At 33.3% G+C, this 486336-nt stretch overlaps 3 protein-coding genes across 9 annotated transcripts; 1 reads left to right on the forward strand and 2 right to left on the reverse strand.

Annotated features, from left to right (window-relative positions):
* Positions 1-8967: 8967 nt before the first annotated feature.
* LOC118192455 (uncharacterized) lies at positions 8968-187928 on the forward strand. 3 transcript variants are annotated; one of them, XM_035363429.2, is made up of 10 exons: positions 8970-9329; positions 82670-82752; positions 145696-149038; positions 160393-160602; positions 161871-161991; positions 170691-170851; positions 173152-173223; positions 175724-176068; positions 184251-184418; positions 186458-187928. In XM_035363429.2, exons 3-10 carry the CDS (start codon positions 145742-145744, stop codon positions 187280-187282), a joined length of 5199 nt encoding a protein of 1732 aa, XP_035219320.1. In that variant the 5' UTR covers positions 8970-9329; positions 82670-82752; positions 145696-145741; the 3' UTR covers positions 187283-187928. The 3 variants fall into 3 exon arrangements, with proteins under 3 accessions (XP_035219321.1, XP_035219320.1, XP_085682136.1); XM_035363430.2 differs by lacking the exon at positions 173152-173223 and having other exon boundaries at positions 8968-9329; XM_085826010.1 differs by lacking the exons at positions 8970-9329; positions 82670-82752 and adding an exon at positions 92007-92074.
* Positions 187929-187965: 37 nt separating this feature from the next.
* Positions 187966-277144, reverse strand: LOC118192456 (putative acyl-CoA dehydrogenase 6). Of its 2 annotated transcripts, XM_035363431.2 has the most exons (8): positions 276664-277139; positions 276432-276552; positions 254325-254454; positions 223813-223919; positions 211936-212103; positions 208717-208887; positions 200470-200631; positions 187966-188548 (listed from the first exon to the last, which is right to left on the reverse strand). In XM_035363431.2, the coding sequence occupies exons 1-8, from the start codon at positions 276805-276807 to the stop codon at positions 188304-188306; spliced, it is 1248 nt and encodes a 415-aa protein (XP_035219322.1). In that variant the 5' UTR covers positions 276808-277139; the 3' UTR covers positions 187966-188303. The 2 variants fall into 2 exon arrangements, with proteins under 2 accessions (XP_035219322.1, XP_035219323.1); XM_035363432.2 differs by lacking the exon at positions 208717-208887 and having other exon boundaries at positions 276664-277144.
* A 50977-nt stretch (positions 277145-328121) lies between these two features.
* Positions 328122-378746, reverse strand: LOC118180422 (uncharacterized). 4 transcript variants are annotated; one of them, XM_085826028.1, is made up of 6 exons: positions 378440-378741; positions 366090-366140; positions 365298-365357; positions 350933-350977; positions 334700-334756; positions 328122-328721 (listed from the first exon to the last, which is right to left on the reverse strand). In XM_085826028.1, exons 1-6 carry the CDS (start codon positions 378473-378475, stop codon positions 328413-328415), a joined length of 558 nt encoding a protein of 185 aa, XP_085682154.1. In that variant the 5' UTR covers positions 378476-378741; the 3' UTR covers positions 328122-328412. The 4 variants fall into 4 exon arrangements, with proteins under 4 accessions (XP_085682154.1, XP_085682161.1, XP_085682167.1 ...); XM_085826035.1 differs by having other exon boundaries at positions 378579-378736; XM_085826041.1 differs by lacking the exon at positions 350933-350977 and having other exon boundaries at positions 378440-378746.
* Positions 378747-486336: the final 107590 nt, after the last annotated feature.

Consider the following 486336-nt stretch of genomic DNA (forward strand, 5'->3'; position numbering starts at 1 on the left):
ATATATGAATTTAATCTTGTCTGTACGACTGCCAGCATCGTTTGCAATAATGAGTTGGTAGTTTTCAACAAAGAAGGTGAGTGTATTTTTCAACAATGTTTTTAAACAAGATGAAAATTCTTTTAAACTAAAACCTACATACCTAAAAGTAAACTGTGATATTTTAAAAAAATTGAAAGAAATTATTCCTGATGTATCTAATACTTTATATAAAAGTATTTTTGAAATTATTTTACCGTTGCAAATCAAATGTAAAAACAATTGTTCGGATATGGTAAGTGATGATGATGAACTTTTTAAAGAACTCATAAACTCTATCAAAACTGAATTAAATTCAGTGATTAAAAAACTATTTAAATGCGAAGGTTGTATTGTAAATCATCCTTCACAAACAAGACATGATTGCATTATAATAAGTGTTGAGGATAGAATTAAATATATTGGGGAAGATATATTTTTATGTATTAATTTTAAAAATATAAGAGATTCTTTAAGGCAGAAAAAAATGTTTCATTTATTTTGTAATAGGTTTTTTGAATCGAAATGTTATGAAGATTATAAAAATGCACTAATATAAGTACAGCTATTCTATTTAAATTTCTGTCTTTGGTTGATGTTATGAGTATTTTTTTTTCCTTATGTTTTTTTTTAATAGAAATATATTGAAATTTTAGTTTTAATTTTAAATCAAACATGTATATCAAATATCAGTAAATGGATATTGTTGTTAATTTGATATTAACTAATGAAAGAAAATTCTAAGTATATTTTATGTATAATACAGAAACTTGTTCTTTGGAAATAAATAAATGTATTTAAATAGAAAAGCTTCTTGGTGAAATGAATGTATTTTTATTTTTTATAACAATTTTTTTAAGTATTGTATGTTTACAGTGCAGTATATGCTTCAAGTGATTCACTCGTGTTGAAAATTTAAGAGTTTATGAAGCGATTATTCGCTGAACTTATGTGATATATTTGTAAGGTTTCTTGAATACGAGTAATCTGAAGAGATATTTGAAATCTCATGAAAGAAACATCAGATGTAGTGTATGTCCTAAGAAATTTAAGTTTGTAGTTTGAAAAGTCGCGAAGCTTCTCGTCTTAGAATTTTGTAGTGAATAATCACAAGTTCTTTTCATGTAAAAAGGATATGAAAACTTATAAAGTTACTTTTAAGAGTAAATCGTGATAAAAAATATTTAGTGAGCATAAGAATTTAAAACAATATGAATCTTTACATCGTATTGAATGTTCGGACATTTTTTCAAGTAAAACAGAATTTGAAGAAAAATCTCACGAATCTTTTTTTTTTTTTTTTTTTTTAAATTTTGCCGGTGTCAAAAGAAACAGAAATATGCTGATGATGATGTTTTGAAACAGCATGATACTTCTCTTCTTATAAATTGCATCCATTGTTTACAAGTGTTTAAAAGAAAAAGTGATCTCTTACACCACATTCGAATGCGACATGATTTGATGTGAATCTTATAAAAACGAAGAAACGTTGACATCGTTAATTACATGCAAGTCTTCTAAAATCGCAAGTCTTAATAGTATGTTCGCAATTGAATCGATTTGCTAGAACATAGAAAATGATCATGTCTTAGATGTACTTCTTGAATATATAAAATTGTAGTTAGTAGGGAAAAAATGAGTTATGATGTAGTTACACTGAGTTAACACTGAGTTATGATATCGGTGTTTGAAATGGTAATCAATAGTTACATTTAAAATGTGTCGTGAGTGTGAAAATGCAGAAATAAAAGAGCTTTGGCGAATTTAATAAACTTGGTTCAATGTGGTTGATGGGAAAAATTTGTTCCATGTGAATTAAATAGTGTAAGATATGAACCTCTTTCTCTCAATAGTTAATTATTCAATTGTAAGACAATTAAACTTTAAATATATATGCATATAATACATGTAATGATTAATATTACATTGATTAATGTAAATAACTGATGATATGTGTATTAACATAGTGAATGTTCGCTTTTATGAAGTTCTAAGCATTACTTTAAATACCATTCATAAAACTTTTATCTCATATATACAAACATGACAATATCTATTGAGTTTTCGTTTATTCTTTGGAATGTATGAAAGTTTAAATATTTTTTTTTTTAATTTAATGTAGATTGGAGTAAAATATCTGTATCTTTCTTCATTTCAATCGGTAATATCTGTATGCTGGTAAAGGTACATATGTTCGTAAGAATTATACTGTGTCACATTTTTGACAATCTTCTTTCATTCATATTAGCTAATAAGAGAATTATTGAAGTTAGTAAAGTAATGAAAATCAACGTTATTGAAAGAAAACTCTAAAAGCATTTACCTTTCCAGAAATATATCAAAGTTCCTTTTCTTAAAAACAGCAGGTGTATCGTAGTTTTTATTTCTATTTCATTAAAAGCTGAACTTGTAAAATGAAAATTTTCTATTAGTGTAAGGTAAACAAAAAGAAAATCAAGAGACAATCCGTATCATGAATGAAATTCAAGTCTTACATCGGATTAAAAAGAAATATTATGAATCTAAATGTTTATGCCTATTTAGCACAAAATGCGTTTATTTGTGTTATAAATTTAACTAAAACCATTCTTATAACAGTATGTTGCCTTTAAACTGGGTAAAAGTGTTAAGTATATTTTCTGATGGTATTGATATACTTGTCAAAGAAGTTCTAGAAACCTCAAATGTCGAAAGAGCATATGATAAGAATCTCCTTTCCTATCGCTACGTCAGTTACAGGTTAAGGGGTGGCTTGAATGGATAAAGGTAATGTTTGTGCAAAAATATAGTAGTTCTATTTTGAAATGAGAAATAATTCGCTTTTTGTCAATTAAGGAAACATGTGGTATTATTAAACAGAATGTCAGTGAAAGACATTGCGTTTGCATAGTGAATTATGAAGGTACTGAAAGGTAGTAAAGAAGGTGAATGAAAGAATTAATTTGAACAAATAAGGTAAGGCTATCATTAAAAGAAAAAACTGTTTAAAAGATGTATGTTAGAATTAAAAGTAAGATGTTAAAATTTAAAAAGATGTAACAGAGTAAAACCAAAGAATACTGGTAATTCCCATCTGGAAAACAGTAATTTGAGTACGATATTGAAAAAGTTGGTTTTAAGAATTTCTTTATGCATGTGATGCAAAACAGTTGCTAGTTTATCATGAGTGCTGACATAGATGCAATTAGTGCATGAAAAATAGTAAAATTAGTATAATTAGTCTCTCTAAAACATGAAAAAATAATAGTGTGAGCAGTGTAAATTCATTTGAAGTACTGAAATATGACATAGACTAAATATCAGAAAATGTAAGAAATATTTTGGTATGTGTGGATGAAACACTGAATGTGGTTGTAAAATTAGAAATGCAAATTATCAACACACTTAAAGGTAATCGGGATTTAAAACTAAACATGATGTTAGAAACTTTGAAGACCATAAAACTATATGAGAAAGAAATGCATTTAGATATAAATGGTATTAAACTGTAAAGTTGTGAATGGAAATTTCTGAGTAAAAACTGTAGATGATCTATTATGATCGAGGAATAAAACAAGTATTATAAAAATTGTAAGGAAATATTTGAATATGGAGTAAATGAAAACAATTTATATCGTCAAAATGAATAAAAAGGGATAAAATGTTGGAATTACGAGTGATGAGACGGAAATAAAAACATTATAATAAATAAGTTAAACTAGAATTAAGAAATATAAGCACAGAAGGGAAATCGTGAACGTAAAAAAAGCAATTAAGAGTTATAGACTTACGTTTTTAAAAAAATATTCGGTAATATAAGGAAAATATTGTTGAACATGTGAAAGAAATTAGAAATTCTGTAGGAAATTTAGCAAAAGAACTAAGATCACGAAAAATAAACGTTTCTTTTTAAATAGAATTTCAAACCACTAAGTTAAAGTGTGTATAGAATACTAGAGTGGTTTAAAAAAAGTAAATGAAGTTAAAATTCAGAATATATTGAACATTATAACGTTAAAAAAAGTGTTAAATTGCATCTAAAATTAAGTAATGTAACAAATAAACAGCATGTGCTGGAACGTTTGTGAAATATAACATATAAGTTAAAAATCAGGGTATGCTGAAATTTATGAAAGGTATGAAAAAAAATAGTATGTGGAAATTAAATAAATATTACAAATTAGAAACGTGTTAAGTATTAAAAAAATATGACAGTAAATGAATATGTTATTATGAACAGAAAACCTAAGAAATAAGTTAAAGTTTCATTTAAAACTACAAAGGATAAAAGTATCAGAATAAAACTGAGTAATAAAAACAAATTATCTTGTAATTTCATTTTCATGACATGATGAACTATCATTAAAGGAAAGTCTTTTTTATATTTGTTTCTTTTACATTGTTTTCAGAGTCGCGCATTGAATAATTTTAACACCAGACTTAAAAAATATATTTCTAAAACATATAATTCACTTTTTAGTCAAGAGAGGGCAGCATCGCTATATCATCAAAATTAAGATGCAGAAAATATTTCCCGTTGCCAATATAAAAAAACTAACTTTAAATGAAAAGCAGGAGGTCTACAACTCAACCAGCAGTCTACCAACACCTCAATTCAACTCGAGACCACGCCCCTTTGGTGTGATGACGTTGCCTTTGGCCCCGCCTTCTGTGTGACGTCATTGACCACGCCCTCAGCTCCTCCTGCCGCAGAACGCCCATTTTCATGCTACTCTCGTCCTCTTCGGTTGCAAAAAAAATATAGGAGTCTTCTAAGACCTTCTAAGTGAATTATTACTATATCTTGTAAAGATCACAGAGATTGAAAAGGGTGTATAGGACATTTTTATTTGATTTAAATAAAATTTAACAAAAGGCTCCCCTCGTGCTTACAGAATACACGTGATTAGTTGATCAGAACCATTTAGAGTGCAGTCTTCTGTTTAGTGTAAGTATAGAGTATTTTATGTGGACACCTCATGACTTCCTTGTAAGGCCTCTTAAATTATGCATTTATGGCTTATATCAAAAGTATTGAATTTGTTTTAATTAAGTTAATGTAAGTTAGCCCACCTTACACAGATAGAGAAACGTGCAACCTGACTGCGTTTCTGACCTGAAGTCGACGTGAAGCCTGATGGCGAGAATAATGCAACGCCGCAGAATACAGCTCTGAAGAGAATAAAATTAGCAACGTGTCCTTCAGCAGGCAGAACACACTCTTCTATCCTCTAAAACCTTCCTTTAAATACTATCTTCTTTCTACCACATTTGAATGCACGAGAGTGGGAAATTTACATTCTGGCAGGAAAATTGGAAACGAGAAGGACAAAAATGCCCATCAAACATAAAATAATTGCTTAATAAACATAAACGAAACTATAGAGTGTAATCTAGCAACACAAAGGGTATTCCATCCAGCAACATTATAGGTCCTGAGTCTTTTAACTACATAACGATGACATTTCATTATAGGCGCCAGAGTACATATACAATTCGAAACCGGATGATTCGATATTTCGTTTCCTTTGAATTGAAAATTCTAAAAATTTGTTTAAAAACAAAGAATTTCTAGAATGCTTTCGCTAATTCGAAAAATTTCGCTAGTCCCTATACCAGTCTGAAGCAGAGTCTGTATGAGTACGTAGAGGGCCAGTACTAAATGCTACATTGGGAGAAAAGTTATTTTTTTATTCGGCACTGCAATCAAACAATCATATTTCTTTCCAAAGAAGCATCTAGCACCTGTTGCTAAAAATAGCATATTTTGTGTGTTTTAGTTAGACCTACCTTACACTTAAACTAATAAATTCCTGTAAGTAAATAAGAATGTAGAATTTTGAAAATATAGCGTACTGAATTTTCAACGCAACGGATTAAACTGAGCACGTAAATTCCAAGCTATTTTAAAGGATTTCCTGTAAAACCCATATTAAGTTAAGGGATTCAGTTAAGGGATCAAAGCCGCGAAAGCCGATAGTTTACACTAATATCTGTTCTTGAGGCAGATATGGCTCGTTCCCCCGAGTCATCCCTGGTATCAAGCTGATTGTCTTGGAAGATCCCTTGCTATGGATTGCGAAAGATTTGTTCAGACAACCCTTTCCCGATTCTTCAGTGGGCACTTGAGGGGACTTACCTTTGAGAGTGGTGTCAAGATGCACCCAATTTGTTCTAAGTGTCACAATGCACCCGCATCACCAGCACATATCCTTGAGTGCCTGGAGTTGTCTCTTGTGGACCTTTGCGGGTCTCTTAAGCTTGTTTTCGATTTTCTAAAGGTGCATGGACTCGTGGAACTCATCTAGTGTATTCCTAGGCATGGAGAGTAGTAACAACAACAACAACAACAATCTGTTCTTGACAGTTGAAGAACCTGGCTGCGAGAGGCGTTCCTATTGTGTAACAATTCAGATTAATTTTCCTCAGAAACACCAGCCCTTTATGAAGGCATCGCTTCCCATCATGTGCTTTGCCATAATCAAAATCGTCCAATAATAGCCAAGCGGTAAAGTAGAACCCCGGTAGGCTGATCTCGGCAAGCGAACTGGCTGCACGGGCGTTTCTGTAGTTTTCCCCAAGTAACATCGAGCCAGTTTCCCTTAGAAAATGCTCCACGAAGACGTCCCTCAGGCAAATAGCCTTCGTGTGTTTTGTCATAATCAAATAAACCAAACCATAACTAAATCTAATCTATCTAAAATTATTGTTTAAAGATTAATTTAAATATTTATTTTATTAGATATACTACCTAATTTCATATTTTGTTTTTCTTTGATTAATTTATGATGCATAAGGAGTGCCAATTATTTAAATTTTAGTGAGCGAATAATACTTCTTCCAAACTGATCTTTTCAATCTTAAAAATTACATTGAATATATAAAAGATTGTAAATAATGTTAATTGAATATGACATAATAATATTCTTTTTATTGTCTCATGTAACACTCTTGCATTTTAAAGGATGTATGAGATAAATTCATGCAAACAGCAAACATATCGGTAAACATTCGCCAACATTGCGAAATAAGAAACTGAAAGTCTCAATTATTTCAAAGAATTTGTTTATAAAAGAACTTAGCAAACTTTAAATGCGATTTAGAATTTCATTCTTAATTTCGATATTCAGAAATACTGAAATCAGTATTTTCAAAATTACGTACGCCAACTCACCGACAAATTTCGCACGAAACAATAGCGAGGCCTTTTGTCGCAAGCAATAACAATGCTTAGTGATGGCTTTTGACCGTTCTTCTGTAATCATTTGATTAATTGATTACAACTGTAGTTGATATAAAAAGTTGCTTTTAAAAGTTTCCGGTCTTACTTATAATTATAAAATAAAAAGCGAACATTTAAAAAGAAGGTATTTGGAAAGATATTACTAATGATGCTTTTAAATACATATTACTTTTAATTAAAAACTGCATGCTTACAGTTTATATTTCATTGCATTCTGCTTTCCTATGTGCGGTTGTTATTAAATCAAGTGCTTTATATCATTAAAAATATTTTTTTTTTCCTACATTCATAAGATTTCTCTATAACCATTGCTAAGGACAACCGTTTTTCTGTTTTCCATCTCGAAATGTTCAGGTTAAAAAATAAATAAATAAATAAATAAATTTTTAAATCTAAAAGAGTTCAGATTAAATTTGATTTTAAAGGTCTCCCAAAGGATTTGTTATGCTCTTGTTGAGCACGCAGTCTACCAGTCTGCTCTTGCACTTCCTCCTGCTAATCCATATATTTTTTTAACTTTATTAAGCATCGTTTTCTTTACGCTTACGCCACATACAATTAAAAAAAAAATCAAAACTTTTTTAAAGCTGCATAGCAGCATATGTTTAAAATTCCCGATGCATTGTCAAGTGTCGGCATACATTTTTTTATTTTTTTTTTCAAACTTTTATCAGTTCATCATATCAATACTTAGTTTTCTTAATAAGATGGCTACCAGAAAAAAATTTTGTCTTTTTATAAAGACAGTAAGTTACCACCTAAGAACTTACACCTAAGACACCTAAAAAGTTAAAAATTAACTTTTTATTAAATATCACGTTCTTCGCCACAGTACGCCACATTTAATTCAATTCAGTAAAATTACAAAATATTTAAAAACAGAATATCTTTAGAATTTCCAATAGACAATCTAATGTGCTAGGGATAAAAGTGCTTGATTCCGCACAGTGTTGCCACCGTTCGCTTTCAGATCGTTGAATTCGTTAATCAAAAATTAAAAACAGAATATCTTTAGAATTTCCAATAGACAATCTGATGCGCTAGAGATAAAAGTGTTTTATTCCGCACAGTGTTGCCATTGCTCGCTTTAAATCGTTGAATTCGTTAATCAAAAATTAATGAAAGTTTTATAAAATATGAAATATGAAATTAAAAATTCGGGCTTCCAGTTTGACGGCTCTATCTACCATCGTTTTCTAACAGTACAAGGTATATACATACATATATACAGATTCTTCATTCTTTAATTTCTTTAAAAATAATACAGGGCGATGATATTTGGTGGCAACAACTTGGAAAGAGATTCGCCGTTTATAGTGAACCAACGCAGAATCTCATTTCGAAACTAAGCTTTTTTTGGGCTGAAAATGATTATCACAAAGTTGGAAATTTTTTTCATAGTTTCTAAACTGATTACTAAATTGAAGATGATTGCCACAAGCAGAGAAAGTGGAAAGAAATAACAAAATCTAGTACAAAAATTGACGAATTGTGATGAAATATATGACGATAATTGACGGTCATATATTAAATGAAAGAAGTATGACTCAGTTATCTGCAGCAATAAAACCACAATTTTCAGGCGAGATACTGAATGCTATCAGAAAAATGCGAATAAAAATTTAGTCCTATCAGACAAGTTAAACAACCTACCCATCCTTTTCCGGTTTTGTAAAAAAGCAGCACCATTTGTCCAACCGGACTCAATTCTCGAAACCGCTAACAAAATTCAGTCATCGCCGGTCACTAGAGCTCTCCGTGACGTCACGACTACAAAAATTGAAAAACCTGGCAAAATACTCGTGAGGAACTTGACCGTCGCGGACGCCACCTGGATTGTGGTGACGTCACACGCGGGAGCTTCAGTTCTGGTTGCATTTCTAAACCAGTGGCAAAAAGTATCCAACAAAGCAGTTCGCGCAGAATCGTTCTGTGCAAGCGGTGTGTTATTACTAGAAACACTTGCTCCGTTATTGTTGCACTGCTTATACTTGTTTTGTCAAAACGGGCTGTTTTTTTTGTGTTTTCAGTTTCGCGGAATTACACGAATTGATTCAGGAGATTTTTTCCTTGTGCGACCCTAATTTAAGTAAGTCTAATTTGTATTACTAAAATGTTTTACAATGTTATTTATATTAAAAAATGTTTTTTCTGACATTTCTGCTTAACTTCTCTTGTGACTTTTTAATTTGCTTACACTGTTCTGTGTTATTTACATCAATTAAAATCGGAACGATACTCTAAATATTCGTGCAATTTAACAATTTGTATTCTGCTGATGATTTTTCATCATATTTCATCGCTTATGTTTGTCTGAAATGAGGTTATCTACTTCTGGAAGCATTCACCGATTTAATTATGGAACTGTATTTCACGCAGACTAGTTTTAGTATTAAAAATTTGTAAATGTTTTTTGAAAATTATATATATATTTCACGTCCCATAAAAGATCTGAACCGTTACAAAAGCGTTTCTTGTACTACTGAAAATTTTTTATTATTATATAGTTTTTATTAGGTATAAGTGAATATTTTAGCAAGAATTTGTTTATAAACGTCCATCAGAAATTCTCGTCATTATGCATTTTTTCTCTCTTGCAAGATTTTAACAAAAATTAAGGAAACTAAGATCTAGTATAATAGTACGATTGATGTGTTTTTTTAATAAGCATATTTCAAAACAAATATTTTACTGTATTGTAATATAGCACGACAAAAAATGTGTAGAAATGCTGATTAATTTAGTTTACTGTGAAATCAAGGAATTGAACTCTTATGACGCCTCGGACAGTGTCACCTTATGGTACTGATCTCAGGATCACATGTCAACAAATGTTTTATTTATTTATTTTTTCTGGGAAACATCGTGCATATCTTGGCAACTTCCCCATTTTAGTGAAAATAATGAGCTTATTTATCTTAAAACGGAAAATGATAGTCATAGCTGTGAATAAGGATAATATATTTGAACAATAATCGCAAAACCATTCTAAGATTCGTAGGACTAAACTAATTAAGCAATAATATTTATCGCATTTCCAGGGAAATTATTTCTGTATTTTTTATAACTTTTTATTTAATTAAGGTATAAGAAAAGTAAATTGAATAACAATAGATTATATTGTTATAATTAAATTGAATAACATATAGATTTTCATAATATTTTGGTGGCTATAATTGTAGTAATAGCAAATAACTGATTAATAGTTATTGTAGAAAATGGAACTATTTAGCTTCCATTCCCCTTAAAACTTTTTTTTATTAGCTCATGAAATAATACGATTTTTGAAGATAAAATCAATACTGTTTTTGTAAATCTTTAAATCAATGTTTTTGTTTACACTAAGTAATTAAAAAAAAAAAATAAATAAAAATAAATCACCCGCTCCGGTGCAATACGGTATTCCGCCATTTCCCCGCTTCATCTTATAAAATAACCATAACATGGGCGTGGATATATATAGATTTTCATAATATTTTGGTGGCTATAAAAGTTATTTTACACAGGAAATTAATCTAAAATTTATTTTGGAAATCCATTGATCATTCATTAAATTCAGTATTGTCTCATTTCTTATCTCATGAAAATAAATTATTAAAAAGATTTTAAATTTCAGAAGTGTTAATTACATTGAAACAACTGATTTTACAAGTATTTATAAATGAAATTCGAGTTATCAAATTAATAAAAAGTTATTAAGTTTATTTTGATTACGTTACAAGAAACTAGAAAATTTCTTTGTAAACAATTTAAATGGAAAAATTGAAATGTTAGTAATATATATATATATATAATTTATTATCAGAAAATTGTTTCATATCATCTCCAACGAGCATAAATTTAATTAATGCAATGAATTATTTGAATAAATGAGTCAGTAACTTAAGTATAAGTAATTTAGATTACTAGTGTAGTAAAAATATTTTTAGCGCATGTATTCGGCTTTTTAAATTACTCATAATTACTGATATATATATATATATATATATATGTGCGTGTGTATAGCGTCTATGCTTATTGCTGCTATGGCGTGACCTTTTAATAGATAAGCGTATATGTGCGTGTGTATAGCGTCTGCATGTTTATTGCTCTGGTGGCGTGACCTTTTAATATGTAAAAACATGTGTATATTACTTTTATTTCATTTGGATTTTGATTTTTATTTCAATTTCATTTATATATTGTTCGTTTCTTCTCATTTTTAGTTTAAGTATTGTTCTGTATGAATACTATCTTTATTTCTTTAATTAATTGTCTATCAGCGAGTGAAGGAATTATTTCACATTTCTGAGATTTAAATTCGGATTTTATAAAATTGAATAGAAATTTACAATTAGAATAGGGATTTTGTTCAGATATGTGAAATGACGAAACGCTGTTCTCATGAATTTGGTTTTATTGAGATTATGGCAAAGCACATTTGAGCTATCTGCCTAAAAGAAGGGATGCCTCCGTGGAAGACTTTATAAGAAAAACTGGCTCGCATACACATTACACATGGGGAAAACCACGAAGACGCCCATGCAACCAGCTCGTTCGCGGGATTCGAACCTCGGACCGAACTACCAGTGCTCGGCGACTTTACCGCTCGGCCGCGAGTGGGCCTAGATGGCTCCTATTCCCCCTGACAAGTCGGGAACTTTTCAATGGAATCAGCAATAATTCTCTTGTTTTTAGACATATTTTAGTCCTTATTTTTGTATTGTTATTAGTTTTTATTTTTTCATTTTATTAACGATTCCAATTTACTGAGGAAACCAAACTACACATTAGGTTCACTTCATATTTCATATGAGATTATTTTTCATTTACTTATTTTCTCCCTTCCTCTTCTATATATGTAAAACTCTCTTTGTCGTATAATGAACAAATTAAAGAAAATCTGAAATCTTTCAGATTTTATATTAAGTCCCAAGCGGCATTTTTTTCATTTACATACACACGTACACGTTTCAAGAGCATTGTGGCTAACATCCCTTTGGGTTAAAAACATTTAAAAACCTCATATCTTTAGAATTTCATATGAAGAATGTCTTAAGATAGACAGACACCTGCGCTGGAGATAAAAATGTTTATTTCGTACAATGTTGCCACTGTTCGCTTTGAAATCGTTGGGTTTTTTTTAATCAAAAGTTTTACAAAATATGAAATGGATAATAAAACAAATTTGAAATTCAAATTTCTGGCTTCCAGGTGCTCATCTTCGGGTGGAAGCCTACATTATTCAGAATTTAATGGCTCTAGATACCATTGTTTACTCATAAGCGAGAAACATTCATGCAGATTCTTCAGTGTCTAATTTATTTAAATATAATATTTGTTGGTGACAATTTGAAAAGTGATTCGACGTAAAATGCCGTTTCGAGACTTCCAGCCTTTCTGGGCTAAAAATAATTTAAATGTATATTTAATACATTCATAAAGTCTACCAGTGCACTGTGCTTTGACAACGTAAGAAACAAGTCACGTAAAATATTACGAATTCTAAATCGAGCAGGTGTTGCATTTGGTTAATACGTAATGCGCTTCGTCATAATTTTCAAGGCCTATTCAGCAAATCGATTTTCCCAAGGTAAATGAAGATCTACACTTGGCTGTTCTTGCGGTATTAGAACTACATTCTGTTCTGGCTGCTTTAATTCCCATTTTTACTCTAATCGCCTAAAACTTATTAATCTGCCTACGAAGATTTTGCCAATCCCAGATCTGTTTTATCTGGTTTGCAATTATTCGAACGAAATACCTTTTTTACCTAAAGTTTTTTTGTTTGGTTGTAAACTCGGCAGTGCAATCGCTGAATGTATAATCGTGCTTTTGAATAAATCAAGTAATCGGAGTTTCACAGCGAGTGTACGCGCTTTTCTGGAGTTAATGCCAAATAATCAGTTAATGTTATATCACACGCAATTATTTTTCTGAAAATAAAGCTTAAACCATCATTATTTCAATATAAAAATAGATTGTTTACCCTTTATTACTACCATATATTTCATAACAACAGGAATGAAAATGACTGTTGATCCTATAAGCTGAAAATAACTGTTTTTATTGTTTGTCTCCTTATTTGTAACTATAACGCTTATAAACACATTAAACGTAGGTTAACATTTCATGTTTGAACGTAATGTGCAAATCTAAGGATTTTAAAATGTAAACAGCCCTATGAAAACAAACAAGCAATTTAATTTTACTCATTTTCTGGTTGTGATATTTGGTACTTCATTTTTTATAGTGACCCTGGACCTTACGCAGCTATGATTTTTTTCAAATTCGTGAAGCGCGAATGTAAAAATAAAAAGACGCTAGATATATATATAAAAGAAAATCTGAAAGGTTTCGGATTTTAATTTGCGTCCAAAGGGGGCGTTTTTTTAACATTTTGTGCGTTATTTTTATTTATTAAATATCATGTTCTTTGAACTTAAATGATAAAATTCAGTTCAACAGCAATATTACAAAATAATTTAAAATTGAGCATATCTTTAAAATTTCCGATACACTGTCTCACGCGTTGGAGATAAAAGTGTTTTTTCTATACAACGTTGCCATTGCTCGCATTGAAATCCTTGAGTTTGTTAATCAAAAATTCGTTAAAGTTTTACAAAATACAAAATCGCTAATACAACAAATTCCAAATTTCAAATTTGGGCTTCCAGATGCCCATATTCGCAGTAGGATTACGTCATTCAAAATAGGATGGCTTTAGGTACCGTTGTTTTATCAGATTGCGAGGAACATATATACATTTATGCAGATTCTTCATTATTGAATTTCTTCAAATAAAATACAGGGCGATAATATTGGGTGGCAACAGTTTGAAAAGTGAAACGGACATTCAGAGTGATTCGACGCAAAATCGCAAAACGAAAACAATAGTTCCTCAGGGACAAAAGCCCCTTTGAACTAATAATAGCAATAATATTCAGATATTGTTTGCTAAGAATATTTTTAATAATCACTAAAGTGACTGTAACCAACTTCTCCGAATTGCTCACTTTTGTATCCTTTCCTTGGTTTTCCCCATGTGTAACGTGTATACGAGCCAGTTTCCCTTAGAAAGTCCTCCACGAAGGCATCCCTCCTCTTAGGCAGATAGCCCTCGAGGCTTTGCCATAATTACACACATACACATTTGTATCCTTTCCAGCAATCTGGTTTCGTTTGGTTTATTTAATATGGCAAATCACTCAAGGGCTATCTGCCTAAGCGGATGGATGCCTTCGTGGAGAACTTTCTATGAGAAATTGGTTCATATACTCGTTACAGATGGGGAAAACCGCGATAACGCCCATGCAGCCAGCTCATTTGGTGGGATTCGAACCCTGGACCGAACTACCAGATTGTTGATCCCTCTTCCACATGTTGAATAATGTTGCGCAGTAATATACTATCATCTGTATTCTGGATTTGAATAACAAAGCGCTCCCATTTTCTCGGCGTACTCCACAGCTGTGGGAGCATCAGCGACAGAGTGGAGTACGCCACAGCCCCCGGCGTCGTTGGCGTTGATGTTCTTGCGTCGGATGAAAAAACTATTATCGATTTCAAAATTTTATTGGAGCTGCGTATTTTGCTCTCCAATAAAATCATCATCTTTGCATCAGATGTAGGGTTCATTTTCCAGGTGTAATTGTTCCGAGCAGCTGCAGAATTTTCACACGCATTAAGCTGTTCGTAACCCGAGGACTTTATAAGAGAGTGGGTTTCTTATAAGGTCCATGTTTATAACACCATTTGATGGACGTCAGCTACTTTGCCCAAGAATGCTATAAATCTAATAGCAATGACCAACGATGTTCTGGAACCACTAACCCAATTTCCAACACCGAGGCCCCCCTTTATATATATATATATATATATGGTTTTTAACATTGGACCTCCAAATAGTTTCGTCATTAACATATATTTTCCTGTTGTGGCTATTTTCGCATAATCGTTGAGATAAAAGACGTCTTTATTGGAAAAGTTATATGGCATCCACCTCTTCATTTGGCAAATTGAAAGACTGTTAACTGCATATTCACAAGAAAGCAAAGAATAATTTATAAAATACAATGTTAATTCGCAAAAATAAAACATAAGTCGGTCTCGGGGGCCGCTGTGATAAAGAAGTACCTAATAATTTTACTATAATCCACTTTTCCTTGAAATACAGTTAAGTAACTTAAAATCGTATGATGAAGGCAAAAAATTAACAGAAACGAGTAATTCCTGACAAATGAATGAAAAAAAACAAAAAGTAAAAAGAGGATGAAATCGGATGTCGTTATTTCAGTTCACGGTGAAGACTTCTTATTTTTAAGATTTCTTCATTTCCTGAAATTCACTTTTTTACATGAAATATTTACTGTTACCGTAATAGGTAGTATCAACATTCTTTAAAATAAGATTTATATTTGTAAAACAACCTCCTGCGTTGTATTTTGTGTTTGTATATCTGACAATGCGGAAATATCGTTGTAAAATAGCTTTAAAACCATTACTTTGGTATGACAAATTGTGTGTGTGTGGGGGGGGGTGATTATCCAATTCTTTTGTTTATTACTGTAACTTCCTGTGAGAAATGCAGCATATTTGATGCATCTTCTCAGAGTCCATTGCTTAAAATACATGCATTAACCGCTTACGATTTCGTTATGTGTTGTATGAAGCATAGTGCGCCTACATAGGTAACAAAAAGTTTAGTGTAGTTTACCATAATTTAAATAATTCTAAAAATGATTCCCTTATAGTTTTTTTTACGAAGGTAAAACCATTCAGTATTCTAAAAATGATTCACTTATAGTTTTTTATGGGGTAATTTGTAAGCTATTTATTATTATTAGCACAGAAAAGCGTTAGCCGGAATGGACTGTTAGTATCCAAACGGGATTTCCCGTCATCCACTATAAACAACGAATCAATTTTCAAACTGTTGCCACCTGATATTATCCTCCTCTATTGTCTGAAATTAAATAATGAACAATTTGTATGTATGTATGTAAAACCCAACGGTACTTGGAGCCATTAAATTTTGAATAGCATTGTCCCCCACCCGAACATATGCACCTGGATACCTGAATTTCGAATTTTATAAAACTTTAAACGAACATTTTTATAAACTCAACGATTTCAAAGAGAACAATGGCAACACTGCACGGAATAAAATATTTTAATCTCCAGCGCGCGAGGCTGTCCGTCGGAAATTCTAAAGATATGCTGCTTTTAAATATTTTGTGTTCATGCAACGTAAGTGCGAAGAAAGTGATATCTAATAAATAAAGTTAACACACAAAATGTTAATAATAAAAAGATACAAAAAAAAGGCATGTGCTGCTTTTAAAATTTTGCTGTTGAATGGTATATGGCGTTGTGTGAAGGAAATGTAGCTTAATAATAAAGCTAGCAGGAGTAAGTGCAACAGCAGAATGGTAGACTGGGAACTCAGTGAGAGCATTCAAAAAAAACCTTAATAAATCCTTTTGGGCGGTTTTTAAAATCTGAACTGAGATTTTTATTATTATTATTTCGTCCTTTTGCTACGAAAATAACCGATTTTGCTTATAAATTTTGATATCAAACGTACTAGATTATTTTTTCTCAATTAAAATTCTTTTCGGGATAGAGCAAGCAACATGGGCAATTAACCTAGTTCAGAATTTTTTAAATAAGCTTTCCCGGAGAGCCTAGAATTCAGCAAATAGATCGTGATCTATCTTTAAGCAAGTTTCGCCTGTCATATTGGAAAGCTAACGCTTTTGTTTAAGCCATTGCATTTTTGAATTTTGCATTACAAAAATTAATGATAAAGTATTTTAAGACATCGATCTGACAAATTTTGTGGTAAAAAAGGAATACATTAAGCTGGGCAAAATTCGTGTATAAAGGTTATCTGTGATGATTCTATTAGAAATGCTCAGTGCATACCACTGGATATTTAGTTATAAGACCTAATATGTGCGATAGTGGCAATATCTGCTGTGGACAATTTTCTACCCCTCCGGTAGGGAATAGGTAGGGGCCGCGAGACCGCAAAAATTGCTTTATCTATACCCGCAATAATTATTTCAAGAATGTGTTAGGAGGAGGAGGGTGGGGAGAAATAACCTATCCTTGAACAAGTGATAAATAATAAACTGAAGCTTAAAAGATCAATTAAAAGAAACTTTAAGAATATTTCTGCGCCTGTCCTGCTGAAAATTGCTGTCTAGCGGGACATTAGTCTGGCATCATCTGAAAATGAATCATCTGAATCCTTGCCATGGTAGATTATGTTAATTTAATCAATAGCGGCAAACATGGGGAGGGCTATCATTACAGTATGAAGTTTTGTATCAACTTTTAATTTATCATTCCAATGTTTAGCTTATACTAGGTGTCTGATAACTGTATACCAATAAAAACTAATTATTTTAGAATAGTGCATTGGTCAGAACAGGAAAAATACTAAGCATATTGTTTTTAAAGAACTGTAGTACTCTTGAATTTCCACGGCTAAATTTAAAATAAAGTATAAGTATTTATACTCGAAAAAATATTTGATACTGTCATAGTGCTCAAGCGATCCAGTGCAATAAATGCGTAGATATTTCTTGAATAACTAAGTCTTTTCCTTATTAAAAACGCCCCACCAGTGGCCGTAAAGTTAAAACTGCTGAATACTGCTACTTCAACCTGAGTTCAAGCTCAGGCGAATGGGCTGGCTGCGTAATTGCTTTTTGTGGTTTTTCTAACATATAGTGTGAATACGAGCATGTGTCACATAAAAAGTCCTGTACGAAGGCATCGCTTCTTAGGAAGATAAACCTAGTATGCTTTACCTTGCATGCTTTGCCGTGATCAAAATAACCTATCATAAATACTTGGTCTAAAACTCTTTTAGATGTTAAATTGAAATCTGCATGTCAAGATCAGATTGTAATTTCTTAATGTATAATGTTCGTATTTTTTTTTTTTTTTTAACTTTATGAAACTTTAATGGAAAACTTCTTGGAGTGTTAGACTTCAATGAATTTCTCCTTATATATAAATCTAAAAAAAAAAAAAAAAGTCTGAAAATAATTTTCTTAAGTGAAATTTTTCATCTTCTAGAGACAGCTGAGAAAATTAAATAAATGCAGCGAAAGAATGGATGGCTCATATTTCAGCATCGTGCCAACGAACAATATTATTTTCAAACAGTAAATCAAAAATGCCACAAATGATACCTAAATCCATCAACCCACGTTTCATTTCTTTTTGTTATGTTACGCACGATTAGGTATGTTCGTCACCATTTCTGTAGAATGAGGATGAGTTTCCTTTCCTTCTCGTGTTAACCTGATTTGTGTCCTCAGAAACGTGCTGTCCGAATCCTATTGTCCGACAGATCTGCCCCACCCGAGCTCATTACGTTTGAATTACAGTTGCCAAACATATTTAATCCTCGATAGTGTAGTTGTTACTTTCGGTCAATGATCCGTATTCCCGTAAATCTCGTATGGGATATCGATAATGTTCGTAATGGTGGTTGCTTAGAAACGAGAGCCAAGTTCTACTAACATTTATTAAGGTATAGGTAAAGTTAAAACACCTAAGTGCAGAATGGATTGGTTAGACTTCGCAAAAGGTAATATATAATTTCAATGGATAGTCAATTAATATACATAATCAATATTTGTCACTTAAATTCTGTATTTCCAGTGTTACATTTTTTTAAAGCAAAAATACGAAAAAACTGTGGACAAAAAAGAAAAATCGAAAGAAAAACAATTTACTGTCAAATTCAAATAAACAATTACTCGCTTTAATTATACCTTTGATTAAAATATTCGGTCCACCAGTGGAAGAGTGGGCAAAACCGTTGAGTACTATAAGTTCGATTCAAATTCCAGCGAAGATGCTTGTTGAATCGGCGTTTTCATGGCTTGGAGAGTTAGTTCCAGCACGGCTGGTTTGGTTTTGGTTTATTTAATTATGGCAAAGCTATCTGAGTTAGGAAGAAATATGCCTTCGTGGAGGACTTTCTAAGGGAAACTGGTTCATATACACTGTACACATTAGAAAAACTATCGAAATCCCTATTCAGCCAGCCCGTCCACTGAGATTCGAGCCCCTGATCAAACTACCAGTGTTCAGCGACTTCACCGTTCGGTCACTTGCTGGACTTAATTCAGGATAAACGACTGTTGCAACGCGGGCATTTGGCTGCAAGAGTTGAAGATTAGCGATAAACGTACCGTGAGATTTTGTAGCTGCATTATGTTTTGAAACCTTATACAGTAAATTAGTTAAACTTTTAAATCCTTAATGTTGCAGATTCTTAAGATTTTATATCTGCAGAACCTTAGGTGTTGTTTATAAACATAAACACGTTTATTTGCATCCGAAGTCTCAATCGAGGAATTTTTTTCAAGCATGCTGCCTTTCTGTGTTTAAAAATTTTTTATTATATCGTGGTAATTCTCCAGTTTTGAATGCTGATACTTTACAGTAGCATTTGTTGAGCTATTTTTAATTTTCCTTACTAAGCAGATACTTTAACATACATTAATAATTCCACTTACGCTATTCTGCTTTTCATTAATTTTTTTCTTTAGCTCGTTGTAAAGATTTCGATATCTGGGTGCATCCGCGCTCTGCTTGTCTACCGGAACCGAATTTTATCCCCTCCAAAAATAGCAAATAGGCTGACCAGCGGCTGAGCGGTAAAATCGCTGAACACTGGTAGTTCCAATCTAGGTTCGAATCAAGGCGAAAGGGCTGTTTGCGTGGGCGTTTAGAACCACGTGTAAAGTGTATATGGGCAAGTTTTCCTTAGAAAGGCAGATAATTATCGAGTGCTTTGCCTTAATCAAATAAACCAAGCCAAAGGCAAATAGCTTTCAAAGAAACTGGCCGCATAATTTTTTTCCGCGTAATGTGAATAGCAGAAAGTTTCCCTTAAAGCGTCTGCCACGAACAGATTACACTCTTTAGGCACATTATCTTAACTATTTACGCTCCTACTCGCTCACTAAATATTGATCTAAATATTTTTAAGTAAAATAAAATAAGTGGTTGAGCATCATTTAGAGTTATATAATTTTAATTGTGATAATTAAATATTCGCCTAAGTATTTTTAAGCGAAATAAAAGAAACTGACAAGTAGTATCTAGAAGTGGATTAATTTAGCTATGGATCTGCCGTGGTTGAAAAAATCCACTCCTAAATAATACTTTACATTTCCTTTATGCCATTTGGACTTGCAGTATGATTTAACATGTGATTAGCCAACAAATTACGATGCGCAATCACTGATCGTAATCAGTTTGTTTGCTTTCTTTTTACTTCTTTGTACGAAGGAAAGGAAGTATTGAATTTGCGAAAAATTTTAGGTATCGTATTTCAAAGAAAATATTCATTTTGACTGCTCTCGAATTCAATTGAAAGATTTTTTGGGGTGACATCTGTAGGTACGGACAGAATAAAGGCCTCTCTTCCAAAACTGATTGTAAAATGGATTCGGAAGCGATTTTTTCGTGACATCTCTACGTACGTACGTAGGCAGGTATCTTACATAACTCAAAAAGGGAGAAGCCTCAGAACGTTGAAATTGGGTGTATATGATTGCTATAACATCTAGTTATGCACCTCCGTTTTTCGTTGCAATCGGCCGCCACACCAAACATATTCCCACCCTGTTTCCTAGCTCGGTGAGCTCAGTTTGTCTATTCTTATATGTAGGTAAATTGTGCATTTTTTGCTTTAAAATAATTGATTCATGTTGTTCTTCTGTTCCGGTGAAGGATTTTTTAATTAACCTGCATGCAGTAGATTTGTATAGTCAGTTGAGTCCGTTGGTTCACTAACCTTCAGTGTCATTTTTCACAGTGGATCCAGTAGTTAATTTACATGTTTATGCTCAGAAAATGTCTTCCTGCGCGTTGGTCGAAATGCATGTTTGTGCGTACCTTTTTTTTAACTGTAATTGATGTTTTAGGTTTTTCTGTATTTTACAATTTTTAATGAAGGTGTTTTGAGTTTCGTGAATATTTGCTGTGTCGCGAAATGAGAATTGAGTTCATTGAATGAGAAATATATCTATAATGAAATTCGATGAAATAATTTTTAAATGAAGGACAGTTTAAATGAAGTTAATGACAGTTTAAAGGACAGTTTTAAATGAAGTGCAGGAAAAAATGTGGGTAATTTAATACGTCGTACAAGGAAATCGTACGGTGTCCACATCACACATTTCCATCGGTAAATGCATCGGACAGGACTCGCTGAATAAAATTTAATATAGGGCATTTCGGTGTTTCTTGCATTGCTCCTGACTAGTGAGTATGCCAAAAAAAATTTTTGTGTAGAGATCGTATTACTAAATTAAATCTACTACAGGCATTAAAAATTAAATAAAGCAGCATATTGTCATTGGTGTTAAAGGCTATTAAAACACGATTATTTCAGAATGCATAACAAAATACAGGGTGACCTAAAAGTCCGTTACCATTCGAAAATTCAGTAATTCACTGAATAATGTAAACTGACACACATGTATGAAATGTCACTGGATTTTACTAAAAGTAAAACGGCCAACACATGGCGCATCATATGATAATAAAAACAGCAATTAGCATAACAGTTGATTTTTAGCAAAGACTATGTTCTTTATAACAAATGTTCAACATGTCGGCCCTCATTCATCAACAATACCCGTATTTGAGGGACAATTTTGTGAACAGCACTGCATATCTATAGTTGTGGTGAGAAACTGTTGTTGGATGTCGTCTTTTAGCATCCCTAATGAGGTCGGGCGATGGCGGTAGACTTGCGATTTCAGGAGACCCCACAACTAATAATCACACGATTGAGATCTGGGAACCTGAGAGGCCATACATGACAGAGGTGGTGGCTCAGCACGCGATTTTTACCAAACGATGTGTGCAAGAGATCTATCACACGTGTAGCAATATGGGATGGAGCGCCATCCTGCATAAAATTCATACCTGCAGTTCATACCTGTTATATAGGTATTAATCAACGACACTTGGTCTGATGCGATTCTGTAACATATAAGGGCACCTCGCAACCGTCACACGAACAGTTTGAATAGCAGACAAAAAATTAATCTTAATTTTTCTATAAAAGCCGTTGGAACTTGGAATACAGCAAAAAGAATGCATATGGAAATGCCGACGTTGAAAACTGAAAAACTGTCATGCGCGTGGTTGTGTGAATAATTTTTGTGCACTTGGTTACCTGAGTTTGGTGTATTCTGAAGCGATTCCTACTAAGGTGGTTGCTATAACACCTAAGTATCAGGAAACATACGGCTGTCCCCTTTATGATATTTATTACAAAACATAAAATTATGATGAATAACAAATGCTACAGAGCGTTATGCCACAAATTTTATTTTTCTACATAAAATATCGCGAAACAGTACATTTGGAAGTAAAGCATGTACAGGCAATGCATTTTGGAAAACCTGAGCATTGAGGCAAAGAACTAGAAGCTTCCTATTATTTGGGGTATCTTCCATCTTCTCCACCACTGAGTGAATTCTGGTCACTGTTCTTGAACGCATTCATACCTGTTATATAGGTATTAATCAACGACACTTGGTCTGATGCGATTCTGTAACATATAAGGGCACCTCGCAATCGTCACACGAACAGTTTGAAAGTTCAGACAAAAAATTAATCTTAATTTTTCTATAAAAGCCGTTGGAACTTGGAATACAGCAAAAAGAATGCATATGGAAATGCCGACGTTGAAAACTGAAAAACTGTCATGCGCGTGGTTGTGTGAATAATTTTTGTGCACTTGGTTACCTGAGTTTGGTGTATTCTGAAGCGATTCCTACTAAGGTGGTTGCTATAACTGTGGACTGTAGTGTGACTGTAGGAGGTCTTCTAACCTGATACAGCTTGACAGTTGTACATCAGTCTTCCTTTCAATTTACCTGTTCCTACCTTTTTACTTAAGTAGCGTGATAAACATCGGTGAAAAACTGTCTGTCATGAGAATTACTCCTCTCATACTGTTTAACTACAGACGTTGTTAGAGTATACCTTATACTTTTCAAATACGGGTGCGTCAGGCAAACTTTTATTGCGATATTGTCCTTGGACGAATGTTAGCCACAGGAAAGACGAGACAACACATATTATAGCCAGTATTTTACTTAAAGCAAAAATAACAAGTGCATGTCTCCAGTTCATCATTAAGTACGCCAAGACTGCAAATTTAACTGCATTCCTTCTAGATAATTTATAGAAAAGTGGATTAGGATTCTGTTTGACAGCAACGGAGACCTCTTTTGCATACATCTCTCAAAACATTCTTTTCCACTTTTTTTTTAATTTTTTCATTTACATCTTCTAGCCTCTAAATCTATTTAGACTCATTCATTATTCCCAGTTGCTTAAGTCTGATAAATTTCCAGTTCCCTCAAACCCTTTTTCATATTTATAAATCAGTTTTAAAGTAAAATGTATGTATGGTTTTGGTCTGTTTTATTTAATTATGGCAAAGCATTCAAGGTGTATGTGCCTAAGGAGACGGATGCCTTCGTGGAGAGAGAAGAGAGAGAAACTGGCTCGTATGTATGTTACACGTGAGTAAAACCACGAAAACATCCATGCAGCCAGCCCTTTCGCCGGGATTCGAACTCTGGACCGAACTATCAGTGTTCAGCGATTTTACTGGTGGGCCGTGAAATTTGTGTAATTTTACTTTACACAAAATTTACTCGGCACCAGCAGTCGAGCGGGTAAGATCGCTGAACATAACAGCGGATAAGATCACTGGTAGTTCGACCCAGGTTTAAATTCCGGCCAACGGGTTGACTGAAGAGAGGTTTCGTGATTTTCCGGTATATAACATGGATGCCAGCCTATTTCTCTTGAAAATTTCTTTACGGAGGCATATCTTTAGGCAGGTAGTCGTTATGTGCTTTCCCATAATTAATTAAACTAGCAAAACTTAATTTACTTCAATGTCTTAATTAAGAAAGATTTTACTGCAGTACTCCATAATATTCCTATTTGGGAATGCTTGTATCAAATTCGTATTCACTTGCACTGTGCTTAAGTAACAAGTGATTATTTTAAGAGTTTGGTGTAATTATTTTACTTTCTTTTTCATTTAAAGCGATTTAGAGGATATCCAAAGTGCTGCGAAACGATTATTTCTAATTTGCAATTATTTTAGAAGTAATTTAGTAAATGTAAAATATAAGCAATCTAGCGAAATAAAATTTTTATCACGGAAAACGCAGTTACGAAAAGCACTGAATCCTCACATTTAGCCCCTTACACATTGCACAAACTTTGCATTTTCCAGACTAAATATTAATTTCACAGACTCCACGATAAATTCAGAGGAAGAGACCAGGAAATATTTTTCAAATAATAAAGAAAAGAGAGGGGAAACAGATGAAAGCTAGGCCATTGTTTGAAAAGCGAATCAAACATGGATTTGCACTCTCAAAGAGTACCATAAAAAAAGAAATATTATTTTTCCGAATGTGACGGTAGCTAGCATTTTAGGGAATTCTCTTTTTCTTTACAACGCGGAACTGATTTTCTCAATCGCGTGCTGCGGTGGCATCAAATTAGATCCGTGGTTTTGACCCCGGGAAAGTGGAGTTTGTTGAGTGACAAAACTGTCGGTTACACTTCGACTGTTCTGAGGCATAGAACATAATAATAGAATAGGGTACATAATAATAGAACATAGAATAGGGCAAGGAATAAATTGAATGGAATTCAGAATTTCTAATACCTTTTAGTACCTAAATGGAATGCGGATAAAAGGCGTTCAAATGGGAAGTTTGAGTTACAAGTAAATGTTGGAGTGCTTTGTATCACAGAAAAACATGAATTTAAAAAAATCTTAATTTTATTGTTAAATTATCATTAAAAAGCGTATAACATTAATTATTAGTTATATAGAAACATTTTTAAATCTAAGAATCGTACGATTGTAAGCTTATAATAGATAAATAGCGATGTAATTGTAATAATTTGGTAAATAGCAATTGCAAGCAGTGTAGTTGTTTTATTTTTTTAATTTCATTATTAGCCCAAAGGGGCGTTAACTCAGAAGGACTAGTAGCTTTGAAAGGGCATTTTTTCGTTGAATCACTTAAATGCGACTATTCACGTTTCAAATTGTTGCCACCAAATATTATAGCTCTGTATTATATTTAAAGAAACTAAATAATGAAGAATCTGCATGAACGTATTCGCGTTTCCCGCACTGTGAAAAAAACAACGATAACCATCCAGTTTTGAATAACGTAGTCCTGCACCCAAATATGGGCCCCCAAGAAGCCCGAATTGGGAATTTGTTTTATTGTCTATTTCATATTTTTAAAACGGCCCACCAACGGCCGAGCGGTAAAATCGCTGAACACTAGTAGTTTGGTCCGAGGTTCAAATCCCGCGAACGGGCTGGCTGCATGGGCGTTTTTTAATACCTAAAAAAAGAAGGAAATGCACCAGCGGAGAATAAGCTGGCGAAGCTAACAAGAATGCGATGCGTCTGAGATGAAAAACCTGGTTCATAATAAATCGGTTTTGGTTCAGCTTCATTTTGATTGGTTCCTGACTGATGGTCCGTGATGTAGTTGTAGAGTTTTGCAGGGCTGACCTCACAATATGTTTGTCCTTTCGGGCGTTAAGATCCTGCATGCCGTTCAGTATGACCCTCAACAAACCTTTGATTCCATATTCGCGTGACTGTAGTTGGGTGTAGACTTGTGCGACGGGCGATATCAGAGAACGCTAATCCACACTCTCGATGGGCAACGATACTGCCTCTATCGAATTCCAACGCTTACTGGTAAACATTTCTTCTTATTATTCGAGGCATAATACAGTATGAGCAAACTCTGACCTTACGAAGTGCTTTCCGAATGAGAAATCCACTACGCAACTTTCCATTTATGCAATGCTTCTCCCTCCCGCTGAAATACTAATTATTCGCATATCCCAATCTCGTCTTCCTTTCTTGTGATTTTGGCGTTCGTCAGATCATTCCTTCCTGGTATTGCAATTTTAATGTCCAGCAGCATATAAAGGATGTAAAAGAATTAATGATCACAGCTTCAAGGGATGCGAGAATATGGGAAGAGTAATAGCTTTCGTAAACTGTGAATGCAGAAACATAGTAAGTACAAAAACTTTGGGAACGAAAAGTCGCTTTATTGACCAATATTTAAAAAAAGGGAGTTTAATGTTTAGAAGAATAGTTCAAATGGAGACCAGCCACTGAAACATATAAATCACACCGATTGCATATTAGCCGGGGCCCCCCAGCGGCCGAGCGGTGAAGTCGCTGAACACTGGTAGTTCGGCCGAGGTTCGAATCCCGCGAACGGGCTGGCTGCATGGGCGTTTTCGTGGTTTTCCCCATGTGTAACATGCATACGAGCTAGTTTTCCTTAGAAAGTCCTCCACGAAGGTATCCCCCTCAGGAGGGCTTTGCCGCAATCTCAATAAACCAAACCTACATATTAGTCATCAGCGGCCGAGCGATAGGTTCACTGAACATTGGTAGGTCGACCATGGCTCAAATTCCGGCGAGCGGATTGATTTCATGGGAATTTTCTCGGATTTCCCATGTGTAACTTGAATACGACTATCTGCCCTTAGAATGTCCTTCACAAAGGCATTCTTTCTCTTAAGATCAGGGCCCACCAGCGGCCGAGCGGTAAAGTCGCTGAACAGTGGTAGTTTGGCCCGAGGTTCGAATCCCGCGAACGGGTGGCTGCATGGGCGTTTTCGTGGTTTTCCCCATGTGCAACGTGTATACGAGCCAGTTTCCCTTAGAAAGTCCTCCACGAAGGCATCCCTCCCCTTAGGCAGATAGCCCTCGAGGCTTTGCCATAATCTCACACACACACACACACACACACATAAATCTCTTAAGATCATCCTATGCTTTACCTTTAATCGGTTAATCTAATTTAATCGGCATATATTCACCGCCGAATGGTTGAAACACCTGAATAATGAATGTAATTTTTGTTCGATCCCAGGCAAAAGAACTGGCTTCATGGTTGGTTTCCGTTGTTTTCATTACGTGTAATATGAATGCAAGTAAGTTTCCTTTAAAAAAAACCTTCATAAAGACTTACCTTTCCTCAAGCATATATAACCCTCGTATGCTTTGCCATATTCAGATAACTTTAAACTTTGGTAAGCATATTTCTAATGCCACGCTGGGGATTGTCTGAGAAGTTTACTTTGAGTATAGACTATTCAAAAACCGTTCGTTCAAGCTTGTGAGCTGTACCAATATGGCCGAGTGGTTAAGACTGCTGAATATTGACAGTTAGTATTGGGTTCGATCCTCGGCCAATGGGCTGGCTACATGGTTGTTTTTGTGGTTCTTCCCCCCCCCTGCGTTACATAAGTAGTAGCCAGTTTTTCTTGAAATATCTTCTATGAAGGCCATTTTGGCTAGGTAAGTAAGCCTTGCGTACTTTGATATGCCCGAATAATCTATTACTTGAAGTTAAGTGAATAAAAGTTTCAACTTAGATGCATTGTTTGCAGTTAGTGCAGCAATATCTATTAACCCTTTGCACTCGAGAGGGGTCTCTCGGTCACCAGTTCATTTGATGTGGTAACTCGAGAGGTGACTCTCGATCACCATTCGCTTTGACGGTATCATTCGAGCAGTAACGTTTATGCTTGGTTTCGGAAATATCGCTCATGAGTGTATTCAACTATACATGCGTATAAAACAACTGCCAACCTATAATTTTAAATACGTTTTATTCTTATATATGCGTCTTATAATATTTTAGTTCGAAATCAAAAGTCGTGGGAACAGGAATATTATTTTCAAAGTTACGGAGCCCATTAAGCATCGGATACGATAAAGGAATCAGTTCAAGTTATGATGAATTTCATTTTTCGTTGAAGAACAAAATTTTGTCTATGCATAGTCTATTTGATGAAAGAAAGCAGCGATGAAGTAAAGAGATGTAAGAAGCCGAAACATCAGGGTAATGGACAGCGAATGTCAAAGCGACATTGGATTCCGCAGAAAAGATAGAAAATTCAGAATGGATAACGTGCAACAGAATCCGAAGAAGTACCGTTTGTATCCGGCGAAAGAGCCACAGGATCGCAAGTATTTTCAGAGATAAAAGAACCATTAGATTTCTGTGTAATCATTTTAAGTTAGATGCAAGAAATTCACCAGATATGTGGAAAATTGTCTCGCGTTGCTGGTTTGCCTGAGCAAAGAAGGCCTCCAGTGCAAAGGGTTAAAGGTATGGTCGAAAGAGTCTTTCATTTATTTAGGTAATAAGAAAAAATCATTCCTTTCGACAAAAACATTTTTCTTCTGTTTCTGTATTGGATATAAAATGCGACAAGAACAAAGTTACTAGTCAATTAAATTCAATAACTCCAATCTTCTAATGTTCTTCATTTATTTATTTATTTATTGTCGAAAAGTAAGCTAATGACAGCAGATTTTTTGGTCCTGATGCCTTTTTTCCCAAAAGAAAGTAGTTTTCAAGTGCAAAGCATTCTGAACACATCATTCAAAAGGGTTAATTCCACTGTTGCCGTTCCGTGGGAACAGTGATGCTGAGGCGGATTTCGACCGATCTGAATTCATAAATGTTTCGCAGGAAATGGACTTTTCTCCACATGCGAATGGAAACCAACGGAGCGTTTAGACGAGATAAACCAAACTGCTAAGGCGGGGAATCTCATCAAGAAGCCACCGACCGATAATGCTACACGTTTTCGCTTTTTATTTTTGTTAGTCATTCAATATGAAAACACCGGTGAACAATGCAATAGTTTTAGGTGCCATATACTACATGGGATAACCTTTCAGAATTTTAATTTAAACACCGTGAGGGAGGCAGATAATTTTAACCAATTTTCATAACAGAGAGCAGCAAACTTTTTTAAATGTATTTTTGAAAATTTAGATTAGAATTTCTATAGTCAGTAAGTAGTAATTCATGTCAGTAAGCTAATTTGACAGCACAGTTTTCGATAAATATGTACACGATGGTCATAAAAAAGAACTTTTTCGTTATATGAATCCCTAGCGGCCTATCCACTCAAGCAATCGAAATGAAATTTCAGATATTTTTATTTAAAGATTTGTGCTCGAGATTGTGATGATTTAAAATAATAGAGCTCTCACACGGCTACAATTACAATGGAAAACTTTCGAAGTTTTCCAAGGGAAACGCACATCAGCTCATTTAAAAACCATGGCATTGGAGCGATTTACAGGTATGACGAAAATTGCCAAGAAAAGTATTGTAAAGAACCAGTCACAACACGAGAGGAAGGGGGGGACTTTTATTAACCTCTTTAATGTTTCAAGATACTCATCTCCCGTAACTCTGCAGATTCGTATGCCATAAAATGCCGAATTTTTACAGATACCTCTTGCGATTTTACGATCGCCAACTGTTGTCAACAATCGTCTGCGAAGGTGGGCATGTTGTAAATTTTTAATTTCAATTAAAGTTTTTCTTCCTGTCCTGTCTTTTGTTATCACTGATGTTTTTCAATGCTCTCCTTTGCAAATTTTTACGCTGGCAATTTTCATCATACGTGTATTTAACGCCATTTATAATTTCTTAATGCGCTGGTCAGTTTGCGCAGGCAAAAAAAAAAAAAATGTGTGTTTCCTTTGGAATATTTCGAAATGTTTTCACTGTAACCATGACCGTGATACGCTGTATTGTTTTAAATCATCACAATCTCGAGCACGTACCTTCAAATAACAATATCTGAAATTTCATTTCGATTGGTTTGTCGGATAGGCCGCTAAAATTTCCTATATCGTGGAAATGGTTTTATGATCACCCACCACACACACCTTGAGCTGTTAGCTGAGCCGCTGCCTAGCATCGATTTTGCTGTACCAAGGGTGACAGTCACCGACATCCGTTTTCTTTGATGACGCGTAAACGGCCAACAACTTTTCGTCCACTTTGCTTAAATACTTACAACGGGAGATCGTGAACAACCTACCAATCGGGCAGTTTCAGAATTACTCGTTCTCAGTCTTAGGGCCATGACAATGTGCCCTCTATCAAGTTCACTTAGATTAGCAGCCTTTCCATCTCTCACAAAAATAAGTGCAAGAATGATTTCCTTACTTTCTCCAGCAGGAGTTAAGCATAGCAGTACACGTTTAGAATTCCCAATGCAGCGTTAAGTACGCCACATAAAATTCGAAATATTTAAAAAACAGCATATCTTTAGAATTTTCGGTAGACAATCTCGTGCGCTGGAGATAAAAATGCTTTATTCCGCACGGTGTTGCCACTGCTCGCTTTCAAATCGTCGAGTTTATTAATCAAAAATGCCTTAGTTTTACAAAATATGAAGCATAAAATTCGAAATTCAAAATTCGGACTTCCAGGTGCACATGTTCGGGTGGATGACTCGGTTGTTCAAAATTTGATGGCTTTAGGTACCCTCCTTTTTTCCCAGTACGAGAAACATACATTCATGGAAATACTTAATTATTTAATTTCTTTAAATATAATCCAGGGCAATAATATTTGGTGGCACAATTTGAAAGGTAATGCAACGCATTTAAGTCTTTCGAAGCAAAATGCCCTTTCGAGACTAGTATTCCATTCAGCACTAATGTCCCTTTCGGGTTAAGAAGAAAAGAAAAGTATGTGCTCAAATTCATTCGGGGGGGGACACATACAGACAGAAAAATGGTTAACACCAAAAGAAGACCAAACGAAAGTATAAATTCTTTTTTAAGTGGTTTTACAAGGAAGTGAGCCTTAAATAACGCGATTAATTGATTCTGTGTTGTTTAAAGTCGTATTATTCAAAATCAAGAATCGTATAATTTGGGGAAATATTTCTCGTATTACTGAAAGCCATCAACTTTTCGTATGTAAAACCAATCTAATTAAAAATCCTTTTGTTTCCGAGTAGGGTGATTCCTGATTTATTGTGAGAAACACCCATCCTGTGCGGTAGATAACCAAGGCTGGCGCCAGAGCGTGTGCAATCAATCAGTGCTGTCGCATCGGGCGGAAGAAATTAGGGGTGGTAAAATTTTTAGAATTTGGGAAAGAATCGGACAGAAAAATTCTGAAATCGTGGAGTTTGCACCGGGCGGCAAAACTTCTAGCGCCTCCCTTGCGGATGACAGTCACAAAAAGATTATTCCTTGCTGTAAACTCATTATTTAGTACTCTGTTAAGTATAAACATAATTACAATAGAAATAAAATAAGACCGTAATTTCCACTGCATATTAGTAACTGCATCAACATAAATTTAACTGAAAAAAATTAGTCAATTCATATCAGAGTTTTTTTAATTTAAAACAAAGTTATAAACATAGCTTCCCGCTCATCCCTATAATTCAGTTGCTATCATAGCCTTTTTTACTGTGTACAGGAAACGTATCATAGAAACTTCTCAATCGCGTTGCCATGAAATGGTTTTTTGATTTGATTCCTTTTATACCTTAGTGTTTATGTATATTTTACTACGTTAATTAGTTAGATACGGTAAAGCATTTTTTAAAAATATGTCTTCATGGAAGATTTTCGAAGAGAAACGAACTCTCATTAACATTACATACGTAAACGGAAAGACGAAAACTGAATATATCCAACTCGCCCTAAACCAATTCGTATAGAGGTTAGCAATAACGATTGCCATATCGGTGCGCTCGACTTCGAATTTTGAGAAGGCATGGATGCATAATATTTTTGCAGCATGAACGGCACTATCGAGCCGACAGTCCCCTCGAGAGGTTAATGGCAGGCCAGTACGACGAATCCGTCCCTTTGGCAAAGACAGAAAGCAAAACTTCAAGAAGGAAAACTTCGCAGTAGCAGGGAATGGCTCCCTTCGAACGAGAAGGGAAACAGCTGCGCATGCGTGAAATATCTGTCGCCAAAAAGCGCCAAAGCTCGAAGCTGATGTCAAAGTTCTAATAGTTTCGACGGTCACGTTTATCAAGAGTTTAAAGCTGTGTGACTCATTTTTTTCCTGCTCCATATTGACGGATATAAAATCAGACATCAAACCTGCGATATGGATAATGCAAGTTCAACAGCCAGTGAAAGTGAAACTTCACCTAATTTTCTTATTCATCTTAACCCGTGTTCCTCAATTCCTCCCAACAGGTTCCATCGCCAAATCCTTTGGCAAATTTCCCTCTTCTTTCTAGCGGCGTAGAAGACATACTGGCTTACATTGCGTCTATGGAGCCTTTCCTTCTTTACATAGACGTTCTTTGCCCTTGGTTTACTCCGCCAAAACTGAAGCAGGCGAATTTCTACCATTCCAAGGCATTAGCCAATGATAGGCTCCATTCTCTTCCTCTTGGCGTTGACAAATTCATGGTTCAGATCAGGACAATTATTAACAACCATTTAATCACATTTGGAAACAAACTACCAAAATTTCAATGATCTTATCTAATCGGCAGCTGGTGTATTGTATGCATTTTCCAGAAAAAATCATGTTTATCAAATACCACAGTTCAAATACTGTATTATAATGATGATGCTTGTCGGAGGTTTCTCAATCTCTACAGCTGTGTGATCTGTTGCGCCAATAGGTTTTGGAATGCGTTATAGTTCGACCGTCTCAAACGCAACCTTGGCTGGCATTCTGCCAAAACACAGGCTCGTCCAAAAGGGGCGTTTTTACTTGATACGATGTGAAAGGTCACTTGAAAATCTTCTCTTCCTGATACTTTGTTGCTTATTCTGTCATGCAGCGGGAGATGCACTGCTCCTGCTTTCCAGATTCCCGATTGAGTCCCCTTAGGGTTCTGACGTATGTAAAGGTCCAAAAATGAAGCTTCTCTAGTTGAGATAGCCTTGTAAAAGAAAAAGCGAAGTGAAGCTCTGAGCTTCGGTGATCAGCAAGCCATGTCTGGGGCAGCTGCAGAAGGACAGGGAAGTGTGGAAAGCTAGCCGTAACACATGTAGAGGTTTCTAGAATCCAAAACGTGATGAACAAACTACTATACAATACGAAAAACAATATTTGTATGCAGAAACATTAAAGAAAAATTCTATGTACAATATAAAATATCATCTGTTCTGACAAAGCGGCAATTAATTTGAAGTGATTTTTTCTCTTCTCCGGAAAGAGAGAATTTGTATGCTCGAAGGAAAGAAAGTCCCTACTCTTTCAACCTATTTTGAGAATAAATCTGTCCGAATGACGCATGCGTGTTTGCGCTAATGGTCGCAGCTACGGCAGTCGAACTATATATGCAAATATAGAGTTACTTAATGTAATTTCTATTGATTTCTTAGCACTATAATATGTTATTTGATTACAGAGTTAGGTTAAAAAAGTAATGTTATTTCAAAATATACAATATTGGAAGAAAAATAATAAAAATAAAAATTAGAATCTACTTTATTATTCTTTTTAAATGTGCAGTATTTTGATTTTAACTCAAAATCTGAAGTTACTAGATGCAATATATCTTGTTTTCACGATTTTTTGGTGGTTTCAAATTTAATAACTGAGTTTTTTACATTTCATGTCTAACTAGTCCATTTAAGGCACATTTTGAAATCTAGTATTTCTAAAGCTTTTGTAAACTGTATTGTAAATTTTTTACTTTAAACTTTTCTTTTCCACCCACTTGAATTGACTTTTTGTAAGAATGCACTCGACATACTCGCGCTGACGTCCTGCACATTTTGCTGTGAGAGCAAAAATTATTGCTAGACAGTTTTTTTTTTTAACTTAGTTTTTGTTTAATTTGTTAAGTTTATTTCGACCCTGACAAAAGGGATGACGATCTTGACTAAGTATGAAACTTGAAAATTACTGAACCAATGAGACCAACTCGTAAAACCACTTGGACTGGGAGTGCTCGGCATGGAAATTAGTGCATTGCGTCAGTGGAGCTTGAACCTCACGGCAGATAAATTGTCTTCAATTAAAGCATTTCTTGCGTTTATTGGTGAGGATGTTCTAGTAAGGTGAATTGGCTTTAAAAATACACTGGTATAATTTTATTGCTTGAAGCGCACGATATTTATCTAGTTCTTGACGCAATTATTGTTTTATCTTGAATGTTTATTTCTTTTAAAACTCATTTTATCAATGGCAACTTGACTTTTCAAGGAAAGAATTTTTCTTTGGATTTTTCCTTCCTCATATTTTTATATCGGCATTGCTATGTGCGTGTGTAACACTGAATGTGCAGGAAAAAAGACCTTAATATTAACAAAATTCATTAAAATAACTAAAAAATTTAAATTATTATTTGAGAAAAAACAAAGCAAAGGTGAATTCATTAACTAAAATATTGTGCTACGTTAGAAATTGCAATTGTAAAACTATTTTGCGCTATTGCAACCTTACAGTTCTGCACAGTCAGTGACAAAATAAGGCTGAATAAATAAATATCATAAATATAGTACATAGTATATTATATAATTACGTTCTGTATATAGAATCGATGGACTATTTTTATAGAATAAATGGACTAAAGGGAATAGACTAATCCCCTTAACATATTATGTATTGACACTTTCAAGTATATTTTACATAATATTAAAAAGCATTTAAAGGGATATCATTTTACTTCTTTTGAATCTGCGCATTATTTTAAAGAGTATAGTCAGATCTTTGTACAAATGAGAGGAGCTCAAATCGCTTCAATTCTACGCGAGGAAGGACTAACACGCTTTCACATATTCTCTTAACTGATAGAGATACTCTCCTTCTCGAAATTGCTGAATGGCAAATACAGTTACAGTCAGAGCCGGATACAGTTACAGTGACATAAGGATTAAGCCAAAATGTCGCCAAGTTTGATGACTTATTTACTGTTTCTCACCAAGTTTGGCGACACCATTGCCAGCTTGGCACTATCTAGCCATTTATCTCAATGTTAAATAGGGCCTTTCCTCAGGCCTTTCATTTTACTTTGTACAAAACATAATATAATTTGCATAAAATTTCACTAAAATTGTTTAAATGTATACAAAACTCGTAACACTGCATTGAAAGCAGTAATTCCAAGTTTAAACTATGAAGTGGGAAGTACTACGAAAAGCTAGTCCTCACACAAGAGATCATTGCAGAGAGCGTGCAAATAACTTCTGAAGCCGTTTTATGACTACGCGTCCATCACCTGTCCGTATCAATATCCTAATGGCCTCGATCGCTTATCTATCATGTTTTGGGCTCTAATATGTTTTCAAAAGGTGCAAAAGTAATGACAAAAGGTAGATGTGCTATACATGTTCTCAGTTGTACAAGCATGAAACATTATACTTGTCATTCCAAAATGGATTATTATATAATTTTAAATGATTAATGATATGCAAGATAAGATGAAATCTGTTTTGCTGACCTTGTGCTGTGTTGGAGATATAACTTTTTTTAAATTAATAATTTATTTTTATGACATCTATCAAATCAAAAAAGGAGGTAATTTTTGTTATAGCGGTCCCCAACCGTATTTGGCGATTTTAGATTTGCGCCATGGTAGCAGCTACAATTTCACCAAGCTCATGAAGCGCGAATATAAAAGTAAACAACACAATATATTATAATAACAATAATACTCGCATGTCGTTTCGTAAAAATAATTTTAATAATTCCTATCCTTATTATTGTCATTTTATCGCATGGAATTGTTCCAATCATCTGTAGCACTTTTACACATAGAATACGTAAATCTAATAGCATACATAAATATAATAGAAATGTCGAACGATAGTCTGGAACGGCTGAACCAATTTTCAGCACAGAACTGTCAGTTTTTTGCAGCCCTAAGGCTGCAAAAATTATTCACTTATGCTTGTAATAATATTCACTTATGCTTGTAAGAATTGCTGCGTTATATCATAAACGTGAAACATATGCAGGATGTTTCAGCAAATCGGTTACAAACTTCCAGGATATGTAAAGTACATCTAGACGGTGGAAAAACACATAGCATTGCATGGTCAGAAACGCTGTCCTGGCTCGGTAGTGACGACATAACACACAACGGAAGAAAACTAGCAGGGTGAGGAAATATGTTTATTATGCTAAATGCAGCAGAAACCAAGAAAGACGAGCAAAACCGAACAACAATCATCATCGAAGAAAGTGTTTGACAGTATAACCCCTGATCGTGATACAGACCTCACATATCCGGTGCATGGGAGAACTGATGTTCTGGAAACTACTGGGCGTGTCCCGGACGCTTAATGACAAACCGCACATTGAGTTGATCAATGTTAACGAATTTCGCTTACTGCGCTTGCTTAGTGGTGTACCGCTGGCGTGGGAGAAAATACTGGCGACTAAGCATAAGCAACCCTACACAAGCCTGTTCGTCATGTAGGTCTTATCGACTGTTTACAACTGCAACAGCCTATTTCATTTACTTACAATAATTTATTTGACCTTTAATTCAGTAATTTAAATTAGATTTAATCCTTAATTTGTTAAAGTATATATGAATGGAACGTACGGTAAATAATCAATTGTTTTTATTTCTCAGAAGTATAATCAGCTAATATATCTTGTAATGTTTCCTGTTCTGTAATCCTTTTTAAAAGAAAATTTGGGTAGTTTACAATCGACTTTTACACTCCAAGTAATGAAGCAGCTTACAACCTGACACGTTTTAAAACCTCGAACTGTTTACGGCCAAGATAACACAATATCGACCATATACCGTATTTATCTTCTATTGAAATTGCGCCAAAGTCGTAACTGCGCCAAATTCTCTTTTGGGCATGCGCAGTAAGCGAAATTCATTTAACATTGATCAACTCAATGTGCGGTTTGCCATTACGCGTCCCGGACTTCCATGACAGCTGCCACGATGCGTGGAACAAATTCCTCAGCACTGCTAACGGGGGTTTCCTGTACCAGCGTCTTGACGAACCTATAGAAGAAGTAATCAATGCAAGCGAGGTCTGGTGATCTTGCTGGGCAATACACCGCACTTTCCCTGCAGATTTAATGTTGATGATACATTGCATTCAGATGGTGACGCACATCCAAGCTGTAATGTGAAGAGACCCCATCATACTGAAACCATAATAAACCATATTTTCTATTTTCTCAACCTTCCTTTCTTCCGTTTTGTATCGTCACCAACTCTCCACAGGAAAGCACTTCCGACTATGCAATGCTGTTTGATTTTTTAGTACTAGGTGTACTCTATCTCTGCTGAAAGTTTGTAACCGGTTTGCGGAAGCACCATGTAAAAGTACTTGAAATGGTCTGTGTTGCACATAACGTGAGAAAATCCGAACTTTCGGGCAGTCTTCTCACGTATCGCGCATTATTTTTATATTTATTTTTTCGTGGTTTTGCTCATGTATAACGTGAATAAAAGTTAATTACCATAGAATGTCCTCCACGAAGGCATCGTTTCTATTAGCCAGATAGCCCTCGTGTGCTTGGACATATTAAAATAAACTTCTATTTTTCCGTAGAATTACTTTTTATAGTGCCATATTATTTAGTAAAATATTTCAAAAATAGCTTTTTAAAACAGAATTTTATTGCGATTTGTCTGTTTCGCAGAGCAAGATGATCCCCCAAAATTCTTAAGATTCCAGCGGCCCAATTTCGCGTTGTAATGAAAGCGTGGGAAAGTTTCGTATTCCCCTTGCAGAGCAGAGTTTGACACGTGCTGAGACATAGAGTAGTATATTATTATTCGAGACAAGAGGCTTTCGTCGAGGGATTCTAGGTACCCGTACAGTGACTGGCTTTATGATCCAATAATAAACCCATTGTATTCCGGGACACAACTGGTGTGGAGAAATTGCGCCATTAGCTCTTAAAAGCATTGGGCTGGTCCGTCTTTGAAGAAAGAGTCAATAATCGACGTATGGGTCTCGTTACAAATCATCCGTGCACTTTCTTTCATACTTTGAAGAATTTTTATTTGCCTGGAAACAGGTTTAGAGGTTATTTAAAGTTGCCTAACTGAAGATTTTGTTTTATTTCCGGTAAATGCCATCAACGGTATTTGTGTTTCACTTGAGCAATTTCAAAATTTGGACAAAGGTTACTTCACACTTAAGAAAGAGAAAAAAATATTCGTTTTTCATCGTGAAGGAAATTAAATAATTACGAGCACTTCGAGTATATTGAATTTTTTTTCTTCTTCATGGTCTGACTTCGATAGTCTACTTACATTTCTATACTTTAAGTACATTAAGCATGATAATAAATGAAAGTTCTGTGCCGAGATAATACCCATCAGTGCTCTAATAGATGAGATTGCTGAATATTGGTAGTTCAGCCTGGTTTTGAATCACGAGAATACGAGATTTCCTTGGAAAGTCTTCCATGAAGATAACCTTTATCTTACTTGTATAGCTGTAGTGTGCTTTGCCATAATCATATAATCTAATCAAATCTGTGTCGCAGTACATAGCATATATATATATATAATATGTCGCAATGCCTTTTTTATTAATTACATTAATGCTGCATATGTTCATAAAACTGCCAATTAGATATGGGTGAGTTTTAATGCACATCAAATGTATTGTTAAAAAACTTAGATAAAAAAGATTTGAATCTATTAGATGTGTTTTTATTGATTTTAAACAGTAGTTTTTAAACAATGTTTATAATTTACAAATAAGTCTGTGAAATACTGGTAAATACTGTGAAAACTGACTGTTTCCAGCTAAGTGAAAGTTAAATGCAAGATTTTATCTCGTTCCACGACAATGCTTGCTAAGACGCATGGATTATTAAAACGCGTTGCGATGATAAATGATGTAACGTAACGGTTCAAAATACTTGGTTTGGTTTATTTTAATATACGACAAAGCACTCGATATCTGCCTAAGAGAAGGGATGCCTTCGGGGAAAAATTTGTAAAGAAACCTGGCTTGTATACACGTTACACGTGGAGAAATCCACGAAAACGCCCCTGCAGCCAGCCCATTCGCCGGATTTGAACATCAGACCTAACTACCAGTGTTCAGCGACTTTACCGTTCGGCCGCTGGTTAGCTTTCAAAATATATGGAAACATGTTTATAATTTCAAAAATCATATGGATTGTGAAGTCTTTGTTGCAGTTGTGAACATATATTTTTGTTGGCTTTTAAATAGCCAAACATAATATTTTAGTATTAATTAAGAGTAGTCATCATTTGGATTGTGTAGAGAAGGTTAGGTTAAATTTGGTTATTTGGATAAGGCAAAGTGCATGAGGGCTATCTATCTCAGGGGAAGGAACAGGAAAGGAAACTAGCTAGTAATCACGTTACGTATAACGGAAGGCCACGAAAAACGCACGCAGCCAGCCCCTTCGTCTGAGTTTATACCCGAGTTGAATTACCAGTATTCAGCAGTCTTGACTGTCTAATGTTGGAACCTGACTGTGCAGTAAAAATGCCCGTGAGTTAAAGCAAAATTCATAATTTGTGATCATATAAGATTAGTGTATTATTATTTATGAACAAATACTTAAGAGACATATTAATTTCACAATATGCAATGATGAAGACTTTCAGAAATCAAAGTGAATCAAAAATTTGGAATATGCCGACATTGACTATACTTGTGATACTTTCATGGAAGAAAGTATCACAAGGTTTATTAGTTATGGCAAAGTATATGATGACTAATCTCATTTTAAAGGGATGTCCGCTTTGAGGAGGATTTTCTGTGTAAAAGTGTCTCATATTTACTTTACATGAGGAAAATGCTCATCTTGCCAGCGCTTTCGCCAGGATTTAAATCAGGATTCATTCATCTTACTACTCGGTCAGGGTACTTGAAGAAGGAAAGCATAAATAGCACCTCTATATGCTAATTTACTAAACAAATACTCGGTCAGGGTACTTGAAGAAGGAAAGCATAAATAGCACCTCTATATACTAATTTACTAAACAAATACTCGGTCAGGGTACTTGAAGAAGGAAAGCATAAATAGCACCTCTATATACTAATTTACTAAACAAAAATACAGCTGAATCATGTATGGCGTTACATATAACAATGGAATGCGAGATATTTATGATTATAAAATAGTAAAATTAATGAATAATAACATTGAAAATCGAATATATTTTCTTCTAATCAAGCGGAAACACAACTGCCTAGATACACTATATGCTCGCAAGGTATTTGAAATAATACATCCATCCATCATACTAATAACTATATATCAAATATATATAAGAATCTAAACTATATCCACCTAGGATCTGTTATTTGATGAATGCTAAAACAAAGTCATCATAAATTAATGGTGAACTGGGGTAGGTGGGGGGTATTTAATTATGGCAAAGCACACTAGGACTATCTGCCTAAGAGGAGGGATGCCTTTCGTGGAGGACTTTCTAAGGGAAACTGGCTCGTATACACGTTACACATGGGGAAAACCACGAAAACGCCCATGCAGCCAGCCCGTTCGCGGGATTCGAACCTCGGACCGAACTACCAGTGTTCAGCGTCTTTACCGCTCGGCCGCTGGTGGGCCTAATGGTGAACTGAAAGAACTTGCTATGGAGACAATTTACTCCAGGTATCCAAAGAATAATTGGCTTCGCATATACTATACTGTAGGATCGAAAATGCTTGACAAAGTTGGAGCTGGCGTGTATTCAGAGCTTTTTGCATTCTGTGCTTATCTTGGTCCATTTCGGACTAATTTCGATGAAGAACTAGAGTTGCAATTTCAAGAAATTATTATTAAAACAATCCAACTAAAAAATATTGTTATCTTTTCAGACTCCTTTTTAGCCATTCAAGCAATTTCTGCACATAATGTAGCGGAAGGAAAAATTATGGAATCTTGTTGAAGAACTTTTATCTTTTAGCTTGAAAAGGGATAACTGTTGTCTTACAGAAAATCCTGGCTGACGTTGGAATAACTGGTAATGAATGGGCTGATAAACTAGCTAAAAAGGAAACTGAAATTTTGCAATCAAATAATAGTGCGAACGGGCTGGCTGCATGGGCGTTTTCGTGGTTTTCCCCATGTGTAACGTGTATACGAGCCAGTTTCCCTTAGAAAGTCCTCCACGAAGGCATCCCTCCCCTTAGGCAGATAGCCCTAGTGTGCTTTGCCGTATTCTCAATACACCAACAAATAATAGTGCGGTATCATTTACATCTACCATTTACATCAGTGAAAAGAATAGTAAAATATGCTCTGTTAAAAAGTTTTGATAAATAAAAAGTTTTGATGTTAAATTACTTGAAGAAATTAAGAAGTGGAAGGATTCGATTTGTAATATCCCAGACTCTCCCAGATCCATCGCAATTGGGGCGTTCCGTTTGGAGACTGGACATGATTGCACCGCTATAGTATATATGATAATCCCTTGTGCACTTTGTGTAAGCAGAATTCAGAGACGGAAAGAGATCATTTGTTAAAATGTTTCTCGTTGAACGAAGAAAACCCGTACAGCCAATATTCGCTGCCTAGAGTTGATGCAGTTGACATCCACTGACTAAACTTTGTAGTCATATGTTATTCCATTTCCAGTTTCGATGTAGTTTTATCAGTGAAGTTAATTTTTTTTTTTTTTTTTTTTTTTTTTTTTTGTCTTTTATTTTTGCATTTTTTTCATGCTCCAGTCTTGTGCATCTTTGATGGTAGGGGCCAATGCTGTATAATTCTTTGCAATAAAAAAAATAAAAAATATAAAAAAACTAGTTTTAACAAAGTATTTATTTTAAATGCCTGAAGGATAAAGTTTGCCCCAATGTGCATTATCATATTCATTTAAACAAAAAGAAATTAATTACATAACAGTTCAGATGTTCCTAAACAATTTACATTAATATGTTAAACAAATCACGTGATATTAGATGTAACAAATTACATTAGTAAGAAGCATCATTAAAACATAAATAAAGATGAAAGTTATTTTGAAGTACTTAATTGTTCAAAACTAGGATATATTTTTAATCTGAAAATTAAATGATAGAATCTTATACTACACCGAAACGTAAAACTTCTTAAAACTGGCAGTTTGCGAGGGCCTATGGTTAGTAAATGCCTTGAAAACAAAACAGAAAATGGGAGAGTGCCTGTAGACTTCTTTAACCTGAGTAAAAATTTCAATGCAATTCTTGCTCACTTGAATGCAAACGCTGAATTGAATTCAGAAACGCTATATTATCATCATTGATACATATGTTCTAAGTTCACCGTCATTCTCCTAAAGTAGCCGATCAGTAGTCAAATGGATAAAATCTCTAAACATTGATAGCTCTGTTCTATTTCTCAAATTGGTGAAGATTTTCGTGGTTTTTCCTCTGCGGAACGCCCACCAGCGGCTGAGCGATAAAGTCGCTAAACACTGGCAGTTCAGTCCGAAGTTCGAATCTTACAAACGGCCTGACTGCATTGGCGTTTTCGTGGTTTTCTTCATGTATAACGTGTATACAAACTAGCTCTCCTTAAATCCTCCACAAAGCCATCCCTACCCTTAGGCAGATAGCCACTCGAGTGCTTTGCCATACTCAAACCTGACCATCCAAAAGAAGAAATGCCTTATATTCACGTTACACATGAGGAAAGCCAAACATGCAGCTAACCCATTAATCTCTATTGGATTGAACTTAGCATTCAGTCGTCGTAGCCCCTCGACCCGTGGAAGGAGTATTTACTCCAACAAATTCCGAATATATACCGTGTTTACTCCTGTTAACAATCGCACTTTTTTTGGTCAGTTTTTCATTGTGAAATTCTGGGATCGACTGTTATGCGGGGGATATCTACTAAACAATGTTGTACACTTTTGAGGGTTTTTTCTGCTTCAAAACGGGGGTGCGCCTATTACGCGAATACGGTAAACCGGAAAAAATTAAAGTAAGAAATAATACAGATATTTAGCTTCTCTTTTTAAATAAAAATAATAATCACCCTTGCTTGCTAGTAACATTTTCTCATCTAATTGTTCATGTTTTCTGAGTATTAAAACTACGTATATCGGTTTTATATATATATATATATATATATATATCAACAAGTTCTTATTTAGGTGTATGCTTAATAACGTCGGGTTACGTTGTGATAACACTTATGTTCTGCTCAATCAACTTGATTATCAACTGCATTGTGGGCTGGATCGCAAGAGTACGGAACTCGCAAGATACAATAGTTGATCAAGTCTAAATGATAAAGATTCGACAACGGTAATAGCCAATTACAGACAGCATGAAAGATGGAGCCTCTGCCATTTCAATATAAATCATGTCACTTGGAATGGCAACAATTTCTTATTTTGATAGGAAAATAATTCTTCGCATAGAGGAAATGATCATAACTACTTCCTGGTGCATTTTTAAAAATAAAAACCGTGATCATTGATGCTTACTTTGAAGAATATAGACAGAAGTCGTTGCTTGTCGAGATGTTTATATCGCGATTTTTTTAATCTGTACCATAAATCTGCTAAGATGATATTATTATACTCATATTATCAGTTCTCTACTCTTTAACAGCGTAAACATAATTTTTTTGAACTTGAAAAGACATGGAATTGTTTTAAGCTATATCAGAGTTTGGCTTAAGGTTTTATTACTGCATTTCATGAAATCGTGCAATTCGCGTATCGCTTTAAGCTCTTTTTAGGGTGCATTGTTTAGAGCCAAACTGTAGGACGTTTAAAATGCTTGCTTTTCTGAAAAACCTTTACGGAATACTAATAAATAAATTTAGATATTTGCTTGCGTTTTAAAGTTATTTACTGAATATTAGAAGTATTTAGTATCTGCTTAAGCAAGTCTAGATATAGATTAGAAAGTTCTTGTTACTTTCGCTAAATAACAAAGAGAGCATGAAGCTCTTTTTATTTGTTTTTAATAGCTTTAAATTGTTTAATGACTGATGTGCGCTGTTTTCGTCTTGAGGAACACTCCGATAATTTTCGCAATTCAACAAACGCATAGATTTTTTAAAGTGACAAGCTCTTATTTTCAATGCAAATGGGTTTTAAAACATGAAAACTTCTCCAATACTTTTTTTGATGCTGAAATGAAGACAGAAGGATTTAGATGACAAAATTTAGTCTTCCCAAATTGAGAAGATAATTTAAATATAAGCAATAACATCTACAGCTTAAAAAACGCTGAATTCGAAAAACTTTTTTAGTCATTTATTTTAAATTTTTATTTAAATATTGAAATTTTATTAACTATACATTAAATATTATTAAAAATTATAAAATACATGAAAGCATTTGCAGAATGACCTGGCACATTTTGGTCGCAGTTTGCACATTAACCCGCTGACATTTACAAATACTAAAGTTTTAAGAAAAATACTACGAAAAAACTATTGGTAATAAAAGTTATACCTTGTTTTCAAGAAGCGTTATTCATCTTTACGAAGCACTGTTTATCATTCAAGGAATGTACACTAAGATACAAGGAATAATATTCAAAGCATTAGCTACATTTCGTTCGTTTATATCTCAAGAAATCTCAAATTCATTATCCATCGTATGTGTTAAAATGTGAATTTAGAAAAAAAGTTATGAAGATTCGGTTCATATTTCGCCCGTGATGATGTGTGAATAAGAATATGTGTCTCAAAAATTAGTTGTCCAGCAATAAATTATGTCTTACCTACGGCTGCACTTGTCTGCAAGTTTTATCGTTATATATATGCAGTAAACCAGTTCAGTCCACTACAGCTATACTTCTACCTAATATATTAAATACGCCAACCTGCGGTAGAACGCTAAAAGTCGCTGAAAACACAAGTAGTTCAGTCTGGGGCTCGAGTCCCGGACGATAATTAAAATCAGCAAGCAAGTCTGATTTTATGATAAGTTTCAAAAACGGTCTTCATCCTTTAAAAATACAAAGCAACTTTAGAAAAATAACAAAAACGTTTTTAATTAAAAACTTTTTTAAACTAACTTTTTTAACTAAAAGAATATTTTTTAAAAATAGCATACCTAATCTCATTAATTGTTGTATTGGAGTTACTCCTATTATAAGCTTACAAAAGAGTGAGCTATCGAAATAGTTATATATAGGATGTCCTATAAATACAGACGTATGTATTTTCAATGTGATATAAGATCAACAAACTGAAGTACAATGTGCTTTGTACTTAGATTTGCAAGGCAGATGATTTTTTTGTAAGGGGGTAAAAGCAGCAGCTTGGTTAATTCGAAACCAAGCTGCTGTAGAAAATAAGGATAAGAGGTTGAAAAGAAATTGGTGTCGTTTAATTAAGTCGTCTCTTGCCAATTAATGTTGCATTACAGTGAAAAAGAAGAAAGGAAAGGAAAAGAAATTGGTGTCGTTTAATTAAGTCGTCTCTTGCCAATTAATGTTGCATTACAGTGAAAAAGAAGAAAGGAATTTTGCGTACATTATTCAACATTAATAGCCATGCGAACAATAACTCTGTGTTTCAAAAATAGATTATCTCTGTATATTTCTTGAAGAACTTTAGTCGTAAACCCCTGGGTACACTTTAAACTATCTGCTGTGGACCCCACATGACTTCTTTGTGTGGCCTATTAAATTATTCACATTTTTTGCTGCACATGAATTAAACTTATTCCATCGAATTTTATTAGAGATATATTTATAATTCAATCACTTCGCGGCAATGCAAAAATATATAAAAATCAATCTTCATTAACAAATTCATACAGAAAAGCTTAAAACACCAAACACAATTAAAATTAGAGTTTATAAGCAATTGCAAGCAATTCGGTCAACGGACAAGAAGACAAAATTGTCAGTGCATAAAACTGAAAGTTAACTTTTGGTACTACTGGGCAAAAAGGCACTGAAAATGCTGCACCACCTGACTTAATTCAATTACAGTGACTTAAGTAATTCAATTAAGTAAACTTTTTGATTTAGAAGTGATTGAATTATGTTGTTCTTATGTTCCGATTAAGGTTTTTATGCTTTCACTTAATCTGCATGCGATAGTTGTAGAATTATCTACAATTTAAAAGTTTAAGAGGTGCTAGACCTAACGAGGCCACCATCTGTTTACATTTGAAACACAATTCAGTAAAAATGAATTCGGTAAGGTAGACCTTGCAGCTTGTGACAGTTTTGACCATTTGACATCTTTTAGTAAAAATATGTAAAGTTTTATGCATGAATTCGCCTGTTTCATGCAACGAGTATATACAAATTTCATAAAACACGGATTCGCATTACAAAGTAATTTTGGGAAATCGAAAGGCATGTGTTACATTGGTGTTATCGTATACGTAAACTAAGAATTTGCTGAAACTGAGTTCTTTTGCGTGATTGGGGTGAATGTGCTGCAGCAAATTTCATCTCATTATATAGAGATTCGTCACTATGTCAACGCTCTCATAACACTTTCTCACCATTAAAAATTTCTCTTGCCAATTAATGTTGAAGTGCAACAGGAAATGAGGAAACCGATGGTAAAGTTTTCAATTTTTTTTTTTTTTTTTTTTTTTTTTTTTTTTTTTTTTTTGTGGTGAAAAAACGAGTAAGCAGGTAAGAAAAGGGGAGAAAGAATCTTTCGGTGGCATCTGTCAGTGATGAATAATTTCCTGAAACAGTTTACAAACTGCTAAAGCGGCGTGAGAGGGAAATTTTCTCTTTATTATCCCCATCCGCAGGAAATCTTCTTCACGATATACTGCATATGAAGCTCTATTCTTCTCACGTGACCTAAACAAGACCCCGAGGCTTACAAGGAAGTGCATTTAAACCTAAGTTTAGAGTTTTCACGGGCGGGAGGGCTGAACTAAAAAAGAATGAAAAAAAAATATCTGGTTCAGGTCGTATGTTTGTAACCGTCAGAAGGGATATCTGAAAACGTGCTGAAAAACAATGTGATTCCAAATCATGTTTTCACAGCCGGATGAGCATTGTTTTTAATGACAGGCAATATAATTTAGGACGCTCAAATCATAATTAAGAAAAATGTATCTCGAACGTCAAGTAATTAGAAATTGAATTTGCAGCTTTAAGCAATTAAATTTTGTTTAAACTAATCACTTGTGACATGCAATATTAAATGAAAGATGTTTTGAGAATGTTTAACTAATTACATAACTTATTACATAGCTTATTTAAGGAATATTGTGTCTTTTTAAGCGTAAAGTAATATCTTTAATACACCGAATAAAATAGTTTTCGAAATAAAATTAGAGAATTAAAGACGAAAGTGTGTTAGCAGGTTATTCAAAGATCGAATTTCGAAGAGGGATCGAATTTTTGTTCTGTTTTTCTCATGTATACTAAAATCTTTAGTTTTCTTAAGTTTTTTTATACCTGCAGTAAGATGTTTTAAACTGATCTGCTCTCACAATTAATGATCTTAATTATGTAAATGGTACGAGCTATGTGAAAAAAAAAGCATCTCGTTTTAACTTAACTAACTTATAATTAGTTGAATATTTGAATTCTGTACAACAAACAACAATAAAAAAAAAAAAAAAAAAAAAAAAAGAAGAAATTTTGAATTAATTTAGATCTAAATTACGTCCAAAGGAGCGTTTTTTTTAACATTTTGTGTGTTACCTTTATAAATATTATGTTCTTCGCACTTAAACCATAAAGTTCAGTTCAAGAGAAATATCGCAAAATAGTTTTAAATTGAGCATATCTTTAGAATTTCCGATACAGTCTCACGCGCTGGAGATAAAAATGTTTTTTTCTGTTCAACGTTGCCATTGCTCGCTTTTAAACCCTTGAGTTTGTTAATCAAAAATTCGTTAAAGTTTTACAAAATATGAAATCGATAATAAAACAAATTCCAAATTTCAAACTTGGGCTGTCTATATTCGCAGTAAGATTACGTCATTCAAAATTAGATGGTTGTAGGTACCGTTGTTTTATCACAATGAGAGAAACATACATACATTTATGCAGATTCTTTATTATTTAATTTCTTCAAATATAATACAGTTCGATAATATTTGGTGGCAACAGTTTGAAAAGTGAAACTGACATTCAGAGTGATTCGACGCAAAATCGCAAAACGAAAACAACTGTCCTTCAGAGACAAAGCTTCTTTGGGTTAATTAAATATAATAAAATCTGAAAGCTTTGAGATTTTACATTACTCCCAAAGGGGCTTTTTTTCATAACATTTTGTGTGTTACCTTTATTTATTAAATACCATGTTCTTCGCACTTAGAACATAAAATTCAATTCAACAGCAATACGACAAAATATTTAAAAACAGCAAAACAGCGTAGCTTTAAAATTTCCGATACACTGTTTCGCGCGCTGGTGATATTTTTTTTTTTCCCCTTTTCTTTCCCATACAGTGTTGCCATTGAAATCGTTGAGATTGTTAATCAGAAATTCCTTAAAGGTTTACAAAATTTTAAGTAGATTGTAAAACAAATTCGAAATTCAAAATCGGGCTTCCAAGTGCCCATGTTCGTTTGGAGGACTACATTATTCAAAATTTGATGGCTCCAAGTACTTTTTTTTTTTTTTTTTTCCACAATGCGAGAAACTTTCATGCATTCGTGTAGATTCTTCAATATTTGCATATTTAAATATAATGCATGTCAATAGTATTTGGTGGCAAGAGTTTAAAAGTGAATCAATGCAGAACGTGAAACGACGCAAAATGCCGTTTTGAGACTAATAGCCCTTTGGTTCTAACGCCCCTTTGGGCTAAAAAAATCTTAAATTTTATTTTTCATAGAAATCTTTGCTTTCCAAACTTGAAATGCAAATTTATTAAAATTTTCTAACTCTTTACGAATGCAAATTTTAAAAGTTCAGATTAAGTGGATGAAGTATTTTTATCACAGCCACTTTCACCGCGCCTTCTATTTAAATATTTAAATAAGCAATGACGTCGAACTTAATCTGGTGCTGCCCTTGTTTCTAGACATGGCAGGAAAAACTGTATTGATTCTAAAGTCACCGAGATCTGAAACTGGCTTATCAAGAAACAGAATAAAATCCGAAACAATCACTTTTTAGCTACTGAATATGCATGAAAAATTGCTCGTTCGATCGCTTTAACCCATAAATTCTAATCTAGTTTCTTTGCTTATTGGAAAATTCACGTAAGATGAGAGCGGAAAATAAATTTGACTTAAAATAATTGTAGAAAAAGACGTCAATCTGTTAGGAGATTACATTGAATCTACTTACCTTCAATTTCGAAAAAGTTAGAGGCAATGGCCTTATTAACGTTAGCATCCAAGTGAATCAGATTTTTTAGGGATAGAATAGTTAGAATAAAGACTGAAAATATCCGGCTTAATGTAATGTGTCTGAGAACCCCAGGATAAAGAATGAAAAGTAATTACTTTTTATATGAAACAATACAAATGATTTCACAATATATGAAAGTGTGCGCAGATTTTTACATCTGGAGGATGGATGAATTTTTCCGTGTCATTGCTTGATTGAAGATGGATGTCTACAGGATGCCCTACGTATGAAGATAGGTATACATTGCCCTACGTATGAAGATGAGGCAAAAAATAATCCCCCTTTTATTTCGGTGATAAGTTATGTTGCAAGTAATGACTCGTAATATCTCCGTATGTACTGAAAACTTTCGCGTCTTTCTAAGTTTTCTTAAATTTTAAATCTGATTTCTTTTTTAGCTAATAAAGTACTAGTCCATAATTAGAGATAATTATAATCCATTGAACACTGCTTATACACGTTCAGTCTAGTTTCCCTAGAAATGTCTTTGAGAGGCTAATAATCCTTTAGTCGATAATTAAGAAGTAATGATAATTACACGACGAAACCATTGGACTCTGCTAATACATGTGCGATCTAGTTTCCCTAGAAATTTCCCATTGAAAATAGTAATTCTTCGATAATTAGAGGTAACGATAATCACATGGTGAAAACACTGGACACTGCTCATATACGTGCGATCTAGTTTCCCCAGAAATTTCCCTGGGAAGATAGTAATTCTTTTTCAATTAATAAAGTTAAGGTGATAGTCGATAATTGGCGGTTTCCCTAGAAATTTCCCTGCGAAGATAATAACTGTTTTTCAGCTAATAAAGTTAAGGTGCTAATCGATAATTAGAGATAATGACAATCACAGGAGGAAGCCAGTGGGTAGTACTCATACACGAGCGATCTAGTTTTCCTTGAAATTTTCCTCTGAAGATACTAATTCTTTTTCAAGTAATAAAGTTAAGGTGGGTGCCGATCGGTAATGAGAATGATACATGAAACCATTGTACACTGCTCATACGCGTGCGATCTTGTTTCCCTAGAAGTTTCCCTCTGAAGATATATCTTTAAGAATATTAAGGGATATTCATCAACATTAAAAGAAATTTTGAAGAGTAGTTTTGAACTGGCTAAGGACGAACAGATTATTTTCACAATTGAAATATTCTAAAGAGTGGTGGAGAAACCTATTGTCAAATATTTAGGCAAACAGTTCCTCATTCAAAAAGAATACAATAAAATGAGTACCACTTTTGCCGATGTGAATATAATTTAATACAGTTATTAGTACAGGATTAGTGATCAATTGTAATAAGTTGGAAATATATACGAGATGCAGAAAGATACACTCATGTCCATAAATTAAGGATAATTCGGAGTCACGCGTAAATCGAACTCTAACATAAATATATCACCTGTAAAATCACTACACACATCTTCAAGAATCATATGCAAATTTCAGGAAGTAACCAGATGACACCGATGGTACGTCACAATGACGAGAGTGTAAGAGAGTGATATATAAGGAATACAAGCAAAGAAGTAAAATTGTTCGCAGGCGCTTTATAAGCATTTCAGTGCAATAACCGAATAGTTATGACACAAAGGACGCATTTGGATGACTTTTTATGTGGTAGAATTATCGGCCGTCTGGAATGTGGGCGTACCCAAATGGAAGTATCAGACGAATTTGGAATTACCCAGAGTGTCATCTCCAGGCTTTGGCAACGATTCCAAAATGATAGTAATGGGAGTAGACGTTACAGCACAGGTCGCCGCAGAGTTACAACGCCGAATGAGGACCGGTATTTGGCAGTTACTGCCAAAAGAAACAGGCGGAGCACAGCCTCAGACCTGTCTCGTCAGCTCTCTTCAGCCACTGGTACGACAATTTCAAGGCAGACCGTGTACAGAGGCTTAGGGCAGATTGGTCTATATGCTCGTAGACCTATCAGATGCGTTCCTCTTACTGCAACGCACTGTCGCCTGCGGTTAGCCTGGTGTAGAGAGCATGCATTGTGGACACCGTAACAGTGGGCTTGTGTGACGTTTTCCGACGAGTCCAGGTTTAGCTTGCAGTCTGATTCTCGTCGGACTTTCATATGGAGAGCTCCAGGTACCCGTTACCACCAAGAAAACATCATTGAACGACACCGTTAAGGTGGTGCAGGAGTGCTCGTTTGGGGTGGAATTATTCTGGGTTCCAGAACTGACCTGCACGTTCAAATTGGAACCATGACAATCCAAATCTATCGGGACGTCATTCTGAAACAACATGTACGTTTGTTTCGGGACGCCATGGGCACACAATTTGTATTTACGGATGACAACGCCCGTCCTCACCGTGCAAACATCGTAAGCGAATGCCTTCAATCGGAGGATATCACTCGTATGCATTGGCCAGCATTCTCACCGGACTTGAATCCAGTAGAGCACGTGTGGGACATGCTTGGCCGACGAGTTGCAGCCCGTCAACGTCCTCCTACATGTCTTACCGGAACTTCGGAGAGCATTGCTTTTTGATTGGTGTAATATTCCCCAAGATGAGATCGATAATTTGATACTCATCATGCCTAGGCGTTGTACGGACTGTATTGCATCGTCTGGGAGACATACAATGTATTAACAATCATACCAACCATGTAATATTGGTTTTTTGTAAATAGGTGTTTTTTTGTAATTTGCTCCAGGGAGAAAAAATCGCTAATTTTTTTAATAATATCAAACATATAGCATCTTTTTTTGCTCTTTACCTTTTGTTTAATAAATAAGCTTTACAAATTAGTCAAATTTGTTTTGCTTCTAACTCTTCCTTTGCCTGATTTTGCATTATCCTTAATTTATGGACATGAGTGTAGATGAATGTAAAGATAAGATAATCATGAAGTGCCGCTCATGAAGGCATTTCCCAGCAACCTACTCGAAATTGTCGCCTTAATCAGAAACCTAGCGAGGCAGTGGGCACGTGTTAAATGGTGTTTTTGGAGATCACTGAAATTCAAGAATTGTATTTTGGTATTATTTTAATAAAAAGTTAGAGTGTGGTTTTTCTTTGCTGACCTTTTTCTTGTCAATGTTTTATCTAGGCTGAGGTGATTACCTTCAAGAAGGCTCAGTGTCTTCAGAGACAAGGTACCGATGTATGAAATTTCTTTTTTACTTGTGAGTGTTAAATTATTCACCTTATCTGCTGCTGTAAATCCCACTGACTATCTGAGACAAGTGTAATAATACAATGCACTATTAATCCACCGGCAGCAGTTCATGTAACGGCATGAAGACTACAGCTCTTCGTTTTGCCATGATACGGGGAGAACTAAGTGTTATTGCTTTCTTTAAAATGCAATGTTTGTAACTTTTGAGTGTATAAACATCTGCACTACGTTGCTATAATTCTAAACTGAATGACTGTGTAATAACGAACACTAACAATTTTATTAGCAATTAATTAGTACTTTGGTATGTTGCTTAGTCGAATCCACATGGCCAAGGGAGTTATTTTTCTCTGTGTAGTAGGTGGCACTGTATTCTAACTTAACATCGTCAGAAACACTAAAACAATGTTTCATATTAAAAAAAATCAAATCATTTGCAATAAAAGTATACGGGAACAGTGGCTTTTAAATAAGAAGAGATTTTCCTACTTGGTGCAGCTGATCAACTTTTCCTCAGAGGACATGATTTCCGTAGTGGTCTAGTGTACACCAAAAGATATGTCAACACGTGCAATAAAGATCTTGTTCATCTACGAGGAATCTGTTTGGCCAGGCGTATCGCTTCCCAGAAATAATACTCCTTTCTTTATGACTCTCCTTGCCTTGGGGCTATGTTCCGCAGAACGTCACACTCCGAGTCACATACTTGCACATAAACCATAAACGCTTAAGATTATACACGCACGTTCCTCTTTACTCTCAGTCTTAGTGATGCGTGTGGTAGTTAAGGATCATCCCTGCGTGTCGAATGGAATTAGACTCGCCCTCTCATTTCTTTCATAGGTGAAACGGATATGTCTGTTTGTATTAACTGTGGTAAATTTATGTTCTTTTAAGTCTGAAACTATTGCTTAGTTTAATCAAATTTAAATGATGAACAACCTTTTCTCGTAATTTTTTGAGTTCTAGCCGTTCATAGGCGTTGGCGACTACTAATGCCAGAAGCGGTGGTCTCTTTATTATTGAGGCACCTAATAGATAGGCCACTGCTGCCTTTTATGAAGACAATTTATGGCAGTTAACATTCATGCTTTCTCCAGGATTTGGGCTCGGAAACTTTGGAACGGCAATCGGAGTCAGTAACCACTTTCTCGTCTGAGGGGAAGGAAACGGCTGAGCGATGAAATCGCTGAATACTAGTATTTCGGTCTGGGCTTCGAACCTCGGCGAACAGGCTGACTGCATGCTTGTTTCCGTGGTTTTCCCCATGCGTAATGCGTACACGACTTTCTCTTTTAAATTACTCCACGAAGGCATCTCTCCCCTTAGGAAGCTAGCCTTCTAGTGCTTTGCTATAACTAAATAAACCAATCCCGTCTGGCTGGCTGTGTGAATAAATGTTATGGTGGGGAAATCTGTATTCTGCGTTTTCGGACTGAATTATTTAGATTATGACAAAGTGCTCAAGAATGCCTTCACCCACCAGCGGCCGACCGGTAAAGTCGCTGAACACCGTTAGTTCGGTTCCAGGTTTGAATCTCGCGAACGGTCTGGTTGCATGACCGTTCTCGTGGTTATCCCCATGTGCAACATGCATATGAGCCAGTTTTCCTTAGAAAGTCCTTTGCGAAGCCGTTCCTCCCCTTAGGCAGATAGCCGTCAAGGCTTTGCCGTAATCACATAAACCAAACCAAACCAAGAATGCCTTCATAGAAGTCTTTTTAAGGGAAGATTCGTATTATTCATCTTACACATGTTGGGAAATCGCGGAAACTTCCATGCAAAGAAACAGTTTGTCGGGACTTTGAATCCAGGCGAACTACTAGTGTTCAGCCGGTTGTCTTCTCGACTGCTGATGGGCTATACGGTGGTTTTAGTAGCTTAAGAATAGTTTGAGGGAAGTCAGACTGCCTTTTCTCTAAGTGCAGTCTCCGATTCTTCAACTCCGAATGCGAAAGTATAAATTTATACTTAAAAATGATTTAACACCTACGTTTATTGGTAACGTTGCATTCATTTATGCCCAAGTCATACCTACATAGTGCTATTTAAACAATATAGATCTCTTACACTTTTGTTTCCTAAAATTCTTCACTTCATTGATGAAAAACTATGGTCAGCATAATACAAAACAGAATTAGTGTTACATAAAGCAAATAAATAATATATGTATAATATTTTAGGTGCAATTTATGCTTGCAGAATGTATTAATTTAGAACTAGCAAAAACGATTAGGAACATATCTTAATCTGTTTTTAAAAAATGCCTATTTACTGAATCAAATTAGAATGATATCTTTTTGTATCATTTAATGTTGCAGATATTATAGTTTCAAAGATCGAACAGCGAGAAACTATGAAGTTCTCTCTGCGCATTTTAACTATCAGGAAGCAGTTTATAGGAATGATAGGTTACATATGCCCTTTTGGACGATTTTAAGTTAAAACCTTCACTTGCCAGATTCAGCTTCTAAAAATTAATTTCCGTTCTCGTTACGTACACCCTGAAGGTAACCATTTTGGGAAAATTTCAGGTAATATATAAGTGAATAAATACAAAGTAAGAAACAGTTCAAAATGTAATCCAATTGCACGCTTAACAGTAGCAACAAGTTGTCGTGATAAAGCGAAGAAAATAAAATTAATATATATATATATATATAATTCACCCCATATTCAGTTCGAAATAAACCACATGCAAGAACCAAAATTTACAGCTTTCGCTGCATTATCATCAGAGGGTTGGGTGCAAGAAAAGAAGTAAATAATATCTTGTTTCTGAGCCGACAAAGACACAAGCTAAAGTTTAAAATTTGAAATTTAAAAGTCATCTTAGAAAAACAAAGTAATCTGTGTATTTATTATCATTTCAACCCTTTAGATTAAGTAAGCAATGCTAAAAATGCACAGTTATAACTTCAAATACATATACAAATTTTAAAAAAAAAGTTTTGAGTCGATAGAATTCAAAAACACAATTTGCAAAAACATTTTTAATTTTTAACTCCTTGTATGAAGTAAAGAAGGTATTGAAATCGCGAAAAGTTTCGGGTTGGGTGAATTTTTCGCGCGATTGTCTGTACATACAGATATAGTAAAGGACTCTTTGTGTCAAAACGGATGGTAACATAGATTTAAAATTGGTTTAAAAGGGACTTTTGTGACGACTGTACGTACGTATGTATCTTGCACTACTTAAACACGATTAGCTGTAGAACATTGAAATTTTATATATGGGACTGCTGTAACATCTAGTTGTGCATCTCCTCTTTTTTATTGCAATCGGCTGTACCAGAGGCCATCTATATCTATCCATTTATAGATATACAACAACCTCCTTACCTCACCCCTTACCCGACCTTTATTTTCTCAATCGTTGATCGAAGTGTCATACTTCCAATCAAAGAAGTGTTTTAAATAACGAAACTATTCATGTTTTGACAAATTCAAATTTTAAAAAAAAATTAATTTTCTTCAAATAACGGAAACTGAACTTTTAATGCGATCTCCGGGTTTCTGTATTTCTGGGTATGCCGTACGGTTATGTCATTGCACCTTACTTGAGAATCACCACATTTAATAACCAGTAAAAAGTAAAGTAATTACCATAAATTATTTAGATCTCGCTACTAAGTTTCTCTGGTTAAATCAAAAAAGATCAAATTTTGTTATTTTGAAGGTAAGCAATCCAAGTGTTTTAATGATGCACGTCATTTGAGAATAATGCGTCTCTTTAAAATTAAAAATCTGTTTAAAATACATTTAGTTATAAAAGCGAATTTTAATATAAATGGAATAACGACACGAAGCATTAAAATTATCTCGGAATCTTCATTCTTAACACGTATAAAGTGTGTTTTGATACTGTGCGTCCTTTCTTATTGTTTATCTAAATCCATATTAAGCTTTCTGTTATCTACGCCATTCTGTTTCTTTCTAGTGCCAGCTGTCTTTTGATCATTATGCATTCTACATGAATTCCTATGTGAAGCAGTGGACACCTAAAGATTTCCCATTGGCACCTACTAACTGTACTGCATACTGTGCGGGCGTTCATAATGATAAACGCGAGAGATGAGTGAAACTTCGCTTCCTTTTATGGTTATCATCATATGAAAGTCATTGCTGTAAAGCTTTCTTACAATGTTTTTTCCGTATTGCCAAAAATAGGAAGAAAATTTTTGCACAGATGTTAAGTATTTTCAGCTTTTAGAATGCTAATGTTATGTATCATTGTAACAAAAAAATAAATAAATAAAGTAAGTTATTAATAAAAAAATGAGGAAAACTTGTAGAATACCCCTGTGATGAATTTTAATAAAAAAAACTGCAGTAGCTGCTGGATATTTCGTCCTTTTTAGTATTTCGTTTAACATGAATTACGATAATTTATTTACAGTTCACTTCACATTTTTCCTTCCTTTTTTGATTTGCTCGATCTAGATAAAACGCGAAAGACAGCTTTCAAAAAGAACAGAAATATGCTGAAGGTTAATAATAAAAAGGCTTTTATATTTGAAATAATTATTTTTGATTAAACGGTACAGTTCACTAAAATTCATTAAATATTGTTCCGAAATGCACAGCTGCGGTAAAATAGCTTCCCCGCGAAGCGGAATTAGTATTGCCAGATTTGGCGATAAAATTGGCAATATGCTATAGACGAAGCGAACTAGAAAGCATTCGTAGCAAGAATGTCTTAAAAGGTAAAGCTATATATATGTTACGGTGAAACACCGAAATCTGGAGAATGTCGACTTTCACCGGTGAATGTCAACATTCACATAGTCGCTTGGTGTATGTCCGAAATACTTTCCAAATACTCTTATTTCTGACTTACACCGGTCAATGTCGATATTCGCCATGTACTAATGGTGAATGTTAAACATATAACAATATTATATTTTCTCCGTAATTCAGTCGCGAATAAACTCACTTGAAACTTGAAATAAGAACTTAAGAACATAAGAACCTAAAACACACAATACATTCAAAATGAGAAAGGTAAATAATAGAAGTTAAAAACTTACTTAATTATACAGTACGTTCTAAATGAGAAAATAAAATAACAGTAATAGAAAACTTACTAAATTATGTGATTTAAATCTTATTTATTGCAATAACTTAAAACTAGTATGACACTTTATGAACTCTCTTTTCGACCTGCACCAGAGCATATCTGTGATTGTCGACATACACCGGTGAGGGTCCGAATGTACAAGAATGTAATGCAATATTCGATCTTTCACCGACGTATTTGGTGAATGTTGACATTCTCCGGTGAAAGTCGATATTCTCCAATTTCGGTCTTTCACGGTAGCATATACACTGTCTGTACGCGAAGTAGGGGTATCTTGAATAGGGTAGTAGTACCTTGAGTTCAAAGATTACCTCGACAGTGACCGCACTCACTCGGGAGCTGTACTTTAGAGCTTTTCCGTGAAGTTGTCTTCATCGTTATAGATTGAAGGCTGTGTTGCTGATTATTTCAGCGTGTTTGTCGTAGTTATTCGACAATTGTAAAAATGTCTTTGGAAATCTCCTTTGTAAATACTGGCGAATAAATTGTGTTTTAATTACTTATCAAGTGTTATCGTCAATTACTCCAAATCCTCGAACCCGTAGAATGCAACTATATGAACTTGCATCATTTTAAATGTGAATGTAATTAATAACTTTGCTTATCATTCTTTATTGTATAAGAGGAAAATAATTTTTACATTTGGATTTTTAGTGTACCCGAAATAAGGGCACACCACTAGTGAACTGTACCGTTTAATCAAAAATAGTTATTTCAAATATAAACGCTTTTTTAATTGTTAACCTTCAACATGTTTCTGCTCTTTTTGCAAGCTGTCTTTTGTCAGTCCAGAAGTCCTTACGGAGGTTGTTGGAATAAGGCGTAGAAGTTCGAGGCTTCTTAGATTCTCTTTTTTGGAGGAGAAATGTCTTACTGTCATCGTAGATGTTCAAAATACGTGAACAACGGAAGGAGATCTTTGGGGAGAAGGGAACAGAATGAACAAGAGCGTGAAGGCAACATAAAAAAAAATAGCTGGAAGCATACAACTTTACTATATTCCATCATGAAGTGTATTATCTGCATAAGAAAAAGATCAACCACAAAAAATATTCCTTTTCCGTTACTTTGTCGTAGACCTTCTCTTTCTCGTAACGAGTTAATCAATCAAAATTTGATAAAATTATCTGCTCAATAACGAAAATTTATAATGCTACATAAGAAAATGAAATCTATTTTTATTTTTAAAAAACATGAAAATGGGGGAAAAAAAGGAAATTTTATTGCTTGTGTATATAAGTTATCAGTAGGAAATGCGAACATTATAATGTCATCGTTTGATGATTGGTGTGATGTAACGTAACTGGCAGTCAAATTGTCAAGAACCAAGAACAATAGGAAAGAAAATGTTTTACTGTAATTTTTCTCTTATTTTCCTTCTTTTAATCTTTTAAGTAAAATATGCTGCAATTAAAAAAAATATTTTTATGATAATTCTCTCTTTTATATTTTCTTTATTTCCGATTATTCCGCTAATTCTTATCAGATACTTGCAGATACCTTCTCTACCCTGATGTAATGTTTTGAGTCATATAAAAATTGCTGGAGCATACAATGAGATTGTAAAATCAGAAAATATCATAATAATTTAAATAAAATTTTCAAGTACAAATAATATTTAAGTTCTGATTATTAAGCATTGTTTTAATCATCTTACCTAATAATACAGACGGTGTTTTCACATTTTTAGAACTATTTCGATGAAGAATTTTTTTTTAAATAAATGTTTTGGAATAAAAGTTCTGATAACAGCATAATATTTGAAATGAGAAATCGTCTGCTACTTTTAAATTTATTCTTTTTTCAAAATGCCACCTGTAAACAAGCTGTGGATTAAAAGATACGTTTTCGAAGAGAATTGTTCCAATTCCATAATTCAAAAACGTTGTGAAATGCATGGTATTCAAATTTTTAAGTACAAAATAAGGAACATTATTAATCTGAAAGGGAAAACTGTTCGTCATTACTTCTACATGGGAAGAAGACTCCAAATGAGTACTCGAAAATGGTGTACTATTTCTGAATTTAAATCTAGGGTAAAAAGAGAAAATCTGTCGACTCAGAAATCAGTTGCAAAGTCTTTAACTATATCTGTAGCAACAACAAATAAAATAATAAAACCAAGATTTACAACTTAAAAATGCTAAAAAACATGGGGTTCACCAGCTTTGTGGAACCCTGCACGCCTTTGCCTAAATGACTGCAACAAAAAGTCTACTGGTGGATTGCGTATTAGTGAGACATTTTTTCTGGAAATAATCAATAATCAGGGCAATTTTATTTGACAGACGTCCTGAATCAGCTATAGTCCTATATGAAAACATTCTCTCAAAATTATGTATATCGGACCTACTATTAAGGCTAAATGAAATTCAGCGGGAAAAAGTCAACCGGACTGCATTTGAAGGAATTGAGAAACATTGCTTCAATCAGAGTAATAGCTAAGTAATATAACTTGATTTTTTTATAAGAAATTGAACATTTTTATATTTTTTTTCGAGTTAGGGATTATGATGCTTCTGTTTCTTCAATAAATTCGTTTTGTCTGGCTAAATCTTTTGTTTATGGTTCTGAGAAGAAATAGTTTCGAGTGAAGCGAAAACGTAACTATAAACTTTATTTCCTTAAATATTGATTCTAGGCATGTGTTTTCAATTACAGAGTTTCTCAAAATGTTATTAGAACACTTTCAGCACTCGGAATAAGAGGATTTTATTAACACAAAAATTAACTTAGTAGCCCAACACTGGCTGACTTAACAAAGCATGTGAATACTTTTAGTTGGATGTAGGTTTTGAGTTCTTTACTTTTACGTGCAAAATTACATGCAAATTATTATTTGTAATTAATGGTCTTATGGGGAAAAATTCAAATTTATTAGTTATCACTGTTTACGAATCATTACGAAATAAATTGCTTAACGAACAGTATTAAAACTTACTTTGACAAACTTTGCACTTAGAAGTACATATATAAAATCCAATATTCAGAAACTTAATATCCATAGCTTTTTTTTAACTCTGCACATGAAAGTAAACATGTTGTATATACAGAATTACACTTTCAGATATATTTTATTTTTACCACCTACTGTTTCTTTCTTGGTTCCCTGATACTAAATTCCTCTAATTTTAAATTGTAAAATCCTGAGACATTCTGAAGTATTTTATACTTTGTCCCCCAAAACGAATTGCTTTGATAATGTACTGAAGGCTAAATCATACCTTTTTTGTTTGCCTTTCAGATCTTGTTTTCAACGCAACAGCTCAAGTAATAAGCATGATGTATTACGTCCAATCCGGCTTGTGCTAAAATAATTTTCACGTCAATCTTAAGTAGACGTGACTAACATCCATAATATAGGCACTTTTGGGGCTATTTGTGTCGCATTTAGTGTTCTGCACCACGTTGCATTTTTTTCCGAGTATTTCTGGACCACATGACTAAAAACCATACATGTTGTTTACTATATTTGTTAAAGTGATAATATAATAAATAATGTTTCAATTATTAAATTAATCTTCATGCATTTCAGGCTTGTTTTTATTTGGAATCAATTCCCTTGCATAGGCATTACAGGATGTCTTGGCTTTTTTTTCTTTTTTCTAATTTTTCAAAGTGTGGCTGTTTCTAAGCCACATTCAGTACAACTAATGTAAATTCTTCGCAATGCAATTTTTGCCAGTTGCTATAAAATGAATATGGCAGAAAACAGGGCACTTCGATGTAAATCTACAGAGCAAATTCGAAAATAAGTCATATTTAGGGCCGTTTCTGGCGGGTATGCAACGAATGCCCTCGCGCAGGCAGCAAATTTGGTTGATATCCTGTAAAGTGGAGGCTCACCAATGGCCAAGCGGTAAGACCACTAGTAGCCGATCCGTGTTCAAATGCAGGAGTTGTATGGAAATTTTTGCCACAAAGGCAAACGTTCCCTTACACGGATTAGCCCTCGTGAATTTTGCCACAGACAAAGTAAGCTAAACTGTTCATTATTAAAATATGGCTAATCTTATTTTGTTTTAACGTAGAATATTTAATATCGCTCAAAAATATGTCATTGAAAAACAATGAAATAACTAATATCAAAATTTTAAATGGCTGATTGGAATTTTAAATCTTTATTGTTGAAGATAACGTTAATGAGAACAATTCTAAGTTTCGTAACTGGGCACGAAGCAGCATTTCCGAAGTGTGTGTTAAAGTTTCAGTATATTATTATCCGCTTAAAATGTACGTGCATTTATTTTTGTTGTTGTTTTAAATGCATGATTTATTTTTCTTCTGGTCTTAAGTAAAATTTATAAGTTCTTTCTCTTATACAAAAAATTAAGATTGCAGACTTCAACATACAATTGAATTGAGAACAGTCATGCGTTTTCTTAATGTTTTTCGAAATTAGAACACTAGTCGTAAATTTTTGCTTGTCCTCCAGATATCCACCAATTGTTCAAATGATTGAATGGCTATCATTATTGGCTTGAAAGAAATGTCTTCAACCTTCCAGTGATAGACATTTCAAGAACAACTTTGGCCAATAACTGTACATCATTTTTGAGTGATTTGCTATAAAAATGTAACGCAAACTTTTCAACACTTTTCCGGTTACATTCAAACGTTTCTATGCTATGAAGCAACTTAAGATTTATGATTTCTAGCTCTTCCTTATCGTACTATATTGTTTTATTTATTTAATAAAACTGACTTCAGGAGTGTGAAGATGAATGCCACTAACTACATTGAATTTATGTTTTGTTAGTTTTTACATAAACATGGAAGCATTATATAAAAGTATTTTGAAAATTTGAGTACAAAATTAAAGAATCTCATTCCTAATGGAAATGTTTTGTGGTTATTTGTTTCTAGTCTTATTTGTGTGTGCAGTCAAATACCTTAGTCGTAGTAGTGTTTCGTTTTAAATGAAATGTTAAACTTTTAGTGCTAGGCACCCAGATTCATTATTTTAAAGCTTAAAAAGAATTATCTTTATTGCGATACATGGATATTTTATTACCTAATAGGGAAGAATTTTATGTTGCTGTACGTTGCCAAGATTCTCAGCAAACGAACGACAGCAGTCCGTATCAAAGTGGAAATATAATTGCTCTAACACTCCCAATAATGTCCCAGCCTACTATGGTAACTATGTTGGTAATTAATCTAGACTCTTAGTTGTTAGAGAGTATTTGACTTACTTTGTTTCTGCAGAAAACTTTTTAAAATTTGTTTCTACTCTTGCTTAATGCACTTATCCGATTCTCAGTAGTAACATGCTATCGCAGCTTTAAAGCTTTTAAAGTTTTAATTTACCAGAATAAGGCCCAAAAACTTAACATTAATGATACTATATATATTAGAAATATATATTAGTGTTAGTAATGAACTATTAGATCTAGTTAAAGGAAGTTTTTAGTTCTTTATGCTTTGAAGCAGTATTTTATGATATATGAGAATTATATTTTTTCATTTTTACTCGTCTTTTTGGGTTAAGTTAAAATGCAGGAATCGCTTGCTTTTTTGGGTATACAAGAGAGAATTCAATGTGTGAATACCTTTTACATTACTTCATTTTAACAGCACGGTATATAATGTAATGTTGTGTATGTAATGTTTTAAGTTCTGACAATGTCTTATTGTCTGATTTATCAATTAAATGCAGTCGTAATTATATATGTTATATAATATTAATCCTTTTTCCCACTGCGCTCGCTGTTATATTTTGATCCCCGATTAATTAATGTAAACCTTAGGAAGAATAAAAGCCTTCATGATATATAACAGTGCTCCACAACCGATGTGCCGCGGCACACTGGTGTGCCATGAGTAGGATATAGGTGTGCCGCAATCAAATACATGTATTTGACATTTTGCAATTTTTTATCATGTATTTAATACACAATGACATTTTTTTTTTCCTTAATAATGTCTATTTTAAAAGCGGTCATGCTTAAAAGATCTTGACCAAGAACTTCGTGTTGCGTTGTCAGATATTGAGCCGAATATAAAACTTTTGTGTTCATTGAAGCAAGCGCAAGTATCACATTGATAATTATTATGATTACATATAAATAAATATGTTATGGTTTTATAATTGTATATTTTTCAAATTAAAAACAAAAATTTATAGTAAATTTTGTGTATAAATCAATACATATATACATTAGCTTTTGGTGTGCCACGAAATTCCAGAAAGATTTTTTGTGCGTCGCAGGTGAGAAAAGGTTGCGGAGCACTGATATATAATACCATGAGCAAAATGAAAAATTTAGCACTCTTATTTATGGGACCTAAAAACGTCAGTGATAAACAACTAAATGTTAAAAGGAAATTTTACGCGAATACTATAATAATATGCAGAAAAGCGACATTTTGACTTCCGTGTGCGAAGTAAAGCAAATATTATAATCGCGAAAAATTCCAAGTATCATATTCCAACAAAAATATACATTTCCCCCGTTCTCGAATCCATTTAAGCGATTTTTTTTTGGCATGACATCTGTATGTGTGGACAGATTAAGAACACTTTTTTTCCAAAACGGATTGCAAAATGTCCTTAATTATTAATAATGGATTTAAAAGGAGTTTTTTCGTGATGTCTGTACGTGTGAATATATGTGTGTATGTATTTATCTGGCATGTATGTATTTAAGTCAAAAAAGATAGGCCATAGAACGCTGAAATGTTCTATATGAGACAGCTGTAACATCTAGTTGTGCACCTCCCTTTTTTAGTGCAATCGGCCGAAACAAGCATATATATACCCAACCCTTACCAGGTTTAAAAGTTATTATCCGGCCTTTACTTTCCACAATCATTGGTTGTAGTCATATATTTCAAATTAAGAAGTGTTTTAAGTGACAGAAAATTTCGTATTTTGGCAATTTAGGTTTTGCGAAATAACGAAATCTAACTTTTAATACGCTCTCCCGGCTCCTATACTTATATCTGGAAAGTTTTATACTCGTTGTGAAAAAATAAAATTAGAGGAAGTTTGACTCCCGTAAGACAAAAATTGTCCAGGATAATTAATTTCAAAATTTACAATTCTTGATGTCAGTTTCAACTTGCCTTGAGAGATCGGTTAATTAAGGTTAGAATAATTCGGAGGAAATAAGTTCAAATAAAGTGCAAGTTAATAAGCTATCCGAGGAAGTCATGTGGCGTCCACATTAGATTTTTTATACTAAAATACTGTAAGGTTTCAGATTTTAAATTACGTCCAAAGGGGCGTTTCTTTTTTTTAAAACGTTTTGTGTGTTATCTTCATTTATTAAATATCATGTTCTTCGTACTTAAACCATAAATTTCAGTTCAATAGCAATGTCGCAAAATAATTTTAAAATGAGCCTATCTTTAGAATTTCCGATACACAGTTCCGCGCGCTGGAGATAAAAAGCTTTTTTTTTCCCCCGAAGATTGTTGCCATTGCTGGCTTTCAAATCGTTGAGTTTGTTACTCAAAAATTTTTTAAAGTTTTACAAAATATGAAATAGATCATAAAACAAATTTCAAATTTGAGCTTACACATGCCCATATTCGCAGTAGGATTACGTCATTCAAAATTCGATGCCTCTATGTATCGTTGTTTTATTACAATGCGAGGAATAAACATACATTTATGCAGATTTTTCATTATTTAATTTCTTCAAATATAATGCAGGCCTCTAACATTTGGTGGCAACAGTTTGAAAAGTGAAAGGGACATATATAGTTATTCAACGCAAAATCGCAAAACGAAAACAATAGTCCTTCAGGGACAAACCCTTTGGACTAAAAATGGGGGTCGGGTGAATGTGACCGGCAATACTTTTTCACTTTAATTTTACTGTAGCAAGTGTCTTGAAGTAAGCACTGAATAGCAATTTTTTCCCAGACTTTTATCCTAGTATTAGCTTCTACATCTTTCTTGAAGGTATTCTGTTATAAAATAACAATGTAACTAAAAGTGACAACAACCTAAATTTAGCTCCAGTTGCTTTTATTCATTAGTATACAGAATGAAATATTTAAAACTATAAATGTCTTCACAAAGTTAGCGTACCAATGATAAAAAGTATCGCGATAAAGAGGTAATTGACCTTTTCCCTAACACGCGTTTGTAACTTTAATCATTAATTTTGGAATAACAAAATACAACTTATGGAAAAGTATTATTTGGCATATATTTTTATCACCTGAAATGTCTTTTGAAGCTTTTGTTTCTTCTGCATCAAAGGCATATAACAGAAACCGTTAATGATGACTATGTTATAGGAACAGAATCGGTGAAAGTGGGTTAATAGTGTTGCACGTTTCTCGCCTTTTTGTTCATACCATCTGTGTTTCCTCGTGTATGCGAAACGAATGTACTAATAAACTGCTAATTATCAGTAACGGAATGAGCGAGATATTGAAAGAGGTTGAGAATAACGGAACAACGAAGAAGGCTTCTATTCTGATCACAATAGAGTTTGGTATATGGTTTGTTTTTCATCAAGCTTACTTCATGTTTTAGAAGGCAGTTTTATTGATTGAACGATTGGCGGGGCTGTCGATGAACTGAAATACATTTAGAACAAATCGGAACATACCAGAGCTAACTAAATACTATCTTAGCCATTGTTATCTTATAAATTTTTTTTTCATCATAAGAAACTTCTATTTGCTGACACTTTGTATCGCTTTAGATTGCGATTATGACGCACTTTAACTAGATTAAGTAATGTTACCAAAATAAAAATAATTAATATACTGTTAAAATGAAGATAATGTTTAAAGAGTAATGCTGTAAAAGCATTATTAAAAAGTACTAATTTGGTTGCACTAAAACGAGATAATTATTTTAATTAAGGTGTAAGTTAGATTACCCAATATATGAGTTTCAAATCATACAAAATCATTTGATTACGAATATAACCGCAACATTAATTATATTGCACAAAATGACGTTATAATTGTAATTTACGAGCATTCTCATATATATAGTTGTAATTAAGTATGGGAAAAAGACTAGTATTTTTAATTAGAAAATTTCGTTGGTGTTTGTTTGTAATAGAATCTGACTTCACAAATGTTGATTAATCAGTTTAATGTAAAATATGTACAGGGAAAAAAATTAAGATACTTTTCCAAAATAAAATTTGAACTTTTTCCGAAAGGATAGAATATGTGGATAACGTCAAACTGAAATGAATAAACAAAATGGTTGTTTCGGAAAAAATATTTATGAAAGCTTTATATTCGAAGAAAATCGAGTTACTAACTTTTTTAATTATAGCTATTGCATGCGTACGGGTTCGTAATAGATTGAATGCACGCAGAACCGATATGATAAAATTTATTTCACCAAAAGAAACACTTTACAGTTCTGGAAATTTCCATATAAACACTCGTACAGCTCTTCTCAATATCACAGAGTACAATTAGTTGTTACATTTAAAACTACTAACTCCGTTAAACACAGCGTAATGCAAAACGCATTTAAAAAGCGAAGCTGACACGGAGATATCTCAGTACTCCGTACTCAAAGTTGAACTAAACAACTAAGAAACTGATACTCTTCCCAGTCTTATATAGTTTTTCTCCGGCCGCCAAGAAATCCCTAGTACCTTCTACTTCTCGAAATTGCTGGAAGGCATATGAGGTCAGGATACGGATACAGTTACACATAGGATTCAATTATAGTTATTCAATTAAATATCAATTACAGTTATACACGAACCGGACACAAATGTCGCCAGGTTTGGCCACTTTTGACAATTTCTAGCTAAATTTCGCGACAAAAATCAGTCACCAAAACCATTGCTAGCTTGGCGATATCTCGCCAATTTAGCGAGACATTTACCTCAATGTTAAACAGACTTGCCCCTGTATTCTTATTTTTCCGGCAGAACATCTTCTCTTTCAAATATTTCATGGTATGCTATAAAAAAGTACTAAGTACTACAATATTACATGACTTCACAAAAAATTATTTACGTATATACAAAAATTCGTAAGAATATTTTAGCACATTGTGAAATACATTAGAAAATGTGTAGCACATTTATTATTTTTGCATAGTGCATTTTGATTTATGAACACGCTCGCCAGCGGCTGAGCGGTAAAATTGGAGAAATTTCACCAATGTGAATCACGGAGAATGGGTTAGCAATTATCCCTTCCATCGTGATAGCTGGCTACCATCGAAGTATGAAAGCGGGAGATTGCGCCAATCGTTCCTGTGGAATTCTGAAGAAACAGACGTCTCTTTAATTAATAAATAATTAGTATTCGACTCTCTTCATTTTTGCGCTTTTTAAAAAGGATTTCTACTTTTTCGTTATGCTCTCCGATTTCACCGGAAGAATGTTTAGAGTATGATCCCTCAAGGAATTGTTCCAATCTATTACTGTTCTGTCGGCCAGATTTCTGCTGTCCATTAATACACACTTTATTTTGTGGTAGGATTCCAGAACTATCTCAGAAGGCAGGTGACAAGTTTTAAAAATTTCATTCGAAATGAAGGAAAAAAAAATACAGCAATAGCAGTTCATTCGGTATTCTCCTATTATCGGGACCGAATTCAGAAATGTACGTGTGTGTATATGTCATAATAAAAGCACAAGGAAAAAAGACGGAGCAGTGTCGATCTGTGCTTAGATTCATATTGAAGAAGAATTTGATTGCGTAGTATGCTAGTAATCAAACTTGGTAACATCTAAAGAACTTGGCAGTCGAGGCAGTTTTAATTCCATTTTTATTTCCAATTGATATTTGTGGCCACAATCACTTGGCACTCTAGTCGTGCCTTTCCACAGAAGATTTACATTTTTGATATTGTTGAGATAGAAAGCAAGCCAGCGAAATTACATCTTAGCAGAGTAGAGGGCAAAAGCTGAAGTGCGTAGTTATGCAAGATGGAAGCACGCGAAGAGAAAAGTTTCGGTTTGCAATTTGGTGATTGGTCGAGAGGGATCTGCATTATGGGTTAAGCAAGATCGCATGATTAATTTGAATGACGCAGTTTAGACTTAAGCGCTATTTTTAGGACAGATAGAGAAAGTTCTCAAATGAAATAGAAAATAATGGAAGTTATAGTGAATTAAGTTTAGAAGTTTGCTTTCATATTTTTTATCTTACATATTCCCCCCTTCAAAAAGAAAAAGACGTAGCGACAGTGAAGCCTTTTTAAAGAGAAAGAGTTAAAGCTTTTTAACTCTTTTAGCTCTTTTAGCTAACTAGCAAATAAAAAAGAAAAACATAAATCATAAAATTTTGATTCTATAAAAGTATAATTTATAAATATCAATTTTTTTTAAATAAATTTTTAATTTTTAGAGTCCTATTGAATTTTTCAGCATTTCGGTCCAAAAGTCTTTTTGTTTGAGAGTTCACATAATCATAATTCTTCAGGGAAGGTTCTTGTTATTACAGAATATCACAAAATAAACTTTTACACAATCATTGCTTATAAATATTTATGATATTAATTTCTATACTGATAAATTATAATTTAACATCAGATTTTCAGAATTTATGGTTTCACCGTTATCATCTTTCATTTACAATTCCTTTATTTTTCCATACTGGAAGCCTCGCAATACTTCTAAACAAACATATCCATCAATAGGGCTGTCCTCTTGAGCTAACCAGTGTGTTCTCTGCACTAGTGGCCCAGGGTGCCTAGGCAGTTACTTGAAAAGGCCTCCGTTCCTTGCATTAAGGTAACTGGCCTTTGAGAACTGCACTAATACATTCCATAATAAAAAAATATAATAATATAAAAAATTTACATGCATTCATAAAATGAAAGCCTCCAACATTATCTTGCATGAAGAGGGTAAAAGGAACAACTGTACAGAGGTAATTGCAGGCCTCTGTTGAAGGAACCAGTACACCCTCATCATACTATACTTAACACACAATAACCCATACATTTTAACATGCATTTACCATAACTTCATATTACATATCTGTAATAATTTCACTTATTTTTTACACCAACTTCATTTTTAGAATAATTATAAAATTCGTATTGAAAATTCTCAACAAAATTTCAAAAACATAAAAACTTATCTTCATATCCTTACCTATGAATAATTTAAATAGCTTAAAATTAATTACTTAATTTGCTCACACATAACTATGAAAAATTAGAAAAATTAATGAACAAGAATTTCAGATTTTCTCAAAACAAATTGCAGAAATTTTAACCAAAGTTGAAATGAAAACTATAGAATTCGCAGCACATTAAATAATTTAGTTCCTGAGCTAGATTCACACGAATGTAATAATTTTTGAGCTGTTGAAAAAGCGGAAGTGCAAATAATTTTCTGTCGCACATACTTGCAAACACTAACTCAGATCGACCTTGAACCCGCTGTAATGCTTAATTCCTAAACGGTAATTCACTGATAATTTACTTTTCACTAGGCATTCGAACTTCTCATTTTATCGAGAGATTACTTTCAATCTGTAAACACTACGCGTGATTTTTTTTTTTTTTTTTTTTTTCTTGAAACACTTGCAAAACACCATAGCAGAAGAATGATCTGTTATTTTTTAAACACTGAAAAAAACAAATTTGATGATTCACTTCTTTCACATTATCTTGGATTTATCACAAAACGATGATTTGAAGAGCTGAATTAAATTTTCCATTGAGGTTTCAGGCTGCAGGAAACTATCCTTACCGGCTTAATTGTCATAATAAAAGCACAAGGAAAAAAGACGGAGCAGTGTCGATCTGTGCTTAAATTCATATTGAAGAAGAATTTAATTGCGTAGTATGCTAGTAATCAAACTTGGTAACATCTAAAGAACTTGGCAGTCGAGGCAGTTTTAATTCCATTTTTATTTCCAATTGATATTTGTGGCCACAATCACTTGGCACTCTAGTCGTGCCTTTCCACAGAAGATTTACATTTTTGATATTGTTGAGATAGAAAGCAATCCAGCGAAATTAGCAGAGTAGAGGGCAAAAGCTGAAGTGCGTAGTTATGCAAGATGGAAGCACGCGAAGAGAAAAGTTTCGGTTTGCAATTTGGTGATTGGTCGGGAGGGATCTGCATTATGGGTTAAGTAAGATCGCATGATTAATTTGAATGACGCAGTTTAGACTTAAGCGCTATTTTTAGGACAGATAGAGGAAGTTCTCAAATGAAATAGAAAATAATGGAAGTTATAGTGAATTAAGTTTAGAAGTTTGCTTTCCTATTTTTTTATCTTACATATATATACGCTCATACATACGTACATATATACATGCATAGATTTCTGAATACAGTAACAGAAGTGTACCATTTATATGCTTTTTCATAAAAATAAAACGAACGCCAATCGAGAATCAATGCGGGTTGCACCAAACGAAAGCGCAGATGTTCTGTGTGTGTTGTACCCATAATAGTTATCCTTAATCGGGCTACTTGGCGACAATTTCTCGGTTGTCGGTGTAATACATAAGTACCACATATTTCGGAGTGTAACACGCACCTAAAATTTCAAACTACATTTATTTACTTTTAGGTATATTCGCTGTATACCGCACACCCTTTTCTTTACGATGAAACCTGAAAGGTACATGTTCGATGCTTTTATCTTTTGGAGTCATTCGTTCGAAGAGTTTTCCCAGACGTTCCAACAGTGGTATACAGAATTGACAAACGATAAGGGAAACAATACGCTTGTGTGGGGGGGGAGGGGGATGGACAAAAAGGATGTACTCTGTTTAATGCAGATATGCACAAGAATGTTATTCTAGGGTTTCGAGAATATTTGTGCAAAATTTGGGGTAAGAATGCCCTTCCGACCCGAATGAATTATCGGAATTAGTAATCGGATGTTTTCTCTTTCTGTAGTTATTTGAAGCTGAGATTTTGAAGTGAAAGTCGAAGGCATTAATAAATCGCATTTGCTTTAGTTGAAATGCAATTGGTGTAGTGTTCCATTTAGTAGTAAGTATGGCTCCTGCCAAACGAAACAACACGGTGCTGGTTTCAGACACAAAGTCATTCAGTTTAGAAAAGAAAATGGAAATCGAGCTGCAGCAAGTATGTGTGAAGTTGGTGAAAGTTGGAACGGATGATGATCATTTATTTATGAATCAGAATAACAATGATGGTAAAGACGAAGCAGAATTCGATAATGTGCTTGAAGGTACAACGGAAGGCGAACTTTTCATGCAGTCCGATAAAGAAAAATTTTAAGATCATAAAGTACGTCATTTCTTTTAAAATAAATAGCATTTAGGTGCGTGTAAAAATCTAATTTCTGTATGCTGATTTTTTTTTCTTATTTATCATTTTCATATCTGGCGTATAACGCGCACCCGTTAAGTTTCGATTTTATTTTTTTGCATTAAAAGTGCGCATTATACGTTGGAATATACAGTACTTGATATGCTAATAGTTAACCAAGTCTAGAAGAGTTTTTCAAGGGATAAAAATTTCTGTCAACTCTTTCCGGCACGCTATCTTTTTAATTTGGAATTTTGACAAAAAAAAAAAAAAAAAAAAAAAAAAAACGGTAGGCAGTCTAATTAGGCCTAGAGGAGTACACAAGTAAAATTTTGTGAAGATAGCACTTATCGTTTTAATCTGTGGGTGTGCCCAAAGTGGGCACACTGATTGGAATAGAGCTTCGAAAAGAGTGCTGAAACGAGCATTGTTGTCAATGAACTGACCGATGAGATGCGGAGAAAAAACGAATACAGACTCTCAATTGTCCTATATTATCGGTGAGCCCGATCTGGGCACACCTAGGGTTCGCCGTTTGATTTTAGGCAAGATTTCAAGGTAAAAATTTAAAACTAATATAGAATAAGGAGATTAGCATGCACCCAAAAAAAATAACATAGAAATTTCTTTTCAACCAGTTCCTTTTATAACCTAAAAAAAATCTGGAAAATTTCTTTGAAAAATGAGAGTCTTAAAAAACTAAACATGGCTAAAATATATGGACTGGTTTGTGTTGAGCTGCCATCTACTATAAATAAAGAAGGCTCAGAGTACCCTATAAATCCTTTTTCATTCAACTTTTCTGTGCGTACAGAAGGAAATTTTTAGGTGTGTCCAGATCGGACACACTGTGCCGCAAAGGGTTAACTGAAATCGTTCAGTCTCTCTCTATTTAAACTGGAACGCTCATCAGCGGTTGAGTGGTAAAACTGCTGGACTCTGGTAGATAAATTCTATTCAGATCCCGGCAAATGCGCTGATTCTATGGGAGTTCTCGTGGTTTTCCTCATGTGTAATCTGAATACGAGACAGTTTCCCTCGAAAGGTTTTACACAAAAGCAATCCTTCACTTAGGCTGATAGCTCTTGCGTGTTTTTCCATAGTCTAAATGTACTAATAATCTGCCTGATATCAAAATTTTTATTTGAAAGTATTTCACATATGCTGAGCAGTCAGAATCAATATTCCATATGACAGAGTATTTTTAACTGCGCTAATAAAATTTCGTACTTCGCGATTAAACTGGATATTATTTATTTTATGATGTTTCGTTTGAGTTGCCTTGTTAAAGAAAACCGAAAACGACCTTTTCCGTCGAAAGATTTAAAGATTTATTACACTTTCATCTTTCGTCTTTACAGAAAGTGATTTCCTCGAAAGTCAGTTTAACGACTTGCCTGCTCTTGACACGTCTGCGACTGTCATTTTACGGTCTTTATAAAATTTTATAGCTTAAAGGTGTTCTGAAACGCTAGTTTGAGGCCTCTAAAATTTTAGCAATGTTGCGATAATCAAGAAATGCCGTTGTTTAGTTTTTCTTCCCTCTCTGTTTCCTTTGTTTCTATACTTTCATCATTAATGAATATAAATATAGCTGAGTAATCCTAATCTTTTCCTCCTGAAACTTGAATAGCTGTGTATATGTGAATAATTCGTTTCAGGACATAGTACTGCGTGTACGTGAAATCGTGGATAACAGAGGATGCTGTATGAGACAGGATATCTATGTAATATACATAAATTCGATGAAATTTAATTGATAAATCAGACGCAGTGGGACATATCCGTATTCATAAATAATAATGAAATAGCTCAAAACTCTATTTCAGTGGCATCACACTGGTAGCCGGTGGGTCGCATAATTCACAAGAGCACATCAGTATCGCCATTGAGGGAAGCCAGAAATGTGTGTGAAATGTTCAAAAAATAGACTATTGCTCTTGTGACGCTGAATTTCTGGAACTGTGCATATGAGCGCATGTTGTTGACGTTTTATTTTGCATTTGTTTCGCAGTTATAAATGTATAGCATATAAATGCTGCTATCCTTTGAGGAGAAAAATCTCGTAGTACTTTTATTTTATGAGTTTATTTAATTGTCAAAATTTCACTTTCGCGAAACTTATCACGCACTGGATATTCAGATTAATGTTCGTGGCATATCATCGCTCTTTATATGGAGAAAATGATTCAAGCTACAATTGGCCTAGAATGTTATGCATTTACTAATACCTGTACATTAAGAGAATTCAAATGTATAATTCTTTTATTGAGAATAATTGGAAGTGTTACAATGAATACTAGAAGAGAAACAAGCTAATGTGACAATCAAAATCGTAAAAACAACCTTGTATTTAGCGTAAGTATAATGAAACACTCAATCGATTTCGAGGGCAGCTAAAGGTCCCTCCTCATCAGGAGAAAAAAATACCTAGAAAGAAGAAAATAAAGGAGAAGGAGTCTCAGAAACACGTGGTCCTTATCAGCACTGCACGTTTTTATAACTGGACACGACTTAATTATTTGAGAGCAGTTGCCATTGAACGTAGATTTTCTCCCGTGATTATTGTTAAAGCCGTTAGAAAATTTTCAGATTCCCATCAAAGAAGACATTCCGCTGTTAGAAATAATATTAATGACCTTGTCGTGCTTCCATTTTATCCTTCTGTTAGCTATAAAATTGCACGGATTCTCCAGAAATTCAATTTTCAAGTCGGTTTCTCCCCTATTAATAAAATTCACCCTTCGATTCTAAAAGATTGCGTTTCTGTCTTGAATTCTATGGGAATTTATAGTATATCGTGTCAGTGTGGTTTAAGATATCTTGGCCAAACAAAAAGAGCGTTGAAGTTTCGTATCAAGGAACATGAATCTTATGTCAGAAAAGGCGAAATTAACAAGTCTTCAATAGCGTATCATAGTTGGACATTTATCCATAATTTTGACTTTGGGTCTGCAAAAATTATCCAAAAGGCTTCTTCCATAGGTGAATTGGATTTTCTTGAGGCTTTTCACATTCACAAAGATTTAGCAGGTTTAGTTAATGATTTGAAGTCCAATCCAGTCCTTCCTAATGCCTTTAAAATTCTACTGTCTTAATTCAGTTATTTTTGTCGATAAATGGCGTTACCTCCTCGCGTTTGGTACTACCAGAGGGTATAAAAATCCGTTCAGTGGTTGCTTTCCATTATTTGAAGTTCAGATTTTGAGCGTGAAGGTGCATTTGCCCCTCGCTCCCTATTTTAACTTCGCTAATTTTTCTTGTCCTTTATGCTTCATCAGATAGCCTGGCTCAGTAAAAGTAGGCGGCCAGTGCAACTCTGATTAAAAATCCAGTTATAACCACGTGCAGTGCTGATAAGGACCACGTGTTTCTGAGACTCCTCCTCCTTTATTTTCTTCTTTCTAGGTATTTCTTTCTTCTGATGAGGAGGGACCTTTAGCTGCCCTCGAAATCGATTGAGTGATTCATTATACTTACGCTAAATACAAGGTTGTTTTTACGATTTTGATTGTTACAATGAATTTAGTATTTTCTTATCTCGGTACCTGCATTTCTTTGATTTTGAAAGCATAAGATTCAAAATACATATTGTGAGTGATCTAATTATTATACTTATTGTTAACATTAAAAGTTTAAATTATATGATAAAAGAAGAAATTTCAATTTTCATACTATTAAGCTAATTAATTGGAACTCTAATATCTCTAGAAAACATGTTTCATAGCCAAATAATCAGAATAAAAAATATATGTACTGAAATAGAAGATTTAAAGGAAGAAATAATAAAGCTAATTAATGTTCAAGTTGATAACCAAGTACCACCAAAATTTATTAATTTATATATTAAAAAGGCAGGCATTAACTTTACTTTATAATTTTTTAGCTCTTTATGGTATGATAACATTACCTTAAACCTTAGCTGGAGGGTAATGGAGGATAAAGAAGAGTAAAGGAATTATCTTGTAATTTTTTATTTTAAATAAATTTGTAAAAATGTATATTTAATCAATACTGGATTCTTTCCTTTTACTAATAAAGGGCTAACTCTTTTCAAAAGTCTCAATTATAGCCCGAATTGAGTGAAGATTTTAATTTTCTTCTAATTTTCCATACTTCAGTCAGTATTTAGTAAAGTTTTGATATACCAGTTGGAATCAAGTTTATTAAAACTTTCACTATTTTCTTTCTTTAAATTTAGCTTTTAAATATTATTTTTTAAGAAATTTTGGGAAATTTCTAGGAATTTTCTTTAACTTTTTCTTTCCTTAACTTTAATAAATAAAAAAATTTTTTAAGAAATTCATTTCAAAATTTAAATTTTACTTGAAAAATTTGGGAATTTTTAAGACTTTTTTTAAGTTTAAATTTTAAATTTTACTTTAAAACATTTTTAAAATTTTAAAACATTTCAATTTTACTTAATTACTTTTTAATTATTGCTTTTTAATTTGCAATTTTCACAAAAAAAAATTTTAATTCACTTAACGTTATTATTTACACACATTTAACATTACAAACAAGTTTACATTTATTAATTCACAATAACCACTTGATTAAATTCAGCTACTAAACTCCCTACCATAAATAGTTGGTTAGTTAAAATTAAAACTTGAATTACATACTTTTAGGATATTCTTTAATTTTTCTAGATTTATATTATTTAAATATTTTAATATTAAAGATAACAGCTTGGCACTCAACTTTACTTACATTAGCGCCATCTATATAATTTGCAGAACACACTTAGGAATACTTTTGCAGACCCCAACGCTTGTATGGTAGGTAAGTTAGAATTAAAACTTACTATTTGCTTGCTTTTAATTATTTTTTATGTAGTATTTAAGTATTTTCAAATGTGTAATTATATTTTTAGGTATATATTTGTTTTTTATAAATTATGAATTAGTTCTTTTTAGTTTCTTATTGGTTTATATTAATTTTGTCTAGTTCCCTTTTAGTTTCTTTTTGATTAAAGTACATATTCGTGTCGGGGAGGTTCTGCAGACAAGGGTTTCTAAAATGCATTGTTTTCTAAATTAATTTTTCTGAAAAATTTAATTAAAAAAAATTAATACTAAACTTTACACAGCTTATTCCTCAAAATACTTCATTATTGGTATTTTCCTTTTCGAACTTTAATTTTTAATTGCTAATTTCTCAAGGCACCACTTAGTTGGTATTTCTTTTTGGACATTCTTCACTATGTATTTACTTTTGGTTTTGACTTTTACCCTTGCTTGCATGAATGACGAAACACGAATTGAATGATTGAAGAGTTAGGTTTGGAGGCAATTTCCCCTTGATAAGTTTGTCTCCTGCCTGCTCAACAGTCATTCACTTATGCATTTAAAAAAAAAAATTTTTTTTGATTAATTTTAATTTGCTAAATTGAATTTATTTTCATGTTTAGGTTTTGCACTTGATTTACTTATGCTATTTGAATTTAAATGATATTGTAGATTAGTTCGAAAATTAAATCTTTTATATGTTTGCACATTATTTTAACTTAAAATTTGCTTTTTTACGTATATGCATGTTTGTTAAAATTTAAATTTCATTCCTTGCAGCAATGGCGCAAAGAATTAATTAAATTTGTATTTATTCAATGTATTCATATGAATAAATTAAATATATTCGTTGTGATCAAGATGAATTCCTTCTGTTTGAAGAGTATTTCTTATGCAGGCAGTACGTTTAATAGTGAACAGCTATTAATGTGAAAATTTAACACACTAAATATGTAGGAATGCAAATTAAAAAAGCCCACTTTGAATAAAACTGTGCATTATCTATTATTGTAGAACATCGTTTTCATATAGACTGCAATAAAAAGTGCCGAGGCTTCTGCTATTTACGTATATAATTATGCTCATATTTGATCTAACTTCTCACTGAAAATTTTCACAAGAAATCCACGATGCTTTAATTATCTCGTACAGGAAATTGCATGGCAAAACAATTTCAACTATATTGCTTAAAGCGTGGAAAAGGTCTTATGAAATGACAGAAACATTACTGGAAGCCCATTGATCGAATTTAGAAGCTACTCCCTCGGCGGCGATACACATGTGCACTTTGAAATATGCCTGCGGAGCAAACATACGATCCCCGGAGCAAATTTATAGAGGCTGGTGCAAATTTATAGAGGCATTTTAATTATGCAGTTGTCGGAAATATTTTCTTGAATATATTTCATGAAGTCCGAGTTTACATTACTTTCCATTACCATTAATAACAAACTTAAATAATAGACTAGAAAAATCTATAAATGGAACTAATTAATTTACAGTGTGATTCAAATCTTAATTGAAGACTAAAGATTACATATTTTACTATTCGTACTTATCAAAAAATAAAAGCACTCGGTTAGGAATTTTTGCACTACGAGTAATCGTTTGGTTTGGGAATGTATTTATATGTGAACACCATCCCCACCACCGAGTTAATATTAATAATAAAAGAACCCAGTTGACTGATGAGCATCTACAATCCGGAATGAAGATAATTTCCAGTAATTTCTTTCCAGCAAACTTTGTCAGAACCGAAATATCATCGAGTATCAAGCTACAGTAAGAAATAAAGAAGTTTATGATTGAGTTTCTAATTGTTTACATACAAACATACGCAGTACGCATTTTTAGTTACTCGTCAACCCACCCGCGGGCGAGCGGTAATGTCGCTGAACACTGGTAGTTCGATTCCCAGCGAACGGGCTGGATGCATGGGCGTTTTCATGGTTTTTCTCCATGTGTGACATGTATACGAGCCAATTTCCCTTAGAAAGTCCTTCACAAAGCTATCCTTTCCCTTAGATAGCCCTCTAGTGCTTTCGTGGAATTAAATATACCAAACTTTAGTTGTTTGCCGGAAAAAAAATTAATACATAAGATAAAAGTCTATAAATTAAAATTATTTATTGAACAATTAAACATATTATGATTATTTGAAACAAATGCCAGTCTGAAAATTTAATATTTAGTTGTCAATATATTTGAATTAAGAACTGCAACCCCACAAAAATTTCTTGAGGTACCAAACTTTAGATTTCAGATAGAAAATACGACTAAAAATAAGTTTGATTTTTTTTCTCTGCGTTATTATTATTGTTTATGCATGTTTTGATAGGTTCTTAGTAAGCGAAATATACAATTTATTTGAAATATTTTTTATTTAATAAAAGAATTTGATTTAAGAAACTATCTGATCCATCAGCTGTTTACATATCGTGAATTTGGCCGCATGCAGTTTGAAACTGTTATACTATATCACTTCATATACTGTGTAGTTACTATAATAATGCAGAAATTAGTCTGCATTGCTATTTCTCGGATGTATTAAGAAAGGGAGTCAAAAACTTTTAAGATGATCTGTAAAAGACAAATCAGAAATTAAGGCTGAAAGATAAAGATCTTACTTTTTCCGAACGGCAACAGTCTCGCGCGGAGATAAAAATGTTTTATTCCTTAAAGTGTTGCTACTGCTCACTTTCAAGCCATTGAGTTTGATAATCAAAAACTCATTAAAGTTTTACAAAATAGGAAATAAATAACAAAACAATTCCACATTCGGGTTTCCAGGTGCATATGTTCGGATGGAGGACTACATTATTCAAAATTTGATGGTTCTAGGTACCATCGTTTTTCCACAGTGCTAGAAACATACATGCAAGTTCTCCATTATTTAATTTCTTTAAAAATAATACAGGACCATAATATTTGGTAGCAACAATTTGAAAAGTGATTCGCCGTTTATAGTGAACAGACGCAAAATCCCCTTTTGAGCTAATAAAGGCAGTACGACTTGATTGTTCGATTGTCTCCTAATAATTAATGCAGAGCTAGTCTTTGATATGTATTTCTACAAAAATTAAATAAACATTGAACCTTTCTCTATTTTTGAGGATCGACTTTCACTCATTACTTTCCTGGCCTACAAAAAAATATTAATGTGAGAAATGTTATGACCGTTTACATGGATTTCTTCAAGCAAATAATGCAGCTGATTTAAACTAAAGATAATCGCCGTAATTCGTGTCGACTGCCTACACTCATTGTTCAATATTCAGCGTGGAAAGCATCTTATGCGCTAGCTTTTCGCCTTTCTAGTTGGTAACACAATTAAGTAAATTGGCCTGAGGAAACATTCTTTGCATTGCATCACACCTATTGTGAATTTAATAAGCGAATGATAACTCATTTTCAGATGCGTTATTTCGAAGAATTTCTCAAAATAACAGAAGGAAAGTTTTCTTGAGAAAACAATGTCTTCTCCGTTACAGGAAAAACCAACATGTTCTTTGACTAAAAGTACTACTATGCTGCATAAAAAATACATCACATTCGTTCTGTGCTATAAATATGGTGAATTTTTGTTTGTTTGTTGGATCTCTATTCAGACACAGTCATTGTTATTTGAACCACACCCACTGTAAATTTTATTTTATTATATTTATTTTTTTTAAGCTTTTGATACGTCCTTTCAAATAAAGATGTACTGACGAATCCTTTATTGAACAAGTTACTTATTTCGATCTAGCTTGGCGACCCGTAAAGAAATATATAAAACGTAGAGTGATCCAATGGATATCAAGGGTTATACAATCAAATTTTATGATTTTGTATTGTTATTATATTTATTTTCAAACGTATCTATTGAAAAAATACTGATTTTTCTTTATACTGGCTCTGTCCATATTATTTTACTAGTTCAGGGACTGGTTACAAAACGACAGCAATAAGCCAATAATTCTTAAGGCAGTATTACTGTAGGTGAAAAAACTTACAATCCTTCAATGTAATAACCTGCCAAATTTATCGCTTTCGGGCAGATTACTTTAAGGCTTTAGTACGTCATCAGCACATCTATTTCTGTCCATATCTCGCAACGACGGCCCTATAGGATGGCCTCTTCTCTTTTGTAATCGATCTCTGAAAGTAGTGACTTTTCTTTCCGTTTCATTTTGATGAGAGGTAGTCACATGGACACATATCGGGCAATCATGGAAGGAGTTCCAGTTCCCCTTCATTGCCACCGTCGCAAGAGATCCGTGAGAGCGTCTGCATTATGACAGCCTCGGTTCTCATGCAAGATGGGTGATGGAGCTCGTTGCCAAGATGCTCGTGGCAAGATTGAGCTTGGTGCCAGACACATCAGCTTTGTCCTGCGTCCTGGAGAAAGTGATGATACTTATTAGTGACAAAAACCAATCATCCTTCGCGACAATGCGCGATGTCAATAAAGCGAGCGTTTTCACGTACCGCTGCAATGAGAGTAACAGGAGGTACTGGAACACTCACCATACTTGCCCGATATGAGTCCATGTGAGTATCCATCTTCTCCAAAATGAAACAGCCTCTGCGAAAAATCTGTTACAACAGTAAGGAGGTTATCTGCCTTCAGATGCGATCAGCAACAGTAAAGCCTCTCCTCTAAAAAATTTTAAAAAGTACATGTTACAATAATATGCGGATGTGAAGAAATTTTTTTATTTAAAACATTTTGACGTTTGGCACATAAAAGTAGCGAATACTCTATCAAGGGTATCGAAAGATGTATACAATTTTAAAGGTACCGTAAGGTATTTTTCATTTTTTAAGCATAGCATTTTTGCTAAAATCTATATTTTTGTAATTCAGCAGCTTAGAATTTTATAAACAAATTCAGAATCAAAATCGCTGTTGTTAGTTACCGAAAAATAACCAAGATGTGATTTTTGCGTAAATGTCACTAAACTATACAAATTTCTATTATTCATACGAAATGCAAATAACTATACAAATTGCACTATGAATGTTTCTTTCATGCGAAAGTATCCCGTTTTTCGATTTGTATGGAACAGTCGTGTGTCGAAATACTATCAGAGCACTGTCAAGCGAGCTTCTGAATGTAAACAAAGAACACCCCATCTGGTGACCGTAGCTTCAAAGCAGTGCCTCCATGGTGGGCATTTGGCCAAAGCGGTTGTCATTTTATTATGAGAGCATCTAATAGATGGACCACCGTCGCCTCTTACGAGAAGGGCACAGACAATTTACGTCCAAGCCTTCCTTCTCCGGGATTCGAACCCGGGACTTTCACTACGGTAATCAGAATGACTAAACACTTTCCCGTCAGGGTGACATATTTTTCTCAAAATACTATAAGTTAAATATTTACAGGGACATTTAAATTTGAGCTTTTTCAATAATATAAAAACATGTAAAAGTTATTTTTAAATTCGATGAGACCAGTGCGTAATATTTTGATTCAGATTTTCAGCAGCGAATGGGTCCATTTTTAGGGATCCAAATTTAGGAACAAATTTATCCACAAAGTCGAATTATAACGTATTAATAAAAATAGCACTTAACTGGTAGATATTCGCTAAAAGTCAGGAAAACTGATTAAGTATTTTTAATATTTTAATGCCCCTTAACTTGCTATTTTACTTGAAAGTTTCGGAAAATTCTAAAGAGAAATTTAGGCTCTCTGAAAGTATGAAAAACAGAAGAGACACATTTTTAGATTCTTTAAAATTTATGATTTAAGTGTAAATATTTAAAAGTAGTAGGATGAAATACTACTACTGACTACTGGACTGAAAATAGTAGGATTTTGTCCATAATTAAAAAATTCTCAATATTAATTTTTAATTAATATGGAACACTAATAGCTGTTATAATTTCCATTAAATCACCACTTACAATTCTCATAGTTTTTGAATTACAGAAATGGTAATAAAATCTGGTGTTGACATCAGTAAACTAATAAGATTTCAGTTTGTTTCAGAAGTGTATCGATATCCAACTTAAATCTTATTAGCATAAGATCTGTTATTACTGGTTTTAATCTGTCATTATGCATTGCAATTAATTCGCATATTTTTCTTCATGTTTATTTTTATTTTACTATTTGTTTTTCTTACAGGAGGCACATTTTTGATTTTATAATAATTGGAGATTTCATCGTAAACTTTTAGCAAGCCTAATATATAACTGTGGTTCTAACAGGTGAGTGAATATATATTTTCTTTAAAATTAAAGTTTTATTTTAAATAATAAGAATTCCTTGAATGATTTAAAAGCAAATGTAAGATTATTTTTGTTTACATAATATTTTAAGCATTAAATGAATCAAAAAGTTAATAATAATCTAATTTATAAGAGTAGTAATTGTAATGCTAAATGTTTGAGAGAATTTAGAAACTCAAAAAAGAAACTCAATTTCCCATTTTTTACGATTTCCATAATATATTATAAATTCTCTGAAGCATCTCAAAATTAATTGAATCTACGAAATATATATCTAATGGTTGCTTGTTTATTTAGTAATAATTTACTTTCAGATATGCTGACAAAGTAAATTTTGAATTTCTGTTTCTAATACATATATACACGTTGCCAATGCTTTCAGAAAGAGTTCCTTAGGAGAATATACTTCTATTTCAACTGTTTATATTTTGAATTCTCTTAAAATGTTTTCATTAAAATTCTTTCCAATATTGACATTTTATAAGGTGTTTTCTCCCTCATTTCTGCATGCCTTCGTGGTGTTACGGTAGCACACTCGGAACGTATCCGAGAGGTCCAGGTCCGAGTCCCGGTGAGGGCATTGCTCATTTTTCGTGTTTCCCCCTTCAGAAATCCCATTGACTCTACAATATAACTCTATGCATTAGATTAATGAAAGTAAATTAGACAATAATAATAAAAAAATTAGTGTTATAACAGTTTTCTGGGGATATTTCAAACAAGTTTATATTCTACATTTTTAATATTATTCATAAAGATAATATACTATGTTTTAAATATAATGAAAATAATACGTACAAATAATTAAATAAATAGTTAAGATCAGTTAGTTGTGTTTTTTATATTTTAGTAACGAAAGTGGAGATTGTCATAATGTTTATCATCCGCCCTGCAGTCTCCTTTCTTTTCTTTTTGTCTCAAGGTATCAAAAGAATATAAAATTACCGAATGGGTGTTTATAGATAATAATGAAACTTCTACATGGTATCCGCTGTTCGGACGGTGACATTAATAATAATAATAAATTAACAATAATAAATTAGTGTTAATAACATGTTGTGGTGATATATCAAATGGTTATTGAAAATAATTTTAAATTCTACATTTTTAATGTTACTTATAAAGATAATAAATATTTTTAACTGTGTTTTAACTATAATAAAAATTACATTTATAAATAACTAAATTTATAATTAAAATTACTTTATTATATTAACAAAGAAAGCCGAGATTGTTATAATGTTATCATCCAAACTGCAGTCTTTTTTCTTTCATTTTTGTTCCAAAGCATGTGAAAATATAAAATTACCGTATTTATATTTATAGACAATAATAAAACTCTTCTACATTGTAGCTGCTGTTCAAATGGTGAAGTTAATAATCTTAGTGCCTTGATAAATATCATTAAGCATACTAATTCACTTCGATGCCCAGATAAACGATGTACTGATATAGTTTGAATGATATTACCAAATATGCCAATGATTCATCCATTTCCGATGCCACAGTTTTAGTTTTAATTTCAGTTCAATAAAAAAACTATTTTGAATGTTTTGATTTAAAAGTATTATTCATGGAAACTTTTTATTTTCTGACTTTTAAATGTATTTTTTATTGATATTTGTATTGCCTAAGGATAGCTTATTTAATTGAAAACAAGTGTTTTAAATTGACTCGCTGTCTCTTTTTCAAAGTGTTTTCAAATGTAATCCATTTAAAGGCACTGATAGTTTAATTTCGCTTATTTTAGTGCTTAAACGAAGCTACTGAAATAAAAATTGCTTATTGTTTTGACAAAATCGCGTTGGAAATTTTTAACAAATTCATTTCTTTTTGGAAGTTAAAAAGGCTTTGTTTATGGCAAAGCAGAGATTAGTTTTTCTTTCCTGTATGACACAGACAGTGTTAATGACGCTTCTGTCAAAATAAATAAATAAAAATAAAGTAAAACTAAACGGCAAACGACAACATCCCCTCACTTGAATTTTGTTTTCGAAATCGCAGTCGCACTTTCTGTCCCTAAAATGTCATGGAACGGAGCAATTTAAGGAATTTATCCCCTGCTAGTATAATTGATAAGTATCGCACAAGATAAACCGCAATTAACCCTCATTATTAACAATTTCCTCTTTTGGCGGCTAAAATAAACAAATAGGAATGTTGTACCTTAACATTTTCCAGTCATTCCTGCTGTGTCTAAACTCTTTGATGCTCTGCGGAAGAACCAGATGCGATCGAAAACTGCTTGCGCAACGTGGTAATGACCTTTATGTTAGAAATCCTTCTTTGCCCTTGGTTTATGGAATCCATCGGAGGTCAGACAATCTTCTTTAAGGGCCCGGAGCGATCCCCCTTTTTCCTAGGTCACTGAAAGTCGGGGTTAAAAGGATAAAAATCAAAAACTGTTTCTAGCGGATGCCTCCGGGACAGAAAAAACGTGACGGTCAAGTGGTTTATGAAATGAAAACGGAATTTTATGCGCTTTTTTTATCTTAATGGCAATTATAATTGGTTCACTTGAGAGATCTTCGCATTGTAGAGCAATTTGTGCTGAGTTGAATTTGTATTGTGGAACATTTAATAGTGAAAATGAGATATTAAAATATGAAAATGTATTTATTTGAATTTATTTAGAAAGATGTACGCACACACGTATAAATTAAAATTGAAATTAGATGTAGATTTCTTAATTTCTACTTCTCTCATGAAACAAATAAGCCGTGATATTCTTAGTATTTTATCTATGGCAATAATCAACGTTAGTCTGAAACGGATGTGTGGTTTAATTTGTGAGTAATGTGATTTTACCTATCTTATCCTATTTTTTTAATTCTTGATAGCAAAGAAACGTTGCTGAGTTGTGGGTAAATTATCTATATTACATTCATTTCTGTAACTGCTCACAGAACAGAAAACTAATCTTTAGACCGTTATCTATGGGCAAATATGTGCCATAGACCATAGTTCGAATACTTAAAATTATCAAGAGGTAAAGCATTTTATTTATTTATTTAATTAAAGGAGAAGTTGTCTTAAAGTATGTTGATTTATTTTATTTTTCATTCATATTTAATAAATCTATTATTTTCATAATTATTAATGAAGCATGGTTAAGTAACTTATCTTGATCGTAACGTAACAAGTTATGAACGAAAACTGTTTTAACATTTCAATTTAATAGCTAATGTATTTTTCTGCTATCAGTGATAGGTAAGGAAATTATTATTTGTTTTAATTTTCGACTATTTTGATATGATACCAAATACGAGATAATCACGTTATATGTAAAGATATCTTGTCTACCTAGAAAATACCTAGTCTATCTCTTGATATCCATCATTTTTAATGTAAAAAAAAGCATGTATTTTGTCTTCGGAATTAATCTTTTGCATGAATGTGTTTGAAAAAATACTAAAAATGATAAATTTATGAAAAAGTACTGTTAAACTTCATGTTACTGAAACGCATTTTCTGTAGTGAAAATGCGTTTCAGTAACATGAAAAAAAAATTTAATTAAAATATTTGTTCGTTATGCTCATTGATACGAGGATTATTTTACGTATCACAAAGAAAGGAAATTAACCGGAAAAATTCTAATGACCCCACAAGTGGCGCCCGAACTAAAATGGTGGTGGATGATAGATAATCCGTCGTTTGGGTCCCTTAATCTCCAACGGATTTACTTAGCTTCTTGGATTCGAAAAAAATTCTAATGTCTCTACAAGGTAAAAATTTCTATCGAGTAAAATCCAATAGCTGTCACCTGTTCTGAAATGTTCGCTTCTTACTGGGCAACCGTAATTGTGCAAAAGTAACAGCTTATAGAATTCCATGATTTTTATTGTGCTTTAGTCAAGTATTTGTGTTAAATTGTTCTAGTAAGTACTTCAGAGCTTTGAAGCAACAGTAACAAAGCGTTTCGATAGCTTGGATTTTTAACTCTTTTGCGTAATGTAAATTATTATTTTTACTGTATAAGGTATTTCTCCCGCCTTGCTAGCCTTCGTGGTATAGTGGTTCTGCACGCTGAGCCGGTATTTCACAGGTCCGTGGTTCGATTCCCGGCAAAGAGTTGCTTATTTTTCCTCTTGCCTACTTACAAATAAATTCCTAATGTCCTTACAGTGGCGCCCGAACTAAGAGGGTGTTGGATGATGATTCTCCTCACCCAGGATTTGGCAATTGGGCCCCCTAGAAACCCCAGTCGCCCTTTAAAAGGGGGAGTACATAAGGTATTTCTCTCTCCTTCCTGGCGTGCCTTCGTGGTGTGGTGGTTTGCATGCTGGGCCGGTATTCCAGAGGTCCGTGGTTCGATTCCTGGCGAAGGCGTTTGCTATTTTTCATCTTTTCGGAGGGCCCACCAGCGGCCGAGCGGTAAAGTCGCTGAACACTGGTAGTTCGGTCCGAGGTTCGAATCCCGCAAACGGGCTGGCTGCATGGGTGTTTTCGTGGTTTTCCCCATGTGTAACGTGTATACGAGCCAGTTTCCCTTAGAAAGTCCTCCACGAAGGCACCCCTCCCCTTAGGCAGATAGCCCTCGTGTGCTTTGCCGTAATTAAATTCATCACATCACATCACATCTTTTCGGCTTTTCCAATGAACCTAATGTCTTTACAACTGGATGAAGTTTTTGTTTTATAGTAAAGTAGTTAATCGTATTTTACTCAAGTGTAAGACAGCCATGCTTCTAAAATGATACTTATAGATGCCATATTGGAGAAATTTTGGAAAAAGTTTTAAATAGTTCACCTGCCATAACTTGAGACAAAGTGAAGTACAAACGTTTCCTTTCACGCTAAATTTCTATGATAAACAATTAATTAGTATTATATAGTTCAATAAATTTCAAGGTGATCGTATAGGACGTTCATATAGTTGAGTATCATTTGCAAAGGATATGAATGCATATATGATAGTTAAGTACATTGTGAGACATTAACGAATAACTCTGAGGGAAAAAAAATCTTTATCGAATATTTTTATGAATAAATTCAGGTTTTGCGTTGTTCAAATTTTAAAAGCATTTTTTAACGCCATGTTATTCTAGTAAGTGCTTCTGCAGAGTTTTGAAGACTTCTATCTTTTTATATACATATAATAAAAAATATTATACCTGTCCTTTTATATACATATATCCTAAAAATATAAAATTAAAAATAATCAAAGATCTCAAAATAATCATTATATACATATAATGCCTTTGATTATTTTTAATTTTATATTTTAGGATATTTCTAATTATTTTTATTATTTTAAATTTTACTTGATGCAAAGTATTGTCATAGGTTAGCAAGTATGGTTACTAAAACACACAGATTTTAAACACGCATAAAAATGCATAAATTATTTGAAAAAATGAAAAAATATATATAAATGTATTACTCTTCAAAATTTGCGAAAACGTTCTAGAATTTCAAAATGAGAAAATCCCTTTCAATGAATTTCATTGCATAATCTATTTTATTCAAGACCTGATGAGAGGTTTCCAGCATTATGATGCGTTTAACGTTTTTATCAGTAAGAATAAGAATAAAAAGGTAATCCTGTATTATTTATCGGTTTTAACCGTAGATTCTTATCGATAACTGAAATTATCTCATCTTTTCTACTGAATGTAAAAATACGTTTGTTTCAATTTTTATTTTGCTGTCAACTTTAACATTTTAGAAGATTTCTATATTTTTCTAAAGCCTTTGTATAGAACTAATATTCATATTTTTAAATACAATAAAAAATTCTGATATGGGCACCACATGACTTCCTTGTACGGCCTGTTAAATTTTACACATTTTTTGCTGCATTTCATTTAAACTTATTTCCTCGAATATTATTAGAGATATATTTCTCATTCAAGTAATCCGTCCTCATACCGTTCTCACTTCGTAGAAAGGCAAAAATGAATAAAAACTCAAAACATCTTTATTAAAAATTGTAAAATACAGAAAAACATAAAACACGAAATACAGTTGAAAGACAATTTTTACAGTTAAAATCATTACTTCTACGCAAAAACAAGATATTAGGCCAGCGGGCAGGAAGACGTATTTTTTGGTGCGCAAAATTGAAAGTTCACTTTTGATTCCACTCGACAAAAAAACATTGAAGTTGTTGCGCAAACTGGCTGAATTCATTATTCTACTAAGAGTTTCAAACCTAAAAAAATGGCGCGGGAGCGTTAGGCTTAGTACCACTTAAATAACTTTTAAATTGTTGATAATTCTAAAACTATTCCATGTAGATTAACTAAAGGCATAAAAACCTTAACCCAATTGCAACCAAAAAGGGAGGCGCACAGGTACATGTTATAGCAGTCCTATGTACAAAATTTCAACGTTCTTAGGCTACTCGTTTTTGAGTTATGAGAGATGCATATATACATACGTATCTACATACAGATTCCACGAAAAAGTCTCTTTTGAATCCATTTTAAATCAGATTTATAATTCGTTTGGAGTACAAAGAGTCTTTTATTCAATTCACAGTACTTTCTTTAGTTTTTTAGAAGGAAGTAAAAAGAAAAGAATCTGCGCTGAAGCAGATAGATAATAATAAATTAATAAAAGCTAAAGGTCGGAACGTAAATTAAATATAAATTTAGTTCCAAAACTACTACTACTCAGAACTACAGATTATAGGAGTCCTATGTTCAAATTTTCAACGTTTCTGAGGCTATTCATTTCCAAATTATGGGAGGTATATATATATATATATATATATACATACATACGTAGAACGTACACGTCACGAATAAAATCCCTCTTCTGGATCCATTTTCAATGCATTTTACAATCCGTTTCGGAAAAAAGGTCCTTTATTCTGTCCTTACGTACAGATGTCACGCAAAAACATTGTTTAAATGGAATCGAGAGCGATCAAAATGGATATTTTCGTTGAAATATGATACCCGAAATTTTTGCGATTTCAATACTTCCTTTACTTCAAGTAAGGAAGTAAAATTTTAACATCAAAACGATCGTTTTTTTTTTTTAATAATGTGGCGGTTAATAATGTGGCGGTTTTTTTAATAATGTGGCGGATAATAATGTGGCGGTTTTTTTAATAATGTGGCGGTTTTCCAAGATTCATATGCAGTTTTTCGCTCCATGCAAACTTTATTTATGATGTCTTATTGTTTAATGTAAACCTTTCCGATTATCGATCAGCATGGAATCAATACACAGAATACTTGATAAATATGCATTGTATTCATATAATAAAGATAGTGAAAAGTAAATGTTGTTGAAACGTCGTAAGTTCTTAAGTGCTTTTACAGTGCTGCATTGCATTAGATCAGTACCTAAATTCTCCGCCGTCGTTTATAAAATGATTTATTCGTCTTTCAGTATTTTACATCAATATTATCTTCTATGATATGTAAAATACTGTAGATGTTATACAAAATTATACTATGCATATTCTACATACATGATTATTCCTGATGTTTTACATATTACTAACACAAGGCATAAAAAAATTGCTACCAAATAGGAGTATTTTATCATAAAAGATAACGGTAAAGTAGCACTTATTTATATATTTTACTCATTCTTATAAAACATCTTTACTAAATGTGAGAAACACCCATGTGAGAAAGAAATTCGTTTTTCCCATATCATGGATTTCGTATCCTGGCAAAATAGAAAATGTTACCGTCTGAAGATGTTTGTTGCAAACCTTGTACGCAGGTGATCTAGCAAAATAAATACATGACCCTGAATAATAAGTCATAGCTGTGCGTGTTTTAATTAGACTTTTTTTTAAATTAAATAACTGTATATGCCTTCATGTGGCATTAATTTGCTATGAAATAGTACGATAATTTTTTTTTTTACCTCCTATTATTTGAGTCATTTTGTAAATTCAGTTTAAATATAAGATTTTATGTTCTGTTTCTTTAATTTCCACGAGATTAATGCTTCAACTGCTTAACTTAAAACTGTTTCAAGTACTAAACTGAAGCTGTATATTTTGATCAAATTGTAGTTTCTTTCTAAGCTTATAATTTTTAATACTATTAGGAATTATATATGTATGTACGTAAATAATTTTAGCGAAATAATGTGTGAAACTTTAGTATCTTTAGTATTATATAACATAAAATGTTAGAAAAAGGGGAAACTCTGCAGGAAAAATAAGAATACAGGGGTAAATCTATTTAACATCGATGTAAATGACTATCTCGCTAAATTGGCGAGTATCTCCAAGTTGGCGATTGTTTTCACGACTAATTTTGTCACCAAATTTGATGAGAAATCGCCAAAAGTCGCCAAGCAAGTCGACCATATGGCAAATTTTTGGTCCGGTCCTTGTATAACTGCAGTTGATACTGTAATTGATCCTTAGATGTAAGTGCATCGGCCCGTATATGTAACTAACCGTATTTTAATTCCACTAATTTTGAGAAATGGAAAGTACTAGAGATTTCTCAGTCGGCGAACAACTTTATAAGCCTGGAACAGAGCATCAGTTTTTATTATAGAGCTGACTTCGGAGCATTGAAAGATCTCCGTGAAAGCTTCGCCTTTTAGATGAGCTTTGCATTACGTTGTGTTCAACTCTATTAGTAATTGAAAGTGGTTACTGTACAGAAGAACAGTACGAATACTTTGGGGAAAATAAATTCTGTTACGTTATTATCGGTTCTGTGGGCATTCAATCTATTACGAATTCGTACGCACGCAGGAATGCTTTTAAAACTTTAATACACTTCCGATTTTTGGAATTCTGCTATCAGACTGCATTAAGGAAGAAGAAATAAAGTGGGAGGGGGAGGTTTGCTTTAAGAGTATGCGGTTGAAATTATATAAATAAATAAAAGTTTGTAATGCTAATCATTTAAAAATATCCGTTGAAACATGAAACTGCGCAATTTAAGCTCGCGTTGCTTAAGAATAAAATGTAACAAAATTCGGAGGGGGGGAAAACAGGTACTAAAAAAGTGAATAGAGTCGAAAGTAGCAATTAAAATTAAATAAAAAAATACGCATGTCCATCCTCCGATCTAAAAATACCTGGTCCATGCCTCGCTCCAGTTGAGAGGAAAAGCGACACCGACAAAAACAAAACTAATTTCGTCGTTGCCATGGTTACCTGCGTCCGTCTCTTTCTGGCGAGTCGAGTCGCTAAGCAACACCAATGTGCCCTCAGGTGTGAAGATGCGTGACGCGAATTTACTCACTCAAATCCCAGATCCTATACGATTTTTTTTTTTTTTTTTTTTTTTTTTTTTTAGGGTGAACGTGGTGTTGTGGGTGTCGTATTGCTGTTGGATATGACGCCGTAATTGAAAGTGATATTTCGGTACGTGAGTTGTTTTTCTTTTTCTCTTCTATCTCATTTTCATTTTTTAATGTATCATTAATTAGGAGACGATGTACTATTCATGGCAGCCGTTATGGTTAAAGAGTTAATTTAAACAGGACGATAATTAATATTTTATGAAGCTGATTCATTGTTATGTGATCCATGGATCGCGCTGTTTGTTTTTTTTATATTGTTTTGATTTCATTATTATCGAAGAGCATGCGAATAACTTCTCCCTCCTTTTTTTCCCTCTTAGTAAAATTCCGTTCAAATAATTTTTCTGCCAGTCGTTAATAAGAAATTTTTGAAAAACTATTTATTTTATGAAATTTCATTCATTTTGTCATTTTTTACATTAAATGTAATATTCCTGAATGTAAATTTTATTGTAATTCTGTTGCGTGGGTATTCTCTTGCCATTAGTGTCTGCAGCAAATCAAATCACTAATAATCTTGATTTTTTTTCGAAAATTCTGTGTTTAACAATTAGCTTTCAGAAAATTATCGAAAATAAAGCACAGAAACTTGTGAGCTCTATTTTATGAAATTTTTAGTTTATTTTGGACAGCAATAAAACATAGAAGCTGAGAATAAAAGTTATGAAATGTGTCGATTTATTTTTCCTAACTTTTTTAATTAATAAAATTTCAAATTTGTTTTCACTAAAAACTAATTCAGCATTGAATTTTATTTATCCAATGTTGAGTGTTAACCAGTATTTATCCAGTTGTTCGTTTTAAAGTACATCGAATTTATGGTAGTTTATCAAATATTTCAGGTAATCTACGACTTTAAAAGCCTGACTGTAAAACGATACTTTTGAAAGTTTTTTCAAAAATCAAACTCGTTTTAAATGCGCTGCCTACTATTGAACAAAATATTAATGATCATTAATTTAATTTAATTATAAAAGCGAATATATATAATTAGTTTTTTACCATTTATATCATGTAACTGTTGTTTTTCAGAACACCTTTAAATTTTAATTTCATATATGTGTTGTTTGCAATTTTGTACGCCACCAAGAAGCTCTAAATATAATTACTTAACTACTAAGTAAATTGTTTAAAGTAATAAAGCTTATAGCATAATACACAATGAAGTCGTTACGTTATAAGATAATAAGTATTAAGAAATAAACTCTGCTTTTCATTCTCGATGCTATTATAACCAATTTTCTTCTTTTCATTAATCGTAAGCCTTGGACATCTGGTCGATTAATTTGGTGCTTCTCGATTTACACTACAGTTTCCATGATGTTAACGTATACTAAACCTCACCAATAGTCGCGTAGATAAAGACGCCATATATTAGTAGTTCTATATTCACCATATATTAAACTCCGTTTCTGTTCCTGACGAATTGGCTGGCTGTATGAAGGTTTTCTCCATACATAACGCGAATACAAATCAGTTTTCCTTAGAAAGTTCTCCACACTGGCATCTTGCCTAAGGCGCATAACTTTGTTATAATAAACTAATTAACCGAATGCCCCATCGGGAAAAAAAAGTGCTATGTCATAGCTATCAAACTAGCAAAATTTCATTTATTTCTTTGAACGCAGGATTCAATTGCGGTACAATGCAATTTGGTACAGCCTGTTGTCAAATGGAAAATATTGATTTAATTAACAAGTGTATTGGAAATACGTAAACAGGAAATACGTGACAGGTGACGGAGGACGGGGACGCCTGGTGTTTAACAGAGGTAAACAGGCATATGTCCCGCGCCCTCCCCTATCTACCGGGGGTTTATTGAGATCTTAAAAGATTTATTACATTGCCATACAGGGGCAGATGAGAGATACATTGGCTATTTATATTGTATTACAGATTTTAGGTTTGCAAGGTATACGTTACATAACATACTGGTTACTCATTTAAGAAAAAGAAAAAAAAAAGAAAAAGAAAGTTATACAAGGATCAGAAAAACATCGCCAAATGAACAGTATGTATAGCGACTTTTGCCGATTTCTCGCCAAATTTGGCAATAAAAATTAGTCGCCAAAACCATCGTTAGTTGGTGATACCTCGCCAATTTATCGTGATAGCTTTTTAACTCGCTATCAAATAGACTTACCCCTGTAATCTTATTTTTCCGGCAGAGCTTCGTCTCTTTCAAGCATTTTGTGCTACTCCCTTGAAAAGCCTGGTTGAGGGTCCGATTGGGTTAATTTACCATTTTCCGCTTTGTAATTATTGTAACTTTTGTAATTTAGCAATTTATGTTTTTATTATAATTTTTGCACTTTATGTTTTAATTATTTTTTAATTTTATTTTTTATTTTTATTTTGTTTTAACTTGTTCCGTCAATCTATTTTTATATGTATTAACTTTTCACATATCACAACGGTCAGATTAGTTTTTTCGTGCATTCACATGTTTTCCAACATTGATTTTAAACAGTTTTATTTCGCGTGTAAGCAGTTTTTTCTTCTTTTTTCTTCTTTCTTCTTCTTCTTTTTTTTTTTTTTTTTTAATCATTTTTTTAAAAAACTTCTTCTATGTTAATATTTTAGTAATACTGCGTTGAACTAATTCGTGGAGCGACAGCTCCTGGTAACTTTATAGAGGGCTCGCTGCAATATTTCTACCTATTATTTCATATTTTTGCAGCATTTTGCGCAAAAAAAAATTTAAGACCAAATATAGGTCTTACGTTTCATTACTTGTTAGCTTTTCAATTTCTGTTTCGATTACACAAAAAATAGTGCAATTTCAGTAAAATTATTTACATATATACAAAATTCGTAACAATATGAATATGGCCATCCCAGAGGGTATGAGGTTAACGATTTGGTTTATTTGATTATGGCAAAGCATGAAGACGAAGCAAAAACCTATGAAGAAGTAAAACAGGTTCTAAAGTGAGAAAACTCAGCAGGGTAAATAATGTTGCCTAAAAATTATACCCATATTATTATTTTTTCTTTACATTCTTTTCAAATAAACTTTTAATAATGCATTTTACAGCTTGACAGAAACATATAGTCTTTAAATCTATAACATACGCACACATAGGGGATTACCTGAAAAACTTCTTGTACAATTGTAGTAACAAGCAAACAATTGTAGTAAAAAGCAAATCATTCGTAATATAAATAACCACGTATCTATTTCATTTTAAAAAATAGTTTGTTTTCAGATTCTTGTTTATTTCTGTTTTGAAAGTAAGCAAACTCTGCTTACTTTAAAAACAAATCATAAATAGATATCTTATATACAATACAAGATTTATGCTTTTTCTGACTAAAGAATTATTAAAGTAGGATGTAATTGCTTTCAAATAAGTAAGTCAAAATATCATTCAGTTCTGTATCATTCTGTTCCGGGGAGGGCATTCATTTCTATTAAATAACTAGGCAGAGCAGCATACTATTAACATAAAATTTTCTGTTCAAAAGGAGAGCAGCTTATTTTATTTCATTGATTCTGCCAATACATAATAATTTTTCAGTTATGTTTCTACAATCGAAAGAACTAATGACAATGTTGATATCGAAATAAAATAATTACTGATGCTGGATTAACGCAAAGATTAATTAATCTCTGTGATTTAGAAGTTTACTTAAAAAATTGTCTTTAATTTATTTTTCATTTTTGTAAAATAATAAATTTGCAAAATTTCTTTTTTTTTAAGAAATATAACTTACCCTTTTTTAAAAGTAATATGCATTACAGTTTTCTGATTCGTAATGTCACATGCACTCGAGCATTTTTCATAAAAATGTTTCGTCTAAAAAAAAAAAAAAATTGCGTCGGTTTCAGATTTTGCAACTCGTTAGCGCTTGATATACGCATCGAAGGAGAAGCAAGTTTCCAACTCGAACTGGTGTATTTGATTATGGTAAAGCACTTGAGAGCTATCTGCCTAACGGAGGCGATGCCTTCGGGCAGTACTTTCTAAGACGTACTGGCTCGTATACACATTGCACATGGGAAAAACCACGAAAACGTACATGCGAATAGCCCGTTTGTCGGGATTCGAATCGAGGACCGAACTATCAGTGTTCGCCAATTTTACCGCTTGGCGGTTTGTGCGCCGCAGTTATAAAAAATTTAAAAAGATAATTTAAAAATCTTATGTCATATTTAATTACTACACTATGGAAACTACGTTCCATAACGCGTAGAAGATAAATCACAGAATATTATGTTTAATGTAAAGACAACACTTGCCGTGTCAACGTAGTTAATGTACTGTCAAAGCAACGCGATGCGACGTGGCATAACGTCAAATCACGTAATGTAATAGCCAACGTATTTGGAAAAAAATGTCTAAATTCAAAAATATTCATATGTAACTATATTATTATGCTATTGTAAATATCTGTACTTATAACTGGTTAAATTTAGAAAAAAGCTATTCATTATTGCCTTAAAAATATTCAAAATTTTTTCGAATCATTTGCTTGGAAGATTGAGGTATATTCATTCTATTATTTATGTCTCTTTGCTTTGAGTTAGCATTTCATTAAGCATATAGAAAATTAATATCCGTTCCTTGATAAAAAATTTTAACAATACTCTCTGAGAAGTGGTTGTCAGCGGGAAAACAGCAGATAATGAACGTGCAATTTCCAAGAAGCTTTTAGTGTCACAAAAAAGCGTTTAAAAAATGAACGAAAAGATCTTTCTTTTTCAAAGTGGCATTGATTAAAATTTCATAAATTGATAATGTAAAATGTAATCTAATTTGAAAATGAAAACCTTCTTAAAGGCGAAACTGCAAGCCAGTTTCCTCTTTCAAATTTTTAATTACAATTAAAAGCTGGGTTCACTCGCATACAATATTGAAACTAAAGTTTTTGTCATATTCTGCTTTTACAAAATTAAATGTTTTCTGTACTACTTCTTCACTAAAACACCAGTTTCCTCTTCCAAATTTTTAATTACAATTAAAAGCTGGGTTCACTCGCACACAATATTGAAACTAAAGTTTTTGTCATATTCTGCTTTTACAAAATTAACAATTTTTTGTACTACTTCCTCACTAAAACATCTATGGTTTCCATATAAAGTATTTTATAAGAATGAATAGCCTGTTAATTCATGGAACAGTTCGTGGCGTTAAATTTCATCAAGGAGTATAAATGCTGTTACTACCTATAAACACAGTATTCCAGTGTAATTTTTCAGAGAATGTTTATAAACATTTTGATTACAATAAATCATTCCACCAGGAATGGAACTCGACAAGAAATTCTGCATTTATTGTTGTCAACCATTTGTCCGCTCGTTAGTTTACAATGCAAGGTTAAAGTAAGTACTATAAATTTTAAAATATATAACAATATTAATCAATAAAATGTATTTTCTTGTAATAGGGAAATATTTTGCGTTCATACTTAAATTCAGCACAGCTGCGGCCATAACAGTTGAAAGAAACCTTTTCTGTACATGATACTATGGTTTTTCCTTTTATTTTAATTAGTTGTTATTTTTATTTTTACTCCAAAATTTTACCAAAAATTTTAATTCAAAATTTAATCTTTTGCACTCTCGGTCACCACTTGATTTGATGCGGTAACTCGAGAGGTGACTGTCAGTTACCACTTGGTTTGATGCGATAATTCGAACGGTAACAATGTTCATTTTGGTTTGTTTTGGGCAATATCGCATCGTGAGTGCATTCAAAGATGCAAACGTGTAGAACAATTGCCAATCTTTAATCTTAAATATGTTTTTAGATTTATTGTTATATATGCGTTAAAAAACATTTTCAAAGTAACGGAGCCCAGTAAACATCTGGAATATGATGAAGAATTAGTTCAAGATAAGAGGAGTTCAATGTTTCATTAATGAAGAACGAAATTATGTTATGCATAGACCACTTGACGACAAGCAGAGATAAGGAGAGCGATGAAGTAAGAGGTGTGAGAAGACGAAAAATCAGGGTAATGGGTAGTGAATGTGAAAAGTGACGAAAATTTCAGATTGGATAACATGCACAAAATCCGGAGAAGTACCGCAAAGAATACCATTGATCCGTCGTTAGAGCTGCAGTCTTGCAAGTACACTCTTTTGCAAAAACCTCGAAGCACCAAGAAGGAGTTTTGCGATCGTGACAAAATTTGGTATGCAAAAACATTTTGCTCGAACATGAAAATGATCAAGTTTTCAAGGCAAATGAACCGGAATTGCAATCATAGTGCGTATTTCTAATGCGCAATTCGCAAAGTATAAAACCAGTAACAGAGACGGAAAAGTTATCTTTTTTTGTTGCTGCCATTGCAATTCCGTAAAAAAGCAACTAAAGATGCCATTACGACGATATCGAAGACCTTACAGGCAGCTAAACGATTCGAACGTGGTCGCATTGTAGGGTTACGTGACGCTGGGTGGTCATACGAGCAATAGGCCCCCACCTGCAGCGTACAGACACTGCTGTGCAAAGATGTTGGCAGCAATGGTTTCTACAAGGAAACTGCTGACGAAATGAAAGCTCTGGAAGGCCAAGCAGACTAGGATGATTGCGAAGCAAGATAGGATGATTGTTCGCCAGGCCCGAACCACCCCAACAGTACTGTAGACTATTCAACGCACTACAGCCACGTCTGTACCTCCCGTGGTACCGTCCACCATCTCACGGCGCTTGTTCTGAGGGCAGGTTACGCTCACAGAGGCTTTTAAGACGTTTGCCTTTGACCCCACAACATCGTCGGAGTCGTCTGGAGGGGTGTCGCAGTTGTTGATCATGCTGCCATCAGACTGGCATCCTACAGTTCAGGGATGAATCCCGCTTCACTCTTGAAGCAGATGACCACTGTGTTCGTGTCTGGAGAGGACGGAGCTAGCGTTCCCAATCAGCCTTTGTTTTACAAAGGCATACAGCCATAACACCTGGTGTGATGGTGTGGGGCACTACTTCTTATGACAGCAGATCATCTTTAGTCATCTTCCGTATATCTTTAACAGCTCAACGATATGTTGATACCGTCCTGCGGCCGGTTGCATTACCCTTCATGGGACGTCATCCTGGGGCCATTTTCCGAGAAGATTATGCCAGGCCACATACCGCTCGCATATCTCTGGACTTTCTCCGTGGAGTTGATACTCTTCCTTGGTCAGCAATGTCATCAGATCTTTCAGCAATCGAGCATGTCTGGGGCATAGTAGGCGCTCAGATTCGGGCACCACAAAATATCGCAGATCTGGAGCGACAACTGATGAATGCCTGGCAGAATGTGTCGCAGAATGACATTAGGAACTTTTACCACTCCTTACCTCGACGAATTCAAGCATGCATTGCCGCCAGGGTTGGTTCAACTACTAATTTTTTACATTCAATGGTGATTGTAAGCCGTGAACAGATGCTATGACCTTGATTTGTAATCATTTTATTATCAGTGTATGAGCTATACACATATTCAATTTCATCAAAAACAACCACTTCCTTCATAAAGCTTCGATTTTTTTTTTTTTTTTTTTTTTTTTTTTTTTTTTTTTTTTTTTTTTTTTTTTTCCAAAAGAGTGTATATTCAGACGTAAAGGAACCATTAGATATCTTTGAAAACTGTGTGAAATCATTTTAAGTTAGCTGTAATAAATTAATTCGTCAAATATGCGCAAAATCGTCTCGAGCTGCAGGTTCGCCCGAAGGATTAATATTAAAACACACCATAAATAAAGGTACTTATAAAATGAATCCAAACTAAATGTCGTTTTATAAAATTAAGATTGGAAAGGGAAAATATTTTATAAACAGTTCGTTATGTTCTGTATAATCTAATACAGGGGTTCCCAACCGTATGCTTACGGACATCATGGTGCCCGCCGATCGTTTAACGTGTGCCCGCCGCTGTGCGATCTCAATAAAATTGTTTTAGCTTTCAATAAAATTCTATGTGCAAGTTTTCTCATTTTTAATGAAATAGAAATTGCTTTTTTACGGGCATGTATTATTAACTCTATCCAACTATAAATTCGCCTTGAAAAAGTAAATGGTGTCCGCCGTCCAACAGATATTCTAGAATGTGCGCTTAGGAACGAAAAGGTTGAAGATCCCTGATCTAATAAATGATTCTAAGGGCGTTCGAAGGTGCTTGGAATCATAATGGCGTAATGTAATGGGTATTATGAATAAGAATCCAATGCCAATCGTTCATGGCACTCTGCAACTTTACCTTCACTTGTTTCAAAATAAATAAGCCTTACAACTTAAACAACGTTTCTCCATTAGTTTGCGTGATAATTTATCTTACTGTTCAAGTACATACACCATAAACCCAAAGCATTTCCTGAAAAATACTGTACTCAGTCTGATATAGAGAACTGGCCTTGTTTTCAGTTCTGTGAATGAGATTAAAGTATCTTGATAATTCCGTAATCACAAGCCCGAAGATGCTCACAGAATCAGCGTGAAGCTAAGTAAAACATTGAGAAAGTAATGAATGTCTGGCAGTCTCAGCTGTACAGAAGTGATCCATTGGACCTTGGCCGCAACAGCTGAACTCATGTGAAACATTCTAAAAGTGGGACATAACTGAATGATAGAACGACCTCATGCACAGGCAGATCTACGCACTGCAGGAAAAACAATTCTTCCTGTGTCGTGTTTCAAGGCTCTTTTTGATCTGGGGAAAAGGAAGAATACATTAGTTATGGATTATGGGCATTAAGAATAGTTCGGCTGAGAGGGGAATGAAAATTGCAAAAACACCATATGCCAAACAGAAAGAGTGTAAAGTGATGCCATTATCTCTGGAATAAAACAACATGATTATAGGCGAATGCTTCTTAAAGCTACTAATCATTGTTATTACCGTGTAATATATTCATACAGGCGTTAACAACTGACTTAGATTTGAACATGTGAGTATTTGTAAATACTGTATTTTCAACTGTCCAGGATTGACGTTAAAAACACATATGTAAATTATGAGAAAGCATTGACTAAAAGTTTTTTTCCCAAGGATCTAAATAAGTGTCATGTAAGGTCGTGTCCCAGGTTATGGTGCGCAAAAATATAAAATTCAGGAATGTTTGTCTTGAATGTTTTTTTTTTTTTTTTTTTACATTCATATTCATTATACCACAGTTTTGCGCGTCTTGTCCATTTTTACCTCAAAGGGCGGTTGTTCACAAAAATTAATTAATAAATGTGGCGAATAAAACCGCAAACAAGCAATGATATAAGCATGGAAAAAACTTAGCTGTTTTATTATCAGAAGAAAAATTAACGAAAACATAGCTTCTTAAGTTTCTGATAGTTATATTTGCCCATTTAATTTAGAAGAAAAAAAAAAGGAATGAAGTCCGCGAAATGTAAACCTTTCAGTTTCAGTTCAGAAAAAGATAAAGTAGCAATAAAACGTAATTTCCTTAGGACTAATTTTTACTATTTAGAACAGTATTTTTAACTCATTTTTAAACTATATCGTCATGCATAATTTTAGACAATATTGTTTGTTGATAGATTCATTTATTTCCTGAATTCATCAAATTGATAAAGTGCTTTCACATACCAATGGTCTAAAATGAACGAAAAAAAATAAGGAGGAGATATAACTAGCCCTAACTAGTCTTTAATAATAATTAAATTTTAAAAAAATTTTTCAGTTTTGATTATTGAACCTTCACGCTCAACTGCAACAAATACATGCAATGCGCCGACTGCAGAGACTGTAGTATAAAATAATACTATTACAACTTTACCAGCAGTATTTTAACTTTTACTCTACTTAAATCTCTATAACTGTATTTCTCTTTATGCTATAACTCTTTATGCTAATAACTGTATTCCTCTGTATGCTATTATATATCTCTTTATGCTACTTAAATCTTAAAGTAATTCTCTTTTTTTATTTCAGTCTAGTTTCGTTCTCTTTATGCTACTTAAATCTTAAAGTGATTCTGTTTTTTTATTTCAGTCTAGTCTCGTTAATAAAATTAATTTTATGACTTTCTGATTATTTCAATGTATTTCAAACTTAAGATTCAGCCTTCTTGAAAAGAAAATTCTCCGAAATACATACATTAATATCTGTCCTTTTCATCCAGAAGTTTCGAGACACATTTCCAGTTACAAACATTACACGATTCATAGAATTCTCGAGTTCGATAAATAGTACTTATTCTCCCCTCAGAAATCCTCTGATAACGCTTGAAGTATTAAACGCTTAAAAATAAAGGCAGATGAAGCACCGGGAAAATAAATATTTTATAGTCTAAATTCAAAATACCTCCGTATCTATCTATATATGCATCTGTTTTCTCTTTAAGGTTTTCGTTTAATCTGGTTTTATTGCGGCAAAGCACACTAGGGCTATCTGCCTAAGAAGAGGGATGACTTCTTGGAGGATTTTCTAAGGGAAACTGGCTCGTATCCATGCTCTATATCAGTGCTCCGCAACCGGTGTGCCGCGACACACTGGTGTGCCCTGAGTAGGATATAGGTGTGCTGCAATCAAATACATGTATTTGACATTTTGCAATTTTTTATCATGTATTTAATACACAATGACATTTTTTTTTCCTTAATAATGTCTATTTTAAATGTTTTTATATATTTCACTGTTGTGTGGTTGTGCGTGTGATTGTAAGTGTGTGTCAGCATTTGAATTTTTTCGGCACTTCCTTGATAACTCGGAACTCTCTGGTGTGCCACGAAATTCCAGAAAATTTTTTTGTGCGTCGCAGGTGAGAAAAGGTTGCGGAGTTACTGCTCTATATGAGGAAAACAACGAAAACGCCATGCAGCCAACCGATTCGCCTGGAATCGAATACAGGTCGAACTACCAATGTTCAGCGACTTTACCGCTCTGCCCCTGGTAGGCCCCTGTTTTCTTTGGCCTGGAAGCGCAAGCATACTGCAACACATTTTAAACTATTATTTTCATACATATTTAGGTAAAATAGATTTTACAGTTTCCGTGATCAAATACACACACACGCACATATGAAATGCTATTCTTGTACGCCTAAAAGCAGAATAAAAACTGTTGACGAGATTACATAGGTCAGTATTTTGTTCTTAAATTCCTTTTTGAAATTCAACATGGCTATATGACATAAATACGGATATTACACAAACTTATATGGTACATTGCAGAGGCGGGACAAGGGTGAGACAAGTGAGGCACTTGCCTCAAGTGAATCACTAGAAGGAGCGCCAAATTGGCTATACGAATTCGAAAATTACTTTAATTATGTTTTTTAATTTATCATTTATTATTAGGTGAAATAAGCTTCGAGAAAAATTAATAAAACAATAGGAAGAGCTGCAAGAAAACCTGGAAATTAACGCAATGTGCATTTCGATTTCATTTCTTATTTATCAAAAGGAAATTTTTAACGTTTTCATTTGAAAGTTATAAAATAATTGGCTATATTATTTTTCTGAATTTATAAAACTACGATTAAAAAATATTTTAAGAATTATGGTATTTTGATTTAATACATATACTTTTGTTTAATACAAATATAGCTATTTTGATATATAAATATATATAGGGGCGCGCATTTACCTTTTTGTCTCATGTAAAAAAATATCTTGGCACGGCTCTGGTACATTGTGTTCTCTTAATTTGTTTAGCATTCACAGTCAAAAGTCAGTCATTTTAAAAAAGCACTTATTCGTTTGCTAATCATGCGAGCAGAAATGGGGTTAGCACCGGGGGGAGGCTTGGGCTCGAGGTCTAACTTCCATCGAAACTGATTAATTATTACGATATTACTGTATGGTCAGAATAATTGTTGATGATAAAAAGTTACCTGAGAATTAAACAGGACATCTTCGCGCGCATAAAATTTAAAAGGTGTTGATAAGCTGCTACATGATATTACGGCTAAAAGTTAAGTCAAAGCAAATGGGTGTTACACAAGCAAGTAGAACAATTTTAATCTTTGCTTATCGCTATAACGAAAATTCCACAATTATGCTATCAACCAATCTGCTATACTAACCTATTAAATGGAATTCGACTTGTGAACATGTTCTTTTCTCGTCAATCCACGCTCCTTGTTTTGAAAGTAAGTGTAGCAGAGAGCTGATTAACGAGAAAGTCGCATGAGTGGGTCTCACGCATGAGACGACCTTCAGAAAAGCAAAAGGAAGAACAAAGCTTCCATTTTTAGGCATTTGACCTAAAACCATAAGTCATTCATCAGCTCTTAATCGTGAAATAGGAGCTCATACGAACAGAATGTCCGATACCTGGAGGGTAATTGGTTTCTGGAGATAAGGCTTAGCTTCGTTTTATCACGCTTCTCAGTTTCACAGCAGTATTAAATTCTTTTAATCGTGAATTATTCTCGGAAATCGTAACCTTAATACGTTAGAAGCTATTTTAAAATTTTATTCGATGGATCATTATGAAAGTCGAAGAAAAATCTGACCAACTGTAAATTATGGAAATTTCTGTGTTCAGAATAAGAATTTGACCTCGAGTGGAAATCAGAGAATATGCGATTTGTTCTGCAATCATTTTGTTTTTCTGTGCAATGAAACTCTCAAAAAATTGTTTGAATAATCCCCCCCCCCCCCGCAATGGCAAACACTGGCCATTGTAGGCGTTGGCCACTACTAAAGACGGCAGCGGCAGCGGGCGGTGGGCAACTTAGTACGGAGGCATCTAATAGGTGGGCCGAAGGGACAGACAATTTATATCCATGCCCTCAGCGGGTCTCGAACCCGGATCTTCGGTACTGGAGTCACTAACTACTTTCCGATCTGAGCGGTATAATTTAATCTTGTGTGATTAAAAATTAGATTTGCAACCTTTTTATTAACCCCATGCAGTCGAGACGTTTTTCGCTGGGGCGAACCAGCAGCTAGAGACGATTTTCCATACACATAGTGAATTTCTTACAGCTAACTTAAATTGATTTCACACATAATTCAAAGATATTTAATAATTCTTTTATGTCTGAAGATACTTGCGGTACTGCCACTCTTTCATCGGACACAAACGGTGTTCTTTGCGATATTTCTTCGACTTCTGTGCACGTTATCCATTCTGAATTTTCTGTCACTTCTGCGGAATTAGTGTCACTTCTACTATCTATTACCCTGATTCTTCGATTCTGATATCTTCATCGCTGTCTTCATCACTGCTTTCCTCCTGTGTGTCGTAAAGTACTGTATGTATAGACGTAATTTCGTTTTTCATCAACGAAAAATCGAATTCATCTTCACTTTAACTGATTTCTTAATCGTATTCCATACTGGATTACGCAACTCTGAAAATAATATTCCTATCCAGTTCGAACTAACGTCGAAGACGTGTATATATATATATATATAATAAATATAAAAAACGTATTTAAGATTAAAGATTGGCAGTTGTTTTATAAGCATGTATTGTTAAATACACTCATGAAGAGATATTGTCCAAACCTACCTCTACAAATATCGCTTCAAACCGAGTGGTGATTGAGACTCGCCTCTCGAGTGCAAAGACATAACATAATCTTTATACATATACATCTAGTATGAGCTACTGAGAATATCATGATACATCACGAGTTTTTCAAAGATTTGCTAAATAAGACTTGAAACTGGTTTTGTGAACAGATTTCTTAGAGCATAATTTTCACGAAAGTCGCAAAAAAGTCATTTGCTTTAATAGAGTCCACGGAAGTATGTTTTCTCATACACTTGATTGAGGTAATATTTATTCATACAATAATGTTGTTTTAATGTAAATTAGTGTATCTTGTAATAAAAGCAAAACTATTTAAATAATAAGTTAAAACCGAAGTCTTCGATAGTAAGAAAAATAATTCTGTGATAACAGTATGTAGGGATTAAAACAAAATGCAGTTGTCTCATTCAATTATTTGCTACTAATCACAATAAAATAAGGTACTTACGTATTAGCGGAACCACCTTGGCGCACTTTGGCGATTTTTTACAGAACTAAAGGTGATCCGGTGAATTTTCGGTTTGCTACTTAACAGTGGATATGGTTACTTAAAGAGCTGTTTTGCGCATGGTTTCGCAACGCTTAGTCTAAGTTTGGCCATTTAGGAAATTTGGCGATTCCTATTGAAGTGATTGCGATAATACCAAAGTACCTAAAATAACTATATATTGTGCATTTGCATAAACTTATATTGCACAGTCATTTAACAGCAAATTATCGCCCTAACAAAAATGTCATTACTTTTCAAACATTACATTGCACAAAATTATAAGATGAATACATGGAGTTTTCCAAAGGATATTATTTAACTTGCTGATGTGTTTTTTAAATATAATTCTGCATCAAAAATTGTACTTCGTGCAATACTTGTCCCTCTCTTCTTCAATTCACAAAGCGACAGAACGGTAAAGTCGTTAAACACTGGTAGTTTGACCTGGATTCGATTTCAGATAAAAGGGTTGGCTGCATGGGCGTTTTCGTGGTTTTCTTATGTGTAACGTGGATACGAGTCGGTTTCGTTTAGAAAATCTTGTGGGCATTCGGCCCATCAGCGGCCGATCTGTTAAATCACTGAACACTGGTATTTCCGACCTGGGTTCGATTTCAGATGAACTGCTGTATGTGCGTTTTTATGGTTTTCCCATGTGTAACATGCATACAAGCCAGTTTCCCTTGAGTCCTCCAGGAAGGCAACCCTCCCTTAGGATAGCACTTGCGTGCTTTACAATAATCAAATAAACCAAAACTCCCTCCGTCCAGTACTTTATAGCTATAATAGTCATCTTGAAAATAGTAGAACATACTTCCTTAAGTCTGACTGAAATGATTTTAAAGATGTCTATGACGCAATTTCTTAATAAAACTAATCAACTTCAATCCCAGAAAGTACGGCTTGATGAAATACACTGAAGTGCCACTGAATTAGGGATAGACATTGGCTATGCAAATTTTATAGCGCTGCGCGGCATCTGTGCTCTCGTAAGGAAAGTTGTGGTAAATGCACATAAGCTAGTACTATGGTTGTTATTAATCAGTCGTTTCAATCGCCAGTACGGGTAAAGCTTCTGATTTAGACAGCTTCAATCTGGGACAGATAGTAGGCACTCGAAGCATGGGCCATTCAATTTCCAAAATCCTCAGCGGGTTAAGATTTTCAAGGTCGACAATGTCAAAAGTATACCGAGAATCCACGGATGGTGGGAAAAAGAACTAGCCATCGAGCAAATTGCAAAGGGCAATTAACCTAGAACAAGCGTGGTGTAAGACGGCTCAGCCGTATTGTACACAGTCAACGAAGTCAAACATTGGCTCAAATTACCACCCAGCTGAATCAGGGCGACAGTCATATAGTCAGTAAAAGGATCGTGCAACGCTCGCCTCACCATATGGGTTTCGGAAGCCGTAGAAGCACGAGAGTACCTTTGCTGAATGCATGTCATCGAGCTGCACTTCTTGCCTGGGCAAGAGAATGCAGAGAATAGACTCTAGTTCACTTGAAATGAGTAGCAAGGAGTGATGAGTCTCGATTTCGACTAATTAAAACCGATGGGAAGCTGAGAGTATGGCGTCAGACTCATGAAGCCATGAACCCTGTATGGCAGATTGGAACAGTACAAGGCCATGGTGGTTTAATCATGGTCTGGCAGTGTTTGGGATCTTTTGTACTTGTACCAACCTCCCTCAATATGATTCGGTACGTAGAGTTGCTGGGTGATCATCTCCATCCATTTATGTTGTCCTGTCATTTACACGGAAATATAGTATCCCAGAGAGATAACTGCACCTCTCACAGGTCCCGTTTGGCTACTGCCTAGTTGGATAAGCATTCTTCTGACTTCTTTGTCATAAATTGGCTACTTAAAAGCCCTGACTTAAATTCTACTGAGCATCTTTCGGACGCTTTGGAGAAAGGTTTGAAACTCATCACACAACACTAGCGACTCTTCCTAAATTATAGACAGCTCTGTCCGATGTTTGGCAAGCCATTCCCGTATAATGCTTCCAGAAACTTATTGAATCTATGCTTCGTCATTTGGCAGCCATTATAAAGGCCATAGGAGGCTCAACTCGTTATTGACTAGCTATCCCTAATCCAGTGGCTTCAGTGTAGTTGAACATCGATCGCTTGTTATTTCTTGCGATTTTTCAACAATTTATTAACGTCCTAAAATATATCTAAATTTGGAAATTTAGGTCAAAGCATACGTAGTTTCATTTTGTTGAGTCATTAGTATTTTTGAAGTAGGAAACGCGAAAAGTGAACAGTGCCTTCCCCGGGACTCGAACCCTGGACCTCTCGAATACGTGCCAGCTGTGTTAACCGTTACACCACGAAGGCATGCTGGAAGGAGGGAGAAAATACCTTATAGTGTAATAAAAAAGACATATTACTCGTAGAATAAGAATTAAACTAAAGGATTAACTATATGTCAGATAAATTACATATAAATAAATGATGCAGTTAACAAGCTTCATCTGAAGACTATCGGATTTCATAAAAATTTATTCTTCTGTACGTACGTAAAATGGGGAACTGCATATAATTAGCAAATCCCATAATTAATTATCGCAGTGATTACGTTAAGCTGTGTATGAAAAGCGGCTTAATACACGGTTACGTTAAGCTGTCTATGGAAGGCCGTTTAAGCAATTAATCCTGAGCTCTAAATTCATTTTTTTCCCTATTGCGTATTTGAAGCACAGATTCTGATAACTGTCAGTAATCTATTTCATGAAAATATAATATGTAAAGAACAATGCTGGTCTCAAATAAAAGACTAAAAAAAATTGTAGAATTCTAACAAGTACAGTTATTTGGTATTTTCTCTCTCCTTTCCACATGCCTTCGTCGTGTACTGAAAGCATACCGAAAGCGTATTCGACTGATCCGGAGTTCGAATCCCGGCGAGGGCATTGCACATTTTTCACATTCCTGCACCGAAATAACCTAATAAATCTAGAAGTTTGTATTATATTTAAAGAATTTTATTTTATACTTCTGTATATGTAGTATAGTACACGTGTATAGTATTTAACTGTCGCTATTTGTTAACGATGATGAATTTTTTACAATTATTTTAATTTTCCCTTAAAAATTGAAAATTCTAAATTTGTTTTGTGTATGCTTCCATGATCTACTGAAATGTTACTGTTTTTCATAATTAAACACGTAACCATCCTGCCTGGTTTTTAAAGAGTCTAAAGAAGTTGAAACGATTTTGATTTATAATTATCAATCCTTTTGATAACCATACCTTATGCCCTTTAATGGCATTCAAAAAGAGTACTAAAGAACAGAATATTAATATCAGAGCCACCTTAGGGATCAAAATTGCAAAATTCTTCGGTACTTACGAATTAATGCAACCGCTTTAGTAGAAATCGCCAGATTTTCAAAATTTGTCAAATTCTAGTCAAAATTTGTCAAAATTTGTCAACCATGGTCAAACGGCAACCAGTCCTTCAGTCAATTAACGGCGCCGCTTTCGTATGCGTTCTTTTTTCTTTGTATTCTATGTTCCAGCGGTTATTTTATGAATAATTTTTTTCCATAAATTCTAAATTTTTTGCCTTAAAATAAGTTTTAAAATATTTGTGGAATCTGCAGGGCAATGGAAGAAACTGCTATAAAATTTCTGCAAGAATACAGAATTTTACTCAAAAATTTGGAAATGCGCTTTCTAAATAATCGCTGTTACCGAGGGTTGCTCGAACCAAGTAACCGAAATTTTCTGACGATTTTTAAGTGAAAACAGATCGCTGTGTACTTAGGGAGATAAACAGAACAAAAAAAATTACAAAAAGATGTGAGGAAGAATGACATTTTTTTTTTTTTAATTTTATTATTATTTATCACGTAATCCCTATTTAACAATTCAAATTTTAAATTCCTAAAGTCGATAGTTTAGATAGATAGATAAATATCGTTAGTTAGATAGATAAATAGATAGATAAATATAGTTAGATAGATAAATATCGATAGTTTGGAAATCATTTTTTAACAGAAAAAGGCGCGAAATCGATCAGCTTACACCCGATAAATAACTTTTACCTTTTCTGTAAAATTCGCCAAACTGCGCCAATATTTATTACGTTAATAAATACGTACTATTCCTCTTTCTTGAGATACACCAGTTACCTATAATTTATCGCATATTGCAGTTAATTGCACAGCTTTTCAGACTTGCGTATCTGGCCATAATTTCATTTCTCAAGTACTTTTATGTAGCAGCTAAAATTTCTTAATTCAGTTTAATTACCTAATTTCAGTCAACATACGGTTTTAAAAATAGTAATAGTTCCTTTTTAGTAAGTCTGTTAAGTTTCTTGGATTTAAAGTTAATTCAAACTTAATATTTTATAGAAGATCTACAACTGGGTTTATTTTCTTGATGTTGGAAATAGGTTACAAAAATTTATTTTAAAATGACAATTACAGTGTTTAAGGTTAGCTAAACGTAACTGCTATCCAAGGTTTATTTAAATAATATTGTAATAATGATAAATTTGTTTATTCATTCTTTTTGATGTGAAATAATAGATTACTCTATTTACCGATCGCAAGTTAGATCGATTTTAATCATACTAAGAAATACATTACTTTTAATCATCCTAAGACGCTCATTATAATCGTTCAGTTAAATTTATCTAGATGTGAAAAGTGGTGAATAACTTAGCAGAAAATAAGAAGAAAGACATTTAATAATACGCTAGAAGATGGCTTTATCACATTTGAACGCAAATTTAAATTTAATTGAAACGAATCGGTTAGTTCTGTCAGCAGCTTAAGAGCATGTAACCTCCCGGTGGAGCTCTTTTTCATATCCTGAAATCCTCTTTGCTTAGATTACTTTTAGATTCGTAAAGAATATTATGTCTGTCCATTGGTGCCCTTGAACCCAACATTGGGTGTTCATAATCAATCTTTGTTCATTTGACTAACGAATGCAGTGTTTGTTGTTGCTTCGGGTGGTCTGTCGTCACGCATGGTTTGCGTTAACCCTATTCTCGAGGTTACGTTTTCATGGTCCTAACATAGCTTGCGTGATCTCTCCATTCGTCACTCTCATTAAGCTGTGGACAGAAGTTGTCTCGTTTGAGCGAAAGAATACATTGGCACGGTGACACGATTTCCAGTTAAACGCCGGCCGATTGGCAATACATTCAGTGTGGTAGGTCTCAATCAATTTGATTTCTGATAAACTAAATAACTAAGATTTAATCATATAAATCGACAGCATCTGAAAATGCAAAAGTAGTTAAAATATTTATAATTTTAATGTAGTTAGTTATCTTTCTAATTTCCGTATTTCTCGAATTAAATCGGGTTAGTTTATTATAGCAAAGCATTGAAGAGCAACATGTCTGGAGGCATTCCTTCATAAAGAAATCTGGATGGAAAATTGGTTTATACACGCGTTACGCATGAGGAGACCGTAAACCATACCTTATGAACTCAGTCCATTAAGCCTTCAAAACTCTAAACCGAGATAAGTGTTCTGGGCGGTATAGCGGTTAAATGGACAGCACACTGAATGACCCGACTTCGATTTTTTTTTCAAAGGCTTTGTAAAATAGGACGCTTAAAATCAGTCGATCTAAAAGTTCTTTCGAGAGATTGTTGCCAGAAGAGGATGAGGATAGAATGTAAGATCCTTAATAAAAACTGTGATAGATAAACTGAGCCGAACGCCTGTGTGCTTTGCTTTAACTGAGAAATCCAGTCCAGACCAATAGAATCTAAAATGAAATGTGTTCTGCATCTTTAGCCGCACAACTATTGCTGAACTCAGTAAGAGAAATTATTTAGTCATCTAATCGAAGGAATTGTTGACGTGGCTGAAATCTCGTAACACAGCTAGTTTCCTCTCAGATTTGTGTCCAGCCGATAAAATACGGTTACTGCATTTCTATTTTCACGATTTGTAAAATAAGTACGTGTTTTCTACAGCTGCGAACTTTGTTCAGCAGAGTGCCATTTTTGCTAAATAATTAATTTGACAAATTAGCCATCCAGTCCAATATCGAATTAATTGTTATTTTTAGCCTAGAAGGACTATTAGTCTCAAAACAGCATTTTGTGGCATTTCACTATAAACGGCAAATCACTTTTTAATTGTTGCCACCAAATGTTGTCGCCCTGTATTATATTTGAAGGAATTAAACGATGAAGAATATGCATGAATGCATGTGTGTTTCTCGCAGTGTGAAAAAACGACGGTACCTAGAGCCATCCAATTCTGAATAACGTAATCCTCCACCCGAACATGGGCACCTGGAAGCCGGAATTTTGAATTTGTTCTATTATCTATTTTATACTTTGTAAAACTTTAACGAATTTTTGATTAACGAACTCAACGATTTCAAAGCGAGCAATGGCAACACTGTACTGAAAAAAACATTTTTATCTCCAGCGCGCAAGACTGTCTATCGGAAATTTTATAGATAAGCTATTTTTAAATATTTCATGGTATTACTGTTGAATTGAATTTTATGTGGTTTAAGTGCGAAGAACATATTTAATAAATAAAGGTAACACACAAAAGGTTAGAAAAAGTCCCTTTGGGCGTAACATAAAACTTAAAGCTTTCGGATTTTATTTTATTTATTTTTATTTTTTTTTATTTAGCGAAATAACTTAATGACTGATATAAATATGTGAAATGAGAGAAATATTACTGGAAGCCCATTGGTCCATTATAAAAGCCATTTCCTCGGTGGCGATACAGATGTGCACTTACGAAATATGCATTCGGGATTACTGCGGAAAGATAATTTTCGTTCGCGTTTGATTCTTACTTTTTATCCTTCGTTTAAATAAATGTAAAATAAAGTGAAAAATGGCAGGAATTTGTTCGGTAAAAATCCTAGCATTTATCCCATGCTTGTATGCTTTCTAAATTATGTACAAATTAATAAAGAAATGTTTAAATCTTTAATCTTTTTTCTTTAACCTTTGTTGGCAATAAACCGTTCTACCACATGATGACATTATGTAAGGTTACCAAGCAACATAAAATAATTTTAAGCATAATAAGTTATTTTGCCTTGATGATTTTTACGAAAATACACCATTAAGTGCACATTACCATTTGCTGCGATCCATTTACTTTATGAATTTCGGCCGTCCGGGATCATAAATGAATTAAAGTGAATTCCTCGGAGTCTTTTATCATTTAGCAAAGGTTAACTTAATAGCTTTTTATTTAAAGCATATTTTTAAAGATTCGATAACATTGGTTAAAAAAAAGTGATTTGTAACAAACTGAATTTGATTTTAGGAAGCGCAAACTTTTTACTTTTTATACGAAGTAAAAAAAAGCATTGTAATTGAGAAAAATTCAGGTATCGTATTTCAACGAAAATATCCATTTTGATCGTTCTCGATTCTGTTTGAACAATGTTTTTACGTTACAACTATAGGTACGGACAGAATAAAGAACTCTTTTTCTCAAAACGGATTTAAAATGGAATCGGAAGAGATTTTATTCCTTGATGTCTGTGCGTAGGTATGTATCTCGCATAACTCAAAAACGACCAGCCATAGAACATGGAAATTTTGTATATGGGACAGTTATAACATGTATGTGTGCATCTTCCTTTTTAGTCGCAATCAGCAGCACCAAGTATATATATATGCAATGTTTTAATGCGTAGATGAAGAAATCCGGTACTTTTACCAGTTTGCGGCAGTAAACAGAGTTGAGTGGAAAGGTATGAATGACGCATTTAGCACAACTGAGTTTGAAGTATCATAATCTTTATTTTTTATGCATATCACATCATCCTTTTGCAGACAAGATATTTTTTAAATCACATTTGAATAAAATAACTTCTTGTATACACAGGCTAACGGGGGCGACATCATTCTAGACGAACAAACAGGGCAGGGGAGATGTGTTAGCAGTGGCGAAGCTAGGGAAAGGAATGAAGTGACGTAATTGCCCTCGCGAATCAGTATTTATACTAGATAAGTGCACAAAGTATTGCTAAGCTACGATTAGTTAATTTTGGGTTTTAGTTTCATTTTTCAAGCAATGTTATATAACGCAGAAAGAACTCGAATTTGGGAGAACACATAAATTTAGGGAAGAGCAACAAATTTAGAATAGTTAATTTTGAGGTCGCCAATTATTTTTAAAACAGCCATCGTATTTTGTTATATCTTACACACATATATATACATACATACCCACTCTGTTACCCGGCTCGGTGAGCTAAGTTATTTTTTCCTTATATATTGGTAAATTGTACATTTTTTGTTTGAAAGGGATTGAATTATATTGTTCTTATGTTCCGGTTAAGGCTTTTACATCTTTAGTTAATCCGCTTGCAGTAGTTCTAGAATTATTAACAGTTTAAAAGTTGTTTAAGTTCCACTAAGCCTAATGCGGCCGCCATTTGAAACTAAGAAGCATAGTGAATTAAGTCAGTTTCTACACCAACTTCAGTGCTTCTTGCCGAGTGGGGCGAAAAGTTTTGTGCACCGAAAAATCTTTTTTGCTTAATTTTAATTAATTGAAACTCTAATTTCAATTGTAAAAATTGTGTATTTTGAACTGTTTTTAACTCTATTTGGTGTTTTAGGTTGTTCTGTATTCTACAATTTTCAATGAAGATGTTGTGATTTTATGTATTTTTTCTCGTACCGCGGAGTGAGAACTGAGTTTATTGAATGAGAAGAATACCTCTAATGAAATTCGAGGTAATGATTTTAATGAAGAGTAGCAAATGAATGTAGCAAATGAAAATGAAGAGTAGCAAAAATTATGCGTAATTTAATATGCCGTTAAAGTGGAGTAATGTGGTGTCCACATCAGATATCTTAGTCTACATTTAATATAATATTAACTAGATGTTTTCACTATTCAAGTGTTCTTGATTTAAAGCCTTCCGGAAGAGCATTTTTATTCAGTTGTAATACTTTTCTAATGTTCCCCCCCTTGACATTTCTGTTGTAGCATTCATTTATTTTAATGCATTTCCTTCGAACAATTATATCTATTATTCTCCTTCTTACTATGGATAATAATTATTTGCCTATCTGAATTAAATCTTTTTGAAATGGGTCACCCATTTTAGTGTAAAGCATATCTCATTAGTTAAATTATTCCATCTGAAAAAAGTAACAACTGATTACAATTCATAGCTGTTCGTCAGTAGCGATCCTCCATACATTTCACCATTAAAACAAAGGAGCAATTCAAGATCTTTCTCTGGAAATTTAATTTAAAACAGATTTTATTTAAACTTTTTTTTTTAATGACTTAATATGCACATGGAATTTCTTCTTTTTTTTTGTGACGTGTGGCAACGCTGTGGAGTGAAAGATAAGACAACGGGAACTCATTTGACGACATAACTTTCGGAAGATCCACTGCATCAAATGGTGTCAGGACGCAACTCACAATCTCTGTCCTGAATCTGAGATTGAAATTTGACCCTGATGTAATTCGACTCTCCACTGCATGTTTGATTTAATTATTTTATTGCGATGTACAATGATGTTTCCATATCAATTTTCGCACTGATGGTGAATCGTAAAGTACCACTCCTAAATTAATGTAGGTTATGCGTGTTCCAATTTATGCATGAAAACATTATTATGCGCATGCATCATATCTCAAAATTTTAAGATTCTATAACCGCATCAAATATTTCTGTGGCTTAGTAAAAATGAGTAAATAAAACGTAAAGTACAGGGAGAAGTTTTCGATAGAATATTAGGTTATTCGTAATTCCCTGACACATTTTTAAATTTCATAACAAGTAATCTAAACAATTGGTACCAAATTTTATTGCAATGCAATAGAGATAAACTGTATTACAGTATACTCGAGATCTTATAAATATTTTACAACCCCGCGGTTTTGCTGTTACTTCCTTTCCGAAGTCTCTCTCTCTCTCTCTCTCTTTTTTTTTTTTTTTTTTTTTTCCCAGTTTACAAAGTTCTTAGGAATATTTTCGTATAAGATCGAAAATTGAAAAACATTCTTAGCAGTCAATATGTCTGTAGAACGCTTGGTGCGTTCATACAGCTGGCTTGGCTACTTCGCAGAACTCTTCTTTTGAAGTCTTTGGATACGATTTGCCAAACCTTTTCAATGCAGTTTAAATAATGATTTTTGAAATAAGTCTTGTAAGATATTAAGTCTTTTGAGAACAGAAAGCAGTCCATGAGAGCCAAATCTGGAGAATAAAAGAGGTGGTTTAGAATAGAGACACTTTCCTTTGTTTGAAACTGATTGACGAAAATGAAATAGTGTGACTGCGCGTTGCCATTTAGCAGAAACCAATTATTCGATTGAACTTCTTTAGATCTAACATGCTAAATTATCTTCAGAATTCCGTCTATTGCGTGTTTAGAACTGAAGTTTATCTCCAGTCACCGAGGCCCGAATTCGCTGTGAATTATCCCTTTTCAACAAAAAAAAAAAAAAAAAAAAAAAAAAAAGTGTAATCTATATTGCCTTAACTCGAGATTTCTGAAAATGAAATTGCTCTGACCATGCCGAAGCTTCTGGAATCCTAGCAGGTGACTGCCGTTTTGTCTCAGGATCATAAGCAAAGCACCAAGTCTCATTTCCGGTCACAATTAGTTTGAAAAAAAAAAATCAGGTTTTACATCTGTCATTTGGATCCAGTCATGACATGTCGAAATTCGATGTTCTTTGTGTTCTGCAATCAGCACGCCAGACTTTTTCTCCAAGTCTTGCCTAACAGTTGGGTGAGGAGTATCTATACTAAAGTTATCAATTATCATTCGGGGAGAGAAAGATCGCAATTTTTCAGCAATAATCGTCCAACGTTTTCAATGTTCTTATGCTTTCAAGACCGGGAAGGTTTACAACAGTTTGATTCATCATCACCGTTTTTGCGTTTATCAAGAAATCAGCAGTACCAGCGAAAACTTTGAATATTGTTAGTGATTGATTCTCGTAAACTTTGCACAACATTTTAAATGTCTCCGATGTTGTTTTTTCGCTTTACAGCAAAACTTGATATCATTGCTGGGCTTCGAATCCACGATAGCTAATATTCAGTGGATCAAAGCAAACGATTAACTGGATGGAACATTCTGCCCATTAGCTGATATTTTAAGACACGCAAGTTAAAATGCTCTAGTATAAAATCCTGTCAGTTATCGTTTGGCAGGTTTGCTCGAATCGGTTAAATAAAGTTAAGTATAGATTTTGTAGAACTGCATCTATTGTTTAGACTGTTAATTAATGACAGATTGATTAAATATGAAAGGATAATATCTTACTCTTTTCCGAATAGCAAGACTCGAATGAAAAGTGAAACAGCGCATTAAATGGAAACAACGCAAAACCGTATTTCAGGACTAACAGCCCTTTTGGACAAATAAGACTAATAAGTAGGCCGCAATAAATTACAGCAAGCAGAACGAAATCATTTATTATCTTTTGAAATTACAGTCCTAATAAAAAAAATTATCTTTTTGTGTTTGAATGTAGATGTTTAATATGTGAGATCTATTCCATTATTTCACTATTAAACTCTGCTAGTGAAAACTGTTTCCGCGATTTTTTATTATTGTAATCGTGAAATATTTCGGGTACCATATTTCAACCGCTCTCAAAACCATTCGAACGATGTTTTTGCGTTACACCTGTACGTACGGACAAAATAAAGAACTGTTTCTGCCAAAAAGTTCTGTAAATTGGATTTAAAATGGACTCGGAAGAGTCCCCCCCTTGACGTCTGTACGTACGTATGTATGTATCTCGCATAACAATTAGTAGACTCAGAAAGTTGAAATTTTACATATAGGACTGCTATAATATGCAGTTGTGCACTTCTAATTTTCGTTGCAATCGGCTGCACTAATTTTATATATATAATTTATTTACTAATGGATTATTGAGTATACTATCTTCTTTAAGAATATTCCTACTCTGTCACTTGGATCGGTGAGCTTAGTTTTTGTTTTCTTATTATATTGGTAAATTGTGCATTTTTTGATTTAAGAGTGATTGAATTATGTTGTTCTTATTTTCCTGTTAAGGTTTTCTTGCCTTTAGTAAATCTGCATAATAGTAACACAACTAAAAGGGAGGGGCGTTGTAAGCTGTCTTACTAAGAAAACTGTACATTGGTAGGATGAACTGAGAAAAAAACAGAAGAAAACAGGAAATTTATGATAATACTTTACAGGAATTCTAAATGTGTACTGGTATGCTGCTGATAAAATTTTTGTAATTTTGTTGTTGAATTGTATATGGCGTAAATGCGAAGGAAACGATGCTTATAAAAAAAAGATAAAAAGGAAAAAAATAGGTTTAGATACAGTTAGTGCAAGAAAAGATTGGTAGACTGCGAGCTCAGCCAGAGGGGGGAGGAAACTTTAACAAACCCTTTTGGGCGACCATGAAAATCTGAACCCTTTCAGAATTTTCTTTTTTTGTTTTTTGTATTTAATTATTGCAGTGAATAAACATGAACTCCCACGACCTTTCCATAGGAGCATTTAATAACTGTTTGAAAGACTAATGAAAAAAAATTACTAGGTGTGCATAATGAACAGCGACCAATAGGGAACAAAGTCCTTTCTCTATCATATATTTTTCTTTTGATCATTGTTCAATGAAAAAACACTAAACTGTAACAACTCGATTCAAGAATATGTTCCACTTGAAATTTTGTTTTCTATGCCGGAGGCAAATAACTCCTTTTCACCCGACTGCACGGATGACAAACTTTAACCCGACTGCACGGATGACAAAGAGGAGCGTCGTTTGTGGTAATCCCGGCAGTGATTCCTATGAGAGAAACCACGCATCAAAAAATATGCCAGCATTTCATCATAACTAGAAAATCTTCACGCAAATGCGAGCTCCTTCGCATGCTTAATGAAGTACCTAGTTTCTGCAAACAATTCTGTTTATATTATGAATTGGGATTAGAACACTGTCTTCGCCCTGCTTTTATATAGCTTATTGCAGGGAAACAATTGCCTATTAGTTTGCAAGAAGTAGGCTAGTTGGCTATCTAATGAGCAATTTGTACGATATATTCTCGTTTTCATTCAGGAACTTGTAATTTCAAAATTATGTGAGGAGTTTAAGAGTACGTTATTTGATGGCGCTGAATGTTGAAGACATACTTCAGTTTAAAAACTGCTGTTGTCTCGTCTGTTGTTCTAACGTATGGAGCATGTAAGAACTAGACATAGGACTATTGAAATTTTTTCTCGAATTCTGAAAGGCTCCCAAATCTTTAATCCCTTGAATTCTTCATATATAAAAAATAAGAATGTTATTTAATATTAAAAGTTTCTGATTAAAATAACATTTGAAATCTGCGTTTAATGAAAAAAAAAAAAAAACTCAAGAATCCGACACATCTATATTTATTAAAAATTTACAGATAAAATTTAGTGAATAAAAAAAAGATTTATATAGAGAAAATTATTGAATATTATAACCCATTTTAATCCATTTTATCAAGATAATCTGATAAATATTGTTTTACTACAGTTGCTAAAGTGCAAAAGAGAAACGATTATTTCAAGAGACAACATACATAAACTCTAAACATGGATGTCTATTTGCAACTATCCAGTTCTTTTTTTTTAATTGAATGCTTCCACTGGACGTTAGTAAAACTTATCGTTTCAAAGTTTTGAGTTAAAATATAAAAAAAAAAACCTTTTTTTTTTAGGTTAGGAATTAAAAGATTCGAATGAAGCAAAAAAAGCGTTAAGACTTGAGTTTTCGAATCTTTTTGTATATTTTTGGAATACGAGAATTGGAAAATTTGAATGTTCCGTCATTTTTCACATATTTGCCGTAAAAAGAGAGCAGCGCGGCAGCATTTTGTTGGCAAGAGAAGCTGAAAACAAATGCGATGTGTTCTGGACGAAATCTTAATTCAGAATGAATTGATTTCTATTCCATTTTGGTTGGCTAACAAATTACAATCTAAAATTATTATTGACTAAAGTAGTTATATAAGTTATTTTCCTCGGATCGTAATGTAAAAATCATATAATTTGAATTAATTTGGAAATGACACAAGCCAGAGAGACTTATTGTATTCAATCATTATTTTTAAAACTGAAAGGGAAAATACCTTGGATATAGAATTTTGATTTACTCATTTCTCAAAAATGATTAGTTGTAGAATTATATCCAAACTTTTACCCGGCCGGGTGAGCTCTGTTTTTCATTCTTATGTTGGTTAAATTATTCATTTTTTGCTTTAAAAGTGATTGAATACTGTTGTTCTTATATTCTGGTTGAAGGTTTTATGCCTTATGCATGAAATAGTGTGCAGAATTATCAACGATTTAGAAGTCCAAATGACTGCTAAGCCTAACGTGGTAGCTGATTGTTTACATTTGAAACAGTAGTATAGTGAATAAAGTATGATTGTGCATCATCTTCAGCGTCTTTTTGCCCAGTGTTGCTAAAAGTTTTGTGCACCGAAAAATCTATCTTTCTGCATAATTTTAATTAATTTGAACTCCAATTTTAATTGTAAAAAAAAAATTTAACGGTTTTTAACTCTATTTAGAAACAGAAAGATATTTAGGTACAGAAAAACCTAAAACTCATGTATTATAAGATATATTTAATTATGAAAAAATAAAATTGTTTGCCATTATACTTAAAATATATACAAAAAAATTTTATTTCTGAAGTAAACAGAGTGAAATAATTTTACATAAACATATGTAGCATACTGATAAAAGTGAATTTCTTCCTCTCAAGACACATTAATTCAGTCCTGAAAAAGATTCATGCAAATAGTCATGAAACTTTTCCGAGACGCAAGAATTGGTTGCAAGTGTTTTCAAGTATTTTCTTCCGCTTACCTAGAAGGTCAATCGTTTAGTCTCCGTCCTACAAGGAAAACACCTGTTTGAACAGCCCATTGTAGAAGCTTATCTGCAGGAATTCTGAAAACAGGAAGATTCTTATTCAACATTGTAAAGCAATCATATGATACGAAACGTAAAATAAACGAAGTACATGAAATTATGTAAGATTGATAATCAAAGTTCATCACATGCGAAAATAAATTTCTGAAAAGAGGAAGATTCTTATTCAATAGTTAAAGTAAATTATATGATATCAGACATAACATAAGTAAAATACATGAATTATGTAAACATGATAATCAAGGTTCAACACGTATCACAACGAAATACAAAAGTATTAGATCGTAGAATAAAGAAAGTAATAAAAATATCCGTATTATGTTTATCAGAATGTTTCTTTTTTCATTTCGTTCGTAATAAAATGTTAAAATTTTTACTACTCTATTACGTTAACAGCAGAGTTTCGAGATAAATTTTCTTCATGTAAAATTTTCAAATCTTACACGTGTGGATTTATAAAACTGACCTAATTAATGTCTGTAGATATTCCCGTATCTTTTTATATATATACAATTTTGCTCACTTTTGTCTTCCTCTGAATAAGAAAACTGTGATCTTTCGCTAATTCTATCCAAATTTAAGTTCCTGTCATAGGGAGAAGGAGTTCATTGAATAACTCTGACACTCACGTGAGTTCCTAAATGGGTAAACAACTGAATACTGGTAGTTTCATCCTGGATTTAAGATGGAACTATGGATTTAAACAGACAGCACTTGAATAAATCGTAGTATACGCATACATAGATTTTCTCTTTTAAAAGCAATGTTTCTAGTTCTGTAATACGTTTTTAAATTTGCAGAACGAGCGTCCAGTCGCCCTTGTTTGTACTGATTGCAACAGTGCTTCTTTATATTGTTACGAATTTTGTACATATGTAAATAATTTTAATGAAATTATATATGAAATTGTAGGATTTTTTATATAATGTAACATGAAATGCTTGAAAAATACGAAACTATGCTGTAAGGATCTTAAGTTTTACTAACGTTTATTTTATTTTAAATCTTTACTATCACTTCTTATTTTCTACTTCCGGCCAGAATTATAAGCGTGAAGGTATTTATGCAAAAATTGTCTGGCGAACGCCAAGTATTTAAGTTGTGGCCTTTTGCCAAGCGAGAGAGAGGAAGCAGTGAGTCAAAGCAGGCCGCTTACCTTAGAAGTTACGCAGTTGCTGTTTGCCTTCCAGGCCAGAGGTTTTAATCCTCTTGATAAATTTAAAACGTATTGTAGTGTTCACAGTCTCTGTACTACATACGCTTCCTGTTATTATAAGGCCAATCTTCCACGTTTATTATTCTAAAGTTAAATTAGAGTTTAGTTTTATTTTTATACTTTTACGTTAGACCCCAAGTAGCGGGTCAGTGTATTCCGAAGTACGGAAGTTATTGTATATAGAGAAAAATAAAGGGTTTTGTATACCCTTCGTGTGTATCCTGTCTACTTACCACAATTAGTGAACATAGCTTTAGTAAGCTCTCTGTTCCGAGTCAGGTCCTTGTATGTTCCCGAAGAAGGTAAGAAGGAACATTGACCCTGATAATGCTAGAAAAATAAGATTGCAGGGAAAGTGTATTTAACACTGAAGAAACGATTATCTCGGTAATTTAGTGAGATATCGCCAAGCTGACGATGGTTTTGACGAATAATTTTTATCGTCAAATTCAGCGAAAAATCGACAAAAATAGCCAAACTTGGGCGACATTTTAGTTCAATCTCTATATAACTGCAATTGGTATTGTGATTGAATAATTGTAATTGATACTTGTATGTAACTGTAACCATATTCACTCCTCATATGCCTTCCAGCAATTTCGAGAAGTTGAAGGCAGTAGAGATTTCTCCGGGGTTTGGAGAAAACTGTGTAAGACCAGAGAAAACATTACTTTCTCAGTTGTTTAGTTCAGCGTGAGTTCGGAGTATTGAGAGATCTTCGTGTGAGCTTCCTCTTTTTATATGCCCTTTGCATTGCGCTCTGCTTAACGTTCTTAGTAGTTATTGTGCTCTGTGATACTGAAAAAAACTGTACGGGTATTTGTGTGGAAAGTTCCAGAACAGTAAAATTTCCCTTTTAGAAACATAAATTTTATCTAGCTATCATTGGTTCTGTGTGCGTTCAATCTATTACGAACTCGTACTCACGCAACAAAATGAAATTAATTTTTAAACATAAATTATTTGAGTTTGATGAAGTGCACAAGGGCTCTCTGCCGAATGGAAGAAGTTTCTTCTAAGAGAACTTTCTAAGATAACGGGCTCGTATTCTCGTTAAACATAGGAAAAACTACAAAAACCAACCATGCAGCCAACCGTGCGCCTGAACTTTCGGTATTCAGGATCTTACGCCTTAATTTCTCTTGAAAACTAAGAATAATTATTTCTACGAATTCACGGAGACAAATGACAACGCTATAGCAAACAATGTACGATAGTATAATTCAATTAAATGCATACTGTACCATTTATCATATATTCTAAAAAGCAAGGTTTAATAAATTTTTCTCTCTTCGTTTGAAGTAAGATAACATTTTTCTTTTTACTTGACCAAAAGTGTAACTTGAAAGTAACTAGACAAAAGTCAACCTTATGTAAGACAAAAGTCAACCTTAAGTAAGTGCAAAGGAGAAACGATTATTTCAAGAGACAACATACATAAACTCTAAACATGGATGGCTATTTGCAACTATCCGGTTCTTTTTTTTAATTGAATGCTTCCACTGGACGTTAGTAAAACTTATCGTTTCAAAGTTTTGAGTTAAACTATAAAAGAAACCTTTTTATGTTGGCGTTGCTGTTATTAGTAACTATAACCTCTTCGAAATAAGATTTACGGAATTTTTAGTTAAAAACATATTGTGGACAACACATGACTTCCTTGTACGGCCTATTAAATTACAGAAATGTTTTGCTGCACTTCATTTAAACTTATTTCATCGAATTATTCTAATTTAATTAACAGAAGGCAAGTTGAAAATGGCATTAAAAATTGCAAATTTTGAAATTAAATACACCGGTTAATTTTGTCATACGGGGAAAAGATTTATATATATATAAAAATTTCCTCCCTAAAAATCTTGTATTATTAACTAATAACAATTCGCTATTTATTTTATTTTGTACATTTGCCTAGCCAGGCCAGTTTGTATAGTTTTTTCTTACACCAATAATGTGTTTATCATTTACTTTTACAAGCGGACGCTTCGGGAAATGAAGCAGAGAAATTGAGACTAAAGTTTTTATCAGTTAAATATTCAAAAATTTCGTGTACAGTCTCGATTTTCTGTTTTGACGAAACGCGATATGGAATTAGCTGGAATCGAAAACCATTACGTATTTCCCCTGAAGAGTCAGTAAAGAGATTCGAATTGGGCTAGCCCAACGATTTTTATTTACCATTTACCACTTTTTTGCATTTTATGTATTTTTGCTTATGTCTTATATAACAATTGTATTTTTATTCAAATGTTTAAAGCTTGTCTTAACTTTAATCAGCATATTACTTCCAATTTTATTTGAGTTTTAAATACGCTTATTATTTGTAAGTATTCTAGTGATAATTTCGTTTATTTTGTATTTACACTTTTCATTGCACTTTATTTTAACTTATGTTAAGTTCTTCACCGGAACCACAGTATCACAATGACTTTTAAGCAGAAGCATGAAGAATTTTTTTTTTACCTTGTTTTCTAATTTTTGCAGCTCAATGCGCAAAATTCTTGACCACAAATGTCTTTTTTAGTTTGTTCTCCCATCTTAAATTATATATATATATATCCGTAACAAGTATAAAACTTTCCCAAATGTAATTATAGGAACCGGGAAACGGAATTAAGTTAGATTTCGTTATATATCGAAAATTATTACTATTACTTAAATCTGACATTGTCGAAACATGAATATTTTCGTCATTTAAAACACTTATGTAAATGGAAATACATGATTACGACCCAGGTATTAGGAAATAAAGGTTTATTTAATTCTGTTTTTATTATGTTTGTTCGTACACACGTCACGCAAGAAAATGGTCAAAATGGATACGAGAACATCAGATTTCAATGGAAATATCCACTTTGACTGATTATTTCAAGGAACTAGAAAGAATGAAGCACCTTTTAAAAATAAATTATAAACGCGGTATAAAATATAAAATTAAAAAAAAAATAATGCTTGAGACATATTGTAATAAATTAGCGCATGAAGCATGTGATATTTATACTGGCAAAAATACTAGTGTTTAAATTGTTAGTAAAAGCATTCAAAATGTGCTTGCCTAGATTTCTAGTTTCAGCAGCCACATAAATATCTGTATTTTGACATGGTCATTTTTAATATCGTAATATTTAAAGTGAGAATTTTAAGTGCATTAAATTCCTAGAAAGTAAGTTATTTCTTCCTACTTCTGTGACCTTTTTGGAACCGTTGAAATAATTTTTGTTTTTCATTTATTTCTGGTTTTTTAGGATGACAATTTCTTTAATATTATAACTGAAATATAATTATAGTAGTTAGTTTTTAAAAAGAGAAAATCCTTTTGATAGTTAGAATGTAATTAGAAAGAAGTGCTGTTACGTTATAACATTTTTTTTAAATTATTAAATAAAAAATTTCAAACCGTATATTATAAAATGATCGGCATTTTTCTCTCCGCTCATTATTATACAGAGCAAGCATGTTATTAAAATTAAGGTATAAATTTAAAGCTGTAGTATTACCCAACTTAGACAGTTCACAGAAGTCCAGACCAGATGTCGTATAGGTTAAATGAGCCACGCAGCTTAAGGCTTTGCGCTTTAAGGAGGCTCAGCACTTCATTGTGCTCATAAAAATTAATGAAATTGCATAAATCAGCTTTATTTTATATAACTAATGGATAACAGTCCATTTTTATGAGATTACTAGAATTTTTTCTCATTATATACGTTTGGATTTTTTTACGTAACAGCTCACCATTCTTAATGCTGTCCACGTTTGAGTAAAGCAATCAAAATCAAGAGAGTTAGCACATTATGTCTAATTTCTGAAAACCTAATGGACGGATATTAATGAAATTTGATATAAGTATACATTTATAACAGAGAAAAAAATATACCATTCAAAAGTCATTTTATATATACAAGATTATCACTAACGCTCATAGTGTACGGATGTCCAAAATCCACGTTGTGATATCCAACTGAAAATATGATATATGGCATGGTCCCCTCTCACTGCTAGACAGGTCACCCAGGCAGCATACTGGACAAAATGCAGTTAAGGAGGCCCTGCGGCAGTCGATTTCACTCCTGATTTGCAGTTTTTTTTAACTTCGGAATGTTTCACGGAGGGGGATGGCGAGATGAAATTGTTCTCTCAAGAACATCCCAGACATACTATATTGTGCTAAATTCAGAAGATCTAGTTAACCAATCCATTCGACAAATATTCTGACTTTCCAGTTAATCGTCGACCAGCTGAAACTTATGTGGGCGAGTATAGTCGTCCATTAACAGGAGCTCAGGACCATATGCGCCCCTAAAAAGTCGAACATAGGGCTCTAAGGTCTCCTCTCTATACCATTAATGTCCTCTGTATGTGCTGCAGTGTGCAGAACGTAAACAGCGGGTCTTCTGGCATACAGTCCTATATCATGAACCATTCGAGTAGCTGTAGACCGTGTTGCATTGGCAGCATACGGCTGACGTGAAATCTGTGAAACTGTAGCAGTCCTGTGTCGCCGCGTTGAAAGTGTCAAATAACGGCCTGCAGTCGTAGTTGTGGATCTCAGTTGACCCTCTCCATGTCTTCTCGATATGGATCCAGTGTCCTGAAACTGTTTCCACAAATTGCAGACGACACAAGGCGTTACATTGAGCATTGAGCTTTGTAGCCCCCTCCCCCGCTTGTGACTGGCCTGTATTCCAATTTCCCGACAATTCTCCATCTCGTTAGTCATATCCATACGTTCATGGCTACTCATTTTACCTGATACCTTATAAAATTTATCCAACTTTTGCGAGAAACACGGCGAATGTCGTCAAGGAGGAGTACGAGCATACAAGTCGCCGAAAACCCCTCGTTTGCTTGTATCTCCTCCAAAATCACAGCTCCGCAGACACGCACGTGTACGCGTACGTACTGGACTCTGAATATTTGCATAATTATCCGGTGGCATAATTAGTATCTTTGGTTCAATACTGGTTTTTTAAATAATTTAATTATTTTTAATTAATTTCATTATTAAGAGTAGAGTAGACTTTAAGGTACCCTTGTATTATGGCAAAGTTGTTGTTTGATTTATCGCCAAGTTTCTGTTTCATTTGTGGTAGCCTGAGTAGTTGAATGTTATGGAAACCCGATTGTGACGTAATCGGGTGCATGATTCTGGGAAATTTTGAATCATGGGATGTTTTGTAAGCGCTTTTGTGGTGTGTGTTGGTTTGATTCTTTAGACGGTAGAATGGCCGAATGCAGTAAGATTAATTTGAAGTTTATGGTGACTTCCTATATGTTTTTACCACCAATCCTCGAATTCCATATCACAGATTATGTTCTTACTGCATTAATATAAATATTAACAAAACATAGTGCACAATAAAAATTAAGCTTTATTTAGGAACTTTGCGCACTCTGCCCGACAGCCTGCCTGTTTCGCTCTGCTCGCTACTCGTAAGAAACTTCTCCTCTAGGGTTGCCACACTTATCGGAGGGCGCAAGGCGCGCTCCTTATCGCCCTCACCACAGAGTTTCCCCCCAGTTCCTTTAATGGCTATTCAAAGGAACGACATAGGTTATGAAATTATCTCAGAGGATCCGTACTGTCGGGTATTTTTTACATGATTACAAAATTAGAATATAAAATTAGAAAAGATCAAAATGCAATTCAATATATAACAAGGTATTGACACATATAATAAACATGAAATAACAAGAAATATGTTAAGATATGAATTTAAAAATAATGTTTTAAATTGTTATGTAAGAAGCAAGTTTCTTAGGGAAGTGAACATGTCTTCCCGATCTGGTGACAGTTTGTGTCTTAGAGAGTTCGTTTGCAGATTTATTCTGCTGAACTGTCTTTAAGTCTTTATTTGTTTTCAGTTCAGGCAAATTAGAGTCCGAAAGCAAATAGGCTGGTTTCACACGGTCTATAGACACAGTAGATTTCAGACCGTTAATATCAATTGTGAAAGTTTTGTTCGTTCTAGAAAGAACTTTATGCGGACCTGTATATGGTTGGCACAGAGGTGGCTTTACTCGATCGACACGTAAGTATACATGCGTACACGACTTTAAGGTAGCACTTACGTAACACTTTTCTTGGCAATGTGCAGATGTTGCTATTGGATTCAATTGTTGCATGCTATGCCGAAGATTCGTGATAAATTGTGTGTCATACGGAGATATCTTAGATGACGTTATCATATCATTAGGCAGCTTGAGAGTTGTGCCGTACACCAGTTCAGCACATTTTGACTGTAGATCCTCCTTTACGGCTGTACGAATACCAAGCATAACAACTGGTAGTGTTTCAGTCCAGTTATTGGTTTCGTGAGCCTTGAGAGAAGATTTTAAATGTCGATGAAATCGTTCAACAATGCCGTTGGACATTGGATGATAGGCTGTTGTTGTGATTCTGTTCGTACCCAAAATGCGCGTAAATTCTGCAAAAAGTGCGGATCTCATTTGAGAACCTTGGTCTGTTGTTATGATCGATGGGCAGCCAAAACGAGATATCCAACAGTTGAAGATGGCTCTGCAAATGGTTTCCGTTTTCATATCCGGGATGGGAATGGCTTCAGGCCATCTGGAGAATCTATCTATGAGAGTTGAAAGGTACACGTTGCCTTCTGATGGAGGTAACGGTCCGACGATATCCATATGGATTTCTGAAAAACGTGCATCAGGAAGAGAGAATGTGCCCAGTGGTGCTTTAGTATGCCTTGTAATTTTCGATTTTTGGCAAGATTCACAGGATTTCACCCAATTTTTGATATGACGTTTCATATCGGGCCATACATAACGAGAACAAATAAGCTTCGTAGTAGCTGCAATTCCTGGATGTGACAGATTATGCAGATGATTGAAGATGAGTCTGCGAAAGGAATTTGGAACAAATGGACGAGGAATGTCCGTTGATATGTCACAAAGAATATTACCATCAGAATATTGGCACGGTTTAAATTCCAGTTTCAAAGATGATGTGTTGTTTTTGAGAATGTCTTGTACCTCCGAATCATGCTGTTGAGCTTCCGAAAATTTTTTAAAATCCAAAAATGGAGATTTTGTTATGGAATCAATTTCGATTCTTGAAAGAGCGTCAGCAACGACGTTTTTTGAACCTTGCACATGCCTAATATCAGTAGAGTACTGAGAAATAAAATCTAAATGGCGCAATTGTCGAGGTGAACATTTATGAGGGTTCTGTTTAAAAGCGTATATTAACGGTTTTTGATCCGTATAAATTATAAAATTTCTGCCCTCTAACATGTGTCGGAATTTCTTAATTGCAGAATAAATAGAAAATAATTCCCTATCGTACGCGGACCATTTCTGTTGACTTTTATTGAGTTTCATAGAGAAAAATGCTATAGGTTCCCATGTTTGTTGAGACAACTGCATAAGTGTGCCGCCTATTGCGACGTCTGAGGCATCTACCCAGATGCTTAGCTGGGCTCCGGGAATAGGGTGTCTCAAAAGGGTAGCCTGAGCAATAGCATTTTTGGCAGCAATAAAGGCTTGTTCAGCATTCTCGTTCCAATTTAATTGTGGGGATGAATCCTGAACACGAGAACGAGATTTCTTTTTATTAATATAGCCTTCTAACAATATACATGTAAGTATACATGTATTAATTAAAAGGAGAAAGAATAAAGCATTAAAGGAGCATTAAAGGAGAAAGAATATGTGCTGCTTTAGGTATGAAACATCTGTAAAAGTTAAACATGCCTAAAAATCGGCGAAGCTGAGTGAGAGTGGTAGGTTGAGGAAAATCTAAAATACATTTGACTTTGTCAGGAAGGGGTTCAATTCCGTTTTCACTAAGGTGAAAACCTAAGAAATCAATAGACGTTTGACCAAAGGTGCATTTTGAAACATTTATGCAAAGTCCATATTCCTGAAGTTTGGAAAATAAAGCTTTCAAATGCCTGCAATGTTCCTCAGAATCTTTAGAGGCTATGAGCAAGTCATCGAAGAAAGCGTAAACACCTTCTAAATCCCGCGTGACTTCATCTATAAAACGTTGAAAAGTCGCGGATGCATTACATAAGCCGAATTGCATACGGGTACTTTCGAATAAACCGAATGGTGTGCATATGGCGGTTTTGTGGATGTCGGCTAGGTTAATTGGTATTTGATGGTATGCCTTAATCAGGTCGACATGACTAAAAATTTTAGTACCGTGCAATGCAGCAGTAAAATCGGCTAAGCATGGAATAGGGTATTTGTCTTTTATTGTTTGAGCGTTCAATGCTCGATAATCTCCTACAGGTCTCCATTCCAGACTTCCCTTTTTTGGAACTATGTGAAGTGAGGATGCATAATTGCTGCTCGAAGGTCTCAAATGCCCCAATTGCATCATAGTTTGAAATTCTTGTTTTGCTATTTTTAAGCGATCTGGAGCTAACCGACGAGGTTTTGCAACCACAGGTGGACCTTTAGTTATGATATAATGAACGGTGTTGTGTTTAACAGGTTGGTTAGGATCTGGTAATCTAGTAACTGAAGGAAATTCTTTTAAAATTTTGTGATATGGTGTATCACTAAATACAGTTTTTACTGAATAAATGCTTGCATTTTTCACGCAACCGACGGTTTTAAAATGCGTTTTTAAATCTTTGAGACATTTGTTTCTGAGATCAGGCACCAATTCAAAGAAATGGAGAAAATCTGCTCCAAGAATGGGTGTACTAACATTTGCTATAAGAAAAGTCCATGTAAACTGTCGTCTTAATTTGAAATCCAAAGAAAGTGTTTTTTGACCATAAACATGAATAGTAGAAGAATTAGCAGCGAAAAGTGTTTGTTGGGACGAATTCCGTTTTTGAGAATTATTTGCTGGAAGTAAGGACACGTCAGAGCCGGTATCGACCAAGAATGAAAGGTTTGTTCTACGGTCACGAACGAACAGGCGACGTGAAACTTGAGGCAAAGAATAAGTCGCCTCTATTCTTTGCTGGTTTCGTTTCCCTGCCATGAACAAGGTTTTGTACATTTGTCATCTCTATACTTTTTCCCAAAACGTCTATGATACCAGCAAACAGAATAATCTCTCCTTTTGGAATTGCTTCTTTCCTTATTGCGATCTCCGCGATTTGGCGAGCGACCACGAGAAAGAGAAATGCGATCAATACGTTTGTTTAATTTTTCTATTTGTTTAAATAATTTATCTTCAAGAGACTCATCGACTGTGCGAGAAACGGCACAAGTCCCTGGGGTTGGATTTACTTCTAAAATTCTGTCGGCAATTTCTGCAGCTTTATCTACAGTTAAATTGGAAACCGCTGCCAAAATAGACTGAACAGTCGAAGGCAAACGTTGAAGAAATAATTCTAACATTAAGTTATCAGGAACATTTAAAGATTCTGCTCGATGTTTCATATTTCTAAGCAAATCGGAAGGTTTTCGAGAGCCTAATTCCTCTCCAGATAATAATTGGCGAATTTCTTGCTGAGAAGATTCTCCCGAACGATTTATTAACTCAGTTTTAAGCTTTGCATATGGATCAATAGGGTCTGGTTTCATAAGTAAATCCCGTACTAGTGATGCGTTATCTGGAGGAAGATGAGAAACTACATAATTATATTTAGTAATGGATTCTGTGATAGGTTTGGGGGTGGCAAGAGCAAAGGTACTTTCACACATAATAAACCATAAAGATGGGTCTGATCGGTTATAAACCGGAATTTGGACGGCATGAACATCAGACATTGTGCAAGGTTTTTAAGCCAAAATAAAAGCAAAAATTTAACTAAAGAAAATGAAATTAAATGATAAGTAGAAAACAGAATTATAAAATGATCTATAATTACTACTCATCTGTGATCTGGAGGACGAAAACCGATGTAATCTATTACTTCTGGTTTGGAGATCTTGAGTGATGGCTTGTAGTCAAAACCGAAAGTGCTTGAGAACTGTTCATACGATTTAACACAGTCCGGGTTACCATTATGGTGATTTCCTATATGTTTTTACCACCAATCCTCGAATTCCATATCACAGATTATGTTCTTACTGCATTAATATAAATATTAACAAGACATAGTGCACAATAAAAATTAAGCTTTATTTAGGTACTTCGCGCACTCTGCCCGACCGGCCCGACAGCCTGCCTGTTTCGCTCTGCTCGCTACTCGTAAGAAACTTCTCCTCTAGGGTTGCCACACTTATCGGAGGGCGCAAGGCGCGCTCCTTATCGCCATCACCACAAGTTTCTCTACGATTTGGAGCGAAAGGGGAAAAGAGCTTTAATTGACGTGTGCAAATGAAGATTTACTTAGTAGCCATTATAAGTGTCCTGTATGTAGGAAGGATATGCGTCTAGCCGAACGTAAAAACCGTTTAGATGGATTTGAATGGGTTTGTAGGAAGAAATGTTCAGATGGTCACTATGTGAAGCATTCGATCAGAAAGAGTACCTGGTTTGAAAAAAGTCATTGGAGTATGATTGATATTTTGATTTTTACGTGGCTCTGGGTGTACGAAGCGAACTCGAAAATCATGGTAAGTGAATATTTGCTTTTGGTAGTGCTTAAATGTATAACATGTTTTTCCTTTTTTATGTTATTTTATTGTTTGGTTTAAAGTGTATTTTATTGAGATTATGTATTTTTTGTTTGCCTATATTGTAGAATTTGGTGCTCCTTTGACTTTTTAAGTGAAACTATATCGATGTGTACATGGACAAAGTAAAGGGAGGGCGCAATGCAAGTTTGTGCAATTGTGGGATTTTTTTTTTTTTTTTTTTTTTTTTTTTTTTTTTTAAGTAAAAATAGATCGACGTGTACATGGATAAAGTTAAAAGAGTGCGCAATGCCATTTTTGTGCAATTCGGGAATTTTTTTTAAGTGAAAATAGGTCGACGTACATGGATAAAGTCAAAGGAGTGCGGGATGCCATTTTTGTGCAATTCGGGGATTTTTTTAAGTGAAAATAAGTCGATGTGTACGTCAATACCGAGTTTGTGCAGTTGTTTGTCTTGTTATTTTGGCTTTGTGTAGCGGCGATTTTTGGCGCAAAAATCGCCGCTTCGCAAGCCAAAATAACGAGTCAAAGAATTACACAAAATCGGTATTTATGTACCGCCCAAAATCGCCAAGTTTCGCCAAGGGGTACCCTAAACTCTACTTTTACCAATTATTAATTATTTTTATAAGTTTCGTAAAAATAGACATAATTTGCAACAGCTCTTAATTTTGCACGCGAGTGTAGTTTGTCTTTAATGAATGTTAGTAAAGTAAGCTCAGATTAAAAATCCAATGTGTGTTATACTTTCAAACTGGTGCTCTTTCTTTCAGTATGCGTTTTCTTTCATTTTTTTTTTTTTTTTTTCTCCCTGAAACTCACTTTTTAAGTGGCCTTCCCCCCCCCCGTTTTAGAAAGGCATTTTCCATTCATCATTGTTTAACTGTCCTGTTGAAGTTTCCTTTCATCGGGTCACTCTTACATGTGAATAGCCGTAAAATTGAGGAAACAATAACCCTTTCGTGACTTAGGATACGACAGCAATTTCCCATGGAATACTCCCTAGTTTCATGTTCATTTATGGAGCATAGTCGGATTTATGAAATATCAAGAACATGTTACATCTAACAAGAAATCTGCGTTTTTTGTTATGCTCTGAATTTTAAGGGACGTAACCGAAGCCATAAATATTTTGTAAATTCCTTAACAATGAGTTTTAAATAAAGAGAAGTGTCAAGCAGCAAAGAAAATTGTTTGGATCACCATGGACATGATAAAAAGGTATTGTTAAAAAGTAGGAAGTTGTCAGCTTCATTCAGATTCATATGATCCGGAACTTGGCTGTGCCGAGTACGATGGTGTCTACAATTACGAAAAGCAAAGTCGCTATTTAAATCTGTTAAGGTAAAATCGTAGTATACGGCGCGATTTTGAAAATTATCGCCAACACCAAAAATGACCCAAAGAACGTCTGTGTATATACTATACATTATATACTATCACTATATACATAGTATATAATATGTATAACTATATATTCTCTTTGAATGACCCGTTTACTACTCATCGTAAAAGTCGCCAAAAGTAGCCAAATCCCGTGTGCACCGGATACTAGGATTAAACCTCGGTTAACGTTACGAAGGGGCTAAAATCAATTCTTAAAGAGCAGGGATGTTAGAGCATCCTGAAAATTGCTTTTGTTCAGGACAGCAAAAAAGGAAAAAAAAAAAAAAAATCAGTACAGTATCATGTGCAGTGTTTCATTTATGTATAGTATATATTTCAGCCACTTCAGTGCTGTAATAATAATACAAGGATTTTATGAGACTACAGTAATTTTCTTTATTTCCTTTTGGAAAAGTTCGATTGTAATAACGTCCAGTTTGGTGTAGATCCAAAGATCTAGAATGGATTATGGTGTATATCGAAGTTGTATTTGAAATAAACATGTTTATTCTAAAAATGGTAAAACTAAAGGTTCATTTTTGCTGAATTGCAGTTTTATAGTAGCTGTAAATTTTTTAAGTTTACAGCTGTCATCATCAGGTATTTCTTCTTCAGCAAAATATTTCATCCAAAAGCTAAACATTCCACTATTTTTACTTCCGTGTACAAAGTAAAGGAAGTATTCTAATTGCAAATAAGAACAGAGCTTTTACAGCTGAAGAAGGTTCTATATTTAAATCTTCGAAAATAATCCTACATATGAATATTACGCTATTCTTGTTGCTTCTCTAATAATCTTTACTCGGCCCATTAATTTAATTCAAAAGTTTCAAATGTAAATTAAAAAGCTAGTAACACTTCAGAGTTTTTTTTTTTTTTTTTTTTTTTTTGTTGTTGTTGTTGTTGATTTCATTTTGTTTATGGTTACTGACAATACAATTGTATAAATATTTGATGTTAATAAAAACTAATTTTTTTAGCAAGTGTGTAACTTCCCATTTTATTAGAGAACTGGGGTATCGTATTTCACTTTCAAATGAAATAAGTTTAAATGAAGTGCAACAGAATCTGTATATAATTTAATTGACCTACAATGGGTAGTCGTGGTGTTCGCATCAGAATTTTTCCCCCTCACTAGTATTTTTAAGAGATTAATTTAAAAACTGAAGCTAATTTAATGATTGGGCTCTCTCCCCCCCCCCCTTCTTATTTTCCTCTAAGTACAAAACGGCGTTTGAATAAGAACCAAAGACTTTATTCTATATTTATTCATAAACTATTCTTTTTGTGAACCTCATGAATTCTTTAAATTCTAATATAGAACACACGATTATTTTATTAATGAAAATATTTATGTTAGCGCAAAAATATCTCCAAAATAGTAAGGAGCAGCAGTAGTAAAATTCATGTTAATTGTTTACGAAATCGAGGTGGCGCAGGTGTTAAAATCCGCTACAGTCTTAGGGCGTTTGATCACAGACATCTGTAGAAAAATCACTTCATAGATTCAGGATCAAAAATATAGTCATGATTATTCTATCAGAATAATATTTACTTTTATTGTTTTACGCGATTGTATTGCCAGATTTCTTTGACAGTATCCGGACTCAAATTTTCATCGGCGAATATTCCGCTTCCCTTTCTGACCGATAGATGACGCCACGAACACCTTTCCTGTGAAATAAATTTAAAAAAAAAAAAAATAGTTTTTAAACTGATACTGCCGACAATAATTATAATGTCACTTTGCATGGACTTTGGATTATAATGCACTTTGGATGCTGTTCTGCCAGTCAAAAAAGGTTTATAAAATGAAATATAAATATGTTCAGTTTTATGTTCCCACGCATGTTTAAAAATCGCCTTGAAAATGATCGGAAGGATTCTGAACATTTTATGGGATTATTCGCCTTATTACAAACTTTATTACCATTTCTAAGAGGGTTCTTAGAACGCGTATATAGGTATACTTCCGTTTCGATTTCAGCCCAGGGCAATAATACGCAACATACTGGTTTTTTTATCACCTAAAATGAATGTTATTTCTTTTCAATTAATGGATTAATTTCTGTTCAAGAGAAAGAGTAGAACGTGTGAGAAAGCTGTTAGCAACGGATGAGACATAGATCTTAGATTTATTTTTTTGAATTGTTATAAAAAATCGTTTCTCAGAATGCATCAACGGGAAATTAATAACACTTCGCAGTAAATGTTATTTTAAATCAATAATATAATATGATGAACAAAATACTGTGTTGCGTGCAATACAACATGTCGATTGCAAAATTTCCGATTCTTACTTCTTGTAAGAGATTGTGTTGTGTAACTATATCGTCTGCGTCAGAAATTAATGATTATAATGAAATTTTGTGTGAAAAAATAGATTGCAGCCATTTATGTGCATTGCGTTTGCTTTAGTTTTGTTCAAACGGTAATATACTTTTTAATATTTTTAATTTTTTTAACATTTTACGATTACAAAAGAAAAGCAGAAACAAAGACTGAAATTACCAAAATTGAGAATTTTGTACTTTAATTTTACGAGTAAATATTTAATTTTATCAATTGAGGAAACCTTTTCGATGTAAAACCATTTTCTTTTTCTTTTCGAGACAACGGTTTTACCTTTTCTGGGCTTTATCTTGTGCGCTTTTGTACAGTGAGCTTTTATCTGGTCACCGTTTACGACCTAGCTTTGAAATGCATTTGAATGGCATTTGAAATGCTTTTCACTCCAAGTTTAACGGTTTTCGACTTTTTAAAATGAGAGATGTCCGACTCTTCCTGTATTTCATATATATATATATACGCACACACTACTTTACTACTTTCATTGCACCAACCCCCTGATGATGATGCAGCAAAATATGTAAATTTCTTATTTCATTTTGATTTTCGGCATGCTTTGCCCTCTTTTTCTTGCTGTTTGCTATTGTACTTCTGGTTTTTAGTTACTGCATGTGATTTATTCCGAACTGAATATGGGATGAATTTTAAAAGTAATTTTTTTATATGTATATAATCATTCTCAGAATATTGGAAAAGAAATCTTGCTAGAGTTTTTTTTAAGTAATGTCTAAAACGTAGCAAATTAATAGAATAGTAATATTTTAAGGAAAATGGATGAATTCATGACAAGGGCAGTTAAAACAAACTAAATAATATAAGTTTCTTGGATGTTTAAGAGTTGAGCTACACCTGAGAGCCGTTGACTGACTATTATTTAGCCTAGTTTTGATCTAATTATGATGAAAATATATTAAATTTTGTTGAAATCGTGAAACACTGTAATGCAACTGGCAAGTGAGTGTCGATCGACTTATTTAATGTAGGATTGCCACAAACTTTCGATTCCTTAGGTAGCGCAATATCTATGAATTGCAGCAAAGCGAAGAGCACACCAAATGAGATAAAACCACTGAAAACTGGTAGTTTGACCCGGATTCGAACATAAATCCGCTAAATTACAATTAACACAACTTTAAACACAATAATATAATTTATGAAAAAATATTTAAATTCTTTAATTTAACAGTGTTTCGATTAGATAATTTAAGCTTTAGCAAAGTAATCGAAGAAGACGAAGGCCTCCGTGAAGGACTTTTCAAGCGAAATTTCCTCATTCTTGCGCTACATATAAGGAACGAGACAGAAATTCGCATGCAGCGAACCTTTTCTCATGGATCTGAACCTCAGTCGAACAGCCGTTGTTCAGGATTTTTACCGCTCGGATGCTGGTAGGCTGCGATCTGAGTTCAAATACAAATGCATTGGCAACTAGGTTACCACAAACAAGTATTTGTGCATACTTTATTCTATTCAGAGTACCCATGCCTTTGGTTTAAATAAAATAAATTATTCTCGATACATGCGCGTCTTATTCAAGCGAACTATAGTTACATGTTCTTCGACATTGCTCATCAGTCATCGAGTAGGTAAAACCCACATTTGAATCCTTAGAAATGGGTTTGTGGTTTGTTTTATGTCATTACGGCAAAGCACTCGAGGGCTATCTTCCTAAGTGGAGGGACGCTTTCGTGGAAGACTTTCTGGGAGAAACTGGATTATATACACGTTACACACGGGGTAAACCACAAAAACGCCCATGATACTAGCCCTTTAGCGGGATTCGAATAACTAACCAAGTTACCAGTGTTCAGCGACTTTACCACTGAGCCGTTGGTGGGCCCTTGGAAATGGGAGACAGTATGGGTGTTTTCGTGATTATCTCGTTCCGTATTGTAAATGCGAATCGTTTTTCTTTAGAAAGTCTTCCTTTAGGCAGTATCCTTTGCTGTATTCAAACAAACAAAGCACGTAAGCGAATGACATTGAAATAGATTTATTATTTGGGTTATTGCAAAGCACATGAAAGCTATCTATCTAAGGGAAGGGATGCCATCTTGGCAACGCGTATTCATGTTACACACGCGGAAATTTTCGAAAGCTGTCATGCAGCCAGTCTTCTCTTATAGATCTGAAAACCTGAGTCGAACTAATGTTCAGCAATTTCCACTTGGCCGCTGGTGGCGGGCAATGCATTGCCATGCAAGACTTCTCTTTCATATGCACTCAAAATGTCAGAAGCCTTATATAGTCATAGATTCTCAATTTCATTTTTTCTTCATCTAAAATCCAAATGCAATTTTTTAAAGTAAAATCTAAAATATAAAACTAAAGATAACAATTAAAAACCCAGTGTTTTAGAAAAATCTGTTGTTTGCTCCACACCTTTCCCCAGAAAATTAATTTTTTTTTTTAAAGTAACAAACATTAAACTTTTTCCACTTCCCAGAATTTACTGGGAATTACTCCTTTTGTTGCGTCAAGTTCTTGGAAAACTCTCATGCGTGAAAGGTGATATAGATGATCGTCTGCAACAACACATCCCCTTTAATGCTCCAGACAGTTTCAATGCCAAGTTTCTAGTTATAAACTTCCGGTTTCTTTAGGATTTTGTCCAGAATTTTCAAGTGTTCGAAATGACGTAATTTTGCTTTTTAACACAACTTTCTGTTGAAAAAAGCTGGTTTATTCGACAGGTAAATGATTACTTTATACCTAGCTACAATGATCAAGTATTAAATCCCTTGAATTAGATATCTTATAAATTTCACATCTACTAGAGATACAATTAAAAACTGATAAAAATATAAGTAATTACTGCTAAATCTTTTATGGCGAGCACTAGCCACTCAGTAGTGGCGAAAGTGGTGGTCATTTTATTATGGACATAGCTAATAGTCGGGCCACCGTTACCTTCTATTAGGGGACAGAAGATGCTATAAAATTCTGCTGCCCAATCGGTATAGTGGTTAGCGTCGCTGACTGCTGTGCCGAACGGCTCGGCTTCGAATCCCGAAGAAGTATAAATGTTTATAAACGTATAGTGTCCGTGCGGCATGGGATCATTCTCTCAGTATGCGGCGAGACGAATGTCCTCTCGAGAGGTTGGCGGTAGGGTAAGAAAGGTGGGAGACCCTCGGACCCGTCCCTCCGAGTTGCTCTCCAAACTGGGGGCGAAAATGAGCTAAATCGGACTGTCACCTGTATATTGCTCAAAGCTGTTGCCAACGGCAGGCGTAAACTTGCGATCCTTGCTACGTGGAATTTCGTGGGCTCTGGCAGACAAGTGAGCATTAACAACAACAGCAACTGTAAAATTCTAGCATAAAAATGTTGAATATATCTTCAGTAAGAGCTACTAAATTTATCAGTATGGCGTTTCTAACAATTATGTTATGTTATGTATGAATATATACATAACATAATTGTTTTCTAACAATTATGTATATATGTTATGTATAATATAACAATTATGTTATGTTATTATGTTATATTATCTTATGTATGAGACTTCATTTACTACAGTGTTTCAAGGGTTTAGAACAGCATCTATGATGGCAGCCTTCCAAGGCGGATAGACCTTTCTACTTTAGAGTAATCAATCATCTTCTTTCGTAACTAGCTCTTTTCTTTTTTTTTTTTAATTAAAAATTGGCCCTTTTTTTAATGAATTTCCATTCACATTTTAATAATCATGTTAACGCACTATAAATCGCAATTCGAGTAACTGTTTTCTATTAATTTTGAGGCCAAGCTATGGCGCATTGGATAAGATCACCGGGCATTAACAATTTTTTCCAAAACTTATTACTCTTACGCACAGTAAAAAAGCCCACCAGCGGTGGAGCGGTAAAATCGCTGAACACTGGTAGTTGGGTTCGGTTTGGGGCCCGAATCCCCGCGAACGGCTGCCTGCATCGGCATTTCGAGGTTTTTATTTCATGTGTAACGTATATATAAGGAGTTTCTCTTAGAAAGTCCTCCATGAATACATCTCTTCTCTTAGACAGGTAGCCTTCGAGTGCTCTGCTATAATCATTCCTCATGTGCAGCATACTGTCTGACCATAGGTAACGCTACCCCGACAGGTATTCTGTTAAATCCTTCCAGTAAGTAAATCGGCTAAAAACGTGTATTGCTGAACTTGTGATATGGGGATAAACACACTATACCTCCCCCAAAATTACTCCACATGACTTCCTTGTACGGCCTATTAAATTATACACATTTTTTGCTACGCTTCATTTAAACTTATATCCTCAAATTATTATAACTTTATTAAACGATTTCTCCAGACAACTTAAAATTTGATATAAAAAATTGCAAATTTTGAAATCAATCACTGTCATACAGGAGACAAACTTCTTCTAAAGTTATTTTTTCATAACGAATATAAAACGTTCAGAAATATAAATATAGAAACCGGGAGACCACATTAAAAGTGAGATTTCATTATATCACGAAAATAATTTTTTTTTTTTTAATTTTCACATTGCTAAAACATGAATATTTTCGTCATTTAAAACACATCTGTAACTGGAAGTGTATGACTACGACCAAGGATTTCGAAAATAAAGGCCGTGTAAGGACTTATAAGCCAGGTGATATAGTATATATACTATATGTAAGAAAAATAAAATGTGTATAAAAAATTAAATTAAAGCCCCTTGATGCTTAATTTTAATTTGATATATCGCCTTTGTATTCTAAATATAGTAATCTTTTTCCGCACTGCGTCATTTCGAAACTAATCCATGTACTATTGCATAACGCTTATATTACATACTTATGACTATTACATAACGCTGGTGATGCAATTGGAACCAAAACTCAACAGCCATTAATAATGTCACAGCAGTATTACTTATCCATTCAAATGCATTGAGAACTGAAACAAATTCATCCTGAATTAATATTTCATCTGAACACAACTTGTTTCCTACACATCGACCTATCTGGGCTGTTGATTGCTGCTCTTTTCTTATTGCAAAGCTATCAGAAATGTATACATACATACGGACGAACAGACGTCATGAAAAAACTACCTTTTGAATCCATTTTAAATCCATTTTGCAGTTTATTTTTGGGAATAAAAGAGTCCTTTATTTTGTCCGTACGTGGCGACGTCACGCAAAAAAAGTCGTCTTAATGGATTAGGGAACGGTTAAAATGGATATTTCTGTTGAAATATATCCTACTTTTTCCCGCTGGAAAGCCCTCCACGAAGGCCTTCCTCCCCTTAGGCAGATAGCCCTTGCGTGCTTTGCCTTAATCAAATAAAGCAAACCAATCATTAAAAGGAATAAAAAATGCTTTTGTTATTCAAGTTACATATTCACTGCTTGTTCTATAATGGCCGATTTCTTACGGCCATTGCTATTCTTGCATATTTGTCGCGTTTTTCTTGTAATCAGTGCCTTTAACGGAAGTGAAATTTAGTGAACCAATAAATCGCGTACGCTCATCATCGAACTATCCGTGGCCAATCCATAAATATGAACTTGCTGTAAGAAATGCATTACGAAGAAGTGTTACACTTGTCAAGCCTTGCTATTTGTAAATTATCTTATTGTGTGTTTTCCCATATTTATATAGAAACTGATGTGCTATAAATCACAGGTGCTAAAATTTTGTATACCTACGAAAATTAAAATTTTCCCTTTATTAACTAATTTGTATCTTAAATAAATAAAATGTAAAAGTAAGATTCTGTACTTCACTTAAGATTATTTAAAATTTAAATATATAATTCTTTTCTAATGCCTATATACATTATGTTTTAATGTTTTTCTGTTTTATTGAAATCTAATTATTAGTGAAGCTTAATTTGTGTTCATTCAAGCTGTCATTCTTAGCAAATAGTGTCTACTTTATGATTTTCTCCAATTCTTTTTTTTTTTTTTTTAATTGGCTGCAATTGGCAAAGTATAAATTTTCGCTAAAACATAAAAGTAGTTCTTAATCTTTTAAACTTACGGTTCACTTTTGCAACCACCGCTGGCATCACTCCAAACGCAAAAGTGTGTTAAGCGAATGAGTGTAAAGAAGTGTTTTTTGGCCGACCTTTCACATCCACTCAACACCTGCTGCAACTCTGCTTCGCACCCACAACGAGTAAAAATGAAAACAAAAAATAAGAGATTATTCTACACTCGGCTGTATTATAATGTGCCGAGACGTTAGAATAATCCTTTATTAGTTGCAGTAATATCGCAAATACTCGGATATCGTAATCAGGTAATATCGCAAATATTATCAGTTGGATCTATCATTAATTGTATTTATTAAATTTATTATTAAAAATTTAGGTATTCGTTACTAAGAGGTTCATTTCTTGCTTGCAAAATGAGTCACATGTTGAAAGAATATTTACAAGGCCCGTGGGAAATAAAGATCTTATGTCTCGTGCAACAGCAACTTTTGTCAGGTTGCATGGATAAATAGTGGTGGTGTAACACTACACACACATACACACACACACACACACACGAGAAAAAAAAAATTTGGAGGGACTTAACCTTTTCTAAAGTCAAAAACTGACGAATGAAGCACTATATTAAGCACCAAAGGAAATATCCAAAAATAAAACTTTAAAAAGTTTTTAATGCTCTCGGTTGTTGAAATTTTCTCTAAGTGAGAATATATTATCAAGGCTTCATAGTAAATGAACTTGTTCAAATTTTTATTCTAGCTTATTCTATGTTTCACGGTCCATCAGCGGCCGAGCGGTAAAATCGCTGAACACTGCTAGTTCCCGCTTGAGGGGAACGGCTGACTTCATGGTCGTTTTCGTGTATACGAGCCAGTTTTCCTTAAAATGTCCTTCACGAAGCCATCCCTCGCTTAGGCAGATAGCGTTAGCATGTTTTGCCATAATAAACCAAGCCACGTATATTTTGCTTCGTATATTTTGTTACATTTTTCTTCAATATTTCCTGAATAAACCCATTTAAATATGAAACAAAAATGTATTTTAATTAATCAATTAAGCGCAAAAGTTGCCCTAATAATGTCCATAAATAAGAAAAGAATCAATGATCAGCTACTAATCAATCAGGTTTCAAATCTGGAACTCCGAAATCAGATAGGCTGAAAAGTACTGGCTGAATTTCCTCAGTTCTTACTACGTTCTGCTGAGTGGAGGGAAACTGAAGAAAGATGCTAAGTGCAACATCTACTGACATCATCTGTGCGTCTCTCAGAGAAATATAATATTATACTGAAAAGTACCACTGTTGATCCATCCACAAGGAATGTCTTTATAAGCAACGGAATTATTAAGTTACTTAGAACTTAAAATTTGATCTCCTTCCTTATTTGCAGAGCTAAACTCTTCCAAATACTTAACTAAGGTTCCCAGCGACTAATTTTCAGTTTCGGGTGTTGACGATAGTAAGTTTGAGCACTTATCTTGTGAAGTAAAACACTTACCAGTATCTCATCTGAAAAAGCATTTAGCTGTGTTAAAAGGGGAAATAGCTTAGTTTTTAAGTTACATAAATAAGAATTAGGAATACCTTTATTACTTTTAAGTCTGGAAATCCAGATTACCTACAACTGGCTGAGTAGTTAATACTTTTGGATATGGTAGTTTTGTGTGTAGATCAATTGTTTGCGAAATGAGCTGGCTTCATAATGGTTTCAATTTTTTGCATGTTTTGCCGTTATATACTGTGTGCGTACGAGTTTTTCTTTTAGAACATCTTATACGTATGCATTCCTTTGACAGCCCTAGAGTGTTTTTCCGTAATAAGTAATCTGACTTAATCCTTAGAAAATAGCTTCAGAAACTACCCCTTATGTGAGCAGTAAACCGTTTGAGTTTTATCATAAATACGACTGTTGCTTTGTGTTTTGACTTACTTCACTTGTCTGACAGTAACATCAGAACAAGCCCACAAAATTCTTCGTGGCAAGAAGAGCAACACTGCGCCTGTTGTTGGCAAGAGCATTGAGCATCGTACAGGTGACAGTACGACTTCACTCAGTTTTGATGTAGAGCACCTCAGGGAGACTGGTCCTAGGATCTCTCACCCCTCTTTCCTTATCACCAACCACTCGAGAGGACTTTCGGCTCGCCGTATACTTAGAGTGCCACCATGCCGCATGGGCACTATACAAACATCCATGCCTTCTGCGAGATTCAAACCTAGGCCCTTGGGTACTGCAGTAGGCTTCGCTAACCACTATACCGTCTGGGCGGCCCATAAATAGGACTTAAACATAAAAATTTAGTTTTGATGCTGAGTCATTAATGGGCATCCAAGTTAAAGCTTTCTTACTTTTATAATCAACTAATGGTAAACCATTAATCGGTAATAAAGTAAGTGTAATAATCTAAGTAATTGATAAAAGTTTAAGTATTTTTCTTATCTTAAGGCCAGATTCTTAAAGGTAGCCTATTTTTAAATAAATGCGAAAAAGCACTTATAAGGCTATATGGGTTTTTGGTATATGATGCAAAAAATTAAAACATGATAAAATTCGCAGCTGTAACAGAAAACGCCAAGTAGTTTAAATAACGATGAACTATGGGAAAATATGCGAATATACGTTCTCTTTAGTAGCTACAATAAATCCCAGGGTGACACATAAGTCGCTTTACCTATATATTCACAAATAGCTTTTTAACATATGAAGCCACATACATGTAATTAAAAGTAAACATCTCTTTAGTATACTTTACATGAAAGGGACAGTAAATGTTCAATATGTGAGTATTCTTCTATATGCATGAACGTGACGACACTTATTCGCCGTGCAGCATCCATCCTGGAAGGGCAGTAATTTCTAGCCGAATGTTTTCCTGCTGTTTATCAATAGTGTGAGTTATTTGTATGTATGCTGTTGCAAATAATATTATGGAAAAACTCGTATAGTAATATATGTAATATGTATAATTATATTACTCATATAATCAGCAAGAAAATAATAATAGTAATTGTGACATCAAACCTGATAATATTGGCACGTTTTCCTCACGCGAACGTGAATACGAACCAAATTCCTTTAAAAAGTCCTCCCCGAAAGCATTCGCCTTAAACAGATTGCTCTCACGGCATATCTGATCAAATAAATCAACTAATTTTAGAAATCACTCATGCACCCTTAAATACCTGGTTGCATCTTTTTCATAGAAACGAGATCCTGGATTACATTGTTTCCTTGAAAATACCCCTTCTGGGTTTCACTTTTAATTACCAGTTCTTGCTAAGTTTGTTAAAAATTTATTTATAAAGCGACCTGTATATCTTAATTGTCATTTGTGACAGAAATCTTTAAATACCTTATCTTCTGTTTTGAGTCTTATTTTTGCGTATTGCACAAAAAAAAGGTTGTAATTTTGTACTCATCTTATTCGATACTAATATTGACTTTTTTTTCATTGCAGAAAGTGTGAATGATGAAGTCAATTTAAAAGGAATCTAAGCATCAAAATGTCTGTTATTTGTCAGAATTTTGTACAAAATGCTTGGAAGAAAGACCTTTGTTCAAATTGTTTCAAGTCCGTTGGAGACCACGAAAACAGCGACAATGGAACGCATAATGAAAATCTGCAGCAGGATGAAAGCGAGAATCTGAATGAAAGATATGTCTCTCAGTCGGCAAATATATATACATCTCGTAATACTACTACACCACATACCACATGGAAGTCACTAATATCTGAAAGAAACAGTAAAAATTCTCAACCTTTTAAGCTTGAAACTGGTTTTCAAGGGCGTCTTCTGACAATCAACAAAGCTTCGAACGGAACTGAAAAGAAAAATACTCATGAATCGAAAATAAGCAACGGGCATGTGCCTCATTCTGTCGATGACTCTTCCCAAAAGCAAGTAAATGGTCACCTAAAGAAAATATCAGGCTCCCAATCTGAAAGCACATTAAATGTACAAAAAGGCTGCAAATATCAAAATGGAATTCATCTGAGCAATGGTAATGCTGAAAGGAATGACTATAAAGTGAGCAATAAAAATGAAGAAAAAATAGAAATGACAGAAAATAAAAGCAGTAAAGGCCTGGTGAGTCGATATACATCGGAAATTGAAAATGCGAGTAAAGAAAATATTTCAAATCAGAAACAAACTCAGTCTAAATTTACGAAAAGTAAAAGCGAAGATGTACCTCAGGAGTTTAACCACTCTTTGCATAGTATACTGAAAAAAAGTATTTCTTCGCCGGATGATAGCAGTGTCCAAAGCCGTCGCAGCAGCAATGTGGGCTTTAATGAAGAACCACTGGTGATAGGTTATGGAGGTAGAGATTTTAGCCCAGAAGAATTAGAATGGGAAATGGCTTCCTCAGATGGAGAAACCGAAAATGCATTAGATAGTTTGGATGAAACGGAAGATGACCGCGCCTTTTCGAAAATGACCCAAAAAAATACAGAATTCAATTCTGATAACGCCAACCTTCTGCAAAAAGAAAATCCCTGTATTGATAAAAGTAGTAAAGAAGTGAAACGGACTGAAAAAATCTCCAACAAATCAATAACCAAAAAATTAAACTGCAGTAGCAAAATAAGTGATGACTCCACGACTAATAAATCAAATGGTCAAACTACATCTAAATCCTATAAAGAACAGGAATGTAAAACTACGAGTCACGAAATGCCGAGTACTAAAGTCCTCATAAATGAAGAACCATTAAGTTCCTCGTTTAATAAGATTGAAATTTGCCTTAAGAAAAATGAAGAAAACATCGATGAAAACAAAAAGAAAAACTATACCAATGAGGCAGAGAGCTCTGTGGAAAATAACAGTAATCATTTCACGGACGAAACAAACGTAAATGCGGAAGCAAGCAATCGAAACATTGAACATATCTCAATAAAAGACAAAAATGGTTCAATAAAAGTCGCAATAAAGAGCGATAAAACGAACCATGCGGCACGTTCGCAAGAGGTTACAGTCGTTGGAGTTGGAGAGGCTACGATCTCCGAAGATGTCAAAAATAGCACGGAGTTTATAAATGGAGCACTACCACCTTCTCGCGTTGTTAGTACTCCAAACATCGAAGAGCGTGGTGAAACCAAGCAGCCGGACGATCCGGTAATGTTTTCTGATGGCGGGGAAAGTGCCTGGCAGCAAGAAAATAAAAGAAGAAATGCAGAGTGGGAAGGTAATGAATCGGCAATGCAAATATTGCAAGCAATCAATACCTCATTAACAAATCGCCATAAAATGAGAGAAAGTGAATCAGATTCTGAAATTTCAACCTCACTAGACGGGAAAACACAGAATGAATCATCAGAAAATCCTGATACGAATCACGAAGCGCCAGTAAATATCGATGCAGTGAAAAATGTAATCAGTACGACAGAAATCATTTCTGCTGAAACAGATAGTTTAACTGAAGAACCTGAAAGCATTACAGTGAATGTTGAACCTCGAACTTCCTTTCTGCATGGTATTGTTTCAAATGATAATGCTTCCAAACCAAGTGCAATTTATGGACCCGCTTCAGATTTATTTGTGTCTAGAAGTAATTCATCATCTTCATCATCCTCAGACGAGCTGAGTAAAAGCGAATCATCTCGTTCGATAAATACTATTGTAAACAATGATGACAACTCGGAGCAATGCAAACAAAATCAAATTTTGGAAGAAAAGCAGAATGAAAAGCTTGAAACTAAAATTGAAAAAACATCTAAAACGGAAAAAGGTATCAAATCTTTCGTAGTGAATAAAATGAAACCTAAAATACCCGCAAAACCTTCTAAACAACGCCCTTGTTCTCAAACTTATGCTGTGACTAATTCACAAGAAAATATTGCAACACACGACACACAAGCTTTTGTAAAAAGTAGTCCTCAAAGTGTTGAATACTTTTCATCTACGAGTTTTTCTACACTTCCAGATGATTCTTCGAGATCAATAATTTTAGTAGATCACTATGCGGAAAGTAACATATATAATGAAGTGAACAATAAAGAATCAAAAGTTCAAGATGGTGAATACAGTGGAAAGTCTAGCCCTGGGCGAGAATCTAAATTGGCAGCATTGGCTATGGAACTTGAACAGGTTCGGCATACCAACGGTAAAAGACAAGCCCCTGCACCACCTAAAATTCCTGATCCCCCATTAGAAGATCCACCAAGCTGTACAGGAAGAACATCTCCAACTTCCTCGGATATTCCACACAGTTTTTCGACTTTCAGAGGAGAAACTGCTGCATTTTCTTCAGCATCATCTACTACTTCAACATCATCTCAAGATACTGAGACTGGATATGCATCATGGAATTTACATGGTGACAGTGATGGCCAATCTAAATATTCGAAGTCAAAAGGTTCTTTCCTTCTCACACAATATTCGAAATGCAAAATGATCGCTATGGGTTATGCTGAAGATGGTGTCAGAGCAAGAAAAAAATTTTCTCTGAAAAAACTGCTCAAAAAGGGAAAAGATTCTGAATCTAAAGGGACTTTCGATCCTACTGGCAAAGCATGGAAGTACAATGATCATTTCGAAAGACCACGAGCCAAATTGGAGATAATCCATCCGATGGACCTAGAGAATAAATCTGTAACAGTAAATCCAGGATTTGATTCTACGAATACAAGTTCCGTGTCATCTTTTACAGCAAGTGCCGATGACTTGTCTCTAAGAAATAGCGTATCCAGTGATTATGGAAGTTACTATTCTGATACTATGTCCCCAGCACAAGATTTGAAACCGGAGGCCAATTATGAATATATCCAGCCACAGATACAACCAACAGAAGATTCGGAGGTAAGACCAAAATTTCGTATATAATAATTGCTACTTTTCTGTTATCGGAACCAGATTCATAAATGTATGGATGGATGCACGTGTGTATGCGTGTGCGTATGTGTGCATACATATACATATGTACGTACATGTAAAAAATACAAGAGCACATGCATACATGCCCATATGTACATATATTTCTGAGTTCGGTCCCGATAACAGAAGAGTACCAAATAAGGTGAATGATTTTTCTAAATAAAAAGAAAATGTCTGTGATTAATAATATTTGATCCTGGTTAAGAGGATTTTAAATAATTTTATTTTCACCGAGTTTCAAATATTTTATTCTAAATATCCTTATTTTTTCAATAGTAATTATAAAAGAAAAATAATTCATAAATTTAAAACTTTATTTCTTCGTACTTAAGTTTTGATTTTAAGCACTATGAATCTGTAATTTCTCAGAACTTTGTATTAAGAAATGTTTTAAAAAGGATAATTTTTCATTCCCTCTTTTATCATAGAAACAAAATTAGATTTTTTTAAAATACCATAAACTACATATCAGATAATAGTGCTAAAAGTGAATTCCATGTGAAATAACTAAATAATCCAAAATCTTTCGCATCCGATGCATCTTTTGAAAATTGAAGCAAGAGCAACATCTCCCGTTCTACTGCATCTTAAATGCTTCCTTTCAAAAAAAAAAAAAAAAAAAAAAAGTGAATTTTAAATGCAACGCAAAAAAAGAAACTAAAATTTCTTTAAAAATGAAAAGCTATTACAATATCCATTTTTAACTAAAACATCTGAATGTAATATATCAAAAAAATTGCCTGTTGACGGAATGATAAAATATTAGTTACATCTATCATGAAATATTTCCTCATGCTTTATAAATCTGCAAATCACAGCTTGTTGGAAAACACATTTTATTGAACCTGTAAAATTTCTTGCATTTTTCCCTCCCATTTTCCTAATAATTTTAAATATTAGGTAATCCGTAGCTCATTCATAATCTGCTGAAAAATATAGTCGTCATAAATATAACAAATTCAGTACCTTATATAACCTTAAATAAATATAGCAAATTCAGTCACCATAAATATAGCCTTACAGCAATTTCAGTCATTAAAAATATAGCTTTAATGAATGTGGTCAAAATAAATACAGCCTAAGTCATTTACTACTTTTAATATCTATTGCATAATTCTTCGTGTATGCAGAATTTCTCAACATATCAGATGAAGCACTTTGATTCGTATGTATGAATTACCTAAACTAGCTTATAAATTTCCGTAATTTTTTAGCTTAAAATATCTGAATTCTTTTTTTTATATAGGAGTGAAAGCATAGAAATATATTTGTATTTACAAAATTTCTTCACTATTAAATCTTGCATTGTCATCACTGATATTAAATTTTGTAATATCATAGTCGTTACTTTATTTGCCATAGTATTAATCATTATCTCATTAGCTTACTTATCATATCGATTTTTTAAATTATATTTTCTAATTTCATTTAAAATAAGGGAACGTTTATGAATTTGGGTTGAAAAGGAGATAAAAAATTACATTGTCAACAGTACATTTATTTCATTCTTGCCACAAAATAAAATTTGTTGATATTATAACAAAAACCCAACAAACCAACAACATATATTTATAACTAAAATGCTATAAACCCAAGTTTTGTTAGCTTCTTAAATATTTTATTCTTCTTCTTTAAAACTAACATTACACTGAAGGTATGCGTGTTTGTATTATAATAGAAAACTTATTGCTAGAATGAGTTCATGTTTTATTATTCACATTATAAAAAGAAATGATTACCAGTCATGCAAAAGCCTAAAGTAAGAGATAAAACATTCACAAAACTCCTGTCCTCCATCGTTAATACTTACTTTTCACTATCTCTCCTCTTCATCGTCTTTTAAAGCGTTGTTTTTCCTTGTATATTTTGCCAGTGACCGTTTTTCTTAACAGACTTTTTCTTCTTCATTTAATCTTCTTTTTACTGGCGTCATTTACCATTTTCTGGACTGTTTTGCTGTGACCATGCGCTTGAAAGCCGTTGGGTCACACATTTTAATAAAATGTATGCTCTTAATATATACATTCAAGGAAATTTGCTCTTCATGAAAATTGCATCTTTTTAAATTAAGTACGTATTACAAAACGGTTAAAAGAAAATGAAAAAAAAAAAAAAGAGATAAAAGATTCATTCAATAATTTACTCTCAGACTTTTTTTTTTTAAATTTGATGCTTGTTTTTTCTGGAGAAGCAAAAATAAATCCATTTAGAACTAAATATTGAGTGTGCCTTAGATGGCCATACACGTGCTTTTTAATCAAAAGACACAACTATATGAAGCGAAATTTAAACACATTGCAATAACAGAAAAAACATTTCTGTTTTATTTAAATGTAAATGACTCAAGATTTCAATCTAAAGAAATTGAGTTTTAATCAAAAAGGTAAAGTAAATAAATACATCTCCCATCATTAACCTTTTAACTGTCATGCCCGAGATCAGCACTGGTGTTCGAAAATGTCACGCCCGAGTATTACTCGGGGTAATTTTTTTTTTTTTTTTTTTTTTTTTTTTTTTTTTTTTTTGAGTGCATCGTATTGTTATACCCGAATATATATCGGGAGACGTTTATTTCGGCTTCATCTCCTTGTCAAACCCGACTGTATTTCGGGAAAAGTTAATGTGCGCTCATTTCAATAGATGACAGCACTTTACTGAAGATTTCAAAGGTTAGAGGTTATTTGGTTCAAGGTGCATGGGATCTTTTTGTTGTAAAATAGCTTCCAGTTCTTTGAAACGTTATATGATTTAGATTCTTCAACCGAAGATGAAGGATGTGTGTTTGATGAGCAGTATTCATGATACTTCCATGGTCAGCCTCAAAAATAAAAAATGGCGATATACTCAAGCTGAAGATTGTTTCTAATTACGGTCTAACTATGGGTGGTGTAGATAGCTGTGATCAGGAAATATCCTTTCATCCAACAATCCGAAAACGTCAGAAAAAATATTATAAAAAGATATTTTTTACATTTACTAGACAAGGTACTCTGGAACTCATATTTGCTCTATAAAAATGTAGTTGGGAAACGTATTACATTTTTAGAATTTCGAATCCAAGTTGTAGAAGAGCTTTTACATAAATATGATGATGCAGCTTCTGGACAAAAGAATGTTGGCAGACCTACAATAGATAACCCTGCCCGTCTTACTGAACGACATTTTATATCCCATTTTCCTCCTATTCCTGCGAAACGTGAGCCTACAAGACAGTGCAAAGTGTGTTGTTCGAAAAAGGATAAAAATGGGGAAAAGATAAGGAAGGAATCACGATTCTGGTGTAGTGATTGTGGAGTTGGTTTGTGCTTGGAAAAGTGTTTCCAGTTGTACCACACAAGACTGAATTGCTGGACTACTAATAGGTATTCACTTATATTTATTTATGTTTTAGAAAATAGTTAATTTTTTTTCATTTTTAGAAAATAATGCTCCACTAGAAGCGAACTTTGCAACTGCCATGTTGAGTGACAGCCGCCTCAAAGAAAATATGCAGTGGCTACAAAACTTTAAAAATTTTACCCATGTACGTCAAAATATCAATTTTTAACTACTTAAGTATATTTTATTTTGTATTAAACATTTGGTTTTTGCAATAAAAAAATTTGACAATTTGTGTACGCAAATCATCAAAATAACTTGACAGTTAAAGGGTTAATCATGACTACTCACCCGACCGTACTTCCAATTTTTCTTGCCCGGATACTTGCTGAGCGTTTAAAGACTGTTGAATATTATTAGTTCGTTCCGGGTTTGAATCCAGACAAAATAGCTGGTTGCATGTTTGGTGTTCTCCACCTGGAACTTGAAGACAAGGCAGTTTCCTTTAGAAAGCCCTCTACGAAAGCATCCTTCCTCTCAGGCAGATAGCCCTCGTGTACGTTGTCATATTCGAATAACCGTCCAAGGTTTTAGCTCAAAACGGCATTAACCCAAAAGGGATGTTAGTCTCGAAACAGAATTTGACTTGTACATCGTTAGCTATAAACGGCAGTATCACTTTTCAAATTGTTGGGTCACCAAATATTATTGCCATGTATTATTTTTAAAGAATTTAAATAATGAATAATCTGCATGTAATGTAGGCATGCTCCTCGCACTGTGAAAAACGATAGTGCCGAGAGCCATCCAGTTTTGAATAACGTAGTCCTCCACCCGAACGTGTGCACCTGGAAGCCCGAATTTATAATTTTGAATTTTATATTTCATATGTTGTAAAACTTTAATGAATTTGTGATTAGACTCTACGAGTTGAAAGCGAGAGTAGTGGCGACCAGCCCTGAGCACAGTAGTAATACTGGAAATAAGGGCGCCATCTCCCCTAACACTTTGCAGTCTACATCTATGGAAAGAGCTTAGTCATATTACCCTAATTTATAAATTTTTTATTATCCAACTTACAGGTATCAATCTTTTAAAAATATTTTGTTTAAATACTTTATCAATTTTACAGAGGGCCACCATCGGCTGAGCGGTAAAGTCGCTGACCGCCGGTAGCTCAGTCCGAGGTTCGAATCACGCGAACAGGCTGGTTGCATGAACGTTTTTATGGATCTCCCTATGTATAATGTATGCACGAGCTAGTTTCCTTTAGAAAGTCCTCCGCGAAGGCGTCGCTCATCTTAGACAAATAACCCTCGAGCGCTTTGCCCATAATCAAATAAACCCCCAAAAAAATTTTACAGAAATATTTAACATTTTAAAAACTCATTATATTTTTTAATCAAATTTAATAATATTTTTATATCTTAAATTTAAAGTTTTGTTTTGCATTCAGTAAATGTTTCTTATTTCATTAAGAGCAAATACGTAAACCGCCAAAATGCAAATAATAAAACTGTGGTCTTTAGGTCTGAAAGGGATCTTGACGATTTGTAAAGTTACTATTGCATTAATTATTAACTTTTGCATTAACCAGCTATTTATAATTTCAACCTATACTATAATTTCTCTTTTCCATTTCCCCACCAGAAACGTAAATGAGTTAGACAGCATTTAAACTGAGGTTTTTTGATCGTTAGACAGAACGTGTTTCTGCCTCTGGAGGCCACGTTACTTATTTTTGCCAGCTCTGATAAAACTATTTATTCGGCTTTGCATTTTGGTTGCCGTTACTTAAATTGTTACACCGGTGAGAAGTTCTGAGCCAACTTAGATTTAAATTAAATTATATAGTCTTTCACTACTAGGTTAAGATTTAAATTTTTTATTTGACTGTGACTCTGAGTTACATTGCCACAAGTGGTGGCCATTTGGCTGGAAGACACAAGAACTGCATTTGCATTCTAAGTTCTGTTAAATAAAATGATTTGTTTTAAACCTTTTTCAAAGCGTTGTGCATTTCAGACTCAGCGTCTGTTAGAAGTCTGGAACTAGTTTTTGCTCCCAAAGCAGTCTAATGATTTATGATCATAATGAAGTGTTTCATGCATGATCTATTTTTAGCTCCAAAGGGACGTTACTTCCGAATGAGGTATTAGTCTCGAAACGGCATTTTGCGTTGAATAAATATAAACGGAGTATCACTTTTCAAATTGTGGCCAAATATTACGCCCTGTATTATTTTTAGAGAAATTAAATAATGAGGAATCTACATATATGTATGCGTGTTCCTCACATTGTGAAAAAACGGTGGTATCTAGAGCCATCAAATTTTGAAAAACGTAGTCCTCCACACGACCATGTGCAACCTGGAAGATCGAATTTGTTTTATTATTTATTTTGTATTTTGTAAAACTTTGATGAATTTTTCATTAACAAACATAACGGTTTGAAAGCGAGCAGTGGCAACACTACGGAATAAACATCAAACAACAGCGCGGGAGACTGTTGCCATTCAGAAAAATATAAGATATTTATCTTTCGATTTTAATTAACAATCTCGGCTCTGTGAAAGCAATGTTTTGCCGCTGCCGGGAATAACTGCAATTCGGTAAAGCCTAAGATGCTTTCAAATTTGATCTGTAAGTTTATTGAGTAATAAAATAAGCGATTTAATAGCAACAATTACAGTTCGTAAGAATATTTTTTTTTCTATTTTTAATGCGATTGATTTAAATTAGCAAGCGTTAAAATCATGAGATGTCTAATTATAAATATTCATTAATTTTTCTGTAAGAAAAAATTAACTTTAATCCAGCCATATATCTCTTATTCTGCTCGATGCCTTTTTGCCATCTTTCTGGTATCTAGAACTTCTGATCTTGATCAGCAAAAAAGTTCAACCAAGTGCGATTTGAGGTTATCGTCGTTATTAAAATTTTTATCATATAAGAAGTTTTGTAAACTTCCAAGTAAATGATAATCCGGTGCTGCAAGGTCGGAGCTATATGAAGGATGGGACATCACTTCCCAAGCAAGCTCCAATAAATTCGTCCGTGTTGTTAAATATGTGCGAGGCTTTCCATTTTCGTGGTGGAACATGATTCCTTTGCGATTTACCAATTCCGGCCTTTTCTCTTTGATTGCTTCTGTTTCATAAGTTGTTGGGAGTACACATCTGACTTGATCGTTTGGTTGATTGGACCAGACTCAAAATACACACCTTTGTTATCTAACCAAATTGACAGCATGATGTTTTATTGATGTAATTTAGCTTTCGATATGATGTGTGCTCATTCATCATGCTTGGACCAAGATCTTTTTTCGATTGATGTTATTGTACACGATTCACTTTTTATCAACAATGGTAATTTGTTTCAAAAAAGAGTCGACTGCTTTAAGTTTAAAATGCGTATCGCAAATATTGATTCGCTGTGTTAAGGAAATTTCTTTCAATTCTTGAGGAACAAAAATATCGAGCTTCTTAACGAGTCCGAGGAATCTTATGTAATTTTCATTTGTTATGTGTGATATGTTTAACCTTTTTCAAGCTGTCGCACAGTTATATGACGATTCGATTCAGTTATGGCTTTAATTTTGTCATCATCAACTTCAGAAGGTGGACCAGAACGTTGATCATCTTCAAGTAAAGTGTCTCCAGATCGAAATTTTTTAAACCAATTCTGACGCATGCGCTCTGTTAAGCACTGACACATGCGTTCTGTTAAGCAATCTTCACTGTAAACTTCACATATCTCTTTGCAAGCCTCGACCGCTCTCTTGCCTTTATGGAAATAAAAAATACCGAAAATGTTATTTTTGCACTTCCTGTTAAAATTGACCGTAAACTAACAGTTGTGAATAAAAATACACGGAATTTGTTTCTATAGCTACCTAAAAGTGTCAGCTGCCAAATCTCTAAAGAAGAAGAAAAAAAAAAAAAAAAATTATAAGGTTGACAGAAGAATAAGAAAACGAACATAACGCTCTCTATTTGTGCAAACCAAAATTACTTTCTTGCCAAGTCAGTTTTTGTAAATTTTATGTGGGTCTTTTCCACAAGTATATTCTTCAGGAGTAAAGTAATTGCTTTCATACCTATCGCTGCAAATTCTGGGTGTATATTTCTCTCGCAAAAGTGAATATCGGAACTGTTACTCAGCACGCTAACAAGTTCATTCAGAATTCTGCAAGTTGATCATATTCAGAAGAAGTCAAGCTTTTCGATTTCATGGACAATGAAATTAAATCCCTGTTCAAGCTTTTTCTGACTTCAGGGAAGAGAAATTGAGTCTGAAACTTTCAGATTTGTTAGGTGCGTAATAAATAATCAATCATTCAAAGGGATATTTCATCCTCAGATATTGCTAAAAACTGAAATATTGTCCAAAATTATCGAAATTTAGGGATGCGCGTTATAAGCCGGATATAAAACTGATGGATTTAAAAATCAGGAAAAGATGAGCATACAAAAATATATATTTCTACGTGTGCCTAAGTCCTGTTAAAAGAAATGACTTAGCTTTCTTTTAAAAATCTAAAAATTTTCAACAAATAATTGAAACTTAAAAATTTTCGTTATCGGATAAATATGAAAAATTCGTCATATTCGTCTTCCGTAGCTAGATTATTAGATTTTGAATTACGTCAGGTTTAATTTCATCCTATGCTTTTATTACCCACTCATACACGATTCCTAGACTGGTATTCCCCTCCTTTTGTGAATGTTTTTTCACCTTCTAACATCCAGGTATTTCGCTGTGGTTTCAAATTTTCTTGAAATGTTTTATTGTTACATACGTCTAAAGGCTGAACTAATGGCGTTAATTCGCTGGAATAACAGCCATTATCTGTACTACTTATCCACAATTTCTTAAACATTTCTTATCTACAATTTCACACCTTTTTCGTCCATCTATCCTTTCTCGTGAACATGAATCAAAACACCATTTGGGAAATTACATTTTGGCACCGTCTTTCTTTTAAAAATAACATTGGGTTTTAATTTTTGCACCGTCTCGCTAAGCTGGAAAGCACTACGGTGAGACTTTTCGTGCGCTTTTTTTCCTGTGGTTTGTTGTTTTATGTAAACTGTTTTGTGCCTTTCATATCAATCAAACACATATTGTTCATCTTACCCATTGTCAGTTCAGTGTACCATTGCTCGAAAGCTGTGAAAAATCGTCGAATGAATGACCTCAAAAAACAAGAGCATCGCATATGTACCTTCTATGGTTCATCGTAAAGAAAAGGGTGCGCATTATACGGCGAATATACCTAAAAAGTTTTTAAAAAAATGTTGTTTGGAATTATAGATATACATTATACTCCGAAATATACGATTATTTATTAGTGCTTATACTTTCATCATAAATTACAAAATTATGCATCGACGTTCACTGTTAACCTTAAGTTGAACAAATATGCCACCATTAAAACCCAAGTGAAATCACTATTGCTTCATCCGGAAGTTAAAAACTACAATTTCAGTATTCCTTCTGGGAAAGCTACTCAGTTTCTGTATGGGGAGGGGGAGTCTTCGTCGAACCATAATAATCTGAGAATTTAGTTGAATAAGCCTTGATGTAGTTCATTATCGGAACAACCTCTTCCAACATTGTCTTCACATTTTGGGGGCATATAGACATTCTCAGTTAATGCATCAGTGTGTCCAAACGACTTTTCATGCATTAAACTCTTTTATAATAAACTGCGTAAATAGGAAAATAGTGTTATATTAGTTGTTCGAATCGCAAGTCATTTTTAAACCAAAAAATTTTACATACTTTGCCTCGGAATCCATGCCGACCATAAGTTATCTAATTAATGTTGTTGTAGATATATGTACTCTCATATAGACTTAGTGAATATAAAGAAATACTTTTACATGCTCAATTAATTTTTATTCAATACTTTGGTTAGTTAATGAGATAAATTAAAATTCTTTGATCCTTTTCACCTAGCATTTGTTAGCGGCCGAAGCGATAAGTCGCTGAACACTGGTAGTTCAATCTCGGTTTCGAATCCCGGCGAACGAGCTGGCTGCATGGTACCCATGTGTAACGTGTATATGAGCCAGTTTCCCTTAGGAAGCCCCTATGGAGGCAACCCTTCCCTTAGGCAGATAGCCCTCGAGTGCTTTGCCATAATTAAATAAAATGTAACATTTGTAGTAAACTTTACTTTTTCAGCAGGTACATTAAACTTTCTGTTACATGCAAAATTTTGCAGATTTTGTTGCATGCCAGAAAGAGACGCTTCACATGAAACAAAATTCCTTTTTTTGTTATTAGAATCGGATACCATCTCTCTAAATAACATCTAGCCTTTTTAACATTTTGTTATTTTTTCAAAACGTTAAGCTTGTTTGTACCGGTACTCAGTATGCGTAGTTTTTGAAAAGTTTGAGGATTTTTTAACGCTTCTTGACTAACAACACAATCGAGGAGTTCTGTATTACTATTATAGGTATTCGTAAACGATCGCTAATTATTCCATAGAATGTAAGGAATTACTCCATTCCCGGTGTGTGTTGTCTTGGTTGAATCGGTAGCATATTCAGCTAACATTTGCAAGACTCGTGTTTTGAAATCCTGATGAGGGCATAGCAGATATTGTCTCGTTTCTCGCTTCAGAGAAACCTAATAGTCTGTACAAGAATACGCATTTATTATAAAATTCTACTTACGTATTTTTACGCAATGATGTAAACATTTGAATTTGGCATAATCTTAATCCGATTGGTTTCTATTTTTCAATTTTAATGTATTACGCATGACATCTAGTGAGCTGGTCACCAGGTGCCAAGCAGAAAATTGAGACGTTGAGCAGTAACGCGAACAGGCTGTTGAATTAAAATTTTCTTAATATCCGTCATGTGTGTAAAGTGGATACGAGTCAATTCCTTTTATAAAGTCCTCTACGAATGCATTCTTTCCTTAATGCCCCAATGCGTAGGCAGATAGAACCTTTTATGGTTTGCTATAACCCAAGTAATCTAGTCAACCATATTATTTCTTTTTAGGGTTATAAAATTGCTTTGCCGTAGCCCAAGTAATCTAGTCAACCATATTATCGCTTTCTGGGTTATAAAATTGTTTTGCCCAAGTAATCTAATTAACCGTATTATCTCTTTCTGTGGTTATTAAATTTCTTTGCCATAATCCAAGTAATCTAGTCTATATCTCTTTCTGGACTAATAAAACTGCTTTGCCATAACCCAAATAATCTAGACAACTCTATTATATCTTTCTGGGTTATAAAATTATGTTTTGTCGTATTCCAAGTAATCTAGTCAACCATATTATCTCTTTCTGTGGTTATTAAATTGCTTTATTATTTGATTGCTTTATTTATGATGTTTTGCGTATTTTAAGTAATCTAGTCAACTGTTTATCTCTTTCTGTGGTTATTAAATTGCTTTGCCGTAATCCAAGTAATTTAGTCAACCATATTATCCCTTTCTGGGCTAAATTTTAACAAAATAATGTCAGTCAGCAGGTTCATATTGATACCAGTAGTATATTCAAATGATCACTAGGCTATTTGACCTGTTATTTTAACTAGCCAACGTGTGTGTGAACTTTTAACATGAACATTGGCCGGAGAATCAAACATGATGGAAAGGATTTGACTAAATTTGTGAATGAAAGAGAAATTCCAGCAGTTGGATTCTGCTGACAGATTAATAGAGCTTTATAATTTTTTAACTATAAATATATATTTATATATTCCATAAAGCAACAAAATAAAAAAATTAAAATTTTATTTGGAAAAAATTTCGCAGATTTTAGATTAATAACTCTCGGATTCCAAGAGTTTGTGCACCTCAGTCTAAGAACTGCTGCCCTAAATAAAGCTGAACTAAAGATTTTTGATTAAATATAATTCATTTATTAAATTTCACCTAATTTACTGTTACTGAATTTAATGCTTTAGCGTGTATTTCATTATACTTTTAGGGATCAGAAGGTATGAAAGCACCTAGCAGTACAACTTCTCCAACACCTTCTCGCTCTTCACTGGCATCGCAAGCTAGCACTCTTACTTCTGGAAGCTCAAAGAATGGTGCAGTGCCACCTCATAGGCCACCAAAACCTCCACCTCCGCCTAGAGCACATTCCCTTCTGCCCGGCAATAAAACTCTCAGAAATCCTGATGGAACGTTCAAGGTAAATCTCTTATGCAATCCTATGCCAGTTTTGATGCATATATTGGTAACCTATATCATACATCGTAATGCATATGTAGCGATTTTATAAATAATTCACCCTTTTACACTACAGAAAAAGAAATTTGTATTACACCCACAAAGCAATATATAGTTCTGATACATTATATTCATTATCACTCCTTTGCATTTTTTGTCAAACCACAGCAGAAAATGGATTCTAGCCGCAGCTGGATTAACCATTAAGCAAAATAAGGATGTTCTTAGGGCATCAAAAAAAAGGGGGGCAACACCAAAAGGTGCTTAGGAACTCAGGAAAGGGAACACCACAAAAATTTTCTATTGCCGATTTTACTATGAAATATTATGGTGTAGATAAAAAAAGACAAAGAGAAGGAATTGGGGGGAAGAGCCTTAAATTTATATGGGGACATCAAAATCTTTTAAATGCTTAGGGCCCCTAAAAGTGTTAATATGGACCTGACGCTAAAGTAATAAATAACACCGCAATTGCGCTATCAATTAATCAGACTTAGATGTAAGTGATAGATTAAAGCTGTAAAAGTCAAAGTAAGATGATGTTATGATTCAATGATGGACTCCCTTTTGAATCTTAGTTTTACGTTTTTGGTTGTGTAACATTTTACGTTTTGACTTTTCCACTGTGGTTCCGAAATTTGCTCAAAATGTCATATTTTATGGAGTTACGGTTTACTTTTGAGTTTCAAGAATTTTCTTGGGGTTGTTATTTACTGCTTACTTTTATTCTGCATGGAAGTTCTATTATCATTTTATGTAATCATGACGTCTCGTTTTCAGAAATTTATTCCGTCATTGATCAGTAATAGTAATTTAATTTGATGCTTAAAGTTTTAGCTTGATAAGTTTATGGCTTATAGTTTTTAGACTATTAGTTCTAGAGTGATAGGTGCATGTAAATATGTGTGTAATAATTCAGGGAATATTTCATAGGAAATGTTTCATTGCAGAAGTGAAAGCAAAATGATAACGGCCAAATTAGCAACATAATTTCAAAAATAAGTAAATAAATATTTGCTTCATATGGTAATTTCTCCTATTAGATAATCCTTGAAAAGTAGAGTTTGACTATAAAATTACTAATTTACAAATTATCTTTTATCCTATTCGACTAGACACATTAACTAAAATAATAAAATTATTATTATGATTTTATCTTACATATAATACTTTAAATGCTTTTATGAAATTTTTCAATTTTAAATAGTTTGGGATCGTTTTCTCTTCTAGTTCCCAGTCTCAACCGAAGAAAGCATAAATACAGATAACGCTGTTACTTTGCCATCGAAACCACAAGCGCCAAAGAGGCAATGTAAATCTGCACTTCTGAGATCTGATTATGCCAATTATGGTAACTATTTATATAACCTATGGGGGAAAAATTAAATGCTTATAAGCATGTATCTGCAATACATATTAATATTTTTATTTTGTACATATTTGATTCATTCATTTCATTATGGCTTTGTTATTCATCAATATCAGTACCTCAATTCATTACTCATATATATTCTATTATACACTTATGTATATTCTGTTATTCATTTGAATGCTCTTTAATTTATATTGGAGCTATGCCTTGACAAATTTATCACAGGCTGAAAATATCAGTAAATTGAAAATGCATTTAATACTCTTAACCTACTAAATATCATATATGTAAACCTGGCTAAATGTGCCCAAAATTGTTTGGCAAATCATATAACAAGAAAGCCTGTTTTATTAAAAATGCTGACTCTGTCTCATTTAATTTATTGAATATTAAACTATATATACAGTCAAAAGTCGTTAATCCGGACTCGTCGGGACTTCGGCGATTCCGGATTATAGATCATCAGTTTAAATCTGGTAAGATAGCATGCAGAAATTATAAAATTAAAAATATGAAAACGTAATTTATGAAATAAAGAACAATTATGATCTAAAGGGTATCAAAATTTACAAAAAAAAAAAAAAGCTTAATATTTATTTGTTTACTTTACTTTCTTCGCTATCGGAAGCGAATTATAATGACGAGGAATTTGATTTAAATCGTACAAAGACGAAGTACATCGAGATGAAATACTACATTTAGTAAGGAATTATAAGCCAAATAAAATAAAAACATCTGCCCTGAAGATAAGGATAGTGCTGACAGATCAACTTCCAATTCATTGCGCGCCGCGGCGTCCCTTTGCCGCAGAGCAGCGTGAAATTGATAAACAGATTTCGGAATGGTTAGATAAAACAAAGGATATGCCTTTATCCATTTTTTTGCAGCAATTCCTTTTTTTTTTTTTTTTTTGTTTGTTTAATGGACTTCGAAACATACTTTCGCTTTGTAGATCCTTTACATATTAGTAAATATATATATGAAATTCTATTTGACATAATCGAAAGTTCAAGCTTACTTTTATAAAATTGCTCTAACAGTCTGCAAAAAATAATAAGCCGGATCCAATTCGAAGATTAAGGAACAACACAATCTGCAACATTAACTGAATTAGATAATTTTAGCTTAGCTTATACCGTCCGTTATACCTGCGTAAACGTATTTTGGGCATGCACACACACATATTCGCAGCCGTAAAGGTCTTGCGCGATGCATGCGCAGTAAGTTTGTAGATTTGAGGTCCGGATTATGGGGGGTCCAAATTAACGACTTTTAACTGTATATATATATATATATATAATAATAATTTATTTCCTAAATAGTATTGATTAATTGATTATATTATCTCCTAAGTTTAATTAAAGTAGAATTATTTTAAAAGTGTGCATCCATACTGGTAAGTTATATTTTGAAAGATGTTTTGAAGTAATTTGAAAGCAAAATGTTAATAATGTTTTAACGGGGACTGGAGTTAAATCATCACGAAGAATAATATTTCAATTGTAAAAGGAAAAATTAAAACATGTAATCATTGTCATTGATCGGAAATTAGTTGACTTTTCAAGGGGAACAAACCAACTCCCGTTCAATGAACAATAATTGATAAAAATACGTAAATACGAAAGTGTTTCGTCTTTACTCGAGTTATAAGTTAAAGCCAAACCGGCAAATTAGCTTTTTACAATATATACAATTGAGTAATTACACTATATACAAATCTTTCAACTGACAGTCATCCAACTTATACCGCCTTCTCAGGTTTAGGAATAAATTATCATATCCCTATCAGTTAAATTATTTAGAGTGAGTATTTAACGCCTGCTCTTTTAAGGCAATGGTTGATAAATTGAAAGGGAATTAGATTATTTTTGAGAATTTTGATAAGGATCAAAATTTCGCGTTGTAAATCTATTGTATCTGTGCATATAGTTTTAATTCGTTGTATTTGATTAATTATAGTATTGTTAATTACTTTTTTTGGATATGTTGGAGTTCCAATTTATTAATTTGTTAGTATTGAAATTGAAGTTTCTTGTTTTGTCAAAAAATAAAATTTTTTTTGTAGTTAATGATTTGAAGATCTAGAAAGTCTATGCTATTTTGTGAATTATTAGTTTTATTAAGTTTAAGACACTTCGGATAAATGTCGGAGTTTTCAATTTTACCAAAATTATTAATTGTAATAAGGTCATCAATATATCTGTAGGTGTGTTTGTAGTAATTTAACTCTTGTGGTTGTAGATTTTTTTGGAAGTTAAATTCTTTGACAAATAAAAAGATATTACAGATCGAGGTGCTGGAATGTAAGCCCATTGGCAATCCTCTGACTTGTTTAAAAAGTTGATTTTGAAACTTGATGTAGTTATGAAAAAGTGTGCATTTTAGGTAGGTTTTCCATTTGTCAAGAGTCATGATATTGAGTATATTAGGGAAAAGTTTTGGTAGATCAAGTAGACTGGTATAGATTTCTTCTAGAGGAAGTGAGGTATATAAGTTTTCAAAATCATAGCAGTTAATGTTTTGGATGTTAATGGTATGAATGGTATTAATGACAGGAGTGTTATTATGAATGATCCAGCAATAGTTATGATTAGTGTTACAATCATTGAAAATAAATTTACAGATTTTATTAAATTGAATTGAAAATAAGTCTATATTTTTCTTGTAATTATTAGTTCCATTAGCTATAAATCTAAATTTTAATGGTGTTTTATGGAATTTGGGAATCGCATAAAGATTAGTAAATTTGTTGTAGTTTGCATTGAAAGTAATATTGAGTTTCTTATGAAAAGTTTTAATCCTGTTTATTATAGATGTTTCTGTAAGGTTGGCTAATTGATAAGTAGTTGCGTTAAGAAGTTCTTTATGAATAATCTCAGTGTAGAATTGTTTTCATATAATGCTAAAGTTATTAGTTGCTTTATCTATTTTTGTAATAGTAAAAAGCTGTTTTAATTTATTAATATCTGATGTAAGTTGCGACCAATTCAGTGTACTTTTAAATTTGAGGTGACTGATTTCTGTGGATATGCGTTGAAGAATTTTAGCTTTCCATTTTAAGAAGGTATCTATGGGTAAATTCAGTTGATAGCTTGCTTTAACTATAAATTCGTTGATGTTGTTTTCGAAAGTCTTGTAACAGTAATTTGTAATCATGTTTCTGACTGGTCTAAATTTTGTACCATAACTCATTAGTGTTTTTAGTTGATGGTTTTGTATGATATTCAGGTTGCCAGTAATTATGTGCTGGTGATGAGAATCTACGTAATTGCTGTAAATTGGTGTCTTACAATGTCATTCTGCAGTTTCATCTATTTCATGGTGGTTAGTAAGCAAGTTGCTTAAGGTCCTTTGATATTTAAATGCAATCATTGGTATTGTGTCAACTACAGGGAAGTAATCTTTACAATCTCTGATGATTCTTGAGAAATGAATATTGTCAAACTGCGGATGCAGAAAATTGACTTTAAAATAAATTTTGCGTTGAGTGAGACTATTAGAGAGTCTGAAAAGACTAAAATCAAGAATCATGTCTTTAATGATTTGTATGTCGTCGTAGCTTTCTTGAATGAATTTTTTTAGTTTGATAAGGAATTTATTAGTACAGGAGTGTAACCAGTTGAGAAGTTTCTTGGGAAAGCAGTCTGAGTCAAAAAAACATTTCAATTGTTTTTTCAATGCAAGTGTATCCAAAGTGGATAAAAATCTCGCATTATTTTTTATTTTGCTTCCTCTTTTTCCTCTCTGCGTTTTGATGCTGTAGAGTTTAAATTGGCTGAAAATAGACTCTATGACTATGTATATAAGTATTAAGTCCATATGGATAAAGTGAACGTTGTTTTAGTATATAGAGAGATTCCTGAAAAATTCGTGTTTTGTGATTGGGTATTATATCTAGTATCTGAAGTTGAATAGAGTTGAAGTCATGGTGTTTAAAGTGTTCTAATTCTGCTGTATTAAGTTGTGATGGTGTACTTATTTTAATGCTATTTTTTTTTTTTTTTTTTTTTTTTTTTTTTTGTGCGTTGAATTTTTTGATTTGAGCTCTATGGTTATTGATTCGAAAGTTAAGATTATTTTTAGTCTGTCCTATATATTTATTATGTCAAGTACCGCATGTAATCATGTAAATACAGTTAAATGTTTTTCATAGAAATTGTTTTTTGGGTTTACCTGTAGCAGGCATGGCGTTAAATTTTCAAGTTTGTCATCTAGTGGAATGACATTTAGTGATTTCAATATGAGTTAAACTAGCAAGATATAAAAGTAAGGAGGCTGCTTAAATAATATAAAGAATATTATTTAAAGAATATTATGGCTGCCATAATATTCTTAGTAATCTTAAATGTAATGAATCTTCTTCTCATGTTGCAAATTCTTATTTGTTTTAGAGCATTTCTGGGTGAATTCTTATTCAGATAGCATAACATACTCGAACTGTAATGATTATCGGTCCTGTGACACTCTAGATCTGCTTCAGCTGCAATGTAGTTTAAAAATGCTTTTGTATTTAGAGAGACAAATATACAGAGGAGTAAGTGCTTCTACTTCTCACTTGTTAAGCCATACCTGCAAAAGAAAGAATACCTAGATTTCACAAGACACTGATGTTGATAATCATACTTAAGAAACAATGAGAAGTAGCCTAAAGAATTTTCACATTTGGTGATTAAAGCTGATAATTTTCATAGCACTGATAATTTTATGCAAAATCTACAATGTTTGTAACATTTTTTAATTCCATCACGAATTTGCCCACATTCTGGAGTTTTGCCAATAGAATATTGTGAATTATTTTAAGGTATCATCCTAACCAGTAAACAAATTTTACCAATCAGAATTAAAATTCCATGAAATCAACCACTCATAAAAAACCTCCGCAGGGTGTATTTACCTTAGTATTTTACTATGAGAGTAGCACTCTGTGGGGCACAAAAACATGAGCCTGGTGGTTTCAAAACTCCAAAGAAAAATATATACGGTTGGTTCAAGGGAGGTTGGTTGTAAGTCGCCAAACTGGAGGTATCAATAGCAGTGCAGCGGTTGGCAAGAGCGTTCTTGACGACCAATTCAATTGTCAGGCTTAAATAATTGGCTACACCCCTCCATGAGGTCAAGAACTGGGAGTGGTGACTCCGTGGGCCCGATCTGATTGATTGGGTTAAAGTAAATTTTAAAGTCTGTCGCTGGTAAGTGTGGGACAGGCAGTTATGAAGAATACTGACCACTCAGTGATGGCTTCTTTCTGGCCTGTCTCCCGCCTTCCACCTATTAGCAAAGCCAAGAGAAAGTGGATAAGGCTGTCTAATGCAATAATCAATGCGGCAGAACACAGTGCTCTTAATCTAACTTACCCTTATCAATTCAGAAGACAAACACAAAAATCAGTGTTATATTTACAAAATTTTCACAGGACTAGTTTTGATGGTTTTACCGAACCACCATCCTCAGCTGCAAAACCGCAAATAAACAAGATAGGAAAAAATGATTAGATAAGATAAGAAAGCCTGGACAAGAATAAGGAAGTGGCGCCATCTGTTGGTGAAACCAGAACTAAAACATTTCTTTAATGGGCGAAGGCAAATTTGGATTGGAATTAGGATCGTTAATTAGAACAGAAAGATTTTTATGAATGTGAAATGCCTCTAGAAAATCCAGTTCTCCAATGGAAGCTGTTTTTTGAATAATTTTGGCAGCAGAAAAATTGAAAGTGTTATTTTCGGACCAACAATGTTGCGCAACAGAAGACTTCTGTGTTTCCTTTTTGCTAACATATGCCTCACGTTCCTTGACGCGAAATTTTAAGGATCTCTTAGTTTGGCCAATGTAAATTAAACCACACTGGCAAGGAATCCTATAAATACCCCAGGAATTCATATCCGGAACAGGGTCCTTAAGTATGGAACTCGGAATTTTATTGATGGGAGAGTAAACAACCCGAAAGTTAAATTTCTGCAAAATATGTGCAACTTTATAGCTAATTGATGGAAAGAAGGGAACGACAACAGAATTTTTATAATCTCTTAAAACAAGAGTGTGCCTTTTAGTGTGTTGAGATGAGAATTTTTTAACTGCTTTATTAATAATGTGGGGTGAAAAGCCCCTGTCAATAGATATTGCCCCTGTCAATAGATATTGCTTTTAAATAATTTAGTTCTTCATCAAGGGCTAGTTTGGAGGAGCAAACTTGAAGAGCACGGAAAACATAGGAATAAGAGAGACGGAAGAGAAAAATTCTCTTCCGTTTCTCGACATTCTGGTCACACGTAACACATCCAACTTCAGTACTACGGTTTACCGTAAACCTTCATCGGTTTGCCTTCCACCACACTTTAAATCATGTCATCCGACTAAACAAAAGTTAGCTTCATTTTATTCCTATGTTTTCCGTGCTCTTCAAGTTTGCTCCTCCAAACTAGCCCTTGATGAAGAACTAAATTATTTAAAAGCAATAGCTATTGACAGGGGCTTTCCACCCAACATTATTAATCAAGCAGTTAAAAAGTTCTCATCTCAACAAACTAAAAGGCACACTCTTGTTTTAGGAGATTATAAAAATTCTGTTGTCATTCCCTTCTTTCCATCAATTAGCTATAAAGTTGCACATATTTTGCAGAAATTTAACTTTCGGGTTGTTTATTCTCCCATCAATAAAATTCCGAGTTCCATACTCAAGGACCCCATTCCGGGTATGAATTCCTGGGGTATTTATAGGATTCCTTGCCAGTGTGGTTTAATTTACATTGACCAAACTAAGAGAGCCTTAAAATTTCGCGTCAAGGAACATGAGGCATATGTTAGAAAAAAGGAAACACAGAAGTCTTCTGTTGCTCAACATTGTTGGTCCAAAAACCACACTTTCAATTTTTCTGCTGCCAAAATTATTCAAAAAACATCTTCCATTGGAGAACTGGATTTTCTAGAGGCATTTCACATTCATAAAAATCTTTCTGTTCTAGTTAACGATCCTAATTCCAATCCAAATTTGCCTTCGGCCTTTAAAGAAATTATGTTTTAGTTATGGTTTCACGAACAGATGGCGCCACTTGCTTATTCTTGTCGAGGCTTTCTTATCTTATATAATCATTTTTTCCTATCTTGCTTATTTGCGGTTTTGCAGCTGAGGATGGTGGTTCGGTAAAACCATCGAAACTAGTCCTGTGAAAATTTTGTAAATATAACGCTGATTTTTGTTGTTGCCTTCTGAATTAGTATTTATTCGGCGTGTTAGTGTGTCTTAATTACCCTTATCACTTATTAAAAAGAAGGCAGAATTAAATCTGCCTGTTTGTCCTGTCATCACAAAAAGTCAAAATCCAGACAAAGATTGATGTGGTGAGAGCAGAAAATCCTTAGCAAAAGTGCTCACTATTCATAACAAATTTTTCTCTCCTCGTAAAAAGTTCTTAGCTGGACTTAAGGTTAAACCAAAACAGTAGCTGGACTCAACTGCTGTAGGAACATAGTTTGTGAAAACTCAAGCTTGTTAATTTGTTTTGTGAAAACTGAATATTGTAATAATAATAAAATCTCTCATCTCTCTGTTCTCTGAAAACAGGATGTCAGTGATACAATGCTGTAGCTGCCCAGACAGGATGGTGATTAGTAATACTGATTACTGCACCGAAGGGCCCGGTTTAAATCCTGGAGAAAGCATAGATGTTTTTAAATGTGTAATGTCTGTGCAGCATGAGGCAGTGAAAATAAACAGCAAGCCGAAAGTCCTCTCGACTGGTTTGGTGGTATGAGAAGAGGGGGGTCGAAGAGCCTCAGACCCATTCTCCGAGGTGCTGTCCTTCAAAATTGAGGCAAGAATGGACAAAATTGTATTGTTGGTTGGACAAAGTTGTACCTGTATAGTGGTGAAGGCTTGTGTCAAGTGACAAACACAATCTTGCCCACCTTGCCACTATAAAATCGGTGGGCTTGTTCTGATTACGTCAGATAAGTGAAATCAGCTACAACAACATGGTAAAAATGCACTTTTATTATTAGTTTACCCCCTAATTTCAGAATTACAAATATTTAAAAAAAGCTGATAAAATAAATATGTTGGTTGAATATCCATTTTTAAAGTAGCAGTTGTGACTGAAAAATATGAGTTATGGAAATGTGAGTTATAGGGTAATTTTACGCAGATAAAAGCATATTGAACTAGAAGGATGCATGAAGCATTAAATTTAAAATATTTGCTGGGCAGGCATTGTTTAGTAAACAAAATTATTATTCTCATTCTCTGTTGATTGAATCCAAAATAGTTCATAGAAGACTCTAGGGATAAAGGGAACATAATGCTCTTCAGAATGATATTAAGTTTTCATGATACAATTTGCATCTTCACTGGGGTGTGCATTTCTCCATAGCAAGAAGGAGATACCTGCCTGTGACTGCTATGACATCTAAATATCATACCTAGCATGTACTTTAAGACTAAAAAAATTTTCAAAGGTTGAAGCACAGCTTCTACTAATTGCATAGTATTTTTGTACTATTATAAAGCTGAAACAAAGCAAAATGAAACACTTTGAGTTGAGGAATATATTATTTATGTGAATTTCTTTATTAGTATGTATATTTTGTTTATCTTATTGTATGCATCTGAGAAAAGTATGCATTTTCTGCATTCTAAGTATATTTTGCAAATCCTAAAAATTTTAATCCTTCTTTTTTCTCAATAGATGAGGGCAGAAATGTGTCCAGTTTGTCTGATAGCGTCACAAAATCAGAAGATGATGCTTCATCAAAAACAGAAACAAATAACAATGAAGAAGCAAATATGTATGAAGCAATATCTAATAGTCAAGAAACTTACTCAGAAAACCATTATCAAGATATTATAGTACTAGTCTTTTTATTTTAGTTCATTTTCTAATTTTTAAATTGAAGGAATTAATAATTATCCTTAGTATGCAACGTTTATACAAATTTCATTTGGATGTCTCGTATCATTTATGATATAAGCATTATTAAATTAGTAAAATAAAAGCATAAATTATTAAGATATGCATATAGTAAAATTTTGATTGCTCAAACTTCTGTAAGTTTAACTGAACATCAAAATATAGATTCTAAATAAATATTAATTTTTCTTAATAAGTTAAGCTTTAAATTACTTGACATATTTTTATGCACCCTTCAATTTCTATGATGAAAGTTTATATATTGTGATGAACATTAGTTCTAATTTGCTTCATTGAGCAAAATACAAATATAATTTAAATGGCAAATTAGAGATCTTATGCTAGCTCAAATGGCAATACTTTTGGCTCTTTGATTTTCCAGGAAGCATGTAAGACTGTGCTATTTATATCTAAGATCAATTATATGCTTTTATGTTGTTACGAAACACTCTGGAAACTGGCAGTTTGCTGAGCCATGTGAAAGATAAAAATATTATGCCTTATTCAATGATAATAATATTTTGCATGTTGCATGGATGATAAAATGGCTTGTAGCATAAAGTAATCTAATAACAATATGAAGCAAAAGTCAAAAAGTTTAAAAAGACCAAGTTGAAAAGTTTTATATAGTCCGTAGCCACTTTTTTGAATGCATGCTATAATTAAACACAGTGTATTAATAAGTTTTTAAAAAAGTATTTAGCATCTCTGAGACATTAAAATAGTAATCAGTTTAGTAAAAGTTACCACAAATGTAAATAAATGTGTTAAAAGTTGCTGCCAATGTAACATGTATCCAAACAACAAATTAACTAAATATCTTATCAGATTCTGGCCAACATAAAATTTTTTATTGCATACTGAACACAGTATTAACTTGAGTTTATTTTTCAAATACTTCATGTAGCATTTTGTTGTGTTGCAGAATTGTGTATTAAGAACATTCATTTAAATAATATTTTATGTAGTTACATAATTTAAATCTGAAATGTTTTCAGATTCAGAAATAAGCATTTGAGGTAATGCAGAAATTCTCATTAATATTTTACATAATTTACATTCTGTATTGAATCACTGATGCCAGAGCCCACCAGCAGCCGAGCAGTAAAGTCGCTGAACACTGGTAGTTCGGTCCGAGGTTCCAATTCTGCGAACGGGTTGGCTGCATGGGCATTTTCGTGGTTTTCCCCATGTGTAACATGCATAAGAGCATGTAAGACTTAGAAGTTAGTTTCCTTTAAAAAGTCCTCCACAAAGGCATCTTCCCCTTAGGCAGATGGCCTTTGAATGCTTTGCCATAATCGAATAAAGCAAACCAAACCATTGATGTCAAAAGTGTTTTTAGCAAAACCTTTCCAAGTTTTTAAGCTCGACTATCATATCATTCATCATCCATGTATCCTACTTATTTATTACTATTACAGATCTTCTATATGATCTGCCAAATAGCCAGTTTTTAGAGTGTTGTCAATCTACATAACTTAAAATCCTTTTAATTTATATTTCAAATGATAACTAAAAAAATTGAACATAAAAAGTATTGTTCTTAGTAATTTAAATTTTACTTATTTAATAATATATAATTGATATAATTCTGTTTAATCCATTAAACAGAATTTTATACCTATGTATATTCTATACCTGATGTACCTATCAGGTAATTATAAACATTGCAGCATTGATGTAGTTACTAAAAAACATTTCCAACACTACACATGCATCTAAGCATTGAGTTGTTTGGTTTTATATTATATTTCACATTTTATTTCACAACATGCGTAACTGGAGTCAATTCATTTAAGATTTTAATTTAATTAAGAAGTTTATATGCTGTAAAAATCATGCAATATAATCTTATTAAAGATTAGATGAAACTGTATATTCTTATAACACATTTAAAATGCCCTTTTTGATTACATAATTATTAACTTTTAAGGTACGTAAAAAATCTAAATTGCACTTGAAATCAATATAAGTAAAGTTAATTTTCACCTACTTTTATAATTCTTTTTTGATATGTATCACTTGCATGTATTGTATAATCTGAGAAATATTAATAACAAAATGGAATCAATAAAATCAGTACTTTTCAACTCTGTTTTACTGAACAACATTTTGTATATTCAGCATAAATATTTGATCATAATTTAAAAAATTTGTATTATTATGCCGATGATTTAATTTAACATTTAAATTGTATCATTATTTGAATAGTAAAAGGAACTATTTTAAAATGCAGGTCATAACAGAAGTAAATATAAAATCAGCAACTGGAGATGACATTTCAAGTTCTTCTTTACAGATGTCTGTGGTTAGTAAAATATCTTTCTATATGAATGCAAAATATACAAAATAAAGCAAATTATTAACATTTAACTTCTAACACATTACATGTTGGTGATCATAATCTGAATTTATGTTTTCAGCTAATGGCAGTTTCCAACACACTTGCGAAAAGTTGTCTGTTATTGTTCAATATTTTATTCTTATATGAATTTATATATGCATATATCTCACATTACATGTAAAAAAAAGAAAGAGTAGTTTTAAAGAAAAGCATTATAACATTTTTAACGGTTCTGCTAACCTTTTTCAGAATGTCATTGATGTGAAGATTCCTAACTTTTGAAATTTTTCTTGATTTTCTCTCTCTTGATAGGATTTCCAGACTTTTTTAACTCTTTAAATTTGCATTATTTTATTATATTACATGCTGTAACAACCTGCATATCAGAATTAATTACAAATAAAATAGTAATCAAGTGAATCATTTTTTAATACTGTGCAAAACCACCAAAGATTGTGTAGCAGGTGCAAAATCACCAATCTTTTGGTGTAGACATAGGTAAAAGGAAGAGTAGATTATTTTATGTTGAGGTATTATTTTTGATTTGTTTTCCCCCTAATATTTATCTAATGATGGAAGAATAAAAAAGCAGTCTACACAAATGTATCAATTTTTAAATTAAACTTTTTTAATCAAATTAGTAATTAAAAAACAATGAATGAGTCATTCATTGTGAGTATAGAAAGCTAACATTTTTTTTTTTTTTTTTTTTTTTTTTTTTTTTTTTAATGAGCATTAATTTTTGGTAATATAAACTTATGCATTCATTGATGCAACACAAATTCATTATTATTTTTAGTCCACAAACTGTTGAAATTAGAGGCTAGTGCATTATTATAAGACTAATGTGTAAAATATTAATGGGAATTTCTTCATTAACTTAAATGTCCACTGCTGTGCCATTTTTATGTGAATTGAAATTAAAAATCTGATGTGTACACCACATGACTTCCTTGTACGGAATATTAAATTATACGCATTTTTACTTGCATTTCATTTAAACTTATTGGATTGAATTAAATCTATTTTGCTGACAGCGCATAAACCACAATAGAATAAATGCATTCTTTAAAATTCACTCTAGTATTTGTTTACCATAGCAATACTCTGGCGCTAGATTCACTTAACAGTATTATATTTCGTTCATATTATAACTCATAATGCACAAAATTTATATCATTTAAAGAATAGAATTATCTAATCGTTGCCATGTTCTATTCAAATACTATAATAAAGCTAGAATGATGTATAAAAGAAATTAAGCAAAACAAAAAAGAAACAGTTTTTCACAGACAATTGAGCATTTCTCATTCAATTATTTCAATTCTCACTTTGAGAGAAGGCAAAAATACGTAAAAACTCAAAATATCTATATTAAAAATTACGAAGTAAATCTTAAACACTTATTTCCTCGAAAAAATTCCAGAAAGGATTAAGCATGATTTAATTGGCAATAATAAATGAAGCCGTTATCTTTGTTGTTGCGAAGCTAAGTTTATCTAGATTGGCAACAAATCCACTGGTTTGCTGTTTCAAATGTAAACAATGACCGCCATAAAAAAAAAAAGGCTTAGCGACACTTAAACAACTATAAAATTGTTGATAATTCTAAAGATATTGCACACAGATTTACTAAAGGCATAAAAGCCTTAACCGGAAGATAAAAACAACATAATTCAATAATTTTCAGGCCCACCAGCGGCCGAGTGGTAAAGTCGCTGAACACTGGTAGTTCGGTCCGAGGTTCGAATCCCGCGAACGGGCTGGCTACATGGGTGTTTTCGTGGTTTTCCCCACGTGTAACGTGTATACGAGCCAGTTTCCCTTAGAAAGTCCTCCACGAAGGCATCCCTCCTCTTAGGCAGATAGCCCTCGAGGCTTTGCCGTAATTAAATAACCTAACCTAACCAATAATTTTCAAAGCAAAAAATGTACAATTTACAAACATATAAGAGTAAAGAAACTGAGATCACTGAGCCGGGTAACAGAGTGGATATATATATAAATATATTTATACACGTTTGGTGCGGGCGATTGAAACCAAAATATCTACATGTTACCACATCTACATGTTATAGCAGTTCTATATACAAAATTTCAACGTTCTGAGGCTACTCGTTTTTGAGTTATGCGAGATATGTACGTACATACGTTCGTACAGAGGCCACGAAAAATTCTCTTCAGAATTAATTTTAAAGCAGTTTTATAATTTTTTTTTTTTTTTGGAGGAAACAAGTCTTTTATTCTGTCCTTACGTACAGATATCGCGCAAAAACATCGTTAAATTGCATTCGATAGCAGTCAAAATGGATATTTTCGTTGAAATATGCTGCCTGAAACTTTTCGCGATTACAATACTTCCTTTTTACTTCGTACAAGGAATTAAAAAGGATTTGCACTTTTATAAATTAAACTCAGTTCTAAATTTACATAATAGAATATCATTTAACTTTTTTTATGACAGGATAATGCCAGAGTATCAGATTTGTCACTCACTGTTGTGGAAGAAGTCTCTGCTAATCAAAAAGTGGATACACCAAATTTGGAACATGATGGGCAGTTAACAGAGTCACAGACTAAAACCTCTGTTTCAAGTCAAGAAGATGAGTCAGTCAAAGTATCTAAACCCCTGCTTTCTCGAAATAAACACTCCCCACTTACCAAAGCTCCTGCACGACCGCCACCCATTTACACAAAACCTCAATCTTGTGGCATTGCAAGAAACAACACTCCATGGAAAACACTGGAAGATAGTTACTTGGCTGTAACAGCATTCAATCGAGAGCTCATAGTCAAATTAGTGAATCAGGTACGCATTTTTCAGCATTATTTTTTGCTTTAGAAAGCATTATTGAATTTTCCTATAGTTAATTCTAACTACTTATTTTATATACAAATTACATGGATATTTTTTTTAATTTTATTTTATACAGATTGCATTAAACAATGGGCAGATGATACCCAGAATAAAAAAAATCAATTTTTATTAACTTTAGTGCAGAGGACAAGAATTGTGATATGTTCATTATTATGTTTTAAAGATTCTTCAGAGTACATTTAATCAATAATTGATATTACCATAGTGCATGAAAAGTTTTTGTAATTATCAATGTTGTTATAATATTTCTTGTTAATAGCATAAATATCATGTATTTTTATTCTTTCCTGTTTAATATCTAATTTTATAAGAAACAGATGTTGTAACATATCAGAATATTAATTCATGTGTAAGTATTAACCCTTTGGAAGGTGTGAGATAAGTAATTCTTTCTTCTCATAAATATGCACAAAAACCATCTTCCGTCATGAACTTGTAGTGTGAGCTGGTTTATTTACACCCACTGCAATGCATAACTGGAATGCGAGTTGAACACGTTGATGACCATCAGAGGTTTAACTAAAACAACTTGGTGACATTGGGCTTGGAAAGTAACTAATTCCACTTTAATTGGTGTCATTTTAAAATTATTTGTACGAGGGCCATCCAGGAAGTAGATTACGTTTCCGTCTGTGTCCGCTAGGGGCGGGGCTAGTGCGGCCATCTTGGGGTCAGAGCGTTGCGCAGCTCAGTCTGCATCTAGCCGTGCTAGTGAGAGGTTCGTGCTGTGCTCCGTTCAGATACTGTGACGGTTTGAAATGTCTGCGTTAATTGAAAATCCTGCGAGGTGCGCTCAGTAATAAGGTTTCTGACTGCAAAAAACTGTAAACCGATAGAAATCTATCGGCAGCTTCGTGAAGTGTATGGGGACAACATTATCACTGAAGGTGGAGTGCGTCAGTGGGTCATAAGATTTCAAAATGGCCGAACCAATGTTCACGACGAAAATCGAAGTGGGAGACCCAGCATAGTGACCGCCGAACTTCTCGAAAATGTCGATGCTAAAGTCCGTGAAAATCGAAATTTCACAATAACGGAACTTTCTTTGAGTTTTCCACAAATTTCGCGAAGTTTGTTGCACGAAATCATCAGCGAAAAGCTTGGTTACCACAAGTTTTGTGCAAGATGGATTCCAAAAATCTTGACAGAGGACCACAAAAATCAGCGAATGGCTGCAGCGTTGAACTTTTTGGACGCTTACCATAAGGATGGTGACTCTTTACTCGATCGCATCGTTACTGGTGACGAAACATGGGTGAAACATGTGAACTGTGAAACGAAATTGCAATCAATGCAGTGGGGGCACACAAGTTCTCCCCAAAAACCCAAGAAATGCATGCAAACAATGTCGGCAAGGAAGATGATGGCGACTGTTTTTTGGGACAGAAAAGGTGTAATTTTGGTGGACTTCCTGGAAAGAGGCACTACAATAAACTCTCAAAGGTATTGCCAAACTCTCCAAAAACTCAGAAGAGCAATTCAAAACAAGCGCAGAGGAATGTTGAGCTCTAAGATCTTGTTGATTCACGACAACGCCCGGCCCCACACGGCAAATGTCACTCGTAAAGTTCTTGAATCTTTTAAGTGGGAGTTGTTTCCTCATCCGCCGTACAGTCCCGACCTGGCACCGAGCGACTTCCACCTATTCCCAGCAATGAAGAAGTGGCTGGCTATGCAGCGTTTTGATGACGACGCACAGCTGCAAGAAGAGGTAACGAAGTGGTTGAAGGCGCAGGCGGCCGAATTTTTCGACGAAGGAATTTCCAAGCTCGTACATCGCTACGATAAATGCCTTAATTTGTATGGTGACTATGTAGAAAAGTAGTATTTGAGTGTGGCTTTCATCTGTATATAATAAAATTTGTTTCCTATACTTTGTTTATTTTTTTATTCCAAAACGTAATCTACTTTCTGGATAGCCCTCGTAATTCTTTTTTTGTTATTCAGTTTCACTGTTAATGCATTAAAATAATTACATAAAGAAATTTATCAGTAGAGGAAATAAGTTAAAATACCCTTCCCCAGCCATGGTCCATAGAAGCTTTGAGGAAGTACACAAGACAAAAGTTGCATTTTCGGATCCACAATATGAACTAAGGGATAACAAATTAATTTAATAATAATAAACTCGCGTCATAGAAAAGTTCAGAAATTTGCTATTAGAAGATACATACACTTTCTGCAACTTTATCGGGTTAACAGTAAAAAATTTCTGCCTACAAAAAATTCTCGAAGGAAAAAAAAAAAAGAAACATTAAGCTTCAACTAATCTAGGAAAAAATTAAACAGTCAGAAGTACAGATTTCAATCCATAGTGAGTAATCTGTATCGTTATAGCGAAATTTATTGTCTGTTATTGAACGTTATTGTTCTACTATATTCCCCAAGTACTTACAAACAGTGATGGCTGCTGGGGAAGGGGGGAACAACACAGCAGCAGAAAATCCCTCTGAAAAATAAATTAAAAAATATTAATTTGCCATACCCCTTTTTCACTTTTACTTTACAACTTTTTTTTTAATGTTTAACTTTCACAATATCCAGACACATTTATGAAATGTCTGAAGAAATAGAAAATTAACTTACTGGAGGTGTTAACTAAACAAGAATCAGCATAATATTTATTTCTTACTTATAACACCTCCAACAACTGATATCCGGCATGTTATTTTAACTCAGACTTGTTTATCTCCAAACAAGCTTCCTTTCTTTTGCTAATATTACTCTGATTCTTGTTACCTTAACACCTCCAATAATCATTATTCGGTGGGTCTTTTCAATTCAGATCAAGTTATTGCTCAGTTATAACTGAAACAGTTTACAATGCAACTTAAGGAATCGATTTTAATAAGCAATGAAGCACTTTCATTGGTAAGGTATGTGGATAACAATCAACTCGCAGAGGAAATGCTTTTTACAAGAATCCTTAAAATAGATACTAAACATGAACTACTTAATTAAGTCCAGTCTTATTTTAAAGGGAAAAAAATAATTCGGTCAAAAGTCGTTAATTCGGACACCTATAATTCGGAATGATCTATAATCCGGACCTCAAAACTAAAAACTTTCTGCGCATGCGCCGCATTGACACATGCGCATAGGCGTTTGCGCGTGCGCGTAAGACCTTTTACGACTGCGCATATGAGTGTGCGCAAGTGCAGAATACGTTTTCGCGTGCGCATTTTATGTATAACGGACGTATAAGCTAAAATTATCTAATTATATATTTCAGTTAATGTTGATGATTGCGTTGTTCCTTAATTTTAGAATTGGATCCGGCTTATTATTTTTTGCAGACTGTAAGAGCAATTTTATAAAAGTAAGCTTAAACTTTCGAATATATCAAATAGAATTTCCGATATATATTTGTTAATATGTAAAGGATCTAAAGCGAAAGTATGTTTTGAAATCCGAAATCTGTTTTCAATTTCACGCTGCTCAGCGGGGGGATCACCGTGGCGGACGCGTAATGAATTGGAAGTTGATCTGTCAGCACTATCCTTATCTTCAGCGCAGATGTTTTTATTTTATATGGCTTATAATTCCTTACCAAATGTAGTATTTCATCTCGATATGCTCCGTCTTTGATATGATTTAAAACAAGTTCCTCGTCATTATAATTCGCTTTCGATAGCGAAGAAAGTGACAGAGGTTATTGAAAACAAAAAAATTTCGATTGACAAATTAGTCGGTGTTCTCGACACAGCAATTATAGGACTTGAACAGCGGAACTTTGTAACTGAACAAGAAATTATGTCTGTTTAATAGAATTAAAGAGAAAGTATTATCACATGAAACGAAGCAAAACTTAAACAACTTACATTGAAAGAAATGTTTAATAAAGTAAACAAATAAATATTAAGCTTTTTCTTTTTGCAACTTTTGATACCCTTTAGATCATAATTGTTCTTTATTTCATAAATTACGGTTTCATATTTTCAATTTTAGAATTTCTGCATGCCATCCTACGAGATTTAAACTGAATATCTATAATCCGGAAAAATCGATAATCCGGAATCGCCGAAGTCCCGACGAGTCCGGATTAACGACTTTTGACTGTATATTGTTACAGATTTGGTATTTAAATAGCTAATGTTAGTTGAATTGTAAATTAAATGGTTTTATTTCCTGTGCAGTGCAGCGTGTGACAAATATTAAAGGAAAGCTAAGCCGGAAAATTGAAAATAATTTAACATTAAATAAATAAATATCTCTTTTTGATTTCGAGAAAGTTCCAGAAAATTCTCGCACACGATTTAAAAATCTTGTAAAAAGGAGAAAAACCTCTCAATTTAGTCAGTGATTTTAGTTAGTTTGTTGTTGTTTTGAGAGTTTGTTTAGAAAACTGCTCTTGTTGACTGTAGCAAATTCGCGGATTATCTTTCTCTAGCTGTTTTGAATTAAGTTCTCTTGAACGTTTGAGTGGTTAAATGATAACTACTGTGAGATATTGTAATACTGCACGAATATTTGAGGAAATTTAAGCATATTTGTTGTGATAATAATAAATTTTTGTTCATTTTTCATCGGATTTGTGCATTCATTTCGTAATGAACCCGTACACACGCAACAATTTTTGGTGTCAGGAGTGGGGTTTGAATGCCAATAACAAGAGCAATGGAAGAACAATTGACGCAGCTCATCAGTGCTTTTGCTGCGTTCCAAGAAAAGCTGGCCAAGCATCATTTAAAGAAGAAATGAAAGAAAAGATGGATGCTGGACAGGAAAAGATGAAAGATTCTGTTAAAGATGAGATGAAACCTGTTAAAGAGGAGATGAAATCTAGTCAGGGAAAGATGGAAGAATCTGTTAAAAACGAGATGAAAGCTGTTAAGGAAGAGATTACCTGCATAATAGGAAACAAATTTGATTTTATGGAAGGCAGAATAGACACCGTTGAAAATAACGTTGGAGAAATTCAAGAGAGAGTTTCTGCTGTGGAGCAACAAATCGAAGGAAGAGTTTTGCCCATGCAACATTGAATCGAAAAAAAAATTGAAGAAAAAGTATATGTCGTCCAAGAACATGTTGAACAACAAATTGATGACAGGGTTTCTGCTGCCATAGCGAAAGAAGTTGATAGCCTAAAGAAATACATAGCGACAGCAGGAAACAATTCTGAAGGTTTTAAATTTCTATCTATGCCTACTCGTCCCTTCCTGAAGCTATCTACATATGATGGGAAGATCTCCTAGCTATCTACATATGATGGGAAGCAAGTATATAAGGTGCAATTTTCTATACTGGCGGAAGCAAATGGATGGGATTTCCAAGCTAAGGCCTGTCATCTTGCCGCTTCTTTGAGAGCAGACGCACCAACACGCAGTGGATATCCTGCAGACTCTTCCCGAAAACCAGAGATTAGACTTTGAAGCTCTATCCGATGCATTGGAGCTGCGCTTTGGAGAGAAGCGTTTAAAAAAAACCAACCCTAAAGTGCTGGAACTGCGGTGTTGAAGGCCACATACGAAGGAACTCCAGAACACCCCAGAGCACGGAAAATAAGAGAGGCGGGTTAAACAGACAATTAAATGCCAAGTAAAGGATTGACAAGAAACTAAAGTGCTGGAACTGTGGAGCTGAAGGCCATGTACGAAGGAACTGCAAAATGCCCCAGGGTACGAAAATCGAGACCATTTCTCAGCAACGACGCAGGAAACAAATTAATGACCATATCAAGGAACGGAGGTTGCCAGATAATGAAAAACCTTGTTTTAAAGCACTCAAGATTTCTAGAGTGGCAACAGTAACAGACTGTCCATCAATGGGCATATCAATGGAATTCCTTGCAATATGATCATTGACACAGGAGCTAATGTTACCATCATTAGGAAAGATTTAGCTGAACAGTTTAAAGATAAACTTATTTGGACGCCATCCTGTGTTACCCTTCAGACTGCGTCTGGTGACAAAATCGACATAGCTGGGAAGTTAAACGTGAACATCACGTTTGGAAGTGCCGCCTACCATCACACGGCATATGTGGCGGATATTACAGATCCATGCATACTCGGACTGGACTTTTTAAGGAAATACAATTTTTCCTTAGACTTCAAAAACAACAAACTGCTTTCAGCATCTGAAGACATAACTATCCATCCTCAGAAGGGATCCTCACCTGGAAATGCCGACACCTTGTCCGAAAGACCCAGCTCGGGAAGCTGTCGAAATCATACTAGGGTCGAAAAGAAATGCTAGACTACCAGCTATTTCCCATCACAAATGCTCTTCGGTAGTGACCTTCGTCTGCCTTGTGACCGCCTGTTTAATCGCCTTCCAGATGCTCCTTCATCGCCTGAGGAATATATTCAAGATCTCCAGGCCCGGTTTGAAGCGATGCACAACTTTGCACGAGAGCGAGTTAACTTGGCGACGGAGAAGATGAAGACCCGATACGACAAGAGCTACTGAACATCAATTCCACGAAGGAGACAAGGTGTGGTTGTGGAACCCGATTCAACGAAAAGGAGTCAGGCCTAAATTACAGTCACCTTGGGATGGTCCGCACACAGTCCTAAACAGGCTGAATGACGTCGTGGTTTGGATCCGTGAGTCTTCGAACTCTAAACATAAAGTCGTTCATTATGACAGGTTAGCTCATTACTATGGCATAGTAAGTAATGTAAATAATTATTACATTAAAATAATGTAAATGTAATGGCCATAGTAAGTAATGTAAATAATTGTAAATAGTGTAAGACCATGGTCCTTTTTGTTTCTAAATGTATATTTAGTACTTGATTTGTATTTGATAGCATCTGATTTGTTTTATTTATTGCATTTATTGTTCATGTTGTTTATTATTGTAATGTAATGCTTATCATTGCATTTATGCCACAGTTGTAAGTTTGGCTTCCTGTCCAAGGATTGTACTGCCCGGGACGTGCAGTCCTTGGGAAGAGGGCAGTATTACGGATTTGGTATTTAAATAGCTAATGTTAGTTGAATTGTAAATTAAATGGTTTTATTTCCTGGGCAGTGCAACGCGTGACGAATATTAAAGGAAAGCTAAGCCGGAAAATTGAAAATACAAGAGCACGTGCATTTAACATTAAATAAATAAATATCTCTTTTTGATTTCGAGAAAGTTCTTGCGCGTGATTTAAAAATCTTATAAAAAGGAGGAAAACCTCTCAATTTAGTCGGTGATTTTAGTTAGTATGTTGTTGTTTTAAGAGTTTGTTTAGAAAACTGCTCTTGTTGAATTCGCGGATTATCTTTCTCTAGCTGTTTTGAATTAAGTTCTCTTGAGCGTTTGAGTAATTAAAAGATAACTACTGTGAGATATTGTAATACTGCACGAATATTTGAGGAAATTTAAGCATATTTGTTGTGATGATAATAAATTTTTGTTCATTTTTCATCGGACATGTGCATTCATTTCGTAACGAACCCGTACGCACGCAACAATATACATACTCCACATGAAAATTTAATGACTTGATGCTACCAATGGCATTCCTTTTATAGTTGGTAAGAACAAAGTGTTTATCACTAATTTAAAAAATTAAATGCTAAAATCATTGTGTATATGTTGCATGATTCACCTTATTTTCCACTTCATTATTAGCTTTTAGTAGACTACAAATAAATATTCCATTTAGGTATATTACATATGCATATGGGAGATGCCCATACTTAAAATTATGACCCAAGCCATGAAAAAGAAGGTTCAGAACCCTTGAGATTAAAGTTGTTTCAGTGTTATTTTATAGTAATAATTCTTCGTATTCAAGCACCAAAAAATAATCATCAGTCTTGATATGAAGAAACGAAAGGCTGGAAGTTCCATATTCTAAACAGTCTAATTTATTTATCCACTCTTGCTTAATGAAAGCAAACACAGGGATCATCCCTTTACATTCAGTTCCATAAAAGGTAGAAAAAGCGGGTTCGATTTAAAAATTTTCTGCAAAAAGAACTTTAAACTCTGGCTCTTAGTCAACATTCTACTTGATGCTTTAAGTTTAGCTGGTTATTTTGAATCAAAATTTTAATTAATAATAAAAGGAAGGTTGTAATAAATCATTTCACTTTTCCGTTAAATTACTTTTAATTTCATAAATAAAAATTTAAAAAGCTTTTTCCACATGAAAAAATTCTTTTTTGGTAGGCTTTGAAAAGAAGAAAACATATGTCAGCCGAGCTACCAAAGTCGAAATTTCAATGGGCTGATTTTGAAATTGATACAAGTGAGCCATCTTCCATTTTTGCTTTTGGTGAGAAAATTGCATATCATGCAACTATGCCTAAATATCCTGAATGCAGTGTAACATTAGTGGTAAGTTATTTTCTATACTATATTGCAAGTTTTTTAACTAAAATTCTTTGTTGTATATTTTCATAACGTTTATTTTTACTAGGATTTTTGTTTCACTTGAGAACTGGGTTTAAGCAAAAACTGTTCCTTATATGATTATGTTCCATTTAACTGGGGTTAAATATTTTATGGAAATAAAAAAAAAAAAAAAAGTATATAGTTGGAGGAGGAAAAAATAAATTAGTACATCATTTTTAAAGAAAAAAAATATCAAGAAAGAAAAGCTTGAAATATTTCAAATGAGTTTTTGTTTAACAAATTTTAAAATTCTTAAATATTATGAAATCAAAAATTAGCCATCAGATTTAATTTCATATAAAATATTACTTGCATCTACATTAAGAAAACATACCTACTTCAAAAAATATTTCTTTGATTAATAATGGAAAATAAAGTGATTGACCATGTTTTATTTTGGTTGAGAATTTTTTAAATAGCACATGTGATTAGATTTGTTTTTAATGAAAAAACTAATAGTACTTTCTAACTATCTGGATGCCTACCAAAAGTCGGCAACTCATTGCGAAAAACATTATTGTTCTTCTTTACAAATCATGGGTTCTGATCATAAATAACAATAAAAAGCATATAAAAAATATGACAAGATATAGATAGCCAATATTTGAATTTAGATATTTAGCAAAATGACCAATAAATTATAAAGTGTGTAAATCAGTATGCATGTTGTATATGCCTGTGTGGGTTATTTATTGACATGAATATACTAAAAAATAATCCAAAAATAGGCAATTCTACCAAAGGTTGAATCAAGAAAGATAATCAGGAAATAATTTTGTTAATGTTTTGTGGTAGTTAATGTTGCTATACTGAGTGCCCCATAATCTAGTCAGCAGGCTGTAAAAAACATTCTACAGTGCTATTATGAAGTAAGCAAAAAACCGTTTTCTGTGAACATATACCCAGAACAGTTTAAAAGTTAGGATGAAAAGACTAGTGCATGTACAACATGCCAACCTTCAAGAAGGAATGTAGTACAATGAAATAAATAACAGAAAACATGCATGGTAATATTATATAGTAAGTGTTTAAATTTCAAACCATCAACAATGATACAAGCACAGTAGCATTCTATCACAAATTAGCATATAAATGTTCAAAGCTTCCAAAGAATGCCATGAATTTCATCTGATGCAGTGGTGCATGAACATGAGCTTCATTAAGCCTTCATTAGAATGTGGTTTTATTGGCATACCTGTAATTAGGATATGTAATTCTGATACAAAGTGTTGCTTCCTTCAAACAGTCATTTGCTCATTTGCAGATGAAATGTACATTAACTGGCATCAATATTCAAGTATTTTAATAGTAGGGTATGCAGATACCAATTGGTGCCCCTACTATTGCATTCTTTATGTGCTCCTTATGACAGCTAGCCTTAAAGCATGTCTGACAATATAATTTTACACTGATTAGTCTATTACAGGCCTTCTGTTGCATTTTGCATATCAGAATGTCACCTATTATTTCATTGCAATTTAAAGAGCTCAGTACCATCTATTTACAAATCTTTTTTACTCAGCTTGAAAAGCCAATTTCTGCATCTTGTTATTAATCAATATTTAATGTATTTTCATTCATAAACTTAGTATTTCTTGCTAGTCATGTGATATATATTGCTTACCTTAGCCTACAAAATGGGCTTTTAATGTTTGGTGACTCAGTTTTGGAACATTCTGCATACAATTAGCTACTTAAATTATATTAGAATGGTCCTTATTTAAAAAGGGGCAATACACTTGTCATATATTTTCATGTTAGCAAATCTGAAATACTTGGAGAGCTATGTTTTAATGAAAGATACTTCATACCATTTTTTAAATAAGATTATTTTTTAAAAAAAAGATTAACAAGAATTATTAAGTACTTATTTGAAAACATTTGTGCAAATTCTTAATTTTCATTTTATACTACTACAAGCCATTAAATGATTGCTTCACAAAAAAATTATTTTAATTTTTAATTTTGTTTTTTAATTGCAGATTACTGTACAACAGCAACAGAATAGATTAAATGAAATCTATGAATCAAAATATCCAGTGTTCGGTCAATTTACAGATTACATACCTAGTGAATTATTAGATGGCTCTACTGATATTGAATTGGAATCTATGCCTGCCACTGTTTTGGTCTTGGATCGATCAAACATTTCAACAATTGAAAGCTTCACAGAGAGTTTACCCAATCCTCTAACAGAAGAAAATGAAAAGGAGTTATGTTTCATAATATTACAATTGATACAATTCCTAAAATCTTTACAAGCTCAAGGTATTGAATCAATGGATTCTAGTTTTCAAAATCTAATTCTGTCAAAAACCAAACAGGACAAGTTCAATACATTGGTATTCATATCTGATAACTGCTATGATGAAAATGACTATGCATCTGATTCTTGTAAAATATCACTGTGCCAGTATGCTTTAATGTTAATATTTCAGATGCTGTCAATTCAAACAAGTGAAGATTTTGCATCTTCATCAGCAACAAAATTCTCATCAAGCATGGCTAAAAAAGTTTTCGAAACTGCAATTTCACTTTTAGTAGAGGAAAAAGCTGTTTCACTTTCACAAACAAAAACTTTATTTGAATGCTTTTTGTGGGATGCTACAAAAGTTCTTGAAGCATTTTCTAATTCAGATGATACTGATAACATATTACATAGATGGCTGGATATTGAAAGAGCAAATTTCATCAAAAATCTAATTGATGAAAAAGCATGTGATATTAATATACAGAGTGAATACTTCTCCCAGTTTTTAATAAGGACAAGTGTACGAAATATTAAAGATGCAATTTCATATTTATAAGATTTGTCATAATTTTAATGCTTTAAAAAATCGAACATTTTAGCTAAAAATTAACAATTAAAATAATTTTAATACATACAAGATAAGAACATTTTGCATTTGGTGGAAATAAGTTACCTTGTCATTGTCTTTTGTAAATAGTTTACTGTAATTTAAGCAATAACACGAAATTCTGTGTAGAATTAGATAAGAGTTCCTCTTGCCTAGAACTTCAGATTTTAGCAAATTAACCCACAGAACTTTTATTTAAAACTATTTTTATTAACAGATTTACAAATTACTTATGAGTATTTTTTAATTAAAATGCTCTTTCAGATTGCACATAAAAATTACAACTGAGCACAAATTAGTTTTGAAAATCATATGCATAATGTGCACAGAAATATTCCTTCACAACATGAAATATTTTGTATACTTGTTAAATTTAATTGTAAATCTATGTAGATGTATTCTGATTTTTGAAATTAATTTTTTTAATTATGAAATTACCAGAATTTTTCCTTGTGAAAACAGATGTTTTTAGATATGAAAATTCTGTGAATTCATATTTTGTATATAAGAATGGTGTGAGCTTGTATATAAACTGTCTTGAAATGGCAAATTTTTAAAATATTTTTTTAGTTAATAAAATTTTTTGCAATTGTTTTATCTGCTGTTTCAAATTATGTATAAAAATACACAAATTCATATTATAAGTATTTATTCAAATCATACATATACATTAATATTTTATAAAATATTTTTCTATACATTATATATTTTATAAAATGGAATTATACTGTTTACAATATAGTAATAAAAATAATTATAAATGATTAATTATTAAAATCAATCTGTAAAATATTTAAGGCACCGATTAATCATTAACATTTCACCCACTTTAATATACAAAACACTTATGTTTTTGGTATATTGTTTCATTATGAAAAGTTGTTTTCAATAATTTTACCATGAAAAATAAAATAAAAAGCAAGTCTTACATTATGCTATAGAGAAATAATTTAAAGTACACTTAAGCGAATCACTTTGTTTTGGGAAATGTACCCATAAATTTGGAAATAATACTTAACATAATTTCATCACTGCCCCCAGCAATTGATATAAGTCGTGCATCCCTAAATGCACGACTAATGTTAACATCAGAAGTGTAACCCATACCTCCCCAAAATTGAAGACACTTATCTGTAACTTCTCGAGCAAGTCTTCCAGCTTTTAGTTTTGCCATAGATGCTAACAAAGTTACATCTTGGCCATCAATCATCATTGCTAAAACAGAAATAAACTCTTTCAATACATAAAAAAATAACAGCATCAAAGTTATAAACAATGTGCATCATAAAGCATATTAATTGGAACATATTGGATTAGACTACTCAGATTAGCAATTAAGTAAGATGTTTCAGTTGTCTGAAATTTGATGATCTCAATAAGGGAGAAAATACAATGAACCTTCTTCATGGTAATCACATGAAAGCGGCCAGCATTTCTAATATAAAATCTGCACCTCTTAAAATGGCCACTTTCACAAAGGATCAAAATTCAAAGTTGAATGAGTGAAACCCAAACTGATATTTGAACTTATTCCATTATCACTCCACTTATAACATTATTGTGACTAATACTCACACAGCATGATAAACAGTCCCATATAACGTGCAAGCTAAATGAAACATTTTCATATAGTTTCTAATTTTTTGCTTAGAAAAAGAAATGCATACATATTTACCTGTTTACACTATATACATGAACAGTGAAGATCAGTGTAGGATTTACGTATAAGCTACACAAGCTGTAGCTTAGAGCCCCCAAAAGATTAAAATACAGTATAACAGACTTATAAAGAGCCCCATATCTCAAACAGCATAGGAGGCCTTATCAAGTGTAAATCTGGCTCTGATTTAACAGTTTTAAAAAAGTAGTGGTTAATAAAAAAAAAAAAAAATTACAGGAGCTTATTTTACAGAAGTCCATAAAGATATAACTGGGAAATAATTTTAGTACTATTCAACTTCAATAAAAATATCCTGTTCTCTATTTAACATTTATTCACTATTGGAAAGTATTACCAAATAAGTTTCAATGATGCTGCGTTGTTAATACTAATTGTACAGATTCATCACTTGAATAATGCACAATTTCATCATGGTTATCATCATTATTTAAAAAGTTCTTTCTCCAGATCATTTTAAGATTGAAAACGTGGAGATAGATAATCATTTCTTTACTTTTTATTTAAATTATTTTTAATTCTGTAAGCCACTCTATTGACTGATAAATTTTCATAAAATGTGTTTCTTATGTTTTGGCTATTTGTAAACCTTTATTTATATCTTAGAAACTTTAAGGTTGCTCTGGGCACATTAAAAGTCTGTACTGAATTTTCTTCTTCATTGCTAGAATGATAACAATTTGATAATTCTATTAATTAGAATCTGTAATAATGGAATTTGCTGTAATAATGACATCTGGCCATAAATTTTTCCAACAGGTTTTGTCGGTCAAAGATTTGAGTTCTTTAAGAGATATACAATTTGGTATTAAAAAATTCTTTCCAAGTTTGTGGAATTCGAATTGTAATCAATTTTTTTCTAAAATCACTTCAGATGTACAATATGAACAAATTTTAAATGTTTCCATTATCTCTTGGTCAAGTGGTTAAAGAATTGTGTTGGGTGGCAGACAAACCACTTTAACACTAGGATGATTTAAATTGCTAGGATGGGCTGGCGTGCTATCCATGAATAACAAAACTTTAAAAACTAATATTTTTTCATCGTAAATAATCTTCGATCTCCAGACCAAAACAGTTATAAAACCAATTTCAAAATATTCTGCAAGTAATCCATACTTTTTTACTTGCTCGCTAGTGTATAGGAAGTATTTTTCAATAATTAAAACAGGGTTGCCACTCAAACAGGAGAATGAAATTCCCTGACTTTTCCAGGTTTTCCAGGTGTGTTTCGAGTAAATTCGTCTATCCGCGTAATGTACGTTGGCTGTGCTAAGAGGTAAATTAATTATGGTATTACTTGTACTGTGTAGCAAATTCACTTAATTATTCAATAAATCCCAGAGGACATTTATTCTTAATTATTCTTGGTACACTTTGTTTGATAATTTTGTTTACTTTTTCGCTTAAAAAACTTAATAAAATTTAAGATATATACATTGGATAACCAACTGTACATTTTATTTAATTATTACTCATGATCATCCCCAGTTCAACACGAGGCTAATCCGGTTCTTATAAATCACAATGCAATGCTAAAAGTTAGGTTAGATTTTAGGTAAATTTAATTTGTGTGAGGTGTATTCTTAAAAGGCACCTTAACACTTGAAAACACAACTATAATTATAATAGGAGTTGTTTTCTCCACTGAAGATTGAGATTAGAATCTGCCCAATCTGGAATAAAATAAGGCTTTTTTGCAGACATTCTGCAGCTAAACGAAAGAAAGAAATCTATTTAATGATATTTTTTTACTAAGTTGAGGTATTTTATATTTATTTCGCAGCATACATAAGGAAAAAATATGTGCATTAAATTTCGTGATGTCATCATACTGCTAGAATTAATTTCAGGATTATGCCAGAGAAAATTTCCTGAAATTTGGAAATATTATTTACTAATGATAAATAAATTTAGAGGGAAGAAGCAACATTAAATGATATGAATAACATAAAAATAAAGATAATTACTTAAAAATTTAATTAGAATAATCAACGATATTTTAGCGAATATAGTTATATTACATGGTTATCCTAGATGATTGATTACTATTTTTTTATTTTACTGCAAAATGACAAGGTATTTATTAAAAAGAAAAGGAAAAAAAAAGATTTTGCGGTAAAATCCTAGTATACGATACGGCCTTCGCATGATTTTGTAAATTGTCACCAAGAACAAAATGACCCGTTTACTGCTCATCATCATGTCGCCAAATCCCGCTGTACCATACATGGAGATTATTCTGACCAAAGAACGTCTATGTAAAAAGCAGAGGGAAAATTTGCCAAGGGATTTGACGACGGATCGGCCAGAATATCCCTCTCCGCAATGTGTACAGGAAATTGAGAAACACGTGTTAAGAAGAAACGTTCTTTGACAAAAAAGAAAACTATGAAAATCCATTTTTAAATTATTGCGAAAAATCCAAGAAGAAACGTTTTATCAAAGAACGTTTTTTTCTTGGATTTTTCGCAATAATTTTAAAAACGGATTTTCGTAGATTTTTTTTTTTTCCACCCTCAAAATAACTAATCCATGAATTAATTTACTTGCGCCAAAAAATATTTTCTTTTCCTTTAGAGTTTAAAGACATTTTAAACTATATTCATTTTATGAACTCTTGATAACATGACCTTCGAACTTCGACACCGGTTTCGAGCTTTGGCGACAGATATACCGCGCATGCACAGCTGTTTCCCGCTATGATGGAACTGAAATACCCTCATATGCGGTCAGGTCGTAAATTTAGAACCCCTTTTTTCACAGGGGGGGCTGAAAAGTAGGGAATAATCTTGCTCGTGGTCTTGGGGGTCGTTTAAACATCTAACTTCTCTACATTCAGTTTTATACAGAGGAAAATACAAATTGAATTCTTCGAATGAATGCAATTTTGTACAATGAAAATATATTACTTAATGATAAACTGTAAAATAAATAACATCTCTTTTTAAAGCCATAGGTGTAGAAAGACAGATATTTGTTACACGAATGAATTTGTAGTAAATATTGAGTTTTTCATTTCGAATGCTATGTTCCATGTATGCGAAGTAGCTGAGTATGTGAGATAATAGTCATAACCGAATGGCTTTCAACCTTTTCACAGCTAAGGACTGTTTCTCAATTACATTGTGGTCGCTGCTTTTTGGTTAATTTTCTCATGACATATAAACAATAGTTGTTTTTATTTGAGACTTATGAATAAAATAACGCAAACTAGACTGCAGAAAATTCTTAAGAATGAAGTTAAATAATACTGAAAAATACATTATTGATGCACTTTTGTGTTTTATATATAGTAGTATTAACTACTACTATAATCCTTAAATGGAATCCTTAAATTATATACATCTATGTATAGGTATATATAAATGGAACCAAATATAGAACAAGGTATAAAATATCTTTATTATACAATGTTCATTACCATACTCATATTTACGTAATATCAATATAAATAGTTAGGTTTCGTACATATATAATTTATTTTTATATTTTGTATTTTTTGTATTAGATTCAGTATTGTATACGTATCTGAAGTTTAATTTGTTCTCTTTTTGGGTTACGACTTTAAGTGAGAAAGAATTGTTAGGGCCTTCATAGGGATTACATTATATACAATCAGTTAGGATCCGACTTTTCCTTTCTTTTAATCATAATATATATTGAAATACTACTTGATAAGTATATGTAAAATATAGCAGTATTTTAAGCTACTTATTTATATATCTATTGTTTGGTCTGGTTTGTTTGATTATAGCAGAGCATTCGACGGTTATTTGCCTAAGGGTAAGGGTGCCTCGTGGAGAACTTTCTAAGCAAAACTGACTCTTATGCAAGTTACATGTGGGGAAAACCTTGAAAACGCCAATACAGCCATCCCCGTCGATCCGGATCGACCTGCCAGAGTTCAACGATTTTACAGCTCAGCCGCTAGTGAGCCACACACACACACACTCATCCACACATATAGATTAAATAGTATTTACATGTCGTTTATAAAGTATAATTGAGTACAATTTAATCATAAAGAGAAAATATTCTGCAGAATTACTTCACTTCGTAGACTTTTTGCTAAGCTTCACCATATTTCTTAAAGAGAATCACAACGCTGATTCCATTTCCTAGACCTTTATGTATCTTATTTTTTTCTACACTGAATTATATTTAGAAAATTATTTCACTTGGTTATAGCTGAAAATGAATGAAAGAATTTAAGGGTAATAAGAGAATTATGCCCTTTTCTAATTATTCTTGAAGCATTTAATTTTTTAAAAAAAAAAGCGCACATTAATACGGATCACTGAACTAAAGTGCTCGATACAGGACAGATTAACTAGCTACTAAATTTTGATTTTCGTTGAGTAAAAATGAATTCATCTGCATTCTATAAGAAAGTAAATATTCAAGAAATTTTTTTTTTCCGATTCTCGCAGTCATAATATTTTTGTTAAGTATTCAGCTAATTCATATTCAGATATTCCAATCCATTACAATAAGTAATAAATCAATACAGTAAATAAATAATTAAAATCAATTAAAGGGAATTTTAATTGATTTTAATTACGTTATATACGTATGTATTATGCATTGCTCATACTCGTCAATTGCAGCTTTTAATATTTTTTTGAAAAATATCAATATGAGAATCCAGAAAATGATTCTTAGCGACGCTAAAACTATTATTACTAGGCACTCTCATGCCACAGTGTTTAAAAAAAATCCCATTGTTTAAAGGTAGATTCTATGCTCATATTTTAGTCTAAAATTAAAAGCTGCGAGTCAAAATTAAGGGGGTTGCTCTTAGAAAGCCTCAATTAGAAGTAGTTATAGGAAATGTTAATCAATACTTATAATCTTACGGATTAAACACTTATTCCCTATTTGATCACGTGTATGGCAAACAGATATTCGTCATTCATAAAGAAAAGAAAGGTGAATCAAAATGAGTTATATTCTTGTTTTTCCGACTGCAAAAACATCTTAAGATGCTATCGGATTTAATCTTTAAATTATTCCAGTAATAATCAGAACAATGGGGGCCATTATTCTTAACTATAATTTACTAATGCAAATCCTATTTTGGTTTCAAATGGCTTTCATTAATTACGTTAATGATATACTGATATACTGATTCTGAATGAGACCTAAAAACACTTTTTTTTTAAAAATATATCTCCCCTTATGATCCTCGACACAGCCGTTTACTTTCCCCTTCCGTAATTAACGTCAGTCTCCTGCTGTTGACCGCATTTGCCAAGCCACCGATGGAACTGAGCCACGTCTGTTGCAGAGAGGTTTTCCTTCTTTACAATACATATTTTTTTAATTCTAACCTTCATGGTACCGTATACTAGGATTAAACCCATTTTGTTTTATATACGAGAACATGTACTTTCTTTAGTTCATGCACTGCACATGCAATTCTCAAGGTTACTGGAAACCAAAAGTTGCGGGAAACTTGCTTTGCCTTTCTAAAAAGACAATCAAATTGGAGCTGCGAAAATTAGCTCTATGCCAGCTGCCCGAATGACACTCACGTGATACACAATTCGCCAAAAAAGTTATCTCTTCCGACGTCGGCGCAAAACTCGCCTTTTTTGGCAGGATCGTTGTATGAAATTCCCTGACTTTTCCAGATTTTGACTAAAACACTTAAATTCCCTGACTTTTCCCTGAATTTTTTGGTCAATTTCCGAATTCCCTGACTTTTTCCGGTTTTCCAGGTAGCGTGGCAACTTTGTTAAAAATAAAAATCGTGTAAAATTTTAATTAAATTTAAAATATTTTAGCAATATTTTGTTTTCAACTGTTAAAATTCAAAATATATCGCAAAGAGTTAGAAATAGATGATGCATTAGCATTGCTTGAAGAATTACCTTCAGATCCAAAATCAGTGGTCTCTGAGGATGAAAGTGAGAAAGAAATAATCCTTTACCCCCTTCCCTCCTGCTTACAGAAATATAGAAGATAAAAGTGATGATCAGTCAGAAAATGATGATATAAATTTACCAGATCCTTCCAGAATCGCAGATATCAGATATAACATGGAATAAAATAAAGAATGTAGTTAAAATCCATTCCAGAATTTTCTGAGGATTATGGCCCAACTGATGAAATTATCTCTATGGAACATGCAAAACCCGTTGATATATGGCTTTTTTTTATTCCTGAATTTCTTTTTGAATTGCATAAAAATTAGTTTTTGAATTGTATATAAATTAGTTTTTGAAACTAATTTATATGCAATTCAAAAAGGTAAGCCATTTTCACCTGTAACTCTTCAGGATATATTGAAATTTTTAGGGATAAGCATTCTAATGGGAATTAAAAAACTGCCAAGCTATCAAGATTTCTGGTTAACTAATAAAATACTGAATGAATTTTATGTCGTGAAGCAAATGGCAGTAAAAAAATTTTCATGGATTTTAGGCAATTTGCATTTGAATGATAATGATAACCGCCTAATGCCAAAAAGAGAGGACGAAATGTTTGACAAACTTTATAAAGTTCAGCCTCTATTGACTTATTTGTCAGAAAGATTTGATAGTCTCGTTAGATCGGGAAAAAACCAGTCGATTGACAAATCAATAATTCGTTTCAAATGTAGAAGTTCACTAATACAATACTTACATAAAATCCAATAAAACGAGGATATAAAGTGTGGATGCATTTCGATGAAAGCGGCTATGCTTGTAAATTTGAAATTTATACTGGCAAAACCCACGAAGTCAAAAAAAATCTGATTGAAAGAGTGGTAAAAATGCTAAGTGAGCCCTTGTATGGTAAAAATCATAGAATATGCATGGGCAATTATTTTACATCCTATGAACTTTTCAAGTTTTTAGAAACAAAAAAATGTATTTTTTGTGGAACTGTAAATATAAAAAGAAAAAAAAAACCTTTCCAAGACAGTGATGGAAGATAAGAAATTAAAACGAGGTGACTTCAACTGGGCAGTAAGTGATGACAAAATAACTTGTCTAAAATGGAAAGACAAAAAATGTGTTACCATTTTATCTAGCCAAGTTGATCTCGTTATTCCATCTACTGTAGAAGGGGAAAAAAAAACTGGACAGAAAGTTCAGATACAATGTCCAAAGGCAATTACACATTACAATAAAAATATGGGATATGTGGACTATTTTGACCAATTCAAAAGCTTATATGAAATTGATAGAAAAAGTAAAAAATGGTGGCATCGAATCTTCTTTCATTTTATTGATGTCACCATTATAAGTCCCTTCATTATATACCGAATGCTTCCAGAAAGTGACCCCATTTTGAAAATACTCAAGTCTTTCAGAATGAATATAATCAGTAGTATGATAGGAATGGGAAACGAAGGATCCGTATCAAAGCGAAAACTATCAAGCCTGCTTATCAACATAAAAAAAGGTAAATTTCATGTGCCAAATGAAGAACGACTAAAGGACACAGAGCATATGCCAGTAAAATGCAAATCCCCATGGTGTACATTTTGTAGCACAAGGGAGAAACCTCACAGAACAAGATATATGTGCGAAATGTGCCCTTGTATAAAAAGATAAAACATGCTTTGAACAGTTTCATAAAAAAATAACTTAGTTCTTTGACATTTAAAAAAAAAACACCAAGTTTTTTAATACTCTATTGAGATATTTTTATCCCAATTTCCTTATTATGTACATTCTTATATTTTCACTGCTGTAGAAAAATTACATAAATTTTAAATTTTTTCTGATGATTTACTTTGTAAAATAAAGTAAAAAATATACATTTCATGCAATTTTCTTTTTAATTTGCAAATTTCATCATTCATTGGAAATGCGCACAGAAGAAGGTAAGCTGTTTTTTCCTACTAACTCAGTAAGTTTCAAAGTCCTAGAAGTGTGTAGGTTTGACAGAGAGACCACCACCCACAGATCAATGGGCGAGAGTGGATTTTTTTTAAATTCATATATTATTTGTCTCTAGAATCACAATATTCAATTTCTAGAGGTATTTGATTAAAACATTATAAAAATAATATTGTGTGCATCAAAAGGTTAAAGTGTGCAGCATATGTATATATATTTGATCAGACAACAACAGAATTAATATCTGGTTATAACAAAAGATATAAGGCGAAAAACGTTCTTAACTCTCTGAGTGGCCTGGGATTTTGGATCTGTCATGAAGACCTGTATTTAGAGAGCCAAATATGTATATTTACCTAGTTTAGCCTCCATTTTCACAAACATACATTCATCAAGAAGGCATTTATATTATTAATGAAAGTAAGAAGGCAAAATATCTTAAATTATAAGCTAATATATAACAAGTAACAAAACATCTTGTGACTGAATAAAGTCAGTCATGGCGCTCAGAGGGCTTATAAAGTTATAAAATAAAAATGTGGGTAGTAATCACCCAAATCTGTGATTTTCTGCCAACGTTTTGGTAGTTTTCCAAGGCCTTCAGCCCAGAAACTTGGTAGCCATGAGTCCAAAAACAATTCAACCTCATTTCGGATGTCCTGTGCAGAATGGAAGATAGCACCAGCAAGATTAGTTACAGCTGTGAAAAAAAAAGTAGAAGTTCGAAGGAGCAATGTTGGGGCTACATGGTGAGTGTTGTAGCAAAAGATCCCATTCAAATCCATATAGAGTCCGGCCGATGAAGGCAGACACATGCGGTCTTGCATTATCTTGATGGAACATTATTTTTTTATGCTGGAACTCAATTCGACATTTCTTCCTTTGCTGTACACTTTACTGTCAAGGGATACGATACCAGACACCTTTTTCCAGATACTCTTTTGTGGTTAATATCATGACAATGCCACCAGATACAAAGTATGATCTTTTAGTTAGTCAAATTGTGCTTTGCGACGCTGCCGGTGGGCTCACAGTGCGCAGACCAACCCCCCTTTAGGCCCGTGTTGTTGAAGTAAATCCACTTTTCATCACAAGTGATGATCTGGTTCAGAATTTTGTCCATGTGTTGATATTCAAGCAGATTAGTGTAGGCCTGAACATATTTGTCCTTATCTGCTTGAGTCACCTGATGTGGCACCTAGCAATTGAACTTGTACGTCAAGTTTATGAGATGCATAGTGCGGCTAATGGGCATGGCATGAATATCCAACTCCTTAGGAAGCTCTCAAGTGATTACATACTGATCTTCTTCCACAAATTCTCATAGGTGGGCTTCATCAATATCAGTACGCTAGCCAGAGTGCTCCGCCTCTTGAATGTCATAGTCCTCGTTTTTGAATTTTTGGTACCAAACCTTCACAGTGTTATATGAGCAACATTAGTACCTAAAGCTATACGCTTTTGGTGACATTGTATAGCTGACTTTTTGCAACAGAACTAGAAGTAAATGATGGTTCTAATCTGGTATGATAATTCCATTTCAAACACTTTGTGCTTAATGATACTGATATTGTTTTTTATAAAATTCACAATACAGTGTCTTTCATTTGTTTGTCAACAAACAAGTCTCTTTCATTCAAAAGTCAAAAATTGTTTGACAAAATATGATTAAACATGGCAGCATGAACTGTTTCTTCAGACAATATTTGTGGTGGCAGGAAACTTTCGTTAAAACCTGTTATGATTAAACACAGCAACGTGAACTGTTTGCACAGACGATATTTGCATTAAACCCCGATATTTTTTTTATCATTCTTGTTTTAAAAGAGGGCAAAAAGTAATCTGCAAACAATTCAAAACTTCACAGCAGATACATTTTTAAATGCTAAAATTTTAAAGTAACGAACATCAAATATAGCAGATACATTTTTAAATGCTAAAATTTTAAAGTAATAAACATCAAATAGTCATAAAACATTTTGGAAAATTTGTCAAAAAATCAGAAATGAAAGTTCCCCCCCCCTGCTCTATTTAATGGTGCAAGCATTAAAACTCTTGTTTGTGAAATAAAAATGATATGTGCAAAAAATTGCTTCAATATTAAATGTAAAAAAAAAATCATTTGACTACGCTGTTGTCATCCATAAACAATACGAGTACAAAATTTGACCTCAACAGTTTATCTGGAAATAACTGAAAAATTAGTTACAAGCTTAAATCTGAACGTAATAATAAACACCATGTACAGACTAAATGAAAGCTTATAGAAAAACTAAATAAAAGTGAAACCTTCTATCCAAGTGGTATTCAGTCAAAACTTTTAAATAGCTAATAATGCAATGTAACAGTAATATCATCTGTAGAAAATATTAAACCTATTTTAAATTCTAGCCTTTGAAGCTACAACTCTTTTTCTTTCTTTCTTTCTTTCTTTTTTTTTTTAATCAACATCTTGGCATGTTTAAAATTGTTCTGCTATCAGAACTTATAAATAAAGAACTCACTGAAATGTCTCCAAATTACTCTTGGAAAATTCTATATGATTAAAATTTCCTGATTATTGTTTATTTTCTCTATCAAATTATATGAACATGGCAAGTAGTCAAGTCCTGATTATCCATTTTCTTTGATACAGCATGAAATTCATACAACAGAATATTTTTTAGTCAAATTTTTATACAATGCACTTTGTTGTAATACACCTATTTTCCTATGCAATATTTTTTCTGCTGTAAGCAAAATAATCAAATTACATGCTAACTGCAAATCTCTAAATGTTTTACTTGTTTTTTTATTGTCAAAGGCATATAACATTTTATTCCCTTTTTAGCTGCATATTTTAATATTTGATAGCAATAGTTCTACTTTATCTGATATTTCTGATGACCTTCATTTAAAGCCTTTTTTTTTTTTTTTTTTTTTTTTCAGATACTCAGAATTCTGCTTAAAGTGTGTATACATATATTTAATTGCGGAAAACACAAATATTCATTATCTGCAAAATATATATAATATATATTTTCAGTTCTCTCGGATTATTCAGGTTTTAATGTTCTACATTATTATCCTTTGAGAATTTGGTCTAGAGCATGAAAATATGAATAATTTAAAATGTATTTTATAATTTAATATAAGTTCATTTTAAATAAATTCATTTTTCCCAAAATAATATATCTTAACTTCTGCTTTAAGTTTTTAAAGTTTAATAGGTTTATTTTAATACAATTTTAGAATTTCCTAGAATGGATTAAGCTACTTCTACTAAATTGTTAATTTAATTTATGATATATATATACTGAATGATCAAAAAGTCACTTAGTTCAAAAAGTTCTTAGTTTCATACTTCTACTAAATTTATATTAGGAGATAATATAATAAATATTTCTTTAGTAAATATATAATAATTTATAAAAAGTTTTAATTACTTTATTTTGAATTTATATATATATATATACACACACACCATAATGCCTCCATCACTTTTAGTAGAAATAAACTGAGTCTTAATATAACCCATTTTTCCCCTTCAAATACAATAGTTATTACATATCACAAAGTGTATATTCAGGAGCAGTATCAAGGAAAAAAAGAGTTGAATTATATAGCATAAACAGTTTTGTTACCTGCAGCTCGATATATTAAAGACCTCAGTGCTTCAACTTCACTTTGTAATTCAGCAAGAGTATAATGTATGACTTGGTTATTTATAATAGGTTGACCAAATGCTTTTCTTTCTTTGCAATAGTCTACTGTTGCTTGAATGATTTGACTCAATCTAGGTGGAACTAAAAAATAGCAATGGTTTGAATTCATCCATGGTAATTATTTACTAACACAAATTTACACAAAAGTATTTTACAGAATTTCCTGCATCAAAATATAATTTCCTTGAGCATGTCATAAATTTCAAACACAACCCAATTTATAATATAATTTACTATTGTTCTGAACCTGCAAAAATAGAAATAGCACTACTGGATATTTTATCCCCCCCCCCCTTTTTTTTTTTTTTTTTTTTTTTTTTTTTGCTTGCATGTATAAGTTGAAAAGATTTGAAATAATATGTCAAAGCATTACTATAATCTAGAAAATTATATTTGGTAGAAGAAATGTTTAAAGACAAAAGGAACTGCATTTTGATAAATTGTTTGCTTTAAAAATCAATAATTAGCTCTATTAAAATCATAATTTCCACAGCATATCATTAGTTAACTTCAAATTAACAAATTAATTAATTTTTATTGTTCTACAATAAAAATTACAAAACTTATTAATAAGAAATTCTTACAATCTAATAACAAAATTCAGTGCTACCTGCTCAGTGCTCTTGCCAACACAGCCAGGTTCAGATCTTGGAAATAAGCAACTACAATGTCAAAATGAGTAACTTAAAATCTGTAGCACACAACTCCTTCTGAAAGATTGGTTGAAGGGAAGGAAACTTCCCTGGAATGTTTTCAATCAAAGTAGGATGGTGCTAGTAAAAGTCATGCTATCATCATTGGCAATCTGGGTTTATAGTCCAATAACAGGTATAAATGTACTATTCATGTGGCTAAAATGTGACTAATGTAGGGATTTCGACTAAACAAAAAGAACATCTTGAAAATCAGCAACAAGCAAAAGATCTGTCAAAAGCAAACACATCAGACACTTTCCATTCAAAACTTTACCTCAAACAAGAATTTCTGTTACCCCCCCTTTTTTTTTTAATAATTGCATTTCCTAAATTTCTTCAATAAAAAAGCTGGTTACATTTTGACATTTTTATTCAATTCTAATTAAAGTAAGCCCTATTTGCTTTCAGCATAATAGTGCCTTTATTCAGAAAAGCAAAGACTTAAATTAACTGATTTAACCCCTTCATGACGGGTGTATCATATATGCATCAGTACGTAATCCTCTTATGTGATGGCACGCCAATTAGCGTAGCTCACCTTGAAGATAGTGTGTTTTTGCAGTAGTACGATCTCCCAAGATGAGGTATTTTGTGTCTAAGTTTAACTTTTAAAAAAATTCTTTTTTTCATTAAATCTTTTGCTTTTGTCTCTAATGATATCTAATGGTAATACAATTATAAATACAGAATATCCAGAAATTCTTTTAAAAAAATTAATTAAATCTAAATGCAAAATAAAATATTTGATTCATCCTGATGATATGTTGTAAAAAACTTACTTATATCTATATCTAAACATACATAAAAATAATAAAATATATGATTAAATTTTATAGCATAAATGATTCAAAAAGAAGTGTGTTATAATCTAGTCACTATCATTTCATTAGTTATGAAACACATTTTCAAACTTTTTAATTATTTTCAGCAGAATAATTAATCTTAGGAATCCACTCATTTTAGGCACATCTACAGGAGCATGTTGACTTTGGATGAAGCAAACTCAAAGATGAAAAATTCATCTTTTGTTCATAGAAATTATTAGTTTCTTTAACTATTATGTTTAATAGATTATCGAAAAAAAGTGAAAGAGACAGATTTCATTCATAGAACTTCGAATTAAGTTTACTTCTGCAATTCCTGTAAATTCATAAGGCTTCAATCGAGTTCATGATGGAGTAGCCACTGTTCTGCTGGATTGTGAGGTGAAAGCAAAGCAAACTTCCAGTTCAGTCTCTGACAAAATCTGGGTATCAAAATCGCTATTCTTACTTAACTCTAGAGTCTTCGGTGTCAAAATAGTCACTCACGGGCTTCACAATTTGAATGTACTCCTCTTCCATTAAAAATGTCTTTCTCTTAGACATTACACTATTAGTTTAACTCCCTTACTAACCGATGCAAAAAACTTATGTCTGCTATCTAAAGAAGATGCAAACTGAATACAAACCTGAGTTCCTAAAATCACAGCTCTACTCCCAATCTTCTCATTCGGGGGGGAACGGAAAACAAATCTGAAGCATCCAAAATTGTTCAATGTTTATATCACGTGAAGCCTCAACTGCCCCAGCTGGGTTTTGCTTACTTTATATCATCTGCTTGTACATCTAAACGAATGACCAGAATCAGAAAGTACTTCATAAACACAAGATCAGCAATATATATGTTCAAATAAGCTAACTGTAGTGGGTACAGAGTGCCATCTAGTGATTTTAAAAAGTTCTAAAAGAACGTGTATGTTTGAAAGTGCATATATGACACACCCGCCTGGAAGATCAATGCAGGCGGTGATGCACTAGTGCATCATCACCGGCTGCTAGTGACATTTAGGACTGATGCACACATGATACGCCCGTTTCTAGTTCAGCAACATGCTGTTGTGAAGGGGTTAAAAGTATACAAAAGGAAAAGCTACTACTATAGCATTACACACATATTTAATAAATTTGTACTTAATATTTGTCATACTACACAGGAAACAGAAAAAAACTCCTGTGTTCAGACATCGATGGAGAATTTAAACCTACTTAAATAAAAGTTATATGTTTTAAAAATGCATTACACACATATTTAAATTGTAAAAGTTCATACATGATTATTCATATCAAAGGTTTACTTACAGGATTTTCATAATAATTATAAAACTGACATCACAAGTGATGATCCAGTCCAGAATTTCTTCAACGCATTGATATTTGAGTAGATTAGTGCAGGCCCGAACATGTTTGTCCTTATCTGCTTGAGTCAACTCATGCAGCACCCAGCATCACATGAACTTGTACCTCAAGTTTATGTGATGCATAGCATGACTAATGGGCATGGCACTGACATCTAACTCCTGAGCAAGCTCTCAAGGTTGCATATTGATCTTCTTCCACAAGTTCTCACAGGGTGAGGTGGGCCTCATCAACATCAGTACGGGGAACCAGAGTGCTCTGCTCTGCACTAATCTGCTCAAATATCAATGCAATGAAGAAATTCTAGACTGGATCAATCACTTGTGATGTCAGTTTTATAATTATTATGAAATGAATATCAAATATTAGTTACCATCTAGATACTGCTTTAGAAAAGTGCAAAAGATAATAGACCTTGAAAAATCTACAAAATTTCAATAGAAAAAAAAAAGGGGGGGCTTGTTTAGAAGTCAAGTTCTACCAGGTTATGTTAAAAAAAAAGAATGTCTAGATATCCATGCAAAACCAATGGCGAATATGATTTATCAAAAGTTAATCATATACAATAGTATATTAAAGTAAGTTATTGGCCTGTGTAAATGTGATGAAGATGTGCATGGCACTGTATAAAAGTAGCTTAAGTATAAATAATAAAACTAAATCCCTCCTCATATATAACTTTAAAAAAAGAGGGGACTAAATTTCAATATATATTTTTATAGGAAACAAAAGTACAGAAATGTTTCCAAAGTAAATTTATAGAGAAAGGATGAAAAAAAAATCTATTAGCTAAAAAATTTTTACACTGCAAAGCAAAAAATAACAATAGAGATTTTAAGTTATTTTTCAATGCATAAATATAAAACAAATTGAGAATGAACTAATTATAACCACTGCATAACATCACAGGTAAAAACAAAAATAAAACTAAGCCCAAATTGAAACTAGTTACGACTATGTATTTTTTTAAAGTTTAGTTAGAATTTCTTTGAGCCATGACTGTATCCAAAATTTTAAAATTAAAAAACAAAATTAAATACATAAGTAAATAAAGAAATAACTGTGCAGAACTTGAACTAATTTTCAAAGGGTGCTCAAAATGAAATTTAATGATGACATGCATTGTTAAGTATTTCTTCAACATAGATTTCACACATTCAATACATGAAATACTGTAAGACATATGTAGAAGATAACTTGATTTCAATTTCTGTTAGTTACACTGAAAAAAATTTCTTAATACTAATCTTCAAGGGGAAAAAAAAAATTTAAATAAGTTTTTATATGACGTTGCAACGAAAGCTTCCCGCCACCACAAATATGGTCCGTACAAGCAGTGCATGTTGGCTTGTTTAATCACATTTTAGAATACAGTGTTGTAAAAATTATAGAAAAATATCATTAAGTACAAGGTGTCTGAAATGAAACTATTATGCTACCAAATTTGTTGCAAAATGTTAGCTACAGAATTTCACCAAACCATGTGTACGGCTTCATGCACTAATGTTGTATCATATGATACTGTGAAGGTTTGGTACCGAAAGTTCAAAAACAAGGACTATGATGTTCAATAAGCAGAGCACTCTGGTCCACCTACTGATGTTGATGAGGCCCACCTCATCCTGTGAGAACTTGTGGAAGAAGATCAATATGCAACCTTGAGAGCTTGCTAAGGAGTTAGATGTCAGTGCCATGTCCATTAGTCATGCTATGCATCACATAAACTTGAGGTACAAGTTCAAGTGATGCTGGGTGCAGCATGAGTTGACTCAAGCAGATAAGGGCAAACATGTTTGGGCCTGCACTAATCTGCTCAAATATCAATGCAATGAAGAAATTCTGGACTGGATCATCACTTGTGATAAAAAGTAGATTTACTTCAACACAGCCCTAAAAGGAGGTTGGTTTGCGTCCGGTGAGACCTTTGGCAGCATCGCAAAGCACAATTTGACTAACAAAAAGATCATGCTTCTATCTAGTGAAATTGCCGTGGTATTATCCATTAAGGATACACCCTCAACAGTAATGTGTACAGCGAGAAGCTAGTCCATGTTGGCGCTGCTATCAAGGAAAAACTTTTAACTGAGTTCCAAAGTAAAAAAGTAATCTTCCCTCAAGATAATGTAAAACAACATGTGTCTGAATTAACTGGTGTACTCTGTACAGACTTGAATGGGACCTTTTGCCACACCCACCATATAGCCCAGCATCGTTCCTTTGGACTTTTACCCTTTTACAAATTTGCAGCTATAGCTTGCTGGTGCTATCTTCCGTTCTGCACAGAACATCCGAAATGAGGTTGATTTGTTTTCAGACTCATGGCCACCAAGTTTCTGGGCCGAAGGCTTTGAAAAACTACCAAAATATCGTCAGAAAATCATATATTTGGGTGGTGATTACTACTTGAACTAAAGATACTGTTTCCATGTTTGTTTTTCCCTAACTTTATTAAGAACTTTTTTGGTGGAAAACTTTTGTTACAATTAGATATTTATAATTACAATACAGTACAACTCATTTATAATAAGCCCTGATTTAAAGAGAACCTGAATTTAACAAGGAAATCAAAAATACTTGGTTGGTACAAAGAGAAAATTATGGGAGCAAACTCCGGTTATGACAAGTAATTTTATCACAATACAACTTGCTTATAACAAGTCCTGATTTAACAAGAACAACAAGAAAATCGGAAATACTTGGCTGGTACAATGTTAAATCTATAAGAGCATAACTTGCTTTAAACAAGAAATATTTTTGTGATTCATAAAATTCCTATTGAATTCCACCTCTCCAGTTCAGCTAATCTTTTCTTGGAAAAATTCCTTTAACATTCCACAGTCGACTGGAAGTTAGTGATGAGTTATAATCTTGTGAACATGTGATAGCAGCCTTTTTTAGCTTGTGAAGTGCACGTGTGAGGGCATCCCACAAACGAACGTGAGGAGACGGTGGATGTTGCAGATTGGATGGAATTTTACTCTGCATAAAAGAACTTATGGAAGAAGATCAATATGCAACCACTTGAGAGCTTGCTAAGGAGTTAGATGTCAGTGCCATGTCCATTAGTTGTGCTATGCATAAGAGTGGCAAGGTAGAGAATTTGTGTGGAGGTCATTCTTTGATCTGCTTTCATAACTCAAATTTTATCTTGTGATGGCAAAATGTAAAATTTTATCAGTTAACATAAAAGTTAGGATTTTATGAGAATTAGAGAATGGCATAAAAATTCTGAAATCTGCAAAAAAGTAGGATTTATCTTCTGTTGTTTCAAAACTGTTAAAGAAAATGGAAAAATTAATGGCTGCATTCAATCAAAATAAGAATGACTTTAAACATTTGAAGAAATGTGCTAAAGAAGATTTGGATGAAGCTCTTTTAAAGCGGATAGTTTTAAAATGTATCTGTTGATACCAATGTTATCACTTCTGAAATACTACTCCTGAGGATACTGTACCTAAAATTCAAGCAAAATCAGATGAAAAAAAAATAATGAAAGGGATTATGATAACAATGAACATGAAGAATTTCAAGCTGAATAGCCGCTTTAATATACTTAATGGTTTTTGAGTGTACAGAAACATTTCAAACTTTTTTTGAAGCCAAGAGTCCAAATGAAATTCTTCGGGCCATGAGTATTCTCCAAAGAACAATAAGACAGTTCAAAGCAAATTAACCAACTTCTTTTTGTACTGTACAGGAATAAAAATAAATAAAGTAAATATATATAATATAGTAAGTATGTGTGAACTTTTATGATTTTTTTTCACAAAACTGTTTTTTATGAGCACTCTGTATAATGAGCCAATATCATGGTCCCTTCATGCTAGTTACAAACGAGTTCAACTGCATTAACATTTTTGAAATTGCAATTGCTTCCCCAAGGGTGTGTTCTCCCTCAAAATTGAGGCAGAAGCTTAAAAGTTAGCTAGGTTCAGCAATACCTCAATTACCTGTGGAACTACTGAGGTGCTAGCCCAGCTTTTACCTACAGTGGCAACTTGCATAACAAATGCAATATGTTTCAGATTTTGCAGTACACTAATCTTCATTGTGTGAGATGCTGTTTCCCATAGATTACTACGGGAATAGTTTTAATTGACTTCCAGTCTCAGTTTAAAATTGCAAAACATTAAAAAAATTCAAAGTTTATTAGAAATACTGCCGCTGTCGTACATGATAGGAATTTACTACTGTCTTTTTTAAATATATATATTTCTAGACATTTTGTACAGTTTAGTAAAAGTCTTCTTCATCTTCCTCTGGAAGTGATACAGTTGAGCTATCATGTATTTAAGAACATCCGTTTTTTGTTTCTCATGAGGCCCAAGTTTCAAAGAAATTGTCTATATTTCTCCCTCTTCTATAGGATAGTCCTGAAGTAGCACATTATCATTGAATAGGTCTGCCACTCTGTTCAGCTCAAGTTGATTGGTATGACATTGCTTCACAATGCCCTGGATATCTTTAACTTTTCAAAAGTCCCTCAACAATTGCAATAGCCATAGACCTGGGTTATCCTCTTACTCACAATAAGAAATTTCATGCTCAGCTACCTAATATCTCTTTTTAAGGAGGTTTGCAGTTCTTCATTTTAAGGGGAAGACCTAAGAAAAGATGGACGGACTGCCTAGATGAGGATTTTGCCATTTTAAAAATTTAGAACTGGAGATCAAATGCTGGAGGGTGGAATGAGTAAGGTTTCTGAAGAAGGCAAAGGTCCACAAAGGGGCTGTTGTGCCAATGCTGCTGCTGCTGATGCACATTTTTTCAGTGGCAATTAAATAAAGAAATATATTTATTTGCCTTCTCCTCTGCTAAGTGCCCCCCTTTTTTTTGACACACATGCATTTTCTGTATTTATGGTGCCATCTAAACAGAATTTATTACATTTATTATTTGGCATGTTAATAATGTGTAATCATATTTGCAGAGAATTTGCATTGTCAGTCCAAAGTTGCTATGCAGGATGTTCAATGTGCGAGCCATTTGTTACACAAGGCAGTACTGTATTATCATAAAAACACATTTCAACACACTGGCTACCAGCTATGGATCCATATTCCACTAAGAAATCTCTGTATCTTGTCACCGATGAGTTAATTAAACAAAAGTGAATCTCAAAGAAATTTGCTTTAAAATAGCATAACAAAGTCATATAATTTTTAATAAAAATAAATAAGCAGAAATATATTCCAATAAAATAAAGTGTATATATTTATGATAAAAAATTTAAGGAAACATACATTATTTATTTATTTATTGAACTATTTATTAGAAAAAGTAGTTCATTGTACCTCCAATAACAGCAGCAAGTCTTTCATCTTGAAATTGCAACATTTGGTATATAAAACCCATGCCCTCTTCACCAATAATATTTTTTGCTGGTACCTTCACATCTTCAAAAAAAAACTGAGCTGTGTCAGAACTACAAGTTCCCAGTTTATGTATGATGTTAAAAGATATACCTATTCATTAGAAATAAATAAAGTTATGCATCATATACTGAAACTTAAGATGCAAAATATGTCATTTTCACTCTATAACTCAAAATTTAAAATACTGCAAAATTTCTCTTGCACAGCTTGTTAATAAGAATTTTAAAGTGCATTTCTTGCATTTTAACAAAAAAACAAACAAAAAAAAATTCTTTGTTACCAAGAAATTTGAGCAAAGGTACTTTTGAATTAGAAACTGTAAACTGGAAAATTAATTTGAAAATCAATATTTAAATGAAATATTGTACAAATAAATTGAAAAACTAAAACAACTGTAGCAGCATATTAATGTAACTAATCAATATCAAATAAAATCTATTAGATATGAATGATACAAAATCTTAGCTTCTGCAAAGACAACTGCCACCTATATGCAAGGACTTCCAATTTACTTATATAACAAATGCATGCTGTGGTGAAAGAAATCTTAAAGATGAACATCATATATGCATATTTTCATTCAGAACCTTTGTATGTTAATAATAACTGAATATAATGCATTTTTACAACATATGAACTATTTATTTAATTTTATTTACTTTTTTATATTTAGCATCACAGCTGCTATTACTAAAAATCATGCTAAAATTACTAAAATAATTGAAATGCACTTTCTGACCATATCATTTTTATGTCCGAATCACTTTTCAGATTGCTGTCACAAAATGTTATCTTCATGTTATTTAAAAAAAAAAAAAATGAAACAAAGAAGGATTCATATAGTATGTTATATTCCTTGCACTGCGTAAAAATGAAGGCATCTAGAGCCACTGAATTTTTAACGTCGAATTTTATATTTCATATTAGCCCAAATTTTGAATTTGTTTTTGATTTATTTCATATTTTGTACAAATTTATGAATTTTTGTTTAACAAACTCAGAAATTTAAAAGTGGAAAGTTACAACACTTTGAAGTAAAAAGTACTTTGAAGTAAAACATTTTTTCTCCAGTGAACTAAACAGTTGGCATTTGGCAAAATGTAAGACATTTATCTTCCAACTTTAAACCACAAATTTGGCTATTTGAAAGCAATGCCTTGCTACTGCCTCAAACAGAATACTTATTATCTCCCCACACTGCTGCCATTTAGTAAAGCATAAGATATTTCCATATTTAAGCTTTCTGTTACTGAACAGCAAACCAAGTGAATGAAAAGCAATAAATACAGTTCTTAAAAATACTTTTTCAACCTTTTAATCTGACTGATTTAAATAAAAATGCATTTGAATCATGAGATGTCTAATTAGAAATATTAAATAATTTTTATGAAAAATAACACTGGCTGGATTTGTTAAAATCATTATACACATTATTAACCATTTATTTCTTTTAGGCAGCTGGCTGCTTAAGTAGCTGGTTTTCAAAAAGAAATTAGTGAATATAAATAAAGAATCATGGCAATCCTTAACACTGTATAAGAATTCTAGAGATATGCTGTTTTTAAATATTTTGTGATTCTGCTCTCCATTTTATGTGGTGCAAATGCAAAGAAAGTAATGTTTAATAATGAAGCTAAAAAGCTTTTTAAAGCATTTTTAAAAAAATGTGTGTTAGTAAGCCTAAGAGTAAGTCAGTAAGGGTCTAAGGAGTAAGTCAACATTAATACTGCAATCCTTTCAAATTTTCCTTCTTTTAATTTTATCCTTTTTTCTTTTAAATGAGAAGTAAGAGTGCATGCTTCTGAAATATGAACAGATGTTTACCTCTCTCTTCTAAAGGACTTTTGATGCAGACCTCCCATCTACAGCAGGTGTTAACTTTCCCTAGGTTACTTCACTATTTTTCTCCTTCGTTTTATTTTTCAAGAGAATATTTTGTCTTTATAATATATGAGAATAGATACATCAGAATGACAGTAGAGGTTCAAAAATTTAGTTTCTTTTAAGAAGATACTTTATTTACAGTATAATAAGGAAATTTAAATAAATAGTGAAGATTTCAGGATTTTGTCTCTAAAGTAAATGACAAAGATCTTTCACATGTCAAAAAACTCTTGATAAAGATGAGACACATCCTATGAAGCCTGGCTGCCACCTTTAAGAATCTCTTTCAATATTCCTATCTAGGAGTTTCAGAAATAAATTCTGATATTAGGTTTCACATATTAGACAGAAAAAAGTAATAGATTAAATATTTCAGTTCTTAAAAACAGTACACTTTTCTAAAATCTTTAGTAGTGGGAATTTGGTAATACTCATATTTAAATTAATAAATAAAATTAGTTAAGCACTAAAGAAAATAATTATTTAACATTTCCAAACCATGATTTTATATTTTCTGTAAATCAAGCTTAGAAACAGAATTTTGCTTGCTTTAGAGTGAAATCGTTTGTGGCAGTCTCTCTCCCTGTAGTTACATAAGAGACAATCCTTTCAAGTTAGAAAAACTGTTAATTCCATTTTTCCAGAATTTCCAGAGAGACAAATTTTGATTCTCTGTTGTATTAGATAATCTTATTATTTGAAATAAAAACAATTTAAGCACTGTACCAATAAATTTTTAATTCAGAAAGTTTCAGTTAGCAACTATAGCCATTGCTATGTAAAGAGAACAAAATATTTACTTGCAATACAAATTATTTCATTATTCAAAAGTATAATAAATTTCTATTGATATACATCTGGTGTTTACTTTTCAAAAAAATAGTTTTGACATAATTAGTGCTAAAGTAAAAAATTTATTATTCATTATGAAAGCTTCTTCTTCCACGCAGTGAAAAGTTTTATTTTTTATGAATGAAATTATAATTTTGAATTAAAACTCTGAGATTATCTTTAATAGCTTTAGATAATTTTTAGAAGGAAATATTCAATCTAATGCTTAAAAAATGTATTAAAAACAATATGCACTTAAAAATGATAAAAGCTCAACTTGAATGACTAAAAGGCTTAGAAAGAAAAATATCACAGGACTTTCAAAAATTAAACTTTGAGACTTATTTCTAGAAACACTGTGCAATGAAATTAATGTTAGCTTTATTTTAAATGAATTTAATTTGTTTGAATTTGAATGCATACCTGGTAAATTCAGTGGTACACATATGAGAGACTTGTTTTTATGTGGTGGACCATCTCTTGTATTGGCTAACATGCACATCCAGTCTGCTTGAGTTCCATTGGTAATCCACATTTTACCTCCATTAATAATAAGATCATCTCCTTTCCTGACAGCTTTTGTAGAAATACCTATTCAAATATTTAAAACATATATAGAGAGAGACAGAAATATAACTGTCTTAACTGTCAGAAATATAACTGTATGTAGAGGGAAAACAGATACTTATTTACTAGCTGGGTGCAAAATGATTTTTATCAATGCTTATAATCAGGGAGTTATTATAAACTGAAAAACATGACTTTCTTACTAAACTAAGTAACCAGGTGCCACATCTGATCAGCAGCCAGTTTCTAAATCTATACATCTGTTATTTATGACTGATTTTGAAGCTTCTAAACCTGGTTGTTGTTTTTAATTGCACTATGTGAATTTCCAAAAATCTGAATACATTGCAAGAGGCTTCATTTGAATGATTAACTATACTTGAAGAATGCACTCCTTAATCTCTTGGGAGATAGCATCAAATACCTACTACTAATTAGCTTAGTTTTTATGATAAATCTGTCCATTTTAACATCAAAATTTGTTCATTTTTTAATACATCTCAAAGGATACCATTCAAATTTCCTCATAAGCAGACTTAAGGGAATCACAGAAATCACAATCAAAAGAGGCCTCCAAATCACTTATCAGATTTCAAAGAAAAGTCATAAAAAAGTGTGAAAAATAATAAATATATCCTGCATCTTAACACTTTGATGCGTATGATATTATTTTTATAATTTTTTTAACTAAAAACTCTAGAAATTGAATATTATGATCATAGAGACAAATAATATATGAATTTTAAAAAATCTATTCTTGCCTTTTGTTCTGTGGGTGGTGGTAGCACTGTGAAACCACCGTGCGTCTAGGACTTCGAAACTTACCTAGGTAGTATGGGAAAAAACTTACCTTTTTCCGTGCGCGTTTCCAATAAATGACAAAATTTACGAATTTTGAAAAATGTACGTAGGAATTGCATAATATATATTTTTTTTACATTATTTTACAAAGTAAATCGTCAGAAAAAATTTAAATATAAACATTTCTGTAATTTTTCTATAGCATTCAAAATATAAGTACTTACATAATAAGGACGTTTGGCTAAATAGATTAAAAAACTTAGTAAAAAAGAATAAAAAAAAAAAAAAGACTCAAAGTTTTTTTTTTTTTTTTAATTGCAAAGAACAAATATTTTTTGTGACACTGTTCAAAGCATGTTCTGTCTTTTTGCTACATGCATAGACCCACATTGCATGTTTCGCACATGTATCTTCTTCTAAGAGGTCTCTTCCTTGTGCTATAAAATGCACACTGCCTGGATCTAAATTTCACTAGTATATGTCCAGCATTATTTAGTTTCTTTTCATCTGGCACATGACATTTGTGGTTTTTTTTTTATGTTAATGGGGAGGCTTGGTATTTTTTGGCTTTGGTATGGATCATTCGTTTCCCATTCATACTTATTTTATTCGTATTTTGTCCCAAAATATTCGAAAAATATTTTAAATTTAAATAAAACTTTACGTGATTTCTATTTTTAATTATAGCAAATTATATTTACATTAAATTTAAACCACAGGAAATAATTTATAATATCACAATACTAGCTTGGGGAGCAAGTGTGTTAAAGTCAGAGAAAAGTCTCTGGGAAAGAAAGACCCTTTTACTGGGCAGGTGCATATATTGTTTAGTAATAAAATAACTCTGTAGTTTCAAAACCCCTTATCTATATCCGGGTAAAAATAAACATTCCTATTTGAGGAGCAAGCAAATACCATTGTGAAGAGCAGTGGTTTCAAGGTGCGACCACCGAGTCTCTACAGCATTGTGACACAATGCTCTAGTGGTGCAGTGGACACGCCCTGAAACCACAAAGCAAATGCCATACATATAGAGGTTTTTTTATATATGCAGTTTTATTATTGATATTTTTTATTGTTTATGATAGAAATCATGATGCTGGATGAATAACTTTTGAAATTTAAAGTTGTTTATATTAATAAAAGGAAGTTATTTTGTCTCATTAAAAACGAATTTGAAAAGGCATTCAATTTGAAGTACTAAGAGCTAAAACGTGTGATTCTGCAGTCACTTTGTGTTATTTAGACGTAAAATATCAGTAATCAATTGATTTTCACTCAAAAATTTTGGAAGGAAGAGGAGAAAAAAATTCGAAAATTGGTGGTTTCAAGGAGCGACCACCTCGCGTCAAAGGGTTAAGACAAGAAGCCTTAAAAAGTTCAGGAATTTTCACACAGCATAATTTCAATTTTCATGTCAAACATGACATTTTGCACGTCAAACAATTTTTCATATTGTTTATATTTATAATAGCATTACTAAGCTGGCAATGTTTGATTTCTTGCCAATATTGCTGGACATGAGCACATAAATCATTTGCACCCAACTTAAAGCAGCCAGATATATAGTTGCATAGCACATGAATTGGATTATCATGAACTTTTGTTTACTGATGTCTTGCAGCTAATGAATGCGAAGGTAGAGAAGGCAGTAGCACAATTTAAATGTGCAGATGCATAAGTACTTAAGAAAGGATACAGTTACAAACTATCATATTTTGCCTTATTATTTATTCATAGACACATAACAGTCATAAGATAAATGGTTAATTTATTTGAATAACAGCAATCATTAATGTTGCAGGAAGTATAAAATTCTTTAATAATTATCTGAAATAACAGTAAAGTTTCTTCTACAGGGAAAAGAATTTACAGATTTTAAATAACTTAATATATATGCACAAAATATTAAAATGTGTTACAAAAATTCCATTCCAAGTTATATAAAGTTCAGAATGCATTAGATAAATTAATATTCCTTTTTATGCACTTGCTGTTATCAAAGAATATTAGCAAGAACAAAAAATTACAGTCAACATCAAAGTATATCTATATATGTACACAGCCAACTGTTATTTTATGTAAACATTGTATTTTTGCAGTGGCACGGTTAAAGGAATCAGCGTAAATAAATAACATAACATTTATAAGAAAAACAGGGAAAAGCATTTGTTTCATTCAAAAATATAAAACACTTGTTTAATTAAATGACAGTCCATTTTTAAAATTAATATAACTAATAAAAAGAACTTATTTATTAGTTATATTAATTTTAAAAATGGACTGCATTTTAGCAAAGAATAGTTTATATATAGCTATTGAATATGTGGTATTAATAGTAGTACTGGATGTGACTTTACTAAAACAGAAACAGGCAACCTGGCAAGGTCCATTTCTACATTCATCAAGTGAAAAGGATCAGGCTGAGAGGCATTCTGGTGATAAACAGAAAAGATCTGGATCATCTGGGTTATTCAGAAAATACACAGAAAAATAACAAAACCTAAGTGCATTGCTGAAGAAGAAATCAAGAATCCTTGGATGCATATCTCTAGTTCCTTAAATACAAATTAAATAATAAATGGCATATGCTTCATTCAAAATCCTTCTAAGTCATTCTCCCTTCGGCTGCTACCAATTATTTTTCATTCTTTATTTAGATTATTAGCAAGAAAAAGTGCAAGCACAAATGTTATAGTTAAACACAATCAAAGTTTAAATTGGATTTTAGCTCAAGAAATTTTTTGTTGTTGTTTCTTCTCCATTTTTTAAAAATATATTTTTCTTCATTTTGACTAAATTTATAAATTCAAGTACGAATGAATGTCTATGAAGAAATGGGAGCTGAAAATAACTGCTTCTGTAAATAGTATCTTTTTAATGAATAAAAAGTGTTTGCTTAATTTCTTTTAAATATATTAGCATTTACTTCCAAAAGAATACATAAATCTATAAAAATAATGAAGTTATTTAAAACATGTTTTGACATTAACTTAAATGAGTAAAAAGTAGAAAGGCCTAAATTTCAATAATGATAAAAACAGCTTTACAAAAAAATAACATGAAAGCTTAAAAATCAATCTGAAGATTATTTTCTACGCTTGCACAATGTTATTATTCAAACTGTAACTACCACAATGTACACTATAAAAGAATTCTACATTCATTACTTCACAAGTTAATCTTTGTTTTTAACCTACTTTTCTTGATAACAAAATGCACTTTTTAGAAAAGGAAGATACATTAACCCATTAGCCGCTGGTGTTGCGTTGACGCAATGATCAAAATAAATGTGTATATAAATATAACTACCTAAAGATATTTTATACCAGCAGATGATTTTGTGTAGGTAATATTATGAAGATTATTTCTGTAAAGAAATATTTGCCTTCAACAATCATTGTGTTTATAATAATTAATCTCGTACTTTAAGCAAAATTTTTGACCGGGTATTTTTGCTGAAAATATTTAACGAAAGAATCGCGGTCTTTATGAGTGATCTATTTTTAGTCAAGGTCACCATTTATCAGAACATTACATCAGTAAAATGTTTATATTTGTGTTGGGAAGGGAGAGAAAACAGGTGTTGCGTTGACGCAACGTCAGCAGGAAACGAGTAGTCAATCTTCTTTTTCACTCATTCCTTTCGATGTTCTGATTCATGTTCTGGTTGTTTAAAAATGTCTAGAACGAGGTATCTTACATTAGAAGAAGCCCTTCAAAGATTTTTTGATGAAGAAACAAATGATGATAATGTTAACAATGACCAGAATGAAACTGATATTGTTGTTGTTCCCCCAGAAATTGCAGAGGCTAGTGAGGAAGAAGAAACGAATGGCAATGTTTTAAATAATGATAATGATATTTTACCAAATGATACTGCTGGGGAAGTTGAAATTCACATAAGAAGTAAGTTTCAGCCTTCTAAAAGCAGTTATAGTCATACTAAAAGGTTTAAAAAGCAGAGGACTGAAATCTTGAAGTGGATAAAAAAGGAACTGTTAGTTATGTCTCAGGAAGAACATGAAGAAAGAGATAGAAGAGAAATTATAAAAGACAAAACACAGGGTAAAACTAGTGCACAGATTTTCGATTTTCGTTTTGGTTTAGACATTTACTCTCTTCTCGTTGAAGAGACAAATATATACGCTCAACAACAACAACAACAAAAAAAAAAAAAAAAAAAAAAAAGAAAAGAGCCCAGAATTTATTGCAAAGCCTATATAAGAAGATTTATTGGAATATTATTCCTTACAGGATATCATTATTTACCTCAAGAAAAATGTATTTTTTGATAAGGTCATTTCTGTTCCTGTTGTACGAGAACTGATATCACGTTTGCAGTAATGCATTATTCCTTTTGCAAACTCCTATTGAGAATGTAGAATTACCCAGAAATAGATAAGCAACAGAAAGACCTAGTAAATTCAGCATTCAAAAATCATTGCATGGAGATGGTAGACATTTTATCGTACAGTCCGTTGATAACAAAATACTTTGTTGTAAAGAGTACCATAGCCAGACTGTTTATAGATGCAAAGTATGTAATGTAGCTTTACATCATGATTGTAATCAAGCTTTTCATGCTTGAATCTTTCAAATGAAATAATCTGTATTTGTAAAAGACATACAATGTATATTTTAATATTAAATTAATTATAAATAAAGTGATTTGTAGATTTATAAAACGTTATACAGCTAAAAAGTAATCCTGCGCTCCACTCAAAAGAAACATCACACGACTACAATCCTACTCACTAAACATCCGTAGTCTTATTCCGCTGACGTTGCGCGAACGCAACACTCGCTTTTTCCACAGGTAAGAGCATTTTTTTTATTTTCAATGTAAATTTATGTTATAAATGCTTAATTTAATATTTGTTATTATTTTCATGAGAAAAGAAACATTCCTTTTAGTTTTGGCAGTTAATGGGTTAATGAGATAAAGTACTTAGACATTTTTGGATAATGAGGATTAAAATTAAAATAATTGATTAAAACTTACAAATTTTGATTAATATAAATGGATATCTAATTAACCAGTTGCTATTTAATAATAGGAGCAAATTAGTATCATTGCATTATACTATAACACAGTAACTATATTTATTTATTTATTCATAACACAGTTTATACATTTATTTACAACCCAGTAAATAAATTAATGTGTAATTATTACATTATACTAATTAAATTACTAACGCTTACTAATTACAGTAACTAAATTAATATATGCATGTAAAATTTTTTCCCCCAAATGAAGAGGCATTATATTGTTTGTCACTTTAAAATCATTCACCTTTAGTACAGGAATTAATACTAAGTGTATGCTGATTTTAATAAAATTGGAATACATCAATTACAGCTTTTTAAAGAATGTTTGATTCATTCTAACATGATTGGGTAATTTTGCATACTAACCAGACACATTTTTAAATTTTAGCAAAACACACCAAAAAAGGTATTTTGCTAAAGTAAACACAATTCAGAATTATAATTCTAAAAATTAATTTATGCCCAGCAAAATATTGCCATACTATTCTTTTATTTTGAACAGATCTTACTGTAGAAAGAAAACATAAGAAATGCAATTTTTTCCAGAAAGTTCAGTTTCCTTCTTTAATTCAGAAGTCAAACAAAAAAAATCAGCATAATATTTACAAAATTTTCACAGGATTAGTTTCGATGGTTTTACCGAACCACCATCCTCAGCTGCAAAACCACAAATGAACAAGATAGGAAATAATGATTAGATAAGATAAGAAAGCCTGGACAAGAATAAGCAAGTGGCGCCATCTGTTCGTGAAACCAGAACTAAAACATAATTTCTTTAAAGGCCGAAGGCAAATTTGGATTGGAATTAGGATCGTTAACTAGAACAGAAAGATTTTTATGAATGTGAAATGCCTCTAGAAAATCCAGTTCTCCAATGGAAGATGTTTTTTGAATAATTTTGGCGGCAGAAAAATTGAAAGTGTGATTTTCGGACCAACAATGTTGCGCAACAGAAGACTTCTGTGTTTCCTTTTTTCTAACATATGCCTCATGTTCTTTGACGCGAAATTTTAAGGCTCTCTTAGTTTGGCCAATGTAAATTAAACCACACTGGCAAGGAATCCTATAAATACCTCACAAACCTCTAAACCCTCGATTCCAAAGATTTTGGCTCCTATCGAAAAAGCTTTCAAGTTCAGTAAAGTTTCAGATTCACAGAAAGAAATGATTAGGCATCTTATCGCTCATAATGTGAAATTCAATAATAAACCTTTAAAACCAAATCTAACTGCGAGAGAAAGAGCTACAATGCGCGAAATTCATTCTAACCCGGATATTCAAAGGCCGACAAAGGTGGCCAGATAGTCGTCATGGATAGGAACACTTACATCGATGGTGTCACTAAACTCTTAAACGAAGGACCATATAATCCGATCCCTAAAGATCCTTCACCTTCGGACTTGTCAAAAGTAAAAACTGCGATCAAATCTTCGCAAATCATTTTAAGCAACTTAAAACATTCGCTTATCCCACCTGTTGCAAATTGTGCCAGATTATATGCTCTTCCCAAAATTCATAAAAGTAGTATTCCTTTCCGCCCTATTGTATCAAATTTAGGTACTGCCTCGTATCCATTAGCTAAATATTTAGTTTCTAGATTTTCAACTCTATTAGACAATAACATTTACACCATAAAAAATTCAATAGAGTTTGTAAAAAAGGTTAAAAATATTTCTCCTAGTAATTCACTCATGGTTTCTTTTGATGTAAAATCATTATTCACCAACGTCCCAGTGGAGGGTGCATTAAGATGTCTAGAAACCAGACTTCGTGAATTTCATTTCTCTTGCATCGAAATTGATGAGCTAATTTCTCTCACTCAACTCTGTTTGAAACAAACACATTTTGTTTTCCAAAATAAATATTACAAGCAAACTGAGGGATTAGCCATGGGAAGCCCCCTCAGTCCCATTCTGGCTGATATACACATGCATTATTATGAATCAAAATTGTTTGAAACTTTAAACTTCCCGGCATGGTTCCGCTACGTAGACGATACTTTTACCCTGTTTGAAGGTAATAAAGATGATTTAAATAAAGTTCTTTCAACAATGAATTCTATTCATCCTGCTATTCAGTTCACTTTTGAACTTGAGACTTGCAATTCTCTTCCGTTTCTCGACATTCTGGTCACACGTAACACATCCAACTTCAGTACTACAGTTTACCGTAAACCTTCATCGGTTTGCCTTCCACCACACTTTAAATAATGTCATCCGACTAAACAAAAGTTAACTTCATTTTATTCCTATGTTTTCCGTGCTCTTCAAGTTTGCTCCTCCAAACTAGCCCTTGATGAAGAACTAAATTATTTAAAAGAAATAGCTATTGACAGGGGCTTTTCACCCAACATTATTAATCAAGCAGTTAAAAAATTCTCATCTCAACACACTAAAAGGCACACTCTTATTTTAGGAGATTATAAAAATTCTGTTGTCATTCCCTTCTTTCCATCAATTAGCTATAAAGTTGCACATATTTTGCAGAAATTTAACTTTCGGGTTGTTTATTCTCCCATCAATAAAATTCCGAGTTCCATACTTAAGGACCCCATTCCGGATATGAATTCCTGGGGTATTTATAGGATTCCTTGCCAGTGCGGTTTAATTTACATTGGCCAAACTAAGAGAGCCTTAAAATTTCGTGTCAAGGAACATGAGGCATATGTTAGAAAAAAGGAACCACAGAAGTCTTCTGTTGCTCAACATTGTTGGTCTGAAAATCACACTTTTAATTTTTCTGCTGCCAAAATTATTCAAAAAACATCATCCATTGGAGAACTCTATTTTCTAGAGGCATTTCGCATTCATAAAAATCTTTCTGTTCTAGTTAACGATCCTAATTCCAATCCAAATTTGCCTTCGGCCTTTAAAGAAATTATGTTTTAGTTATGGTTTCACCAACAGATGGCGCCACTTGCTTATTCTTGTCCAGGCTTTTTTATCTTATCTAATCATTATTTCCTATCTTATTCATTTGCGGTTTTGCAGCTGAGGATGATGGTTCGGTAAAACCATCGAAACTAGTCCTGTGAAAATTTTGTAAATATAACACTGATTTTTGTTGTTTGACTTTTGAATTAGTATTTATTCGGCGTGTTATTGTGTCTTAATTATTTTCCTTCTCTAATTATTAAAGCAGTATATTGCATATGTAATCCGTTGGGAAATTTGCATTCCCCCTTGCATATGTGCAGTGGTGAAGAAGATACTGTCCCATGGTAGAAACTATAAAATATATGAAAACTATATGTTCTGATTTGTGCATACAGTGTGAGTATATTGTCCTGGTTATTAACATGGCCAACATGGAATCCTGACATGGAATTTATGTGTTGAAGACTAGGACAGGAGTAGAAATCTAACATAGTATCCCAGACAGCATTTCCTACAAAGTCAAGTACCTGCTGATCTAAATTAATTGCCAAGTAGATTCTTCTAACATAACACAGCAGTTTATATAAAGTCACACAAGGAATTGTTGCAATCAAGTTGATCATCTGTTACTCACATTATGTTTTTCCTCATATGTCGTAGGTTAAATTGACCTGTTCATTTATTTCATAAAGCTCAAGGAAAGCACCTAATAAATTTATGTTTTACTTATATCAAGCATGCTCTTTTGGTAGGCAACAATACTTAACACTATGCAAATACTCTCAACATCACCAGAAACCAAACACATTATAACAGATTATGAAGCCCAGTTCCACATGTGCCCAAGAAGTCCACTAGAAGTGTATGTCTAAGAAGTAAGTCAAACATCTGTGTTTTATTTTTTTTTTTTTTTTTTTTTTTTTTTTTTTTTTGTGTGTGTGTGTGTGTGTATGTGTGTAAAACAAGAAAGCAATTTTTTCTTGGCTTTTCTGAAATTATACATATCTGATTAAAATGTGAGCCTGAATGTGAACTGACATATTCGATAGCACTAACTTTGAGATATGTAGTTTCCAAATTAAAATGGTTTTAAGGCAGTTAGAACTTAGGGATGTTGCAAATGGGCAGTTATTCAAACCAGAAATTTGTTAAAGTAACCACAGCAAACATAACAAACGGATCGAAAAAGCTCTAATGATTATTGCCCCAAGCTTGAAATCACTTGAGGTAATGCCCATTAAAAAATATCAAACATCGTATGAAGCATAGATGAAACCGCACAAAATTCTTCAGCTTAAAGGTCCTATTACTAAAGAAAGCCTTATGAAGCAACTTATCTCAAAAAATATGAAAGCAAACATAAAAAAAAAATTAAAAAAAAGGAGGATTACTTAAATTTTTTCTTCAAAATTGTACATAAGCTTGCAAAAATAGGATCTGAAATTCCAGAAGAATTCTTAACTATTTTGCTACTATGCAACTTAACTGAAGAATTCAAAAGTTTCAGAAACATGTGATAAATTGCCTTAAATATGCTAAAAGTTAAGTTACTAAAACAATCTTAAAGTCTCCAATTAAAAGTGCAGGAAAACGGCCAAGTTCAGGATGCGTTAGTTATTAAAAACCACAGCAATGCAAAGTTGCTAAATACAAAAAAGAAGTCTAAGAATGTGAAAGCGTTTAGGTGCTATAACTGCAAGTGAAAAGGACACAAAGTGTTATAATACAAGAAAAGCTAAAAGCAAGAATCCTAATAAAGATTCCACTAAATAAAATTTTCCTTTGAGCTATTGTCAGTATAACACAAGAAACAGAAACACACAACTGGTATTTTGATTCAGAAGCAACCACATACATGTGCAATAACAGAAGTAAATTAATATAAGTAACCGAAATAGAAAATAAAGTTCAGTTACAAAATAATGAATTACTAGAAATAAAAAATTTAAGCAAATGTCAATTCAATTTCACAACACATAATACTTAATGACGTACTATACATTCCCAAATTAAAAATGAACTTAATTTCAGTTAACTTCATGACACAATAAAAATATACTGTTTACTTTAGAAATAACCATGTGTGAGCTATAGATAAAAATAAGCACGTAGTCTTAAAATCAATGAACCAAAATGGCCTATATGTTGTAAATCAAGAGCCTGAGGTTCCAAATGTTGCAAAGAGCAATACATATATGTTAAACAGTAAATTGAAACATTCTAATAAGTTGATGCATGGTCTAAAGAATACAAAATGTAATAACCAAACCTTCTTTTGTGAAAATTGTACAAAATGCAAACAAACAAGGTTAGCATTCCAAAAAGAAACATGCAGTAAACCGTGATATTCTTGAATATGTACAATCCAATATTTGTGGTCCCATGAATGTCTCACCTTTAAGTAGCACAAAATAATTCACAGATAATTGTGGAAATAATCTACAGAAAAAGTTCAGTACAAATTTCAGGTTGAAAAGAAAATAAGAAACAACTGAAAATACTCTGCAGCCATTATGCAAAAGAATTCAAAAGTCATGAATTTGATTAATTCATAATAATTCATTACAATTCACAACAGAAATGCGATTTTTTTTCAGAGAGTTCAGTTTTCTTCTCTAATTGTTAAAACAGCATGCTGCATATGTAATCCTTCGCTATAGTTTTAAATATACATATTATATAATTGCAAAATCTAACACAAATAAAACTATATCTCAATATATAAAGAAATACTAAATAATTTATTTTAAGCATAACACACTTAAAATAAATTATTTAGTTTTTCTTTATATACTTGAAAAACAATTTTTGGTTCTGCTTTCATGTGTTAATTTTTAAATGCTACCAAAGATCAGAATTAATGCTAAAAGAAAAGATTTTTTTTAAAGGTTTTAATTTAATCTACCTTTAAATCTTTTTATTTTAATAACTGCAAGATGAATACCTCTATTTTACAAATCTTGGAATTTATTTGTTAATATTTAGTAGTTGGCAAACATACTAGCAACATCAGATCCACAATGAACTTCACTAACTCCAATACAGGCAACTTTGTCTCCAGCAATTGTGGGAGCTAGAAACTCTTGCTTTAATTCTTCACTTCCAAATCTAGAAAATAATTAAAAATAAATACTTTATAAATCATGAAAAGTTGAATAAAAACCATTTTTTTTTATTCTATGTTCCATGAAAAATTACAAAACTTAAATTATAAAGCATTGAAACATTAGGTACATTGTTTTTTTTTAATATATATATATATGTGTGTGTGTGTGTGTGTGTGTGTATTTGACAACTCTATAAACAAACTCTATAAACAACTCTATAAAGAAATTTAAAGAGAAAACGTAAAACAAAATGGTTTAAATTGTATACATAATAAATTTGTAATACGGCAGGATACTATATGGCTTATGTTGCCAATGAAATACGTTCTCCTTTTAGGTTATTATTTCTATTACCTCCTCATAAGTAAAAAAATGTTTCAGTGTCACTTTAAATGTGTTAATCTTTTTTTTGGGGGGGAGGGGTTACTTTTTGATTTTTTTATCATCTTTTTGAAACTTGTAAGTAAATATAACTTCCACTAATACTAACTAAGTGTAATATTTTTTAAACTGAAAAACTGAAACTACTACATTGTTTTAAAAAATAAATATTGTAGTTTTACAATAAAATGGAGATACAACAGAAAAGATTTTGTAACTTCATGATTACTTTTCTTCTTGTAAAAAAAAAAAAAAAAAAAAAAAAAGCCTTTAAATTTTATGTGTTTACACTTTTTTTTTTTTTTTTTGTAAGGATTTAAAGTAGTTCAACCATTGGCCTCGTTTGTATGCTTCCCAACATCATATGTTAACTTTGCATCAATTATAACTTTATTAAATTATTAATTTTAGATGGGATAAAAAAGTTCTCTATATTTGGGTTCAATGTGTGAGGGCTTTAGTATCATGTCTTGGATTATTATAAAAAATTAAAAGAACTTCAAAGCTCTCATTTTGCTATTCTAAGCAATGTTTGACTTCTTCGGTGTCTGAATTTTGAAATTAGTCATCAAAAAAGGTTTTTGTTACCCAAGCATTTCTATTAAATTTCCACACAACAGGCACTTGCTTCAAAATTTCATCGTCTTTCAAAAAACATCTTTTTTCATCTTAGATGTCACTCTAAATTATTGCCATTAAAAGAACTCCAAATACAGAAGGTTGGTTCTAAGTTAATTATAGCAAAGCAACCTAGGGCTATCTGCCTACAGGGAGGGAGGCTTTCATGGAGGACTTTCTAAGGGAAACTGGCTTGTATACATGTTACACATAGCGAAAACTACGAAAACGCTCATGCAGGCAGTCTTTGCATAGAATTGAACCCAGGTTGGAACTACCAGTGTTCAGTGATTTTACTGCTCAGTGGCTGGTGGGTCCATTAATGCAAGAGAAGAAGAGGATAAACACTGATAAATACATGATTACAGCTTTGCTAACATAAGTGAAATGATTGTAATTTGGCCTGAGCTCTGAGCTACTGGGCATACCAAGCAGTGTTGCCAACTGTGTACGTGGATGGTCTGCTGTAAAGAGTACGTTGCTGTGGCAATGGGACTGACGCTCGGCAGCACACTGAATATAAATGAAAACCTAGTTTTTGGATAAAGTATATGGAAACAATTAAAGTTGTGCACATGTGCAAAATAGCATTCCACAAGAAACTGTATTTTTGCTTTGCTGAACTCTTCTATGATACCTGCTTATTGGATAGAACCACAATATCTTTCACAATTGCAGAAGTATCTGAAGATGTGCAGTCTCCTTTTTCTTTCAAAATTCTTATTTTTAACCCAAAATTCATTCTTTGGGGGTAAAATGGATGCCTTTCCGTAAAAAAAAAGGAAGGTATAGAAAAGTGCAGCTAAAAAATTGGTTATTTTTTATTTAATTTTGTATAAAAATAATTAAATAATGTTGGTTAAAAAAGAGACATGAAAAAAAAATCAGGTAGAAGAGAGCAGTAGCAAAACTATTCGCAGTGTTACATATTTAAATTTTGGTGGCTAATTTACAATAACTGCATATAAGCTTTACTGAATCCCAAAATTAGACAATGATATATATTAATATATACAAATTTGTTGTCAAATATTTGCATTTACTAATATTATTTTTAAACATAAATGTAAGAGTATGTAAAAAAATATATCTATATAAGTACAAGTTGTACGATCTTAAATTCACTTAGTGTGAAATCGAGTTATTCTACTACTTGTGCAATTGCTGCAAAGTAAGTTAATAATAATTTATTTACTAAAGAAATATAGATTATATTATCTCCTAAGATTAATTTTAGTAGAATTATCTAAAAAAAGTGAATCCATAGTTAGTAAGTTTAATTCCTAAAATGTAAACTGTTAAAAATGTTTAACGGGGACTTGAATTAAATCATGAATAACAAAATTTCAATCGTAAAAAGAAATTAAATTAAAAGCAAGTAATCATTGCCATTGATCGGAAATTAGTTGACTTTCCAAGGAGAACAAATCAATTCCCGTTCAATGAACAATAATTAAGAAATAAATACGAAGGTGTTTTGTCCTTTACTCAAGTAATAATGCGATGCCAAACTGGTAATTTAAGTTACACCAAATATTTCCGTGAATTGAAGGGATCAAGAACCAATGCAGAGCACTAAAGAACTCATTCTGATTAAGCATTTTCGCTAATTCAATTTTGAGTGAAAAGCAATTTATGCAGTAAAATTAATAAATTACTCGAGTAATTGTCCCCCGACACCCTCTGTTTATGCTTTTTAATTCAAAACTATTTGTAAAAAATTAAACATTGGAAATAGGCATTAAGAAATACAATTCAAAGTAATTGAAATAAACATTAGGAAATATAAGAAATATAATGCAATCTTTGCAAAAGCAAATCAGAAAATAAAAATTTAAATTTAAAATATATATAATAAGAAAAGTGAATGTACATGAAGATATAAAAGGCCAGAAAAAGCATTAATTAACATACGTTCTTTCTAGTGGGAAGTGGGCAGTGTTTTCTTCACTTACTTAGAAGGGTTGCATTTCCGAAATTCTTTATCAGCAGCGGGGCTTTGAATTATTTCAGTCGGCGAAACTTGTGTGAAGTAATTTATGGGAGAGGGAGTGACTAGGAATGCTTGAGAGACGTATGTGGTGGGGTTCTTATTAGAGTGAAACCGTCTGTTAAAATATTTTGAATATACTAGTGAATGGAAATTAATTAATTTCTGGCTAATTGTTGTGTCGTAACGAGGAAGGAATTAAGAAAAGGAATTTTCACCGTCAAAGAGCTATTTGACAGACTAAAGATTATGAAATAGGCCCATGGTTATCAGTTGAAGGATTTGTACATAGTGTAATTACAAAGCTGTATATAATGTAAAAAGCTAATTGTCTTCAGACTTATGCTGTTACTAAAAAAATGGTTCTATTTCATAATCACTCTTTTTAGATAATTCTACTAAAATTAATCTTAGGACATAATATAATCAATATTTTAGTAAATAAATTATTATTAACTTACTTTGCAGCAATTGCGCAAGTAGTAGAATAACTTGATTTTGCATTAAGTGAATTTAAGATCGTACAACATGTACATATATAGATATTTTTTTTTACATACTCTTACATTTATGTTTAAAAATAATATTAATAAATGCAAATATTTGACAACAAATTTGTATATATTAATATATATCATTGTCTAATTTTGGGATTCAGTAAAACTTATAGTTATTGTAAATTAGCCACCAAAATTTAAATATGTAACACTGCGAATAGTTTTGCTACTGCACTCTTCTTCTACCTGATTTTTTATTTTATTTTTTTTTTTCATGTCTCTTTTTTAACCAACATTATTTAATTATTTTTATATAAAATTAAATAAAAAATAGCCAATTTTTTAGCTGCACTTTTCTATACCTTCCTTTTGAAAGAAAAAGGAGAAAGCACATCTTCAGATACTTCTGCAATTGTGAAAGATATTGTGGTTCTATCCAATAAGCAGGTATTATAGAAGAGTTCAGCAAAGCAAAAATACAGTGGCTTGTGGAATGCTATTTTGCACATGTGCACAACCTTAATTGTTTCCATTTAATTTATCCAAAAATTAGGTTTTCATTCATATTCGGTGTGCTGCCAAACGTCAGTCCCATTGATACAGCAACGTACTCTTTACAGCAGACCATCCACGTACACAGCTGGCAACACTGCTTAGTATGCCCAGTAGCTCAGAGCTCAGGCCAAATTACAATCATTTCACTTATGTTAGCAAAGCTGTAATCATGTATTTATCAGTGATATCCTGTTCTTCTCTTGCATTAATGGACCCACCAGCCACTGAGCAGTAAAATCACTGAACACTGGTAGTTCCAACCTGGGTTCAATTCTATGCAAAGACTGCCTGCATGGGCGTTTTCGTAGTTTTCTCTATGTGTAACATGAATACAAGCCAGCTTCCCTTAGAAAGTCCTCCATGAAAGGCTCCCTCCCCGTAGGCAGATAGCCTTAGGGTGCTTTGCTATAATTAACTTGAAACCAACCTTCTGTATTTGCAGTTCTTTTAATGGCAATAATTTAGAGTGACATCTAAGAGGAAAAAAGATGTTTTTTCGAAAGATGATGAAATTTTGAAGCAAGTGCCTGTTGTGTGGAAATTTAATAGAAACGCTTGGGTAACAAAAGCCTTTTTTGATGACTAATTTCAAAATTCAGACACTGAAGAAGTCAAACATTGCTTAGAATAGCAAAATGAGAGCTTTGAAGTTCTCTTAATTTTTTATAATAATCCAAGACATAATATTGAAGCCCTCACACACTGCACTGAACCCAAATACAGAGAACTTATTTATCCCATCTAAAATTAATAGCGTAATCCATTTGATAAATCAAGGGATCACAAAAACATTGAAAATCTATTATAACACGCATGTTTACTCCTCTGTAAATAAAGTATGAGATGAAGGAAAGCATATGATGCTAACACCATTTTGAAAGCAATTCAACCTATGCCACTGCACAGAAATGATTAAACTCATCAAGATTAAATTCATCAAGGTTAAATGCTTGATGGCATCAGTTCTGATCAAAAGTTATCAAAAATTTTAAAGCGTTTCCATCAACTGAAAATGAAACCAAATAAATCGTAGAAATTGCAAAGGATTTTCAGATGTGGAAGAAGATAAAGTCAAAGATTTAATTGAGAATGATCATCAAAAACTGAAAAATGAAGAAGTAGATGACCTTACAACACTAGCCAGCAATGAAAGCAGTAATAGTGAGGAAGTCATAGTGAATTTAACTTACAAGAAGATAAATAAATTGTCAAAAAAGGCACAGGATCTGCCTAATTTCGCAATGCAGATTGATTGATCCAAATGAAGAAACAAGAGGGGTCTTCATAAAATAAATTATATCAGTCACAGTACCAAGCAAAAATCACCAGTTTTTTTTTTGCATCACGTTCCTACTAAAGCAGCAATAATAATCATTTCAATCAGCATTTGCTTCACTCTACTCTTTAACCTTTTGAGGCCGGGGCTTTGGTAGCAGTAAAAGCTACCAAAAGATGGGAAATCTTGAACCGAATGCTTTCCCCCCTTTAAGAAATCACCTCCTATTTGCAACAAAGATTGTGTAGTTTAATGGATTCTCAGAGGGGTGCATCTATGTCGCAAAAGGGAGATCTTTGAAAGAGATAAGTGGTTGAAAACCCAGGGACATCAAATTTGACATTTCACTCCACTTTTCAGCCTGTAAAATGGGGGAAAAAGACATGGCCATTAAAGTGGACAACCCCGTCCATTCAAACAGGGAATACAACTGCCAATATATTGGCCATCCGTCTACAAAAGGTTAATTACAATACATAGGTTTATTTAAATTATACATACTTTCTTAACACATACCAAGTGGATATTTTCTTGTTAAACTCTCACCATATAGCAAGAGACTTCTTGTAATAAGCATGCAAAATTATTTCTGCTTTGTGATACATGTTAGATTTATATATAGCATTATTTTAACATAGGTATTCTGAAACAAACTTTTCTGAAATGAGATACTGATTTTTTTTTCGTATTTCGATTCTTCGATTCAAATTATGCCAAAGTGCCAAGTTTCATAAAAATTAAACGAGTAGTTTTTTAAAAAATTAGCTCTCAAAGTTTTAGCTCCTTGATGTTAATTGAATTTGGTATATATTCATTACTGTCTTTTTATTATTATTATTATTATTAAACTTACTTGATTCCTTTTTTCAGATTTTGATACTTAGACTCAATCCAAATAAAATTTGCAGCTATGCATTTTTAAAATTCGCATTCTTAAATAATTTTTTTAAATTTTTTGAAAAATATTTTGAATTATAACCTATAAAATTTTTACCATCATCCTAAAGCAGATGTATTTCTAGGCACATATGCAAAAATTAGAGTTCTTTATTCCAAAATTTCCAAAGATATATGTGAATTTATATTGGCATTTTTTGAAATTTCGCATATTTATCGTAAGTGATAATAATGCCAAATGTGCTTTATGCACTTTGTTAAAATCGTTTTAAAAGTATGAACGATGCACCTTCTTTTCCCACTCTTGCACAATGAAAAAGGGAAAGGAAAATATATTGCTATAAATTCAGAATTTTACCAAGTGAATTATTCTTGGTGCAAACTGAAAAAAGGTCTGTCAAGATAAATTTTAAAATTTCTAGGTAAGTTTCTTCCCAAATTTTACAAAATTTAATATTTGGGCATAATTTGTGTCATAGAATTGAAATATGGAAAAAAATCGGCATGCCATTTCAGAAAAAGTCCGATTTTGTGTCAACATTATGACTGGCATGTTAGAACAATATTAGATGTGTGTGACTGGGCATGTTGGTGCAATGCTCTCTCTCTATATACATATATAAATATATATATTTGTAACATACATTTTAAGTTGCACTTTCAAGACATGAAAAACACAAGTTAAATTTCGTAAATTGGCCCAGTAGAGTGGGAAATACAGAACTGTCTTTGCAAAATTTATACATATACCATGTTAGGAGCACAGACAATTATCTTCGTTTTTCTAGTTCCCATGAGATGGGTCCCAATGCATGTTTCCTTATGTCCAAGGAAAGTCTCCCTAGAAAATCATATTTTGTTGCTTTATTTCTAATGCCAGATGTTGATGGTATATAGTGTTGATATTGTATGTGGTCTCAACAGACAATTGTGGGAGACAGGTACATTGCCCTATCAGCAAAAAGGAACTGGTGCATCACAGCTGAACTAATAGTGAATACGATTCTGCTACAAGGCAGTGGATCTGTTAAAAAATTGTAGTCAGATGTTTGGAAGAAGGAGGACTATCATGTTCCATTGTTCAAACAACACCATGCGGTCCATCTGCAACAATGTCATGAACATTGCAATTGAACTGAACAGGACTGCACTTGAATAATATTCTTAGATGAGAATAGCTTCAATCTGTCATCAGCTTGTAGATGCCAACTGATCTGGTGTGACAGTCCTAATGCTTATTGTCCAGAAAATATCAAGGAAAGAAACCTATGTCCGAGATGCAGTATTATGGTATGAGTCAGCATCATGATCAATGACCACATGTCTCTATATATGCTTGCAAAATGGGACTTTGACAGGCCCGCAATACACTGATACAGTTTCACTGCCTCACTTTCACTTTCTCCTTGGTGCTTTCAATGTTAAATTTGATATTTTGAATAGCAAATATACTATATACGCTACACTATCCAGAGCATTTTCTGTTTTTATTCCTGAACAGCCTAAAAAGTTTTCCAGGATTAATAGATTGCCTTCTGATGACCATTTTTCTTCAGAATTAGGATCATCTGAATATGGGCTTGAATCAGAACAACTCGATATTCCTGATCAGAAAAAAGTCCTAGGACATTATATAATTTTGATGTCGCTAGAATCATCAACAATAAGCTCATTCTCACAAGAATAATTTGACACACAACCTGTAGACAGTTTTACATCATCACATTATATTCTATCACAGTCCACTTTCAGGAATTTACTGTAAAACAAAGCCAAGTTATTGTATAACAATAATCCATGGATAAGTCATAGAAAACGAGTTTTGTTGTCTCTCATGCTTTAATAACAACATTCACAAAACGAGTTTAGTTGTTTCCTGCTTAAGATATGTTAATTAGGAATATATGTAATATGTGTTCAATAAAAAATTAACTTTGTGGAATTTATTTTTCCTGCGCACACAATATATTGATGATATAATCCCTGCATTCAGCAAGGGTTTACTGTACGATCAGTTATTTAAATTAGGGCTTTCTCGTTAACTTTAAACTTCAGACTGGTAGAAATGATATGGCAAAGCATATCAGGGCTATTTACCTAAGGGAATGGGTGAATGGAGCACTTTCTATGGGGAATTGGCTCAAATTCATACAGATAGAGAAAAACCATGAAAAATGCTAGCACAGCCAGCACTTTTACCTGGATTTCAGCCCAGGTCAAACCAGCTTTCAGCAGTCTCAACTATGCAACCATTGATGAGAACAATAATCGAAACAGTAACACAAATCATTCTGCTTTTGAAATCATAAAGCGAGGAATGGGAATAAGAGAACTTTCTGATTATCCATAAGCTCATGAAAAACTATCCATAGAACAAAGTAGTATTGTCAGTGGATGACGGTAGAAATACATTGAAAAGCATACTTTCTCTTTTTTCAGAAATAAGAACATAAAAACCATGTCTAAAAACAGCAACTAACATTTATTTCCCCTCTTAAAAACAGTTAAGGTTGCAGCAACAACCCTTTACATAAAAATAAAAGCAAAAACAAAAATGAACGAGTGCAGAATTAACCGACTTCATAGTTTTATATTCTTGACATCATCAGTGAATCAGCTGAAACCATTTTAATGGCCAGTTAGCAACAACCATGACAGTTTATGATACTGTTCTGTTATCAGGACCGGATAGAGAAATATTTGTATGTCTGCATGAATGTATGGATGTATGTGTTCATGTCTGCATGTACATATGTAAGCATGAATGTATGTGTACACATACACATATAAGCACATATACATACACATACATAAATTCATACATTTCTGAATCCGGTACCGGTAACAGAACGGAACCCAGTATACTGCTGATTAGAGCCTCTGAAAAATCTCCATGCAAAAACATGTTTCGTACACATTTATGCACACAGAAATTAAGTACAGTCAAAAGTCGTTACTTCGGACACCCATAATCCGGAATGATCTATAATCCGGACCTCAAAGCTACAAAGCTTTTTTGTGATATCTGTAAGAGTGTATATATACGTGCATATTAAAATATGTCAAAGAAATTGAGGCAATTTTCAAAAGTACATAAATCCAGGTATGTTATTCCAGGAGAATTTTTACATTAACATCAAAAACATTATTTGTTCTCATAGTAGTTTTGGGAAATTTGTGTTTTCTTAGCGAAAACCCTGATCGCTCAGAGGGGTTGGCTCAGTAACTCTATCATATGAGGGAATAGAAATGGGAAATTATAGTAAAGGCTCAAATCATAAATAATTGGGTAATTTATATAATAATAACTGCACATATCTTTGAAGAATAATTTTCTTTGTGTATTTAGTTTCTTTATTCAACACGTTTCCTTTTCATTTTACAATTTTTTTGATTTAATTAAGGATTTCTGTTATTCTAAAAAACACTAAATGCATTTAGAATGTACAGAAAAAGCGACCAATTTTATTTCTTTAATAATAAGAATATTCAGAAGAAATATGAAATATATATGGTAAAGGCCAGTTACGGAGCTGATGTGCCAGAATTTTTAGAATTGAATGACATACCGAACAACAAAATCTATAAATGGCAAAACTTTTAGAATTTAGAGCTGGCATTGGATGCACTTAGAAAGGCACCAGGCAACAGAATTTAGGATCCACACAGATTGCATCAAATGGGAAAATGCCTAGTGCCAGCTATGAGTATGGTGCATTAAGACATATTAGATTAATCTTTTAAATTGTAAGTTTTCAATTTCTTTATTAATAAAAAAATCCCTTTCTATAATGCCTGCCCATGTGATAAGATTACAAGCATTTCTGATATTCTCCATGCTTGTGTCTAGTGAAAAGTAGAGAAAATAAAGGGAAGATAAACATGTTAAGATTCTAGTATCAGAAGTAAAACATTCAAATATTATGTTTTCATTGTTCTTCCCGACGTTCTCCAAAAAGTAAGAAATTCATTGCAAATTTTCTGTAAAGCACATCACTTATGTGTTGATACCATGGAGACATTTTTCATTTTGTCACATATTTCTTGAATCTTCTAGAATCGTGGTTCTATAAATCTTAAATTTTCCAAGCTGCAATGTCTAAAATCCTAAGAAAAATACTAAAAACCTACCAATTTTGTAACAGCAAAAGGCCAGAAATAATTTTGAAAAAAAAAAAGAGAGGGAAAAAGTGTAAAAAAAGAAGACATTTTTAATTAATTACATAGCTAATTTTGCTTTTGCTAACAGCTGTTTCGTAAATTGTGCTTTATAGTATTATACCTTGTTTATTTTTCACATTCAAAATATTGTATAATAAGTTGCCAAAATGAAACTTTATAATTTGACAGCGGAAAAATAAAAATGTTTTTAATGTTATTTTTTAAATATAATTTCAATATATTACCATTATTTTAATGAAATTTCTCACTGTTACGATGTTTTAAAAAAAAATCGTCGAAAAATTCTCAGATCTCGGAATTAAAAATTTTCTATAGAAGCTGATCTTAAAATCGCCAAAATGTTGATAAGTCGCCAAATTTAGAACCGTTTAATAAAAGAATTCACATCCCCAAAAGCGAAAAGTTGTTTAAGGGCTCTTTATTAGGAAAAAAAAAATAATTTTGCTATGCTTATGTTTAACTTCTTGCTTAGAACCTCAAGTATCCCATCACTCTTATATTAGAAACAGAAACAAATTATAACCCATGAACCCATTCAAAAGATACGTCGGTGAATCGCCAAAAATATTCCTCTAAAATGCTAATTCACACTCAAAATGGCAGTCGTAAAAACAGACAGAAATTTCAGATGACTAAAATTAAGGACTGTCTGCTGATTTTGGCCAAAAAATCTAAGGACTTTTAAGGACCCTAAAGGACCGTATGAAGCCTGAAAAAAGATACAGAGCCAACAAGTGTGTCACTAAAATAGTTATGTGGCAATCCACATGTCCCCAAAAAGTATTTATGCAGCAACCCAGGTATATGTAAAACACATGTCTGTTCTATTTAATGCACAAAGCCAATGTTATACAATGTCGAGTTTGTGAAATTCTCTGAGTTTTTGAAGTAAAGATTGAGACTCGGGTACCCCTAATTTTTCTTCGATTTTTCCTTGATGTCAGAAATAGTGCTGAGTAGCCCTGTTTCAAGATGATTGGCACTGAAAACAAGGCCTTTTAATCAAAGTTTGTCAGCCGTTTTGAATCTTCAATAAATACCTGCTAAAATATGAACTGTAAAATAAGATTTGAATTATAAATGATAAATTTGATATATATATGCCAGAATAATAATACATAAATTCAAATTGCATAAGTATTTAGTATAAGTTTTTCAAAACATTTTAACTGTGTCAACTAAAAATACATATATAACATATGAAAAGCTCCAGTTTTGAAATTTGAATTAAAGATTAATTGAAGGCAAAATTTGCCAAGTTATCACATCCAGCGAAGATTCTCTTATATGATCTCTCACAACATTTTAAAAAGAACAAAAAAAAAAAAAAAAAAAAAAAAAAAAAAAAAAAAAAAAGAGGCATTCCACGCCTTTTTTTGACACTACCAAAATACCATTTTTTCATTCACTCTTCTATCCCTATTAAACTTTCTTTTCCTAAATGTACTCTCATCTCTCTTTCCTTCCATACCATAACCATTAATCATTTTACTTTTTTCACCTATATAGCCGTATCTCTACAACAATTTCTCCAATCAGCCACAGTATTATTACAAACATTCATCTCATTCATAATCATATTTGTATCGGCCTCATATGCCCATAAATAAGTAAATATTAAAATACCAATTAAACTCATTACTTTCCTCAAACCAAATACCCTTCCTTACAGACCTCTTCAAATAATGCATTTTCATACCTTTCAAATGACAAACCTAGCTATAACCGTATCACTGAAAACAAGATACTTGAACCATGTTCATCAATGGTATTAAATCAAAATATTAAGAACTGTTAATAGTTCAGACCTTAAATAAAAATTATAAATGAAGAATTAAATAAAATTAAAACTTTGAAGTCTTTACTAAAACACACTAGATTACACTCTACCAGACGCATATCAATTTTGAAAATGGCTAATGCTTTTCACTCAGGACATTCATATTTAGAACTGATTAAACCTTCCTTCATGCACAAATCAATTATTGCTTTCTCTCTAAATCATGAAGAACTGTATATACCTATTTTTCCAGACAGGCTTTTTTGAGAACATTTTTGAGGACAGCTAATGGTGAACAAGCACTAAACACCAACACCAATGGTCAACTAAAATTTATGGCAGTAGCACAAAAAATTCAAAATCCCCCCATGTACTGCCACGTAAAACTGAAACAATTCAATCAAATTAAAAGAAACAAAACATAAGAGGTTGCCATAATATAAGCTAGAAATAACATGAAATAGCTATGTTAGGGTTACCAGGAAACCAGAGTTATGGCCAGAATTTGGCACCAAATCAAGGGGCCTCCAAATCTCAATATGACCTTTTTTTTTTTTTAATGTAAACAAATTGCTGTGTACATTTCTTCTTACGAAACTGACGTCAACAATTTGGTGAATCTTCGGATTATGGTAACTTGGCGAATTTTTGGCGATCAACCCTGCTACAGCAACCTGCTAGTTTTTTTTTTTTTTTACTCAACATTTTTCCAACAATGTGCTAGCCGAATTACGCTTATGCTAGAACTTTTATGGAACAAAAGTGCTCAATCATGACGATCAGGTGCGAAATTGGGAGAAAGTGTAAATCGCCCACTGTTTGCCGCGTTTTTAAGAATTGCATATACACGGTATCCATGTACATGCCGACCTATTTTCACTTAAAAAAAACATCCCAGAATTGCCCAAAAATGGCATTGCGCACACTCTTGACTTTATCCATGTACACATCGACCTATTTTCACTTAAAAAGTAAAAAAAAATGACAAAAATCCAAGTCTTCTTACTCTTGTAAAAAGCGCCAAACAAATAAGTGGGCGATTTTGCTCTTTAGCAGCGAAATTGTTTCTAAGTGGTTATTACTAAAATCCCGATTGGAATTTTCCGGAAAATGTCACATTACATGTCTCGTGATCTCTTATTTCTCTGAGACAAAATAATCTGTGATTCGAACTGTGTATTTCTCAGATTATTGCTAAAGTCCTAGCTAGTAACCTTTATCGCCTTACTAAAATGTTGCCAAACTACCTGTTACCATATTACAAAGATTAGCCAACAATTTTAATTGAGCTTGTTTCCTTTTACAACTGAATTTAAAGCATTTACTACAGTTCCCCGAATGCCTCTTGTAGGTATTACAGGTTTGTGCTGTATGACTTCGCACAGCTTTGATTTTTATGCAAAAGCATTTTCCCTGCTTTGTTTTTCGCAACTTCTAGTACTGTCTCACAGTGCAACTGAATGACTCTGCTTACTGCATAAATTCATTAGACTGTCTGCAACATTCCTTCCATGTGATGGGCATCCATCACGACATAATATTGCCACTATTTTTTATCCTATTCTTTAAGTAATTAAGCATAAGAAAAATATGCAGGCAGGCTATATTCTTCAGAAGGCTTTCTCGAAAAATAGGTTTTATTATTCATGTTCCTACCTTTTTTAGTTTTATTAATTGATTGCTCTTGTACGGAATTCTTAGTGCATTGCAATTTTGAAAATGGTTAATGCTTTTCACTCATTATATTGGCAAAAAACTGCATTCACTTCCAAAAGTTAAGCACGGAGAGGAAAATGCTAATTTCCAGAAGCCAATCAGAATTGAAGAGGATGCAATTCGCTGCAGAGGTAGATGGAAGTATGTTAGGTAACAGCCAATCGTGCTTTCATGTCAAGAAATATGCAAAAAAAGGCAGTCTTATAAAAAAGCCAGCTTTATGAAGGGGTTAACATCTTCGACTGTTATAATGAAACCATGATTCTGTTTACACAACCCCCCATCACGTTATCATGGACTCAGAATTTCAACTTACAGGACTGCTAGACTGTATTATGTGATGAAATTTGGTTTATTCCATATGTTGTTACTCTGATGATTACTAGAAAAATTTCCCTTTTATGTAATTATTTCTGCAAATTTGTACATTTAATGTTTTCTTCAGCATTTCTAACCTGAAATCTCGCAACGTATCAACTTCTTCACACCTCATGTGACAAGGTAGTCACGCCCTCTCAACATCTGCAATCCTGACTTAGGTCTCACTCATGCATTCTCCTATTTTCAGCGCTCTATAGCAACTAACTCAGACAGCCGGAACAAAACTTGCAAATCCTGCAAGTTAATCAGCGGCGCATCCAGCGGAACTTGGAAGGGTTACAGAAGCTGATTATAAGTGCTGATAGAAGGTGTTTAAAATTTTCGTACAATTTTTTTTTTTTCAAGACATACATGTTTCTATAACTTGCAAAAGATGAATGGAAGATTCTGAGCGCTGACGTGCTGTGGGGCACATTGAAGCAGGACAATCGATCACAGATGTTGCTCTTTTCTTCGGCGCTCATAATTCTGTAATTTCACGTTTATGGAAACAATTCCAAACCACACATACAGTTGTCCAAAGACCCGTAGCCGGTCACTTAAGGGTTACAACCACCGAGGAAGATCGATATATTGCTATTGTAGCCAAGCGGAATCGCAGAGTGCTATCCACATGTGCGACATCTATAGTTACAGCGTCCATTGGTAAGGCGATATCTGCACAGCTACTGTACGCCGAAGATTACATATGAGTGGACTGTACGCCAGGGTACCTCGAGTTTGTGTTCCTCTATCCGTCCAATCAAGAGGGGCATGATTACAGTGGTGCCAGGAGCATGTCAATTGGAATGTGTCTGATGGGCAATGTCATGTTTACTGATGAGTCAAGATTTTCTCTGGAGCCAGATGACAAGCGTATAAGGATATGGCGTGAACAACAAACATGCAATCAGTTCCAAAACATCACCGAACATCACGCAATCCGAGGTGGAAGCATTATGGTGTGGGCAGGCATTTCATTAGGATACCACACCGACCTGCACATCTTTAAACGAGGTTCCTTGACGGCTGTCTGGTATCGAGATGAAAGTCCTAGAACCCATTGTGAGATTGTGCGCTGCAGCAGTTGGCCCTACTTTTGTTTTAATGGATGATAACGCACGTCCCCATGAAGCTGACATCATCGATGACTACCTGGAGAATGAAGGTACTACGCGTATAGCATGTCCAGCATATTCGCCCGACCTTAATCCCATTGAAAATCTTTGGGATGCTCTCGGTCGTGCTGTATCTTCACGTTTCCCACCTCCAGCCACTCTTATTGAGCTGGAAACTGTTCTACAAGAAGAATGGCGATTGCTGAATTCTGCTGTGGTTGACCACCTAATTGAAAGCATGGTCACAAGGTGTAAACTTTGTATACAGATGAGGAGGGATCACATACCATATTAATGTCCTTTTTTCTCCTTTTGTGCTGTTTATTTTCACTTTATACACATTTCTGCTTAAGTCTCCAGTATGTCATTATCTGATAACTTACAAAAATTTAATATTGTTTTCATTTCTGTATATAATTATTGATTTTGTTTTATGCATAAATATATATGCTACTTTCCTGCCAAATTTTGTGTCAATCAAAGCAGTATTTGTCCATTTTTTTGCATTTTACATCTTCGTGCTTAACTTTTGGAAGTGAGGGTAGTTCAAAAATGCTGTCCAAAGTCGGCAACAAGTTTATGACTTTTCGGCATGGGTGTGGATAATCAGAAAGAAAATTGCTAGTTAAACAGACCAATTTACAGTATGAAGCACAGCACATGAAGGCTATCTGATTGAGGAAGAAATCGCTTTGTGTAGAACTTTCTAAGGAAAACTGGTTCATATATGCTACATTTAAGGAAGAGAACAAAAATTGCATGCAACAGGCCTCTCTATCATGAGAAGCAGTCTTACCCATTCGTCCATGTGTGGGTACTTTTTCAAAAGTAATTTCATATACTGAAGTTTTAAAGAGACTAAAAATTATATCTCATTTGGACTGAAGTCAGTTGTAACAACAGTTGTGGATAATCACTGAAAACAGGATACTTGAACCATGTCCATCAATGATATTAAATCAAAATATTCAGAACTGTTAATAATTCAGACCTTAAATTAAAAATTATATATGAAGAATAAAATAAAATTAAAACTTTGAAGTCTTCACTAAAAGCATATTTAGGAGACTGATATCAATAGATAGTGATACCATTATTAATTTCGAATAGCTTTAAAGGAAATGAGACCTATCCAAAAGAAATATATACTTCTGAAAAATTTACCCCTGCAGTATCCATACAAAATTGTAAATGCTTATATAATATTGAAACCATATTTAATCTTTCCATTTAACGGAAAGACTATTTTCACATATTGTTACAAGCTTTCGCACCTATTGAAAATAACAAGTTTAATAAAAGGCAGATAATCAGAATTTACTGAAAACTTTAAACAGACATGGAAGTAGTTTGATACACACAAAAATTCCATGAAACACAAATAATTAAAATCTTATATATCAATATAAGGCAAATAATTAGGAAAAGGAAAAAAAAAAAAAAACTGTCTGCTGTTTTAACAACTTGTGGAGAAAATTTGGCAGGTAACAGAAACTAAAATTAACTGCTCCAACATTACTAAATATTTTATATTATAATAAAAGTTAATGCAGTTTAAAATGAAATAAAATAATGTACCCATGCATTTATATTTAATATACACAGTGAAAAGTTGAACCAATCATTGAAATTAAGAACATCCTGTTCAAAGTATGCTAACCTAGGCAAATGCCTTTCAGTTGTTTTGCAATTAAATTTAATTTGAGAAATTAACAAAGAGTTGACAGCTCATATCAGACATGATATCCACAAAGCAAATTTATTACCATTAGTTTAAATTCTTCCATGAAGCTAACATGATTGTGGTACAAATTTCTGCAAATTTTAAGAAATTCTCACTGATTTCATGATACTCAAATGCAATTAGTAATTTATGTCCCCCTTACTATTATCTGATTTATTTTTAAATTATTCCCATGCTTACATAATTTTAATGTTTGCCAACATATCAGATGATTAATTTCTAAACTTAAATCATTTTAGAATTACAGATAACAAATGATTACAATATATGTACCTACATATACAGAGTTCGTACACATTTCTGCACAAGGAAATTAAGTACTTTTATGCACTTTTAAGGACCATTAATGAAAAAAATGAAGGACCTATCAGCAAATGGGACCTGAATAAATTCAATTAAAATTCAATCAATTTATGTCTGAACTCCATTTTTGTAAAAACACTCTAAGAATAAAATAGATCCGTAAGTAGGATTCATTCTTATTAAACATAATTTAATAAACATAACTATAAAACAAATTTGAGACTAAAATCCACTTTATAAAGCTTATCAGGTAGTATTAAGTATTTTACACGTATAATAGTTGGACATAGTTTGAAGATAGTTTGAAATAAGTAATAGTTTGAAAGAAGATTAGGGACATTTTATTTACGTTTTACTAACAATTAGCTTTTTATTGGTTTTTTTTTTTTTTTTTTTTTTTTTCTTTTATGTTTCATTTTGCCACATACTTAGAAGTTTAGTAAATAGAAGGTAAATTTTATGTCAAATGACATAGGTTAAAATGAGATGTAAAATCACATTCAGCATGATTCAAAACAAAAGATTGGCTGTTGTCACAGCTCCTGCTTGCCTACAGAGAGATCTGTCGATCAGAACAAACCTGAAAGGCCTGATATAAGCACAGTTGGAAAGTTTTAAAAGTTAGCTGGGCTCTGTCTGACGAGCTAGTGCCATAGCTTTGTGTAGAGTTCTAGGGCTTGTAACTCAGTTAATATACATTAAGGTTCTAACAATCCACTAAAGAACCAGAGGTGATAAGTTGCTTTGCATTATTTTAAGTCTCACTAGATGCGAAGAATAAGTTTTACATGAATTTTTACATTTTTGTGTTTTATCTTGTGACCACAGTAAGGGTTAAATGAAAGGCAATAACTCGCTTTAACATGCAGAGATAATTTTTAAGAATAAGCAGTTAGTTACAAGTAATTAAATTAGGTATTGAATAACCTTATTCATTATGGATTTACATGGTTGCTATTAAATCTTACTTCTTTTTTAACAATATTTGTTAAAATAGCCCTATTAAAATCACAATCTAATAAATTTTCACAGTTTAAAATACATGTAATTCATGACATTGATTCTTAAACGATATTAGATAATTACACATTAAAAGATACAAACCATTTATGTTTCGTAACAACAACACTCAACAAAATATTTATGCATCTCTTTAACTTAAGGTCTTCCCAGACATTTTGGCTAATTTATATAGACTTTCTTCTCTTCAAGCATTTTTTCTAACAATTAAAAATTTGTCTCAGTATGCAAAACAATGTTCTCACTATTAAAGACTAAATGCATTTAGAATGTAAAGATAAAACTGCTAATTTTATTTCTCCAGAAGTATGAAAATTCAGAAGAAATATGAAATACATATGGTAAGGTCCGGTTACAGAGCTGGTGTGGCAAATCTTTAAAATTTAATGATACACCGAGCAACGAAATCTAGAAATGGCAAAATTTTTAGAATTTAGAGCAGGCATTGGAGCCAGAATTTAGGATCCACAGAGATTGCATCTGGTGGGAAAATGCCTACTGCCACCCTGTGCATGATGCATTAAGACATATTAGATGAATCTTTTAAATTGTCAGTTTTCAATTTCTTTATTAACAAAAAAAATTCTTTTCTATGATGCCTGTCCTTATGATAAGATTAGAAGCATTTTTTATATTTTCCATGCTTGTGTCTAGTGAAAAGTAGAGAAAATAAAGGGAAGATAAAAATGCTAAGAAAAAAATTCTAGTATCAGAACTAAAACATTCAACTATTATGTTTTCATTGTTCTTCCAGACGTTCTCCAAAAAGTAAGAAATTACGTGTTAATATCATGGAGACATTTTCCATTCTGTCACATTTTTCTGGAATCTCGTAGAATCGTGGGTTTATAAATCTTGCCTTCAAATCTTTCTAAACTTTCCAAGCTGCAATGTCTAAAATCCTAAAGAAAAATTAAAAAAGCCAGAAATATTTTGGGGGAAAAAAAATCGGAAGAAAAACTTGTAAAATTAATTTTATAGAGAAAACTGATGCATACTCTGAGACAATTACATGGGAAAACTCTTACCATGAAAAAATTAAAAAGACATTTTTTATTAATTACATAGCTATTTTGCTATTGCTAAGAACTATTTCGTAAATTGCGCTGCTATGGCATTATACCTTGCTTATTTTTCAGATTCAAAATACTGTATAAGTGGCCAAAATGGAATTCATAATATGACAGAGAAAAATAAAAATGCTTTACTTTAATGTGATTTCTTAAATATATATATATACAATACATTACCATTATTTTTATGAAATTTATCAATGTTACAATGTTCTAAAAAAGTCGTCAAAAAATGACCAGATCTTGGAATTAAAATATTTCTATACAAACTGATCTTAAAATCGTCAAAATGTTGATAAGTCGCCAAATTTAGAAACGTTTAATAAAAAAAATAAAAGAATTTACATCCCCAAAAGCGAAAAGTTGTTTAAGAGTTCTTCATTAGAAAAAATGAAATGCTTATGTCTGACTTCTTGCTCAGAAACTCTATTCGACATTTATATTAGAAATAGGAACAAATTATAACCCATTCAAAAGATATTTTCAAAGAACATATTTGTCAGCGAATCGCCAAAAATATTCCTCAAATGCTAATTCACACTCCAAATGACAGTCATAAAAACAAACAGAAATTTCAGATGATTAAAATTAAGGACCTTCTGCCTATTTTGGCCGAAATTAAGGACTTTTAAGGACCAAAAATCAATTAAAAAAAACTTAAGGACTTTTAAGGACTCTTAACGACCGTATGAATCCTGATATAACATATCAGAATACTATCAGCTCTAGATGCCTTTTAATGGCACAGGTAACTAGACTAACAAAAAAAAAAAGCAATATCATGCAGAAAAATTAAATGTTCAGAATAATAAAAAAATATTAAAATTAGCTTTTTAAACTTGATTTTAATTAAAAAAAAGTTTAAAAAATCGAAAACAACGGTCAGCAAAATTTTATCATTGATTATGTAACACATTTTTTTAAAAAAAATTACTTTTAAGATATAGTCATGAAACAGAAAATTTTGCCAGTAGCTCACTGCTTTATTTACTTATTCATTCATTTTTGTAAATATAATTTTATGCTTCTAAATCTGCCCATGTTAAAGGAAATACACAGACTTTTTTCCCAAATCAACCCTTCTCCTTAATTGCTCAATACAGCCTTCTATTTACTGACAAAAAGCCAGAGTTGTAGCTAGGGTTTTCTGCGCCCAGGGTCAACTGAAGATTTCGCGCCTCCTACTGCTTGCCAAGGATGGAAAACATTTAATTCTAAAATGTCGCAATATCAGTTTGGTGCCCCTTGGATTCTGTGCCTGGGGACAGATGCCCCCCTTGCCTCCCTCTAGCTACGCCCCTGCAACAAGCTATACATTTACAAATCTATCTTGCATTCAATATTATGTTATGCATGCCTTGTATAGGCTTACTCATGTCGTACTAATAGAAAGAAACTCCAAACGGCACAGAACGCCACATAGCGGATTCGCCATGATATGCATATAGCACCAAAATTGACCAGGAACTGAAAGTCAAACTACTAACAATTTATTATTACCAACTTGCTAAAAACAGTCATGAAAATCAAAAACTGATAGATAATCCTGTTATCTTCTGCTGTAACGTACAGATGTTGTTCGCACATTTTTTAGACAATTTTGGTAAGCGGTAATAAAAAATCGTTTGCTGCAAAAGAAGTAATTGCAATTGTACTATGTTTTTAACCCATTAATGAGCCCGCCCCTCGGAACGAAATGCTTTGAAAATGGCCGTGTTGTCAGTCAACAAACCCCTCCAAAATAAAATCGCTTTTGTTTTCTGAAATCTCTGAAGATGGCCCAGTCTAGGGCAGTATGTTTGCTTCATCTTAGTGTGATGGAAAAGCCATAAAATTGCCTCCCCGCTACTGAATGGCAAGAAGTACTTGTTGCGTTTAGTTTCGTCTCTCCTCTTTCTTTGTACTTGTAGCTTGTAGACTTGCTTCTTTTAATATGTGATGTCGGAATTTTCTGAAATCATTTTAGAATTTTAGCTTCCAAGCTTGTAAATTTTCAATTATTCAACATGTTTTATTGTGCAGTATTTTAAGAAAGATCGTTATTTATTTTGTTACAAAATTTTTTTACTATTTACTTTTCTGTTTTATTTAGTTTTAGTAGGCCAATTTATTTTGGGAAATTAAATTTTAATCCATTCTTTTACCAACTCTTTTCATCACATTATAAGTCCATATATATTTACAATGAGAGTACAATATTTATGAGGAATTTTTGGAAAATTTGGCATATGTATTTATATTTTAGCACTGAATTTTTTCCACAAGTTCTCCGTTAACAGTCGAGCTCATCCTCGTAAATGCTTAATCTTTTCAACATGGAATTGGCAAGCAATAATCTTCCTAATGTTTTTCGGAATTTTATAGCAATTTCTAGAATTTTGGCGGTTTTCTACAAATATTTTGGTAAGTTTAGCTATTATACAGCTGCTACTAATGTGGAATTTAAAACCAAAAATGTATTCCTTCGTTGATTTGAGAGATAGCATTTCGAATTTAAACGGATTTTTAATTGAATTTGATACAATCTTACCACAGACTAGAAAGAATTATTTCTCCGTGTTGGATGGACTTTCTCACTTTTCCGCATTTTATACATTAAATGCATAAAGCAGACATGCACAAAAATCCCTTTTGATTCTTACGGTTTCAGTTAAATGAATTGTAAAATATATATATTTTTTAACTTTCAAAATGTATTTGCTCGTTTATGCATAAATTTAAAATCGTGGGACTTCCACTTACAAATTACATGACTAAATTGCAGTATTTAAGCTAATAACTGAAATTATAGTACTGAAATGACATAGATTATAAGGATAATTATAGTCAATTTAAATAAATTTCTATTCTATTGTAGTCTATTTAAATAAATTTCTACTTTCATTTAAAATTTGTCATTATTAGCACCTACTGCAGTTTTATGCAATCATAGGATTTTCCGAATTCTATTAGGTCCTGAACATAATTTCAAGGCCTAATAGAAAAGTGATAATATGGAAAGACTATGTCTTAAGTACCAATAGCCAAGTATTTGTAATTAAATAATTAAATAAAAATAAATATTGAATACCAGCCACTTTTTAAATTATTTTTAGTCATATAACAAAAGATAAACAAAAATACTATTACATCTAAGAATTATTTAGTAAATTATTTTGCTAATTTTATATAAATGAGGAAACACGGTAAAAATGTTTTATAAATGAGGAAACACGGTAAAAATGTTTTAATGATTGAATTCACTGTTAAAACTCAAACAAACCCCAAAATTCCTTTTTCCCAAAACTGCGTAAAATGTTTTGATTAAATATGATTTGAATGAGTTTTCCAATTCTGTTTCGAGTGATATAAATTAGGATATAAATATTATTAAATTAGGATATAAATATTAGGATATAAATTATTATTAATAATAAATTTTACATTATAACTTAGCAGAATATCGTTTACCATTAAAAATTATATCTAAAAGAATTAAATTTTGTATAAGAATAAAAAATATAATTAACTGTTCCATTTTGTCCTTTATGCATCTATTTATATAAAAATGGAATCTGGCTAGGGAATTTACGACTTGTATATGAACTAAAAATTGGTATCTTGACAAAACTTGTCAGAGCATAAAAAACGTATATTCTGTGATATTAGTGTATTAATCATACTTCTGTATGCGTAAATGAAGTTTATAATTACCAGCATAAGTATCATAATGGATTTTATTAAAACGACAAAAACTGAATGCATGATCCTAGCATTATCAAACTATGGCTCTTTATCCCATTAAGTATTGCTTGGGTCGTAACCAACACGAGTTTTATTTTTGAAATATAATTCCAAATAAAACAGGAAGTGTTAAACGATATGCATTTTAAACAGTTTTACTTTTTTATATGCATAGAAATGTTAAGTAGCTTCAAATCGTACTTTATTTCTGAAACTTCTGCAGTACTATTTTTAGAACAGAACAAGGACTTTAAAGAACAAGTACATTTTAGTAATATGAAACGTTAATGATATAGTTCAAATGTTATTGAACAGCTGTACGATTTGTAACTGGCACTGGAAGAAGTAAAATTTATCTGATGATCCAATCTTCATTTAATGAATTAATACAGAATGATACAGGGTGAGCTGCTTGTCAGCATGTTACTTACATACGAAAGCTAAACTACTTTCTTTTTTCCCACCGACAGTGAGGCAGCCAATCTACTGGGACAAATAGCATAGGAAACTACTATTTGCTTGTACAAAAACTGTACTTAAAGCTTACAGCTTATTTAAAATAAATTTCGTATACTGAATATGGATTCCACGAAAAGCGCTGTTTTCTATCTTATTTGTTTAAGATTTCAGATTAAAGGAAAATAATCAGTTCTGTTTCTCAGAGACGGGATTCCTGACTGTTCGTTTTTCGTGGTTTTCTACATGTGTAACCCAGTTTCCCACTGAAAGGGCTCCACGAAGGCCCATAGCTCTCGTATGCTTTGTTATATTTAAATAACCCTAACCCTTATACTATGACAACTATCACACTAAATTAGAGTAGAAGATTTCAAAACAAGATTTTAAATAAGACTCCGGATCCCCACTGGCAGAGCATCTAAAATCGCTAAGCACAGCTAGCTCGACACAGGTTCAAATCCTTGCCAACGAGCTGTTTGCATGGAAGTTTTCTTGGCTTTTTTTACAAGTGGAACAAGACTATAAGTCAGATCCTCTTGGGGATCTTAGAAAATTTCCTTCCTCTTGGACAGATAAACAATTGCGTGCTTCGCCGTAATCCAAATGCATTAAACCCGTCTGTATTGATAGCTATCAGTCTATATTTGTAAAGAAATATTAAGATAAAAACATGTAAATAACAAATTTGCTTTAGACTGCAAATATTTTTAAGCAGCAGAGCTTTTTAATGGACTCATGAACAACTGAAAGTTGCAGCCCAGCTGGTATAGTGGTTAGCATCGCTGACTGTCATGTCGAAGGGTCCGGCTCGAATCCCGGAGAAGGATGAATGTTTGTAAATGTATACTGTCCGTGCAGCATCGGAGCACTCTAAATATTCAGCGAGCCGAAAGTCCTCTCGAGAGGTTGATGGTAGGGCAACAACAACTGAAAATTAAGAAAAAAGAACCTAAAATCAGTATGAAACTCTACCAATTACTAAAGCAATCCAGCAAAACCATTCCATCTGGCGATAAATGCTACTCATATAAGAACAGTTGTATTTTTATAGTATTTATCAAGTTAAATTTATGAGAACCTACTCAAAGTTTGGTTTTTCAGAGCCTTCGAGATTCATTAGAATGGTGATAAGATCATTAAGTGTGAGAGAGGCAAAAAAATGTTTCAAATGAAATAACTGCTGCGAAATGCACGAAGTATAAGTAGTTATATACAGTCAAAAGTCGTTAATCCGGACTCATCGGGACTTCAAGGATTCCGGATTATGGATAATCAGTTTAAATCTGGTAAGATGGCATGCAGAAATTATATAATTAAAAATATGAAACGTAATTTATGAAATAAAGAACAATTATGATCTAAAGGGTTTCAAAATTTATGAAAAAGAAAGCTTAATATTTGTTTTTTTACTTTATTAAACATTTCTTTTCCATGAGAGTTGTTTAAGTTGCTTCATTTTATGTGATAATACTTTCTCTTTAATTCTATAAACAGACATAATTTCTTGTTCAGTTACAAAGTTCCGCTGTTCAAGTCCTATAATTGCTGTGTCGAGAATACCGACTAATTTGTGAATTGAAATTTTTTTGTTTTCAATAACCTCTGTGTCACTTTCTTCACTATCAGAAGCGAATTACAATGACGAGTAATTTGATTTAAATCATATCAAAGACGGAGTACATCGAGATGAAATACTACATTTGGTAAGGAATTATAAGCCAAATAAAATAAAAACATCTGCCCTGAAGATAAGGATAGTGCTGACAGATCAACTTCCAATTCAATGCGCGCCCTGGCATCCCCCCCCCCCCCGCAGAGCAGCATGAAATTGATAAACAGATTTCGGAATGGTTAGAGAAATGAAGGATATGCTTTTATCCATTTTTTGCAGCAATTCCACTTTTCATTTAATGGACTTCAAAACATACTTTTGCTTTGTAGATCCTTTACATATTAGTAAATATATATTGGAAATTCTATTTGACATAATCGTAAGTTCAAGCTTACTTTAATAAAATTGCTCTAACAGTCTGCAAAAAATAATAAGCCGGATTCAATTCGAAGATTAAGGAACAACGCAATCTGCAACATTAACTGAATTAGATAACTTTAGCTTAGCTTATACCGTCCGTTATACATTAAACGTGCATGCGTAAACGTATTATGCGCATGCGCACATGCATATTCGCAGCCGTAAAGGTCTTACACGCAAGCATCAATGCGACACATGCGCAGAAAGTTTGTAGCTTTGAGGTCCGGATTATAGATCATTCCAGATTATGGGTGTCTGAATTAACGACTTTTGACTGTATATATATAATAAAATGACAATGAAATATGCCAATCTCTTAAAAACAGTGACATAAGAAATATGATGAAAAATTGTTGCCAAACCCATATTTCTAAAAGAATGAAACTATTCAAAATAAGGCGATTTCATCAAAAATCTATCAACAAGCTTGTAGCTTTGAGGTCCGAATTATAGATCATTCTGGATTACGGGTGTCCGAATTAACGACTTTTGACTGTAAATAATTAAAAATATGCGAAATTTCTTCTGATGACCTCTTTCAAACAACATAATATTTCTGAAAAGAAGTAGTACATATTATGTTCACTCATGGTATTTGGGGCTATGAACAGAAGACTTTTATACTACTTCCTGATAAGCTATCGAGTTCAAATTTTGTAAACATATTGACTGCGGATGATAATAATATATGGTAAAACAAATTTTATAAAATTCCATTAAATTTTTTTAAATTTAATGTTGACATGATTTTTGAACATATTTTCATTTGCAAGACAAACTACAAATGTCAAAACTTTAACCGTTAAAGTTAAACGTTTGCACCGACATAAAATATTCTTTTAATTGAAATTGATATGATATTTTTAACATAACTTCTGATTTCTGAGTGAAAAGTCAGAAAATGTTTTCGATTATTTCAGGCATTTATAGGAAGTAAAAAATTTTTTATTCATTTTTGAAAAATGATTTTTCAATAAGTTATTAAGATTAAAAAGATAAAAATTTAAAAAGATTTATAACATAAGCTTTTATTGAAAACTTATAAAATTCTTAATAAGCCAAAGGCAAAAAATAATTTATGGCATATTTTAATGGGAACAAGAGATTAATTAAACTTCTTTACAATATTCAATTTATATGCAATTTATATCAAAGATTGTAAAAGTGCAGACAAATAACGAAATCAAACAGTTGATTTCCAATGTCAAAAATATATATAGGGCGCAACTTTTTTTTATTATTCATGATATAAATTTGTAAATGAATTTTGTAAAGAATATTATTTAATCTCTTATTAATATTAATCTATATAATAAATTATGGTACTCTTCTGTTATCGGAATCGGATTAAAAAATATATGTATGTATGCATGTATATACATGCATACATGTTCATGTATGCGCCTATATATACATACGAATGTATACATGTAAATACACAGACACATGCACATGACCTGCATACATACATTTCTGAATCCCTTCCGATAGCAGAACAATAGCTAAATTACTTTTCTTTTTTTAATTTATTAATCACTTGATTTATAAATAAAAGCTTATTCTATAAAAATCTCCTTTTTGTATTTTTTTTTTATTTTTTAAACAGCATCTAAAACAGAAATTCTTATTTCCTCTTCCATTAACTTTCTAACTGGTAACAAATTTCTTATTACTTTAGAACCAGTGTAAGCTCGCCGTTATTGTAAAACATCAAGAAGAGTTCTTGATCATAAAACTTCCCGGCGCTATTGAGGGTCATTCATTAACTATTGTCATCAGGGTTGGAGGGACGTTTGTCCCCTTAGGCACTTGGGGGTTAAAGTGAGACAAAAATACGGGCTATCCATTTTTGACGGTTCTTTTAAGTCTAACAAAAAGACAGGTCAATCCATTTTCAAGCAGATATTTAAAATGACAAAATTACGGGAGAAACCATTAAGGAGCTTGCATAAAAGAATGAGAAAATCCGGATCAAACCATTAAAGGGTTTTAAAGTCAAAATTATCGTCTGTGGCTTGAAAGTTTTGCTTTTATTCAAAATGGCGAATTTAACAAAGCAGTGGTTTGAAGGCTACATTTACACTCTTTCCGAAGAGAAATATGCATACTCCGTTATCCAAAAACGATGTGAGAGTCATGGTTTTGTGATATCTAAAGCATTGATAGGTAATAGCATCAACAAGAAAGGAAAAAAACGTCAAATTGAAGCCTCAAGTGGGACAAAAATTCCAAACAAGTATCCAAGGAAAAAATGGACAGCTTCGACTATTGCAAAGGTACGTTGTTTAATGTTAAAAGAAAATCCCCCTAGTCAAAGGACAGTTACAAAATCATTAAAATGCTCGGTGTCCACTGTAAACAAAATGATAAACGTTGATTTAAATCTTAAGAAAGCGAAAAAACGCAATGTGCATCATCTTCCTCCAAAGCATATCGCTCAACACAGGACATGCTGCAGAATTCTATATGAGAAACACTTATCCAAAGAAAAATGGAAAACAATTGTCACAATAGATGAAGCATGGGTGTATGTATTTAAATGACTGTAACAAAAAAAGAGCCATTTATTGTCATAAAAGGGGAGAAAAAATTTAAGTACATGGTTCAAAGAATCGAAAGAAAGTTTTTCTAAGGGATTCATGATTGTTGCTGGTTTTTCTTACAATGGCAAGTTAAAAATAAAGAGAGTGCAAAAAAATGTCAAGATTAACTCCAAATACTATCAGGAACATATTTTATCGCCAATTTTTCTGAATGAAATACCATCGCTTTACCCACAGTGCCATCAATCTGTGAGACTCCATGAGGACAAAGCTAGCAGTCACACATCAAAATCCACTGTAAATTTCCTAAAAGAAATGGAACAAAAAACTGGTATCAAGGCCATACCCTTCACTTGTGCTTTCGGACTTTTAAAAACTGCATTATCTAAACGTTGTCCCAAAACCCAAACACTGGAAAGCTGTTGGGACTCTGGAAAGCTGTTTGGGAGGAATGGGATAGAATACCTCTTCTGCCACTTCAAAAGGCATTATTATCCTGGAAATTGTGGTGTCGAAAGATAGTTCAGAATAAGGGATGTCAAATAGAACACTTAAAACACAAGAATTTTATGTAATTTAGTTTTGTGAATACAATATACATCATCTAAAAAATGTGTGAACAGCCTCTGTATATGCTCATTATTTCACTTAGTTTCTCTGCATATCTACTTTTAACACATATGATTATATATTGCAAGTTCACCCATACATTAATCTATTGTAAGTCTTGTCTTGTACCACCATACTTGAAAGCAGCAACATTTTTGGTGACTAATTCTTGTCACCCAAAAGTTGCCTAACTTGGCGCCATTAAGTCTGCTTCCTGTATCACCATAATAGGTACTGTAATTGAATAAATGTAATTGATTGCTATTGTTATGGACTGCTGACAGAGACGTAGCTAGGGTTTTCAGCACCCGGGGACAACTGAAGATTTCACACACCCTCCTGTTTGCTAAGAATGGAAAACATTTAATTCTAAAATTTTGTAATAGCAATTTGGTGCCTCCTGGATGCTGCACTCGGGGACAAATATCCTCCCTTGGCCCCCTCTAGCTATGCCACTGCCTGCCGAGTGCAACAATAAATATATAGAGATACTTGGCGGGGTTTTTTGCGTATGATGAATTACACATGTGGAGATGGTTGATTTTAAATAACAGAAGCCTTTAATTACAACAATTACTACAGCTATTCATTACATTAACACTGATGATATTTGCATCAGAGGAAAAATCTGACCAAGCGTGGCGGCGATGGAGCGTGAAGTGTTGTAACTGTGTCCAGAAAAATCTCTTTTATGATTAGAGCTAGAGATTTGGGCATATGGTTGGTGAGTAACAAAAAGTTCCTTTAGTATCACTACATTATATTAGCTGTATTTGGCCATCATATGCCTTCCAGTAACTTTGAGAAGCAGAATGTACTAGAAATACATCGATGATGGGGTAAAAACTATGTAAGACTAGAGACAGCATCAGTTCAGGAGTTGTTGTTGTGTGAGTTGCTAGTTCAGAGTTAATTTGGAGTATTGAGATACCCATGAAAGTTTCCTCTTTTAGGTGCCCTTTGCACTGCGTTCGTTTAACGTTCTTAGTAGTTTGAAGTGTAATTACTAATTGTACTCTGTGATAATGTGTCTATACAGGTATTTCTGTGGATAGTTCCAGAACTCTGAAGTGTTTTATTTGATAAAATAAATTTTATCTTTGGACCTGTGTGCATTCAGTCTATTACAAACCGGTTCACACCCAACAATATTACTTAAGTTTGACTTTCATACTGAATTTCCTGCAAGCTGTGAAAATTTTCTGTTAGTGTTATTTTTTCTGTTAGTGCTATACGTTTTGCATAACTGTCAGGCTGACATGTTAATAAAAAGGTTTATTTTAAACCTTCATCTGAGTTTGAGGCTACTGTACTTTGAAGTTACAATGGAATGATAAGTCTATGCTTCCTGGAGTGTAATTCAAACAGTGTGGAATTATACAACTTTTCACTGAATAACTTCAGATGATTTCATTACACCGTTAACAATGGCTAATCCTGGACATGATATGATTAACAATTAAAACATAATAACACAATTACATAAGGCATAATCATGTTTAAAACATGATTAACAATTTACAAACTTACCTTGCTAAAGCTGGAATAGCCATGTCTGTCTGTACAGCTATACTCATAGGAACACCAGAACAATTAATATTACTCAGTTCTTCAAGAAATGCTACAGTGAATGAATAATCCAATCCTAGACCCCCATACTCTGTTAATAAAAAAGACAAAAATCTTATTTAAAATTAAATTCAGTACATACTCTTTCACACAGAAATACTATCAGATACCAAGATTGTAGCCTTCAGAATACCTTCACATGATATAATATACACTTTAAACAATAAAATATGGTGGTTATCTAGAGTGGGCAAAATATGCTTGATATACCTCAGTAGACATTAAAAAATGCAATAACTATTATGTTGGTCAATATTTATATAACAATGGGAATTTTGTGATTATCTGCACCTCGGCTTTTAACATGCAATAGAACTGCTATATTTTGGAGTATTACATATAGCAACTGCCAGCCCATATACATGCATACCTTATATGTATCTGAGTACTTGCAGATATGCATGCTTTAATATTTAACCATCACTTCACTCGACAGTATCCACTGGCAGCAAGAATGTGAATATTATCCTTACAAACTATTGTTTTTCCTCAGAAAATTTCTTCCTTCTGTAAAAAGCACTTTCCTTCATTATTGTTTTATGAACTAAACAGTACCTGTAAGCTTTAAAATTAACTAAATAACCATTTTCCATTAATTCATTCAGTTGCCAATAAGTTAAAAATTTTTCATGGCAGTGCAGATAATCAGGAAGTACCAATTTACAAAACACAGTAGTTTAGGAAATCTAGATGAATTGCAAAATCTGCACTCTCATGAAAATATATTCTTTTTATGCAATTACTGTTGTTAAACACATAATACTCCATAATTATAGAGGTGAAACTACTCTTTAAGAATTATGGAAATGAAGCAACTGATTTTACACTATGCCAAGATAAATCAGCTGCTAGAATCTTTATTCAGAAAATGGTCACAATAAATAGTGATCTATAGCAGTTAGAAAGAAATGGTAATCACCTTAGAAAGTGAACATCATTTCTGTGAATACTAATAACATCAATATTAAGCCTCAGCTCTCCTGTTAGATTTTTCAAATCAAGATAAAGTCAGATATGTCCTTTCTGGGATTCAAACTCTATATAATGCTAATAATGCTGATAGTAAATTCTAATGATGATAGAACATTACAACTTTCCCAGAAGCGTTTTACTTGGGGTGCAGAAAATGTGTCCCCTCGGCAATATTTTCAATGGACTTATTTCTCGGCATATGGACCGGAATGATATGATAATTATATGGTGTCCATACTATCAGACATAATACGACTTAATCAGGGCTTAAATTGAGCCAAAGCCTGGCTCCTGTACTTTTCAGGCTTTGATGAAAATCATAATTCCAGCCAGAACCAAGACAAACTTTATACTTTAATTTATAATTTAACTATGAAAGGAATTTTTGCTTTTGTAGTACAAGTGATAGCTTGTTTTGCTAGTATTAGCAGATGGAGTATGAATCTTAGCAAGGGCATTGCTGATTTTTTCATTCTTCCCACTTACAAAATTCTAAATAGCTCTACAAGTGGTGCCTGATTAAAAATGTGGTGACTAAATCACTACCAGTTGGGGAGAATATAAGGAATTTTCTAATTTCCCACCATGCCTTTGTGGTGTAAGTAGTCATTCCAATCCATATGTTGAGAAATAAATCTATTAAAAATACTGCCGAACGAAGACATTTCTGCAATCCAGACTAAAGGCTTCTCTGGAACCCATAATTTACTATTAGCATTTAAAAAAACCACTTATATAAATTAATTTTGAATACACCTGGCATCAAATTTAAATTTAATAATCCATACAGCCTATTCCTAAAATTAGTGTTGACTGAACCATCTGGCTAAAGCTTAATGATGTAATTTTGTTTATCAATTAAAATGGACTCAAATCCAACATAGTAACATAGCAACCCTATAATAACTTTGTGTTAGAGATGGGCAAAATCATTCTTTTATGGGATTAGATCAAAATCTTTCACTCAATCTTTCAATGAAATGAATCAATTCTTTTCTATGATTAATTCCCCATAACCTTGATGAAAAATGAACAAGGGAATGAGGTGTTAATCAAAAGCAATTAGCCAAGATGGATACCAAGAGAAAAGTAGAAAAAATCAAACAAGTGGTGAGATCAGGACCGATTAGCAAGGTTGAAGCAAAGAGAAAAAAAAAAAAAAAAAAAAATTGAATGAGCTATGGGATCAGAAAAATCAACTCAATCAAATGCTAACTCCCTGAACGGATTTCTTTCAACCGTACATTTATCAACCTATCACTGGAGCTGTGTGATCTCCTAAAATCTCCTTTCTACATAGAACTAACACAGATTTCTGGAATAAAAATTTTACCAGAAGTTGGAAAATGATAATAATTAAACTAATTTTTAATATGGGAGGATAATCATTCTTTTCTCCCCTTAAATCAGAATTAAACTTTCCTTGTCCACTTTCAACAAGTGCTCTGTTTTTTTTTTTTTTTTTTTTTTTTTTTTCTCAAGTTATAACGTGTCAGGAATGTAGATCTCTATTTCTGACATGCTTCCAATCTATAAACTGTAAAAGAGCTATAAATCTTCTTTCTGGAGTTGGAGTAAATTCGCTCAGTAAAGTAAATCTGTTCTTTGAATCAGTTCCAGAACAGATTGTCCAATTCTACTTTGTATTGAATACACAAAGTCCAGGCCTGGCTGTTGAGGTTTATACCAGTGACATGACATTCTAAAGCTGCACTGACTTTTGTTATTGTTGCATATTTATAATTTTTTATTCTTACTCCTGCCTTGTATTAAAATATAAACTAAATCACTTAATAAGAGTTTGTGTTTATCTTTTTTTTTTAACACAAAATTTTACTTTTCTGTAACATCAAATCTTTTAAAGCAGGCACCTGCCTGTTATTTTAAAATTTTAATCTGCAATTAGTCTTTCTTATAAACGCTAAATTTTAACAATGTTGAAAATTTTGCAGGTTTACATACCAGTGTGTTTCATATAACTGACTACTGTTATTTCATTCTATTACAGACTGATGTGTTTGCCATTAGTGACATGCTATAGTTCATTGAAAGGGACTAGGTATGAAAAGAAAAATTATAATCCTCCTTAAGATGATCATATATGGACAGTGGATGTGGCCATCTTCATTCAATGAAATTAAGTATTAGTGCTTGTTTATGTTCTCAAAAATATGTATTTTTTAAGAAGAGGTCACCTTAGGTATGTGGTTAATCACAACAGGATTTATTGTATTGTTATGAAATTTGTACATAGATAAGAGGATTTTAGTGGAATTCTATGTGAAATTGTATTTTTCTGTGTAAAAAAATTTTAGAGAGAAGCTATGCTGGAAAAGTAAGAATACAGGGGCAAGTCAGTTGCTCTCAGTTGCTGTTGTTAGTTACACAAGCTTAGCATGTGTTCCGAGTAATATCTACAGTTTAGCTTCGCTCTATAGCTATGCTTGAAATCAAGAAAAAACATTATGTTGTGTTTACCGTTCATAATAGTTTGAAGTGTAACTACTGATTGTACTCTGTGGTATTGTAGAGAGTTGTAAAATTCTTTTTGTGAAAATTTCTAGATCTCTGAAGTGTTTCTTTTGATAAAATAAATTTCATCAACCTATCACTGGAGTACAAACCCACATGCAAGCAACACTTTATGGTGTCAGAAGTGGGATTGAATGCTGGTGACAACAGCAATGGATGAGCAACTAAGATAGATTGTGACTGCCTTTGCTGCATTCCAAGAAAATACAGAAGCTAGTCAAGAATCCATTAAAGAGGAGAGGAAGGCAGATAAAGAAAAGATGGAAGAGGCAATCAAATCAGCTCGAGAAAAGAATGAGGCAGGTCAAGAGGAAATGAAAAGAGAAATTACTGCCATAATAGAAACTAAATTTGAACATATGGAAGACAGAATAGATACGGTTGAAAACAGAGTTGCAGAAATTGAAGAAAGAGTTTCTAATGTAGCGCGAGACAAATTTTAAGAGAAGGCTATGCTGGAAAAGTAAGAATACAGAGGCAAGTGCATTTAACATTGAGTAAATAGGTATCTCAGTAATTTGGCGAGATATTGCCAAGCTAACAATGGTTTTGGTGACCATTTGGCAACATTTTGATCCAGTTTCTGTAGCACCGTAATTTGTACTGAAATTGAATAAATGCAGTTGACGACTATGTTAGCTGTAACTGAAATTCCACACTCTCATTGCTTTCCAGTAATTTCAAGAAGCAGAAAGCACTAGAAAAATCTTGGCAGCTGGTCAAAAACCATAAAAGGCCTAGAGAGAGAGCAGCTGAGTTTAGTTGCTTAGTTACTGTTGTTTTGAGTTGTAGCTTTGCATTGTGTTATGTTTAACATTCTTACCAGTTTCAAAGTGTAACTACTGATTATACTGTACAGTGGCGTAGCTAGGGTGGGGAAAGACAGGACATCTGTCCCTGGGCACAGCATTCAGGGGGTGCCAAATTGATGTTACGAAATTTTAGAATGAAATGTTTTCCATTCTTGGCACAGAGAAAGGGGTGCAAAATTTTCAGTTGTCCCCGGGTGCTGAAAACCCTAGCTACACCTCTGATACTGTGAACACTTGTGCGAATATTTCTGTGGAAAATGCCAGAGTTCTGAAATATTTCTTTTCATAAAAATAAATTTTATTAACCTATTATCAGACTTGTGCATTCAATCTATTATGAGACTGTATGCATATAAAACATTTTGGTGTCAGGAGTGTGATTGAAGTCAGTGACAAAAACGATGGAGGAGCAATTAAAACAGCAGCCAGCAGCCTTTGCTGCATGCAAAGAACATATGAAAGCAGGTCAAGAATCCATTAAAAAAGAGATGATAGCCGTTCAAGCAAAGATTGGAGCAAGTCAAGAAGAAATAAAAAAAAAATTATGTACATAATAGAAAACAAGTTTGAGGCTATGGAAGGTAGAATAGACACTGTTGAAAATAAACTTGGACACATTGAAGAAAGAGTTTCTTCTGTAAAAGAACAAGGAGAAGAGAGAGTTTCTGCTGTGGAGCAACGAATCAAAGGAAGAGTTTCAGCCATCCAACCAGAAATCCAGCAACAATTTGAAAAAAGAGTTCTGCCATCCAAGGATAAATCTGAACAACAAATTGAACGCAGGGTATCCGATGTCATTGCTAAAAAAGTTGACACATTAAAGAAATGCATACCAACAGCAGGAAACAATTCTGATGATTGTAAATTTTTACCCATGCCTTCTTGCTCCTCTTTGAAGCTATCCACTTACAATGGTAAGACCTCCTGGCAAGTTTATAAGACAAAATTTTCTATAGTGGCAGATGCAAATGGATGGGATTCCCAAGCTAAGGCCTGTCATCTTGCCATCTCTCTGAGAGCAGATACAGCGGATATCCTCCAAACTCTTCCCGAAAACCAGAGGCTAGACTTTAAAGCTCTATTCAGTGTGCTGGGCCTCCACTTTGGTGAGAAGTGTTTGACAGATTATAGCAGGCTTCAATTAAAATCCCATCAACAAATGCCCACCGAAACACTCTAGGAGCTCACCCCAGATGTTGGAAGGCTGTCTCATCTCGCCTTTTCGGAGTGGCTGACAGAAACAAGGAAAATCCTGTCCCTGCAGTACTTCATTGATGACATCCGGGATCCAGAAATACAGAAGGCTCTATGAATGGCAGTTGTCAAGGATTGAAAAAGTGCTGTACTGTACAACATGAAATTCGAGACAGCCCAGTAAACAACTCGTAGAGACCTCAACGCAGTCAGAACTGCTCAAGTCCAAGAGCCAATAGATCAACTGACTGCTCGTCTAGATGATTTAAACGAGCAAATCAATGGCTTGCATACAGAAGTGACCACAAACAAACTCTAAACTGTTGAAACTGTGGTGCCAAAGACCAGATATGATAGAACTACAGAACACCCAGGGCATGGAAAATAAGACAGACAATTTAGCCAGACAAGTCAATGCCTTGAGACGGAAAAGAAGTGACAAGAAACCAAACCTAAAGTGCTGGAACTGTGATGTTGAAGGCGATGTATTGAGAAATTGCAGAACCCCCAGGGGCACGAAAAAAAAGACCACTCCCCAGCAACGACACAGGAAACAAATTAGTGGCCATTTCACAGAGAGAAATTTGAAAGATGATGAGAAGCCTCATTTTAGAGCACTTCAGAACTCTGCAGTGAGTGGCAGCAGTAATGAACTCTTCATCCTGGGTCATATCAATGGAGTTTCTTGTAATATAACCACCGATACAGGAGCCAATGTTACCACCATTTAAAAAGATTTGCCTCAACAACTGGAAGGTAAATTCTTTGGACACCATCCTGTGTTAACCTCCAGACTGTATCTGGTGATAAAATCAAAGCTGATGGGAAGTCAAATGCAAACATCACATTTGGTGCCACCTACCATCACATGGAAGATAGTACACATCCCTGGATACTCGGTTTAGACCTTTTTTCCTTGGACTTTAACACAAACAAATTTTTTCCTTGGACTTTAACTGCATTCAGTCTCTGAGGACATAACTATCCATAATCGGAAGGGATCCTTACCTGAAAATGCTGACGCCTTGTTTGCAAGACTCTGCTCAGAGCTGCCGATATTGTTCCAGGGGCAAAGAGAAACATGAGCTGCTTAGTCTGGCCATACATCAGGTTACAACTTCAACATCGGCTGATAGATACCCATGGAGTGACGAAGAAGTAAGCTGGCGCCATTAAACCCATAATTTACTTAATAGAGTCTTCAACAACCTACCTGGCAGGATATTTCGATCGATAGTCCTATGACAAAACAATACTGGGCTCTCTGGGACTCACTCCATACTCGACGTGGCATTTTATACTGGAAATTCAGATCGGATAATGGAAAGGTTTTATGACGACAGTTAATACTTCCAAGATCCCAGACGTTCTTAAAGAATTACATAGCAGTCTTACAGGTGGCCACTTCTGAATAATAAAGACGTTACATAGAGTTCAAGAGTGCTTCTAATAGAGTAATGCAAGGGATGACATGCAAAAGTGGTGCTAATCTTGTGATGCCTATACTTATTGGAAAGGACTGAAGAAATCCAGCTGAGGGAAGCTGCAACATTACAATACAGGAGTGCCTTTTGAATGCATTGCCTTTGATATCTTGGGACCTCTGTTGCAAACTGCTGATGGCAAAAAATACATCCTCATTGTGTTTCATTACTTCACCGAACAGCCTCAAGCACATCCTATTCCTGATTAAAAGGCTGTCATGGTAGCAGAAGTAATGATACAGCATTGGATTTCCAGATTCCGAGTACCTCTTCAGTTACATTCTGATGAAGGAAGAAATTTTGCACCAGTAATTAAAGAACTCTGTAAGTTACTTGGCATCGACAAAACCCTAACCACACCTTTATATCTGCAGTCAGAAGGCATGTTAGAGAGGGTTAAGGAAACCAACCTTAATAACCTCTTATTAGTGATTAACTTAGTGTCCAAGTTAACCACTAACAAGAGGTTAACTTGGTCTACTCGAAGTTAACTCGTGTCATATCGGTCAACATGAGAGCTACAGGGCATTGATTTAATGAAGGTGACAAGGTATGGTTGTGGAATCGGAATCGATGACTCTCTCCTAAACTACAGTCACATTAGGATGGTCCTTACATAGCCTTTCATTATGACAGGTTAGGCCCTTACTACGGCCATAGTATGTAGTCCCCACAGTGTATAGCCATGGTCTTATTTGTTTCTAAATTGGTAAGTTTATGCTCTTAGTTACTTTAAACTTGGCATTATTGCGTCAGTTTATATTGTTTCAAACTCTTTCATATATCATAAAAATACTTTCAAGACACTGCATGAAATTACAGCAATAATTAAATTTAATCAGCTTAAACGAATCGCAAGAATATTTTAATTTCTTATGACCTATCACAAGTACTTAACAGCATGTCTAAGGCAACTATCAGAACAAGTGAAAAGCAGCTATTCTTTCCTCACATAAAACCTATGAACTAGAGCTCCTCCCATTTGCAAAAAATAATATTATACTTGAACAGTACATGGTTTGACTGCTGGGTAAAAATATACTTGAAAAGATTAGTGCTTAAAATTTAGACAGGTAACCTAGTCTAGTGATGGTCCCTCTAGTCCCGTGTTTCCCAATGTGGGGCCCACGCCCCACAAGGGGGCAATGTGACTGTTAAGGGGGGCAATTTGAAAATGGACTCATCCAGAGTTTAAGGGGACAAAGGATGTTCTAAATATGTTTCATAAAGTCAATTTTTTTTTTAATTTCCTTTTTTATTCCCCAAAATAAAGAAAAATGTAAGTGACGTATATGTAAAAACGTTTTTAAATTGCGGTGCATTTAAAATATTTTATAAAGAATTCTCGCTGTAGGCATGGACATTTAAATGCTTTTAAAGGCATTTGAATAACTGACACATTATGCTTTCCAGACGTTTCTCGAACATTTCAGCCAACGAATTTATTTTATTTTTTACTGTAGGAATGGCAACCGGTATATTAGTCTTTACTTAAATGGAAGCTTTGTTTATATTGATCTTATATTTATTTCTTTCAGCCCTTAGTGAAATGAGGGGTGCAAGCAAAAAAAAAAGTTTGTCAGTATTTGAAGGCATATTTAAAATTTGGTTTCATACCTGGTCCATTAAACGGTCAACTTTTGTCCTTTTATGCCAATAATGCCTGACCAACGAATCAATAAAACTAGGTCGTCTTGAGGCACATTTGAAGGCGAAACATAATGCTGATAATAATTCAGATTTGAATTATTTTCACACTTAAAGGTAAATTTTTGAAAAAAGAGTAATATTAAAGTCTCTATTTACTGCTCATAATGCAACTGTTAATCGTGCTCTTGAGGCTATTTATCAAATTTCATTACTCATCGCTTAACTTGGGAAAAGCCATAATATAGGGGAGAATTGAATCAATATCAGCATTTAAAACTGTTCTAGAAAAAGATGACAAAGACGTTAAAGCTATGATACTAAATAACAATACTGTTTGCAGAAGAAAGATTACATGAGGACATTGAAATACAACTTGTTGAAAAGCTGAAAATAAGAAAATTTTCGGTGCAAATGGATGAACCAACTTTGAGAGACAGTGAGGCCGTACTTGTAACTTATGTAAGATATATTCATAAAGGAGATTTTGCCGAAAAAATTTTCTTCTGTAAATCATTAGAAAGCACCACTCCCTCCAAAGATATTTAAAGTAAGCTAAAAAATTACTTAGATATAAAAAAATATAATACATCTTGTACTGCAGATGGTGCTCCTAATATGATGATTGAAAAATAAAATAAAGCACGGAGTAAGAAAAAGGGTTGCTTAAAATTGATAAGAGATGAGAATCCAGAAATGCTTCTTGTGCATTGTGTTATTCATAGAGAAAAACTGCTAGCTAAAAGCAATTCGCCTGTTCTAAATGAAGTACTAAATTCAGTTATAAAGTGTAGTATGATAAAGTGTATAATAGTGCTATAGTATATTATGAAGTGTATAATAGTGCTATATGTATAACAGTGTAATAGTGCTTAGGTGGGGCAGAGCACAAAAAAGGTTGGGAAACACTGCTCTAGTCTGTCTAGATCAGTGTTTCCCAACCTTTTTTGTGCTATGTCCCACGTAATCCTCTCTAAAAGTTTTAAGCTCCCCCTAGCATATACATAATTTTTAATATTTAAAAATTGAAATTTTCACAAAAGAAACTTGAATGATAGCTTTTAGGAAGAAATGACTATGAAATTTTGTGAGCAAACACAGTAAGTGAACTTTCAAAACATGGAGGACTGAAATTCAAGAAAAAACTCATTTTAGTGAAAGTTTTTTATTTTAAGTATTAGTAATTTTTATTATTTAAATTTAACGAGCTTCTTGCGCTTGATACTTGCTGCAAAGAAATTTTTTGTCAGATTCCAATTTAGATAACTTGAGTCTCAAAGTCTCCCGGTTTCATTATATCCAACCGATTTCTTTCTTTCTTTCTTTTTTTTTTTTAGCAGCAAATAATTTATGGCATTAATCTGCATTCAGCAAAATATGAAGCTGGAAACGGTAACAATAGTTCTCTTTCAAATTTTGTTGCATTTGGATATCTGATTCTGGTTTCCTCACAAAGCTATGTCATCGCTCCTTTTACATTAAATAAAGTTTTAATTAACTCATCATTTTTCATTTCTACGAGTTCTTCTTTTAACTGCATATTTGAAATATCAGCCAAATCCACTAGCATTGGCTGCATCATCCAAGTTGGAAAATCAATTTGTTTTAAGTTACAAAATCTTTTAAATCAGCCGATAAAATTTTCAGATTATCGACAATAACAAGTATAGTGGTATCAATAACAAGTATAGCGGTAGTCACGTCACATTTTTGGAGCCAATGAGACTTTTCAAAATTTTTGTGGTAAATAGTATATGCCTGACATAATTCAATAAAAGATAATGAAACCACATATCTTCCTTTTGCATCATAAGTTTTATTTGCTCCTGGAAGATGTTTATTTAATATATTTAATTTTTCAAAGATATCGGCTAAATAACTCACAATTGCCTTGTTATCATCTGTTAACATATTTTTCATTTCAGGTGTTTGTCGCTTAAAAAATAACTAAGAGTATCAAATAGTTCCATAAATCTTTCCAAGCAGTTCCCTTTCGACAGCCTTCTTACTTCAGTGTGAAGTACAAGTCTCATATAGTCTTTTGTTCTTCATAAAATAACTTGAAAAGACGTTCACATTTGGTCCTAGCTTTAATGGCATTGATACACTTTATAACTGAATTTAGTACTTCATTTAGAACAGGCGAATTGTTTTTAGCTACCAGGTTTTCTCTATGAATAACACAATGCACAAGAAGCATTTCTGGATTCTCATCTTTTATCAATTTTAAATAACCCTTTTTCTTATTCCGTGCTTTATTTTATTTTTCAACCATCATATTAGGAGCACCAGTACAAGTGCAGTACAAGATGTATTATATTTTTATTGGTATATTTTTTATATCTAAGTAATTTTTTAGCTTACTATAAATATGTTTGGAGGTAGTGGTGCTTTCTAATGATTTACAGAACATTTCTTCGGCAAAATCCCCTTTATGAATATATCTTACACAAGTTACAAGTACGGCTTCACTGTCTCTCAAAGTTGGTTCATCCATTTGTGCCGAAAATTTTCTTGTTTTCAGCTTTTCAACAAGTTGTATTTCAATATCCTCATTTAATCTTTCTTCTGCAAATAGTATTGTTATTTAGTGGCATAGCTTTAACGTCTTTGTCATCTTTTTCTAGAACAGTTTTAAATGCTGATATTGATGGTTTGATTCAATTCTCCCCTATATAACGTCTTTTCCCAAGTTAAGCAATGAGTAATGAAATTTGATAAATAGCCTCAAGAGCACGATTAACAGTTGCATTATCAGCAGTAAATAGAGACTTTAATACAGTCAAAAGTCGTTAATCTGGACTCGTCGGGACTTCGGCGATTCCGGATTATCGATTTTTCCGGATTATAGATCATCAGTTTAAATCTGGTAAGATGGCATGCAGAAATTACAAAATTAAAAATATGAAACCGTAATTTATGAAATAAAAAACAATTATGATCTAAAGGGTATCAAAATTTACAAAAAGAAAAAGCTTAATATTTATTTGTTTATTTTATTAAACATTTCCTTCAATGTAAGTTGCTTCGTTTCATGTGATAATACTTTCTCTTTAATTCTATTAAACAGACATAATTTCTTGTTTAGTTACAAAGTTCCGCTGTTCAAGTCCTGTAATTGCTGTGTTGAGAATACCGACTAATTTGTCAATCGAAATGTTTTCGTTTTCAATAACCTCTGGGTCACTTTCTTCACTATCGGAAGCGAATTATAATGACGAGGAACTTGATTTAAATCATATCAAAGACAGAATGAAATACTACACTTAGTATGGAATTATAAACCAAATAAAATAAAAACATCTGCCCTGAAGATAAGGATAGTGCTGACAGATCAACTTCCAATCCGCCGCGTGAAATTGATAAACAGATTTCGGATCTCAAAACATACTTTCGCTTTGTAGATACAAATTACATATTAGTAAATATATATCGGAAATTCTATTTGACATAATCTTTCTAATCTATCATAATCTAATAATTACGTTTCTGCCCCCCCCCCTCTGCCGCAGAGCAGCGTGAAATTGATAAACAGATTTCGGATTTCAAAACACACTTTCGCTTTGTAATAAATATATATCGGAAATTCTATTTGACATAATCGAAAGTTCAAGCTTACTTTTATAAAATTGCTCTAACAGTCTGCAAAAAATAATAAGCCGGATCCAATTCGAAGATTAAGGAACAACGCAATCGGCAACATTAACTGAATTAGATAACTTTAGCTTAGCGTATAACTCCGTTACAATTTAAACGCGCATGCGCACAAACATATTCGCAGCCGTAAGGGTCTTACGCGCTCTCGTAAACGCCTGTGCGCATGCGTGAACGCGACGCATGCGCAGAAAGTTTGTAGCTTTGAGGTCCGGATTATAGATCACTCCGGATTATGGGTGTCCGAATTAACGACTTTTGACTGTATTACTCTTTTTTCAAAAATTTTTCTTAAAGTGTGAAAATAATTCAAATCTGAATTAATATCAGTATTATCTTTCGCCTTCAAATGTGCCTTAAGACAACCTAGTTTCATTGATTTGTTGGTCAGGCATTATTGGCATAAAAAGACAAAAGTTGACTGTTTATGGACCGGGTATGAAACCAAATTTTAAATATGCCTCCGAATACCGACGAACGTTTTTTCTTGCTTTCACCCCTCATTTCACTAAGGGCTGAGAGAAATAAATATAAGATCAATATAAACAAAGCTGAAAGCAGCTACTGTTGCCATTCAAGGAAAGAATAATATACCAGTTTCCATTCCAATAATAAAAAATAAAGTAAATTTGTTGGCTGAAATTTGCGAAAAACGTCTGGAAAGCATAATGTGTCAGTTATTCAAATGCCTTCAAAAGCATTTAAATGTCCATGTCTACAGAGAATTCTTTATGAAATATTTAAAATGCACTGCAATTTAAAAACTTTTTTACGTGTACATCACTCACATTTTTATCTTTATTTTGGGGAATATAAATGAAATTTTGAGAAATTTTGACTTCATGAAGAAACATATTTAGAATGCCCTTTGTCCCCTTAAACTCTGGACGAGTCCATTTTTGAATTGCCCCCTTGTGGGGCCCACGCCCCACAAGGGGGCAATTGAAAAATGGAAGCACAGGTCTAGATTGTCCCTCTTGTCTACTGATGGTATGCCATTATTTGGCACGGATTCTAGACAGAAAGTTAGAATCCACAACGGCAGATTTTATGCCATTTTGGGCAGTTCTTGAATACACTTCTACCATGTTTTACAAATTATTTCTTTAAATAATAATTATGCGGCAAATTTTTTTAATAAATTACAATACTGATTTACATATCTTGAATTTTCAATTATTATCTCTCCCAAGAAGGCATTTTCTATATTTTCAAAGTGAAGATTTTAATTATTTATGCTGGGAGAAAATGATAAATTGCTAGATATGGATATGGTACATGAATTCATCACTACTGATATAAACCAAGAATCATAAAGTTAATAATTCTACAAAACACACAAAAAAATTGGTACTATTCGGTTTCGAGGGCCATAAACAATCGCCAAACTATTGTTGATGCCAATGCTGCCAAAAATAATTGCGGCAAGAAAGGAAGTATAATAGTAAATAACTATTTAAGTTTGATGTTTTAATTTAGATGAAAGGTTAATTTTATATAATACTTTTTTATTATTATAATTTATATGAAAAAGGCTAAACATGACTGAATGGAAGCATAAGAGTAAACAACTATTTCAGATCATTATTATAATTTATATAAAAATTGCTAAACATAACTCAATGGATGTCTGCATCACTATTTCACTACCGATTTATCGGTAAAGCATAATTTCATCTGTTGGTTGTTCAAACATAATTTACTATAATGAATGATGCCTTTTCTTTGAAAATATTCTCGGTAAAGTGCAGAATCGCTCTCTTATTTGTTTGCCGCTTTATACAAGGGTAAAAATAATTGGATTTTTTTCAATTTTCTTTTACTTTTTTAGTGAAAATAGGTCGATGTGTACGTAGATAAAGTCAAGGGTGTGCGCAGTGCCATTTTTGGGCAATTCTGGGATGTTTCTTTAAGTGAAAATAGATCGATATGCACATGGATACCAAGTATGTGCAATTCTTAAAATCGTGTCAAGCAGTTGGTGATTCTGCACTTTACCCAAAATTCTATCGCCGAGTTTTCGTCGTGGGCAATTCCCAAATTGTTAAATCCATAGGATATCAAAAAAGGATTTAAAAATTAAACTAGTATTTCAATGGCATCTTAAAAATATATAGAACTATATAAACTTACGCAATCTGAAATGAGCGCGTACGCTAGATTTGGCACGCTGTTAAATGGGCACATTTGCGCGTACATTTTTGCTGCAATTTTTTTACGGCCCTCGAAACCGAATAGTACGAAAAATTAAATACATTAAATTTATTACAAATTGTAAACTAACAATGTTTTGTATAGAACTTTAGTTAGATTTTCAGACATGAAATTTTGAAACTTACTTTATTTTGCAAAAGCAGCTATATGATTTTAAAAAAATTTTATTTATCAATAAGAAGTGAGGTCACATGTGGTAACTTATCTCATTTTTTACTTCCAAACTCCAGGAAATACTTTTGCATTCTACTAACATATAAATACATTTTTTTTTTAACTTTTACATAATCAGAAGTTTTGAACAGCCAATATTTAATATTTCAAAAATTAAGTACTACTATTTGAAATAATTCAGTCTAATTAAATACATGATAAACTAATTTCTTTTTATACACTCATGTCCATAAATTAAGGATAATGCAAAATCAGGCAAAGGAAGAGTTAGAAGCAAAACAAATCGGACTTATTTGTAAAGCTTATTTATTAAACAAAAGGTAAAGAGCAAAAAAAGATGCTATATGTTTGATATTATTAAAAAAATTAGCGATTTTTTCTCCCTGGAGCAAATTACAAAAAAAAACCTATTTACAAAAAACCAATATTACATGGTTGGTATGATTGTTAATACATTGTATGTCTCCCAGATGATGCAATACAGTCCGTACAACGCCTAGGCATGCTGAGTATCAAATTATCGATCTGATCTTGGGGGATATTACACCACTCAAAAAGCAATGCTCTCCGAAGTTCCGGTAAACATGTAGGAGGAGGTTGACGGGCTGCAACTCATCGGCCAAGCATATCCCACACGTGCTTATCGGTGAGAATGCTTGCCAGTCCATACGGGTTATATCCTCCGATTGAAGGCATTCGCTTACAATGTTTGCACGGTGAGGACGGGCGTAGTCATCTATAAACACAAATTGTGAGCCCATGGCGCCCCGAAACAAACGTACATGTTGTTTCAGAATGACGTCCCGATAGATTTGGCTTGTCATGGTTCCAATTTGAACATGCAGGTCAGTTCTGGAACCCAGAATAATTCCACCCCAAACGAGCACTCCTGCACCACCGTAACGGTGTCATTCAATGATACTTTCTTGGTGGTAACGGGTACCTGGAACTCTCCATATGAAAGTCCAGCAAGAATCAGACTGCAAGCTAAACCTGGACTCGTTGCAAAACATCACACAAGCCCACTTTTGCGGTGTCCACAATGCATGCTCTCTACTCCAGGCTAACCGCAGGCAACAGTGAGTTGCAGTAAGTGGAATGCATCTGACAGGTCTATGAGCATATAGACCAATCTGCCCTAAGCGTCTGTACATGGTCTGCCTTGAAATTGCCGTACCAATGGCTGAAGAGACAGGTCTGAGGCTGTGTCCGCCTGTTTCTTTTGGCAGTAACTGCCAAATACCAGTCTTCATTCGGCGTTGTAACTCTGGGGCGACCTGTGCTGTAAGGTCTACTACATTACCATCATCTTGGAATTGTTGCCAAAGCCTGGAGATGACACTCTGGGCAATTCCAAGTTCGTCTGATACTTCCGGTTGGGTACGCCCACATTCCAGACGGCCGATTATTCCACCATGTAAAAAATGCGTCCTTTGTGTCATAACTATTCAGTTATTGCACTGAAATGCTTATAAAGTGCCTGCGAACAATTTTACTTCTTTGCCTGTATTTCTTATATATCACTCTCTTACACTCTCGTCATTGTGACGTACCATTGGTGTCATCTGGTTACTTCCTGAAATTTGCATACGAGTCTTGAAGATGTGTGTAGTAATTTTACAGGTGATATATTTATTTTAGAGTTCGATTTCCGCGTGACTCCGAATTATCCTTAATTTATGGACATGAGTGTATTTCAACATTACCTCTCTTTGGCAAATGTTTTCAGAATATTTTTCCTATTAGTGGCAGAAACTTTCTTAAATTCCAAGATGACAAAAATCAAGTGGGATCCCTTTAAAGAGGTTATCACATATGGCAACAGTCCCTACTATATGGGACTTTTCTGAGAAACAAGATTCTGGTAGCACTGGTTTAAACGGGAGGATTCCTAGAAAAAACAGCCCCGCTGGAAGTGAAGTCCTGCCTAGCTACGGAAACGATGTTGCGGCTATGTGGGATTTTTTCAAACTTCACCAAAATGTCTCGACTGGAGCTCTGTCCTGGGTGCAGACCAACCAATCAGACAAAAGTTCTGCTTCCGAAGGATCACGTGAACCCAATCTGAGCGATAATGGATTACTGTTTGGCGTTCAAGTCTTTATAGTAAGTGAAAATGGTAACCTAGCTACGTGGGTTTCCTGGAAATGTAAGGGTTCTGAGAATTACCCCTTTCAACATCAAGTCCTGCATAGCCGAAACATAAAGTAACTGGGCCCTAAGGCTTTCATAATACAAGGCTAACTTCTGATCTCTACAAATGAAATAAATCTTCAAATCTTAACAATGTTAACCATTCCAATAGGAATCATTTACTATGGGTGTTACAATAATTCAGTACCTACTAAGCACTGCCCATCAGTTGTGTTGTGCTGGTATCAGAGCTTGCGGCAAGTGGACTTTGAAGTTTGACTCCAGACTTTGAAGAAGTAACGAAGTCTGAAGGTCTCCCACTCCTCTTACTCCCCACCAACCTCTCAAATGAACTTGCCTTCTCCAGTATTTGAGCCCAGGCCCATCGGAGTATGGCAATCTGCATCACTAACCACTATATCACCTGGCAAAAGAGGCACTGAAAGTATAATTTAGGTTTAACAAAATTTTGGGAATGTAAGGCAAAAGTACATAATGTCAGTCATTTATGTACATTGTGCACTGTTTTTTCTTCCCCTCCCATATGACAGACATACGCTAAAATGATAAATTATCAGAAACATCTGTGATTCAAGAAAAAAATTTCTGAGTATTTAATTAAGTTGTCTGCAGATGAATTAGTAACTGTTGCATAAAGAATAGGAGACAGAAATCTTTGCAGTCTGCAAAGCAGTATGACAGAATCATTATATGCAAAGCAGAAACTTGATCTGCAAAGCTGTAGTTCGAAAAGAGAAAATGAAGCTACTGTCTCCACAGATGCATAGATGCACAAACTTTTTAAGCCGGCCAACCAGTATAGTGGTTTGAATCGCTGACTGCTGTGGCGAGGGGCCTGGGTTCGAATCCCAGGGAAGGCATGGATGCTTGTAAATGTATATTGTCCATGAAACATGGGGCATTCTAAATATGTGGCGAGCTAAAAGTCCTCTCAACAGGTTAGTGGTAGGGAAAGAGGGCTGAATTGAGCTAAATTACACTGTCACCTGTAAGGCACTCCTGTTGCCAATGGCAGGCGTAAACTCGCACTCCTTGCCACGAGGAATTTTGTGAGCTTCGGCTGACAAATGAGCATTGGCAACAACAACAAACTTTTTAAGAGAAATAACATTTACTAAGCAACAAAAATTGTTCTTAATGGTTCCAGAGAAATGCACATGCAAGAAAACCTTCCATCTATTACATAAAATACGACCATTAGATAACCTGTTAAGCATAACAAAAGGCACTTAAATGAACAAAAACACATTTTTGTTTATTTGTGTAATTTTAGAACTTTAAGTAATATGAGATTAACTGAATGGTCTAAATACAATAGAGAATTAATTACACTTGATTTTAACAAAAGAATAAAATTCTTGGCTAAAGTGCACAATTGCCCACTTATTTGGCGTTTTTTACAAGAGTAAGAAGAAGGATTTTTGTCTATTTTCTTTGACTTTTTAAGTGAAAATAGGTCGATGTGTACATGGATGAAGTCAAGGTAGTGCACAATACCATTTTTGTGCAATTCTGGGATGTTTTTTTAAGTGAAAATAGGTTGATGTGCACAAGGATACAGAGTGTGTGCAATTCTTAAAAATGCACCAAGCAGTGGGCAATTCTGCACTTTCCCCAAATTCTTTACAGAAAACGCCCAACTTGTAACGTACAAATTTCAGATGTAGCCAAATCATTATGCAGTGGCCTTTTAATATGAAATTTCAAAACTGAAAAATAAGATATTTTACATTTTTGTTCAAATAGAAGACAGAGTTAAATTTAATTTTAGAGCAAGTTTTATTCACTTTTATTTATAGAATATACGGTACTATTCCATTTTGAGTACCGTAAAAAATTTGCAGCAAAAACGTATGCGCAAAAGTGCCAAATCTAGCAAACGTGCCCATTTAACAGCGCGCCAAATCTAACGTACATGCTGATTTCAGATTGCATAAGTTTATATATATAGCTCTATATTTCTTAACACTCTCAGTGTTAAGGCCAGAAAATTCCATACAGAAGGTTGACTTCCACATTCATTATACATGAAAATTTCTGCTAACTTTTAATGTATCTGATTTCAGTTTGGATGTATATTGGAAGAAAAGGAATCAAGGTACAAAATGAAAGAGTCATTTTTTAATTAAAATCAAGAAAATATCATTTATTCATGACATTTTGAGGAACTTTGAAATTTCAAGGCTAAACCTGTAACGTTCAAAGTGTTAAGACGCCATTGAAATACAGTCAAAAATCGTTAAGCCGGACTCGTTGGGACTTCAGTGATTCCGGATTATCGATTTTTCCGGATTATAGATCATCAGTTTAAATCTGGTAAGATGGCATGCAGAAATTATAAAATTAAAAATATGAAACGTAATTTATGAAATAAAGAACAATTATGATCTAAAGGGTATCAAAATTTACAAAAAAGAAAGCTTAATATTTATTTTTTTACTTTATTAAACATTTCTTTCAATGTAAGTTGTTTAAGTTGCATCATTTTATGTGATAATACTTTCTCTTTAATTCTATAAACAGACATAATTTCTTGTTCAGTTACAAAGTTCCGCTGTTCAAGTCCTATAATTGCTGTGTCGAGAATACCGACTAATTTGTGAATTGAAATTTTTTTTGTTTCCAATAACCTCTATGTAACTTTCTTCACTATCGGAAGCGAATTATAATGACGAGGAATTTGATTTAAATCATACCAAAGACGGAGTACATCGAGATGCAATACAACATTTAGTAAGGAATTATAAGCCAAATAAAATAAAAACATCTGCCCTGAAGATAAGGATAGTGCTGACAGATCAACTTCCAATTCATTGCGCCCCCACCGCGGCGTTCCTCCCTGCAGAGCAGCGTGAAATTGATAAACAGATTTTGGAATGGTTAGAGAAACGAAGGATATGCTTTTATCCATTTTTTGCAGCAATTCCACTTTTTGTTTAATGGACTTCGAAACATACTTTCGCTTTGTAGATCCTTTACATATTAGTAAATATATATATGAAATTCTATTTGACATAATCGAAAGTTCAAGCTTACTTTTATAAAATTGCTCTAACAGTCTGCAAAAAATAATAAGTCGGATCCAATTCGAAGATTAAGGAACAACGCAATCTGCAAAATTAACTGAATTAGTTCATTTTAGCTTAGCTTATACCGTCTGTTATACATTAAATGAGCATGCGTAAAGGTATTATGCACATGCGAACACACATATTCACAGCCGTAAAGGTCCATGCGCAGAAAGTTCGTAGCTTTGAAGTCCGGATTATGGGTGTCCGAATTAACGACTTATAGCCTGTACTAGTTTAATTTTTAAATCCTTTTGTGATAACCTTTGGATTTAACAATTTGGGAATTGCCCATGATGAAAAGTCTGCAACAGAATTTTGGGAATGCACCCACTGTGCAGAATCACCCACTGCTTGACGCATTTTTAAAATATCACATACTCGGTATCCAGGTACACATCAACCTACTTTTTTACTTTAAAAAAAATCCCAGAATTGCATAAAAATGGCACTGCGCACACCCTTGACTTTATCTATTTAAACATTAACCTATTTTCACTTAAAAAGTAAAAGAAAATTGACAAAAATCCAATTGTTTTTACGCTTATAAAAAGCAGCAAACAAATAAGTGGGCGATTCTGCACATTACCGAGAATTTTTTCAAAGAAAAGGCATCATTCATTATAGAAAATTATGCTTGAACAACCTATGAGATGAAATTATGCTTTAGCAAACTCGGTAGCAAAATAGCGATTCAGGCATCCATTCAGTTATGTTTAGCAATTTTTATATAAATTATAATAATGATCTGAAATAGTTATTTACTCTTATGCTTCCATTCAGTCATGTTTAGGCTTTTTTATATAAATTATAATAATAAAAAAGTATTATATGAAATTAACTTTTCATCTACATTAAAGTCTTAAGATACTCATTTACTATTATACTTCCTTTCTTGCATTAGGGTAGCCGCAATTATTTTTGGCAGCACTGGCATCAACAATAGTTTGGAAATTTTTTACGGCCCTCAAAACCGAATATACTAATTATCTATTAATCTTCTTAGACATGATTATATGAGCATGAAGTGAATCTTCCTTAAATCAAGTATAAAATCTCTTTAAAGAAACTTCTATTGACACAAAGATAGCATTTCTCAGTACTCATTTAATTTTTGTCTCATGGCACCTAAGTTCCAATTACAAACGAAGCAGAAGCCAGGCTTTTTGCCATCTAGTCCAATTTTACAAGCTCCTAAATTCTACTGCCCTAGGTGGTTTCAATGGCACAGATAGAGCATAAAATTGAGAAAAAACAGTTACTATAGATACAGCTTTCAAAGATATCACTAGGAAATTTTGACACTGACATGCTTTTGTTGCATTCAAAGACATCACCACAAGATTTTAACTTCTTGCTATACCTTTTTTAATCTGACAAAAAAAACTTAATTATGATCAAGGTGATATTAATAAGCCAGAATTCCTTGTTAAGAGAGAAGTGCTTCAGAGTTTTATTTTTGTTATTTTGTTATTTGTTTATTTTGTTTATTTAAACTGGAAGGGGGAGAAGATGGTCTTTTTAAATGTTTTTGCAAATTTATTCTAAAATTGATCTTCAGAACAAAATTCATAGCATTGTAATACATACTATAGCGAACTTTCATTATAATTACTTTAGTGCTACTAGTTGCGAGAAAAGTTTTCTGAATCAAAATAATTTAAGGAGCATTTAAGAATTTTAAATGTTCATTTTGCATTTAAAACATCTTCCAATGCTGTCTACATTACAGCCAATGGAGCATTCAGGCAGACTTCTACGATGTTATCAATGATTCCACGACCAAAAAAAAAATTCAAAATACTATTTAAAATGTTGAAACCAAACTTTTTCTTCAAAAATATACATAGAGTTTAAATTTGTTTCCCTATACATCATTTTGACTTTTTTTTTTTTTTTTTTATTTGTTTCTGAATCAAGAGGAGAGACAATTCAGAGATCGCTCCAGGTAACAAAATTAGGAACTGCACCAGCCAAAGCTCTACCCATGCCACTGGTCTTTTAAAATTCTAAAATTTTTGTTCCCCTAAATTCTGCAATCCAGTGCAGCCACTTCAGCTCTAGCACTGGCCCTGATAACAGGTAACAAAGCTGTTTACTTACGAGTTGGCTTAGTTATTCCAAGAAGTCCTGCATTTCCAAGTTTCTGGAAAACTTGCTTTGCTGGGTATTTATGGGCTTTTTCCCATTCGTCGACGAAAGGATTAATATCTTTTTCGATAATCTAAAAATGAAAATGTAAAGATTAATAAATTTTATGCAGAACTTACTTCCCCCCCCCCAATGAAACAAATTAACATATTGCACTTATTTTTTTCTCTTCCTTCTTTCTTACCTTGTTGACAGTCTTCCTCATTTCATCGTGTTCTCGCGTAAACAAATTTAAAGAAGTCAATGAACGGTATCGAGAAGTCAGATGAAAACATTTTACATCTGAGCTACAAAATAATTTAAAAACGGTACTCGAGATTTTGAACATGATGAACTACATGCAAAATCGTGGTGTTTAATTAAACCTATGTTATATTGTACCGAATGACCAAAATAATGTTTACAAGATCAGGAAAGATAGTACACGCTAAAGCGAAAGATTTCGCAAATCTATGGAGTAAACGATAAGGACATAATGGTTCACTCTTTGCATTCATTTGTGACACAATTCATATGATCGATCTACTTTCAGTAAAACTAACGTGTATCACAACATTTATGATACCCTAAGCTACTCATCCTAATAAAATAATACTGATCACTGTCATTTTCTTTAAAGGGTCATAGAAGTAGAAATAGATCACATTGTTTTCCTTGAACAACTTCCGGTTACAACAGGAAGTTTATAGTATGATTTGTTGAAAATATAAGAACAGAACTAATTTTCTGCTGTTTTGAAATTTCTTATGTATTTTGGGCAAATTCACAGCATTCAAATAACTTGTGTGAAATCAGGCTTTCAGATAAACTTGAATTTTATACATCATTATGCAATATTGATCTCTTCATGAATGGCAATATTCTTTTGTTACGGCAAATCGGGTTGTGTGGGTATTGTAATAATATGGAAATTAACCCAGTTTTAATGAAGAAAGAGAAATTTCGTTTGTATCATCGCATGTTCCAGTTTATTTTTTCATTCCCATAAATACAATGAAATAAAAAAAGTGCTCCCAAGCAACGTCGGAGATAAAAATTCCATGGAAAATTTACACCCCCTTATGAATATCGAAACATCAGACAAACTTCATGTATATAGGATTATGTAACAAACAATTTGTGCTTGGATCAAGTTTCAAGGTTCATCTTATGAGTCATACAGACAAGAAAAGTTATATTTGCGGGGTATGTAATAGGTCATTTGCTGATAATTCTACATTAAGGAAACACATACCAATTCACACGGGAAAGAAACCGTATAAATGTAAAGTATGTTTCAAATCATTTGCCCGAAGTTCTTACTTAAAAAATCATCTGCCTGTTCATACAGATGAGAAACCTTATGTGTGTGAGATATGCGTTAAATCATTTGCAAGGAAGACTTACTTAAAAAGGCATATGCATATCCATTCAAACAAAAAACCTCATGTATGTGTTTTTTGTAATCAGCCATTTATGCAGTTGTCAAGTTTAAAAAGTCATCTTCATATCCATTCAGAAGAAAAATGTCATACTTGTGAGGTATGTCACAAGCACTTTGTAAGCAAACTTGGATTAAAAAGGCACATGATTATCCACACAGGAGAGAAACCATATGAATGTGAAGTGTGTTGTAAGTCATTTGGAAGACTTCCTGATTTAAAGAGTCATTTACAACTCCATACAGGAGTAAATGTCGTGTAATATGCAATAAGTCTTTTATTCGGAATTCTAAATTAAAATATCACATGATTATTCACACTGGGGGAAAAACCTCATGTTTGTGACATTTGTAACAAGTCATTTGCAGAGAAGTACACTTTAAAGAATCACATCCGTATTCACACAGGAGAGAAGCCTTATGCGTGTGAAAAATGTAACAAAACATTTGCTGTCAGGTGTGGTCTAACAGCTCACATGCATGTCCATAGATGAAACAGTTTTTATTGAATGTAAAAAAAAAAAAATTCTAGGTATAATTAATATAATTACAGAGAGGAAAGCGAGAAAAGCTTCACTATGCATGACATGTTTTAAGATATAATGCTAAAGTAGATTTATTCATATTCACTGCCATAGAGAGAATCTGTAAATCCTGGTATTGATTTCAGTGGGGGCCCAAGTGATAATGATAGTGTATTACATTGTTATAAAATAATGTATATTATATTAATTAAGAAAAGATTAATGTACATATAATATTAATATATATATTTGAAAAATCAGTTACAATGATACCTAAAAAATACAGTAAGTAAAAGAATGTTAAATGTAAATAGAGGAACAGCTTGCGTATAAGCCCATTTTTTCGCCAACGGTAAACATCGCCAATCTGTAACTGTGTGGTAACCTGATATAAGCAGCAGAATTGAATTTTCACGCAGTTTGAAACACTCGGATTTTATTATTATTATTATTAGATTTGCTGTGTTATTAAAATGGCAAGAGACAATAAGATTTGATAACTGTAGCATTTTATCAATGTTTAAAATGGGTATTTAGAATTTTTTATGTGTTAAATCAAAAAATTTGTTGAAAATTTAGATATTTCTTAATTTTTTTTTATGAAATGTAATTCTTTTTTTTTTTTTTTTTTTTTTTTTTTTTTTTTTTTTGCCTTTGAAGAGAAAGATGGAATTTTAATCAACTTATTTACATTTTTGGAATTTTTTTTTTTCAATTTGTTGCTCTGCTAGTATGGGAGAAATTATTCAATGACTAACAAATTACAGTCAAAAGTCTTTAATCCGGACTCGTCGGGACTTCGGCGATTCCGGATTATAGATCATCAGTTTAAATCTGGTAAGATGGCATGCAGAAATTATAAAACTAAAAATATGAAACCGTAATTTATAAAATAATGAGCAATTATGATCTAAAGGGTATCCAAATTTACCAAAAAAGAAGCCTAATATTTATTTGTTTACTTTATTAAACATTTCTTTTAACGCGCGGATGAGTAAAGCATACCTTACTCATAGCCGAAATTAGAAAATTGCAACCAGAAAACTATGATTTGTATTCGTGATATTTATAATGACGAGGAATTTGATTTAAATCATATCAAAGACGGAGTACATCGAAATTAAATACTACATTTAGTAAGGAATTATAAGCCGACTAAAATAAAAACATCTGCCCTGAAGATAACGATAGTGTTGACAGATCAACTTCCAGTTCATTGCGCGCCGCGACGTGCCCCCCCCCCCCGCGCAGAGCAGCGTGAAATTGATAAACAGATTTCGGAACGGTTAGATAAACAAAGGATATGCTTTTATTCATTTTTTGTAGCAATTCGTTTTTTGTTTGATGGACATCGAAACATACTTTCGTTTTCTAGATCCTTTGGGAGCTCCAGCATCGGAAATTCTATTTGACATAATCGAAAGTTCAAGCTTACTTTTAGAAAATTGCTCTTACAGTCTGCAAAAAATAATAAGCCGGATCCAATTTGAAGATTAAGGAACAACGCAATTATCAACATTAACTGAAATAGATAATTAGATAATTTTATCTTATACCGTCCGTCATACATTAAACGCGCACGCGAAAACGTATTCTGCACTTGCGCAGATGCATATGCGCAGTCGTAAATGTCTTGCGCACACGAGTAAAACGCCTATGCGCATGCGTCAATGCGGCGCATGCGCAGAAAGATTTTAGCTTTGAGGTCCGGATTACGGGTGTCCGAATTAACGACTTTTGACTGTATTTGATTCAAATCCTTAAAATTATTTAACTTTATGCAATAACCATTCTTGAGAGTGAAATTTCCTTTCAATTTTATTCACTTAAATTTTTATACTCCCTAATTTTATGACAAATCGCCTGATGTGGCAAAATTATTTTTGAAGAACATGGAATAAATTTCAGTATATTTTATCCTTGAGAAAGCACACATATGCACACACAAAAAAAGACCACTTACCTTGATTTCCATCATAAAATTATTTCCTTAATGCAAATTTAGAAAACTTATAATCATATATGTCAAAAATTTATTCACAATACTAATATATACACAAATACTTATTAATGATGCTTTTGAATAACCAAGCAAAAGTCACCATTCAATTTCACAAACAATTTCTAAAAATTTTGGGACTATGTCCAATTCTTTTGCTGCACATTGTTTCGAGAACATGTATTCTGCTAAATACAAAGCAAAGTCTCCATTTCGGTTATATTGGGGTTTGTTTTGATATGCCACCACGTACCTTCAATTGTATTAGTGTGTGATCCTGTAATTTCATCCACAAAAGAAATGCTATGGTTTACAGTTAAGTGGTCAAATCCCAGGGTGTCTAAGCTTCGATAAGCCTTCCAGCAGTCTGATATTATAGTTGTTCCTGGACGAATCCACTCTTGAATAACACTGATAAGTGTTTGTGCTGTATGATCATGCACAGCCACAAAAAAAAAGAGTCTCCACTATCACGTTCAACACCTCCAAACACCCACTGCCCTTCAACACCTCCAAACACCCACTGCCCTTCAACATGATGGCCCCGATGATACTTTCTTTTTCCAAATTTACTTTCATCAATTTCAACTGTCTTACCAGGTCCACCAATCATCTGGCTGTTCATTTCAATGTACTCTAGAATTGTCTCTCTTATGCATTGGCTCCAGAAGGCCATTGTGTTTGATCCAAAACCGTATTCTTTCATTGTCTTTGATGTAGCAATTTTTTCAAGCACATCATATGTCAACACAAAGATTTCAGCTATGGTCAGTTTGCTTTTTGAAAACCATGATGATACTCGAATAGTCTTTGAAGCATAGCAAACACTGCTGTTATTTGTTTTTTCCCCACAGTACCATGTTATGCCATCTGAGAGTTTGCGATCATTTTTAAAACCATCGAACGGTTGCATTTAGGACACATCATACTACTCTGAATTAGCTCAGCCTCCTTTAAAAATTCAAGCAAAATGTCTTGCTTTGTGCACAGAAACACGAAGAATAGCCTAGTGGGGCTACCATTTTCCCCCAAACAATTACCAATGGCTGGCAGCTGACAAGAATTGGCTATAATGCTTTGATATTTTTCTATTATACTCTTTAGTGGTGCCATATTACTATAATATATATTTCTTTAAATAATTTTTTATATAAAATTAATGTTAGAATAATGTATGAAAATACTATTGTATTTTCATGTAAAATCAAAATAAATATGTAATATAATTTTTATAATAGCAAAATATCTGTAAAATGAAATATAATGAATTACAACTAAATAAATAATATATAAATAATACAATAATAAGTTGAATAAGATCAAAATGAATAATAAAAAACTATATTAAATGGTACAATGAAATGGTAAAATAAAATTAAATACAATAAATAATAATACACTGAAATGGTAAATACTCAATATATGATAACTCAATATTTAAGATTAAAGAAAAAAAGCAGAAGTTAAATAAAAAAAACTAATCATAACAAAAAACAAGAAGAGCTCTGGCACATGCACTACATAAAGAAGTAGATTCTCTCGCCTTTCCGGCCTTCTGTAGCGTTTCTGGCACGGCTACCATAGTTGGCGCTTTATCTGCCACTTGGCGAGAAAATGGGTTATATGCAAGTTTTACTATGATGTTATAGCAAAATGAAATATTATGAATTACAATTAAATGAAGAATTATATATAAATAATACAATAATAAGTAAAGTAAAAAATAAACAATACAAAATGTTATAATAAAATGACAAAATATGAGTATGGTGATATATAGTAAAAAACTAAAATGGTAATGAAATATAAGATTAAATGATAAGAAGGCAATAATATATAAGATTAAAGAAAAAATAAAACAATAAATTAAATTAATAATACAAACAAATGCAACATGTAGAGAACATAAGTTTTTGATGTTTAGAAATCCACCATAAATAATGCATTATCTGCCATTTAGCCAGAAAATGGGGTTATGCAAGTTGAGCTATTTTTACAAATAAAAGAAAATAAAGTTGACCGTCAGAATTCTCATAATTGGCTAGATATTGCTATAAAAGCAAATTTTATAGTGCAAAATGTTTTTGCAAAAATTACTTTTTATAATAATTTTGATTTTCCTTTTTTTTTTTTTTTTTAATTATTTTAACTTGTCAAACATTACATTCAAATAAAAAGATCCTATTCAAAGTATTGTCCTATTCAAGCTTCTTGAGAAAAACTGAGCCCTTTCAAAGAACAGACTTCTGGTAATTTGTACTGCCTTTTCTGCCCTCTCTGTGGCACTGCTATTATTAAAAGTATCTTATGAGTAAAATATATAATTAAGGCATTTGTGCAGGAACATAATTTGAATAATTTTTTATCTACATCAACACAGAAAAAAAGCTTTTATATTTAAGGTAAATAGGAAAATCTCCTTTAAAACTCGTATGCAGAAAGTTAGGCATGTTTTAAAATAATTAATTTGATTACTTCATTGTTAAAGCAGCCACTGCATTTAGTTGTCAAAATTGACAACCTTAATGGTCTAGACCAGCGATTCTCAACCAATGGTACGCAAGAAAAAAATAGGTGGTACACAAAGAAACAAAGTATTTTTAACTCTTAAATTCAAAAATCTCGTGAAGAAAAAGAACAATTAATAGAAATTTCCTGTGATCGAACTTGCACTTTCTAACGTTTGGCTGAACACACCTAAAAAAAAAAAAAGCATTTAAAGGCATTTCAAATAAAATTATTAAATTTTTGTTGCCTTTTTGTGCTTTGTTATTTTGCATAACCTATTTTTGTGAACAAAGATTATTTGTATTATATTTGAAAAATAAACACAGAAAAAATTAAAAGTGTTTCCTAATTTATGGTTAAAAACTAAATGAAATGAGACCAGACATAAAGAAACAGGTATGTCTTAAACAGGCCCAAATTTCACACTAAATTTATAATTAAAGTATCATAACTTAAATTTTGATAATTAAAATGGGGTACTCTTCTGTTATTCGGACCGGATTCAGGAATGTAAGTATATATGCACGTGTGCATATATGTGTGTGCATGTATACAGGCACATACATACGTACGTACATATATTATACATGCATACATGAACACATACATCAATACATCTCTGAACCCGGTCCCGATAATAGAAAAGTACCTAAAATGGTAACCAATTTTTAATCTAATATTTTTTATGTGTGCACATTTAGTACAAGTAGTGAACAGGCTGTGCAAATGGTAAAATATATGTTTTTTAATATTTCTATCAAGAAACTAAAAAAAAAAAAAAAAAAAAGATTGTAAAATTGTAAAATGCAGTGGTGGTACAAAGGTTTTTCAGTTTTTGTTTAGATTGTATGCGTTAGTCAAAAGCTTGAGAACCGCTGGTCTAGACTGTGACACACAAATTTCGAATGTCACAAGCACTTTTGTAGTGGCTGCTTTAGTAAAGACATACCATTAATTTTTAGTTTAGACATGTCAAACTTCTGTTGTCAAGTAAAAAACTTGCACTCTTTGCACGTTCTAATTTCTGAAGGCTGTTTACAATGTGTCAAAAGTTTTCATCCTAGATTTACCAAGTCACACACAAAATTTGTGGCTTACTGCTGTTGAACCAAATGTTGCATTTTTGCAACACAGCACATTAAATTAGGTTTATTGGATTCATGATCTGCTCACTTCCGCTACTTGGAGTTAACTCTGAATGGATGCAATGTGTTACTAAGACATCAACTACACTCTCCTTCTGCAAGTCTATGACATACATAGGAGGTATGCCATAAATCATGTATAAATATGGTTGATATAAAAAGTGTAATTTGTATTTAAACAAGGAAAAAACTATGCTTCTTTGTTAAAGCAGCCCCTGAGATTTAATCTCCAAGCAACCAAGATGTATTGCTAAAATTTGGCTGTGTATTCTTATATCTCGCCATTTGGTCATATATTAGCACCGGCTGCATGCTCTTATACCTTGCCATGTAATTTATATTATAATTAATATTTTAAATCATTAATATTAGCACTGTGTTGCATTTTATGCTCTCACCAAATGGTCTTATATTATTCATTTTTGATGAGGTTTTTGAATTCGCATTTGCTTATTTAAAACTATATTCATTGCTTTTTACTTCTTTGTATGAAGTAAAGGAAGTATTGTAATCACAAAAAGTTTTGGGTGTCATATTTCAACGAAAATATCCATTTCGACCGTTCTCGATTCTATTTGAATGACATTTTTTCATTACATCTGTATGTACAAACAGAATAAAGGTCTCTTTTTCGCAAATCGGATTGTGAAATGGATTAAAAATGGATTCAGAAGAGGGAACAGCTTCATTATTAGTCCATTTTGGGAAGAATTTCTTTTTGGCAACTTTTAGGTGCGATTAATGAAAAATTATGAAAACCTGAAACACATGTCGCCATTTCTGTTCACGTGGTTTTATTAACTAACGAATTTGGTAGGTATCAGAGCTTTGTCGGGAGGAATAAATTGCAACTTTTTCTTAAAGTTGCTTTTGTGTTAGGAAAGCACAATATGAAAAACAAAACTTTTAAAATAATTTTTAAAAATCCAAAATTTGATAGTTAAGATAGATGCTTTTAATATTACGTCACATGATTCTGGACATTGTTTTAAATGTCAACTCTGCATATTATAAACTCCGCCTTCTCCCCTAAAGAAACACAGATTTTTAGTTGCATGAGTTAAATTCTTGGTGTTTTCTTTGCTATGTTTTAAATGTCAACTCTGCATATTATAAACTCCGCCCTTCTTCCCTAAAGAAACGCAGACTTTTAGTAGCATGAGTTAAATTCTTCGTGTTTTCTTTGCTAAAGAACCACATGCAAATTTAGACTAAATGAGCCATGATCAAAATTATCATGGTCTAAAAATAATTTTTTGGTTCATTCCTTAAATTCAAACTATAGGGATGTATAATTATGTGAATCATATAGCAAAATCAAGTTTTCATTATTGCTTTTATAACATTTCTATAACTTGTCTGACTATAAAAAATAGAATTTTGCCTAGATTATGAAATATATTGCACATAATTTACAGTTCTCAAACCTTGTAAATCTTACAATCTAATAGCTGTATATGAATAACCTTCATTTAATATTATTACTTTTATTAATAGTATCTTGACATAACTGTCAACTTTTTAATTTAAATTTTATGCAAATTTTCTACATTACATGGACATTTAATCTAACCGAAATCTTAATTTTTTGTAATAAAAACTGCAAGTACTTAAATACCGATTTCGACATCTTTAAATGTAATTACAATCAAAAGTTTTTAATCCGGAATGATCTATAATCCGGACCTCAAAGCTACAAACTTTCTCTTCAACGCATCCATGCGCATATGTGTTTACGCATGTGCGTTAACGAATGCGCATAATACGTTTACGCATACGCGTTTAATGTATAACGGATGATATAAGCTAAGCTAAAATTATCTAATTATCTACTTCAGTTAATGTTGCAGATTGCGTTGTTCCTTAATCTTCTAATTGGATCTGGCTTATTATTTTTTGCAGACAGTTAGAGCAATTTTATAAAAGTAAGCTTGAACTTTCGATTATGTCGAAAGAAATTTCCAATTCTGGAGCTGCCAAAGGATCTACAAAGCAAAAGCATGTTTCGATGTCCATCAAACAAAAAGGGGAATTGCTGCAAAAAATGGATAAAGGCATATCCTTTGTTTCTCTAACCATTTTGAAATCTGTTTATCAATTTCACGCTGCTCTGCTGGGGGGGGGATGTCGCGGCGCGAAATGAACTCGAAGTTGATCTGTCAGCACTATCCTTATCTTCAGGGCAGATGTTTTTATTTTATTCGACTTATAATTCCTTATTAAATGTAGTATTTCATCTCGATGTACTCCATCTTTGATGTGATTTAAATCAAATTCCTCATCATTATAAATATCACGAATACACATCAAATAGTTTTCTGGTTGCAATTTTCTAATTTCGACTATGCGTAATGTATGCTTTATGCATGCGCGTGTTGAAAGAAATGTTTAACAAAGTAAAGTAATAAATATTAAGCTTTTTTTTTTTTTTTTAATTTGGTGCTCTTTATTTCATAAATTACGGTGTCATATTTTTAATTTTATAATTTCTGCATGACATCTTACCAGATTTTAAATTGATGATCTATAATCTGGAAAAACCGATAATCCAGAATCGCTGAAGTCCCGACAAGTCTGGATTAAAGACTTTTGACTATATTATAAATTTTAGATATATTCTCTGCAATCATATAGTGTAACCTAACTTTAAGTAAACATTAAGTGAACTATTGATACTATATCCAAAGTAACAACTAAATCATGAGAGATCCTTTTTTAAAAACTAAATAAGAACAGAACGCACACTTCATGCTCACGACTCAGCAAACCACTTGTGGCAAGCTAACTTATGATAACAATTAAGTTCAAATGCAAAATTTAAATTCAAATAAACTAGTAGCCAAAGGCTACACAAATCAATTTAATGTGAAGTTTGCTCAAAACATAACTGGCATCAAATTCAGCTATCGGAAATTATAATGCAAGACTGAAGAGTGCAAATCTTATCTTATTATTACTAACATGGCTTTGGGAGGCAAAACATGCTTTGTTTTACAAACTATAAACCTCATTTGCATTCTGGTGAGAAAACAGATGGGGGAAGTGACAGTAAAGATCCCAAACATAGAATAACTATTGTTACAAAACAAAGGAACTTTATATTATACTTTGTGTGTGTATATATATATATTAAATAATTAATTTACTAATGGATTATTGAGTATATTATCTCCTTCGAAAAAGTTAGAATTTCAATTGAAGTAACTTTAACACATTTAAAAATGAATCTTTAATTTTTTTTAATGAAACATCAATGACAATAATTATTTGGTTTGTTGATTAGTTTTTCATTTTTTAAAAGTTTCCAATTTCAATTTTTTCATGATTCATATTTAATGTTTAATTTAAAAAAAAAATAAAGATTCATTCTTAAATGCTTATAAGTTATTCAACTACAATTTTTGTACCTTTCTCAAAGGAGATAATATACTCAATAATCCATTAGTAAATAAATTGAGTTTTCTTGCACAAAGGATCCGTTGGAAATTATTATTGTATTACTTTGCAGCATTTATGCAAGTATTGGGCAATTTATTATGATTAATTAATATATTGACTTCAATCTTTGATATATACGTATATATATATATATACAGTGGCTCCCAAAAGTGTTTGTACACTTATAATTTTCATTGAAATAGGGCTCTATCCATTAATTAAAAGTAAACTTTCTGAATGAGATTTTAATAATAAGATCTATAATCTATTCGTAACAAAATTACATGAAATATTTTTTAAACATAGCGAAACTTTATTTTAAAGAAATTAAAAATCAAAAAATGATAAACATTTTATCTCACAAAAGTCTTCATACACTGAAATATTTTTGAATAAAATCAAAATTAGAATTATCATTTGCCGCTTTTTTTAATTTTTGCATTGTGGTGGCATTTAAAAAATTGTTTGCTTTAACTTTTTATTGTTTATTTCATAATATTCTATTTATTATTGAAAAATGGGTCACAGTCGTAAAGAAATTACAAACATCATTCGAAAATTGATAATTTTTCACCATAGTAGTGGTAAATCAATTTGAAATATTGCTAAATTAGTTAATTTATCCCATTCTACCGTGCAGTATGTGATAAAATGCTTTATAGAAGAAAATCGAATTGAAAACAAGGTAAGAAAAGGTCGACCAAGAAAGTTAACTAAACGTGATAAGAGATTTATTATTAGGAAATTTGTGAAAAACCCACGTTTGAGTGCTGTAAAAGCTTCTGCAGAATTTAATGCAAAGTTTTCTATTTCAATTTCATCTTAAACTGTTCGACGAGTTCTCAGAGAAGCTGGATTACATGAGCGTTCTGCCCATAAAAAAAATTTTGTTAGTGAGAAAAACAGAAAGCTTAGGCTTTCATTCACAAAATCAATGATAAATGCACCCAAAGCGTACTGGAATAAGGTCCTATTTGCTGATGAGAGCAAATTTAACATTTTTGGTTCCGATGGTCGAATAACTGTATGAAGAAGAAAAAATGAGGAACTTCATTCTAAACTGAGTTAGAACAGTTAAGCATGGCAGTGGAGGTGTTCTTGTGTGGGGGGGAGGGGGCATGACAGCATCAGGAATAGGTAATTTGGTATTTATTGATGGCATAATGAATCATTCTCTTTATTTAAATATTTTAAAGAGACAATTTAAAATTATCAGCCCAAAATTTGGGTATTGGAAACAACTTTATTTTTAATCATGATAATGATCCTAAGTATACGGCTCTCAACGTTGGCCTGTAGTGTCTCTATAATTGTTCACAGGTTTTGAAAATACCACCTCAGCTGCCAGATTTAAACCCCATAGAACACATTTGGAAAGAGCTGGAGGTTAGAGTATCAAAACCGCCATGATGGAAGAATGGATGAACATTGATACAAAAATTACAAAAAAAAAAACTAGTAAAATCTATTCCCAGACGTTTAAAAGCTGTTGCGGATGCTAAAGGATATCCTACTAATATCAATTTAACAAAAAATGAAAATATTTACTAATATGTCAAGATTTTTTGAAGTGTACGAAGACTTTTGTGAGATAAAACGTTTGTAATTTTTTGATTATTATTTTCTTAAAAATAAAGATTTGCTATATTTTAAAAATATTTCATGTAATTTTGTTATGAATAGATTATAGATCTTATTATTAAAATCTCATTCAGAAAGTTTACTTTTAATTAATGGATAGAGCCCTATTTTAAAATCGTAAACACTTTTGGGAGCCACTGTATATACCCATATGTAGTTAGGTCAGTTGGATGAGCTGGTTTTTTGTTCTTATATGTTGGTAAATTGTACATTTTTTATTTTAAGAGTGATTGAATTATATTGTTTTTATGTTCCGGTTAAGGTTTTTGGAAAAGCTTATCTTTTAGTTAATCTGCATGTAATAATTTTAGAATTATCAACTATTTAAAAGTTGTTTAAGTTCCACTAAGCCTAACAACGCCTCCATTTGTTTGCATTTGAAAAGCCTAGTGGGTCAGCGCTAAATTCCCAAATGCGCAGGGAGGTCACGTGACATCCAAGCTACGTGTAAGATGATGTCCTCCGTCACCTGTCACCTGTAAGATGATGTCACACCAAAGATACGCCCCTCACGCTCAGTAAATTTCTGCGCGTTAATTGAAACATGCTTGTGCAATATGAATTTCAGTAGAGAAATTTTTTCTCAAAATACTACAGATGCTAACTAAATACATACCAAATATTAACATTTTAGCATGTATAGCTTTTGACTATACTCATGTGTTTATTTTAAATCGCTGAGAAATATATGAGATTTCAGTTTTAAATTAATTCTTTTAATATTTGCTATACATTTCATGTAACAATTAGTGTTTTGTGCTTTAATTTCATCATCGTATTAGAAAAAAATTAATATTTGTTTCTCTATATAATATTCAAATGAATAATTAATTTAAAATTTGAACATTTTGTAATAAATGTGACAACTTGTATTATTTTATTTTATGTCTGAAAGGAATCTGGTTTAAATATAAATTATTTACACAATCTTCGGATGGTAAAACTATCATGTAATATATTTAAACAAAAGATCTACTGGAAGATTTTTTTTTTTTTTTTTTTTAGTTTTTGCATGTTCAGAATTTTTAATGTGTATATAAGTTTGTTCTGAATAGTTTTGAAAAATATATTGCACCCACACTAAATTTAAATATCAAGTTTTTATCCTGCAAAATAAACTCAAATTTTAATATGAATGAGCCCTTGTGAAGCTGCCAAGGTATTTTCATAGAAAGCTAATATCAATTTAAGGCTTAAAAATGACTTCAGAGATAGATTCCAGGGTTTCCTCCAGAAACCCTGGAATAACCAGCCAGCAGGGTAACTAGCAAGTTTCCCCCAGAAAGTCCTTCACAAAGACATCCATCTTTTTAGGTTGATAGCCCTTACGTGCTATAATCAAATAAATTAAACCAAGCTTTGGTAAGGATGTGAGTGATATTGTTTCTTCCTTATTATTATGTGTCTTGTTTTTTAAAGGTGTCAAGATTTTTGATAATTCACTAGTGTAAACTATTCTGAAACATCTGGCAGCCCCAACAATGATAATTTATAGTTTGCTTATAATGAGAAGAGCTTCGAGGAGAACATGTGATCATATTTCTTACCATGCAAATGTTAATAATTCATAATCACTCAGAATTCTCTAATCACAAGAAGAGCTCTCAGTATTCTACGTGTTAATGAATTTTATTTATATTTTAATCTTAAAATTCTTAATATACTGAGAAGTAAGGAAGATGCTTGCTATATGTTTCTTTCAAGAAATGCACATATTTTACATCACATTCGAATATGCAAAAATGGACATTAAATAAAATTTCACATCAGTGAAAGCATTTAGAGGTGCAGCTTGAAAATTTGCAAATGAAAGAAAAGTAGTGCAGTCAAAAGTCTTTAATCCAGACTCGTCGGGACTATTGGCGATTGCGGATTATCGGTTTTCCCAGATTATAGATCATCAGTTTAAATCTGGTAAGATGGCATGCAGAATTTATACAATTAAAAATATGAAATAAAGAGCAATTATGATCTAGAGGATATCAAAATTTACAAAAAAAAAAAAAAAAAAAAAGTTTAATATTTATTTGTTTACTTTATTAAACATTTCTTTCAACGTGCACATGCATAAAGCATACATTACACATAGCCGAAATTAGAAAATTGCAACCAGAAAACTATTTGATGTGTATTCGTGATATTTATAATGACGAGGAAATTGATTTAAATCATATCAGAGCTCATCTAGATGAAACACTACATTTAGTAAGGAATTATAAGCCGAATAAAATAAAAACTTCTGTGCTGAAGATAAGGATAGTGCTGACAGATTAACTTCCAATTCAATGCGTGCCCTGGCATCCCCCCCCCCCTGCAGAGCAGCATGAAATTGATAAACAGATTTCGGAATGGTTAGAGAAACAAATCACCTCTCTGTCACTTTCTTCATGCCTTTATCCATTTTTTTGCAGGAATTCCACTTTTTGTTTATTGGACATCGAAACATGCTTTTGCTTTGTAGATCCTTTGGCAGCTCCAGAATCGGAAATTCTATTTGACATAATCGAAAGTTCAAGCTTACTTTTATAAAATTGCTCTAACAGTCTGCAAAAATTAATAAGCCGGATCCAATTCGAAGATTAAGGAACAACGCAATCTGCAACATTAACTGAATTAGTTAATTTTAGCTTAGCTTATACTGTTCGTTATACATTAAACGAGCTTGCGTAAAGGTATTATGCACATGCGCACACGCATATTCGCAGCCGTAAAGGTCCATGCGCAGAAAGTTTGTAGCTTTGAGGTCCGGATTATGGGTGTATGAATTAATGACTTTTGACTAGTTTAATTTGTAAATCCTTTTGTGATAACCTTTGGATTTAACAATTTGGGAATTGCCCATGACGAAAAGTCTGCAACAGAATTTTGGGTAAAGTGCAGAATCACCCACTGCTTGACGCATTTTTAAAATATCACATACTCGGTATCCAGGTACACGTCAACCTATTTTTTTACTTAAAAAAAATCCCAGAATTGCATAAAAATGGCACTGCGTACACTCTTGACTTTATCTATGTACACATCAACCTATTTTCACTTAAAAAGTAAAAGAAAATTGACAAAAATCCAAGTGTTTTTACGCTTATAAAAAGCGGCAAACAAATAAGTGGGCGATTCTGCACATTACCGAGAATTTTTTCAAAGAAAAGGCATCATTCATTATAGAAAATTATGCTTGAACAACCTATGAGATGAAATTATGCTTTAGGAAACTCAGTAGCGAAATAGCGATTCAGGCATCCATTCAGTTATGTTTAGCAATTTTTATATAAATAACAGTCTGCAAAAAATAATAAGCCGGATCCAATTCGAAGATTAAGGAACAACGCAATCTGGAACATTAACTGAAATAGATAATTTTAGCTTAGCTTATACCATCCGTTATACATTAAACGCACATGCATAAACATATTATGTGCATGTGTAAAGGTATTGTGCGCATGCATAGAAAGTTTGTAGCTTTGAGGTCCGGATTATAGATCATTCTGGATTATGGATGTCCGGTTTAAAGACTTTTGACTGTATATGTTTTAACAGCTGGTTTAGTTGTTTCAGAATACTGTTTGTAACAGCATAAAATGAAAGAAACACTATTCACTGAAAAATTGTGACTATTCACTGAAAAATTTTTACGAGAGAGATGTATTCTCTGCATATGATCCGCCAACCAAATATGTGAATAGGTGGCCCTGAAAAAATTTTAAACATAGCGGAAAATCAGTTCATACAGCCAAAAACCAAAACTGGCAGGATTCTTCCACAATGACAGGTTATGTCAACAAACTGAAAAATTCTTCTTGCTCAGTTTCTAAATAGAGAGCCATCCATACTCATGCCAAAACTTGTCTACCGTCTACAAGAGAGAGTGACAATTTATTTAAACTTCTGTGAGAATATTAAAGACAGGAACGGGTAAATACCAGCTTAACAGACATTTTTCTGTGGAAAATAAATTTCATTTTCTTGATCTAACAACAGCTGCTCATATATAAAATATACAAAGACTGTGTAGCTCTGGTAAGTGGTGGAATAAAAATCGAAGAGACACGTTTCACTATCATCATGAATCTTACTTTGCAGAGTTACTATAGCAAAAATCTTTGAGACCTTGGAATGCTTCTTATGCCATATTCAAAGCAATTGAGGAAGCAAGGCAGCAACAATGTCTACATGAGACATGAACTTTGCAATAATTCTGATGCCAGCTTGATGTTCAAAAAAATGGAAGCTGCAATACTAAAGAAGTATAGTAACATTTTTAAAACTAAAGTTCTGTTCTTATTTCAGTTCATTTTGTTGCCATATAAGTATGTTTTCATTTTGATGTCCTCCAATTATGAATGTCTTTTAATTTCTTTTTAAAATATAGGAATGTGTCATTACTCTGTATTATGTATGTTTTAGTTAATGTCATAAAACTCTACATTATGTAGCAAGGACTTGAAAACTTACTGATGTCTCCTCACAAGAAATTTCTAAATCTATAAATATCTGAGCAGAAACAGGCTGTGTTGAAGTAGATGAAGGATTTTTAACTGGTTGGTGAGGGCGTTCTTTTAATAGCCACCGTATTGTCCGTTAAACACATAATTTATCTATTTCTGTATAATATTTGACACTGTTCTTTTATCAGGACCTAATTCAGAAATGTAGATATGTTATGCATGTATATATGGATGTATGTGTTCATATATTTAAGTACGAATGTATGTGTATACACATACACATATATGTGTACATGCATACATTTGTTAATCCGGTCCCGATAATAGAACAGTACCTAATATTTTGCCAGTTGACTTTTTTTTTGTACACCTCCACCGATAAACCATGAGAATAAATTGATGAAGCAATGCACCATGTCACCAAAAAGCATTTATGTGCGAACCCATGAAGTCACCAAAAAATATTTATTGTTCAACCCAGGCATACAGAGGCTGTTCACACGTTTTTTAGACGATGTATATTGTATTCACAAAACTAAATTACATAAAATTCTTGTGTTTTAAATGTTCTATTTGACATCCCTTATTCTGAACTATCTTTCGACACCGCAATTTCCAGGATAATGATGCCTTTTGAAGTGGCAGAAGAGGTATTCTATCCCATTCCTCCCGAACAGCTTTCCTCCTGTTAGGGTTTTGGGACAACGTTTGGATAATGCAGTTTTTAAAAGTCCGAAAGCACAAAAATCCATAGGTGACACATCGGGAGATTTAGTAGGGATATCAGTGAAGGGTATGGCCTTGATACCAGTTTTTTGTTCCATTTCTTTTAGGAAATTTACAGTGGATTTTGATGTCCTCATGGAGTCTCACAGATTGATGACACTGTGGGTAAAGCGATGGTATTTCATTCAAAAAAATTGGCGATAAAATATGTTCCTGATAGTATTTGGAGTTAATCTTAACATTTTGTTGCACTCTCTTTATTTTTAACTTGCCATTATAAGAAAAACTAGCAACAATCATGAATCCCTTAGAAAAGCTTTCTTTCGATTCTTTGAACCATGTACTTAAATTTTTTCTTCCCTTTTATGATAATAAATGGCTCTTTTTTTGTTACAATCATTTAAATACAATACACCCATGCTTCATCTATTGTGACAATTGTTTTCCATTTTTCTTTGGATAAGTGTTTCTCATATAGAATTCTGCAGCGTGTCCTGTGTTGAGTGATATGCTTTGGAAGAAGACGATGCACATTGCGTTTTTTCGCTTTCTTAAGATTTAAATCAACGTTTATCATTTTGTTTACAGTGGACACTGAGCATTTTAATGATTTTGCAACTGTCCTTTGACTGTTGTGTAATTTGAAGAAAGAGGCTAGAGGGCGCTGTTGCTCGCTTAGTTGTGAGAGAATAAAGTTTGTTCATGTTGAAGGCGGCGGCCTAAGAATACGCTCTGTATATAGTAATTAAAATATTTTTAAAAACGTAAAAGTGTTCAAATTAGTAAACCCACTGAACCACCATCATCTGATTTGGAGATGCACAAAATTATTAGATGGTGCATCGGCGTAAGGAATTAAGGCTTTGTGAAGATTTTAGGTGTTCGATCCAAGTGTTTCGATTTCAATGGATATTTCATACTCGAGGCACAATGGAATTCCAAATAAAGGTAGGGAAATCTTAAATTAATTATTTAGTGATTATTTGTAGTACATTAGTAAGTATTTATTATTGCTGTCGTGGGTGTATTTAAATTAAATAAAATGGAAGAGAAGTTAGATAGATTGAAACGTAAACGTTCCACATTGAGATCGTCTGTTACTAGGTTAATTAAAGTGATTGAAGATAAATTAAAAATTGAAGGAGAGGAAAATTCGATTAAAGAATTACGAGAATTCTTTGAATTATTAACCGAAAAGAAAAATAATTTGAGAACGCTTGATGATGAAATACAAGAGTTAATTGATGTTAACTTAATTGAAGAAGATTGTAGTATAAGCGAAGAATACAATGACAAATGTATAATTGCTTGTAGTCAAATTAAGCAGTTTCTAGGTGCGATTACCGCAGTACCGCCAGCGAGGAATTCCCAAAGTTCTGATTTAAACCCGTCTAGTGGTAATGGAATTTTGCATGTAAGTTCCAGTTCTAGTGGGAGTAGTACGCTGAAATTACCAAAATTAATGATTGATAAATTTTGGGGAGACCCCAAACAATGGAATGAATTTTGGAATAGTTTCGAAAATTCGATACATAAAAACGAAACGCTTTCAAAAATTTGTATACTTAAAAACATTCTTAACGGGACAAGCTTCGAATGTTGTGTCAGGCTTTGAGTTAACAGAAAGTAATTATGATAGTTGTGTAGCATTACTAAAGGACAGATATGGTCGAAAAGACCTGATCATTAATTCATTCATGAATAAAATTCTCAATTTAGAAGCCGTTAAAAATTCTGCTAACGTAAAGGCTTTACGTAAATTATATGACGAATTAGAAGTTTCGATTCGTAATTTGGAAACTTTAGAAGTAACTTCTGGCTCATATGGACATTTATTAATTCCAATATTATTAAAATTAATTCCGGACGATTTAGTTTTGGAATTTAATCGGCAAAGAGGATCGAAAGATAAAGTTGAAGTTTCGGAATTAACACAATTTATTAAAACGGAAATAGAATGCAGGGAAGTTTCAAATCTAGTATTAAGCGAAAGGAAAAATCCTGTGCCTCCGCGAGTCGATCAATCAAAATATGAAACTAGAAAATATGTAAAAAATACACCCACGGCTGCATTTCATACTGCAGTTAACCGAAAATGCATCTTTTGTGATAATTTGCACGAGTCATTTAAATGCGAAGTGAATGTTTCTGATAAATTAAAGAAACTAAGATCCGAAAACCGCTGCTTTTTTTGTTTTAAAAAATTCCATACATCAGAAAGGTGCAGAAATAAAACTAAATGTAATAAATGTGGCGGTATGTATCACAATGAATCGATTTGTACTAATAAATCCCTTGTAAACAAGAAGTCGGAACAAGGTTATTCCAAAAATGAAACTGAATCTCTGACTTTGAATTCTGACGAAAGAAATAAAGTTCAAAACTTAAAATTGATTGCTTCTGTTCCTCAAGGTGATAATAATAATGACTGTAATGCCAGGGAAATATTATTACAAACTTGTACAGTTTATGCTTGTTCTAAGTATAAATCAAAATTAACTAGATTAATTCTTGATCAAGGCAGTCACAGATCCTTTATAACGAAAAAATTGGCCGACCATTTAAAACTTACTGCAATCCGTTATGAAAGCCTTTCTGATTATTCATTTGGTGCGACGAAGGCAATGAATCATTCCTATCCGGTCGTTGAAATCGAAATTCAGAATTGGAAACAAAATAATAAAATAAAAATTGAATGTTTGATCTCGGATGTTATTTCCTCGGCGTCCATCAGTGTGCCTAGTAAACAAATTGCAGACTTCATGGAGCATATGGGGTTGCAGATCGCCGATTGCGCAAGAAAAAATAACATAGATGTTGAGATATTAATTGGAGGGGATGAATTCTGGAATGTAGTTTATTCTGAAAGAATAAAATATCTGAAGGGTTGTACGCAGTCAGTTCTGTGTTTGGTTGGGTTGCCACAGGAATCGAGAAAAATAAAACAAACAAAAATTGTTCTGAAAATTTAGCGGTAATGATAAACACTGTTGTGTTGAAAGATTTAAAAGGTTTTTGGGAATTAGAACATATGGGAATTAATGATTCTGATGATTATTCCGATATTGACTGCTAAATAGTAGACCAGTTTCAAAGAAATTTGCAGTTTAAAAACGGAAGATATGAGGCAAATTTAATCTGGAAATACAGTCCGAATAATTTAGGAAATAATTTTGAGGTAGCTAAGAAACGATTCGCAAACCTTCACAATAAACTAAGTAAAACTCCTGAGATTTTTCGGGAATATAAAAATATAATTGAGAACCAGATATTAGAAGGAATTGTGGAGGAATGTCCAAATAATGATACAAATTTGGGATATTTTATGCCGCACCGAGCAGTGATACGACCTAGTGAAACTACTAAGGTAAGAATTGTGTACGATGCTAGCTCAAGGACAGAGGACACGAATTCGTTAAATGACTGCCTTGAATCGGGACCTAATCTAAATCCAAATATACTAGACATTATGTTAAATTTTCGTAAGTTTAAGATAGCGTTTTGTGGAGACGTTGAAAAAGCCTTTTTGATGATAGGAATTGCTGAAGGTGATAGAAAATTTCTAAAATTTCTTTGGTTTAATGAAAATAATGACTCCTTTAAGATTATGCAAATGTGTCGCGTAGCTTTCGGTTTGACTATATCTCCTTTCATTTTGGCCGCCACTATAAAATATCACATTCGAAAATATAAAGATAAAATGCCGGACAGTTTCCAAATGTTAAATTCTTCTGTCTATGTCGACGACCTATATTTTGGAGCAGGAACGGTTGAAGATGCATATCGGTTATCTGTAGATGCGGTTAACATATTTAAGGATGCTGGGATGAATTTCAGAAAATTAAGAACTAATTCTAAAGCATTAAACGATTTATGGGTCTCAGATGGGATTAGGGAATCAGACAACAAATTAACTAGTGAATCGAATTTCTTAGGCATGATTTGGAATTCCATTGAAGACGATATAAAGTTAAATTTAAAAAATTTAATTCACTTTTCTACTGGAAACGATTTTGCTACAAAAAGGAAACTTTTGCAAAGCATCGCCCAAATATACGATCCATTTGGATTTATTGCACCCTTTGTTATTCGGGCAAAAATTATTATGCAAGAAATCTGGTGTTCCGGTTCTGACTGGGATGAGGTCCTTCCTGCAGAGATTAAGGACAAATTCAACATTTGGCGGGAGGAACTTAATGATTTAACTGAAATATCGATACAGAGAAATTTCTTTGATGACGATCCAATGAATATAAGCCTTCACCTATTTTCGGACGCTAGTCCTAAAGCATATGGGGCCATCTCATATTTCAGATATTGTACGAGTGATTCTAAAATTAAAACTTCCTTTATCATGTCGAAATGCAGAGTTGCACCTTTAAGAGCAATCACGCTTCCTCGTTTAGAGTTAATGGGAGCACTCATGGCTGCTCGAATGTATAAATATTTGAAAAAATTGTTTGGTGATTTAATTGAGGATGTTTATTTTTGGAGTGATTCCGAAATCGCCATTACTTGGATTAAAGGTTCGCCAAATAATTGGAAACCATTTATCGCCAATCGTGTTACAGAAATACAGAGTATATGCAACAAAAAATTGTGGAACCACTGCGAAGGAAAACAAAATCCTTCCGATTTACTAACTCGAGGAATTAGTGCTCAGTCACTAGTTAAGAATGATCTGTGGTGGCATGGGCCACACTGGTTACGTTTTCCTATTGAAAACTTTCCAAAACAAAAGAAATTAAAACCAAATTCAGAATCGTTGGAGTTAAGAAAAAGTATTATTTTGACTGCACCTGTAATTAACAATGAATCCCCAATTTTGCATATAGAAAAATTCAGTTCTTTAGGAAAATTACTTCGAATTACTGCCTATGTATTTAGATTTATTGGGAGGCTTCGGAAAAGGTCTACAGAGAATGGACCTTTAAGTGCTTTTGAGATTAAAGCAGCTGAACATTATTGGGTAAAAATTACGCAACGAGAATCGTATCAAACGGAAATAATTAAGTTATCAAATAAAAAATCAATTCTCGATTCTTCCATCTACTCCCTTAATCCAAGGCTTGATGAGGAGGGAATTCTTCGGTTGAAAGGTCGCATTCAATTTGCAGACTGTCACGAGAATTTAAAACATCCTATTGTATTACCCTCAAAATGCAAGTTTACCGAGTTGATCATCATGGACTCGCATGAAAGGGTATTCCATGCTGGAGTTAATTCGACACTAACTCAGATCAGAGACAAATATTGGATCATTAAGGGAAGACAGCGTGTTAAGACTATCATCAGAAAATGTGTGATATGCAAACGATATAGTGCTCGTCCTGGGGTACAGGATATCGCTCCACTTCCTCCAGACAGAATCCAAGAGTCGCCTCCATTTGCTGTGACCGGGTTGGACTTCGCCGGTCCATTTTTTACGAAAGACAGGCAAGGTAAAGTTTACATGCTGTTGTTAACGTGTGCGGTCACTCGTGCCTTACATATAGAGATAGTAACTGATCTCAGCACCGAAAGTTTTTTGCTAGCTTTCCGAAGATTTTTAGCTCGCCGAGGACTGTGTACCACCGTGTATTCCGATAATGCCAAGACTTTTAAAAGAGCTGATAAAGAACTAAAACATATTTTTAAAACTTTGAGTGATTCATCTGTGAAAGAATTATTTTCTGCTAGAGGCATAAATTGGAAATTTATTATTGAGAGGGGTCCATGGTGGGGAGGGTTTTGGGAGCGTATGGTACGAACCATAAAATCCAGCTTGCGAAAAATTATTGGTCGATCATCCCTTACTGTGAAAGAGCTTGAAACAGTGCTCATTGAAATCGAGGCAATGATTAATTGTAGACCAATTACCTACGTGTTTACCGATCCCAATGAACCTTCTCCACCAACACCCTCTCATTTTCTGGTTGGTAGACGATTGCTATCTCTGCCTGCTGATAAAATAACATCAAATAATTTGATTGGGTCAAGAAATTCAATTATTAAACGATATAAATACCATCAAGATATTTTAAATCATTTTTGGAAGCGTTGGAGATCAGAGTATCTTTTTAATCTGAGATCTGCCAATGTTTGTCCTCCACACTCTAACGCATCTCAGTTTTAAAATCAACGATATTGTCTTGATTCATGACGACAAACATCCCAGAAATCTTTGGACAATAGGTAAAATTTTGGAATTAATGCCAGGCAGAGATGGTAAAATAAGATCTTGCATAATTAAAACACCTACTGGTACCTTAAAAAGGCCTATACAATTGTTATATAATATGGAACTTAACTAATGTTTGTATTTTGTATTTTTAAGTTTGATTCTGCTGACCTTGCTGATAGGTATCATTTAATGTTTTGTAAAATTTTATGTGCTTATAATTATGTATGCATGTTTGTTATATTTAACCATTTCTCCAGGATTTATTGTCGAAATATTAATTGAATATTCTAGAATATATTATGGAAAGATGAACTCTCCACCGAGTTCAGGTGGGGAGTGTTGTGTAATTTGAAGAAAAAGGCTAGAGGGCGCTGTTGCTCGCTTAGTTGTGAGAGAATAAAGTTTGTTCATGTTGAAGGCGGCGGCCTAAGAATACGCTCTGTATACAGTAATTAAAATATTGTTAAAAACGTAAAAGTGTTCAAATTAGTAAACCCACTGAACCACCATCATCTGTTTTGGAGATGCACAAAATTATTAGATTGACTAGGGGGATTTTTTTTTTAACATTAAACAACGTACCTTTGCAATAGTCGAAGATATCCGTTTTTCCCTTGGATACTTGTTTGGAATTTTTGTCCCACTTGAGGCTCCAATTTGACGTTTTTTTTTCCTTTCTTGTTGATGATATTTATTACCTATCAACGCTTTAGATATCACAAAACCCTGACTCTCACATCGTTTTTGGATAATGGAGTATGCATATTTCTCTTCGGAAAGAGCGTAAATGTAGCCTTCGAACCACTGCTTTGTTAAATTCGCCATTTTTAATAAAAACAAAACTTTCAAGCCATAGACGATAATTTTGACTTCTAAAAACATAGTACAATTGCAATTACTTCTTTTGCAGCAAACGATTTTTTATTACCACTTACCAAAATCGTCTAAAAAATGTACAAACAGCCTCTGTATGTATAGCATTTTCCCAGATGGTTTTTCAGTAGCATGATTGCAGATTATGATCCCTCCAATGGGAATTTTAATGTTTTAGCCTAGTGGTGGACAGCATAGTGTAGTTTTGATTGCTTTTGGTAAAATCTCATATTTAGCTTTCTGCATGTATAGACTATAATGTGACTTACTTTAAAGATATCATGCACCTCTTTCTTCTTTCTGAGTTTAGAATTTTAATAGCAAGTTTGTAATATTCTCAGATGTTTCCTTACCTGAAAACAGATGTCTGTGTATATGGTGAGAACAAAAGCATAAAAACTTAGACGTATATGTGTGTTATATAGAAAAAGGAGAATATAGAAAAACAAGTGGCAGTGGATGAATCGTTGCAATAGATATAATGTTTCTTTCCAATGAAGCAAATGAGTTATTACGGTTAAAAGCCTAATGACCTTACAGAGTGTGAATGTCTAGAAATGCAAAACGATCACTAACTCATATTACAAATAATGAGTAATTTTCTGTATAGTTCAAGAAATTTTTAAAAAATACCTTAAAATGTGTGATTTACCATAACTGTGAACACTGCATTCAAATTTAAAGTTAGGTTTTTTTTATTATTATTATTTTTTTATTTATTTATTTTTTATATGGCTCAAGTACAAAAGGGCTACATGCCTTAGGACAGGGATACCTTTGTCGAGAATTTCCTAAGGGAAACTAGCTCATGTTCATGTTACACATGGAGAAAAACAACCATGCAGCTAGCTCATTTGAGTGTGTTCAAACCTGGTTTGAATTACCAGTTGTTCAATGGTCATAACTTCCCAACGACTGGTAAGACCCATGTTTAATATGTATTAACAATATTTTCCTGTGACTGAAATGGCTCACAATAGGCAATTGATAAAACTGAGGAGTGTTGTTAGTTCAACCCAGTTTCAAATCTCAGCATCTGTATGAGATTTTTTGCGGTTTTTTTCTATGTATAACATGGAAGTGAGGAACTTTTCTTATAAAAAGTATTCCACAAAGGCATTCTTCCTCTTAGGCAAATAGCCATTCATTCCTTTATTATAATCTAAATAATGCAGTTTTAATTTGTAAGTATAATTGTGATCCAAACAGAATTACATTCAATAATTTAAAAACTTAAAAATTGTAATTTCAGAAAGAATAGCTTGTTTATAGACTGTATACAGAATAATTTCTTTAAAATACGAGGTATCATATTTTCTTTCAGAGTTTATACTCTATAAACACTAATGAATAGTAATCTCTACATATAATAAAAAAAAAGAGTCTGTCTGTGTGTGTCTTTCGTTCGCGCTGAGCGTAAGCTAATAGACCCACGGCTACGAAATTTGGCACATAGGTGCATCTAGACAAGAGCCAGTGCACCTCGAAGAGATTTTTTCGAAATTGGAATTAGAATTTTTAATTTTATGTTTTGTGATGAAATCGCGTAATTTTGAGACATAATGGGCTATAGGAAAGCGAGATTTTACTCTACACACTCCACTTTCACGTCATGAAACGTAGGCAATTAGCTATTTTACGAACTTAAAATAAATTTTGTGTTTCAATAAATCGATTAAATACGAATTTATTTAACAAAGGTAGCTTAGCACCTTTTCAACGGAATTTTTTCTGAAAAAGTTTATTTTTAAAAATGTACAGTTTATTTTTCTTTGATTTTTGGACACGTTAAACTTTTATCCTTGCGACTGCTTTTACAAAAAGAATTTTGGAAAAATGATATTATTTTGTATTTAAAAAAAAAATGTTTCTAATGAAGCTTCCGAGTACACTTCTCAAATCTTTAAAAATGTGATTTTGGCAACAATTTTCCTGTCTTATTGTTGTTGATAGATTTTTGATGAAATCGCATCATTTTGAATAGTTTCATTCTTTTAGTAATATGGGTTTGGCAACAATTTTTCATCATATTTCTTATGTCACTGTTTTTAAGAGATTGGCATATTTCATTGTCATTTTATTATATATATACAGTCAAAAGTCGTTAATTCGGACACCCATAATCTGGAATGATCTATAATCCGGACCTCAAAGCTACAAACTTTCTGCGCATGCGTCGCGTTGAGGCTTGCGCGTAAGACCTTTACAGCTGCGAATATGCGTTTACGCATGCGCGTTTAATGTATAACGGATGGTATAAGCTAAGCTAAAATTATCTAATTCAGTTAACGTTGCAGATTGCGTTGTTCCTTAATCTTCGAATTGGATCCGGCTTATTATTTTTTGCAGACTGTTAGAGCAATTTTATAAAAGTAAGCTTGAACTTTCGATTATGTCAAATAGAATTTCCGATATATATTTACTAATATGTAAATTATCTACAAAGCGAAAGTATGTTTCGAAATCCGAAATCTGTTTATCAATTTCACGCTGCTCTGCAGCGGCAATGGGGGGAATGAATTGGAAGTTGATCTGTCAGCACTATCCTTTAATCTCCAGGGCAGATGTTTTTATTTTATTTGGCTTATAATTCTTTACTAAATGTAGTATTTCATCTCGATGTACTGTGTCTTTGATGTGATTTAAATCAAGTTTCTTGTCATTATAACTAAACAGAAAATTATGTCTGTTTAATAGAATTAAAGAGAAAGTATTATCACATGAAACGAAGCAACTTAAACAACTTACATTGAAAGAAATGTTTAATAAAGTAAACAAATAAATATTAAGCTTTTTCTTTTTGTAAATTTTGATACCCTTTAGATCATAATTGTTTTTTATTTCATAAATTACGGTTTCATATTTTTAATTTTGTAATTTCTGCATGCCATCTTACCAGATTTAAAGTGATGATTTATAATCCGGAATCGCCGAAGTCCCGACGAGTCCGGATTAACGACTTTTGACTGTAATACATTTTGATTTTTTTTTTTTTTTTTTTTTGATAAAGTTGTTCTGCAGAGTAAAATTCTGAGTGGAATGTTATGTTTTTTGAGTTGCTTTCATGTTATTTTTTGCTTATTTCACTGTTTGTGAGATATTGAAATATTTTGCATTTTTTTTCCTTCAACGTAAAGTTGGTTAATTTTTTATTAGGATAATTAATATTTGTATTAAGGGATATAGCTTATTTCATTGTATTTTTTTCTCTTGAAAATATAAGATAAAATATCATTAATTATACTTTGCTTTTCAGAATTTTTTGTTTTTTGTATTTTATGTTATTTATTGTGGCACGGCGCGTAATGAACTGGAAGTTGATCTGTCAGCACTATTCTCATCTTCAGGGCAGATGTTTTTATTTTATTCAGCTTATAATTCTTCACTAAATGTAGTGTTTCAGCTCGATGTACTCTGATATAATTTAAATCAATTTCCTCGTCATTATAAATATCACGAATACACATCACATAGTTTTCTGGTTGCAGTTTTCTAATTTCAATTATGCGTAATGTATGCTTTACGCATGCGCACGTTAAAAGAAATGTTTAATAAAGTAAAGAAATAAATATTAAGCTTTTTTTTTTTTTTTTTTTTTTTGTAAATTTTGATACTCTTTAGATCACAATTGCTCTTTATTTCATAAATTACGATTTCATATTTATTATTGTATAATTTCTGCATGCCATCTTACCAGATTTAAACTGATGATCTATAATCCGGAAAAACCAATAATCTGAAATCGCCGAAGTCCTGGTGAGTCCGGATTAAAGACTTTTGACTGTATATCTTTAGCAATATACCATTGCAAGCATCTTACTTACTAATAATCTTTTTAACTAATGAAGCTAATTGCATGTATGCATACCTGAGAATTAAAATAATAGTTTAATACTAAATCAATTTTAGTGACAGAAATATAGGTTGTAAAGATGAATGCTGAAGACACAGAAAGTAAGTTGAATGGTTGATATATGCAGAAAAAAAAACACATTCCTAGCACTGCTACCTATTATTTCCCAATTTAAGCAGAATCTGCATTTAGTTTGTCTTTTGTAAAGATGCAGCCTATACAATTGATATCCATTTTTTTTTAATATTCAGAAATGAAGTGTTCCATAAAATTATAGCAGAGGCAACACTGCAGAACAAAAGTGTGTTGAGCGCCACATATAAAATCTGATATTTATTAATTTTTTTCAGCTTCACTTGTATTATTAAGATGCATGATAAAAGTACACAAACATTTTTAAAACATACTTATTAGAGAAAAAATGAGCATAAAAATTTTAATAGGAACATTGTGCAGGATTTTTTTAACACACGTGAGCTCCTTGTTTGAAAAATATGATAATGATGGAAATAGTATTACAAGATATGTGACTGAAATTTTGCTCATTTTGTATTTTAATTGCATCATATAAAACTGTTACTCAAATGCACCTAATTTCAGCTTGCAATAAAAAACTGTCATTTTTTCTGTAATTTCTGATTTATGTATTTGTTGGATTTGCGAAGTCAGAGAATAGAAACTGTCTACTTTTTTTTTAACTTTATTGAATTGGCAAGGAAACTATTTAAAATTAGATAAAAAAATAGGAGCCTAGATTTTGGATAAAACCAAATTGATTTTGAAAGCAAGGAAACACAAATCCCAGTTTGCTTGGAGAAAAGAAATTCAGTTTCTAATTGTGTTGTTATCATTATAAACTGTTATATGAGAATCAGATATTTATCCACAAGTATGAATGGTGGCATGACAAATATCTGTTATTATGCAAGCATCATAAATCCAATAAAACACACAGATGTTTTAGTATCAACTATATAAATTTTATTCACAAGTTTGCCCATGATGATGAACAGGGGTGTTTGTGGGACCCCAAAAAATCCCCTGAAACTTTTACGGACTTACTACCGACATTTTGAAGTTTCGAGAAGGGGGGGGGAGAGAAATGAAAAATTACAATTATGAAGTATTGAATGACCTAATTATAAAAGTTCAATGAATTACTTTCTTTTGCAAAATTAATAACCATAAATTTTCAAACATATAAACTACTACATTTTATGTAAATATTTTAAATTACCTGAATTAATTCTTTAAAAAAATTATCTAATTTCTGCTGCTTTTTTTTATTTTCTGATGTTTCTGGGCTTGTCTTTCTTTTGTGGTGAACTTCATAATTGCAGAAAAGGTTGACTTTTATTTTCCTCATTTACAGTTGAAATTTCCTCGAGAACTGCACATGCAGAGGTAGAAGCAGTTTGCTTTTCTGCTAATGTAGAAGGTTTTTCAGAGACTTTTATAGGTGACTCATCTGAAATACAAGTTTTTAAGTCCTCTTGATATGTTTTCCAACTTCTGTTCATAGTCAGTAAGAGATCTTTGTGAATTGGATCAGTCATTGGATTTTTTGAGCCATATTTTTCACATGAGGTTTCTTTAGAAGCCATTAAATCATATTTAATAGTCTGCACTGCATCTAGGGAATCAATCTTAAGAGAGGTTCTATAGTCAGTGACAAGTGTATCCATTAAGTTGAATGCACTTTCCACTAATGGGCCATGGAAGCAGCTAAAGCAGGATTTGACCAATTTAGCCAATGTAGGATACTTAATCATTTGTGAAATCATATTTTAAATTAAAAACTTTAGACCAATATTTATGAATTGTACTCTTGACTTGATTTCCACTTTCATCAGATGTGTAGAGCATTTCTTTGGTGATATCAATATCACTCTGGTATAACCTTATTTCAGCTTCTACTTTTGACTTTTCATTATCACTAAAAATATGGGACATAAAAGATGATAATTTTTTAAAAGCTAATATTGTACTGGTTTTACCTCTTAGCTCTGGATCTAATGCTGTAAAACTAATTAGATATGAATTTTTAAGGGTTATTGGTGATATCAATATCACTCTGGTATAACCTTATTTCAGCTTCTACTTTTGACTTTTCATTATCACTAAAAATATGGGACATAAAAGATGATAATTTTTCAAAAGCTAATATTGTACTGGTTTTACCTCTTAGCTCTGGATCTAATGCTGTAAAACTAATTAGATATGAATTTTTAAGGGGTAATTTCTGTTTCATATGCTGTGCTGTATTAGTATAAGCTTTCATCAGAGAAATTTGGAATTCTTTTGCTATTGGATGATTTTTTGATAATTTCTTCAGGAGAGTGGAAGCTTCTGCACCAGTAAATATTACTTTGCTAGGTAGATGGAATTCTGGATTTGTGACATCAACCTTTAATAAATCATTATAAGATGTTCACTTTATATTTTCTGGCTTCATAAAAAAAGATAAAAATTTTGCCATCAATTTATAAATACTGGAATGTATTAAATGAAGCATTGGTTTTTTTGTTTCAAATAATTTAATATATGTGTTGAACTCTGGTAATACTGCTGAATATAATGCCATATGCAATAAAGTTTTGTTTTGCATAACAAATAACCCATTTAGTATTCTTTTTTTCCGAGCTAAAGCATCCTTTGTGAGTTGTTGGGAATGCAAGCAAGAATACACCCCTTCAACAATTTTTTTCTGAGCTGCAGAAATATTTCTTTTATTGTATACAGTTTCAACATAAGAAAAATAATCCCCTTTATCAGTTTTATCCAAGTAGTGAAAATAAAATGCAATAAGAGCATCCCACAGATCTTTGATTCTTTCTAAAACACATAAAATGTACACCCACCTATGGTCTGGTCTCTTCAAGGGCTTACGTTTTTTAATGGCAAGGGATTCATAGATTTTGAAAAAATTTTCTCTTTTACTGCAGCTTTTCATATCAAAATAGATGTCATCAAACAAATCTTCTAAGTATCTATCAAAACATGAAGCAAATTTTTTTGCACAGTTATTAGCTGTGTGACATGTGTCACCATCAATATCTAATAAGTGGGGTGCTTTGTTTGATCATAGTCTGGTTTCAACACCCTTTTTTTTTTTCCACGCATGGTGTTGCATGAGTCCATTAATACACTAATTAAGTTTGCCCATGGAATATTATTATCTTCAACAGTATTAACAACTGCTTTAAAAACAGCTTCTGAATTGCAAGATTCCATCTTTAGAGATGCAAAATGATGAACTACAACTTCATTTTGATTGTTGTCATAAAACTGCACCAATATTGCCAGTATACTTTCTTGAGCATTGCTAGTAGTTTCATCCAAATTTAGAGAAAATGGAGTCTCCTTTAAAGTTTTAATGATATTTTCCTTAATAGTTTTTGCGAGCCCATATTTCATCTTATAGATACTTAGATTATTAGATACTTAATTTGTTTGATACTGGGCTTCTATTGCACAGGGGCAGTACTTCCCAGTAGCATGAAAGAGATCCCGATGTTCAGCGTCGTAACTCGTGAACTGCTTGTTTGGCGCCAAAATATTACAGTTGATGTTAAAGCAAGGTTTAAAGTTTAAAGAAATTAAACATTTAGCAGTAGTAGCAATAAAAGCTCCCTGAGATATGTTGTGCAGACATTGAAGACAATAAAAGATTTTGAACTTAACCAATTTATTAACAATATAATAAAGAATAAAAAACACAGAAAATAAAATGTCAACAATATCAGAGTCTTAGGAAAAATATAATATAATCATCATTCATCAAACAATATTTTTACCTGGTCTCCAAAACACTGGCATTCTATACAAACAAAAATGCCCTAAACAGTAATTATGCGGCCTAAAAATAAAGCTGGCTACACATTTAATCAGTCCATAATCAATGGTCAAGAAAAACACCTGAAAATTTAAATGAAGTTCTTGTAAGCACTTAAAACAGGCCTAACCCCGTTTGCACAAGGAGTCGCCGCTCACGTATTTTTAATTCCGCCTTCATTGAAGAACATGGATGCCACCCACAGCAGTCACTCACATGGTAGCCTCTGGAACCAAAGAAGTTTAATCTGGAACAATCATCTCGCAAACCGGAATCAAGGCATTTTATTCACCGGACTGTATGCATCCTTTTGAAGGGGCTGGAAACCGCTCGCTCACGTGCCGGGAAAGCAGGAACTAGAAGGGTTGAGCCTCCAACTCCAACTTGCTTTATTTGCCGCGATTAACCTGCGAAATCGCAGGTTGTGTTCCGGCTATCGAATTTTGGTGCTTCTAGGAGCGCTGCAGGTAAGGAAATGCCGAACGTAGTTCTCGTGGAGACAGGATAGCAGATGCAGGGGGTGTAACCAATGTCACGTGATGAGCGATAAGACATCTGGTTGGCGATGAGGTATCCAGGCATCGTAGCGCTGTAAATCTGAAGGTTTACAATAGTTATACATAAAATAGTACTAAATCAGTTCATAAAAGGTGTGTGTTGCAGTCATAAATGCAGAAAATAAAATACGATTCCAAAAAGTAAAATAGTATATACAGGAAAAATATAAGTAATATCTTGTGGGCGTGGCTGTGTGTGTCACATGATCATCCGGCTAAGATTTCTAAACATCATTATTTACAAGTCAAATAAGTTTTTCAGAGTACTACGTACTTAAAAACACAAATTATGTTGGAAAATCCTGGTTTCCACTGAGTAGAAAAGCGGCATATGGACGGAGGTGCCTGTCCTCGTGTAAAATTTCATAGTGAAATAGGTTGAAAATGTCCATATGTTGGCACTCCTTAGCGGCGTCATAAAATGCCGTGTTAGTTCTTAAATATTCCACTATTGTATCCATTTTTAAATCTTCATGGAGACGTTTGTTCTTCACATACGGGTGTGCATTTGTGATAATTCTGAAAAATTGGTTTTGCACAACTTGTAATTTTTGGATTTCACCCTTCGTAGCGGTAGTCCATGCTGGCGAAGCGTACGTCATGATGGGTCAGATTGTGGCTAGATAAATAAGTCGTTTCTTGTCCAACGAAAGTTTTGAATATTTCCCTATCATAGGATATAAACATTTCATGACTTTAATCGCTTTATCCCTGATTTGTTGGATGTGATGCTGCCATGTGAGCTTCTCGTTGATGGTGATGCCCAGATATTTGGCTTGTTTCACGATAGGCACAGCCTGGTTAAAAAGATAAACACTTTGCCTGATCGGAACATTTTTCTTCCTTTTCTTTATGAGTAGGAGCTGCGATTTTTGAGCGTTAATTCGTATCTTCCAATATCCACACCATTGTTCTATGGAGGGAATAGTGTCTTGGAGTTTCCGAATAGCATGATTGATGTTAGCAGACTTCACTGCCAGGGCAGTGTCGTCTGCATAACAGGCTAGCATAGAATTATGATTTAAATGGCAATCTCGGAAAGTCTGAAACGTAGAATAGATAGAGTATAGGGCCAGTCACGGAACCCTGTGGCACACCGCTAGTCATTATTTTAGTGCTGGATAATTCATTTTTTACCGAGACTCTGAATGTCCGATCCCTGATAAAAGAATGGATTAGCAGAATGAGTTCTCTGTCCAGTTGAAGGTCAATTAATTTAGCAATTAAGCCCTCATGCTAGACGCGGTCGAATGCTTTCGCCACGTCTAGCATGAGTATAGCAACTAAGTTTGCAGTGCAGAGCTGCACCAGCGAATTCGGTTATTCGGACAAGTTGCTTCGTTGTTGAGAGGTGAGCACGGAACCCAAATTGTTCCGGCGGAAGATGCTGAAAATATGGTTTCAGTCTATTCAGGATAATTCTCTCAAAAATTTTGCCTAAGCCCGGCAGTAGACTAATAGGACGATATCCGTCTGGTCGGGTGTGATCTTTAGCCGGTTTAGGTAGTAAAATAATTTTAGCAATTTTCCAAGGTGTTGGAAAGTAAGAAAGAGCAAGACAAGCATTAAAAATACTTGTCAGGCTGCAGATGATGTTAGGCGGCACATTTTTAATTGCTGTATTGCTGATTTCATCAATTCCTGGAGATTTCTTTTGTCTCAGGTGTTTGATAATATTAGTCGTTTCAGTAGGAGTAGCATATTTAATCGGAAGTTTGACTGAAGGGGCGTTGAGCCAATCCCTCACTCGTAGGAGGGTCTTTAATTCGAAATCAGAGTCATTTGGCCAATCATTTGGCGAGAACTGTTCTTGGAGGTGTGCTGCGAAGATTTCTGACTTTTCCTGATTGGAGATGGCAATATTACCTCTGTCATAGAGGGGTCGATTACTTGTGAAGGAAGTTTTAAAATTTTTGATTAAAGACCAGAATGTACCTTCTCTAGAATCCAGATTTAACATTTTATCATCCCATAGTTCTTCTTTGAAGGTTTTAATGGCCTTCTGAATTTGCTTATTTTTACGATTTATTTCACGTTTAAGTGCCAGGTCCCACGTTAAATGATAACATTTCCTGAGTCTATTTCGCTCTCTCATAAGCTGTCGTATATTAAGGGGCAGTCTGAAAGCCTTATCACGATTAGTAATTTCAGTACTGGCTTCCTTAATTGCACCTTGAATGCTTTCACTTAAGGCATTAATTACGGTGTTTATGCCTTGTTTGGTATTGAGATTTTGCAGTCGAGGAGGTGAATTTTTCATGATATTGCTGAAGAGATTCCAATTCGTAATTCGCTTAGTAGAGAACCAGAACGACGCGAGATACTTATAGCAGAAGTAGGAATGACGTCATCTCACGGCAACCAATCAGCTATCGGCACGAATCGGCTTTTCAGATGACGTAACATCATGTTTCGTTTTTGCATCTCAATTAGGTTGAAACAGTCCGTTCTCAATGCAAACAGTGGCAGCAAGAAAAAGAAGTAGAAGTAACTACTATATTACATTAAAATAAGGACTAAACTAAATAAACATTTCAAGGAAGAGAGATGATGCAGTAAAAGGTTTAAAAATAAGCTATATTTTCCAACAAATGCCCCCCACATCATCATCTCCGACCTGAAAAAAAAACCGAATGCCAGTATCTTTACAAAATTCAAAACAAGAATAAATAAATATCACAATTTCATTCAGAAATTTTTAAGAAAATTTTTCTTTGGGAAAATCTTATCCCATTATTCAAAAAATTTTACCGTAGCAAGAAAGTCCAACATATTACAGAACAATACAAAGACATATATATGATCACACACTCAATACTTTTACCCAGGGCCCTGGTCACTCATACAACATTCTACACTATACAATTTTACATTTACCTAATATCCATCATATATGACTTATAACATATTTTCAAATTAACAAAACTCTTAATTTAAATACACACAAAAACAAATTTCATAAGAAAATTGTTCCACAAAATCTTATCAGATTATGCTTAGTCAGCGGTTTTGTCATGGGATCAGCCAGATTATCTTTACTTGGGACATATTTTAAATCAAAAATTTCCCTGTTCAATAGATCACGAATGAAAAATAGTTTCACATCTATATGTTTTGTCTTTGAGTTTTCAATGGGTGATTTTGTAAAACATATAGCAGCCATATTATCAGCAAACAATACTGGCCTTGAAACATAGTTACTTGCAATCTTAAACTGAATGCATTCATCCAAAATGTTTTTAAACCAAACTAATTCTTTTGCTGATTCAGTCATGGAGATAAATTCAGCCTCCATAGTAGATAAACTCACTCCCCTTTCTTTAAATGTACGCCAAGATACAGGTGATTCTCCCAACAAAGCTATTTGTCCACCAATAGACACCATATCATCCCTGCTTGAAGCAAAATCCGAATCTGAATATATATTGAGCTTCAGTTCCTTGCATACCAGTTTGAGTTTGTGCTGTCTGGTATTGGAAACGTATCCTAACAGCTTAAGTAATCCTTCCCAGTGAAACTTACCAGGATTGCTTTGGCACTGAGAAAATATATTAACGGCATAAGCTATATCCGGACGAGTACGATTGCAAAGAAACGAGAGACATCCCAAAACATTTCTATAAGGATAATTCATCATTTCAGTCGTTTCTTCTTGTGTACTGGGACTTTGAGACTTTGAATATTTCACGCCTTTAACTATTGGAAGGGAAGTAATTTGTATTTTAAAAGACTTAAATCGATCAACTATGTCTGCTATATATAATTGCTGATGAATTAAAACACTATTTTTCTCATATTCAAACTCCACACCCAGAAGCTTTCTTGTTTTACCTAAAATTTTCAAATCAAAATGTAAACTCAGGACTTTTAATATCCTTTTGGCCTGAACTTCACTTTTCCCAAACACAACTATATCATCAACATAAACCAACAGAATGACAAAGTCTTTAAAACGATAGACACAATTACACCACTCAAACTTGATAAACCCTAGGTTACATAGTGTTCTATCCAACTCGTAGTACCATAATCGCCCACTCTGATGCAAACCATACAAGGCTCTATCTAAGCGACACACAAAAGTTTCTTTATCTTGCTCCACAAAACCCTGAGGTTGGGACATGTAAATTTTCTCTGATAAAGGAGCGTAGAGATAGGCACTTTTCACGTCACATTGTATATTTGCCCATCCAAGGTGTGCAACTAAAAGGGAGAAAAAGAGCCTTATTACTGAAAAGTTGACTACAGGAGAGTAAGTTTCATCATAGGTATCGTATTTAATTTGCCGATAACCCTGAGCCACTAAACGAGCTTTAAAACGAACAATGTTTCCAAATTCGTCACGTTTAATGTTGAAAATCCACCTGCAACCTAGTGGAGTCTTGTATTTAGGAAGTGGAACAAGATGCCATACCTTATGCTTTCACATGTTGGCCATTTCCTCTTCCATTGCCTCTATCCATTTAAGCTTTTCTGCAGATTTCATTGCCTGGTTATAAGTGTTTGGAATTGAAACATCTAGTCAGCTATCTCGGGTATACGACGTTGAAGGAGTACCAGTTGGGTCGATTTCACCACTATAAGTATTGCTTCCCTTGAAATCAAACAAGGTAGGATCATACTGAATATTATGTTCAGTGCAATACCTTTCTAAATCATTTGGTGATCGTAGTCTTTGATTAGGCCCCCTCTCAAAATAATACACATCCGTACGAGTGCCGTCTGGCCTTGGAACAGGTTTACGAAGCCAAGTTACTTGTCTCAATGTAGATTGAGTGTCAGTGCCAATTGTAGAAGAAGGTACATTGGTATCAGTTCTTTCCTCTATTTCAGGAAAATAGCCAACTGGAGTGTCAGTAGATTGGAACTCTACCCTTTCTTCAGATTCCAAATCAGGAAGGGTGCCCAGTGCCGCTCCACTGCCACTTTTCTGCATTCCAATTGACTCTTTAAAAGTAGCATTTAGGGTTTCTACTATCTTTTGCTCATTTTCCAACCAAATCTTGTACCCTTTTGTTCGTACACTGTACCCAATCAATCGGCCCTTTGTTGCCTTTGGATCAAGTTTAGAATTTCTTTTAGCCTTTGGAATTCCCACATAGGCAATCGTTCCAAATGCCTTAAGATGACGTACTGATGGTTTCCGCTTAGTGTATAATTCGAATGGGGTTCTATCTTGGCCCTTATGACAGATTCTATTAAATGAATATGCAAAATACATTACTGCATCTGACCAAAATTCGGAACTCATTCCACTATCGTGTAAGATTGCATGTACATTATTGAGAGCTGTCTGATTAAATCTCTCACAAACTCCATTCTGTTCTGGAGTATAGACATCTGTAAATTCGTGCTTTACACCATTTTTATTACAATATGACCTGAATTGATCATTATCATATTCTCGCCCACTGTCAGTCCTAAAGTATTTCAATCTAAGGTTCAAAGATCTTTCCGCACGTGCTATATGCCTTTCAAATACTTCAAACACCTGACTTTTCTCCACAATGGGGTAAACTACCACGTAACGAGAATATTCGTCAATAAAGGAAACGAAATAACGTTCACCATTCCTACCTGGAATGTTAATAGGTCCCCATACATCAGAGAAAACCCTTTCAAGCGGTCTCTTTACTTGAATACCTTCTAAAGGTCTATAGGAGATTCGTCTTTGCTTATTGATTTGGCAATGTTCACAAAACAAATTAGGTGAGTGCTTTAACACAGGAAGACCTCGAACTGAATGTCTCTTACTAGTCCTGACAATAGTATCATAATTTATATGACCAAACCGACTATGCCATAATTCACTATTATTATGCTGAACTGTGGATGCCTCAAATTTTACAGATTTGCCCCCCTTTTTGATTATTTTCGGGAATACATGATAGTTACTTCCTATCAACTTAGCCTTGTACAAAGTTGAATTCTCATCATCAGTAACTTTAATTTGCCCATTTTTACCATAAAATCTTGCTCCATTGATATCCACCCTAGGTCCAGATATTAAATTTCGTCTCAGTTCCGGTGAATATAACACATCTTTAAGCAAAATAACCGTATCCCCAAGTTTCATTTTAACAGTACCCTTCCCATGAATTGGAAAAGTTACCCCATCAATAGCTACTAGCATATTCTCATTTTTCACAGGAGAAAAAGTATCAAACAATTTACAATTTTTACAAAAATGATGAGATGCAGCCGTATCAAAAATCCAACTATCATCATTTTCTTCCAAATTGTTAACATTGGCTTGAGCTATAAAATGGGACTGTGCATGGGAATTATTTTTACTTTTACTCAACTTGGGTTTATTCTTACACTTAGAAGATGTTTTATTACTACTAGATACAGCTGAGGAAACAGAAGAAGCAGGTGAGGGTGATCTGGAAAAGTTACCTCTCATTCTACAGTATTTTTGAATATGACCTGAACGGGCACATTTATAACACTTGAGCCCTTTAATCTGCTTAAATTTGGGTTCACAGTGAGTACTTTGAACTTCTATAGTCTTATTGGAGTTTTCCCTATCTATCTCTCTTAAATTAAGACGCGTTTCCTCTGCTAGAATTTCAAGTTCAACATTTTTTAAAATGAACTTTTCATCTGGCCACCTCAAAATATTCTGAACTACTTGATCAAATTTATCTGGAAGGAACCTAAGAAACTGGAAACATATATATACGTCTCTTACAGCCTGATTAATATCAGCTAACTGTTCAGTTACGCGTTTTAACCTAGAAGAAAAGAAACTAATACTTTCATTTGGCTTAATTTTACAATTTAAGAACTCTGAAAACAGGGACATATGTCTTGACTGATAATCTGGCTGGAAATATTTGGCAAGCGTATTCCATGCCACTACCGGGTCATCAATTTCACATATCAAATTTCTATATTCAGGGCTTACATTCATATAAATTAACGATAATGCCAATCGACTTCTATTTTGAGAGTCGGCAATAATTTCTTTTGTAATACCCTTAGCATCATCTAAATCAGGACATTTTTCAATACCTTTGACCAAAAGCCATGCATTTTTTTCATTCAAGACAAACTTCATATCTTTGGACCATGTAAAATAATTACATGCATCAAGTTTAGCAATATTATGTATGACACTAACAGTAGCCATATTTGAATTTTACCAAAAACCGCCCCCCAATCTCTTAAGTCCTAAATTAACTTTAAACTTCAAAAGTCTGCACTAAAAATAACTCAGGAGCTGGGCCCATAACCAAAATGATGTTAAAGCAAAGTTTAAAGTTTAAAGAAATTAAACGTTTAGCAGTAGTAGCAATAAAAGCTCCCTGAGATATGTTGTGCAGACATTGAAGACAATAAAAGATTTTGAACTTAACCAATTTATTAACAATATAATAAAGAATAAAAAACACAGAAAATAAAATGTCAACAATATCAGAGTCTTAGGAAAAATATAATATAATCATCATTCATCAAACAATATTTTTACCTGGTCTCCAAAACACTGGCATTCTATACAAACAAAAATGCCCTAAACAGTAATTATGCGGCCTAAAAATAAAGCTGGCTACACATTTAATCAGTCCATAATCAATGGTCAAGAAAAACACCTGAAAATTTAAATGAAGTTCTTGTAAGCACTTAAAACAGGCCTAACCCCGTTTGCACAAGGAGTCGCCGCTCACGTATTTTTAATTCCGCCTTCATTGAAGAACATGGATGCCACCCACAGCAATCACTCACATGGTAGCCTCTGGAACCAAAGAAGTTTAATCTGGAACAATCATCTCGCAAACCGGAATCAAGGCATTTTATTCACCGGACTGCATGCATCCTTTTGAAGGGGCTGGAGACCGCTCACTCACGTGCCGGGAAAGCAGGAACTAGAAGGGTTGAGCCAGAGCGACGCGAGATACTTATAGCAGAAGTAGGAATGACGTCATCTCACGGCAACCAATCAGCTATCGGCACGAATCGGCTTTTCAGATGACGTAACATCATGTTTCGTTCTTGCATCTCAATTAGGTTGAAACAGTCCGTTCTCAATGCAAACAGTGGCAGCAAGAAAAAGAAGTAGAAGTAACTACTACATTACATTAAAATAAGGACTAAACTAAATAAACATTTCAAGGAGGAGAGATGATGCAGTAAAAGGTTTAAAAATAAGCTATATTTTCCAACAACAGTGACACCTAGCGGCGGAAAATGAAAATATTTTATGGATGCGCAGCAGTGGAAACGCTTGTACGGATGCCGTAGGCGTGTCTTCAATTGACGCAACGCGTTCGTACGCAGTAGTGGAAACGACCCTTCAGTCTTTCCATTTGCCTATGATAATTCTTAAAGTTGTAGAACGATTCATTTTTATTTTTCATATAATACACTGTTACTAATCTACTATAGTCATCCACAATAGCAAGGAAATATTTACTCCCACCCTTAGATGGAACTGGTAGTGGGCCACAAACATCTAAATAAACCAACTGCAATGGTTTATCCGATCTCTTCGGAACAGTTTTAAAAGTTATTTTACTAGATTTAGCAATAATACATGGTTCACACCTCTCCATTGGTTTTCCAATTTCTGGTAACCCTTTCACGCTTTGATTCTTACTACTTTTCTTAATATAATCAAAATTTACGTTGCTAAATCTCCGATGCCATAGCATCGCATCGTCTACTTTATTTAACTTTCCAATTTCTGTACCGTAACCATCTTCCCTTTTATTTGTTGCATATCTAAATGGTTTTACGTGATAAAGTCCGTCATATCGTTTAGTGTAGCATAATCTATCCCAATTATTAAAGTATATCCACATCTTCCCTTTTTAAATCGCAAAATGAGCACCTGCCTTTTCTAACCTTGCTCCTCATAGTAAATTTCTTCTTAGATTTGGATTATATAAGACATCTAACTCAATCCAATCTATTCGATTGCCTACTTTTACTGCAAATTTGATGGTACCCTTTCCTAGTACTTTACTTTCACAATTTCCTACAGCTAGACATACGTATATCGTTTATTTCTTCAAAATTTGTCATTAAATTTGTATTACAGAAATGAGTTGTAGCTGCAGTATCTACGGCCTAATTAAATTTATCTGCGTTACTTCCTTTATCTATAGTTGTTACATAATTTTCTACTAACATTAATTCTTTATCTTTAAACAGTCCATTTTTATCGTCTATTTTAAGCTTCTGATTTTTACTTACATTTTCTTTACATTGAGCGATTAAGTGCCCAAATTTATGACATCTGAAACAAGGTCCTATTCTCATATTCTTAGATTTAGTTTTATTTTCAACTTTATCTTTCCCTGCATTTGAACCAATAGTATTAAACATGCTTACCTTGCTGTCTTCTAAATCGGCATTTACCTAGTGAACTCAGCTTTCTCCCCTTACCAGTTCTTCAGCAATTCTTTCCAGCGCAAAATCTTCGTCCTTCCACCTATAGATCAACTGTACAATGCCGGAGTATTCCTGGGGCAATCTCCTTACTGCCTGGAATCCTTTAAAAAGATCTGCCAAGTTGTGACCAGCTTCAGCCAACTTCTTTGCAGTCATTCTTATCCTCGTGATGAATAATCCTATTTCTTCATTTGGCGTATATCTAATACTAAAAAATTCATCCAGTAACTGAATTATCCTTGCTCTTGTTTTGGGTTTGAATTGCTTCTATAGAACTTCCCATGCTTCTTTACCACTTGAACATTCTTGTATCAGCGGCCTGAACTCAGTTTTAATTCCATAATATAATATAGTGAAGGCTCTTTTCTCTCTCAGAGTGAATTCCTGCTTTTCACACCTTGTTGCTTCTTTTATCTAATTCTTCTTCTTTGTCCTCTATGAAGCTCCAACAATTTATGTCCAGTAATAACATTTTCGTGTCGACTATCCATCGATCCCAGTTGTCATGGTTTAACAGATCAAAACCTTCAGGTAGTAACGACATCTTCAATTAAATGTGAGCACAACATCTTGAAAAAACTTCTAAGACAGGTTAGCTTCTTTTCGTGGATAATGGCCCTCTTCACCTACATTCATTCAATGCTGAGTTGAAATGGATGACCGATTAGCTGATGGCGCTGGGCCCATAACCCTGTTGGCAGTGGAGATAAAGGCAAAGCATATTTTGCTTCCCTTCAATAAAGCTAAGACTAATCTAAATAAAATTCCTGCTTTATTCCGTAAATTAAAATAAAATAAGCTAACACTGTAGCCTTTACATTTAAAATCATTTGATTGAAAGCAAACTAGCATTATGCTAACTCATAATAACACAAGAGAACAAGACATTCGCCGATACCGGCGTACATATATATACGAGGGCTATCCAGAAAGTAGATTACGTTTTGGAATAAAAAAATAAACAAAGTATAGGAAACAAATTTTATTATATACAGATGAAAGCCACACTCAAATACTACTTTTCTACATAGTCACCATACAAATTAAGGCATTTATCGTAGCGATGTACGAGCTTGGAAATTCCTTCGTCGAAAATTCGGCCGCCTGCGCCTTCAACCACTTCGTTACCTCTTCTTGCCTTCCATCTTGCACAAAACTTGTGGTAACCAAGCTTTTCGCTGATGATTTCGTGCAACAAACTTCGCGAAATTTGTGGAAAACTCAAAGAAAGTTCCGTTATTGTGAAATTTCGATTTTCACGGACTTTAGCATCGACTTTTTCGAGAAGTTCGGCGGTCACTATGCTGGGTCTCCCACTTCGATCTTCGTCGTGAACATTGGTTCGGCCATTTTGAAATCTTATGACCCACTGACGCACTCCACCTTCAGTGATAATGTTGTCCCCATACACTTCACGAAGCTGCCGATAGATTTCTATCGGTTTACAGTTTTTTGCAGTCAGAAACCTTATTACTGAGCGCACCTCGCAGGATTTTCAATTAACGCAGACATTTCAAACCGTCACAGTATCTGAACGGAGCACAGCACGAACCTCTCACTAGCACGGCTAGATGCAGACTGAGCTGCGCAACGCTCTGACCCCAAGATGGCCGCGCTAGCCCCGCCCCTAGCGGACACAGACGGAAACGTAATCTACTTCCTGGATGGCCCTCGTAATACTCAGCCAACCCGCTGATCTTGACGTCATCGGCCAATCAGCGGCAACCACGTTAGCTTACCGCCGATTGACCTCCGATCAAAATTTGCATGTGGAAAACTAAAGCCAACAACATCGAATATTTGTAACCCATAATTCACTCAGGTTTCGCCACCCGTTAGAGCTATTTGCCTCCGAATGAACAAAACGCACATTCAACCGCGAAAGATAAGAGGAGGAAAAGGCAGTTGGCTGGCAACCTTTGACCCCGAAGTTGCAACACCTTCTTAAACAGAAGCCCAACCACCAGATTGTGATGTCACAAACTGGTGACTGAATATCGCTGTTGGTCATCCACTACCTGCCTAAAGTGGGGCCCACCAGCGGCCGAGCAGTAAAGTCGCTGAACACTGGTAGTTCGGTTCGAAGTTCGAATCCCGCGAACAGGCTGGCTGCATGGGTTTTTTCGTGGTTTTCCCCATGTGTAACGTGTATACGAGCCAGTTTCCCTTAGAAAGTCCTCCACGAAGGCATCCCTCCCCTTAGGCAGATAGCCCTCGAGGCTTTGCCGTAATTAAATAACCTAACATAACCTGCCTAAAGTGTATGTGTTTTTAAAGCTTTAGTAAAAGAATGGTTTCTTCTAATGTAGATACATATTATTTTTTTTCTTTTTACTTTATATATATATATATATATATATATATATATATATATATATATATATAGAGAGAGAGAGAGAGAGAGAGAGAGATGAAGATATATATTTTCAATTCATTTGCGGATATAATATTGGAAACATATTCTTATGCACAAAATACATATATATATATAATTATTTTTTATGCTCTTATATTGTACGTTTACAGTTAAAATAATGCTTTAACCCGCGAGCACACGCACCGATCCGACGAACACGAGAACACGCGCCGGGTATGTCATACCCGAATGAAAAGTTTGTAATTAAAAATTTGCCGAATAAAATTAATCGGTTTTTAAAAGAAATTAAAATGTAAAACCAAGTTAATACTTCATTTTAGACAAAATATGAAAGAATAAGGAGAGGTAAAATTATTTACTTACAATTTTTTTAACATTGTTTGCAAAATGAGGTCATATGTTCCATACGTATACTTTTGCTACAATTTTCACAAATGAATATAGTCTTTCTATCTTTTTTCTTCGGTCACTCTGTACACCTCTTGTAAATAATTTTAGGTTTTTTGGGGGTGGTTCATTGTGTTAACATGTTCATCGGTGGTCAGTGTTTGTCTAGAATCAGGAACTACAGATGTTCGTCGTCGTTCATTTTGAACACTTTCTATTAGCTGCATTCCTAAGGCTTTGAGAAAAGTACGCCTGGTACGGTATTTCGTTGGTGGTTCCTTCTTTGATAGTAGAATTATTCTTGCATTAATGGCAGCCACGTTTAACACTGAAAAGAAAATCACCATAGGCCACCGACGTGCTACTCTTGCTGTAGCCATCTCATCTACAACATCGACTGCTCCTTTTGTCATGTTATAGAATGTAATGATTTCAGGCTTTTCAAATTCCCCAGTAGATTCATCGATTTGATCGTCGGAATGCATTGTGGACAACAGGATCACACTCTTATTTTTTTTCGGCACATAAGATACAAGTGTTGCTTCTTTCTGAAAACCGAAAATTGAAGAATACACTTCTCTTCTCTTTGCCAGAAACTCAGGTGGGATTTCTCTCTTATTTTTACGCATTGTACCTACTATCGTAATTTTCTTCTTTAGGAGATCTTGAGATAATTCATATCCCATATACCAATTATCAACTGTTAAATTTCGACCACAATTGTATAAGGGCCTTATTAAACGTTTGACAACTTAATTACGATAGTAGGTTCAACATTTTCAACTTGAAATGGCCCATCTGGTTGTTTACCAGCATAAATTTCCATACTCCAGGTATAAAATACCCTTGCGTCTACAAGAGCAAATATTTTTATGCCATACTTTGCTGGCTTGTTGGGCATATATTGTTTGAAGGAATAACGACCTCTGTATGATTCCAACTTCTCATCAATGGTCATATACTCTCCTACAGTATAAGCCTTTTGGCAATTTGTGACAAAATTTCCAAAAAATTCTCTGATCGGAGCTAATTTATCAACGTCTCTTCTACTGGGACGATCTCTAATGTCATCAAAACGGAGGCATCGTAAAAGAAAGAGGAATCGGTTCACTGACATTGTTTCCCGAAATATGTCCATTCCCGTTCTGTCTGTTGCCCACAAATCTCTTCGTTCACGTGGGATGATTTATAAACTCCACATAAATACAGCAATCCAACTAAAGCTTTGATTTCCAACTCATTTGTTGCTTTCGCATCCCATTCACGACTGAAATTTCCACGTACTGAATCAATATAAATATTTGTATTGTCGACTACGTTTTAACATATCTTCATCGATAAGCAGTGACCAGGAATGTAAAGGTGTTGAGACGTCTTTAGAATACTTCGTATTTCCAGGGAGTTTAGTTATAATATTTTTGGCGCCAATTCCTGTTTCCGAATTACTACTCTCTATGGATGAATCATGATTATTATTATATTCTTCGTCATCAACATCTTCATCGTCTTCACTAAATGAATCCTCATCAGAAGAAACTGTTTCAAGAAGATTTCTCAATCTTTTCATCTCTTCATCGTAAGGAATATACGGCACTATGCTTACAACTCAAGAAAAACCTATGCTAAAAGCTTGAAAACGAGAAGTGCGAAGTGACTCACTGAGAAACGCGAGTACACGCGCGGGTATGACATGCCCGAAAAATGCTGTTCCTAAAAAACCGTTGCACCTGTCACCTCAGGAATTTCTCCCATTTAAGTGTGTGACCTTGAACTCAGCTACACCAAGTTTCGTCCTTTTATGAAAGAATAGGTGAGAAATATACAAAAAGAAAAATGCACATGGGTATGACATACCCGTTGCGTGTGCTCGCGGGTTAAAGAAATGGTTGACTTTTAATTAAGTAACAATAATGAAAAGTTAGAATATCCCTCCATACTAATAATATTCAAGTCACTTAACCTCATAAAAAGTACACCATGTTTCAAAACGAATATACATATTACATATGTATAAGTGTTATTTTGTCCAAACTATCGATCACTGCTCCTCGGCTCAGCTATTGGCGAAACGAATACATAGTCTAGTTTATATTAACCCTCTAATGCCTACCACAAGAAATTTCCAAACAAAAAATTATTTGTTAGTTAAAAGGGTGTTATTTTAGATTAAATGAAACAAAAAAGGCGAAAAATTGTGAAAAAAAAATGTTTTTTAATGGTAGCAAATATGCTACCATGGGCAGATTAGGGTACAAATCAAGTGATTTTCAAACACATTTTTTTAAAAATTTCTTTTAGTTTATGTACAGTTATTTACAAATGATAAGCTCTAAAACAGTTTCTGGCCTTGTTAAAACAAAGATATTTGTCACATTTAACTATAATTCCTTTACGTAAATACAGTCAAAAGTCTTTAATCCAGACTCGTCGGGACTTCGATTCCGGATTATCGGTTTTTTCGGATTATAGATCATCAGTTTAAATCTGGTAAGATGGCATGCAGAAATTATAAAATTAAAAATATGAAACTGTAATTTATGAAATAAAGAGCAATTATGATCTAAAGGATATAAAATTTCCAAAAAAAAAAAAAAAGCTTAATATTTATTTGTTTACTTTATTAAACATTTCTTTTAACGCGCGCATGCGTAAAGCATACATTACGCATAGTCGAAATTAGAAAATTGCAACCAGAAAACTATTTGATGTGTATTCGTGGTACTTATAATGACGAGGAATTTGATTTAAATCATATCAAAGACGGAGTACATCGAGATGAAATAATACATTTAGTAAGGAATTATAAGCCAAATAAAATAAAAACATCTGCCCTGAAGATAAGGATAGTGCTAACAACTTCCAGTTCATTTCGTGCCGCGACGTCCCCCCCCCCCCCACAGAGCAACGCGAAATTGATAAACAGATTTCGGAATGGTTAGAGAAACAAAGGATATGCCTTTATCCATTTTTTGCAGCAATTCCCCTTTTTGTTTGATGGACATCAAAACATGCTTTCGCTTTGTAGATCTTTTGGCAGCTCCAGAATCGGAAATTCTTTTTGACATATAATCGAAAGTTCAAGCTTACTTTTATAAAATTCCTCTAACAGTCTGCAAAAAATAATAAGCCGGATCCAATTAGAAGGGATCCAATTAGAAGATTAAGGAACAAGGCAATCTGCAACATTAACTGAAACAGATAATTAGATAATTTTAGCTTAGCTTATACCGTCCGTTATACATTAAACGCGCATGCGTAAACATATTATGCGCATGGTAAAGGCATTATGCACATGCGTAAAAACATTATGCATTTACGCATGCGCAGAAAGCTTTGAGAGATTTTGTAGCTTTGAGATCCGGATTGTAGATCATTCCAGATTATGGATGTACGGATTAAAGACTTTTGACTTTATTCCTATTTAAGTGTGGCATCCACTATTCCATATGTGGCATCTTTGCCGTATGGAATTATTACACCGACCAGTGATGTACACCATAAGTTCTTTGATCCTAAAAGTAATAAATAATTGGTAAACAAATATTTAAGGTTACAATATTTATATTTACAACTATGATATCTGCATTCTTTACAGATGCTACAGAATAATCAATGGATGCTCAGCCTTCTTTTTTAAAATCCTTCTCTTTCTTTTATTTACATTTCATTTGCCTGTTTTCTCTAAAAGTCCCTACAAATCCTATATTTTTCTTGGATAATTCACATACGAATGGGATTCCAGAGAAAACATTACCAGCAAAGATAGTAGTTTTTGTTGGGTTATTTAGAGTACTGCATATTTGCATCACAACACCTCCTCCAAGACCTACAGTTTGATCTCAATAATAACCTTCAAACAAAAGTGTAAACATCAAAATCGTAACAAATGCCTGATTGTCCACACAGGGCCCACATTTTTAAACCCCGCTTTGCTATGAGGTTTTTTAGGCTTATATTGTTTGATATGGATTGTCCCACGAAATGGAATCATTGCTTCATCAATAGACTGCTTGGTCTCACCTGGAACGGATAGCATGTGTTCTCTAAGTCTAGACAACCACGGTTGCACTTTCCAGCATTTGTCACTTCTAACATCATCATCAATTTGTGAATTATCCGCAATATGCAAAAGTCTTAAGATTTTTTCAAATCTGTTTCTAGACATTACTTCTGCAATTGGTTCATACTTTATTCCCTCTTCTTAATATCCTCTAATATGAGGTATACGGATTAATCCCATTCTGATAATCATTTTGAAAAAAAAATTATCCACGATTCTGTTTAAATCTACTGCCGTAAATATTTAATACCCCGAATTGCAGTGAACGTGCAAATTATAAAATACACATTCAAGAAAGATTTGGTAGTGATAGGAGGATTGCCTCAACCGAGACTGACTGGAATTGAACGAGGTGCAGCATTTATACACATTTCGCGCAGATGCCCACAAGAATGCGGGGTGTGATGGATATACGATACTGAGCAAGAGAAACTAGACTATTTTTCTAATGACATTTGTACTTTTCAAAATGGATGATTCAGGAAATAAATATTTAATTAAAAATTATTTTGCAATCTGTTCCAATTTAAAAATTAGAAAGGAAAAGTTAAATATTTATCCTATTACTTAAAACTAACTTACTTAAAATAGTATATATAAATTTAATACCTATCTTGATAATTTGTACGTTTTATAATTAAGGTTGTATTGTAGGTTTAGCAACAAAGTACATTATTATTGCATTCAATATTGCTGTATGGGGGGGAGGCACAATGAAAATTATGATTGAAAATTGGGTCGCAAATATTGAAAGTTTTAGAAGCACAACTTTAATGTTTATAATCGGCGCGTGGAAATGAAACTCCATCTCATGACATTAATTGAATTCAGATGGTTTACAGAATTTTGTAGAAGTTGAAATTCTCTCTTGGATGAAGAACATATAGAAAGACATTTGTTGCTGTAGTTCTAGAAAATGTGTCAGTCATGCAAAAAATGTTAATCAATAATTATGATTGACTAACATATTATTATTGATTTATTAGGCTTTTTGAAGATGAGCCTAAATTAATAGTGAAAAGACAACAAGCAATGAAAAAAGTAATGTATGCCATTTTCTCTATTTCTGGAGAAAGCCAAGTTAGGAGGACAGAAGGCAGTTCACACATGCGAATAGCAGTAATTTTCCGATCTCTGATTGGCTCACCTGTGGCTGGAATTGCAGGCACAAAATTTCAAGTTTAAAATCATGTAAAAATAATACAGAATGCAGAAACATTATTATGGTTTTAAAAACATTTTAAACATGCCATGTGGGAAGTTTGATTTTCAGAGCCATCATTTTGTTTTTTTCTTTCTTACAATATATAAACTATATCATGATAACTTATTTATTTTTTAAGTTAATGATATTTTATATTTTGAATAGATATAGGACACTCTACAATTCCTAGTCCTTGGTGTCCACTATCATTAAGTGATTTTGGTAGGAGATTAAATATACTCCAATTTAGCAGATATTTCTTGATAATGGATTTAGTTCTCTGACAATCCACTAATAAGAGGTTCAGCTACATACAAACTATACACAATTTTTAACTGTAATAAATAAATTTTGGTGTACTTTTAAATAACATATTTTGAATTTTACATATTTTTAAGCATTTGAATTGAATAAGGCAATGTACACTAAGGGGTGATATTTTGACATGGTGGAAAAAGGGAAATGAGATAATAAATGAGGTTGTGAACCATTGTGTTATGAAATGAGGATATGAAGTTGTGAAAAATGAAATGAATGAAATTTCAATTTTTTTGATAGCTTATGTTCTTGAGATGGAATAAAAAATTTATTTGATTATTTGATGATTTAATATTACAGATGGAATCAGAATAAATAAAAGACTAAAAAACTGTCTTATATTTACTTTAAAGATAAGGGAGAAAACAAAAATTCATGAAGACATTCCGAAATGTATTTTTCAGCTAACTAACCATCTGCTGCTTGATTTTCTACAGATTTTTTAAAAAATAAACAATATTGTTTCAGTATTTCTAAAAGTTAAACAATCCTTGGCAGCAAGAAAATTATTTGCCCCAATCTTCCTAGAAAATTATTCAGCCTTTTGCAGTATGTATGTGTACTCATTGCTCTAGCTTGAGAAAACCATGGCAAGAGAACATTCTCTATCAACCACTTTAACTTTCTGTTCTTATTTCCACTGCAAATTTTCATTTTCGAAAACAAGCACTGAAATTTCATCATGAGATTCTAAAATCTTACATAGCATTACTACTAAATTACACCCAAATGAGAAACCACTTCTCTATGACCAATAATAATAAAATGAAAACCCCTGTAAATAATTTGTCTTTAATTTAGAATCACATGGTTGGCTGTACAAATCAAGATAACATGTTTGAGTATTTACATATATAACACATATATAAATACACATATACATATATAAATTTGAGAACAACCGGAGGGCAGTTTATCATAAGATATTATTACACAGAAAATTGTTTAAAATAGTTAAGGTTAAAAGTACTTGATTATTAATATCATTTTAGTAAAATAATTTTCAGCTATTTTTAATTGTTAGAGGAAAACCCACTTGATTTGATTCTATCTTTCAATGCATTTCACAGAGTTTCCATGTCTTCACCAGTGTCATTCGCTGTGTCTGATACAGCTTCTAGCTCATCAAATGCATCTGCCGTATCTTCCAAGTCATCATCATTCATTGCATTCTTTTTTTTCAAATGCTTTATCATAAGTTTTAGATCAGAAATAATTCTTTTTTGTTCATGTCTAATTTTCTGCAGAATCTCAATTTTCTTCACATACTCTACACTCTGTTCCTCAGCTTTCTGTAAATTTTTTTGAATACGATACAGTTCAGAAGGAAAATTATCATCAGAGTCATTACTATCTTCTTGTGAAACTGAGTCCTAAAAATAAGACAGTGATTACAAAATATGTACATAAAACTCTCGTATACAAAAATTGCCACTGCTTAAGAATATTTTTAAATTATTGAATTTTGCTGGTTCGATTATATTTTAAATTTTTCCTACATTTTAAGCTCATTACGGTCATTGAGCAATTTCATAACTACTGATTGTGTTCTGTCATATTGAGAAGAACTGTACAAGTAAAGTTCCAGAATTGTAAAGTGTTTCGTTTGGGAAAATAAATTTTATCACACTATCACCAGTTCTGTATGCATACAATCCATTACAAACCCACATAATAATAATAATCACATAATAATGCATTGCTCCATACAGCACTAAAATGTTTATAACTACATGAGAAGCTTTTCTACATACACACTGACTCAACAATCGAAAAATCATGGGTACTCTTGTGTGTACTTCACTGCTGATATAGCATAATGGACATCAGCAGCTCATACTTAAAGCTTCCAATTAATTTTCAAAGATAACTTGACATATCTTTATATTTTTTAGTTAATAAACACTAGTCATGTGAATACTTTATAACTTTCTTGTTGAACTTTCACTTTGATTTTTGGAATCCCTGTGTTTGACTAATGGAACCCACAGTTTGAAGACCATTGATTTAATCCATAAGTTCCCAAAGTGATCTGTATGACCCTCAGGGATCTACTTCGAACTACATGGGATCCATGTCAATAAAAGAAAAAACTGGAGATGCACAAAATGTAAATATCGGTCCACAAGACTGGATCCCATTTAAGATTGTTATCACTAAAATTTAGACATTCTGCGAATGCTATAATGCACATAACACAGATGTTACCTAGGTGCTTACAGAATACTTATATAATAGGCATATAAGTTAACTAATTATATATTAATTAAGTATCTTTTAGAAATTTCTGTGAATAGGTACCTATTCACTTTGTGGTGACAGTACTTACAATTTCTAAAAACTTGCACATTTGATACCAGTAGCAACACTCTGTGATGTTCAGGCGCAGTAATAATGCTCATACAGACATAAACCAGAGCTCTGCAAGGACGGTGTAGACTTGTACAACTTGTGCTTGCACAAATTTGTTTAATTCATCAGTTATAAATGCGAGTATTAGAGACAAACGCTACATTTGTTTTCTAAATTTTGAGGACAAAAAAGATAAGCAAATGTTTTCAAAAATATAAGTAGTAGGTAGGTACATACAAGTTAAAGTGAATCAAAGTCATCTTCTTTGAACTTTGAAAAAAAAAAAAAATATTTTTTTAGAAAATAAAATATACATATATATATTTTTGGAAGTTCATCTGACTACATAGAGATGCCAATCGTGTTTACAATCCTGTAATAAAATATTCTTTTTGTAGTTCCTCTGACTATGTAGAGATGCCAATCGTGTTTACAATGCTGTGTAATTTCCAAAATTTAAAGCCAATGTACCTAGATATAATAACAAAGGTAGTTCTGGTGAAGTGCTTCTGTCACTCCCTCTTTAAAAACCAATATAATATTTTGTATTATAATGAGTATAACCCAATTTTAGATTGAGTAAGTAGTTAGTTTGCTTTTGAAAGTTTACAGACATTTTGTGGTGACTTTTAATTTTTTTCGGGGAAAATTTTGTATACGGTAAATTTTGCAAAGTAACTTGAGTACTTAACACAAGCTTAAATTAAAATCTTACACTTAATTTTTTATTTTTTTTAATTTAACAGCTTAATTTTTTACCACAGCTACTAAACATGGTTGAATCTAAAAAGAAATGTAGACAATATAGCATTAATTGTTGAAGTTTGTCTTCATTCCATTACTGGCAGATAAACACCTGCTCATGCACTTTTTACTTAACAAAGTTTTAATGATTCTATGAAACCATCCAAGCTGAAGGATCACGTGAGAAGGTATCACCCTGATAAAACAGGTAAAGATAAGAAATACTTTCAAACATTGAAAAAAAAAAAAAAAAAAAAACACAGAAGAGATGCACAATGGACAGTGTGTTCACTTCAGTGTCAAAAAGGGAAGATAATGGTTTGCAGGCATCTTACAATAACCTCACTATTTATAGCAAAATCAAAAGAGTCGCATACTGTTAAGAAATGCCCAGCTGCAGTAAGATAGCTTTCCACAAAGCAAATGCCAGAAAATGGCAAGGAAAGGCAAGGTTGCCAGATTTGGTGCCAAATCACACATTTGGTGATATACCATAGACACAGCGAGAATATTCTAGAACGAATTCTTACCAGTTTCCCCCAGAATGTTCTCGAAGGCAGGTCAAAAGCTATATAAACCCTGAGTGTATGTGGAGTAGCAGAGTATTGAGAGTTCATAATGAGAGTATCTAGAGTACATTGAGTTCAACATCAGTGTCTTAAGCTCTGAGGGTGACCGAACTGAGTTGGAAGCTGAAGGCTGTGTTGCTGATTGTTCAACTTGCTTGTTGTAGTTTCTTTTTATGACTGCATACGTGTTTTTAGAGCTGTCCTGAGTAATACAGGCTAATAAATTGTGTTTTCATTCTTCATCAAGTCTTGTCGTCAATCACTTCAAATTCACGAACCTGTAGAATGCAACAATACTACAGCAGAACACCTAATTTTACCAGCCACTGAAGAGGTTTTAAATACAGCTCTACACAGACATGCATATGATATACTCAAAAGAATTCCTTTGAGCAACAATACAATTTAAAGACATAGTGATGAAATAAGTGATGTTGAAAGCTTCTTGTGCAATTATCTGCAAATGGCATATTTCTCCATACAACTGGGTGAGTTGACTTTGCCTGGTAATGAAGCACTATTATTACCATATCATTGTTATGGACCAAAAAAAAAATCCATGAAAAACTATTTCGTGAGAACTTTGACAACAGGCACTAAAGGTGAATCAACATTCAAGGTTTTGATAGGTTATTTTATGGAAAAAGTGATCTTTTTATCCAACAGAATGTCAGCAGCAGCAGGTGGAACACCTGTCATGTTTGGGATCTATTGTGGTTTTATTAAGGCATTTAAAACAAAATATACCCGAGGTGTTTTGCATCATCATCATCAAGAACATTTAGTTGCTTAAAATCTGAGTAGCAGATTGTATCAATCTCTTCATCTTAACCGCAATAAACAAAATTCACAGCAATGTATTGAATTCTACGTTATTTGTATGGTTATGTGAAGAAAACAACATGGGCTTTCATTGATTATTCCTTTACACTGAAGTATACTCACTGTCAAAAGGCTTGTGTTTGATTAAGATTTTTTTTAAGTTTCCGAATTTTTGGTGCTTAAGATGCTATTTTAAAAGAAAATGTAATCAAACAGAAAGTCGTGCACTGCTTATTTAAGACATTTGTTTACTAAATCTAGTGAGGTGAACTAGCAGTTAAAGGTGATAATAAAAAGCAAGTCAATCATTGCAGCATTTCTTTCCAGAATTAACCTAATGAAGCAAAACATTAAATGGCGAGAATTTTCCCAATTTGTCACAGACAAACTGCCAGGATGATGACATTTTGGCCCATGTTCAACATTTAAATGCCCTTCCCACAGACTTTAAAATCTGGTTTGAGGCAGTTTTGATTATAGAAATACTACAATGAATTATCAATCCATATAGTGACATAGAACAATCGAATTTTACAAGAACTGACTGGAATAAGCATTAACGAAGAATTTAAGGTCCAATTTAAAAAAGGATGTCAACAATTCTGGCTTCAGAGAGACATACCTGTTATTTATCCTGCATTATGAATTATCACAAGAAAGATTTTGATAGCTTTTCCATTCTCATATCTCAGAAAGCTGTTTCAATGTGGCAAGGTTAAGCTTGACCAATTTCAAGCCAAATATACAAAATTTGCTATTAAACCACCAGTTCCAATCCTCCCATTAAAAATCACTTTTTTTTTTTTTTTTTGGTGTGTGTGTGTGTGTGTGTGTACTTGTTTTATGTAAGAACATTACAAGATTTGCATTTTATGCCGTTTTGATTAATAAAGGCATACTTGCCAACCTACAACACTAAAAAACCAGTATTTTTCAATGACATGATTTTTTAAATGATAAAATATATTTCTTAATAATGAATTAGCTTTAAACAGTTACTAATTAATATCTGAAAGTTCAGTTACTAATTTTTAAATGCAAACAGTGCAAAAATATTTACATGTAAAAAAAACATTTTTATTATTTGTATCTTTTAATAAAAATATAGTATTTTAATCAGTGTTTATACAAATGATATGAATAGTGACAAAATTTGCTTTTGTTAATAAATAAATTTCATAACTTGGTTCATAGTGATTGCCATTCAGGCCTGTTTTTGCTAATAAAAGTTTTTCTAATGTGTCATTAATAGTATTAGATCTAAATTTAGTAACTGTTTTCACAATACTGAAAATCCTCTCACACTCTGCATTAATTGCTCAGGAGGCCAACATTACACTATAAAAATGCTACCAGTACCTTTCAGTTTTCCAATTAAATTAAACTAGGTGCCAATCCTAGTTGTTTTATAACTTCATCCAAGTTTTTCTAATTGTAAACTGAAAAATTGCGACTGCAATTTATCAGTTGCGACATATTATCACCTTTCATGACTAAATGAAGTAAAACTGGAAATCTGTTAAAAAATAATCTTATATCAGAAAAAGATGCATTAGAACAGAAACATCTGTAACTCTAGCATGTAAAATCACTTCATTGTTGATTGGAAATTTCAAATTTTTCGGCTCAATAAACACTATCAAAGTACATAGCTCTGTGTCAGATGTAAAAAACACATTTGAAGTTGATTTTTTTTTAAATTCAGCATTAGGGTAGCATTCCAAAACCAGCCATCCAGGAAAAAAATTTCACCTGATTCATTCTGTCATGTGACATTTCCATACATTTTGCTTTCATCTGGATGTTTTGAAATGGCTGGGTGTTTGGGTAAAACTTTACCTTTGGTATCATTCCATTTAAGAATGCTTGAGTACAAACATTACACTACATGGCTGGTTTTGGAATGAGCCCTAAGAAGGGGTCTACGAAAACAGAAAAAATTGGGAAGTAGCCTACAGGACAAAAAAAGTTTGTGAACCTCTAATCTATATGATGATATACCCCCATTACAATTCTTCACGATGGCAATTTTTTTTTTTTTTTTTTCTAATTTATGGATGCACTGGGCAGGATAATTTAGGACATGGCGGCGATTGAACGAGGCAGCAAAATGCCTAGTGGTTCTGGCCACATTTAAATCACCAAAATTGTTCACTGATAACTCCAAATACAGCACTATTTCAACATAGCATCAAAAGAAATCCACCATAATTTTCAAGTATACAGAATGTTTTAAACATTTTAGGAACTAACTCTGAAATCATTTTGATAATCTTTTCAGAGAGAGCTGGATGATTCTAATAAAAAACTCACAGCATGGTATACAAATACTGCATTGTGAACACAAATCTATATATCTAGCTCATGAACTATTCAGCCATGGCTGCTAAATTATGAACTGTTAATTTAAATTTGAGATGTTATCCAAAAATGCTTGTTAAACTACAATGAGAAAATAAATTTTGTGATTCAAAAGTTTAAGTATGCATACTATTTTCTATGCATACTTAAACTTTTGAATTTATTTCAAGTGCACTATTTTAATAAGTATAGGTAGATATATTTTTTAAACTGTATTTTAAAATCGGTTTTTATTAAATGCTAGTTTCAGATTTTGCCTTATTTAAAAATACACACTGCATTCAGTATTGAAAGGGTAACAGATTTCAAGTACAGGTTTTCCAAGTTAATTCATATTTACATTAGGAGGGAAAAAAAAGCCATGCAAAAGTCCTATTATGATTTAGACAAATAATATCAGTTTTACAGTGTGAACTAAAAGTGTTTCTTCTTCTGAATTAATTTTTATGAGTAATGGAATAGAAAATAATAGATTTTTAGAATTATTTAATTTATTAACTTACTTCGTTAACTGTATATTGACCAAGATGAATCACAACAGGTTTCTGAAGCTCTGTTTCCTACAAAAAAGAAAATTTATAACTGAATATATAGCAACATTAACTGGAATATCAATCTGAAAAGGAAATAATAATATATTTCCTTTGGAGGGGGAGGAGGACTGGCAAAATAAAAATGAAACTATTACTTTGAAAGATAAAAAATTTACCCTATTTTTTATTACAAGAGGTTGTTTTTTTTTTTTTTTTTTTTTTGTTTTTTTTACTCCAAAGGGGCTTTGTCCCTGAACGACTATTGTTTTTGTTTTACAATTTTGCGTTGAATCACTATAAATGTCTGTTTCACTTTTCAAACTGTTGCCACCAAATGTTAGAGTCCTGCATTATATTTGAAGAAATTAAATAATGAAAAATCTGCATAAATGTATGTCTATTTCTCGCATTGTGATAAAACAACGGTACATAGAGCCATCGAATATGGAATGACGTAATCCTTCTGTGAATATGGGCATGTGGAAGCCCAAATTTGAAATTTGGAATTTTTTTATTATCGATTTCATATTTTGTAAAACTAACGAATTTTTGAGTAACAAACTCAACGATTTAAAAGCGAGCAATGGCAACACTCTATTGGGGGTGGGAAAAACCTTTTTATCTCCAGCGTGCGGAACTGTGTATCGGAAATTCTAAAGAAAGGCTCATTTTAAAATTATTTTGCGACATTGCTATTGAACTGAATTTTATGGTTTAAGTGCAAAGAACATGATATTTAATAAATAAAGGTAACACATAAAATGTTAAAAAAACACCCCTTTGGACGTAATTTAAAATCTGAAACCTTTCAGATTTTTTGTTCATGTATAATTTTATATTTTATTTTATTTATTTATTTTTTAAAAACTTGATGAGCTTTTCCATGAATGATTTTCTAATAAGACCTGGCCAAATGTATGTGAAGATAATACTCTGATTTACCTTCCCAAAAATAAAATCTAAGATGAAATTATTTGTTTTTAGTGATTTTGCATGTTAATGCCAAACGGAAAATGAAGATAAATAAAATGTTCAAATAATCTACAAAATACACAGCCATACTTTAATGATGTTTTTATTTAATATGGATAAAAAGAAAAATTTCGCATGCCTATGAAAACATTCCCTCTGTAAAATCATATAAAAAATAACTTCTCATAACAGACTGTAAAAAATACAATTTTTTTGCATGAAATATCATGATATAGCTACTTCTTTTTAATCAAATATACAGGTGTTTAAAGAAAGACATCGTGACAAAATAACACTTGAAAATCTGTTGACGAAAGCTTAGAACTGGTAAAATAAATTAAACAGGATTTTCAGAATTCAACAAGTTTAATAACATGACAACTTTTAGCAGAAATATGCAAAAATTTAAATTTTAATACAATTAAAAGAGTAAAAATTAGTGAGAAATCTGTTTCTCATAGCTACTTATGGAGGAAAATATCATTGCCATATTACTGAAATTATTCAAGATATCATTAGTTACAAATTTTCAGCAAGCAACTGGGGCCCACAAATTGAAGAGAAAAACTACAGAATTTGCATAATTTAACACTAAATTTTCAAATGCAAATTTCTAAAAGATACTTTCTATGAAAGAGAGAGATAAAAATGAGAATATAAGTATGTATTGGGCTCAAAATATCCATTTGTAAAAATTCTTAATTTTAAAATTTCTTACATAATTAAATGGAATTTTAAATTATTCTCAAATTAATACTGTTTTTTCAAAGAGTCTTTTCACTATGTGAGAATGCTGAAGTCAAATAAATTTATGGAGGCTGCTCTAGACTTTCTCAGAAGCAATTTTGCTCGTGTCTTATATGCCGAAATACAGGGTAGTATATAAAATTTCAAAATGGATAATACTTAATATCGAGTTTTGAGAATATTTATCTATAAACACAACAGTAGTCAACACAAAGCACAAATATCTGGTTGCATCACGGTTTAGTAGAATGGTGTCCTCACACCAGGGTACCTGGGTTCTGAGACCCTACCCTTTGTAGAACATGTCAGAAATTGTGAATACTGACAAGAAAAAAAGACCAAATATTTTCCATAATAAAGCAAGGAAAAAGGAAAAGTAAGTTAAAGTTTTAGAGAAAATTTAAACTAAGCAATATGCCAGTAACAGCAGGTAGGAAAAAACATCGAATATGCATGTCACTAAAAAGAAAAGTAAGAAAAGTAGGTAGTACTTATATCCATCAGTTCTTGGGTGTGACTGCTTAGTCTATTTCTTCTGCAATTCTCATGAGGTACATTGCTGCCTTGAAGCCTGCGGATAATTTATCTGCAACTGTCCTTGCTTTCTTGATTTTATCTATCTGCATGATGATATTGCTTAGGAAGTCCTGAATTTTCTCATCTTGGAGCCAGTTAATGGCTTCTCTTGGGATATTGAATCTTCTTCCCTTCACTTTGTCACTGAAACTTGGTCTGGTTCCATTCTTTAGCTCTGACTTTGCTTCCTTTCTACTCAAGAAGCTTAGACTTGGGAATTCCTCATCCATTAGGTTCGGGGGCTGGGAGCCTTTTTCAAACATATCTTGATAGGCCTTGCACCCACGGTAACTGCTAACATGTCCTTGTCCACAAAAAAATGAAGGTAGGAGCATCTTCTGGTTTTTTAGGGCATAACTTGGTGCTGTGTTTGTTTCCGCATTTACAACATCTTTCTTGATATTTGGATAATCGCTGGGTGTAATTTTACATCTATAACATTCCATCGGACGCTTTCTGGGGGCAAACTTCTCAATTCGTACACTGATGCTGAACATGTTATTCAGATTGAATATGGCACTTCCGGCAGCATTTCTTGTCACTTCCAGGAAGAAAATAGGCAGCTTTTCTGCCACTCCTCGTCTGGTTCTAGTGAATTGTCTTACTTTCTAGATCGAGAATTTTCTTTGCAACAGATCATTAAAAATCGCTTCTTCAGCAACTGTTTCTGGTATATTCTTTAGCATAGCCTTTACATTTTTTTCACTTGCCATCTGGTAAGTATGGAACGGAATACCTTGTTCATTTAGTGTTCTTGTCATTTTCCTGTAGTCGTCCGAGTTCTTGACATACACATAAATATTGTTAGTTTTCATATTTGCCTCATATTCTTCAGTACAGCAGTTTTGAAAAATTTCATCCACTTTCAGCCAGTCCGTCAAATTTTGTCGAAACACAATGGGTGGAGGTGTTTCCTTTACAATAACTCCACCTTCCTCATTAACATCTTTTCTCCTAGCTGATTGAAGGGATTTTCATGCGCGATTTCCATAATAGCCTCTTTCTCCGGGGATTTTGCAGTTTTCCTTGGAATTTTCCAATCGCTGTCTGATTTCTCATTATCCACCTGGCTCTCTGTCTCTTTCTGATCACCTTCGTTGCGCTTGAGTTTCTTGGCATTTTGAATGTCCTGTGGAGCCGTCGCTTGCTCACCTAATCCCGTGTTCGCAAGTCCCATGAGGTGTCCCATTCCATGATGCCTTAAACTCTCAATCAAAAGTGCCAATTTTACCTGCTCAGTTGAACCAGAAATGTCTGTCTTTTCTTCTGTGCAAGATTTGCCTCTCTTCTTTTTCCCTTTCTTTACAAAATCCGAGATTTCGTCTATAACCTTGACCTGTCCGTGTCCATTCCTTCGTCATCCGTAGATTCTGCCGGTGCCTGTAGAAGGACATTTTGTTATACCTGAGAGTACCTAAATCAAAATTAGAAATCGCAGTAAAAAATAATAAAACACTTTGCTGTCCGCCTTCTGCCGAAAAACATTCTTAATAAAGTTAAAAAATAAAACATGAATGCACTACCTTTAGTGCACGTAGTAATTCATCGCCACTCAAATCTATGATTTTCTACCAATGTTCTGGTAGTTTTTCAAAGCCTTCGGCCCAAATACTTAATGACCGAGAGTCCAAAAACAGATCAACCTCATTTCGGACAGCCTGTGCAGAATGGAAGATAGCACCTGCAAGATGTAGCTGCATGTGTGAAAAAAGGTAGTGACGTTGAGGTTATATGGTGAGTGTGGCAAAAGATACCACTGAAGTTCATACAGAGTCCAGCCAATGAATGCAGACACACATGGTCTCGCATTATCATAATGGAACATTTTCTTTTTGCGCCGGAACTCAGTTCGATGTTTTTCCGTAATAGCAATGTCAACGTGGACTAGCATATCTCTGTACACCTTACTGTCAAGGGTTTTACGATTTTCCAGATACTCTTTGTAGATAATACCACGGCAATCCCATCAGATACAAAGCATGATTTCTTTGTTAATCACACTATGCTTTGCGATGCTGCCGACAGGCTCACTGGCTGCAGACCAACACCCTTTTTGGCCTGTGTTGAAGAAAATCCACTTTCCATCACAAGTGATGATCCAGACCAGAATTTTGTCCTTGCATTGATAATCGAGCACATTAGTGTATTCCTGAACATGTCTGTCCTCATCTGTTTCAGTCAGCTTATGCGGCACCTAGCAATTGAACTTTTGCAGGTTTATGTGATGCATAACACAACTAATGGACATGGCACTAAGGTCTAAATCCTTAGCAAGCTCTCAAGTGGTTGCATACTGATCTTCTTTCACAAGTTCTCCCAGGTGTTCCTCATCAACATCAGCAGGCCAGCCAGAGAGCTCTGATTCTTGAGAATGTTGAATGTCCTTGTTTTTGAACTTTCGAGACCAAACCTTCACAGTATCATATGACCTAAAGCTATCTATACACATGATTTGGTGACATCCTGTAGCTGACTTTTTGCAACAGAACTGGAAGTAAATGATGGTTCTAATCTGGCAGTGTAATAGTTCCATTTCAGACACCTTGTACTTAATGACAATATTTTTTTACAATTTTCACAACACAGTGTTTTAAAGCAAGTCTCTTTCTTTCGAATGCCAAAAATTGTTTGTCAAAATATGATTAAACATACCAATGTGAACTTTTTGCACAGACGATATTTGAAGTGGCAGGAAACTTTCATTAAAACCGATACAATAGCTAAATACCTTAATTTGTTCATCTTTATTCCATTTCTTTCTTTTTCTTCTTCTTCTTCTTCTTTTTTTTTTTTTTTTTTTTTTTTTGTTTTGTTTTGTTTTGTTTGTTTTGCATGTCTGTGTGTGTTTCATTTTGCAGTGCTAACATTATTATTCACAAATTAATGTTAAATTTAAAAGGCTAAGAAATAGTCCAAAATGAAATTAATTAATTTTCTAACATTTTCACATCTTTCTAAAGTGACATTCTGATACACATTAAACAAAATATTCAAATGTACTTAAATATTTTTGAAAGACAAGATTTTCTTGGGTTGGATTACTCTTTTAGAAATTTTACAGATTACAGAAATCTAAAATATTTTAATATTCCACATAACATTTAACATTGTCTTTTACATTTAGAACACCAAACGAACATTTACAGTTAGAAAAACAATCACCATAAGCACTTAATTGTTTCAACAAGAACCACCATCATTCTTATCAGACAAAAGGTTTACAATGATAATTGTACATCCAGAATTGCTTTCTTAAAATTTTGTTACCAAAGTTTTTTTAAGAACAAACCTTATTTTGCCCTCATTTTCAGCTTCTAACTCAGAAGAAGGATAACAGAAAGATATTCTTCACAAAAAGTATATAACTATTCTGCCCCTCCCCCAACTAGTCAGATTTCAATAGTAGCTGAGAAAAGCAATTCTTTTATTATAAATTCACATAGCTAGGCACATGACTCCATTGTTTTAAATTACTGTTTTCATACTTCAATCTAAGAAACCACTGACAAAAAAAGTTGATTTTTTATACACGGTAAAACTACAAGTCAGAAAATAAATTTTGAAATTACACAGTCTGTCTATATGAAAAAATAAATTTTAAGATTAAAAAGTCTATCTAAAATTAAATTTTGATATTGTCATCTTTCAGCTCATTTCTTATGATAGAATACATATGAACTCCAATTATCGCTGGTATGAGTTCAAAGTATGGAAGTGTTACTGTTAACACAGCAACCTTAAACTTCTCCTGAAAATTCTGTTAAGAATATACAGCAAGTAAAAGCTAATTGACCAATATCACAGAATATATGGAGAAAACTAGACACTAGACTTATTACACAAGAGTGTCTAAGCAAAATTTATGGGTGTTATTTTTTTCAGTTACATAAACCATAAGTGGCTTTAGACACATTATTATATGAAATGAAAAATTTACAATGAATCTTATACACTCACTTACAAAAGTTAAGCACGGAGAGGAAAATACTAATTTCCGGAAGCCAATCAGAATTGAAGAGGATGCAATTGGCTGCAGAGGTAGATGGAAGTATGTAAATATGTTAGGTAACAGCAAATCGCGCTTTCATGTCAAGAAATATGCAAAAAGGCAGTCTTATAAGAAGCCAGCTTTATGAATGGTTGCAGAAGTTGATTCTAAGTGCTGATAGAAGGTGTTTAAAACTTTCCTAAAATTTGTTTTCAAGACATACGTGTTTCTATGACTTCCAGAAGACGAATGGAAGATTCTGAGTGCTGGCGTGCTGTGAGGCACATTGAAGCAGGACAGTCGATCACAGACGTTGCTCTTTTCTTCAGCGTTCATCATTCTGCAATTTCACGTTTAAGGAAACAATTCCAAACCACACAGAATGTTGTCTGAAGACCTGTAGCCGGTCACCTAAGGGTTACAACCCCTGTGGAAGTTCGATATATTGCTATTGTAGCCAAGCAGAATTGCAGAGCGACCTCTGCACATGTGACATCTATGGCTACAGCGTCCATTGGTAAGGCGATATCTGCAGCTACTGTATGCCGAAGATTACATACGAGTGGACTGTACACCTGGACACCTCGAGTTCGTGTTCCTCTATCCGTCCAATCAAGAGGGGCACAATTACAGTGGAGGCGGGAACATGTCAATTGGAATGTGTCTGACTGGGGCAATGTCATGTTTACTGACGAGTCAAGATTTGCTCTGGAGCCAGATGACAAGTGTATAAGGATACGGCATAAACAACAAACATGCAATCAGTCCCAAAACATCACGCATTCCGAGGCAGAAGTATTAAGGTGTGGGCAGGGATTTCATTAGGATACCGCACCTACCTGCACATCTTTAAACGGGGTTCTTTGACGGCTGTGTGGTATCAAGATGAAGTCCTAGAACCCATTGTGAGATTGTATGCTGCAGCAGTTAGCCCTACTTTTGTTTTTGTTGGGTAGAGGCGAGCGAACGTTTTTTTCTTATGCGCATGCGTATGATGGCGCAGCTGTCTCTTCTACCGACACATCCGTCATTCGAGCTTCGAGCGTAGGGAGATGCTGATATGTTATTTGCTGTTTGATACTCAATATGATTTCCTGTGTGATATCTTTATTCATTATTCATGTAAATAAAGTGTGTTGTCCTACGATGGCTTTTTTACTCTAAATATCGGCCTCTGAACAACAAATGGTAGCAGAGCGTGGTTTTGTCAAGAAGAATTGGATATAAGAGACCAAGTCGAAACCGAAATTGTCTTAGTGGAAGCCAAAAATGGAGAAGTGGAACGTTCCCAAATTAACTGGAGAGAACTATTTTATTTGGGCATTAAAAATTAAAGCTGCCTTATCACTGAAAAGACTTGACTCGGTAATTTCAACAGTAAAACCAGAAAATTTAGACGAGAAAGATGAAAGATTGTGGAATGAGAAAAACGCTGACGCCGTAGCATATATAAAACTTTCATTATCGGATCAACAGGCACTTCAGTTCTCCACAGAAGAGAATGAAAAAATTCTTTGGGAAAAAATAAAGTCAACATTTACGGGACAAGCCGAAGATCGAAAAATAGATGCTGGTAATGAGTTAAAAAATTTAGAAATGAAGTTGCATGAGTCGGCTAATGATTATATCGCTAGAGTGAGAGGAATAGCAACTAAGTGTCAATCGCTAGGACTAGATGTATCTCCTCGGGAACTGGTGTTTTACACAGTCCGTGGACTTCGTGGAAAATTTTCTCGAATTAGGGAAATTGTAAAAACTCAGCGTGAAAAAACAATTGATGAAATACTCGAGATACTCCGTGAGGAAGAGTGCGTTCACAATTCAACGAATGGGAAACGACCTGATGGAAACAACGCAGAGGCGTTCATATCAAGAAGGAATAAAAACTATAAGCCAAGAATTTGTTACATTTGCCGACGACCTGGTCACATCGCGAAGGACTGCTATTACAGAAACAAGAATCCAAAAAGTGAGTTATCCAAAGGTAACAAGGAAAGAATGAAGTTACAACCTACAAGTGTGAACGTTTCATCTCGTTCTGGTGAGAGAGAAAATGATTTTGCTCTTCAACTTACGCGTGGAAAAAATGATGAATGTGATAAAATTTGGTTGCTGGATAGTGGTGCAACCGGACACATGGCAAAAGACTTCTTTTGGTTCCAGAATATTACACCAGAGGTGAGGGAAATTTACCAGGCAGGTAAACACTCAAAAATATATTCAGAAGGTATTGGTACTGTTAAAGCAAAAGCTATAAATACAAAGAATTCTAGTTTTATTAATTTAACTATTAGTAATGTTAGTTATATTCCTGATTTAAGAAATAACTTATTGTCACTCACTGCCTTAATGGATAAAGGATGTAAAATTGAATCAAAGAATAATTCTGTATTAGTTTTTAGTAGGTGTAATGAATTACTTTTTAAAGCATTTAAGAATAACGGTAGGCTTGAAGTTAATTTAGAACCATATTATAATTCTGAATCTTGCATTGCTAATGATTGTACTGGTAATAATTATGAGCTTTGGCATAGTAGATTGTGCCATTTAAATCCAAAATATATGCTTAAAATGAAAAAATACATTGATATTAATGATGTAAGTGATTTTAAGTGTGAAACTTGTGACATAAGTAAAATAACTAGAAAAAGTCATCCAAATATTGACATTAATCAGAGTTCAGAAATTTTAGAATTAATTCATTCGGATCTATGTGGCCCTGTTCAAACTGAATCAATTGGTGGGTCTAAATATTTTATGATCTTAGTGGATGATTTTTCTGGAATGTATTTTACTTATTTTCTTAAAAGTAAAAGTGAAGTGTTTGACGCATTTTGTAAATTTAAAGCTAAGTATGAAAATTTAACTGGTAAAAGAATTAAACGTTTGAGAACAGACAATGGTTTAGAATTTGTAAATCAACAATTAGATAATTATCTTGCTAATTCAGGTATTTTTCATGAAAAAACAATTCCATATAACAATGAGAGTAATGGAAAAGGTGAACGAGCAAATAGAGTTCTTTTAGAAAGAGCTAGGACATTACTACATGAGAGTGAGCTTCCGGTAAAATTCTGGGCAGAAGCAATTAATTTTAGTACTCAAGTATCAAATTTAACACCCCGGAAAGGAAAAGAAAAAATTCCTTTAGAAATTTGGACTGGTAAAAAACCCAAAATAAACTATCTAAAAAGGTTTGGATGTGTGGCATACTTTCACATTCCGAAAGTAATGCGAAACAAATTTGACATACCAGGGAAAAGAGGGATAATGTTAGGATATGCTAGAGAAAGAAAAGGATATCGTATTTATGATATAGCAAGTAACAAAATAATTGAAGAACGATCAGTTAAATTTAACGAACCTTTAAAGGGTAGTAATTATATGGGAAAAAATAAAACCTTGGAAACTTGGGATATTGAAGAATTAAAAGGAAGGGGAAACGAAGTAGATCGAAAACCACACCTCGAATTGGTTGTTACGGAAAATACTCAAGCAAGCGAATATGATGACTCATCGAATTTCGAAATCGGCGACATGAGCCGTTGTAGCGGGGGTGATGACAGGGGGAATAAAGTCCAAACATCTGATAGCTATGAAAAAAGTAATAAATATGGAAATGAAATACCATTAAGACGATCGGATCCGAGAGGCTCAAATCAAAACAACTAGCGTCAAGTATAATCAGTAATGTTCCGAATAATTTTTCAGAAGCAAATTAAAGTGCTAATTGGTATGACTGGAAATCCGCAATGGAAAATGAAATAGATTCATTACATAAACACGAAGTATGGGAAATAGTACAGAGGCCTGAAAAAACAAAATTAGTAAAAAGTAAGTGGGTGTATACTTTGAAGGAAGGAGACTCTGGAGAAGTAAAATATAAAGCGCGATTAGTAGCGGCTAGGTTTAATCAAATAAAAAATAAGGATTATACCGAATCATATTCACCAGTAGTTAACATTGAATGTTTTAGATTATTGCTTGCACTTGCAGCTAAATTAAACTTGACTGTTAAATTTTATGATGTAAAAACAGCGTACTTGTACAGTGACTTAAACAAGGATGTGTATATGACTCCTCCACCTGGTTATGAAAAACTGATTGGAGAAGGTAAAGTATGTAAATTGAAGAAAAGTATTTATGGGTTGCCTCAATCCGGTAGAAATTGGTATATGAAAATAAAAAATGAATTAGAAAAACTTGGGCTGGTACAGTTAGCATCTGATAATTGTATATTCATTTATAATGATTCCAAAAACATTTTTATATTGTGTTTGTATGTTGATGATTTAGCTGTATTCTGTAATAATAAAGAAATGCTTGAAAATATTGTTTCTAAAATAAAAAATGTATTTGAGTTACATGAAAATACTAATTCAAAATTTTTAGGAATGCAAATAGAAAAACTTGAAAATGGTATATGTTTGTCTCAAACAGAATATATTGAATCTTTATTGACTAAACACAATTTGGAAAATTGTAAAGCAGTGAAAACGCCAATCGTTAAAGGGGCAGATAAAGGTTTTTCATGTACAAATGAAAAAATTGATGCAATTTTGTATCAGGAATTAATTGGGGAACTTTTATATTTAGCGAATAGAACACGTCCTGATATATCATTTGTAACAACTTATTTGTCATAATTTAATCATGTACCAGAAAAAAGGCATTATCTTTTGGCTAAAAGGGTATTAAGGTATTTAAAAGGTACAAAAAATAAAAAACTTTTCTATAGCAATGATTTTGGAGTTTTAAATGCATATGCTTATGCTAGCTGGGGAAATGCAGAAAATGGTAAGTCATTTTCTGATGGTACTATTTTACTAGGTGAATCATTAATTTCTTAATGTAATGTGTTATATATTGTTTGTATTTCATTTTTGTATTGAAAAAAAAAATGTTGCTCGCAGGAGGGGTGTGTTGGGTAGAGGCGAGCGAACGTTTTTTTCTTATGCGCATGCGTATGATGGCGCAGCTGTCTCTTCTACCGACACATCCGTCATTCGAGCTTCGAGTGTAGGGAGATGCTGATATGTTATTTGCTGTGTGATACTCAATATGATTTCCTGTGTGATATCTTTATTCATTATTCATGTAAATAAAGTGTGTTGTCCTACGATGGCTTCTTTACTCTAAATATCGGCCTCTGAACAACAGTTTTAATGGATGATAACGCATGTCCCCATAGAGCTGACATCGTCGATGGCTACCTGGAGAGTGAAGGGATTGTGCATACAGTGTGGCCAGCATATTTGCCTGACCTTAATCCCATTGAAAATCTTGGGATGCTCTCAGCTGTGCTATATCTTCATGTTTCCCACCTCCAGCCACTCTTATTGAGCTAAAAACTTCTCTACAAGAAAAATGGCGATTTCTTAATTCTGTGTCCATTTTTTTTCATTTTATGCTGTTTATTTTCACTTTATACATAATTCTGTTTAAGTCTCCAGTATGTCATTATCTGATAACTTACAAAAATTCAATATTGTTTTCATTTCTGTATATAATTATTGATTTTGTTTTATGCATAAATATATTTGCTATTTCCCTGCCGAATTTTGGGTCAATCAAAGCAGTATTTGTTGATTTTTTTGCATTTTACATCTTCGTGCTTAACTTTTGGAAGTGAGTGTATTACAATTGCCCAACTAACCAGGGAAGTTGAGTTATTGAATTAATTTTCCAGCACAAGCACACTGATTTTTTAAAGCAAGCGTTTCTTTTCCAAAAATTTTAATTTGTCATCAAAGGTTAAATTCATACACCAAAAGCAAAGCAAGAAGTTTAAAACATACCTTTCTTTGTATACAAAATAACTTGATTTGTAACTTTAGATTCCCAATAGGAATTAATTATGTAGAATATCAATATACGACACATTGAAAAAATTCAAACTGCTTGGGGCTTCCATCATATGCTAACTAACTTCAAGGGAGAAACACTGTGATAGTGATTTCCCAAAGTACTTTCATGGCAGTTTCCCTTCCATCAATTTTGTGCATGCAAATGTGTACTCAATGATGTGATAGTGCAAATGAATTTCCTTATGCACCTTATTCCTAATTCCTTTCCTTCATTTGGATTATAATTTACATTAGCCTGTTTGAAGTAAAATAATATTAAAATTTAAAATTTGCCATCAATAAAAAATGCTAGGCATTATTTTCAGCAACAATGACTTTGTACTATTGAAAAAGCAGTGCAAAAAAGACAATAAAATGGTAGTGTATCTGAAATCAGTTAAACAACAGTAACATTATGATTACACTGAGGAATAACTTTTGTCTTCAATTCATCTGTAATTATGTTATGCCTTTTCACACATTAAAAGCAGATTTCATGTAACAGAAACCGAATCCAATAAATTGTTATTCTAGTCAACATAAAATCAGATCATCACTCCTCTTCTAGGGATAAGTTAATGATTTTGAAAATTTATGTCAATATTTTTCTGTATTTCATCTATTATACTGATATATTTTGATTCTAAATTGATCAATGTTTGAATTGCAAAAATAATTAAATTAAAACAGCAGATATAAACAGAAAACTTTCTAAACACCCTTGATGATAATTTTCTGTCGGTTAAGTGAGAATATACAAAAATTTTTCACAAACTTTTTGGACGACACATTTTTAAACTAGTAGGAGCAATTTTTCTAGAAGCTTCAAGAAGTGTTTAGCAATCCTATAAATATCACTTGGATTGCAACATAGTTCTGGTATTTAGTTCAAATTTTTTGTCACTGGACTAAGCTCCTATTCAGTTATTTTTGCTTTAGGCTTTCTTCCGTGAATAATTTTGATGGTCTCTAATATTCTTCATGTTTTAAGAATTAAAAACAATAATTAAGGCTTTTTCAGCTCTCAGATCTTCAGCCACAAATACAGGCCTCATGGTCAATTAGGATAAAACCAAATTCATGGAAATTACAACCTCCATGGTAAACTATCGTAAAACAACGTGCATTAATGGCGACACATCTGAAAGGTTGAAGAATTTAAATAACTTGGCACTATAATCAATGACAAAATAAGTTAAGAATGGAAATTGATAACAGAATAAAATGGCTTATAAATGCTTCTTTGAACTAAGAAGACAATTAAGATCTAATCTTATAAGTCACAAAACAAAACTATGGATTATTTACTATATAAAAAAATCGATGCACCAAGAAGAAGTTGTCTGATGGAGACAAAAATTTAGGAAGGTTATGAACAGAATAGAAAATTATTAAAATTTCAGAACAATTGAGTAATTTATTTTAGAGTTACAAAGTAACGAGCTCAATAACGTTTTGACCCACCTCTAACCTGGATGCAAGCTGCCACATGGCATGGCATGGACTGATAAACCTCCCAGATGATCTGCTGCGGTATTTCTTGCCAAATTTGCTCCAATTGTTGGGCTAGGTCATCAACATTTCCTGGTAGATGCAGTTACTTTCCCATCATATCCCAGACATGCTTGATGGAAGAGAGATCTGGCTGGCTAAGAAAGTGTTTGACAAGCTCTAGGCATAGCAACATGTGCCGTATGTGGTCTGGCATTATCTTGCAGAAAATAAGGCCAGGGTACTGCAAAAGGAAGGTTTTGACCCATCTCTATCCTGGATGCAAGCTGCCACACGGCGTGGCACATACTGATAAAGCTCCCGGATAGTTTTTTGTGGTATTTCTCACGACATTTGCTCCAATTGTCAGGCTAGGTCATCAGCATTCCCTGGTAGATGCAGACGCCTTCATATCATATCCCAGACATGCTCGTTGGGAGAGAGATCTGATGATCTGTCTGGCTAAGGAAGGAAGTGTTTGACAAGCTGTAAGACAGTTCATAGCAACCCGTGCTGTATGTGGTCTGGCATTATCTTGCTAAAAAATAAGGTCAGGGAAAAAGGAACGGTAGCAAAACAGGTCACAGAATGTCGTTGATGTAGCGGTGTGCTATAAGTCTGTCTCTGATGATGACCAAAGGGGTCAGCTACCAAAGGAAACAGCACCCCAGACCATAATTCCTGGTTGAGGGCCTGTGTGGCGTGCAATAGTGAAAGCAGGATTGGCATGTTGCTCTGGGCATCTCCAGACACGTCTTCGATGATCATCACGACACAGTTGGAAGTGCTATTCGTAGCTAAAGATTATACGTCCCCAGTCAGCATCATTCCAACCTGATCAAGCCAAGCACTACTGTAATCTGGCTCGACAGTATGCAGGCGAGTGACAAGTGGCATAATGGTCAGTACAAGCATAGATTTTGCTCTATAAGCCGTCTGAGAATGGTCATGGTGGATACCCATCAGACTCGGGTCACATGTCTGATGCTTGACAGCGATGAATCAGGTGCTGTGACAGCTGATCTGACAATCACTCTGTTCTCTCGATCTGTTGTGGCCCTAGGTTGACTGCTACCATAATGATGCTGAAAATTTTCATTGTCCACCCATTCTTGCCAGAATCTTCTAATCGCCACATCGCTTCATCTCATACGATAAGCGATTCTCCGATTTGCCCAACCTGCCTCTTTCAATCCAATGATACGACCTCTTTCAAACTCTGACAGTTACTCATAATGAGCTCAAATCCTGTGGCGAGGCATTTTTTCAGTCGTTGAAAGGTATCCTAAATCACAATGCAACAGAAATTTTTAACAGCAGTTCAAGAACAGCTCCTTATATACATCTGCTGGATGTGCAATTCCGATGCACTGGAGATAGCACTATTCATTCACTGGATGCCGAATTTTAATCATTTGCATATTAGGTCAAAACATTGATGCATAAAAGATTTCAAAGCAATCGGATGATTCCTTCTTGGTGTGTCGATTTTTTTGTTATAGAGTATATAAGACAATAATACTTATCTGTTTTACTTTACATAAAGACATACAATATTCCCTGGATATGTTTGAGAGAAAAATCCTCAGAGTAATTTTTGGTCTAATACAGGAAGAGGGATGTTGGTGAGCAAGATATACTTTGAACTGTACAGGCTTTATAAGCAAACACACGTAAGAGAAGTCATATGCAGTAATAGATTAAGATGGCTGGGACAAGTCTGGAGAAGCCCAAAAGATAAACCCACTAAGATCCTGACATTCAAAAAAATCTGAGGGATCCTGAGGTAAAGGAAGACCACCAACTGAAAATTTAGATGACATTGAAAAAACTCAAAAACTTTGAAAATTAAAAATTGAAAAGGAGTCACTGCAGATGGAAGATATTGGAAGGAGTGCGAGATTGAGGCCCAGGGCCTACAATGCTCGTGAAGAAGAAGAAAAAGAAGAATTTAAGAATAATTAGCCTTAACTCTATTTTTCTTCTTGAACTATTTATAGCTGTTTACCTTATTATATGATCTACTCTTTCTTTCAAAAAACTGCTGGATTTCTTCCTGTATGTTTAATAAGGAGATCTTTAAGAAGCCACAGAATGCAATAATATGTAAATATTCTGCCCCCTTTTTTTTATTTCTTCAATGATAGCAACAGCAAAGTAGATTATTGCAACATGCTATTTTATCATTAAGAGTAAAAATAGTGTCTCATTCATATTGGTCAACCGAATAGTGATATAATTTAGTATTCTAAGAGTAATATTTCGAATGTGGATTCTTGTTTGAATAATATTGAAATTTCATGCACTTTTTTCCCTAAGAAATCTCTATCACTAGAAATCATATAAGATTAATTTTAATTTTTATATAAAGAGTAGGAATATACTTTGGACTACATTCAGCATTCATAAGATGTTATGCTGCTCGGAAGTAAGTCCATTTTTGTCTTAGAAAAAAGGAACCCATCTTATCTTAATCCGTTAAAATAAGCATTTCCAAATCATGATTGTAAACAACTTTAAGTCTTGAACTAATAGTTCTGAAGCATATAAAAGACTTTGAAATATATATGAGAAACTACTTACCCCTTCACTGGCAGATTCTGTGGAAGAGTTTGAAAGTACTACTGGCTAAAAGAGAAATATATATATATATATATATATATATATATATATATAAACATATAGCAGTATAAAATTGTATGTGAAGCAGAGGGAGAAATAATGTTTGCATAAAAAATAATGGTAACAGTGAAATCGTTTCTCTGAAATGCAAATTCAGGAACAATATTATAATAAAATATGACAGTTTCTGCAGGAGATTATTATTAATAATCAGCATAAGAGTATGCCCCATTTCCTCATGTATAAGATGCACTTTGATTTTGGGAACTAAAAATTGAAAAAATAAAGATTTGGTAATCGGACTGGTTTTTATGGCCCACTGGATTTTTTTCCCCCAATGGCAGATTGTGAACAGTTACAGGTTTGTAACAGAGTCCATTAATCTATACTAAGGCCAGATATGGTGGTCTTTTTATTGTGGAGGCACCTAATAGGTGAGCCACCATAGCCTCCTATGAAGGGACGGACAGTTACAACATGCCTTCTCCGGGATTCGAAACCAGGCTCTTCGGTATCGCAGTAAAGCTCCCCTAATAACTATACTGTCTGGGTGGCCCTACTGGACTATAATTTAATAGAAAAAAAAAAAAATTGTGTAAAGTTTTTGAAATCAATGCAATTTTATTGAAATCTTATACAACTTAGCATCAAGTTATTGATATCTTAAACAACTTACCATCCCTCTGAGAACTCCTACATTAGCTGACCTCATCTGTGTCTGATGACGAATAATTTTTTTCACATATAGCCTCATCCTGAGCTCCATCTGTTGAATTTGAGATGCTATACTTCTTAAATGATTTGGGGTCTGCCAGCGGCCAAGCGGTAAAGTCGCTGAACTCTGGTAGTTTGGTCCGAGGTTCGAATCCCGCAAACGAGCTGGCTGCATGGGTGTTTTTGTGGTTTTTCCCATGTGTAACGTGTATATGAGCTAGTTTCCCTTAGAAAGTCCTCCACGAAGGTGACATCCCTGCCCTTAGGCAGATAGCTCTTGAGGCTTTGCCATAATTAAATAACCTAACCCAATCTTAAATGATTTGACAACAATTTCAATTGTGATATTATCCCAGGATTTTTGCAACCCCCAAGTGCAAACTTCTTCTGTAGTTGGCTTTTTCACTCTTCTTATTGGTGTCAAATTGTCTTCTGGTTTTGCAGGGTCCGTTAATGCTAACATCAAGAGGTTGGAGCTGGGATGTTAAGCCTCCAGGTATTATGGTAAGTTCTGTTTAGCTAGTCTGCAGCAACGTTTTTTGTCTTACCTGTTATGTGCACCGTGAACTGATCAAACACCAAAAGAGCAAGTTTGTATAAGAATCTAACAGAGCTTCTATTCCAAACTTTCTTAATCCATATCTTCAACCTATCCTGATTCATCCAACCCTTATCATGAACATGGACAATCCTTCTTTGACAAATGAATTCTTTTGGCATTTGTTTTGCATTTGAAAATCAGCACTGACTGCTCTGTCAACACAACAAGCTAGATCAACTGTATAATGCCTCTCTTCCTGTCCACTTGTCTCCACAGTTAGGATCTTCACTCCCTTCTTACCAACAGTTCTGTTACTTGGAACATAGAATTGAAGGGGGGCTTCATCCATATGTACAATTTGTTTCACTCCAAATGATGTAATTTTCTAACACCGAATGACAAAATGATGAAATTCAATGACCTGCTCATAGCTTCAAGGAATCTTTTGGGCAACTCTAAGGCATGTATGCATGCTTAGTCCCTTTCATGTCATGAACCTGAAGCACCAGTTTTGTTCTTCATTGAAATTTCTAACTTCTTTTTCATAACATAATAATCTTTTTCCTTTAAACTGAATCATTTTTGCTAACAGAAAATTATGATAGCTTTTATGCTCTTCAATCCAACAATTTATTTCCTTTTTTATATCAGACCATTTTGCAGACATGCCTCTCATAGCTTTCTTCAAGCATGGCATCTTCAATAAGGTTTTTTCTTCTAATAGTCACTCTCAGATTGTTTTCTCAGTTGGAAGAGGACAAACTTATATTCAGCAGTCCAATTTCCATTCACTTTCACAAACTGGATCACTTTGAACTTGAATTCAGCTTTGTATGATAATCGTTGAGCTATATGTGGGCAAACCGTTACAGTTTACAGTAGTTTTAACATGCAGGTGAAGAATTCATTCCAAAAAAAATCCTTCATCTTTGGTTTCATTCACCGCAAATGCGACAAAATGCCAATGTTGGCAACAGCACAATCACTGTATAAGACACACCCAGTTTCTAGACATGAAATTTTTAAAGAAAAATTGCATCTCATATATGGGGGAAATACGTCATTTTTCTATCAAGAATTTTTTTTTTTTTTTTTTTTTTTTTTTTTTTTTTTATGAATAAGATAACAAGGTGCAAAGGGTTCAGGTGAAACAAGTTCATCACTCTGAAAAATTTACCTCAAAATCAGATGGCACACTGACCTTATGAACAGTTCATAATTTTGTTTAAAAAAAAAAAGAAAAACAAGAATTATATGCTTTATTCTAATACACAAAATGCTGCATTTTTAAAGTGTAAATTACGAGCATTTTTAACCTGCAAGTTGATTTTTATACAGAAAATAAATATTGTTAGAATGTTAATAAAAAATTAGGTACTTTCAAATTACACTACACACTCACTGAAAAATTGTGTATTTGGCGATTTTGGAGAGCATTTGCAAACTCATTGGCGATTAATTTTTTGCTAAGTGAAAGGCAACAGCTATTCTGGAAGCAAGTTCATCACTCTGAAAAATTTACCTCAAAATCAGATGGCACACTGACCTTATGAACAGTTCATAATTTTGTTTAAAAAAAAAAAGAAAAACAAGAATTATATGCTTTATTCTAATACACAAAATGCTGCATTTTTAAAGTGTAAATTACGAGCATTTTTAATCTTCAAGTTGATTTTTATACAGAAAATAAATATTGTTAGAATGTTAATAAAAAATTAGGTACTTTCAAATTACACTACACACTCACTGAAAAATTGTGTATTTGGCGATTTTGGAGAGCATTTGCAAACTCATTGGCAATTTATTTTTTGCTAAGTGAAAGGCAACAGCTATTCTGGAAGCAGGTTCATCACTCTGAAAAATTTACCTCAAAATCAGATGGCACACTGACCTTATGAACAGTTCATAATTTTGTTTTAAAAAAAAGAAAAACAAGAATTATATGCTTTATTCTAATACACAAATTGCTGCATTTTCAAAGTGTAAATTACGAGCATTTTTAACCTGCAAGTTGATTTTTATACAGAAAATAAATATTGTTAGAATGTTAATAAAAAATTAGGTACTTTCAAATTACACTACACACTCACTGAAAAATTGTGTATTTGGCGATTTTGGAGAGCATTTGCAAACTCATTGGCGATTAATTTTTTGCTAAGTGAAAGGCAACAGCCATTCTGGAAACAGATGCTCACTAAGAATTCTGTACAAGAGCAATCAATCAATAAAATAAATGAGCAAAAAAAAAAAAAAAAAAACCAGCAATAGAATAAACATTGCTTAATGTGATCACATTTGTCCATGACTACTTAGATAAAATTAAACAATGAAAAAAAAAATATCCTTCAAAACAGCAACATAATTTAACCCCCTGAGCGGCTCGGGTTTTTCAGAAAATTGCATTAAAAATAATCGCGTGTGCTCAATTGGTCTTTCTCTAAAACAGCTAGTTTTTAAACTCAAAATACTTGAAGAATGGGTGCCATTACATGTGGATATAATTAAGGTAATTCTCTCTTCTGTTGAATTTAGCAAGTGAAATTAGTTTCTTCTCCCCATGGAATCTTCGGAACATGGCTGATTGCCAAAATGATATTTAAATTCTCGTATTTGGCTACTTTATACTCTTCATACTAAAATCTATGCTATATATAACTCACAGCTTATTCAGGATATGTGTCGAATACAGAAAGGTAGTCAATAACAGAACATAATAGCCTTTTTTCAGCTAATGCCTGTTTGGGATAAAAAGGAAAGAAAATAAAAAGATAATACACTTATAATTATCAGGCAAGGCAATTTTTATGCTCTCCAAGCATAACGATAACTAAATATATTTAAAAGAATAATTTGTAATCAAGCTCTATTATCCAGGAAGTTTTTGTAATTAAGTTCGACAAAGAATATAGCTTACAATTAAGTTAGGTTCTTCCTAAAAAAAAGAAATATTTCTTTTGTTCATCTATTAAAAATACCCATGTTAATTCCATGTGTGTTTTAAAAAATATCCCTAGATGCAACATAAATATAAAGTATATTCCCAAGAGAATCTTTCACAAACATATTCCTCTTAACCCATTAGCCGCTGGCGTTGCGTTGACGCAACGGTCAAAATAAATACGTATATAAATATAACTACCTAAGATATTTTATACCAGCAGATGATTTTGTGTAGGGATTATTATGAAGATTATTTCTGTAAAAAAATTTTTGCCTTCAACAATCATTTTATTTATAATAATTAATCTCATACTTTAAGCAAAATTTTTGAGCGGGTATTTTTGCCAAAAATATTTAATGAAAGAATCACTGTCTTTATGAGTGATCTACTTTTAGTCAAGGTCACTGTCTATCAGAGCATTACATCAATCAGATGTTTATATTTGTGTTGGGATGGAAGGGAAAACAGGTGTTGCGCTGATGCAACGTCAGAAGGAAACGAATGATCTCCTTTTTTAGTCATTCCTTTCGATGTTCTGGTTCATGTTCTGGCTGCTTTAAAAATGCCTAGAGAGAGGTAGCTTACATTAGAAAAAGCCCTTCAAAGATTTTTTGATGGAGAAACAGATGATGATAATGTTAATAATGACTAGAGTGAAACTGAGATTGTTGTTGTTCCCCCAGAAATTGCAAAAGCTAGTGATGAAGAAGAAGGAAATGACAATGTTTTAAATAATGATAATGATATTTTACCAAATAACATTGCTGGGGAAGTTGAAATTCACGTAAGAAGTAAGTTTCAGCCCTCTAGAAGCAGTGGTAGTCATACGAAAAAGTTTAAAAAGCAGAAAACTGAAAACTTCAAATGGATAAAAAAGGAACTGTCAGTTATGTCTCAGGAAGAAAATAAGGAAAGAGATAGAAGAGAAACCACAAAAGACAAAATACAAGGTAAAAACTAGTGGAAAGATTTTCGATTTTCTTTTTGGTTTAGACATTTATTCTCTTCTCGTTGAACAGACATATATATATATGTTCAGCAAAAAAAATCTACCAGAATTTATTGCATCTGAAGCCTATATGGGAAGATTTATTAGAATATTACTGCTTACGGGATGCATAATTCGCAAGTGTGCATCAGCGTAGCCACCGAGGGAGAGTTTTCGAAAATGGACCAATCAGCTTCTATTGCTCTTGTGACGATGAATCTTTGAAACTGGGCATGTGAGCGTATACTGCTTACGTTTTAATTTGCATTTGTTTCGCAGTTATAAATGTATGGTGTAATAGAAGAAATTCTCGCAGTGCTTTCGCTTTATGAGTTTATTTAATCACTGACATTTCACTCTCTTGATTTTTACCACTCATTTATGTTTGCGGCATATTATCACTCTATACATCGAGAAAATGACTCAAGCTACAATTAGCATCGAATATTATGCGTTTACTAACACCTGTGGTCAAGTGTATACATATATATTTTTATTGAGTTGAGAAGAACTGGAAGTGTTGCAATGAATCTATTATTTTTTTATTTCATTGTCTACTGAATCTAGTATTTTTTTATTTCATTCTTTTGGTTTTGAAAGTGTGTAAGATTCAAAATATATATTCTGTATGACTTGTGGTAACATTGAAGATTATGTATAAATAAATTAAATATATTCTTTGTGAATAAGATAAATTCATTCTGTTTGAGGAGTATTTCTTGCGCAGACGATGCATTTAAAAGTGAACTGTTATTAAATGTGGCATTTAACATACTATGGCAAATTTAATATGACAGTAGTATCGCAATTTTTACCTAAGTAATCTGAAAGTCAGACTGTAGTTTTCATTCCAGGCAGTATAATTTTTAAGATGCATGTATGTAAATATATACATAATGGGTACTGTTTTAAAAGGTAGTTTAATGTCAAATTAAAATTATTTAATAGAAATTAATACAGAAGAACTTTATTTACAGACATAAAGTTTTAAATAACATTTTGCAACTATAGCAGCTTGAATGAAATTCTTAAACAGCACTGAGAAACCATATTTAGATCTGTGGATATGTATTTGAAGTTATTTTCAGTTTGAAATAGTATTTACATCAAACTAATTCTGATAAAACATGAGTAACTCTAATTAAAATAAAATTCTATTTTCCAAATGTTCGTACTTTTTAGTACAGCTATAATTCTGCTTAAATAATAGTAATATTTTAAATCTGCATTTATTTTTCTTTTGCATAGTTTTTTTCCCCCTTGCAAAATAACAGCATTCATAATATTTTAAGTAGTATATTTAAGCCTAAATAATTAAATGAATCTGGATTAAAGCTACGCGTCAGCGATTAAATAAACTCATAAAGCGAAAGCACTGCGAGAATTTCTTCTATTACACCATACATTTATAATTGCGAAACAAATGCAAATTAAAACGTAAGCAGTATACGCTCACATGCCCAGTCTCAAAGATTCATCGTCACAATAGCAATAGAAGCTGATTGGTCCATTTTCGAAAACCCTCCCTCAGTGGCTACGCTGATGCGCACTTGCGAATTATGCATCCCGTAAGCAGTAATATTCTAATAAATCTTCCCATATAGGCTTCAGATGCAATAAATTCTGGTAGATTTTTTTTTGCTGAACATATATATATGTCTGTTCAACGAGAAGAGAGTAAATGTCTAAACCAAAAAGAAAATCGAAAATCTTTCCACTAGTTTTTACTTTGTATTTTGTCTTTTGTGGTTTCTCTTCTATTTCTTTCCTTATTTTCTTCCTGAGACATAACTGACAGTTCCTTTTTTATCCATTTGAAGTTTTCAGTTTTCTGCTTTTTAAACTTTTTCGTATGACTACCACTGCTTCTAGAGGGCTGAAACTTACTTCTTACGTGAATTTCAACTTCCCCAGCAATGTTATTTGGTAAAATATCATTATCATTATTTAAAACATTGTTATTTCCTTCTTCTTCATCACTAGCTTTTGCAATTTCTGGGGGAACAACAACAATCTCAGTTTCACTCTAGTCATTATTAACATTATCATCATCTGTTTCTCCATCAAAAAATCTTTGAAGGGCCTTCATGCGGGTGCAAAATATAGATACAGTCAAAAGTCGTTAATTCGGACACCCATAATCCGGACCTCAAAGCTACAAACTTTCTACGCATGTGCGTAAGACCTAAGACCTTTACGGCTGCGAATATGCGTGTGCGCAAAATACGTTTATGAATGTGCGTTTAATGTATAACGGACGGTATAAGCTAAGCTAAAATTATCTAATTCAGTTAATGTTGTAGATTGCATTGTTCCTTAATCTTCGTATTGCATCCGGCTTATTATTTTTTGCAGACTGTTAGAGCAATTTTATAAAAGTAAGCTTGAACTTTCGATTATGTCAAATAGAATTTCATATATATATTTACTAATATGTAAAGGATCTACAAAGCGAAAGTATGTTTCAAAGTCCATTAAACAAAAAGTGGAATTGCTGCAAAAAATGGATAAAGGCATATCCTTTGTTTATATAACCATTCCGAAATCTGTTTATCAATTTCATGCTGCTCTGCGGCAGGGGGGGGGACGGCGCGAAGCTGAATGAATTGGAAGTTGATCTGTCAGCACTATACTTATCTTCAGGGCAGATGTTTTTATTTTATTTGGCTTATAATTCCTTACTTAATGTAGTATTTCATCTCGATGTACAACACCTTTGATATGATTTAAATCAAATTCCTCGTCATTATTATTCACTTCCGATAGCGAAGAAAGTGACTCAGACGTTATTGAAAACGAAAACATTTCTATTGACAAATTAGTCAGTATTCTCAACACAGCAATTATAGGACTTGAACAGCGGAACTTTGTAACTGAACAAGAAATTATGTTTGTTTATAGAATTGATGAGAAAGTATCATCACATAAAAACGAAGCAACTTAAATAACTTACATTGAAAGAAATGTTTAATAAAGTAAACAAATAAATATTAAGCTTTTTTTTTTTTTTTGTAAATTTTGATACCCTTTAGATCATAATTGTTCTTTATTTCATAAATTATGGTTTCATATTTTTAATTTTCTAATTTCTGCATGTCATCTTACCAGATTTAAACTGATGATCTATAATCCGGAAAAATCGATAATCCGGAATCAAAGAAGTCCCGACGAGTCCGGATTAACAACTTTTGACTGTATAATAATAATAATAATATGCAATTCCATAATTTTATTGAGAGTTTTCAAATTATTCTCAATTTATGCAATTGTATTTATTATTCCAAATGTATAGAAATATATGTTTTTTCATCTGAACTGAATGTAGTAGCTGAAAGAAATTTTAAATAATAATTACTTTCTATTTAATAATTTTAAATAATAATTTAAAATTATTAATTTGCTATTTAATAATTTTAAGTAATAATTACTAATTTTGCAGTCAATTACCCTTAACTACAAAATGTTACATAACTGTTATAGAACTTGTAAATTTAAGTACATAGCTTTACATTACGATATGAAGAATGCTGACAAAAGCAGTTCTATGAAAGCACCATGAAAACATGAAAATAGAAACCGAGATTGAACATGAACATAAACCATGAAACATGAAAACAGAAACCGAGATTGATCAGTCGGAAGTTTTGTGGAGTATCCAACATGTGTTCATATTTCTTTCAAATTCTTTCAACCAGGCAGTGAAATCTTCATAATTGCTTATATTTCATCTAAGTCTGCAATGAAAATTTTCAGAAGAAATCAACTATGCTTTAATTATTTTGTACAGGAAATTGCATGACAAAATGTTTTCAACCATCTTGCTTAAAACCCACCAAAGATAATTTGACATGATAGAAATATTACTGGAAGCACATTGGTCCATCCTAGAAGCCACTCCCTCGGTGTCTACACAGATGTGCACTTGTGAAATATGCTTACGGGATATCTTTCTTTACTTCAAGAATATTGGTCTCTTGATAAGGACATTTGTGTTCCTATTGTATGAGAATCAATATCACTTTTACAGTACAGGAATATGAAGCAGAATTTGCATTTAGCTGACAATAGTCAAATTGGCAATACTTATAAATTATACAAGGTGAGAGGTTTTGTATCTAAACTTACTAAATATCAAGACTTCCTACTACTTGAAATAAAAAGTATCATTTAGATTTCAGGTGCGAGATAGCATTATTCCTTTTCCAAACTCCTATTGAGAGTGTAGAATTAGCCAGAAATAGATCAGCAACAGGAAGACCTAGTAAATTTAGCATTCAAATACCACTGCATGAAGATGGTAGACATTTTATCGTAAAGTCCGATGAACAAAAGACTTCATTGTAAAACGTATCATAGCCAGACTGTTTATAGATGCAAAGTACGTAATGAAGCTTTACATCATAATTGTAGTGAAGCTTTTCATGCTTGAATCTTTCAATTGAAATAATCTGTATTTGTAAAAGAAATATAATGTATATTTTAATATTAAATTAATTACAAGTAAAGTGATTTGCAGATTTATAAAACGTTATACAGCTAAAAAGTAACCCAGTGCTCCACTCAAAGGAAACATTACACGAGTGCAAACCTATTCACTAAACATCTATAGTGTTATTCCGCTGACGTTGCATGAATGCAACACTCGCTCTTTCTACAGGTAAGCATTTTTTTTTTATTTTCAATCTAAATTTATGTTATAAATGCTTAATTTAATATTTGTTATTATTTTCATGAGAAAACAATCATTTCTTATAGTTTTGGCGGTTAATGGGTTAAAAGGTAGCCCTTTTATGTTTTGCTATATTCAATTAAATTAACAGGCAACTCTGAATTTATGAAGGTGATTTTGGAAGAAAACAAAAGGAAGACTGCATATTGATCTAAAAACTAGCAGGTTGGTCATCAGTGGAAAATGTTGACAATCTTGGATAAAATGAAAGCTACATAGTATTTAAGCAGAATGAACCTAACAATATAAATTTTTGAATAAAGCATCTACACATATTGAAAGTAAAAAAATAAGAGAGAATGTTTTTTATTTCGTGAATTGATTTGTGAAACTATCTGAGTGCCGCCTGAGATAACCACTGACATGACTTTGTTGTAAAAGTCTTACAGTGTTCATAGCGATCCTGGCAAAAAGGCTTATTTCTTCCATATAAAAATATATTACATGGGCATACAAGGCCTGTGTATGAGCATAGATATGTTAATTACAAACACTGTGTTATACACATTACATGTGACAGTTACATAAAATCATGACAGTTATGTGTACATTTAAACATTATCTGAATTCATATTTACAATACTTTTACTGAGATAATCAAAGTAAACTTGTAATTCATTTACACATCGACTGGATTTTCAATGTCATTTTTAACTGCTTTACAACATTATTTTTAACAAGTACATACGAAATGGATAGCAATAAGCTTACATTACAATGATTTTTGCTCTTACAGTACTGTTACAATTCTAAGGGGTGACCTATTTTTCTAATGTTGATTTTCAGTTGTTGTAGTACTATCTAGCTTAAACTGGGTGAACTTAATTTTCTGGTACCTTAGCTGAATTGCTTGGAAAAGTTGCAACTGTTATTAAAGTTGTAGTACCTATCAAGGGAGTATTTTTGTTACTGTTCAATTACTTGGATATTACTGGGAAGGGACCATGGCCGGTGTAGAATTGAGTTTGTGCTCCGCTGTATGTTTTAATTGAGCATGTAACTTTCAGAAAGAACTTGTAGGTTCTCCTCCCTGTGCTTTTCCTTTCCCATCTTTTCTGCCATTCTTGTAAAAGGCTACTGAGTGTGATTTTTTAAAATAGGACTTCAGCACACTTACTTCATTTGCCAGTAAGTCATTTACTGCAGATTTCGCAAGCAAGTCCACCGCTCCATTGCCAGTAATACCCACATGAGCTGGAACCCAGATCAGGATAGGTCTGTCATCTGGTGGGATCCTTAGAAGAATTTTCTTTATAACTTGCACCAAAGGATTCCTTGTCTTATGCCCTCGGATGGATGAGTACACAGTAGGCATAGCCTGTGCCCTCCTCCCTCTTTGAGGCATTTGTAGCTAATGCTTTCTCATTTGGCGGGGTGTACTGTGCGTGATAAATCTGTATCTACAGGGTGTCCAACCATGATTGGCTTGCGCTTTTCACAGTCTGTGTCGTAGAATGGCTTTTGCCACACAGAGATGTCATTTTCCAGGCGCAATGTCCTTACTAATAATGATTCTCTCTTCACTACAAGGCCCAGTGGAGGGATATATGCCAGCACTTACAGTGCCACATTTGGGGATGTTCTGTAACCTTTTAATATTATCAAAAGTTGCATTCTTTGAATGGTGAGAAGCTGCCTCCTGATATGGACGGTAAGCTTCCTTCCCCATATATCAGCCCCATATAGTATGATCTGTTCTGAGATTGTTCTGTACCAGCTTTTGAACATAGTGATTGGAGTACCCCAATGAGGTCCTGTTGTTTTAACCATGGAATTACTAAGCTGATTTATTTTCTCTTTAAGCTCTTTAATGTGAGGTATCCAGGAAAGCCTTGTATTAATTATAATACTTAGGTATTTAAGGTTGGTATAGAGACTCCATTTAGCTTGATACTGGGATTCCTATTTCGCACTCCATGCCTACCTGAGAAATAATTGCATTTTATTTTGTAAGGTTAGATAACATTTTCAGCTTTCATTAGCTATCAAAAATTAAATACTCTAAGCACAAATCCATTCAAAACTGCTCAATATATTATTTGCGTTTGTGTGTAGCATGTACAAATGTTTGTATGCTGTGTTCATTTATTCGTATTGTAATTTTTAGTGATTAAGCAAAATGTACTCAGTAAAAAGACGGATTTCAAATTTAGAAATTTTTTTTCATATTTGGCTAGTAAGTTAATATAATGTAGTATACTACTTAATTACCTATGTTTTCATTGGAAACCCTTTAAAGACATATTACAATGGTGAAAATTAATTTGGTTGTTTTTTAAGTTCCTCTGTGCATTATAATATTAACAAATAGCAATATTTGCATTGTATAATAAAAAAAGTACTATAACACAGCAACAACGATTAGGCACCTTATTACATAACAATCCCGATTACAACTACTAACTGAAAACAATTCTTAAAATGTAGACTTTTCTATTATGCTGTAAAGTAAGCTTTAAAATATTCTGGAAGAACTATTCAGAAATTATGTGAAAGAAAGTGAACCTAATTTACATTTTTACAAATTTTTGTATAATGTATCAGTGTATTTTAAGCCATTTTAACCAGAAATGACAACTTAATGTTTTTTCACATAAAAAATAATGAATGAAATTTTATTTGCATTTCAAAATATGGGCTTATTTAGTTACGCTGTAATATCTACAAAAAATAATCATTATTGGAGCATTTTCACAGCATCATAAGTTTGATCTGCAATGCAAGTTTATTTACCTTTTTAATTTTTTAACAAATATCGAATTACCAAACATAAAAAAGCATTAAGTTCAAATTTCATAAAAGCTGATCTCTGAATTTAAGTTTGAATACAGCATATTTAAAACAGTATACGAATTTGCTAGGAGCTTGCCAGCAACGCAAGAAAGATAATCGTTGTTAGGAGAAAACAACTGATTGAAAACATGTGTTCAAAATATCACATCTCTATATAAGAAAATATACGAAACACATGTTTCAGAGCTTAGTTTTCCTGTCGGTAAGTACAACAGTCCCCAGGAGTGTAATTACTCTTTTACAACAAATCTGAACTGCTGAAACTGAACTTCAATGTTAACTGAATTTGATATGCAGTACAAAGTCCATAATCCAGACTCGTCGGGACTTCGGGGATTCCGGATTAAGGGTTGTTCTGGATTATAGATCATCAATTTAAATCTGGTAAGATGGCATGCAGAAATCATACAATTAAAAATATGAAACCATAATTTATGAAATAAAGAGCAATTATGATCTAATGGGTATCAAAATTTACAATAAAAAGGCTTAATATTTATTTGTTTACTTTATTAAACATTTCTTTCAATGTAAGTTGTTTATGTTGCCTCGTTTTTTTTTGCTAAACGCGCATGCATAAACCATACAAAAAAAAGTTTGTGGCTTTGAGGTCCAGATTATAGATCATTCCGGATTACAGACTTTGTACCATATATTTATTACTAACTCTTTCCTTATTAAACTTACTTGATTTCTTCTTCCACAATTGAAAATTTAGGCTTAATCCCAATATAATTCAAATACTTTTTATTTATTTTAAAAATTTAAATTTTTAAATATTTTTACACATTTTCTGAAAAAATTTTGTTTTATAACCTAGAAAATTTTTGACATCGTCTTAAAGTAGATGTATTTATAAGCATATCTGCAAAAAATTAGAGTTTTTTATTCAAAGTTTCTTAAGATATACACGAATTTACATATGGGCATGTTTTGAAATTTGATGTATTTAATATAAGAGATAATAACGAAAATGTGGTTTATGCACTTTGTCAAAATTATTTAAAAGAATGAACGATGGACCATTTTTCCTCTTGTGCATCAATGAAAAAAATTTAAAGTAAGTAGGTTACTATAAATTAAGAATTCCACCAAGTGAATTATTCTTGGCGCGACTGAAAAAAATTTACCAACATAAATTTTTTAATTTTTCCATAAATTTCTCACCAAAAATCACAAAATTTAATATCCAGGCAGGATTTGAGTTGTAGAATTGAAATATAGAAAAAAATTGATATGTTATTTCAGAAAAAGTCCAATTTTGTGTCAAAATATCCATGTTGGAATAATGCTATATAAATCTAATATATATCCTAAGTCATGTCTTCAGGACATGAAAAATGCAATTTGAATTTCATCAATAGAACCAACAGAACAGGAGATAAAGAACTGCCCCCCCTTTTTTTGGCGCAGTGTACATACCAGAGTTGCCACATAAATGTTTTTTGCTGACATCATAAGTTGTTATATAACTATTTTGGCAACTTGCCACATAAATGTTTTTTGCTGACATCATAAGTTGTTACATAACTATTTTGGCAACTCAGTGTTTTGCCTTGAGAATATTTTTTCACAACAATTCAGTGGGAGTGCAGATAATGAAAACTGAAAAATAGTTACCCCTTCATTAGCATCTTCAGCATCATCCTTCATAGAATGTTCCAAAGGATCATCAACTGACTAAAATAAAATATTTAAATATTTATAAATATTGATAGATACTTGAAACAGAATGGATGCAATGAAAATGTGGCAAAAGAAAATGAAAAGGAAAGAAAAAACTTACTATTAATAAAAATAAAACTGTTATATTCAAAAATAAATACACAAACAATTAGAACACGGCAAAAACACATGTATCAAGTGAAATGTTGAAAGTAACCTGTTTTGTTTTCAGTTATTTTTTACTTAATAATATTTGTGACTTTAAACTTCTTAAATACAAGAGATGAAGAAGTTTTTAGCTACATTTGGTATTTCTAGAACATTGATTTAACTTCAAACATGGTTTATAGCTATATTAGAAACAGATGCATGCATAAATGTCCAATTATAATGCAGTAGTAATGTAATTTTAAAGTATGACTAAAAATTTTTATATGGAAAATGAAAGACTGTTTACAATATTTCTGGATTGGACTATTTAATGTGATGTGTACAATATTTATATGCCTTACTTTTAATCAACAGTATAAAAAAGGGATGGATTTAAATGACCCTGTGCATCTTTGCCTCTGCTGCCAACATTTTTAGAAAAACTCCTGTACGACAGATTTAAAACATTTTCATTCCTTAAAGACACTACAATCACAAATCTCCATGGGTCATCAAGATTTTAATCTGTACACAACATTTCAGTAATCAACTGCTTCTAGTAACCCTATCACCTAAGGTGGCAGCAAAATTATTTACCTCATCACTGGTATAATGAGTGACGGGGTCCACAGGTTTCGATGACATTTTCTGAAATGAAAAATATAATAATTAATCATGCTAATATATCAACACACCTGCAAGCTGATTTCTGAGCAAAGAAAAACAACAAAATATATTTTCATAATAAAAGAAGAAAAATGGTTGTAAACAATAGAAACAGATAAAAATAAAATCATTACTTTCAAATGCAAACATACAAACAATTACATTATGACAAAATAAGACATATTATGGGTTAAGATTTTCACTGAGAACATTCTATTAGATTCTTGCAAATTATATATGAAGAAAAAACTTAGAATATATCAGTTTATTTTCTTAAAAATAGAGTAGAGAAGATAATTATTAGTTTTCAGTAATTTTAACCATTTAACCCTCAGTTGGAGGGGCTGGCATATGGTACAATCTTAGAGGGGCGGCGTATAAAGTATGCCAGGTCATTTTTCGAGCCTCTGCTTCGTGTTTGAAACTATTTAATCTTGTACATGGCATTAATAAGGTGATTCGTCATAGTAAAAATGATATAAGAAAAGGAATAACAGAAAAAAAAGCAGTGAAGATGGAAACGACGAATTTTTAATTAACTCAAAAAGGTGGATGCACTGGAAATGTAATTTAAAGTTAAATAGTATTCTGCATTATTTTCTTTAGGAAAATTATAAGAACATAAATCAAAATTACAAATAATAAATATTCCGTAAAGAAAAGTTCGGTAAGTAATAAATTTCACAAATGAGAAATTTGAAAACCTTTTGCTATTTTAATCCTCTTCCGATTGTCCCTGCTCACTGCAGCAGGGTTTGCAGAGTTGTACTGTCTTGCCCAGATGATCTTTGCAGGTAAACTTAGAACACTCAGAACATTTTATGGTAGTGTAGTTATTCTTCATTCTACCGCACTCAGCGCAGCGTCCTTTGATCTTTTTTGCAGGTGGTTCCTCGTCCCTTTCGGCCGTCTTGTCCACTTCTGTTGTTACCAGCCTTCTAATAATAGCTTTGGAATGCGACAGGAGAAATGGCATTTTCAGACAATTCTGAAGATGTGGTTTCAACAAAGATGTAGTAGATTTTTCAAAAAATATCTTCTAAACTTGATGGTTGCATCAGGTTTGGAGAAGTTCAAGAGCACTTGCGAATTTATGCCCACTACGTTTAGCAGTGCAAAAAATATTGCCATTGTCCATCTCTTGGTTTTTCGGGTGACAGTGGAATTACTACAAATCTACGGTATCAACTCCGTAGATTTGTAGTAATTCCACTACGGTATCAACTCCGTAGATTTGTAGTAATTCCACTACGGTATCAACTCCACCTTTACATTTGTTATAATCGAGGATTATTTGAGGTTTATTCGTTTCCTGGTCAATTTTGTCATCATCGTGTAAAGTACTGAGCAGTATTACACACTTTTTTTTTTTCCATTGAATATGAAACAATTGTCATATCCTTTTGAAAACCAAACAATGAGCTGCTGACTTCTCTGGTTTTTGATGGCTGGAATTCATTTGGAATTTCCTTTTTATTTTTAAATGACGCTTCCGAGTACACTTCTAACATCTCGCATCTTTAAAAATATGATTTTGGCAACAATTTTCCTTTCTTATTGTTGTTGATTGATTTTTGATGAAATCGCATCATTTTGAATAGTTTTCTTTTAGAAATATGGGTTTGGTAACAATTTTTCATCGTATTTCTTATGTCACTGTTTTTAAGAGATTGGCATATTTCATCGTCATTTTTTTATATATATAATACATTTTTATTGATTTTTAAACGTTGTTCTGCAGAGTAAAATTGTGCTTGGAATTTTTTGTTTTTTTTGAGTTTCTTTCATGTTATTTTTTGCTTACTTTACTGTCTGTAGTATACTTCAACGGAAAGTTGGTTAATTTTTTTATTAGGATAATTAATATTTGTATTAAGGGATATAGCTTATTTCATTGTAATTTTTTTTCTCTTGAAAATATAAGATAAAATATCATTAATTATACTTTGCTTTTCAGAATTTTTTGTTTTTTGTATTCTTTTATGTTATTTATTGCTCATTTCACTGTTCCTAAGATATTGAAAAGTTTTGAGTGATTTTTTTAGGAAACAAAGTTCTTAGACTCCTTTATACCATTTGAGTTCTTGAGATTTTGCAAAGGGAAGTTGGTGAATTTATTTATTAGGATAATTGATATTTGTATTAAGGGATATTGCTTATTTCATTGTAATTTTGTTACACGAAAGAACTTTTTTTATGAAGTTGTTCTGCAGAGTAAAATTCTACGCAGTTTTTAAATTTAACGTTTAGTGTTTCCATTTTTCCAGTACATTTAAAAGCCAGACCAAGGCTGGCAGCGAAGCTGCTAGTGATGTTTATACAATAAAGGGAAGTGTTCCTAGAATAAGTCCAACAAAGGGAGGTGAAAGGCAATGCTGGCCACATTGCTTCTTTTAATTCTAAAAAATTATAAGGTGTATAAAATACATGTAAATTTTCATCATGTATACAGAATAATTTATAAATTATTTAGCAGTTCAGAAAATTCTGCATATGATGAATTTAATATGGAGAATTAAAGCCGAACTTTTATTTCAATGAAAGAGATAGAATTAGTGTATTTGGTTAATCTTTGGATTATGGTAACTTGGCGATTTTTTAGCGAAAATTTGGCGACCAACTCTGCTACAGCAACCCTCTATTTTTTTTTCGCCGCCATTTTGTCTTCACGAAGTAAAGATATGTTTCTTTTCTTTTTATTTACTCAACACTTTTTCTAACAATCTGCTAGCCGAATTACACTTATGCTAGAAATTTTATGGAACAAAACTGCTTAATCATGATGGTACAACTGTAATATACGCCCTAATTTCACCAAATGTGGCGATATGTGTTCTGCGCTGGTTTTTGGCACGATTGCGTGTTCTATGGCAACCCTGTTGACGTTGAAAAATCTTTCGCTGGAGCTCGTTGATTCGACTCTGTGTCTGAGAAGATGGGAGGGAAAGATAAAATTGTAGTTGTTGAACTGAAGTTCGGCAAAAGGAAATATCATTGTGGCTATCCTGTTGAGGGGTAGTGGGTATTTGGAAGTGTGGAAAGAGGGTCTGGGAGATTATTTTTAATGGCAGTGCATGATAGAAGTAGGGATTTGTGATTTTATTTATTTGTGAACCATAGTATAAATTTTCTGGATAGTGTGTCTGACTGTCATGTAAATACGATAGTGATTACGTGGTGGATGTTAAAGGCGGTATGAAATTTATATTTCTGCTATTCGAAAACGCATTAATTCATGGTAAGTACATTTTATTTTATCCTTGTTCTTATTTTGTAGAATGTTATGTTCATTGGTTCTTTAGTATGAATTTCTGTCGTTATTGTTGTTTTTTTGAATTGTTTGAAATTTATTTTAGTTTATTTTGTTGTTTAGTGTCTAGACTGTGTAATTTGTAGATGTTTTTTAAAGTTGAAACAGAATGCTGTGTACATGGTATTATTTGAAATTTATTGTTGTTATGTTATTTTATTAAAGCGAGGAGTGCGTAGATTCCTTCCTTGCCTAAATTGTGCAATTTGTAGAATTTTTTTTAAGTTTAAACAGGATGCTGTGTACATGGTATTCTTTGAAATTTATTGTTGTTATGTTAATTTATTAAAGCGAGGTGTGCGTAGTTTGTAGATTCGTTCATTGCCTACATTGTGCCATTCGTAGATGTTTTTTTAAGTTAAAACATGTCACCGTGTACATGGATTCTTGTCAAATATTTTTGGTTAGAAACTTTACATTTTTGCTATCTAAATTTTTTGTTTTTGTTTCGGATTTTTAGCTAAATTGTATGTTGAAAACGTAGTTTTTGCATGTGCGAAAACCGCATTTTTGGAGACATTTTAGGCTAAAAGTTCGAAATGTAGACAAAAAATTTAGATAGTAATATGGCAGCGTGAAGTTTCTTGCCAAAAATATTTGGCGCGAAATTTGGCAACCTGAGGGCGCATGTCAGAGTAGTTCCATCATGGCAAATACTAACTGCAAAATTGGGAAAAAGTGCAGAATCGCAAACTCCTTGCCGCGTTTTTCACAATCGCACATACACAGTAACCATGTACACGTTGACTTATTTTTACTTAAAAAAAATCCCAGAATTGCACACAAATGGCATTGCGTACAGTCTTCACTATATCCATGTACACTGCTTTTTTCTCATAAATTAGAAAAATTTCACGAAAATGCATAAAAATTTTGTGAATCTTTAAATTCGGTAAAAAGGACATATATGAAATTACCTGATCACGAAAAGTATATACCCTTTCCAAGGATGAACATTTCCACATATAAAATAAATAAAATATCCAAAAACTTTTACCTCTAAATTATCTATTATAAACATCACCAACGAATTTATAACGCAAACATTAAAAATGGTTGCAAATACTTAGTGTCAAATATTTAAATTATTTCCATGCACGTTTACTTCCACTGAAACATATACCAAATTGCTACAAACATATAATTCACAAAATAACTATCATTTAATAAAAATATAATTAAACCATGTACACGTCGACTTATTTTTACTTAAAAAAACATCCCAGAATTGCACAAAAATGGCATTGCCCACAATCTTCACTATATCCATGTACACTGCTTTTTTCTCATAAATTAGAAAAATTTCACGAAAATGCATGAAAATTAAATTCGGTAAAAAGGACATATATGAAATTACCTGACCGCGAAAAAGTATATACCCTTTCCAAGGATGAATATTTGCACGTGTAAAATAAAATATCCAAAAACTTTTCCCTCTACATTATCTATTATAAACCTCACCTGCCAATTTATAACGCAAACATTAAAAATGGTTCCAAACATTAAAAATGGTGTCAAATATTTAAATTCTTTCCATGCACATTTACTTCTACTCAAACGTATTCCAAAATACTACAAACATATAACTCACAAAATCACGATCATTAAATTAAAATATAATTAAATTAAAAAACACTACTTAAAATATAAATAAGCACATACATTAAATTAATAAAAATTAGCTTACAATCCTAATTACTTTAAACTAAATCATTGCTAATAACAATTTTCAAATAATACCATATTAATTTATTTACTCCTTACATTTAGAACAATGCATAAAAATAATATCCTCAAATGATTAAAAATACTAACTTACCTAATCTTCTACAGCAGTGCTCCGCAACCTTTTCTCACCTGTGATTTTTCACAAAAAATCTTTCTGGAATTTCGTGGCACACCAAAGAGTTCCGAGTTATCAAGGAAGTGCCGAAAAAATTCAAATGCTGACACACTTACAATCACACACACAACCACACAACAGTGAAATATATAAAAACATTTAAAATAGGCATTATTAAGGAAAAAAAATTGTCATTGTGTATTAAATACATGATAAAAAATTGAAAAATGTCAAATACATGTATTTGATTGCGGCACACCTATATCCTACTCGTGGCACACTGGTTGCGGAGCACTGTTCTACAGAATCTTGAGTGCATGGCGGATCTCAAAATGTCCATTTTCACCAGATTTCTTATATCGCCATTCAAACTTATCTGTAATATCCTTCCTTTCACATAATCTCATTTCATTCCCACATGTTGGACATTCATACTTATCCGCAATTAATCCTACACCATTCAACCAATTCTTTTGGATTATCAGATAAATGCATTAAAAATTTAGAATTCACTTTAGATAGTGCCATGTGATCCAAAAATTAATCAACACTCTTTCACACAACACACAATGAAGCTTAATACAAAGTACTATAGTACTGCAGATATTTTTCGCAATTTCCCCCTTTTCCGATTAAAGAACTGTAATTCGTCCTTTAATGTCACATGACATATCTCATGATGACTCATTTCCCTCACACAAAATAATGCGTAATCGGAACTGAGTACTTCTCACATTATTCCCAAAGTCCTAGGTAGTAACCTTTATCGCCTCCAAAATGTCGCGAAACTGTTACCATATTCCAAAGATTAGCCGTGTATTCTATTATGAGTAGGAAAACATTTGTGTGCACTATGAGAAATAATATTTTAATAGTGAATTAAAAGCAAGGTTTCAGAAAGCACAGCTTCGTTTTACTCTACTTATGATTAGAAAAACGTTTGTGTGCATTATCAGAAATACTATTTTAATAGTGAATTAAAAGCAAGGTTTCAAATAATTTAGTTAAATTTTGACTGCTTAAATTTTGCATAAATTAACTACACTCCCACTTGAAATTTTAAATTTAATCATAATAATTATTACTTGTAAAATGTTTCAGCAAGTTATAACTATTTTTTATTTCCTGGAAATGTGCACTATTTCTAAGTGGGCATTTGTATTTTGGGCCTTTGTCATGCAGTTTCTTAACTGGCCATCATACTGAGAAATGAAATAAAAAATAAGAGACGTAAAAATAAAAATCTTGCTTTAAAATGAAGGAAATTTTTGACAATGCAGATTACTGATTTCCTTCATACATTTCTTGATGTAATTTGATTTCAACAGTGAAATAAAAAGAATATACTTTTAGTCAACCCATATAAGTCCAAGAAGTTATTTTATAGTGATAAAAACTATGTGTTCTTTTGATTATGTGGGCTTTTATCTGCACGAACTTTTATCAATGTGTGCTTTCATTGGTGTGGGTATTTGTTGCATGGGCAATTATCTCACTTATTTATTTATTTTATTATTATTTTTTTTTTGTTTCTTTGCGCTTTCATCCAGTTGGCTTTTGTCAAGGAGCCTCCCCCCCCATATATATATATATACAGTCAAAAGTCGTTAATTCGGACACCCATAATCCGGAATGATCTATAATCCAGACCTCAAAGCTACAAACTTTCTGCGCATGCGTCGCGTTGACGCATGCGTGTAAGACCTTTACGGCTGCGATTATGCCTGTGCGCATGTGCATAATACGTTTACGCATGCGCGTTTAATGTATAACGGATGGTATAAGCTAAGCTAAAATTATCTAATTCAGTTAATGTTGCAGATTGCGTTGTTCCTTAATCTTCGAATTGGATCCGGCTCATTATTTTTTGCAGACTATTAGAGCAATTTTATAAAAGTAAGCTTGAACTTTCGATTATGTCAAATACGTAGGTAAGTTGAAAAATAAGTTTCCCCTGTCGACTGTGGTCAGAGTTGTGTATGAAAGTCAAAAAATAGAATGAGACATTAAAGATATGACATACCTTAATTTTATTATTCTCATACGAGTACGTTGAGACATTTGTCATATCGCTTGATAAGCTTAAAAAAGTCCTCCAAGAAAAATTCACGCTTTGCATATGGAAGAAGTGTTGAACGGCTATGGGCAAAAGGCGACACAGCAGGAAAACGTGCAAGTCACCGATACACCATAGGGTAGAGGTCACTGCAAATCAAGCAGATGGCGCTGTTGCAGTGCCTGTGCAAAGCGGAGACCAGCCTCTCATTTGAGCCCCAGTTGGTATGGAGAGAAGGTGCGTTTTGAATTCGTGGTCAAAGGAGGAAGTGAGAGCGGTTATCCGCTATGAATGGGCATATGGAGTATCAGGAACAGAAATTCATAACCGCCTCGTGGAAGTCTGTGGGCCAGGTGTGATGTTGAAGCAAATGGTGCGGAGATGGTGTCGCACATTCAGGGATGGACGTCAGCAAGTGGAGGACATACCGAGAGGTGGATGGACACGCACGGCCACTACAGATGCAAATGTCAGGAAGGTGGATGACATGATTAGAACGAACCGGTGTATCACCATCGATGAAGTAGCGGAAGAACTTGGAATCTCACATGAGCGAGCTCAAAACATCATCCACGACATTCTTTGCTACAGAAAAGTGTCAGCAGGATGGGTGCCCCGACAATTGACCTCGACACACAAGGAACAACGCATGGGGGGGGGGGTTAGCCTGGAACATCTTGTGCGTTACCATGAAGATGGCAATGACTTTCTGTTTCGGATTGCGACAGGGGGAAGAAACGTGCGTGGGTCTCCCATTTCACGCCTGTATCGAAGGCCGCATCTATGGGGTGGAAACATCCGTCATCACCTGTCCGAAAGAAGTTCAAGACAACTCCATCTGCAGGTAAAGTGCTCCTCACAGTTTTCTGGGACGCCCAAGGAGTTTTGTTGCTAGACTTTTTGGAGGTTGGAACCATCAATGCTATGTGCTACTGTGACACCCTGTCGAAATTGAAAGAGGCGATTCGGAAAAAGTGGCCTGGCCTTCTCACATCTGGCGTTCTGCTGTTGGATGACAATGCCAGACCACATTCGGAGACGGCAATGCAAAACCATATTGCAACTCTTGGTTGGGAGTGCCTACACTATCCGCCATACAGTAATGATCTCGCACCAAGCGACTTCCATCTGTTTCCGGCTTTGAAGAAAAATCTCAGGGGAAGGCGCTTTGGAAGCAATACTGAAGTGAAACAAGCCGTTCAACACTTCTTCCATATGCAAAGCCCTGATTTTTTCCTGGAGGGCTTTTTGAAGCTTATCAAGCGATATGACAAATGTCTCAATGTACTTGGTACCTATGTGAAAAAATAATGGTATGTCATATCTTTAATGTCTCATTCTATTTTTTGACTTTCATACACAACTCTGACCACAGTCGACAGGGGAAACTTATTTTTCAACTTACCCTCGTAGAATTTCCGATATATATTTACTAATATGTAAAGGATCTACAAAGCGAAAGTATGTTTCGAAGTCCATTAAACAAAAAGTGGAATTGCTGCAAAAAATGGATAAAGGCATATCCTTTGTTTATGTAACCATTCGAAAATCTGTTTATCAATTTCACGCTGCTCTGCGGGGGGGGGGGGGACGCCACGGCGGGCGCACAATGAATTGGAAGTTGATCTGTCAGCACTATCCTTATCTTCAGGGCAGATGTTTTCATTTTATTTGGCTTATAATTCCTTACTAAATGTAGTATTTCATCTCGATGTACGACACCTTTGATATGATTTAAATCAAATTCCTCGTCATTATAATTCGCTTCCGATAGTGAAGAAAGTGACACAGAGGTTATTGAAAACGAAAAAATTTCGATTCAGAAATCAGTCGGTATTCTCGACACAATAATTATAGGACTTAAACAGCGGAACTTTGTAACTGAACAAGAAATTATGTCTGTTTATAGAATTAAAGAGAAAGTATTATCACATAAAACGAAGCAACTTAAACAACTCACATTGAAAGAAATGTTTAATAAAGTAAACAAATAAATATTAAGCTTTTTTTTTTGTAAATTTCGATACCCTTTAGATCATAATTGTTCTTTATTTCATAAATTAAGTTTCATATTTTTAATTTTATAATTTCTGCATGCCATCTTACCAGATTTAAACTGATGATCTATAATCAGCTGCAGTCTCTCCACAGACTCTCATTATAATAGAGATTTAAAAATATCTTTTGTAGAATAAAAATAAGTTTGTCAACCTCTGGCAACAATTCATGAACTTTTAACGCAAAGCATTTACGACTCATTTCAGATACAACATTTTGAGAAGTTTCATCTGTCTTTTTCATACGTATGGCTGCATCATTCAGAAGAAAATGATGTTGGCATGTTTAATTTCATTAGGGGTTTTTCCCACATCTGTTATAAGGAGAAATAATTTCAATGATATCCTAGGGTACATATTAATTTGTCAACAGCATTGGTTATTTCATAAATGGAAATGAGAATATTGCTTTTTCCATTCTCACTTTGGATATTCTAAATTGCACTAATGTATATAGCATTGAATTAGGTCCATTTTAAGATAAATTTGCGGAACATCATTTCTTACAAGTTTCCAAACATCTTTTCAGAGGTGGACTTTCTTACAAGATTCAGATAATGAAAATATTTTAATATTTTGTTATTTAACAAATAAATATATATTTATTATTGAAGTGGTTACGCCAGATTTGTATGATGTAACCACTGTTCAGCAACGTAAGGAATTGTTTAAAATGAGAATTCTGAAGTTTTACCAGCTATTAGCTGTATGAAAATTTTGCCACTAAAGAATTTTATTCAAATTATCTATCTCCCTAAACTAAAAATAAAATTTATGTTTTATTAAGATAATCTGTTATTTTGTCAATTGCTTCAAAATTCTTTGTAATATATTTAGTAATCATCAGTCTGAATCAGAAAAAGAGTGCGACTCTAGAGAAGATATTCCTTGTGATCAAACTGACTATTTTGTAAGAAAAGATAAAACAGCAAAATGGAAGAAAGAACACTTTCAAATTCAAAGATTCCCATAATATCATAAAAAAATTGCCTGGCAATACACATATATCTAAAGATGTGGCTTCACCCATTAATGCACGGAAGCTAATATTGATGACACATTGATTGAAATGATTGTGGGATGCTCTAATACTTATGTAAAAAATATTTCAGGAAATTTTAAGAGACGCAAAACCTATGGAGAAAGAAGAGTTTCTTGCTTTTTTAGGACTTGTACGTAGATTGCACAAATCCTCCCATGTAACCCACGATTGCACAAATCCTCCCATGTAAATGCTAGAGAATTATGGGTGACTTATGGAACAACATTGGATATTTTTCATAAAACAAATGAACTATGAGCGTTTTCTTTTCATTCTTCGTGCCTTACGATTCAATAATGTCGGAACACGGAATGACAGAAGAAAGAGTGATAAATTAGCTCCAATAAGAGATTTGTTTGAAAATTTTGTCACGAATTGTCAGAAATTATATCATGTAGGGGAATATATGACTTTGGATGAAAAGCTAGAACCTTTTCGAGGACGATGCTCCTTTTGGCAGTATATGCCTAAGAAACCTGCAAGATATGGTATAAAGATATTTACTGTGGTTGATTTTAGAACCTTCTATACTTTGAATATGGAAATCTACTCAGGTCAGCAGCCAGATGGGTCATACAAGAAAGTCAACAGTTCTTGTGAAAAAGCAAAGTGCATCCTAGCTCCATTATACAATTCTGGAAGAAACATTTTTCAGAATTGTGATGTTTTGTTTGACACAGACAGACAGTATACCAGTTATGAATAGACCAATTTCTTACAGAAAAATAAAATTTCTATCGTTGGAACAATATGCAAGGATAAGAAGTTTATCCCACCTGAATTTTTTGTGTCGAATAAGAATAGAGAACAGCATTCAACTCTCTTGGGGTTTCAAAAGGATATAATGCTACTTTCTTATATGGCTGAAAAGAACAAATGTGTTAACCTTTTGTCAACTATGCACAATGATGACCATATTGATGAAAGTACGGGAGATTTGAAGAAATATGAAGTAATTACTTTTTATAACATGACAAAAGGAGCAGTTGATATAGTCGACGAAATGGGTGGCATTCTTATTCTGTGACCAGAATATCTAACTGATGGGTATATTTTTTTTGCTATTAAATATTGCCGGCATAAATTCAAGGATCTTGCTTTTATTTACTAAAACTCCACCAAAGAAGTTCAGGAATAGGAGGCATTTTTTGATTTGGCCTTTGCACTTTGAGATCCTCATTTGAAATCATAGCAGAAACAGTAGGAATACAACAAAGATTCTCTTGAAGATTCGCAAACAAAGAAAAGAAAATTATATTACCGGAGATGTTACATGTGCTCAAGAAAAAAGGACAGAAAATCAAAAATTGTATGCGTGAAGTGTAAAAAAAAATATGTCAAGAACACTGTGAAATAGAAGCTTCATGTATACTAAACTACAAAATATCTAATTCTTCTTGAGCCTAATTGATTTGAAAATTAATTATATAACTCATTTTTCATGTAATAATTCTGCATAATTTGGATTATAATTGCATTCAAAAATAAAAAACACAAATTTGTCATAGAAATCAATAATTCCTAGTCATCTGACGAAAATGTAAGTACTTTTATTTGTTATTAATTTTAAAATTATTTTATATAATAAATGTTGCAATTAATACAAAATGCATTATTTTAATGAATTGTAATATGTTTCATTTGTATGTCATTTAATTGCGACGCGAGTTCTCGTGTTAAATAATACAGCATGCGTCCTCCCGGGTTAACTATACACCGCTAAATGTCATTACCATCCTATTTATTTTACTTCTATATGCTAAATATCTTATAACTTGACTTGTACACCGCTAAAATCATGGCTTCCATATGATAAATATTTTGCAACTTAACTATACACTGCTAAAATCATGGCCGATTTGAAATCATTAGCCGTTGATGAGCTTGGCGAATAAATACGCATCGGCGCCAACGGATCCGCTGCGGAAGAAAACCCAAAATTACAAATGTAAAGCATGTTTATTAGAACTTACGCGTGAAAGGTAACGCCGGGAAGCTTCTTTGAGCATCTATTTGTGCATCCGTATGCTGAGCACGATGACATAGTTCTGCAAAGATAAAAATAGTTCACCTTGCAAAAAAATATCAAGAACAGATATCGACTTAGCTTACATGTTCAATGAATGCATCAACTTCTCTTTCACATATTCGTATACAAACACATGCAGAAGTTAGCAAAAACTTATCCGCCTTGACTTCAAATGAATGAGGAATAACTTATCAACGTAAACAGCAAATGAGAGTATTCTTTCGAATTAGTCTTTCTGCACGTAGAGAAGAAGCTAATGCTTGAATGTAAAAAAATAGCGCGAGACAGACCTTGACCTTCGAGAAAGAACCGCCCAGCACAAGCGCCTGGCCCCAGCCACAACCCCTGTTCTTATTGGTTGCCGTTTATGACGTCAGGCTGAAAAGATCATGGACCTTATAAGAAATAGACTAATCCAATTGCGTTTTCTCCCTTGTCTGACACGTTCCCGGCTGTCACCTTGATCACATCCGGAGGAGTAGGGACGACTTCCAGAAATTAGCAATAGTTGGCTAATGCAGTGTGTACAATTGTCACGAAAAAGCTGGTGGTAATGTCTCATTTCACAAGTAAGAATTTTTAAATATTTTTATTTTTGACACTGAGATTGCTTGTTAAGTACTTAGCATGTTTTTCAAGCATAATTAACGTTCTAAATCATTATAAAGCTGTTGCATGCTTTCAGGTTTGTATATATTTTTAGCTTTTCCTATGATGTAAGCGAATTTGTAGCTTCTTCTTTTAGAAAATAATATTTTTAATCTGAACTAACAGAAAAATTCAACCAAGTAATTTTCTTTTACAATTACTAAAACTGTAACTAATACTAAACTATAAGTAAATACTAAAATGCCTAAAAATGAATTTTTGAAAGTTTTTCTTTAAAATTTATAATATTTTGCTGCTTTTTTAAATTATAGGTAAATTTTAATTCCTAGCATTATAACTAATCAAAAATAAAAATATTTAAGAACGAAAAGTATACATCTTATATAGCTGGTTTTGTTGTTAAAAGCTTAGCTTATAAAGTAAAATGTAATATCTGTTTCTCAGCTTTAGTTTCAACAAAACCATTAGGTTTCAACAAAACCATTAGGCTAGGTTTCAAATATTATAAATCTGGATGTAAAGGTTTCACTTCTCCTTCCAGTGACGTCCGAATGATCTGCAAAAATGCAGAAATAATTTTTAGGCAGACTGAAAAGGAGTTTAAATTGAATTAAAAAAATATTATAAATTTCATGATTCTAAAAGTCTTAAAAAGCGTAGGAACACATATATTTCCTTCTCTTCAAGACCATATTTATGATGATGAGCCAGATGAAAACCTCCTGATTAAATTAATTAAAGCAGTGATATTTCAATATTTAAAAATCAGAATGCATTATGCAGTTGCATGTTACAATGAATCTAAACAGAGAGAAAATATTCGAAGCAGATTTATTAAATTAATTTTATTTAAGCATCAATAAACCATATTATCTGTTTCTCTTTCTCTCTCTCTCTCTAAATATATATATATAGGTGTGTGTATTTATATTAATAGATAAATAGATATAATCTTGTTTTCACAAATATTTGAAATAAAAAGTGAAGTAAGCGAATTTTTCAATGCAACAAATATCCTAAATTGTTTACTTTCATACATATGTATTTATGGATGTATAGTCATTCTGCTTAAAGTATTTACAGGTATATAAAATTACAGGGTTACTTTAGGCGCATTAATAAAAATTTAAGATTGGACATATAATATCTTGTATTTTATAGTAATTATTTTTTTTAATTTATTTCTAGTTCCGCATAAGATTTTTTTATTTACTGCGAATTTTTTTAAAAATTTTTCATTACACTCAGAAAAATTTATGTTCCGAATTTTATGAGTTATTAATATTGTCATAAATAATCATATTTTAATACCATAATAATTTTGAAAACAGAAAAAATAAATAAAACAATCCTTGGTTTCTATAAACATTTGAAATGATAAATATTTGGTACTACTGCCTGAAAATGTTCATAAAATTTTAAAAAAATTAACAAATCTTTTTTAATTTTTCCTTATTTGTTTCTTAGCATCATGTACTATCAATCTTACTTAATTTTACTTTATGCAAAAGTAAATTCATAAATTTTTTGTTTAGAGTTTTTACCGTTTTACCAAAGTAATGATGTTTAGACAAGAATGACACTTATGCTCAAAATGCAGTTAAAAGAAATACTCAAAATGCACTAAAAAGTGGTTTCATGAGATATATAAAATCTTATTAGCAAAAACTGTGATTTTTATTATCTCATCATTTATACAACGTATCACATTTAATAATTAAAAAGAGTTATGTGATACAAACGCCATATGTTTCAATGTTACGATATACTAAATCGTCCCTACTCTCTCTTCCCGACATGTGTGTGACTCACGCCCCGCCCACTGGGTTAGTCTATTTCTTATAAGGTCCATGGAAAAGATTCCATTATCTGTTTCGTTTGAGTTATGATAAGGGGAACATATAACTACTTTGGATTTGGTTCTCTCCTGTGTTAATGTGAATTTGTGCAATGCAACAGAATATTTGCAATTAAAACGAACCTAACAGTATAAGAAAATATGTCGGCACTTTTTATATAAATTGTTTAATCATTAAGACACAATAACACGCCGAATAAATACTAATTCAGAAGTCAAACAACAAAAATCAGCGTCATACCTACAAAATTTTCACAGGACTAGTTTCGATGGTTTTACAGAACCATCATCTTCAGCTGCAAAACCGCAAATGAACAAGATAGGAAATAATGATTAGATAAGATAAGAAAGGCTGGACAAGAATAAGCAAGTGGCGCCATCTGTTGGCGAAACCAGAACTAAAACATAATTTCTCTAAAAGCCGAAGGCAAATTTGGATTGGAATTAGGATCGTTAACTAGAACAGAAAGATTTCTATCAATGTGAAATGCCTCTAGAAAATCCAGTTCTCCAATGGAAGATGTTTTTTGAATAATTTTGGCAGCAGAAAAATTGAAAGTGTGATTTTCGGACCAACAATGTTGAGCAACAGAAGACTTCTGTGTTTCCTTTTTTCTAACATATGCCTCATGTTCTTTGACGCGAAATTTTAAGGCTCTCTTAGTTTGGCCAATGTAAATTAAACCACACTGGCAAGGAATCCTATAAATACCCCAGGAATTCATATCCGGAATGGGGTCCTTGAGTATAGAAGTTGGAATTTTATTGATGGGAGAATAAACAACCCGAAAGTTAAATTTCTGCAAAATATGTGCAACTTTATAGCTAATTGATGGAAAGAAGGGAATGACAACAGAATTTTTATAATCTCCTAAAATAAGAGTGTGGCTTTTAGTGTGTTGAGATGAGAATTTTTTAACTGCTTGATTAATAATGTTGGGTGAAAAGCCCCTGTCAATAGCTATTGCTTTTAAATAATTTAGTTCTTCATCAAGGGCGAATTTGGAGGAGCAAACTTGAAGAGCACGGAAAACATAGGAATAAAATGAAGCTAACTTTTGTTTAGTCGGATGACATGATTTAAAGTGTGGTGGAAGGCAAACGGATGAAGGTTTACGGTAAACTGTAGTACTGAAGTTGGATGTGTTACGTGTGACCAGAATGTCGAGAAACGGAAGAGAATTGCAAGTCTCAAGTTCAAAAGTGAACTGAATAGCAGGATCAATAGAATTCATTGTTGAAAGAACTTTATTTAAATCATCTTTATTACCTTCAAACAGGGTAAAAGTATCGTCTACGTAGCGGAACCATGGCGGAAAGTTTAAAGTTTCAAACAATTTTGATTCATAATAATTTTATGTAGATATCAACCAGGATGGGACTGAGGGGGCTTCCCATGGCTAATCCCTCAGTTTGTTTGTAATATTTATTTTGGAAAACAAAATGTGTTTGTTTCAAACAGAGTTGAGTGAGAGAAATTAGCTCCTCAATTTCGATGCAAGAGAAATGAAATTCGCGAAGTCTGGTTTCTAGACATCTTAATGCACCCTCCACTGGGACATTGGTGAATAATGATTTTACATCAAAAGAAACCATGAGTAAATTACTAGGAGAAATGTTTTTAACCTTTTTTACAAACTCTATTGAATTTTTTATGGTGTAAATATTATTGTCTAATAGAGTGGAAAATCTAGAAACTAAATATTTAGCTAAAGGATACGAGGCAGTACCTAAATTTGATACAATAGGGCGGAAAGGAATACCACTTTTATGAATTTTGGGAAGAGCATATAATCTGGCACAATTCGCAACAGATGGGATAAGCGAATGTTTTAAGTTGCTTGAAATGATTTGCGAAGATTTGATCGCAGTTTTTATTTTGGATAAGTCCGAAGGTGAAGGATCTTTAGGGATCGGATTATATGGTCCTTCGTTTAAGAGTTTAGTGACACCATCGATGTAAGTGTTCTTATCCATGACGACTATCTGGCCACCTTTGTCGGCCTTTGAAATGATAATATCCGGGTTAGAATGAATTTCGCGCATTGTAGCTCTTTCTCTCGCAGTTAGATTTGGTTTTAAAGGTTTATTATTGAATTTCACATTATGAGCGATAAGATGCCTAATCATTTCTTTCTGTGAATCTGAAACTTTACTGAACTTGAAAGCTTTTTCGATAGGAGCCAAAATCTTTGGAATCGAGGGTTTACAGGTTTGTGAGAAGTTAAAATTATATTTTAGAATTCTCTCTTGTTCTTCTGAAAGACTAACATTAGAAATATTAACTATTGGCTTGATGTTTACAATGGGAAGATTTTTTGAACTACTTGAACTGGAAGACTGTAAAAGAAGTTTTTCGAATTTAACTGCAAGGGTGTTTTTATGACGGCTAACTGCATTCTCCGTTCTAGACCAAGACTTTTGTTCAAGGGCAGTGAATTTTGGATATGATTTAGCGAGTTCCAGATGAAGCTTATAGAGTTCATGTTCAATTTTGGACAATTGTTGACGTGTATCCCTTATCACGGACCGAAGTAAGGCAAGCTTGCAATTTAACAGAATTCTTGAAACGCGACTCGAAGGTTTTTGATTAGATTTGATTTGAATAAAATTGGGGATCAATTTTTTACATTTACATTTAAGTAAAAAATCAAGATGATTCAGGAATTTTTGCCGTTTCAGGCGTAATTTAGTGAAACGATTAACGGATGAAGGCATGATAAACAATGCAAAAATCAAACTAAATTAACTGAGCAATAATAAAATACACACAAAACACAGAAAAATCCCTCGCTGAAATGAATAGAAAACAAAACGTTTCTAAGCAAAATACATGAAATCAGACAAGCAAAGCACAATATCCAAATGTACAAAACATAAACATAACTTGAAAATTGCAAAAATGTACTCACCGAAACTCCTACAATCACAAAATGGCGGCCACACCACGTGCAAAAAAGAAAGCAAAATATAAGCCTGTTTGGGGCTTCTATAATTAAGACACAATAACACGCCGAATAAATACTAATTCAGAAGTCAAACAACAAAAATCAGCGTTATACCTACAAAATTTTCACAGGACTAGTTTCGATGGTTTTACAGAACCATCATCTTCAGCTGCAAAACCGCAAATGAACAAGATAGGAAATAATGATTAGATAAGATAAGAAAGGCTGGACAAGAATAAGCAAGTGGCGCCATCTGTTGGCGAAACCAGAACTAAAACATAATTTCTCTAAAAGCCGAAGGCAAATTTGGATTGGAATTAGGATCGTTAACTAGAACAGAAAGATTTCTATGAATGTGAAATGCCTCTAGAAAATCCAGTTCTCCAATGGAAGATGTTTTTTGAATAATTTTGGCAGCAGAAAAATTGAAAGTGTGATTTTCGGACCAACAATGTTGAGCAACAGAAGACTTCTGTGTTTCCTTTTTTCTAACATATGCCTCATGTTCTTTGACGCGAAATTTTAAGGCTCTCTTAGTTTGGCCAATGTAAATTAAACCACACTGGCAAGGAATCCTATAAATACCCCAGGAATTCATATCCGGAATGGGGTCCTTGAGTATAGAAGTTGGAATTTTATTGATGGGAGAATAAACAACCCGAAAGTTAAATTTCTGCAAAATATGTGCAACTTTATAGCTAATTGATGGAAAGAAGGGAATGACAACAGAATTTTTATAATCTCCTAAAATAAGAGTGTGGCTTTTAGTGTGTTGAGATGAGAATTTTTTAACTGCTTGATTAATAATGTTGGGTGAAAAGCCCCTGTCAATAGCTATTGCTTTTAAATAATTTAGTTCTTCATCAAGGGCGAATTTGGAGGAGCAAACTTGAAGAGCACGGAAAACATAGGAATAAAATGAAGCTAACTTTTGTTTAGTCGGATGACATGATTTAAAGTGTGGTGGAAGGCAAACGGATGAAGGTTTACGGTAAACTGTAGTACTGAAGTTGGACGTGTTACGTGTGACCAGAATGACCAGTGACAGATGGCGCCACTTGCTTATTCTTGTCCAGCCTTTCTTATCTTATCTAATCATTATTTCCTATCTTGTTCATTTGCGGTTTTGCAGCTGAAGATGATGGTTCTGTAAAACCATCGAAACTAGTCCTGTGAAAATTTTGTAGGTATAACGCTGATTTTTGTTGTTTGACTTCTGAATTAGTATTTATTCGGCGTGTTATTGTGTCTTAATTATAGAAGCCCCAAACAGGCTTATATTTTGCTTTCTTTTTTGCACGTGGTGTGGCCGCCATTTTGTGATTGTAGGAGTTTCGGTGAGTACATTTTTGCAATTTTCAAGTTATGTTTATGTTTTGTACATTTGGATATTGTGCTTTGCTTGTCTGATTTCATGTATTTTGCTTAGAAACGTTTTGTTTTCTATTCATTTCAGCGAGGGATTTTTCTGTGTTTTGTGTGTATTTTATTATTGCTCAGTTAATTTAGTTTGATTTTTGCATTGTTTATCATGCCTTCATCCGTTAATCGTTTCACTAAATTACGCCTGAAACGGCAAAAATTCCTGAATCATCTTGATTTTTTACTTAAATGTAAATGTAAAAAATTGATCCCCAATTTTATTCAAATCAAATCTAATCAAAAACCTTCGAGTCGCGTTTCAAGAATTCTGTTAAATTGCAAGCTTGCCTTACTTCGGTCCGTGATAAGGGATACACGTCAACAATTGTCCAAAATTGAACATGAACTCTATAAGCTTCATCTGGAACTCGCTAAATCATATCCAAAATTCACTGCCCTTGAACAAAAGTCTTGGTCTAGAACGGAGAATGCAGTTAACCGTCATAAAAACACCCTTGCAGTTAAATTCGAAAAACTTCTTTTACAGTCTTCCAGTTCAAGTAGTTCAAAAAATCTTCCCATTGTAAACATCAAGCCAATAGTTAATATTTCTAATGTTAGTCTTTCAGAAGAACAAGAGAGAATTCTAAAATATAATTTTAACTTCTCACAAACCTGTAAACCCTCGATTCCAAAGATTTTGGCTCCTATCGAAAAAGCTTTCAAGTTCAGTAAAGTTTCAGATTCACAGAAAGAAATGATTAGGCATCTTATCGCTCATAATGTGAAATTCAATAATAAACCTTTAAAACCAAATCTAACTGCGAGAGAAAGAGCTACAATGCGCGAAATTCATTCTAACCCGGATATTATCATTTCAAAGGCCGACAAAGGTGGCCAGATAGTCGTCATGGATAAGAACACTTACATCGATGGTGTCACTAAACTCTTAAACGAAGGACCATATAATCCGATCCCTAAAGATCCTTCACCTTCGGACTTATCCAAAATAAAAACTGCGATCAAATCTTCGCAAATCATTTCAAGCAACTTAAAACATTCGCTTATCCCATCTGTTGCGAATTGTGCCAGATTATATGCTCTTCCCAAAATTCATAAAAGTGGTATTCCTTTCCGCCCTATTGTATCAAATTTAGGTACTGCCTCGTATCCTTTAGCTAAATATTTAGTTTCTAGATTTTCCACTCTATTAGACAATAATATTTACACCATAAAAAATTCAATAGAGTTTGTAAAAAAGGTTAAAAACATTTCTCCTAGTAATTTACTCATGGTTTCTTTTGATGTAAAATCATTATTCACCAATGTCCCAGTGGAGGGTGCATTAAGATGTCTAGAAACCAGACTTCGCGAATTTCATTTCTCTTGCATCGAAATTGAGGAGCTAATTTCTCTCACTCAACTCTGTTTGAAACAAACACATTTTGTTTTCCAAAATAAATATTACAAACAAACTGAGGGATTAGCCATGGGAAGCCCCCTCAGTCCCATCCTGGCTGATATCTACATGCATTATTATGAATCAAAATTGTTTGAAACTTTAAACTTTCCGGCATGGTTCCGCTACGTAGACGATACTTTTACCCTGTTTGAAGGTAATAAAGATGATTTAAATAAAGTTCTTTCAACAATGAATTCTATTGATCCTGCTATTCAGTTCACTTTTGAACTTGAGACTTGCAATTCTCTTCCGTTTCTCGACATTCTGGTCACACGTAACACATCCAACTTCAGTACTACAGTTTACCGTAAACCTTCATCCGTTTGCCTTCCACCACACTTTAAATCATGTCATCCGACTAAACAAAAGTTAGCTTCATTTTATTCCTATGTTTTCCGTGCTCTTCAAGTTTGCTCCTCCAAATTCGCCCTTGATGAAGAACTAAATTATTTAAAAGCAATAGCTATTGACAGGGGCTTTTCACCCAACATTATTAATCAAGCAGTTAAAAAATTCTCATCTCAACACACTAAAAGCCACACTCTTATTTTAGGAGATTATAAAAATTCTGTTGTCATTCCCTTCTTTCCATCAATTAGCTATAAAGTTGCACATATTTTGCAGAAATTTAACTTTCGGGTTGTTTATTCTCCCATCAATAAAATTCCAACTTCTATACTCAAGGACCCCATTCCGGATATGAATTCCTGGGGTATTTATAGGATTCCTTGCCAGTGTGGTTTAATTTACATTGGCCAAACTAAGAGAGCCTTAAAATTTCGCGTCAAAGAACATGAGGCATATGTTAGAAAAAAGGAAACACAGAAGTCTTCTGTTGCTCAACATTGTTGGTCCGAAAATCACACTTTCAATTTTTCTGCTGCCAAAATTATTCAAAAAACATCTTCCATTGGAGAACTGGATTTTCTAGAGGCATTTCACATTCATAGAAATCTTTCTGTTCTAGTTAACGATCCTAATTCCAATCCAAATTTGCCTTCGGCTTTTAGAGAAATTATGTTTTAGTTCTGGTTTCGCCAACAGATGGCGCCACTTGCTTATTCTTGTCCAGCCTTTCTTATCTTATCTAATCATTATTTCCTATCTTGTTCATTTGCGGTTTTGCAGCTGAAGATGATGGTTCTGTAAAACCATCGAAACTAGTCCTGTGAAAATTTTGTAGGTATAACGCTGATTTTTGTTGTTTGACTTCTGAATTAGTATTTATTCGGCGTGTTATTGTGTCTTAATTATAGAAGCCCCAAACAGGCTTATATTTTGCTTTCTTTTTTGCACGTGGTGTGGCCGCCATTTTGTGATTGTAGGAGTTTCGGTGAGTACATTTTTGCAATTTTCAAGTTATGTTTATGTTTTGTACATTTGGATATTGTGCTTTGCTTGTCTGATTTCATGTATTTTGCTTAGAAACGTTTTGTTTTCTATTCATTTCAGCGAGGGATTTTTCTGTGTTTTGTGTGTATTTTATTATTGCTCAGTTAATTTAGTTTGATTTTTGCATTGTTTATCATGCCTTCATCCGTTAATCGTTTCACTAAATTACGCCTGAAACGGCAAAAATTCCTGAATCATCTTGATTTTTTACTTAAATGTAAATGTAAAAAATTGATCCCCAATTTTATTCAAATCAAATCTAATCAAAAACCTTCGAGTCGCGTTTCAAGAATTCTGTTAAATTGCAAGCTTGCCTTACTTCGGTCCGTGATAAGGGATACACGTCAACAATTGTCCAAAATTGAACATGAACTCTATAAGCTTCATCTGGAACTCGCTAAATCATATCCAAAATTCACTGCCCTTGAACAAAAGTCTTGGTCTAGAACGGAGAATGCAGTTAACCGTCATAAAAACACCCTTGCAGTTAAATTCGAAAAACTTCTTTTACAGTCTTCCAGTTCAAGTAGTTCAAAAAATCTTCCCATTGTAAACATCAAGCCAATAGTTAATATTTCTAATGTTAGTCTTTCAGAAGAACAAGAGAGAATTCTAAAATATAATTTTAACTTCTCACAAACCTGTAAACCCTCGATTCCAAAGATTTTGGCTCCTATCGAAAAAGCTTTCAAGTTCAGTAAAGTTTCAGATTCACAGAAAGAAATGATTAGGCATCTTATCGCTCATAATGTGAAATTCAATAATAAACCTTTAAAACCAAATCTAACTGCGAGAGAAAGAGCTACAATGCGCGAAATTCATTCTAACCCGGATATTATCATTTCAAAGGCCGACAAAGGTGGCCAGATAGTCGTCATGGATAAGAACACTTACATCGATGGTGTCACTAAACTCTTAAACGAAGGACCATATAATCCGATCCCTAAAGATCCTTCACCTTCGGACTTATCCAAAATAAAAACTGCGATCAAATCTTCGCAAATCATTTCAAGCAACTTAAAACATTCGCTTATCCCATCTGTTGCGAATTGTGCCAGATTATATGCTCTTCCCAAAATTCATAAAAGTGGTATTCCTTTCCGCCCTATTGTATCAAATTTAGGTACTGCCTCGTATCCTTTAGCTAAATATTTAGTTTCTAGATTTTCCACTCTATTAGACAATAATATTTACACCATAAAAAATTCAATAGAGTTTGTAAAAAAGGTTAAAAACATTTCTCCTAGTAATTTACTCATGGTTTCTTTTGATGTAAAATCATTATTCACCAATGTCCCAGTGGAGGGTGCATTAAGATGTCTAGAAACCAGACTTCGCGAATTTCATTTCTCTTGCATCGAAATTGAGGAGCTAATTTCTCTCACTCAACTCTGTTTGAAACAAACACATTTTGTTTTCCAAAATAAATATTACAAACAAACTGAGGGATTAGCCATGGGAAGCCCCCTCAGTCCCATCCTGGCTGATATCTACATGCATTATTATGAATCAAAATTGTTTGAAACTTTAAACTTTCCGGCATGGTTCCGCTACGTAGACGATACTTTTACCCTGTTTGAAGGTAATAAAGATGATTTAAATAAAGTTCTTTCAACAATGAATTCTATTGATCCTGCTATTCAGTTCACTTTTGAACTTGAGACTTGCAATTCTCTTCCGTTTCTCGACATTCTGGTCACACGTAACACATCCAACTTCAGTACTACAGTTTACCGTAAACCTTCATCGGTTTGCCTTCCACCACACTTTAAATCATGTCATCCGACTAAACAAAAGTTAGCTTCATTTTATTCCTATGTTTTCCGTGCTCTTCAAGTTTGCTCCTCCAAATTCGCCCTTGATGAAGAACTAAATTATTTAAAAGCAATAGCTATTGACAGGGGCTTTTCACCCAACATTATTAATCAAGCAGTTAAAAAATTCTCATCTCAACACACTAAAAGCCACACTCTTATTTTAGGAGATTATAAAAAATCTTATTTTAGGAGACTTTCGGGTTGTTTATTCTCCCATCAATAAAATTCCAACTTCTATACTCAAGGACCCCATTCCGGATATGAATTCCTGGGGTATTTATAGGATTCCTTGCCAGTGTGGTTTAATTTACATTGGCCAAACTAAGAGAGCCTTAAAATTTCGCGTCAAAGAACATGAGGCATATGTTAGAAAAAAGGAAACACAGAAGTCTTCTGTTGCTCAACATTGTTGGTCCGAAAATCACACTTTCAATTTTTCTGCTGCCAAAATTATTCAAAAAACATCTTCCATTGGAGAACTGGATTTTCTAGAGGCATTTCACATTCATAGAAATCTTTCTGTTCTAGTTAACGATCCTAATTCCAATCCAAATTTGCCTTCGGCTTTTAGAGAAATTATGTTTTAGTTCTGGTTTCGCCAACAGATGGCGCCACTTGCTTATTCTTGTCCAGCCTTTCTTATCTTATCTAATCATTATTTCCTATCTTGTTCATTTGCGGTTTTGCAGCTGAAGATGATGGTTCTGTAAAACCATCGAAACTAGTCCTGTGAAAATTTTGTAGGTATAACGCTGATTTTTGTTGTTTGACTTCTGAATTAGTATTTATTCGGCGTGTTATTGTGTCTTAATTATAGAAGCCCCAAACAGGCTTATATTTTGCTTTCTTTTTTGCACGTGGTGTGGCCGCCATTTTGTGATTGTAGGAGTTTCGGTGAGTACATTTTTGCAATTTTCAAGTTATGTTTATGTTTTGTACATTTGGATATTGTGCTTTGCTTGTCTGATTTCATGTATTTTGCTTAGAAACGTTTTGTTTTCTATTCATTTCAGCGAGGGATTTTTCTGTGTTTTGTGTGTATTTTATTATTGCTCAGTTAATTTAGTTTGATTTTTGCATTGTTTATCATGCCTTCATCCGTTAATCGTTTCACTAAATTACGCCTGAAACGGCAAAAATTCCTGAATCATCTTGATTTTTTACTTAAATGTAAATGTAAAAAATTGATCCCCAATTTTATTCAAATCAAATCTAATCAAAAACCTTCGAGTCGCGTTTCAAGAATTCTGTTAAATTGCAAGCTTGCCTTACTTCGGTCCGTGATAAGGGATACACGTCAACAATTGTCCAAAATTGAACATGAACTCTATAAGCTTCATCTGGAACTCGCTAAATCATATCCAAAATTCACTGCCCTTGAACAAAAGTCTTGGTCTAGAACGGAGAATGCAGTTAACCGTCATAAAAACACCCTTGCAGTTAAATTCGAAAAACTTCTTTTACAGTCTTCCAGTTCAAGTAGTTCAAAAAATCTTCCCATTGTAAACATCAAGCCAATAGTTAATATTTCTAATGTTAGTCTTTCAGAAGAACAAGAGAGAATTCTAAAATATAATTTTAACTTCTCACAAACCTGTAAACCCTCGATTCCAAAGATTTTGGCTCCTATCGAAAAAGCTTTCAAGTTCAGTAAAGTTTCAGATTCACAGAAAGAAATGATTAGGCATCTTATCGCTCATAATGTGAAATTCAATAATAAACCTTTAAAACCAAATCTAACTGCGAGAGAAAGAGCTACAATGCGCGAAATTCATTCTAACCCGGATATTATCATTTCAAAGGCCGACAAAGGTGGCCAGATAGTCGTCATGGATAAGAACACTTACATCGATGGTGTCACTAAACTCTTAAACGAAGGACCATATAATCCGATCCCTAAAGATCCTTCACCTTCGGACTTATCCAAAATAAAAACTGCGATCAAATCTTCGCAAATCATTTCAAGCAACTTAAAACATTCGCTTATCCCATCTGTTGCGAATTGTGCCAGATTATATGCTCTTCCCAAAATTCATAAAAGTGGTATTCCTTTCCGCCCTATTGTATCAAATTTAGGTACTGCCTCGTATCCTTTAGCTAAATATTTAGTTTCTAGATTTTCCACTCTATTAGACAATAATATTTACACCATAAAAAATTCAATAGAGTTTGTAAAAAAGGTTAAAAACATTTCTCCTAGTAATTTACTCATGGTTTCTTTTGATGTAAAATCATTATTCACCAATGTCCCAGTGGAGGGTGCATTAAGATGTCTAGAAACCAGACTTCGCGAATTTCATTTCTCTTGCATCGAAATTGAGGAGCTAATTTCTCTCACTCAACTCTGTTTGAAACAAACACATTTTGTTTTCCAAAATAAATATTACAAACAAACTGAGGGATTAGCCATGGGAAGCCCCCTCAGTCCCATCCTGGCTGATATCTACATGCATTATTATGAATCAAAATTGTTTGAAACTTTAAACTTTCCGGCATGGTTCCGCTACGTAGACGATACTTTTACCCTGTTTGAAGGTAATAAAGATGATTTAAATAAAGTTCTTTCAACAATGAATTCTATTGATCCTGCTATTCAGTTCACTTTTGAACTTGAGACTTGCAATTCTCTTCCGTTTCTCGACATTCTGGTCACACGTAACACATCCAACTTCAGTACTACAGTTTACCGTAAACCTTCATCGGTTTGCCTTCCACCACACTTTAAATCATGTCATCCGACTAAACAAAAGTTAGCTTCATTTTATTCCTATGTTTTCCGTGCTCTTCAAGTTTGCTCCTCCAAATTCGCCCTTGATGAAGAACTAAATTATTTAAAAGCAATAGCTATTGACAGGGGCTTTTCACCCAACATTATTAATCAAGCAGTTAAAAAATTCTCATCTCAACACACTAAAAGCCACACTCTTATTTTAGGAGATTATAAAAATTCTGTTGTCATTCCCTTCTTTCCATCAATTAGCTATAAAGTTGCACATATTTTGCAGAAATTTAACTTTCGGGTTGTTTATTCTCCCATCAATAAAATTCCAACTTCTATACTCAAGGACCCCATTCCGGATATGAATTCCTGGGGTATTTATAGGATTCCTTGCCAGTGTGGTTTAATTTACATTGGCCAAACTAAGAGAGCCTTAAAATTTCGCGTCAAAGAACATGAGGCATATGTTAGAAAAAAGGAAACACAGAAGTCTTCTGTTGCTCAACATTGTTGGTCCGAAAATCACACTTTCAATTTTTCTGCTGCCAAAATTATTCAAAAAACATCTTCCATTGGAGAACTGGATTTTCTAGAGGCATTTCACATTCATAGAAATCTTTCTGTTCTAGTTAACGATCCTAATTCCAATCCAAATTTGCCTTCGGCTTTTAGAGAAATTATGTTTTAGTTCTGGTTTCGCCAACAGATGGCGCCACTTGCTTATTCTTGTCCAGCCTTTCTTATCTTATCTAATCATTATTTCCTATCTTGTTCATTTGCGGTTTTGCAGCTGAAGATGATGGTTCTGTAAAACCATCGAAACTAGTCCTGTGAAAATTTTGTAGGTATAACGCTGATTTTTGTTGTTTGACTTCTGAATTAGTATTTATTCGGCGTGTTATTGTGTCTTAATTATAGAAGCCCCAAACAGGCTTATATTTTGCTTTCTTTTTTGCACGTGGTGTGGCCGCCATTTTGTGATTGTAGGAGTTTCGGTGAGTACATTTTTGCAATTTTCAAGTTATGTTTATGTTTTGTACATTTGGATATTGTGCTTTGCTTGTCTGATTTCATGTATTTTGCTTAGAAACGTTTTGTTTTCTATTCATTTCAGCGAGGGATTTTTCTGTGTTTTGTGTGTATTTTATTATTGCTCAGTTAATTTAGTTTGATTTTTGCATTGTTTATCATGCCTTCATCCGTTAATCGTTTCACTAAATTACGCCTGAAACGGCAAAAATTCCTGAATCATCTTGATTTTTTACTTAAATGTAAATGTAAAAAATTGATCCCCAATTTTATTCAAATCAAATCTAATCAAAAACCTTCGAGTCGCGTTTCAAGAATTCTGTTAAATTGCAAGCTTGCCTTACTTCGGTCCGTGATAAGGGATACACGTCAACAATTGTCCAAAATTGAACATGAACTCTATAAGCTTCATCTGGAACTCGCTAAATCATATCCAAAATTCACTGCCCTTGAACAAAAGTCTTGGTCTAGAACGGAGAATGCAGTTAACCGTCATAAAAACACCCTTGCAGTTAAATTCGAAAAACTTCTTTTACAGTCTTCCAGTTCAAGTAGTTCAAAAAATCTTCCCATTGTAAACATCAAGCCAATAGTTAATATTTCTAATGTTAGTCTTTCAGAAGAACAAGAGAGAATTCTAAAATATAATTTTAACTTCTCACAAACCTGTAAACCCTCGATTCCAAAGATTTTGGCTCCTATCGAAAAAGCTTTCAAGTTCAGTAAAGTTTCAGATTCACAGAAAGAAATGATTAGGCATCTTATCGCTCATAATGTGAAATTCAATAATAAACCTTTAAAACCAAATCTAACTGCGAGAGAAAGAGCTACAATGCGCGAAATTCATTCTAACCCGGATATTATCATTTCAAAGGCCGACAAAGGTGGCCAGATAGTCGTCATGGATAAGAACACTTACATCGATGGTGTCACTAAACTCTTAAACGAAGGACCATATAATCCGATCCCTAAAGATCCTTCACCTTCGGACTTATCCAAAATAAAAACTGCGATCAAATCTTCGCAAATCATTTCAAGCAACTTAAAACATTCGCTTATCCCATCTGTTGCGAATTGTGCCAGATTATATGCTCTTCCCAAAATTCATAAAAGTGGTATTCCTTTCCGCCCTATTGTATCAAATTTAGGTACTGCCTCGTATCCTTTAGCTAAATATTTAGTTTCTAGATTTTCCACTCTATTAGACAATAATATTTACACCATAAAAAATTCAATAGAGTTTGTAAAAAAGGTTAAAAACATTTCTCCTAGTAATTTACTCATGGTTTCTTTTGATGTAAAATCATTATTCACCAATGTCCCAGTGGAGGGTGCATTAAGATGTCTAGAAACCAGACTTCGCGAATTTCATTTCTCTTGCATCGAAATTGAGGAGCTAATTTCTCTCACTCAACTCTGTTTGAAACAAACACATTTTGTTTTCCAAAATAAATATTACAAACAAACTGAGGGATTAGCCATGGGAAGCCCCCTCAGTCCCATCCTGGCTGATATCTACATGCATTATTATGAATCAAAATTGTTTGAAACTTTAAACTTTCCGGCATGGTTCCGCTACGTAGACGATACTTTTACCCTGTTTGAAGGTAATAAAGATGATTTAAATAAAGTTCTTTCAACAATGAATTCTATTGATCCTGCTATTCAGTTCACTTTTGAACTTGAGACTTGCAATTCTCTTCCGTTTCTCGACATTCTGGTCACACGTAACACATCCAACTTCAGTACTACAGTTTACCGTAAACCTTCATCGGTTTGCCTTCCACCACACTTTAAATCATGTCATCCGACTAAACAAAAGTTAGCTTCATTTTATTCCTATGTTTTCCGTGCTCTTCAAGTTTGCTCCTCCAAATTCGCCCTTGATGAAGAACTAAATTATTTAAAAGCAATAGCTATTGACAGGGGCTTTTCACCCAACATTATTAATCAAGCAGTTAAAAAATTCTCATCTCAACACACTAAAAGCCACACTCTTATTTTAGGAGATTATAAAAATTCTGTTGTCATTCCCTTCTTTCCATCAATTAGCTATAAAGTTGCACATATTTTGCAGAAATTTAACTTTCGGGTTGTTTATTCTCCCATCAATAAAATTCCAACTTCTATACTCAAGGACCCCATTCCGGATATGAATTCCTGGGGTATTTATAGGATTCCTTGCCAGTGTGGTTTAATTTACATTGGCCAAACTAAGAGAGCCTTAAAATTTCGCGTCAAAGAACATGAGGCATATGTTAGAAAAAAGGAAACACAGAAGTCTTCTGTTGCTCAACATTGTTGGTCCGAAAATCACACTTTCAATTTTTCTGCTGCCAAAATTATTCAAAAAACATCTTCCATTGGAGAACTGGATTTTCTAGAGGCATTTCACATTCATAGAAATCTTTCTGTTCTAGTTAACGATCCTAATTCCAATCCAAATTTGCCTTCGGCTTTTAGAGAAATTATGTTTTAGTTCTGGTTTCGCCAACAGATGGCGCCACTTGCTTATTCTTGTCCAGCCTTTCTTATCTTATCTAATCATTATTTCCTATCTTGTTCATTTGCGGTTTTGCAGCTGAAGATGATGGTTCTGTAAAACCATCGAAACTAGTCCTGTGAAAATTTTGTAGGTATAACGCTGATTTTTGTTGTTTGACTTCTGAATTAGTATTTATTCGGCGTGTTATTGTGTCTTAATTATAGAAGCCCCAAACAGGCTTATATTTTGCTTTCTTTTTTGCACGTGGTGTGGCCGCCATTTTGTGATTGTAGGAGTTTCGGTGAGTACATTTTTGCAATTTTCAAGTTATGTTTATGTTTTGTACATTTGGATATTGTGCTTTGCTTGTCTGATTTCATGTATTTTGCTTAGAAACGTTTTGTTTTCTATTCATTTCAGCGAGGGATTTTTCTGTGTTTTGTGTGTATTTTATTATTGCTCAGTTAATTTAGTTTGATTTTTGCATTGTTTATCATGCCTTCATCCGTTAATCGTTTCACTAAATTACGCCTGAAACGGCAAAAATTCCTGAATCATCTTGATTTTTTACTTAAATGTAAATGTAAAAAATTGATCCCCAATTTTATTCAAATCAAATCTAATCAAAAACCTTCGAGTCGCGTTTCAAGAATTCTGTTAAATTGCAAGCTTGCCTTACTTCGGTCCGTGATAAGGGATACACGTCAACAATTGTCCAAAATTGAACATGAACTCTATAAGCTTCATCTGGAACTCGCTAAATCATATCCAAAATTCACTGCCCTTGAACAAAAGTCTTGGTCTAGAACGGAGAATGCAGTTAACCGTCATAAAAACACCCTTGCAGTTAAATTCGAAAAACTTCTTTTACAGTCTTCCAGTTCAAGTAGTTCAAAAAATCTTCCCATTGTAAACATCAAGCCAATAGTTAATATTTCTAATGTTAGTCTTTCAGAAGAACAAGAGAGAATTCTAAAATATAATTTTAACTTCTCACAAACCTGTAAACCCTCGATTCCAAAGATTTTGGCTCCTATCGAAAAAGCTTTCAAGTTCAGTAAAGTTTCAGATTCACAGAAAGAAATGATTAGGCATCTTATCGCTCATAATGTGAAATTCAATAATAAACCTTTAAAACCAAATCTAACTGCGAGAGAAAGAGCTACAATGCGCGAAATTCATTCTAACCCGGATATTATCATTTCAAAGGCCGACAAAGGTGGCCAGATAGTCGTCATGGATAAGAACACTTACATCGATGGTGTCACTAAACTCTTAAACGAAGGACCATATAATCCGATCCCTAAAGATCCTTCACCTTCGGACTTATCCAAAATAAAAACTGCGATCAAATCTTCGCAAATCATTTCAAGCAACTTAAAACATTCGCTTATCCCATCTGTTGCGAATTGTGCCAGATTATATGCTCTTCCCAAAATTCATAAAAGTGGTATTCCTTTCCGCCCTATTGTATCAAATTTAGGTACTGCCTCGTATCCTTTAGCTAAATATTTAGTTTCTAGATTTTCCACTCTATTAGACAATAATATTTACACCATAAAAAATTCAATAGAGTTTGTAAAAAAGGTTAAAAACATTTCTCCTAGTAATTTACTCATGGTTTCTTTTGATGTAAAATCATTATTCACCAATGTCCCAGTGGAGGGTGCATTAAGATGTCTAGAAACCAGACTTCGCGAATTTCATTTCTCTTGCATCGAAATTGAGGAGCTAATTTCTCTCACTCAACTCTGTTTGAAACAAACACATTTTGTTTTCCAAAATAAATATTACAAACAAACTGAGGGATTAGCCATGGGAAGCCCCCTCAGTCCCATCCTGGCTGATATCTACATGCATTATTATGAATCAAAATTGTTTGAAACTTTAAACTTTCCGGCATGGTTCCGCTACGTAGACGATACTTTTACCCTGTTTGAAGGTAATAAAGATGATTTAAATAAAGTTCTTTCAACAATGAATTCTATTGATCCTGCTATTCAGTTCACTTTTGAACTTGAGACTTGCAATTCTCTTCCGTTTCTCGACATTCTGGTCACACGTAACACATCCAACTTCAGTACTACAGTTTACCGTAAACCTTCATCGGTTTGCCTTCCACCACACTTTAAATCATGTCATCCGACTAAACAAAAGTTAGCTTCATTTTATTCCTATGTTTTCCGTGCTCTTCAAGTTTGCTCCTCCAAATTCGCCCTTGATGAAGAACTAAATTATTTAAAAGCAATAGCTATTGACAGGGGCTTTTCACCCAACATTATTAATCAAGCAGTTAAAAAATTCTCATCTCAACACACTAAAAGCCACACTCTTATTTTAGGAGATTATAAAAATTCTGTTGTCATTCCCTTCTTTCCATCAATTAGCTATAAAGTTGCACATATTTTGCAGAAATTTAACTTTCGGGTTGTTTATTCTCCCATCAATAAAATTCCAACTTCTATACTCAAGGACCCCATTCCGGATATGAATTCCTGGGGTATTTATAGGATTCCTTGCCAGTGTGGTTTAATTTACATTGGCCAAACTAAGAGAGCCTTAAAATTTCGCGTCAAAGAACATGAGGCATATGTTAGAAAAAAGGAAACACAGAAGTCTTCTGTTGCTCAACATTGTTGGTCCGAAAATCACACTTTCAATTTTTCTGCTGCCAAAATTATTCAAAAAACATCTTCCATTGGAGAACTGGATTTTCTAGAGGCATTTCACATTCATAGAAATCTTTCTGTTCTAGTTAACGATCCTAATTCCAATCCAAATTTGCCTTCGGCTTTTAGAGAAATTATGTTTTAGTTCTGGTTTCGCCAACAGATGGCGCCACTTGCTTATTCTTGTCCAGCCTTTCTTATCTTATCTAATCATTATTTCCTATCTTGTTCATTTGCGGTTTTGCAGCTGAAGATGATGGTTCTGTAAAACCATCGAAACTAGTCCTGTGAAAATTTTGTAGGTATAACGCTGATTTTTGTTGTTTGACTTCTGAATTAGTATTTATTCGGCGTGTTATTGTGTCTTAATTATAGAAGCCCCAAACAGGCTTATATTTTGCTTTCTTTTTTGCACGTGGTGTGGCCGCCATTTTGTGATTGTAGGAGTTTCGGTGAGTACATTTTTGCAATTTTCAAGTTATGTTTATGTTTTGTACATTTGGATATTGTGCTTTGCTTGTCTGATTTCATGTATTTTGCTTAGAAACGTTTTGTTTTCTATTCATTTCAGCGAGGGATTTTTCTGTGTTTTGTGTGTATTTTATTATTGCTCAGTTAATTTAGTTTGATTTTTGCATTGTTTATCATGCCTTCATCCGTTAATCGTTTCACTAAATTACGCCTGAAACGGCAAAAATTCCTGAATCATCTTGATTTTTTACTTAAATGTAAATGTAAAAAATTGATCCCCAATTTTATTCAAATCAAATCTAATCAAAAACCTTCGAGTCGCGTTTCAAGAATTCTGTTAAATTGCAAGCTTGCCTTACTTCGGTCCGTGATAAGGGATACACGTCAACAATTGTCCAAAATTGAACATGAACTCTATAAGCTTCATCTGGAACTCGCTAAATCATATCCAAAATTCACTGCCCTTGAACAAAAGTCTTGGTCTAGAACGGAGAATGCAGTTAACCGTCATAAAAACACCCTTGCAGTTAAATTCGAAAAACTTCTTTTACAGTCTTCCAGTTCAAGTAGTTCAAAAAATCTTCCCATTGTAAACATCAAGCCAATAGTTAATATTTCTAATGTTAGTCTTTCAGAAGAACAAGAGAGAATTCTAAAATATAATTTTAACTTCTCACAAACCTGTAAACCCTCGATTCCAAAGATTTTGGCTCCTATCGAAAAAGCTTTCAAGTTCAGTAAAGTTTCAGATTCACAGAAAGAAATGATTAGGCATCTTATCGCTCATAATGTGAAATTCAATAATAAACCTTTAAAACCAAATCTAACTGCGAGAGAAAGAGCTACAATGCGCGAAATTCATTCTAACCCGGATATTATCATTTCAAAGGCCGACAAAGGTGGCCAGATAGTCGTCATGGATAAGAACACTTACATCGATGGTGTCACTAAACTCTTAAACGAAGGACCATATAATCCGATCCCTAAAGATCCTTCACCTTCGGACTTATCCAAAATAAAAACTGCGATCAAATCTTCGCAAATCATTTCAAGCAACTTAAAACATTCGCTTATCCCATCTGTTGCGAATTGTGCCAGATTATATGCTCTTCCCAAAATTCATAAAAGTGGTATTCCTTTCCGCCCTATTGTATCAAATTTAGGTACTGCCTCGTATCCTTTAGCTAAATATTTAGTTTCTAGATTTTCCACTCTATTAGACAATAATATTTACACCATAAAAAATTCAATAGAGTTTGTAAAAAAGGTTAAAAACATTTCTCCTAGTAATTTACTCATGGTTTCTTTTGATGTAAAATCATTATTCACCAATGTCCCAGTGGAGGGTGCATTAAGATGTCTAGAAACCAGACTTCGCGAATTTCATTTCTCTTGCATCGAAATTGAGGAGCTAATTTCTCTCACTCAACTCTGTTTGAAACAAACACATTTTGTTTTCCAAAATAAATATTACAAACAAACTGAGAGATTAGCCATGGGAAGCCCCCTCAGTCCCATCCTGGCTGATATCTACATGCATTATTATGAATCAAAATTGTTTGAAACTTTAAACTTTCCGGCATGGTTCCGCTACGTAGACGATACTTTTACCCTGTTTGAAGGTAATAAAGATGATTTAAATAAAGTTCTTTCAACAATGAATTCTATTGATCCTGCTATTCAGTTCACTTTTGAACTTGAGACTTGCAATTCTCTTCCGTTTCTCGACATTCTGGTCACACGTAACACATCCAACTTCAGTACTACAGTTTACCGTAAACCTTCATCGGTTTGCCTTCCACCACACTTTAAATCATGTCATCCGACTAAACAAAAGTTAGCTTCATTTTATTCCTATGTTTTCCGTGCTCTTCAAGTTTGCTCCTCCAAATTCGCCCTTGATGAAGAACTAAATTATTTAAAAGCAATAGCTATTGACAGGGGCTTTTCACCCAACATTATTAATCAAGCAGTTAAAAAATTCTCATCTCAACACACTAAAAGCCACACTCTTATTTTAGGAGATTATAAAAAATCTTATTTTAGGAGACTTTCGGGTTGTTTATTCTCCCATCAATAAAATTCCAACTTCTATACTCAAGGACCCCATTCCGGATATGAATTCCTGGGGTATTTATAGGATTCCTTGCCAGTGTGGTTTAATTTACATTGGCCAAACTAAGAGAGCCTTAAAATTTCGCGTCAAAGAACATGAGGCATATGTTAGAAAAAAGGAAACACAGAAGTCTTCTGTTGCTCAACATTGTTGGTCCGAAAATCACACTTTCAATTTTTCTGCTGCCAAAATTATTCAAAAAACATCTTCCATTGGAGAACTGGATTTTCTAGAGGCATTTCACATTCATAGAAATCTTTCTGTTCTAGTTAACGATCCTAATTCCAATCCAAATTTGCCTTCGGCTTTTAGAGAAATTATGTTTTAGTTCTGGTTTCGCCAACAGATGGCGCCACTTGCTTATTCTTGTCCAGCCTTTCTTATCTTATCTAATCATTATTTCCTATCTTGTTCATTTGCGGTTTTGCAGCTGAAGATGATGGTTCTGTAAAACCATCGAAACTAGTCCTGTGAAAATTTTGTAGGTATAACGCTGATTTTTGTTGTTTGACTTCTGAATTAGTATTTATTCGGCGTGTTATTGTGTCTTAATTATAGAAGCCCCAAACAGGCTTATATTTTGCTTTCTTTTTTGCACGTGGTGTGGCCGCCATTTTGTGATTGTAGGAGTTTCGGTGAGTACATTTTTGCAATTTTCAAGTTATGTTTATGTTTTGTACATTTGGATATTGTGCTTTGCTTGTCTGATTTCATGTATTTTGCTTAGAAACGTTTTGTTTTCTATTCATTTCAGCGAGGGATTTTTCTGTGTTTTGTGTGTATTTTATTATTGCTCAGTTAATTTAGTTTGATTTTTGCATTGTTTATCATGCCTTCATCCGTTAATCGTTTCACTAAATTACGCCTGAAACGGCAAAAATTCCTGAATCATCTTGATTTTTTACTTAAATGTAAATGTAAAAAATTGATCCCCAATTTTATTCAAATCAAATCTAATCAAAAACCTTCGAGTCGCGTTTCAAGAATTCTGTTAAATTGCAAGCTTGCCTTACTTCGGTCCGTGATAAGGGATACACGTCAACAATTGTCCAAAATTGAACATGAACTCTATAAGCTTCATCTGGAACTCGCTAAATCATATCCAAAATTCACTGCCCTTGAACAAAAGTCTTGGTCTAGAACGGAGAATGCAGTTAACCGTCATAAAAACACCCTTGCAGTTAAATTCGAAAAACTTCTTTTACAGTCTTCCAGTTCAAGTAGTTCAAAAAATCTTCCCATTGTAAACATCAAGCCAATAGTTAATATTTCTAATGTTAGTCTTTCAGAAGAACAAGAGAGAATTCTAAAATATAATTTTAACTTCTCACAAACCTGTAAACCCTCGATTCCAAAGATTTTGGCTCCTATCGAAAAAGCTTTCAAGTTCAGTAAAGTTTCAGATTCACAGAAAGAAATGATTAGGCATCTTATCGCTCATAATGTGAAATTCAATAATAAACCTTTAAGACCAAATCTAACTGCGAGAGAAAGAGCTACAATGCGCGAAATTCATTCTAACCCGGATATTATCATTTCAAAGGCCGACAAAGGTGGCCAGATAGTCGTCATGGATAAGAACACTTACATCGATGGTGTCACTAAACTCTTAAACGAAGGACCATATAATCCGATCCCTAAAGATCCTTCACCTTCGGACTTATCCAAAATAAAAACTGCGATCAAATCTTCGCAAATCATTTCAAGCAACTTAAAACATTCGCTTATCCCATCTGTTGCGAATTGTGCCAGATTATATGCTCTTCCCAAAATTCATAAAAGTGGTATTCCTTTCCGCCCTATTGTATCAAATTTAGGTACTGCCTCGTATCCTTTAGCTAAATATTTAGTTTCTAGATTTTCCACTCTATTAGACAATAATATTTACACCATAAAAAATTCAATAGAGTTTGTAAAAAAGGTTAAAAACATTTCTCCTAGTAATTTACTCATGGTTTCTTTTGATGTAAAATCATTATTCACCAATGTCCCAGTGGAGGGTGCATTAAGATGTCTAGAAACCAGACTTCGCGAATTTCATTTCTCTTGCATCGAAATTGAGGAGCTAATTTCTCTCACTCAACTCTGTTTGAAACAAACACATTTTGTTTTCCAAAATAAATATTACAAACAAACTGAGGGATTAGCCATGGGAAGCCCCCTCAGTCCCATCCTGGCTGATATCTACATGCATTATTATGAATCAAAATTGTTTGAAACTTTAAACTTTGCGGCATGGTTCCGCTACGTAGACGATACTTTTACCCTGTTTGAAGGTAATAAAGATGATTTAAATAAAGTTCTTTCAACAATGAATTCTATTGATCCTGCTATTCAGTTCACTTTTGAACTTGAGACTTGCAATTCTCTTCCGTTTCTCGACATTCTGGTCACACGTAACACATCCAACTTCAGTACTACAGTTTACCGTAAACCTTCATCCGTTTGCCTTCCACCACACTTTAAATCATGTCATCCGACTAAACAAAAGTTAGCTTCATTTTATTCCTATGTTTTCCGTGCTCTTCAAGTTTGCTCCTCCAAATTCGCCCTTGATGAAGAACTAAATTATTTAAAAGCAATAGCTATTGACAGGGGCTTTTCACCCAACATTATTAATCAAGCAGTTAAAAAATTCTCATCTCAACACACTAAAAGCCACACTCTTATTTTAGGAGATTATAAAAATTCTGTTGTCATTCCCTTCTTTCCATCAATTAGCTATAAAGTTGCACATATTTTGCAGAAAGGAGACTTTCGGGTTGTTTATTCTCCCATCAATAAAATTCCAACTTCTATACTCAAGGACCCCATTCCGGATATGAATTCCTGGGGTATTTATAGGATTCCTTGCCAGTGTGGTTTAATTTACATTGGCCAAACTAAGAGAGCCTTAAAATTTCGCGTCAAAGAACATGAGGCATATGTTAGAAAAAAGGAAACACAGAAGTCTTCTGTTGCTCAACATTGTTGGTCCGAAAATCACACTTTCAATTTTTCTGCTGCCAAAATTATTCAAAAAACATCTTCCATTGGAGAACTGGATTTTCTAGAGGCATTTCACATTCATAGAAATCTTTCTGTTCTAGTTAACGATCCTAATTCCAATCCAAATTTGCCTTCGGCTTTTAGAGAAATTATGTTTTAGTTCTGGTTTCGCCAACAGATGGCGCCACTTGCTTATTCTTGTCCAGCCTTTCTTATCTTATCTAATCATTATTTCCTATCTTGTTCATTTGCGGTTTTGCAGCTGAAGATGATGGTTCTGTAAAACCATCGAAACTAGTCCTGTGAAAATTTTGTAGGTATAACGCTGATTTTTGTTGTTTGACTTCTGAATTAGTATTTATTCGGCGTGTTATTGTGTCTTAATTATAGAAGCCCCAAACAGGCTTATATTTTGCTTTCTTTTTTGCACGTGGTGTGGCCGCCATTTTGTGATTGTAGGAGTTTCGGTGAGTACATTTTTGCAATTTTCAAGTTATGTTTATGTTTTGTACATTTGGATATTGTGCTTTGCTTGTCTGATTTCATGTATTTTGCTTAGAAACGTTTTGTTTTCTATTCATTTCAGCGAGGGATTTTTCTGTGTTTTGTGTGTATTTTATTATTGCTCAGTTAATTTAGTTTGATTTTTGCATTGTTTATCATGCCTTCATCCGTTAATCGTTTCACTAAATTACGCCTGAAACGGCAAAAATTCCTGAATCATCTTGATTTTTTACTTAAATGTAAATGTAAAAAATTGATCCCCAATTTTATTCAAATCAAATCTAATCAAAAACCTTCGAGTCGCGTTTCAAGAATTCTGTTAAATTGCAAGCTTGCCTTACTTCGGTCCGTGATAAGGGATACACGTCAACAATTGTCCAAAATTGAACATGAACTCTATAAGCTTCATCTGGAACTCGCTAAATCATATCCAAAATTCACTGCCCTTGAACAAAAGTCTTGGTCTAGAACGGAGAATGCAGTTAACCGTCATAAAAACACCCTTGCAGTTAAATTCGAAAAACTTCTTTTACAGTCTTCCAGTTCAAGTAGTTCAAAAAATCTTCCCATTGTAAACATCAAGCCAATAGTTAATATTTCTAATGTTAGTCTTTCAGAAGAACAAGAGAGAATTCTAAAATATAATTTTAACTTCTCACAAACCTGTAAACCCTCGATTCCAAAGATTTTGGCTCCTATCGAAAAAGCTTTCAAGTTCAGTAAAGTTTCAGATTCACAGAAAGAAATGATTAGGCATCTTATCGCTCATAATGTGAAATTCAATAATAAACCTTTAAAACCAAATCTAACTGCGAGAGAAAGAGCTACAATGCGCGAAATTCATTCTAACCCGGATATTATCATTTCAAAGGCCGACAAAGGTGGCCAGATAGTCGTCATGGATAAGAACACTTACATCGATGGTGTCACTAAACTCTTAAACGAAGGACCATATAATCCGATCCCTAAAGATCCTTCACCTTCGGACTTATCCAAAATAAAAACTGCGATCAAATCTTCGCAAATCATTTCAAGCAACTTAAAACATTCGCTTATCCCATCTGTTGCGAATTGTGCCAGATTATATGCTCTTCCCAAAATTCATAAAAGTGGTATTCCTTTCCGCCCTATTGTATCAAATTTAGGTACTGCCTCGTATCCTTTAGCTAAATATTTAGTTTCTAGATTTTCCACTCTATTAGACAATAATATTTACACCATAAAAAATTCAATAGAGTTTGTAAAAAAGGTTAAAAACATTTCTCCTAGTAATTTACTCATGGTTTCTTTTGATGTAAAATCATTATTCACCAATGTCCCAGTGGAGGGTGCATTAAGATGTCTAGAAACCAGACTTCGCGAATTTCATTTCTCTTGCATCGAAATTGAGGAGCTAATTTCTCTCACTCAACTCTGTTTGAAACAAACACATTTTGTTTTCCAAAATAAATATTACAAACAAACTGAGGGATTAGCCATGGGAAGCCCCCTCAGTCCCATCCTGGCTGATATCTACATGCATTATTATGAATCAAAATTGTTTGAAACTTTAAACTTTCCGGCATGGTTCCGCTACGTAGACGATACTTTTACCCTGTTTGAAGGTAATAAAGATGATTTAAATAAAGTTCTTTCAACAATGAATTCTATTGATCCTGCTATTCAGTTCACTTTTGAACTTGAGACTTGCAATTCTCTTCCGTTTCTCGACATTCTGGTCACACGTAACACATCCAACTTCAGTACTACAGTTTACCGTAAACCTTCATCGGTTTGCCTTCCACCACACTTTAAATCATGTCATCCGACTAAACAAAAGTTAGCTTCATTTTATTCCTATGTTTTCCGTGCTCTTCAAGTTTGCTCCTCCAAATTCGCCCTTGATGAAGAACTAAATTATTTAAAAGCAATAGCTATTGACAGGGGCTTTTCACCCAACATTATTAATCAAGCAGTTAAAAAATTCTCATCTCAACACACTAAAAGCCACACTCTTATTTTAGGAGATTATAAAAATTCTGTTGTCATTCCCTTCTTTCCATCAATTAGCTATAAAGTTGCACATATTTTGCAGAAATTTAACTTTCGGGTTGTTTATTCTCCCATCAATAAAATTCCAACTTCTATACTCAAGGACCCCATTCCGGATATGAATTCCTGGGGTATTTATAGGATTCCTTGCCAGTGTGGTTTAATTTACATTGGCCAAACTAAGAGAGCCTTAAAATTTCGCGTCAAAGAACATGAGGCATATGTTAGAAAAAAGGAAACACAGAAGTCTTCTGTTGCTCAACATTGTTGGTCCGAAAATCACACTTTCAATTTTTCTGCTGCCAAAATTATTCAAAAAACATCTTCCATTGGAGAACTGGATTTTCTAGAGGCATTTCACATTCATAGAAATCTTTCTGTTCTAGTTAACGATCCTAATTCCAATCCAAATTTGCCTTCGGCTTTTAGAGAAATTATGTTTTAGTTCTGGTTTCGCCAACAGATGGCGCCACTTGCTTATTCTTGTCCAGCCTTTCTTATCTTATCTAATCATTATTTCCTATCTTGTTCATTTGCGGTTTTGCAGCTGAAGATGATGGTTCTGTAAAACCATCGAAACTAGTCCTGTGAAAATTTTGTAGGTATAACGCTGATTTTTGTTGTTTGACTTCTGAATTAGTATTTATTCGGCGTGTTATTGTGTCTTAATTATAGAAGCCCCAAACAGGCTTATATTTTGCTTTCTTTTTTGCACGTGGTGTGGCCGCCATTTTGTGATTGTAGGAGTTTCGGTGAGTACATTTTTGCAATTTTCAAGTTATGTTTATGTTTTGTACATTTGGATATTGTGCTTTGCTTGTCTGATTTCATGTATTTTGCTTAGAAACGTTTTGTTTTCTATTCATTTCAGCGAGGGATTTTTCTGTGTTTTGTGTGTATTTTATTATTGCTCAGTTAATTTAGTTTGATTTTTGCATTGTTTATCATGCCTTCATCCGTTAATCGTTTCACTAAATTACGCCTGAAACGGCAAAAATTCCTGAATCATCTTGATTTTTTACTTAAATGTAAATGTAAAAAATTGATCCCCAATTTTATTCAAATCAAATCTAATCAAAAACCTTCGAGTCGCGTTTCAAGAATTCTGTTAAATTGCAAGCTTGCCTTACTTCGGTCCGTGATAAGGGATACACGTCAACAATTGTCCAAAATTGAACATGAACTCTATAAGCTTCATCTGGAACTCGCTAAATCATATCCAAAATTCACTGCCCTTGAACAAAAGTCTTGGTCTAGAACGGAGAATGCAGTTAACCGTCATAAAAACACCCTTGCAGTTAAATTCGAAAAACTTCTTTTACAGTCTTCCAGTTCAAGTAGTTCAAAAAATCTTCCCATTGTAAACATCAAGCCAATAGTTAATATTTCTAATGTTAGTCTTTCAGAAGAACAAGAGAGAATTCTAAAATATAATTTTAACTTCTCACAAACCTGTAAACCCTCGATTCCAAAGATTTTGGCTCCTATCGAAAAAGCTTTCAAGTTCAGTAAAGTTTCAGATTCACAGAAAGAAATGATTAGGCATCTTATCGCTCATAATGTGAAATTCAATAATAAACCTTTAAAACCAAATCTAACTGCGAGAGAAAGAGCTACAATGCGCGAAATTCATTCTAACCCGGATATTATCATTTCAAAGGCCGACAAAGGTGGCCAGATAGTCGTCATGGATAAGAACACTTACATCGATGGTGTCACTAAACTCTTAAACGAAGGACCATATAATCCGATCCCTAAAGATCCTTCACCTTCGGACTTATCCAAAATAAAAACTGCGATCAAATCTTCGCAAATCATTTCAAGCAACTTAAAACATTCGCTTATCCCATCTGTTGCGAATTGTGCCAGATTATATGCTCTTCCCAAAATTCATAAAAGTGGTATTCCTTTCCGCCCTATTGTATCAAATTTAGGTACTGCCTCGTATCCTTTAGCTAAATATTTAGTTTCTAGATTTTCCACTCTATTAGACAATAATATTTACACCATAAAAAATTCAATAGAGTTTGTAAAAAAGGTTAAAAACATTTCTCCTAGTAATTTACTCATGGTTTCTTTTGATGTAAAATCATTATTCACCAATGTCCCAGTGGAGGGTGCATTAAGATGTCTAGAAACCAGACTTCGCGAATTTCATTTCTCTTGCATCGAAATTGAGGAGCTAATTTCTCTCACTCAACTCTGTTTGAAACAAACACATTTTGTTTTCCAAAATAAATATTACAAACAAACTGAGGGATTAGCCATGGGAAGCCCCCTCAGTCCCATCCTGGCTGATATCTACATGCATTATTATGAATCAAAATTGTTTGAAACTTTAAACTTTCCGGCATGGTTCCGCTACGTAGACGATACTTTTACCCTGTTTGAAGGTAATAAAGATGATTTAAATAAAGTTCTTTCAACAATGAATTCTATTGATCCTGCTATTCAGTTCACTTTTGAACTTGAGACTTGCAATTCTCTTCCGTTTCTCGACATTCTGGTCACACGTAACACATCCAACTTCAGTACTACAGTTTACCGTAAACCTTCATCGGTTTGCCTTCCACCACACTTTAAATCATGTCATCCGACTAAACAAAAGTTAGCTTCATTTTATTCCTATGTTTTCCGTGCTCTTCAAGTTTGCTCCTCCAAATTCGCCCTTGATGAAGAACTAAATTATTTAAAAGCAATAGCTATTGACAGGGGCTTTTCACCCAACATTATTAATCAAGCAGTTAAAAAATTCTCATCTCAACACACTAAAAGCCACACTCTTATTTTAGGAGATTATAAAAAATCTTATTTTAGGAGACTTTCGGGTTGTTTATTCTCCCATCAATAAAATTCCAACTTCTATACTCAAGGACCCCATTCCGGATATGAATTCCTGGGGTATTTATAGGATTCCTTGCCAGTGTGGTTTAATTTACATTGGCCAAACTAAGAGAGCCTTAAAATTTCGCGTCAAAGAACATGAGGCATATGTTAGAAAAAAGGAAACACAGAAGTCTTCTGTTGCTCAACATTGTTGGTCCGAAAATCACACTTTCAATTTTTCTGCTGCCAAAATTATTCAAAAAACATCTTCCATTGGAGAACTGGATTTTCTAGAGGCATTTCACATTCATAGAAATCTTTCTGTTCTAGTTAACGATCCTAATTCCAATCCAAATTTGCCTTCGGCTTTTAGAGAAATTATGTTTTAGTTCTGGTTTCGCCAACAGATGGCGCCACTTGCTTATTCTTGTCCAGCCTTTCTTATCTTATCTAATCATTATTTCCTATCTTGTTCATTTGCGGTTTTGCAGCTGAAGATGATGGTTCTGTAAAACCATCGAAACTAGTCCTGTGAAAATTTTGTAGGTATAACGCTGATTTTTGTTGTTTGACTTCTGAATTAGTATTTATTCGGCGTGTTATTGTGTCTTAATTATAGAAGCCCCAAACAGGCTTATATTTTGCTTTCTTTTTTGCACGTGGTGTGGCCGCCATTTTGTGATTGTAGGAGTTTCGGTGAGTACATTTTTGCAATTTTCAAGTTATGTTTATGTTTTGTACATTTGGATATTGTGCTTTGCTTGTCTGATTTCATGTATTTTGCTTAGAAACGTTTTGTTTTCTATTCATTTCAGCGAGGGATTTTTCTGTGTTTTGTGTGTATTTTATTATTGCTCAGTTAATTTAGTTTGATTTTTGCATTGTTTATCATGCCTTCATCCGTTAATCGTTTCACTAAATTACGCCTGAAACGGCAAAAATTCCTGAATCATCTTGATTTTTTACTTAAATGTAAATGTAAAAAATTGATCCCCAATTTTATTCAAATCAAATCTAATCAAAAACCTTCGAGTCGCGTTTCAAGAATTCTGTTAAATTGCAAGCTTGCCTTACTTCGGTCCGTGATAAGGGATACACGTCAACAATTGTCCAAAATTGAACATGAACTCTATAAGCTTCATCTGGAACTCGCTAAATCATATCCAAAATTCACTGCCCTTGAACAAAAGTCTTGGTCTAGAACGGAGAATGCAGTTAACCGTCATAAAAACACCCTTGCAGTTAAATTCGAAAAACTTCTTTTACAGTCTTCCAGTTCAAGTAGTTCAAAAAATCTTCCCATTGTAAACATCAAGCCAATAGTTAATATTTCTAATGTTAGTCTTTCAGAAGAACAAGAGAGAATTCTAAAATATAATTTTAACTTCTCACAAACCTGTAAACCCTCGATTCCAAAGATTTTGGCTCCTATCGAAAAAGCTTTCAAGTTCAGTAAAGTTTCAGATTCACAGAAAGAAATGATTAGGCATCTTATCGCTCATAATGTGAAATTCAATAATAAACCTTTAAAACCAAATCTAACTGCGAGAGAAAGAGCTACAATGCGCGAAATTCATTCTAACCCGGATATTATCATTTCAAAGGCCGGAGCCCACCAGCGGCCGAGCGGTAAAGACGCTGAACACTGGTAGTTCGGTCTGAGGTTCGAATCCCGCGAACGGGCTGGCTGCATGGGCGTTTTCGTGGTTTTCCCCATGTGTAACGTGTATACGAGCCAGTTTCCCTTAGAAAGTCCTCCACGAAAGGCATCCCTCCCTTTAGGCAGATAGCCCTTGTGTGCTTTGCCATAATTAAATACACCACACCACACCATTTCAAAGGCCGACAAAGGTGGCCAGATAGTCGTCATGGATAAGAACACTTACATCGATGGTGTCACTAAACTCTTAAACGAAGGACCATATAATCCGATCCCTAAAGATCCTTCACCTTCGGACTTATCCAAAATAAAAACTGCGATCAAATCTTCGCAAATCATTTCAAGCAACTTAAAACATTCGCTTATCCCATCTGTTGCGAATTGTGCCAGATTATATGCTCTTCCCAAAATTCATAAAAGTGGTATTCCTTTCCGCCCTATTGTATCAAATTTAGGTACTGCCTCGTATCCTTTAGCTAAATATTTAGTTTCTAGATTTTCCACTCTATTAGACAATAATATTTACACCATAAAAAATTCAATAGAGTTTGTAAAAAAGGTTAAAAACATTTCTCCTAGTAATTTACTCATGGTTTCTTTTGATGTAAAATCATTATTCACCAATGTCCCAGTGGAGGGTGCATTAAGATGTCTAGAAACCAGACTTCGCGAATTTCATTTCTCTTGCATCGAAATTGAGGAGCTAATTTCTCTCACTCAACTCTGTTTGAAACAAACACATTTTGTTTTCCAAAATAAATATTACAAACAAACTGAGGGATTAGCCATGGGAAGCCCCCTCAGTCCCATCCTGGCTGATATCTACATGCATTATTATGAATCAAAATTGTTTGAAACTTTAAACTTTGCGGCATGGTTCCGCTACGTAGACGATACTTTTACCCTGTTTGAAGGTAATAAAGATGATTTAAATAAAGTTCTTTCAACAATGAATTCTATTGATCCTGCTATTCAGTTCACTTTTGAACTTGAGACTTGCAATTCTCTTCCGTTTCTCGACATTCTGGTCACACGTAACACATCCAACTTCAGTACTACAGTTTACCGTAAACCTTCATCCGTTTGCCTTCCACCACACTTTAAATCATGTCATCCGACTAAACAAAAGTTAGCTTCATTTTATTCCTATGTTTTCCGTGCTCTTCAAGTTTGCTCCTCCAAATTCGCCCTTGATGAAGAACTAAATTATTTAAAAGCAATAGCTATTGACAGGGGCTTTTCACCCAACATTATTAATCAAGCAGTTAAAAAATTCTCATCTCAACACACTAAAAGCCACACTCTTATTTTAGGAGATTATAAAAAATCTTATTTTAGGAGACTTTCGGGTTGTTTATTCTCCCATCAATAAAATTCCAACTTCTATACTCAAGGACCCCATTCCGGATATGAATTCCTGGGGTATTTATAGGATTCCTTGCCAGTGTGGTTTAATTTACATTGGCCAAACTAAGAGAGCCTTAAAATTTCGCGTCAAAGAACATGAGGCATATGTTAGAAAAAAGGAAACACAGAAGTCTTCTGTTGCTCAACATTGTTGGTCCGAAAATCACACTTTCAATTTTTCTGCTGCCAAAATTATTCAAAAAACATCTTCCATTGGAGAACTGGATTTTCTAGAGGCATTTCACATTCATAGAAATCTTTCTGTTCTAGTTAACGATCCTAATTCCAATCCAAATTTGCCTTCGGCTTTTAGAGAAATTATGTTTTAGTTCTGGTTTCGCCAACAGATGGCGCCACTTGCTTATTCTTGTCCAGCCTTTCTTATCTTATCTAATCATTATTTCCTATCTTGTTCATTTGCGGTTTTGCAGCTGAAGATGATGGTTCTGTAAAACCATCGAAACTAGTCCTGTGAAAATTTTGTAGGTATAACGCTGATTTTTGTTGTTTGACTTCTGAATTGTTTAATCATGTTAATGGAATAGATAAAACTTTATAATGCGTAAATAGTGTTTGGCTAAGCAATCTGTATTCAATGCGATTCATAGCGCTATACTGATATTTAAGAAATGTATTTTATAATTTCATATAAAAGGAAACCATTAACAAGATTTGCTTTGTCAGCAATGTCAAGAAATAGCACTTAACTCTTACTGTGTAAATAATGTCTGCCGCAGTTTTCATGAATTAGCGGTTTATTTTGCAGAAAAGTGTTTTTAAAAGTGATATAAATGTAAAATTTAGTTATTTCTTTATAAAAATGAACTGTTTGATAATTAAATAACCTTCCTTTCACTTATTGCTTGTTATATAGAGATTGTTTGGTATCAAAATTGTTCGTAGTCAGATTAATTTTTTACTTTCTAATCCTAGGCATTAATTTCTTCTCATTTGTGGTTAAAAATAAGATAAAGTGATAAGATACTTTTAAATCGTAAAATACTTATAATATCGTTTATTTGACTTTGTCAATTGGAGTTATCATTCTGTTTTTTTATGTATTATTGTTTTGTTTCTTAACTTTTATATCTTATAAAAAGTGTTTATTGTCAAATGACTTCGATATTCGTCTAATGACCAAAATACTACTAAACGGTTATCGACTGCACATCGAACTGCACCTTTTTTCTAATATTATGTATATTAACAATATATTTCTGAAGCTGCTTTTTATTTTTGTAATTTTTTCGCAAATAGGGGAAATTATTCCATTGCTTCGCCTGTTTCAGCGCTAAAATGACCTCAAGCTCAAGCTTTTGGCGCACAAAAATGCTGCAGAGAATTCTTTTCGACACTGTATGACATCAGAAGTCGTGTCCAATAAGAGCTTGGGGTGGTGGCTGGGGCCAGGCTCTTGTCCGCCTAGCGCAGTGGCTAATTGCACCAACGGTGTGAATAGTTAAGAGGCTATTCGCACCACCTACGTTCGCCCATGCGCACAATCAGCCCAGGTACCAGCATTTACCAAAGTCGATTCCATAAGGCAGGCGGTAGTGAGAGCGAAGGTTGGTAACCCTAAAGGCCCGTCCACACGAGTACGCTCGAAACGTAGCTGACGAACGCGCTTTTACGTTACCAGCGTAAAAGCGTCCAAGCGAGTACGCTTGCGAAGAGTGCGTTTAACCAATAGAATTATTTTGCGCAAAAATCAAGTGACGCTGTAATATAGCCTCAACAGAGCTGTATCTTATTACTTCGCTGTGCTTCTGTATGTTTGCGGCAAGTTGTCCGAATCAGAGGTTTTTTTTATAGCTGAAACTTTACTATTAAGTGATATCATTAAGTAGAGGCAAATAAAATAGGGATTTAATGATGGTTCTAATTGCAAGCGAGGACGTGTAATTAGTTAAAAAATCTTTAATGCAATCAAAAAGGCTACAGAAATTACTTAAATTCTTGTATTTAAGAGAGGAATTTTTATGCAAACTTAGACCCTAGTCTTATAGCAGAGGAGTATATGATTTTATTATTCTATAAGAAAACTTACTGAACATTATAATATTCTTATATATTCATCACTTTTTCAGTATCCACACATGTTTATAGGTTCAAATGCCATATTTCAAAATCAAAGTTATTTATGAAATAAAACCTTATAAAATCTGCGACACAAAGTCATTTGTGTGTGCATATTTTTAAATCTAAATCTCTTTCGTTAAATTATTTCTGTTTTTTTAAATTACATCTCATTATTTAATGTAATTTATTAATGTGTTTGTACTAATATTTCAAAGTCTTTTCAAATACTTTTGTGTCCTGAAAATGCCAAGTATTTCCATAAAAAAAATAAATAGGCATAAAAAATTGTTAATAACCAGTATTATATGATTAATTATTCATTTAACAGTTGGTTTAATCGCTTTTAACTTATTTCATGTCTAAATTTTCTACACAGAAATCCTCTGGCTAATTCTTATTATTTTTTCTTACACAAAAATTTTCAAAGAGGAATGAATGAAGTCTTGATTGTGCAAAACACATCTTTGAAGCTAAATTTATTCTAAGAAGTACAAAAAATGTAAACAAGGTTTTGTCCCCCCCCCAAATCAGTCATATAAACTATTCCAACCGTTCAGAAAAGCGATAAACATTGCGACACAAAAAATCTGCCTTTTTTATATATATTTTAATAAAAGGGAATGTGTTCCTTCTTTATATATATATATATGTAAGAAAAGTTACCCATTTTCCTTTCTAACCTTTTGAAAGTCGCCAACACTTAAAGAATGATAAACTACGCCAAGGTAGTAACCCGCCTTTAAAAAAAAGAAGATTCACTCTAAAACGTATTGTCTGTTCTCTTCGAATGAGTTCAAATGACTGATCCGACAACTCAATGCTCATGCGTGATTAATGTTGGTGCGAATAGCTCAAGCGGCTAATCGCACCACCGGTGCGAATAGCATCGGCCGCCGAACAGACGGTATAGCGGTTAGAGAAGCCCAAGGTCCATAGAAGAACGGACTTCTGCGGACCTTGAGAGGATCCTACTGTGATACTAAAAGGCCCGGGTTCGAACCCCGGAGAAGGCATGGATGTGTTGTGGCTAGTTCTTATGCATGAACTGCAGAATCGCCCACTTATTTGACGCGTCATGTTTAGCGCTTTTTACAAGAGTAAGAAGAATTAGATATTTGTTAATTTCCTTTGACTTTTTAAGTGAAAATGCATCGATGTGTACATGGAGAAAGTCAAGGGAGTGCGCAATGCCGAATTTGTGCAAGTCTCTGATATTTTTTAAAGTGAAAATAGGTCGATGTGTACATCGATACCGAGTTTGTGCAATTCTTAAAAACGTGCCAAGCAGTGGTTGATTCAGCATTTTCCCCGAACTTATACTTATTTTTGTCAAGCAGCTAAAAAAACAATAGAACAAATTGGACCAAAAACGGTATCTGATAAATTTGTCCAAAAAATATTCGTCCCTAAAGACTTGAAAGTAACATCACACGTGTTTATTCGCAAAGATAGAGCTAAAAAGCAATTAGAAAACCTCCTTACGATGGTCCTTTTCAAGTGCTTGATAGAAAAGAAAAATATTTTGTTGTAGAAACCAATCACAAAGATGTTACAGTGTCTATTGATAGATTAAAGCCTCATATTTCTTGCAAATACCAGACGTTACTACGAAGCAAGTTACGTCGTTACTCTTCGCATAAACAACATTCATGATACTACAACATGAAAATGGATTATCTGGTCCGCACTTCTTAAGCAGAAGTATCACCAGAGCCAATAGGCTAAGGAATTTTACAATTTTGGAGCAGGAGCTCAAAGAATAGATAAAGCCAATTAGAATTTTGAAAAAAAAAAAAAAAAAAACCTAGTTAGAATTTTGAAGTCTTCTGACTAGGAGATGTGTTGGCCTCGCCAACGTCTTTATTGAAAAACACATTACATAGCTTACATTTTATATTTACAAAGAATTAGTTTTGAACATAAGAGTTATACAATGCAACATCTTACAATACGTAAAACAAAGAAAAGAATTCAATAGGAAGTAATACAATAATTATAAGTATGACAATATGGCAAAACAAGTATAATATTTTACATGATACAACTAATGTTACAATTACAGATCTAAATATAATATAAGTATTCCAAAATAGATACAATAATAAGATATGGTACAATCAGCTTATAAGTATAGCTCAGATTCATTATGATATATGTATTCCATAAAACTTGAAATCAAAGATCGACCCTTGTCGTTCTTGATTAGTTGTTTTAGAGTTTCTAGAGTTATAGTTTGTTTGAAGATTTCTCTGCGCTTTGTTGATACACTGGAACAGTCTATTATCATATGAAGTGCATCCGCAGATTAATTACCACATTGACATTTACAAGTAGATTCCTTTAACTTGAATCTATTAATGTAAATTGGAAAGGCTCCGTGATTAGTGATGACTTGGTTTAGGAAAAAATCACTATAGTGCCGTTTCTCCGAAACTTTCGGTAGCAGTGTAAACGTATGCCGGCCTGTTTCTTCTTCATTCCATTGTCTTTGCCATAGATCGAGAGCTTTCATCTTGGTCGTCCTGATAATGAAACTCATAGGGATCTTGCAATCCAGATACGTGTTCGAGTATATCCCTTGTTTGGCTAACTCGTCGGCTTTTTCATTGCCGGTAGTGCCTTGATGCCCTCTGATCCAATGTAGTTTTGCTTTTGTAAAAGCCAGTAGTTTCTTGATAGCAATAATGTTCTGATTATAAATATTGTATTTATGGATAGACATTAATACTGCTTGGCTATCCGAATAGATATGCGCCGAACTGTGGTGTGATTTTAACCATAGTAGTGCCGATTTTAATGCTAAAGTTTCGGCTTGATAGACTGTGCTAGTCTTATCTAGTTTAAACATAAATTGATCTTGACAAACTCCATCCGTGAAGGAACAGAAACCTGCACCAGTACCGTCTTCACTCTTTGAACCATCTGTATAAATTTCCAATCCTTTATTGATTGGAGGCTTGTCGTCCCATCCGAAAACTTGAATATGAGCTGGGTGAGAATGCCATTTTTGTACTGGGAATTCAATCTGTTCTCTTGGAATTTCTAAGTCCTCATATTTAAAATCAGTCCATCCTCGTTTGGTACGTTGGATGATGCTTTCCATATCCAATTTAAGATCAAGCGGCATTATTCCAGCAATCACTTGTAAAGCTGCAGTAGGGGCAGTCTTATAGCTTTTGGACATTGCTAGTAGTGCTATACGTTATATAGAGTTTGTTTTATTTCGCATTTTTACCGTAGGTGGATACCACCAAGCTGGACATGCGTACACTATGGTACGCTCTATTGCACGTTTAGAAAATTCTTTCAATACTGGTTTGGGCATCCCAGGTAATCTAAGTAAATTGTTCATTATTTTGCATACTTTGGATTTAATATAATCTAGATGCGGCAGCCAAGTAAGGCATTCATCTATAACTACTCCAAGATATTGGATAGATTTTTGTCGTTTAATTGTATAGTCATTCATCTTTATGGTTGGTGCTGAATAGGCTACCCCACGTTTTTTGATTGCAATAAACATAGACTTTGACTTTTCTGGAGAAAATTGGAGTTTGCACTTGAGTGCCCATTCTGAAAGTTTTTGAAGCGCCAACTTTGCCTTGGTTTGAATTTGCAAATGCGTAGATCCTGTTACTAGGAGTAAGACGTCATCCGCATAAGCTTGAATATGAATTCCCTCGTCTAATTCAAGTTTTAAAGCTGTATTCATCACTATATTCCAGAACAGTGGTCCAGAGTTGGATCCTTGCACACATCCTTTTTCTTGTTTTATAGAGTATTGAACATTATTAATTTCATAAATGATATGTCTATTATCCAATAAACTTTCAATAACTTTATAAATATTTAGAGGACATCCCAGATTTCGGAGTTCCTGTAAGAGGAACGGCCACCAGATATTATTAAATGCACTTTTAATATCCAAAGAGATAACATAAGAGATAGTATAATTATTATTACGTCGATTTGCTTCTATTTGTGAAACTATGTCCTTAATAGCATCCGCGGAACTTTTTCCCGCCGTGAAACCGTATTGTTGTTTACTTAATTTGGAATTTGATACTAAGAAGTAAGTCAGTCTGTTAGTGATTAATTTATCATAGACTTTACTCCATGCGTTAAGCAAGCAGATAGGGCGGTAAGCATCAGGAAGCTCACCATTTTTGCCTTCTTTTGAGAACAGTACTAGTTTCGCTGTCTTCCAGCAATTGGGAAATATTCCTCTACGGAAAAGTTCATTCAGTAACGCTACTTGTAATGGCGGATTAGCATAGAAAACTTCCGCTATAATTTCTTTAGGTATATTGTCCATTCCAGGTGCTTTGCCTGGATTGAGGGATTTGATAGCATTTTCCACTTCTGAAATTGTAAATGGAACATCATTTGTTGAGTTATACGGAATCCTTATCTTGTTACGGATTGTCGTATGTAGTGCCGTATCCTCACTAATTAAGTCTTTGGGAAAGTGGTAATCCATTAAGAAACGTATAGTTTCTTCTACTGTAGAAGTCTTAGTTTTATCAGGTTTGAGTAACGCTTTTAATTGTAGAGGGGATTGCATAGTCCCCTTAGCAATGTCATAGTGTACCCCGAAGGGTGAACTAGGACTAAGACACTCCAGATATTTTTTCCAAGTTGTTCTTTTAGTTTGCATAAGCTTTCTTTTATAGAGAGCAAGGTCCTTTTTATAGACTTGCTTATAATGCGCTCTTAATTCATCATCATGTGTACATTTTTGATAACGCTTTTGCAAAGCAAGGATTCTTTTTCGTAAGATAGAGAGTTCCGGAGTCCACCAAGGGACCCCTTTGTGTTGAGTTTGAACATATTTTCCCTTGGCGTGGGTTGCCAAGTCACAATATTCCTGGATTTTCTCAGTCCACTTAATTATAAGTTGATTAAGGTCAACTGTATCTTTAGGCAAGTGGGATTCCATTGAGCCAAAGAAGCGACCAATTTTTGCCTTGAGTAAAAGCCAGTCCATTTGTGAAAGTTTATATCTGACTCTTTGAGTTGAACTAGGATGTTGATACATAATTTCAAAAGAAATATAACAATGATCACTTAAAGTAATACAATCCATCACTTTCCAATTTTGAATGAAAGACATAGTAGTTGATCTAGAAGCTGTGATATCAATCCAGCTCTTCCCCCTTGTGCAGTTGTAAGTGGGGGGACCATCCGGATCGTTCTCAACGACTAGTCTATGCATCGTTAAAAATTCTCTGAGTGTGCGCCCTCTGGGATCTTCAAAAGGGGAGCCCCAGAGCTCACTTTTCGCATTTAAGTCGCCAAGAAGAAGAAGATCATGTTGATCATCAAAGAAACGTTCAGCTAAGTTTAACAGATTAGTTAAATCTGTTAAGTCCGTTATAGGTTGACTATAACAGTTGAAAATGGTTATTGTCCTATTTTCAATCTTTAATGTAATAACATTTAAAGTAGAAGAAGCAAAAGTATTTAGAACCGTAAGTCGAGGATTAACAACCACTGTGGCTGTTTTGGGATGTTCATTTGGAGAATAGGTAACTCTAGTTTGAGTCGGTAAGCCAGACGGCTTATCATTAATACAGTACGGTTCTTGAATAAAAATCAAGTCATAGTCAAAAATACAAGTTTCTAATTGTGCTGTTGCTACATGTGATCTTGCTAAGTTGATTTGCAACGCTTTAATACTTTGATTTGATTCTCTAGCCATAATTGATTTTCCTTCGGAGATCTTCAATTTCTAGCTGTCTGCTAGGACAGTCTTTTGAAAAGCTTGAGTGCTGCTCGTCTAGGTGCTTATCACTATTCGCATTCCTTTCTGCACAATTAATACATCGTTGGTAGTTATTTTCACAATTTTTGTGGGAATGACCCACTTCTCCACAATGTCCACATGCCTCTTCTGTTTGGCATTGTTTGGAAATGTGTCGGTATTGGCAGCATTTAAAACACTGCGTTGGTCTGATATATTCTCGTAAATTGAAACGTTCCCAATTAACGCACAATTTGCGTAACTTACTTAATTGTTTGAAAACCTCCGATGAGGTTTCGCAAACCCAATGATTTCCATTCTTATGCTTGATAGGGAATTTGATTTGTAGGCCATCACCATCGATGCCATCATTTTGAGCTAAGATAGCTTCCTTAAGTTCTTCCTTAGTCAAGTCCTTTGGAATGTCATATATTATGATTTTGGGTAGTCTACGTGCAGGACGTACAATTTGTAAGTCCTTTTTAAGTTCTGGAACAATATTTATTTCATTTTCCAGTGTCTCTAAATCTTCCGCCTTATTTGTCTCTATTAAGAGACCACCTTTTGCCACATTTTTAAGTCTTTTCACTCCAATGTGGAGCTTCGTGGGATCAATAGTTTTTAAGAGCTTTTTCCTGATATTATCCGGTTTATCCCCTTCATTGATGGGGTATAATATAGTGACATGCTGTTTGTCTGGTTTTCTCCGTGTTTTGGATCTGTCACGGGCTGTACGTTTAAGTACGTCCGCATAAGAGTCTTTAAAACTTGTCGATTGTTGTATTTGTCCTTCCATGTGTGCCATCTCGACACACTGCTCAGTTAGAAGGTTAAACATCAATTGAAATTGATGTCGTATATCAGCGGCTACTGCCTTGTTTATGCCAGAAGCTTTATTTGTCAATATTGTCTCTAAGGTGGCAATATATGCCTGTCCTTCTTTAAGAATGTCTTTAGAACTCATTGTAATGTTTGTAGAATTATTCAACGCTTAACAAATAATATACACTAGGTCTGTAGACCGACTTGGTACCCTGGGGTTCACACCAAGTCAGTAAGTAGTAGTCACTTTTGCTCAGGCTTTCGACCCTCCTTGGAGAGGGAGCCCCCCGACCTCGCCAAGGTACCCGAGCTTTGGGAAAGCACAAAATAGGAAGTAAAACAAAATATTCAGTATTATATCAACTTTGCACGATAAAATCGCATTTCAATCGCATACAAATAATCGTATTTCTAATCGCTTTCCCCGGGGGTCATGATACTACAACAGAAAGCTTAGTTCAGAACTTCCAACACCAATTACTGTACAAACCCACGCACAGACAACAGAATTCCGGTCATGCCATCCGAAGTCATTGGCTATATCAGAATGTTAAGGAAGAAAAAGAGCCGTGGCATCGAGAGAATATCCAACCTCATGATTAAAAATTTTCCACCGTTTTCCTGTTCACAAAAATATGCAATATCATCTTAAAATGGCAGTACTTCCCTTGCAAGATGGCTTCTATTACTCCCACCCTGAAACCCGACTAACCTACTGCAGCACCAGTGTTGCAACTGTCAGCGCTACAACGTGCAGATTACAAATGAAATAATCACAGCAGGGATTATTAATATAAAGATTTTAATATCGATATCTCACACAAGCTGAAAGCGTTACATTATTCTAACTAGTGCATACATATAACTGAGTGAAAAGGGAATTTCCCCGCTTAGTTCGCAGTTAAAGAAAAAAATTAAGAATAATAAAAAATAGCCCAATCAAATGCGCGCTCCTTCTGTCACTGTTACGTAATCGTCTGTCTGCAGCGGCCGTCTCCAACATTCTCCCTCTCTTTGAGTCGACTTCAGGTGGGCTCAAAGACATACAGTACCTGGTCGAAGAGATCTAATCTCTGAGGCACACGTCACGTCAAAATCTTGACACATTGATCACACGTCCAAATCTTGACACTTTAGCACCCTGCGGGATGTTACTAGAGTCATTTGAAGAGTCAAGAGTTTAGAATTTCAATGCTCATCACTAGAAATAGAAGAAATAGGATTAGTAAAAGCGTTATCGTATATGGGATCAGTGGGTGTGTCCGTTAACTGCAGTTCCAATGGAAAGACTTGCTGAATGGGACGAAGCAGCGTACCAGCTTGAGTCTTCAGTTCTACAGTTCTCATCTTGCCATCTTTCCCAGGAATTAGTCGAATGACCTTGGCTAAAGGGCAATGCATCCGTTTTTTGATGTGATCTCCTATTAGGACAACTTAACCCAACCGTAGCTCTGACGATGGATCCTTCTTATTTTGGACCAGAAGACCTAAATATTCTTTCCTAAATCTATGCCTTAAATCATTAAGTAGTTCTTGGCGATGTCTAGCCTTTTTTCAAGGACCTTTCGAATCGCAGAAGTCAAGATCAGGAACAGTTTTCGGACAGATACATAAGAGGTCTAGAGTTAATTATTGACTCGCAGTCGCACAATACTGTGTACAACTCCTCGGTTGTAAGAACCGCGTTACCGACTGTCCTTCTCAGCAGTTCCTTTACTACACGAACTAACCTCTTCGACCAGCCTCCCCACCAAACGGCTGTGGGAGGATTTAACTTCCATATTATGCGTTGTACAGCCATTTGCCTCAAAATTTGTTCACAATCGATGATACCAAGTTCTCTTTGCGCTCCTCTGAAATTAATTCCATCGTCGGAATAAATTATTCTCGGCCTCCCCCTTCTGGCTACGAATCGTCTCAACGACAACAAGAATGCGTCGGTAGACAATGAGGAAGTCAATTCCAAATGAACAGCTCTATATATTTATTGCACATGTGAACTAAACAATCCAAACTTTTGCACCTCCCTTCACATACAAGGGTCCTGCCAAATCAACTCCTACCACCTCGAACACCGCTGCGTCATTGACACGATCGCCTGGTAGCGACACCGGCTTGCAACCACGAGACTTGGCCTTGTATCGATTGCATCTTACACAACTTTTTACGACTTTCCTGACCGCTCTTCTGCCCCTCACTATCCAAAATCGCTCCCTTAATATTCAGAGTAATATTTGGGTTGCAGCGTGACAATTTTGTAAATGATAATATTCTATCAGACGCTGGGTGAAAATACACCAGTCTGGTAAAATAATTGGACAAATAAATTCAGGGTCGTCTGATCGCTCTGTAATGCGCGTTTACACCCTTTTTATACTCTCTCTGTCTGAGATAACACTCATATTGGAATAGAGGGAAAATACTTAATTTGTACAATTTTTTAAGAGTTTTTTCGGCATATTCCATCTCATGAACGGTTAAGGGGTCTAGTCTGGACACCGGTTGAGATCGATATCGGAAAACCAGTCGGGATTCACTTTCCACTCGACAGAGAGAGCGAGTCTGGCCCCTTCAAATTCCGTCGGCGGAAAGTGAAGTGGAAATTCCGTGCTGACGTTTATTGCATAGCAACCAGTCTATCTCACATCTACATTGCTCCAGGCTCAGGGAAAGGGGGTAGTTTGTTGTCAAAGGGGCTGTTTCGCACGTGCTTATTACTGAGGGTGGCGATAGAAAAAAAATCGAGTTCGAGTAAATGGTGAAATTTTCGAAAAAATATGCTGCTGGATTTAGTAAAGAGTATGGAAAAAAGAAATGGGGAACGTTAATGGATATTTTAAACGCAAAAAAAAAAAATGGCCTTTTCAAAACTTCCTGTATGTGAAGAAACGTAAACATAATTTTAAGTATGATCTTTTGCAAAATAGAAATTTTCTAACAGGTTACATGTTTGTAAACTATTTGTTAACAGGAATTTTATGATTACAATACATTATTTTGTCTGAAAAGGTTATGCAACAACGTCATAAGTCAAATCATTGAAATACAGAACCGCGTACGCGTGTTTAATATTCCTAATGAATTTGAATAAAAAAAAAATTTATTTTTAGCAACCCATGATTATATCAATAATTTTATTTATTCAGGAATTATACCTATCACGTAGCTACAAATATACTATGTATCGTAGATACCAATAAGCAGTGAGTAAAAATAAAATATATCGAACTTTTAACAAAAGTAATAGGAAGAAAAATAAAAAAAATTAAATAACTATAGGTTAAATCATAAAACATATTATCTTGCACACATACACACACACACATATATATATTTTAACATATGCAGTGAAAGGAAATTGCAATACATATTCCTATTTATACCCTTTTTAAATCGATCCCACCAGTGACCGTGTGGTAAAATCGTTGAACGCTAGTAGTTCGGTCCGAGGTCCAAATACTGCGAACGGTTTTGTTGCATTACCAACATATCTCTGATAACCAATATATCTGTCATTACCAACATATTTCTCATAATTTCCAAAAGCATAAAAATTAAGGCATACAAAACCTGTTTTAAATAAATAACCATACGTATATATCAATGTATTATAAATATATTAATATATGCAATGAAAGGAAATTGCAGTACATATTACTATTTATGCCCTTTTTAAGTCCATCCCACTAGTGGCCGAGCGGTAAAATCTCCGAACACTGGTAGTGCGGTCCGAGGTTCGAATCCCGCGAACGGGCATGGGCGTCATTACCAATGTATCTGTCATTACCAATATATCATTGGTAACTTCCAGAAGCATAGAAGTTTAAGGCACAGAAAATCTGTTTTAAATATATATATATAACTGTATAAATATATTAACAGATGCAGTGAAAGAAATTGCAGTACATATATATTTATACCCTTTTTAAATCGATCCCACCAGCGGCCGGTAAAATCGCTGAACACTAGAAGATCGGTCCAAGGTTGGAATCCCGCGAACCGGCTGGTTGCATGGACGTTTTCGTGGTTTTCCCCATGTGTTACGTGTATACGAGCTAGTTTTCCTTAGAATGTCCTCCACGAAGGCAACCCTCACTTTAGGCAGATAGCCCTCAAGGCTTTGCCGTAATTACATAAAAACCAAAACTAAGCTCTTTTTTGATCTGAATAAATATACACAAAACTGATGTAATATCTAAAAGTAGACCACATTAAAAATCTGATAGCTAATTATAAATCTTGCATTATAATATTGACAAGTATTTAACCGGAAATTATACAGGAATTTAACTTGTTTTATACAGGAGATTCTAGAAACAATTGGAAATTGACATTGATATCGGTACAGTTAAAACTACTTAAATGAATTTTTTAACTCAAAAGCAATTTAATGTAAATGTTGAATTTAGGATAGGTGAATTATATACTGCATATTCTTTAATGCATGTCTAATGTATTACATTTTTATACACTACAAATTCAAATAAAAGTAGAGGGAAATACATTATAATTTAAAACATAAAATTTCAAAATTTATAAATTACTTATCAAAACATGAAATTAAGTACATTGATATATACATTAGTTTAAAAATTACAATTTTAAATTAAAAGTATGCACCCCTTCTTTATATATGAAATAGAAAACACCAAATATATTATTTTCACTAAAATTTATTTAAGGCATTGGTAATGTAGAATAAATAAATAATGTAGAATCGTCAGCATCAAATGCGTTATTTCTATAGCGAAATAATCGAGTTTTTCACAAATCTTAAGAAATTAAAATATCTATTACGTACACTTTTCAAAAACAATCCGTGACCTCCGCCGTCCTCAGTTTAGCTCTAAAACGACAGTCAGAAACTTAAACGGCAGCTGTCCAGCTGACGGAAAAATATCCGACGCGTCGATCTCTGTAATGATCGAGACGATGACACCAGACTCGCTCTCTGTCGAGTAGATCGCAAAAAGCGACCCGTTTTTCTCTCTCGACGGTGTCCAGACTAGGGCCCTAAATCTCCAGTCTCTCGAAATGCATGTTTACTTTTTCCGTTTTTCACAAACCGCAATATCCATGCGACTAATCGAATGACGAATTGAAAATTCGAAAACCTAATTGCATACCATGGTATTTCCTCTTCAACTGAAAAACTGACTAATCACCACGGTTCTTAATCCACCAGAGTGCTACCATAGAATAACTCCATGCAATAATTTTCAAATCAGGCAAGTATAAGGCGGCGTATACTGAGTGAACCAGTCTCACACCAATGCAACAAGCCATCAATTCTAACCGAGGTATTGTCCGAGATTTTAACGGCGCTACCCTGGATTTGGCTCTGATCAATCAAATTATGACTCGCACGGGCGTTACAGTTCTAATGTAAACACATGCACTATAGGAGCTGTTACATGCATCAACGAATAGATGCAGCTCCGAATTCTCATTTATCTCTACATATCGTGGAATACTAATTTTCTCAAGATATTTAATTTCATCCTGCCACTTCTGAAAAGTTTTCTGAATGTTATCTGACAAGGGATCATTCCATTTTAATTTCATAGTCCAAGCCTCCTGTAATAGTAACTTAGGTAATAAGGTAGTTGCACACAAAAAAACCCTGCAGATCAAAAATTTTATGTACCATAGCCAAAATATTACGTTTACGTACCTCATTATCCATTGAATAATTAAGATTACATTTTAATGTACCGTTATCCAAATCCCATAAGATTCCAAGAAAAGAAGTTATACCGGAACTACGGGAAATACAATGACTTGGAACATTACTTTCCCAACCCCGTAGGTTAAAACATCCCCGAGCCATTGCTTCTGTAGCCTTAACTATAGAATTTTCTTGCTGCTTGATATCGTGAACCCCAGTGACACAATTGTCAACATAAAACGAATGCTTTAATTTTTGGGTCACATCGTCAAATTCGTCAGGGGAATTATCCAAGAGATGCTCTATCGATGCAGAGAGTTGGAACGGAGACGAACAAACGCCGAACACCACTCTGCAGTGTCTGTAAATCCTAGGTTCTTCAAAAGTTGGAAGAAAAACCCTCAAATAATCTTTGTGTTCTGGGATAATACTCAGCTGAAGAAATGCTTTTTCTATGTCCGATGATAAACCAACAGAATACAATATAAACCTGTAAATTATATCAGGTATTAGTTCAATTAAATTCGGCCCTCTATTTAAACAATCATTTAGGGACGATTGATTTCTCTCTCGGGCTGAAGCGTCGAACACCGGCCTTACCTTCATCGTCTAGCTAGTATGCTTTATAACTGGTCTATGGGGCAAATAATAACTCAAATTATCAATTTCAGTTTCAGGAACCTTTTTTATTATTTTTAGGTCTTCCCATTCCTTAAAAACTACGTTTTAGTCATCTAACTGATTTTCCTCATTAATTCGTTGACACATTCTTTGACGCCTTTTAAAAGTCATAGGCTTATTGTTAGGTAACAGAATTTTAGATTTAAAGAGTAGTGGCAATTCATATCGTCCATCAGGAAGAACATTTAAATTCTCTTTAAATTGCTTAACGGTGTCAGAGTGAGCAAGTTTACGTTTAACATCTTCAGTTGTGTCTGTTATGCCAATGCATCCAAATTCCAGAGTTCAGTTACGCTAAGATTGGCACAGTGCAACGAAACTACTTTATTGCACAAAATATTTTGTAGTAATGCTGAATAGTAGCTGAAGTAGGTTCTTTAGATAAGCGGTTTACTTTACCAATCACAGTGTATCCGAATTTAGTCTCAACTACAGTTACACCCGAGTTCAGTTTCAGTAAACTGCCAGTAATAATGTCCCCAATGGCATCTGCTCCTAAAAGCAATTCAATGTCATATTGTTTAGCTTGCAAATATTTCTTTCTTTTAATTCTTTTAGGGTATTGGGATCAACTACTTTTGGAACACATTCACATATTTTGTTCTGTGAACGTACTTGAAAGTTATGGCCATAAGTGCCCTCAAAATTTCTTAAATTAACGTCAAACACTAATGAGAATGAGGACTTGTTTTTCTCCCCCCAAACAAACCGTGTATAATGGTTTGTTTCGATCTAGGACGCAGTTGAAAAAACGCGATGACCCTTTCTGAGAGATAAGATTTCTGAGAACCACTGTCCAAAATCGTACGAACTGTAAGTTGTCTACCCTCAAATACTATTTTTAAAACAAGTGTTTGCAAATACACATTTTCATTAACAGTTGACTGATTAGACAATATATTACTTGAAATAACTGTACTGTCAGTTTCATTTGGCTTTAAAGGTTCGCCATTTGAGCACATAATGGTCAATACACATAATAGTGAAATTTATCACATGTTAAACATTTTACTTTATTTTTGCATTCCCGTGAACTATATCCAACTCGTAGGCTGCGAAAACAGGCGCACATTGGCTGGAACCAAAAGCTTTCGTTTATCTTCTAAAGACATTTTGCAAGCAAAAAAACGTTCAGCAGAATTGTGGGATTTCTCACAAAAAATACAACGTAAATTTCGCCTACCTGTATTGCCTTGAACATTTACCACGGCAGCATCTGTAGAGCAACACGGATCATCACAATGGGGACGCGAATATGCAGAACATGAAGCTCCCAACCGGGTACGAGCGAGCTTAATCATTTTCTCACTTTGCACTTCGTTTCGAAGAAAGCACAAAAGTTTATCCAAAGAATGCGCACTATCTTGCTGTGACGCAGTATCTTCCATCGAGCGGATTCTTTCCAAAGCACGAAGAACAGTCTCTGGTAAAATGGACTCAACAAGTGGTTCCAAAATCCAAAAATGTAAATCATAAAGTTCAGCTAAATCTACTTTAATCCGACCAGCAGTATTTTTCATTACTAGGGAAAGTAGATCCCGTACATAAATCTGAACCAAAAGTTCATCTCTCCCGAAGCGTTCTTTAAGTTGTGCAATCACCTTTGAATAGTTTTCTTTAGTTCGCGGAAAACTTTTTACCAGTCTTGACGCTTTAGAATCTGCTACCACACATTGTAAAAGATATTGAAATTTGTCTTCATCGACAATTGAGAGGTCGTTGTGAATTTTTTCAAACTGGGAGCAAAAAGCAAGAAAGTCTTTCGGTTCTCCACTAAATTTTCTCAATTCAAGTTTCGGAAGCTTGAATTTCCTTTTTTGTTCGGTTGTTGTTCCTTCCGTAACCGAATATCCCTTCTTTGCATTTTGTAACAGCGAACAAATCAAGCAGAACTTGTCTCGATAATTTTCTGCTTTCAAAAAATCTTCGGAATATTCATCTTGAAGGGCATCATCACTTAGCAACAAATTCGAAACTTCTTCTTGAGTTGTTTCAAATGCGTGAATTTGTCTTGAATCTGTTTAAACAACGTATTGACTTCGTCACTTATTAAACTGTTGTTTTCGATCTTCTGATCTATATCGTTGCAGCATACCGTAAATGCTGTTCTCAGCAACTTTCGTTTTGCTTTCAAGACTTATATCCATATTTCATCCAAAAATATAAAGTAGCGGACGCCAGATTTACTATGTTGCAACTCTCAGGGCTACAACGTGCACGTTACAAATGAAATAATCACAGTAGAGATTATTAATATAAAGATTTTAATATGGATATCTCACACAAGCTGAAAGCGTTACATTACTCTAAATAGTGCATACATATAACTGAGTGAAAAGGGAATTTCCCCGCTTAGTTCGCAGTTAAAGAAAAAAAATAAGAATAATAAAAAATAGTCCAATCAAATGCGGCGCTCCTTCTGTCGCCGTTACGTAATCGTCTGTCAGCAGCGGCCGTCTCCAACAACCAGAATCGTACAGATCCATCAGCTTGTCATGCCTGAGCAAAATTACGGAAGCCATTCTACGACTCAACGACCACATCGAAGAAAGAAGTATCCTCATCCCGTACCAGTTCGGAATCCGAAGAAATCTCTCGACAACCAACCAGCTGTATAGGGTTTTCTTTTGTGTACCCTAAATTTTCCAATGCTCTTAATTTTGTCTCTAGCATATGATAGATGGTGACTAAATCAGGGGCATTATTCCCGGCCGTATCATTTTTCAGAACCAGTGAAAGGAGATCGCGCACATATATTTGCATTAAAAGATCCTCCCGGCCAAATCTTAATTTCAGCTGATCAAGGAAGTTAATTTACGGAGTGCGCTAGGCTAGGCCTTTAACTCACACATCATCAAAGATAAAATAATTTCATCAGAAGAGGGGTTCATCTAATACGGGAAAAATTTAAAAATTTGGAAGCCTAAAATAAAATAAATAAAAGCTTTTCAGATAATGCCTTACGCATGAGGAAAAAAAAAAAAAAAAAAAAAAAAAAGGTAAAAACTCAAGGTCTTTTTATTTAAATTTCGTGTCTAGATAAGGACCAGAAATCAATTTTGATATTGAAAGTCACCATTCATAAATTTAAAATAGAAATAATAGGTGCAAAAGATTTCTTTGATTTAAGAATCAACAATAAATAAAAATATCCTAAGTCACAAGCAGACCGGACAGAAGAGAGCTAGCGCGAGGTCAATAAACTTGAACGCGCACCCACTCGGGGTAGCTGGGCGAAGAAAGGCGGGGGGACCCGTTAGTCGAGTCTTAAAAGCAAGTCAAAAGAATTAGCTAAGAGGAGGAGGAAGATTTTGGACGCTAAATCCAGAGTTTAAATTGCGCCGGAGCCCGCCGAAGTTTTTAAGATAAATCATAATTCTAGGCGGAGCGCACCGGAGCCCTAAATATGAAGGCTACGGCACTTCTTTTATGTAACTGATCAACAATTTTAGCAGAAATTTGATCTCGAAAATTTTCTTTTTTACAATAAAATTCTATTAAAAAATCGCTTATTAAATTTTAGTTTTATCTCTTTAATTTTTATTTTAATTATTTAATTAAATAAAAATGAATTAATTTTTATTTAATTAAATAATAATTTTTAATTAAATAATAATTGATAAATGTTAATTAAGTAATCATAAATTAATTTTATAATTTTTAATTATTTTAATAGTCTTTTTATTTATTTATTTACTTTTGTCCCTCTTTGCTGACGGTCTTGCGTAGGGCTCCGGCACTTCTAACTTTAGAAATTAAGCCCTGCGCTAATCAATGCGACATTTAAAGGCCTGATAGCAATCGACCCCTTGGGGGGGGGAAGAAAAACAATCCGTTTAGCGAGTGAAAAGAAGCATTTTAGAATTAATTAAAAGTTAAGTTCAGTCGCGTGCGGTTGCGGAGATAAGGTGGTCCCTTGTTAAAGAGACGCTAAAAGACTCTTTTTAAACGCATACACACAGATCATATTTTATTTTCGAGTGTCAAGATGTAGAAACATCTTTTTACTCCGATTCTGATAAGAATCGGGTAGGAGGAGAAAGAGAGTTATAGTACGGATTTCCTCTGGTCAATACCCTTATACATTTTTAACGCGGAGGCGGTTGAGGAACGTGAGGTAAGCGTCTACTTGGACCGTATTTCCATACCGGCGCCTTTTAAATGGTAATTGAGCATATTCAGAATTTAATATTGCTTTAGGTCGCTTTTTTTAAGAAGCGACCGCAGGATCGTACACCGCAGGGTGTGTAATACTGGATTTCCAACAAGAGGGATGTTAAAATCGTAAAAACAACCTTGTATTTAGCGTAAGTATAATGAAACACTCAATCGATTTCGAGGGCAGCTAAAGGTCCCTCCTCATCAGGAGAAAGAAATACCTAGAAAGAAGAAAAATAAAGGGGGGAGGAGTCTCAGAAACACGTGGTCCTTATCAGCACTGCACGTGGTTATAACCGGAATTTTAATCAGAGTTACACTGGCCGCCTACTTTTACTGAGCCAGGCTATCTGATCAAACATGTAACACAAAGGACAAGAAAATTAGCGAAGTTAAAAATAGGGAGCGAGGGGCAACTGCACCTTCCAGCAAAAAATCTGAACTTCGAATAATGGAAAGCAACCACTGAACGGATTTTTATACCCTCTGGTAGTACCAAACGCGAGGAGGTAACGCCATCTATCGGCAAAAATAGTAACTGAATTAAGATAGTAGAATTTTAAAGGCATTAGGAAGGACTGGATTGGACTTGCTAAATCTTTGTGAATATGAAAAGCCTCAAGAAAATCCAATTCACCTATGGAAGAAGCCTTTTGGATAATTTTTGCAGACCCAAAGTCAAAATTATGGTTAAATGTCCAACTATGATACGCTATTGAAGACTTGTTAATTTCTCCTTTTCTGACATAATGAACATGAATCTTATGAAACATCTTATGAACATGAATCTTATGAAACATCTTATGAACATGAAAACTGGATATTAATCTAGCAGCTCTCGAATCAGCAGAGTCGTAGCTAGTTTTCAGCGCCCAGGCACAACTGAAGATTTCGCGCCCCTACTGCTTGCCAAGGATGGAAAAAATTTAATTCTAAAATTTCGTAATAGCAATTTGGCGCCCCTTGGATGCTGCGCCCGGGTACAGATGTCATCCCTTGCCCCCCTCTAGCTACGCCCCTGCGAATCAGGCACCGCATAGACTGGTATAAATACTGGAATTTGTCTAAAGCAGTCAGTTCCTCTGAGTCATGTATTTTTGAAAAAATACTCCAAAATGTTCAAAAAGTCTTTGGGATCACCCGAAAACATTTTTAATTCAAATTTAGGTAATTTTAATGTTACCTCATCACGCTTTGCAGGACTTTCCAAAAAACATCCAGAATTTTTACTTAATAGCAAACCCATTAACGAGCCCGCCCCTCGGAACGAAATTCTTTGAAAATGGCCGCGTTGTCAGTTAACAAACCTCTCCAAAAAATCGCTTTCGTTTTCTGAAATCTCTCTAAGATGGCTCAGCCTAGTGCAGTATGTTTGCTTCCCCTTAGTATGATGGATAAGCCATAAAATTGCATCCCCGCTATTGAATGCCAAGAAGTTCTTGTTGCGTTTAGTTTCGTCTCTCCTCTTTCTTTGTACTTGTAGCTTGTAGGCTTGTTTCTTTTAATATGTGACGTCAGTAGTAAGTGCAGGTACTCGTGCGGTCAAAGGATGCCGCCATGATGTAACAGAACAATGGATGACGCAACGGGGCGTAGTCTCCTCCATTTTGGATCACGTGACAACCGGAAGGGTCGCCCCCATATTGGATTTATCCGGAAGTGACGTTGTCGAATTGGATGACGTAATCGTGTTGAGTTTCGTTTTTATGGTGTGGCAACGATAACGTGTTTCAGAGTTTTTACTTTTTGTGGCATCGAATATATATTTTTAGGTTTTGTGGCAACAGTCACTTAAACCACGTGACGTCAAATTTATTATTTTAGTTATTTAATCTATTTAATTCATTATTTTTTAATTATGTTTTATTATTTAATTATGAATCATCCTTTTTAATTATTTAATCCGTCATTATTTTTAATTTGTTTTAATTGACTCCATTATATTTTAATCCATTTTTAATGAACTTTAAAAATAATTCCACGGCCGAGATTCGAACTCGCTATCTCTGGGAGGGGAGTCTAGCGCTTTACCACTCGGCTACCCGGTCGTCTTATCAGACTTGTTATTTGAAACCCTCTTTGTGCCTTTGACTTTTTTGCACCATTGATGTCATAAGGCTGAAAGTCTGCGCATGCGCTTTGACATGAAAACTGCGTCACACATTTGTTTTTACTCGACGGCTAGGATTTCTTTTGGCTTCTTAATCATTACTTTATTCATTGCTGTTTTAAATGTAAGATTTTCCCATGGTTTAATTTTTTTTATTATTACGATATTGTTAATTGTTTTCATTTTTCATCTCATTCTTACTAATTTTTAAGTTATTAGTTAATTTATTAATTTTTTATTTCATTTGTTTGCCTTTCCCAAACATAAATTTTATTTTTAACTTTCCCAAATTGACGTTTACTTCCACAAAAGTGAATTTAAATTTTCTTTTTACTTTTTATCTTGCAAAGTTTTTTTTCTTTTTTTTCAAATTTATTCCTTTTTGCATTTTTACTTTAATTTTTTTATTTAACTTTCTTTCTTTTTTTGGTTTTACAAAAGTAATATTTTATTTTTACGAATTTATTTTTTTTCCTTCTCATTTTTTTATTTTGCAATTTTTTTTTTCAAATTTATGCTTTTTTGTATTTTTATTTTATTTTATTTTAATTTTTTGTTTAAACTTTTTTTGGTTTTACAAAAGTAATATTTATTTTTACAAATTTAATTTTTCCTTTCCGATTTTTATTTAAAAAAAAAAAGGTGTTACTACATTTTTAACTTTATTTCTTTATAAAAGTAATATTTAGTTTCAAAATTTTAATTTTTTAAAAATTTTTTTGTTTACACAAATGCAGTTTTTTGTTTTTTCCTCTATGCATTTTACTTCCAAAAGTAAATTTCATTTTCCCCCCATTTCCTTAAAATTTTTTTGTTACATTTTCATTTTACCCTTAATTTTTTCCCCTTGTTTTAAATACAACATCATGATACACTTCCATATCTCCAAAAGTAAACTTACTTACATTTCTCCGTCTTTGAAATTTTAAGCTGGAACATTTTATTTTACCCTTAATTTTTTCCCGTTGTTTTAAATACAACATCATGTTACACTTCCATTTCTCCAAAAGTAAACTTACCTACATTTCTCCGTCTTTGAAATTTTAAGCTGGAATTTACATGCATGTAACTTCACTAGATAATATTTTCTGTAACTTTAAACCAATATACACGATGTTCATTCTATATAGTTTAACTGGAATACTACATTTCTTACTTTTTTACTGCTAAGTTGGAGATACTCAGAAATTTTCCTTCTAATGTATTGTACTAACTATTAATGACTGTATTAACTTTTTGGCCAACTATACAAAACTGTGTTGATTCCCTTTTACACGTCTTACTTTTATTCAAAGGATTCACCAAACTATGTCTGATAAATGTAATTTTTACATTTTCCATTTACACATTTACCCTTATATTTAACTTATAAAACATATTCATGCTGTATTTCTGATTCCTTTTCCCCATAATAAATACAGACTTACACATGTTTCTTTATTGTAAGACTTACTAACTTTAAACAAATCTTCTAAAGAGCAATAAATTTTCATGGTATGAAGCCCACTCAAACCATTGCATGGAGCATTTCTACCCAATTAAATTTAGATACATACCAATAGACTTCATTTCTTCTTATTTTACTCTATAGACATTTATACATATATATTCAGAACACTCCTTTTTATTCAGTAAGATTCATTTATACTACTAACACAAATTTTGCTAACTCTTTGAAATATTTTACAAAAATATATTGTGTTTTCTTGCACATATCCTACTTAAATCACCAAACATACACTGAACCTTGATTTTTCCTTCAAGTGAAAACGTCACTCGGATTCTTAACATGATTCCACCATTTACGGCAGAACTTTATAAACACTACTCTATTTGAACTTATCACAGCCTTACTCTCTTAACAAGGTAAAGAAGATTGAATTATATTTTAACTACAGAGAAGAATATCCATATTGTAACGTATTATTTTTAATTTGAATTATAGTCACATTTTGTGAAGAAGAACTTAAAGACTACACATGGAATTAATATTCAGCCATGGAAATGAAACGTTATCGCCTTTTTGCCCACTTAGAATATAAATATTTGTTAACTTGAAATATTTTTAACGTATTCATTGTAACTTAACTAAAAAATACTCATATTTCACATTGCCAATAATTTATTTAGGACTGGACTCTTACAGCCTTTTGAGAAATTTAATTTATCATACCAGACAAATAACTCCTACATAATTATGATACATTACACGAAATATTGAGTAGAGTTCCAAATAATGATCTAACATAGTATTAACATAAAATTAACACAAATTAACACAAATAATTTTAAGTAATTAACACAAATAATTTTAAGATAGAAATTTCAAACTGACAGTGCTTAATAATGAGATTTTACAGCTTTATTGACATTTAACTTCTCATAGATAGTAAATAAAATTATACACAAATAATTATACAAAATAGGTAATAATGACAGAAGGTCCATATAATGATCTACTATAGTCACCAACTTTAAAAATTTGAACGCATTTATAATATGTCATAAGAAAGACCACACTTTTTTGAAAAGCATTATTTTAATTAAACATTGGAACCACACAGTCCTGCGCACATGTATAACATTTTTATTTATCATGAGCATGACACATAATAAGTAAATAAAATTTTCACAAAGTACGAAACACATTTCTCTTTTAACTGACTCTTAAGAAAAATGCAGTATGGAATGCTTAGAACACTCAGTACCACAGTTCCTCATTTCCCCACGCTTTGACCAAAATATACATGTACTTTAAAATCAGTTAAACAAATTCAAATGTTAGTATTCAAACAGGAATACTTCACAAATTAGATAAAAGAGAGGTACACAATGAACTCAAGTGATAAATACAGAAAAGCATGTAAGGACCGAGAAAAAGATGTATTCGTGGAGAACTTTTTAATATAAATTTGCTCTATTTTTGCACATGGGTTACATTTTGCATTTCAGATTAAGGAAACATTCAAGATAATTCCTGTGTAACTAAGGATTTTATTCACACTTGTTAGTAATGTAATTTATTAGAACAGTCGCAGATATATAGGACAAGTATGCCATTTCCAAAGAAAACAATTTTCCCAAGCCAGACTTTAACAGTGAAATATAAAATGGAATAAGAAAATGCCATATTTCCAACAAAATTAGTATCTGAGTATGCAAAAACATGAACAAGAAACGAATATTTTTTCTGAAAATGTTCCGAATGGTTTAAGTCAGGACTAGTTTCATGAACAGAGCATGAAATATAATGATGAATTTTTAATTTTATTTTGTCTGTAGTACATTTACTTACGCTAAAATCTTCCATTTGGTTGACTGTACTTTACAATTAGACCTAAGTTGATAAATCAGAGTGATTTTGTGTTTTAAAGCTTCAGGTTCAGAAATATTACAGTTTCAGAAGTAATACAACTCAAAAGCAAAAAGATTAAAACGACAAGAGAATATACTGTAAACAACCGAACGTCATAAATGACTTTTTGGGGCTGATTTTCATGAATTCATAGATTGATAGCAAACTCTTAATGCATTGTATATGAACCACTTTTTCAAATGCATTAAGATCACTGTTTTCCAACTTTAAATAGACTTTAAGTAAACATTTAATATAAATTTATCGTTTTTCCTGAGATTTATCTACGTATTTACTTAATTTTTGCATTTTGTTTCCAATTATAATACCAAAAGGACATAAGAGAACAATTGTTTCTTGAAAACGTCCATATTTTTACCCAACTGTTATGTCTTTCATATCTTTGAAGTAACGTATTAAATACATAGTTATCTTGTACTACACAGACAACCGTTGGTCTTGCTAAAGTCTGAGTCACAAAGCTAGAGAATTTAAGTGATATTTTATCATTCCGGAAAACATCTTACTGCGTTTTTGATGAGAATTGGCCGAATTTAGTAGTTCATTACCGATCTAGGAGCCTTTAACTATTTCTATTAAAAACAAACACAGTCAGAAATTATCATCAAGATTTTCCATACAGATATATTTGTCTAATTTTCATGCCTCTGCATTTCCAATAAGATATGATTCAATGCCAGATAATTAAATGTTTGTTATTTTTCCCGCATCCGAATGCTCATTACATATTATTTAACAAAATTACAAACAAGTTAAATGAATATTTCCTGAAATACTGAACATTTCATTTCGGAATGTTTGCATGAGAATTTTCATTTTGAATCGTTTAATATTTCTTTTCCTGCATCCCAAGTAAATTTTGAACATAAAATTTTCAGTTTTGACGAGAAAGTTAATTGCGAATGGCTGTGATGCAATCGTGTTTTCATAAACAGTTTTTTGTGAAGTACCTTTTCGATAACTTTTGAACACTTTGAAGATTACCACTTTTACATTACTGCCACTGCAAATCATTGAGTTTTCAAATATTTTCCTATTTATCGTTTACAACGCTTCGTAAAGACTTGAGAACAAATTTTTACTAAATAGTTATATTATTTGATTTAATAATTGTGTTACACATTTAGAAGATTTAACAACACTACTACGCTGAACCAAAAATTAAGAAAAGAAATGGAATTTTTATCTTAGTATACTATAGGAATAGATTAACTTTCTCTGACTTAGATGTATTCGAATGTAGATAATGGAGACTTTTAACTCAGCTCATACAGACTTCGAATATTTTCTCTAAGTCACCACGATCACTGACTTGCATTGTCATAGATTTTTCTCGTAAAGACTATTTCTTAAAAGAAGTTTATATACTAATTTCATTAGAAACATATCTAAAAATATCTCATCTTCATAAGAAACATCAACGCTTTGATTTGAATTACTAGGAAAACAAGAATCATTGTTTTGTAAACATGGTTTCTCTGTGACTCAAACGTTTCTACTCTGTCATATTCGAAATAAACAATTAACCGTACATACCTAATATATTTGCATTGATGAGTTATATTTTAACTTGCTGCATTACATTTCAAGTGAATGTGTTTATTGCATCTTTTAATAAAATCTCAAAGGCTGAAATGAGTGTTTCATTACCAAATTTGTACTTTTTATTTTCATTCTACTGAAACGAAAACATTCATAACTTATTGCGAAGAAAAATGTTTACGTGTTATACTTTTTTGATTAATTTTCATACCACAGTATCATCTCTGAAAATTTGTTTCCTAGTCCACTGCTAATATATTACTAATTTTCGCTCTTTCAATACATTTCGTACGTGACAAAAAAACTCAGTTTAGAAAATGTTTTTATTTAACAACTTGTATTGCATTGCTGAACCGGAGCCCTGCTTTCATTTTAATTACATATCATGCGAAAATTTTAAAAAAGACATTTTCCCCTTCCTTTAGCACAATTTTAACCAGCATTTTACTATTACAGAGACTTCTTTAGTAAAATCTCAAGGGTTAAATTGAACGTTTCATTACTAATTTTGAAGATTCTGGATATATCCTACTTAAAAGTTCATAACCGATTAGCAAAATAATTTATATATGTACTTCGTTATGCTCTTGGTTAATTTTTAAATCGTTCTTCCTTTATAACACTTGATTTCTAGAGAAGTATCGAAATGATTATTTACTTTACGCTTTCTCCAAAGAATTTCGTAGACACATATTTTCAGTATAGAAAATGTTCCTAACTTAAAAGTATTATTACCCAAATAGAAAACATGCAAAATTTTCCTAAAAACTGATATATTTGTTTTTTACAAACATGTACACGAATACCCACATTTAGTTATTTAATATGTATATTCCTATAGCAGAATTAAAATTTCGAACGAAAATTTTTAAATATCATGTTCCATAAAATTCATGTTTTTGTGAGATCATTGTCTTTTCGCAAACGTTTTGAGAGTGTGCTCTAGGTTATCTTTTAGACATTTCGAAATTGTTTTCTCTTTGCTATTGGAAACTATTTTATCTTTGCTGCTTTATCTCTTTGAACATATGCCAATGAATTCCCGATACTTTTTTGGTTTATCTTCAGCTTATGATAAATATTAAAATACTTAAAAATATATTTGTATTTCGTTTATGTTGACATTTTTGAAAGATTTTCTGGATGTTTGTTTTTGAGAAAGTATATTTATTGTATTCACATGAATGAAGCTGATGTTTTCTTAAAATTTTATGATTTAAAGTAGTAGTCAATTATGACAGAATGCCGGATTTATTCTCTTTATTCAACATTCATATGAAGTTCAGTATACCAACTATCTCACGTAAATGTAATTTTCCCCATCAGTAATAGGAAGACGAATGTAATAAATGCAGGTTATGCAGATATAAGGTAAAAAATTTGGAAGTAAAAGAAATTTTTCAGATCTAGGCAATTCAGTTGAATGTGCTAATATTCATCCTATTCGAAGCTTACTTTTTGGAATGAAATAGTATATAAAACGCAAATTTACTAAAAAGAGATATAATGAAGATCAAGTACTCTGCAAAATCTGGACGGTAATTATACAAAATAAGTTATATGGCCGTGTTCCATAAAACGCGGTTCCAGCCAAAAAAACATGCCTAAAATCTCCCGAAACTTTAAGTGGGCATTTGACCTTCGCTTTTACGTAGAATTTACAATTCTACTTAGCTTTTGTAAGAGCAAAGATCAGGTGCTCACTTAAAGTTTTAGGAGACTGCCGGAGTGTTTCCTCGTCAGGAACCACTTCTTATGAAACACGGCTATATAACTTATTTTGTATAATTACCGTCCAGATTTTGCAGAGTACTTGATCTTCATTATATCTCTTTTTAGTAAATTTGCGTTTTATATACTATTTCATTCCAAAAAGAAAGTTTCGAATAGGATGAATATTAGCACATTCAACTGAATTGCCTAGATCTGAAAAATTTCTTTTACTTCCAAAATTTTACCTTATATCTGCATAACCTGCATTTACTCCATTCGTTTTCCTATTACTGATGGGAATAATTACATTTACGTGAGATAGTTGGTATACTGAAGTTCATATGAATGTTGAATAAAGAGAACAAATCCGGCATTCTGTCATAATTGACTAATACTCTGAATCATAAAATTTTAAGAAAACGTCAGCTTCATTCATGTGAATACAATAAATATACATTCTCAAAAACAAACATCCAGAAAATCTTTCAAAAATGTCAACATAAACGAAATACAAATATATTTTTAAGTATTTTAATATTTATCATAAGCTGAAGATAAACCAAAAAAGTATCGGGAATTCATTGGCATATGTTCAAAGAGATAAAGCAGCAAAGATAAAATAGTTTCCAATAGCAAAGAGAAAACAATTTCGAAATGTCTAAAAGATAACCTAGAGCACACTCTCAAAACGTTTGCGAAAAGACAATGATCTCACAAAGACATGAATTTTATGGAACATGATATTTAAAAATTTTCGTTCGAAATTTTAATTCTGCTATAGGAATATACATATTAAATAACTAAATGTGGGTATTCGTGTACATGTTTGTAAAAAACAAATATATCAGTTTTTAGGAAAATTTTGCATGTTTTCTATTTGGGTAATAATACTTTTAAGTTAGGAACATTTTCTATACTGAAAATATGTGTCTACGAAATTCTTTGGAGAAAGCGTAAAGTAAATAATCATTTCGATACTTCTCTAGAAATCAAGTGTTATAAAGGAACAACGATTTAAAAATTAATCAAGAGCATAACGAAATACATATATAAATTATTTTGCTAATCGGTTATGAACTTTTAAGTAGGATATATCCAGAATCTTCAAAATTAGTAATGAAACGTTCAATTTAACCCTTGAGATTTTACTTAAGAAGTCTCTGTAATAGTAAAATGCTGGTTAAAATTGTGCTAAAGGAAGGGGAAAATGTCTTTTTTAAAATTTTCGCATGATATGTAATTAAAATGAAAGCAGGGCTCCGGTTCAGCAATGCAATACAAGTTGTTAAATAAAAAAATTTTCTAAACTGAGTTTTTTTGTCACGTACGAAATGTATTGAAAGAGCGAAAATTAGTAATATATTAGCAGTGGACTAGGAAACAAATTTTCAAAGATGTACTGTGATATGAAAATTAATCAAAAAAGTATAACACATAAACATTTTTCTTCGCAATAAGTTATGAATGTTTTCGTTTCAGTAGAATGAAAATAAAAAGTACAAATTTGGTAATGAAACACTCATTTCAGCCTTTGAGATTTTATTAAAAGATGCAATAAACACATTCACTTGAAATGTAATGCAGTAAGTTAAAATATAACTCATCAATGCAAATATATTAGGTATGTACGGTTAATTGTTTATTTCGAATATGACAGAGTAGAAACGTTTGAGTCACAGGGAAACCATGTTTACAAAACAATGATTCTTGTTTTCCTAGTAATTCAAATCAAAGCGTTGATGTTTCTTATGAAGATGAGATATTTTTTAGATATGTTTCTAATGAAATTAGTATATAAACTTCTTTTAAGAAATAGTCTTTACGAGAAAAATCTATGACAATGCAAGTCAGTGATCGTGGTGACTTAGAGAAAATATTCGAAGTCTGTATGAGCTGAGTTAAAAGTCTCCATTATCTACATTCGAATACATCTAAGTCAGAGAAAGTTAATCTATTCCTATAGTATACTAAGATAAAAATTCCATTTCTTTTCTTAATTTTTGGTTCAGCGTAGTAGTGTTGTTAAATCTTCTAAATGTGTAACACAATTATTGAATCAAATAATATAACTATTTAGTAAAAATTTGTTCTCAAGTCTTTACGAAGCGTTGTAAACGATAAATAGGAAAATATTTGAAAACTCAATGATTTGCAGTGGCAGTAATGTAAAAGTGGTAATCTTCAAAGTGATCAAAAGGTTATCGAAAAGGTACTTCATAAAAACTGTTTATGAAAACACGATTGCATCACAGCCATCCGCAATTAACTTTCGTCAAAACTGAAAATTTTATGTTCAAAATTTACTTGGGATGCAGGAAAAGAAATATTAAACGATTCAAAATGAAAATTCTCATGCAAACATTCCGAAATGAAATGTTCAGTATTTCAGGAAATATTCATTTAACTTGTTTGTAATTTTGTTAAATAATATGTAATGAGCATTCGGATGCGGGAAAAATAACAAACATTTAATTATCTGGCAATGAATCATGTTTTATTGGAAATGCAAAGGCATGAAAATTAGACAAATATATCTGTATGGAAAATCTTGATGATAATTTCTGAGTGTGTTTGTTTTTAATAGAAATAGTTAAAGGCTCCTAGATCGGTAATGAACTACTAAATTCGACCAATTTTCATTAAAAACGCAGTAAATAGTTCTCCGCAATGATAAAATATCACTTAAATTTTCTAGCTTTGTGACTCAGACATTGGCAAGACCAACGGTTGTCTAAGTAGTCCAAGATAATTATGTATTTAATACGTTACTTCAAAGATATGAAAGAATTAACAGTTGGGTAAAAATATGGACGTTTTCAAGAAACAAATGTTCTCTTATGTCCTTTTGGTATTATAATTGGAAACAAAATGCAAAAATTAAGTAAATACGTAGATAAATCTCAGGGAAAACGATAAATTTATATTAAATGTTTACTTAAAGTCTATTTAAAGTTGGAAAACAGTGATCTTAATACATTTGAAAAAGTGGTTCATATACAATGCATTAAAAGTTTGCTATCGATCTATGAATTCATGAAAATCAGCCGCAAAAAGTTATTTATCACGGTCGGTTGTTTAAAGTATATTCTCCTGTCGTTTTAATCATTTTGCTTTTGAGTTGTATTATTTCTGAAACTGTAATATTTCTGAATCTGAAGCTTTAAAACACAAAATCACTCTGATTTATCAACTTAGGTCTAATTGTAAAGTACAGTCAACCAAATGGAAGATTTTAGCGTAAGTAAATGTACTACAGACAAAATAAAATTAAAAATTCATCATTATATTTCATGCTCTGTTCATGAAACTAGTCCTGACTTAAACCATTCGGAACATTTTCAGAAAAAATATTCGTTTCTTATTCATGTTTTTGCATACTCAGATACTAATTTTGTTGGAAATATGGCATTTTCTTATTCCATTTTATATTTCACTGTTAAAGTCTGGCTTGGGAAAATTGTTTTCTTTGGAAATGGCATTCTTGTCCTATATATCTGCGACTGTTCTAATAAATTACATTACTAACAAGTGTGAATTAAATCCCTAGTTACACAGGAATTATCTTGAATGTTTCCTTAATCTGAAATGCTAAATGTAACCCATGTGCAAAAATAGAGCAAGTTTATCTTAAAACGTTCTCCACGAATACATCTTTTTCTCGGTTTTTACATGCTTTTCTGTATTTATCACTCGAGTTCATAGTGTACCTCTCTTTTATCTAATTTGTGAAGTATTCCTATTTGAATACTAACATTTGAATTTATTTAACTGATTTTAAAGTACATTTATATTTTGGTCAATGCGTGGGGAAATGAGGAACTGTGGCACTGAGTGTTCTGAGCATTCCATACTGCATTTTTCTTAAGAGTCAGTTAAAAGAGAAATGTGTTTCGTACTTTGTGAAAAATTTATTTACTTATTATGTGTCATGCTCAAGATAAATAAAAATGTTCTACATGTGCGCAGGACTGTGTGGTTCCAATGTTTAATTAAAATAATGCTTTTCAAAAAAGTGTGGTCTTTCTTATGACATATTAAAAATGCGTTAAAATTTTTAAAGTTGGTGACTATAGTAGGTCATTATATGGACTTTCTGTCATTATTACCTATTTTGTATAATTATTTGTGTGTTTTACTTTTGGAAGTTTACTTTTGGAAGTAAAATGCATAGAGGAAAAAACAAAACTGCATTTGTTTAAACAAAAAAATTTTAAAAAAATTAAAATTTTGAAACTAAATATTACTTTTATAAAGAAATAAAGTTAAAAATGTAGTAACACCTTTTTTTTTAAATAAAAATCGGAAAGGAAAAATTAAATTTGTAAAAATAAATATTACTTTTGTAAAACCAAAAAAAGTTTAAACAAAAAATTAAAATAAAATAAAATAAAAATATAAAAAAGAATAAATTTGAAAAAAAAATTTGCAAAATAAAAAAGTGAGAAGGAAAAAAAAAATAAATTCGTAAAAATAAAATATTACTTTTGTAAAACCAAAAAAAAAAAAGAAAGTTAAATAAAAAAATTAAAGTAAAAATACAAAAAGGAATAAATTTGAAAAAAAAGAAAAAAAACTTTGCAAGATAAAAAGTAAAAAGAAAATTTAAATGCACTTTTGTGGAAGTAAACGTCAATTTGCGAAAGTTAAAATAAAATTTATGTTTGGGAAAGGCAAAAAAATGAAATAAAAAATTAATAAATTAACTAATAACTTAAAAATTAGTAAGAATGAGATGAAAAATGAAAACAATTAAAAATATCGTAATAATAAAAAAAAATTAAACCGTGGGAAAATCTTACATTTAAAACAGCAATGAATAAAGAAATGATTAAGAAGCCAAAAGAAATCCTAGCCGTCGAGTAAAAACAAATGTGTGACGCAGTTTTCATGTCAAAGCGCATGCGCAGACTTTCAGCCTTATGACATCAATGGTGCAAAAAAGTCAAAGGCACAAAGAGGGTTTCAAATAACAAGTCTGATAAGACGACCGGGTAGCCGAGTGGTAAAGCGCTAGACTCCCCTCCCAGAGATAGCGAGTTCGAATCTCGGCCGTGGAATTATTTTTAAAGTTCATTAAAAATGGATTAAAATATAATGGAGTCAATTAAAACAAATTAAAAATAATGACGGATTAAATAATTAAAAAGGATGATTCATAATTAAATAATAAAACATAATTAAAAAATAATGAATTAAATAGATTAAATAACTAAAATAATAAATTTGACGTCACGTGGTTTAAGTGACTGTTGCCACAAAACCTAAAAATATATATTCGATGCCACAAAAAGTAAAAACTCTGAAACACGTTATCGTTGCCACACCATAAAAACGAAACTCAACACGATTACGTCATCCAATTCGACAACGTCACTTCCGGATAAATCCAATATGGGGGCGACCCTTCCGGTTGTCACGTGATCCAAAATGGAGGAGACTACGCCCCGTTGCGTCATCCATTGTTCTGTTACATCATGGCGGCATCCTTTGACCGCACGAGTACCTGCACTTACTACTGACGTCCGAATTTTTCGTAATCTTTTTAGAATTTTAGCTTCCAAGCTTGTAAATTTTCAATTATTCGACATTTTTTATTGGGCAGTATTTTAAGAAAGATCATTATTTATTTTGTTACACAATTTTTTTACTATTTACTTATCTATTTTATTTAGTTTTAGTAGGCAAATTTATTTTGGGGAATTAAATTTTAATCCATTCTTTTACCGACTCAGTTTTTATCACATTATAAGTCCATATATATTTACGATGAGAGTACAATATTTATCAGGAATTTTTGGAAAATTTGGCATACGTATTTATATTTTAGTGTTGAATTTTTTCCACAAGTTGTTTGTTAACAGTCGAGCTCATCCTCGTAAACGCTTGATCTTTTCAGCATGGAATTGGCAAGCAATAATCTTCCTAACGTTTTTCGGAATTTTATAGCAATTTCTAGAATTTTGGCGGTTTTCTACAAATATTTTGGTAAGTTTAGCTATTATACAGTTGCTACTAATGTGGAATTTAAAACCAAAAATGTCTTCCTTCGTTGATTTGAGAGATAGCATTTCGAATTTAAACGGAAGTTTAAATGAATTTGATGTAATCTTACCACAGACTAGAAAGAATTATTTCTCTGTGTTGGATGGCTTTTCTAACTTTTCCGCATATTATACATTAAATGCATAAAGCAGACACGCACAAAAATCCCTTTTAATTCTTACGGTTTCAGTCAAATGAATTGTAAAATATATATATTTTTTAACTTTCAAAATATATTTGCTCGTTTATGCATAAATTTAAAATCGTGGGACTTCCACTTACAAATTATATGACTAAATTGCAGTGTTTAAGCTAATAACTGAAATTATAGTACTGAAATGACATAGAATATAAGAATAATTATAGTCGATTTAAATAAATTTCTATTCTATTGTAGTCTATTTAAATAAATTTCTATTTTCATTTAAAATTTGTCATTATTAGCACCTCCCGCAGTTTTATGCAATCATAGGATTTTCCGAATTGTATTAGGTCCTTAACATAATTTCAAGGCCTAATAGAAAAGTGATAATATGGAAAGACTATGTCCTAAGCACCAATAGCGAAATATTTTAAATAAAAATAAATATTGAATACCAGCCGCTTTTTCATTTATTTTTAGTCATATAACAACAGATAAACAAAAATACTATTACATCTAAGAATTATTTAGTAAATTATTTTACTAATTTTATATGAATGAGGGAACAGGTTAAAAATGTTTTAATGATTGAATTCACCGTTAAAAATCAAACAAATCCCAAAATTCCTTTTTCCCCAAACTGCGTAAAATGTTTTGATTAAATATGATTTGAAAGAGTTTTCCAATTCTGTTTCGAGTGATATAAATTAGGATATAAATATTATTAAATTAGGATATAAATATTAGGATATAAATTACTATTAGTAATAATTTTTATATTATAACTTAGCAGAATATCATTTACCGTTAAAAATTATATCTAAAAGAAATTAATTTTGTAAAAGAATAAAAAATATAATTAACTGTTCCATTTTGTCCTTTATGCATCTATTTATATAAAAATGGAATCTGGCTAGGGTTTTTACGACTTGTATATGAACTAAAAATTGGTATCTTGACAAAATTTGTCAGAGCATAAAAAATGTATATTCTGTGATATTAGTGTATTAATCATACTTCTGTACACGTAAATGTAGTTTATAATTACCAGCATAAGTATCATAATGGATTTTATTAAAACGACGAAAACTGAATGCATGATCTCATTATCAAACTACGGCTCTTTATCCCGTTAAGTATTGCTTGGGTCGTAACCAACACGAGTTTTATTTTTGAAATATTATTCCAAATAAAACAGGAAACGTTAAACGATATGCATTTTAAACAGTTTTACTTTTTTATATGCATAGAAATGTTAAGTAGCTTCAAATTGTACTTCATTTCTGAAACTTCTGCGGTATTATTTTTAGAACAGATCAAGGACTTTAAAGAACAAGTACATTTTAGTAATATGAAACGTTAATGATATAGTTCAAATGTTATTGAACAGCTGTACGATTTGTAACTGGCACTGGAAGAAGTAAAATTTATCTGATGATCCAATCTTCATTTAATGAATTAATACAGAATGATACAGGGTGAGCTGTTAGTCAGCATGTTAGTTACGTACGAAAGCTAAACTACTTTCTTTTTTCCCACCGACAGTGAGGCAGCCAATTCACCGGGACAGTTAGCATAGGCAAACTACTATTGCTTGTACAAAAAAAAAAAAAAAAAAAAAAAAAAAAAAAAAAAAAAAACTGTACTTAAAGCTTACAGCTTATTTTAAATAAATTTCGTATACTGAATACAGCTTCCCTGAAAAGCGCTGTTTTCTATCTTATTTTTTTTAGATTTCTGATTAAAGGAAAATAATCAGTTCTGTTTCTCAGAGACGGGATTCCTGCCTGTTTGTTTTTCGTGGGTGTCTACATGTGTAACCCAGTTTCCCACTGTAAGGGCTCCAAGAAGGCCCATAGCTCTCGTATGCTTTGTTATATTTAAATAACCCTAACCCTCATACTACGACAACTATCACACTAAATTAGGGTAGAAGATTTCGAAACAAGATTTTAAATAAGACTCCGGATCCCCACTGGCTGAGCATCTACAGTCATGTCCATAAATTAAGGATAATTCAAAATCAGGCAAAGGAAGAGTTAGAAGGAAAACAAATTTGATTTATTTGTAAGCTTATTTATTAAACAAAAGGTAAAGAGCAAAAAAAGATGCTATGTGTTTGATATTATTAAAAAAATTAGCGATTTTTTCTCCCTAGAGCAATTTACAAAAAAAAAAAAAAAAAAAAAAAAAAAACCCTATTTACAAAAAAACCAAAATTACATGGTTGGTACGATTTTTAATATTTTGTATGTCTCCCAGACGATGCAATACAGTCCGTATAACGCCTAGGCATGCTGAGTATCAAATTATAGATCTGATCTTGGGGGATATTACACCACTCAAAAAGCAATGCTCTCCGAAATTCCGGTAGACATGTAGGAGGATTCTCACCGGACTTGAATCCACTAGAGCACTAGCCCCACACGTGCTCTAGTGGATTCAAGTCCGGTGAGAATGCTGGCCAGTCCATACGGGTGATATCCTCCGATTGAAGGCATTCGCTTACGATGTTTGCACGGTGAGGACGGGCGTTGTCATCCATAAACACAAATTGGGCGCCCATGGCGCCCCGAAACAAGCGTACATGTTGTTCCAGAATGACGTCCCGATAGATTTGGCTTGTCATGGTTCCAATTTGAACATGCAGGTCAGTTCTGGAACCCAGAATAATTCCACCCCAAACGAGCACTCCTGCACCACCGTAACGGTGTCGTTCAATGATGTTTTCTTGGTGGTAACGGGTACCTGGAGCTCTCCATATGAAAGTCCGGCGAGAATCAGACTGCAAGCTAAACCTGGACTCGTCGGAGAACATCACACAAGCCCACTGTTGCGGTGTCCACAATGCATGTTCTCTACTCCAGGCTAACCGCAGGCGACAGTGAGTTGCAGTAAGTGGAACGCATCTGACAGGTCTACGAGCATATAGACCAATCTGCCCTAAGCGTCTGTACACGGTCTGCCTTGAAATTGTCGTACTAGTAGCCGAAGAGAGCTGACGAGACAGGGCTGAGGCTGTATTTTCTTTGGCAGTAACTGTCAAATATCGGTCCTCATTCGGCTCAAATACCGGTAACTCTGGGGCGACCTGTGCTGTAACGTCTACTCACATTACCATCATCTTGGAATCGTTGCCAAAGCCTGGAGATGACACTCTGAGCAATTCCAAGTTCGTCTGATACTTCCATTTGGGTACGCCCACATTCCAGACGGCCGATAATTCTAACACGTAAAAAATCATTCAAATGCGTCCTTTGTGTCATAACTATTCGGTTATTGCACTGAAATGCTTATAAAGCGCCTGCGAACCATTTTACTTCTTTGCCAGTATTCCTCATATATCACTCTCTTACACTCTCGTCATTGTGACGTACCATCGGTGTCATCTGGTTACTTCATGAAATTTGCATATGATTCTTGAAGATGTGTGTAGTGATTTTACAGGTGATATATTTATTTTAGAGTTCGATTTCCGCGTGACTTCAAATTATCCTTAATTTATGGACATGAATGTAAAATCGCTAAGCACAGCTAGCTCGACACGGGTTCAAATCCTGGCCAACGAGCTGGTTGCATGGAAGTTTTCTTGGCTTCTTTTACAAGTGGAACGAGAATATAAGTCAGATACTCTTAGAAAGTTTTCTTCCACTTGGGCAAATAAACAATTGCGTGCTTCTCCGTAATCCAAATACATTAAACCCATCTGGATTGACAGCTATCATTCTATCTTTGTAAAGAAATATTAAGATAAAAACATGTAAATATCAAATTTGCTTTAGAATGCAAATATTTTTAAGCAAATGACATTTTAAGCAGAAAAGCTTTTTAATGGACTCATGAACAACTGAAAATTGCAGCCCAGCTGGTATAGTGGTAAGCGTCGCTGATTTCCGTATCGAAGGGTTCGGCTCGAATTCCGGAGAAGGATGAATGTTTGTAAATGTATAGTGCCCGTGCAGCATCGGGGCACTCTAAATATTCAGCGAGCCGAAAGTCCTCTCGAGAGGTTGATGGTAGGGCAACAACAACTGAAAATTAAGAACCTAAAATCAGTATAAAACTCTACCGATTACTAGAGCAATCTAGCAAAACCTTTCCATTGGGCGATAAATTCTACTCATATAAGAACAGTTGTATTTTTATATTATTTATCAAGTTAAATTTATGAGAACCTAAAGTTTGGTTTTTCAGAGCCTTCGAAATTCATCAGAATGGTGATAAGATCATTAAATGTGGGAGAGGCAAAAAAATGTTTTAAATGTAATAACTGCTGCAAAATGCACGAAGTATAAGTAATTATATAAGTAATTAAAATATGCGAAATTATAGTACTATTATACTACTTCCTGATAAGCTATCGAGTTCAAATTTTGTAAACATATTGACTGTAATGTAAACATATTACAATATGGTAAAACAAATTTTATAAAATTCCATTAAGTTTTTTTTAAATTTAATGTTGACACGATTTTTGAACATATTTTCATTTGCAAAACAAACTACAAATGTCAAAACTTTAACCGTTAAAGTTTAACGTTTGCACTGACGTAAAATATTCTTTTAATTGAAATTTGTATGATATTTTTAACATAACTTCTGATTTATAAGTGAAAAGTCAGAAAATGTTTTCGATTATTTGAAGCATTTATTGGAAGTAAAAAAATTTTTATTCATTTTTGAAAAAGGATTTTTCAATAAGATTAAGATTAAGAAGATAAAAATTTAAAAAAGTTTTATAACATAAGCTTTTATTCAAAACTTATAAAATTCTTAATAAGCCAAAGGCAAAAAATAATTTATGGCATATTTTAATGGGAACAAGAGATTAATTAAACTTCTTTACAATATTCAATTTATATGCAATTTATATCAAAGATTGTAAAAGTGCAGACAAATAACGAAATCAAACAGTTGATTTCCAATGTGAAAAATATATATAGGGCGCAACTTTTTTTTATTATTCATGATATAAATTTGTAAATGAATTTTGTAAAGAATATTATTTAATCTCGTATTAATATTAATCTATATAATAAATTACGGTACCCTTCTGTTATCGGGATCGAATTAAAAAATGTATGTATGTACGCATGTATATACGGATGTATGTGTTCATGTATGCGCCTATATATACATACGAACGTATACATGTGTTTACACACATACAAATACACAGACAAATGCACATGACGTGCATACATACATTCCTGAATCCCTTTCGATAGCAGAACAATAGCTAAATTACTTTTTCTTTTTTCAATTTATTAATCATTTGAGTTATAAATAAAAGCTTATTCTATAAAAATCTCCTTTTTGTATATATATATATATACATATATATTATTTCTTAAACAGCGTCTAAAACAGAAATTCTTATTTCCTCTTCCATTAACTTTCTAACTGGTTACAAATTTCTTATTACTTTAGAACCAGTTTAAGGTCGCCGTTATCGTAAAAAGTCAAGGGTCATTCATTAACTATTGTGATCAGGGTTGGAGGGACGCTTGTCCCTTTAGGCACATGGGGGTGATATGAGACGGGCTATCCGTTTTTGACGTTTCTTTTAAGTCTAATAAAAAGACGGGTCAATCCGTTTTCAAGGAGATATTTAAAATGACAATATTACGGGAGAAACCGTTAAGGAGCTTGCATAAAAGAATGAGAAAATCCGGGTCAAACCGTTAAGGGGTTAATAGCGTTTTTATCTTTGATTTAAGCGCAAGATAATCTGCCACCTCAAAATCGGCTTTGTATTCAGCAACAGCCTCAGTGTTTTCTAAGAGTAATTACCAAATGTTATTCTGAATCTCATCTAAATGTAAAAATTTATCTTGTGACTGAGCGTTCAACGCCCTCAGCTTATCACTATCCTTGGGGTCTACTTTTGTTATGTATTAATTGTTTTTATTTTCAAGCTTAAGTGTTTTGCTTGTTATTTCAGTTTTGATTTGTAATTGAAGTTCTAATTTTTTTTGGTTGTTTAAAGTTGGTTGTAAGTTTAAATTGTAACTTTTGTAAGTTTAAATTTTGGTTAGGTTGCTTTAAAAGTTTTCTTGAGTTGAAGTTGTTTAATTTTAATTTGAGTTTAGGGACTTAGGATTTTTGGTTTTTGTATCTTGTTGTTTTGACCCTTAAGGTTGTTTAACTTTTAACTTTAATTATTTTAAAGCCTTGCTGTTGCACTTTTGGTGTGTTAATTTTTTTTTTCTTAACCTTAAGTAACTTAATTTGTATCCCTCTTTCTTTTAAAGTTAAACGAATACATATTTTCTGACTGGCTGTAGGAAAAATTTATTGTATTTGTATTTCAATTTGGATAATATGTGTGTATACTTTAATTGTGGCTGAAGAAACAATTTTTACAGTGCTGACATTTCCTTGAACTATGTATTTTGCCTTATTTTATGTATTGTTTCCACTGTTTTGCCTTTTTTTTATTTTATGTATTGTTTTACTTTCTAGTATTTTACTTCTTATTACTTTTAGTATTTGTAACCACCTATCCATTACTCTGTAAATATGTAGCTGGAATTATTCTTCACGCCCGCAATGCACCCTTCTTCCATCATGCACTATCGTCTTCGTCCAGCATTTGTTTGCACTGCCCCCAGCAGTAGTCTTGAGCACAATATGTATTTATAAGTGTGTCTTTTGTTCAAGTTATTTCCGTCAGCGGGACTACCTGGCCGATATGCTAACTACCCAGTGGACCGGCTGCCTCGCTGTCGGTGGAAAGAAAGAAAGTGCTGACTTTTTATTATGGATTATAATGTTGTGTAATTAGTAGTTTCATTTTTTTAATTTCCCAAAGTCATTTTTGTATTAACTTGGTTCAGAGATTTTTCACCCTTTGCCCTCGGCTTGGATTTCTTTCGTGGAAACTCTTATCAGCGGTTTTACTGCACCCCAAAATTCCTTCCTTCCAAACGAAAAACCACATGTGGGGGGCTAGTGCTGGATGGATACATCATATGGTGTTTCACGAAAAGAGGACCCTGTTTTGCTGGACAGGCAAGCATGGAGATATTCTACAGCAAGGATGTCAAACTCGCGGCCCGGCCAATATATCGTCAAATAATAATATATAATAATAAAATAACATATCGACGAAGAAAAATATGAAATGTTTACTGCTAAGTAATTAACGATAATTTATTCAGTGTTGTTAGATTACTCACAGCGAGCTGACACACACACTACTTAAATTACAAATGCGTGTGAGTAGCTTGCGTTCAGCTACCTTCGGCTTTTGGGGGACACGTGCACTCAGAACTTGTACGCATCCCCCGATAGCCGAATGTGGCCGAACTCATGGTCTCAGTTTTCCAATCATAGTTTTGTATGATATATTGGTGCATGCATGTGCATGCACTTTGCTTTATTATTAATTATTACTTAATTCATATTGTTACGGATTTCATAGTTATTTATTTATTTAGTTTTTTTTATTTAGAAAAGCAAGGTTTGAAAATACTCGAAAATTCGCATATGAAATTATTTCCATGTTTGGTAGCACTTATCGGTGCGAGCAGTTATTTTCAGTCATGAAAGGTAATAAGCCTCCTATTACAAACCGTATTAATGATGCTCACCTTGGGTCAGCGTTGAAAGTTATCACTGCAAACAAAATTTCTCCCGAAATAGGAAAGATAATAGCAGAGAAGAGATGTCAAGTATCAGGACGTAAACATTAAATTTTTCTTGTTCTTTTCTATATAAATATATATATATATAGATATGTTTATTATTGTATTATTCGAAATAAATCTACGTTTCTATGAATATTGATTTTTTTTTGGCGGCCCGCCTAAAGTTAAACCTTGTTTGTTTGGCCAAGTGTACCTATGTGTTTGACATCCCTGTTCTACAGCCTACTTTATGGTGGGGGAAAATATTCGTTGAGTTAGAAGCTTTGCATTATTGACTGGGACCTCGAGCGAGGCTAGTTTCTTTCCCCCACTTGTTTTCGTCTGCAGATCTGATGACACATTGGTGTGGCCTTGGAAGTTGAATGATGGAATAGCGAAAAACGGCTCTTCTGGTAGTCGGGAAACCCCTTCCCGTGAAGATTCCTCGCGTTGGGTTGCTGGTTTTGGCTTCCTTGCTGTTCAACATCTACGCCAAGTTTTCAGAAAACGCGCCAGCTAGAAAAGGGCTGCGCAGTGTTTTCGAGAGAGAAAGACGAGGAAACCATTTTGAATAACACCTTACTTTTGAAGGAAGGGGCCGAGGAAATAAATTTTGTTGTTTTCGATGACTTCCAAGATGCAGAGAGGGGACCAGCCGACAGCGTGCCATGGCAGACTAAGAAATTAGACAACTTGCCCGACGGACGCAGTGGTAGCACCTGAATTTCAGAATGGCCAACATCTTATAGGAATGTTAACTTGCATCAATTAAAAAGGAAACAACAGGATAGTCCTGTCAAATTACATGGAAATAATACACATGAAATTTCACTTGACCAACCCAATAGTTCAGACGAGGATTTGCCAAAAACTAAAGGGGATCAAACCATCCGTAAACGGAATCAAAGACCCAATATCAAGAAAATCAAACTTAGTAACTAGACTGAAATAACACCACAAATGCCCCAAACTCATGAAATCAATCATAATGAAAATGCTACGAATGTAGCCGTTACTGAAAAATCGGTAAACCCGACTAATGATAACATGGACACCAACCCTCCTGCAAATGAAAATTCAGATAATTCTAATATAAACAACCAGATACAAAATAACAGTATAATTCACGAATTCCACCAGTGACTTTAAATGAGACTAAATTGAGCTGGAAAGAAATTATCACTATTTTTCATCAGCATAAAATTAAATTTCATGCAGTAGAGATACTGGATGGTATCAACCGGTATCAAAGTCATGACTGATTCCCCTGATGACTATAGGGCTATATTTAAAATTCTCAAAGGTAAACAAGTTGAGCATCATTCATACATCCTCCCAGAGGATAGATACCTGAAAGTTGTCCTACGAGGCCTTACAAGCAATATTCAGATTGACGACATAAAGTTAGATTTAGAAAACCTTAACTATCAAGTTAAGGATATTAAGCAAATGACTAGACGACGAAACGGTGAAGTCACCAAACTCCCGTCATTCTTAATTTCCCTCCCCAAAACTGAAGAGTCAAAGAAAATATTTAATGAACGTTATCTCTGTGAGATGAAAATTAAAATTAAAGAATATCTTGGTAAACAAGGACCCCTGCGATGTTTCTCTTGTCAGGGGTTTAACCACACCCAAGCCGGGTGCAATTACACCCCCAAATGTGTTAGATGTGGCAAAGAACATTACGTTAAAGACTGTCCTGACCGTAATAATAATGACAAACCATTGTTTTGTGTGAACTGTGGTGGTTCTCATACCTCCAGTTTTAGGGGGTGTGAGAAATTCCCCAAAAGGAAACCAGATAAACCAAATACTTACTCCAGTCGTGTCATAGAAAATAAATCATACTCTCAGGCCTTATCTACGGGTCTCTATTCGGATATCTTTAAGTGAAGCTAAACAGGTCTTCACTGATTTTACGGAACTTGTTTCTGTTATAAAAAGTGCTGGGTTTCAAATTTCTCAGCAAGTTAAAGAAACCAAGCAAACCAGTCAGGAAATAAATAACCCTCCTACTACTGATAATGGGACAAATTTTTTAGATCCTTAAAGGCCCCTATTAAGATGATGACGTGGAATGCGCGCAGTGTACATTCCAAAATCCCGGAACTCACGGACTTCTTACTGACTCACGACATTGACGCGCCCATGATTACTGAAACTTTTGCTACGCCGAGTACTAATCTGAAGATACCCAATTATAGATGTTACAGATGTGATCGGTTCAGTCACCGAGGTGGGAGTGTCGCCACTTACGTTAGGAACTCCCTACAGTCCTGTATGATTAATGCTGAGCGCTATAATGGTCATGAGCTGGTTACTGTTTCAATTCTCCTCCCTTTTTATGGTACTGTCTGTTTCAACTGCATGTACAATCCGCCGCAAAATATACTCGATATTGACTACCTGGCAAAGCTCCTGGAAACGAATAAGCAGGTTATCCTGGCAAGAGATCTGAATTCTAAGAACCAAGAATGGTACTGCAGAAGAACTAATAAGAACGGTAAAAAGCTTTTAGAACTCATTCACAACTTTATTTTTATGCGCCGTGTGAGTACACCTACTTGCCACAGAACCCTCGCAAAGGAGATATTCTGAACGTATTTTTGTCTACCACTTCTTTTCCCTTTAACCTAGAGGTTCATCAAGAGCTCAATTTTGACCACTGCCCGGTGATTGCGACTCTAGGCACTTGTAAAGATATAGTAGAAGACTTCATTAATAGGACGGACTGGAAACTCTTCCATTACATGCTTACTGACTGCCACGCTAATATTCACAAGCTGCAGACGCTTCAGGATATAGACTCTGCTATTACCCAGCTGACTACAGATATACAGTCTGCTTATAAACATGTTACTAGGAAATTCCCCAGGCAACATATTGCAGACAGATTACCCAGGCAAATTAGGTATCTTATAAAGGATAGGAGCAGATTAAGGAAAAGGTTTCATATCACTTGGGACCCCAACACTAAGAAACAGATGAACAGACTCAACAGGGAGATCAAGGAGCAAATTACTCAGTACCGCAAAGAATTATAGGATGATAAAAATCACAAGTTTTAACGAGCCCAGCAATACGTTCTGGTCGTTTGTTAAAAGATTGAAGACAAGCCTACTGTGAACAAGCCCATCTGTGTTGAGCAGCGCACTGCTCTTAATGATAAAAATAAAAGTAATTTAATGGCTGATCATTTTGAGAAGCAATTTGTCCCTAATAGTACCCCTAGCAACCAAGAGTTTTGGACCGAGGTTAGCTCCTGCGTTACTGATTGGACTTACGCACCTCCTGAGCAAAATCATCTTACACTTACCACGCCTCATGAAATACTGGCTATCATAAAAAAACTCAGGAACAGAAAGGCCCCTGGCTTTGACAACATCAATAATGTCGCGCTCAAGTGGCTCCCGTTAAATATTATCACTAGGTATACAGGCATATTAAACGCATGAATTTACAATAATTATTTCCCGAAGTCATGGAAGACTGCAAATATGATAATTCTACCGAAGCCGGGAAAAGATCAAACTAGACCAGAGGGGAACCGGCCCATCAGCCTGCTTCCCAGCAGGAGCAAAATTCTAGAGCGCCTTATCCTCTCCAGGATACAACCTTATCTTTACAAGCTCCCATTAGAGCAATTTGGATTTCGGAAAGCTCTCTCCACCACCAAACAGTTGGTGTGACTAAATGAATTTATTGGCAGTGCTCTGCACAACAAAAGATATGTCCCTTACTCATGCCAGTCGCGGTCGAATGCTTTTGACCGCGTCTGGCATGAGAGGCTTATTTACAAGCTCATCCAGCTGAGGTTCAGCAGAGATTTAATTCATATTATTAACTCCTTCCTTTCTGACAGGAACTTCTACGTCCAAATAGAAAAAGACGCATCTAACAATAGAAGAGTGAGGGCCGGCGTCTCACAGGTACCAATCTTAGGGCCCGTTTTGTACCTGTTTTATGTGGCAGACCTACCTACCGACAACAATGACCAAAACTATTCCTGGGATGTTATGCAGACGACACAGCTCTTGCTGGGAAGTCTCCATCACCCAACATTGCAATTTCTAGACTTCACAATCTCATGCCGCAGCTTGAGCTTTGGTGGTCGAAGTGGAGAATAGCCATAAATACTGACAAGTCCAACCTACTTATTATCAGGGAAAAGAGAATGAACGCCCCTCTGAACACACAACTGAGACTGTTCGGAACTCGTACCTATTGTAAAGAAGGCCACGTACCTAGGCGTCAAGTACAGCTCGAATTTTCAATGGAAAGAACATACAAATTACGTCAGGAATAAAATGGCATGGGTAATTCAGTGCCTCACCCCACTACTTTCTCCAGGGTCAAAACTCGACTTACGACGCAAAAGACACATCTATGTCTCGATTATCAAACCCATATTTGCCTACGCTTAGCCCGCTTGGGCTTCAATAGAAGTCCAAGCGTAGGCAAATATATTCCATAAGAGAGAGCTGAACAAGATTACAGGTCATGCAAAACAAGCTACTCAGAATGATGACCAGAGCACATTATTTTGTCTCTAACCAGACCCTTCATCACGATCTACAGCTCGACACAGTTGAAGTATATCTTCATAAAGCGAAGATGAAATTCTTTAAAAATGCGCCGCACTGTAGTCATATGAATGCACTAAATGTGTTAAATTATTTTGTACTCGAGGAGGACTCTATCTTCAGACCACTAGTAACCGACCTCACTCGGGACTTAAATTTTCCTACGTAACTTTCTCACTGATATGCACCTTATAGTATTGTTTACTGCATCTCATATTGTACCCCATCTTTATTATATTTGCATATATTTTATTGTATTTTATGTACATAGTATTAATTTCTGTATTTAGCCTTGTATTTTATATTTTACTTTTCATTGTTTTTTATATTTTACTTATATTTATGTTCTTGCATCAATTATATGATTTGTCTCTGTTATTCATTGCAACAACACAGACATGCACCATAGTAATCCTCACAGCTCCTGGAACTGCTCGTCTTGTATTCTGACTTTTTTTTTAAGTCTATGTGATTGCACGGTCACTCCGTTCTTACCACCCTTTTTGACTTTGCCAAATTGTCAAGAAATTTTAACGTCCTGTGCCCATTGGGCATTGCTTCATGAGCCGGACACGTCGCGCCTTGCGTGATATTTCGGCTATATCTGCGCGGTTAAATTGGTAATTCGAGGATTACCAATCGATACGGACACCACAGAAATCAGCGACATTCTAACAGAGCTAGGATTACAGGTACATAAAGTAGTTCAGATGACACGATTACGTACACGACAACCCATGCATTTATTCCAAGCACAACTTTTACCCACATTCAAAATTTACCACAAAATGATAAGTTTCAGCAGTCAGAACCTAACTTAAATCAGCCTAGCAGTATTCCCACTACATTCAAACCCAATCCGGCTAAAAAATTTTCAAACAACTCTCCTTCAGCCTTTCTGAAATTTTTTAATGCTATAAAAAAACTTGAAGTTATTTTCGGCATTCAGCTATCCAAATTAACATTGCTCATCAAGCAGAAACTAAAGGAAATAAGAAATGCTAAAACAGTTATGGAGAAAATTTATATCATTTTTCTAATCCTTGAAGAAGCAAGGAACTCAAATTCTAAATAATTAATTTTTCCAACAAATAGTTTATTAACAAATATCTCTTAATTGTAACTCCCTATTAATTAAACTTTATAAACTCCACTTTCTCAGGCCAATCCCTCTCCTTACTTTCGGCTATCTTTCAAAATTGTATGGCAATGAAACAAGTCCCCCTCCCCCCTGCACACTGAGTATTTCCATGGAGGTAGGAAGTAAGAAGGAGTCGCCCTAAACAAGTTTCTCCGTACCCTGCTCTGAAGCACCGGCGATCCCTACGTGGTGACCAAAACATTGGATCATTTACCGTTAAGTTCAATGGGTTTTGACACGATCAGATATAAATATTGTGTAATTACGTCGTAAATATGCATATAAATGCATATATTTTCTTTTTCTACAATATTTCAGAGTCCAAAGTATATGAAAAGAATACATTTTTAAACAATATTTCATTCTGAACGGAATTAAATGCTATACTTTTCACAGAACAGTTAGCTCAGAACGGTTTAATTTGAATGAAATATTTTCACAAGTTTTCGTTAATTACATTAGAAAAAAAAATTAAGGTAATTCGGTTTTATTCGGTTAAGGTACAAAAATTAAGATCAAAGTTTATTGTATTATTAATATTAAAATTGTGCATTATTTCTTTTCTATTTATAGAGCTTCTTCCTAAAATACTTTTTTAAATATGACATGATTTTTTTGGCTTCTTTTAAATCGAAAAATGTAAGTCAATTTATAATTAATGCTCTATTCGGTTCATTTTAAATTAGAGAATTATTAGGAATTAAATAGTATTTGACTTTCTCTGAACATTTCTGAAAGGGAATAAGATAAGTTTTTTTTTTTTTTTTTTTTTTTTTTTTTTTTTTTTTTTTTTAAGTATTATTTAAAACTTGTAACTGAGTTATTATAAAATGAAAAGTGAATAATTCTTTTAATTATACTTATCAGATTTTTTTTTTACCCTTCATTTCAACAATACATATTCCAAAACTCTTTATTACGTTCTTAAGTGCGCATCTCATAGCATTTGCTTTACAATACCTTTTAAAAGATTGCTTTCCAATACGAACAACTCTTGCTTAAATAGTTTTATAACGTATTTGTCAACAGGATTTCAATTTATGTTTACAATTCAATATTAAGGTTATTATATATTTAGATAACATTTATAATCATTATAAATTAGATACATTTAATCATTAGATTTCTTCACAGTACTTTCACAGTTGTTTATAAGTGAATAAATTCTTCATTTCAAATACATTTATAAATAATTTAATGAATATTTAAGTATTTTGTCAAAGGCAGATACATGCTTTTTGCAAGCACATGCATAAATACCCATACATATTTCCTATTTATCATTTCCGTCATGTGCAAATCTTTAATTTCTGTGCATTCACTATATTTTTCGTGTAAAATAATTTACACTAATTTAGCATAGATCCGAAAGTTTTACATAAAAAATATATATGAATATAATTTGAGTGAAAATTATAAGTATTATTTTTAATACCCACTCAAAGGTCAGTTTTTCTTCAAAATTCCTCCACAATGGCATCTCTCTCTTTAGGCAGATAGCCCTTGCATGCGTTACTCTATTTAATAAAATCTTAATCTGACCTATGTGCCTAATTACAAATATTTTAACATACATAATTTTATATTTACATTTAGCTATCAAGTTTCAAACTTTTCAAATCTTCTAGAAAATAAATTTTGGCAGATCTCTTTTAGCAATTTTCTTAAAATCTATATTTTTGTAGTGCAACAGCTTAGAATTTTATAAAACAAATTCATAATCAAAATCGCTGTTGTTAGTTATCGAAAAATAACCAAGATGTGATTTTTGCGTAAATGTCAGTAAACTATACAAATTGCTATTATTCATTACACTATGAATGTTTCTTTCATGCGAGAGTGTCCCTTTTTCGATTTCTATGGAACTGTCGTGTGTCGAAATACTATCAGAATCTTGTCAAGCGAGCTTCTGAATGTAAACAAACAACACCCCGTCTACATTCAGAAGCTCGCTTGACAAGATTCTGATAGTATTTCGACACACGACAGTTCCATAGAAATCGAAAAAGGGACACTCTCGCATGAAAGAAACATTCATAGTGTGATGGAAAATAACAATTTGTATAGTTTACTGACATTTACGCAAAAATCACATCTTGGTTATTTTTCGATAACTAACAACAGCGATTTTGATTATGAATTTGTTTTATAAAATTCTAAGCTGTTGCACTACAAAAATATAGATTTTAAGAAAATTGCTAAAAGAGATCTGCCAAAATTTATTTTCTAGATGATTTGAAAAGTTTGAAACTTGATGGCTAAATGTAAATATAAAATTATGTATGTTAAAATATTTGTAATTAGGCACATAGGTCAGATTAAGTTTTTATTAAATAGAGTAACGCATACAAGGGCTATCTGCCTAAAGAGAGAGATGCCATCCTGGAGGAATTTTGAAGAAAAAATGACCTTTGAGTGGGTATTAAAAATAATACTTATAATTTTCACTCAAATTATATTCATATATATTTTTTATGTAAAACTTTCGGGTGTATGCTAAATTAGTGTAAATTACTTTACACGAAAAATATAGTGAATGCACAGAAATTAAAGATTTGCACATGCCGGAAATGATAAATAGGAAATATGTATGGGTATTTATGCATGTGCTTGCAAAAAGCATGTATCTGCCTTTGACAAAATACTTAAATATTCATTAAATTATTTATAAATGTATTTGAAATGAAGAATTTATTCACTTATAAACAACTGTGAAAGTACTGTGAAGAAATCTAATGATTAAATGTATCTAATTTATAATGATTATAAATGTTATCTAAATATATAATAACCTTAATATTGAATTGTAAACGTAAATTGAAATCCTGTTAACAAATACGTTATAAAACTATTTAAGCAAGAATTGTTCGTATTGGAAAGCAATCTGTTAAAAGGTATTGTAAAGCAAATGCTATGAGATGCGCACTTAAGAACGTAATAAAGAGTTTTGGAATACGTATTGTTGAAATGAAGGGTAAAAAAAAAAAAAAAAATCTGATAAGTATAATTAAAAGAATTATTCCCTTTACATTTTATAATAACTCAGTTACAAGTTTTAAATAATACTTAAAAAAAAAAAAAAAAACTTATTTTATTCCCTTTCAGAAATGTTCAGAGAAAGTCAAATACTATTTAATACCTATTTAATTATTAGGAATTAGCGAAATACTTATTTAAAGTATTTCGCTAATTCCTAATAATTCTCTAATTTAAAATGAACCGAATAGAGCATTAATTATAAATTGACTTACATTTTTCGATTTAAAAGAAGCCAAAAAATCATGTCATATTTAAGAAAGTATTTTAGGAAGAAGCTCTATAAATAGAAAAGAAATAATGCATAATTTTAATATTAATAATACAATAAACTTTGATCTTAATTTTTGTACCTTAACCGAATAAAATTGAATTATCTTAATTTTTTTTTTCTAATGTAATTAACGAAAACTTGTGAAAATATTTCATTCAAATTAAACCATTCTGAGAAAACTGTCCTGTGAAAAGTATAGCATTTGATTCCGTTCAGAATGAAATGTTGTTTAAAAATATGTTGTTTTCACATACTTAGGACTCTGAAGTGTTGTAGAAAAAGAAAATATATACATTTATATGTATATTTGCGACGTAATTACAAAATATTTACACCCGAACGCGTCAAATCCCATAGAACTCAATGGTAAATGACCCAATGTTTTGGTCACCACGTAGGGATCGCCGGTGCTTCAGAGCAGGGTACGGAGAAACTTGTTTAGGGTGACTCCATCTTACTTCCTACCTCCATGAGTATTTCTCGCCCACCTATCAATATCCTTCTCCCTAGCTCAAGACTGCTCTGACTCCTCCCCAATCGCAAGATCTGCTGGAACGGCCTATAGATGGCGCCAGTTATGCTGTTCCTCCTATGCTCTCTATCCAGCTACGAAATCAGATATGGCTATCCTCCGGAATTATTATCGTACGTCTGCCTCGGTGCTCAATGTAGAAACTCTGTCAACAACATCGACTTACTGTTCACATTAATTTGGATTTGCATCTATTTTTCCCAGAACTATGCCCAGAACGATCACAAGCAGCTTGGATATGTGTGAGGTGAGTGAGTCGACTGCAGTGTCTATTTCACTATCAGTACACAAATTATCAAAATGAATAATTCTATTTTTCATAAGGTTATCAAATAAGCACCAGTCAGCAATAGTTCTATAATTAGCACTGTTCTGCTTAGAAACACCAAGCGTAGCAATAAAAGGCAGGTGATCAGATGTCATCTCGTGCATAACATTAAGTTGTATCGGCATAGTCATAGTAGTGAGAAGTATATCCAGAATGCCCAATCTTTCAATCCTGTCTGGCTGGTAAGTGTACTCATTCGGTGCATGGATAACTATCGGATGGTTGAGAATATAGTCGTAAAGTATTTTACCATTTAGATTATAGCGTTGACAGCTCTATGCAGAATGCTTAGCATTTAGGTCTCCAGCTAAAACTACAGGGGTGTCACTTGGGAGGAGAGTATCCAGTATCGAGTCACTGAGTCTACTGTTGAGTGGGTTGTAGAATCTACAAAAATGAATTTTACCATCAGAGGTTAGGGTGATGGCTACAGTAACTGCTTCACTGCTATTGTCTTTAAATTCACTGATGAGGCAGGACTGATATGAACGTTTGACATAAATCACAACACCGCTGCCGCGATGAGTTGTCCTGTTACATTTATACACATGATAGTTCGAAATATGAAGACGGTGACATGCTTGGGCATGCGTTTCTGTGATTATTCCGATGTCAATATCATGTGTTTGTAGAAAATGATTAAGTTCATGAATTCGGTTGTGCAGACCATTAGCGTTCCACACTGCGTATGAGATTGGTGTAAGTGGTCGGAGAAAATTATCCATTAACAGGAGTTTCCGTTTCACTGTCTTGAATTTTAGAAGATTTGAAAGTAGCGATTTGTTTACACATTTGTGGAAGTCCAGAGTCTTTGATTAGTTCTACAAACATTTTAAGTTCATTAAGAACTTGCTTTGCCTCTAGGATCGATTCCGGAGCCAGTCCTGAGTTTAAGGCTTGTGCGAAAGATCTATTTGTTACAAATCTGTCAGCGTAGGTTTTAGTATTTGGTGCAGTCTTATTAGGTTTTGGGAATTTTTCACATCCGCGATAATTTGCGGTGTGTCCTACTTTGTCCTAAGACAGTTGGCGCATTTCGGTGGGGTATCTTTGTCTTTGGTGCACATATATGAGTTGTGGTCGTCTCCACATTTGACACACTTAGGCCCATGATGGCAATTAGATTGGGCGTGATGAAACCCTTGGCAGCGATAGCACTGCAAGGGACCCGCTTTGCCTTTGTAGCTTTCAACTGTTATTTTCATGCCGTGAAGAATTCGCTCCTGTCGAATTGCTTTGTTTTCCTCTTTGCGTGAGAGGGTGACTAAAAATAATGGAAGAAAGTGAATTTCTCCATCTCTGCGTCTTTTTAATTAATTGACACGAATAACATCATATCCTTTAATCTTTAGTTCTTCCTCAATCTCCTCTGGTTTATAATAGATTGGTAAGCTACGGATTACCACTTTGATATTCTGACTTTCTGGCAGTTCGTAACAGTGGAAAAGTATTTTTGCGTCTTTAAGTACTTTGACAATCTGTTTATAGATTGCCGGCTGTTAGCTTGAATTTTAAAACCTCCTTGTATCAGTTGGCCATAATAATCCCTTTCACAATTGATATTATAGCTTAGGAGAAATCCTTTAATTTTGGGAAAATTATTATTCTCGTCTTTAACCATAATCGGAGGTGGTTTTCTGCCTCTAGTATTCTCATTGGCCGCTGGTGACGGCTGTGCAGTTATGGGGGCCGTATCCATATTCTCATGTGTAGAACTTGTGGTCGTAACTGGTGTCGTTACTTCCGACGAATCAGCGTTGTCCGTGAGATTTGTCTTTCGGATGGGCTTTTTCGGACGAACAGTAATATCTTCTCTGGGACCAGAATCTGAGTCGCTGCTGTCTTCATCTAAAGCTTTGAATTTTCGCGTTTCCTCCTCATCAGAGAGGGCAGGACTGTTCGCTCGACTGGCATTAGGTTTATTCTGTCCTTGATTCTGGTGCATTTCATCCGTATGCGACAGGTGGAAGGTTCATCTTGGGGGTTGGTAGCTTAGGTTTCGATAAAGCGGCAGTACGCTGTAGGATTATTTCATTTTCTATAAATAGCTTAAGCTTCATAAAGAATTGTGGATCCCAGGCGTCTTTTTCGTTGAGAGCACCATCTGCAGCTTCTATGCATTGAAGATTGGTAATTTCAGCACTAATAAAGTTGATCATAGGATCCATGATGAATCGCTGAACGGCGAAGTGCGAGCAGAGTTATTGCAGCGGTGGTCTACTGTTACTGCACCGCGCACTCTGAGAAAGCATAGCAAAAAGAATCGAATCACAGTAAAATTCAGAGCATCAACTTTAGAAGATGATGACAAAGACTCGAACACTCGAACTATCAGAAGCCCCCATTCTGGATAGGAATTCCTGGGGTATTTATAGGATTCTTTGCCAGTGTGGTTTAATTTACATTGGCCAAACTATGAGAGCCTTAAAATTTCGCGTTCTCATCTCAGCAAACTAAAAGACACACTCTTGTTTTAGGAGATTATAAAAATTCTGTTGTCATTCCCTTCTTTCCATCAATTAGCTATAAAGTTGCACATATTTTGCAGAAATTTAACTTTCGGGTCGTTTATTCTCCCATCAATAAAATTCAGAGTTCCATACTCAAGAAGCCCATACCAAGATATGAATTCCTGGGGTATTTATAGGATTCCTTGCCAGTGTGGTTTAATTTACGTTGGCCAAACTATATGATGTGCTTGATAAATATGCTAAATTTTAAAAAATCAATCTCAGTTTCAAAAATAAAAATATGTAGAAATTCTAATTTGTAAAATGAAGCGCTACAATCAGCTTTTTCTTGACAATTATACAGGCTGCAATAGGCAACCACTGTTAAATTTTTGCAAGTCGTCCCTACTCCTCCGAATGCATATTTCACAAGTGCACATCTGTGTAGCCACCGAGTGTGTGGCTTCTAGAATGGACCAATGGGCATCCAGTAATATTTCTGTCATGTCACATGAACTTTCGTCACGTGCTTTAAGATTTAAGCAAAATGCTTGAAAATATTTTGCCACGCAATTTTCTGTACAAAATAATTAAAGCATCGTCGATTTCTTCTGAAAATTTTCATTGCGAAGTTAGATCAAATATAAGCAAATGTGAAGATTTCACTACCTGATTGAAAGAATTTAAAATAAATACAAACACATTTTGAATACTTCAAAAATATTCATGTGAAATATTACTTAAGTGGTAAATAAGATTAAGAAAGAAATATGTGATAAGTATTTTTGAGCCCAAATATTATCTTTACATAAAACTATACATATGAGAAAAATATTTACACCAATTATACATGTATATAGAAGTCAGCACTTTTTATTGCAGTCTATATGAAAAAATATTAAAAAAAACTATGCACTTGAATTTTCTTAATCCACAGGTGTTAAATAAATGCATAATATTCGAGACTACTTATAGCTTGAGTCATTTTCTCAGTGTAAAGAGCGATAGTACGCCGTGAACACCAATCCAAATATTAATGCGTGAAAAAAATCGCGAACGTGAAATATCAGAAATTAATTAAACTTGTCAGCGATTAATTAAACTCATGAAACGAAAGCACTACCAGATTTTCTTCTACCACGCCATACATTTTTTACCGCGAAACAAATGCAAATTCAAACGTAAACGACATACGCTCACATGCATGATTTAGCGTCACAAGAGCAACAGAAGCTCATTGGTCCATTTTCGAAACTCCTCCCTCAGTGGCTACGCTGATGTGCACTTGTGAAATATGCCCTCCGGATGTGGTTAAGGTGACAGCCGGGAAGGCGTCAAGGCCCGTCCACACGTGTACGCTCGCAACGTAGTTGACGCAATTTTTTTTTTCGCCGGCGTAAATTTGCGTTACGCAGAAGACGTAAAACTAAGTTCGCTCCTGTTCAGCTTTTACGTCCGTAACGTGAACGAAAAGCCAATAGCCGACCGAGTTCTTATCACGTGTCTTATCACGTCAGACGAGGGAAAAAAAACCCATTTGGGTTGGTCTATTTCTTATAAGGTCCATGTGTTTTTGCTGTTGGTCAAAGTCAAATAACAAGACTTAGGGACTATGGCTCTACGGTACTGTGCACGTGTCCCATGCGAGAGGTGAAAGGTTCGAATCCTGGCTGTGGGGGATTATTTTTAAAACACATGCAATTACCCAAATTCCACTCCTTAAAAAAATACTATATTAAATTAAATAATAGAACAAATTAAAATACATGACTACTGAATAATGTTATATGTATTAATAATCCCAATAATGTCCATTACAACGAATAATAACATTAAATGATGAAATTAATTAAAAATAAAGTTATTATTAAATAACTGTATCATCTGCATATTAAGTGATTAAAAATACTAAAGGAAACTATTTAAAAAAATAATGTCGTCATCAAACACGAGATTTAAGAGGTCATCTCCACAAAATAGAGTTCGAGAAAACACTGTTGTCACCAAAAAAGAAATTATCGTACATAACGTCATTCAAACGAATCTACGTCACTTCTGGTTATCTCGTGATCTAAGATGCAGTGGTCACATCTATTTTCTGGGACGTCACTTTCGACTACCGAGTATATAATTAATGTTCAGATGTTTTTAATAAACATTAGCAATAGTTTATAACAAACAACATTATTGCTGAAAATTGTGTGAAAATAAACGGGAAGAAAATTTAATCACATGTTTTGTAAAGTTGTTTGATAGACTGTTTGATACTGATTGTGTAGGAACATTCAGATTTATCAAACTTTGTATAAGAAAAACACTTTTTGAATAATATTTTCTAATGGACAATGATTTTTTTTTCCCTGTATCGAAAGAAGACTCAAGATTTGCCATAGCATCAAGACTGCTGAATGGTAGGATTCGAAATTAGACTGAAATACTAGCATCGCTTGTCTTCACCCGATCGTTCTTTAATTTGCAGGGTCCACAATCGGCTAAACGGTAAAGTCGCTGATCACTAGCAGTTCGAAGTGTGTTCGATTCCATGCAAACGGACTGACTGCATCGGCGCTTTTTGCAATTTCCCCATGTGTAATGTGGATACGAGCCAGTTTTCTTTAGAAAATCACCCCCAAGAAGGCATCCTTTCCCTTAAGCAGATAGCCCTCTCGTGCTTTGTCGTAATCAAATAAACCGAACTGTTAATGTGCAACGAGCGGTTACAGTCAAGTCCCAGTTAAAAATACCAGAACTTTAAAAAACAAACAAAGAAAAAAAAAAAAAAAAAGAGAGAGAGAGAGAGAGAGAGAGACAGAAAGAAAAGAAAAGCTTTCGCTTGAGAATACTTGAGATCTAAATTTAGAAGATTTTCTTAATAATTTTAAATCGCAAAAGTTTTCGTCTTTATTTATTTTTGGCATTATACAGTGCCTACTTTTCCTATGTTTCGTGCTAGATTACGTTCCCTTAAAGTTATTGCATCTTTATTTTACTCATAACTACGGCTCTGGCAAATGGCCAGTTTTACATTTTGTTGCTATACTCCGAGTTATAAATTTTGCAGTTTATCTTTCAAATTATTACTAACCATTGTTTAAAGCAAACTGAGAGTTTTAAAATATCTTCGAAAACTTATACATTTTCGTACGAGAAGCAAACTTTTCCTTTTCCTCGAATTTCTTACACGTTTAATTGAAATAGTTCTTTCGCAAATCTAGTTTTCCATCAGTCAGCAGATAATTCAAAAATGGAACCGAAATATTTAACTTTTTCCTACTCTTTAGTCACGGTATCCAATTTTTATTTCAAGCACCTGCATGCATGGTTTCGAAGACTATATTTCAAAGATCACATAATACATCACAGAGAACCTGATTCCGTTGCCATTCGAGAGGTCGCGTCAAGTTCCAGAGCTAATTAAGATAGCAAATATTTTGAGTGACGAGTCTGAGAGGTGGCATGGTTTCTGAGTGGAGTACTGAAAGGAAAGTCAACTTTGGCTCTTTCTATCGGGGTTACCTACGCGATGAAGATTGTCGTTAAGACTTAACTCGCCAAAGTCGATAGCCACAATTTTTTCATTTCGCAAAAATATCGCTTAAGAAATCCTTTATACATATTAAGATTACTAATTCTGAGGTTCAGTATTTTACATTAAAAAAATACATATGCCTGGTCTCATGAGTACTTTTGCTTACATATTCTGGTTTGAAAATCAGTATATAATACGATAATATATGCAGTTTTGACTTCTAGTTGAACTAATAAAATGAATAAACACTTTTATACAGTAAATATGTATTTAAATTAACGCAAAAACTGCATTATACACCAACACACATAAATACAAACACTACATTTATAATTATTTAGATCGTTCCATATTTATAATTCTGAAATCTCGTCGTTGCGAATTTCAAAAAGACATTCTTTAAAAAATATATAGTACCTGGTGTCATTTATTGCCACGTGATTAGTTAAATATTTTAGTATTCCTAAAGTCGATTCCTATCGAACTCTCCGTGATTCGTTAGGAACACTGTCATCCATAATTCTCTAAAGATTCTACCACTAGATGCCGAATTACTTAAGATTACATTCAAATTCTACGAAAAATGTGATTCCTCCACTCACAAAGTTATTAAAAACATAGGGGCGTACGACTATCTAATCGAACAGCCGCATAAACGGCCCAGAACTATACATCATAATGTTAGATGGTAGTTCTTGTATATATATTATGTTATTTTCAACTATTTAATCTAGATTTTGTTTCATCTTTATCATCATTTTCATCTTACTATGGACTTTGCCGGGTACCAAGGCTGCTGACTTTATCATCATTAAATTCGTATATCACGTGATAGTCTACTTCCCTATGAGTATTAAGATATAGGTACTTTCGCATCACACAAAAGAAAAAAAAAAAAAAAATTCTGGGACAAAATTTCTAAGATCGTACAGCAAAAATGGAAAATAATATATTTTGCGATACTGTGTCAAATCTACGATAATGTGTAAAAGATATGCCAGTGCGAAAAGATATGCCAAAATTATTAATTGCTATTACAGCTTATCCAACGAAGACTTCATCTGTGGCCGAATATATGGCGTCACCCCTGATCAACTTTTTCACTACTGAAGATTTTGCACTTTTATTACAAGTGCACAGGACTTTTCCAGTTTATGGAATTTAACGAACTTCTACAGGTCCTTAGGGGATTGATAAACATGCAGTGGTAAAGGCCCTCGGGTCGAACACCACTTAACGAATGATGATCTCCGATCTCCTAAAGTCGGTGGATGCGCAAATTGCACTGCAGGCGGACGCCATCAAGAAAGGAGCTTCAGCAGACGATTCTATGATTTTGATCAACGACGTCAATTTTTATCAATAATTATATGTTTATAAATGCATAGCTAATTTGGGAAAGAAATGATCTAGAAGAGTATATAATGATATGAACTATATAATATACAAATATAAACGTAAAACATCTTTACTATAAAATTAAATGTATAGCCCACACTTTTAAGTATAGGAAGAAACAGACAATTAAAGATTTTGAGTTTTGTGTGCAACATTATATCCTACTTATTCAGAAAATTTTGATTTACTTATTTTGAAAAATACGCCGCACTTGCATGTAATCGCTCTATCATATAATAAATAGAACGTGAAAAGAATAGCGGTCTTGAATGAAATTCACTCTGTTCTAGATACTGGTATTACCTAAAGCTTGGTGGTGGTTAAATCGCTATGAACAAAAATGCTTGTACTAATAGAGTTGCAAGATTCTTAACTAAAGGTTCATACCATTAACCATTAAGAATCCTTCAGCTTTTCACCTCTCTAAAATTAAAACCGCTGTTAAATTAACTGACATTCTTCCAACTTAATATGTATGTGAAATTAGAGGCCTTTCTACTCAAGGCCTCTAATTTCACATACATTTACTTATGCTGGGTTTCATGCCCTTCACAAATTTAAAAATTCGGATGTGTACACATAATTTCCTTGTACGGAATATTAAATTATACACTTTTTTTGCTGCATTTCTGTTAAACTTATTTCCTCGAATATCATTAGCGATATAATTCTCATTGAATTATTTCAGGTCTCATTTCGTGGCAAAGCAAAAATATATAAAAAATCGAAACAGCTTCATTAAAAACTGAAAGATATAGAAAAACATAAAATATCAAATACAGTTAAACCAATTAAAAAAACAAATTTTACAATTAAAATTACAGTTTCTACGCAAAAACAAGCAATTCGGCCAGTAGGCAAGAAGACTGATTTTTCGGTGCACAAAACTGAAAGTTTCCTTTTGGTCACGCTCGGTAGAAAGACATTGAGGGGTCAGAAAGACTTAATTCACTATTCTGCAAAATTTCAAATGCAAACAAATATGGCGGCTATGGTAAAACAAATTAGGCTTAGCCGCACTTAAACAACTTTTAAAGTGTTGATAATTCTAAAATTATTGCATGCAGCTTAACTAAAGGCATAAAAACCTGAACCAGAAGATAAGAATAACGTAATTCAATTATTTTTAAAGCAAAAAATGCACAATTTGCCAACATATAAGAATAAGAAAAGCTGAGCTCACTGAGCCGGGTAACAGAGTAGGCATATTCAGTAAAAATCGTTTAACACGAAACTGATGGGACTGAAACATTTTTTCGTGTTAAAGGATACTATAATATATATATATACATAACAAAAGTTAAGCTTATTAGAGTACATTTTATTTCCATAGATATGTATATATGCATATATTTAATAAAAATGAATGAAACAAAAACATCCACAAGAACTTAATTGAACACAAAATTTTCGAGTTCTTTGAAAAACAAAGCATTTATTTAGTTTTTGGAAAGTAATCTGATTTTTTTTTTTTTTTTTTTTTTTTTTTTTGCATTGTCTTTTTCAGCGTCAACTTGTCAACAAATTGTTCAATGTCGTTCATTTTCTGTTATTCATTTCACCATTGGAATGTACGTGTAAATAACTGCGCACACTTTTCATGGTAGTTCTCATTTCGGATGACATGGGAACACAAGAGCTGCTTATTCATTCCATTTCTGTCGTTAGAATCCGCATCAATGATATTTTTTTAGCTTTCGACAAGCTACAAAATGTCTTTGTCGGTCATAATTGGGGCTGTATAACACATTATCATCATCTACTGCAGCGAATTCTTCTGCTGACACAGTAGGAACAGTCCAATAACACAGAAACTTTCTGGAACATTTCGTCGGCTCAGTTTCAAAGCCCCCTTCTCAATTTCTTTTGGCGCTAATCAAACTCACTGATTTTTTACACACACTGCGATGTACTCGTCACCGAATTTCAAAGCCAACTAAAGAAAGATGAAATGTTTTTTTGTGGCTTTTGTAGGGGTAGTGGGTGAAAGTAGCTTAAAATAAACAAAATTGGCTATTCCGAAGGTATTTCAAAGCGAAGTTAGCCTCTTTCAACGAAACATGTGAAACCACCTCTCTTTCATTTCACACACCGGTTAAATCTCGTCTGTGCGGCTGGTGTTTCCCGTATTTTTTTCATTTCCAGAGGGAAAATTTTTTCGTCTTAAGAAATTTTCGTTTCGCATTTAAAAAAAAAAAAAAAAAAAATACATGAAAATACATAGTAGTTTGTCGGAACCGTTGCATTATTTTGTGTTAACCCATATTTCGTCTTAAGAGCTTTCGCGTTAAACGTATTTCACTGTATATATATATATATCATTTATATACTTTTGGTGCTGCTGATTGCAACCAAAATAGGAAGTGCGCAATTATATGTTATAGCAGTCCTATATACAAAATTTCAACGTTCTGAGGCTCCTCATTTTTGCGTTATGCAAGATACATACGTACTTACGTACAGACGCCACGAAAAATAATCTCTTCTGAATCCATTTTAAATAGTTTTATAATTCGTCTGGGGAATACGAGTGGTCAAAATCGATATTTTCTTTGAAATATGATATCCCGAATTTTTCGTGATTACAATACTTTCTTTAGTTCGTACAAGGAAGTAGAAAAGGCGAATTTTATTTCGCCCTGCTGTGTCCAGTTTAAGAAATGTTTATTCATATCTTTAAACAAATATTCAACAGCTAAGTGTCTTCATTCAAGTGTTATGAAATGCTATTTCTAAATTATATTATAGAGCTATAAATTATATTATAGGGTGCAATTTCTTACTATTGGGTGATTATTATTTTAATTTACCAGTTGTTATGATTTAGACCTTTACTATAGCTTCTCTTTTCGTTCCCTCACTTGAAATGTAAATCAGTTAGAGGGTATTTAAGCTGAGGTTTTTGGATTGTAAAACAGGGCATGTTTCTGCCTCTCGAGGCCACGTTATTAAGTTTCACCAGCTTTGATAAGTTTGAAATTAATCGGCTTTGCGTAATAGCGGCCGTCGTTTATTATTAATTGTTATTGCAGTGAGAAGTTCTGAGCCAACTTAGAATTAAAATCAATTGCCTAATCTTTGACTACTGGGCTTAGTTTAACTTTCGAAATTGAATGTTACTTAGAAAGTTACATCGCCTCATGTCACGGTTGATACGGTTGAGCACAGAATGTACGTTTATGTTCCCGCTTTCTTCTAATAAAAGGTTGTTTTAAATCTCTTCAAGATTGCTATTACTTCAGGCACAATGGTACTTCTTTTAACCGTTGATACTTGCTTATGCTACCAAAGGTCAAACTCTGTAACGCTTAATAAAAAGTGCGAGTTTTTGATAACGGTAATTATTTTGGCCTTAAAAGTAAAAGTATTGTAAAGGATTTTGTATTTAGTTAGCTATTTTTGGTAGAATTAAAATTGTTTTATTTCCCCGTGTAATGCAGCGCGTGACGAGTTTTTTTAGAGAAAGCTACACCGAAAACGTAAAAATACTAGAGCAAATAATAAATAGATATCTCGTAACTTATATTTAAATTGAAATAATGTTAAATGTATTAGTTGTAACTGTAATTCTACTCTTTTGGTTTCCAGAAATCTTGAGAAATTACGAAAAGCTTATCGTGACTGATTAAAAAGGTTATAAATGCCGGAGAAAAACATTTCAGTTCAGCTGTTTACTAATTGTTGATTGTAGCGAATTCGGGGTGAGATCGGATTAGCTTTCTCTGCGCTTGAACTGTGTTCTATTTAACGTTTTAGTAGTTTAAAATATAACTACTGAGCGATATTGTACGAATATCTGTAAGGAAAAATTTCAGCGTATTGTTTTATTTCTTGTGATAAGAATAAATTTTATTAACTTTTCATGAGACTTGTGCAGTCAATCTATTACGAACCCGTACGCACGCAGAAATACTATTAGTATGTTAGACTCTTATAAAAATTCTTTTTTAACACATTAACATACTCTTATTTTTTAATTTTAGAGTAAAAAAAAATGCTGGTTTAAAAATTAAGAACACAATGCTACAAACAAAGTTGCTACTAAAGTACTGACATGTTGCACTTAATGAGTTTCTCAAGAAACCTGCTTAACTGGTATCCACTTTAAGTTATAGTTCAGTTGTAAAGCTTGGTAAGGAGCGGTTATTGAAGATGAGGTGTGTGACTTACGCTCATCAACGAAATTAAATGACGTTATTACGACTAATTATATTCATTCAGAATTAGTAAAATATTCAGATACTAAAGGACTTCTCGAGGATTCGGAGTCATTAATTATCTTAGATTTTCTAGACCCGATAGAATAGAGATATATTGATTATAAATTGTTAATACTATTAAAAATATCATAAATAAAATATAATAATACTCGTAAAATATAAAGATACTCTTATAATAAGAGCTAATGACGGGCAAAACTTTGCAGAGGCACGAGATTAGTTTAACAACCTTGGAAAGTTTCTTAAAATTGAATGAATTGAGGACAAAACTGAAAGATCAAACTAATGTTGGATCTTACACATGACGTTATACAAAATTGTAAGAGAATATTGGGCTAAAATTAATTAGAATAGTGAAATTTTTTGCCGGTGGGTCTTACAGGATCATCAGTTGCGCCGCATTAAAGAAATAATAGGAGTTTCTTTAAATTCATGGAGATGTTGCTAAGTTTGATCCAGTCATGGACAAAACACGTAGAAAAAGGTCTACGACAGAAGATCATTAATTATTTCAGCAAAGACATCCAAAATAAAATAATCTCAAGCTATGCATTATGGGAAGAATTTCTGAAATCTGTTCGAAAAGCTGAATATTATTCAATAATCTTAGACTGCACATCAGATGAAAGTAAGAGAGAACAAATGACAGTTATTATACGCATGAAACAGTGGTTGAAAGTTTAGAAAAATATAGCATTGCCATTCAGAATATGAGGGCTCAGAGATAAGACAACAGAATAACTATGAAACGGAAAAGAAACGGACTTCAAACTTTATCTTTAAGAAAATGCTAAGGCATGTTTTGTTGTGTGGGCTTCTTGTATACTCAAATAAGTTGTTAATAAGGTATCTAAACCACAATAGACATTTTGCAATTGTGTACGAAACGTAATTTAATCGATTCTTCATCAAACCACTGGGCAATTTCTTTATAAAATATAATCAGTTTAACATTAAAGTAGCTATTATATACCCGATGAGGAAACCAAACGCAATTCGATATCTCCGATATCATCTGTGAGAACATGATGCTGTTTAAAAAATTATTATAAATGGCAACAGTTTTCATAAAGAAATGCAATATGAAGCCCAAAATGCCCATGTGTTAAAGTAAAAGATTTTATATGTATTTCCTCTCTGATGATCCTTCACTCATATCCCTATTAAATCTTCTGATCTATCATAAATGTATTTTTGAGCTTTGGATTTTTAAAAAGCGGGTTGTCCAAAAGTCGATTTACAACCTCCTTAGACTTTGGAAAACTGGTCGAGGGCAATGGAATAGAATATCTCTTCCGAAACTACAAAAGGCTTCGTTTTGGAAATTACGGTGTATAAAGATGAAGAATAAGGGTTATCAAACAGAACATTTAAAACATAAAAATTTTAGGTAAAATAATTCTGTAATTGCAATGAATATCATCTAAAAAATGTGCGAACAGCATTGTTTTAGATTTGCTTTAGAATCCTTGAAAGCATAAAATCCTTTTATTAGAATACAGATCAGATTCTAACTATGCAGCAACATATTTGATGTTGCCAAAATCTAAGTGAAGAAGTAGATAGAGAATTAGAATTTAAATCTGCAGTTAATTAATAGCAAGTGAAAACGACGTTTAGATATAAACATAAAAGAAATAATTCTTGTTTTCGTTAAATCTAAAATGTCAAAATATAAATTCAAGTGTTTAAAAAAATTGCTATTTAATTAATTAAAGTAAAAAATGTATAATTATTTATTATTAAAGTGTAATTTAATTCTTTAAAATATTCTTCTGTAATTTCATTTCTTCTTTTAAATCCTCTTCAATCGTTCAAAGAAAATGGAGAAAAGAAGCTGATATTGAAGAGCGCACATTTTTGAATTCGTAGGTAGGCGCAGAATACTCTAGCGCCAGCTCTAATTATTCCTAGACATAAACAATGTTTTCCAAGTGCTTTAGTCTCATCCGTATAAACATAGTTGGAATTTATCGTGATCTACAGGCATATAATTGTTCGGTAAAAAAAGGGAATAAAAAAGAATTCCTAGGAGGATATATTGTTACTATAATTAAGCCTCCGATTCTCTTAACAAATCGATTAAGCAAACGCTTGGAATTCGAACTTCATGGAAATGAAAACGGGAGAATTAAAAAGTAGGGAATAAACCCGCCTTTAAAACTGTATATATGACTTGGAGATAAGATGAAACGAAGATTAAATAATAAATAAATAATATTAGATAAAGATGAAACACTTATTTTAATGATTTATTTTAAGGCGTAACTCAAACTTTGCGCAAAAATAAGCAGTGAATTAACAAAATAAATCATGAAATTAATCAAAACTTTTATTGTAATAGTGTTGTGTATGAAAACATTGCTAAACATTAATAAATAGTTTAATGTGTCTTCTTCCCCTTCTTCCCTTCTCCTTTTCTAATAAGATAATGCAGTAATATATATATGCAAAATATGGAACAAAATTATTAAACTTAATTGGAACCAGTTGGCAACAGACCTGATAATAAACACATCTCCTCTTCAAAGATACGCTTTGCACCATTTTGCGTCTCTTTACATCATGTTACGTCATTCTCTCCCTGCGATTTCTCTGCACTGTGAAAAACTTTTATCCAACCGCTGCTCAGGATTAAAACAAAGACTTATAAATATAGGCTTATAGACTTTCCGAGTTTATAAATTCTGCTGCACTTATTGCGGGTCACTCTTTTGTTGCTTGCTCTGCCAAGAGAAGTCACGCCTCTTCTCTATAAGCTTCTTTTTATATTATCTAAACAACCCGTTTGCTAGCGGACTTTAAAACGCGCCATTAAAGTTTGGAGCCACCTTAATTAGGCTAAATTTGTGTAGTCTCTGGCTATGGTACTTTTAAGTCTTAATTTCAATTTTACTATTTTTCTAACGGCAAGGGTTTTGTTCATACGCACAAGTGTTAAAAGTATGAAAAAAAGATGCTCAGAAAATAATGAAAAGTTTAATCACTGTTGTATGTAACGTTCGGGAGTACGTTTAGAGATTTATTACTAATTTAGCTCTCTGTTATCTAAAAGCTGTTTTAGGTACGCTTATTTTACATTTAGAAAGTATAAGTGCTTTTGATAGCCTTTATAATGTTTTTACTTAACTGATTATTTTAATTATAAAAAGGCGTGATTCGATAACATTTTATTTCATGTTAAATGTACACCGCCACCGTAAAATAACTTTGATTTTTATAGGCCATAAAATTTACAAACTAAGATTGTTTTATTTTTTACCATCATTTCAAATGAATTGCCTATTAGAAATTATTCTAGTTTTCCTTCCTTGAAAGGAATATTAAATGTCAATACATGTAGAGGAAAAGAAGATATTAAATATTTTGCATCTTTAATGAAAGGCTAACTTCTCCCTTGAGAAGCGATATTGATGACACCGTTGCAGCCCTTGCCATTATTCCTGAGCAGGAGCAGTCCTTTCATCGGGCGCCGTTTGCAAGCTAATGGCACAGCTTCCGGCGAACGGAAGTCGACCGCTAGTCACGTGGTTGTGGGAGTCTGCATTGGAAAATCTCGAAAGGGAAGGAACGACAAACGAAAGATGCGACAACTCGTTTCCGACCCCGATTTCCTGAGTGGCCATCCACCGAATGCCAGTCGCCGAGAACTTTGAAACAGAGTCCAGACCCTTCAAGCTCGCTAAAAGCAATGGTCGTTGTAAAGTGGAAAAACCGGAGATCATTAAAAGATTAACTGTAGGAAAGGAGTGGCAACGCAGAAATGCATTACAAGAGGAGAGTATGTTTAAAGGGTATTCAATACAAAATTAAAAGTCTGGTTACCATAATCAGCTGGTCAATTAATTTGAATTGATGAATATTAAAATTCCATGCAATCTGAATTACTTTTGCATTAAATTTATTTACTACCAACTGTTACGAAAAAAGACAGTATCCTTACCAATTATTCTTACCGCTGATTACTGTAGAAAGAAGCTGAGTATAAAATAAATATGGATTTATCTGGCATTTTTACTGTAACCGTCTGATACTGTTTCCTTTTGACTCGACTATTAAGAGATTTATTTTGAAAATTACTTCTAAAATTGAAGATGGCCAGAAGGTTACGTAAATGCACGTCCCGAGGAAAAATATTCGTGTCAACAAATTGTAAAGCGGGGTGAAAAATCGAGCTTATTGCAGTTCAAAGAAAGGCATTTTTATTATTTAAAGGACAAAAAATGTTTAAGTGAAATAAAAATGAATAAATGGCTGTAAAATCGTATCCTAAGATAATTCGAAAGTAAATATCAAGAAAGTGAAGTCTCCGATCCCTGAAAGAAAATACATCTTCGAAAATTTATTGCATCAGAACTGCGAATGTTTTTGGCACTCTAAGTAAAATCTTTCATAAATATTCGAAGTTAAAGAGATGTTTAACTTCGAATAATAAAATTTCATCTGTTTTTGCCAAAGCATATTGCGGAAAGGAAAGCAAATTATATGAGAAATACCTAGCTGCTAATAAATAGTAATCTGTGGTTATCTTCGATGAGGCATGGATACATTTAATTTATATATAAAAAATCATTGCTGAACTGATGAAAATGACTGTACGAATTGAAGGACAGTGTACAGAAAAGTTATAATGTATTTCTCCCGCCTTCTTAGCATGCCTTTGTAGTGTAGTTGTTAGCACGCTTGACGCGAATTTGAGAGGTCCGTTTTTCGAGTCCCGGCGAGGGCATTGCACCTGTTTTCACGTCTTTAGCATAAAAAAATCCTAATGTCTCAACAGTGGCGCCCGAACTAAAAGATAGTGAATGATGATTCTTCAACACTAGAATTTGGCGATTGGGTCTTCTAAAACCCCAGTCGCCTTTTAAAAGGGAAAGTATATAAGGTATTTCCCACGCCTTCTTAGCATGCCTTCGTGGTGAGCACACTCAACGCGAATTCGAGAGGTATGTGGTTCGAGTCCCTGCGAGAGCATTGTACGTGTTTTCACGTCTTCAGCATCCAAAAATCCTAATGTCCCTACAAAGTTCCCAACGGAATTCAACGTTCAATTGTTACAACGGTAAATTAAAACTCAACAAAATGTCCGATAAGACTAAAATTAATTCCCAGTATTAACAGCAGGATATTTTAGAATCAACTTTTGAAGAAAAAAATTAAATCTTATACAGAAAGGACATCAGTAAAGTTAAACTTCACCTGGATTTAGCCTCTAATCACACGTATGTGTCATCTGTTTGTTATTTCTTAAAGAAAGAATCACCTGACGCTTCTCCAGTGAACATTTGCACTTTCGGTTTTTTAAAACGAGCTTTAGGAAAACGACATCAAGAACACTGAATAAACTTTGGAAAGCGACCCAAGAAGAGTGGAATAAAATTGACATGAATGTGCTAAAAAGAGTTTTATTTCATGAGAAGTTCGAGCTCGAGCTATAGCTAAGAATCACGGTTATCGCATAAAAGCAAATCGTAGCAAGAAATACACTGTTTATGCGCGTAAATTACTTATCAAAATGTTTCCAAAACGTGCGAACGACCCTCTGTTTATTATAAAAATAATTTTATGGAGAATTTCTAAAGCTAAATAGGCAATTTTACATACAACATTTTCTGTACTTCAACCTTAATTAGAATACCCACGTACAGTACACACAATGCGACTGAAAGAGGTCCGTTTCGAAGTCGCAAGATGACATTAAACGAGCAAGATCGGAATACAGAAGAATGATTTAGTTCATAAGCTAGAAGTTCAAAAGCTAGATCTGAACACATTAAGGTGATACTATCATTTTCTGGTTGCCAAGCTGGTATAGTGGTTAGTGACCGAAGGTTCTACATCAATCAGAGTTATGGCCATGCGACGGAAAAGAATCTATCACCCACCGCCGGCGGCATTCACTGAATCAATGATTCTAATATTACAATGCTAAATTGATAATGTCAACTATACAATAATTGTTACACTAATCCGTATGAAAAATAAGTGGTTAGATGACCGTGACTGCCGTAGCGATGGGCGTGGGTTCGAATCCCGGGGAACTCATAATTGTAACTGTCCGTCCCTTAACAGGAGGCAACAGTGGCCACCTATTGGCTGCTTCCATAATGACCACTTCCGACTCTTGCAGTGACGCAAAGTTAATGGCTATTAAATAAAGCGCTAGGTTCATTAAAAAAAGAAAGAAAATCTGAAAGGTTTCAGATTTTAAATTACGTCCAAAGGGGCATTTTTTTAACATTTTGTCTGTTACCTTTATTTACTAAATATCACGTTCTTCTCACTTAAACCACAAAATTCAGTTCAAGAGCAATATCGCAAAATGGATTTAAATTGAGAATATCTTTAGAATTTCCGATACAGAGTCTCACGCGCTGGAGATTTTGGAGAAAATGGAGCTGGAGAAAATGTTTTCTCCGTATAACGTTGCCATTGCTCGCTTTGAAATCTTTGAGTTTGTTAATCAAAAATTCGTTAAAGTTTTACAAAATATGAAATCGATCATAAAACAAATTCCAAATTTCAAATTTGGGCTTCCACATGCCCATATTCGCAGTAGGATTACGTCATTCAAAATTCGATGGATCTATGTACCGTTGTTTTATCACAATGGGAAAAATAGACATACATTTATGCAGATTTTTCATTATTTAATTTCTTCAAATATAATGCAGGACTTTTAACATTTGGTGGCAACAGTTTGAAAAGTGAAACGGACATTTATAGTGAACCAACGCAAAATCTCAAAACGAAAACAATAGTCCTTCAAGGTCCCCTTTGGACTAAAAAAAAAAAACAATCCATTGGCTCTAAGTATTGAGCCTTACATATATATTTTACACTTCTGGAAAAATGCATCAGTTGGAGATTTTGCTTTTATCTTAGCTTTGAAAAACTACTAGTTTTAACTATCCCATGCTGGTCCGATCAAGACAGTCTGATGTAAAAGAAATACGTTTTAATTAAATAGCAACATAAAAAATAAATAACTTCATTTACATATAATGTAAAAGTAGAAGAAAGAGGAATAAATTATCTTGAATATTTATTCAGTTTTAGGCTGCGTATAATAAGACAGCAGCGATTTTTCAGAACACTATTTTAAGAAAAGAATATTCTCTTACATTTGGGCTAGTATGATGTTTAGTCATATATACTTTTATTCTGTCACCGAGTAAAAATTTGTTATTATTGTTTCCTTGAATAAATTGTTTTACTTATTAACCAAGCAGCGAAATGATTTCATTTAAAGCCAATGATTAAATGATTTTTCTCTTTTCACTAGGTTAGATTGCAACATTTGGCAAGGCTTATAAAGGCTATCTACCTAAGAAGAGGGATGCTTTCGTGGTGGATTTTCTAAAAAGCGTTGAACCATATTCATGTTACACACGAGATTTTTGGAAATCAGTCATTCAGCCACTTTTTTCGCCTGGTTTCGAACCGAGTCGAACTATTAGTATTCAGCAATCTTAATTTCTCTATCACGTATTAAGCCGTATCATTTCGAAATGTTCTTTCTTAAGCTTTATTACTTTAAAACACTTCGATATTCAGTTTCTTTTTATATAGAAATTACATATATATGTAACTGATTTCATCTCATTGTTTTTGATAGTCGACTGCCCATTTATTTCATGTTCTAAATTTAATTTTGTTTAAATTAATGTGAAAAAAATGTTTAAATTAGAAGAGAAATTATTTTACCCCAAAGACATATGTTATAGTTACTACATGTTACATATTTTTAAAATTACTATTCATACGTAAAATTATTTAAATTTACACTTGGAATTTATCTCCTGTGAAGCTTTACAAAAATTTATCTCATTTAACATCAGATTATTTCCAAAAGGAACAGTACATAGGAACCAGTTTTTCTTAGAGAGTTTCCTTGCTAAGACCATCCCTTCCCTCAGGCAGGTAGGCCTCGCATGCCCAATCAACAAATCTAACCAAACCTACTGAAAGAGAAATGAAGCAGAAAAAGAATTAAGTCTTTGTACTTCTCTCTGAAACATAGAATAATTATTTTATAACTAATATACAAATATACTTTTTAGCTAAATTTAAACTAACATGCTTTTCATTTCAGAATACTTGTTCGAAATCTAAAGTAAACAAGTGTGCTGTAACAACTTGCAGATAGAGCATTAATAATAAATTTATAGAATTATTTTCAAGAATTTTTATACTTTTCACAGCATTTCAGTTAATAACAACTAGAAATTTCAACTTATTCTCTACGAAGAGAATTAATCATATATAAAAAATGAACGCGATAAAAAGGGCTTATTAAAGATAAAATTACGATTCATAGGTGTAGAACATGGAAGCTACACTTCATACTAAATAAATAATTGTTGTATATTTATAAGGTATTTTCTCTCACCTTTCCATAGCCTTCGTGGTGTAATTGGAAAAACACTTGACTCATATTCGAAAGTTGTATGGCTCGAGTTCCGGCGAGGGAACTGCGAATTTTCACCTCTCTGTTTATAAAAAAAAAATTCTTAACGACTCTACAAGTGGCGCCTGAACTAAAAGATGATGGACCATAACTCACCCTCCTCAGGTTTTGGCCATTGGGTCCCCTGATACTCATTTAAAAGGGGAGTACGCAAGACATTTTCTCCTTCCTTTCCGCATGTCTTCGTACTGTACTTAGAAGCATACTCGATGTGTATTCAAGAGGTCCAGAGTTTGAGTTCCGGCGAGGGCTCATTGCACAATTTTCACCTTTGCTCCTGCTTAAAAAAAAATAAAATAAAATTAAATTAAAAAAAAAAAAAAAATCTGAAAGGTTTCAGACTTTAAATTACGTCCAAAGGGGCGTTTTTTTAACATTTTGTCTCTTACTTTTATTTAGTAAATATCACATTTTTCGCACTTAAACCATAAAATTCAGTTCAAGAGCAATATCGCAAAATAGTTTTAAATTCAGCATATCTCTAGAATTTCCGATACGCAGTCTCAAGCGCTGGAGATAAAAATGTTTTTTCTGTACAACGTTGCCACTGCTCGCTTTGAAATCCTTGATTTGTTAATCAAACATTCGTTAAAGTGTAGAGACATTAGGATAATTTTTGGAGGCCGGAGAGATGAAAAATTAACAACGCCTTCGCCGGGAATCGAACCACGGACCTCTGGAATACCGGGCCAGCGTGCAGAACCACTACACCACGAAGGACGCTTGGAAAGCGGGAGAAATACCTTATATACTCCCCTTTTTAAAGGGCGACTAGGGTTTTAAAGGACCTAGTCGCCAAATCCTGGGTGTGGAGAATCATCATCCACAACCCTTTTAGTTCGGGCGCCACTGTAGAGACATTAGGATAATTTTTGGAGGCCGGAGAGATGAAAAATTAACAACGCCTTCGACGGGAATCGAACCACGGACCTCTGGAATACCGGGCCAGCGTGCAGAACCACTACACCACGAAGGACGCTTGGAAAGCGGGAGAAATACCTTATAAAAGGTTTACAAAATATGAAATCGATAATAAAACAAATTCCAAATTTCAAATTTGGTCTTCCACATGCCCATATTCGCAGTAGAATTACGTCATTCAAAATTCAATGGGTCTACGTACCGCTGTTTTATCACAATGCGAGAAATATACATACATATATGCAGATTTTTCATTATTTAATTTCTTCAAATATAATACAGGACTTTTAACATTTGGTGGCAACAGTTTGAAAAGTGAAACGGACATTTATAGTGAACCAACGCAAAATCGCAAAAACTATAATTTTCTGTTATTTGTTACTGGTCAGCCATTGTGAACATAAGCTAGACGAGAGATTTGCGGTTTTACTGCATTCCTATATTTCAGAACAAAGATTAATAGTTTAGGGGAAAAATTACAAGTTCTCTGTCTTTAATACCTTATTTAGCAGTTTGGCTATTAATCTTTTATGTAATCAAACAAAAAGCAATTTTAAATTGACTTTTGGTTTTTAGAAATATATCAATCCACTTACTCGAGAGGGATAGGTGAAATGTCTTTCTCCTTCAAAGGAGGGTATTCTGCTTGTAACCTTGTAGATTCTCGCTTTAACTTACACTAAATCAAGATTCTAACAGATCTAAGCGAATTAGCGCTATTCTAGTTAATCAACCAGAAAGGCAGTAGGTTTAAATAACCCTTTGAGAACTCAAATAGTCCATAAGAAGGCAGTCCTGGTTCTTACAAAACTAGCTAACATTTATGACATAAACTTTAAAGGTAAGGAAATAAAATTTAAACTGAAGTCTCAATCTTAAGTTAGCCGAAGATTACT

This window comes from Stegodyphus dumicola, chromosome 1 (assembly GCF_044657685.1).
Source record: "Stegodyphus dumicola isolate Sdum_Otavi_A_Nest chromosome 1, ASM4465768v1".
Lineage (NCBI taxonomy): Eukaryota > Metazoa > Arthropoda > Arachnida > Araneae > Eresidae > Stegodyphus > Stegodyphus dumicola.

Excerpts from the sequence above, each read along its gene's own strand:
- LOC118192455 (XM_035363429.2), top strand. The coding sequence starts at position 145,742 with ATGTCTGTTATTTGTCAGAATTTTGTACAAAATGCTTGGAAGAAAGAC. Across the intron at positions 149,039-160,392 it reads AACCAACAGAAGATTCGGAG|GGATCAGAAGGTATGAAAGC; the intron begins GTAAGACCAAAA and ends TTATACTTTTAG. Across the intron at positions 173,224-175,723 it reads CTTCTTTACAGATGTCTGTG|GATAATGCCAGAGTATCAGA; the intron begins GTTAGTAAAATA and ends TTTTTATGACAG.
- LOC118192456 (XM_035363431.2), bottom strand. The coding sequence starts at position 276,807 with ATGTTCAAAATCTCGAGTACCGTTTTTAAATTATTTTGTAGCTCAGAT. Across the intron at positions 223,920-254,324 it reads GCTATTCCAGCTTTAGCAAG|ATTTGGAAGTGAAGAATTAA; the intron begins GTAAGTTTGTAA and ends ATTATTTTCTAG. Across the intron at positions 208,888-211,935 it reads TGTACCACTGAATTTACCAG|GTATATCTTTTAACATCATA; the intron begins GTATGCATTCAA and ends TCTAATGAATAG.
- LOC118180422 (XM_085826028.1), bottom strand. The coding sequence starts at position 378,475 with ATGCTCAAAGAAGCTTCCCGGCGTTACCTTTCACGC. Across the intron at positions 365,358-366,089 it reads CTCATTATACCAGTGATGAG|TCAGTTGATGATCCTTTGGA; the intron begins GTAAATAATTTT and ends ATTTTATTTTAG. Across the intron at positions 328,722-334,699 it reads GTCAATATACAGTTAACGAA|GACTCAGTTTCACAAGAAGA; the intron begins GTAAGTTAATAA and ends TCTTATTTTTAG.